The following is a 576,716-nucleotide window of genomic DNA, read 5'->3' on the forward strand; positions in this document are numbered from 1 at the left end:
AAAGCCCTTTGAGCTAGAGTGTTTCCTTTCATTTATTTTAAGCAGGGAAATCCTCATCAGGGTAGGGATATTAAGGTGTTTATCCAATCTTTAGAGTTAATAAATTGTCATATTTTGAAAAATCTTCACAAAGTTGTCCGTCTCACATTTCTGACTCTTCACAATAGGTAAGTATTAACTTTATTCAGAAAGTATCCATTACCAAAAATCATGAACAACACACATTGGGCCTCATTACAACTTTGTCGGTGCAGTATTAACGTGCAGGTATTACCATATAACAGCACGTTTCCGAACTGGCAAAATACTAGTTTACTGGTGGAGTGGAGGAATTACCTCCAGCTAAAACCTGGAGATAATTCCGCCACCCTACTGGCAGAAAATAGGCAGTATTACCAGCATCTATATTGCCGGTGCCGGCGAATCCCCCCAAGGAATCCAGTGGGACTCCACGGAATGGCGATTTATAACCGTTGCCGGCACTGATAATCCAGCGGTAATACCGCTAGACCGAGTTCCAGTAACAGTATTTCCATTTACCGGTTTCCTGGCAGATTTACAGCCAGGATACCAGAAAACGTGTAATGAGGCCCATTGTCTAAAACATTCCCATCATAAATAATAACAGTCAAAATAAAAACTCAAGAATGCTCTAGATATTCTTCTAAAAGCTGCTGTTATAAAATTCAAAGCATCATATATAAAATCTTCTTCGTTACAATTCATAAACAAGGGCATGCCTCCCTATATGACCCAATATTATTTTTAATAAAGTGAGGCCTAAGCCACCTCCTTCTAAAATTTATTTTAAAAGTACAAATTAATGAAAAATGCATGACATCCTCTTCTTTGCCTCTACCACATGTACACAACTTGTCAATGTCCAACCAACTCATCCAGGCCTTTAAGGAGCGCACATTTAATTGAATGTTCAGAACTATTCGTCTGCACTCAGGGGACCTAATTTTACATATAAAACTTAGATGTAGCATTGGTTAGCCCTAAACCTGTGCGTCCTTTGCTATACAATTCTAATGTCTATAAATGTTCAGTTCTACGATGTTCTACTTCTGCAGCTCTTTTTAAGAAGGGTCTTGCGTTGCGGTTGACACATGTTTCTGAACACAGCAACACCCCAAAAGCCCCACCTCTACAGCACAGCAATCTTACTTGAATACCAGCAGAACATTTGCATTTGCGGGCGAAGACACCACCTCTATGAAGGCATTGCCTATATTTTGATTTATGCAGGGGTCTAACATGATTTTCAGAAAGAATTCTAAAAACGTCCTTTATGCCTTGCAGGTTATGCTAAGAACACCCAACTCGAGGATCAAAGCATCTCCAGGAGTGCTGGCCGACAACCCTGCCACTTTCCTCAAGAATGTGTTCTGCAAAACCTCCAGGGCTGCACAGGAGGAGAATCCTCAGACCTCGCATCCTTACAATGCTGACATCTGGATTGTTGCATACAACACTAACAGGCGTTTGTCCCATTTCCCCTCCCCACCCCTTGTATCAATGATAAAAAAAAAACAACGTAGCCCCCTAAAGCCTGGCACAGCTTGCTTAGCAACCTTCTTTACATGTGTTTCCCAGCTGCCATTGTTGGCAAACACCAACCCTAATTTACTTGTAAGAACTAACAGTCCCTATCTTTTCATTATTAATGAACCAGCTACTCTTTGACTGACACACCCTTTCCAAAGACCATAATGTTTGTTTTTGTCTGGAAAGAGCTTGGCAACCAGAGGAGAGCCATGTTTACTTGCTGAAACAATCTGAATAAAGCGTCAGAGTAGTTTGAAATCCAGCTATGGAAGCAGGTGTAGACTTATACACATGGTTTCTTGATGATAACAGGTTGACACACGTCACCAAAATTATGTAGTGATCCACATGACTACAGAGAGGTTTTTCAGCTGTGCTGATTTGTTATTTCATCAGAGTAAACTGTGTTGGTTCTATTCCCCACTCCTTGATCTGTAACTGTCAACCCAAGAATCTGAGAGTCCCCCGGATCCCTGCTAGAATACTGCCCTCATAACATTTGCCCCATCATGTTACAAGCCGATGCAAGGTACATAGATGGCCACCACAGATAAACACGGCTTTGCATGTTTGGGATGCATTAACTTGCCCAGTCAAGGCCTTCAGCCCTATTCCATGTATATGGCAACAATTGGCAATCAGAGGTTTCTCACAGACCAGCAACAAGTAAAACGAAACATGCTCCAGTGACAGAGGCCACATCGTTCATCTCTGGTAAATAAAACCCTGGCTAAACTGAAATGAGCTAGATGCCAGAGCTGGTCGTTGGTCCAGGATTCACGTCCCAGCGTGATCAGATCATGTGCCATGCCCTGAAATAGAAGATTTATACTCATCAACTTGTTTCGCCATTGGTGAGCTGTGTTCTCCAAAACTACCACTGTGAGTACTTATCTTTGGGCTGTCTAGTGGGTTATTCGGGTTTACCCATAGGGTCCCCTGGGTCCATTCTCACGGGTTTCTGCTGAATCCCTTATCACACAGTTTGCCTTTCTATTGCATTGCTCAAATCCTCCTGCACTGCCTTACCTTCTGTGCCATCTGGTTTTGAAAGTGGAACTGGAACTCTTTGAGAAGGTCTCCTCTGCATCACCTGGGGTTGGCTGCTGTCTCCTCTACACCTTTGGGGGTGAATTCAAATGTACCTCGCATTCCCCCATAACCATAGTGTTTCCTGCAGATTTTGTCTCATTATTTCCTATGGGTAACTTTTGAACAACTTAGAAAACTCCAGTAAAATGACTTGGAGTGTACACACCTGTCGATGGACATTGTTCCGGGGCCTTGGGTCCCTGGGGGTTTAGGCCAAGAGACTGGTTTTGTAGATTGTACTTCTGACTTTATATATACTTTTAAAACCCCTGCATTACACTCTTGCCTATGGAAATCTGTTGTTACTGTATTTAACTGCTGGTTGTTTTTGTATCAAAGTATTTCTAGGAGAGCAATGAGAGCTTATGGGTCGGTACTATAATCCTAATTGTCTCCTAACTGTTGGTGACCCTCTGGGATTGGTTGTTAATGTGCAATCCCTTAGTATTTATTTGTGACATTAATGCTATGTACGAGAGGTGGGGGGAATTCTTGTGACTGTCTGTGCAACATTTGGGGTCCAGATTATTACTTTAATGAATTTTTTTATTTTCTTTTTTTCCCTTTTCTTACCACCTCTTAGCCTTATATTTATGGTGCCCACCACCATGTGTTTGGAATACATTTCGCCTAGGGGTGGCCAGGGTATGTCTATGTCCCATTACTGTTTTTATACAAGCACTGTATCTGCTATGTTAAACCTAGAGTACTTTTTTGACATGGTGTGATTTTATAATAATGTGTATATTTTTCAGTATATCAGTGTAGGGTATTCTCTTGGAGTAACTATTGGGAAAAAACTGTACCTAACTGCCAGCCTACCTCCTCTCCTGGGTTAAGCCTGACTGTTCTGCCCTAGCTAGCACTTTCTAAAGTTTGTTCTTCCTTTTGGATGGAAACCCTGGGCCTCATTCTGAGGTGTACGCAAAGGGATACCGGGCACCGGTAATGACACCTGTGCCGGTAATCCCTTTGCGCCCTATTCTGAGGTCCCTTTGCGGGTCCTTCCTTAACACCTGGTTTTAGCAGGCGTTAAGGACGGGACCCGCAAAGGGACTTCAGAGCTAATAACAGTAATTTACGGTACCGTTATTAGCACCCTCCCCATTCCCATTGAGCCCTATAGGGGCTCAAGTGGGAATGGGGATTGACATTTTCAATGGGGACTTACCGGTCCCGCAAAGGTCGGACTAGACCGGTAAATCCCCATTGAACCAGGGCGGACACGGTACCGCTAATAGCGCCATGACTAGCACCAACCTCGGAATGAGGCCCCCTGTCTTTCTTGACTTTATATTAGGCGGTTTTTACATCCTCAGCAGAGGGCTGTTGAAAAATCTCCCTAGCGGGGATGATAAATGGTATCATCCTGCACAATTCTGCCTTTGTCCATCTCTCTCTCCAATAGGAGGCATTTTGTAATTGTGTCATCATTGGATAGTGTAGCTACATCACCCAATTGACCGACAATGATCAATGGGGTGTGGAAGCTACGGAGAGCAGGTTTTGTGCTCGTGGTGCGGGATGATGACAGTGGGAACAGATGATTAGAAGTTGGCAGAAGAAAAGGTCCAGTAGTGAGCCAGCCCAGGGTTGTGGTACGGCACGTTAATCCAATCCAGCACGGAAGTGCTAAACGTGCTTTTGTAAGATGCTTTTCTATTGCAAAAGAGAAGGGGCCTAGCTTATGATTCTGTTTATCGTGAACCATCTGAATGAAGGGCATTGGACAGATGTTTTTACTTTGGTCCAAGTAGCACGGGTTCAATTCAGCTTTGAAATAGAGGATCTAGATTTCCGTTTTACCTGAGTGTAAAGTAGGATAGGTAGCTGCTTGGAAGGTGTACAGGAACGAGTTTGCTTTTTAAAAACAAATACATTATAACTTTACCATACAACTATACAAGAACAGCACAGTCTATCCCAGTGCCCACTGTTATCCCTCCCCCTAAAGAATACACTTCTAACAATGCTTTGTGTACGGCTGGTAAGGGTTCCGATCGCAAGAGATCACCTGCCCTGATTTGTGCTTTTATAGCTAATTTTGGTGTTTGTATTTAGTTTGCCGCTCCGTGGCATGCATTTTTGCCTCCTCGTCCCCCTGAGCCCTCTTTCTGTTTCCTGGCTCCCTGCCTGCCTCCCAGCCTGTCCCCGATCGCTGATTGGGCCTTGGTGCCATGCCACTGAACACTGTGTGGGTGTACCTTCACGGCAGACCCTCGGCGCAGCTCTTTCAGCTGCCACATGTACTGCTGGCAAGGTTGCCGATCTCAGATCACCTGCCCTGATTTGTGCTTTTAAATTTAATGTTGGTATTTCTATTTAGTTTGCTGCTCCGTGGCATGCATTTTTGCCTCCTCGCCCCCCCCCAGCCATCTTTCTGTTTCCCCGCTCCCAGTTTGCCCAGATCCCTGATTGGGCCCTGGTGCCCTTTTAAGTCTGGACACTAGGGCAGCCCCTTGCCTCTGCATCTCCCCTGCCCCCAGCTAAGGGCCCCAAGTCAAAGGGTAGCTCCCAAAGAAGAAGCTCCAGTCTGAGTTTGCCCATGTTCGCCTTTGAAGCTTGTTGCCATCAACCAGCAGCGACTGATGAGATAAATGTGGCCTGGGTGGGGAGCGCAGCAACTACTGTACGCCTTTCAAAGCCCTACCCACTCTTATTACCTCACAGAATATAGTACACCCAGGTTTAGCTAGCTAATTTGAAGTACTTCAACCACTGCTGTATACCCACTGCAGGTGGCTCTCCACGTAATTTTGTCTTCTACCAACTGCTGTGCCTTGAATCTAGACATCTTCTCACACTATCCAGGTACCTCAAATCTATTTTCCACTGACTGCTGTGTCTCAAATGTAGGCATTTTCACCAACTATCCAGGTATCTCAAATCTAACTATTTTCTACTGACTGCTGTGTCTCAAATGTAGGCGTTTTCCACTGCCTGCCGTGTCTCAAATTTATGCGTTTTCTCCCACTATCCAGGTATCTCAGATGTAACTATTTTCCACTGATGACTGTCTCCAATTTATGCATTTTATCCCCACTATTCAGGTATCTCAAATCTAACTATTTTCCATTGACTGCTGTGTCTCAAATGTAGGCATTTCTCACTGACTGCTGTGTCTCAAATTTGGGTGTTTTCTCCCACTATCCAGGTATCTCAAATCTCACTATTTTCTACTGACTGCTGCGTCTCAAACGTAGGCATTTCTCACTGACTGCTGTGTCTGAAATTTGGGTGTTTTCTCCCATTATCCAGGTATCTCAAATCTCACTTTTTTCCACTGACACCGGTCTCAAATGTATGTGTTTTTCCACACTATTCAGGTATGTCAAATATAACTATTTCGAATGACTGCTGTGTCTCAAATTTAATTTTTTTTCACTGATTGCTGTGTCTCAAACATAGGCGTTTTCTCCCACTATCCAGGTATCTGAAATCTAACAATTTCCTACTGACTGCTGTGTATCAAATGTAGGCATTTCTCACTGACTGTTGTGTTTCAGATTTAGGCGTTTTCTCCCACTATCCAGGTATCTCAAATCTTACTATTTTCTACTGACTGCTCTTACTCAAATGTAGGCATTTTTCAATGACTGCTGTGTCTCAAATGTAGGCGTTTTCTATCGCTAGCCAGGTATCTCAAATCTAACTATTTTCTGCGGACTGCAGTGTCTTAAATTTAGGCATTTTCCACTGAGTGCTGTGTCTCAAATTTAGGCATTTTCTCCCACTATCCATGTATCTCAAATCCAACTATTTTCCACTGAATGCAGTGTCTCAAATTTAGACATTTTCCCCCACTAGCCAGGTATCTCAAATCTAGCTATTTTTCACTGACTACTGCGTCTCGAATGTAGGCATTTTTCACTGATTACTGTCTCTCAAATTTAGGCGTTTTCTCCCACTATCCATGTGTCTCAAATCTAACTCTTTTCAACTGACTGCTGTGTCTCAAATGTAGGTATTTTTCACTGACTGCTGTGTCTCAAATTTAGGTGCTTTCTCCCACTATCCAGGCATCTCAAATCAACTATTTTCTACTGACTGCTGTGTCTCAAGTTTAGGCGTTTTCTCCCAATATCCAGTGTAAGGAATTCATGGTGGCAACAGTAAACACAGACACAAGTGATCACAGTTAAAGGGTGTTTATTAAACTGTATGCAGGTTGGAAAAACATCTAATCTCAACTTAAATCTAAGAAGTGTAGACCATCAAATGAAAATAAGGCAGTCCTAGTGGCGTCTTGTCAAATAAAAAAGGGCCTATACTAAGAAACCTATTGCCAAACCTATTGCCAAACCTTACAGCTAATACAAAAAGGGATGTAGTATAGTTCTCACGAAAAGAAAGAAGTGTTCACAAATAATATGTCAGGATGCGGTAGCCTGAGTCTTCCTTCCGCACATTTTGAGCACGGGGCAAGGTGGGATCTTGGAGCACAGCACACTCTCCAGCTTCCCCAGCACGAGGCAACAGTTCTATTGCAGGTCATCAGGAGCCTTGATGGCTTAGTCTCTTTTACTCCTAAAAGTCTCTTTCCTTCGAGGGTCTGATGTCTTCAAATAATAAAACAAAAGATCTTTCAACAAAATGAAAGTTTGTTTCCACTGACTGCTGTGTCTCAAATGTAGGCATTTTCTCCCACTATCCAGGTATTGCAAATCAAACTATTTTTTACTGACTTCTGTGCCACAAGTTTGGGCGGTTTCTCCTACTATCCAGGTATCTCAAATCGAACTATTTCCCCTGACTGCTTTATCTCAAATATAGGCATTTTTCACTGACTGCTGTGTCTCAAATGTAGGCATTTTCTCCCACTATCCGGGTATCTCAAATCTATGTTCTACTGACTGCTGTGTCTCCCTTGGAAAGGCTCGGACCTTGCAATCTCAATTTCCTTGCTTTCCACTTGACTGTGCGATGGATTTTGCTTAAACCATCGCAGGACCACTTCAATTCATTTTATTCATAAGTTTCACCCTTAAACTTGACTTTCACTTTTGCCACTTCTTGGCTGGTTACCTCAAGCAGAGACCTTCGACTGTGCACACCCGCAGTGCCGTACCACTCTGTTACTTTGTATGGTACCTCCTGTGATTCAAATTAAAGTTCAAACATCCATCAGCAATTGAGCTTTACTCGCGTCTTTCATCACACACGTTAATATTCTTTGCTCTTAATACAATGTTTCTGCTTGAAACCTTGCCTTCAATACAGACCCATCTTGTATCAGTCTCCCCAACTCACCAGCTGTGTTGATTTCCCTGCCGTTGCTTTGACGCTGGAGCCAAGGCGGGTACTACGGCGGCTGCTGCTCCTCCCCGACTCGGTCAGTCATCCAGGGGGGTCCTGGGTATCTCTGACACACACTGCAGATTGCTCAGTCTGGTTTCCTGGATTTACGCCTTTTAATCTAAAGGCTTCTGGAAAGTAGCAGATTCTCGCTGACAAGGTCAAGGGTATCTCCCTCCTCGTTCTCCCTTCTCAGTCTGCTGCATTTCTCCCCTCATTCAGCTGCAGCCTGTAAAATGTTGCTTCTTCATGTGTTTTGCCTCGCTCAGAGTGTGCTCTTGTGCTCCGCCTTTTATCCATGTGGGGAAGCTTAATGGAAATCAGGTGTGAGTTGTCAAAAGTAATTGCCTGACCATAGCAGTGGGACATGTCAGGTGCATTGCTCGGGTATGCATCTGTTATCTCCCAGAGCAGGCTTTCAGTGTGAAAGTGTTTGTGTAGGAAAGGGGGCGGGGGTATCCTACCTGGTAGGATGGGGTGAAGGTGTTGCAGGGGTGGATACTGTGTCTCGCCATCAGGTGTCCCACTCCCAATCCCCGAAGATCCCTCACCCAGGTGATCCTCCCGCACTGGTCCACCACCAGGGTCTGGATCCAAAGGCGATAGCTGTGCCCTGGCCACCTGGGAGAGAGATCCCTGGGGTGGGAGAGCGATCCCTGTGGACTAGGTGATGAGACACCATATGGTTTCTCACACAACACATATCAATTCTACCTATTTTCTACTGACTGCTGTGTCTAAAGTTTAGGTGTTTTCTTCCACTAACCAAGTATCTAAAATCTAACTATTTTCTATTGACTGCTATGTCACAGGTTTGGGCATTTTCTCCCACTATCCAGGTATATCAAATCTAACTATTTTCCACTGACGGCTTTGTCTTAAATTTAGCCGTTTTTCACTGACTGCTGTGTCTGATATTCAAGAGGGGTCTGAGCCCAGCAGAGGGTGACCCAGGGGTGAAGAATCACCACCCCAAGTCCAATCAGAAAGGAACTGTTGTTTGTTATTGTTATTTTGAACATACCAGGCCCTTGGAAGCAAGATACTTAACCACTGAAGGTGCTGATATCACTAGGAACTTTTTGTGGATCTGAACCCAAAAGAGGGGCTCCACGGGTGAAAAGCCATCACCCACAGTACATGCAGAAAATAACTTTTTGTTTTATTATTTTGCACCCATCAGATCCTCATAGCAAGAGACTTTTTGTACAAAAGAGATTTAACCATACCGGATGCCTGAGAACGGAACTGTATTCTCGTGCTGGTAAAGCTTGAGTGTGTGCTGTGCACTGTAGTCCCGCCTTGTCCCATGCTCAAAACGTGGGGAAGGGAGAACCCCAGCTACCACATCCTGACTTATCATTTGTGAACACTTCTTGCTTTCTTGTGAACCCTATCCCACACTCTTTTTGTATTTAGTTGTAAGGACTGGCAATAGTTTTTTGTTTGTCAAGACGCCACTAAGACTGTCTCATTATTATTTGATGGTCATAGCTTGCTTCCATCTTAGATTTAGGTTTAGATGAGGCGTTTTTCCAACTGACCTATACAGTTTAATAAGCATCCTTGAACTGTGATCACTTGTGTCTGTCTTTACTGTTGCCACCATGAGTTCCTCATTACTCTTACGCTAAGACTGGGCCTGATCACTGTCCTCCACCAGCCATGCACTACGTCTTCAGACCAGCAGATGTTAGCTCTATTCGATCTACCTAAGACTCCAGAGCCGAGCCCAAGTAGCACTTATGTTCCTACACCATAATTGAGCTTGATCACTATCTTCCTCATGGAATACACTATGGTATCAATCCAGGAGATGTGTATCTGTGTTCATCTTACTTATCTGGGATTTAATGCGAAGAACAAAAACACAGAGCCTAGTAGCACTTATGTTCAAACAAAACGATTAGGCCTGATCTTGTTGCCTACTGGATATGCAAGATGGCCTCTGATCAAGTGATACCTACAATACAAGAGTGCCACGGCTCTGTCTGGGATTACTCCCCTGAACTCCTTACCTGGGACACAATATCACCTGTTCTCTGAAGCCTTTGGCCTGCTCTTTTTGTCCTTTGCGGGTTTGCACTACTTTCTCCTATCATACGACCTTGCTAGCACACTCAACTCTCACAAGGGAAATTGATGAGGCTTAATTCCACAACTCAAACCACAAACTACAACCGGCTACCCATCCACCCGTTGGATACCATTATTCCCATTATTGCATTCCAGCCTCCGCTACACGTAACAATATCAATCAGACACACCACAATAACACGGCCTGGTCTGTTGCTGGACCTTTGGGTTCACTGAATCCCTGTCATCAGGTTTAGGATGTACTTGTAAGTCCGATAGAACAGAATTGGAAGTAACTGCACACTGTGAAGTTGTCATCCATCAAGAAATTGCCAACCCAACAAGACACAGGGATAACCATAATTTGCTGATGCTAGACCTTCTGCTTCGCTGAGTACCAGTCATCGAATCTAGAATGTACTTGTTTCCCCACTTCTCTTCAACCTTTACCCTCACACCCTCCTTAACAACCTGGGGGTGCTATTCACTAACTTTGCAGATGATACCCAGCTGATCGTAGAGCTGAGTGGATGCCACAGCAAAGATAGTTCCAAAATTGCTACCATCTATAACGTAATGGAGGCTTGGATGAAAGCTAATTGGTCTGTTTAAACAGCAGCAAAACAGAGCTCATGATTTTGGGATCCACCCAGGCCAGAGCGAAACTCAACTCAGACTATTCCCAGTTCAGCATAAAAAGCTCCAGTATCTTGATCTCGGATAACGTGAAAACTTTAGGAGTATACTTAGAACCCTCCCTTGGAGCAAATGCTCACGTCGCGTACCTAAAAAAGAACTGCAGATATTACCAAAGACTACTCAGACACATAAAACCTGTCTTAAATGAAGAAAATAGCACTACCATCACTAGAGCTGTCATCCTCTCAAGACTGGACTATGAAAACGCCTTGCTACTTGGAGCAAGCAAGGGGTGCATAGACCAGTGTCAGGTCATTCAGAATGACGCGGCAAGAGCCATAAAAAAGAAACCCAGAAATAACCATTTCACAGAAGACAGTAAATCTTTACACTGGTTGGCGGTAGATTATCGTATCACATTCAAAGCGGTTTCAGTCATTCATCACTCTGTCTATGGCTCTGCCCCTATCTACCTAAAGGAGCAAATATCCTTTTAGGAACCAGGGCGATCACTGAGATCTAAAAATCAAGGCTTAGATAAGATCGCCCGTGCAAAGAAAGTGAATGGAATGGGACGCTCTTTCCCAGTCAAAGCATCCCTAACGTGGAATAAACTTCCGACCAGGCTCAGACTAGAAACCAATTTTGAGACCTTCAAAAAGAAACTGAAAACACTTTTATTTAAAATAAATTCCCAAGTAACTTGACCTAGGCCAGGCCTGTCTTGTTTTAAATGTAGACCTTTGCCTTTATGTCCATGCCCTGATGCCTGCGGGCTTCGGCGCATAACAAATAAACACATTTTAAAAAGTCTGATAGACCAGAAGCGGATGTAATGGCACAATGAGAAGATATCATCCAATGAACAATTGCAGACTCATTGAGTCACAGGGACAACTGTAGACTTGCAATTGTTTAGCCCAGTAAAGTTTTCAAACTTGACAACTCAACACTGATGACACTGCCAAGCAGGGAAAGACACACTCAGGCCTGGTAGCCAGAACAAACTCCCCACTAGACTGGGAATGTATCAGAGTACTAGGGCTGTGAACCTCTAAAGTATATACCATCTCCCCAGCAGGCACTAGAAGGTTATCAGGAACAGGGGTATCCCTCCAATCCACACAGAGACTAACACCTACCAATATGCTCACTCTCTCCTCTACACCAACAAACAATAGAATGCAACTATACCCCTCAAACAGTTCGGGCTAGCTGCATACATACCTGCACACCTCCATGAACAGATCAACAGCCTTTAGAAGGCAGCTATACGCCATGATAAATTGGCCTAGCTGCACACATAATCTCACACACAAGCTCCACCACCACCAAAATGCAGGTACCAAGGCCATCCGGCCTTGCTGCACACATTGCACTGATCTCGGCCAACCACAGCACTACCACTAGCATTAGAATGCAGCTACACACCAATTAAACCACACTTGCTGCACACATACTAAGTGCAACAATGCCCAATCTACCAACCTACTCTCTCCACTAAGCTTTGAGATCATACCAATGATAAAAAAAGCGCTATACAATTGCTCAATAACATAAAATATACAATTCAACTTGACGTTCTTCTCCACACCCGTTATTTTCCCTCAAACTACAGAATGGGGCGACTCCCCCCTGCCACATAGTACGTCCTATGACTATGGGCCTCATTACATGGACGGCGGTAAGGGTTAACGGTCACCGTTAATGGTACGGTGACCGTTAACCCTTACCGCCTTACTACGAGGTCCCTTTGCAGGTTGGAGAATTTAACGCCTGCTTTTTGCAGGCGTCAAAAACCAACCCGCAAAGGGACCAGGGAGCTAATTACGGTACCGCAATTTGCGGTGCCGTAATTAGCACCTTCCCCATTCCCATTATGCCCTATGGGGCAAAAATGGGAATGGGGAAGGGCAATGGGGGAGGGGGGAATTACCGCCCCACCAACCTTGGAATAGGGCGGTAATTCCCCTTTCTACCAAGGCGGTGCCGGTATTTTACCGGCATGGACCAAGGTGCTAATAGCACCTTGGTCCACCGCCGTCCGTGTAATGAGGCCCTATAGCACAGTGGCTGGACCATCATCTGCTTCAGCATTCTCTTCTTGTCTAGAATTATTCAGCTGGTACCTTCTCAATGGGGCCCATATGTCCTTGGGTGTCGCGACGCGGGCACTGGCCCTCTGGACCATGCCACCGCTATGAGCGACCTCGCAGTTATGGGCACCATGTTAAGACATCGCCTCATGTAGATATCTCCCACCTGAAATATTCCCAGGAGCCATATCACGGGAGGTGCTGGTACCTCAAGCTTAGTCATCGCGTATGCAATGGTGATAACTTGAGACCAGAAGCACTGCACTTTCGGACACACCCACGCCAAGGGCAAGAAATCTGCCCCCTCTGAATGACATCTCACACATCTCGGGGAGACCTGGTCATAATATTTCGCTAGTTTACTCTGAGAGGATACATTTGATGTAAGTACTTGTCAAACCTCAATCTGCACTTACTATTCAGGGCAATGGTTTTAGTTTGTGTACAAGCCTGTATCCATTGTTTGTCAGTGAAAACCACCCACAGTGCACCCCGCCCCATCTCTCTCTGGCGGCATCATGGCCCATAACATTTGCATCTTGAACACTTTATTAATCATAGACGCCATTTTGTTATATCTCCGGGGATTGGTTATGTGCTCTTCTATAGGGGAGAATGCAGGTGCTTCCAGGGTGGCAGTTAAACACTGCTTCAATACGTTCCTAAGCCACAGGTACGGAAATGCTGTGAGTTCATTCCGCACACCCTCCCCCTTCAACTGTTGAATTGTTAGCAAGTGATGGACATATAGGTCACCCATCTCACGAATCACTAGAGTCTCAAAGTGCAGTTAGAACAGCTTTTCCTGAGTTAAAGGGATCCCCTCCATGTCATATATCGAGAATACCGGGGCCTTTAGCCCATCTAGGCCCATGAAGTCAGCCATCCTGTCCCAAGCAGCATGTGTCACCTGCTCCGTGTGTATCTCGCGCCTATTGTTAGTGCAGTTCCCCAAAGAATCATCACTGTCAGGTTAGCTGGGCACGTGACTGCTTTCTCTATCCCTACCTGAGGGTGTTGGTGTTGCTCGGCAAACCAGCACGAAGCGTACTGCGCCTGTGCTGCCAAGTACTAAGCATATAGAAAGATGTGTTGTGTGCTTACACCTTTATCTGCACCAGTAGTTTCTTTCTTCCTATTGTTGAAATAAAAAGAGTCCAATCCAAGCTGTGTGTGAAATGTCTTTTATCTATTTGTCACTTTGCCCTTTTGGATCCAAAATTACAGTACAGTATTACGCCGGTGAAACGAGCAGGACATTGTTGGATATATATATAGCAATTTAGGGACAATAACCATCTGTGCCAATGCCATCCATGCGGCCTGCGAGAAGGGCATATGAATCCAGCTGGCCACCGTTGCCTCTAGTCCTTGAAGAAGGAAAGTTTTTGCTTAAGCAATGTGTTAAAAAAGCTTTTTTTAAAGAATAACAGTGTATTTTATGAGAAGATTTATGCCAGAGATAATCTGAATAGTGAGAACTAGACAGTGCTGCACACGGAATGTAACACAAACTAACCTGCACCCTTAATGAGGCTATGCATACAGATATGTAAATATACTTTATTTTGTAGCAATTATATGGCTGAGTCTTTTTATTTTTAGAATTATTGACAAGTGTGAATATAACGTGGCTTTAAAACACCAGAAAATATTATGATCGTATTGAACCTAGATGCAACAAGCAGGAATGTATTTAGGAGACGACCAGGGGAAGCGGACAGCATGGCTGCCTAGCATGGCTTCTTCCCCATCCTCACATAAGAACTGGCAATAATGGAGCTTTGATGGTCCGTAATATTGAACAGATATTGACGTAAATACGTGTGAAGGCCCCAGGATCATGGTGTATAGCCCATTTAAGGGGGCTAAAGGTCTTCCCAGGAGACGAGTCCTTTCTTAATGGCGTATATAAATTTGAAATTACAATATATGCGAGATCTGATGAGGTCTCTCTCAGGAGTGGAGTGCGGAGGATGGGATTGAGGGGTGGGGTAAAGGGAGGGGCAATGTGTCGGACAGAGTTTCTGGTATGGGTACTGACAGGGGATTGAGGTGGATACGGTGGATACAGATATTTGCTGTTACAGAATATTTAGAAATTTGATGATAGGGACTTTGTGCAAATGGGCCAGGCACCAGGGCAGTATGAATGGACAGACAATGATGGCACACACTGATGCACTACACACAGGGACCTTAAATGTGAAGGGTCTAAACTCCCCAGAGAAGATTGATGGTGCTTAGAGAATTTAAACAGTGCTGTTTGGATATCCTTTTCCTCCATGGAATTAAACTTAAGAGAGGGGAGGACCTTGGAGTAGTCTTGTGGGCATCATGCACAATTAGAAAGGCTTGAGTTGGGTTGCTGGTCCGTAAGCGATTAGGGCTGGAAATATTGCAGGTAAAGAGGGAAATGGAGGGGTGCCTCCTTGCAGTGAAAGGTAGAATTGGTCATAATGAGGTGACCCTATGCTCCATATATGTCCTGAATCAGCATCAAGTGCCCTTTTGTAAAGAGGCTATGGCATTTTTAGAAGGGTAGAAAGCAGGGATTCCGATCTGTGGTTGTGATGTAGACCCATAACGACACTGGTTCTCTTTTAGAGAGGGCACAATCCGGCCCACGATCGGAACTTAAGAGAAAATCTATGTTCTCTTATGAAGGAATATTTTGTAATAGACTTGTGAAGAACGTTGCATCTGCAACAGAGGGCTTACACATTCTTCTCACCTCCTGACGAAACATTCTCATGAATTTACCATATATTAATAGATGCTGCATATGAATATATGATAATAGATGCAGAAAAACAAGCGGTTCGCTGGTCGGACAATCACATGTGTAGACTATCTCTAGATTTGGGCCATCGCACTGCACTGGAAATACAATGATACATAAAGGTACCTTATTTAAAGATGCCTTTTTTCGAGAAACAATTAAATCTGAAATTGGGGATTACTTTAAAAGAAATGATACAGGGGAAATAACGATACACACAGTATGGGAAACAGCCAAAGCCACCTTTCAGGGTCTTTTGATCTCTGAGAGGGCTGAAAATAAAGGGTGGGACTACTCCAGGAAACTGCACTCAGACAAACAGTAAGGGGAAAAGAGGACGATCAAAGAAGGAGTGCAGACCAATAGGAAGATAAACTCAGAGTAGTAGTAGACTTGAGACAAGAACTTAAAGACCTATGGAGCGGTAAAGTCTTGTACCAGCTTCAATATTTAAAACAGAAATATTATGAAAAGGGTGACAAGGCCCATACATTGCTAGCACCCTGCCTCAGAGGACAGAGGGCATATAGAATGATAAAAAAAATGAGAAATGACCCGGGCACAGTCATGACACAGCCAGGGCACATAGTGTAGTAATTAGAGTAAAAAGGTAAACAGCAGGCCAAGCTTCGTCTCACTTGATGTGCGTTTATTAAGAGCAGCAATCCAGCGCTCCCTCGCCATCCACCTCCCACGCCAACCGTCTTTTCATCAGCCCTCACAGTCTAGATCCAGAACACAGTCTGAATCAAAACACTATTACCTTAAGATTACAACATTTCCCCTTCCTTTAACAAATTAATAAAATAAACATAATCTAAACAAAACAAAACTGAGAACACTATAGCAAACACGAAATATCTACAGTTGTAACAAAAGAAAACATAGTGAGAAAGTGCACACAAGAGAACAATGAACTTAGAAAAACACAAACAAATAACTGATAACTTGTTAATCAATACTTCATCACAAAATCTTTGGACCAAGTAGGTGGCTTTCTGATCCTACCTCTTGTCTGATCAACATCACCATCAACCTCACGCCCATTAGTTCTTGCTGACCCATATTCCTGCTCAACACTTCCACCAACAGACACTCTTACCTCATCCTCTTCAAACAACTCAAACGCTCTGTTATTTCTTCTCTCATCATTTACCGACTCACCTTCCCACCTCCACTTGCTCACACAATCTAAATTCCAAATGGACCCATCCTGAATTCTGATTGCATGCCTAAATACCTCTTTAACCCTCACAGGTTTTGAATATTTAGACTCTCCCTTCCTTACCATCCTCCCCTTTTTTATTCTGACAAAGTCACCAACCTACACCCTGGTTGTGATACTCTTCACCTGATTTACCTGCCTGTCTTCACTTCCATTCAATCTCCTCTGATTCACCCACACAGGATCCAACACTGTATAAGGTGCCTTTCCTTTCATCAACTCAAAAGGAGACTTCCCTGTGTCACTTCTAACCAAAGTCCTCCAACTCCATACCTTTTCTTCTAAAGCTTCTTCTACTACCATATTGTTGTTAACAGACTGCTCCACCGTCTCCACCAACACCCTATTACATCTCGCTACTAAACCAGTTGTTTGGGGATGATAGCTGAAAACTTCCATTCAATACCCGTGCATTTGGCAAATTCACTCACTTCTTTAATCCTAAACTGAGCACCATTATCACTGATAACTACCTTAGGATAACCCTCTCTCCTAAACACTTGTTGCATAAACTTGATAATCTCATAGGAATCTATTCTAGACACCATGTTTACCTCAATCCACCTAGAACAATAGTCAATCATGACTATCAAAAATGTTCTACTGTCTGCTATGTTGTCATACGGACCAACAATATCTATGCCTAGCTGTTCCCAATTTTGCACAGGCTTGCAGATCTGAACTGGTGATGACCCCAAAATCTTACAACTCTTGTCATTATTCTGTCAAGGCCAACAACATCTTACATATCTCTCAATCATAATGTTCATTCCAGGCCACCAATAGTTTGAACAAACATTGCGCTTGGTACACAAAGAACCTGGATGTCCTTGATGTGCCTTCTCAATTAACCCTGACCTTAGACTACAAGCAGGAATCAACTGTTCTCCTGTAAGAAGTAAATCACCCTCCACTGTACACTCATCTCTAATCTCCCAGAACTGCAAACAACCTTCCTCCAGGAACTTTTTTTCAGGCCTCCCTTTCCTTGTATATTACATAATTTTTCTCAATGTCGTTTCACCACAAATCTCTTCTATCCACTTCCTCTCAAAGTCACTTCCACCACTAGAGCCACACCATCCACATCATCAATCTGATCTTCCTCAATTAACTTCAAAGGCAAATGAGACAGGAAGTCAGCTACCTGATTATTATTTCCTGGCACATAAACCCCTTCAAAATGGTAGTCCTGCAACTTCAAACTCAGCCTGGCAAACCTGGGAGATGCTCTACGCATCCCTCATACAGACAACACTTCAACTAAAGGCTTGTGATCAGTACACACCTCAAATGTATTGCCCCACAAATACTTTCTGAAGTAGTTTATGGCCCATACACATGCCAACATCTCTCTTTCCATCACTGAATACCTGCTTTCAATCTCTGTAATTGCTCTCGACGCATAACATATGACCCTTTCGGTATTGTCTTCAGATAATTGAGATAGAACTGCCCCTAAACCAACACCACTTGCATCAATAGTTACTCTGGTCTTCTTGCCAAACACAAATCCACCCAGCTCATTTGACTCACAAATGCACCTCTTAATACATTCCGCAGCTCTCTCACATTCATCATCCCACACAAACACGGCTTCTTTCATAAGCAGCTTTCTCATTGCTTCTGTGCGGCTGGCAACATTTTCCACAAACTTATTGTAATATTCACACAATCCTAAAAAAGACCTAAGATCCTCCTTACATTTGGGACTAGGCGCTTCTCTGATTCCCTTAAGAGCTTCCACTTTGGGCTTATATCCTTTTCCTCTTACCACATGGCCTAAATACTCCACTTCACTCTTCTTAAATTTACCTTTGCTCCTTTCAATTTCTAGACCTTTCTCACTCAATCTAGACATGAGATTCCGTAAGCTCTCATCATGTTCAATCTCCCCTTTCCCAAACACTTTAATGTCATCTTGGTATACTAATGTTCCTTGCAAACCCTTTAATACTTGTGGCATTGTTCTCTGGAACACAGCAGCTGCAAAAGCCAAACCAAATGGCATCCTCTTATATTTGTACAATCCAAATGGTTTGATGAATGTAGTGAAGTTCCGGCAATCCTCTGTAAGTTTGATCTGGTGTTACGCACTCGACAAATCCAAAGTAGTGGCAGTATCTGCGCCTTCAATGAAATTTAGCATATCTGAGATGATGGGAAGTGGGACTACATCTACTACGATGTTTTTATTTACATCCCTAAGATCTACACAAATCCTCAATTTTCCATTTTGTTTTCACAGCCACCACTATTGGGCTTCTCCATTGACAGGATTCAAATTTCTCAATTAATTCATTGCTCTCCAACATATTTAATTCTTGTTCCACTCTCTCTGTTAATGCAAATGGAATTGGTCTAGCCTTATTGTGTACCATATGTTTCGCTCCTTGCTTCATCACAATCCTGTGAGAGTAGTTTTTCAGTAAACCCATTTTTTTCTGAGGCACATCTTTAAAATCTTCTTCAATACATCTTTTTACTTCACTCTCGTCACTGTCCTTTACCAACAGCACAGGTTCATCTCTACATGGGTCTAATCTAATTTTCAATGCCGCTTGGTCTCCCCATCCAAGGACATTTACACCTTTCTTAGTTACGTAAATTTTAATCACTGCTTGTCTGTCTTTAAATTGAACCACACTCCTGAACCATCCTGTGATGAGGATTTGTGAACCTTCAAATCCACCTGTATGTTTGATATCTGATGGATGTATTTTTACCTTGAATCCTTCACTGAACAATTTCCTCAAAGTACCACTTGTGATTATAGTATACAGAGAGCAACTGTCCACTCATATCGACAGTTTATAATTTTCCAATATTATGTCACAACGTGGACATTTCAAATCTTTGCCTGGTGAAGCACGTATAACCACCACTCTTTCCTCATCCGACTCTTCTTCCTCCTTTATTACTGATACTCTCTTCTTATTTCGACATACCACTGCAAAATTACCTCTCATACCGCAGGCTGCACATTTCTGATCAATTGCAGGGCAATTTCTCGAGCTTGAATAATGTCCAAATCTTCCACATCTGAAACATCTGTCCTTGTCTCTGCCTTGAAAAGAACCCGACTTCGGCTCATTCTTAACTCATGAATAATTCTTTGAATTATTTTTCCCTTCTCTGTAATTCTTTCTGCTTGACTCCTCCATTCTTTCCTTATCTCCTTTGCTCTGCACAACACTCACTGAAGTTTGTTCTCCCGCTTCTTGAGTAGGCTTGCTTGAGCTTTGCCCCACACCTTGAGTCTGAATGATATGCTCTTTCTTGTTCTTCATTTCTATTGAGCACAACTGAGTGTGCTCAACTATTTTGGCAATGGCAATTGCTTCTGTCAATGTGGGGTTTCCAATCATCCATAGTCGGTCCTGTATCACTGCATCCTTTGTATGGATAATTATCTGATCTCTTATTAGTTCATCCAAGGTAATGCCCGTGCCAAACTGACATGTGCCCACCAACTTCCTCAAAGCAGACACATACTCCTCGACCGACTCCTCTTCTTTTTGTATCCTGGTATAAAATTATACTTGTTAATCGCCACATTAACTTCGGGGGCATAATGTTTATCTAACTGCCTCAATGCCTTCTCGTATTCATCTATGTCACCTGCTTCATCTATTGGCAAATCCGGTAATTCCCTATATTTTCTTTGTCTTTCAAGTCCCAAAGCATGCAACAGTAACAGTTTTTTTCTTTTGTGCAGACAGCCCCTCCTGCTCAACTGTCCTCATGTAATTTTTCCAATATATAATATTCTCATCATTCTGGCCATATTACGCTGGGCTGACATGGGTTTGGAAGGAAACTTGCTGGCGGATGCACCGTTATTCCTTGCATGTTTGTTACTTTGTTAATCCACAGTTTTTATTACTCTTTTGCGTGGATATTCTTCTTTACTGACAAACTGTCTGACAGTTTTTTACTATCTTCCAACTTGCCACCAGGAAGACTTAACAGACAAGAAGAAAAAAAAAAGAAATATATTTTTTTCAATGGGACGAGGAAGAGCTTGATCGATTACACATTCTGCCTGATTCTGTCTTGAAAATACTGATTTCCAATATGGCGTCACGTTACTTGACGTACGCACGTCCTTTCCTCTAATGCATTTGTTCACCTGTAAATGCTTCTTTTGGTTTGCAATGCGCACGCACCTGTAGCGCTTTTGACAACGACTCCTTTATCCTTAATCAAACTGCTTCACTGTACTTCTAACTGATATCACTTTGCATGCTGTGGTGCATCACACTACTTACAGGGCACTATAACCTCCAGGGAGAATGAATCGGCATAGAGGGAGACCAACCCCTCCGGAGCTGCTTTCGCTCTTGACTCACCCATGGATTCTCTGCAAGCTGGGTTGCTCTCCTCATCGCCAAAATGTAGTAATTCGAGTAAAAAGGTAAACAGCAGGCCAAGCTTTGTCTCACTTGATGTGCGTTTATCAAGAGAAGCAACCCAGCGCTCCCTCGCCATCCACCTCCCACGCCAACTGTTCTTTTCATCAGCCCCCACATTCTGGATCCAGAACACAGTCTGAATCAAAACACAATTACCTTAAGAATACAACACATAGCTCAGAGATTTGATGAATACTTTGCCCCGCTGTACACTGCTGAGAGAGGAGGCACTCATATAGAGATGCAACACTATTTAGAAAATCTGTCCCTTCCAACATTGTTCTTAGAGGAAAGGGTGCTGATGGACGCTTCTCAAGACCGAAATGAAGTGCTTTGAGTGATCTCCAAGTTAAAAAGCGGGATTGACGCCAGGGCAAGATGGGTTTACTTCAATGTTTTATAAGAGACATGGTGCATTACTAGCTCTGTTCTTGAGCACCTTGTTTAATAGTATCTAAAATGGTATGGGAGCTCTGGAATCCTTTACACAAGCAAGAATAGTGGTAATCCCAAAAGAGGGGAGGGGCAAGCTGGACTGCGGATCCTAATGCCCAATCTCTCTACTGAATGCTGATGTGAAAATATATACGAATGCACTTGAGGATCGACTTAGTAGAGTCCTACCCAAACGGATACATTCCGATGAGCCCAAATTCAGTAAGGGTCGATTGGGGGACATTGGACCTTAAGGCAGGAATTGATGAGGGAGATCCACTTCTGGTGGCATTAGACACAGAAAGTTCCTTTGATCGGGTGGCGTGGCCCTTTCTAGAAGCTGTTCTGCAGAAGGTGCAGCTAGTCTCAAGATGGTTCACGGAAGTGGCAGCTCTATATGTAGCTCCAGTGGCTAAAGCGGTAGTCAATAGAATATCATCTGAGAAGTTTCAACTGAGCTGGGAAAAAGACAGGGCTCGCCCTCATCCCTCTTGCATTTTGCGCTGACACTGCACCCATTATCGGAAACAATAGATAGGTAAAGACGGGTACCGGGTTTAGAGGGATATGGGAAGAAACACAAATAACCCCTTACTGCGGACAACCTCCTGATTATATATATATCTCCCAAGGGTCTCCCTTTCCATGCTTATTGAGATAGCTGAGAAGTATGGAGTGCTATCAAGTTTTAAAACAAAGATCAATAAATCGGTAGAGTGGTTACCTTCCCAAAGAACAGGTCATTTAGCTGTGTTTGTTTCTCATAGAGGGGCGCCTATGGACTATTTGTTGATTGTTCAAGGGACTTAGGTTTGGTCACCCTAAGTTTCCTAGGGTCATCCAGGCGTGGACCCCTTGCTCACTGTGCTCAGAGAGGCACAGCTCCACCTCACTGATAAGGCCCAACAAGGCTGAAACACGTGTATGGGGTTGCTTTTGGTACTCTTGTTCAGAGAGGAATTGCCATAGCATTTTGGTGCTGGACTGCCCATATGGGCGGGGCAAAGACTGATATGCAAATTGATACTTCCCTTCTGTAAAAGGTACAGTGAGCTAAAGTGTAGCTGCGGACCCTCGAGTGGGTACGTTCCCAAAGAACAGGTAATTTAGCCGTGTTCGTTCTCGCAGAGGGGCGCCTATGGACTATTTTTTGATTGTTTAAGGGACTTAGGTTTAGTCACCCTATGTTTCCTAGGGTCACCCAGATGAAGACCCCTTGCTTACTGTGCTCAGAGAGGCACAGCTCCACCGCACTGATGAGGCCCAACAAGGCTGAAACACGCATATGGGGTTGCTGTTGGTACTCTTGTTCAGAAGAGCATTGCCAAAGCATTTCGGTGCTGGACTGCCCATGTGGGCCGGACAAATACTGATATGCAAATGGACATTTCCCTTCTGTGCAAGGTACAGTGAGCTAAAGTGTGACTGAATACTCTCCAGTGGGCAACTTTCCAAAGAACAGGTCATTTAGCTGTGTTTGTTCTCGCAGAGGGGCGCCTATGGACTATTTTTTTTATCATAATCATATAGACTCAGGCTCCCTTTCTTGACTTATTATCAAATGTTGTAATCCATTGATTGATGTACACCATCGATAGAGCAGACCTGATTGGGAGGAACTATATAAGATGACTTGGTTAAGACATCCGGTGTAAGAGGAACACTATATCATCATATCTGTTAGAGGCTCCCAGATGAAGACTTTTGGACAGAAAGAAAGTATTAGCTATCTTCAGATAACCCTGACACACATTGCACCCTTAACATAGGAGGGGTGAGCGGTAGGTGGGAAAAGGGGAGGTGGGTGATTGATAAAGGGGAATTGAGTCTCTATAATTGATGGTTCGGAATTTCATGTTGGTATTGACACCTTGTTGATGTTAGATTATATATTTTTGATTATTAATTGAACACAATGTATTCATACCTACTTGCATGTGGAGATGACGCTTCCTCGAAAATTCATTAAAGAATACATTTCTTTTTAAATTGATTAAAATAATTAGAATCGCAAGCAGTTGGATTATTGTTTGGTATTTTGGAAACCAGTGCCTGCTGATTTTAGTGACAAGTGATCAGATGTTAAGATCATTGTTGACAATAATAAAGCCTTAATGAATCGTTTAATGAATATTTGTGATTAGGAACACACATGCAGATGATTGGTTAAACCCAAATATTTTAATAATTACTTTAACATCATCAACTAATTTGTTATTCTTGGAGCCTTCAGAATCCAGTGGCTAACCAGGAGTTAAATCAGGAGTTAAATTAATATTTTCTTTGTTATCAATAGGGTGCAACTGAAAATATATTCATAACATGAATAGAGACGGAATAAACACACTCCCCATTTACAAAGAAATTGGTTGCAGATGATGTGAGTGCATGGCATATTCATTGCATGGTTTAATGTACAAGTGGAGAATGCAATTATCACAGACTCATTTCTATTTTGACAAGGAACCACAACATTTTGTGTTTAACCCTTACAGTGATATCTCTCAAACCGAAGGCTTAAGAGAAGTCACAAATGGTAAAAAAGTTTTTTAAAAAAGACTCGGGTAAAAGACTATTTTTTGTATCTTCTCCCTGGGGAAAATCCCTTTGTTCAGGGTACGAACTCAAGAAATCGCATGGTGAAAATACATGTCAGGGAGTCATCTTCAGCGATTCAGACATGTCTGGCACACAGTCATTTCCAATTCCTTGGTATGGAATGTTGTGTGGGATGACTACACCAAAGATTTCCCAACCTTCACAAGGGACTCATGCTTTATTTCCAGAACCCCCTGAGGAAAAAGGCTTTCCTAGTAGGGATTCAGATAAGTAATGAATTCCCGTTCAGGTGGCAGAGCTAAACCATATGGCATTTTCCATTATTTCTGGTTCCAAAACACACTGGAGATTTCCACCTGTGATGAATTGGAAGACGGTGAACATGTTCATAAAACATATCCCTTCGGGATGGAGGGATTTAAAGCCTTTATACTCATGAATTCCCAGAGAGGATTCTTGCCAAAAAATACTAGGAGAGTTAATACATTCACATTCGAATGCTCCCAGCGCATCAGATCCTTATGTATCAGAGTATGAGGGAGGGCAATATCAGTGCAAGGCCATCCACTTTGCTCTCAAGTCTACACAGAGAACTTTTTACAATGACATGGGTTGATTAATGGCTGGGGCATTCTGCTCCACCCAGACCTGCATGACTGGTAAATTCCTCCAGCTTCTGCGCCGGCATGGATTTTCAAAATGTTTTAACATTGATTTATAGAACAGAGGGCCAGGGTCCTTAACAGTGGGGGAGAGGATGTGGATATAAGACCAGATGATGCAGGGGAGATAGAAACATGAACCAGGGACAATGACAGTAGAGCATGGTATAGGAGCGGTATAGTGGAGCAAGTTCTAAGTTTTACTGTGAAGGGGTGAGGGATAAGTGCTTTCGGGTTGTCATAGAGGGGTATGTGGGCGGGAGAACAGGGAGATGTGGTGGCATAGAATGCTATGCAATTGGTTCTTCAGAAAGGAGGAGAGCTAGGAGGTTGAATTTTAAATAGAGATAGCGTGGGAGAAGTGGGGAGAGGAATAGCATTCAAAAGTAAGGGAGTGAGGAGAGGAAGAGAGCAGACATGAGAGGGAGCACAAGGGGCATGAGAGATGGCAAAGGAGGTGAGCCGAGGATGATCGTAATGCCTGAGGAGAGAGAGAAGGGAGTGAGATGTGGCAATAGATAGGGTGGAGCAAGTCTGTGTATAGCTTTGAAGATGAGAATGAGTTTATACTTTGCCCTTTGTCTCATAGGTAACTAGCCTAACTGGCAACATACTGGGAAGGTGGACGTGAAATGGGAAAGGTTGAATATTGTAGGAACAGCAAAGTTGAGGATTTTGTCGAAAGGTGTTGAAGCATAGAGGAGAAGGCCATACACTGGCACAGTAGACAGATCGAGAGAGTACTAAAGAGGAGATCAGGTGCTTAGCAGTGTTGAAGGGAAGAAGATGTCTTATTTTTCTGCTGTTGAGGAGATTAAGTCTGGCCGCAGTGGCTAATTTGAAGATGAAGAACGAGAAGTTGTGGGATGGGTTGAAGATGACACCAAGATTGCGAGCAGAAGCAGCATTGGCATGTAATTCAGAAGAGAAGAATAGAAGAGGGGGAGCGGAAGAGATAGTCTGTTTTGATGGGAAGTAGAGAACTTCAGCCTTAGTGGAGTTTAGCATGAGCAAATGAGATGTCATCCAGTATCTGATTGCCGAGAAACTGTTGGATATCTTTGACCGTAGCTCATCAGATATGGAGGGAAAGGAGAAGAAGATCTGAGTGTCATCAGCAAAGAGAAGCCATCGGAGGAGATTGATGTCCCAAGAGTAAAGGTATAGTATAGAGAGTGAAGAGAAGTGGACCCAGTACTGACCTTTGGGGAACACCAGCAGTAAGAGGGGTGAATGGGGAAATAAGACTGTTACAGGACACCTGGTAGTATCTGGGGATGAGATATGAAGCAAACCAAGCAAGGACCTTGTCCCTGATGCCTCGAGAGATACAAACTTGCAGTTTTCCAGTCCGGGAAAAGTGCTGATCACGGATTTACCAGCACTTTTACCGGCACTTTTCCCTCACCTGCAAACTTATGAGGATCCCCATATTATTGAGAGAAGGTCAGAATGGTAGACCTATCAAAGGTAGCAGAAAGGTTGAGAAGAATAAGATTAGATGAACAGTTTAGCATGATGAGCAGAAGAAATGTAGTTGCTGAAATTGATGAAAGCTGACTTGGTAGAGTGCTGTGGTCGGAAGCCACATTAAAGAGGATCCCAGAGGTTCTATGTGTCATGGAACTCAGTGAGTCAGTTGAAAACCACACACTCTAGGATTTTAGAATAGTGATGCAGAAGAGAGACAGGCTAAAAGTTAGCAGGACAGTTAGGACCCAGGCCAGGTTTCTTAAGGATAGAAATGGGCTCAGTGATTGCAAACCTCTGGCTGGCAGTAGTCTTAAAGATCAATTAATTACTGGGTTCTCGTTTTGAATGTGTCCCAAAAGTATGTTTATGGGGATTATTGCCAAGTGGGAAGTGTCATAAAGTGCGGAAGTGACTAGCCCAATTCATGCTAGTACTAGCCAAAAGGAGGGTGGCCATAGCATGGAAGAACTCCCAAGGTCCGTCCTTGGTGCAGTGGATGGGTGATATTCGTAGGTGGGGGTTGACAGAGTTGGATATCCTGCAACGGACCCGGGACCTGATGGGGTGGTGGTGGATTGGAGCCAACTGTTGAATAAATCATATTCTTCAGCAGATTTGAAGCACCCTTGAGTGAGGGAAGGGGTGTCCATGGGACCAGAGGGAGGAGGCGGTCGGTGGAAAAGTGTATGGGGAGGTGAGGGAGGGCAAGTGGGAGGAATGGAAAGGTGCTGGAACTTTGAATGTACACTGTGGTGCCACAGTTGGGCTCTTGTATTTCTGACCTCATAGTAATGTCCTGTAACTGTCAACCTTTGCACTGTGATGGTGTGTATACGAGAATGAAAAGAAAATGTTGAATAAAAAGATGTTTTTAAAAAAGTATATGGATGACAGTAGCCGACTTGTAGGATGATGGAAAAGTGACACTCTGTAGAGAGGAGTTAACGAGGGGAGTAAGATATGGAGCAACACAGGAAGCTATGAGTTTCGCTATGTGTAGGGACTGAGGGTTGATGGGGGAACATGAAGAGTTAGTTGTGAGGAGAAGGTCCAGAATCTGATCAGGGTTGGTGGAGGCAAAGAAAGACATTGTCGCAGCAGAAGAGGGTGGAGGTGGTGGGGAAAGGCAAGTACGTGGGGGGATAGAAGGTAATTTAAAAGTGTATTTTGAATGTTGGAAATGTTTGATGCAAAGTAAAGAGCTAGTTCATTAGTGGAAAGAGTAGAGGAGATGGAGGAGGGTTTAGGAGGTCTGAGAATTGAGTTGAGAGATTTATGGAGGTGCCTAGATTGAGAGGATGAGATTAAACTGAGATAAAGATAGAAGTCATGTTTGGCAGAGTCGAGAGCAGAGGAGTAGTTTAAAGAGCAGTCATTTAGTGTTGGGAATCCAAAGAGTGTCTAGACTTTTACTAAGGGCGAAGGCTTTTTGTCATTGTTGTTTTCAGGGTGTAGATGGTAGGTGTAATCCAAGGCCACGAAGGGGAGGTTTTAGGAATGGATGTAGTCAGAAAAGAAGGGAGTGTCAAGAACAGCATTAATGTAAGTGAATTCTTTATCAGTGGATGGAACAGTGAATTTTGCATTGGAGAGAGTTGCATAGGACAGAGAGGTAAGTAGGGAATTTGGGGGAGGGAAACATGCTTGATAATGGAAGTGGCAGATGAAGAGAGTGGGGTGGAAGTAGGAGTGGTGGAGATTGAGGCAAAGCCAATGAAATGATCAGAGGGTGAAGGGGAGATAGAGATATTAGAGCCGGAGAGTTGAGAGGAGATGAGAATAAGATCAAGGGAGTTGGTTGTGTTAGGTTTGAGTGCCTCCTTGAGATCAAGGGAGTTACTATTTGAATCTGTGGGCAGAGAGTGGACAGAAGAGGGTGAGTGGTTAAGGAGAAGAGAGGTAAAGCCAGTTGATAGAGGAGTGGGGAGAGAGGGAGGCTAAGGTCATCAGTAACAATGAAGTGATGATGTGGAGGAAAGGAGTCAATTACTTAGGAGAGGTGGTCAATACATTTACTAATGTGAGAGATATCACATGAATGCCATAGGGAGCAGTGATTGATGAGATAGTGTATTTAAATGAACTGAGATTAACAAACTGAGATTATTCATCATTTTTGAGGTTGTATGTCTCTTTTGGTGATTTTCCAGTGACATTGTGGCAAATAGAACAGATGACCTAATAGATATAGATATAGAGACCCAAAAATATAAAGAGCTGGGTATATAGATACATAAATATGGGATGCATTACTCACCGTAATCGTATTTCTGATGCTTGTATCTGCTTAGATTCACTTGCTTTGCATATGCCGAAATCTAGTGGAAGTTGTGGAGTATTCCACACGAAGTTCAAAAAGGGACGTTGACAAGGCACTGTAATGCTATTCCTAATGTGATGTACCCTGTACCCATGATCCCTCACACATCGAGGTCCCTGAGATTACTTGTTTCTGACAAGAGGGAGTGCAAGTTGTAAGCATGAAGTGTAGTTAGAGACCATGAGGTGTGTAAGATCCATGCTTCTTTCCCAGGCGCCTTCTACACTGAGAGGGGAGGAAGGGTGGGAGCATGTGAATCTAAGCAGATACAAGCATCAGAAATACGATTACAGTGAGTAATGTATACCTTCTGAGGCTTGTGGATCTGCTTAGAATCACATGATTTGCATAGATTAGCAAGTAGTACTAGTAGAATGAGGTGGGTTGTTAGAAAGCAGCATTGCAAAGAGATGTTTCAGAACTGCTTGTCCCACATGTGTATCACCCCTAGAATGTGTGTCCAGACAGTAGTGTTGGGTTAAGGTATATACTGACTCCAAGTGACAGCCTTGCAAATATCATCTAGAGGCACGTTTGCTAAAAAGGCTAAAGTTGCCCCAGTACCTCGAGTTGAGTGTGCTCTGGGCTTGGAAGGCAAAGTTCTCTTGGCAAGAGAGTAACAGAGTTGGATGCAGTTGACAATCCATTTAGAAATTGATGCTTTAGAGATAGGGTGCCCTTCTCTTCCAGTGGCCACTGATACAAAGAGACAATGGGCCTCATTACGACGTAGGAGATAGCTCATTCCGGGTCCGGGTTCCCGAAATAGGGACTTATCGGGTCATTCCAACCTTGGAGGACCCGGTAAGTCCCCATTCCGGGAACCATACCCCATTCCCATTCGAGCCCCCATAGGGCTCAATGGGAATGAGGATGGAGCTAATTTGCGGTACCGTTATTAGCTCTGAAGTCCCTTAACGGGTCTCTTCCATAACGCCTGGTAAAACCAGGCGTTAAGGAAGGGACCCGCTAGGGGACCTCGGAATAGGGTGGTAAGGGATTAGCGGCACCGGTGTCCTTACAGGTGCCGGTAAACCCTTACCACCTACCTCGTAATGAGGCCAATCTGTCTTCCTGATCGACTTTGTATTCTGAAGGTAGAACATGACAGCTCTGCGTACATCTAGATTCATTTCTGCTGCTCAGGAAGCTCTATAGATTGATTCACATGGAATTTTGATATGAATTTTGGTGAAAATTGAGGATGTGTGTGTAGCACCACCTTGTCTTTGTGTATAACTACAAAGGGGTCCTTTACCGACAGAGCTTGTAGTTCATTCACCCTTCTGATTGAGGTAATGACTATAAGGAAAGCTGTTTTGTATATAAGATGTTTGAGGCTACCTTTGTGTATAGGCTCAAAGGGCTCCTCAATGAGCCTTCTGAGTACAACATTGAGGTGCCAGCTGGGAGTAGGATTAGATATTGGAGAGTACCATTTTTTGACACCGTCCATGAAAGCCTTAACTACAGGCACCTTCCACCACGAAAACTTGTCAATCAAAGCCTGAGTCAAGTAGGTAGAGGAGGTAGTTCACTATATTGGTTGGTGAGCAGTTGGTGGGGTTGAGAGACTGTGTTCTGCACCATAACACAAAGTGTTTCCATTGGTTAAATTAGCAGTGCCTTGTGTTAGGTTTGAGTGCCTCCTTGAGTATTTCCATGCACCTCTGGTCTAGGTTGAGGTGACCAATTTCTATGACTTCAGGAGCCAAGATGTTAAGCTCAGCTTCTGAGGGCATGAGTGTAGCGTTGTTCCAGATCCTGGGTTAACATGTTGTCCGGGCAAGATAGTTTCATGGGAGGACACAGCAACATCACTTGAAGGTAGGAGAACTAGGTCTGGCGGGCCCACATTGGAGCTACCAGGATCAGTGTTAATTGTTCCCGGTGTAGCTTGTGGACTATTTTGTTGAGAAGGGGTGTCGGGGGGGGGAAAGCCGTATACAAATTTCCCTGACCAGTTCATCAGAAATGCGTTCCCATAGGATCCTTTTTGGGGAAAACTGGATGCGAATCTTGGCATTGCATGTTCTCTTGGGTTTAGAAAAGGTCTATTTCCGGGAACCCCCAGTTTGAGAAGACGTTGTCTAGCACGTATGTGTTTAGTTGCCATTTGTGCTCTGAGGGTAGCATTGTATTTCTGCTTCGCACATCTGCCAGAGAATTGAGTTCCTCTGGAACGGTTCCATGTGATATTTTCGCCGCAAAAATATTGTGATGCAACAATATCGCCATATTTTTGTGGCGAAAATAACTCATGGACCCTGCGGGGGATACCCCCGCAACCCCTGCATCATTTTTTTATGTGCGGGGGACACCCCCCGTACCTAATATTTTCGCCACCAAAAATATCGCCTATGTTGTAATGTAGAGCCCACCGCCAGCTGTTCTGGGCTAGTTTGGACAGCCTTGGAGAATGTGTTTCCCCTTGTTTGTTGATGTAAAACATGGCCGTGGTGCTGTCAGTGAGGACTAGGACTGTTTTGTGATCTAGCAAAGTCTTGAAGGCTTGAAGTGCCTTGAGAACTGCTAGCAGTTCGAGAAGGTTGATGTGCTTTCTGGCCAGTGCTTGTGTCCACAGGCCGCGAGTGGTATGGTGAAGGAAGTGTGAACCCCACTCAGTCATAGACGCATCTGTTGTGAGAGTAGCCTCAATCACCAGTGTGTGGAAGGGTTGTCCCTTTAGCAGATTGTCTCTGTTCCACCACTGCAGCGACTGAACCAGAGGTTGCAATACCACCACTAAATTGTCCCACAACCTGCTTGCTTGCAACCACTGTTTCCCTAGCCACTCTTGCATTGGACGCATGCGCAACCTGGCATGAGGCACTAGGTAGATTCAGGAAGCCATCATTCCCAGCAGGCGCATTACCTTTCGTACCATCACCTGACGACCGGCTAAATATTGAAGTGTTTGGAACAGCATGTTTTGGGCCCCCTCCTTGGTGGGGTAGACAAGCCCGACGTCTGTTTTGATGAGTGCCCCCAGAAATTGCTTTACTTGGCTGGGCACTAGACTTGACTTTTTCTCGATTATGGAGAAGACCAATTGGAACAGCAGATTGTTTGCTGTGTGTTTTGAAGGCACCTACGGGCAGAGTCCCTGGTAATAAGCTAATCGTCTGTGTAAGGCTACACTGGAATGGACTGCCTTCGCAAGTGTGCGGCCACCACTGCTATGACCTTTGTGAATACCCAGGGGGCTGATGCAATGCCGAATGGTAGCACCTTGAATTGGTAGTGCTTGTCTCCCAATTTGAATCTGAGGTATTTTTTTGTGCACAGGCAACATTGAAATATGAAAGTATGCCTCTTTCATGTCCAATGTCGCCCTGCAATCCCCTTTTTTTAATAGCCGGATGACTTCCTGCAACGTGTTCATCCTGAATGTTTGTGGTTTGACATATGTGTTTTCTGGGTGCAGGTCCAGCACTGGGTGCATTGTGAGATCTTTCTTTGGAGCAAGGAAGTACATTGAATAGATACCTTGATTGTGTTCTATGTGGCACCAGCTCGATGCCTCCTTTTTGTAGCAGGATTTGGATTTCCTCCTTGAGGATGTGGAGGTGTGCAGAGGACATACGTCCTACGTGTGGTGCATGGTGTCGAGGTGTTTGGAGGAACTCCACTGAGTATCCCTTGGCCACTGTACTAAAGACCAAGTGATCTGACGTTATTCCCTCCCATTGCTGGGCGAAGAGTGTTATGCGATCCCCGACTGGGGATGCATGGGAGGAAACGTGGATCGGCATGTCATTTGGTGGCAGGGGATGCTGCACCTCTAGAGGCTGCAGCCCTGCCTCATCCTTTCCTGTGGTGAAACCTCTGCTGCTGATACTGGTAGGATGTCTGGGTGTGAGGGCTGTAGAAGGAAGTACCAAAGGTGTTTGCTCTGGCCTGGCCCTGTTTACCTGAGCCTTGCGCCCTGAGGTTTCTGCATGTGCTGAATGCTTCCCTTGGGACAAAGGGCTTGCTGGAGATCTGCCCGAGTGTCTTGATAGTCTTGTGTTCCTTTTTCACTGTCTCTAGTTGTTTGTCGACAGCCTTGCAGAAAAGGAGACCCTCCTCAATGGGCATGTTAATTAGGGCCGCATGTATTTCCGTAATTACCCGTACCGAGGTGTCTGCATAGACCAGGATGTTTTTGAGGATTTTCTGGGAGACTTGTTCCCCCTCGGTGATTATTTTGAGGAGATGGGTTTGTGTAGGTTCTGGTACAGAGTATAGGTGACGGAAAACCTCATCCCAGTGGGTGCTGCTATAGCTGGCAAGCAAAGTGGTGTTATTCGCTATCCTAGTGAGGTATGCGGCAGTGGTAATAATGTGCTTTCCCAGGGTGTACAATCGTTTGCACTCCTTATTAAGTGGTGCCTCTGAGGTTGAGAGTGGAACACCAGCTATTTTCCTCCTTGTGGTGACCACTAGAGAGATAGCTTAACATGGCCCCTAATATAAAGGGGTCTGAGAGTCTGAAAGATTTCTCTGCTCAAGGGTTGACCGCCCTAGTAAGGGAGGGAGCAGATAGTGACAACGAGACCCTTTTCTTAATGGACTCTACGAGAGGGATGGGTTGGCTGACAGGCTTTTTCTCGTTGAGAATATCCTCAACAAAGTCAGTCCCAGCAGGATTGGATTCGCCAGTGTCAATGCCAAAGTAATGAGCAGCCTTTTTGAGCAGCTCGTTATAGAGGGGCTGGTCTGCAATGGAAGAGGAGTGGCCTTCGACTACCGGCAGATCAACAGAGTGGACAAAGATGAGGTCTGGGTCATCCTAGTCCTGTAGGTAGGAATCATCATGGCCATGGCCATGGCCCTCCTGATCATCCACCTATATATCCTGGACAGTGGACGAGGACTGAATTTCACCCTGAACCGAGCCTTGAAAGAGCCCTCCAGGGGGCTGGGTGGGTAAAGGGAGGCAGAACCAGAACTGGAGGAGGTGCAGGAGGCTGCTCTGGAGGCTTCGAGGGAGAAGGCAGCTTACTCATGAATTCCACGTAGAGGGAGATTTTGCCCATAGTGTCTTTAAATTGTGACTGGGTCCAGGGGGTACCAGACAAAATGGTAGTTGGTGTCACAGTGAGCTTTTCTGCCAAACAAGGGTCTGTTGGAGTGTCTTTAGGGCTCGCCCAAGGGCGTTTCCTCTAAAGGGCATTAGCCAGAGGAGCAGATGCCTCCTGGTAGTCTGCTGCGGTCTGAGGAGCTGTTTAACGTGAATAAGGGCCTCCCTATGGTGTTTTTCGGACTGCGAGTGAGACTTGTGCTTTTTCGACAGTCGTGTCGGCGTCTCGGCCACAGCTGTTGAATGGAGTTTATGTGCATCCTTTTCCATGGTATGGGTAGGGTGTGGTGAACGCGGCGGCGGTACCACAGCGGGTGTAGTCAGCGTGGGGTCAGTAGGCCGAGAAGCGTTGACCACTGATGCGCTGCCCTACCTCAACAGAGATGTCAAGGAATGGCTTGGGGGTGTGTGTTTAAGGGAAGACGTGTGTGCAGGTACGACGGCATCGCCAGAGGCCTTCCTCATGGCAGCACACTGCGACTGCCTTTCGAGGCTTGGTAAAGGCGTGTGGGAACTAGCCAGTTCCACAGTGGTGTCTTTGGGCTCGGATTCAGAGTCCCGGCTTCCTCGGCATTCGTGGTCTGATTCGGAGATCCCGGCGGCGGTCTCCGACTCTGCCGACATGGCGTATGCCTCGCACGTTTTGTTCTGTGCTCCATCAGAGTCTTGGGTCGAAGAACTTGCTTGCAGCACAATGGGACTTGAGATGGTCACGCGGAAGGCAGTGGTTGCAAACTCTGTGTTTGTCGACCCACAGGAATTTCCTGTTGCACCTAGGGCAAAACTTAAAGGGAGCGCGCTCCATCACGGAAAGCGCACAGAGAAACAGCTACACGGAAATAGCAGGGGCAAGGAATGGGGGTAGGCATTCTCTGAGAAGAAAGGATTAGTCCCCCCACTCTTCCTACTAGTGGGGCCTTAGGCCCGGTTTAGGCCGAGTTCCGGTGTTGTAGCGGATGCTGGTACGAAAGCTGGGGACAGGCGTCAAGAAGCTCTAGGCGTCAGTCGTCGAATTACTGTGTCGAACGCAAACGCCAAGGGATAAAATCGAAGAATTTAGACTGTAAGGTAGAAATAGCTACAGACTGTGCTAAAATACAACTTGCCATAATGGTGGAAAAACATAATCCGAGGGACCTTGACGCTTGAGGCATCATGGGTACAGGTTACGCCACACTAGGGATGGTATTATAGTCACGCCCTGTGAACGTCCCTTTTTGAACTTTGAAAACTTCATGTGCAATACTCCACAACTTCCACTAGATGTCCGGCTATGCAAAGCATGTGATTCTAAACAGATCCACAAGCCTCAGAAATATATACAGATAAACTAATAGATACTGAAATAGATACTGAGCTAGCTGCAGAGACAGAAAAAACATACACAGATTGAGGTTGTGCCCATTTTTTGTGCATCAAAACATCTATTGCAAAATGCAAGGCAGTGAAATGGGGCAACGGCGTGGGTTGGGCAAGGGGGCAAGTGAACTATGGAGTGGAGGGGCAAGTGGAATGGGGAGGGGAAGTGGGGAAAGCTTCAGGAATTCTGGGAGTGTCTCCTAGAAAATGATAGCAGGGAGATGGGGAAGGGACAGGGTTTATGGTTGTTTCCTCCAAAGATTCACTGGGAAGAAATGAAGGTGGGCAGGAGACAGGGAGTGAAACAATATCCTTTTTTCCGCTCTCTTTGCCTGAAGGTCTACACAGATAGCAATTTGCTAATATGATAATTTCACAACAATCACATAGAACCAGAAAGAGAGCTAAAGCGGTATGCAGTGATTTTGTCGAATTGAAAATAATGAATTGAATTTTTACCGAACCCAAAACGTCTAAAAAAAAAAAAAAATAACGAATTTGTCAAAACTATATATATATGGGGTTGGGAATGGGAAAATTAGTTTTGGAGGTGGGGGGAAAGTATTCACTTAAAAAAAGAGGGTTTTGGGGTGGAACCCCCCCAAAAACAATGAACAAAAAAAATAATGGGCGAACTAAAAGAAAGACAGAGACCTGAAGATCGACAGATAGTTAGATAGCTAGATAGATAGTAACAGAGGGCCTCAAGAACACACCAACTCCCAGGTGAGGTTATAAAGGTTTTTTATTTCAGTTTTCAATGTGCCTAATGGCTGTCCCTCTCTCTCTAAACTAGGGATGTGCAATCCCACCATAATCCAGGCTTCCCTTGACCCAAGACTGGTACTAATGATTGGTAACCTCTAATATCTAAAAGCTATTTATCTATAGATGATGGCCTAAAGGCAAACATCTTATCTATCTAAATTTCCTCAGGGAACAATGGGGAACAATGTTGGACAAGAAGACATTTTTTCCAATGGCTAAAGTTTATTAAAGAAAATGCCTCGTCTAAGCCTACTTCTATAATGAAGGTTCCTTATTCTAGAAAATAACAAAAGCGTGCTCTTAAGGACATCTTGCATGAATAAACCTTGTCCTCTGTCCAAACCTATTCTATCCTACAGACCGACTCTACTGCTACTAATCTAGAGAAATGTTCCTACTTCCCCTTTTCTTGCCTGTGCGAGCTGGTGCATGACCCCCACTCAATTGTCTCTCAAGTTCTCTTCTTTGTGTTTCAGGCACTTGGCCTACTGACACAGTTCAAACAAGTTCCTAGATTTTCTTAAGTTTCTATACAAAAGGGAACTCCTGTCCCCTCCACAATGTCCTGCTCAACTTGCAAAGTTCGGTCTGTATATGCAACACTTTGATTTGTAAGTCGTTCAACTGCGTAATTTGTGACTTGGGCTCACCCCTCCAGGCCGTTTCAGTTTCTTTCAAGCAATGTGTTTTATTGGTCCTGCATGCACCCTCTGTCTCTAATATCAGATTGGGTTTATCGTGATTCTCCACCCTTCGTGAGCGGCTTGGCTTTCTCAGCCCGGATCGGGCTCTCTTCCGACCGTTGGATTATCTGCTGGTGCTTACCCCCACCTGGTGTCCTTATTTCGGGGTTCACCCATCCTGGGCATTTCTATTTGACTATGCGTCCTGCATAGGCCCTCTGGCTCTCTAGCCCATCTCAGTTCTTTGTTATTCTCATGTATCTATAGGTTAGGGAATCGTTAAGCCCAGGGTAGGCTGGTCAGCCGCACTGGTCTTGTGGATTGCACAGCATCTCCCCCCCACTTCATGAGATACCGGGCTCCTCATCCCTGTGTAGGTGCTTCAGCCTCACTGATCGTGTGGGTTGTGTACTGTCCTCACCACTTTGTGGGGTGCTTCATAGCTTTACCACCATCCTTCCTTCTCTCTGTTCCAGCTGCGTACCTGTCTTCCTACGGTGTTGCTTTTTGGGGAGATGGCTGCTCTGGCAGCTGTGGCACTGTGTTTCCTTGGTTGTCACCATCCTTGCAGTGATTTGTCGTCTCAGCTTTGTTGCTTGTGACCCACAGTGTGCTGCGTCTGCTACGTCTCCAACTTTGGCTCTCGGCCCCCCTGGACTCGTAAGCGTTCAGCAGGCTCTGGGATTTCTCCGGCCACCACGTGATGTGGTGCTGCCTCCAGCCTGGATTGGTTTGGTGCTACAGCGCAGGCATCCACTCTGCACAGCGTTGCTCAGGCAGGCTCACTCCTCCCATGTACTTATCAACGTGTTCAAAAACTATATATAAAACAAACAATTTGGACCCTTGTGTTCAGAGGGATGTTACAGACTTTCCACCTGGGGATTCCTTGTCCTCTAGGGGTGGGGGTCACCCCTAGTGAAATCCTTTATACCCTGTCGCCTAGGGAGTGTATTGCATAGCAGGCTTACCTCCCTAGTCTAAAAGGGGTTGGCTCCCCTTGAGGAGAATGAACAAACTCCCTGGATTCTTCACAAGAGGGTGTTGGTTTGTTATATTTGGTAGCGGGAGAACAAGCATTTAGATAAGAAACACTGAACATAAGGGTGCATTGCAGTGATTAGAGCAATGCCAGTTGCTGCACAAAAGAACCAGTCGTTGATTAGTTAGTAGCGGGCGGCTGACAGAGTAATCGGCATGAGATTATTGAACAGGGACAACAGTCATAATCGGGCCATATATGCACAGTAGAAATAGTGACAATAAACAATTTTGATTCACAATATACACAACATGCAACTAAGTATCACTTAGATATTGTCAGTATATAGTGATGACAAGATGTACAATGTATACAATGGATGAGTCAGTGGAAGCGAGGGTGATCACGGGAGCAGGCAAACCCGCGAGAGAAAGTGGTTGGCGTAAGGGCTCAAGTAGAGGGTACACACGGGGAGGACAGAGCCCCCCCCCCACTTTTTTCAGAGGATATCTTGATATGCTAATTTCTGGTGACGCCACATTCAATTGGTATGTTAATAAGTCCCCCCACTTTTTGTTTTCAGGACTTGACCCCTGGTCGGTTTGGTGTTTGAGGATTGCTCTATTTTAAACTCTTGAATAGAGGTAACATTTTGTTCTGGAAGGGAGGGCATTCAGGTGATGAGGGGTAAGTAGGGAAAACGCGGAAACAAGATGCTGGACAGTGAGGGCAGAGGACTGAGAAATGTAATGACTTACATAGGTACGGTGGGGCTAGACCATGATTGGATTTTAAGTCAAGAAGAACTTAGATGGCAATGTATGTTGCGTGGCAAGACAGCCAGAATGAAGGCACTGTGCAGAGGAGGAGTGAGGGGGGTTATAGACGGCGCTGTGGCAACGCTTTGAATTTTGTTGAGGCGGGTGCACAAATGAGTGAAGAGTGAGACCCAGGCGGCGGCTGGCTGGCTGAGAACAATGTTTGAGATCAGCAATTTGGTGCAGTGAAAGGTGAAGCAGACAGATGGTCCTAATGTTGACAGGATTTATCCTGGGAGCAGTGACACACTGCCGAAGATTGTGTCAAACATGAATCCTAGATTGCGGGCTCTGAGGGATGGTGTGAGGTCAGGGGGAAACACAGAAGGAGCATTGCGAGCAGGGAGGAAGCATCAGACAGAAAAGAGCCACCCAAAACCAGATGGCAGAGAGAGCATTTATTTTCTTTTATTGTTTAAGGCGCAGGCATAGCTCGAGACCAGCAGAGCGCTGTACAGGGTGTGTGAAGCCAGCATTTGGGCGTGCCTCTTTTAACAGCGGAACAGTGCTGTAAATTGCAGTGTGTGCGCCGGTCTGTGTGTCCATTGGAATTAGTCCTTGCTGAGGTGTTGTTGAAAAAGGCACGTTTTGAGAGATTTGTGAAAATGAAGAATTGTGGGGGCATTCCCAGCTGCTACCAGAATCAAGTTCCAGAGAGTGGGTGCGCAACAAGAGAAGGATTTATTGCGGGTCCTCACTTTGCATACGCGAGATAGTTGAAGACCCAGGCAGAGAGGATGGGATGAAAGTGAGGATGGAGAATATTTCGGTCTCATCAGTGAAGAAGTGGTATGAAGAGATGTGCTTGCAATGAGAGGGTTTGTAGAGGGCGAAGAGTAGGTGTCCAAGGAGAGTACCTTTGGGGACGCCAGTCGAAAGGCCAGTGGAGTCCAGCTGCTACTGTTGCAAGAAACAGAGAATGATCTATTAGAGAGGGAGGATGCGATCCAAGCAAGTCCAGTGTCTTGGATACTGAGGTGAGGCAAGGCTAAGAGAAGAGGCGATTGACCAACAGTTCTGAAGCCCGGACAGACGTTGAGTAGGAGGGAGGTTAAGCATACTTTAGAATGCTGGCATGAGGTGAGAAAGTTAGAGGCATGGGTAAGTGCTATTTCAGCGGACTGTCAACATTGACACCTGGGCTGAAAGGGGTCAGATAAGTTGCTGGCTTTATGAGTCAGTGATCTGCCCAACGGCTACTCATTCAAAGACGTCTGAGGGGTGGGGTTGAAAGGTGACTACGGATAGTGGTTGGCCAGGTTATTGGGATCATCAGAGGGATATGATGGGAAGGAGAGTGGCTAGTTTGAACCAAGCAATGAAGCATCATATTGGTAGTAGCAATTGAAGGTGAAGAGGTGCAACCTAGTTAGATGGTTTGGGAAGTGAATGGCTAGATAGGGCCCAAGATGGTTTGGTCTTTTTGAGAATGGGTTCGAGTTTGACTGAAAAGCTGGAGGGAAGGAGGTTGTACAGGACTGAGGGGAGGGGAGAGCGAGATCTAAACAGAAAGGCAGAGGTAGAGAGAAGTGTGTCTAAGGCTTCACTGATCTCTGAGATTTTAGAGGAAAAATAGAGAGTTGTAAATCGTCACAAAGGGTGAGTGTGGGCTGGGGGAGGGCTGGCATGGCTCGAAGGGTAGGGAGTTTGCAGGGGTGAGCGCAGCAGCCAATCAAGATGCTTGGTGCACAGGCTCAATTCTCAATGAAAGGCCTGTTTTCAGAGCAAGCTGTTGCCTTCTCTGGCTATCCACATCCCAGCCCCAAATTACACATTTCAAGTTACCTGTCACGATCAAGTGATCTGCAACTCTGTTATTGCTCCGGCCCGAACCATGGACATGCAAAAAGTACTCCCCTGTGTTTTATGATAGTAAAAAGCCTTGGGCTCTGCAAGAATCCTTTTTTTCTGTCAAAAAAATAACCAGTAACAACCCCGGATATTGTCCCAAAGTGCTAATGGCAGTAATGGCTTCAGTGGTTGGCATTACCTCGATGACCGTCCATGGCTATGCTCTGGTCTGTTAACTGTTGCAGTGGGCCATTGCCCAAGCAAAAAAGGGTCAATTTTTAACATGAAATGAGTAATAAGCCGCTGAGTAATGGTTGTGTGTGTTGGCGATAGAAGTGGTGAAGGCTGTAGGACTTTGAAATTTCAAAGCCAAACATGTTCTTTTTGGGCAAAATACTGGGGTCCTGATTCAGAGTCCAAGCTGGATATAGCGCAGAAAGCCGACATTCTCCCCTCCAGTTTCCAGCACCATCATTCAGAGATGGGTGGAAATACTGGAGGGGAAATGTGTTTTCCAGCAGCATAAGTTGCTAAAATCTATCTTTGCAGGGGAAACATGTGCTCGAGTGGCTTAGCGAGCATTTTCCAAGGACTGACACTTTTCTAATTCAAGAAAGTTTTTCCTAAAGCGTCATTGAACTCGAAAAGTGGTGCTGCAATCTGAGATATGCTGTGCACATAATGGGAGAATGTGTGCTGTGGGCTTTAACAGCACCTCCATGGGCACCGTAAATGTGCACATCTTTTGGCTGGTGCAGGAAGGGGGTTCGGGCCTCTGAATACAGTCCTTGCCAGCCCCTTGCATGTCAGGTGGTTGACAAGGCTGTTGCCATGCCATACACCGCTCATTGCCACCACTCCCATAATCCATCAGAATGCATGTCTTCATGGAAAAGTGTCATACATGCATCTCTGAATCAGGCCCTGAGTGCGCCCATATTTCATTTCCCACACCTTTTTAAAAGCCAAATTTTGCATATCCAAACACATACAATAGGGTGACATTTATTTTGCACAATTGTGTCATAATAATTTGAAAACTCTTTATGAAAAATACATTCAAGTTTATTTGAGTCCCTTTCAAAACAGAGTGTTGCCCAAATAAGAAAAAAAGAAAAAAAACAGGCAGTGGAAAACATTTCAACCTTTTTCATTTTGTTTCTGGAATCTTCCAAGATGGCTGCTTTGATGTTCAGCACTAGGAAGCTGCCCTCTGCGCAGTACTTCTGTTGTTTCAACCAAGGCGATGGAATACTTTGAGGGGGGAGGAGGGGAGGATTTGCCAAAATAGCATGTTAATTCTATATATAATGGTATAGAGCAGGAGTCCACAACAACTCCCCTTATGTTTCGGATTTTGACTCCCATGGCCCCTGACCATTGACTATGCTCGCCGAGGGTGATGAGCCTTGTAATCCAAAACATCTTGAGAGCCAAAGGTTGCAGACGCAGGTTATAGAGGCGGCCACCTTGATATTGAGAAAGAATTCAGGGAATGCAACTGGAAAGCCCATTAAACCTTATTGACTGTATATTTTGGGCAGCCCCGGCATAAACAAGCAAGGCCTTCTTTGCATGTCGATGGCCTCCTGGATACACCACTTTGCAGTCATTCCCCGAAGGCACTGTGACAGAGCCATATCTTTTCAGAAGGGGGAAGTCCTATTGTGAGACCCCAAATTTCCCTTTGGATAGTTACTTTTGCTCATTGCCCAATCTTAATACCACTTAGATCAAAACCCTTCCATGGAGAGGTTGTTTGCCATCCTTCCTTTAGACCAAGCACACCCCCTTTCTCCTCTCTCTAATGTTGAGTCATGCAAAAGGAGTATATAAGGAAATGCCACCTCTGACATCAATGTTGCTATTTATTATGCCCCTGGCAATAAAAATCAAAATGAAAAGCACTTTTTTTTAATGTTTAACGGCCAGAGGTTCAGTTTCCCATGTTTAGGATTTTTACGGAAGGGATAGCTTTTGAAATCAGGGTCTGAGAGTCTGCTTGGTCATTGAGCTGGAGTCTTAAAGTAAACATTAATTAGCTGATCTATGTATTAGCTTAAACTTATATTCCACTGCTTTCGAATGAGGGTGCCACCCCTTTGCATAGAACAACACGCAGAGCTTTCAATCAAGCCGCCTTAGTTCAAGCCGGTCCTAAATCTGTTACTAACCAACATTGGCAAGTGGGCTGTAATAATCAGTGGTTCTTAACTATGTGATATATATAATCCATGTTATATTTTCATATTCCCATCCTGTTCCATTATGGGACTGCACAAGGCCTGCTTGGATGACGAAGAGGCGAGATAGTAAATGAGTGCGGCTGAGCAGGAGAATTGAGGATCAACCTTGGGTGAGCTTGGACCAGGGCCCCATGCGTACAGTGTCGCCAGCATCCCTCGACACTGTGCATCTGCTGCTGTGCTTAAGCCCAAGGGCCCTGTGCACACTTACATCAACGCACTAGGATATACCCTGGGTGACAAGATCTACAAAGGGGAACACAGTATGGTAAACGCCACAATGGTTGGAAGTTCAACAAGCCCCCTTCCTACAGGTAGGCTTCCCAAAAACCATGGGGCTTGTCGCCCGCCACCACATTACCTAACGGGCAGAGGTCCCTCTAAGTCCTCATCGTAGCAGGAGCAGGCTCGGTGGTTAATGTTCATGCCCTGGAAAAATGAGATAAGAGTAAACAGAGTACCCCATGAGGATAACTAATATATAAGTGTGGTGGAGATGGTGGTGGCTGAGAGGCTTCCTGCTTAAGCTTCATCGGGTTCAGAAAGCAGAGCCGAATACCTCACTATCTACTCCGGAGCACTGCAACCTGTGGCTCTCACCATGTTTTGGAATACGACTCCTATGAACAGTCACCTTTCACTATGCTGGCTAGAGCTGATGGGAGTTGCAGTCCAAAACATCTGGAGAGCCAAAGGTTGCAGACCCCACTCTGATCTACTCCCATAATCTGGCCCCGCTCCGCCTCACACCATAAAACGAGGCTGATAGGCAAGACCCTAGTCTAGAGCTCTGTAGATCAGGTGGCATCTGCAGCGCTGCACTGCTGCCTTCAGCATTCTGATGCAACAGCACCAATAGGCGGTGCTCTCTTCCACTACACTTTGAGGATGTTCTATTGTTGGCATACCACAAGAGGATGCTCCGCTGTCACTACGCTTTAAGTTGGTGCTTTCTTGCCACACTCGGGTGCTGGAGCGGTGCAATGGGCCGTCCCCGTCTATTCTCTAACCTGACGCTCTTGTGGATTAGTAGCTGTAAAAGAAATGTGCACTGCAAATCTCTGGCATATTCTTTAATGGGCTCGATATCTGACTCCTTACTCTAATAGAGGACGCTGCATGTCACAATGGGTGCTTTTGTTACGTCTAATTGAGATCTTTAGTTATTACCCTGACCTCGGGCATTGGATGTCTACATCTAAATGGCTTAACTTGTACACCCTACCGCAGAAGTGTTATGGGGTTCCTTGCGGGGGCGCACAGTGTGTTCCCACTTTGGTCTCAACAGGCATGCGATGCGTATGTAAGTTATTTCTTAGGGTGACCGTATGTCCCCGTTGTTTAGGACTGAGTGCAATTATTATGGTATCTCTCCTGGTTTCATGAAACGTTACACTGGGACACATCTTATGGGGCAGCGTTGCTCTATAGTTCAACTTGAGCCCTCCCAACTTGGTGGCCAACTCAGCCAAATGTTCAACCTGTTGCATGAAGCACATGAGGCTGCATTATGTTAAACAAAGGCAGGCAAGTCTACTAGGATATTATTTGAACGCCAAAAGGCGGTGCCCACAAGTGATCCAGGGCTGGCGCAATGCCCATGATATGTCACGGCATGCGACTGATTCTGCTCCTGTCCTGGACATGTTTTAAATGAATGGTTAAGATTTCCTGTAGGGTAGTCCACCTTTGGAATAAGGTCACCCTACTTGTCTGGCTAACCTAACTTCACCACCGTTCGAAAATGGTCCAGTCCCATCTACCTCAGTGATGCCAGGGTCCCCTGGGTTGCTCGGGCACAATGGCTCAAAGGAATTTCAGCCAAGTGCACCATCCATCTTCCATGCCCACTGCCAACCAAATGGCTACCCATTCCTCTATCCCCAGTCTTTCCCATGTATCGCCCAGATGTTGACTTAATACCCTCTCACCCACACCAGCTTGTGGTGTGAGGTCACTGTTGGGCATGGTTATAGCCCCCCTATGGCATTGGTCAGTTGACCCCATCATGGGGACATGGTCCCCATGGGTCTTTTCCTTCATCCCTCAACAACACCCTATACAAATGAAGATATATTCTGCATAGAAGCATACAGAACAAGCCCCAGAAGCTCTACAGAGATGGTACGTTCCCCAGCAACAGGCAATGTATTGGGTTCTTTACCACAGAAGTCTTTACATTCACCTCTTTAGCCTAGTATAAAAAAGAAGAATCCTCAATGTTTTTTAAAGTCTCTTTGTAAGTTCGGATCCAGACGTCCTGCTTGGATACCATAGGCAACCCTAAAGAATGGCTGCAGGATGGAAGAAATGTGCTTTTGGAGGAGTAAGGTCTAGGAGAAGATATGCGCCACGTGGATCCGAGACGTGCCACGTAGTTCCGAGATTCATCACATGGCCGATAATGCACTGCGTGCTCCGGAATACATTGCATGGTCCACGACGTGCTCTGAGGTCATCCATGGCAGTGAATGGCCTACACCAGAGGGCTGGGAGGGGCTGAAGGGGCGAGTCCTGCCTCCTCCTGCCCATTCCTTGCCAAGAGCATGGCATCCTTGCGAGCACTGGAATTACCTACTTGGTGAGGAGGTGTGGCAGCAATTGGGGAGGCTGCCCTGAGGCCTGTGTTTTGTAATCCACGCTTGTGTGAGCTAGGAGTCCATCTTTGTTCTCAGGACCCAGGGTCAAATGAACCCTTTGCCTCATAACCATTCACTCAAGCAATCGGCCTGGCGAGGCGGTAATCCCATTCTTTTGGAATCCACTGCTTCCGTAATGGGCCCTAATCCAAAAGACGTGGGCTGCCACTGGCGCTGCAGAGTAGAGCGTGCCACCTGTAACTTCAGATAACTTCCGGTCTAGCACCCAGGATGCTGCTCAGTAACCCGAGGTATTGTGGTTCAATCGGAGCTTGGGATTGAATTTTTAATGTATGTTCAAGAGTTCCCAGGTGAGCAGTGCAGGCAGCAGGGCGCACATTGTGTTAGCCCCCTCCTGACCTGTAAGAAAGAATGAACATAGGGGTGTTAATCTGCTGGAACAGAAAAGGCGAGGGGGGCAAAGAGAGGTGATTATAGCATGCAGTGTGCCCTAAAAACCTGCTCCACGTGCCCGTACTGACCTGCCTCAAGTAGAGCCGCCCAGTGTCACCCATTTCAGCTTTGGCATTAGGTAAACTATGATCAGTAATGGGTTTTCTACAAAGGGAGAACACAACCAACCCCCATGGTTCATGAGATTACAATAGAAACAGATCTTCAAAATGGCTGCCCCAACTCTGGTCATCAGGAACCAAACAAAGAAAATACCTTCACTAAAGCAGTGAAGACAGAGGGGTAATTTTCCAGGAAGCCACATATGTGGGCACTTTTGTAGGCAAGGGTTTGGACTCACTGGTAAGATATTCAAAGCATGGATGTAGTGCAGTGCGGCTCGGGAAGTGGGGCAAAAGGAGAAGGGCAATGGATAGACTCAAGATGGCCTGCATTGGGCAAAAAGATATGGATGTTCTTGGTTAGTAGAACTCAGGCACTAGAGGGGTCTGCCATAAACCCCGGTCTCTAGAGGCCTGGCGATCTCCCTTAAAAGTAAGGAGCCACCCCCTTGAGACAGAACACCATATTAGGATTGTGGGCAGCCCTAAGCAACAACCCAAGTACGAGCATGTGGAGAAGGCTGACAGTGGAAGCATTTTCAGACGAAGGGGGCGGGGTATGCTGAAGCCAACAACAAGCCATGCAAAAGCAGAGGAGATAAAGCCAGGTTTTGGGGGTAAAGCCCACAAAAGCCACAACATAGTTCTGTTCTGACGTGTGGAGAGGGTTGCCACAGATGCGATGCATTCATGTTGCCTGGTAGATTGAGACGTCCCCGGAAGTGATGTGTGCGATGGAGAGAGAATGTTACAAAGGTGATAGATTCAGGTTGTGTGAAGAATAGAGGATGAAACAGAGGTGATGTATCTAAGTTGTGTGGTGGATTGAGGATTCCACAGAGATGATTCAGGTAGTAGGGTGGAGCGAGGATATCTTAGATACATTGTATCGAGTCCACATAGAGGATGGAGCCCATCAATAGGAAGATGACTTACTCACCTTTGGTAATGCTTGTTTTGATGGCTACCCCATCTTCCCACGGATTACTCATATAGAAATATTGCTTTTCGTCAGATTGGGTCCAGAAAACATTTAACAAATGCCACTAATGGTTGCCAAGAGGCACCGTTGTGACTGACAGCCGAACAATGAAGTTGCCATATCAGAAGTGAAGCTACGGTTTCATAAACGTCCCACACAGGGCTTTAGTTCCTCATACACGCAACCACGGAAAAAGATGGATCCATTGAAAACCAACACAAATAAATAAAAAAATCGATCCAGCCCAACCACAAGAGGAGGGCAGGTAGGAGTGAATGATAAATCTCAGAAGAAACATTACCAAAGGTCCGAAAACTTGTTCTTGTGAGGGGTATTTCTTTCCACTGATTTATCATATAGAAAAACTTTACAACAGGAGAAACATCTCAAAGGGAGGGGAGCCCAAGTCATGAGTAGCCACCCCTCCCAATAACCACTAAAGAACAGACCTCTGGCCTCCAAATCCAGCCAATAGCGCCTGGTGAAGATATCTACTGTATTCCAGGTGGACACCAACAAGATTCCAGAAGAGGCTCCCCTCTAACTAATGACTAGGAAGCATCCCTGCCCCTGGTGGAATGCGCTGTGTTTCCCTCGGGAGGTTCCACAGACAGCTTGTAGCATGATTTGGTACCCAAAACTATCCAACATGAAATAGTCTGCTTTGTAACGCCGTGACCCTTCTTAGCACCTTAAATTCCAACAAACAACTTCCTGTTCCACTCCAAATTCTTTAGAAATGCAAAATAGGTGCGGTGGCCTTTTGGCGTTCAAGCTGTGTAACCTATTTGCTGGTGCTTTAAGATTGATAAAATAAATAGAGGAGGTGCCCTACATAGTCAGGGAAAGAATATCTGAGGATGTGGCATAAGAAGTGTCAAATCAAACGAGTAGCTAAGGATTCTTTGCAAGGGGTGTGTTGCCTGTGTAACTAAAGGAGTGGCCTAAAAGAAGTGTTTAAGTTTTTAGTAGCTTGCAAAGGGAGCAACATCTATTTAAAAGGTTGCGTACCGAAGTACACTTTTGCAGACTGGTGAATGGAGCAGAGTTTTGCTGGGATTCTTATGTTCAGCGGCTTTGGCAGCAGCACGGACTGCTTTGGAGTCAACACATTGGCTTCCTTGAAAATACATGGCCGGGCGCAGAGTGCGTCCGAGTACCAGAGTACAGTTTTGCAGACTAGTGACTGGAGCAGCGTTTCGCTGGGATCCTTGCATTCAACGGCTTTGGTGGCAGCACAGACTGCTTTGGAGGAAACACATCGGCTTCCTTAAAAATCCACAGCCGGGCGCAGAGTGCGGCCAAGTACTAGAGCAGAGTTTTGCAGACTGGTGACTGGAGAGGTGTTTTGCTGGGATCCTTGTGTTCAACAGCTTAGGGGCAGCATGGACTGCTTTGGAGGCAACACAGCTTCCTCAAAAAACTCCATCCGGGCGCATAGTGCCAGAGTACAGTTTTGCAGACTGGTGACGGGACCAGCGTTTTGCTGGGATCTTTGAATTCAACGGCTATGGCGGCAGCATGGACTGGTTTGGAGGCGTCCTACTGAAAAAAACAGACCGGGCACAGAGCGCCGCGGAGTACAGTTTTGCAGTTTGAGATCAACCACGCCAAAAGAACGCAGTGGGGTGCAGACCGGAGATGGTGAGTGCAAGAGTTAGGCTTGGTAGATCGCTGAATTCAGAGAGTTAGCAAGGGTGAAACATCGGGCCCAATTTCATCAACCCTCCGGGTGCATTTAAAATATAACACATCCTGACCTCAGAGGATTTATTGGACTAGTTCCCCTGGCACAATTGGGTAAGACACTATATTAAGCCTATGCAAACTGGCGGCTCAGTGAGAAACATAGCAATCACACCCGTAGCCTAAAAGGAATAATGAAGGGGTCCAAGAAACTATATAACCACTGAAGCATAAATGTTGAGACTAATGAAAAAGTGTAATCACTCTTGCAAGAGGAATTGCCGAATAAAAATGGCAAAACCCCCCAAGCAAAAATCAACTCTTTCCCCCCCAAAAGAAACACCACTATACAGCCAAGTGGTTGCGGGAATTCCAATGGAACGAGTTCAGGAAGTTCAGTTCTGTTTGTCTGGCAAGAATGTAACAAATGATATTTCGGTCATCCCCCCAGTGTCTGTGGCAAACATTTGGGCCCTGATTCATGGATTATTTGCACTGGAAAAAACGGGATTTGTGCGCCATTCTGCCCGCAAATCCCCATTTGTTGAACAGGGATTTGCAGGCAGAATGGCGCACAAATCCTGTTTTTTTTTTTTACGCAAATAATCCATGAATCAGGGCCTTAATTGATGGACACGAGCCTGTAAAACGAAAAATCTAATCTTGAAATTCCGTTAACAAACTTAAGTGCTTCTCCATTACTGTTTATTTCAGACATTTAAATGGCAGAGCCAGGAACAAACTCCATTAAAACACAACCAGGATGAGTGAATCGGGAGGATCCGTCTGATCAGTGCAACTTTCCTGATTTTTCTAACTTTCCAGTTAGTTCCACATTGTCCTCCTAAACCTGGTTCTCTAATAGCTAGTTCACTTATGTGATACCATCTGTGGGGATGTCAGATCACATTCAGCTCAGATGAGTGAGATTTTAAGTGGTATAAATGCTGTAAGGCAGCAGTCTGACTTACGATCTCCAGTGAACAACAACAGGTATTCCAGGTCTCACTATAGGGGACATAATGTTTCAAATTTGCCTGATCTTTATAGTCCTTTCATTCTTGTGGCTGCTGTTATTCAATCAGTAGATAACAGGCCGGAGGTTGGCAAAGGAATGAAGGACATTTCCCATGTGGAAACTGTACCTGTTGCTCACAGACTAAGAAAACATCGGAAATAGACATAGGTCTGGATACAATATGGAAACAATGCAGCATGACAACTGCAATTCAACTTTTGTTGTGTATGGCATTTGGTGCCCATGGAACAAATGTTATGTTGGAAAAACAGAAAGGAAAATAAAACTAAGAATAACAGAACATAAGAGCTGCCTTAAGAACCGTGTACATTCGGCGCCTCTAGTGGGTCATTTTGTGGAAAGAATTCACAGGACGGAAGAATTGAGATGGTCAGTTATCTACAAGCTCAAACGGAGCAATGATAGCAATGTGGACCGCAAAAAGCTACTCAGGAAAGAAAAAGGGCTGATCTTTCTAACTAAAAGCGCGGAAACAGGCCTGAATGAAAGATTAGATTGAAAGAAAAGATGCCAATTATATACTATAAGGCATGACAAGAAGAAACATCATTTCGCGAAGGTTAATTTACAAATGAAACATCCTGACTTGGAGGCCATATGAGAGAAAGAAATGCATATGCGCCGCTGCTCTGTCCCTCTTATTCAAACACTGCGGTAATAAAGACTCTAAATGTATGCCAAATATAGGGAGTATCTACTTAAACAGCAACTTGAACCTAATTAAGAACAAAATGTACCTTGGAACCAAGAACAGACTCCAGCAGGCAACGTTATCCCCAAATTAAAGTGGACTTCACTAGGCTACATATAGATGTAAAAAAGAATAATACCAATATCATTAGAAAAAAGAACCCTAAAATGCGGCAAACTTACGTCAAGACGCCATGACAACTATAAACAAACGCGAGATTTATCGAGTAAACAATGAGAGGCGGGACGATCGGACGTTCTTGGTGCTGCTTCGCAGAGAAGGAAGAAGAGCCTAAAGAAGAGAGATGGATCCCACCGGATTAGGAAGCGCCAACGCACTGAAGCGACGAGGAAGAAAAAGGGAAGAGCGAGTACAAAGTAAGCCACCACAAAGACAAGGTTTGGTCCAACTTCCCTCGAGATGAATACGCTAGTGCAGTAGGGCACATGCGAACAGAACAGAGCTTTAGGACCCCTGTGAACAGAACGCCGTAACGTTTTCTCGCGACCGCAGGAGATTAAGCGTGTGGATTGAATACAAGAACAGCATCAGCTACAAAGGTAAGATAGCCCTGACCTAAGAGCACGGTGTAACCGCACATTGAGGGTAGCTCATGATAAGATCTAGCATAAAACAATCCCAATTAACCCTTCACCTAAATCATTGTCTCTTAAATGTGTTAAATTGACAGGAAATTGTAAACCGGAAGATAATGGCACGCGGATAAATTATTTATGAACCATTTACTAAGGCCACGAAAAGAAGTTCTTGACCGATATTGTGAGAAGAGGTGTACATGACCCTTGTTGCGACCCGAAATTGTGAAAATTGAAAAAGAGGATACAATTGACAAAAAAGGTAAAATAGTCTTTTCTAAAGTCAAATACAGGAAATGCATCATGTTGAGACTAGACGGAGAATATCCCATTCGCCGTATCTTTCTGTATAATTAAAACAACACTACTTTTAACCCCCTCCTTTTTCTTTCTACTGTATAGGGGTTGAACCTGTTTCACTGTAAAAACCAACCTTAGAGCGACTAAATTAAGAAGAGAAACAGCAACTGCAGAAATAAGTGTGCCACTCTCTCAGTCACTAGGAAGAATACTCCTCTAACAGGTACCAGAGAGAAATTAATTGTTCCTTGCCTAAACATTAACGCTTAAAAATGTAGAGATAGAAATAAACCGGACCCCGAAGGGGGTATTGTCAATACTGCCATAGACTTGCTATTGTGACAGCGAATTACTCACAAGTGTTGAGAGGATACAATGGAGAAAAGGTTAATAATGATAGGGGCGAATGTACCCATCGGTAAATGGGATTTAAACCATTGAAAATGTATGAATTATACTATATTCAAAGAGTGGTGAATAATTAGCCCCCTCTTTATTCCTTGTATTTTTCCACAGAAGATCATCCAGAAACTGACCTTTAGCTCCTACCCCAAAAAAAGGGATGAGAAAGGAGACCATGAAGGCTGGTGAAAATCAAAAATAAGGAACAGCTTTGTATTTAGTGTTTATTTCGTCCCCTGAAGAATTTCCTGTAAATGAATGTGAAAGTTGGTTATGAGGAATGAAACATGTCAGGTATGTTTGTGTTGAGGAATGAAAGAATGGACGAATGAGGAGCCATCTGTACAAAGTAAAGGAGATACTAAAAGACGGGATCTCATAATAACTGGAACCGCGATTAAGTGTCCCCTGGTGTTATTAAAGAGCTAGAACACACTAGATTCAAAAAATGCTTTTGGGATATAGATTGTAAGAATATATCTATCACCATGGGAGGCTAAAATGTTGGTAAATGCAAATGAAGAATCTGTATATTATTTATATGAAAATAAATTGGTTATATTTTTTGATGATATAAGGCTCCCTGTAGTATGTCTGAATATAATTGGGTAATGACATACATCGGGGGTCAGTAACTGGATGAACAGTGGAAAACAAGGGACCGTATACCCATTTAATACTATATTGTAGACAGTCTGTTGAAGAGGGTTGTTGCATATAGGTCCAAGACAAAAATAATAGTCAAACACCTCTAGTCTCCAAAAAGTGTTTGCGTGGAAGGTCAAGTCAAACATGACCGATCAAGGCAACCAAACATTTATTTGTAAATGTAGAGAATCTTTTCTCTGCTGGACAAACAGAATCAAGAAAACCTCTGAGAAAAATCTTAAGAATGACCCAGCCTGAGCCTAAGCAAGATTCGAGTTCCAGAGAACATATCCTTGAAGTCTCAATTGTCGTTTGTAATGAGCAGACAAAGGAAAGGGTACCCAACTCCCAAAGTCACACTACATGATTCTGTGCCTACCAAGGGGTCGGGGGGGGGGTACACGAGGTGCATGGTGACAAGTTGGCACAGACTATGTCGAAGAATAAGAAACCAAAGGAAATAAAAATGCCTAAACAACTGAAAGATATGAGAGTTATTTCCAATAAGTGTACATAATAAGGGTTCTGGTGAAGAGCTAGAGGGATTAAACCCTCAGGTTTTGAGTGTGCCCCCAACGGCTCTGGCAGCTGGAGTTGCCAATCGTGATCAAGCTCAGGATTTGACAGTTGAGTCATGTAAAGCTGACCCTCCCAGGACACTTTCTCTGAGAACTATGACAACCTCATATTGATTAACATCTAGCCCCTTGAGAGTTCATCTTGCAGGGACTGACTTATCGGGACAAGAAGGGGGGTCAACCTTATGGATAAGGTTTCAGTCCCTATTCAATTGATGTTTGGGGAACTCCACTGAATAGATCCAGACTCCCTACAATCTTCAGAGGTATTCCAGCACTCACTGTCTTGTCCTCGGCAGATCGAATATGGATTGAATTGGATGAGGAGACACAAAATAAAGCAACTGTGCATTTTTATTCTAACTTAGCCTTCAATGAATATTAAATGCCAGTGAGGACCTGCTACGAGGAGGCTATGCTCTAACTACCTCAAAGCAGATTGCAGAACTCAATCAGAAAAGCAAGCAGGGGGCGGACCCTTTATGGGGCGCAGACTCAGAAACTAAGGATTTTTCTATAACATGTCACATTGACGTGAAGGGCCACAGGCGAGTCCACTCTTCTACCGATAGCACCGACGTAGACAGCAATTGTGCATGGCTGGCCCCAATATTATACGTTCAATCAAGCTTGCGCCCAAGTCACAAAGAATGATGAATTAATTTTTAAGCTTGAACTCCAGAGGATACAATAGCTTTTTAAATGAGAATGTAAAAGATGTTTTTTTACACCTATGATATCATTTATTTGCAAGAAACATGGTTAGTAGAGGCTTCAATAATAGACGGGTTCAATATAATTTTTAAGAGTGCAAAAAAGGGTGTAAGGGTAGACCCTTTGGAGGATTAATAATTGCTGTAAAGTTGGACCTAGGGGCCTCCCTTACGTTGGTAAATTCTAAGAGCCCATCTATGCTCGTTGGAAAGTTCTGTGAGCAAGGAGGGGAAAGTTGGTGAGCGAGGAGGGAAGCACAGACAGCTATTTCCTACTGATTAACCTGTATTGTAATCCGCAGGTGGAGACCGATAATTTGATTAGAGACGAGATGGATAGTATTCTTCTGGAGTGGGTATCAAAAAGTGATTCTCTCCATGTACTTTGTGCAAGTGCTTTTAACTGTAATTGCCCAGATTTAGACACAGAGGAGAGGATAAACACCTGTCCATTATTATCCTCTCAGTTGAAACCAAGAGGTGTAGTCTGGGCGAGTGTATATGGAGAGGTGGAATATGATTTGGTTAAATGAGAATTTAAAAGGGGATTGCCGAAGTAAACCAACTTGGGCTAGACTATCCCTGATATAATAACTTTATTTTTTTGTCTGCCTTAGCCTTCGAAAACAGTGTCACAGTGTGAAAAAGTCCACTAAAAGTGATCACAAAAAGTAAGTTTTAGAACTTAAGCATAGTTATAAAGAAGTGAAACTTCAGAATGATGTGTGTAGTAATTTTAAAGTGAATTTTCCAGTTATAGGCTGACATGGCCTTCTGGGAATACCCTTAAAATGAATAGATTTGTCAGAAATGTATGGGGTCATGGAATGAGGTTAGGATGGTAAACTGCACCCGAGGTCTTTCCACATAAATATCCTCTCCTGGTTGAAAATGGGTGTGGGAGGTAAACTAAAGATGCTTGCAGCGACCTCTGACGAACAATATAAAAAAGCCATATGATGTGACAATAAGGGACAGAAAGAGAGAAGTGCGATGAGAGATTAAATTGGTCAAGACTGATGGATTTCTTGATTTGGAGGGAAGAGTAACACAAATCAGATGATTGAAACAGCACTATAAAAACTTGGAAAAAAGGTATAGTGTACATAAAAACAAAATTTCAAACCAGAACAGGATGCACTTTTTCTTCAAAAGAGACACCAGAGGTTTATCAGCTCTCTTGAATAACGATGGGGTAGGCCAGCCTTTAAAACAAGCAAACTGTATACCAGAATTGGTATGGTGTGACCACTTTCGGAAGCTTTATTTTTCGTCCTTGAACAAGGTTTCCTTTGTTTCATCAGATAGCGCTCATAATTGGGAATAAAACTTCGATTTGGAAGACCTAGAGTTAGTGCAACAAAATTTGAAAAAATCAAGCATCTGTGGTCCAAATGGGTTCCTAACACAGTGCTAAAAGCTAATTCAGTCCTGTGGTCAGAAATATGAATGACCATATTCACTCATGGTTCATGAGGGGAAGGTCCCACATTCTTGGCAGAGAGCCATCATTGTCCCAATCTATAAGTCGGGGTTTAGGGACTGTCCTCTGAACTATAGACCAATTTGTTTGATAGATACATCGAGTAAGGAGCTTTCAGCAGCATTTGTCCTAAAATATCTCTCAAGATGGACATAACAGTCTGAAAGGCTAAGTATGTTCCAGACAGGCTTTGGAACAAAATATAGGAACATTCATAAATAGTTTGACCTACACATCCTGTCAGAGGAAGGTGTTAAAATTTGAAGGAAAAGCCTCTATTCAGCCAGACTTGATATGACGACGGCTTTTGACAGAATGGATTAGCATACCTTATAGAGGAAATTTATGTCTTTGAATATCCATTAGGTCTGTTAAACATGCTACTGCTTTTTCACACAGACTGTAGCCTCCAAGTACAGCTGGATTCTGAAGGCACCCTTTCTAAAGAGATATCTGTAAATTCAGGACTAAGGCCGGGATGTGCCCGGGCCCCATACCTTTTTAATCTATATATATATCCGATATAGAAGAGGCACTTTCAAAATCAAACTTAGCCCCTCCAGAAATTGGTTCCATAATGGTGGGGTGGATGGCCTATGCTGATGGTGTAATGTTACTGAATTCTACCCCACTAGGTCTGCAATGTTCCCTAAATGTTTCAGAGAATATGCAAGGGCCAGTAATTTGGAAATAAATCCCCATAAAACTAAAATTATAAACTTCAAAAAGGGGGTGCAATATAGAAACTGCAAGTAGTACATGAATGATAAATGGATAGAGGTAGCTGACCAGATAGTGGGCCTCATCACAAGTTGGGCGGTATCCCAGCAGTATTACTGCCCGGGCTAATAGTGTTACCGCCACCCTGCCCACTGCTATTAGCGCCGGATCAAGGGTTGGCCGGTAATGGGTATTCCCCATTCCCCACTGGGTCCATTGGACCCAATGAGGCATTTTCGGTGCATTTAGCGCACGCTAATAGCGCTGCAGTAATTGCACCCAAAAATTGGCAGCTTAGTCTCGTTCTAGTTGCTTGTTAGAAGAATCACGGAAATACTGGATGTATCTCAGTCGTGAGTCTGGACAAAGAGGAATACCATTTGTACAGCATCACAGTGACATTAGCACTGGATTTAAGGAGTGGTGGAGAGGGAAGCTGTATGCCATATTTTCCAGTGGTCTCAGGTGTTCGACGGATGTGTCCTTGCACCTTTATTGTTCTCCTTGTATATTAATTGTCTGTATGATAAGCTCGTTCGGGCTGATGTTGATGCACCGAATGACATGATGCTAGTTGCCAGAACTCCACGTGCCCTTCAGCACTTTATCACTAATAAAACACTTTTTCAAATCAAGTAGCCCTCCAGGTCATCACTACTAAATCTGCTGTTTTATTTTGCCAAGTAGGTTAAAACGATGGAAACTTCTACAATTTCGGAGCAATAGTAACACGATTCCAGTGGTGTCTGAGTTTGATTATCGAGGTATTCGTTTTTCATCAATTGTGAAAGGGTATCAGGTAATAATGTCCCCATACATAATGTCCCCATACATAATGTCCCCATGCATAATGTCCCCATACATAATGTCCCCATACATAATGTCCCCATACATAATGTAGCTGAAGAAAGCCATTGGTGACATTATATATGGTGACATTATGTATTGGGGACGGCTTGCAGCGATGTCCTCTGCTCCCCTTGTTAAAAAAAAAAAAAAAATCAGGTGTTGCGGGGGTGTCCCCCGCATGTTCAATGTCATAATGTCTGTGCAAAAAATGGCGACATTTTTGTCAGGAGATATTTTTGTGGGGACTCTTATTACATGGAACCTCTGAAATATGATTGCCATATATAAAAACTAAAAAAAAACACCAGGCTGAAACAAACTTTGGGTGGCATTTTTCAGTTCACCAAAATGTGTAGAGCCCAGCTTTTGAAAATGGTACTTGAGGTATACACTCTGAAATCTAAAGCATCTAACTATGTGGAGATTTTCAGACGTGTCGTCACTGCAAACTGTGGCAAATGGTTTGCAGTGTTCACAATTACAATTAAACCCTGACAAGCATAGCAAGCAGCATTAATAATGGATGCTTGTGGGGCCAGCTTGCTTTATGCTGTTGCATAAAGCTGGCGGACCCCATAGGTATCTCCAGCATTCGCACCTGCATGAAAATCCATGACAGCGCAAATGCTGGAGCATTTGTATGGCAGAGAGGAACGAGGTGGCGGAAACGCAAGTTCCATTCCGCCCCACCTCGCCGTCATTCAAATGATTGGAAATGAGCCGTGGTGTGAATGGAAGTTGTTAAAGCCTTACATAAGGCTGTTACACCTTCTAATTACGTTACGGCTCATTGGAACATGAGCTCCTCAGTGTTTCTGGATGTTGGAACCGGCCACCACAGGGCCACATGGAGCACAGGAGCAGAGCAGGCAGAATTGGCTCCCACATGCAGCGGAGCAGTGGTTTACAGAGCAGAACTGACAGCTGTGAAGCCAAAGCAGGTGTCAATTGGTTGGGAGAAGAAGAAAGTATAACATCTCCCCTTGGGCCGCCTCCCCATACCTTCCTCTCCTGATGTTCCTGTCCAAGGCAGCGATCAAAAGAACGAAAGTGAGAGAAGAAAAAAGAAACAAGTTAGGCTATCTGTCATGAACTATTTTAAACTTTTCTACATGCCTATACCCTTCTAACTGCCCCCTAACACTGCTCCTAAACCGAACCATAACCAAACCAAGCACATTCACAGCCCCAGTGCCAAAGTATTTGGAAGATGAATGATGAGACTCAATACGGTGGTGTTCTACTTGCTCGCTGCTGGGCTGCTCCCATTGGTGGCAGTACCTGACTGATTTGCATATGGCTGGACCCCTTTTGCAATGGTGCAGACGGGCTAAAGAACGGTGGTGTGGAAGGTTGCCCGGGGCAATGCCAGTGGCTCGGATGTATTCAAAACCTTCCACCCACCACTTTTTTGGTTATGGTCTTCTACTTGAATTTCACGGTGCTTGCCTCTGCGGCTTTACATTAAACCACGTTTCCCACACATAAAGGTGAGTCAGGGCGGAAGTGGAACTCAATCTACAGTTTGCAAATGATCAGACGCCTCCTGGGAAAAACTGACCACCTTAATTTTCTTTTAAATAAAGGATTCCAGAGGGCAGGGAGGAAGCACAATTGAACTTGAAGCTCCCCAAACAGACTGTTCCATTTCACAAAAGGATGGGGGTGCTTGTAAAGATAGTAGCCTAAGTCCTAGAGCCAAGAGGGATCTCTGTAGAACATCTGGCAGCACGAGCAGAAATACAAACACGCTACACTGCAAATCATGCTAAAAAGAAATCACATCCCCCGTCTCCTCCATTCACGTCATAATTGGTGGACACGCGTACAGGGTTGATTGATGTGAAGGAGGGGCATTGGTATAAGAGGAATGTAAGTGGCGGAACAGTGCAGGGTCGGGAGTGGAGCAGGAGAATCAGCGCTGGCAAGGCATTGCTGATGGGTCACTAATGCTGAGTGGGGAGGGCTGTGGAGCAACAGTGCCCCGAGTAAAGTGCCTAGGCAGCAGCAGGGTTCTGAGAGGGCAAAAGGGGGACAGCAGTGCTGGTAGCGGAGTGCAGCAGCAACAGGCATGCCGGGGTAGGAATGCAGGGGAGCAGACACGCAAAAGGAATGTAGTGAGTGCAGCAGTGCTTGGATAGCGGTTGGGAACAGAGGTGCTGGGACTGGAGTGCTGTAGGTAGCAACAGTAAAGAAAGGGGAATGGTGCTGGGAGAGGAATGCAGGGCTGCGGTAGTGCTGGGAGTGCAGATTGCATAGCAGAGTTGAGAAGTGAGTGCAGGTGGCTCAACAGTGCTGGGGGAACACAAAGCAGCAGTTCTGGGAGTCAAGTGATTCGGGAGCAGCAGTTCTTGGAGTGGGATGCAAGGAGAGCAGTGGTGCTGGAAGAGGAATGCAGTGAGAGCAGCAGTGCTGAGAGTGGCAGGGGAGGGTGCAATGTTTTGAGTAGAGTGCAGGGGGAGCAACAGTGCAGGGAGTGGCAGGGGAGGGTGCAATGTTATGAGTGGAGTGCAGGGGGAGCAACAGTGCAGGGAGTGGCAGGGGAGGGTGCAATGTTATGAGTGGAGTGCAGGGGGAGCAACATTGCAGGGTGAGTAATGCTGGTGGAGCGAGGAATGTGGCACAGCTGCATTTTCTGAACAAAAGGGATGATGGAGAAAAGGCTGGGGTTACAGTAGTGCTGTGAGCGGAGCACAGCCGGAGTAGCAGTGCTGGGAAAGCAATGCAAGGAGGTGCATCAGGGCAAGGAAAGGTGTGCAAAAGGCAGCAGTGCTGGGACGGAGCGCGGGATGTAGCACAGTGGAGAGAGGAATTTAGGGCAAAGGTAGTTAGGAGGTGCATTGATAGCAGTGGTATTGAAAGGAGTGCATGAGGCACTGGTTTGCTACCTTTTTCCTCCAGACGTTTTGGACTACAACTTCCATCAATACTAACCATCAATGGCAATGGTGTGGGATCATGGGACTCGTAGCCCAAATTATAGGGAAAGCCACAGGTTGCAGACCCTTAGCATGAGGCAACAGTGGGAGGAGTTACATGGAGAAGCAAGGGAAGATACTGTATTCCTAGACCATAATACCATTGACCCCATACTTGCGAGTCGTCATCCCTAAATGAATGGAACTGGAGCACACTATGTAGCAGCCATTTCTAAATAGAGCCGGTGTGAAGGCGGTGGCAACTCCGGATCGCCAGAACTTCATCTCACGTGCTACCTTTTCCTTGGCAGGAGTCTCAACAAAGGAAAAACGCTTACACGTGGAGGTGGTCGGGTGGAGGAGTGGCAGCGTGCAGAGGAAAGAGGACTATGGACTAAGGGTCTGATTCATAGATGTATTTGCACGGTGCAAAGTGACCTTTCACTGCCAACAGCCCTGATTCATGGAACACTGCAAAGTGTCTTTTTTCTGCGCAAAGTGACTTTGCATGGTAAAAAGACACTTTGCACTGTTCCATGAATCAGCGTGTTTGTTGGCAGTGCAAAGTCACTTTGCACTGTGCAAAATATTCAACGAATCAGGCCCTAAGAGTACAGTAGTCTAGTCTATGTGGTGAGTAACGAACTTTCTCTGATGGCCTGTCCCCTCTTCCCGATACGTGTGGGAGACTACCAAAGAATGACAGTAAGGGAGACGATGGTAGTCAGTCTGTGACTCTAACTAACCCTGTATCTCCTCTAGAGCTTGAGACAAGAACGTATTGTCGACCTGGTTTTACAAAGCTCTGACTGAACTTTAGGTAGGATTAGCAAGAGTGCAACTTCAGACCAGATTTAGTCAGGTGTGAAACGTAGTAGAGGACATTGTCGAGAGACGCGTGCAAAGGATATGTGCTTCCATCCAAGGGCAAGTAGCAGAACCATAGCCTCTTGATACTGTACTGGGCCCGAGTGGACAATTCACAGGTGCCACAGAATCTGCAGATTGTCATCAAAGAGGCTGACCCAACTGGAAAATGGGTCTTCAGGGGAAAAATCCCCAAGTTGAGTGATTGTGGGGAGAGGTGAAAAATGTGTCCTCCTTGCTGGTTAAGGATGCCGGTAGATGGAGGCATAGCCTGGGCACGGGCTTTTCCCCACTCCAGGTGGTCTGAGTATCAATGCTTTGCAGGTGATATAAGGGCGAGCAGCAATGCATGGCAATGTGGGGGAGGGCATCCCCTGCATGTATGTCAACTTCCCGGTAAGCGGTAGAGAGGGCAAGAGTGTAGAGGAGCCGGCCCTCCCACGAAAGGGCTACGCCAGATCATTCCTACCCTGCCCTGCAAAGGAGGTAAACAGGCAGCCTTTCCAAATGTGGGAAGTAGCCAAGAAGAACACCAGGAAATGTCTCTCAGAGTCCTGTTGTTGATTGTCCACTTGTGAGGTGGAAGAGAACGCCTTCTGGGTAGGTTAGCCTTTATATTGAGGATTCCAGCCAGATAGACCCCCAACTGCAAATGCTGTGCACATTGGCCCAGTTCCAAAGTTAGCTAACTAGTTTGCAGACAGGAGAGGGCTTAGTGTCGCTGTGCTTGTTGATCTAGAGCCCGGTGATCATGTTTGTTGTTAAGATGCATTAGGACACAAAGGACAGGCAGCAAGATCATTCCAAGCCATCAGGGCTAGAAATGCAGCTTTGAATTCCAAAACATCTACATGAAGTTTTTGCTGCTCCGAGCCCAGAGATCGTGGACTAGCAAATGACCCACCCACTGTTGATGCCCCCTACCAAAAGGTTTAGATGTTGACTCCACTGCCAAAATCGAGGGGGCACAGATACCACAATCAATTTGGGTTGAGGCTCCTGATCACAATGAAATGAGCCTTCGAGATTGTACGAGTAGCTGAGCAAATGGGACCATAAGAATGCAGAGTTACATGGGCCCCAGAATCCTCTGATAATTAGGGCCTATGACGAAGCTGCATGTCTAATTCTAGGGACCTTTAATGGAGTGACCAAGGGGAAGGGTGCTTTCCTGTGCTAGCAGGAGAGGTGTAGGGAGGATCTGATGGCCATCCCCACTTAGCTCCCTCATAGGGCAAGGAACAGTCGCAGAGAAGGCTACACTGACACTGGCCTTTTAGGCCACATCACAGAGGCACACAACCTCAACAAAGATCAGCAACCAACTCTTTCCCAGCATTCCTCTGATCCTACTACCAAGCATTCCCTTCCTTTCACCGAGCAACACCCCAAGAAAGTGGGGCATTGAGCAGGCCCAGAAAAATATGGCATATATTGCTTGAGAAATTGCAGTCCTGCACCGTCGCCCACTCACACATAAGGGGCCCTTTGCAAATTCTTGCATGGCCTGGGACCCACAAAGTCATCCGTTGTTTAGTGGTTATTCTTTTTTGTGGCCTGCAGAGGGGGTTCATGTAAAACTGCAGGCTGCCCAAATAATTTGAAAAGCTCTCACTCCGCGATCTGAGCGAGCACATGCGAAGTGGACAGATTAAACCACTTACTCTACACTTAATAAGCATTTCACAAACCGGCCACAGTAAAGCAGCATATCACAACTCCCAGCAGACCATGCCAATGACATATGAAATCCAAGATGATAGCCCAGCCATTTAAAGACTTGTTCAAACTCTCCAGTTAACTAGTTATCCCAGGTAAACCTTTTGGCCAAAGCCAATCGTAGTCTCTCACCAATATACCATCAAATACGCAGATCCTCACAGAAAAGCCTGGCCCAGACGGAGAGTTCATAGGGGTTTATAAGGTCAGTTTCCCAGTCAGGCAGTCTGGGTGTTTGGAGACTATTGGGGCATGCAGTGGCTGTGAATTGGCCATTTTGGAAGGAGTTGGTGGCAGGAGGTTGGCGATGAGAGGGGGAGAAAGAAGTAGCAGAGGAAGATAAGGAAGAATTGGATCAACATCAGGGGGAGGTGGTAGAGAAATGTAGGAAGAATGTTGGTGAACATTAGATGGAAATGGCACTGGGAAATAAGAAGGAGGTTAGTGAACATATCAGGAGGAGGTCAGAGGAAGATTAACTATGCGAAGGACAGAATGAGTGAGTACCAAGACAGCATAGGAATGCTCCAAGTTAGTTGGGCCCAAGGCATGGGTAGGGGGAAAAACCTTTTTTTGAAGAGGTTGGGACCACGGTAGGAGGAACAAGCATATGATGGAATGTTCAGAAGAAGAATGCCCGTACCCCATAAGCACGATTCTGGGAGGAGAGACCTCAAGAACATATCAACGTAGGGTGTGGGAAACCCTTAAGCCTGAGAATCCCCAGAAACTGTAAGTCAAGGGGAGATGGTTTGGGGCGGTTTGAAGAAGCTTGTTGTAAATCAAAAGCTGTTGAAAGCACACTGGTGTTTTGCTCCTTTGTACCATCCATGCGGCTATTACAGGCTGAAAGAGAAAAAAAAGAGTATGTGCAGAAAATGGTCTGATTCCTCCCCCGCGCCGGGCACTCTTTACCTGTCTGTGTGTCCTATAGGAAGCCAATGGACAGTTGCCTCCTAGTGGGGATTAGATGTAACTTATTCCAATTGATAGACCAGGATGAACAATAGGATGAGGGCCTTCAGTAGGACAAAGGATGCCTGCTGTCGGGAGGGGACTCAAATGAACTAACCATCTCTATACAGGTGGATGTGAACTCCATGCTATACAAGACCAGTTGCAATGGATCCCATTGGTTTGCAAAATAAACCTTGTGCTGTGGTAAGGCTGAGAGGGAGGACTCTCAACTGAAAGTGAATTTTCACCATAGAGATTTCTTTTCAGGAGCTCACATAAGAGTGTGAATGTCCACAACCTGTAAATGCACTGTGCAAAACCATGCCCCTGTTGAGGGGGAGGTCAGGATCTGTATGAGGAGTCACCGTCTTAAACTTTCACGGGGAAAGAAAATACTGACGAGGAAAAGATCAAGGATGGTACAGAGGCCAGCTCCATCCAACCCGACCATGACAAATCCAAAGCAGAATCCCTGGACTTCCTATATTGGAGAACACTCTACTGCATTCAAAAACAGCAATTGGAATGCTTCCAGGAGAATCTGGAAAAGAGTGGGAGAAGAAGGGGGAAGAGGGAGAGGGAGTTGTTACCCTCTTGAAACTACCAAAAGGGTCCAGGCACCTTGAAGAGTCCATCTCCAAGATGGAAGCAGAAGCTAAAACCCCTGAGAGTCCAAGAGCATTCGTTCTAGAGAGCTATGCATCTTTTTAAAAGTTTTGACTTTTCAACAAATGTGGATCATATAAAAAAAGGGTCCACTGTTTGAAAGCCTCTGGTTCATCCTTGGACTCTTTACCACCTAGAGCTATAAAATAATTAATATCGGTAATATCGGAACATATAGCCACTATTATAAATGTGTCCTTTCACAGAGGAATCTTTCTGACTCTGTTGAAAACAGCTCCGGTCACCCCAAAAACTCAGCTGACCCTAAGGTTTTGTCAAATTTCAGGCCCATATCTAACCTTCCCTTCCTTAGTAGGATCATGGAAGGAGTGGTCACCTATCAATTGTCCAAGGATTTGCAAATAGTATTGTATCTACTTCACAGTCAGCGTTTCGGCCGGGTCACAGAACAGAGACTTCAGTCTTATGTACTTGAGAAACACGTTTGGCCATTAGAGATCGAGCAGATCCAGGAGGCCTGATTCTCCTCGATCTCTTCGACACTGTTGATACGGTAGATCATAATACACCGATTCAGCGACTGAAGCCTCCGATGCATGTTTCAGGACCAGCACTGTATTGGCTAAACTCTTAATTGGCTGGCAGAAGTCCAAAGGTCCAACTGGGAAACTTTACGTCGGCTAGCCACTGGTTGTCTTGCGGAATGCCACAGGGCTCAGCACTTTCACCCTTCTCTTTAATGTATGTGTATTGTGCTAGCCACAATATTGAAAGCTGGGCCTTTTACTGCCACTTATATGCAGACGATGTACAATTTCTAGTGGACTTACATAACAGTAATGACACATGTAAGAAAGTGGGTGGATGCAGGATAACGTCACCAGGCTTTTTGGGGGGAAAATCAGAAATTGCACTGCTGCGTAACAGATGTAGTGATTTTTTAGATTCAAATCAATGAAAGATCTTGGTTCAATCAGTGGTACGATCCAAAATCCAATACCACACAACCATCTGGGCATTGTAAAGAAATGCACAGCTAAGTTGCAAGCTGTTCAAAAGTCTGCAGTCCGAGCGATCTACGTGCTCAAAAAGTATGAGCACAATTCTGAAGCCCGCCCTATATGACACTGACCGAAAAAGGAGGTCCTCATACAATGCGAGTTTTAACATTGATTTGGAAAATTATTCAGGGAATGGCACCCCTATACCTTGCCACGTATGTAAAGACTCACGTCCCCACCCAAGTGCTTCGATCAAGTGAGAAAGATCTAGTGCAGGTGGCAAGATTTTTATTAAAAAGGCTTCAGAGGCGAAATGATTGGCACTTTGGGCTAGCGCCTTTGAAATGGCGTTCCAATTTCAATCAAAAATAGACGCACTGTGCAAAGTTTTAAGGTAAGGTTAAAAAAAACGCCTGCCTTCTTCCTTTTTCATTTCTTAACAATAGGACAGACGGCAAACTGTTGGATATTGCTGGTGTCCGGAATTTGTTCCATGTGTATTTAACTCATGTTTTAAATGTAAATTGTTTTATTTTGTATGTGTTAAGGGCCTTGAAACTGGCTGGTCCGTTAATAAGTCTGCGCTCAATAAATATGTATCTAGCTATACATCTATCTCCAGTCGTGTGGATCCAGCAAGATCAAGTTTACCTCCTAGGGAAGTCAATTCTTACACTTGTCTCCAGAATTACAGGAGAAGAAGGGCTTCTTTGTGGTTCCCATTGTCTTTCTGAGCTGTGATCCTAAGAGATGTTCCTGCATGTCCCTGTGAAGCAGGTGTCACGGCTGAAACCGTAAAAGATCCACCTCTGCCAATCTCCTGTATGAAAGGAGTGGAGGATGCAAGTGCAGGCATTGAGATAGTCATCAATGGCTTGGCTATCAAGGTGTCAGTCTTTTCTTTGGTTGGGCCTGGCCTTACCCATTGTGGGACTAAAGAGCTGCAACCCATTGATGGGAAGACAGTGAAAACTCACCTATTCAGTAGAACTTGGTAAAGTACAGTCGGTCTGGTGTTGCACATCAACCCCCTTAGCCATAGCTAATCATGCATCATGTATGGAATTGGCTGGCCATTCTAGTTGGCCCACTGCAGCATGCTTGGCATCAGCAATTCTGGAAAGGAACTGCTCTCTTATAATGTGGCAAAAGGAATCAGTGAAACCACTGATGTCTGATCACATTCAGAGAACATTGGGTAAGGCACACCTAATGCTTCTTAGACCCATTCCTTGGCCTATCCATGAGACATCCATGCAAAAGTGTGCGGCTAGTCTTGGCAATGGTCCTCCCACTTTAATGTATGAGATGACTGTGAGGGGAAGGAGAAGCAAGGGGAAACCAGTGAAGTTGGCCAAGAGTTTCTTATGGAATTCATAGCCACACTGACAGGATGGAGGGGGTTTCTGTTTCTCCAGGAGGTCCCAACGCCTGTTCAAAGCAGGTGGATCATAATGGTGGTGGCGCATGACCTGTCACTTGTTGACGTTACCAATGTGCCCCTTGCATAGCCCCATGCTTTCATTCCACACTGTTCTCAAAAATTCTCCGGCATGCAAGGTCTTCAAACAGAATTGATAATAAGTGCATATTAAAGTTTTATCACACAGTAAACTTCACAGCAAGCACCACTAACCCCCACACTCTTACACAGACTATACAGAAGCCTCTGGGATACAGGCAAGAAAAGGAATAAGGGTGCATGCAGAATGCTTACTTAAATCCCCAGCCTGTACCCCCCAGGACAATAGCCGCCACAAGGACGGCGCCAGCAATGGAGCCGATTATAATATTGGTGCCGCTGGGACCTGTGACAGAGGGCGGAGGAGAAATAAGATGACAAAAAACACATCAATAAGAGGAATACGCCAACGGGCCAACAGCAAAACTCAAAGAAAGAGGAGCGAGATGGACAGGGAGTATGTCTACAAGCGAATAACACATAGTACTCAGGTGCTGTTTAACTTCTTAGCGGGTTGACAGAGGCTTAGCACCCTGATTCCAACTAGTCTGTGACTTCTCTGCGTGTCTTAGTGCAGAACTGGTGAAGAAAGGCAAGTGAGAGACAGACACACAGAGAAGGCAGGGTATGGCAGAGAGACCTCCATTACACGAATGGCGCCATCATGCAACATCTGGTGTGTGCACAGGTTGACATGAGTGCTGGGACTGAATGCTAACCGTCTGCATAATGTGCAAGGTTCTACTGGGCTGGGCCAGTGAACTCCATTCAAGTAGCTCAGATTGAGCGAGTGAGTGGGCTGTACTATTTCCCCCCAAGGTTATGAATACAGTGGTAGACCAATGAGTGAAAAGACAATAGGGGTCACGTTCGTTGTAGGGTACTGTGATTTTTACTCTGCTCCACATTTCCATTAATTTGTATGGCAGAGAGGGTGTCCAGTCATTTGGTCGACTGAAAACTGGTCGACTGCAATTTGGTCGACGCAATTTGGTCGAAAACCAAATGGGCGAATTTTTTTTTTATTTATATATTTATTTTTCGGGTTTTCGTTTTGTAAAAAGAGGGGTTTTTAGAGAAAAAAAGGGGGTTGGGGGGGGACCCCCCCAAAAAAATAAAAAAAAGGGTTAAAATAAAAAAAAAAAAATAATTCGACCATTTGGTTTTCGACCAAATTGGTTCGACCATTTGTCTGGTCGACCAATTTTTTTCGACCAAATGTCTGGTAACCGGCAGAGAGGTGGCACGGAACGGAATTACCATTTCTGCCACTCCAATCTTCTATGCCATACACATATGCAGACATTTACCCTACAAGGACATTTGGGTGTAAATGCTATGAAATCCTACGGAATCCACCTGCTTTTTACACCTGCAAAGGTCAGGGAGACTCAATAGGAATAGATCGTAAATGCAGCCTGCCAAGCGTAAATGGTAGGCAGCATTTACACAGCTTGCACTGCGAAATGGAGAAATAAAACGGCATACAGGTGATTTTACCTGGTTTTTACGCCTACTTTATAGTAAAATTACTAAAATTGCACAGAGGGGACCTGCTGTGTAATTTATGCAATCAATTAAAATGTTGTCCAATCTGGCCTGCTGTGTTCCCTAGAAGTTAATCTCCTGAGTAGGGGCCAAGGACTGAATAGCCAAAGACCAAACTTCCTTTCATCTACACCCATGAGGGGTCGATGTCTGTTGATGGAGGCAAAGCACTGAACGAGCGACAAGCCAATACTCAGCTGCCCTTCCAAGGGTGGATTTCTGCCCACAAAAACCAAAGATTACATGGAAGAGTGAAGTCTCGTCTCGTTGAGGCAAGTCCAGATGACGCAATCCTAGGAATGGGACTAGGGGGAGACTTACCCCTTTCCATAAAGCTTTCCATTGTTCCATAAGCTTCAACAGAGGTCGACAACTGAAAAAGGTGCAGGGGATGCACCCCCCGCCCCCCTCCCCCAAACCTCCCTAACCTCAAACCTAGTAGTGCCCCTGCAGTATGGGTAAGCCAGACTGCATTAGCAGGCTGAAACCCTATCTTCTGCGTACAATATATGGTCTGTGGTAGACATTTCATTAATACCATTGCCACTATCTGATGCTTTCTATGCTGCTGAAAGCAACATACAGTCAGATTCTGTTCATTAGAAATGGGTCCACATATATCATGAAGACCCTTCATTGCAATAGTGGCGGTCACACAACCCGTATACTAGATATGGAAAGGATTCCTCTAGTACTGGCAAACGGCATGACCTTGTCAGCACACCTGCAACAGAAAATATCATCTGTGAGTAAATGACATAGCAAGATGACAGAGAAATCTGCAGATAAGTGAACATAAAGCAGCGAGGGCAGAATGTCTGCCACCCATCAATGCCTTACGATTCTACTCAAGGTTGCACCCTTACCCAGTGAGCATTCCTCTGTGGCTGTCACTTGCCTATCCGTGACATACCTCTTGTGTGTGCTTGTGAGTGTGTGTGAGATTGCTGTGCCATGTCTGTGGCGTGCCACAGAACTAGGCTCTTTCATGGCCTTTTTGGGGATAGAAAGAGCTTTTAGGTGTTTCTGAGCATGCGTATGCAGCAAGCAAGCCACATTCCCCATGGTCATTCATATAGGTCACACCCCCACCCTTACAGCCATTTAACAAAGGTTTTCCTCCCAGAAGCAAGAAGGAGGCAAGCGAAAGGCGTAAATATGAAGATTTTGAACACAGCTATAGCACAGTGTTTATGAACTGGTCATAGCTTGTTTAAGTACTCACTATGTACACTATGTAACACGCACCTTTATACCAAAGTGTGTGTTACCAATAAGGAGCAAGAATGTGGCCCACCGTTCACCCCATAAGAGTGGACACACAATAGAGCAGGCCCCTTCAGGAGCTTGTGAAGCCTCGGTATGCCCATGACATGCTTATGCCTCCCAGCCTCTCTCAAACTTGAGCAGGACCATCTAAGGTTCCGGAAGCAACTCGAGACCTTCCTTTTCGCTTCCGCTTTCTCTCTCCCTGGCCCTTGCTGATGTCCCTGACTGCTGTGTGTACTGGCTTACCTGGCCGCCCCCAGTGAATTTACGGAACCGGGCTCCTGCACGACCAGTTGCCTTTGCACTGCCTCTGGGCCTCCAAACCACTTAAGGGACTGTATCTGCAACCCTACAGTCCCCTGACTCTCTGCACTTAGGAGCCACCTCCCTGGCAGCACTTACAAGTTCCTTTGCCCTTCTCCCTCTCCCTCCCCCCTGCACTTACGCGATCTGATTGACAAGAGGCCTAGTAAGATCGTTGTTTTGTCCTCCTACTGTCCTCCCTCCTTTGTCGTGCCTAGAAACACTTGTTATAAATGACTTATCATATCATATGATGTTTGAGGATAACTCCCTCTGTTAACATGACAGTTTTACATATTTCTTAATTAAATTGCATTAAAACATACACACTGTTTTAAAAGGGACATACTGGACCTCATTACGAGGTTGGAGGTAGCTATGCCCTTAATAAGGGCATGGCTACCCCCAAACTCGGGTCCGGCTCTTGGTCCCGCGATTGGGGAATTACCGGGCCATTCCGACCTTGGAGGGCCCGGTAATTCCTCCTGCGCGGGATATGGAGCCGGTACGTCCCCATTCCCATTTGAGCCCCCATAGGGTGGATGGTAGCACTACCGGCGCTGTTGTTGCCTTACCGCAACAGTCGTAATGAGGCCCACTGTGTGCGTGTTTTTTGAATGATGTGCTTTAATAGTGTGTTTGCACGGGCATGATGTTTGGTGTTCCTATGTCCATGTTTCAGAAAGACATTTTGTACTGTGCAGGTTTGTTTGCGTGAGTGTATATTTAATTAAGCAACCCTGAAAAGGGTACCGCCATCTCTTTCTAAAAAACTCACCGTTTTTAATATAAAGAGGCACGCACTTTCCAAAAGTAACGTACTTTCGACTTTATGGACTTCCACATTAATTGATACATTCATTGCACAATGTAACACTTCCCTAACACATTTACACAATGCAACACTTCCCTAACACACTTAAGTGGACATTACACAGCCTACCTGATTCCTTAATGAGTCAAACTATGCCATTAAAAAGAATAATAACGATTCGCTTACCCCGCCCGGCCCTGCATATCCATAACGCATGTACCTAACGCATAGCATGTACCTAACGCACAGCCTCATACATGGGTAGGCAACATGTGACTCTCCAATTGTTTTGGTCTACAATCCCATCAGCAGCACCAAATATAGTCAATGGAGAGGGATCAAGAGAGTATTAAGCCGACACATCTGGAAAGCTGCAGGGTGCCTCCACGTGGCCTAGGACATTGATTACACAGGCGTACACTCCCTTTACACAGTTGAAGTACTCCTTACATTCCTAAACACCACCTAACCCGTTCTTTGTATATTAACATACACCGTCAAGCATCTCATTTATACAGTCTAACAAATGCCAAAATAGTCCAAGATATCCCTTACACAGTGCAGCATCCCATTAACATAGCCTAATCCTTTTTTTTTACTCCGAGTAGTATCCCGTTGTCTGATGCTTTCACATCCTTCGCGCAGCCTGACACATGCCTTTCAGGGCATAGCTATGAACTTGCATGCATAACTCAACACTTACTTGCACCTTCATATCCCATGCATACCCCAAGTACCCATCACAAAGCCCATGTATGCATAGACAACCTACACATGCCTTTCACAGCCGAACACATCCAAAGTAACTTAACACAAGGCTTGTGAAGTCTGGCACATCATGAGTGTCCCCATACACCGCGACACGTCCCGCGCTGCATGCCTAAGCCTATTTCACTACACCGTATGCCACATCTGCTGCACTGTGGTATGACACGTCTGCCACAGTGCAGCAGAGCCTGCTTCAATATACTGTACAGCCTTACACCACATAGAACATCCTAAATTTTCACACACACCCTTCCGCATGCTATGCACAATTTAAGTATAGTGTAGCATTTCTTACACAGATACTGGGAAGCTTCCACAACCCTTTCAAGCCTAGCACATGCCTTCCACAGCCTAGCTCATCATAACCATATCCATAGGCAACTCGCCGATGACCTACCAAGCCCAAGCAGATTACATCATGTAAAGGAATGACCCAACACACAAACCCTTGTATTTCTCGATCTCTCTGGGGGGCTTCGGAGCCGGCAGGGGGTCATAGACGCTGCAGTCTTTTCCCGTCCAGTCAGAATGACATATACATTTTCCTTCGTTGCTGCAGAACTGGTGGAGAGAGGTGGTCCAGGGAAGGAGGGAGTAGAGTGACGAGAAGAAGTGCAAAGAACAGAAGAAAGGGAAGGAAGAATCATGAGGTGTGTTTTTACAGCATCCCAAACATCCAGATATATTCCCAGTGTCACTGCCTAACCCATAACCAAGGTGTTACACGCTACTCCCTCCCCCACCTGTTAAACACCCTACCCCACTCTTGAAAGACTCACCACATTCTTCCTCTGCAAGGGCAAACCAGGCTGGCTAAGAGCATGGGTGTGAGCCAAGGTTTAAGGCTCACATCCAGGGCTAGATTATCAGAGATTTGCACTTGTGCAAAAAGATGGAGCAAATGAATTTAGCGCCATTTTTGCTGCTCTGATAATTGAGAATGGAGCAAACAGGTTTAGCCCCAATCTGTATAATCTAAAAGAAAATCCCCATTGGAAACTTGGAGCAGGCAGCTTTATTTGCTATGCTTAATGTGTAACATGAAAAAAAATGTTTTAGACACCTTTTGCTGTATGTTATGCAGCAAATATAGTGCAACAAATAGCCTGATGAATTGTCGCCCAAGTGCCAACGTTTTTAGATAATATGGATTGTGACAAAGTCGGCTTGCTCCATCTTGCATTATCAAAGCATTTGCTGACTTTTTAGCACCAGTGCACATTTCTGATAATCTCACCCGCAGTATGTGAGAATTCGGACGTCTGGCAACCGGATATGAAGGAATTGCTTTCTGTAAATCCCCTGCCCTCTGCCCAATCACCAATTCTTTCCCCACGCCCACCCACTCACTCCAAAGAGACCCGCCACCTTTTCCCTGCAGCACTCACCCCATTTCCGTGGCAGGTGCGTCCATCCCAGCTGCCTGGGCAGGAGCTGAAGTTAAAGGCAGACAAGGGCAGGCATTTCCGGTCCAGACACATCATGTTAGGGCCGCAGGGGGTACCGTCTTCTACATAGCCCAGGTTAAATCCGTCCACCATCATGACTTGCCCCCCCCTGAGCATAACAAGCAGGGGGGCGGGGAAAGAATAGCCAGATAAAAAGGGAGCAAGGGAAGAAAAACAAAGCGGGGTATTCGAAGAAGGGGGCGTCACAAAGGCAAGGGGAGACATGGGGCAAAAATAAAAGACATGAGAAGGGGGGAAACAGGGCACAAGATAAAAAGATAGAGAGGATAGGGTAACATTGAATGATCAAGAGGGGAGAGAGAATGGGGAAGCGAACAACAAATAGGACAAGAGAGAGCAACAAGAGGCACATTAATGTTCATTCATAAAATGGCGGAACAAGCATGCACGTTACCTGTAAGCGGGCATTGGCTGGATTGATACTTGTGCTTGTAAAACAAAAGAGTACCCAGAAGTGCTGTGGAGAGCACACCGAGAAGCCTGACATTTAAAGGGTTGCATTGAGTGGGGGCTGGGTAAAACGGGCTCCTATTCAAAAGGGCCTCAATTAATAGGGCCTCGTCTTCAAATTGACTCGATTGAGGATGAAAAGTCACAAGGAGTGAATTAAACATTCTGCTTAATATTAATGCACTGTGTAAAAACGATGCATATGTGCAGTGCAGTGCTGTGTTTGTGTGCATAGGATAGACTGTAGGATTGTTTAGTAACACCTCTACAGACGGACTTCTGCACATTTCTGTGGTGTGCAAGATTGGAAGTTCTGAGTTGACAGCAGGACCCTTGCCTTCTGTGCAACTCTTTGGAGGTCTTCTCCGGCTAAAGGCTGGCAGTGGTGTTTGGCTTTGCATGTCCTGACTCCTTCACTGGAGTGTGTGCATTGGGGGTTTAGGGGGGACAGGCACCCTTCCCTGAGGGGACAGACACTGCACATTTCTACATGGCGTGAATGGCCCTAGACTACAGGCAGGAGCAGCGTGTCCTGTGCGCCATCTTGCTCGTTTGCTCTGGGCTCATCATGTGTGTGGAGGGCACTCGGACAGGCTAGGCCCCAGTTCATGAAGTGTCATGCACGTCCCTGCACCTCCAATCCTCAGACAACTGGGTCTGCCTGGTGAAAGTGCCTGCTGTGTGGTGTGTGTGCTGCTGGCCACTGGCTCAGTACTGGGACTTCCAGACCCATGTGCCCTGGGTGGAATTCAGCAGGGCCAGTCCAGCTTCATTCTTTATTTCCACTAGGCAGAACTCGACCTCCCGGCGGAATCCATGTTCCCCGGTGCCCACAAACCGGAGATCAGGTTTAGATGTGACATGTGTTCCTAAAACGCTTGGCAGCTTTTACTTTTAGCCTCCGGCTCTTTGTGCTTTCCTGGAATTAGATTACCTCGGGGTAGTTCACTTTGTTGAAATTATATTGTGCCATTTTTCCAATTCTTCTTCGATTATTTGTATATATAGGGGTGGTCCGCCATTTAACCTCCAATTTAAACAATTTTTGTTGTTTGGGACTATCTTCAAGTCAAGCTGTGCAGGCGCAGCTGGGAGCTCCCTTTCTATAGAGCAATACGCTTTTGCTGAAGTCTGAAGGGAAGAAGGGTGGCCAAAGCCTTCGCTGCAGACTTCTTGTCACAAAGCTGTTCATAGTGCAGCTGCTAGCAGTTAGCCTATTTTACTGTGTTGTGGTGGTGCCAGCTTAGCCATATCATCTCTCTTGGCCACGAACCTCAAACAAAGAACACTAAGGTGGAACTGTATGGGAAGAGGGGTGATGCACTAGGCGTACCCCAAAGATGTCACTTCCCCCGAATGCTGTTTAGGAATAAGCAGTTAAAGAGAGGGACAGGTGCACCCTATGAATAAGCTCCTTGACTGGTTTAAAGGAACACTGGGCATTGGATCATTGGCAGCCCAGGAGGGCACCCTGCATCCAAACTTCATTTTTACCCCAGTGCTTTAGCCCTAGTGGTTTGCTGTAGCTGGTATTTGCCCTCTTTGGCATCGTTGGACTTTAACTTTGAAAGGGCAGGAACAGGCATCTCCAGGAGCTACATTCTCCGCAGTATGTCGGGGCTGCCGCAGCCACTGTGTGCCCCTCAGACATCTTGCCAGAAGCCCAGTCTCCCTTTGTCTTCCAGAGAGGACATGTGTTTTGAGGGGCAACACCAATAAGATGTCTTTCCTCAAGCGTCCAACAATGACTGAGCGCTGAGGGGCACAGTATAGGACACACTTGCTTTTCAGCCCATGGCCAAGGTAGCATTCCTGCTTGATGCGACACTGTATTCCTGTGCACTAGGGAGAGATCTGCCTCAGAGTCATGATGCCTCCATCATCATAAGGCACAATGCACCCCTACCAGCTGCCCGAGGCCTACTGAGTAAACCACCTAGAGTGGGGGAGGAAGAGGCAGGAGAACGGCAGTCTTACAGACAGGATTGTGCCAAAATCCAGCAGCACTGACTTTGTGCCTCTGAGTTGCTGCACGATACCCCAGTCTTTATCCCAAGTTGCTTAGCCCTTATGTAGACATCTGCAGGCATTCTAAGCATTCCATCACCTCACTGAACTTCCATCTTCAACCAGCATTAGACCCCCCCCCCTACGTGCCATTCAAATAGGCAAATGAAAAGCCAAAGTTCTGTACATCTGCAGACAGAAGTACATTTTAACCAAAACCTCCCTAAAATTTAATGAAAGTCAACCCTCAGGGCTTCCCAACATCTTCAGCTTGCTTTCCAGTCTCACCTTATTCATAATCCTTTCATTTGAATTCTGGTGTGCCATTTCTTTTGCTCATATCTTCTTTCATTTCCCCCTATTCATGTCTGTGGACATTTTGGGCTACGTGGCATTGGAACGTTGTCCTTCACATGTTTGTGAAAAGCCATGATTTTCTCAGGCTTCTATCACAAAACTCTAGAGCTCTTCGTGACTAGGTCAAGAACACATTTCTTTGTTAACGGTTAAAAGCAGCTGAAACCATATTCTCTCTACAGTTATTAGGAGACATCTGAAAACCAGGGCAACCTTTTCGAAATTTAGTAAAGGATTGAACATGTTTTCAATGAGGCTGGGAGGTCAGATTGACAAGAAGTTTGACACATCATTCCCAGAATGTCCAGGGGGATTGTCCTAGTATGTGTAGGACCTTGACGTATCATTCCCAGAATGTCCAGGGTTATTGTCCTAGTATGTGTAGGACCTTGACGTATCATTCCCAGAATGTCCAGGTTTATTGTACTAGTATGTGTAGGACCTTGACGTATCATTCCCAGAATGTCCAGGGCTATTGTTCTAGTATGTGTAGGACCTTGACGTATCATTCCCAGAATGTTCAGGGTTATTGTCCTAGTATGTGTAGGACCTTGACGTATCATTCCCAGAATGTTCAGGGTTATTGTCCTAGTATGTGTAGGACCTTTAAGTATCATTCCCAGAGTGTCCAGGGTTATTGTCCTAGTATGTGTAGGACCTTGACGTATCATTCCCAGATTGTCCAAGGTCATTGTGACAGCACTCCGTGGTCGGAGTATGCTGTAAATAAGCACAATGCAGACATGAGTTACTCCAACTTGTCTTATCATTTCACAAAAAGGACATAGCACTAAGGACAAAAGTCCGACGTGATGCGTTTCGCACTGTCAAGTGCTTGATCACACTTTCTTTGGGGATGGGTAAACCGACTGAAATCAGATTAAAATCTATCCAAACAAGATGGGGGGCGGGTGCTGGGGCAAATTGTCTAGCTTCAAATCATTCAGAGCTGAAACTTGTGCTGATTTGAAAGAGTTGAAGGCAGGTTTAAGCAGCTTGAAAAGAACCTGTTAGCTCAAACCAGCTCCAACATTTGGCAGCATTTTCTTTTTTCCCTTAATTTAGTTTGATTTCATTTTGTTTTTATCTAATTATATTCTAATATCAGACCTTTATTTAAAGGCATTTTATTTAACCAATGCCTCAAGACATAAAGCGGGCATTTTAAGGCTCGGCTTGAATCCCTCAAGCGTCTGGTCTATCGATGCTCAACTGGTTCAGGGTGATTTCAACCATGAGTCTAATGACTGGGACCAAGATTTGAATTAAGCGCTTAAGACTAGCTTGCCCCTGTGGCAACACTTCTTAAAAGAAAGTTAAGAAAAATAGTTTAAAAACACCAGAGTTACGCAAGTCATCCTTCTTGGAAAACGCAAGCTCGGGACCACTGGGGACCACTCGGGACCACTCCAAGAAGACAATTAAAGTTAACAAGAGATGCTGCAAAGTGTCAAATGTGTTCACTGATTCGTTTTATTTATTCTTTAAAAAGGAGGCTCGCAGCCTCTCCTAACTATCAAAAAACAATAACCTCTAAAATAGTCACATCTTATTACTTCTGTGTCCATGGGATCCAGAGATAAGAGTTTTTTTTTAAAGAATCGCTTACTGTATTTTTCTACCTACATCTTCAATATGACTTGACCTTCTGTTGCCTCCCCTAGCATCCTCCCTATTTATCAGATACTTATTTTTTCACTTCAACTTCCAGTACAGCATATAGAGCACAAGTGTCACACATAAAACTGTCCATGCCTGTTCCTCTTGGAAACTCACAGTGGGCGTATAGCCCTAACGTCATTCTAAGGGGTAATCTTGAAAAAAACAACAAGTGGAATTGCTTCATTGGGGCAATTTACCGATGGACCGCTTCATGCCAAGAGACCTTTTGAAGCACTACAGTGTTATGGAGTTGGGTTACGGTGGTTGCTCAGGTGGGCACAGAGGCGTTGCTAGGGGGGGACTCAAGGGGCTATAGCCCCGGGTCTTTTGGTTGTAGCACCGGATAGAAACACAGGTGCTACAACCAAAATGCTAGCTAGCCCTGACTCCCGCCAGTCCAGACATTAGCTTAGCCCCAGATCTTTTCCAGACCTAGCAACACCCATGGCTGTGGTTATTTATAAACAAATGTGTTCTGAAAGATGCCAGAGGACTTGGCATTGGAAGAGTGCTAAGCCTTGCAGTGAAATAGGTCGCTGCAGAGCGTCCAGCGGTGCCTTGTAGTGGAATGGTCATGGAAGAGTATTTAGAGGTGCACATAGAACTGGCCATGGAACAGCACTCAGGGATGCACTAGTAATATGCCTTTGAAGAGGTCAGAGTGCAGCGGGAACTGCCTATTGAAGAGCCCAGTATTGGCCACAAAGGGCGTCCAGTGGTGCACTGGAAACTGGGCATGGAGGAGCATGGTGCGATACAAGGAGTACTCGCTATACAAAAATCTCTCAGGGGTGCAGTGAATATTGGCCATGGAAGCATTTTCTTTTTTTTATTTATTTTATTTTATTGTGTTAGTTTTCCCAAAAACCTTTCACAACTATACAAATCATAAAAAAAATATTAACATTATACAAGTTCATTAATCCATAAAAAATATAGTATTTTCTAGAATGAGGTGAAATGTTGTAGTGCAGTGCGAACTGGCCTTGCAATAGGACTTTGGGATGCAGTAGGAACTGATCACGGGAAAACCTTCAGAGGTGCAGTGATAATAAGCCACAAAGAACCCTCAAAGGTTCTGTGAGTATCACTTTTTAAAGAGTACCCAGGGGCTGTTGGTATTTACCACAAAGTTTGCGGGGAGGTGGAACCAATGAGCCTAGAAATTATGGCTGCGTCATTCCACATGTGGACAATGAAAGGTGTACAAGGCAGTATCAAAACTCCACCTAAAAGGTTGAGGACAAACCGCAGAGAGGGGCCCATTAGCACTCTAGAGATTATCACTGGAAGATTGTCAAGGTGTGATGAGGGATTAGTCAACGGCTGTTAGTATGGGTCTGACGAGGGTATGTGCCGTGGGCAGGGGCGTTGCTAGGGGGGGGCTAAGGGGGCTATAGCCCCTGATGTTTTGGTTGTAGCCCCGGATAGAATCTCAGGAGCTACAGCCAAAAGACTAGCTAGCCCCCAGTCCCAACAGTTCTGAGATCAGCTTAGCCCCGGGTCTTTTCCAGACCTAGCAACTCCCCTGCCGTGGAGTGCCATTGCTATTCTTGGTTAGCCAGGTTTTCCATGCAGGAATGAGAGCAATGTAATATACCATTGAAGGGTATGATGGGTGCTATGTAGCTATGAGTGAGCCAAATGTGAGTACAGTAGGATGGGCCACAGATGGGCACCATGGTTGTCGTCACAGAAGGGTGCCATGAAGTGCGGTTGGGTTGGACCATTAAAGGTGTTCCTCGTGTAATGGGGATGAATCCAGGGATGGGTCAAGTGGTATGTACCAGCAGAGGGTGGCCAGGGGGGCTGTACCTGCAGTCCACATATTTGCTTTGGTAGTATAAGGTGGTGCTGGTTATTTCTCCATGAAGGTCTCCAATCCTTGGCGCGCCGCTGATGTTGGAGCACAGTAGGTATCCGCACAGGACGTCTCTGAATCAGACCAGAAAAAAAGAGGAGCCGCCAGTTAGAAGCGCACAACAGGAAGTGTTGGGATGCCCCAGGCCATGCTGCATCAACAAAGCACCCGCTACCAACCTGTACTAACAGCTTCATCAAAGACACGCTGCCTCAACTCAGCCCCCTCTGCCATTGCATTGTACTAACAACACCTGCAAGGGCTCAATTGCAGCTCGCTATGCTGAGAGCACAAGCAAGAACAAGCTGTCCCATTGAGGTAGGGAATTTGTTAAGCACACATGAAAACATAGCATTACACTACAGATAAGGACGGCAAGCGCACCGTGTGCACATTTCCTTGCCTATTTTAAAACTGCACACACTACTCGGTCCCCGATCTTTGCTCGCTCAGTAGTAGTGCACAGTTTTCGTCCTGACATGTCTGTTGCAAACCTTTTTGGATTTCATGTCTCTGTTTGCTTCCAGCACTCCCAGGGATCCAGGTAAGGATTTGCCGGTAGAGTTTTTACTGCTTATTTGGAAGTTGAAAAGAAGCAAAGCAATATCTGGCCAATTAAAGGGTAGACTTTAAAAACGTTTAAAATGGGTACTTGTATACTTTTAAAATGGGTGCTTTTTGTAACCCATATTTTCTTTCTGTTATCTCACATGAACAGCAAGAGGAATTTGTTACTCAAAAGCCCCCCTCAGTTCATGCAGTAAGAAGGAGCAGAGCACCCACTTGTGCGCAGTGCCGCTCGCGCCACCCGGAGAAGACGGTCCATCCATTATTCTCCATTGCTTATGGCAGCATTGGCCTGATATCTGAGAGTCAGGAGGAAGGTGCTCCCCTTGTCTGGAGCCCTGGCTTTGAATGCTGGAAGGGGGTGCCATGCATACTCTACTGTTTCCATGGTCAAAGGCCTCCAGGATCCACTTGTGAGTGTTCCCCACCTAGTTCTAAATTCTGTTCCTCTAGAAAATGTGAGTGCAGGCTGTACGTTCAGTTGAAAACTAAAATATAGTTCTGAAAGATTAAAGTTTGAAAAAAAAAGTTTGAAAACGAAAGGTGAGAAAAGGTTTGAAAAAAGGGAAGCAATAATTAAAAATAATGAGAAAGAAGAGGGCGAAATTTAGGGTTGGAGACCTTTTTTTTATATTAAAAGAAAAACATTACCAAAAAAAGCACAGAAGGACTCATCGTTAAGGGGAATGGGTGAGGTATGAACTGCATGTTTAAAGCCCCCACAAATATAGTGTTGAAATGAAATAAATGACTAGAGAGTGATGAATGGGAATTAGAGGCTAGGAGAGGGGGTGGGACAGGGTGATGCCAAGAGAGCAGCAGAACAGGAATCTCTTAAATCATAACATAAGCATATGAAGTGTATTACGGAAATATATTTTTTAACTTACATTTTCTAACTTAAATGCATAGCAATGCAAAGTAAATAAAAAGGTACATTTTCGAACTTTCCTTTTCAATATTTGATTTTCAAACTTGGTTGATTCAAACTTTACGTTTTCGATCTAGAGACCTATACTCATGTCACTGGCGCTACACTCCAGTTCTCCAATCTGAATGTGATTAGATCTTTGTGACTCTCCCAGAAGATACATGAGATGAAACTCAGCCTTTTCGCCGTCCCTCTATGTCTTCAAAGGTATAATTCATTCCATACCATTCAAGAACTGGACAAAACACCATAATTGAACTCAACAAAGACATGTGCAAAAAGGTAGGTGAAAGAATTTAATATTGAGAAATTCACAATCCCTGGGAAAAGTCTATATGAATGTTCAAGCATGACACAATGCGAAAGAGGCATCATTGGGTTTGTCTGTGACCCGTGCTGACGCATCGGTCATAACATATGTGCATGTGTTCGGAGGGATAGCGATTAAGCCAGTAAGATGGGTTGCTGCTCCCGCTGAAGAGGTCTATGTGCACGCTGCTGGTGCTGCCTGTAGGTGACGGGATATAAGGCCAGGATGGTGTCCCCTTGGGGGACCATAAAACCAGTAAAAGAGTCTGTGAATGATATCACCTATAATTTACAACACTATGAGACTGCATGACTGTAGTGGCAAGCACGGTATAAAAGTAAAAACAAGTCATTAGTCAAAGGGCTAACACATTCCAAAAATGAGTCATCAAGCATGTGGAACAGATAAATGATATGAGATGGCAGGTTTCTAAAAAATAAGGAGGGTCCTAGTTTTGAGAAAATAAACTGAAGAAAATATGAAAACAGGCATTTAATTTTCTAGGACTAGGAAATAGCTCCTCGGGGCGAACTTGCACATCGCTTCCTTTACTACAACAAGGCAAAGCCCGCTATGGCGCATGCATCAACTGGCACAAGAACAAAGTGAACTACCAGGTACACAATGGAGTCCCGATACCCCTGAGTCAGACTCTGTCCGGTGATAAAAAGAAGATGTTACACATAAGGACACCACATTCCTCAGTCTTACAACAGAAAAAGATGCGGATTCAGTGAAAGCATTAACACAAGGAAGGCATTTGCAGTAAACATAAGCTAGGATTGCCATCATGGTGACTCAATTACTCACCGTCCAAAGTGTGGGATTCTGCGCCAGCTAGCGGAGGGGCCCGGAAACTGCTTCCCAGTGAGGCGTGAACTAAAGCTGTGCGTGGCAAACAACTGTACATACGAACTATATATAGGTCCACCACCCATTTCCCTGCTTGGGCACATCCCTTCCAAGTTCTCCATTAGCCAGCAAATCATATAGTACTTTGTGTCAGCTGCACTGGCAGAAGGATGTTGCACATAGCAAAGAGCCATAGATTAAGACTATTAGAGTCACCATAAAGGTAACTTTATCTTATGACTATGGCCTGCCTCGTCCCTTTTCCCGAAGTGTAGGAAGATACCCAAATATCCTGAGGATAGGTCAGGAGTGGAGTGTCGGAAGAAAGCCCCATTGGATAGTAAGAGCTTGAGTCAAAGCAAACTGATGCTCAAGGACCTCTCTTGACCAAACTGTGCATCACTCTTAGAAGAGGTGCCAAGGCGATCGTGCTGGTAAGTGCACGTGGGTACACCAGCCGCTGCTCTGTAGATGTCTCAGACTTGTAAATATCTTGTGACAGCCACTGAAGCTAGATTAGATCAGGCAGAAGGGGCAAAGCTGTTATCTGGGTAAAAGGAACTGTGCATTATTTCACTGTAATGGATATGGAGGCTGGTTTCAGGGAGTCGTAGCCTCCTTGGGTGGAAATGAGGGTTTTATGAGCTGGAGCTATGCGCCTTGTCAAGGTAGAATGTGACTTTCAGATGATGAAGTGCGTCATCAGCCAAGCGGATGTGTTAAAAAGGTAGTGAGTCATATCCCCTCAGTAAAATGATAATCAGGCAACACCTTTAGAACAAAGTTGCAATGTGTATGCTCGGCACTGGCACATGGAAATACTTGCATCTCGCAGATAAACCTTGCCAAGGAGCTTTTTAAAAGAATCATGTCCTCTCTATGATTTGTCTTGAGCCGCTCCAATGTGATTCGAATCAGTGTTTCACATTAGCAGCCTTTGCTGGATTTTGCACAGCTCGTATTAACTCTTGTATTTTGCACCACGTGCATGAATAGCTTTTTTGCTATATGTGTCAAAATAGTTGCGTGAGAGTGTCTAGGGACATATTGAATGAGTTAGTTGGTGAATTTGCGTTTAGAAAAAAAGATTGTTTCGTTTTTAATTTTGGGGTATGTTTGACATGATTGGCGTCATTAAAAAAAATTATGAATATTTATTAACCAGTCCAGTAATCAGGTCTTTTTTCCACAGGCTTATTTTTTTTGCCTTACTATCGAACATTTTCAAAATAATTACTTTGATAACTTCAATTATGATTAATCTCATGTGACACCATTGTATTGTGTGTTCTTTTTAGGCACTTCCTATATACCAGGCAGGAAGTCCTTTGCCCTTCTTTGCCATACCAAAGGCTGGCAAGGGAGGATTGGGCATCACTCAGTAGCTACAGTTTTTGGCCTAGACTAGAGGAGTGGAAGAGAAGGCAGAAACACAAGCTTTAGGGCAAAAGGGTGCCCCAGCTTTGAAGGACTGGAAGGTCATGGATGACTGAAAAGGAGCGGCCTAGAGATGAGAGACTTAGTCAGCTCTGTATTGTTGAAGAAATACATCAACGGAGGTATCAAAAAGATACTTTCTATCAAACCTTGTCTTGTGCTTCTTGCTTAAGATTGGATGATTTCAACTAATCGTGGTCAATTGTGCAAGCGATCTGTGCATATATAGAGATTTTCCATGACGGCTTCCAATGCCGAAATTAAGAAGGAATTTAACATTCCTTTCGGCACTGCTGTCGTAGGACCAATCAAACTCATGCCATAACGGGGCAGAATCGCACTGGCATTTGCTTGTATTAAGGGAATCTTGTTTCTGGACCCTGGGTGCCGTCAAGTTGTTGGCCACTGATCTGGAGATGCTGATTTTTGAATTAGGCTTTTACCTAGGCACGTTGAAGAACGTGTGGCATCAACTGCAGAGAGACATCTCTCTCAGGGCCATAGTACAGACTAAAAAATGTTTCCAGTGAGTTGTCAGTGACAATAGAACGTGCTCTGAGCCCTCTGGCAAAGACTGTAAAATATTTTTGGGTGGACATAGGTCTTCCAGTTTTACACAATGGCATCATAGTAGTTTGTGGCAGAATTTATCTTAGGTTCAGGATGCACAAATCTAGGACTTTTTGGGGGAGGAAGTGCCAGGGAACGATCAGTCCTATGGATTGGTTATAGACAATAGTGCCAATTTGAACCCTGGGACGTATCAGTTTGACATTGCTCAGGACTGAAAGATCTGATTCATACATGGCTCCAATTATTCAGAGGGCTTGTTGCTAGGGGTAATGGCCAGAACAAGCTGGATAGAGAAGCACCTGTGCACCAATCATTGTCCTCCTAGATTTTTAGTAGGTGTGCAAGGAGATTTATAGTCCAATGCTTGAAAGGATCAGGCATAGTCCAGGTTGGCTGCTGCTTCTTTCTGCAGGGCAGTCTAATGCTATGAAGGAGAGGGCTTCCAATGTCCCCCATGGCCGGGTGACACCATATCGGAATGGTGTTCTGGTAAACCTGTAGGGTGAGCTCAAGTGTGGCTGCTCACATGGGACTTCCAGAATTAGGCCCACAGGAGGAACTAGCACATGTCCTTGGTGCAACATGCTTAAGTCACTTGGTCTAACAGTTTGTTTCCAGAAGGGCTGGCGAGCTCAACCCCACAGTGCAACCTTCAGGGGCTTGCTTCCCTTAGGCAGGGAGCTAGCTTCTACCTAAAAGTGGAAGAGATTGTCCAAGAAGGGAGGAGTGTTCCCCTAATTCCTGTGGGCATCTGGCTCCCCTTCCCTTGGACCAAAAAAAGCAGGAACCGCCGAACCAAGTAGTCATGCATGCCTATAACCCCTACCAGTGCACATTTTTCTGTTGCTTCCCGATATTAGGCTCACTCTCAATAAACAGTCAAAATAAAATAAAATAGTAAGCATAATACAATATAATAAAAGTCCAGATGTACATTTGTCTGATGCAGTCATGCGCAGTAGAGATTGCCTGCTTTGCCTGTTGTCACCGCTAGCAGGAGCGGTTGCCTTAGGATATATAGTGGTCCTACCTTGTTAATGAAAACCTACTGTATCTCCTGTATATCACTGATAACGTTCAATGACAATGGAAACTTTACACTAACACAATATATACATTTAAAAAAAATATAGAATTAAAAATTAATTTGATTAAGCACTATTTCTCTAACATAACAAAATAAATTACTTTTCCCCCATACAGAGGGTTTCCTGTAAATACAATTCTTTTCAGCATGTCACTCCACCACAATGCGTTAAATGCTGAAGAAATGAGGCTCAACGTATTCATCAGACAAATATGACTGAGCAACAAAGGGCAAGTCCACCTGAAAAGAATAATGCAATCAAATGAAAAAAATACGGCCAATATAACAGCTTTGGAAACAGTGGTGCGACGGGACATGCAACGATCACGTTCTGCAGTCCGTAGAATAAATATGACAGATGCAGAAACAGCCCTTGAAGGGGAAAACAATTGAGAACGCAATACAAATGTTCGCGCCAACATCATCGATCAAGAAAACGCAGCTCAATGGAAATTTAACAAAAACAATGATGGGAAACGTCCATCCAACACAACTTTGGCTCGTGTACACAGGCTTTTCCCCTAGCCTGGGAATCAATGGGCATTCGGACTGGGTATCCTGAAACTTCTGCACAGCTCGTGATTCGGTAACATAGATGCAGATGGAGCAGAGGCCCGAGGGAGGTTTCACGCTTTGGAGCACTGGGCACTGCATCCATTTTCTGAGGCCCAATCCTATACTTATTTTCTAATGTTGTCTTCAGTTTCAATTCCAACATTTCCAATGAAATGGGACCATCTTTCGATTGCATGGGCTACCGACGGGTTTGATTGACTTGCTTTCTATTGTTGCATATAGGAATGACTCCAATGTCTGTTCCCAGCATATTGCATTTGGCGTAAAACATGTTTTGAAACATAAGGTTCCAAGATGAAGCGGAGGAGCAAAAATAATGAATTGCTGACAGGGCAAAGTCCCATACTGATAGACACCTTGAGTGTTCAAGAAGGAGGTTGTAGCTCACGCTAATGTACATGCAGAGGCCAATTGGCAATGGTGCATGCCGGTGCAGGGGATAGAAGTGAGACCACATCGTGCACATGCACCCATGCGTGGTCACAGTGGTGCACAGCTTTGGTCCAAACGTCTATGAGAAGTAGTTTCCCATCGCCTACACTGGATGTCCAGGACTCCAATACATATGGACTATGAAAGAGTCAGGGTGTTGGAGTAAAACTGTTTACCATGATCCAGTGAATCTGTAAAACTAAATATTAGAAATCCTAAAAACAAGAGACAAGTAAGACAGGCTGATACAGACAATACTGGACTAACAAACATGGAATGACTGCTAGGGCAAAAAACATTTATGAGCACACCACTCATCACAATTAAACAGTTTATTGTGGATACACATAAAATAAACTATAGGAACCAAATGCTACTTGACGTTATTTTAACTTTTAAGATTGTCATACAAAGCCTGAAACTACATTTTCCCCAATTGAAGGTCAGCTACTATTGAAAATCATATGATAACTTCTGGAAATTAGCAAATAACCCTTCTCAGTGAAGTAGTCATGTAACGTCAAGTGCATTAAAAGGAATCACACATGTTTTAGAGTACAATGGGATGCTTTGTGTTACCTGTGGTATATGAGGTACCAAGTGTAGATGAGCACACATCACTACGTCTTGAGCATCTTTTGCTACCCGTGCACGCGACTGACAGTTCACCTGTCCCTCTTTTTCGCTTTTTGTGTCGCTTGAATGATGGCAACCTCAGTTATCTAACAAATGGGGTGTGTTGATGTGCAAACATGTGTCTTTGGAATATCAGTACATATAATGGCCCCTGACCAAACGTATTCTTCAATACTACATGAGGAGCGATCTTTGTGTGGTTCTCACCTTCCAATCTACCATATCCACAATGTTTCTGCTTGTGGGTAAAAGTGACTATGTTCCTAGAAATCAACATGCGCACCCAGGAGAGGTACACACTTCACGACAGGCTGCATCGTGCAATGCAGCACTGACCTATTCCACATCTCACGTATCCTCTATGTGAGGCGTCATACCCATGTACTCTTGGAGGGCAGGATGCAGCGTAGAAGTCCAGAACACGGGGCGGCCTAGTGACTCTGGAGAGCAATTGGTTGTATGTCCCACTTAGGAGACTGGGCCACCTTTTGGCGGATAGCACATGCCAAGTCATCATGACCAGTTAGTTACCAAATTTGAATCTCCTGACTTTTCACATTTCTCTTCTGTTTGGCATAACTGCACTTCTAATCCTGAATGAAATTGTATGGAGGTTCCACTGTCGGTACACACTATTCCACGTAGCTGGAATTCTCCTTGCCAGGGGACAGTGTAATGCTGTTATACAAGCTTTCTGAAGGTACAGTAGAAGCTGTTATCCAGCAATCCATTAACCGAGACACTCTACTAACTGGCACTTGTCACTGTTAGTAATACTACCAGTTCTGGTTAATGAAATGCTGGATAAAAAGGCACTGATGCCGGATAGCCAGGTTTCTGCATGTCAGTGGGTTGGCAAACAGAGCAGGGTTCCAGGAACCTTTGTTAGCCTGCCTCATTCCTGACTCTGCCATCTCCAATACTGAGATTCAGTTATCCAGCATATTTGGTTATCCGGCACCCTGGGATCCCTATTGGTGTCAGACAATCAAGTTTTTTTTTACCTCCGAGCCTTTTCATTTTGTGGATTAAGCTGTTACTGTCATATTTATTTTCACTTTCTGGATTGCTACATCATAGCATAAGGACAAGTCAAACTGAGGTACCAATCCTGCAGACTCTGTTGGAGGTGCAAACTTCAAACCTCCGTAAGAGGGAGCCACCATCTTTTGCTCACCCGTTCTATCTCTCTCAATGAGGCATTGCAACGGGGGCTGGATCATGCTAAAGAAAATAAATAATTTCTGTGCTAAAATTCTGGTGAGGCCAAGCACTGGTACTTGAATAAGGATTAGTGCAAAATCCTCCATTACTACATTTAATGCTATTGCTCTATTTGTAAATTTACATTCTTGGGAGAAGTAGCACTCTTAGAGTATTTCCAGCTCATATGTTCTGTTCCAAGTTTTGGTTTCAAAAAGAAAAAAATGACTGGTGATTGGTGATTTTCCCCTTCTTTAAGAGGGCTACCCGGGCAACCGGTAAAATATAGTGACTACACAAATTGTGCTTCTTTCCATGAGAAGTCTAAACACTTCATCCCTTACCTACTTCAAGTGTGTTTATACATTCATGGGGGCTGCCTGGCAATAACCCTGATCTCCCAGGTACATAATCAATGAAAGAAGAGGAATACATATTTCCTTTTGAAATTGTTAATGGTTGGGACCAGCCCGGAGAGATCATTTGGGGGGTTTGTTTCCTGTGCTATTGTGTGATTTAAGCAATGATGCAAATAATGCTGAGGGAATATATTTAATAGATGTGTCATTTGGGGGGGAGTGGCATATAGATTGTGAACATTGTCAGTATTAGGAGATGTGTTTAGCTGCCACAACAGATATACATATGTGAATTGATCAGGATGATTGTCTTTTTGGAATATATGTTTATAAAGGATGAGCAATAAAGAAGATTAATCAAATATCAGTTGTAAAACACATGGAGATAATTAATGATAGTGACTGTTCTAGCAGCAGCTTTCACAAAAGGAAAATACCGGGCCACTCTCCTAAATACTCCATCACCATCATGCAAGTCCGAAAACAAAAACGTGTTATTGTATGTCCGCTCTTACCTACAACTAGTCATTTTAGGGCATTATATCATATCATTTAGATTAAAAAAAGCTCTAATTATGCATAGCCTTGTGCCAAGTGTGTGCCGTGTGGTTTACAGAGGAAACAAAGGATGCACCATCAAGTTGTCAATTAACAATGATGTCTTTTAATCTTTTGAAAACACTCCTTCCCATTGATGACAACGCAATTAACGGAAACAAAGAAAAGGGTGTTTTGTATGTCGAAGGTTGTATGTGTTTGTGTGTGTCCATATAATGTATGTAAGGTGCTCTTATATGGCACAACTTCTGCCATTTTGCTGCAATCTTGAAGCATGAACTCCTTTCATAATCTCCAAAAGTGAAAACATATTTGAAAAGGAAGTGCAAACATGCAAACTACATCAAGCAAAACGCATCTCAGTGAGAACGATTTCCTACAAACTAAACTATGCATAGACCGGACATGTGATCACAGCATGTTTTCCTGAATGGAACCCATTGTTTTTCTGAGATGGTGTGCTAAAGGGTCCCCCTCCAGGCACGGCCTTCCTGTGATTTAGCTGATCGATTCCCAACCAGACCCCCTATGTAGTGAAGCAGAACCTGCTTTATGATGGTTTCCAGGCGGATCCTCGATTTTTGCACGCTAAAGCAGGGTAAGCACAGAGCAGCAAAAGCCTGGAGATGTTATCCATCACCACAAAGTGTTTCATTTGCACACTTTGGAGTGTTTGGAAAATCCCATTTTCAATGTCCTCAAACCTGTGAAAAACGAATCCTCCCTTTACTGAAACCATCAAAGAAAAAGACAGCTCACTTTCATCAAAGAAACTGGTTAAAAATGTTAGAGGCGTTGAAAAGAAGAGATGATTTATTTTAGCAGAAGAAGAAACTCAAATGTGAAAAGAAAAACGAGTTGCCTTACGCATTGTGAAGACAACAATGAAAGGTGACCCTTGAGATCCCAGCTCTGAATTGTATTTGAGATGAGAACCTAACTCATTTTCATAGTTACTTCTAAAAAATAAATACCCTCTTTTAGTTTGGTACAGCTTTCTACAGGAATGTATAACTCAGAAGCTTATTGAACATTGCGGAACAGGAAAGATATAGCATATAAACATGCATAACTCTTGAGTATGCAGATGAACTGATGAATAATATTAATCTTATTAGGGATAAAAAGGATACAAATTATGGGAACACGATTGTCAAGTAATACAGCCTCTCCTGCTTAGTAAGCACTTGTCATCATATAATCATGAATAACAGACTAATTTAAAAAAATGTAATGCAAGGCTCAAGAATACACAATCATTTGTGAAAGCCATAATGAGAATATTCTTAGTATGAATAATTTGTCGCAATAATAACCCACTGATCTCCATCGACAGCTGTCTAGGAGCCAATATACAACCAGTGTGAGCAAACAACTGTATTGGCTAAATATGAGAAAGAAGAAAACATAATTTGCAAATCAGAACAGATTAAGATTTGCAGTGTGATGTTCAAGTGCGCCTAGAAGTGCAATATTATCAATTAAACAAAACACACAGTGAGGTTCTTTTTTCAGGTGACAGAATTCAACATTCAAAGAGAATGCGAGAGGCACGAGCGGATAGATGTGAAATCCCAATTTCAAATGAGCCATGTCAAAATGTCTATGGGCCTCATTACACAGAAGGCGGTAAGGGTTAACGGTCACAGATGACCGTTAACCCTTACCGCCTTACTACGAGGTCCCTTTGCGGGACCCGACCTTAACGGCTGGTGTAGACCAGCCGTTAAAGTTGGGACCTGCAAAGGGATCTTGGTGCTAATTACGGTACCGCAATTTGCGGTACCGTAATTAGCTCCTTCCCCATTCCCATTATGCCCTATGGGGCAAAAATGGGAATGGGGAAGGGCCATGGAGAAAGGGGGAATTACCGCCCCGCCAACCTTGGAATGGGCTGGTAATTCCCCTTTCCTCCATGGTGGTACTGGTATGGTACCGGTGGCAACCATGGTGCTAATAGCACCATGGTTTACCACCTACCGTGTAATGAGGCCCAATTTATCGAAAGATTTCGACTCCTCGTTAAGGTAATTTCCTCATGACAAACATAAAGTGGCACTTCTCCTCCAAAATACTACTTTACTTTCATTTGGAACCTCGTTAGTCTATGCATAACAATGCATAATATTTGAAAACGTTGCATCATCGCACCAAACGTCATGCTAAGCCTGTGAAATACTAATACAAAGAAGCCCCAAAGAAGATCTCGGCCCATAACGCAACATCAATGATTCTTTGATGGTTAAGTTGTCTTCCGGATTGCTGATTCACTGCCCAAGACTTAACCCTTAGGAAGCCAGGTGAACTGTGGAAGACTGGTTCAAGTTCAGTATCAAAGTTCAGTGTGTCACCACTGTGATAATTAGACGCATAGAAAATGTCATTTTATGGTGATCGGAAACTAAGACATTCTAAAGGGCTTCAATATATTTGTTTGGTTTTATCTTGGCTGAGATACCACCAAACGGAATTCGCGTTAACACCACTTGGTCCGGTGATGTTACTTCCAGATTACAAATGGTACAAATGTGGTGGCAGTGTAATTCCCCATTTTTTTGTAGTCAATAGGACTCCTTAGGGTATTTGAGCGGAATTACCAGGGGGGTATTACACCAATGGTAATTCAGCTGAAATCGGGCAGAACGTTGACAGATTCCTAGCTGGAGGTGACCGCCTATCTCACAGTTGGGTGGTGCGGTAATACAGTGGTATATGGTAATAACACCACATTTAACCCACACCGCCCAACTCGTAATGAGGTAATGAAGCAGATGTCTTAAACTCTATCAAAGATATACTCTTTCACAGTACACCTGAAGGGAAATTATCACACGTTAAACTAATTTGGGAAAAGTAACCATGTGTAAATGATATTAAAAATAATTTCCTTCCATAAATTACATTGCCCTATCCTAACCGACCTCCCTACATGCTGTCACAGTTCTTGGAGCTCATTCACACATCTTTGTAAAAGCAAGCTCTGATCACCATGCTCGAGATGACAATCGTCATGGAGACTGTAGTAACAATGTCGGTGTTAGAATACTGCTGGTGCTGACAGCATTTCTGTTCGACCCCATAGAGTGGGGTAAAGGGCACAGGTATAAAAAGTGGGGGGAGGTAGTTTAATACCTGCCTGCTCATCCTCTCTCAGGGTCCAGGGTGTGGGTTACCCAACTGTATTTTGCTACTGTTCACCACTGCCATACTTGTCTTTCCTCCCTCAGTGTCCAGGGTGTGGGTTTCCCAACTATATCTTGCTATATCTTGCTACTGTGTTCCACTGCCACTTTCCCATAATAACTCCGACGGCACCTGGACGGGTGACACCGGATAGACTGGAACACAAGCCGCACGCACAGAGACTTAGTCAACTACCCCAGACAATCCCACCAACACTTTCGCCCGCCCCTTAATTACCACCAGGTATCACAATGGTGTGGGATTATCGAGATATTGGCAATCACCCCACTACCTGAGAGGTTGTCATTGGCAGGTGCACTGGCCACAGGAGTATGAAGGGAGGATAAGGGGAGCTATGAGAGAGCATGTTAGAGGTGGGGGACAGAGGAGTAAGGAACCTGTATGCCAGTCGGTCCCAGATCAGGACAGAGCCGCATCAGGGGAGACTACGGAAGCCAAGCTCATCAATTCAGGATAGAGACGCAAACTAACCTACCCTACTAACAATTTCCTTTTCTGCATACACCTCTCAAACTCCAAACCAAACACAACCAAAACCTACAGCAGAACAAACCGCACAAACTTCACTACATCGTAACAACAAAACAAAAACACACATAGCCTTGCACAACAGTACACGAAGACTACCGGCCGCAAACACCCCAGGCCCAGCCAACGGACCCACCGGGCTGAGGCCGCCAACAGCACATCACTGCTCTCTTGCACTTTTCCTGCTTCCTCCCACTAACTCAACCTACCCTCCTTTTTCAGAGACGCCAGAGCGCCAGGGGACCACTCCGGTGGTGTTAGTGTGCGGTACAAATGTCCTTTAACATTAACATTAACATAAGGATACAGGCCGGAAGCTTTTCCCGTTATGAATATCATTACAGCTACACTGTGCTCACTGCCATTTGTCTATCAGCTCCAAGATGAGAGGTGCCAACTGGTGCACCAGAAACGCCCCCTCTGTCCCAGTCAGACCTCACCCTTACATGCCACCACCACCCACCCAACCTAGCACATGTGAGGACTCGTCCTACCCCCGCCCCTTCTAGCCGAGACACCCCTCCCACAACACACATCCAAGTATCCTCCCTGCCTCTCCCAGGTTGCCTTCAAACAATCTCCCTTCCTCCAGACCCTCCCCTCCTGGGACCCCTCCACAACCACCCCAAGGCACTCTCTAACACCGCATTCACACCACTATGACCCACGCTTTACATCTCTAAACATTTTACACGCAATCCTTGCCACTTCACCATGTTCAGCCGTCCCTCCAACCCTTACCCACATGCATCCTGCGACCTTAAACACCTAAAGACCAGACACTGTATCTCCCATGCCATATCTATTAAACACACCTCTCCTTACCTCACACACAGACCTTTGACAACTCCCCTCTCCTACACCATCTCTGCCTCCCCCACACCACCAACCCCAGCAAAATCACTCCTCAACCTGCTAAAGAGCTTGTCAGGCACACACGCCAAGCCCCAAAATTCCAAGCACTTCCAGAAGACAATCCCCAGACTTGCCTGGCATTCCTAGAAGATGGTTTTCAGACCTCCCACTCCCAACTGGCAAAATGACTGGGAAACCTATTCGGAGCCTCTCAAACCCTTACGATCCTTATACACCACAGAATCCACCTCCACTAGACAAACTCACCCTCACACGAGGGATTCCACTACTCTCATCCCCCTTACGCACTCACAGCATCCCGCTCCTATACAGACCTCAGGGACGCAATAGATGCTTCATAAAAACCCTAGTGACTCCCTAGCAGCCATAACGGCCTCCCACCCCCGCCTCTCAATACTGCGAGACTTCAATACTTGGTTCGACATCCCACATAACCGTATGACACAATCCCTAATGGACAACCTGGAAACCTTACATTTAGCACAACTATTCTCAGGCCCTACACATTCTGCAGGTCACACCCTTGACGCAATCTTTAGCTCACCATCACTGCACTGCCACTCCGCCCACTCATCTGGACTGACCACGCAGCCATCTTCTTTAATCTTTCCACGACTGACCCTCCCTTCACCCCCGGCAGCCCCGGGGACACTCTCACCTGTGGAAGAAAGTCAAAGTAACTCCTGACCTTGCAGATTCCCTATTTGTCTCCCTGAACTCAACACCCCTCCATCACAGTCAGATCTCCATTCCCCACTTTGATCACTGGCTCTCTGAAGCACTCAGCTCCCTTAAACCAATTATATCCTTCCTTCTCAAATAGACAAGGCCTCTCCCCCAAATGGTTCACCATTGCCCCTAAAATTCATCTGGGAGGATCTTAAAAACACTCAGACTCAGAAGGGTGCACCGCCCTAATCCTCGACCTCTCAGGAGCCTTCGACACCATTGACCACCTCACCCTCATGGACAGACTTCAATCTCTCGGCATCAGGGACACCGTTCTAAATTCGATGTATATATATATATATACGTATATATATACATATATATATATATATATATATATATATATATATGTATATATCATCCTTCTTCTCCAACAAATCCCAAATAGTACACTTGCCTCCTTTCTCCTCGACCCCCCACCCAGTCACCCAGGGAGTGCCTTAGGGTGCCTCTCTCTCCCCACTGCTCTTTAACCTCTATCTGAGCCCCCTTCCCATACTCATTCGATCCCATGGCCTAAACGGCTGTAATTACGCAGACAACACCAAAATAGTCTTCAAAATCCCAAAGGACCCCTCCAACAGATCCCCAATCTCGCAACATGCCGCCCAGAAATGGAGCACTGGATGACTAGTACTCAACCTAGGCAAGACTCAGATCATGCTCTGACTGAAGACCTCCCTCTTTCCCCAACCCACCTAGTGGCCACTCTCTCTAGGCCCACCTCCCACCACCTCCAACACAGTCAAAAACCTCAGATGCATTATGGACGTGGACCTGACCCTATGGCATCACATCAACTATGTGACAAAAAGCTGCTACCTACATATTTGCATTCTCTGCCGTCTATTTAACTACCTGATCTCCCTCACATCTTTTCAGACTTAGATTATGCCAACGCCCAATAGATGGGAGCACTGCAACAAAACTAAGAAAACTGTAATGGGTACAAAACGCAGCCGCAAGGCTCCGCCTAGCCTAAGGCCCTAGAAAACACATCTCACCAGCCCTCCGTGCTCTTCATTGGCTTCCTCTCGGGCGACAATCCACCTTCAAGGCAATGCGCATCACCCACTGAGCACTCAACAACACAGGAACAGAATACCTCCAGCATAAACGTACTGGATACAGGCCTAATCGAAATCTCATATCAGGCGCAGCACTGCTCGTCGTCATTACATTGACAAAATCACCAAGAATAAGGGGCTCTGCTTGAAACTCTATCCCTTTAAGCATCCATCGAATAGAAGATCACCCTTCAGGAAGGCTTTCAAAACCTGGCTCTTCCCTTTGACAGCCTGACAAACTCAGCCCATCTCCTGGATGAATTATTACTCACCCCTGAGGTGAATGTTGGGGGACCGGAGGAGTCGACAAGGGTGGACACATTACCACCCCTATCAAAGATATCCCATTCAAGCCTTTATGAGAAGCTCTGCAAGACCTTTTCCAAAAGGTGTCAGTCTCTCTTCAAGGGTACGCCAGGCACGCCATCACAACGAAACATAACCGTATCCACATAGGTACAGCCCACTCACCTGCATACCTCTTAATAAACACTACTCGATTACACACACCCAAAACATGCATCACATCATCCAACAGAATATCGCTGAGACCCACACAAAATTCGGATGAGCCGTTCACATAATCTGATCGTTCTAACCAGCCCACTCCCCTGACAATTTGTCACAGCGCCCATTCTCTCACCTGATAACTATGGGTTGCTGCTAGAGACCTAGCCACCCCCTACGCACCTTTGTTCTGGCACAAATGCACGCACGCATTTTAGAAACCCTTTCATCGCATCTTTCATATCTGACTACGGTCTTCCGAAGTGCATTCAACCCCACAGCGCTTCGAGGCCATACCAACGGCAGTAGGCGCTTTACAAGTGCCATATAATATATGGGGGTGGGAGGATAACCTGTAATGGAAAACAAAATACAAGGAAATTATGCTTGCTGCCTTTTTTTTTACCAGCGTCATCAACAAGATAACTGCCATGTAGCTAGCACTTTCTCGTCTGATGCAGGACTTCCAAGGAGGCGCTCTAATGGCAATGTTGCTTTGGTTAAGGCCACTTTTCAGATTAGATGAAATGTGAGGGGCAGAGTGATTGAATGCCCACCAGGACTGATCACACTGGGAGGTGCCCACTGCATAACACTTTGAATGTGCGTGATGAGCCCTGAAGGGGGTGTGGCTGAAGCACACGACCCACTCGATTAGCAGACTCGTAGCCAATTGAAGCTACTTATCACCCTGCCGGTCTGAAATTAACGTGATAGTAATTCTGTTTACCTGCATGTTTCCGAACAAGCAGAGTACAAGCAAAGAGCTGGAAGTAAGTCAGGCACCCCACTGGCAAAAAAATAGGCGGTATTACAGCAGGTATTACCAGCACCAATATTACTGGTGCCGGTAATACTGGTAATCCATGGAATGGGCATTAACCTACCCTTGCTGGTACCTGTAATCTGCCTATAATTCTGGCAGATCAGGTGCCGGTAGCGGTATTACCATTTGGTGGTATCCCATCGGATTTACTGGCAGAATACCACCAAACCTATAAAGAGGCCCACTTGAGCAACAAAAAATACAATTAAAAGTTATATGCACCATAATGTGTAAAATAGAGGGGCGCAATAGTTTTTGTGATCTGAAATCCCCATGCTAAACTAGTAAACACAAATACAAGACAAAGCCGAGGACCAGGTGCACAGCCTGAACAGGTGAACACTGACAGGCAAGCTCCAAGAAATGCACAACATATGATCAATTGGTTGCCTACTCTGCACGGGGAGCCCATACTTCAGCCAAGACTATCTTGCTGCAAGCATCAATTCTCTGTGCCTTTACCTCATCTGATTCAGGTGCGGATCAGCAGAGGGCACTGGAGCACCCTGGGGTCATAACATCTCACTTTCCAAAGGACCACTTTCGTCCTTTAAGTATTTCCTCAATTGGCGATGAGGCCCAATCTTAAAATGTGTCCACCAGGCCATGCAAGACAACACACATCCAGGGAACTGTGGGATACTCAATGGACTCCAACTCGAAAACATGACAACTGGGAAAAGGTCTTCATTTCAACATCTTTCAGGTAGGGAAGATGCTGCATTTCTGACTTTGTCATCCATTTTAAATGCTCATAACCTACCTTTGTGTGTACTCAATATGTCACAGTTTTGGGATTTTAAAGCATGTTCTATTATTGTATTGGAGAAGGTCTGCTTAGGGAAGAGATATTCCGTAGAATTGATAAACTGGCAAATCAAAAGCCAGTTTTAGAATCTAATGGAAAAGGTCCACCTTTAGTGACCCGTAGTGCCTTTGCCCACCCGGAATGGGACACCAACCCTTCTCCATAACCCAAATGGTAGTCCATTCTTATAGGAGCACCACACCGTCTGGTGTACAGGGAACATAAACCAAGGTGCCCTGTTCCCCTTTCCCTATGATGAATAAACACATCTGCCTATCCCACCTTGGCAAGGCAATGTGTAGTGTTCTCTGGGACAAGGATCTGTTTCCAGTAGTGCCTCCATATAAAGAACATATTGTACCCCACACTGATCGGGTTGATGTAATTGTTACAATAGTGCACACATCCTTCAAGAGCCGCTTCGCAGAACGTCCACAGCACCTTTGCACACACCCTACTAAAGGAACAGCCAAAGACCACTTACTGCTTACTGCACTGGAGCCAGATCGGGCCTTCTTTCCCGCAGTTTCCATTTTCAGTCCCTTCAATGTTGAGTTTTTCATAGCAGAACCTATCAGCATCATCTGCAAAATGTGGACAGGGGATTATTAATAGCGCCTTGGCATCCCTGCCTCCATAACAAAACAAAAAAAACAACTATATCCCTCGTTCAGCAACCAGCATCTGGTGCCAGTGGTCTAAGACTGAACTTCTTTACATCTTTTCAGATGATGCAGCGAATATGTTAATACTCATCCTCTGCACACAACTACAATACATACTTGCAGTACTACAGTAACCAAATTTACAGTGGGCCGCAAAGCCGGAATCCTAAAATGTTGCGTACCGAAGCACGGCATGCAGTACGTGGAGCGTCCAGGTAAGTGTCCTGCAGGCCGCGTGTAGGTGAAGGGTTGGGGCCACAGGGGGTAAGTGGAGGGAGTGAGGGGCTGAGGTGGGGTGGCAGGGCCGTGAAGCGCAGTAGGTGTGCAGGGGTTGACCCACCAAAATGGACCAGGAGAGTGAACCAGAAAGAAAAACAACAACCTGGCGTGGGCATCTTTCACGTGCTGGATTTTGCAAAGTTGGTCTTTTGTTCTTGGTATTTAGACCTTGATCCAGGAATTCCACTCAACCATTTGTAACAGGGAGATCTCACTGGGTATTTTCTACGGCATTTTAAAAAACTTTGAAAATGTGGTATGTGCATGCTTCTACGGATCCGGCCGACTTACTTCTTTTAGGCAACAAGAAAAATAAGTTACCAATGAGCTGCAAAACCTCAATACAACTGAAGGATAACAATGGGACCTATCTAAAGACATCTGCCCCTACCTAAACCCAATAGCTTCCCAATTTAATGGGCTTGTACGGAGACCACTTTCACTCCAAGCCCAATAAACGCAACCTCAATCAAACTGTCAGTCTCATCAAACTATGTTCACCCACATTCTTACAAAACACCTACATAGTTCCCCAAGTCCTGTAACAATATGAAATACATCCTGTTCTCTACAATACAGCCTACCACCCCATCTGTAGCCCAAAAGGGAACCAAAAGCATGTGACACCTATAAAGGGGTAAGTCGTCATACCCATCCATTCTCAGCACAGGGACTGTATTTCTACTTGCCTCAGAGGGATCGTTCCCCAGCCGACATACCGCTGAGGTGGCACCACTAGTCTTTCTCAACCTCATAGCAGTATTTAAAAATCTTATGGTGCGACTGCTGCATAGAAGGAGTCCCATGAAGCCGAGGCTGAGCGGTGTTGCCGGACATGGTGATGATGGTGCTGTGTCGGACCCCACAAAAGGAACGGGATCGAGGCTTGCCCCTCTGGGTGACCTTTGGGTGCTACCATGTGAATGGTGAGGCATGGATGCTTTGCCGGGAGAGTGCGTGACACGAGTGAATCAGAAGGCCAAGCACAGAGGGCCATATGCCGGTGGATGGGCTGTGGCAGTCGTGCAGACTGCCAGAGAGCTGTCGGTGAGTGAATGCTGAGCTGCTGCCGAGGCGCTGTGGGGCTACAGAGGAGCATGGGGGGATTAGAGGTCCACTAGTGGTGGAACCTTTCCCCGATCCCTACGTAAGTACTTAGGTGTGTGATTTCCCTACCCTCTGATTGTTAACATCTGTTGTGTGGACTGCTTGGGGACGTTAAGCTTCTGTTTCGTCTTCTGCTCATTGTGGGGAATGAGAGGGTTATGTTTAATTTTGCTGTATATTATTAGCAGATTGTTCCTCTTTTCTCCTTTATCACATGCCTCCTCTCCTCCTCCTGTTGCATGCTTCGGTGTGCTTTCCGTTGTCCATTTTGCATTCCCTGCCTGCTCTTCATTACTGAGCATCGAGGATGCATTGCAGGACCCAAACAAGAAGTCCCCTGTCTTTTTCAGCCGGCCGGTCAGCTGTCTTGCACCCCTGGAAACCGGTATGGTCACTGTGGACAGTGAGATAAACTGAGATACAGTGAGATAAACTATAGCTACCCCCTGTGTCCTGTTGGGTTTACTGTTCGACTCTCTATTCTCTCTGTTTACCAGGGATGTTTGCTTGTATTGCTTCTTCTGTCTTGCTCAGTGCACTTTGATGCATAATTCAACTTCCTTCAACCACAAAAAAGCTTCTTAGGAGGCATACGAGTGCAAAAAGTACATTAGTACTCAGAGCTCTGAGAGATAGAATGTGAGTGAGAGAAGGAATAAGTTACTTACCAGCGGCGGGGCAAGGGCGCGGTGTTCAGCGCATTCCCGGAGGGAATCCTCGTTTCCTGCTTTGGCCACGCCCCCCCTGGGCTTACCAGCGCCTTCCCAGCCCTGCAGCGGTGAAGCCCGCGGCGGGGCAAGGGCGCGGTGTTCATCGCATTCCCCGGAGGGAATCCTCGTTTCCTGCTTTGGCCACGCCCCCCTTGAGCTTACCAGAGCCTTCCCAGCCCTGCAGCGCTGAAGCCCGCGGCGGGACAAGGGCGCGGTGTTTAGTGCCGCGTGGTGTTCGGCGCAGCTGGGGTTTGAAGCCGCTAGGGACTGGCACTGGAGACTGGACACGGGACTCTGAATTTGGAGGTGAGCACGGGAGGAGGACCGCGATGGAGGCGAGTGGTGGGCCCTTCCAAAAGTTTCAGGAAACAGTAGCCTTACAGTAAGCAGTTAGGGTGCAGCCCCCGCTCCTATTCTGCCCCCCACCCATTAGCCATGAATCACCCATGCAGAAATGTCAATGCAAGATGTTGGTATCAACCACCACAACGGGCATTATTAGGGGGACCATTGGGCCATTTGCCACCAAGTCTATCTTCATTCAGCCCTTGTCTAGGCCTGGCATTTCAGTAGTGTCATTTAATCTGTCCCAAGCAACGGCCCAGAAGCACCTTGGGAGCCAAGATTCTCTGTTTAACCACCAGGGTCTACGGTCTGAACCACCTCAGGATGCCAGCACAGCTAATGGCGGAAAACCGGAACTAAGTCCATCTTTTACCCAAACTACGGTTGTGGTGTCGGCTACTACCATTGATCTACTCACCCATAGAACTCCCCCAGCTCTTGTGACATCTCTCCTGGCTGTAGGGGACAGACTGACACAAACTGCCCAAAGGGGCAATCCCCCCTCAAGCTCCCACAACAGTTTGTGGAGTGATATACACTCGTCTACAAGTTCAGGGGCTAGGCCCCCCTTCTGTGTGACCGCACTCTGGATGGTCGAGGTCTTTAATGAAACTACTGCTTCCAGTAACCTTGAGCCCAATCTGACCTCTGACCAATTCACTGAGGAGGCGCCCTTCCATAGCGGGTGTGGGTGTACCCAAGTTCTGGCGGAACTGGCCATCATTAAGGATCTGCTACAAACCCTGCTAGAGGCCCAAGGGAAGGGAGGTGGAATTATCCAGGTGGAGGAGCCCATGATCACCACCCCTGCTGCCGAAGGGCACAAGTTCCCACCCCTGGAAAGTTCCCTGGGAAGTCTACCTGTACAGGTTTCCCTGGTACTGACCACCTCCAAAGGGACTGTCGTTCACCAAAACCTGGCTCAGGCCTCTGCCCCCATGGGCTCCGATTGTACCAAATCCAAAGCCCAGGGTTCGTGGAAGTCGGGGGGTTAGCACAAGCTGCCTGAACAAGGAAAGCCCAAACGCACTATAGTCTTTCTCTAGGGGGTGCCCAAATTGGCAGTAGGCAAGAAGGAGCCAAAGGATGCTCTACTCAACAAATGTTTATTTTGGATGAAAACCTCTGAGGTTGCCCGTTTGTACGTAGAGAGGCTTTGGCGGGGTGCAGCAGAACCATTAGTATGAGTAAGAACACCCTGCACAGTATCAAACTGACTTTTTGGGATCGGAGTACAGCGCACAGGGTTTTGGGAGGTTATAGACGGGCAGGCCAGCCATCGAAGAGCGGGATCTCAATCAGTATGCCCCCTTTTCTCAGTTCTTTTGCCCCTTTCAGATCTGCCATAGCAAATATTGGGGCCTTCTCTAGCAGCAGCCCCCTTTCAAGGGCTAATCTGACTACCTTAGGCCCGAGGCACCATAGGTATTGGCAGAGGCAAGGGGATGGTGGGACCTGATTATTGGCGCAAAGAACTGTTTAAGGTTCCCAATGGAGGGGGTGGATTGTTTGTACAGCCCATTTGTTTCCTTTTTTTGTTTATTTATTTATTTTTTGTATTTCTGTATCAGAACTGTACCCTAATTTCTAGAATTGTTTTTGTAGGAAGTACTTTGATTGTCTTTTTCGGACGAATAAAGGTGTTTGACTGACTGACTGAGTAACTCCTGTTCTCCAGCATTGGTATCTTTCATAGATTGCCCATGCTGTTTGAATTTTTCCTGTCGTCAGGCTGGGAATCTTCTGTAACATTAGAGCAGCTTCCATGTAAATTGGAAACTGCAATCACTTTAGGATTCTCTCATGAATAATGTTGGGTCATATTGCCCCACAGCCAAAAGAGACTCCTTTGGCCCTACCCCTGCAGGCCATCTTGAGATTTAGCATATTGCATCTGAACGTGGCAATATGAGCCATGAAGAGTCATAAGTGGGGTAGGAGAGAAGGTTGCATTTGAATCTATGCAAGACACCAATGATGGAGAACAGGAATTACAGGTAAGTAACATATTCTTTCTCCAGCATTGGATCTTTCATGGAGTCACATGCTGTTTGAATAGATTGTAAAGCAGTATACACATGCGCAAACAATGCAAAACTGGCCGAAGGCAAAAGGCTCACCGTCGGGAGAGTTTACCTCACATGAACAGATGATGGAGGGCTGCCTGTCCAACACCGGACTCCACAGCGGAATCCCTGTCGATGCAGTAGAACCTTGTTATGGTGACAACACACCACCATGTGGTCACCCTGCACACATCCAACAGCGGGACACTCGAGACGAAGGCGGTGGTGAAAGAAACAGCCCTTGTACAGCATTCGCCAGGCCGACAAGGAAGCAGCCCGTTCATGATGCAGTGGCAGTAGGAGATGCAAGACGATAGCAATCGGGAGATTAAAGTCTTAGACAACCTTTTGACCACAGCTGTGGGACCAAAAGCCACAAACATTTCAGAGGACTTGTGGAGTTGCTTGGTGTGGATGACACAGCATTTCAAAGCCTGCATAACGTCCTGCAAATACAGCAAGTGTTTTGCCGCAGTAGAAGTTGAAGCAAAAAAGACAGGCAGTACCAAGGGTTCTTTAAGATGGACGGACAAAGGCACCTTTGGCATGAAAGCAGGATTTGTTCGTAACACGACCATGTACTTGTAGAACACCAGCTAGGGTGGTTTGCATGATAAATACTGGATCTCGCCAATCCTTCTGGCAGAGGTGATGGCAGCTAAAAATAAAGTCTTTCAGGAGAGGAAGTTTATGTCCACCGTGTGCAAGGGCTCGAAGGGAGGACACATTCGTTTGGAAAGAACAACGTTCAACACCCAAGCCAACGCCAGATACGCACAGACAGGAAGGCCCGGAAAAGACCTTTAGAAAATCTTTAACAAGGTGATGTGACCATAGAGATGGCAATGGCTGATGTGCAGGTAAACCTGGAAATCGCTGCGGTTATATGTGATCTTACCGACCACAATTTCAGAGAGGTAAATTTAATTGTGAAAAAAATACTGAAAAACACCAATTTTTTTTTTAAATTAGGGGCAGTACCCCCCTCCCCCAAGTCCCGATTTTTAACCCTTAAAACGCCACCCAACCCCATCCTGTCCCATACTAACCTTTATTTATTTAATTAATGGTCGCAGTGTTTTTCAGTGTTTTTGTCCACTCTAAAATGTACCACTCTGTTTTGTTTGAGATATCTTGACTGGATACCAATCACAGCCAGATGGACTTTAATGGAGGAGTGCAAAAGACCACTCCAGGCCAAGGACAAAAGGTATGGTAGAATTTCCTGCGGTAGAAATCAAAAGGGATCAACCTGATTGACAATATGCAAAAATTGTATAACGCTTCCACTTGTGATGATAGCAAGAGACCGTAGAGGGTGCACAAGCTTTAGCCAGATCATCACAGCTATCGTGTGGGTTAGGAACATGTCTGAATTCTATGAAAGCACGAGCCAAGCGGTCAAGTTGAAGGAGGTTGAATCGTGGCGCAGGACCCCCTCTTGTCCCTGGAGAGGAGGTTGTAGACAGGATGGAGACAGAATTGAGCTGCTGATGAGAGGCTAAGGATCTCCAAATACATTAATTGTCTCTGTCAGGCTAGGGCCACCAGAATCAGTATGCACCAATGCTGTCTGAAAGCATGCAGGACCCTGGGGATAAGAGGAAATTGAGGGAATGTGTAGAGAAACCTCTCTGCGCAAGGGAACGGGAACTCATCCCGTAGGCTTCCGCTTAGGGGGGAACCTGCTGGCGAATGCTGCGCACTCAGCATTCTCTCTTGTGGCGAAGAGGTCTATCTCCGGAACACCCCACTTTGAAAGATGTGCTGCAGCTGATCCTGGAGGAGTTCCCACTCGTGGCAGGAATGCAGTTCCCTGCTCAGGGAGTCAGAAATTGAGTTGTGGATGCCTGGCAGAAGCAAGGGGGGCAGGAATATCCTGTGGAACGTAGCCCACTTCCAGAGTGAATGAACCTCCGCCGAGAGAATTGGTGATTGGGTGCCGCCTTGTGTCCGCATGTAGAACATGGTGGTGGTGTTGTTTTCGTGAACACCAGAACCACCTTCCACTGGAGATGGAAGTGAAATGACTTCAGGGCCCAGAACATTGCTCTCAATTTGAGAACATTGATGTGCAGCAATTTGTTGGATGGAGACCACATGCCTCTGGCATTTATTGATTTATTTGTCCATTTATAATGTGCCGGAGCCTGCAGGCATCAGGGCGCAGAAAAAAGAAAGAGAGAGAAGGGAGAGGACAGGATAGAGAGAGCGAGCAGGAAGAGAGGTTACTCAAAAACAATCGTTTTCACCCCTTTCCTGAACTTCAGTAGGTTGTTTTCAGCGCACAGAAGTTTGGGGAGTTTATTCCATAGGATGGCGGCTTGGGAAGCAAAAGATCTGCCCATGCCTCTGGCCCGCTTACTCCTAGGGACGGATAGACATACCCCATCACTCGATCAGGTGAGTCTGGTCGAGCTATGGATCTTGACACACTCTTTAAGGTAGCCTGGGGCTTTGCCATAAAGGCTTTTATGAGTTATTTTCAACACTTTAAAGTGGATTCTTGCTTCCTTCTGTGGGAGGAAATTGGTTTGTGTCTGGGTATATTCTTGACGATGCATACTGCATCATTTTGCAGGACCTGATAGTCGCTGGTATGCATTGCCCATTCTTCCAACGAAGCGTTGGTGGTGACTGTGACCTGATACTTAGGAGGGTGGAATGGAGCCCCTTGGATAATGTTGGAGGGTACCGACCACCAGAGCAGGGCGAGAAGGAAGGGATGGCAAAGTGACAACTTGCCATCCCATTTGCCACAGATTTGCTTCCATCGGGCATCTAAGAACTGTTGGAGAGGTCTCATCCGGAACTGTACCAAGGGGCTGCAGGAAGACAGCATCCCAAGGAGAGATTTCAGAGAACCGACCAACGCCATCTTTTTCCATGGCAGCAAGTTGGTCTTTGCCAGGGTGGCTGTCAACCTGTCTGACAATGGGGAAACCTGGCAAGAAACTGCGTCCAGTTGTGCACCCAGAACAACAACTGCTGGGAAGGAGTGGAGGAGCACTTGCTGTAATTGATTGAGAGCGCTGAAGAGAGGACTAACAGTGCATCGTCCTTGTGGTGCGACGTGTGGTCTGATGGAGAGAAAAGCCCTAAAAGCCCTAACCAACCAATCATCGAGGTATGGGTACATGTGAATGCTCGCCCGAAGAACGTGGGCCGCCACTGGGGCTAGGTTTTTGTTGAAAACCCTTGGGGCAGACGTGATGCTGAAGAATAACAGTGATTTGATAGTGCATGCCTGCCACTGTTAAACGGAGGAACTTCTGGTGTTGCAGATATATTGAACCCTGGAAGTATGCCCCCTCCAAGTCCAGTGAGGACAGGAAATCTCCCTGTTGAAGCTTCGTGAGGATGTGCTAAAGAGTAACAATCCTGAGAATCTGTGAGCAGATGGACCTGTTCAACAGGCAAAGATCCAGGACCGTCCTTCAACTGCCTGACTTTTTCTTTACCAGGAAATATATGGAGTAGCCATCTTGAACCGACTGAACGTGAGGAACGCGTTCTAAAGCCCCATTCAAGAGGGGCACACATACTTCCTCACGAAGCATCGAAAGATGTTTTCTACATTTATGGTTGAAGGAATGTTGGGCGGTTGGCTTTCAATATCCAGGGTGTGTCTGTGTCGGAGAAAGGGCAGGACCCACTACCCTGTGCTGTCATTTGACCACTCAGCAAGGAACTGGGGAAGATGCCCTCCCAGGGGGGAATGTAAGTGGAGGGGGGAGGGCAAGACTGCAGACTGGTCAGGCCTGCTTACCGATGTGACCCCTTGGTTGCGAGCCACACCAGCGCTGGTTTACCCTGTAGGGCTGGAACCTTCCCCTTTAGGTGTCTCGGGTCGTATAGGTGGAAAATTGATATGACTATGACTGATATGATGGCCTATAGTCCTTGTTGGATCTCCAAAACTGGGACTTCCCTGAACCAAGAGACTGCCGGCGCTGTTGCAGGGTACCCAGACACCTGGAATTGTCATTGCCAGTCTTGATGGCCTGGAACGGGTCATCTGCCTTCTTCCCTAAGAGGTCCTCACCGTCAAAAGGCATATCTACTATATTGGCTTGTACTTCCTGCTATATGTTGGTAGTCTTCAACCAAACTTGTCAGCGCTGCACCACACCGTTGCCCCTCTGCCAGAAGCCAGTGTCAGCGATGTCCACTGCAACTGGGATAGCATTGTCGGTGGTGGTCTCGCTTTCCCCAAGAAGTTTAAATTCCTCCTCTTTCTTGTCATCCGGCAAGAAATCCAGAATGGGACTCATCTTGAACCACAACACCCTGTCATAGAGGGACAGAAGGAGCAAGGAATTAATGGCTTTAATAGCAGTGGTTACAGTGGAAACAATGCGCTTACCAAAAGCATCTAGCTGCCTTCCTTCCTTATCTGGTGGAACAGCACACAGTGAACAAGACTTGGCCGAGCATTTGTGGGTGGCCGCAGAGACCACAGAATCTGGACTAGGCTGTGTTCCCAGGCAATTGCTCTGAGGGGCCCTACACTTTTTTGAGAACCTGTCCTTTTTTGACGGGCCCGAAAGGGATCCTTTATGGTTAGGAGGCCATCCTCCCAGATGTCAACCAGTACAGGGATAGAGACGACCGTGTTCTGTGACTGTTTTCTGCGTTGGTACAGGAAGTCTCCTTTCGCTGCTCCTCCAGGAGCAGATCAAACATCCTAGCTGCCTTGGACATGAGAGAATGGAAAGTACTAATCTCGTGAAGAGGAGAATACCTCATGGGTGGACAATCAGGTTCGCATCCGCATGAACGAAGTCGCCAAACCCATCAGTTGGAGTGTGAGTAGAAAAAGCACCCTAAGAAGTGTAATCTTCGATGTTCAATTTGGAGGGCTCAACAAGAGGGTGAGGAGCCAATGGAAATGTGTGACTGCATTGTCTAGGAGGCACCGTAGGAGCAGGCGCCCTCGCAGAGATATCAGGACCAACTTTACCTTGTGCTGCAATTTGGACACAAGTGTCTGTAGTGCAGCCAGAATGTCCTTTAGAAAGAGAGTGTGCCTCGGTTGACTGTCGGCAGGTGTAAGAAGAGGAACAGAAGGATTACAAGGAGTATGTGGTGGCTGCATGGCCAGAAGTGGTTGCAATGGCAGCAGCGGCTGTGCTGGAGGCAGTGATGACAGAACTTGCTCCTCCTCGTCACTTGAAAACACACCTTCCAGTTCCTCAAAATCAGTATCTATCACATGCTCATTGTTTTCCTCAGGGGGCACCTGTAAAGGACCGTAACAGCAAGAGGAATACATGGTTTGGGTGCAAACAGAGGCTGTTTACATCAAGGAGAGCCGGCAGAAGCATATGCGGTCAACCGGGGCTTTTTCATTGTCGACCAGGTGGATGTCTTGGTCATCTACAGTACCATGGACAAAGCCATCATCGAGAGAGTCGCTCATAAGGACACCAATGGGGTGCTGCATGAGGTCGTGGACAGGATGGAAAAAGACTTGCTGCGCTTTGTCGATGAGAAGGGCAACATAGTCATCGTCTTGGTGGACGAATGTGCCATAGGTGCAAAAGGAAACTGCCACAGCAGTCTTTTTGGACTCTGGTTTCTTTAATGGAGGTTTGGGCTCATTGACTGCCTTATCCTGGGCAGACCGGGCATAGGTGATATGTTCCTTCTTCACCCTCTTACCACAGGAAGCCTCCTTGTGGGACCTCACCCTCTTGGAAGAGGGCATACACTCCTGAGGTCTACAGTGGTGAAGCGTAGCATGGCTTCGAACAAAAGCGGTATGAAAGGCCCCAGTGCCCTTGTTTACCCAAGTCCCCAACCTTCTGTGCCGGTCCCGGGGAGTATTGTTAGAGAAGGTATAGCAAATAGTGCATGAATTGGCATTGTGGTTTGTGTACACGCAGTAGATACACTCTACATGCTGGTCCTCCACATAGATATTCTTCAAGTGGCAGGTGGAGCATGCCTTCAAGAGTCCTATGAAAGATCCAATGCTGGAGAAACTTTATTCTGAATTCTATCCTTCCTAATGCACTGATCCAACATTTTATACCAAGTGAGTTCAACTCAGCTGACTTCCCCCTCCTGCTCTCAAAGTATAGTATTCTTCAAGACTCATGCCCTTCCCTTCACTGTTAAGCATCATAATCTCCCCTTAGGGTGGTTCCTGATGTTTAACAATATGTGGCTTAGTTACCGAACATAATCTTTCAACCTGAAGGATATAAGGTTGAGACGGCCTTGGCAGAATACAGACCTGTAAACCGTATCTCTCTGGGCATGTGCTTGGCCCACTGAACTATCAAAACGGCTGCACATTTATCGGCCATTCATCAAACTGAAGGCACCCAACTTGTCTCAGTCATCAACAACATCAAAAATCAAATTCTAGAAGCCCTCGGCCGGCTGTTCTCGGATTTCTAGCAGTAGTTACCAACAATGATAATTGATTCCGCCCAAAAGCCTCCCAGCCACAATCATGAACTATAAATGTCTTCTCTATAAGGTAAAAGCACTCTCCCCCCTCAAACACATCAATAAAGCCCCATGGGGATAAAATAAGCAGGCATTTAGAAGATTCAACTAGTGCAAAATATGGCAGGTATATTATTACAGTAGTATGGGGGCGGGGGTGTCTCTCCCCTGCACTACGCTGCCTCAATTTACTCTGTGTTTCAAAAGGCATCATAGCACATCCTCTCTACCTGCAGAGCAAGCTAACCATCCCAGGCACCCAACACCCATCAAGCACTGCATTAACACACTCACCACTTTCCTAAACACTTAAAACTATGAGCATATGCCTGCCCTTTTCCTGTGCACACGCCTCTGGAACGCCTCTCAGTGAGACTTGGAGACTCATCACAAGTTTGGAGGTATTAGCAGTGCTAATTCCTCCACAATTGTTGCTTGATTATGAGCCCTGGGTGGACCCCATTCTGAAGTCCCATAGGACTTTGTTGGGGAATGGAGGAATTATGTTTGGAGGTCATTCCACTGTAGGTAATTCCCCAACTTATTTTGGAGGTAATAACTCCATGCGTATGTTGGAGGTAGTACCTCCTGTTGAGTTTCCAACTCATAATTAGGAGGAATGAAAAAACTGCAGGTAATTCGGTTACCTCCAGTTTTTTTAGTTGCCGTCAATCCCGTAATGTGGCCCTTAGTTTCTGACCCCATGCTGCAAAAAAACTTAATTTAAAACATTCACCCCCAACTCCCTGCAAATCCACCACCAGAAATAACTGCTACCATGACACATGGGCGTGCAGGTACAAAGGACGCATATGATATGATAGGTTATTTATAACGCGCTTAATACCCAGAGGTTTCTAAGCACGGACCCCGGGATTGAACCTGTGTTGCTCCATGTCGTCTTGCTTCCAAGACAAGCACGTTGCCCGTGAGCTATCCTCCCGAGACAAAAAATGATGTACATTAAGGTGAATTGTAACTGCGAGGAATTAAAAAACCTAAGATAAGCAATTCACCCTATTAAGTGTTATCTGTTTACTACCCCTTTTGCAGATACTGTTCACTACCCCACCACACTATATTAATGGATTAAATACATTCACCAGCATTATTACATTGGAGCTTCTTGGGAGGCAAGTGAAATGTATTAAATGGCACTTACTGCGCCCCCACAATGTATTGCACTGCCGGTCCCTGGTTTTACAGCGGCCTCCATAACAGCGGCCCTAAAAACAAAGAAAAAGTAAGTGAGTGGCAACGTCTGACCTTAGAAATAGCACAAATATTAGACAGACTCTGTCCCCCTATGCTGCATTCTTGGTGTGAGGTTCCATTAATTATTCCTCTCTCCCAGTCTCACAATGTAAAACCTTTGTTTTTTCAGCATGTCTCAGAGTTGAGACCATTTTTTATCTCTGCAGGCCTCGGGCCGTGAACCTTCTTTTGGCAGAATATTTCCTAGTTCTGCACCCTTGCTCTCCAGGCATGTTCCCTATCCCCATAACATACCTCTCTACCTATGTCTTGCAGTCCTATCCCCTTTCTTCATTTGTTTTTCCACGTTCCTCTCACTACATATGATGCCAGACATATTAAAACCAAACATTGCTTTCGGCAATCGCAATCCATGGCCCACCTTATTAGAACCACACAAACCCAAGATATCCCAAAACATTCCTTTCCTCCTTCGACATCACCCCTTCCTCATCCTCTTACCATCCTCCCTACTCCTTTTCCTCAGCAGATCAAGGTATGCCAACCTCCAGACAAGCCAGGCTCTCCACGGCCACTATGGTGGTGTAAAGGCCATATATCATGGCATGCCTCACGGTCCGGGGCCATCCTGTCTCTTCATGCCACATTCTCCTGCACCTTTCCTCTCACTGCATTTCTCATAGTCCCTGATTCTCTCTCTAGCTAAAGGTCTGCTGGGGACACTTCTGCCGCTTCTCTTAAATGTCATGTTTTTCCATCTATCAAACCTTCCGATTCTACATATCTTATGATTGCCTATGTTTCCTTCTACCAGGAAAGGATCATTATATCTCCTTGTTGAATGGCTGCTGGCTACACCCATCTCACACTGTTTCCACACGTTCAGTTATGCAGACATCACTGAAGAGTTTACAGCTGTCAACGGAACTGCTCATGTGGCACGTCTGACAATCGTCTGTTGGTATTTTAGTCTCTCTTTGGCAGCCAAGGGCTGTCCATCTCTTGCTCACCTCTCACGCGCTCTAGTTGTCTGCGTGTCTTTCTGCCACTGCGTGGCAGTCGGCCGATGGCTGCGTGTCTCAGAGTCACCCATCACTGGAGAACCTTACCTGTTCGTTCTCGCAGTGGTATCCATCCAGTTTGTGAGAGTTGGGTGGACACTGAAAAAAATAACAGGAGGAATTTCAGAAAATAAATATTAGATTGAATTTCTTCAATATTGCATGTTTTTTTAATTAGCATGCTGCAACCCCAGAGATAACCGTCTCAAATGCAGCAACAGCCTACGAAGCCAAATGTTATCCAGATGTTGTTCAGCTCATCAGGGTTAATACTTATATATTCACACATAGTGTGTACAGATATAGCCAACTATTGCCTTTTCGTTATCTTTTCAGTATAAACTCTATTTGACCCTTCAACTAAACTGACCGTACCCTCAACGAGTGATCTGCCCCTATGCACCGTAGTGTGCCGCCTATCTAGAGTGAGAGGACTGAGAGAGGCTGACCCTACTGTCAAGCTCAAATAAAACACAACAAAGGGCTACATAGATATGTGTCATTGTGGTGGGAGTTCAAATAGGAACCACAATTCCTTTAATTGTTCTGTTTCTAAGAACTCAAAAAATAAATATTTTTGAATAAAAATGTGAACACAAAGGGATCGCATATATTTGACGTAGGGTGTCCCTTTGATACTGGGGCATCCCCTGGTGATTCCGGCCGCCGGTTTCAGTGGCTAATATTTGTATTGCCACTTTCTTCAGGACCTTATAGTGCTCTATCTTTCTTATAGCGCACAAACTTCCCCCGCTCCTCGATCTTTTCTATGCATTGTCTTGCTTGATAAACATAGGGATTGATCTCAGTGTTGCTGCAACCCGCCATACAGGCGTCGTATATTGACCAGGAGCAGGGTGTCCATTAAGTCCAGTGTGCCGCATGACCCTTATCTTGCGTTAACTATATTCTCATTACCTCAGATGTCGGGTCTATGCCGCACGGCTGCTATCGCGGAAAAGACCGAGGAGCAGAAGAAGTTTGTGCTCTATAAGAATGAAAGAGCACTATAAAGTCCTGAAGAAAGCGGCAATACCGACATTAGCCACTGAAACCGGTCAGCCAGAATCTCCAGGGGTTGTCCCAGTATCAAAGGGACACCCTACATTAAATATACATGCACCCTCTGGGCCCACATTTTTATTCAAATAGAATCTTTAATTTTTTTAGTTCTTAGAAACAGGACAATTAAAAGAATGATGGTTCCTATTTCAAGTCTCACCACAAGGACACATATCCATTTAGCCCTTTGATGTGTTTTATTATAGCTTGAGAATGGGGTCAGCCTCTCTCTGTCCGCTCACCGTAGATAGGCGGCACACCACCGGCACCTAGGGGCAGATAACTCTTGGCGGGTACGGTCAGTTTGGTTGGCGGGTCAAATAGAGTTTATACTGAAAAGATCATGATAAGCTACTACTTGACTATACCTGTACACGCTATGTGTGAATATATGTTTGGGATTGTGTACAGGGTGTGAAAAACCCACCCCCAGTCCTTCCTTGTGTTAATTTTAATACTTACCATGCCAAGTACTAACTATGATTCCTAGTATGCAGCGTTAAACCTTCTGGATCTCGCTAGCCTCTTAACCTTTATTAAATATGACCTTGTCACTTGTACCATTCCAGTCATCTCTTCTTGTGCCACTGCCTATTTACCATTTTCTTCTCCATGCTCTTCCTATCGTCACATCCACATATCCTCCCATCACCTTTTCTTCATGCTTTGCTTTTCTCATCGTCTTAGTCGCATACTCTTCCCTCATCACTGTCACCTGCTCTTCTCTTGCCTCTTTCCATGCTCTTCTGATATCTCTTACCATCTTATTAGATTGTCTCTTTCGCATGCAGCTCTTTCCTAGGTTTATCTACAATCTCTTTTAAAAGTCCTTCCCATCACCCCTTTCAAATGCTCTTCCCAGTGTCTCTTATTGAGGTTTTTGACAATGTCCCAACCATAATATATTTCCTATGCTCTTCCAATCGCCTCTTCCATGTGTGCCTTTCACGCTATTCTTTTGTGCTCTACCCATCAATTCTTTTACAAGCTCCTCCAAGTGTCTCTTAACTTATGTTCCCCCTGTGCTCTCCCCATTCTCCGCCATGATGTCCGTGCAAACATTGGTTACCAGTGGCTTTGTTGTGAGCTCTTAAGAGTGCATTCCCTTCGTGTTTGTCACTGCTCCTGTCATCATCTCTTCCTTGTGCTCTTTTAATTGTCTCTTCCCCATGTTCTCGTCATCGTCTCATCTGTTCTTCTTGCCTTTTTTCTGTATCTTTGTGTTCATCCCATATCCACCTGTAGCTGACCCCCACCTCAGTGCTTACAAATCCTTGCCCCTTACCTCTGGTTTTCCTCTGCTTTCCCACCTCTCCTATACATTTAATGTCTTTTTTCTGTTCACCATACTTCCTATTCTATGTTCATCCTCTCCCAAGACAGCCCTCACCTGGCTTGAGTCACCGAGGCAGGCCTCCGGGACATCACACTCATTCGCCGATTCACGACATGTTGTTCCTCTGGGCTCATACTGGAAGACAGAAAATGGGATTTAGAGGTTGTTCTTCTCAGGTAAGCATCAGAACTTTCCTTTAGACCCATAATGGATGATTTGGAGGCCTGCAGTATGCACTGGAAGCCCTTGGCTCAACTATTACTCGTCTAGAATGCTGTCCTGTTATCCCCCACCCCATCGTTCACTCCGGGTGGACACAGGTTAGATCTTCCTGTCATACCTTCATAAATGCTGGCAACTCCTAATACCTGCAGTGAAAAAATACAGCTATTAACCTCAATGTGCACACCTGAGCCCTAAATTACGGTTAGGAGGGTTTTTCAGTCACTGCCTGAGGGAAGACCTAGAAAAGCCAACCTAGGGTACTCAATGTTCTTCAAAACCCCAGTTGAACAACACCTCTGTCAAGTAGCGTTGACTACAGCAAGGTGGAACTAAGGAGGAATGGGGTCCTGTTGTGTAGTACAGTTAACACGTAGCAGCAATGATAAGGAAAAGACCTACACAGGTAAGTTGTACCAGTAATGCTATTTATTATTATGCTACATTAAGGCACAATGTAATATTCTCAGGTATGTAAAAGTACTTAAGTACATATATACAACTCACAGTTATGTATCCTACAATGGGTTACACTATTTTAGAATCACAAGCAGTTATTCAAATAATAATTGTATCCACCAATGTAGGGAGAACAGATGTTATACACCCCTCAAAACATACGCCTTATAATTATAAGGCACTCTGCATTATATATTAAAACTTCAGAGGTCCATTCATAGCCTGTACCAAGCCTCTGGTAGTCTTTTAGGTGTCTAAAAATGTTCCTGAGGAAAGAGGTTTGTAGCCCAGGAGGGCTCATCCAGACAGTGCAGGAAAGGTTCTGCAATTGATAAGTGCAGAGCACATGTAAAAAATGGAAATAGGGACTAAGAGCCTTAAGTGGGTTTCTAGTGAAAGGAGGAGCAGTTATCACCCCTGGGGTTCCAAAGAAGTACTGCCCCAGACATCACTGCCCCGGACATCACTGCCCTGGGCCAGCCTCAGATAGCGATATGGTAAGCAGGACTTGGCGCCCAATGCAAGCCCAAAGGGAAGGGGGCTAGTTCAAGAGATAGATATAAGTGATCTCAGGCCCCCGAACACCTAAAAAGTTAAGAACAGTCCCAGGCGATAGTAAATTGCTGGGGAAGACGTGCCTCACTGTTGTTGTCACTATTCAGGGTTGCGGGATCCAGAGCGATCACCACCGGTCATTGACCTCAGACTGTATGGAGGACACCCAGATTCTTTCCCACGATGAAGGAGAGACCCTCATAGAAATATTCACAGATGCAGATCTTGCATTGACCACGGGCAAGGTCAGGGGGCACTCTAAAACTCGCTGGCAGGACTTGGGTCTCCTAGCAGACTCGTCCCCCCGGTGGAGGGCAGCACAACGGAGTTCCAGCATCCCAGGAGAGCCATGAAGATGACCACAAGGAGTTTCAGCCTTTTGCTGATCCGGAAATAACTTGTAACAATGAACAGCTGGATCCGGGAGTTACAGAGAAAATGCATAGATGCATGTTGCAACAACCAAAAACAGACAATGTACCTCGAGCAGGACAGGTGGCTGGTTGGTCCCAACAGTCAAAGGCAGGAAGGTGCCTCTCAGAGGTCTTGCCTGTAGAATAGAGGGTTGAGGTTTGTGACAGAATGGTATTGGCTGAGCCAATGCTGGTTTCGGCAGCAGTTCTCTGACGTCCCTCTGCCATCTTCTTCTTTGCATCTTCTTCATCTCCAGTGGTTGACTTGATGTCTGGGTGCAGCTTGTCTCCTTATATCTAGAACCTGGGCTGGGGGCGACCAGAACACTCCAATACGGACACTTTGCAACATTCAAACTGGGAGGTGGGTTTCCAATAGTGGACAGTCAGCCTCCCAGAATTTGCCCAGCACCATCCAAGCCGCTGGAGGAATGTGGACTGGGGCAGAAAGTCCCCCTCCCCACTTCCTGCCAGCACACATACACAAGAGAGTCTTTGCATGCTTCTTGCAAGGAGTATTAACTTGCAATATTTGACTGGGAAATCTTTGGCCAGAGTATATGCACTATACACACATTTATATTTAAACAGTCATACTTATGTTTTTTATTTTCCTGATAGAAACATAAGAAGAATGTTCAGTTCCATGTGATAATATCCCTGCAAAAATGTTGCCATACAAGAATGGTGCTGTTTGTTTGCGGCGCTTTTACCATATGGGACCTGCGGGGGACACCCCTGAAACCCCCCTTTTTTTAATGGAGCGGGGGACACCCCCACAACTCCCATTCCCATTTACCCCATAAATTATCCCCATAAATAATGTTGCCTATGCTGTTTCCCAGTGACGATATGTATGGCGACATTATATACAGGAATAATATTACCTGATACCAAATTTTCATGATGCTGAGAATAAACCAGCTAGCAACACCGGAAGTCAGGCGTCCTATGATTAACATTAATAAAAACATTGTAGATTATGTAACAAGCAAGATGAACTAGCAACTTCCAAACATCTATTAATATATTGGTACAAGATAGATCACCTTTGTAAGAAATATCTTGGTAGATAAGTTCGATTTCTGGACTCATTAAAGACACATTGGGTTGGCCTATGTGCAGATGAATGGACTAATCAATTAACCAATCAAGAGAGCTAAGCACTAAAATGTAAGAATCATTTCAGTTCTTTTCTTGTTTTACCATTTAATTTCTAAGTTTGCATCTAATGGTTTTCTGGCGCAAGATGTTTTTCCAACCTTAATCATAAAAATTGTTAAGAATTATAAACTGACCAGATACAGTTTTTGAGGAGAGACATGCGACATTAAATGTCAAGTAAATAATTTTGTAGTAGCTCTAGGATTATATACAACTGCACATTCACCAGAATACGATACCAAGTTCTACCATACAGTAAATGGGACTGGATTTTCAGTGGCAAAAATTAAAATGCTCCCCGAATCACATCCAGATTTGGATCGGATCCATGTCACTGACCAAAATAAAGGCCATTGTGTTTGGGTTTTAGAAGATAAGCATTATCCTCTCCCTACACAAAAAAATAAAATGTCTTGGAGTTTCATTTGGTAACAACCTCACCACGGGCCACAGAACCTTCTACTTGAAAACTCAAGAATCTCTGTAAAATACTTCCTTTCGAACCTAAGGTAAAGCAGTCATTTGCACTTGGGGCACTGGAAAACTGACAACATTAATGAAACACTCTCTATGGCATTAGTCAGAAAATAATATACCTGGTGCCCTGTAGGATTGACTAATGAGCACAGAATAAATTGTACTCATGATCTTAGGCCTAATCTTCAAATGTATTCAGAGTAAAGCCCTCAGTTACCGATCAAAGCAACATATGCCATACAGACCCATTAGAGGCTTAAGGTTAGAGATTGAGAACACTCTGTACTGTTCTCAAAACGGTGCTTGCTACCAGGGGATGTGTGAGATTTTCATTGTGAGATCCTGGGCATCGCCGGCATCCACCTCAAGTCTCTGATTTGATCATGAACTAAAGGTATACCTCTTCCCTGCATAGAACAGTTCCAATTTACAAGTGTTTAAAAGTAGAATGGTGCATAGAGTCCAATCATTTGGCAAGACACTATATCAATGTCCACACTGCCTCATACAAATTATATTACATTAGAGGTGAGATTATTTGTATGGCCCAGATGCATTACACAGCTGTTTTGGCAACTTGTCAGGTCTGCCCTGAGAAATAGGAGAACTGTTCACAGAGTAGGGGGTGTTGTGGCACACAGGTAGGGGCAGATAAGTGTATTGGGTGGAGTTGGGTTATGAATGAGATGAATGAGATGAGCAGGAGTTGAGAACAGGTGTATTCTCGTGCATTCCTTAACTAAAGCCATTTAATGGAATTGGTCAGTCCCATTACAAGATGGAGAAGGCTCATTTCAAGATTGATTGGTGGAAAGGCAGCTGTGGGGTGGCATGGAATCTTTACACAAATTCTAAACTGCCTTTAATCCAAGACATAGACTAAGGAGGTTGCAGTTTTCACAGCTAAAGCAATAGCTGAGATTTAAGCTGAAAAAAAATGGAATAAGAATTGAAGATTTGTCTGCATGACAAAGTTACTGGCTGCATTCGAGAGAAGTGATAGTTAAATTAATATTTTGAAAAGAAAAGTTATTCTGTACATAGTTGATTAGAAAACGTTTTACTTTAGGATTAAAACTAGTAACACTCTGAAAACGTTTGGGAGTAAATACTAACCTTGTAAACTTCATCACAAGAAGCTGAATACTTAAAGATAAGGTCAATTTGAGTAGCATGTGTGTTGCGCGGTTTGGAAAGACAGGCGTGCAATGTTTTCAGTCTCCGGGGCGTGGCAGAGAAAAGAGGTGCGCGATTACTCCAGTGTACTGCGTGAGACTGTATCGAGACACTGTCTCTCTCTTGGTGATTTACGCGTGTGCATCAATTTGTTTGACTTCTAGCAGTGCGTCCTCTGAGCCCAGGACACACTAAATGAAGCATTTAGCTACGCGTATCCACGCAAGCTGAAACAAGCTCTAGGAGAACGAGTCTGTAGTATCTAATCTCTGAGCGCTTGATGGAACCCCCATGCTCCTTGGAATTCCATTCGATGCACCGAGGCAATGACGTATATCTAGTGACAGTTGGACAACTGTCTTCATATCATGCCTTCAGGAGAATGAGCGGCATTTGGAGTCTTATACATTATTCTACTTAAATGAATTTACCGGAGAATTGTATATGCTTCTGTCCATTACTTCATTGAGAGGCGACGAGGAAGAAGACCTCCAATTGCAAGAATCCGGTACCTCTGTCTGGTAGTGGGGTGTTTACTTTGGCTACATTTTGTCATCTCCAGCTAATCCCTGGTTTTGCAGCACAGAGGCAGATTGGCGGTGTGGGCACCTGTCATATAACTCTGTGGTGAAATAGTGAGTTCCATATTGCCGGGGTACAGCTTGGGACATCACAGAATAAGAGAGAAAGTCAGAGAAGAGCTTTCCGGTCTATGTGATCAGGGTATAATTGAAACCATAGAGAGAAGCAAGTGGGTGTCTCCCATTGTTGTCACACAACACCTTGATGGGTGGATTAGATTATGTGTAGACCTAAGTGACGTTAACAAGTCGATCTGGGTCAATAGGCACCTGTTGCCCAAGGTTAGCGAGATGCTCAAGACCATGGAAGAGGCAGAATGGTATAGTACCCTGGATCTCTCATCTGCATATTACTAGGTAGATTTACATCCCTCATCACGTGCCTTAACAGCCTTCATCATCCCGATGGGCGCCTAGCAGTTCAAGAGAATACCTTTCGGATTGACATTGGCATCTGCCGTTTTCCAAAAATGAATGGAGGATCTGTTGGGGTCAAACCTGGGTGAAATGTTTCTAGGACAACATCTAAATAGGGCCAGAAATGAGAGTGAGCATGATGCCAGAGTGTATGAAGTGTTAAAGAGATTGGCAAGTGCAGCCTTAACTGTCAAAATTGGAAAGTGCCAGTTCAATGTGCACCAGGTATCTTATTTGGGTCAGAGGCTCACAAAAGAAGGAATGGTACCACGTCTGGAAATGGTGGGAGCATTTTAAAAGTGAAATCCCCATTTAACAAAGATGAGTTGAAGTCTTTCTTATAGAATGCTATTCAAGGTTTGTGGAGAATCTAGCTGTGAAGAGTCAGCCTTTGCATGTGTTGTTGAAGGAAAGGGAGGAGTTTCTTTGGGGACAGGAGGAGGATGGGTCATTCAGGAGGTTGAAGGAAGAAGTAGCTAATGCCCCCACTTTACACAGGTGTGATCCTATAGTTGAAACCGTAGTGTCAGTTGATGCATGTGCTGCGGGTTTAGGGGTTGTGTTAAGTCAGATCAAGAACGGTAAGGAAGTAACTGTGGCTTTTGTATCCAGAACATTGTCAGATACGGTATCTATAAATTCCACAATTGAATGAGAGCATCTTGCATGTTATTGGGCCTGTATTTTAAGACCTACATTTGGGGTTTACCTTATAGGCCCAAAAGTGATCATAAGTCCTAGGCACATTTGTTTTCTACAAAGGGTTCAGGGTTGGCACCCCCCAGGATTGACAGATAGTTAGCAGCCCTGTAGAGTTTCAATTTCACTGTCGAGTATGGCCCTGCACAATGTAATCCTGTAGCTGACTGCTTGTCCAGAGCTCCTTTAGAGGGTTGTGACCCTGTAGTTGATATATGTGATGAGTGGATCCCACAGATAGAAAGTACAGTCAGCAATGTTTTTCAGAAAAGGTTTGGACGCTGTTAGTGAGGATCTTGAGATGAGGATAGCTTTGGAGAGCATGGAGCAGGGTTGGAAGTCGGATGAAGCCATGAGATCTCCGTACTATAAGTTCAGAGATTAATTGAGATGTTCTGAGTGGGGCTTATCTCGAGGCGAGAGGGTGGTTTCTCCTCTTTCCCTTCAGAGTGAATTGTCTAAAACTGCCCACAATGGACACTTCGGCAATGGCTTAACTAAGAGGAGACTTAGGGCTAGATTTTGGTGGTCAAGCATGGGCACCATGGTAGATGCGGAAGTGGGGCTGTGCATTCCTTGCTGTCTAAGTGACAAATCCCTCAAAACTCAGAAGGTAGTGTGAACATTCCAGACAGGGCCTGGGAGAAGGTTGCCATCGATTTCATGGGCCCTATGATTAAGTTGGGGCGAGAAAACAGGTTTGGCATAGTTGTGGTTGACTAGATCTCAATGTGGTTTGAGGTGGAGTTTGTGGAAGGTATCTCAGCCAGTATTGTAATTGATTATTTGGAGAGGCTGATTGCAAGGGAGGGGTGCCCCTAGAGTGAAATGAGGTAGTATCTCGAACAACACGGTATTGAGAATCACTGTACAGCTTTATATAACTCTAGAGCAAATGGTTTGGTCGAATGTACCAATCAGATAATTAAGGCGTCTATCCAGCTGTCTAGAGCAAATGCCATGGATTGGAAAAACAGTATGAGTGAAATGTTGATTGCTCACTGTGACACCTCATACGTGTTGATGAAGGTTTCACCATTCAAAATTATGAGGGGAAGGCATGTGCGCTCAGATCTATATCCTAATTGGTTGATGGATCACTGTGTTGTGGAGAAGATATGATTATTTGGGGAGGGAGCAAGGAATAAGAGTGGGTGATGTCGTGAGGATCAAAACACCCTTGTGAGTACCAAAAGGGTGCTCACAATACTTTGAACCCATTAATGTTATAAAGGTAGGCGAGAAACACGTGGTAACCAGTGATTGTAAAAGCTGCAGCATGAATCCAGTGGCTGTTGTGAGGCATCCCGAAGTAAGGGAACGTGTTATGGAACGTTCAAGTTACAATGCATTAGAGGATTAATGGTACAAGGAAGGATCATCCGATAATGAGATAGAGTGCGGTGTGGAGTCACATGGTGAACTGAGCACCAATAGAGAACAGGGAACCACATTGTGCACCATGTGGGGGATTCAACCCAAATACATAGAGAGGAATACCAGTAGGGCAGCGGGGCACGCTTGTGGTGGATGAATAACAGGTAGTATGGGGAAAAGACAGACAAAATTTGATGACTATGAGCTCTACAAGTGACTTTGTCTTCTATCTGTGTATTATTCCGCATAGAAATGTTTAGCTCAGTGTTTTTGTTTACGCTTTTGTCACCTTAAATGTTAGCAGCATTGCAACTGTATGCATATTCATTTTTTATACACACATTTCTTGTTAGTTCATTGTTATTGCCAGCAATAAGGAGGAACGTATGTAGTATCTAATCCCGGTGTGAGTGATGGAACCCCATTGCTCCTCGGAAAGTCCATCACGTGCACCGAGGCAATGACGTATATCTGGTAACAGTTGGTCAACTGTCTTCATACCATGCCTTGCCTTTAGGAGAATGAGCAGCATTTGGGGCCTTATAATTATTGTACTTAAATAAACTTACTGGAGAATTGTATACGCTTCTGTCCGTTACTTCAGCATCGCTAGGCAACATGCAAGTTATCACTCGGAGCACGGTGCAAGACATGTTTTGCCAGTTACAGAGCGAGGGTAGCACAGTGACTTCATTAAAATAAGCTATTAAACCTATGCAAGCAGATCTCTGGTGCGTGAACTACATTGCAACCAGGCTCCAGTTTTCAAGAGATGCTTACATTACTATAGTTTGTCCATTGAATCCTACCACAGACATTTAGAGATTCAAGATCTTTTAAAATGCATCCTGGAGAGAAACAATAACGTCTTCTAGCAGTTAGAGGAGGCAACCGGGTACACTGCAAACTGTATTTTGGGAGGGGAATGTAATAGGAGGCTAAATGAAAGTTATTCTGAAATCTTTATTTATAGATTCTCAAGCAGTGCCATACGTTATGAGAAGACAGAACATATCAGAATGCTAAGAAATGGTAATGTATTATTTTGTCCACTCCCCCTTCCCCTGGAGGTGTCTAATGTTCATATAGCAATTCAGAGGCTGGATATACAACAGTTCTGAGGGGTTAGCAGGGTGCAATCTCTGAAGGACAAGTAAGCTGGGACCTCATACAACTGTCAATTCAAGTGCCTAAGACAGTGTGAACAAACACATAGGATGTTTTATTTATTGTTCAATGTTCCTCAGCTCACCTCCAGCCATTAGTACTCCTCCATTCACCACTCCATCATTATCTCCCCCAATGCTATTCTCTTTATCTACAACTCTTAAGTTCCTGCCCTCGCCACCCAATCACTCCCCACTTCTCATTGTTTCTCCATTCACTACACCATCACCCCAGTGTTCAATGCTGCTCCCTTCATCCCTTGCCCTCACGGCTCCTCATCTCAAAATCAGACATCAGTGCTCTTCCAATCACCACTCTATCATAGCCACCCTCAATGCTCCTCCCTTCATCCCCAACTCTTAGTGTTCCTTTCCTCACCACACCATCACCATCAGTCCTCAATGATGCTCCCTTTATCCTTAGCCCTCAACGCTCCATATTCCCCTGCCGTCAGTGCTCATCTGAACTCCAGCCATCAGTGCTCCTCCAATCAACACCCCGTCATCGCCATGCACTCCCCACCTGCCTTCTTCGCCAAGCCTCACTTTTTCCCCTCCGCCATGCTTACGCAACTCATTTGCTTCCTTCCTCCAAGCACCTTACCCGACAGCTTTTGCAGCAGAGCCCTTCACTGCACATCGCGTCATGCGTCAGTGTGCATTTCTTGCAGCATTGTCCATTGGAAGTCTTAGCGCACTCCTGAGAGATAAATAAAAGGGGGGAAATAAATTACATTGTCTTTGTGCCATGCAAAGATTTCACATAAAGCTTTATGAAAGGGATCTCTTTCACAATGTTTACTCTATCCGTCCACAAGAGGTGGATCCCCGTCCTCCTAGTGCAGTGGGGACCATCCATGCCAAAATGACTGTGGGACATGACCCCAGATTCCCCTCGAACTCAGGACTTGCCCTTGCCTACAACGCAACCCTAGTTCACTCTACCTAAGCAGCCTCACATGGCAACATAGATACCCCTAGTACGTCCCCTGAGTTCACGGCTGTGGGTTATTTAGGTAGACATATTGTATTGCTTTCTTCTGCAACTAAACGAGTTAAGTTATTTTGTGGTTAAAAAGGGTCATTTCCTTTAGTTTTCACTTAAAGAAGCGAAAGCTGTGTGGGACAAATAAGCACATGCATTGTGTGTAGGAGAGAATGGTAAGACTTGTATATGATAGTGAAATGACTTTTTCCTGGCCATAGCTTCTCAAATTGGTGCCAGTTTGGCTTACCAAGCGTTCTTCACCCCAACTTCCTTGCAGAACCCTCGATAGAAAAGATATGAGTAAGCTATGCCAGACACAGCTTTGTTGCTGTGCTCGTTTGTAATGTGGTGGGAGTTTTTCTGGGAAGCAGCGTATGAGAAACATGGCGCCCAGGTGGCTCAAAACATTAATTAATTCAGCAAGACTCTGCAATATGTCATTTCGATTGCTCCTAGCTGCCAGCTAATTTGCCTATTCAATTTGAAACAGACTGTGTTGCATTGCACTGGCTGATCTGAGACACTGCACCTCATAAAACCTGTGTTGTTATGTTGCAGGTTTGCGTTGCACAGATTCTGGTGAGTGCACACTCTGATTTGATATGTACATACTGGACTGGGCCGCACTGCACCAAGCAGGCTTTGCTGCGCTGCACACGCATAGTGCGCCATGCTTCGCAGCACACAGTCTGTGCTGCACAGCACAGCTATTGAATTCTGCCTGCACTGCAATGCCTCGTGTAGTACACAGGCTGAGCTTTGTTGCAGTGTCTTCCTTGGTGCTACACTGTGGGTCCATATACTGTTTCTGGTACACACACAAGTCGTGCACACTTTGCACTGCTCTGCAGAGGACACTGTGGGGAGGCGGGGGTGCAGGGAGGTGAGGAGGCCCTTACAAGTTCAACATGAGGGGCCACCGTGTCCATATTGATGCCTGCCTGTTTGCTTCTCAGTGGCTCACTGTGCAGAGAATGGATGTGATTGTTTCCACAGTGCATTGGGATCCGGCTTGTCAAGCTCGCTCTCTGCTTCAGAGGGTGCATCGTTGAAATTGGAGAGGAGTGTTAACAGGAAAGAGGGGTTCATTCTACATACCTCTCCTCTGGAAACTCGGCCTTTGCAGGCAGAGAAATCCCACAGCGCAATTGATGCAAACAGGCTTGGCAAACTGCGCTTCCTGGATTGACAAGAGCAGAAAACAGCCAGCAAGATGTGTATCTGGAGCTCAGCATGGGGCCTTCTTTGTGGGGGGATTATTGTAAAATAATTCACCAGATTGAACAGCACCATTACTCACTGTGACAGATCCGCAGTCACACTCTTCTCCTGCCTCCACAAAGCCGTTCCCGCACTCCGGCTGGTCCAGTAGCTGTGGAACGACAGAAAATGCTGAGAGGAGAGAAACTATTCTGGGGCAAGTAGAGAGGACAATCAGGCACACAAAGAGGAGGGCATGGAGGAGATGGTCAAGCAGGGAGGCAGACGGATGGAGGAGTGTCATACACTTAGAAGACAGGCAGGCAGCCAGGAGAGACAGATAGGCAGCCAAGGACAGATAGACCGTGTGGAGGGATGTGGCGAACAACAAGGCAGCAAAGGGAATGGACAGGTAGGGAACAGGACAGATAGGTGATAAAGAGACAGGCAAACATGGTGGAAATACTGAAAGAGGGAAAACAGGCAGGGCGGGTTAGCAGGCACATAGGGAGGGTACCTAAGGCTGTTACGATGTGGCAGACAACATAGTAGAGATGTGTGGAAAGGAGACAGTCAATGAGCAAAGGGTGTAGACGAGTGGGTAACAGTAAGGCGGGAACATTCAGGTAAGGGAAGAAAACAGACAGGCAGTGGAGACAGGAGGGGACAAAATCCTAGGAGGGTTATGTTAAGATTCCCTCCTCACTAGTTCAGAACGTTGTTCAGTGAGCGAGAGCCATTTGCCCACAGCTAGGCAATATGGCATCCCTTAAGCTTTCAGTGGCTCACCTAGTGGTAGCAGAGGCAGAGGCTGAACAGCCAAGGGCAACTTTGGGGGGAGCAGGGAGATTCAAGATACCAAATGACACATTCAACATTCAATACGTTAATGTCCACACAAAAATGTTAAGAAAAATAATACTTTGATACATGGGCTTCTTTTTGATTGAGGTGGAAAATGGCATTGATGTGGGAAATTGACAAGGGGGGTCCTGGGAGTCTCTCTGCCAGACATTAGTCCTGGGTACGAGAGACTTACCCAGAGTCTTTAGCTCACTATCTTTCACAGAGAAGAAATATCCCAAACATATCATTCTTTGTCCTGCCCTGGGGCAGTCCACCACCGAAATGCTAGGCAATTCTCCTCTGAACAAGAGTACCAACAGCATCCCCAGACACATGTTTCGGTCTGGTTGGACCTCATCAGTAGGGAGGAGCTGTGCCTCTCTAAGAATAGTGAGCAAGGGGTCCACGTCTGGATACCCCTAGTAACTTAGATGTGGGAAAACCAAGCGGAAACAAAACTTCTTTAGGTTTTCCAGCTTCAGTAGCATTTTCGACCCAATTCCCTGCAAGGGGACAAAGGCTGGGCAGAAAATCATTTTCACGCGTTTCCGCGTCCATGCAGGTAATGTGCCTACATACCCAAGTACATCATCATTTTGACGTGGGCAGAAAGGCAGGGATTCCTGTGGACTCTGCCTTCTCTTTACATGTGCAAAGTGGAGACGGACCCATAGGGAGTCTCTGTGGGAACTGCCACCATGTTTTTTCATGGTGGCCACCATTGCCATCTCCACGTGCAGCGCAAAGGTCTAAACTAATTCCCAGCATAATGTAGTGTTACGTATGTAAATCCAGGGCATACAGTGAATGTCCAAAAGACCCCAGAAAGAGCTTGCGCCAGAGTAGCAGTCAAGCTCTTTCTGATGGATCCATTGCCGGAATGAAAATGAAGGAGCTCAACAGACTCCTCTTCAAGGAATGGCTCCTCTTTAACACCTAGATCCACACACCCTGCTCTCCCCATTGTTTCCTCCCCCGTTGGATTGTAGATCCCTTTCTGACAAATTGCCCACTTTCCCCTCCACTGTCTCCTCCCTTCATCATGTTGTTCGCCCTATGATTGTAAAGCTCTGCATTGCTTCTCGAATCTATGTCCGTGCTCAATAAATATCTAATCAAAAATAATAATAAAAGGGATTTATTTTTTATAGATGCACATCAAATGTTGTGAAGATTATAGGCAAGTCAACTATTTGACAACATCTATTTTTATCATTGAGAGTGTCCTGCCATTTAGGGTCACCACCAATGTCCAAAGTCCAATAGGTCCTTGAGGTACCAAGGATGGCTGTCAGAACTCCAAGGCCACCTGAGTACCTGTCTTCACTCAACCAAAATTCAGGGGATCATTAGAAGTTTGCCGGTGCAGGAAAAGTGCTGGTGAAAGTGCTGGTAATTCCATGACCAGCACTTTTCCTGCACCGGCAAACTTCATCTTTGTCGGTGGGGGCCACTGATTTACCTCCAGCCAAGAGCTGGAGGCAACTCAGTCCCGCACTGGCAAAAAACAGCCAGCATTTCCAGCGCCAGTATTACCGGTGCCAGAAATACAAGCAATCCCCTCCATGGAGCCCTGTTGGACTCCTTGCAATGGGGATTTACCACCCTTTCCGCCGCCTGGAATATCCTGGTAATACCGGGATATCAGGTGGCGGAAATGGTAGGGCAGTTTGCCGGTATGCCACTGGAATTTCCGGAGGGATACCGGCAAACCTATAATGACCCTCTTAGTCTCTTATGGGAGTGAATGGGAGAAAACGGCTGACTTCTGTTTGGCTGAGTGGGATGCTGGTCCTGATGTTGTGGTACGTACAATGTTAAGAATAGGCCACAATGTTAAGTATAGGCACAATGTTAAGTCTATTTCCAAGGTCATATTGGTGCTGAACTATGACAGTGAAAACTCTGTGAAATCGGAAATTCCAAGGCCTATAGTGGCAGGCCATCTCCCCTTGGGAAGTGACATTACTGATGGGACAAAAAGGTTGTGCATGCAAGCAGGATGACTCAAGCCCCACAGGAGAAGTTGTTGATCCGGTGGAGAAAAAATGGGTGTGGTGCAGCTCTGCTGTTTGAGCGAACACTATTGTTTGGCTCGCTCTATTGGCTGATAATAGAGTACTCATTGCGACGACCCTTCAGATGGTGTCACTTCTCCACCAGGGAGAAGCCCTCCTCATGAGGCTAGGGAGGTGAGGCTGCTAACCAATTGTCCCCCGAGGGGTGGTAACATGTGGGAGGATCTCATGGAGAGAGACTCCTCTCCTGGGGATAAGGGAAAATGATTGGGAGGCACAACCCTTTTAAACCCCAACGCGGTACACTGATGATAGGACGTAAACCTTATGGGTCTAAGCTCATGACTACCTTGACGGTTTAGATACTGAGACGAAGATGCTCTCAAGAATGCTACAAGCGACCAGGAAAAATATCAGCCCGGCTGTAGTCGATGAAATGGACGAAACATCAGGGCGGGCCCTACTATATCAGGGCATCAGAATCAAATGAAGATGAAAGAGTACCAGGAAGGGTACTGGGGAGAGTACTAAAGAGAGTGAGAGAGGAGGAAGAGGAAGTGCGATTTGAGGCTGAAGAGACCAACTTGTGCATGACAATGGAGACCAACTCGTGGATGAGAACGGAGATCGAGGAGAAGATCGAGGTCAAGAGAGTGAGAAAGAACAAGAAGGGTTTGGCAATCGAGCCAAACATATAAGAAAGAACAGGACAGCCCGAGAGAGGGGTGTGGAGGGTGTGGTTTAGGGGCACGCACAAGGATATCCAGATGCGGCAGCTCCGGTATTGGGAGAAGTAGAAGCAGAGACAGGAGCATGCATTCTGTATGTACAAAGACCGAACACAAAACTTTATCAAAATTACACTTGGTGGCCTGCAGGTGAAGATAAGAATGAGTGGCCTTTCATCTCGGCACGACGAATTCCCCTGACGATCGGAAGGCGTCTCCTCAGAGGGCCCAACAGAAAGACAAATAGTGTACAGCGGTGGCGTGACCTGTAGTGGGTGGACAGTCGGGTCCGACAACTATGCTGAGACCGCTACGCTTGCTACAGAGAAGGGAGAATGAGCCAGGGGAAACTATGGCATACTAGTGGAGCCTGGGCCTATATGAGAAGGACGGTCGAAGCCACTATTGATATAAGCGGAACAAGCAGAGTGAGCGTCCAAAAATGGCAACCCCGCAACAGAAAAGGCTGGTCATCTGAAATCCTACCGACCCGGTGAACGTCCAACCCCAATACAGGCAATGGGAGTTAAACAAAGTCCAGGAGGAAACAGATAAACTGTTTAAGAAACTGTTTAGACATTCCATGAAACCTAAAACAACAAGGGAGAACAGTTGAATAGTATGCACTGAGAGCACCTCCCATAGTAATTGAGAAGACACATTGTCCGTGAACCCAAGACCACAACTCTGTGAAACACCATAAAGGGGGGTTATCTTATCAAACTTGGAAAGCATAAAAGGGGGTTATCTTATTGAACCTGGAACGTACTACAGCAGGGCCTAACAGGGTTGGAGACCCAGGGATAGTTTATGCTCTCCTTCGCTTTTCAAACATCGAATAGTTGGGGGAAATCCATGTCAAAGGATCAAAGGAGAGAAGCACTGTACCCACCAGAATAGTCTAGGGCTGGATCAGCAAGGCAAACCAATCATCTTCTGTCGTCAGGCGATTGTGTTTGGTCAACACCAGGTATTGCCCAGAGTTCCGTCTTTGCAGCTCATGCCCTAACCTTGCCTTCCTCAAGAAACAAAGAAAACCCTTATCGCTATTTTCTTCGTGTTTTGAAAAAAAAGACTAGGAGGAATCAATAACCCTTTAAATATAGGCGATAAATAACAGAAAATACGGTAAACCATTTTTGTGATACTGTTTCCTGGCCAGTCCCACAGGAGGGTGGTCCTGGAGAGTCGAGAAGAACTCCAGGAACAGCTTCATCATCCCAGTGGGGCCGATCAACAATTGTACAAAAACGTAGAGACTGTGAAAACCCCCTAAAGGAGCTACAAACCTTACTAAGAAATGTGAAAGACATTGCGGAAACCAGCTGGGAGAAGGCATTCTCCTAACCCCACGAGAACTTTATGCAACTGTATATTTGTTGTTGGGTTACGAAAAACCCAGACCTTTTGTGGAACTTTTGCTTTGAACAAGCTGAGAGGTGTTTGATGCATTATATCCAGGAGAAGGGGGTCAGTCTCCTGGATTACAAACAGTAGTTGCACTTTATGGTGTTTTGTTGTAGTAACAGGGATAGAATAGGAGCCTTTGGGAACGGGACAGTGCCTTTTTGTTTTGACTCACACAGACGTCCTGGCGAGCACCCACGTTTCTTTAGTATAGGTAAGGAAACCCCCTTAGACTTAGGGATAGATAGGTTTGGTTTTCATTCAATAAAGGTCTATAGCAACCACTATTGCACCACTTGGCCATTCTCTTAATTCCTTGTCGCCACATCAGACATTGGCTGAGTTTTGTCCATCTGTCTGGTCTTGGCAAGATGCAGGGTGGTAGAGCTTCCTGACAGTCTTCTGTCCTTTGGGTCCCAGGACAGAATGGTATATTGTGCTCTCCAACTTCAGGGGTTTGACTTCAACCAGTTAAAGATGGAGTCAAGATTAAATAGGAAAATTGGGAGCTGAACGAACACTCAGCTTATAACCAAAAAGGTCGACACTCTTAAACTTTTGGTCATCACTTAATCACTGAAGAACTGCTACATTCAAACTTAACCTGGCTCCTTCTCGTGCTTTCATGCAAGATGTGGATTTCAGGTTGAATTTAGACGTTCTATTCACAAACCAACAATGTCTGGTTCTGACCTCTGCCATCTCACTCGTCAAGGCAGGTAGAGGCCATAAACACATATGGTCACATTGGTACCCCAAGTGCACTGTCGTAAGAAAATGCAGGCTAGCTATGGAACTCAGCCCTGGATTTCTTTCATGAATTGGCCCCTCTAGAGCATCCTTCTGGATACAACAGGCTGCATCCTGCTATTTTCAAATAGGTCATCCATCTACCAGTGGAGTCTGCAGAGCTAACTGTATGAGATCACTCGCACAGTGAACAGGGAGCCTTCAGCACACCACAATCTGGAAGGACTTAGTACCTCTCAGGGGGCGCATTACTGATGCATCTCACTGACAAGATCTTTCGTTACGACTCACGAGAGAAAACAATCAGAAAAAAGCAGAACAGTCTGGGGAATCTCTCCAGAGGTACAGTTTAGGAAGTTCAACCGCACACGAGACACAGGAAGTCAAGGAGGGGGGAGAAACAGGTGGCCAGCGTCATACAGACAAGTGGAGGGACAGACATACAGTGTGGAGAATACCAGGCACTAAGAGAAGTAGATGGAAAGTGAGGTGACAATCAAGGGACACACGGAAAGTCCAAACAAGCATGGAAAACACGTGGAAAGAAATAAGGGGCATGCAAAGAAAGGAGGACACACAAGTGTGACTCCAGATGCCACACAGGAAACTCAGGAAAACAAAGGTGTTGACAGGTGAGTGAAGGACAAGCAGAGTAAAAGCAAGTACAGACAGTTCTCGATACAGCACTTCAAAAAAAGGGGTGTATAAAATGTGGGATTGGAAGACTTTATCCAGGAAGGACCCTGGGGAAGATTTAAGGTCTGGACAAAAAGGACAGAGGATAACAGAAAGAAAGGAAGATCAGGGGGAAAAGACAAGATAGATGCCACAAGTGAGCACCCGAGATGCAAGTGAATGGAATGAGGGGACATCGCGGAGAACAAAGAATCAGCAGAAAAAATGAGTGGGGTGAGTTTTCAATACATACACCCTAGCAAAACGAAATGAAACTCTAGGAAAAATAAGATTTTGGCCTTTACTAAAGATGGTGAAAAAGGGGGAAGTCCAGCATGGTCTATTGACAAAGCCCTGATAAAGACATGCGCAAGTCTTACCTATTTGGGTTTCCATTTCAGCGCCCAACCGGGCGTAAAGAACACTGAGGAGATTTTGTGCCTAAAAGCCACTTTACTGCAGAACCAGGCTTGACCCTAAATATGGCTACTTTTCCTTAAAACCCTTACTAGTATTTTATGAAGGCAAATTCGTGCCCAAACTTATCTATGGTCTTGAGCTTTATGGGAAGACCATTTTTAAAGCTCTGGACCTCACCGAAGGTGATCCCATTATCAGCCATCAGATTCGAACTGGGTACAATATCCTTAAGGGCCCGAGTCGAATGGTGTATGCTAACATTATTTGCAGAGCTGATTGCTCCATCTCCTGGTACCGCATACAAAGTTCTGGGCCAAGCACTCAGGAGTGTTCCTGGTGTATCCTTCTCGCACTTCTTGGCTAGTTTGGTAAAAACTGTGATACACTTTTAGCGGCATTGTCGCTGGATGTGGGCACACTCTTGGCTAATCCACTCAAAGTTAAGAGGACACTGATGGATCATGACTGGATTACTATGACCGAACTGTTCCTTTCTTATCCATCAATGAGCCACTTGGCTCACGAGCACAAATAACGGGGGTCACTTTCTACCGTGTTTACCCTGTTTCCATCTCGAATCTACAGGGATATATTGATGAGTTTCCAGTGCAATTTAATCCCAACTAGGGAGATTCAACCTAGGAGGACGTTTATCTCCGCTGATAATAATGGATGTCGATTCTGTAATGCTTTGGGGGAAAGTATCAAGCATTTGCTGCTTTATTGCAAAGCTCTATCTCAACGTAGGATGAAAACCATGGCAACATTTCAGGTATCTGGATCTATGTTAGATGATGAAACTTTTTGGTGGAGATGTCTACATTTCAAGAATACTTGGGAAGGTATTGCGATGTATCAGCTTTCATCAGGAGTATGAGTTTGAACTAGTTTTATGTATGTGAGATTACTGATGTAATTATACTTCCTAATGTTTTATCTTATGGTTGGATGAAACTTCATCTTTTTTATTTACTGTTTTGATGCATCTATGTAATATGAAATAAGCCTAGTTCAAAAGACAAAGAGCTGGGGGCTCTAGCTTCCCTGTTATGGCAGCTAACTACTGGAATGCTCTACCGCTGACCACAAGGATGTACCCTGCTCTACTCTCATTCCGCAAAAACCTAAAAACCTGGTTCTTGACACAAGACACTAAGCTGACCCTCCCTCATACACTAGCAACCTAACCTACTACATAACGTGTAACTAACCGTGTAAGTACACTCTACTTGTAACTTACATAAACTGCCTTTACCTACATAAATGGTAACCAAGCGTATAAGCATGCATTACTTTATGACCTGCATAACCTGTAACCATATTCTTAAGCCAGCAGAACATGCACCTCCTGCTGCAACTATGCATTAACCTGTGTGATGTATAATCTGTAACCAAAAGTAAGCCTTACCTACCTGTAATCAATTTCGTAAGCCAGACCAATTTGTAACCATCTTCTTAAGTTGCCTGTAACTTGCAACCATTATCATAATGTATGCGCCCAGATGCCTGAGGGCTAGGTGTGCAATACAAATGTAATAATTAATAAATAAATAATTAAATATGTCAAGTACAATTTCCTTTTTATTCTGTTCTATTTGTAAAGGTTTTTGTTAAACCGTATACAATAAAAAAAAAAAATACATACACATCTGCTGGTCTGATGGAACTGACTAAAGTATCCACTGAAGATTCCAGATTCTCAGAGAGCTCCTTCTCTGCCCCGCTGGCCAGCTCCAGAAAGGTTTCTAAATTTCAGCAGGTCCTACAATGGGCTCGTTTCTTGGTTTCATATGGGAGCAGATGCAAAGGCAACTCCTCATCTCGCACATATACATTGTCTGATGGACCCCAGATTGGTGGTTACTGCCATTCCCTTGTCCAGTGGCCAACTGGTCTACATTGAACTAAGGACATTTTACGGACAGGCCTGTGCCTCTGAAAGGCCTGTAGGGTTGACACAGAGCCAGTCATGTGTTAGCTCAAGCTACCTGGCTGCCTTTCAGAAGCACCAGCCTGTTGCAAAATCTCTGGATCCCCTTTCGGCATGCAGGCTTTCTGCAAGCAATGCTCTGAAGATGTTCTTTCTTTTCACTGAGTGTGCTCTTTCTTTTTACACGTGCCCAGAGGTCATGTGCTCTTTAATGCGCTTCATGTCTCCAACCACTGGGCCCCTCAGTATCCGTGCCTGGAGGGCTGGCTTTGTGATGAAGGAGACATTTCAAGAGGGCATGTTTTTGTTATTGATGATTTGCCTCTAGAGTTTTCAAGTGGTACATAGAAGATCCAAACTTACCTTGGCAGGCTTGTGGAAGAGGCAGGCACCCCCGCCGTCCTGCAGGAACTGGTTGTACTCATCTATGCTGCAGCGAGAGAATTTACGTGGAAGGTAATACCTACAGATGGATACAAAGTACACACATCACATCGTGAAGAGTACAGCATTTCACACTCTACCTTGACCTGCGTGTACCCCCTCCATAGGTTCACCTGCATTTGGGTTGCACCACAGAAGGTAGTCTAAAATCATAATTCTTTTCTTGTGTCGAGACGAGGAAAAATAAATTCCAAACCCTGACTTGGGACACTACCAACAGAAATGGGGTAGCAAAATGGCAGCTCAGCTAAGGCTGCATGCATTCTTACACCAGGCTTAGCCTTTCCACAAGTCAGCAACTTCTATGGGACCTCAATGAATTCCAACCAGATGCTGCCGGCATATTTTAAAGACCTGCTGTGCTATCCTGGATGCAGCCATTCAGATCTGTTTCATCCAATTCTTCATCCTAGAGACTCCTTAAGGGTCTTTCATTTGGCCCCTATATTGTTAAGAAAAATGTAACTATAAATGCAACTCTCTCCACTGTCTACATGAACAGCAACATGATCTGCCAGGCACTAATGACTATATTCAGCCGCACCCGACCACCATGTTTATAAACCCACATACCTCCAGGGCTGGCAATAGCTTTGAGATTTTTTTTATGAACTTCAAACAATATTTATCTTTTGTTTGTCTTCCTCTCAGTTACCAATTAATAAAAGTTTAATTTAGTAGACCTTGTGTCTATGCACACAACACTACCACCTAGTTGTGGGGACTCTGTGGCACTGCCACCATATTGGAGAAAGTGTAAAAGGCTACACCAACTACAATCCAAACATTGTATCAGCTTGAAGGGCTTCACCCTGACTCAGAGGACTTTTTGACTCAGGCCCAGCTTACTCGAAAGAGCTCTTCTGCCTGGCATCTCCTCGAGAGATGCCCCTAGGCAAAGAACACGCTGCTACTGTCCTACCCTTGCTTTCATCATGCCTTATGGTGGTAGGCGACTCAATGTTCTTTGAAATTGTAAGGGCTGTAGACTTGCAAATGATCGATTGATGGCTTGCGTGATTTCAGCATCCAGTAATCCAGCCCTATAGAATCATCATCACCTCACGGTGATCGCTGCCTTTATTCTCCAGATTAACCAGGGAGCCCAAAAATTCACTTCCACATATGCGTTATTAAGAGAACCATCCCTTACCTAGAAATACCCGCTCAAAAAATGCAAATAATGCCATCTTATCCTGGCATGGCTACTGCAACTTTATCTATATTGGTCTGAACAAAGGCTAAGCTCACAACCTCCAACTGAGTTCTTCCTCTGAAATCTTAGAATCAGATCTCCTCCACACTCAAGGCACCACAGTGGCGTCCAATTCAGCGAAGAATCCTATTCAACGCTCTTTGTTTTGTTGATAAAGGTCTGACTAAACTGGGCCCAGCTTCCTCAATGCAAGCTTCAGTAGCCACTCAGGTCAGCCACATCTGGTTATATGAGATTTCATCGCTGGGAAAAAAACATTGAGGGTTACTCAATATTTTTTTTAACCCACAACACACCCTTCCCAACATATTTTTGGACTGGTGCAATTATATAAACAAACTCCAATCCTAGAATATTTGGGGAAAGTGTTGGATAGTGCGTTAAAAACAAATTTTAAGTGCCCCTCGATGTTTGTTTCAGCGATGAAATCCCTGTATACCACCACATTCCACCTGATATTAACACTAAAAGTCAAGCGGGATCAACTTGGAAGTCGAACACTTGTGTTTGGAGCAAAACCCTGGAATCAACTGGCAAAGGGCATCAAACAGAACCAACATTTAGGAGGATCAAAAGTACACTGCTAAAACTGCTTCTTAACCGGATCTTTGGACTAACCACTCTCCAGGAAGGCTGTGGAAACCTGTGTTTTTGTCTGTATTTGGTCAGGTAACAGTAATCGAGCCAGCCAGGCCCATGTTTATTAATAAGCCCCTGACCTTCAGGTGATGCGACGGTACATGTAAACTTTTCCCCTCTACTGTGTGTTTCTGGATAATGATGCCATATGGTCTGCTGTGAACCTCTTGATTTTATTTTATACATTTGGTATTGTTTGTTCGAACTGTTATCTAGAAATATGCAAGGTCGTTTTGATTAGCTAAGAAATGATTTAATCAATGTGATTGGTGTTCCATGTGCTTTGATATAGCTTTTTATTCTGAAATAAATGAATGCAACTTGCTTTTTCTTTATTTTTGTCTTTTTCATTGGTTTTCTTTCATTCTATCGCTTTCTTTAACTTTTCCACTCTCCTTTTCTTCCCCTCTTTCTAATTCTTTCCCTCTTTCTTTCTCCCCTTTTCTCGCTCTTTCTGCTGAATTGTTAAGATACGTTCCAATCAAGGAAGATGTCATGCATGGGAAAAGCAAGGCAACAGAACTGAGTGCAAGTTCACAATATGACACAATTAAAATCTCAAAGCACACACACACGGTATGCCTCCATTGTTTATTGTATATTATATGTACAACTTAAAATAACAGCCAGCATCTGTATGGCTGATCCCCTGCCTCACCCGTCACTCACCCTGTGTCCTCCATAATGCATCCGAGCCAAGAGTCCGGGCACCTACAGTCGCCTTAAGGAAAAGCCAAGACAGCAGAAAGTGAGTTATTTGACAATGTGTCCAGTCCAAGCCCCGCCCTCCACAGCCAGTGCACCGGTTCCATTAGAATACCAAGGACATTGCACAGCCTTTGTTTAGAATCTCACAATGGAAAATGCTGGAAGGGCTCTAACATCATAGCCTGCATTTGACATTTCTTGGGAGCTTGTCATGGGCAAACGTTCTGCATTTAACAACACAGCAAATGGTCACATGCAGGAAACATACCCGATGCACCAGTACTAGAAAGGGCCGATGAGGACGCAGTGCATACAGGTGGTAGAATAGAGGGGACTCCAGTGGCAGACAACTTAATAGGATTCCAGAATGTATGCAGCAAGGTCTCAAATGAGGAAAGTCAAGCCTGACAAATCTGAGGTCCTTGACTGGAGGATCAAAGTAGGGAGATGCTGTTGCATATTTTGACTTCAGGGAAGCCTTTCATAACAAGCCTCTCCCTTCCATGACGCAGTCCTTATATGTGCACCCATCTTCTTATCTCCCGTGATTGCCACCAATGTATCACTAATCAATGGATTGGAGAGCAATGGACAGAAGAAAAAGGATCTCCAATGGACACACAAGAATAGACTCCTTTCCCCAATGCTATGGGCTGGTCATTGCCCACCCTATCAATAGCTCAGTTTAGTAACCTGGCGTCCTCGATAAGCTGTTCTCTTTGCCTGAAATTCTACACTTTGGAACGCATGGAAGCCTTTACCAAACTCTAGGTAGTCAGCATCCACACTTTGGCTTGAACTGCTGGTTCTATCACAAAGGGGTCTGTGCTTTTTGAGGATTTCATGTTTCCTGAGGGCCAGCTCAGGATAGACTTCATGAAATATTTTTGGTTTTAAAGTGTGTGTGTCCTGTAATCGCCAGTGAAACTCCCTGGCAGAGCAAGGTGACCCTGGATTCAGACGGTGAGGGATCACTGGTAAGAGGTGATACTTTACTCAACAAGCACAATAGCTTTTGGGAATTGGTTATTTCCCTTCAAAACAACAAAGGTCCGCTTCTTAAACGATCACACTCTGGGGCGTATGCCTGGCTAGGCCACATGCAGTTTATTATGAGATAGAACCAGAAAACAAGGAAACAAAAAAAAAGCAAAGTAGCGTTGCTGAACTAAAGGCCACAGAGTGTTCCAAGACACCGCCAAGAAGGCACGATCAGAGCAGGCGCCCGTACCCATACACCCCGCTTCCATGCAAATCTTAAAGAGTTGTGAGGAACATTGTGACTTACCTGCGGCACTCCGTTGCTTGTTCCACACCATCCCAATGTTCTGGCCCAGGGTCTGCGCTAAGGTGATGGCCATGGCGCCAATGTTGCCGTACTGTACGAAAGGTGATAGAGAGGTCAAGTGAAAAGGAGGCTGGAGCACTAAGGTGCCACGACAGATAGCATGCAGGGATGGAGTACGAAGAGAAGGTCAGGCAGTGGGTGAATGGACAGACACCATGCATAGCATGAATCTATATTTAGGAGGAATGGGGACACCAACATTGTAATCCTGCTGAGGATTTACAACTCGGAAGGGACTCCAGATGTTGCTGGGCAGTTCTATTGCAGAGCTAGAGACACATTCACCTCGAAACGCAACCCCATCCCAAGGGAAAAAAAACCTGCTGGAAAATTGTTATTGTCAGTTGCCTGGGTGCTTAATTTGGCTGATTGACAGATGCTATGCCTTTCTGTGGCTGCTGAGCCACATTGCGGTGCATTGACTGGTTGGTGGGCTTTATGGAAGTTCCATCGGTGTATATGGTTGTGAATAATGCTGATTAGCCAGTTTCTTAGAGCTACTGCTTTTTTTTCCAATAAGAGAAATAAGGATAAGGGCAGTGTTTTTCCCCAAAGGAGACCTGCTTTCAAATAGGACTGATTGGCATTCATGCAGTGGTGACATGACCAAGGACCATTTATGCATTAATCGTAAATAAAACATGGGGTGCAAGCCAAATACTTTGCACTGCAAAAGGGAAGCTGAGGAATTGAGATTTAAGAAAAGTGATCCAACAATGTATCCAATAGTCCGCAGAACACAAAGAACAAACGTCCCCTTTCTTGGCATGGTCCATTAACAGTCATGCATCATGGAATCTCTGAATCAACGGTGCAAATCTGAAGCACTTATGCAATTCTACCTTTTCTTACTTTCCCCCAGAAGCTCAATGTTACCCGAGCCCTGGTGGTTCCCTCCAGGCTTGACTATTGCAATAGCCTCCTCCTGAATCTACCCTCTTCCACTATGCAACCCCCTCCAGCTAATCCAGCATAGGGCAGCGAGACTTATCCTTGGCCCCAAGCCCAGGGACCACATCTCTCCTGCCCTAAAAAGTCTTCACTGGCTCTTGGTTGCTTCACGGATTAAATTCAAACCCCTCTGTATCATCCATAAGGCTGTCTGGGGCAGGGACCACACTATCTGCAACACTCTCTTACTAAATATTCCACTTCTAGACCTCTGCGCTCCTCTGGCACCAACTCTTTGTGTGGAAAGCATTTTGCTAAACAGAGGGCAGTTGTTTGATCGCCTTCCTCAGCTGGCTCCGTTTTATGGAACAGCCTCCCCCTCCCCCTGCGTCTTGAGAAGGAGTTCCTTAAATTCCGTAAGCTCCTCAAGACTTTCCTCTTTACCTCCTCTTCCTCCCTTCTGTCCTCTGTTAATCTCAATTGCTTTGATTGGGTACCTGGGCCCTTATGAATCCTCAGTGCCCTGACCTCCCACACTCAATCGCCCCTAGCTTCTGTCTATCCTCAGCACTTGCCTCGACACACCCTCCGTCCTGGAGGCTCACACATATCTTATCATGCACTTCATCTGTTGCTCACTCACGAGCACAGGCAGCCCAGCACCTACCCCCACTGCCCCTTCCCTTCTGCACTTGCACGTTTTGAATACTCACAAGGCATAGCAGGTTCGTCATTTGTTTTTCTCCTTCCACTGTATTTTATATTTTTATGTATATTAATGTGTCTCATTCCATGTCCCCTCCCTGTTGCCCTGTGAGCGCTTCAAAACAGAATGTACTTTCTGTATAAGCACCTAACAAGCAAACAATAAATAAATAACTAAATTACCGCCGCCCACCATCTTGACGATGCCAGAGTTGCATGTTGGCCCAATACAAAGCTTTTTTAAAATGCTGCAATTCAGTAGCAAACCTACACAATCCATGTATGGTGAAGCTCATTGACTGCCAGCCATAGAGGTGTCCGGTTATGATGTAAGGGATACCCACCTCATTGACACCACCACCTCTCACTGGTGAGCAAATTCCCCCGAAGTAAGCGGTTCCACTGCGGCTACTTTGAAATGTCCGTCCCCTGGTAAGAAATAGAATACACATGTAGAGCTTTTACCAAATAAAGAGAATCATGTGTGCCCAGGCAAAAGGTCTGATTCTTTGCATTTGCATGACAAATGTCTAGCTCTCACTTTTGCTACAGAAGAAAGGGAGGGCTAGGGAACCTCTGTTACAGGAAAGTAAGTTTTGCACACCAGAAAAGGATCCTTGCCAGATGTATGCATATTAGAATAGACTACACAGCAGCACCCTAACCAGAGGAGGGTGAGCAATAGAGGGTGTGGGGGGTGTGGGGGGAGAGCCCCACTTTACAGAAGATCCCTGAGGAAGGAGGGACAGATGTCTAGCCCACTTGTGTTCAGCTCTTGTCTCAAAATCGAAGCAATGATGCTTACAGAAGGTCTAGGTTGCAGACTTTACAAACCTCTGCCCAGGGCACAATCCTTCCCGTTGACAGAGCCTGGGACATCCCGGCAGAAGTCTACTGTATTTCCAATAGCATAGTTGAATACAATACTTCATCCATCTCTAGATGGGCCGTTTGGAAATGGCTTGTTCTTTGTTATTTGGGCATAAGATATAAATGATTGACTAGAACACATGCAGTCTTTCTCTTTGGCTGAATAGTATCTGAGTGCCCCCTTTTTCTCGAGTGTGCGCGTGCAGGCTGGGAAACAGTAAAAGGACTCAAGGGGTGCATTGGCAAATGTCTAGTTATATTCAGATATAACTCACTTTTAGGAGAAATAAGGGTTGAGTTCTAAAAACCATCTTGCCCCAAAGGGAAAAGTAAGTGGCTCACCACAGTGACACTAGTATTCTAAGTCCTTCAGTCCCTTCATGTGTGTGGAACATACTCGGACTGTACAGTAGCGGGGTGGATGCCAAAGCAGTTTAAAAGCACGGACAGCCATGTTTAGAAACCCGGCAGAGCACGGTGCTCGACCTTGCCAGGCTCCACCCCAATTCTCTCCCAGATCGGCTCCTTGCAACCAGGACGTCTTTTCTCAGCCATGTAGTCCATCTTTTCTCAGCCTGCTAGTGGACAGTGTGTGATGGGCTGAACAGTGATGAGAGGGTGGATCATGTGACTGAAGGGGCAGATGGGCTAAGAATACAGGAATTACTGTGATGAGGAACCTATGCTTTTTTTTTTATATATACGAGCGCCTGAAGAAGGCACATGACACACAGATTCTGCTCCAACAGAACTTACTCCACACAAGCACAGAGGCTTGCAAACCTTTATTTGTGTGACAGCACGCAGCAGCCTTAGCCCACGTGATGGTGCATGCGTGCAGGTAAACTGGACTGTTGTGCTAATATAGAACCGGTCCATTGTCCTCGCCCTCTTATACCATCCACCCCCTGAGTAAACAAAGGATCCTTCTTCAATCAGTTTCACTATCAGTGTCATCAAGCAGGTGCTCCTGCAACCTGGGTAAAATGCATTGTTATGTTGTGAGGTTTTACCCAGGACCACCTTGGCTTCCTAAACTCATGGTTCTGTTGTGATGCCCATACCCTGGGCCTATGTTTTGGCATTACTGTCTTAGGCCAGTGCTTTTTTACTTGCTGCATGTATATCTTCACCATCACGCTCAGTCTCACATACACACCTGTGGGAAGAAATGATCAGCTGGGATGGTCCCTCAGCGCTTTTCCTGCACCTTATACGTCCCCTTTCCAACCAACGAGAACACAGAGAAGTCTATCAAAGGCTAGCGTGAGTGGGAACGCGATCAAGATGAGTACCGTTTCTTGGATCCCTTTAAGATATCAGAGAAGACACCGTGATAGAGGATAGGCAGTGACCCCAAAATCACAGGAAGTAGAAGGTAAAATCGACACTGTCATCCTGGAACAGATTGAAGGAGACCGACAGCAGAGCATTTTCAAGGGTGTCCACTCTTTACCTCAAGTAATAAATCTCAAATCCGGAAATGGAAACACTTATTCAGTTTTTATCTTTTAATCTTGAGTTTTAAAATGCCAAAAACATCCAGAAATCCACATACCAAATCCTGCTTTGGGGCTAATTTATTGGCACCTAGCTTTCCCTCTAAACCTACAATAAATGTTAATGCCTGTACAGTCTTTAAATATACACTTAGAAGTCCTTTACTGTGAAGAAATATCACAGACGACTACATTGTGGCAGCAGAAGCTCTTCACTTCACACTTTTTACATGTTGGCGTGACTACACTTGCCAACATTTTCACATCTTTTTAATCAGTTTTACATGGAATAACACAATTGTATGATTTTTTATATGATTTCAAGTTAATTGAGAAGTTCAAAGCCAAAACTGCCACCTTCTCATTATAAGTTCCCTGGTCCGGAAAAAATGCTGGTAATTCCAGCACCAGCATTTTTTCCAGGCCAGGGAAACACAGGTTTGCTGGTGGAGGCAGTGGTCCACCAGCAGGCCTGACCTGCCGGGAGTTCAGGCCCCTACCGGCAAATCATTTCCACAATCACCGGCACCAGTGATTGTGGCAAACCCATTCCATGGAGTCCATTTGGACTCCATGGGATGGAAACGTACTGCCGTTGCCGGCACCCATAATATCCTGCTAATAACAAGAAATTGGGAGGTGGAAACGGTAAATCAGTTTTGTCGGTATACCTGTAATGAGGTGGATTTGGTAAAGTCATTGGGAAACTATCAAAAATAGGGACACAAATTTAACAAAGCTCAGTGCTTTTGGCAAGTTGGGTCATTATGAGATTCTGTGCAGAGGCAGCATGCAGAGAGTCAGGCAGAGGCAGCATGCAGAGAGTCAGGCAGAGGCAGCATGCTGAGAGTCAGGCAGATGCGGTCTGCAGAGAATCGAGGTGGGACCGAGAACGGGACAAGCGGGGAGGAGGGTTACAGGTGGGAATCTGGAGAGATGCGGACTGGCTGAAAAAATGGCCAGGGCTGCGGGTTAGAGGAAATGGAAAGAGAGTACCAGGTTGTATTTTGAAGTAGAAAATAAAATAGTGTTGGAGAGTGGGAAGGAAATTGGCAGGAATGGAGGTATGAAGATTCCCACCATTACAAAGCAACAAACAAGAGAGAGGCAAGGGTAGGATGGAGGAGCAATAAGTGGGGCATTGGGGTGGCTCAGTAAAACCATTAAAAAAAACCTGCAAAATAAACAGCACTACAAGGGGAGACACTGTGCAAAAAAATAAATGACGATTTAAGATTTAATTTTGTATTTATTTTGTCATTTGTAAAGTGCACCGAACCCGTGGGCATCTGGGCGCTGGCTTACATGGGGCTTACATGGGGGCAGTAGTTGCCCTAGGTTGCAAGAAGTTACAGTCATAAGTAGTACATTCGTTACAGGTAATGGTTGCAATGGTTCACAGCTTGACTTATGAGTACAGGTTATATAGGGATAGGAATATAACAGGTAAAAGGTTACAATGGTTCAGACATTTGTGATACATATAGGTTATAAAAGCTGGATGTCAAATAGTTGGAAATGACGGTACCAAAGTTGTAGGGTTTGATGTGTTCAGCTAAATTTGATGGTCTTGTGAGACCAGCCATGTTTTGAGGCCTTTGCGGAAGGACCAGAAGGATTCGCCAGCTCTTAGGTATAGAGGGAGGGCGTTCCAAAGTTTGGCTGCGATCACAGGGAAGGTGCTTGCTCCTGCCTTCTGGCGCTTGTATCTAGGGATGTCGAGGAGGCAGATTGGGTAGATTTGGAGGACTGTGCCTTGGATACTTTATTGGACAGGTAGGTGGGGGAGGTCTTTGAGATACATTTGGGGGTCAATGCTAGCGTTTTGAACATGATGCGTTCTTGGACTGGGAGCCAGTGGATGTTTCGTTTGGCTGTGGAAATGTAGTCTTTTTTAGAGATATTTAGGGCTGCTCTTACAGCATTATTTTGGATGACCTGAATTTTTTTTATGCTGCAGACATTGGTACCTGTGAAGAAGGAGTTGCAGTAGTCGATCCTGGATAGTATGAGGGCTCTAGCGAGTCTGATGCAGCTACCCGTGTATAGGAATGGCCTGCATGCATTAATCAGTTTTGCAGTGTATGCTGCTGCTGAAGCAATAGCATTTATTGGTCTGGTTAGAGATAATGTAGAGTCTAGGTATACTCCCAAGGTCTTTACCTCTTTGGTCATGGTGATCGAAATTTCCGTTGATGGAAAAGGCTTTGTATGAGCCGCTGAGTGTGTTTAGCCAAAGTGGTGTACCGATGAAGAGAAGTTTGGTTTTCACGTCATTTAGGCATAGTCCATGTTGTGCCATCAAGCCCTGGATAATTTGGTATAGTTTGTTTAGTGCCATGGAATCATTGGCGTAGTTGCTGGAGATCGGTAAGAGGATTTGGGTGTCATCCGCATAGTCTGTGTAGGTGACAGCCTGGACATCGAGGAGGTCGAAGAGGGGTTTGGTGAAGATATTGTACAGTTTTTGTGAGACACATGAGCCTTGAGGGACTCTGCAGGTGACTAGTGCGGGGGGGGGGTGCCACTGCGGTGGAAAGCACTCTCATTGTGCTGTTAGTCAAAAAGAAGTCTATCCATACTATGGCTTTGGCTGAGAAGTGGGCAGCTGAGGAGAGATGTTGGCATAGTATTTTGTGATTGACCAAAACAAAGGCTGCAGAGAGGTCAAGGAGGAGGAGGATGACAATGTTGCCATTGTCTTTGATTTCATCCATTTGGATTTTTAGGTCCAAGAGGGCGGATTCCTTACCATGACCGGGCCGGAAGCCTGATTGGCAGAGACCGAGAAGCTTGTGGGTTTCCAGATAATTTTGAATTTGCAGATAGGCTGCTCTGTGTCAAGTATTTTGAGGAGAAATTGTACAGTTGTGATGGGATGGTAATTGGTGGGAATGCTGGCATCTAGTGTGAGCTTCTTGAGTGGGAGAACCCAGGCTTCTTTTAGATTCCCTGGGACATTGCCAGTTGAGAAGGAGTTGTTGATTAACGTCATGATAAACAGTGCCAGGCCTTCGGCACAGCCCTTTATGTGGGTAGCCGGACAAATGTCTCCTTGGTACTTTGAGGGTTTCAGTCCTTTAATGATCTTGGCAGTTTCAGTGGTTGTGGTGAAGTCGAATCTGGGAGTGGAGGCACTTTGCAAAGCTGATATCTGCCACCACAAGTTACAAACTGAAGTGGGCACATCGGTGCAACTAGATTTGATTTATTGCAAGAACATCTAAAAACACTTTTTAAAAATCACTTATTTAGAAGCTTACGTCAAAGTCACTTTAGCAAAGCTGCTATCTGCCATCAGAAGTTACAAACTGAAGTGGGCACATCGGTGCAACTAGATTCAATTTTTTTGCAAGCACATTGAAAAACACATTTTAAAAATCACTTTTTAGACCCTTACGTCAAAGTCACTTTTGCAAAGCTCATATCTGCCATCAGAAGTTACAAGCTGTAGTAGGCACATAGGAGCAGCTGCATTCGAATTTCTGCAAGCACATGTAACATCACTCTTAGGAGACTTGCATCTGAAATCAACAGTTAAATCCAGCCTTGGGAATACATTTTTTTAAAATCTATGTTTGGCAAGGCTGTGCTTCAGAGTCGAGTGAGCAGATGCCGGATGTGGAAAGGCAGTCAAAATGTGGGTGGTGCTGAGGTGTGAGTGGTAGTTGGGTTCAAATAAGCGGGGTACGTGTACTCAGTGGGGCTTACGGGAACAGCTGGATGCAGGCAGGGCTTCGTTTAGACGTGAAGCGTTGCTTTTCGAGCAGGAGGACTTGCCACTTCGGCACGCTCTGACAGGCTTAGACAGGGGCCTTGGTAACGGGGCCTTGGGTCGTAGGGGCTGGTTTACTGCCTGCCAGTGACCCAGATTGGGTCTTCAATGCAAAAGCAACCAATCAGAGGGGGTCAGCAGCTCTATGAAGGTTTGCTTGCCGTAATAAAGCCATGTCGGCTATTTTTGAATTGGGTTTGCAAAAGCCGTGTTAGATAGTAGGGCACAATGATTTTGGACCAAATGCAATATGCAGGGACTCCAGCTAAAGAGAAATAGCTGTGCAGTGCACAAAAACGCCTCCTCACTTAGCAGTGGTGCGCAGGATCACTTCCCTCTGCTTTTCTGAAATTATTATTTATTTCCTTTTGGGCAGTAAAAGTATCAAACTTAATAAGTAACTAAACATATAGGTAGTTGAGTATTACAGGTAAACAAAATTCTAGCCCTCGATTTCTGGAATTTGATATATCTGCAACTCAGTGGTGTAGTCCATGCCGAATCCCACACATAGAGCACTGCTTCCCTTGGAGGGAATGAATAGGGGGATCAAAATGGGCAATGAATTTGAGGACCAAAAATGGGAGGCTATGTGTGTTTTCAGAATCTCTAGTCACAGGAAGATAAGCAGTAGGATATCATAAAGGGTGGGAGGCTGACCAGTTAGAGTTGGAAACAGATGCCAGAGTCCTCAAACTTTGCCATGCTTGAATTGAATCCCCCATCATATTCCCAGAGAGAAGTCATTGTAGAGCCCATCTTCAAGAATGGATAACGTGCTCGTCACCAGCGGATCTTCTTTCTGGTGGCCCTTGCTGCATTTCACAGGAACGTGCTACACAATTGACTGCAGGAGTGAGTTCTGGAGAGGAGGATTTGGTTGGAAGTGTGGGCCGGGTTTAGAGAAGCAGTGGTTATGTCGAGCAGTACTTCATTCTGTACCTCATGAGGGGGGCCCGCTGCATATGAACTTTGGCTCAACTGAGAGGTGTCTGCTGTGGGAGACACTTGATGTATTCAGCCTGGATAAGCATTTGCCACGCATTGCAGAGACTCTACTTGGCTAATAGAGCCAGAGTATGGCACGGTGCAGGCAGTCCAAGCCGTTCTCATTGGTAAAGAGAGTGGTGCCAGGGTGCTTTTTTGCTCCCTTGTTGTTTAATCCGGACATGAACGTAATGACCAAACAGCTGGGGGTTGGCAGGTGTTGAGGCGTGGCTTCCAAGGCTCTATTGCTTGCTAGAATGTGGACAGCACCAAGATGGCTTGAGGTCCTTTTGAGCCGCTCTGTCAGACCAAACGTTTAGTGATCAAAGTCGATCCACCCCGAAATGCCATTTATGCGGGTGTGTGCCCCGCTTGTGCAATGGCTGTGCCAGGACTGTTTAGGGGCAAGATTTCCAAACTCTCATTTAAGGCCCAAGAAATAGGGAAACACAGGACCATTGTAGGGCAAGTTGGCAGTGGAGTTCTTTGCACAACCATCAATTTAGGGGCAATGTGGTCAAGGAGACCTTGCCAGTCTATTTTAGGAAGGATGTGAGTGCAACCTATGTTTCTCCTCTGCAGGGACGAGTCAGCCCCTTACTATAACAGAGAAACAATTCCTCCATATGTGGCTAATCTACAACTGGCAACTGCCATCACTGTGCTTCAGGTAGTGTGCGGGGTCAGAGCAACGGAAGGGCATACAGGCTTGTGGGCTTGCTGTTCTAGACACAGCCATGGCTCAACCCACGAGCAGCAGGATTAAAGGAGGTGAAAAGGCTGCGAATAAAATACCTCGACTTCAATGGATCGCATATGTACACTCAACCCTGTATTCTCTGCAGCTGTAGTAACTTGACAATGCTGTAGTTACTTGTAGTAACTGCACAATATCCAGAAAGCAAGCTTTGGGGTGATCAACACGCTAATGGGCGACTACTGTGAGGCTGGGGCAGATGCAAGTGCAGCTAGAAGAATATGTCACCACTCTTAAGGGGTGGGGGTGCTGGTTTGGCACTATTAGCACCCCAGACCTTAATCTGCAATGGACAATCCTGCGAACAGAACATGAGCTTTAAGAGTTTTAGCACAGAGTTGCCTTGCACTTCTGTGGACAATGTGGGGTCCCCAATATGGCACTAAGGAACAGCCTTCTAACGAGGAAGCTTTTTTATAAAATTGTGATATACAAAAATAAAGAAATCCAGGAAGAATAACAATGGGAACGTGCTAAGAAGCTCCTAGTGCCCAAGAAGCCACAAAGGCAACATTATGCTATCTTACTATAACCTCAAAAGAATTTTAAGTACAAGTAAGCGGTCAGAAACTGGAGAAAACAAAACGAGGGAGCTGCCGCTTTCATAGCTACTTTTCTTTTCCACTGTATCTGTATAATCACTTAAAAATGAAAAGCCCAAATACAGAATAGTCAGACAGAACCTCAGGCTTCATTACAAAACCCCCAGATACACGTAATACAAGAACACACCAGAACCACCTCTTTAAATGTAAATGGGATATAAAGATCATTTCTGGGAATGTTGCTGTCTGGGGCAAAGTAACAGAAAAACGTGGCCGAGTGCAGGGACGTCATTTCACCAAAATGCCTGGGGTAGCGGAAGTGACATCACACGACCCTTGACCTCTGATGACATCACAGGAAGTGACATTTGACCCCCATCCCGAAGTGACATCAAAGGAAGCTATGGAACATGACCTTTCACCCCTTGACAAAACAGGAAGTGGCATCACATAGCATTGTTCCTAACGACACCATGAAAAATATGGTTATGAAATCACTATAATCATAATGTGATATACATTTGATACAAGAATGAATCACCATATGTATCGTTAATATTAGTGTGTATAGGCCCATATTACCAAATTACTGCGAATGCAAGCAGACGTTTGAGGACAAATGATAATGATGTGTTATTACATGGCACTTAGGCTTAAACGCTTTACACAGAACACATATACGTACAATATCACCCAACCTGTGTTGGTACTCATTTATTGACCTCAGAAGGATGAAAGGCTGAGTTGAGGTGTTTAAGAACAGACTAAATCAGTGACTCATCCCCTGAAGTGTGCCTTAAATAAACCTTTAATGAGTCTAGCAATTATTGTATAGAATTCAAGAAAGACAAAGCATTTGCTATTCCTATTCTTTCTTGTTTAGGGGTCACTGTTCAAAGTGTTACACTTGTGGAACCCCCAGTTCTTTTTTTAAAGAAGCCTGAACAAGAAAACCAGCCACTCCAGAAACCACAGCTATTAAAAAAAAAAGAAATGTTTTAAATTCTTTCCATTTTTTTTATGGGGTAGCAAGGGAGACCACAGGGGTAGCAAGGGAGACCTCAGGGGTCGCCACTGCGACCCCTGGAGACCCCCAAATGACGTCCCTGGTCGAGTGTAAAGCAGCCATTCCTTGGGCTATAGCGGCCCCTGTCTGCAAAGATCATCAATAAATTAAAGGGTTGCCAAGTACAGCCACCCCACACCTATTACCTAACTAGGGGGCCCAGCATCAAAATACTAGAGGCTTCTGTTGCTACCCCCCGTCATTGCCCCTCCGCCCCTGTCTGCGGCAAAGGCACTGATTTCTGCAAGGGCTTAGACCTGGCAGGCTTCCTAAACGGATACTCTGTATTCACCAACAAGCGGGGCGAGGGGGATAAGAGGTGGAGCGGGCTCAGTTTCTCTGATCAAAGCAGACCCCACTAAACTCCCATTTTTATGTTGTTTTATTTTTCTCGTTCTTACTGAGCTGCGAGCTAGGCCCATGGAGTATAGATTCCTGTGGCCTACACACTCAAGTGGGCCCTCTCTCTCTTTTAATCGCTTCTAAGATCCCTTTGTGGTCCACCACCCGAGAAGTCCTAGTAGGCCCGCTTCGGCTTTGGGCCCTTACACCACCTCTGATATCTATTCTGTAGAATGTGTCCACATTGCTTCACTTAACCACATGCCAGTATATTTAAGTGGAGGGAACGTTCCCAACACTCGCCTATGCATCGGCTCACTGACCCCAGATAAGTGGGGAGCTGGGGTCAGCCACCAGTTGTGGGGTCAATTAACTCATTTGTAGAGGTCAGCCCTCAGGTCCCCGTTACTGCAAGTGCATTGTTAACAGTCCCACCTGCGTTCTGGTGGTGGACGTGGGAAGGCTCATGTCAAGCATGAACGTTTCTATTTTGGGTGGATCAATGCCGCCATCCATCTTTTTCTATGGCTGCACTTTCCCATGCGCCTCGCCTGCAACTGCAGAGGTCAGGCCCAGGAGAAGAGCTGCACACCTGCCACAGATCAAAGCGTATCCCAAAGGGAATCTGGGCGGGCTTTCCGCCAGACCCACCCCTGCCCTGCTCTGCAGGTGTGCTGATTCACAATAGCGCGTCTGCTCATGCAAAAAACCCGCCCACCGAATGCCGAGAGCAAGTGCACACAAGCTTGTGAATCCGCCCCTCTAGGATCAGTGCAATACAGGCAACCTTACATAAGCAGGCCTCATCTGATATGATGCCTTCATCTCCCTAGTTTTCTTATACTTTGCAACAGCTGCCGAAATATTACCTTCAAGATCAAAAACCTCACATCGCACCTATGTATTGATTCGAACGGGGACCCCACTAATTATGAAAGGCCCATGACTGCCCTAAAGCCTGGAATGAGGACTAACCGTTCCTGGTTGTCCTGATCGAAGCGTGCTGTCAAATGCGCACGTGTCCCCCTCATGCCTTACAAAGGGAAGCACCATCGCTCACGAAGCCATCAGCACCAGCATCCATTCAAGCAGAAGATGCCTAGGCCCCCTTCGGCCGTAAAACCAGGGAACAGGCGGTCTGAGTTGACATCATTCTGTTCTCCGTATGGAAGGCCCTGCCAAGGTTTGGGTCACATTCAAATCATAGGTATTTTATTGTCTGCCTCGGTGTCAAATTGGACTATTTGTTATTCACTGACACGCCCAGGAAGAAAACAAACTCCAGAGTCGTCTGTAGCTCAGTGGAAAGTGAGTCGAGGCTCTGATTAGCCAGTCATCCAAGTAACGGTAAATGGGCACGCCCTTCTGACGCAGGGGGAATATGACAGTCGCCATGATCTTTGCAAACAGTCCATGGACAGAGATCAGTCTGAAATGGAGCCTTTTCAACTGATATGTCCGACCAGTAGCCAGGGGTGTTGCAAGGTCTGGAAAAAGACCCGAGGCTACGCTAATGTCGGAACATTTAGGACTCGGGCTAGCTAGCCTTTTGGTTGTAGCCCCTGAGCTTCTATCCGGGGCTACAACCAAAAGCTTTGGGGCTATAGCCCCCTCAGCCCCCCACTCCCCCAGCAACGCCTCTGCTAGCACTCCCAGATCAGAATATAAATGTAGGAATCCTCGGGATCGAAGGAGCAAAGCCCCCTCCCCAGCTGCAGTTACGAAAACATGTGGGTCAGGGTCACCATCATGAAACTTTCTATTGGTAGAAAGGTGTTTAAATGAGTTTACCACATGGTGCACCAGTCCCTCTTCATCTTCATCTTTCTTCAGGACTGCAAAGAAACAGGAGTAGGATACTTCGGAGGGATCTGAAGACTTTCTTTGTAGCCCACAACTGACACAGCTTGTCTATCTAGGTCCTCTGTCGTGTTCGAGGGAAGTTGCTATGGGGTTTGGGAGGTGGAGGCAAAAGGAGGTAAGGGTAGTTTTAGACTTTTGTTCACCAGATAGGATGGTCCAGGAATCTGATTTTATTCCTTACAACACTGATTTAAAAAAAAGGAGATTTGCCTTCCATTGGAGAGAGATATTCCCTGAACACGTGGTCATCAACACTTTGACTTATCTAAAGCTCAGGTCATAGATTAGGACAAAACAGTGGTCGTCCTCAGCCTCTTTGTGGCTTGGTAAAATGAGGGCGGGACGCTGCACTCCACCGATCCTGTAACTGCGATGGAATCTTCTAAATCCCGGATATGAACGTCTCCTATCTGATTTCTGAAATGTGGACGATCTTTGCGTCTGCGGTTGCTTCAGAAAATGACTTGGCAGTGAGTAGTTTTTTTCCCTCTGTAAGGACTTTATTTACACACTTCATTCCTCCTCAAGTCCGGCCCATTGCACACATCTTTGGCTGTAGTGTCCACGTGACTCACAACAGAGTGGAGAATATCATGGGTCAACTGTTTTGCATCTTCTATCCCTTATGGAAAATGCTCCTTCCGATCCTGGGGAAATCCGCATAAAACTCAACAGTACAGTGCCACAGATGCAAGCACATGCTGCCAGAATAGCATCTGTGTTGGCTTGCCGAAGATGCAGAGCGCTGTTCTGGTACACCTTGCATCCCATCATGCCAAGTGCTGTTTCCACCTCTGACATGGGCAGGGTCTGCTGACATGACTGCAGATTTCGGATAACAATTTGATGTGAGACACGTTTTCTTCCTTTGGGGCCTTACATTTGCTATCCAGTCTTTTGTTCACTGGCACCCTTATGATAGGTGTCCCTTATTGGTGTGCTTCTTTCAGCACACAAAGGGAGTGCCCTCCCCTATCTGCTACCTATGACATTATACCCATCTTCAACTGTGGAGGCCTAGGGACCAGGAGATGCAGAAATTCCATAATGGAAAGGACCCTTTCATGAAACAGTCTCTTGGATGTTGGCACCTCATCCTCTTCTGCCATAGACTCTTCTTCCTTTGATGAGGATTCACTCAGAGAAGTATCATCCCCAGGAGTAATGTCCACTGGAGATGGTGGTGCAGGCCCTTTAGGTGGCGGTGTAGACTGTGTTGGGGGAGCCAAGGAGTTGAAGATGGTTGTGGAAGAGGCAGAGTTGTTGTCGGGGTCAGGAACGGTGTAGGTGCCAGTTGCAGGACCAAATGAATTGCCACCATAATGAAGTACATATATTGAGAGTGTCACTACTGGGGAGATTTGTAACTAGAGAGGAGAGCTTAGTCCAAGATGCATTCTGGGATAGACTGATCTATGGCCAAGAAGTCATGCTCACTGCAGCAACAGTAAAAGTCTTGGAGACTTTTTCTATATTAATGAACCAATAATAGACAGGTTAAGACAGTGAGCTTCCTCGGTTATTTTGGACCAGACTTTTCAGTTAAATCCTTGGTTTCTGTGCCTTGATTCTACTGAAATGTAAAATCGAGTTTTTAATATGAAATTTGTATCCTGATTTTCGGTTTGTAAAGGTTTTCTGGCAAAACCAAAAACAAATAATAAAAAAATAAAAAAGAAGTACATATAAAAAAAACTTCATGAGTGCAGCTGTTAGGAACTGCCTGAACTTTATAAACAGGGGTTCCTCCTGTCTGCGTGATGGTCAACCACTTAATGCTTGAATGAGTATTGAGATCAACACCTGGGTATGATACAGTGGTGGGGTGTAACTTCTGGACAGGCACGCTGGCAGCTGGTAAGGTTTTGAACATGGCGTAGATGGGAATGGCAGACCCAATCCCATAATGTAGGAGTCAGCCCCGTGAGGGATGGTGATGTTTGCGTCTCCGCAAGAGGGCACCTTTCCTGCCACCACCGCTTTGAGGGCAGGCTTCCCTCGAGCTGCTGCCCTCTGTAATAGAAGAATCATTCCTCATGCGCAAGCAAATGCCCTGTATTTATTACTCTCTTCAACCAGACAAAAATATAGGTTCTTGCGGAATGTCTCCCACTTCTGTCAGTGGGCCTCATTACAACCCTGGCGGATGGACCATGGTGCTAATAGCACCAAGGTCCATGCCGGTAACCTTCCGACTCCGCCATGGCGGAATGGGGAATTACCACCCTATTCCGAGGTTGGCGGAGTGGTAATTCCCCCTTCCGCCATGGCCCTTCCCCATTCCCATTTTTGCCCCATAGGGCATAATGGGAATGGGGAAGGCGCTAAGTACGGTGCCGCAAATTGCGGCACCGTACTTAGCACCAAGGTCCCTTTGCGGCATGGTTTTTAACGCCTGCAAAAAGCAGGCGTTAAAATCACCATCCCGCAAAGGGACCTTGTAATCAGGCGTTAAGGGTCGGCGCCGTTTACGGCGCCGTAAAACCCTTAACGCCTGACTCGTAATGAGGCCCAGTGTCTTCATATGCTCTACTGGAACATACTATTGCCCATATTGAAGGGTCTCTGGGGCTGAGCTGTTATGAGGAAATGTGCGTTGTGATGAAAATTCCTACTACCCTTCAGCAAGAGATCCGGTATCACTGGAAGTCTGATATGCAGAAATATGCCCTATTGTCTGGCTCACTCTGGGGCAATTAAGACTATAGTTATTGCAAATCTCGCGAAATTATGCACTTCTGCACTAATTAAAGCAAGAAGAAACATATAAAATGATCTTGCAACCTTCTATACAAAAACTGCATTTTCCAGACACATTGGATCGGGTACCCTGCATATCGAGAATGGTTGTCTTCTGTGACAGAAACATATGATAAATTCCTTGCTCGCAAGCAGAAAAACGACTACCTTTGGGTACAACTCCCATTCTCGTGCTTCTACGAACTGTCTGCTTGCGGCGTTGACCTTTTGCTTGTGTGGCCCTTGGAGAATTTGAAGTATGAGGGGTTTCGATTCTGAGCTTCTCTTGAAAGGGTCGGGTATCTTGCCCTCCTTGTTTCCAAATTCAGATTCCCTAGAGTTAGAGTGAAAACCCAGAAGGGCCATATGAACACTATCTAAAGGAGTATACAGCTCGCTCTGAGCTCAGGATTCTGCTATTCCATTTCTCCAATGTCTGTTCCCACTGCAGTTTACGTTTTTTCTGCCACAACCTCGTGCGGAGGTCATCGCGGGCTACTGGAAAGACATAATAGAACATCAGACCTAAGAGGGACACCAATGTTCTCAATGGAAGACTACCTCCCAACGGCAACACCTGAATGATCTTCCGTAACACAATATGACTGTTCCATGTAGTGTAAAGCTTAAGTAACAATGGGTCTCTTGTTGCTCCCATGTAGGAGATCTCTTTTGGGTGTGCAAGGCTGGACCATTCCCAGTTCATGGAGGTTGACTGGCATGTAAAGCTTTGGTTTCTTTTTAATGCTGTATCCACATTCTCCAATAGACAATCATCTAGATAAGGGGACACATAGAAAGTGTGGCATTTCAAAAGTGCAGTCTCTACCGCAACACAAGTGGAAAAACTCTGAGTTGTTGATGGTCTTCCTCTTGCATGACATATTTTCTATGCTTCATTCTGCCTCTCACTGGAATGTAAAAGCAAGTATCTTGATGATCTAAAGTAACATTTGGTTGCTCTTTTGAAGGGCTTGAGCTATGGTCTGTGTAGTCAACAACTTTTATCGTTCTTGCAGTCGTCATCTTAAAATGTTTTTTAATTTATGTAGCCCCTTCAGGACAATTATATGCTTCTCTTGTTCGGGAATATCTGGGATGATATTGCTTCCGCTGTCCTGGAGGGGTACCATTTCCAGTGCCCCTTTCTGAAGCATAAGGTTTTCTAGTGCCCCTTTTTGAAGCATCAGGTCCACCTCCTTTTGGGATTGGCCCAGATAGTCCAGTAAGTTTTTGTAGAGACTGGAGTAGCCCTTGTGGAATTCTGGCACCAACAGAACTGTGAACTTACTTATCTGAAGAGATGTGTTGCACCACAGAAGTCAGCAGAATGGGATCCTTCTTGTTGGAGACTGCGCTGCAGCAATTCCAGCTTTCAGTGAGCTTCTGTTCTTTCCTCCTGATCACGCTCTGTGTTTCTAAGACTGCAGAAGGGCCTGAAAATGTATTGATGCTGGTCTGGGGCCACAATGTGCCGATGCTGCAGCTAAATTGAAAGAACACGTTGGCAATGGATTTCTGCAAAGGTCCCTATTCTATTCTAGTGCAAGTGAGAGGCTGGGATCAGTTTTCATCTGCTGGATCACTTCATCAGTATAGATCAAGAAAATGGAAACCCCTTAAAAAGAAAAATCAATTGCTATGTGAGGGGAACCCTTATTTTAACCCTGAAATTGTAAACCAGGAGTATCTGTGTAGACACTAGCTAAAAAATCTCTGATCAACTATAGACCATGACGCCCTAATTGCATGGTTCAATATGGACTGTCCACCCTGAAAGAAGAACTGGACATCATAGCAATTGTTCGTCCAATAGAAATTGACCCATCTATTATCCCAAGCAGATCCATCCAGCCTGCTGAGGAAGGCTGTTGAGGTTTCAGTTTATCTGGTGCATGCACTCTGCAGTAGAACTTTCCTGTCTGCTGAGGAAGGCTGTTGAGGTTTCAGTTTATCTGGTGCATGCACTCTGCAGTAGAACTTTCCTGTCTGCTGAGGAAGGCTGTTGAGGTTTCAGTTTATCTGTTGCATGCACTCTGCAGTATAACTTTCCAGTCGGCTGAGGATGGCTGTTGAAATTTCAGTTTATCTGTTGCATGCACTCTGCAGTAGAACTTTCCAGTCTGCTTAGGATGGCTGTTGAGGTTTCAGTTTATCTGTTGCATGCACTGTGCAGTAGAACTTTCAAGTCTGCTGAGGATGGCTGTTGACGTTTCAGTTTATCTGTTGCATGCACTCTGCAGTAGAACTTTCCAGTCTGCTGAGGATGGCTGTTGTCGTTTCAGTTTATCTGTTGCATGCACTCTGCAGTAGAACTTTCCAGTCTGCTGAGGATGGCTGTTGAGCACGCAGTTTACTTGTTGCATATTATCCCTAGCAGATCAATCTGGTCTGCTAAGGATGGACTTTGAGCACACAGTTTGCAAAGTATCTGCCGGTGAGGTGAACGCCTCTATTCCACAAAAATCTAACTTTTTGATCTGTCAGGAATAACATCAGCACTACTCAAACCCGCAGGCTACCTCCTTACTGCTATAACTGTCATGAAATCTGATGCCCGGCAGCTTATCAAAAACAGTGTCCCACTTTTCAGTGATTGGTTTATATCATTTCTTCTGTCGTAATGGCACAGAGTTTGGAAGAAGCCATAGATACTAGCACGACCAACACAGGGTGGTAATCTCCAGAAAAGTGAACACTGCCCTTTCAGACATAGCAGAAGTCCCAAATAGAAATTTACTAAGCAAGTGGTCCAGGTCCAAGCTGCTTCTTCTTCTTAGGCTTCGCAAAAAGAGTTAGATGATGTAACTATGGTGATGCCGGGCTTCATGCTGTTACATTGCCTGATGGAGGGGCATCACGCTTAGTCGGCAAGCACACAATACATAAGGGCCATCCATCTGCACCTGGCAGCTTTAGATCACTGTATGCACAGTGTGAAACCAGGAGCCCTGGCCTCAAACTGTCAGCTATTTCTTGCCACTTACCCGAGTGATAGCTTCTATAATAAACTTTCAAAATTAGCTTCAGAAAAGATGGCAAAAACTTGAACTAGATCCGCAGATAAGAAATAATCATCGGAAATGTTTAGTCGAAAAACATTCTGTGAAACAAGAGCCAGTTTTCTGAGTCCCGGCTCTTAAAGACCGGAAACCACAATCAGATCCGTTTGCTGGTGCCCATCATCCTGCGAGCATTCAAAACCTTTTTTTTTTACATTTTTGAATTGGTTATTTCGAAGGGAATTTAAAATGAAATTGAAAAAAAGACAAGTAAAAAGACAGGGTTCTGGCATTCGGCTCGGCATGTGTGAATTGATCGAATGCTTGTGAATTTCAGGAAAATTCAATGATGGAGAACATGGCATCCCTGAGCCCTCAGAGGCACCATGGAAGAATTTTGCCATCTGCAAATGACGGTTTATAGGCACAGGTAGTTCATTTTTTAGGTTTCTTCTACGCCTTTTATTGGTTCTGGTCGCCTTTTAAAAAGACCGTTTTTTTTCAGTCGATTTAAGGCAGCCTAAAAAAAGCATAAATACAAAAAGGCATACAGCACTCCCACTTTATTGAACTGTATTTTTCTGTCAAATATTTACTAATGTAAGACTTGTTTGAATGGTTCACATGCATAGTCTGAATTTACCTGTCATCTAGCACTACCACTCTTTTGAACTGTGCTTTTCTGTCCAATTGTTACCAATGTAACAATCGACTGAATGGTACTTATGCACAGCTTGAACTAATTTTCCACAAACACACTTGTGAACACCGGTCCTCCCAACTCGTGTGATCCCCTTCACTCGAGTTCGGCGTTCTGTCTTTCCAACTGTTTAAGTGGAGCGTGGACCCCATTGTTAGGTCCTCCCCAAGGCTCTAGTAGTATCTTGAGCCTATATGTTTTCTATTACATATTGGATAGATTGAGTGGGTATCACGAGGGTTCTTTCCATTTAAAGATGGCCGTCGCCATCATTTTCCTCTGAAGCCGACCCCTGCCTGCCAGCAGCCCGCCCCTACAGCTGATTGGCCTTGCCGCAGCCTAAACAGCCTATCGGGATTCGCCGGAAGGCGAAGCCGAGCCCGACAACAAAGGCACAACAAGGAAGGCAAATCACCTGTCCAAGCCTGTCTGCCCCACTAGCCCTCGAGTGGCGCTGGCGTTCACATTCTGTTGCAGGAGCAGCACCACCCGCACCCTGCTCTCACAGCAGGTAAGGCCCGGGATGCATCACTTCCAATATGCACATTATTAGGTGCACGATCCGCACAGCTAGAGCCTAGCGCACTTTAAGGAAGCCCTCATTTTGCCTATCTGCAAAGCTCAGAAACAGCACCACTTATACTCTCTGATGTTAAAAAGCAGCCATCGAAGAGAAAGCCGACCACCTGGATTCACCGCCATCAAGAACAACGTGGGTTCTTTCCATTTAAAGATGGCCGTCGCCATCATTTTCCTCTGAAGCCGAACCCTGCCAGCAGCCCGCCCCTCCAGCTAATTGGCCTTGCCGCGGCCTAAACAGCCTATCGGGATTCGCCGGAAGGCTAAGCCGGGCCTGACAACACAGGCACGACAAGGAAGCAAATCACCTGTCCAAGCCTGTCCTTGCCTGCTCCTGCCTTCTGCCAGGAACGCTGCATCCCGACCGGCCTGGACCATATTTCTTAGACATTGCCCTTCTAAGGTACCAAACTCTAATTTGGATGTTACCTCCACCTTGTCACATGGTCACCACTCGTACGCCTGCCCTCTCTATTTCCCACCGCACTGCACCGTTACATGACCCCTGCATGTAACGACCCACGTGGCTAACCCATTAAGGCAAACCCAATATTTTGCTACGCACCCATCACCCTGCGACTTCCACCAACAAAAACTATTATCTCACCTAATGACTTGCGCCTACTGCACGTACTAAATGATGCCTAATCTTAGGCCAGTACAACTGCCTGAAATATTTGACCTGTTGCATAATATTGCCATAGCTGCACCTCTGCTGCACTGCTTAATTTGGCACTACTTAGCCTCAAATGCATTACACAAATCTAGGTGAACCTACGGTCACATCTTAAGGACCTTATTTATCTGTCCTGCTTAGAATAACATCACCTGTACTGCACTGTCGGCCCCATTTAGCGTAGGTATGCCCTTCAGCTACAATTGGATTTAGCCCTAGTATGTTCTGCATTGCTTAGCCTATCTGAGCCTTATAACTACAATCGAATTTAGCCATTGTATGTCCAGCATTATTTAGCTTATGTGCCTGCAGCTATAATCGAACTTAGCCTTGTATGCTCTGCATTACTTAGCCTAGATGTACGCTGCAGCTACAATCGAATTTATCCTTTGCATTGTTAGCCTCTTTTAACCTATCTGTGCCTTACAACTTCAATGTCAGCCCCATTTAGCCGATATGTGCCTTGCAGCTACAACCAAATTTAATTGAATTTAGCCTCTGTATGCCCGGCATTTTTAGCCTAGATGTGCCCTGCAGCTATAATTGAACGTTAGCCCCTGTATGTTCTGCATTGCTTAGCCTATTCGAACCTTGTAACTACAATCGAATTTAGCCGCTGTATGCCCAGCATTATTTAGCTTATGTGCCTTGCAGCTATAATTGAATTTAGCCTCTCTATGCCCTGCATTACCTAGTCATTATGCCTTGCAGCTATAATTGAACTTAGCCTTTTATGCTCTGCATTACTTAGCCTAGATGTACCCTCCAGCTACAATCAAATTTAGCCTCTGTGTTCTTTGCATTGTTAGCCTCTTTTAACCTAGCTTGCCCTGCAACTACAATTGAATTTAGCCTCTCTTTACCCTGCACTGTGTCTGCACAGCCGCATGCCTTCGACCAATCACCTCCCAAAATTCCAGGACTGACTGTAAGTTCAACTAGCGACTGTTAACACTTGCTCGGTGCCTCACCATTATCTCAACATTGGTATCATGTTACCACGCCCCTCCACCCAAAGGCTATTGCTCTCCTTATTGAGAATACCCAGTGTGTCCCACTTAACATCAGCCAGTTTACCCACACCTAACACTCCATGGTACCATGGCCCCTACCTACAGACCTTCGGACACCCACCTGAGCATTGAGCCTCAACACCCCAATATCTACCTCAATGTCCCTGCCTTATGGCTTGACCACTTCACTAAAAAACCCACACCTAACCAACCTTGTCCCACCCGGTTCTAGGTCAAAGTTTCAAATGCAAAGGATCGAATGACCAAAGGGTCGAATCAAAAGGACCGAAAACCAAAGGGTCGACATTTTTTTTTTTTGTGGCGGTCCCCCTCCCAAACCTCATTTTTTGTGGTAAAAACCACCTTTTTTTCCAAAACGGAACCCCAAAAAAAAATATTAAAAAATAAAAAAATTCAACCCTTTTGTTTTAGGTCAAATTGACTCTCACCTTTGGCATTCGATCCTTTTGAATTTGGTACTTTAACTGGACACCGTTCCACCCACCTAAGAAACAAAAGACTAGGTACCAGATTCCTGGGCATGAAGAGACACCTTACGCACCCAAGCGCATACTTGAAACCCCAGACACCCAACCTGCCCACCCAGACCCCAATCGCATCCACTCCCCAGGCCCCCCTGACAACCCCTGCCTCCCCAAGCAAAGTTGGATTGATCAAGGCCGCCTTGGTCAACGCAAGGTCCCTAGCAGCTCACACACTGGACATTGCTGATCTTATCAAGACTCAGGAGCTTGACCTCATTGCCATCTCTGAGACTTGGTTACACCCTGCCTCTGGCCCGGCACTCTCCTTGGCCATTCCCCCTGAGTACTCCATCTCCAGATACGACCGCACCTCTAGAGGCGGCGGAATTGCATCAATCCACAAAAGCTCACTAGGATTTAGAACCCTACCGAGCATTAATCTGGAATCTGCGGAGCTACTCTCTGTCAAACCTCCACTATCTGCTAACCAAACGGCCACTATTCATCTAATATACAGACCCCCGGGCCCCCCACATCGTTTGTGGATGACATCACATCCTTAGTACTCAACAAAGCGAAAACCAACTCTCAATCCTAGGAGACCTTAATCTAGGGTACCAAGACCCCAATGACCTTGCGGCTATTGACTTTGCCAACACCTTAACGGATCTAGGTTTCTCCCATCATATACAAGAACCTATCCACATCAAAGGGCGGTCCTTAGATTGGATAAGCGACACCAACTGCAATATTAGCCTGCTCTTGAATGTCCCTTGTGCCTGGTCGGACCATCATATCATCACCTTCAACATTGAAGAAGCTCATCTACCCACGCCTCCCGTCGCTCCAGCCATTCCTACTAGAAATAAAAAGAACATAACCCTTGAAAAGTTACTCCCCCTCATCCTCTCCACCCTCAATAACGTCACCAACTCTTGCTTAGACCCTACAATCTTAGCTGACACCTATAACCAGACAGTGCTCTCAGCCATAAACTCCATCGCCCCCCTCAAATTTAGGAGACCTAAACAACATGCGCACCTCAACTCGTGGTTCACACCACAGCTCTGAGTGCTACGTAAAGAGAAACGCAGTGCAGAGTCACACTGGAAAAGTCACCCATCTGACACCCACAAGGACAGTCTCTTCTTAGCTACTCTCAACTACAAAGAAGCCATACTCCAGGCCAAAAAATAATCCTACAATAACCGTATCCTGTTAGCACAATCGAATACCAAGGAACTATTTAAAATTCTTAAGGAACTTGAGACTCCCGCTGCACCCCCCGACTCCTGCACTAAAGATAGCAATTGGTGCAATAATATACAAGACAGCACTTTTGGGCAAAATTGCAACCCTCCAAACTAAAATTAGAGACAAACAACAGTCTCTACAGTCAGACCAACCTCTGACCATCCCCTCATCTAGTACCTGCCAAACTAACCTGACCGGTAAACCGTTCGCCTTCTCCCCTCTCACCACTCTTGAAGTAGAAGGAATCATAAACAACCTCAAGCCCTCTAACTGCCAAGGTGACTGTTGCCCTGCGCCTATCATCAAAGCAGCCTCTCACGACCTTTCCCCCTTTATCACAGCCTTCATAAACGCCTCCTTCAAAACTGCCATTGTCCCTGACAACCTCAAGGACACCTGGGTGATCCCACTACTCAAAAAACCATCCCTTGACCCTAACATACCGACCAATTTTAGACCGATCACTACGGTCCCGTTCCTGCTCAAGATCCTAGATCAGACAGCCTAACTGCAGATCCAAGACTACCTTGAATCCAACAATCTCCTGGGTCTAAGACAATCAGGTGTCCACCCCAAACATTGCACCGAAACTGCATTGATTCACCTGAAAACTCAGATGGAGATACTAAAGGACAACGGAAAGTTAGCGCTACTCCTTCTCCTTGACCTGTCTGTGGCATTCGACCTGGTTAACCACCAAATACTTTGCCAACAACTCAAATCTGCGGCCCACTTCTCAGACTCTGCCAAATGCCTGGATCCACTCCTTCCTAAGGAACAGTTCTATGCGGGTCTTCTCACCTACAGCATCGGCTGACCCCTCTCCAATTCACTGCGGCGTCCCTCAAGGCACCTGTGTATCGCCCACGCTTTACAACGTGTTCACCAAGCCCCTTTTTGATGTGCTCGATTATCTGGGTGTCTCCTACACTAACTATGCGGGTGACACCCAGATACTCATTCCCATCACTGGTGACTACACAGCCAATACCAAATCCTTGAATGATGTCTATCTGGTCATCCAGGCCTGGATGGCCCAACACAAATTATGGCTTAACGATGACAAGACAGAGCTTCTTTTAGTAGGATCAACTCAACGCCTCAATAAATTAGACCAAGCCTTCAAGTCTTTTATCATAGACGGTAATGACATCAAAGTCTCTAAAGACACTAAAACTTAAGGCCTCTACCTGGACTCTGCTCGATCTCTGAACAGACAAACGAATGCAGTAAGGTCGGCATCGGCCTATAAACTTATTACCACCTGCAGACCTTTTCTGCACCCCCATAACTGCATTACCCTTGCAAGAACACTCATTATGTCCAAAATTGACTACTGTAGCGCCCTCTACTTGGGGACTAGCCAAGCTAACCTCAACAACCTGCAGACTATCCAGAATAATGCCATAAGGGCAGCCCTCAATATCCCCAGACGGTCTCATATCTCTAACGTCAGATCTGATCTACGCTGGCTCCCGGTAAAACAAAGAATCGCCTTGAAAACACTAGCCTTGACGCATAAATGCTTGGACAACAAAGCCCCACCCTACCTCTCCTCTCGTCTCACACTCCACACCTCCACTCGGCCCACCAGATCAGCACAAACTCACAGCCTCATTCTGCCTAGATTCAAACTCCAAAAAGCGGGTGGGGTGAGCTTCCCTGTCCTAGCTTCAAAACTCTGGAACTCACTACCTGCGTCCATCAGAACGGAGCCCTCGTTCCAAACCTTCAAGAACAAACAAATCCTGGCTGTTCACGCAGAAGCTTGAAGCACTTCAATTAAGACCTGTTACCGACTTGTATTATACTGTAATTGTGTATATATTCTTTTCTAAAATGTACTGTGTAATGTAATTTGTGCATACTGTATATATCGTAACCTTGTATCTAAGAATATGCACCCGGTTGCGCCTGGGCCTGGTTGCGCTTTACAAATAAAATAAACTTTATTTTTATTTATTTATTTATTTTTTCTTATGGAACGCTTCACGAATTTGCGTGCCATCCTTACGCAGGGACCATGCTAATCATATCTGTATCGTTCCAATTTTAGTATATGTGCTGCCGAAGCGAGCACACAAATAAAATAAACTTCAAAACTTCAAACATCGGTCTATTATAAACGTAGGTCCATTTTGAGCTCACATTCCTTCTAGCACATTGGACAGTTTGAGTGTGCATTATGAGTTATCACAAAAGTAGCACGTTGATTTGTATGTACAGTATTTAACTGAGTAAGACCCAATATGCATTACGGGTCACAACAGATTTAATATGTTTTTATCAATTTACTTATGAAATAAAATTGTGTATTTTTTCAAATGCTTCTTAAGATTTGGGTCTAATTGAGCTCTTCCTCCGTGCTCATGTTAATTTAAGGTTAATTCCGCCTGACAGGATCATTGTTCTGTAAAAACAAAAAGGCGACATTGCTTCGGCCCCCATCCCCACCTGCTCCCTCAGCCCGCACCACTCTCTCTGTCCGGATTTGTCCGAAATCAAGGATTTTAACCCACCAAACCCCTCTGCGTCAGCCCCTGCTGCCTTCCTGCCCACCTAAGACTCACCCAACATAAATACACACATACAAGCAACACACACACAACAGCGCTTCCGGGTCCTGGCGTGCCTGACAGGCCCTGAGCACACTTTTGTGTGTCACGGTGCTGACAATTCGATGTAGAAAGGCCGCTCTGTGCGGTCACAGAGCGGTCTTTCTAAATCGATCTTTTTATAAATCGTTTTGTAAAAACGATTTATTGATTTAAGAACATTTACTGAAGGGAAACATGTTTTAATTATTTATCAGCACCCTTGCAAACCTGGGTGAGCTCAGAGGCAGGAAAGAGGTGTTTAGCAAAGATTGAATTGTGCCAATCAGTAGCAAGTACATAGATTATTGATTATTATAATGTCTTATTTTTAATATTTTTCTCATGTGTATTACTTCAAAAATGTCTTGTTTATGAACAATGCCCTTTATGTATTTCATTAATTGCGTCTTGAATCTTTCTTTTAAATAATGACTTTGGTATTTCATTTATTGTTTCATTCTTTCAGGATTCCCAACTCCTTCTTGTTCCTTTTTTTAAAAGATTTTTCCTATGGGCTGGGAACCTGCTCCCCAGGACCACTGAGCTTTCACTCACTGATTCTAAATGATGCATGGTTTAGTAAATGGAGATATTTCTGGGAAGATATTTTTCTAGAAAGATATTTTCCAAGTGAAACACTTCAGAAAGTAATTTCCACATGTTAGGAGACGACAGGATTGCTGGACGAGCTAGGACTTCCTCGCTTGAAATGTGGATTGGAGCTGTAGTTGAATTAGCACATTAAACTCATTCCTTTTAGAGAAAAAGCCTAGAGTTACAAAGCTAGTTAAACAATACACGAATCCATCCCAGTTATAAAGTAATGAAATGCCAGAGACAGAGGTCCAAGAGAGTTGATGGCCAGTGTTTCAAATGCACAGTTAAATCACAGGGCAGTCCGCTGTGACAGTAGCTGCCTGGACCTGCTTGCCCTTCTCTGAAACAGAGTGGACTCTGCAGACATTAACAAGAAGCAGCATATTTGTTTGTAAGCCACTTCAAACCTTGTATGGCTTTTCAATTTCCTATCATAAAGACAGCCAGGCAGTAACAAGTCCTGTGTGGACCTCAGAGGACCTAGAGCCTGTAAGCGGGCCATTGTACACATTTTCTGAGAAAGTGCAGGAGTGATCTCTGGACAGCCATGTAGACCAACAACCAAGATAGGGGCCTCATGTCACAGCCTTCATCCTTCATCCACTAGCCCTTGGAAGCCCACTTTCAAGTAACACACAATGCCCCTGCCATCACTCTTAAACCCACCCACTGTATTCCCCTGCACATAAGATGCCTTTGCATACTCCTTAAATCCCATCTTAGCAGGCACTCTAATATCCTCCAAACAAAACATCCTTGCATCTCCTCTAATGAGGCGATATGCCCCTCGGTGGCGGGCCAGCACTTTCGGTAATGGCCCGCCACCCAAGTTAAAGGCCCAAGCGCAGCGAAGGTCCCTAAAGGAGAAGAGCGGTGTCATTACCGAAAGGGTCGGCCTGACACTGAGGGGCATATTGCCACTATCACCCATGTACACAGGAGCTAATAGTGTCTTCATAGTGTCTTCATTTAAAAATAATAAACGTTCTGTTCTTGCTCTGCCCGGTGCCGCAACAGTGCTGCTGACAGGAAGTCTGTTTTTCATGTTGATGGCTGTGATGTCATTGACATGGAAACGCACTTCATGAGAGCAGCACTGCTGCGGCGTTGGGCCCTGCAAGAAGGGTAAGATTGTTTATTTTTTGTTTTTTACAAAATAAAGTCTCCATTAGCACCCGTGTAGGAAACTACATGGGTGCTTGGTGGTGAAGCAGGAGTGGGGAAGGGAAGGGTAGGTGTGCTGCCCACCAAGGCTACTCGGAACGCATGCTTGCCCTACAGAATACAGCCTGTGTTCCGAGCATCCTGATTGGACAGTGCCCCCTCTCAGGGTGCTAATTGTCATTATAATGGCTCAGACATTTCCTCTGACATGCCCTCTGAAAAGCTATAAAAAAGACTTTCTATCACCTTTTAATTCACTATGTACAAGTTCCTCCTGAATGTCGGTGGCCCAGAGGGAGTCATGAAACCAGAAATACCCCTGGTTGTCGCAGCAAATTTCAATCCTTCTCAAAAAGAGAAGAAAGAGAGTGACAGATGCTTGCTCCAGAGGAAGGCACAAAAAATGATTCTGCAAAACTGGGAAAGTAGGGAAAAGCTCGCACTGCAGGCTCTGGAAGATGGTGGTTATCCCCAGTGAGAGGCAGAACATGGGGGATGCGTGGGAGAGTGCTGAATATGGTAGGTCTTCTCTGGGTGATCCGTAAAGGGGGAGATCCTCCAGCGGGAAGAGTTACATAGAAGATCCACTGCGGAAAGGGAGATGAATGTTTTTTTGAGAGGGATACAGGGCTTCTACCAGAGAGACAAAGCATAAACTGGGCACTATTTATTGATTTATTTATTTATTTATATAGCGCGCCAAACCCTCAGGTATCTGGGCGCATTGCATCGGTTACAGCACGATATTTAATATTTACATAACATACAAGTAATGTACAGTAATGAAAAAATCAAAGGTGAGGCCGAGATATATACATACATATATAAAAGTGCAGAGATATATACACATTTTGGCTAGCTACCCACTATGCCAGCCACCGGGTCACAATTATGACACATTTCATATACGTTAGGAGACGAACCCCTTTAGACCGATCAGATGCAACAGCAGGTGTGACCCCTACCATCAGCCACCGAAAGTAGCAGGATATGTTGATGCACCCCTTTTTCCTCCGGCGCAGGGACCATAGACACATATAATCCCTTAAGGAAGGCTTCACGAGAGCCCTGCCCACAAGAAGGCTGAGATGAGAACAACCAAGCTATGACCTCATCCAAAAATCTTTAAATGCTGCATAGGATTTAGACTCACGAAAAGAGATGCACAGCGTCTATTGACTCGTGTGGCCCCTTCCTCCGGAATTTCATGAACTCGCTCAGAGTCACCAGCGGGTCTTCATCCACCTGGATCTTGTCGCCCGATGCCCACGTTTCCATGGCAACTAGGACTATCCTAGTGTTTAGTTGCTCTTTGTAGATCTGAAAGAAGCGCATGAAACCTCTCAGCACTGTGATCCAAGAACTCTACAGCACAAAAGACACATGCACCAAGCTTTCGCAACTCAATTTCAGTCTCAAGTATCATAGGATCACTACTAGTCCTGCCTCCACTGCCAGGGGGCAGGTGCAGAGTGTTGGAGTGGATGCTGTACACCAAGATGGGATGGAGATGGAGAACCTACCTTACACGATCGGAACCTGCCGGGCCAACCCACCAGTCTACTTTCACAGTGGGGAGCTGGCTGTAGACACATGGCTACCTTTCAAAGAAACCGGAGAGGCAGCCATAGAAATGAATAGGGTGTACCAAAATGTTGGAACAATTATAAGAGGACGGATGAAAAATCAAGCTTATCTCAGCACAGTAAAAGGTTAATGTTGTCTGGCACTAGATGTAAACATTTAAATGTACAATCCCCTACCAGACCAGACTTCTTGGCACAAGCATTAAAACTGGACGCAATGAGGACTTTTGTTTGTGTGCTTGAACAACTGTGAGACAATGAAGCAAATGTAGAAACAATTGTCAAGTCCTCTTTTTTTTTTTTTTTTTTTTTTTAATGTCAAGTCCTCTATGAAAATTGCCAGTTCTGGTAAACAAACATTACTAGAGAAATGAGTATGAACCAAGAACAGGTGTTGCAATAGAGGGCCTGATGACACGTTTGGTGATAGTGGTAAAACATCTGCCATATTTGAATGTCAGATGCCAGATGTTTTACCACCCTGTCAAACTTGAAACTTTTCTCCTCTGCCTGCTTTTGTGTGGTGGTAATTACAGCCACACAAGAGCGGTTCTATGTTCATTCATCCCCATTTATTTTTCCGCTGAGTTTTTTGCCAAAATATTTTTGCTGAAAATATTGATCACATTTCTTTTTAATTGCGGGGGTTTCCACCCAAAGCCTCACATTCCCTTTTACTTATTCCATATCCTCCCACCCATATTCCCCTTATATGCCCTTATCCACCGCCTCATATTTTTCGAGGAGTTTTTTCAGCTGTAAAAAATGCCAGGAAAAAAACGGGCGTTGAATGAATGTCATACATTAGCATTAGCGCATAGGGTAATTATCACATGCCGTAATTAAAAAACTCCCCATGGGGTACTAAGCAACTACAAAATATTTATATATAAGGCTGAATGTATGTATGTGTGAATGCATGTTTGTCCGGCTATACAAATCCACACCGTTGAACCCAACAGCTACCACATTTTGCATGGATTCCTCATTTGTCTGGGGCACGATCGTAGTCTATGTTTGGATGCAAAAAATTGATCTGTAGACATCCTCGTTTACTGATGCTCACCCAGATTCACTACAGTAGGTACTAGGATGAGGCAAAATTTTGAAAAGTGTCTGAAGCAAAATGATATGTTGGTTATTGCTTTAAAATGTATTACTACTGTGTATAGTTTCAAACTGTTTATTAAAGCATTTCTAAAAGGAGTAATAAAAAAAAAGAATTAACATTTGTTTTCTTATCACGCCACTCCAAATATGGGAAATGGTAAGGTTACAGTTACTTAAGTTTATTCATGAGAAGAGAGCACAATCAATCAATCAATCTTTCTTGGATATTTTCTCAAATGTGCTGGCAGAAGCCATTAAGTGACAGAAACACGCTGCACAAAAAAAGAACATCACTTGGAAAAGCTCCATCTGATGCAAAGCGAAAATCAATATCAAGAGCTTCTGAAACACAACAACAAACAGCAGCACGACTTGCCAACTAGAGGACAAGTGCAACTTTCTCCAGGACAAATGAGATGCCAGAGCAAACTGAAGCAAGACTTGCTGACATGAGGACAAGAGCAACATCCTCTAGGGCACATGAGAGACCACTTGATCAGGGCACGGGCAATGCCGGGTAGGTCAGATAGTGGGGAATAAGTTAAAGATCCGCATGACTAGCAATCGTGTGTACCCGTTAAGTTACCACAAGCCGGTCAAGTGGCACAGCGAGTAGAGCGCTTGCTTTGACATCCGTGCAGAGCCTGCTAACGCAGGTTCGAATCCCGGCAAGGCCAAACTCAGCCTTTTATCCTTCGAAGGTCGATAAATGAGCACCACACACACCGTGGGTAATAATAAGCAGCGCTCAGATACCTGAGGGTTCGTAGCGCTATATAAATGCCAAATTATTATTATTATTAATATGCAGGAACAGCATTACGTTTGGCGTATTGCCGCAGAAAATGCTACCAAACTCATAATTACCCCATTGTCGATTGAGTAGCCCAATGTTACTCCATTCCTCAGGATAGTGTACTGATAGGATGGGTTTCACACATTCAATTCAAAGGGTAATGTCAGTCCACCTTCAGCTTTTCTTTTTCCATCAACAAAGAGGAGTTATAAGCCCTGCTCGCTGAGCCGGACACCACCATGTGTAATTAGTCAGGTGGTTCTGTTTCACACAAGAGGACGTTCAGGTATACTGCAAAACGTTGTGACTGAATATTCGCACTAGATCACCTCAGCTATGCCACAGTATCAATGACTTGTGATGTTTATAAAGACGTGTATTCTCTTATGGGACCATAAACAGGCCCCAATGAGGTTAAAGAAGGCAGGTCAGAGGCCTACAAGACATTATATGTTCTTACATTTTAATTCCACGGTAACCTTAAAATATTGTATGGCACCACGTCAAATCAACATGGAAAAAAAGTACTGAATTAAATGACTTGACGATAAGATCCAACAACAAACTTAAACTAGCCGCCATCTGTTGAATTGAAATATATCAGGTTCAGGCACTTAATTTCAAGCACCAAATCAGGAATAATCCGAAATAATGACTGCAATAACCCGACACGTGTCAATTGAACGGCCATACCAAAGGGTATCAAACATCCCAACAACACTCCGCTACAACAAACAAGGTATCCAAGCATCATAGGCACACATGTCTCCCTGTCTGGACACAAACCTGTCTATGAGCTCGACATCCTACACCTAGAAACTGACCTCTACTGCCTAGAGACCTTGCAAAAGGCAGCGGAGTGAGGTAAACATTCTAATAACATACAAATAAAAAGCAGCCTCTTTTGTGTTCAAAACTCAGCACATTGAAGACTCCTCCTCGATCATTTCAAGTGCAAGGGTGCCCTTGACTTTGCCGGGCCTTTAGAAGTAAACAAATTTACGTTCTGGTGCTTGCATGGTTGGCACCATGCACAAGATGAACAGGAGAGCTGCCAGTTTAGCTGCAGCACCAAACCCTAATCTATGTGCATCAATTGCAGCCTGAGCAATTAACAGTTCAACGATTCACACAAGGGCAGCACTCCAGATGTTTCATCTCCCTCATTATTGAATAAGCTGGCTCTGGCTGATGAGAGTTATAGTCCAAAACATCTGGAGAGACAAAGTTTTCAGACCCCCACACTCAGCTTTAACGTACTCTAGTGGCCACATGACCATAACACTGAACATTTAGATAATGCAAACCACACACATTTTGCCGACATATATGGTTATTGAAGTCATCTTGTAGAAAGTCCAGGACTGGTCCCCACCCATGACGAAACCTTGCCCATTTCAATTGGATGGAGTACGTAGTACATGACCCGTTCCGTAGCCACAAACCCCGAGATGGTTTGTACTCAGTCATGTTTGGATGGGACCTCCTTAGACTTCCACCTTTGTGCATTCAGCAGATTTGCTGCTAAGAGGAGCACCATGGACGCTCTGAAGAGAGGTTTGTTACGTGAAACTTCCTCAGGATCCTATAGCCCGAGGAGACATTCCGCAGATTCCAATTTCTGCCCCAAAAATGTTCTGCAAGCAAGCCCTCGCTGTGGACACAGAGGGCAAGACCACCATATATGGGCCCAGGGCCTGATCCATTGCATCCTCTCCAACACCCTGGGTTCGTCTGGGGGAATATTTTCTGTAGCCTAATTGGTGTATAATGCCATTGCCCCATACTTTTACTCCACATTTCCCTGAGCTGATTCGCCCCTGTCAGCCTCTGGATATTTCTCCATAATTTGTAATTGGTTATTTATAACGCACTTAATACCCTGAGTTTTCTAAGCACGGACCCGGGGATTGAACCTGTGTTGCTTCACGTCATCTTGCTTCCAAGGCGAGCACGTTGCCCCTAATCTATCCTCCTGGCCCATAGGTACTCCCAGTGCTCCCGAGGAATGGGTCTATTAAGTACCTGTTCCCAAGCGGACATATAAGACAGATGCTAGTCTTTTTTTCTGTAAGAATCCTATAACACATGGAAATCAGATTCCTAGATCCTCACTGTGCTACCACAAAGCCTTCGAATGGAGTAAGGGGCCTAGTTGCTGCTTGCCCTGTCCCTGGGGCTGACAGCCAATGCTGAAGTTGTTTTTTCCAAAATGTATCCCTGTTGTTAGTCCGAAGTCCTCACACCACACCTTGAATGTGTTCAACTCTTCCCCCTGAAAGAGATCCCTGATTTTGCTACAGCCCACTAGCGTCCATGATTTGAACGCCCCCTCTTGGGGGAATTGGGGAAGGGAATGAAGTAATCCCCTCTTTGTTGACCAGGGAGTCCCAAGTATCCTTCACTAACACTGTGATACGACTAAGGTGGATATTTTCTGGCCTTTGGAGTTTATGCAACGGCAGGACCAGGGATCTCACCCCTGCCCTACTCATCCTCACACAGATATTCCTTGTGTCCATTGTAAACCACTCCCTAATGACCTGAATCTGAGCCGCTTTGTAGGACTTTCGGAGGTTCAGGAGTGCAAAGCCCACCTTGGCTCTGGGAGCCATTAGAGTCTTAAAGGCCACTCGAGGTTTCTTCCTTTTCCACACAAAATCAGACAGTAGCTCGTTCAATTGTTTAAAGGACGCGGGTGGAACCCTAACAGCCAATGCCTAGAAGAAATATAAAATCCTAGGCAAGGTCACCATTTTAATTAATCGTTGCTATTGTTTCCAACCAGGATATTGAGAGTGGGTTCCACTTCGACAAATCCTTTCATCTTAATCACACAGGGTTCGCCCTGTATAAGGAGCTGAGATTCCCTGATAATGTAACTCCCAGATAGGATATCCCCTCCAGCTTCCAGCTAAAAGGAGAATATCCCATGGCCTGCCTCAATGCCTCACACCCACTACCTCAACATCATATTCTACAGCCCCCTGTTCCTGCCCCCATACTCTTTGTAGTACCGACCTCCCCCCACTCACCAGCTCATTTCTCAGTCCCCCGCTCAGGAGGAGGAGATTCTTTCTGCGACCGCTGTGGCGGGCTTTCCCTGCCAGGCCAGGGACCCCTATACACTGTCGACCACTCCCAGGCTCTCTTTCTCCTGGGTAACCTCTTCTGGACTCCTGCGTTGTCACCAATGGTCCCTTCATCGATGTGGAGAATACTAAGTCCCTCTTCCAGGATGGTTATTCAGTGCTGCTTGCCCTCCCAGGTAAAGATCAATCTAAAGGGGAACGTCCATCTATACTTGATATGTTGCTGGATAAGGGACCTTAACACAAGACTCATTTCCATTCTCTTTTGAAGTGTCATCTGAGAGATTTCTTAAACAGTTGGACTTCTTTGCCATTAATACAGACTGAACCAGAGGACCTGGTGGCCTTCAGTATTTCTTCCTTTTAGGGGTTATGAAGCCAGAGCCATCAGGATGTCCCTCTGTCTCGAACCCGGAAGCGATCACTTAGGTGCAGTGCAATTGATCTTGTCTAAGTTGATCGTGTCGCTCAAGGCTTCGTCCAAGAGATTGCTAAATAAGTGATGAACCGTGGCTTTCAGCTCTTCGTTTGCTACGTTGTTGTTATGTGCCCAGATGCCTTTGGGCCAGGCGCGCTATATAAATAAACAAAATACAAACACAATACGTCCTCTGGGAGGATTTTAATGCATATATTCACTTGGCAGGATCGATTCTCTAGATCTTCACAATGGATCTCCAAATTGTGAGACACCCTCACAGAGTGATCCACAACCTCCTCCTCATTTATCTTGTCCTCCGCCACTTCTTGTAAGGCCCTTTCTAGAGTCCGTCTGCCACTCCAGCCTCGCTAGCTCCCCTTTCATCTCTTTATCGATTGCTTCAGGTCCCCCCTAATAGAGGCGGTTTGCTTTTGAGAGGTCTCGCTCAGCTTCTCCTGGAAAGCATTCAGACACTGCATTAAATAATCTTTAGTGATTGCTGGTGCTCCCGAAGCATTAGATTGGGAGGCGGCGGGGTCCATTGCCTCCACGGGTGCTTTCCTGTTTACCTCCGGACCCAAATTCCAACTCCTCTGCATGCTCCCATTCACTGGCTAACGCTGGGCCTTTAGGCACACTGGTTGGTCTGGTCCCTTACCTTCAGGAATTAGTAGGGGTCTCTCCCCCGTATAAGGTATTACTGATGAGTGGTGTGCCACTGAGCTGCACGAGGACTCCTTATGTCTGATTCACTGTCCCAGAGTGGCCCGTCGACTGCTTATTCTTCAGCCTCCCCTGGGCTCACCCCAGCTCCAGCAGGACTTTTCCCCCAGCTCGGCCAATATCTTCCTTCCACATGCAGGCTCCCCGGTTACCTCCTGGCCCTTGGGAAGCCTCTCTTCGTTGCTTGGATCAGGCCTTATTCGTCTGCCCTGGGCCTCCGCCTCACAGGATTTTTGCTGGGGCGGGACCTGCTATGGCCTGGGCTTAGACAAACGCCCTTCTTGCTCCTTTATACTAGGGCATCCGATGCTCCTCCCAGCCCTGATGTTGGCAAAGATGCTGCACACCCTCTCTTCTTCCACGAGGAGGGTTACGGCTAGCGTTGATGCTTCTGTCCATCCCCAGCTGAACTGCCGCTCCCGACTCAGTCGGTACTACATCAGGGGATTCACGAACACCCACTTGCCTGGGGAAGTCCCCCGAACCGCACTACTTTTCTTCTGGGGGATGGTCTGAGCATCCCTCAGCCACCAACTTGGAAGCATCCCCACCCGGGAGCATGGCCCAGATACTTCTTCCACCGCCAGCTGTGCCAATCAAATGCTCTTTGTCGGCTATAAACCCTGCTGGGGGTGCATCGCCTCCCTCTCCCAGCCCACTGCGGCCGCTACTGGCAGAAGGAGGCTAGTTTGCAGAGGCTCACAACACGGAGTCCAGCCACTCAAGACCTCACCCGGTCTGGCACCATCTTATCTTGAATCCAGAGATACTTATTTTGATGGTTTTATGTTCATCTATCGGCAGTCATTATTTCAATGGGTTTTTCTTGCAGATTTTTCTTTTTTAAACCCATCAAAATGGTTTATTTTTTTTGGGGGTGGGGGGTTCCCCCACTACTTCTTATATATCCTTTCCAAAAACACACCCTATGTTTTTCGATGGGTTTTTTCACAGAAAAAGAGATTGGCAAAAAAATGACTGTTGATAAATGAATGTCGTACCATTTTAACATCCTCACATAGATGTGCAAGAACTTCAAAGCATGTTTCATCAATGTGGTTAACAAACCAGGAAGGGTCAGATTCTGAGTTGTGGTAAACTCCTACCTCTGCCAAAGTCCTGCATGGCTAAAGCTAGATGTCAGAGTTAATTAAATCCCAAATTAAGGAATACACATTGTCCAAGGAGCAAGACAACAGGTTAACTTTACTTTATGTGTTATTGTTAATGTTGCTTAATGACGTGCTGTCAGATAAAGCAATACAGTAAAGGACAGGTTAACATGTCACTCAAAAGCCCTGCAATACAAGATGCAAGTGGAAGGCTTCCTAGTAGTTTGTATAAACTTGATATTACTCTGCGACAGGCAGAGATGGCTCAAGGTTAGCATCTCAGACACCAACCTGCTGAGTTCAGTGATTGACATGAGGGGAAGAGGACAAGATCCCACTGCTGCCTCAAAAGGACAATCCTCATTGGAAGGAATCAAAGAGAAGTGATCAGCATTGTTAACAGGGAGGGCCTTGACCAGTGAGGAGCAGTGAGGAGCAGATAATTGTGCAGGATCATTATGAATTTAAGAAGAGCTCTGGTGAGGAGAGTCACGGGAGGAAATATGTAGGGAAACAAAATCAGAATGCACCTCCTATACAACGAGTCTAGGCACCACAAGGAACACTCATGAGGCATAGGCATCCACTGCCTGTAAGAATGATACACAAACTGGTCCACCATTGGATATCCCTACTCTGGCAACAGATCCTGGGTCACTTGTAGATGCAGGCCCCACTTGAGTCTCATAGAAGGTACCTGCTTAATGAACCGTCACCCAAATTCAGGACTCCTGTCACATGTGAGGCTTGGAGGAACCCTTGTGAAATGACCCAATCCCAGAGTTCTATGGCCAGTTTGTTCAGACTAGGGAACCTTTCTCCCATTGCATATATAATCTGGGCAAACTGCTGTTCGTTAACATCAATTTTCTGGCATTCCTGGGTGAGTGAAGAAAATCCTGCAGGGCAAAGAAGGTGCTTTCAGCTCCAGCAAGATAATGTGTACATCTCTGTCACTGACGCTCCACAGTTCATGAATCCTGAGCTGTCCAGGGTTGCGCCCCCTGAACTCTGTTCACATGAATCCATTATAATAGAAATTGCTGGTTCCATCTCCTTAAAAGGAAACTCCAATGAAGAATGTGGTGCTGAGACCACCATCAGATGTTCATTTTGATTTCTGTTGGAAGCAGAATCTGAATGAACTCTGGGTAAGACAATTGAATCCAGTTAGTTACCACTGACCAAGGAAATTGGACTCATACGGGTCATGCAATGAGCTGCATGACTACTCTAGATTGGAAGCTCAGATCAACCATTTGCCCCTCTACATATAAACCCTGAATACCAACCTAGTATGGGTGTGAGGCAACGGTCATTATCAGCTTTTCTGAAAGCCCTTGGGACTTTATGGAGGCTCAAGAAGAGGCACTGTATTGATACTAACTGCCATCTAGCTATCTAACACAAACCAAAGAAAGCAGTAGGTAGTGGCCCTGTCAGAATGTGTAGATAAGCATCCTTCTCTTCTAGCGAGCATAGCCAGTCACCCAACTGAATAGAGGAGCAGATCTGTGCCGGGTCATCAACTTGTGCTTCTCCTTTGGAAGGGAGATATTGAGAGAAGATACGACCACGATGGTGTTGAGGTCTGCATTGTCTTTCTTCAGCAACTCAAATAACCTGGAGAAATAGCTCAGCCACAGTGATTGTCACCACTTTTAAAATATAGCAATGAGCCTCACCACTTCACCACCGCCTCCTCCAGTCCCAGACACTAGTCTCAGAAAGGAGAGCACAAAGGGTGGGGGGGGGGGGTTGAATAACCACACCCCTCAACATTCAGCACCTATGGCTCCTTTGAAATTAACCTCCAAGTCTTCATACATGCCAACCTTATTCATTGCATTCTGGAGACACCAGTCTAGTTCTGGTTTTGAAATTGCATTCTGGTTCTTCAGTCCTGTGTTTATAATGTGAAAATCCAGGACTACAAGTCCCACAGTGCACAGTTAAAACCAGGACTGGTCTAGTGCCTTCCGAAAAGAAATTGATAATGTTACCATGTACAAGTCTTTGAGATTCTCCCGCTTGCAGGGGTTCAAATGAAATCGAACAAAGATCATATTGCTTTTGTTTTGAGTCCAAGACAGAAAACTGGCCCAACAAGTCTTTGATGTTAGGCTTGTGCTGCTTGCCCATATGTTCGCTGGATAAGGAATCCTGCTATCTACTGTGGTAGGTCTGACATCCTCAAAATCCAGCAAAAGAGCAGGCACACGCTTGCATGGACTGAATCGATGAGAGAAAAACCTTATAGGACTGCTTAATAGGCATCAAAAGTGACTGCATCATTACTGTGATTGTCTTCTCTTTGGTCTGTCCCGCATCTGTTGACAAATAGAAAAGATACACACAAGGGAATGGAAGGTTCAATTCTCTGCATGACTCTCCTTAGCCCTCAGCCAGGCATTTAGCAGACAGCCATCTGATACATATGCTGCATACAGCCATGTCCACTTGATGCATGGCTGACACAATCATGTTTCTCGGCCTGTAGTCAGAGCACCTTTAGACACTTAGATCCCCAGAGAATAATACATACTGGGCCTGTATGAGCACAGGAGCACAAAACATGCCATGCGGCCATGTACTATGAGCTCTCTTAAATGTAACATACAGTGCATGTAAATTAAAAATGTATTGTAATGTTTTGGAGATCATGCATATTTCAACACAGATCCCTACAAGGATTTGAGCCATACACAGATCTCTGAAGCCGGTTTTCATTCCTCGTTTGGCCTCAGTAGTTTCTCTGAAAGGTTGGCTTCTTCGTTCTGGTGGCCTTTTGGGGAGAATGTGATAAACCTTAAATAACATCCTGAGAAAGGGATTTTCTTGAATTAGGCAGCAACACCAAATACTGGCCCTGAACCCTGTCTTCTATTACAAAGTACATTGGCAGCAAGTAAATTAATACATTTGAGCTACGGGGCAAGATTCATGCAAGAGGTGGAGAGGAACTCACTATATTAGTGGGGAGGGGAGATATGGTCTTTGAAAACTAAACAGGGGCTCAAGTAAGCGAGCATATAGTGTAGGTCGTCCACATTGACTTGGTTATTGCTATATAAAGGAGTAATCAGAAAATTGTTCAATAAAATCATCCTCCCACTCCAACAAGGGGAAACACAATGAACCAATCTGAGAAAAGGCACCTGGGACTATAGCACTTACAGCATCGGCTAAGTTCACCACAGATTTGGCAAAGTTGCTTGTGAGAACCACTGACTGGCGCAGCTGATCAAACTGAAAGACAGAAAAAGAACATTATGGAACAAAAACATTGTAGAGATGGAAGCTCCCTGTGGGGAGGAGATTCCAGGACTAGCCACCACTCAGCTGAATGGTGCTAGGAGGGTGGGCCTCACAGGGTTAATATGTGGCAGATAGATTAGATCAACCCTTTGTTGAGGTACAGACACGAAACCGAAATAAGGCAAGCAAGGGGAAAAACAGAGAGCCATCACAGCTAAGCCGGAGGGCCTCATTGAAGAGTCTGAGCTGAAAGAAGAGTAAGGAAGGGAGAATGGCAGTTAAGGGGAAAATAGGGGAAGTCTCATAGCTAAGCCACATAGCTCCTCTCAAAAGCCTGATAAATTGGATGAGAAGAGACAGGAGAGAGAGAAAGAAGAGGGAGTAAAAGGGAGTAGGATCCCAGAAATGAGCTGCAGAATATTGAAAGGGGAAGGGTTGGACTAGAGCAGGAGCCTGCAACCTTTGGCCCGCCAGATGTTTAGGACTGCAACTCCCATCAGACGTAGCCAGTATAGTCAATGGTGAGGAATTATGGCAGATGTAGTATAAAACATGTGGTAAACCGCAGGTTTCAGACCCCAGGACTGGAGGAAAAGAGAGCACATCTCAATAAAAGTTACAGTGAGGCAAGAGGAGCAAACACCAGGCTGCATGACGTTGCTTTAAGTACTGTTCCAATGGAGAGTGTCTGAACACTAAGATGTGCACCATGGCCATTGTAGGCCATGCACAGTGGATTATGATATTAGATAGCACGTATTTGAGGTTGTCCCAATTGTCAGTGCATACAATGTGAAAACACAAAAGATCAGTACCAAGTCGGCTAGCATTTCTCCTGAGGTGTTTGACCACCATCAACCTGGTGGATTGCCTGACTACAACAGCTCATCCTCAGATCAAGCACAGACTTGGGAACAAGGGTGTATGAATCACAGGATATGTGCAAATGTGCAAAGAAATCACCACAACTGAAGAAGGGAACAGAGAGTTAATGACTGCATGCACAAGGATTCTTGGACTTACCAGCTGGTGGTCATTGACCACGGCTAACTCGATGTACTTGGTTTCACTCTGGACAGTGTGCTGGACTCGATGGACCTGCAAAAGAAGCCCAAAAGTGGAGATGTGAGTTATGCTTTAATTGCAATGAACTGATCCCTTTTTTACCACATGCTAGACTGATTGTTTATTGGCTTCAAAGCTGCTCAACATCATTATATTCGTCTCCTTCATAAGAAGTAGTTATCAGTTCTCTTCATCATACACCTATCACGATTCACACATTATTCCCTTTTTTACAACCAGGATACACCAGACAAAGAGACTCAATAGGTCAAACTAAAGAGACCATTATGAAGGGAAAGAGAAGAAGGGGTGGTATGTCATGGAAAGGAGCATGAATCAGCAAATTGGATAGAAAGAGAGACAAGATAGAATAATAAAGAAACAAAATCATAAAACTCATAAGTAAATAACTTATAATGCCCACATCTCATCATAATTAAACTTTTTTTCACGTCTTAACCATTTGTTTGTTCATACTTTCAGAGAGAAAAGATGTACATGCTTTTAAAATCTGCTTTGAAGCTACCATTCGTGCTTGACATAACCATGTACGATTAAAATGTAGTCAAGTGCAACCCCTGTGCCATATGAATAAAATGATAAGAATTGGGATCCTCAGGGCAGATGTCCTCTTTATGAGTTCCTTCCTATCTATGGCTGAATTCGAAAAAGAGGCCACCGACATGAAATTCCACAGCATTTGACACAAAGTGCCCTTAGTCATTCTTCAAGCGCAGCACAGGTCCGATTCACAAAGCCCTAGCTTCAACAATACTGTGGAATTCCAGAACATTCTGAAGCCAATTTCTGTTGTATGTACTGGACATTCTGGTCTATCCTGAGTCCATATATAACTCTTTGGGCCAGGTTGATGAGGGACTCTAAAGGATCTGGCCAAACAGTCAAAAGATTCTTAACGTCTGGTCCATCATTCTTCTGTGGGGGGAATTAATTTATATATAACAGAGGTAGAGGTGTAAAAACAAATTATACCCTTAGGTCTACTTGCCACTTTTGGAACACTTGAGACCATATTATTCACCTGTAACCAAAGTCCTCTAAACTTTCTGTCACACCTCAACTCATTCCATTTTTATATGAATTTCCACTTCAAATCTTGGATGGTGGTTACAATGTCATCACCTCATACATCTCTATCCCTAAAGAGGCCAGGCTTTATCCAACATTTCCAGTATGACTTCTGATTTTCCAAGACCACAGCAGAGTAATTCCCTAAGGAAGAATCCAGGTCAAGCTCATACAGTAAATCTAACTCTGCTATGAAGACTCAGTATGTTATAATTTTACAGACAATTTACTGGATCAGGATATTTGAAGCTTTCCAAGGCAATTATAACAGATAGCCAAGATTCCATTCCCAGACATTCTGTGCCTCACCCTTCCTGAACCACAACAAAGAATCCCTAAGTGTGAAACACTGGTGATACGTCCTAAAATAAGCACCCCCAAACCCTACCTCTTTCATGCTTTTTTTTAAGAATGGCATGGGATCTTAGCTCTTGTAGCTTTATCGCACAGAAAAACAGTAATGCATGTATATGTTTGTTAAGATTGCTGTTTGTGAGGGGAAGTGATAGGGATTGATTGACTGAGTACTTTTGGTGCATGGTCAAGGTATTTATTCTGCTCACAGGTTCAAGTGCAGGCGCTCCCACCTTTTACAATCATTCTCTAAGTTTTCAGAATTGTGGCCAAAATGGCAGACATCAGTTGTTTCACAGGCCCTAATTCTCAGTTAATTAAACCGATCCACAGCCCATGAAAAATTCCATCTTACAAAGTGTAGACTAAAACATGCTTTAGGTCGTGAGATGGGCTACACTTGTTTCCAGTTAATTGCTGTATCACGAGACAGCGCCTCCTTCAAATGAACGCATGATGCCTCTTTGTCGGTGAGGAGAGCTTGCAGTATTAGCATATCAACTGATCAGCGCATAACATTCAAGTGCTTTCCACCATAAGTTACTCTCTTTATGTCCTGTTATGATCTGAGTGTTTATGCCATTAGATCCAAAGCTAAACTAAACAACACTGGCGACAGAGGGAAGCTCTGCATCATGGTTTTGCCCAAGCTTAAAATCGCACAACTCTACATCCCTAGCCAGAATTCCAGACCTCGCTCCTTCAAACATCATCGTAAACATTCTAATGAACATATTAACACATCTGAAATGTGACAACATATGTTTCAGATAGTTCCAAATTACGATATTAAAGGCCTTCTTGGCATCCAAACACATCACTGTTGCAGGAAGGGGTTCTCTGTGACGGCTCTCCAGAATACGGATTAAACCTCTAAGGTGACTACTGTTGGACTGTTTTCCTTTCGTAAATCACTTTTGCCCAGTGAAATATCCAATCACAAAGCAACCACCTTTGCCAACATTTTTAAGTCCACGTTCGAAGGTAGCTATGAATTTTATTAAATGTAGCCACCCACGAAAACAAGTTCATATTTCTGAAATATGGTGCCGCTTCAAAATAGAATACCACATTCATCCAATAGATGCGTCTCTTGCAAAAGACCAATATCAGCCCTTCTCCTTCGTATATACTTTTATACCATGTTCATTTTCACCGGGCTCTTCAAAATCTATACATTAAACAATAAAATTGATAATAGACACTCAGCCAGGTGGATGGGGTAGGTACTGAGAATAAAACGAGTTGGGGTACCGTATTCCTAGGTGAACCCGCCTAGAGAATGCCCATCTAGAGCCACAGCAGCCATCCCTCCCATTCAGACACTAGGTAGTGCATGCAAATCAGTCTCCACAAGATGACTTTAACATTACAAACGGGCTCTGCAGAAATAAGCAACACACAGATACGAGAAGAAGGGGAGTCTCGTGGCTAACATAGAAATAGTAGGCAGACTGCATTGGAAAATGACATAATGACTCCTACTCCAAAGTCTTAATGTGTACACCATTCCGAAACACCCCTTAGAATTAAGGGGGCAAGGACGGTGTGGCCTCGTCTGCTCCATTTATTTACAACTGTGCCGTTTAAACACTCTTTCTTTGCAACTTATTCCAGTAAATGACTCATGTTACAGGCAGTATCATAATGGACATACAGACACATCCATAAAAGCAAAAAGCTACATAGGTTCCAAAGGCAATCATATTAGACAGCATATTCCCCTGTACACCAGGCAGGCCAGTCTGCATCTGTTTTATGGCGTTCAATATTCCCCTTAAGCGCACTCAGTACTCACAAATAGATTATGTAAAGCAGCTATACATGGGCCTCATGGTAGAACGACGGGTAGCTTTCAAATAGGAATCCTTCCGTCCGATGTCACATTAGGAAGCACTGGTTCACTAGCATCTGAGAGTATCAAATGTGATTTGTGGGTTTGTTGTCAATTTTCATTTTTGGCCAAGTATGCAGCAGTGCTGAGGGGGCAGGATCCGGATATCAGATATCGGATATCTCTCAAAGCATGCTAATAAATGTCCTTGCATCCAAAATTTTCTCTGTAGTCGGATTTGATTCTAGCAGCAGATGGGAAGCTGCGCTGGGCCCAAGGTGGGTCTAAGGCACAGCATTGTGAGGCTTCTCCCTATAACTGGAGCAGCCTCAGGATAATCATACTTTTAGGTACAGATGTGCGCTGTGAGGAACCTGAGGGCATCCTCACTTCTTTTCCCCCGGTATTCTCTTCTCAGGTGGCCTGGGAAAGGCCATTGCTCTTGGATCCATACCCTGGGATTGGATATGCGAGAGAGGATCACCTGGGTGGAGGAGACTTGGGGAGTGGGGACAGGGCGTCCTTAGGTGAGACATGGTATCCCCCATTTCCCTTTCACAGTGAAGCCTCCATCCCACAAGCCTGTATGGGTTTTTTCAGCCTTGTTTCTGTGACTGCCCTAAAGTATTCCCCAAATTGCACCATTATGGCACTGGGACGATGAAGAGGAAGCCTAGAACAACACATCCTCATTTTGTGAAAACAAACATTTATCAAACCCAGCCAAGTATTGGGAGGAGGAGTAGGACAACAAGAGCAAAGCAGGACTACTGCTTTGATGGTGAGCAGTCTTTTCCTTTTCGGCATGAAAATGGAGGTAGGAGCTTTAAAAGCTGGAAGCCCGAAAGAAATTAAGTCAGCTGTGGAGACCGAGCCAGCTGTGGGAGAAGGCCCACAAACTGCCAGATGCAAGCAGACCTCTCTGGTGTGGCAGCATGGCAGGAGAAGTGCTCGAGACCCATGGAAAAGGGCAGAGCGTATGCCGAGGGAAGCAAAGGTACAGGACGCTGGAGGCTGGTGGCAAGCCGTGAGAAGGAGGCCGGCAGTACCGAGGGAAACGGTTGTGTGAGTCCTGCTTCACTGAGGAAGCTATGTCGGGTGCGCGACCCCAAGAAGACTGCTCAGAGAAGACGCAAGGGACCACACAGAGAGACACAAGTCTGTGGCGGTGGAGGACCTCGCAAGGAGCTATAAAACAGACCGGTGGGTGCAACCAGGAAAGGGGAATACCGAGCTGGCAGGCGGTGATCAAAATAAAACTATGGACATTGGAATAAATGGAATGTCTGCATTGCTTTGAAAGTCAAATCAAGTTAAAGCATATGTCAAGGCATTTTGAATACTGAAAGAAATTAAAGCAAGTTGGGAACACTCTTTCATCTTGAAAGGAGTGAAAAAAAGATTGTAATCTAATTGATAGGACGTTTTTGAACTGCATTGAAACAATACGCTGCCTTAACGGAAAACAAGTGCAGGCAAAGCCAAGAGAGCACAAAGAGCTGTATTCATGATATGAGAAATCCAGCATTAGTTCAAGCCAAGAAAGTCCAAAGAACTGTATACTATAAGGAAACAAGCATTGACAACAGCCTAATACTGTGTAATAAGTGCATCGTGGCCAACCAAGCCACAATACAGTGTTGGGAGGGTATGACACCTGTGACTGGGGCAAGCCTCACTGCTGAGGAGAAGCAGTGGACTGGTGTTAAATGGAAAAGCAGTCAAGGAGGGCTACCGGTTGTGTGACCTGCAGTGGGTGGACCGCGTCATCTGACAACTGCACCTAGACAGGGTGCCCTTAAAGGAAAAGTCAATGAAAACACCTGTACAGAAGCTTGTGTAGTGCAAAGACCTTTCTGTGACTTTGAAGTCAAGTGTTGTTTTGAAAGCTGGAAGATTTGAACTCTTGGAGAAGGGAACCCCTGTGTTTAATGAACTACTTGGGGAAAGGGAGCTGATTACAAGCCAAAGAGCTAGAAGAAGCTCTAAACTTTACTTTGAACACTATTCTTTTCGATGCTGACATTCCTACACATTCTATGCAGTTAAGTTGTGAGGGCAAGCATAGGCTTTTGGACACAGATGTTTTATCTTGGACATCCTGGCACAGACTATCCTTAGTTTTATTTAGGTAGGGAAATCCCACCTTAGCATAGGGCATGTTAGGCATTTATCCACCCTGCATTTTGAGTTAATAAAATGTTGTTGAAGAACTTGAACCTGTTGTCTGTCTCTGACTCATGATGCCTTCACAGTACCTATGCTATATGCAAGGCTCAGAATTGTAATACCTCCCCTGCACTATACTATTCATGTCCCCATCACACATGCAGAGCAGTGAACCAATGATATCACTGTACATGTCATCTTGTGTGCTTACCTCTTGCAAAGTTACATTCTTTTATCTATACGTGCCTCCAACTAGCATGATTTGAGTGTGTTCTGTTTGGTCCGTACTTGTGCAGCGGTTAACAGTGCTATGCCTCTACTGCACCACAAGACTGCCATTATTTTTCTTTTTTTTAATTAATGTTACTTCTCCCATTGCCCCAAAATAATGAAAGGGGGCACATACTCTCTGCAATTATGAGAAGTGACTGGGCCACTAAACACAAAGTGAGAAATTAAAATCATATTCTCAAATCATCAGCATAACATAAGTTTAGCTTCCAGGGTCGAGTTGCATACAGGGTGCATCAGGTAAGGCCTAGTGACTATTTTTGCCACCATAGCACTGTAGTTGAAATTTTCCAATTGCCCCTGTGGCCCTTGCTGCTCGCCTTCCATCCCTCCCCCTAGCCTGCCCAGCTTGCGCCCCCTCCCGTGCTGATTGACCAACTATTATCCGGAAGCACTTCTTCACATACAAAGCTGGGCAGCTCCTGCCAGGGCAACCAGCGTCTAAGGGCCACAAGGCAAAGGGCAGCTCCGGAAGAAGCAGCTCCACTCCGTGTTTGCCTGTGTTCGCCTGGAATGCCTGACGCAGACTACCTACACCGACTGATAAGCTAAGTGTGATGTGGGCGGAGAGTACAGCAATTACTGTACTGTAGAGGAGGAGCCAAATACCTCTACCAGAAGTCCCGCCCCCATTTTGCTTATATGTTGGAAGCTGGAAATTGCAACATGCACAACGCCAATAATGGTCCCTATACCGCGTAGAATCTTCGCAACAAGAGATCCATTATGAAAGACCTATTTAATGTACCAGTGGAGAAATGACAGTCTCTTAAAGGAGGTTCCGGAAGAAGTGTGAAAATGAATTAAAGAAGCCTGGTGAAGTCACATGAAGCAGACATGATGCACCCAGAAGAGATGCTGAAGAAGAAAGTATATAGGCCTTATAGAATCTGATGACGAAGTAAACAGTCGAGTAACCTTTCATGTGCGGGAATGAAGATTGCACATGTGAAGAGCACTGAAGAAAACACAAATCGCTTTATAACTGTACAGATGCTGTAACGCAAGTAGTCTAAGTAATCATAACGCTGGCTATACGTAGTGAATAGACTGCAGGCGGTGCCGCCTATATATATATATATATATATATATATATATATATATATATATATATATATATATATATATATATATGTACAGAATCTGGATGTTCCACGTCATGTTTTAAGCAAACTAGGACAGCATGAACAGAAGGGCTGAAAGTGTGTCGCAGTAAAAGAAAACAGCTGACGATGAGGGAAGATTCGAGAAGGCTTGTCTGGGCCGGTGTCAAGGGTTGAGACAGGCAAGAAACTGCTTATCTATTCGAGAAGATACAATGAACGTGAGAAGTGAGGCGAGCTCCTGTTGAGGTGTAATGGAAAAAACACTAGAAGCTCCAGGTTTTATTAATTTATTAGTGTTAAATAAGAAAGAAAGAGTTCAAACACGGTCTCCTGTCACATGGTTGAGATGAAAATAGACTTTGGGCAAGCTACACCACGACTTGAAGATAAGACCATGTTCACACTCCCTTCTATTCTCAGGTGCAGGGATACTTTGCAAGGCCAACTTCAAAGACAATTCTAATGGCAGACAACAGGAGTAATAATAGATGATGGGCTAATTGGGTGGGGAGGTATGACCAAGCCAAATCCTCTAGCAACATTTGGAGTACCAGCTTGCGTGCTGCTAGAGAGTGGAATATTCCAGAAGGGTACAAGCGTGCCAGCCAATCATAGAGGGCCACATAGTGAAGAGCCCTATAGTTTGAGACCCAATAAAACGTTGTGCATTTTATGACACAGAGGATGACTTGCATAGCTGTCCACCTGACCTTAGAGGCCCAATCACAATCCTATCCCCCCAGAGAAAATATACCTAGATGTTCCCCTTAAGCCTATCACAATCGCAAGTAGGTTTCTTTATTTTGCCAAGTAGTATAACGAATTTTGGCTAAATAAATGTAATTTTTTATGAAATGTTTTGAGAACTCTTGAGAGAGATTTGAGCGAACATCCGTTGATGTCTGTTGTACTCCCTGTTTTAGATAATTGAAATTAAAACAGTTATGTTTTTGCCAACTTCCTGGGTTGGTCTTATTATTGGTGGAAGAGTAAAAACTGCATCCCCATCCATCCCACATAGCGCTACCTGGTTTAAAGGGCCTACGGGTTCAGTACTCCAGTAAAACCATACCACCCTTATTACTTAATATCTTATACCTACTTGCATTTAGTCTACTTGTATAGATTAACCTTATCTTGCATGTAGTCTCATTGTGTAAATTACCCATATGTGCTCTTAACCTGTTTGCCTAGATTGGCCATGTTTTGCATCTGGTCTAACTGAATGGGTTCGTCTTATGCTCCCTGCAGCGCCATGAGTTGGGCATGGTGTTGCGTCTGTATCGTGCTGGGCCCTGCCCCCTAAAATGTATTTTTGGGGGTAGGAAACGTGCCACACTTGGATGGATTATTGGGGGTAGGAAATGCACCACACTTAGATGGATTGTTGGGGGTAGGACATGTACCACACTTAGATGGATTGATGGTGGTATGAAATGTACCACACTTAGATGGATTGTTGGGGGTAGGAAATGTACCACACTTAGATGGATTGTTGGGGATGGGAAATTTACTGTACTTAGATGGACTGTTGGGGGTAGGAAAGGTACCACACTTAGATGGATTGATGGGGGTTGGAAATGTACCACACTTCGATGGATTGTTGGGGGTAGGAAATGTATTGTTACCAACTAACCGTACTAAAAACTCACCATTCTGCATACTCACCCTCAAACTCTGAACTAAACACAACCATACCTCTACCGCACCACAAACCACACTCGCTTCACAACACCCAACATGAGACCAAACCATATACAACCTCACCACAACACCACATGACGGCTACCGACCGAAAACGCACCAATGCTCAGTGACCAGTTTCTCAGAACTTATGCTGCCAACAGCACATCAAAGCTCTCTTGCTCTTCTCCCGCTCAATCCGTCTAACAAACCCTGCCACCCTCCTTGCATTGCATATCCGTTAGAGCGCCAAGAGACCACGCAGGTGGCAACAGTGCGCTTTACAAGAAACTTTCACATAACATATCTAAAACATCCGATACTGATTAGAGGGGCCACAGCAGTGTACCAAAAAAAGTCACCTTGCTGAAAATAGAGTTCATGACTTTCTTATACGAGGCAAATCGCTACTCATTGCGTCTTTGTCTCTTTTGAGTTAGACACACAGTTATCGAGGGCCATTCAGCAAGCAGATTCCTTAACTCGCATGAAGAGTATACATTCGCCCATGGGGTCGTTGTCATAGTTGTGAACAAAAACAGCTTTCAAGCCATAATCACTCGGTTCACAGGCCTTCTGTAGTAACATTTCCTGAACCGGATAGCACAGAAAAATGACAATACATTTTTCGTGCCTGTGCCCTCCCAAAACATTGGACCCATATCATATGCCTATGAGCTCTCTCTGTTTCAAGCACCTACCCTAAAGAAAACTGTTCTACCTTGTACAAATTCAATGGGCTGTCCACGTTCTGACTTTCCAGAAAGCCTGAGATCCTGTGTTTTTTCCTCTGGGAAATGTTTTCATGTTCTGTGGGCTTACCACTAGACACCTGCAGTTGAGCTCTGCGGTTAAAAACTAGAGCCAGCCACTCTGTCCATCTGTCATCATCTCTGCCAACTCTTTCTTCCAAGGCATTGGTTCACCTATTAATCAAAGCTTGACCTTCCCCTGACTTTACAATTTCTGCTTTAATAACTGGACTCTATGTCTCACCATCTCTGTACGTTTGTCCTACCTAAAGGCCTTCCCTTCTTCTTTTCGCATCATATGAGTCACCCAGTGGCTCTTTTTGCACATAGAGTCTTCTTTCATCTGAACTGCCGGTCATATCAAGAAGTGGGGTAGATATCGCCTTCATCAGTCAGTCAAGGAGCTGAAGGGTGGCAGCTCAGCCACAATGCTGCCATCGTTGTCATTGCCAGGGTCTAGAACCTGTTACATTATATGTGCCTTTACAATGGAACCCTTATTTATTTGCTTCTTGTATCATGGGCATGTCAGCTTATTTGTACCGTTATCACACACCTATTATAGCATGGCTTACTGCATCATGGACCACCAATATCATGGTTAACAGAATTATTTGTTAGATCATATAGGTGTTTTCTTCAGTGCTATCTTCATAACGCTTGTTCGCCCTGCAGGCTGTCTCAGGCTGTCCTAGGATGGAAGTTTGGGGCTTGTGTTCATTTGCCCCCATGATTGCCTTCTCAGGTGAAGAGTTATTTCATATTTAGTTTAAAGGAGAGTTAGCAGAAGAGTGTTCTCCGATTGCGGGGTCCAGTTGCTTTTCACCCACAGAAAGGGGTCATGTTAGGGCTCCTAATGTAATCCTGTATTCCAATAAGCTTTAGGCCGGATGTGGTGGGAGTCAATAGACTGTGCCATGCTGTGGAAATGCAGAAGACAGGGTAATATAAGGTGGACCTCCCACACAAGCGTGCATATGAACACACACATACCCATATATAGACACACACCCTAAAGGATGCTTAAGTCAGGGTGGGCTTCAGCCTTGTTTTCTGCAGTCCAATGACTTGGGCCTGGCTGTCCTGGACTTTCTTGGGCCCTACCTAGAAGCCTTATGGGGATGGCCATAGCAGACCCATTATTATGTGGCTATCTATATTATCCACCCTGAAGAGGGAGTTGGGGTCCCAAGAACACCCCTCCAACCCATCAAGCTCATGACAAGACAAAAGGCCCAGAAAGCCCACAACCACCCATTCAATTTCAGACGAATCCCAAATGCACCAATGATTGACAGATACACAGAAAGGTACCCTCTCAGTTAGCCATACAGACCAAGTGTCGTATAAATCTATCCATGTGTGGGAGAAGAGCCTGAGACCGTGGTCAGAGACACCTATATGGACAGCCTGGAGTAAGCACCAAGGAGCCATGATATTGACGTTATTAGAGACACCACGGCAAAGTAGCGTTAGACATGAAGAACATGTGCATTCAGCATTGCACCACACAAACCCACACTGGTATACATGAAAAACATAAGCGCACAGTTCTATAGTTAGAGGACAGATACATATACATACTGCCATTGCTTTTATTATTTTGTCATCAGCCAAATGCAATAGCACAGAAACCGCAAGGCATAAGAGATCCTGAGCGAGCTTGCTGATGCTTAAAGTCAATAGTCGCGTGGACATACAGGAGTGCATATGGAAAATAATCTAACCACATATAGCTAACCCATGTAGATTAACATGGACAATGCAGAAACCGCATTATAAGGTTTAGGAAAATTACAACAGGCCTAAAATACCTGTGCAGGAGACAAACAGAGCTGACCAAGGCTGGACAGAGAGCAAGACACGTGAGACAAGGCCCACAGCCAAGGACAAGAGATATGAAGACATTCCAATCCCCAGACGACAAAGTGACCAGATGCAGAGAAACTGAATAAATCCTCATAATTAGGAGCTGCAGAGCTCGATTTTGTGGTCTCTAAACACGTGGTGCAGCCGAGTGAAACAATGGACAGTCTTCCTCAGTGGGAAAGAGAAGCCAGTCCGAGCAGCCAGATGCAGATCACAGTAAGTGTTGCTGCCGTGAGGAGAATATTCTCATAAGGCAAAGGTGGTGTACACAAGTTACAATACAGACACAATCGCTCACATTACCTTGAAAAGGTACACCGCAAGCTGAGAACTCGTTTGAGTGCCAGGCCTGGAGGATGAGCTCTAGCCAATCACAGTTTAGTACCCTAGGGGTGGATGGCGACGGACAGGAACCAATGGTAAGCCCACTACTCTACAACAATGTTATAGATAGTGAACTGGGGATGGGACAGGCCAGCCACCTGACATGTAAGAGCCACTACAATAACACGTATAGGTGACCATATAGATTATTAGATTCCCGATGGCCAATCCCTCACACCGATAGGTTTTTGGAGAAGGGCCCAAGTGATGACAGAGCAGTGACGTAATTATAGAGAAAAACTGTCCCGCAAGCCAGGAGACGAGAAGTACTGGAATCAACCTGTGTTCTTGTATCAATTCCTGTTCGTTTTATTTGTAATAAATCGCAGTTTGAACTTTCCATTGAATGAGTCCTCTGTGTATACTGGGGGAGGGAGTTGGGCTTTCCAAGTCCGCAAACTTCCAGCATCACTCTGGAATACCTGGGAGTTCATCCCAACAGTCCATTTTCTCAAGCTATCCATATCATGGATCTTTTATCTGAGGGCTGTTGTATCAAATCCCTGTCATCTTGTGACTACCATTTCCAGATCTTGCTCTGTCATGCTAACCATATCATGGGCCTTTCATCCCTTGACTACTTGAACCATAGACTTCTCAATTCATTGCTAACTGCATTATGGGCTGTTCGATCATGGATATCTATAGACCGGACAAGTTTCACTTGGCCTCCTAGACATTGAACCAGTTATTTTATGCATCCCTCTAACAAGTAGCAATTATCTGAAGACTACCTGTAGACCCATCTTTGCATGACACTTGTTAGGCAGAATTTAATTTGTATGAAATATTCTTCCCACTTGTGAGTCCCCCAGCACTGTTTGCTGGACTCTTGTATTTTTGATCAGTTCTCCTGAGTGAGTGGGAACCTTTTCACCCACTCACTCAGTCTTTTACTCTATCTCTGGGAACCTTTTTCAACCCTTTTGGTTGTATCTTTTCAAAGTAATGCTTTCCTCCACCTTTTAAGGCATCTGCAAATTATTATTTCAGCACTCAGCAATTTCTTTGCAGTGTTGCAGGGAGCTCTTGTGATAACTACTGTTTCTAAACCTAAGGGGATACTTTTTATCCTGCCTTACTTTTATTTTGTGGAATCGGTACACCATACCTTATGTGGAGTACTGAGGGGACACAATGTATCCTTTTTTCCGATTCTCCTGTAACTTTAGAGTTTAAAGTGGCTGGTTGCAGTGGATATTTTCTACCGATTTTTTTGTGAAACATACACGTAGGCTGCTGTTGCAGCTGCGGTAAGGGACACGTGGGTCACCATTGTACTAAAATGCTGCCTGTCTTCTTTTTTGCCAACTCTTGATGACTTGTCCTTTCTTGAGCTTTTCTTTTGCCGTGCTGGGTGGGCAAGGTCTTGCTCACTCTTTTTTCTCTGCTGGGCTCCCATGGGGAAGCCCGCCTTCGGGCACCAGCGTGTCTGGGAGGACAGGAAGCTGGGAGTGCAACAAAACTCTGCAGGTCTTTCTCTCCAGTGTGCCTGCTTGAATCCAGTTCTGACTGGGAGGTTGGCTGTCACACTGGGAAAGCCATCACCCTAAGTTTGAATGTGGCATGACTGCTAAATGGCTGGGTTCAATCATAAAGGAGAGGGTCCTGGAGCAGAAGGGACCGCTGTTGCTACAACCTCCTTGTCTGATCGACAGGGAAGATCCGGACCTGACGACTTCCTCTCCTGGACTGGTGGGCCTAACCAGTCTCAAGACCAGCTGCATTTTGAGCCATCCCTCAAAGAGCTGTGACAGTACTGGGCTGCAATTCCCCAATACCCTGGGACCTGGACGAATGTGCTGCGCATCATCTCCTCAAGTGTGGTTTCGGCCGGAATTTGGGCATCCTGCTGGACCTACAGTGACTCCTTCCCCCTCTGAGACGTCTCCCCTTTCATTTCGGGGACTGAGAAACAGAGAGAAGTGTGCCTTGTGACAACCATCGTTAAACCAAAGCCTGTGTCGAGTCCCAACAAGCCAGTGTCATGAAGATTGGGCTGGGCATCCCTTCCGAAGACCCTGACTGTCTGCTCCCACCAAAAGTTCCTTCTTCAGCCTCAAGGCCAAGAATCCGAACAGGAGCTGCTGTCGCCTCACCTGGGGACCCGCCAGTGACATTGTCTTCTTTCTTCACAAAAAGGTACTGGCCCACTCCTATGTACTTACCTGGGTGCTTGCTGTGTTGAATTGGAACCCTTCTGAGCTTTCTGAGACACAATGGGGTGGACAACCCAATTGTGTTCTCCCAGGCCTAAGAACACTGTTTCTTTGGTCTACAATCCTTCAGGATTTTAACAAACATTTTACTTATTTGCAATGTTGAAGATTCGTGCTATTTTGACAACTTTGACATTGTCTGCTTTTCTTTGTTCATCTTCCCAGGGGTCCTAGTCACCCAGTGTCCCCACTGGCTTTGAGACTCTCATTCCCAGATTTGGGCTGGACTTTCTAAAGTATAGGTTGCTTAAAAGTAATTACCAGTATCTGTGCTGAATGTTGGTTAAATAATTGATTTGCTACTTTAACTACTTCCCTGTATTCATCTAAAGTCTACTATTGCCTTGAGTAATGCTTAGATGTCTTACTGTATAAATGTAAAGAAGTGTACTTACCTGTGATTCTAATAGTGTGTTAGTTGCCTTAATATTTATAATAAATAACCATATTTATAGAAATCGACTGTGTATAAGTGCATTCTTGACTATAGGTGTGCCCTGAGTTCTTTGTACTTACCTACAGTCCTTCTCCCTCCTAGACTAAGCCTGGCTGGGTAGTTCAGGCCAAACCTAAGGATTGGCGCCCTGTAGACCTAAGAGAGAGTCTTCTTCAGTCCTACCATAGGTGGACTTTAGTAAAACTCCCAAACAACACTCTACATCATTGACCTATTGTCTCATGGCATCCTTTACCCAGGGGCATTTATCATAGGGCAACTTGTACCACAAACCTGTGATACCTGGTATACCTGTTATACTGGTTATATCACACATTTCTGCAGCATGGTATTGTTAGCTCATGCCATCCGGTATTCCTGCTCATTGACTTTTGCCTATCTGTGTCATGGGCTGTTTGAACACACCATCACCATTCAGGGAAAATGATGTCTGCAAAAATGGGCACCCTACAATTTACTCACGAGGAACCTGGGTAAACCACGACCATCAGGCAAAGAATTAACAAAATGTGTGTTCCTAAAATGACTAGGTTAGGTCTATCGGACTCTGACTCTTGTTGGGGATGTGGAAGTGGCAGAGGTACTTTGATGCATATGTTGTGGTTGTGCTCGAGGGTTCCTGATTTTTGGTCCAATGTATTGGACAGGTTGGATCTTATGTTGGAGGAGAAACTTCCACGTATGTTCCTTTCGACCATATTGTTGTCCAATAGGGGTGGGGGGGCAGGGCTAGGAAGGGTGCGGATTGGATTAACAGAGTTATGGTCTTGGCGATGAAACAGATCTTGCGAGTTTGGAAATCTAGGAAGAAACCTGGAGTGGAGGATTGGCTTTTTGACATGCAAGTTTTATCTAAGTATGAAAAGGTTACGTTTTTTGGTCAAGGAAAGGAAGGAAGTTATCATCGAATCCGGGGGCGTTTTAATTACCTGTATGGTTGAATACATGGGTTCCAGGTTTTGCTGGCCTATTGGTTGAATGGGGATGGTGTAGGACTGTTTAGTGTGTGTCTTTGTGTTGTCTTGTCTTTGTGGTTGAATGTCATGACTCTTTTCTGGAATTCGATAATGTTCTTTTACTATTGGTTTGGGGGGTCCATATTGTTAGACTTTGATTATCTTTGTTCTGATGTTTTATGAGTTTTGAGTTTTCCGATATGGATGTTTTCTTATGGTAAGATGCTTGTTGTACTGAAGCTTGTTTTCTAAAATGCTAAATAAAGAGTTAAACAAAAATGTGTGTTCCTTCCCAGAGTCCTTGCTCTATAAAGCCCAAAGACAGAACCAAAGAGCGTAACCACTCATGTGCATAACAGGAAACAATTAAAGAAGGTATAGTTCAGACAAGTCTGGGAATGCATCCGAATAGACCCTTGATGGACAAAATGTATGTTTTCGGAGGCTGTGTCTATTGCAGAATTCCATTGCTGCATTTGTATTCCTATATGCTTGCACTGTCTCAATCAAAGCACCCTAAACTAGTCAAACCTGTTACAGTTATGCAAACCACATAAAATAAATGCGTTCAACCCCATTGTATCTCCTGGGTATACTCATGTGTGAACCATTCCCACAGTGGACCACTCCCCCAGTAGTCTTACCTGAGTAGCTTTAGATCTGCCAACACCCATCATTTATGCTATAGGATCCATGTGACCACCTGGCCAGACGTTCCTGTGTCTCTATGCTTAGGATGGCTGATAGACCTTAAACTTCCAAGCTATAATCAGCATCAATAGCAAAAGGTGATCAAGGCCTCCATGTCACATGATCTACGCACAATATTACCTAATCACTCAGCTTTAGCAAAAATACATTATTTTATTCATATATCAAAAGTTTAAAACTTTTCTCAATGTGGTGTACATATTTCAATCAGACAGTACATGGACAATTAAACTTATTGCATAGGGAAAACTATACTCAATTCAACAGACACAAAAACCATACTGTTCAACATGAATCCCAGACAAAATGGAACAAACATATATGTGTAAAGTGCAGCAACAAAAAAAAAACTGGAATATCAGGGGACACCTAAACTCTTGCGAGTGCTTTTTTTCCTTGACCTGCCCCTTATTTGCAGTGTCTTCATTGCTTCTCAAAAGTCGACACAATGTGTTTCGGCCATCTAAAGCGCATCAGGTAGCGCTCCTGCCAATCGCGGCCTTCGTCAGGACATAACCCGTTTTTTCTCTTGAACAACCCAATGTGTTCCTATGTCTACAATTGAAACTTATGTATTCAGTTAGGATGCGATGGATGCGTGACATGTCATTTCAACAGGACGTCTAATTGCGTTGAAAGCTATTCATGTTGTCATTTAATGTAACGCTTAACTACATACCTTTTGGTAGTAGCCAGGCAAATAGTGGGCTCTAGTGTGGACCACTTTTTCTTTTGGAGTTTTTCAACATTCACCTACTTCTGAAAGCTAATATAATATATATGTCAACCACGGGGAACAAATATCTACCCTTGTGTCCAATATCGCATGGACTGCTATCTACAATAAGAGCTTACCTGCAGTGTACAAGGAGCTGTCTCGAGGTCACTAAGAGTCACAGTAAATCCATGAGAAAGACACACAACAGGCCGCTAAGTAATCCCATCTTGAAATAATGAGAATGGGTTTTAATAGCAAGCAGAGAACTCATCAGATGTGACTCATTCAGCCTCCTGAAGGCGTCTCATGGCGGTGGAAAAATCCTGATAACTGCTTTTTACCTGCGATGTAAAAGTAGCCATTTAATAATGTGCCATGAGAGGCCATCTCTTGTGTGCTTATGTTGATAATGCACACACCATAATCATACCATAGACCTGTGATATTATCATGGTCAGCCAATGGAGGTTCTTTACCTTGCTGTTGTTTTGGGAGATAAATCTCAAAGAAATGTTTGAGTCAAATATTTCGAAAGGATTTACGGAGTTCCTAAAGGCCAGACCCAAGTTTATTCCACCCAACCATAGTTGTCCATCCAAGATTATGGCTTTTGAAAATATAGTTATCAGACAGACTTTGCATAGTACAACAGTACAACCGGGCTGATAATCTCAGAAAAGAGGAACGAGCAAGCTTAAAGTAATTATGCAATAACAGTAACATCACTATTAAACCCGCCGACAAGGGTAGTGGTATCATACTACTTGAAACAAATCAATATGAGGCTAAATGTGAACGCCTCCTCTCAGACACTGCATCATATGTCAAACTCCTGATCGACCCCAAAAAGTGTCTACAAGATGAAATAGACAGCCTTACCGCACATGCGGCTACATTAGGTTGGATCTGCGATGAAGAAAGGCAGTTCCTTAAAAAAGATCATCCTAAAATAGTAGCATTCTATATTCTCCCTAATATACATAAAAACATTGCACAACCACCCAGGAGACCAATCGTCACAGCTATTGACTCGATTCTTGAGCCACTGTCAGTGTACACTAAACTATTCTTGAAACCATTTGTGGGGGAAATGCCCTCCTACGTCAAAGACTTCACTAATTTGATAAACATCATTAAGATGATCCTGAGGGGTCCCCATGACATTCTAGTTGCTATGGACATGGAGGCTTTGTACAAATCAATCCCACAAATGGAATGTTTAGAGATCTTGGGAATCATTCTGGGCACGCGCAGTAGTTGTCTCATTCCACCTAGTTTGTTCATTATTGAATGTGCGAGGTTACCCATGACGTAAAATGTTTTTTTATACAAAAAACAACTGTACAAACAGAAAGGGGTGAGCATGGGGCTACATTTGCCCGTGATTGGTCAAACTTTTACATGTCATATTTTAAGAACTTGTTCATCTTTTCCATCTATAACCCTTACAACAACTATATAGCAACTTGGAAACAATATATAGATGAAGTTTTTTGTATATGGACAGGCAGTGAAGTAGATCTGAACAAATTTCTCCTCTTGTTCAATGGGTGTGATGTAAACCCGAAATTCACGATGGAAGCTAACCAACATCAAGTCAGCTATCTCGACCTCAAAATCTATAAAAACATTGAAGGTCTTGCCACCACCTTATGCATGAAGTCATCTGACCAGAATGGATTGCTGCATTTCACAAATTTCCATCCAGCCAAGCTCAACATCAACTTGCCCTACAGCCAGTTTCTTATAATTCGTAGAAACTGCAGTGAAAAAAAATGCTGTTGTGACACACGCAGAAGACCTTCAAAAGAGATTCCTTGTTGGCACACTTGGAAGGTAATAAGTAGTAATTCTAAGAGAGCTTCGAATGCAAACAGGGAAATGGCTATCACCCCACAGAACACAGAGCCTCAAGAAAGATTGGTGTCTGTCACCACATTTAGTCCAGTCAGCAATCAAATAAAAAGAATCATACAGAAAAACTGGCATTTGGTGAAACAACAAGGAACCCTAAATATGAAACCCTTATTTGCCTTTAAGAAAAACACCAAATTAAGGCAAAAATTAGACCAAACCTACAAGGTACCAACTGAAGTGCCAAGGGTGCTTTCACTATCGGGGCTCCCACCAGTGGTGGGTCATCCTAACTGTGGTGGTTGTGTGGCATGCCACTTCACCAACACCAAACTACGGTTTGAACATGGCAGGAGTAGATAGGAGCTGAGGACACACACAAATTGCAAAAGTAAAAATGTGATCTACATCATCGAGTGTCCTTGTAAGATAATATATGTCAGCAAAACAATTTGCCAAGTAAGGCAACGTATTTCGGGACACCGGTCCAGCATACACAATATGGTACCTGACAAAACGTTGGTGTCCCATACTATTCGCATTTGGGAATTACTGATAAAGACATGTTCTGATTCGTACTACAGATGCTTAAGCTACATATGATATGATATATGGCATTTGTAACGTCCCTATACACAAGTGTTTCAAGGCGCGATGAGGCAAGGAAGGCGGAACAGATGGAGGACAGAGACAACGATCTTACTAGGCCAAGTTAAGGTTTATGGCCTCTTCATCGAAAGAAATGCATCGAAAAAGAAATGCATCGATGAAAAACCATCAAATGTAAATGCATCAAATTGCTATCTTTTACATATAAAAGTACATATCCATCGAAACTTGACCATCGAATATAGGGATGGACACGTTTCAATGGATATGTGCTTTTAAATGTAAAAGGTAGCATTTCGTTTCATTTATTTAACACGTTAAAACTATAAATGGAGCTGTCCAGTGCCGAAATCTAAGTATTTCGGCACTGACCAGCTTCATGTAACGCTTTAGTGTTATTGTTTCTTGGGGTGGGGGGTTCCCCACCAAACCTCCCACCCTCAAGGGAACCCCTCTAACCCTAACCCTGACCCTAACCCTAACTGTAACCCTAACTGTAACCCTAACTCTAAGGCTAACCCTAACGCAACCCCAACCCTAACCCTAACTCTAACCCTTAATCTAACCCTTCAACTAACCCTAAATCTATCCCCAACCCTAACCCTACCTCTAACCCTAAATCTAACCCTAAATCTAACCCTAACCCTAAATCTAAATCTAACCCCAATCCTAACTCTAACCATAAATCTAACCCTTAATCTAACCCTTAACCTAACCCTTAATGTAACCCTAAATCTAACCCTAATTTTCCATTGAAATTATCCATCGAAATTCATTCGATGAATATGCTTTTCAATGGAAAAGCAATTCAATTAATACATTTCGATGGATAAACATTCGACGGATAGGAATTTGATTGAAATACCAGATATCAGACACATCAGGTGACATTGAGATTGCCCAAGTGCAGGGGAGGGGGAGGGGAAAGTGCCAAAGTAAAGGGGAGGGGGCAGTGCTGTACATGGGTTCAAAACAATAACAAGAAGTGCGGCCAGCAGGTGGCAGGTGTAAGGGTAAGTGAAGACAGCAGGTGTCCAAACGTGCAGGTAGGGGGACTGTAGGGTTACAGATACAGTCCCAAGTGCAGGGAGGCAGTGCAACTGGGCGGACAGGGACCTGGGTCAGAAATCAAGAGGGTAGCCAGGTGACCAATGTAGTATCAGACAGTAAATCAGCAGGGGAGAGGAAGAGAGAAGGCAGAAGCAAAGAGGAAGGTCTTGAGGTGCTTCTGGAACTAGAGATGGTTCTTCTCAAGTTTCAGAGCGGCAGGGAGGCTGTTCCAGAGGGAGGCCCAAGCAGAAGAATGAGATCTACCACCAACCCATTGCTTGCAGAAGCGACTGACCCTGGGGGAGTTGTTGGCGGAGGCGCGAAGAGCTCGAGTAGGAAGGTATTTACGAAGAGAGAGTTGGAGGTATTGAGGACCCAGCCCCCAGAATTCCTTGTGGACAATGTAGAGGGTCTTGAACTTAATCCTTCCAGCGAATGGGAGCCAATGCAGAGATTTTAGTGCTGAGAGATACGATCCCTGGGCTTGAGGACAAAGACAAGTCTTGCAGTCCTGTTCTGGATGAGTTGCAGAGGGTGGAGAGTAGAAGCAGGCATATTTAGAAAGAGGCTGTTGCAGTAGTCTAGCATAGGGAAATCCAGAGCTCTAGAGACAGTGAGCTTCTGGGGGAAGGATAGGAAAGGAAGAATACCTCTGAGGAGGTGCAGTTGGTAGTTTGACTTCTTAGAGATGTCAGAGATATGAGGAGAAAAGGAGAGCGTGGAGTCGAAGATGACCCTGAGGTTCTTAGCCTCACGGGTGGGAGAAGGAAGAGGGCCAAGGGAGGCTGGCCAGAGAGTGACAGGAAAGGAGGGTGCAGGTGTGCCGATGAGGAGAATCTCCATCTTACTGGCATTAAGGAAAAGATTGTTGGTGGCACACCACTCCTGGATAGCAGACAGTCAGAAGTGAGAGAAGGAGTAGAGGTGGCAGAAAGGAGCCTGAAATTGAGCTGAGTGTCATCCGCATAGCACTGAAAGTTGGAGCAGAGAGTGGCAATGCAGTGGGCGAGAGGTGCCAGGTATTGGTTGAACAGCCAGGGAGAGAGGTTATACCCTTGGGGAACACCACAGGTAGAGAGTGAGATAGAGGAAAGGAAGGACCCAAGTTGGACCTGGGAGGGTCGATTAGAGAGGAAGGAGGTCAGCCAGGCGTACATCCACGAGGGGGTGACTTAGGAGCACAGCTGTATAGACTAGAACAACTGTGGATTTATAGACTAGACACAGTGAAACATGTCCTAAATATCTCTGTTGTTCTTTGATATATAACTAGGATATGATAATGGAAGAACAGAGATGAGACACAGCTGTCCAGGTACCCTGTGATGTCCTATGACTCTAGTATGTACATTTAAGCCCATATGATACACAGAGACACTGTGCAGTACACAGATGTAATATGCTCAAACATCCCTCTAAATGTACAGAATTAACCATATGTAACTGTAAACAGGAGATGCCTGTGAAGAACAACATGTTTGTTTTACTAAATGTATTGATCTTACCGACGGGTTCAGCCTTTGTCTACATAACACTAACACATATGATATAGTAGACACAGCTGCCCTGCAGATCAACAGTAGCACACTCTGCACAGCCACACACTCCAAGGAAGCTGACCTGTATTGCTCGAGAAGTCCCCATTGGAATTCTTCAAACCGTGTTTGTGACTTTTAACGACTTCCTCGAATGCACCGCTGCCATCATTCTTGATGGTCACAGAGTTCTACTCTGCAGTCAGTCTGCATTCATCGTGTTTTGTTTGTCTGACTTCCTTGTCTATCGTGAAGCGGAGGACATTTCGTAAATACCCTTGGCAGCAGCAGAGTTCGATCGCAGAGTTCTACTATGCAGTTAGTGCTTGCTGGGAGGAGTGGGACTCCAAAATGGAGGAAGCCCACTATCTGCGCAGCTCAAAGCCCCGGCGTGAAGATTAAAGGGACTCGGAGCTTGTGAAATCACAACCACTGCAAGTTGTGACATCAAATGAAATCGGCGAGCAAACCGCAGGAAAGGTCAAAAACAAAAAAACTGCAGTAAATATCTCATTGATGTTAACACCCACCTCTACTTTGCACACGCACCTGCCCACAACTCCCACAACACCTAGTGACTTCCGCAACCAACTTTTTGCGGAATTGTAATCTGACCGGCTAAAGAAACCCCGGTCAATGATCTCCAGAAACCACTCACCCTCGGCAAAGGAAATGCCGTTAAAACGGACGAGGTGCAGACAGGGATCGGGGATTCTATATCAGAGGCTCAGAAATCACGGGAACCAAGTACTGAAAGTACAAGTATGGAAATCACACTAAACATGTCCCCGCACGCGGCAGCACCAACTTGATGAAGAACGAAACCAAAGTGGTAAGAACATTGAAAACACACTTTCAGTAAATGACATCAGCACTTTGTCCAGCATGAATATAATGAATGTCTCGATGATTCATTAAATAACATACCCGCCCACACGGCTGATACATTGTCGGAACTAAGAGAGCAACAAAATGACATCAAGTAGAAATACATAAGAGCTGTACGTACGAGTACTCCTCCTTACATGACCCCATTTCACCAGAAATACGGGAAATTGCACCCTCACTCATAGCAGGGGAAAGTGTTTGTAGTGCAGCCACTGATGAAGAAGCAGAATAACAAATAGGAACAGCAAATAACAACGAGCCACCAACGAAAACTCAATCTGAAATCTTGGAACAGAATACTTTAAAACTGACATCATTCAAGATGGATAAACCTACAACGGCTATCGGGGGAACCCTATTTACATTTAAATCTCTACGGGCACAGTCGAAAATGAAAACAAAACCTAACAAATGTTTACAACCTGGAGGTAGTACACAGCCTGGTATCAAACTGACCAAGGCACCAAGAACCTACCGGAAAATGATCAAAAAAGGCCATGCTGCGTTACAAAAGTCTCAATGTTCTTTGCTAAACCGAGGGGAACCTTGCTTTCATACCCTTCTTGTGCTCCCTCAAGGATCCTCATACAGAGCCCCGGACGGAAGATGCACGTAAACTTTGCACGTACATTTGGTAAAACCTGCCCGGAAAGAGCAAGAAAAAGTTGGCATTGAGTTACTCCCAACCACAAAGTCAACTTCGTCACAACACACGCTCAACCATGTAGAACATTTCAAAATGCGAGCTTACTAATTTATGCCTTTGCATGCAACAAATAAGAATGGAAGCAAGGGGAGTTTCGGTACAACACTGGCCCCCACACAACCTGTTAATGGCCCACTGATGACCATTGTAAATCAAAATCATGACTTAGAGCAGGACCATTTACTGGCTCAAGAAACCAGAAAAAGACACACAGAATCTTTAGTTATACAGAAGGTGGCCTCGGATAGTCCAGGAAGTTTAACCCTGGTTTCTAAAGAAGCCAGGAGACGACTTCAATTGTTATAATCAAAAAGGCCTGCAGACTCCAATGAGAGGGGAACAAAGCGATGCAGTAGAGGAGATCCATCTCCCGAAGCAAAGCCACACTAAAGTCCAAACAACAGACTCTTCAATGCATCTTGACACTTCATTTCACCAAGGGTTTGACCTGCAACATGGATTAACAGAAAAGGAAAAAAAAAAACCTGACCTACTGGCTGTAATGTCAACATTAACTATTACCTTATTCCTGTTCGCTCAACTCTATGAAGCAACAAATGATACACTGAAACATCACAGGACTATGGTGGCAATGATGCATACAGAATTGTTACATCTGGATGGATACATCACTGCAACAAGGAAGTATGACATGGGGGCAACTTCATCTGCGTCAGAGAACACTGGACTACCTTACCTTCATGTGTCTCCGGCCTGCAACCATAGCACTTTTAAGTGAGTAAGAACACACAAGTGAACCTTACAAGTGAAACGATGGAAAACCTAAATATTACCCAAGGGAAAATAAGATCAAAGTCAACTATAATAGACCTCTCAAGGTCTCACAAAATCAGCTTGATTCAAGTAAGAGACTAAATTGCACTTGACACAGGGAAAAAGAAGAGAGAGTCGAATGGTTGTGTCACATATGAAGAAAACAAACTTGGTTGGGAACTCAAAAAGCCAACACTGGCAAAAACCATGCAAAACCCCCAAAGACATCTGAGGTGACAAATCATGACTTCTCTATCTTCTCACAGATGAAGAAGCGGAGCGAGAATTTAAAGACCTCAACACGAGGCTTAGACAAGGCTGGTCCCCCACCTTTAACACCAACTAAAGAAGCTGGGCATCTAAGTCAAAACCTGCCCGGAGAAAGGTGCCAAGGAAAAATATCTCGCAAATAACTGAAACAACAAAGCCATGTGGGAGCATAAGAAACACAAGAACAGTCCTTTTGGAACTAATGATGACTCCCAAATGACACACGACCTGATGGACCTGTCTCAATACTCAGTTGAACAATCTGTGTCGGAGTTGGCAATGCTATTCCCTGACCCCCAGGAGTACCAAAATCAACTCCTAGAAAATAGTAAAATCAGAGACTCATTGGCCGCTGTGATAGAGGGCCCAACTTCCCCAATTTTCTTGACACTAGCGGAAAAGAGATCAAGAGCAACAGAAAGATGACTTAGTGGGGCAAAATTGACTAACAAACCATCCTCTCTTGCTCCAATTTCGATCAGAGAATCCCCAAATCAGGGTGAACCCAAGAAAAGATCGAGTAGAGACAGGAACCCGCAGGCCAAGCATCGACTGCTGTCTGGCCAAAGCCACAGCATGAAGAGCGATGAAAGACAACGACAATTTCGTCATGCAGGTAACAAGACAAGCACAGGAACCCAAAGGAAACTGGACCAGGATTCACCAAAAGAGGAAGGAATGAACTCCTGACACGTGAGAAAAACCTCCACAAACAGAAAACGAGTCAGTGAGTGATCACTCAAACTGGAGAGAATCCTAAATAAGGGAGACAATTTAATACTGAATAGAACAACGGTCATGACATTGCTTCACTGCATCCCAAACATGCGACTGATTCTTTCTATCGACCTGAAGATAATTGAATTTGGGGACGATCACTGCAAAGATAAGATTTACCTCCATGTTCCATCCCCAGTGGTAAAAGCGATGTTGTTGGACGCAGCAGAAAATTTGCCAATGCTTGGTTTGGACCTAACGGCTATAAAGACCATCGAAGACCCCTCAACTTATTTACGAGAAAAAGTTGAGACAGCAGGTGGGTCGAAAGCATTACCCGAAGGTTTCAGTGATGCACCTCTCCGTGAAGAGGTGTCTATGGGAAAAGTAAGAGAGAGTCAAATCTTCAGGGACCTATTGGATACTGGTCGTGTTCCAAAACTTCAAGGAGCAAACTTGAATGTTACATTCAAATCAGACCACCGGCCGGATAATACAAAAGAGACACAAATTCAGTCAAATAGTCAAACAAAGGAGCAAGAGCAACTAAACTGGTCCTGGATCCCGGAAGCACTGGCTCAACAAGTACGCACATAGCCACACAAGAAGTTTCATCCAAGCCTATTAAATCAAGATAGGCAGAAGGCAGAGGCGTACGCAACTATCCCTTTTAAAATGGCCTCTTGGAACACGAGGGGTTTTAAACATTTAACAACCCCCAGTGACATAATTTTGGGGGACTATGACCTCTTTTGTTTACAGTAAACTTGGTTAAGGGATAGGCCTTATCTTGATGGATACAGAGTCATTCTTTCTGCTGCGATCAAAACGAAAAAGTGACATCCCACATCATGCTTATTAACAGCGATAAGATCTGGTAGTAGCCTGAACTTCATAAAAACAATTTTTTCAAACGTTTTTGCTCAAGAACTTCTGATTGACTGGAAATATCAGGTGAATCCGTGAGAGCAAGAGAAGCCGTGTACTCTTGTCGTGATAAACCTCTACTGGAACCCTCAGGCAGTCTCTAATGAAGAGTGCTTGGATGTGGTCTCAAATCTTATTGATTATGTGTACATCAAACAGCACGCCAACCACATCATCATGTGCTGAGACCTTAATGTGAGTTGTTCAAAAGGAGACAGCAGGAAGATATCCGAGAGAGGAATTGCATGGCTCTCCCTTACGAATTCACATGACCATCACATCTTAAAGGCACAAGTCGAGGAGGGTACACCATGAGTGACAACCTGGGAAAGAGGCATCCAATGTGCAGATATTGATTATGTTTTTGTATCAAGAGACCTCTTTCACCTCATTACATCATTTAAAGTGATCCAGACGGAAAATAGCGATCATAACCTACTATGCGCAAACCGGACTACAGTTGCGGAATTGAAAAGACAGCAAATGATGATATCGGTTGAGGGGTGCAATGGAGGTACACGACTTAGAATAAGCAAATGTGCAACTGAAAAGCTAACACAGGATTACACAAGCAAGAGTTAACAGTGACGATCCAGAGTATCCTACAGTCGACTATACGCCCCTCTTTGAATGCCACTGCCCCCGAAAACGAGGGCTAAACACGGAGTCAGTGCAAACAATCCATATATTCGACGTACTGCTAATGGAAAAAAGAAGAGCACTGAGAAGAGCTAAACGTCTCGCACTTAAGACAAATCTTCATCAAGATATAGAAGAAGCAAACACAACGGCCAGGCAGTATAAAAACTGGCTGATTAGCTACAGAGCAAAAATGTACAAGAATGACTGTGGCAGAAAAGTAAAAGATTTTTGGTCCTTGGTCAAAATGTCAGCAGATAACAATAGTGATTCACAGCAAAACAATGTTACTGAAAAGAAATGGGTAGAACATTTTTCAACTCTCAACCAAAAAACAAATGTACTCCCTCAACGTCTACTAGGGAATTCAAGTTCATCATGGGACATCCCCCACGAGGTAGACAAAATACTAGGGAATCTACAAAAACTGAACTCTTTAAGAGCACCAGGCCCTATTGGTTTAACTAATGCCATCCTGAAAGAACATCCAGAGGAATGGGCTATCTTCATCTATGAGGTTCTAAAAAACATCACAAAAAGTTACTCAATTCCAATCTCATCAACACTGGTTCCTATCTTTGAAAGAGGCAGGAAGGAAAACCCAACAAACTATCGACCCATCGCACTTTTAGATGTGATCGGGAAGGATTTTGGTTCTCTTCTCCTGCAGTGTTTTCAAGACTGGACAAAGACCATGGGCTGCAATAAACCTTTTCAAACAGGGTTCGTAAAGTAGATTGGAACAACTGCAAATATCTTCCTCCTAAGCATTCTAAAAGGGATGGTACAGGAAGGAAGACCAAGAATTTTTGTGGCCTTTGTCGACTTGCTCCAGACCTTTGACCAAGTAGATCGAGAAACCTTGTGGGAAAGCTGACAGAGAGGAACTGCCTGATGGCAACACTAGAACCTCTAATCGCCCTTCACTCATACACATCCATGCAAGTTCGCCTAAGTTCCTCAGGGACATTATCATCAAAAATCATTAGAGATAGAGGCATTAAACAAGGATGTCCCCTCAACCCAGCATTGTTTAATTTCTACCCGTCAGATCTCCAGGACTTTGAGCCCACAATCAGATCCTTTCCTCCAATAATAAAGGGGCGGGGGTTGTGTGGTATGCTGACAATCTGATTTTATCACCCCAAACTGCAGTGGGCCTCCAGCGACAACTAGATAGCCTCCAGAAATACATCAGTAAGAACAACTTGGAGATAAATAAAGAAAAGACTAAAATCATGTATTTTGAAAAATCAAAAAAATGAAAGGAGAAATTGCAATGGTTTCTTGACTCCTCCCAGATTGAGCAAGTAAAGCAATTTAAATATCTAGGAGTCACATTGACCAACAGCTCAGTAGAAACCCTGATGTAGAACTTCCTCCGTGAAAAAACCAAAGCTTTGGCCAGTCAGGCAAGGGCTATGGACAAGAAATACGGTCGCTTTTCCATATTACCGACCTTGAACTACTACAAGGCAAAAGTAATTCCTTCAGTGACTTATGGAGTTGAGGCCTTGCCCAAAATACCAATGGAAACATGGCCTAGGCTGGAGGGCATCTTTTGGAGGAGAGTGTTGGGTCTTCCAAACTCAACTCCAATAGCAACCATACGAAGAGAGCTGGGCCTCCTTACGCTCCAAGCAGTGATGGAATGGAACAGCTTAGCACTGTTCAGAAAAATTATCTTACCAGCTTGTCCAAAACATTTCAAGATCATCAATAAAGAATTGATGAGGGGTGCAAGTAAAGTATTAAACAACTGGGTGGCTAAAATCAGGCTGAAATTGGAGGAAATCAATTGCTCAGAAGCAGATCTGAAGTTCAACCCCACAAGAGTGAAAAGGAAACTAGGTGAACACGATTGGATCCATACTCTTGCTGCAGATTCCACCTACCACTTAACGGCTAATCTCCCAACCACCTGCAGACAATAAAATCAACCCTCAGGTTACCTGATAAAGTTCCCCAGTAGACCATATAGAGACACACTTTTGAGGACGCAACTAAACCTTCTACCCACCAACGAGATCATTGCAATAAGAGGGAAATCCGACCAAAAATAAATGCTGATATTGCAGAGAATTAGATAAGGTCGAAACTTTAAAGCAGCTGTTACTTTACTGGCCAGGCCTAACGGAGGAGAGAAAAACCTTTCTGGGTCAGCATCTGTTAAGTTTCAATCATACAACCAGGAAGACTGATGGACTGCACTGATGAGTGTAGAGAGGATAATCCTTGTGATAGCTGTGGGTTCCTTTTTGACTAAAATCTTACCACGAGAAGACACATAAGATCTACGGAAACCAAGGACAATAAACAAACAAGGACGAGGATTTTGCAACAGATAAATGATTAACTCCCAAGAAGGCAAAAAAAACAAACAAGGTTTCCAGGTTTGTAAGGCATAAGACTCTTTTCCTCTTTTTTGTGTAAAGAGGAGTATCTAATGTATTCAAGGAAATCGTTCTTTCACCTTTTTTTTAAAAACTGTAAATCAATTAAATCAATGAAAAAAATAGAGAATTACATGGTGCTGCACACAAATGTAATATGCTCTAACATTATTGTAAATGTACAGAAGTTGTCCATATCGTTTGAGGAATAGATGGATAAATGCATGCAGTGCCAATACCTTAAATACATTCACAGTAGGATCTTCTAGGTTATTATATAGCCTTTATCCTATGTCTCTGCAGTCCATCTCTAGCTATGTTTTGATATGTGGCTCCCTATGCACACATCACAAAATTAAAATGCATAGATGCAGATATTTAAAACATGCTGCATCATGAGAGGGTTTCCCAACCAGTGGCTCTGTATCCAATATTGGAGCATAGAGATGGCACCACTCCGGAGTGCTCGGCCGGTTTAACTCACATGTGGCTTAAACATGGCACCAGAAACCATGTGGGTCTAGATTAGTTTGTTTGAAATAAATAGGATCACATTCAAATTAAATACATGTGGCAAATATGGAGTGATTTATGACGCTTCGTGGGTATGTATGGATTCACAATATGTCCCAGTGGCTTGGCGAGAGGTACTACAGCTCCATGCTGATATAGCCGCCAGCTTTGTACTTTGTGCTTAAATATGGAGGGAGTCCCCTCTTGCATTTTCGTGGCACAAATCCCTCGTAGGTTACTAAAAGCAACCGTTCGCGTTCCTTGAGCCCCGTGGAATGCCACTAGGTAACGGTGTTGCGGCCCTCGGTTGTAAGACTCCGGTTTAATAACAGTGAGTGTCTTTTTTAGATAGATGAATGCAGCACATCAAATTAACTCCACTCGTAGCGAAGGGCAGTGTTTGGCTACAATTCAACACGGCGGGTATATCGGACCGCTCGCAGTAACGTGTCACGTTGTCTTAGCAACATTAAATCACGCTAGGTTATTTAATGCTGATAGTTCCAATATATTTAATCACACAGGCATATTGAGGAGTGGAATAACGGACTTAGTTTTATTACATATGGATCCAAACCAGCCTAAGCCTTTAGCATAGTAGGCCAAAACAATGATAAGACACTGGTGTATGACTCTGATAATATGGGGTTCCATTAGATATGTGATCAGGCTACACAACTGGACACATCAGTGATTACCAGTGATGGGACACCACTAAATAGCCAAGGTAAGGGGCAGCACACTACCCCAAAATCTATGGTATGGTTATGGTGTGCGCGTTATCAACACATGCACACAAGAGATTGCGTTTCTTGGCACATTTAATAAATGGCTACTTTTACATCACAGGTAAAATGTGGTTATCAGGATTTTTCCACAGCCCCGGGAACCTTCAGGAGGCTCAATGAGTCACAGCTGGTGAGTCCCCTGCTTGCTATTAAAACCCATTCTCATTGTTTCCAGATGGAATTACTTGGCGGCCGGTTGTGCATCTTTCCCATGCAGGCCTCTTGGATTTACCGTGACACTTAGTGTCTTCGAGACAGCTTCTTGCACACTGCAGGTAAGTTCTTATTGTAGATAGCAGTCCATTCAATAATGGACACATGGGTAGATATGTGTTCCCTGTGTTTGACATATATATTATATTGGCATTCAGGAGTAGTAAGGGTGGTAGAAACCCTGTGTATATTGGCGCTGGATCCATGAGAGTTGATCACGTATAATTTCTTTCAACAAATGAGAGATCAAGACACTCAATGTATATTCAGCCTTGATTTAATCAGTGCGTAATGGCCAGTTGTTTGCTGGGCACGTGTGGTGCTGTTTACATGCGAAGGCCATATGAGGAAAGCCAACACGTGTTTCGACCATAGGTCTTTATCAAGGCAGCTTCTATAGATGGGTTTGTGTCCTTGGATAAGGGTGCTGGATAGCTACTTGGAGCCTGAAGAGCAGCAGAGAAGAAGTTGCACGGTCACGATGATCTGACTGAATATACACTAAGTGTCTTGATCTCTCATTTGTTTAAAGAAATTATACGTGATCAACTCTCAGGGAGCCAATGCCAATATACACAGGGTTTCTACCACCCTTACTGCCTCAACATATGGGAATCTGCAAGCTTTTCCCAATGAAACCCTGCACACAGCTGCAGGAATAAAACAGGCATGCTTAAGAAATTATCTAGCTCAGGCATCTGTCTTTCCTACAAGCTCGCAACCATCAATTGCACGGCTTTCAGGAGTAGGTGAATGTTGAACATTTGTAAAAGAAAAAGTGGTCCGTACTAGAGTCCACTATTTGCCTGGCTACTACCAAAAGGTATGGAGATAAGATTAACATTAAATGATAAAATGAATAGCTTATGACGCCATTAGATATCCTATTGAAATGACATGTCAGTCATCCACCCCATCCTAACAGAATATATGTACATATGTTTCATTTGCAGACAGAGGAACACACTGGGTAATCGTAAAAATAAATTGCTATTTCTTGATGAAGGCTGCGATTGGTAGGAGCACTACCTGATGCTCTTTAGACAGCCGAAACACACCATGTCAACTTTTAAGAAGCAATCGAGACACTGCAAATAAGGGGCAGGTCAAGGAAAAAAAGGACTAGCAGGAGTTTAGATGTCCCCTGATGTGCCGGTTTTATTTGTTGCACTTTACACATATATGTTTGTTCCATTTTGACTGGGATTTATGTTGAACAGTATGTTTTTGTGTCTGTTGAATTGAGCATAGTTTTACCTATGCAATATGTCTAATTTTCCATGTACTGTCTGATTGAAATATGTACATCACGTTGAGCAAAGTTTCAAACCTTTGATATATGAATAAAATAATCTATTTTTGCTAAAGCTGAGTGATTAGGTAATATTGGGTGGAGCTTGTGTGACATGGAGGCCTTGATCACCTTTTATTGTTGATGCAGACGTTCCTGTGGCCGCCATAATACAGTCTGAGAAACGCACAGTGCCCCAAGCGGAGACATGCTTGCATACCTGCCGTTTTCTTCGTAGTTTTGGTATAGTGGAAGAAGTTTGTTGGTCGAAGCCATGAAATAGGCACCCTGGGAAGAGAATGAGAACGTGCAGTTATGATGAGATGGAAACAAAGAATAATGTACTCCACCGTAGAACACAGTGATCACATATGGAAAAACATATACATGGGTTGGAGAAAACAACTTAAAAGTCGAAACTAAGTGAGAAAGTAATGACACGCACAGCTATTTTAAGTACAGAATGGAAACGTAATGTAATTATAGTGATAACAGACACAAAAATACCTTCAACAAAAACAAGATTTAATGTGTTATATGCAGGTTTCTTTCTATTAGAATAATAGGCTCACTTCCAATAATTGTATGCCCACTTATCAAAGATACTGGTCAGTGTGAACAGAAGGGTGTGCACATTGTGCACTCTAGACCAACTTAGTTTAAACAGGTGCTTCCATTTCATCCCAAGATATACCCCTTTTGATTTCAAGAAGGGCCTCCACTGTATCCAATAAAGCACCCCTGGTTTATCTCAACAGACATCTCTCTTTTAGCACGAGACACCACTGATCCCAAGATGCGCCTTTTATTTGTTGAGAAACACCTCTATTTCAAACCAATTGGATTCCAAAAAGAAACCTAACTTTTACCCAAGGAGACTCCTGTTTTATCTAAGGTGGCACCTCATTTACATCATAAAAGATACATCATGTTAGCCCCAAAGGTGCACCTATCCCCTGTTATGTCAAGCAACACATCTCTTCTATCCCAAGAGACATATCTTTTATCGTAATAGGAATGTCTCTTTCTTCCCAAGCAACATCTATCTTTTAATTCTAAGGCACACTATTAATCCCAGGGGCTGAATATTGAAGTCTATTAAACGACTGTATGTTATCTGGAGAGGTACTTCGAGTCTAGCCCCAAGAGATATGCTATTTCATCATTCAAAACAATCATAATGGCTTTGCTTATTTCATCCCACAGTACACATCTTTTTATCCCAAAGGACAGAATTGTCTTCCCTCAAGGCACACCACTGCCAATCAAATCAATCAAAACAAGCTTCCTTCAGATAACAATAATCCATCAAAGCATAGCAAAACACAATAGAAACTGCTGTGGCATCACAAACATACAGATAAGAAAATGCTTACATATTAGCTTACAAAGTTCATCAGAAAACAGGTAATTCCATATCTTTCATATTACATTACTAAATTCATCTGGGTCTCCCCGCCAAGCACTATTTAAAAATCTTAAAAATATACAAACAATTTCCGGTTCAATAGATGATTTCAAAAAGACAATAGCAGCACTTTTATTAAGAAGTCTATTTTCTTTTATAAACGGTGTGTTCTATCTTACCTCAGCCCGGTTTACTCGGCTCTGTATGGATGTGTCCCAGTGTACCTGACTTGTAACCTGTAACTTGTGTAGCCTGCAACCAAGTAAAGAAGATTTCCTTTTGTACTAGAGGCTACAGTGTCGTCTTTTCTGGGAAAGTACCATTTTATCATGGTACTAAACATTTCCTACGTAAATTATCATGAATAGGACATATCTATAAACCACTAATTGATGCAAGGAAATGCGTATTTTAGCCCAAGAAACACCTCTTTTATGCCAAGAATCACCTCTAATTAACCTGAAGAAATACCTATATGTTATCCCAGTGGACATCTCTTTGTCATCCCCAGGGGCATTTCTAAAATCCTAGCATGCGCCTCGATTGTTTCTCATGAGGCACTTGCCGTGTATACGATGAAGCACCTTTATTCAGTCCCAAAAGACAACTCTGTTTTAAAATAATGTTAGCCCAATGAATACCTCTATTGTTTTGATAAGTCTCTCATATGTATTGCAAGAGGAACCACTTTTATTTTTATCTCACAAGGCACCACTATTTTATTAAATGATGCATCTTTTCTCTATTCCAAGAGACACTTATATTTTTTTATCTGAACGTATTGCTATTAAGGCTAATTTCTAAAACCAAACTTTGAGTTTAAGGAGTCTCAAGGAGGCCCGCTAGCTCTCCCTCTAGAGAGGAGTCCATACTTTTTCAATGCTACGACTGAACTGGTGAGGACATGGACACTCAATTCACTCCTCTTCCCAAGAGATGAAGTTCCTCCCGAGGAGAATTAGGCAGCAAGAACAAAGAAGTGAGAGACAAGCAACTGGTTCTGAAGGAAATGGAGACTGCATTGCCCACTGCCCATGGGAGAACGTACAAGAGGCTCAGCAGCCAAACAGCCTGAAGGACACTGTTAGCTTGGATGTGCAGTTTTAACATCATGCTTAATCCTGAGGGTGCGCCTGATTCAAAGCGCTGTCGCCTTTGCAAAACTCAACCGCATGGGATAGCTGGTTAGCCTGGATCATCCAACATGGTCCTCTGAGGAAGTTAGTGTACTCCAGTCTGGTCGCTTAGCCACTGTTCCACAACTCCACCTTAGACCACGTATCCAGAGATGAACATTTGTCGCGCACAGCACGGGTAGACAGTGCAGTGCAGTACTGTGAGCACAGGAGGGAGATGCATTTTGTGACTGTTCTGTAGGGGGAGACCGATCACATGCATGTCACGTAAATCCCCTTGCTTGCTCTCCAATGGAAATCGCTCAATGCAAATCAAATTGAAGGAAAGAGTCTCAAATAATTAAATCAAAGTTGGTGATGGTTCAGAAAATTAGGCAATAATGCCCAGTGCCACCTCCTCCCCTGCCTGTACCAGGCACGCAATACAACACCACTATCAAGGCTCTATTTACAAACAGCGTTGGTTGCCCTGCCGTCGTTTGGGAGCCTGGTTCCCAAAGAGAAATTGGGGATGGTCCCCCAAGGTTGCCCTGCTCACCTGGTTCTGTGCATCCCTGAGAAAGGCGCAAGGCTGGAGTTCGGTGGATCAGGTGAGGGTGTGGCCACTGCGGAAGGAAAGCAGAGAAGAGAAAGGTCATTTCTGGACACGAGTTAACACTGCTGTGTAATGCTTAAGGAATTTCACTCTGCAGGTGAGTCACTCAGGCATGGTACCCAGGCGGACACGTTGCACTAGCAGAAACATGCACCAGGGGGAAATAGGGAGATGTATTTCCTGCTTGGCCGATGCCCCTGCAAGCGTGGAGCTTGAGCAAGCCTCTGATACCTAAAAACAAGTCCCTTTCGTCACCAAAAAGTTCTTACAAATTGATTTTGCACTCAGTATTCTCAAAGATTCCATTTAAAGAACTCCCTAGAAGGGTAAAAATACACATTAAAGCCTCATTTATATGTCAACAGTTCCTAGGCTTTCCACTGGGACCCCCAAAAATACTGATCAATGGCAATGCTTTTCAATGACATATTCAGGCTGCACGGGCCTTTTCATGTCAAAGGACCCGCTGTGCAACACTGACATGTTGTGAGCTATGCTACTGTGCAAGGATCTCTGTATGTGCCCCACCCCCACCCACAAGACACCCATATACTACGAAGCCATGCAAAGAGCTCTTTATCGCTCACGTGGTGTACAACTGACACCATCACTGATTAATTCATCACTCGCCTTTTTCTCCCCCCCCCCCCTCTGCTTTCCAGGATTAACACCACGGTGGAAAAGAGAACGAGGGATTGCTTTCCATCATTACATAACCGCTGACACTGGGTCGCTAACCAGCGGGTGCAGGCTGGGCGGGGGTAGAGCAATGAGCACGGTGTGTTGGTGCTTTTTCTCGGAGGAGATGTGCCAGGCATTTGGGGCTGTAATTCCTTCATGAATGGGATCAGACTGATAGGGAAATGGATGTTGCCCCTTTGTAGGGCAAGGGGAGCTTCAACTATATTGAGACCTAGCTGTGTGGGTTATGGACCATAGAACGAGCTAATTTACTTCTCACGATGTTGGCTACTTGTGAATGACGTACACTATTACCGTAAGTGAGTTGGGTACCCCTAACATGGACACCCCTTCCACACTGCGGAGACACCGTGCAGCGGCTCACTGATGGCACCAAGGAGGCAGAAGCACCTGCCTAGTGTGGCCTTTGGCACTCTCTCCAAGAGGAGATTTGCCTGACATGTCTAGCTCTACTGACCTTATGGGAGGGGAAAGACTTGATATGCAAATTGCTATTTTCCTTTGGTATGGAAAAGAGAGCGAACTTGTGATGAGGATCTCATGAGTGACTTACACCCCATAGAAAAAGCAATGTTGGCTTTTGTTTAGTTTCAGCAGAGGAGTTCTCACATTATTGGCTAATATTGAATCACGTGGACGTGGTCACTACGGTGAGGGGTGTTAAAAGGGGTGGATATCTGGGATAAATGATCTCTGGTCAGCAGGGTGTAGCGAAGACAAGCTGGCAAAACCAACGTCAAATGATAAGGTGGCAGACTACAGAAAATATTGTTTGCACTTTTGAGGAGCATCCTCAATAAAGGAGCACGATGAAGATCAATATTTTAGAATAAAATTGGAATCGTTTATAGAAACGAAAGGCACATTCAAAACACTGGTAATGGATTGCTGTCTGCATCGGGCAGACTGCACTTAAATGGTGTTATCAAAAATAGATGTGAGAAGGATTATTATATCAGCATAATGGAAAGGCATCCTTACCCCAATGCAGGTATCCCGATCAGTCACCAGAAGTAGAGGATGCGGGACTAGACCATGTCTACACTCAAAAAAAGTCTAAAGCAGTAATTCTGGCAGGATCATGCGGGTGAGGTTAACCTAAACTAGCTAGAGTCAGTGAGCAAGCAGGCTTCGTGTGAGTGCCTCTCTCACAAAAACATCCCTCAAGATCCAGGGAGATAAATGTGGCAAGGTGCCTCGGGCACATGGCGGAACTGAGGCTCGGGAGATTACCCCTTAAGGAAGCGGGGGCTCAAGGAGAGGTATTTCTTGATTTATTGGTGGCCTGGATAGACAACTCCACAGTGTGGAGCTGGAAAAAATTGGCTGCGTTTGGGAAGTGGTTTCCACAAAAGCCAATGGCAGGATGTGCAAAGGGTGCAAGGGCCAAGGGTGCTCAAAGTTGACTCTCTTGATCAGAAGGGAGCCCAGGAGACTTGATCCGTCAGGCAAGTCATGACTCCACAGAGGAGGGGAGGCCAGAAAATGTTGACTCAGGATTAACAAAGGACAGGTCAAGAGGCCACAGGTCAGGTCTTATTAATGAACAGCAGTCACAGCAGCACCTGGACTACTCACTTGCTACATAATGGTTCCTGTAGAAGGCATCCCCTCACAGAGAGTGTGCCTTTACTCACTATACAACAAATGGGGCCCACCAAGCTTCATGATATTAGCACTCTGGCACTCTGGTTCAGAGCCCTGACACAGGTCCCTTCGTTGGAAACAGGAATCCCCTGGATCAGTGATCCCCTGGAGACCAGATAGTGTCTGCAATGGATCACCGGTCCTACTTCCCAAATCAGGGGAAGGGTTTCTGCAGTGGACACTAATATGGAGTAACCATGCAGCTCCTTGCAATCTCTCAGCTTGGCAGCAGAAAATGATCCCAAAACTCTCTTGTGCTAGCCCAGCATTTATTGGTTTAAAGGGGAAACGACCAGCCACGCAGAGCACTTTGATATGTAAACTGACCAATCACTCAAGCGTTAAGCTCAACAACATCCACTGCTTCTAGGAATGAAGGGGGGTCATGCACACTTGGTGCAAGAGGCGCATTTGGTCTTTAAATTCAAAGCACCAGCTCTGGGTATTTCCACATATGGGCATCAGGAGAATCAGAACATGAATTAACTCTAAGTTGTGAGCCATATAAATTCCCCGTAGGTGTCTCATTTGCAGTCACTTATAGTAATAGTTTTGGCACCTCTGCATATCGCTTGCTGGGATCTTCTACCAGCTATGCCTTTTCGGAGGTGCAGAACTCTAGGGCATGGCAGAAAGATGTCTGCCCATATCATTCAAATGGTGGAGAGGGTGGCATCAAGACAAATTGGCTTCTTTTGCAAACATGCAAAGACGCAACATGAAGATGCTATTCTAACATGATGGGTTTGCACAACACAACGCAAGCTGGCCAGATGTGGTGCTGCAAACCTTTGTAAACTGGGTCCCTTCTGGTTGTGTTATTACAAAAACAAAAGAAGTGTCAATCAAATCTCATGGAGTCCATTCATTTAACAGGAAGTTGAATTCTGCAATAATAGATGTCTCCTTTGGTATGCAGGCCTCAGCCTCCAATACATCATTTGAATGTAGAGCGAGCAACTGGACCAATATTGAAATCTTTTTCAATTTCCAAATTTACATTTTTAAGAACAGACTAATTAATAAACAATAAAATTCATGCCATGACCAGAAACATAACTGGCCAATGTAGGCTTAAAATACAAAAATGAAAAATCATCAATTTCTTGCAGGCACAAAGGAGATAATTTCTTGAGTATCATGCCCACACCATCAACTCACAACCTTTTTTGAAATGGTTATTAATTTCAGCAATCCAAGAGTACAGAGATGCAGAGAAGGGACCAAATTCACCTAAACATCAAATATCTCTTGCCGTGCTAAACTACAGGTCGGTTTCAGGCCTATCAGAGTGACTGAATCAGCACTGCTCTCCATTTGAGACAACCTGAAAATGAACTCAGACTCCAACACTGATACTGATACTATTAGACAGTTCAGCGGCTTTTGACACAGTCAGGAAGAAACAGGGATAAGCAACATTGCGCTTACAATGGATGAAATCCTTCCTGACAGAAAGAACGAACAGAAGCTGCCTGGCTTTCCATTTTTAGCTCAACCTCCAGCATACTCTGATGAATCCAATGGAGTCATCACGGATTCCATGGCAGCAGCCTCCTCCAAGGGGGCAAGAGGACGGCAGCCGCTACCTGATCCTGACCCTGGTGGCAGCTATTTGATGGAGGATCTCATGGGAGGAGATGGCTGCCGGGCAGATGTCATGGCTTCATTGGATGAGGTGCGGTACCCCCCACTTTCCCATGAGGAAGAACCCCTGTTGCCCAATATGCTGATGGCCTATTGCCATGTTAGTGTTCCTTCAGGTAGAACAGATTTTCCATGTAGAATTTTCGAAAAGACCCTCCAAACATTGTGCAACAAAAACCATCCAAGGACTTCAAGTCCCATAACCACCTAAGTACTGAGAAAAGGAGGATGAAGGAATTGACACAGAGCTGCAAGTTTATTGAGCGTGCTAGTTGTTGGAGGAAGACACTTGTACATGGACCTTCAAAAACGTGAACTGCACGGTAAGATGCAGCTCGAGAGAAGATGTGACTGCTTCAGTGAAGGCAGATGGAGGCTGGAGGCACGAGCCGGTGTGGAGAGGGTGGAATCACGAGCCGCGTGGCTGGGCAAGGGAGCTCACCGGCAGAGAAGACAAGAGACGTGGTGCAAGTGACGTGGGCCGGGGAGATTTCAGGAACTGCCAGAGGGTCCCTAGGTGTCCAGCAGTCAAGAAAAGCAGTGTTGTCCTTACCAGAGAAGCCAGCGTGCAGCGAAGCCACGCGGAAGCCTGGAGAGACATCATAGCCACTTGGAGTGGGAAGCAGGAGGTGAAAGTACTCTGCATAAGCGCAAGCAAACCTAAAATGCTACAGGAAACCGGTGAGTCTTCCAAAGCAGAGTGGGGAACCCGAGCCATTACAGCAACCGCGCCAAAGAGAAATAGATAATTGTAAAGTTACAGAAAGTGAATCAAGAAGACACATGATTTTTTTAATATTGTAAAATTACAGAAAGCAAAATGATTGTTTGCCAAGTAGATATACCAAGCCAACAAGAAAAGGTATATACAAGAGAAAGAGAAGATTTTGACCATTGTGAAAGTACAGAAAATAAAGTGAATGTTTGTCAAGTGAAAATAACAAACCAACACGAAGGGTATATGCTACTTGAAGATCAAAATGGGACTGTAAGCCAAGAAAGGTTCTGGCCAGCATACACCAGGCACTTATAAAATACAATAGAACTCCTGGCCAGCATACACCGGCAGTTGTGAAATACAAGAAGTCCTGGCATGAGAGTATAGCAGGCAGTTGTGAACAGACATGAAGTCCTGGCAGAGGAGTACACCAGGAAATTTTGAATGAGAGAGAAGTCCTGACAGGAGAGTACACCAAGCAATTGAAAGTGCATCAATAATCCTGGCAGGGGAGTACACCAAAAAAGTATGTCATACAAGGAGGTTCAAGCAGACATAGGGCCTCCTTACGAGAAGTGCGGAATGGATTTAACGGCGCCGGTAATGATGCCGGTGCCATTAAACCCACTCTGCACTATTACGAAGTCCCCTCGCGGGACCCGCTGTGGACGTCTGGTTTTTCCAGACGTCCATAGCGGGTCCCGCGAGGGGACCAGGGAGCTAACAGCGGGCCCGTAATCCGGGTTCCCTGAAGGAGGAAATACCGGGCCTTCCACTCTCGGAATTGCCCGGTAATTCCCCATTCAGGGAACCTGGACACGATTTTGGAGGCAGCCATGGCGCTAATAGCGCCATGGCTACCTCCAAAGTCGTAATGAGGCCCATAGTGTTTGTTAAACAACGAAGGAACATGTGTTACAGGCAGGAACATTTTGTTAAATAGGAACTAACAAGACTGAACAGTGTTTGTCTGACAGGATTGTTGTGGGCCAAGGAAGATACAAAGGAACTGTTAGACCCAGAGACATTTTGTGATACCAGTGAAGAATCCAGGGGAAGGGAATCCTCTCTGGAGTTAAGGGGCCTCATTCTGAGGTGGGCGGTAAGGGATAGCGGGTACCGGTAAGGAGACTGGTGCCGGTTATCCCTTACCGCCCAATTCCAAGGGCCCTTAGCGGAAACCGCAAGGGACGTGTGGTCCGACCACACGTCTTTACGAGTCCCGTTAGGGGACCAGGGCGCTAATTACGGGCCTGCTATTAGCAGGCCCGTAATTAGCGCCTTCCCCATTCCCATTGAGCCCTATGGGGGCTCAAATGGGAATGGGGAATGGCATTTGGAATGGGGACTTACCGGGTCCGCCAAGGGTGGAATGTCCCGGTAAGTCCCCACTCCACCAGACCGGACCCGGACAGGATTTTGGAGGCAGCCATGGCACTAATAGCACCATGGCTACCTCCAAAGTCATAATGAGGCCCAAGTTCTTTTCCATCCCTCAGGTTAAGGTCTTTTCCATCTCCAGAGTTAAGGTATTTTACATTTCTAGAGAACATTTATGTTGGATGTATTAAAGTTTTGTTTAAGAACACTTTTTGCAGATACTAGGTTATAAACATTTCACTTATCACTTTATTATTTTGCTTTAGTGTGAGGGTCACGATAGATTGTTTGGACACAAGGACAGCTTTTGATTTACGACATCCTGACAAAAACAGATCCTTAGTTTTGGTTGTTAGGTAGGGGAACTCTCTTTAGAATAGGTTCAGAGAGGCATGTTCCCAACCCATTTAAATTGAATAAAAGATTATAACCAAAGCAGGACAACTTTGTGTCCCGATTTCATTCCTGACTACGACAAGGCTCATTCAACTCTCCACTACTCTTCAATATTTACATGGCTCCTTTCCTGAAATTCATCAAGATACACAGGCTCACATGCTTCAACTATGAAAATTATACTCAAATAATCTACTAAATCCCCACTAGCAAGGTCACAGACCAAACCCTCGTCAATTGCCGCTCACAACTCAATGCATGGATGAGCAACAACAACCTTAAATTCAACTCGGATAAAACAGAAATCATGATCAACAAACCCTCCATGCAACCCCCGATACCATGGCCTATGGAAATGGGAACCAGACCGGAAGCCTCCTAAATTGTTACAAATCTCAGAATCCGGATGGACAATGAGCTAACAGTGGAATTACAAGTTACTGCAGTAGTAAAGAAATTCTTCTTTTACCTATGATCTATCAGGAGGATATCACCCTCTCTCACTTTTCCACCCTGAACACTCGCCATTATCTCACTTCTCATGTCAGGAATAGACTATTCCAACAGACATCCATTTGGCATGCCTGACTAGCTCACCAGAAATCTACAAAAATTCAGAATGCAATGGCAAGACTCCTTCTAAGACTCAACAAGAGAGAACCCAACCTGACAGCACTAAAGTCACTACACTGGCCAGTAGATCATGAAAATGATCTATTTCAAAACACTCGGCATTCTTCATAGAGCACTTCACGGCAGAGGAGAAGAACTCTTACCAGACAATATCTCCTTCTTCAGACCAACCAGAACACTGAGGTCTAGCAATGACATTCGCCTTGAACTCAAACAGTAATCAAAAATGAAATATGGTGGATCAGCATTTTCAAGCATCCCAGCGAAACTCTGGAGCTCCCTCGTCTAGGGAATACTCAAAATAGAGGAACATCGAACCTTCAGGAAAGCAGTTAAAACATGGCTGTTTAATATGTCAAGATAATTCGCAAGCCATAGACAATTGTTAAAGAGAGACCAAAAACAGCTGACCACTGCACACTGGGGTTCAGTAACCCAACAAGCTTCCTGCATGAATGCAATTTAACCTGATGAAATGGGGATTGCACTCTTTCCGCCACTAACCCACACTAAACACCTTCCATAATCCCGTAAACACACCACACACAAACCAACAGTACAACACACACAAAACGCCTATAACACCCCCCCACATGGGCACCAAACAGGAGAACTCCACACCTCCTCCATATAACTCATACAATCTCAACATGGCCAATGCATTCTTACGCGATGGGCACACAGCGCCTCCCATATGGTTGCAAATGCCTTGCAAGCCCATCAACCCAGACCACCTAGAAATAAACCCACACACTGTTTCCCTACTGAAACTACCAACATCACAGTAAAATCACTTGTGCACTCTCCCTCTCATCCCACAAAGAAACCAGCCCCTCTCATTTTCAGATCCACCAGGGCACCTCGAGGCCATGCAAATGGCAGCTGTATGCAGTATAAATCCCACCAACCTAATATAACGTAACACAAAGATTCTGACATGCCGCAAAGGTCCAGGAATGTTCACGCTGCTGTCACTTATGTTTCCTTGGTTACTTGTTTTAGCTTGAACTGTGCTGTGTACTGTCTATTAATGTATGGTACTCCGATTTATTGTGTTCTATTCGCACCTTACAAAACTGAACATAAAAAAAATAAGCAGCGACTCTTTTGTCAGCGATATGTCCAGCTGCGATAAAACAACGGCCCCATTTGACTAGACAATCCTGGCATCCAGTAGATATATCCCAAGCTTTCATGTTGTCATTTAGCAGGGATAAAACCTAAACCTTTGTTTGGGTCATTCTACTATCCCAGCCCTATGATTCTTGCAAGACCAGACATCTGTATATGCTCTGGGTGATAACTGATGTCATCATGTTCATTATGGTGGTATCAGTAAAAAGAGGTGGTATTGTAAATAACCTGTTTTTAAAAAATACCACCTAATTATGAGTTGGGATTTCGTGGGATCACTACTGCATGGGGTAAATAGAAAGTAGTAAATTAAGCAAACATCCACATTTACTTCATGCAGTAGATCCTAGTTTCCTTGAGATAGACTAAGGGCAGTGCCCTGAAGAGACCTCCACTGGCATTGTGATCTTTAAGCACACAGTTAGTAAGCAGCATGCAGCTTTCTCCAACTCGGGCTGGGCATTACAAAATGTATCATCAGGAGCCCCATCTTGGGTGCAAGAGCAACTGGCGTGGCTTCATGGAACGTAGACCATTCCTGGCACCACAGCCCTGAAATGCGAATTGGTCAGGCACAGGTCTGTCTCAGACTGTTGGTTTTCTTCCTTGCTGGCCTTTGCAGCGCACAACGCCACTATTCTCAACAAGATCTTGTTGTCCTTTCTGTACTATGAGAGCAGCTTCCACATGGGTCTTCCAAAACTCTCCCTCAAAACTCTCCCTCTCCCTCAAACCCTCGCAGCAGATGCAGAACGTATCCTCTTTTGAGAAACATTTAATATTTTGGCTATTTCCAGAAAGCAAAACATTTTCACATGTGTGATGTCCTAATTTCCGGTAAAAGGGTGCAGTTCAAGAGTCTGCATAGTCTAGAAGGCTGGATCAGCATGCTTAGAAATGATAGGCAACCAAAGCAAAACCGAACAACGGAAACCAACAAACACCCAATGACCCAGCAGAGCTAGGCCTGCAGCCACTGGATTGCCCGATGTTTCGCACAACTCCTCCCATCAGCCCAAGCCAGCATAACTCAAGGGTGAGGGATCATGGAAGTCATATTCCAACACATCTGAAAGGCCACATGTTGCAGATCCCCCTTCTCCCCCCCACCCTGCCTCCCTCTCCCCCGTGGAGCCAGGTTCTTCTCTGATATGGGCTCATTGCTGTGGAAACTGTTCCAGCTCAGCTAAACAAGGAAATACATTTGGAATGCAAATTCAATCCCCTGACTCTTCTGGGAGAAACTATCATTTATCTGTGGGGAGTGTGGACATTGGTGCTAATGGTGTGTTCCCTCTGCTGATTGCTGAGTGTAACATTGCGTGTCTGGTAAGACCGAGAAAACCAATTAGTTCAACTTCGCAAGGTCTGCAGCCCCCACGATCCCAAGCCCACACAAACATGATATTTCCTCAATGTTTCTTTTCCCTTCTTGCCTGCCAACCCTGATTCTTCTGCCAATCACCCGAAGGATGAGCACTAGCAGTAGAAGAAGGCCTGGAACCAACTGAGATCGGGATAGTTCAGCACACGTTCATCTCTTCCTTCAGCCAATGCTGCCGTCAAGTTTGAGTAAAGACTCAAAGAAGCTCAAACCCCGGTTAAGTGGTCATGAAGCAGTGTGTGTAAAGAAACTGTAGTGATGGCTGACCTCACCTCTTCGTTGATGGCTTCCTGGGGTTCTATGGTGTACGTAGAGTTTCCATCGGAAAAGACACCGCTGTTGAAAAACAAAAAGTCGTCAGACAAAACACCCGCTCATCACAACCGACTTGTGCTTAGGCACTTCCAAATATTGTGTCTTGCAGTCGTGTCAGCTCAACATCTGCATTTTCTCTTTCCATCAACCACATCTTGCCATATTTTAGCCCGCCAATCATACCTAGCATTTTGTCCCACTGTGAATCGCAACTCGCTTTGCATTCAATTGCCAGCCTCGTGACATGTATTCCACCCTCCAGCAGCGACGCCCGTCATTTGATTCACCCACTACTACAGGGGTCTGCAACCTTTGGCTCTCCAGATGTTTTGGACTACAACTCTCAACCGCCAGCATAGTGAATGGCAATGGATCATGGGATTAGCAGTCAGAAACCTTGGGTGAGCCACAGGTTGCAGACTCCTGTATCACCTAGCATTTATTTAGCATCTAGCCATAGCTGTCATTTAAACCAAGCCCTAGTCATGCCTGCCACTTGCCACGATTGTCAGTTAGAGATGCATTCCATCCACCCAGCAACCAACCCCGAGAGCTCCTTCAAACACCACTCCACACCAGGCAATGAACCCAACTGCTAGGCTCACTTGGCATTTTAGCCAACTGTCATACAGGCACACAGTATTCCATGTAACCAATAGGAAACCTGTAACTACATGGAATAGCCACTGTCAGCAGTCATCCCCTCCGTCCACTCGTACAGTGCAGTTATTCTGCCCATCAGTCATTGCGGACATTGCAAACCCTCATACTCTCGTCCCTGACATTCTGTTAAAAATTTATGAATACACATTATGCTCTTGTCACACATGTGCAGCTGGTGCTCTGTCACCCTCTGTTGCAATCACACCTGCGGGTCTGCCAGGCCATTGTGCACTCTTACCTGCCATTTGGCTTTCCCCTTCAAGCATGGAATGGATGGGAGTGCATGGAATGGATGGGAGTGCATGGAACGGATGGGAGTGCATGGAACGGATGGGAGTGCATGGAACGGGTAGGAGTGCACAGAATGGCGTGCGTACATGGAATGGTTTGGAGGGCATGGAACGTCTGAAAGAGTTTTGAAAGGAACAGTCTGAGTGCTTGAAACGGTCATAATGCACGGAACAGTCAGAGTATATGGAACGGATGAAGTTCATGGAACTATAAGAGTGGGCGTGATCTCAAGCACCTACAGTAAACCACCATATTCACATCTCCATGCTTACTCTCTTCTTTACACCACCACTCAAATAGAACACAGCGATACTATGACACCATTCGGTATAGCTGTTCTCATACCAACATTTGCCTCATACTCCCCATCACTCTAACTAAACACTGCTGGTTACACACCCCCCAGCCAGGCGTTCTCCTCAGGCCCAAAGCAGCCACAATCGGTCTGGATAAATCCTGCCAGAACAAACACATACTATTGACCTCTCAACCACCACACCTATCGCTAAGAAGCAGCTATTTCACGAATGCCACACCAGCTGCACACATATCCGGTGCTCACACGCACCTTTGACTCTCTCTACTCTCTCTACTGACTTGAACTTCGGTTCCCAAGGGCGTTCAACCTACCAGCACCTTCAGACCATACCAATGGTACATAAGGCACTATATAAATGCAAAGTAACATAACATAACATTCCCACCTGATATCATGTCACAGCTCACACGCTCATGCACTCAAATCAGTGTTGTATTGTATCACAACCCCGTTCTGGCACGCCTTCCACATTTACACCTGTCACTCGCCAACGCTCGAATGTACTCACATTTGCCATTCTGTCTCTCATCATATTTTCACAAGAGGTTTTCTGTAACCCACTCACACCGCCACTTATAGCACACTGTCATGCACTCACACCTGCCAGTATGTCACCAACTCAAAGTGGGGATTTAGCCACAACCTCAAAACACACTAACCTGCTGTTTTTTGGCCCCTGTGTACTCACTCACAGCCTGTTTTCTCTCAACCCGAATGCACTCATGACTAGTGTTGCACTGGCCCCTTGCACGCACGCTCACGCCTGGCTTTCTATTACACTCCTGTTCACTGCCACCTTGCGTTATGCCACCCACATATGGTGTTCTGGCGGCCCCACTGAACTCTGACACTTGCCAGTCTTTCATCCCTTGGACATTAGTCTAATCTCATGCTAAGCCACCGTGAGTTCATGTGTGAGACATCACACCCTCTACCCACTACTATTAGATCCTTGCCACATATGCACCCATCAGCCACACAGAGCATCCGCCATGGCTGTGTGTTCGCGCACAAATGATACTTACAGCAGCCCGTGGCAACTGGAGAGTGCTGCAAAGGAGTCCAGGATTCCTCGCACCTTGCCCTGATAGTAACAGTGCTCAGTCACCAATCCCTGCAGCAGGACATCCAAGGAGTAAAGCAAAATCATAACTTTTAAGTGCATCAATATGTGACCATTCAAGACCTTCCCCACCCTCAAGCAACGCTTAAACCTTTTACTTTCATAATCCCTCCCCCTTCCTGCACCAATATTCAGTCTAACAGTGCATACTTGTTTATAGGAAAAAAAATACACATAGGATGCACCATGACTTTGCTAGAACTACATCAATGGGGAACACATTATTATACTCCATGCTGTTTCACTAAGGTATTCCTCACAGGAACGATGTCCCTCCACCTGCTGTGAAGTCTTTCTTCCATGATGTACAACTCCACACAGATTATGCCACACTGGGCCAGATTGTTGAAGAACCAGATGTTTGCACGTTTACGCGTCTGAGTCAACTCTCAACATGCTTCTCATGGAACTTTTCTTCATCCTCCCAAAACAGGTCAGCTCTCTACTGTGTTGAAGGAACTCAACATGGTCTGTTAGACCATCAGTTACTTCATAGGGACTACAAAACTGTATTCTAGGGAAGAAGATACTGGAATGCAAAGTAGCTCAAAAACTACAAGACAGCATTGACTCTATTATCTTGCGAGTGCTCATCAACATAGAAGACAGCATTGACTCTATTATCTTGCGAGTGCTCATCAACATAGAAGACAGCATTGACTCTATTATCTTGCGAGTGCTCATCAACATAGAAGACAGCATTGACTCTATTATCTTGCGAGTGCTCATCAACATAGAAGACAGCATTGACTCTATTATCTTGCGAGTGCTCATCAACATAGACTCCATTTCTTATACGCTATAGAGATGGTGTCCCAAGAAGGTGTGTATGATGCCCTAACCATGCAGGATGAGGGCATGGTGGTTGCCTTACACCTAGTTTTCTATGCCACTTTCCATCTTCAACAACACCAGGCATAGGGTACATCTGTTCACTCTGTGCCCTAACATGGAGGTGAAGGGTAAAGTCCCCCCTGAGTCCCCCTTTTCTTATCAGCAAATACCAAATTGTGTAAATGAATTATTCCATGTTCTGCCCAATACCAATGACTGGTGGGTGCCGCAGGGGTTAGTTACATTTGTGTTGTTATCAGTGCTATTTAGCCTATTCACAAAGCTAACGGGTATGAGGATTGCAGCCAAGTGTACCTCACGTTGTCAACAGAGACCAACATCCACAAGTAGGGTTGCTACCTCAAGAAGTGTTGAAGAAAAGTTGGTTTCAAAGTAACTAAAGCCCCCCTGTTCCCCATTTGACTACTCTTGTTCAACAACGTGTTTCTCAGTTAGCTCCGTGTTGCAAGCCACATCCCAATGTTGGCATGGAGGTGATGCCATCCTGGTTGGTTTATCTCAATTGTCGCATGGACTATGAAAAGCAGTACTCCCTGCTGAAGAATGTGATATTATGGGTGAAGAAGTATGACTAGATATTGACTCATCGCATATCACTACCCTAGCTTCCTCTTCCACGTCACATATGATGTCATATTTGCAGTATGAGACACCACACTACCTACAAGAAAAACATAACAATGTACATCAAATGGTACATTAGAAACGCAGTGTACTCCTACTGATTCTAAGAGGACGAGGCTTGTTCCATATTTTGCGGGCATTGTACCTACATTCCGAGGAATTATATCTACTTTTACAGAGCAAATATCCCAAAATTCTAATAATAAAGGGCACAGCTCTACTCAGAAAGGCGGGAGTTGCTGTCAGTGAAAAACTTTCTAAAACACTCAGCATAAATGAGGCCCAAATAGAAAATGCATAAATACCAAATCACCAGTCAACCTACAAACCGCGGCACCATGAGAAATAGTTGGATGTGCCCAAGCACCAGCCAAACTACACCCCACCTACATCATGCAAAGAATTCCAGTGTTTACAACCGCAATCTTGCTCCAATCAGAATGATAATGTTGGCCTTCAAATGCTACTTGTTTATCAGTCTACAAAGAGGTTACTTCTGTTCTAGCATAGATACAGGATAGTTTATATCAATAGAATCCAGGAAGGTAAGCAGTCATAGTATTAATGCAGGACTGTATGTAAAAGGTACATGTAACCCAGAATAGACTGAGATCTCACATTTGCTGCCTCACAAAATACAAACGTGCTCAAGCATGGATAGAGCAGACCAATTGGAAGGAGGGAGAAAGCTACATGTAGCATAGATAGTGGATGCAGATTAGAAGCTACCAGGAAGGTGTCTGTATCCAGACAGACTGAGATTATAAATGGGACATAGTTTTCAAATAGTGTTGCCATTGGAGATCAAAAGGAACAAGTGCCTGGGGTGTGCACTATATCAATGCTCACTAGTATAGTGGAAGCAACACTATAGCTAGTGAAACCATGAGTGAGAATTGTGTGAAGATCATACCCTGAGAAGTAAATCACTCTGAATGGGTGACAATTTTGAAAGGTTTAGGGGCTGACAATTTTGAGAGGTTAGGCAATACAAGATTAAATGAGAGATGCCCAGTATCACACATTGGTTAAGGGGTGAAGCTGGGATGTGTGCCAACTCTGCAATTTCTGCATTTGAACACTTTCATTACCAGTTCTTACCATGAACTAACTAAAATCATTTCATTTTATAAAACTGACTTGGAAAGTACACACAGCACATGACCATTTTTAAAAACAAAATATTATAGAAGGGTTTAACACAGAATGATTCTAGCTTAATTCTCTCCATCATCAAGAGACGTATTTAAGTACCAGCATACCCAACAGTGTGATTTAACAGAATTAATCTGGGTTGGTCTTTTCTATTTTAATGCTTTACATATTTCCAAAACACTGGCTTGTCAAATTGTCATTTGTAAACGTGCAGAAAAACCTTTGTCTTATACAAAAATGCAAAGTGTTTTTTTGTGTCAAACGAGCAGACTTTAAAATATGTTTGGCCGAGGCCTGCAATATCTGGTCTGCTCCCTTCTGTCTAACACCCCTTCCACTCAAATGGCCTACATAAGAAGAAAGATCAAGTAATGGGCTAAACGATGCCACCAGCATGTGAGAAGGCAAACCTCACAGAAGACAGCATAGTGATGTAAAACAGATTAGATGATTTGATCAGGATCACTGTATTGTCTGCTGGCGAAGCCAGGATACAAGCATGAATGCTTTGGTTCCATATTCTGATGCTTTTTCATCTCTTGGACTAACAGTTTATGCTCATTGTTGGAGGCGATTGCCTAGGTTTTACAACACCCCATCTGAGCACACCAATTGCTAGACCTGCACCATAAGGATGACATGTTCGTTTTTATAGCAACCCCTATCTGGTGCAGGTATATTGCTGATAATAGCACGTGTTGTGCTGCAAGACATATGCAGGCAGGATTATAAACTTCAGATTTAGGAAGGGCTCAGCTAGCCTGACAGGAATGTGCTATTCTAATCTTGCATAGGAAGACATATCACTGCAATGAGTGCTTAACACACCGAGCTAACGTCTGAACCATTGTGGCACTCAATTTACCAGTATGCATTTCAAATGTGGCCATTGCACACGATCAACATAATTCCCACAGGAAGGAAAGAATGCTACAGGATTTGTGCCGCAAGGAACACACAAACTATATATACCACAGTGAACACAGAAAGCATTGCATGATGAATTGATTGAGGTAAAATGTACTTGCCAAAACAGACAGGCAATAGGTTTAGAGCCTCATCATCATGCCATAAAATATCCTGATGTGTGCTATTTAAGTCTGGTGAACAAAGGAATCTTACTTCTTTAGATCAGGGCCTCTTTTGCCCTCCCATAAAAACGTCCCTGAACATTATAGAGAGAATCCAGAAATACTTTAACACCCAGGCCACCGCTGCCAACCCCCCAGTGAAAATCTATATGTTCCTAACTACACAAACCACAGCGGCTTGCACGTTTCAGTATATGCAAACAACCCCAATCACCACGCAAACCACAGCCGCTTGCACTTTTCAGTATATGCAAACAACTCACCACGCAAACCACAGCCGCTTGCACTTTTCAGTATTTGCAAACAACCCCAATCACCACGCAAACCACAGCCGCTTGCACTTTTGAGTATATGCAAACAACCCCGATCACCACGCAAACCACAGCCGCTGGCACTTTTGAGTATATGCAAACAACCCCGATCACCACGCAAACCACAGCCGCTGGAACTTTTGAGTATATGCAAACAACCCCAATCACCACGCGAACCACAGCTCCCGGAGCCATTGAGAGAATCCAGATATCTCTAACAACCCCATCCACAGTAGCCTGCACCCCAGTGGGAATCTACATGCCCTCAACCACCCAACACAGACCTTCCCGAGCCCTGGAGAGGGTTCAGATCTCATCAAGCTCAGATCCTTGCTCAACACTGGGAAAATAACATTGTGTGGATTGCAACATGGTTAAAAAAAGAAATCAGGAGATATGCATGGTGTACATACTTGGAATATATCTGATTTGTTTCTTTTATGAAACACGGCCCCTCATTCTTACGAAGAAGTTCCCCTTTAGCGTAGGTTTCCAGTGGTGCGTTGGTGTCACTGGATGAGTAACTCTTGTAAGAAGTCTACTGTGCCAGGTATTTATGGTCAAAGCACAAAGCCACTTGTGGGATGGGGAACTGTAAGGTTCAATTGTTTGATTGTTGCCCCTCTGCCTGTTTGCTGGCAGAGTGTACGGAAGCACAACCAAAGCCCATCATGCATTGCCTTGCTTAACAAGCACCGATATCAACAAAACACCAGCAAGCGCCCTTTACATGCATGCAGGAAGGTGGAGAGGTGCTTGGAATCCTATTGCGTTCTGTAACGCGCACCCCTCAATCAGCTCTCCTGATACTTTTGCGCCCCCTTCCCTGAACACAGCGGACTCTTCCCCCACTCCTCCGACTGCATCTCCACTCCTCCATTTGATGATGTCCGCTGTGTTGCATGAAGTGGGAAGCGGGGTATTATGGGAAGGATCGCCTGGGACAAATTAGCAATATTGGTCTCACAACGATTTTTCAAAAATTGTAGATGATCAGTACTGGCATTTCAGGCAATAAAGTATCAGCTCTATGAGTATGGGGTTTTGGCAGCAGGAACCTCCAGTTTCAGATGAAAAATAGGTTGTGCACTGTCCTGTGTACACCGCACAGCACTCTGTATTGAGGCCTACCCCTGGGCCCTCCAGAGCACCAGGGGCTTGCAAAGAGGACCCCCAAATGAGGCCCTCAACCACCACAAGCCTTTCTAATGCAAGCCCAAGCTCTGAGCCCCATAGCCATGCTGACTCGCGGGTTGAGGAGCTCCAAATAATTAGCCCCACAAAGCTCAGTTCTGTGGCCCCACCGGAATAGAGCCCTCCCCCGGGTCAAACGTCAGGAAAGTCAACGTGGCTCCCAAGGGCGCTGCAGGGAGAGTCGCAGCATTGGGAGCGCTGCATTCGACCTGTGTGGTCTCATCTACCAGACTGAAGATGGCAGAGCGACCCAATGAAGGCTCGGTCTTCTGGAAGGGACATGAGAGTGGGGGCAGGTTATCCTCGGCTGTATGCAGAGATGTCCGTCTAAGTGGGCATAAGGGGCACGTGCCGGGGCCCTATCTTGCGAGGGACCTCGACCTGGCTGCCTGATAAAAAAAAAAAATCTCTCTCTCTCTCTCTCTCTCTCTCTCTCTCTCTCTCTCTCTCTCTCTCTCTCTCTCTCTCTCTCTCTCTCTCTCTCTCTCTCTCTCTCTCTCTCTCTCTCTCTCTCTCTCTCTCTCTCTCTCTCTCTCTCTCTCTCTCTCTCTCTCTCTCTCTCTCTCTCTCTCTCTCTCTCTCTCTCTCTCTCTCTCTCTCTCTCTCTCTCTCTCTCTCTCTCTCTCTCTCTCTCTCTCTCTCTCTCTCTCTCTCTCTCTCTCTCTCTCTCTCTCTCTCTCTCTCTCTCTCTCTCTCTCTCTCTCTCTCTCTCTCTCTCTCTCTCTCTCATATGATATGGCATAGTGCGCTGCTGATGCTCCGCGTCCGCTGCAAGATCTGAGCGATTCATTCTGCAATGCATTCTGCTGCGGTCCACTGCGGTACACAGAGAGCGCCTGTTTATTATAGCACAGCTCGTGCTCCCTTCCCACCGTTCAGTGGGGAATAGCCGGATGTACATGCATATTGATAAATGGGAGTGTCAGGGTGTGATAGTTCAGTGCACTTGTTGCAGACCTCTGTATGCATACGACAGGAACCAGTACAAATTAGGGCTAGGCACATACAGCCTTTCCTCTCTCTGGGGTTGATAATCTTGAATGCATATATACTTTGCTGATGTTAACACCTACTGGAATATGAAACAACATACCTGCACAAGAAAGCCCTATGCACAAGACGAACATAGAATCAGTGTGGTGCAGGTCTTTTGTTTAGTTATTCTGCAGAAAGGTTGTAAACACTGGGCAACCACCCCCAAAGAACAGCATAAGACGTTAGTTGGGAGAGGGGATCAGGTAGACAATTTCCAGTCTGTGGACCAAAGTGTTAAGGATCATATCCCACCATCCCTGCGGGATGAGAAAGTGAGCCTAGACAAATCATCTTATCGCACTGTATAATACTGCAGCAGCTTCTGTGAAAAGGTTGGCATTCTCCCATTCTGGTGCCATTGGTCAGCCCATTATCTGTCCTTACATATCAGCCATTTGAGTGGAAGGGGTCCTCTAGAGAAGTGAGCCGCCCAAATATCACAGGTCTCTGTCAAGCTTGATTTCAGATCACCTTATTTGGCACATGAAAGTTTGCTTTTTGTACAATTTCAATTGTTCTTCTGCACATCATGAAGAACAATCCACATGCCCATGTGTTGGTTCTATTTAAATATTAAAATCCAGTACTAAAACCTAGAGGAGAATTCTTTAGGTGCACATTAATTAGTATTGTTGTACTTGTGTTAATTAGGGAGAACATGAAGCTAAAATCTCCTGTTTGGATAACATGTCTCAATGATTTTTCTAAATGTGCTATGTTGGGTTATTATGTGGTTTGAGCATTTACCAAGTGACGTCTACAAAACAGGGTATTATTTTAGTTAATGAAAGTGAAATATTCACAAATAATTGCCACTTGTTGCACGTCACGATCTGTGAAACACTGTGGTGAACTGCAGAAACTGCAGACTGGAGTCAAATCCCAGTTCACCTCTCAACCAAAGTGTGTGATCCACAGCAACTCATTTAATCTCGTAGTGACCAAGCTGTCACAATTGGAAGTCCTTAAATGTTTCAAAATTGACAGCTTCTAAGAGTGATTTCTCAGGGTACGCTCCCAAAAACAGCCTCCCTCGTGATTTAACTGCCTATAGAGTTGCGCCATATATATATATATGATACATTACTCACCGTAATCGTATTTCTGATGCTTGTATCTGCTTAGATTCACATGCTGTGCATAGGCCCACATTATTGGAAGCTGCGGAGTATTACAGTTTGTTTTTCGAAACTCGACACAGGGCGTGCCAGTAATACTATCGCTAGTGTGACATCCACTGTACCTAAGAATCCTCACGCGTCTAGGATCCTCAGATTGTATTTTTTCTGACATGAGGTAGCATGAGGATAGCGTGAGTACAGATAATCCAACCAGATAGATAGAAAGGTAAGACTGCAAGCAACCATGCGCCTTCTCTCAGAGGGGAGGAAGGGTGGGCCGCATGTGAATCTAAGCAGATACAAGCATCAGAAATACAATTACGGTGAGTAATGTATCCCTTCTGAGGCTTGTGGAATCTGCTTAGATCACATGCTGTGCATAGATTAGCGAGCAGTACCCGAAGAAGGAGGTGGGATGTGAGAAGGGTCATGAGCAAATAAGTGTCTTAGAACCGCTTGTCCCACTTGTGTATCTGCCTTGGAATGGGTGTCAATGCAGTAATGCTGAGTAAAAGTGTGAATAGAGCTCCAAGTAGCTGCTTTGCAAATGGTGTCAAGGGGTACATTTGCAATGAAACCCAGAGCGGCCCCAGAGACGCGATCCCTCCTCTCTGCCAGTAGCTACGGAGACAAACAGTTGATCTGTTTTCCTTAGCGGTCTGGTTTTATTTACATAGTAGAGGACCGCCCTACGCACATCTAGGGTGTGTAGTTTCACCTCAGCCGAGCTTTGAGGGTCCTGGAAGAAAGCCGGAAGCTCGATGGACTGGTTTACGTGGAATTTAGATATAAACTTAGGTGAGAACCTAGGGTGTGTGCGTAAAACCAGTTTGTCTTTATGGACAGTAAAGAAGGGATCCTGCACTGACAGAGCCTGAATTTCACTGACCCTTCTTATAGAAGTAATAGCTACTAAGAAGGCCGTTTTATAAGTCAGGTGTTTGAGACTGCTTTTATGCATGGGCTCGAAAGGGGGGCCCATGAGCTTAGATAGCACCACATTAAGGTCCCACCCTGGTGGTGGGTTTGAAATAGGAGGGTGAAGTCTCTTTACTCCTTCCATGAAGGCTTTAACTACTGGTACTTTCCACCACCAGACCTTGTTATGGGAAGTGGTGTATGCCGACAGGGCTGCCAGGTGTACTTTCAGCGAGTTAAAAACCAATCCTGCATCTAGCAGGTGGAGCATGTATGTAACAATAGTGGAAGGAGTGCAATCAACTGGGTTGATTTGTCTACTCTGGCACCAGATAACGAATCTCTTCCACTTGTCAAAGTAACAGTGCCTTGTGTTTGGTTTCCTAGATTCCTTTAGGATGTCCATACACCTCTGTGGTAAATTGAGATATCCAAACTCTATGACCTCAGGAGCCATGCTGCCAGGTTCATTGAGTTGGGTTGCTGATGCACTGTTTGACCTTGGTGCTGGGACAGTAGGTTGTACCAGGCTGGAAGTTTGATGGGCTCGCACACCGCCATCCTGCGTAGGTGTGGGAACCACGGTTGTCTTGCCCACATGGGAGCAACTAGGACGAGCGTCATCGACTCTCTGTTCATCTTGTTGACCACCTTCCTGATGAGAGGAGTTGGTGGAAAAGCGTACGCAAACATCCCTGACCAGTTCATCCACAGGGCGTTCCCCTGGGAGTCTGGTTGGGGGAACCTGAATGCAAATCCTGGGCATTGTCTGTTTTCGCTTGTGGCGAATACGAATAAGTCTATATTGGGGAAACCCCACTGAGAGGGGAAACCCCACTCTCTGTGTAGAACCCATTCGTGTTCCTCTCAGAGGGAGTCTCTGCTCAGAGCATCCGCTAGGGAATTGAGCTCCCCTGGAACATGTTGTGATGACAGGAAGATGTTCCGTCTGAGTACCCATATCCAGATTTTCTGGGCAAGCTTGGACAGATTTGGCGAACAAGTCCCTCCTTGCTTGTTCAGGTAGAACATGGCTGTTGTGCTGTCTGTCCGGATTTGCACTGACAGGTTTAGTAGGTGGGGCTCGAACGCTTGATGCGCTCTGAATACTGCCAGAAGCTCTAGCAGGTTGATGTGGTTCTTGGCCACTGAGGGAGACCAGAGACCCTGAGCTGTGTGGTGGAGATGGTGAGCTCCCCACCCCGTCAGACATGCATCGGTAGTAACTACTGCCTGTACTTCGGGATCGTAAAAGGGTTTTCCCTGTGCAAGATTCTCTCTTGTCCACCAGTGAAGGCTTTGTACTAGTGTTGGCGAAACCACCACTAGATCGTCCCACTGACCACTTGCCTAAGACCACTGTTTCGCCAACCATTCCTGCATGGGACGCATGCGCAGGCACGCGTGGGGGACCAGGTAAATACATGACGCCATCATGCCCAGCAAACGCATTGCTTTGCGTACCGTTATTTGGTGACCGGACTGATATTGCGGAATTTGCAGTAGTATATTCCGAATTCTTTCCTCTGAAGGAAATGTCAACCCCTCTTGAGTATCTAGGATTGCTCCTAGGAACTGTTTGGAGGTGCTTGGCACCAGGCTTAACTTTTTCTCGTTGATTGAGAAGCCTAATTCGTGGAGGAGGTTGATAGTCCTTTGAATATTTGTTCTGCAAATTACTGGGGTTTCCCCCGTTATGAGCCAGTCGTCCAGATAAGGGTACACCGGGATTGCCTCCCTGCGTAGGTGTGCAGCCGCCACCGCCAGTACCTTGGTGAATACCCTTGGTGCCGAAGCTATCCCGAAGGGCAGTACCTTGAACTGGTAGTGCTGACTGTCCACCTTGAAGCGCAAGTACCTTCTGTGCGCTGGGAACATGGAAATATGAAAATGGGCATCTTTCATATCCAAGGTTGCCATGTAATCCCCCTTTTTTAGGAGGGGGATTACCTCTTGTAGCGTAGTCATACGAAACTTTTGGAGCTTGACATACTTGTTGGCAGGCCGTTAGTCCAATACTGGGCACATTGTCAAATCTTTTTTTTGGCACAAGGAAGTAAGTTGAATAAATACCCTTGTTTACCTGGTGTCCCGGGACGAGTTCTATCGCGTCCTTTGCTAGCAGATTGGCGATCTCCTCGAGGAGAATCTTCTGATGTTCTAAAGAGTGTACTCTGTCGTGGAGGATGGTTCCGGGGACGCTGCAGTAGTTCTATACAGTACCCTGCGGATACTGTTGACAGCACCCATCTGTCTGATGTGATCCCTTCCCAAGCCTGGGTGAAGTTGGAAATGCGTCCCCCTGGGGTTGTGTGAGAAGGGACCCTGAACTGAGCGTCACTGCTTTGGTGGAGGCGTGCCGCCTCCTTTACTGGGGCTGCCTCTGCCTTTACCACGTCCTCTCCTATTACCCCTGCCGTAACCCTGGGTAGACTATTGGCTGTTGTTGTTCCACTGTGTACCCTGCCCCTGGGAATAGTTTGATCCTCACTGGGAATTTTGGCCGCGTGGGCGACGAAAATTACTATTCCCTCTCTGGTTAGGGGGTTTATTGGTTAACTGGCCAAGGGACTTGAGTGTCTCGTATTCGTCCTTGGCATTCTTCAGCGCGTCCTCGACAGCCTTACCAAACAGATCAGCTTCCACCGGTTTGTCCAACAATGATGCCTGGGTTTCTGCCTTAAAACCAGACTGCCGTAACCACGCATGTCTCTTGATAACAGTACCTTCCGCTATCAATCTGCCTGCGTTGTCCGCGGCGTCAAAAGTTGCTTTTAAAATGCAACCAGACACGGCTCTACCATCAGCGGAAATTCGTGCTAACTGGCCCTTTAAGGGTTCTGGTGCAGAGGCTATGAATGCTGCGACTTCTTCCCACTGATGGCAGTTGTAGCTGGCCAACAGGGTGGTGGAGTTTGCAATCCTTGCCTGATAGGCGGACGTTGAGGCTACTTTCCTGCCGAAACCATATAGTTTTTTGCTCTCCTTGTCTGGAGGAGCTTCGGACGATGACAAGGGTGTTCAAGCCCTCTTACGAGCCTCACCAAAGGAAGTCTCTCCTTGATACAGTGAGTATGGCCGTGAGTATGGTTGTACCTCGAAGGGGTCTGTAGACCATCGGTGTCTCAAACCGGGGCTTCTTACTCGTGGGGATAGGATCATTAGAGCCTGAGGGTGTAGCCCCTTGAGGATTATATGAAAGGAAATGGTCTGGATTTTTATCGTAAAAGTCTACCAAAGAAGACATCCTTGACATGACCCTATCTATGTCATCACTCGACCATTTTTTGGAACTGAGAATGACTCTCTCAGAAAGTCTAGGAGATTTATCTTGAGTAGATTTGCTGGTTTTAGAAATATCAGCAGACCTGGTCTTGTCTGTCTGTTTAGGAGGAGTGGAGTGCTTCACAGGTGTGGAAGAGTGCAGAGGCTGCTTCTTCTGCTGTTTTCCCTCCTCCCTGGGAGTGGAAAAGTTTTTCCCTGTCCATTTGTGGCTCCGGAGGTTTTCGACGCCTGGCGTCGAGGATAGGGGGTAGAGTCCCTGTCCTTCAAACGTGGGGCCATGCTGATCTTGTCTGCGGGCTCCGACTCCTGGAGAGCGGCCTGGGGGTGGAAGTCGTCTTTGTCCTCCGACGATCGAACTTCTGTTAGCCTAGGGAGCGAGGCACTCTTGGCAAGAGTGGATGATTGCCTGTAGTCATGCGGCGATCTCGATCGAGAACGCCCAGAGGACACCGATTCGGATCGTTCTGTTTGTGCCACTTTCCGAGAACTCAACGTCGTCGAGTCTCGGTTGGACTTTGTGTGTTTTGTGTGAGTGGTGTGTGAAGCGCTTGTGTCGCCGGGGGTCTTCCCCATAGCCGCCCTGTCGGACGACCTTCTGAGGTCGGGACCTGCGCTCGGCCGTCTTTCAACACCGTAATGCCCTCGCCGTCCGAAAGCACGGCGTCGCTGCCATCGCTGAAGGTGCCCTCCGCTGCCATGGCCGCCTGCCTGGTGTGGTGGGCTCAACGCTTCGTCGAACGGTCCTTAAGTGTCTTAGGTTTAAACCTACTAAACACTCTGCAGTTCGCTTCGGGGTGGTCCCTCGGCAAGCAGAGATTGCACGTGGCATGCCTGTCGACCCAAGGGTATTTGCGATTGCACTTGGGGCAGAATTGAAAAGGGGTACCCTCCATACGCACCCTGAGGCAGCGGGCTGGTAAGTGTAGGAAATGTATAAGGTGTACCTATATACCAAGAGTGTAGAGTATGTCCAACCCCGCCACTCTCCCTACTTGCAGGGCCGAGGCCAGAGGCCTTCCAAGGCCCGGGCCGAGGCCAGAGGCCTTCCGAGGCCCAAATCTGTCATGCAGCAGCCGACGGTCGATTTCTTCTCCAAGCCGGCGTCGAGTGTCGAAGTTCGACGTTGGGATGGGGAAAGGATGTAAATTAATCAATATTTTAGCAAAAGTATGGCTAAGGCCAGGGGACTCCGCAAAATGCTTCCGACCAGTATGGCGGAAAAAAACAATCTGAGGATCCTAGACGCGTGAGGGATCTTGGGTACAGTGGACGTCACACTAGGGATAGTATTACTGGCACGCCCTGTGTCGATGCCCATTTTCGAGTTTCGAAAAACAAACTGTAATACTCCACAGCTTCCACTAGATGTCAGCCTATGCACAGCATGTGATCTAAGCAAATTCCACAAGCCTCAGAAATATATATATAATAATAGTGACCAGAGATATATTTCATATTTCACACCAGACAGTCATTTGTTTCTTTGCTCACTAATGACAACACCACTTGAAAACCATAGTAATGTTCCAATCTCAGTCTTCTTTGGATATGCACACCTTCTTAGTAGCTTCTAATCCGTAGCCCCATCTATGCTATGGCATGTGTACCGTCCATGTTGCTTCCAATCGGTCTCCTATATTCATGCTTGAGACTGCCAATCCGAGTTATGTGTTTATGGTTGGGTGTGTGAAGCTTTTCTTGCAGGTACTGATCTGTGCCCTGTATATATATCACAGCATGCACGCATTCCTTGTGGCTGCCATTGGACAAGTGTCCTGTGCCTATGCTAGAACACAAGCACCCAGTTTGTGCACTGCTAATGTGGCCCTTGAAATGTCCCTTGTTTATTATTCTGATTCAAGCATGTATGAGAGTGTAAGGGATTTGAAACGGGTACCCATGGTTATTTTTATTGTTTTCAGAGCTAAGATTTGGGTTGTGAGGTTAGGGGCCAATTGGTCCCTTGTTTTCAGCTTTGTGCAATTCCTTGGCGAGCCTTATTTTTCCAATAGTTGATAATATTAATTTGTGCAAACTTGTTCACTGGGCAGCACTCTTGGTTTTCTTTTGGTCTGAAGCTGATCAGACTATAAACTTAATGCATCAACCCCAAATCATATTTTTCAATCCAAGGGTTATCAGGCCGTGCGATTTCGCGCACATAAGGATCGACCACAGAAATAAGCGAACGTTAAAGCAATAAGGATAGAAGCCTTACTAAAAATTAAAAAATTGGGACAGCAAAAGGGGAAAACGTTGCTTTAAGCGAATACAAGACACATATAGAAGTTTGGGCAAGAGAGAAAAAAATCGCAAACAAATAATTCTATTGTTGTGATATCAAATGTGTCAAGAATGGATTGAAAAATATGATACAAGAGTTAGACAAATGGATTTGTTATTCCCTCCTGAAGATCTGTCTGGCAACCTAAGACTGTGAAACACGTGTAGAGGGCATTGATTTGAGATCATTGATTTATTATTTTGAAAATAAACTTCGCTGATGGCGCAAGACATTTGGTTTCCGTCTTTTTTCTTAAAAGGACAATTTGTTGCATTAAGATTTGGGTTGTGAGTGGGATGGAGAGGGACAACCAGAGATTGTGGATCCCTGAATTTAGGTCGCGGAGAGTGCTGAAGGTGCAGGATGAGGAGGTTCAGGCAGCACTGAAGGTGCAGGAGAAGGAGGAGCTGCAGAAAGAGTTAAAGGTGCAGGAGAAGGAGGAGGTGGTGAAGATAGAGTGGAAGGAGATTAGGGTTTAGGAAGAGAACACCAAGCAGTGAGGAAAAAGAGAGGTTGGAGGGGAACATCAAGCAAGAGAGAAGACGGAAGAGGTTGGGATAGAACTTCCATTTGGAGGGGAGAAGACAGGAGCAGAAGGAGGTTGAGAACATAAAGTAGGAGGGGAAAGGACATGAAAGGCGGGCAGAGAAGAACGCTAAGGAGGTGGGGGGACTATGGAGGTTGGAGAAGGACGTCACAGTCGAGAGGGCAGCGTACAGGCTAAGAAGGAAGAGCAGAGAGGCAACCAGGATAGTGAGGGGACCTGGAGGAGAGGATCAGCATAAGAGAAGAGATACATTTGATTAAGGAATGAGAAATTGGAATGACACAATCTGAAAAAAGAGCAGCAAATCGAGAATAAAAAGATCAATTATAAATACTATTACTCACAATAATGACAAATAATTCATAAATATGTTAAAAATATATTGTACTTGGTCCTTATATACATTTGTTGGCTACAATTCCTATCCTGGTGGTCAGAGACAATGTGGGGGATAAAGTGCAATTGCCCAGTTGAATGTACTGCAAACTTAACCAGAGCAGAGCAGAGTACACAACACGGCCTGTCTGTTGCTTGGTTTCAAGTATGCAGAAGTAAAGCAGTTCTAAATGTGCTTGGAAGTCTGTCCGGCGCAAGAAAGAAGAGTAGACTAATGGAGGTCTCTGGAGGTACAGGGCGAGCCACAGTATAGTAGTAAGACAACAACCACTAGACCATTTTCTGGAGGGAGTGGGAAGATATTCAAGTGCTTGGTGGATTGGCCAGGAGGTTTGCCAACAGATGGCCGGAGGGACAACGTCCCAGTTGGGAGACAGGCCCACAGGATGTGCGTGTCGAGTTGGTGAGGACAGTAAGGTAATACAAGGTGATGGGATCAGGTGCTAATGAGTCCACACAGCAGGTGGCCATTACCCAGGCACCTAATGATCCTCTTGTCTGTCTAATTACAGGGAGACACTGAGGCCCCTTCTACAGCAGCCTCCAATACTTCGGTAGAAGTGCTTGTTCTCCCTCAAGGACTCTCTTCACCCTGTGGCCACAGGCGGAAAACAGAGTCCAGTACATCAGTCTCAAGAGCCCACTTGTGCCAAGAGACCACCATAGTGATGCCGGGAAGGGACGCAGAAAGACTGTTGGGGAATGGACTTTCCTCCCCTTAAAATGTGGTCAAGCAGAGAATATATCTTTGTTTAAACTTATCAATGAGGTGTGTCCTCTGTTGGCTACACTTGGCTTCGCAACACCCATTTTCCAGACCATCTTCGCCCCCACACCAACTGGCTTTCTTCTCTTGCTCTCCTCAGCCCCTGGCCCCTTCGCATCCCCTGTTTGCTGGCTCCTGCTTCCGGCCTCACAACCATGGTCAAAATGGTTTTCTTACTTTACTACATCCCGAAAAGGCAGTAATAGACATCCGTTGAGGGGGTTAGTAACAACAGAATGATGTTACTTCAAGTGCACATGTGTTGAAAATGAACACTGGCGGTGGCAGTATTCTCCATATCCATCTGGTGGTAGGGAACTGGAATGTGTGATTTAATGATCTAAATACAAAGCACACTGCCACAGATCACACATGATACTATGCAACATTGAAAGGTTTACCTTCATGATTAGCCAGGATACATTATGATATGCAAGCCACAAAGACAGGAGACTTTAATGTTGCCTTTCACATGAGGGTGCCCAAAAAAGGGAACATTATGATTGGAGGACTGTTACTGGGTTTATTGACTATCCTAAACCCCCTACAAGCAGAGCTTGAGTCTAGGCAAGAGGAATAGCTGAACAAGCTGTTTGGAGCTTAAGAAATGAAAAGGCGGGGTCAGAGGCATGTACAGAACATCCAGCTTGAAGCAGATCTTGGACTTCAGACTCTTCATTGGGTTGAAAATTGACCAATCGTCTCCCTGTTCTTATCTCTTAAAACCTTTTGATACAAACTCCACTCCCCATCTATTGTGTGTGGCTTCCTTTTTGGGCCTCTAGAAATGTGCATGTGCCATCAAGCGGGTATCTATTGACAAAGGAACTGTTGTTCCTGACTTGATCCCACGTTGTCTCCAATGATTAAAAGCATTCCACATCATCCATGTTAAATTATAGACTCGCTGAAGCATTCCATGAAATGGCATTATCCTTTAGGATCTGCTTGAGAACTACTGTCACGCAGGAACCCCAGAAACAGACTACTTGTTAATTTGTTCACCTGATAGGATATATAAAACTAAGCTGCTGAATCTGGTCAGTGTGAAGAGGGATGTCCGAGAAACCCAGTAAGGCCCACAGCTAAACCTGGGTGACTACAAAAACATGAACATCTTCCAAAATGAAAAAGGTATCCGTCGAACGCGGTATCCGTCGAACGCGACGAGAGCCGCCTAGTGCATAATAACTCAAGGGTGCTGTGTTTGTAAACTGGTGGTTGCAGTGTGTAGAGTTAGAACTGAAAGGTATGTTGTTTATTTGTAAAGTAAGGGCTGGTGCTGTATGGAGTAATAATAACACAAGGGTGTTTAGTCTGTTTGTAAATTGGCGAATAAGAGAAGGCCAAGATATATGCTACCACCCGGTGGTGGGAGGGATCGTCTTATGGTCCCCTTTAATAACAGTGGTACTCAAAGATTTATAAGTAACAGTGACAGAGAATTGCCTCTGGGAGAAAGTGAAGCCTTTTCCCACGGAGCCCCTTTCTTTGTAAGAAAGTAGTGATAAGATACACAAACAAATTGAGTTCAGTGCCAGGCTCACATACAAGTCTTTAAGATCCCTGCTTCGCCTGAAACAACTGGATGATGTATTACCCACTAATTCCCACCTCTTGGACAAGTGTGCTGATACACAAGAATGCCAGTGAAGAGCTCTACAAACCAAACTACCAATATCGCTGACATGCATAGTAGTCTCACACTTTCTGGGGTCCGTCCTGGGACACCCCATTACTGCGCATACAAAAATACTGAATCCGCAAATGCTGATGTTTTTACTGTGCATTTCGCTGCAATTATCTGTGGGGGGTGGGCTAAGGTAATCACTTAAGTGAGGGGATAATGGGGGTTGGGGCGCTGCGGGGGTCTCCCCGCATATAATTATGCGAAAAGAAAAAAAGTCAACATTTTCGGATTCGGTATTTCCGATGCGCAGAAATCACATAGATCCATTCACATCTATCTGGATATTTCTAGGGGGGAAATCAGACGCTTGCTGTCCAAAGAGTGGTTTTGGCACCACATAGAGATTATATAAAGCTCAATTCACCCATGCAATTGTGATTCATGATCTCTCACATGTCCTCCGAGGATTCTGCGTTTCTCCAGCCGCGGCTTTGGTCCATGTGGCGGTGAGGTCATACCTCAAATACTGTAATGGCATCTTTGCGGGACGGCCATCAATATCAAACTGCAGCATGTCGAGGTCTAAGCCATCCACCTGGGCTTCAAAAGGGCATACTGCCGCAGAAAGCAAATTCATCATTGCTTTTCAATCTAGAAATGCTCCTATTCCAAAGCACTAGGGCCTCATTACGAGTTGGGCGCATTTCCAGCGGTAAATCCACTGCAATACCACCCAATGGAATTACCGTTAACACACTTTATCTGGCAGAATTACCACCGGATTACAAGTAGCAGTTGCAGAATTAATCCCCATTTTGTGAGAGTCCATTGTACTCTATTGGGAATTTTTGGTTGAATCACTGCCGGCGGAATTATCGCCGCAGTAATTCTGTCGATTTTACCGGAAAGTGGGAGGACTTACCTCCAGCATGATGATGGAGGTAAATGCCCCATTCCAGGGACATACTTGTGGAACCTAAAACGACACACTTTGGATCCCACGTCTATCTCTTACTTGCCCACAGCCTGAGCACTCAAGTTCAGCAGAGCACAGAACACTCTGCCGCTCGGATATGCATAGAGTAGATGATGTATGGACACGTGCAAGTTGCCCAAGATGCTGAAGGTGGGAAAGCAATGTACTCATAGACCTCAGAGACAGGTTAACAGTGTTCTATGGGTGTGTGAATCCGAAGTGCTAAATGGGATGCTGATTCCAGCAGAACACAGCACTGCCATTGCCCAACTCAGAGTGGAGGATCTGCAGGATCCTGGGCTCTCCGGTTGGGATGGATCCAGACTCCTTATGGGACAAAGCCCACCCATGATACAGAGCTCAGGTGTTAGAAGCTTACTGTATTGACATGATTTGCTTTGAAGAATATAAGTAACAAATTCAGATAAAGAAAAGCAATCCCCATAAATCACTGAGATGGCTGGTGGTGACATGACCCCCCAAAAAGCATTTAATAAGATGGCTTGCATTGAAATGGCTGCTTGAGTTGGGCTTCTGGTGACATGGCTTCCATAGAGATGTCATAGATCCACCTGGAACTGAATTCTGGCATCTAGAGCAGGGGTCGGCAGCCATTGGCTCTCCATGTTTGTTGGACTACAACTCCCATCAGCCATGGAGCCTGTAGAGCTGCAGACGGAAGCCCCTTGAACTAGAGGGACCCACCCAGTGTAATTGTCCTGAGAGACGAGAAATGTGCTGAAAGGATTTGGCCCGCCAAAATCAAACTGGATGAGTTACAAGATCACAGATGAGCAAGGGAGGATTTAGGGAGACAGTGCAAAACAGACTCCCACCATGTGGCCATTGTTTATTGATCTAATAAACAAAAGTCAGAGGCGGGAAGATATGATTGGGCTGATTTAAGGGAAGACAAGGGGAAATTCTGGAGTATTATGTGGAAGGATAGAGAAAAATGCAAAGTAAAACTCAATGGGTCTCATCACAAGCCCGGCGATAACCGTGCCAGTAAAACCGGCAGGTTGACGCCGGACTTGCGAATTTTACCGGCGCCTGACTTCCCGGTAACACCGGGGTATTCCGACCCCGACGGCGGGAATATCAGGCACCGGTAATTCTGTAAATCCTCATTCCCATGACTCCATGGGAATTGGGACTACGGAAGCACTGCCACTGTTAATAACGGTGCCGGTGCTTCCGTGTAACTCTGCGGTGGGTTAAGCACCTGCCCGCAGAGTAGTAGTGTGCCGGTCCGGAAACAACAGTGTTTCCGGACCGGCATACTCATAATGAGCCCCAATGATTTTATAGTAAAAGAAAATCAGAAAGAAGTATCCAGAGGACCTAATTCATAGACTGGTGCGTCTTCTGCCCATGAAGTTACGGGGGCAGAAAAGTAGAAACTGAGGATTGCAAGGGCAAAGTCTTAAGAAATGCACGAACATCTAGACCTTGATCGCCTGGTTTGGGTGCCTTAGGAGATGCATGTCCAAAAGAGCCGCACACGCAGGTACCAATGAGTGTCACTTGAGTTCTGGTGCATGGATTTGACTACCTCAGCATCCAAATCTCCCATAGCTCCATGCGTATGTGATCTGAGCAACATGGGTGGTGGGATTAATACCTAGACCATAAGAAAGGGCATGGGGGGGACAGAATCACTGGTCATCATATGAAACAGATGGAAGCAACTTGATGAAAAAGAGAAATTCCCCAAATTGCCCAATTCCCAGTCCAATGCCGATTTGGAAGATGTTAAGATGTTTCCGAGGTCAATTTTATCCATAAACCACAGAGAAAACCAGCAAAGGTCAAGGGTGGAAGACGTCTGTGGTTGGCAGACATCTTTGTGGACAAAGCCATGGTTAAAGTGCTACTGCCTTTGTGGTGCTGTCCTAACTACCACTTGAAATGTACTTTGACACAGCTATTGACTAGGCGTCGGTTCTGGTGTGACTCCCTGATAATGGGCTGATGTAGTTCTTCTGGTCTATTCCTCATTGTGTTTCCCTTCCAGATTGTGGGCCTAGGGCATTAACAGAGAGCTAAACCTCCAGCAGCTGGGTGTATTCTTAGGCCAAGAGAACATTGAGGGAGGGGAGCTCCGCAGAAACTTGGCATATGACTGTCCTTTGTCTGTGTGATATTTTCCCATTCACTCCTTGTATTTTAGTCTTGGCATATTATATGACTCTGTCCTTTGTCTGTGTGAAGTTCTCCCATTCACTCCTTGTATTTTAGACTTGGCATATGACTCGGTCATTTGTCTGTCTGCAGTTCTCCCATTCACGCCTTGTATTTTAGTCTGGGATATGATATGACTCAGTTCTTTGTGTGCAGTTCTCCCATTCATGCCCTGTATTTTAGTATTGGCATATGATATGACTCTGTTCTTTGTGTGCAGTTCTCCCATTCACTCCTTGAATTTTAGTCTTGGCATATGATATGACTCAGTCCTTTTTCTGTGTGCAGTTCTCCCATTCACTCCTTGTATTTTAGACTTGGCATATGACTCGGTCATTTGTCTGTCTGCAGTTCTCCCATTCATGCCTTGTATTTTAGTCTGGCATATGATATGACTCAGTTCTTTGTGTGCAGTTCTCCCATTCATTCCCTGTATTTTAGTATTGGCATATGATACGACTCTGTTCTTTGTGTGCAGTTCTCCCATTCACTCCTTGAATTTTAGACTTGGCATATGATATGACTCAGTCCTTTTTCTGTGTGCAGTTCTCCCATTCACTCCTTGAATTTTAGTCTTGGCATATGATATGACTCAGTCCTTTTTCTGTGTGCAGTTCTCCCATTCACTCCTTGTATTTTAGACTTGGCATGTGACTCGGTTCTTTGTCTGTGTGCAGTTCTCCCATTCACTCCTTGTATTTTAGACTTGGCATATGACTCGGTCATTTGTCTGTCTGCAGTTCTCCCATTCACGCCTTGTATTTTAGTCTGGCATATGATATGACTCAGTTCTTTGTGTGCAGTTCTCCCATTCATTCCCTGTATTTTAGTATTGGCATATGATACGACTCTGTTCTTTGTGTGCAGTTCTCCCATTCACTCCTTGAATTTTAGTCTTGGCATATGGTATGACTCAGTCCTTTTTCTGTGTGCAGTTCTCCCATTCACTCCTTGTATTTTAGTCTTGGCATATGATATGACTCGGTCCTTTGTCTGTGTACAGTTCTCCCATTCACTACTTATATTTTAGTGTAGGCATATGATATGACTCGGTCCTTTGTCTGTGTGCTGTTTTCTCATTCACTCCGTGTATTTAAGACTTGGCATATGACTCGATCCTTTGTCTGTGTGCAGTTCTCCCATTCACACCTTGTATTTTAGTCTTGGCATATCATATGACTGTGTCCTTGGTCTCTGTGCAGTTCTCCCAGTCACTCCTTGTATTTAGTCTTGCTGACCTCGCCTATTAGTGCGTTTCCTATAGGGACGCCAGCATAAGCAGATTCTCCAGCTCGGGGTGGGAACGGGCGCTGTTTGCATGGAGAGAGCGCGTGAAGGTGCGCGCAGCCACTCCTGCTTTTCTTTTGCAATTACTGCTGCTCCAGTTTTCACCCATTAGCTGCTGGAATGAGAATGCATGCTAGAGGACATGAAAGTGCACAATAGGGAGGAGAGGGAGGGGAAGAAGTGGGGCAAAGGCAGAGGGGTGTTCAATGGTGATAGGCGTAGTCAGGGAAAGTGGAAAGGCAGTGGTAGTGGAGGGAGGAGAAAAGCCGGTGGCGTTCTGAGGGGAAAGGTAGAGGATGTAGCGATGAATTAATGGTGGGTGTAGGTGAAAGTAAAGAAAAGTAGAAAGGGTGGAGTAAATGTGGAGCAAGTCAGCTAGGTAGAAAAGGAGGTGAACAGAATAAGGAGCAAGAGGGAAAGTAGAGAAGGGAGGGGAAACAGTGAGTAGGTGGGGGCTGCAGTGGAGAGGGGAGTTGAATCAAATAGAGAGGGTGAGACAACAATGAGTGGAACGAGAAAAGCAAACTGAATACAAGACAAGAACACCACTGAATGGAAGAAAGAAACGCAACAAAAGAATGGGGTAGGGAGTGGGTGGAAGAGGTGATGGAGAGTAGGAAAGAGAGAGACCAAACCCAGGAGGGAAGAGATGGCGACTGAAAAGTGTTATCAACAAAAAGAGTGCAAGAGAAATGGGAGCAGGAAATGGAAGCATAAATGGATGAAGTCCTGAAGGGATAGAGAGAACAGGAGAGGAAGACTGCAACCGAATTGGAGAGAAAACGGGAAAGGAGGTAAACATGGGATGGGTGGGGAAGGGTAGAAAAGTGTGAGGGTGCTGTGGGGTAAGAAATCTTGTACCCCAAGATCTCTCTGTTAATTTCCAAAACCCCACCTCGCTTTTCCCCCAAACTCCCATCTCCTAACTGCGCACTCTGAGTCATGTGGCAAACTTCAGGCAAAGGGCCCAATGGGCAAGATTGACAGAGGGCCTAGGTTACACAGGGCGTGAAGGCTGCGCTTCAGGTGGGAGGAGTTCATGAATATCACTAGAGTGACAATGATGAACTCCTTTTACAATGTCTTTTGCTACTATTGGGGTTGTGTGTTTAGGGGTGTGACTGGCTGGACACTGGGCCTCATTTCGAGTATGGCATACCACCATACTATGGGCCTCATTAGGACCCTGGCGGAAAGGGCTTTACGCCGGCGTAAAGCATGGCTTACCTTTCCGCCTGACTACGAGTTCCCGTAGCGCCATGGTGATTTTTACGCCTGCTTTTTGCAGGCGGAAAAATCCATTGCGCTACGGGACTTGTTGTTAATTACGCCACCGTAATTTACGGTGGCGTAATTAACGCCTTCCCCACTCCCATTATGCCCTATGGGGCAAGAATGGGAATGGGGAAGGGCAAAATGGGGATTGGGGACTTACTGCCCCGCCAAGGTCGGGATGGGGCGGTAAGTCCGCCAACCACCATGGCGGAATTGGCAGCTTAGCGCCATGGACCATGGTGCAAATTGCACCATGGTTCTCCGCCAGGGTCGTAATGAGGGCCTATGTGTTTGTCAGAGAGGTGGAGGATTCACCTCCAGGTAAGAGCTAAAAAAAGGCAAAATCAGCGGAATTACCACCAGTGGTACTTCAGCTAAAATCCCCACTGAGTCTAATGGATTCCAATTACTCAGGACTAACACCACCTACCACTACTTGTAATTCCGCCAGACCAAGTGGCAGTAACAGTAATTCAGTTTGGTGGTATCTCAGCAGATTTACTGCCCAGATACCACCAAACTCATAATGAGGCAGACTGTCTGGTCACCTCATTAGGTTTTCCTGAAATAAGGTGATTTGTCCAAGATCACTCAGTTTGTTCAATAGTGAAATCTGCTCCTCTCCTTCCATGGGCTCGCTCATCCCTTCCAAAAATGACCACTGGGCCGTACCCGTACCAAAATATTTCAGTTCCCCTCAACCTTCTCACCTTCCATCCGCTTCTCTCGTCATCTTTCATCAGTCCCCCCCACCTGTCTCATCTTCCATCCACCAATCACTTCATCTGCCATCCACTCTAAGCCCCTCCCCATAATGAAAACAGCGTTTGCCATACCATGAAAAATGAAACCTGTAACCGCTGACCCCTTTAAACAAGAGCCTGAGAGGTGACTCACAATGAATCATGCCTTAAAAATAAAAGTTATGCACTTTTTATTCAACATATACTCATTAATTGAGCTATAAAATACATAAATCCAGGGGACAAGAGAATCAATAAAAATAATGTGACAACCTCAATCTCCCGATCTACCCTTACCATCTACTCTCTTCTTTCCATCGAATTCACCACCCCTTCACCTTGCACCCCTAATCACTTTCCACCTACTCCCCCTTACAACTTATTCCTATTTACCACCACTCCCATGCACTCCGAAAGGAGCAATTGGATGGGGCCTTCTACAAGGATTCTTTTGGAATCTGCCTGCTTTGACCAGGTGTGAAATTCAGGCATAATGTATAGGAATCCCTTGGTTTTTCTGCAGCATAGAAAGCATGCTGGAAGAAAGCCAAGGTGATTTGTGTGGTGGCCCAGGAAGAGCAGGCAAAAGTGGTACGTGCGCTCTGCTCGCTAACTTCAACTGCCAAAACATGCATAGTCCGCAGGGTATAAAAAATGGCAGCAAATTCTTTTACCATCGTCATTGCCAATCCGCGGGACTTGGGAAAAGGGCCCCATGTGATTGTAGCTTTAGTTTCCCCATCCTGAATTAAAGTCTACTAATTCCAGCTTTACATTTGTGAGAACCTACAACAAATCTCCTACAGACACAAAGGGAAATGAAATGCAGGACAAGGTCGTCGTTTCACCGAGCTTGCAGCTTGTTTTGTACCCCCATAATTTCTAATTATGCAACAATCACACTTAAATTGCTCATTAAAACCATATACAATTCTAAGCAATGGTCACCTCCAGTAGCCTATTACCATCCCTTACCACTGTTGTGAATGGACTGCTGCTGAGACATGTTTAAAAGATAAGACCTCACTTGGGCGGGCGTGTGTAGCCCTAGCTGTGTGTCTTTGAAGTGAGAGAGGCAGATCAAGGAGACCCTGTGGGCATTTGTCCTTTGACCAACTGTTAAAGCTGCCTCTGACTGCTTTTAAGGTCTTCTCCAGAGGACCGCCCCTAGAGACAATTCATTTTTTCGAGCGCCGAGCACTGACAGCATTTGCAGATGGGTGAAGTGAAACACAGACGTCACTGATCAACCAGAACTACCACCGCTCTCACTAGGCCCAACCAACTCACTGCTTCAAACCCCTTGTGATGTAAGCATGCATCACCCAATCAATCAATCAGTTGCCTAGGCTAACAGACCATTGCACTGATGCCTAGCATCACGACATCTGCCTTGCGGACGAGCAGCCTGACGTGGCCGCATGGTGACTCTACAAAACACCTAACTAAATCAAAGGCTTTTAGTAGATCAAACACTGGGCATCCCTAAGACTCCCCGAATCCTCCTCCTCTCCGACACCTCACTCCAACCTATCTCACCTGTCCCCAAAGACATCTCCAGTAAGACGCCACCTGGAAGTCTAAGATCAACAAACTGGGGGAATAATTTTCACCCTTATGACCACCCCCCAAAAACCTCTCAGATGGACCCTGTTGCCTCTCACATACTTCCCCCAATCATTAACCAGTGGGGACCTGGCCTGCTCCACAGAGAGAGTCCAGGAAGGGGTAGGCACTCTTCTCCTGTATCTGTGTTTTGGTGGTCTTTAGCTGCTACGGCACTAGTGACGTTACCACTGCCTGGTCTGCTCATCCCCCCATGGTCATCCAGCCAATGGAGGCCCAGTCCTGGCAATAGGCCACAGGTACGCATCAGGGTTGGGAACCCTCACCCTTTCATGTATTGGAGGTCGATAAATTGAGTGCCATTAAATTGGATGATAACAAGGCTGCAAAACTATGGAATCAAGTGCTAAATAAAATGGTACTTAGTCATTTTACCAAAAATAAAACAGAGTGGCAAGTTTTACCGAAAGCCAAAATACTGAAAATGTCAATTAAATATATCTATGGTAGTACGTAAGGGGTTAAAAAGGATGGGGTTGGGTGGGGTTAAAAAGGATAGAAAAACGGATTAAAAAAAATAATTGGTATTTTTTTCAACATTTTGACCACTCTGAAATGTACCACTCTGATTTTACCTTCGATAAAATCACATATATACAATAAAACATGGTATTGTCACTTCCTGGTTTGCCTCTTCCTGCGTGTATTTTTCAGGCCGGGAAGGTCCTCAGACGTGAATCACTGATTCTCCTTTCCTGCAAACTTTCAAAGCCTTTGGAGACTCTGTACTCGTGACATTATGTATAAGTTAAATCTTTTCCCCCATCAGGCCTCAATAGCGCACCACTTGGGATCACAAAGACTTTGACCTTCCTCTTCAACTCTTGCAACCACCTTTGCAAAGTGCACTCTGCAAAGAAATCTCATGCACTGTATCGATTGTGTACATTTAATACAGCACTTAAGTCTGCGGGCTCATCAAAGTCTCACCCCCATCTGCCCCTTTACCCAACAAAGCCTGAGCACCTCCAACCCACGGCTCCACGAATTCGAAATGTTCCACTTACCGGCGTGTGCGTGGAATTCCCTTCATGGCTGAAGTGACTCTCAACATAGTGCGACGACAGCAAGCGGCTATTGAGGGGGGAAATAAAAGTGAGAAACATGTTTATTGTGAGGAACCTCAGAGATGACAGAGAGGTGGCCAGCACCAAGACATGGTGTGACCTGGTCAAAACAAAATATTCAGTATCAACCAACTAGGAGAGGGTGGAGAGCTCGCCTGGCGTGCAGCTCTATAATGAGCCAGTTCTACTGAAATTCCAGAAGACACAGATGCCAGTAGTTACCTTGAGTTCCTGTACAATATTCTGCTGGTGTCTCCATAGCCTACTTCTCCAATTTTCCAAAGTAGCTTCTGGAAAAAAACACTCAATTGTCGAGAAAAAACTGTTGAGGCAACCTATAGTGTACATGCTTCAAATCTGCGTGGGAACCGGCATTGCCCAAGGAGAATAAACAGTAGTCGCTGAGGAGTCTCGCTGCAATTTAGGAAGGATGATTGTACAGACTCTGTACAAAATGTTAATGCGTGGTGTCTGGATCTCTGAATCTATGTCCTCAGTCTCAAAGGCCGAGTGAATCCCTGTGAAAGATCTTAACTGCTTGAAGGTCCGTGAGGTCATGCTCTTTTCATACCTCTCAACTCACACGCTATTGGAGATACACCCACAAGCCCCCTAAGGCCGGCAATAGATATAAATGGATTCTTACCGGCGATTCCTATAGAATCCACCTGCTTTTTACACCAGCAAAAAGCAGGCAAACTCCATAGGAATCCATTAATGGCATGCAGCGTTTACTCAATTTGCATGGCATAGTGTGAAAGGGATGCGTAAAGGTGATTATGCTTCTACTTTCCACCTCCCTTTTGCACCCCGACATGCAAATGATGAACATTATGCAGAGGGGAACTGTTTGCACCTAGGTGCAATAATTACAGTATTTTGCAGGGAACACAAAAATGAGCTGCTGTGGGGTTTAAGCACTGAAATATAACTGAAAGACCCACTGGTGAATGAAAAGCCTGACTTAAAAACTCCACTACTGCTAAAGGTGCATAGCAAATATCAATACAGGTATTTCTGCAGTTGACACAAGGAACATTATAACATGGAAAAGGCACATAACTGTGTTGGCTAAGAGACAAACAGCAGCATTTTATATAACGAAAATTCTGTAAATAAAAATGCCTTTGTGAGTGATCAAATGGACCCCAGCCCTTCTCTTTCAGTTTTGCCACAGTAAGAAAAATACTGGAAGTGCAACACAAAGAAAATACCCTGATTCAAAAATGCATTTCACCATAACAGAAAGATGCAAACTGTGGCACTAAGAAGAGAAGGCAACAATTGAAAAGGCTAGTTTGTTTTCATAGGTCACATGTAAATCTCATGTAGGCCGAATACAGACCAATGGTTCTTTTTGTGGGCAGAATGCTCAAGTGCCTTCCCCCAATGTAGGCCTTTTGGCTCCCTATTTGGAAGGGATATCTCTGTGAAGCTGACATGCACAAAGTATTTACAACAGGCTGGTGGACAACAGGGCTGGCTTGGATGGTGGAAAATGCTTGAAAATGCAGAATCTTAGATCAAAATTATAGTAGACTCAAGACAGATAGCACCGAATGCTGTATGTCAGCATGGCCTCATGACATCACAGGACAGAGGTGAACTATCTGCTGCGGGATACAAATCTCTTCAGCCCATTATCTCTCAAAGGGCAAAAGGCTAATGTTTTTACCCCAGCCTGAATTAACATTGCAGCCCACAGACTCTAAACCAAGTGGTTTCAAAAAAATGAAACCAAGAAATGGGAACTGTGATATGAAACTAAATATTATATATGTTAATTATGTGGTCACTGACTTTCATTGCAAATGTCTTTTCTGTAATAATCTGGAGACTTGAGAGACTCACAGACTTGGGGCCAATCTCATTTGAAAGCTGTTATCAATGTGATGGTTCTGATGTCATTTGTATCTGGAGACAATGTTTTATAACCCTGTGACAATCCAAAAGATGTTTCTAACTGCCTTGAAGATGCTGGAAACTTGAAAGTTGATGAGCTGATGGCTTGTTGAATTAGGCAGCTGGATATTAAGTTTCATATGCATAACTATTATACTTTTTGTGTACAAGGCAAATAATTACAGTGCACTGAGCACAACATGGTGTGAACACAGGAGTTATTACATCCAGTCTACCATGATTTGCTGAGTTTAGAAATATATATATTGTTGCCGGTAAATGGAAAATAAAAATAGTTGCCATGCTGTGACTTTTTGGGTGAGAAATCTGAAAAGTCTAAATGACATCTTTGGTGGGTGAATTCATCCTTGATATGCATTCCACTTTAGAACTCTCCTAACCTATCCGCGGGGAGGGGTTGATTCTTGGGAGGAGGAAGAGAGAATGATCCTCCATTGGGAAAGTTAGCAGTAATACACTGCCACCTGCTAATTGTAATAATTATAGGTGTGGTTTACACATTCAAAATCACTTGCACTATGCAATAAGGAGGGAAGGATAGAAGGAAAGAGGGAGAATGAGAAAAAGGAGGGCTGCTAAACATCTTGGAGCACTTGCTCTTATTTCAGTGGGGTATATCTTGAGACAGCTGCCTAAAGCCATCTTGGGTGGAGAGGCCTTAACATTGAGAGGCCTTAAACATTGCCTGGGAAAGAGAGCAACTGGGGGAACCAACAGCTGATCCTTAAGGAGAAGCCAGATGATGGATGAATGTTTGTGACGATCTCTGACTGAAGTGACCAGATCCTGTGTCTTCCAGAGAGGAGCCCGGCTGTTTTCCCTGAATGCCCCAATACAGAGGTCCTATGTAAGTAGAATTGATCCATTTGAAAGCAAGTGTGTGGGGGAATCTGCTTGCCTTAATATGCTTGCCTTAATTGTGGGTGGGAGGACAAATTGCGTAGACCCTTAGCACCTTTGACTGAATATTAAGTTAATTAACTCACAAATAGATTGATTTAGGGGGGAGCTTGGAAGAATTAAAAACTTTCACCCTCTCTCCGAGCGGGAATAATGTTATAGTCACATAAAGTAATTGGGGTGTCCTGGCCACAAAAACTAAATTGATTATTGTCACCATTCCCAAACCTTGCTTTTAAAATGAATGTTTACTCATCCTAAAACAAAAATTCCAATTGTCACCACTCCTTAAACATGTTATTAAACAAAAGAGGTGCCCATGGCCCCAAACAAAATTCCTAAACTGTCTCTGCTCCCTAGACCTGGCCTTTAAATAGAGGGGTGCTGCATATCGCTGATGCATGGGTTTTTGGTGCAGGGGGAGAGACACTTTGCAAAGTGAAACTGATGCAATTTCCAGTGAATAATATACACTCTCTCTTGAGAGTAAGTCACCCTGATAGCAGAAGGGTGTTGCACTGCTTTTGGGTGAAAAGGAACAAGGGTGCGATTTGCCACATGCATTTGTCAAAGTCTGTGTTTCTAAAACTGCAAGAATTTTTTTAAAGTGTGCCCGAAATTAAACAAAGGACTGCACGTGCCATGTGTAAAGTGTTCTCATGTTAAAACTGTGCTTTGTTTCTACTTCAAACTTTATCAAGTACTGTTTACCTGTTTTATATTTGAAGCTTTGTTGTCTGCCACAGAGAAGGTGGCGTGTGTAATTGTAAAATAGTCGGCTGGAGTTAGGTAGCGGGTTGACAATAAACTTTTATTATAGCGTTTGTATCACTCAGAACAGGTCAGCTGAGAAAACAACATAAGTGGTAGCTTCTGCTTTACTCTGGATTTGGCTCGGTTTTCCAGGAGGATTAAAAGGAAAAAAGTCAGTTCAGCATGGTAGCTAGCCGGGACCCCAACGATACTCCCGCACCTTGAAATAAAACAGAAATACAACTAAAAGAGGATTGCCGTGGACGATAGCTACCAACTCTTTAGCCAGTCGTTTGGTTCGGTAAGCAAAAAGAAGAGCTGCAATCCCTCCAGCCAATGGAGTCCGGCTTCCTTCCTCAGCCTGGCCTTCTCTCGGTGGGCGAAAAGGGTATGGAGCCCCTCGATGCCTGCTCCTCTGTCTCCTGTTGGGGGCTGTCCCGGTCCACCGGGCAGCCCCATATTCGTGTCGGGTTGCACCCGACACGACACACTTCAGTGCGGCGATCACGCCGCATACTCAGGGGTGGGGGTTCCGCCCACCCCGCTCCAGATCACCGGAGCGCCTCACACAGCCGGCTGGCCACCGGCTTACCGCGGCCCCGGCTCTGGGGGCACCCAGGCCGGGGTCGCCCCCTGGCCCGACTCACAGGGCCAGGGATACACAAAGGGACGGCGTTGCCCGGCAGGGGCACCGTCCGGACGGCGTTGCCCGGCAGGGGCACCGTCCTGGAGCTGGGCCCCTTCCTTGGGCCCAGCACACGTGGTGGGGCGCCACCATGGCGCCGACCCAAATAACGCACACACACCACGGAGTCTGGATGGTCTCGACTCCCGAGCCGGAAGCGGCTCGGACCTTTTATTAAGATGGTCACATGGGTAACCATGTGACCATGACACCATACACTCGACGATACCATGGCCCCTTGCAGGGGTGCCATGCAACATCTCCTAAGGGTATGGAGCCCCTCGATGCCTGCTCCTCTGTCTCCTAAGGGTATGGAGCCCCTCGATGCCTGCTCCTCTGTCTCCTAAGGGTATGGAGCCCCTCGATGCCTGCTCCTCTGTCTCCTAAGGGTATGGAACCCCTCGATGCCTGCTCCTCTGTCTCCTAAGGGTATGGAGCCCCTCGATGCCTGCTCCTCTGTCTCCTAAGGGTATGGAGCCCCTCGATGCCTGCTCCTCTGTCTCCTAAGGGTATGGAACCCCTCGATGCCTGCTCCTCTGTCTCCTAAGGGTATGGAGCCCCTCGATGCCTGCTCCTCTGTCTCCTAAGGGTATGGAGCCCCTCGATGCCTGCTCCTCTGTCTCCTAAGGGTATGGAGCCCCTCGATGCCTGCTCCTCTGTCTCCTAAGGGTATGGAGCCCCTCGATGCCTGCTCCTCTGTCTCCTAGTATGCCCAATAAAAAGTCACGCGGGGTTTCACTCCATTCCTCTGTGTTTTCGGGCAAGGTCCGCTGCTGAAATGAGAGACAGCCTTTGGGTTCCCGTGTTCAGATTTTAACCCATTCTCCGCCCCTCCTATCCAATCAGCCTCCACCCATCCCTCCAACTGTTTTCCCGCACCTGAAGTGTGTTTCCCTCCTCCATTCCGCCCAGACCCCTGTTCTGTTTGTAACCTAGGCCCGTCCCACCACTCTCTTCTCTTTGAGGGCTTGCAATTGTATGGTAGGGCTGTTTTATGTCTATAGTGTGTTCTCTTGTTCATTTTATATTTCCTGCATCCCTGGTTCTGTCCCTCGTGGTGGTTTCTGGGATATGTAGTACGTAACTTGGTTGATTCAGCCCTATGGTTCGGGCATTCCTCTACTGGACGGGCTTTTGATGTCAAACCGTCAGTCATTTCCCTTTTGACTGGTGCCTCGGGAGTTGCCCGCTGGTCCGCTGTGTTAACCCCCTCCTGCCCGGTCCGAATCGTTAGAACTGTAGCTTCCACTGGGTTCAGTGCCTCAGCGACCTTGTCACAGTAATTAACTAAAATTATTATTCATTGAGCTTACAATTTAAATAGATATATATATTATTTCTGTACCCAGGCTTGGTAGGCTTGGTTTCTGGCTCACTGTTGGCACAGGGGGTGAGATTAAAGTGGCTCTATACGGGTCATCAATTGGGTGGGGCTCTTTGATTTGGGGGGTGGGAATCCTCAGATGAAGGGTGGTCTCTCAATATATCCCTACACTGCAATACGTTTTCCTTGTTTTTCTCCCACATCCCCGGCAATCAGAATTAGGCTTTTAGTGTCCCAGGCTCTAAATCAGAAGTGCGGTCCTGCAGTATTCCAGCGTGGTGACAAGCATCCAAAGCTACAGCTTCCATGAAACTTTGGATCTCTGCTTGCAGGGAAAAGAAAAGGCGTAATACAGGCTCGGTCAAGCAGAGCCTGGTATTCTTCTTGGGCAATGCAATGTATTCCTGCAGTGCTCTGCACGCCTCTTGCAAGATATCATTGCACCTCGCTGCTCTGAGAAGTAAATCTTCTAAGAGCTGCAGACTCATGACCTTGGATTCTGGCAGCCTATGTGTATGGCATTTTTCATTTGTTACATAGTGCACTGCAGCAGAGCAGCTTGCAGCACAATCTTAAGAAGAATGGGAAACTGAGAGACAGGTTGCATTGAGCAGCCATTCTTTTCTCTTGCAAGGAGAAAGTAAGGGTGCCCATGTACACAAGGGGGCTCCTTTTCAATGGTGTGTAACATAAGCATTTTGCTCAGGCTACACCCCATGTTTCTGTATTTGTATGGCAGAGAGGAGGTGCGGAACCCAATTTGCCTTTACGCCGCTCCCCTCCTCTCTGCCATACAAATACTCCAGCATTTGCCCCTGCATGCATTGTCATGCAGGGGCATATGCTGGGGATCCCTATGGAGCCTGCCTGCTTTTTGCGCACAGCAAAAGGCAGGCAGACGCCATATGGGTCCATTGTGAACGCACATACACGCTGCCTTTTGCCCTGCACTTCTGCACTCTGCCGTGCAAATGGCCACAATGAACGCGGTTACGTAGGGACTCAAAAATGAGCCCCAAACTGTTTTTGAGGCAATTAAAAACAGAAGGAGGGGCATCTTTGTGGGGGATTGGCTGGGCTGGGTAGAGATCCCCTGCACTGCCGCCCCACCCATACTTAAACGCTGTCAAACTCACATGTGTACCCCATGCAACAGTTTGTTTCAATCAAGCAGGCATTGCTTTCCACAAGTCCATCATTCTACGGTATCTGTAGAAAAAATCGAATACAAACATACCTAAGAAGAAATTACCACATTTTCTGGGTCGAATTTATTAGGGATGGTTGGAAGTTTTATATAGATAGGGGGTGAGGTAAGAATCTAAGTTAAGGTAGGGAGAAGTGGGGGTCAATGTGGGGGTCTCCCACTGCATTATTTAAAAAAAGGGGCAAAAAAACAAAGTCATTTTAGTTTGTCGACCCCAAAAAAAATAGGTGATTTCGAATTAGGTATTTTATTCCAGTTATTTCATGGACAACCATGCATTGCGTTTCTCCTAATATGAATGCAGAGAGAAGAGAAAAGGATAGATGTACCTTTGCTTCTTTGGTGCATACAAATGTCAGACACTGTCACTTCTGCCCATCTAATTTCCCCTGAGAGAGGGCTGGCGTGGCTCTACCACGCGAGGAGAGTCTGTCTTACTCATGCCTGGTTTGGGCCATGCTGGCACCACCTTCAAGAGGCACCTTCAAGACTAGGCCTTGCGACCTGTCTGCTTGGATCCCTGAGCTGCTCTTGCTATTCTTCTGATTGCCCTTGACGTCACAGAGAGAACTGGAGAGCCGTGGGCGTGCCCCGGACGGAACCTAGTACAATTTGCATGAGCAAGCGGCCTCCTGCTCAGTGCTTGACTGCTGCAGCTCGAGTGTGCAGCTATTCAATGTGCTCCCTTTGCCATATAGGAAAACACAGTGGAAGCACTAACAAGACCCAGCTGGAGCAACAGAGCTGCCCCCTTTGAACAATGAATGCTTTACAACCAGCGCTTTAAGGCCACTCTGCACTGATGGTAGTGGTCTTCGGAGAAAGCTGATGGAAAGCATGAGCCGAGCGTCTGGAGGTGTGTGCTACATCTTGTGCCCAGTAGCTCTTCCAATGGGACCGCAGACCATCAGGGACTATTCTAAGCAGTAACTGTTTAGTGTTTAGTCCCCTTTGCAGTCTTGGGGTTCACAGCTGCTTCGTGCTTCAGATAATGGCAACTGCCTAACCTGAAGAGTCAGTCCTCATGAACACACCTGCTAAGATCCAGAGCTCAACAACCAGACATCTACAGACTGGATTTACAGGGGGCTCTGGGTTAACTTTTGCTGCAGCTTTTTAACAGTTAACTCTAAAGAGCACCTGAGCTGCCCAGCTCCACAGTTTAATTACAGGATGTTAAAGATCTGGAATCCAGCGCTCTGATAAGCAGTGTTGACCCGTGGTGACCAGGGATCTAGATCTGCAGTGGTGACCTACAATATGCTTGGCCCCGATTCTGGAGTGGGGAGCGGGCCTGTCTCACGGTTTGGACCCGGCACCCAGAAGCTTCAATGTCTAGGTCTCTGACTCTGGAGTGGGTAAGGGTCGTGCCTCAGGGCTCGGTCTCTGTACTCAGAACCTCCAATGTCTATGTCTCTGGAGTGGGGGGACGGTCGTGTCTCGGGGTTTGTATTATCTAGAACCCCCACCCTGGAGGGGGGGTCTCAGGTTTCAAAGGCTGTACTCAGAAGCTCCAACGTCTGGGGCTCTGACTCTTGATTGAGGGTCTCAAGGTTCGGACACTGTACTCAGGAGATCCAATTCTAGGGTTCTGACACTGGATTGGGATTTTAGGGCTCAGACTCTGGAGTTGGGTCCAAGGGTCCAGACTAAGGACTCAGATGCTCCAGTGTCTAGGGCTCTCAGGCACATGTGGGAACATGCAGGAGGGTGTATTCTTTAAAAGCATGATTTGCATGGGGGGCCGATTAGGTTTGCGCTTAAGTGAAAACAGATTCCCTATAATGCAATTTTATTCAGTTGCACTACAAAGTGCAAAACAAATGCGTAAATGTAGGCGTGATTACCTGTATTCCTTTGTTCTGACAGTGCAAAAAAAGTAAAGGCTGCCTGCCATTTACACATGGCAAGTAGTGCTTGCAATGGATTCCTAAGGAAACTGCCTGCTTTTAGCTTGTGTAAAAAGCAGGAAGATTCCATTGGAATCCAAAACCTTTGTGCCAGAATGAAAATGTCATGCTGCAGTGGATGCTTGCTCATTTGATAGGCGGTTAGGATGGAGGTGACGGAAACGATAGGATGGGGTGGCGGAAACGATAATTCTGCTCCATGCCCTTTCTCTGCTATACAAACGAATGACAAAGAATGTGCAAACATTTTAAACATGATTTTTACTTTACTCCACAAGGAACCTGATTCCCTGCGGAGTACAGGGCTCTAACTCTGGAGCAGGAACCTATAGTTTCTGGGGCTCCAACCAGGAAACGGGACATAGAGTTTAGTTTTCAAGGGTCTGAGTCTACAGTGGGAATCTATGGTTTTTGGGACTCAGACTCTAAAACAAGAGGTTGCAGGTGCTCAGGAAGAAGAGTCAGTAGTAAGCGTGCTTCAACCTATTGTTTCTGGGGCTCGGAATCTAGAGTGGGAGGGTACAGGCATGCAGGAGGAAGACTTAGTAGTGAGCATGGTGGAAGCTGTGGTTTCTGGGGCTCGGAATCTAGAGCTGGAGGGTGCAGGTGGGTAGGAGGTAGAGTCAGTAGTAAGCATGCTGGAACTTATGGTTTCTGGGGCTTGGACTCTAGAACTGGAGGGTGCAAGTGCATGTGGGAAAGTCAGTAGTAAGTATGCTGGCACCTACGGTTTCTGGGGTTCAGAATCTAGAGCTAAAGGGTGCAGTCTCGCAGAAAGAAGAGTCAGTAGTAAGCATGCTGAAACCTTTGGATTCTAGGGCTCAGAATCTAGAGCAGGAGGGTGAAGGTGCATATGGGAAAGAGTCAGTAATAAGCATGCTGGAACCTATGCTTTCTGGGGCTTGAAATCTAGAGCTGATGGGTGCACTTGCGCAGGAATAAGAGTCAGTAGTAAACGTGCTGGAACCTATGGTTCTGGAGCTCAGAATCTAGAGCAGGAGGGTGAAGGTGCATAGGAGGATGAGTTAGTAATAAACATGCTAGAACTATGGTTTTTGGGGCCCCGGAATCTAGAGTTGGAGGATGCAGTTGCGCAGGAGGAAGAGTCAATAGTAAGCATATTGGAAACTATGGTTTCTGGGGCTCGTAATCTAGAGCTGGAGGGTGCAGGTGCGTTGGAGGAAAAATCAGTAGTAAGCATGCTTGAATCTATGACCTCACAATCTAGAGTGGGCGGGTGCAGGCATGCAGGAGGAAGACTTAGTAGTAGGCATGTAGGAACCTAAGTTTTCTGAGGCTCGTATTGTAGAGTGGGATGGTGCAGGAGGAAGAATCAGTTGTAAGCAAGCTGGAAGCTATGGGTTCGGGGGCTCGGAATCTAGAGCTTGGGGTGCAGTTGCACAGGAAGAAGAGTCAGTAGTAAGCTTGCTGGAACTTATGGTTTCTGGGGCTCGGAATCTAGAGCTGGAGGGTGCAGAGACGTAGGAGGAAGAGTCAGTAGTAAGCATGCTGGAATCTATGGTTTCTGGGGATCGGAATCTAGAATGGGAGGATGTAGTTGTGCAGGAGGAAGAGCCAGTAGTAAGCATGCTGAAACCTACGGTTTCTGGTGCTCGGAATCTATAGCAGAGGGTGAATGTGCATACGAGGAAGAGTCAATAATAAGCATGCTGGAACCTATAGTTTCTGGGGCTCGGATTCTAGAGCTGAAGGGTGTAGTTGCGCAGACAGAAGATTCAGTAGTAAGCATGCTGAAACCTATGGATTCTAGGGCTCAGAATCTAGAGCAGGAGGGTGAAGGTGCATATGGGAAAGAGTCAGTAATAAGCATGCTGGAACCTATGCTTTCTGGGGCTTGAAATCTAGAGCTGAAGGGTGCACTTGCGCAGAAATAAGAGTCAGTAGTAAACGTGCTGGAACCTATGGTTCTGGAGCTCAGAATCTAGAGCAGGAGGGTGAAGGTGCATAGGAGGATGAGTCCGTACTAAACATGCTAGAACTATGGTTTTTGGGGCCCCGGAATCTAGAGTTGGAGGATGCAGTTGCGCAGGAGGAAGAGTCAATAGTAAGCATATTGGAAACTATGGTTTCTGGGGCTCGTAATCTAGAGCTGGAGGGTGCAGTTGCGTTGGAGGAAAAATCAGTAGTAAGCATGCTTGAACCTATGACCTCTAGGCCTAACAATCTAGAGTGGGCGGGTGGAGGCGTGCAGGAGGAAGACTTAGTAGTAAGCATGTGGGAACCTACGTTTTCTCAGGCTCGTATTGTAGAGTGGGATGGTGCAGGAGGAAGAATCAGTTGTAAGCAAGCTGGAAGCTACGGGTTCGGGGGCTCAGAATCCAGAGCTTGGGGGTGCAGTTGCACAGGAAGAAGAGCCAGTAGTAAGCTTGCTGGAACTTATGGTTTCTGGGGCTCGGAATCTAGAGCTGGAGGGTGCAGGGACGTAGGAGGAAGAGTCAGTAGTAAGCATGCTGGAATCTTTGGTTTTTGGGGATCGGAATCTAGAGTGGGAGGATGTAGTTGTGCAGGAGGAAAAGCCAGTAGTAAGCATGCTGGAACCTACGGTTTCTGGTGCTCGGAATCTATAGCAGAGGGTGAATGTGCATACGAGGAAGAGTCAGTAATAAGCATGCTGGAACCTATAGTTTCTGGGGCTCGGAATCTAGAGCTGAAGGGTGTAGTTGCGCAGACAGAAGATTCAGTAGTAAGCATGTTGGAACCTATGGTTTCCGGTGCTCGGAATCTATAGCAGGAGTGTGAAGTTTCATAGGGAGAAGTCTCAGTAATAGCCATGCTGGAACCCATGGTTTCTGGGGCTTGGAATCTAGAGATGGTGGGTGCAGGTGTGCTGGAGGAAGAATCAGTAGCAAGCATGCTGGAACCTATGGTTTCTGGAGCTCAGAATCTAGAGTGGGAGGGTCCACAAGGAAGAATCAGTTGTAAGTGTGTAACCTGTGGCTTCTGTGGCTCAGAATCTAGAGTGCGAGGGTGCAGGTGTGCTGGAGGAAGAGTCAGTTGTATGCATGCTGGAACCCATGATTTTAGGGGCATGGAATCTAGAGCGGGCCGTACGGGTGTGCAGGAGGAAGAGTTAGTAGTAAGCATGCTGAAACCTGTAGTTTCTGGGGCATGAAATCTAGAGCGGGAGGGTGTAGTTGAGTGGGAGGAAGAGTCAGTAACAAGTGTGCTGGAACATAAGGTTTCTGGGGCTTGGGATCTAGAGGAGGAGGGAGCAGGTGTGCAGGAGGAAGAGTCAGTATTACTTTTGCTGGAACCTATGGTTTCTGGCACTCAAATCTAGAGCAGGAGGATGCAGGTGTGCAGCAGGAAGAGTCAGTAATAAGCTTGCTGGAACCAATGGTTTCTATGGTTCAGAATAAGGAGCAGGAGGGTGCAGGTGTGAAGCAGGAAAACTTAGTAGTAAACATGCTGGAACCTATAGTTTTTGAAGCTTGGAATATATAGCAGGAGGGTGCAGTTGCGCAGGAGGAAGAGACTCAGAGGTGTAGACACAGTAGGGCCTGAGTGGGCAAGTCCCACCCAAAATCTGTAAATGCCCACTAAGCAGCACTGTGTGGGCATTTACAGATGTTAACGTCACTGCGGTGGGCCCCCAGCTACATTAGCTTCAAGCCCCACTTGTTAGGCAATCCTGGCTACGCCTCTGGAAAGAGTCAGGAGTAAGCGTGCTGGCTCATCTTCTCTTCCTAGCCCCAGAGCTGGCATCATCTTACACTAAAGCACTGGACGCTTCTTAATTACTAGAGCCACTGTTTGTAGGAATGGCCTATGAAATATTAACAAGTACCAAGTGGGTATGCATAGGCTTATCGCACAGACTGCACGCACAGTGTGTAAACCAGAACTGCCACGTGCCGACTACGCCCACAGACCATAGGCTCCACTCTCATAAGCAGTGCATGAACTAGAAGCACAGAAAAACACCCACACACGCAGAAACTGCTACAGTCTCACGTAAGACGTGTATTACAGAATGTGTTAAACGCATGCATAAAACGCACACCCAATATATTTAAGAAAAGCAAGTTATGACCAGAGAAATTACGCTCCTGTTAATATGTGTTCATGCAAGAAATTAGTCAAATGCTTTTATTTGTATTTTTCCGCCTCATGATTAAGAATAGAATGCCATCTTCGTGTTACTGTTTGTGTGCCTTAAGATACCCGCCCTCTCCCAAAGGAGGGCGTAATTAGTGACGTTGAGAGGTGGGCGGTTTCCCGTGCCGGGGGACGGCAGTTCATGTTTGTAAGTTAATAAAACAAGTTGACATTTCATGCCCTCTGGCTCCGCGACAACTGTGTTGAGGATCATCTCCAGCAGGCCGGAGTCCTCCTCCTCCTTACTACGAGTGTTTCCACACCTCGCGTCCTCCTTTAATTGCGGCCGGTGATCCCACTGAGCCACCTCCTCCGGATACATGATGCTGCCTGCAGTGTTCCAGCTCTCCTGCGTACGCGGCCAGTGAGTCCCACCGGGCCGCTTCCTCCTGCCATACGTTCCTGACCGCAGCTCTCCTGCGACAGAGACCGGTCGCATCCCTCGTGGGAAGGACCCGCCCAGGCGCTCTAAGAGGCCCGACTACATTTTCAACCGACGTGAGGCGGGCGCTCTAAGAGGCCCGACTAGATCTTCAACCGATGTGAGGCGGCCGCCGCATGCGTCTGCTGGTGCGCACACCCCCTTCCCGGTGCAGGAGCGCCTCTCACGGCCGTCATTGACACCCCGGAGAAGCGTCGAGTGAGTGGATGTCCAGAGGTTCCACGGCCCCACCTCTACATAGACCTCCATGGGTGCCTTTTGTTGCCTGCAAGCCTGCTATACAGGTCCCGCCCACCCCGCAAATTGCCTTGGCTTCGCAGCCCACAAGGACCTCAAGGACTACCTATCACAGCAGCCTGGACACGATAAGGTACAGACCCCCCCAACCCACGCCATCAGACTCTCCTCCTGTGCGCCCCCCCCCCCTCAGGGAAGCCCACAACATTCACTAGCTCAAGTAAGAGTGAACCATCTAGTGCACGGACACCCATTGCCCAAAAGAAAGGAAAAAAAAGAGAGTGGAAAACGTCCAGCTCAGGAAAGCCCACTGCTAGTACCCCTCCAGCGTGCCACACGAGTACAGAGAGATTCTAGGGGTGAACCACCATCATTAGTGCCCCTGCCTCCCCAACCCCATGCGCAGCCTAAAATCTATACAGCTGCGCATGACCCCCCCCCCCCTTTCTCCATGATGCCCCAAGCCACCAAGGGCCCGCGGTGGGCCGAGTGAATGGAAAACTTCTACCACTTTGTCAGAGGGTCTTGGGACGGTGACTCGCCCCATCTAAAGGATGTTTTCATCAACCTGGTGGGGGCAGGGGGGTGAAAATGATTGTCAAGAACATTGCTGCTTCTGATCAACCCGATTTTCCCACCTTGATCACTGCACTTGATAAACTATTGATTATTGAACCCAATCGAGACTATGAAAGATACCTCTTTAACCAATGCACGCAGAAGCCACAGGAAACCGTGGATGAATATATAACTCGCTTGAGGGTCAAAGGAGCCCACTGACAATTTGACGCTTTCTCCTTGGACAAGGCCATACACCTATGCATCATCGCAGGCTGCCTGTCACCCATGCTAAAGAAGCAAGTGCTGAAGAAACCACTCACAATCCCGGAAGTCAGTGAACTCGCCAGAATCTTCGAAAGGGTGGACGCCCAAGCCACATCAATGACAGGCGCACCCTCGCCAAAGCACGATGCCACTGAACTCATAGTGACAGTCCAACCATCGGCACCAAGACAGGGAGACAGAAGCATCAACCCCCACAGACAACCCAGCCTACAAACGCCCAGGCAACAGAGACAGTGCTATTGGTGTGGCATGGCGTTCCCACATTCAGGGTCCTGCCCAGCCCTGTCGCAAAGGTGTGGCAACTGCGGAAGGGAGGGACACTTCCAATCCGTCTGCAGAGAAGGAAGACCGTTCCCTGTCATGAGACCCCAAGCACCCGCCAGGATGCCATACCGACCACCACAACTGCAGTTCTTCCAACAGAGGGCCTTCCAGCCCAATCAAAGAAGATACGTCCGAGCTGTGGACGAATACCACTTCCAAGACTATCCGAAAGGCTATGGAGGCAACGATCAAGCGCCCCACATAGTGGACGAATACGACGACCCCTGCCCCGAGGGAAATGGGGACGATGAAGGGTACTACACCCCGATGCCCAACATGAACACCCCCTACTACGACCAATCAGCGCAAGATGAATACGTCAACCTCGTCCAAGACAGCGAGGAGGCCAGAGAAACGCCAACGATCACAGTCAAAATGGGAAATTGCCTTTCTCAGTTCCTAATAGACGCTGGAGCCACCATGAACGTTATGGGGGAGCAAGAATATTTGAAAATCCCAGACAAACCAGCACTTGAGGTGACCCAGTCCAGAATTTTTCAGTGGGGTGCAGACAAGCCCCTTCAGACCATCGGTCATTTCAAGTGCCGGCTCCTCCTCAAAGGTTAGAAAACCGACAAAAACATACACGTCATCCGGTGCCCCACAAAAGGACGCTGCCTACTGAGTTAATACACAGCCTCATGTCTGGGGCTAATCGACATCCATGTCGGAGCCGACGAGGTCATAACATCGACGTCCCTTAGCCAAGGTTGCGATGACGTCATGAGAGCCATCACCACTGACGACACCCGTAACTTCATCACGCTCCTGTTAATATGTGTTCATGCAAGAAATTAGTCAAATGCCTTTATTTGTATTTTTCCACCTCATGATTAAGAATAGAATGCCATCTTCATGTTACTGTTTGTGTGCCTTTAAGATAAACGCCCTCCCCCAAAGGAGGGCGTAATTAGTGACGTTGAGAGGTGGGCGGTTTCCCGTGCCGGGGGACGGCAATTCATGTTTGTAAGTTAATAAAACAAGTTGACATTTCATGCCCTCCGGCTCTGCGTCCTTATTTCCACGTGCAAGACCTCCCCAGGGCGAAAACTGTGTTGAGGATCAGCTCCAGCGGGCCAGAGTCCTCTTCCTCCTTACTACGAGTGTTTCCACACCTCGCGTCCTCCTTTAATGCGGCCGGTGATCCCACGGAGCCGCCTCCTCCGGATACATGATGCTGCCTGCAGTGTTCCAGCTCTCCTGCGTACGCGGCCGGTGAGTCCCACCGGCCCGCTTCCTCCTGCCATACGTTCCTGACCGCAGCTCTCCTGCGACGGAGACCTGTCGCATCCTTCGTGGGAAGGACCCGCCGGGGCACTCTAAGAGGCCCGACTAGATCTTCTACCGACGTGAGGTGGGCGCCGCATGCGTCTGCTGGTGCGCACGCCCCCTTCCCGGCGCAGGAGCGCCTCTCACGGCTGTCATTCACACCCCAGAGAAACGTCGGGTGAGTGGATGTCCAGAGGTTCCACGGCCCCACCTCTCCATAGACCTCCATGGGTGTCCTTTGTTGCCTGCAAGCCTGCTGGACAGGTCCCGCCCACCCCGCAAATTGCCTTGGCTTCGCAGCCCACAAGGACCTCAAGGACTACCTATCACAGCAGCCTGGACACGATAAGGTACAAACCCCCCAACCCACACCATCAGATTCTCCTCCTGTGTAGCCCCCCTCCCGGGGAAGTCCACAACATTCACTAGCTCAAGTAAGAGTGAACCATCCAGTGCACGGGCACCCATTACCCAAAAGAAAGAAAAAAAATTGAGTGGGAAACATCCAGCTCAGGAAAGCCCACTGCTAGTACCCCTCCAGCCTGCCACACGAGTACAGAGAGATTCTAGGGGTGAACCACCATCATTAGTGCCCCTGCCTCCCCAACCCCCATTCGCAGCCTAAAATCTATACAGCTGCGCATGACCCCCCCTTTCTCCTTGATGCCCCAAGCCAACAAGGGCCCGCAGTGGGCCGAGTGAATGGAAAACTTCTACCACTTTGTCAGAGGGTCTTGGGACGGTGACACGCCCCATCTAAAGGATGTTTTCATCAACCTGGTGGGGGGGAGGTGAAAATGATAGTCAAGACCATTCCCACTTCTGATCAACCCGATTTTCCCACCTTGATCGCTGCACTTGATAAACTATTGATTATTGAACCCAATCGAGACTATGAAAGATACCTCTTTAACCAATGCACGCAGAAGCCACAAGAAACCGTGGATGAATATATAACTCGCTTGAGGGTCAAAGGAGCCCACTGCCAATTAGACGCTTTCTCCTTGGACAAGGCCATACGCCTACGCATCATCGCAGGCTGCATGTCACCCATGCTAAAGAAGCAAGTGCTGAAGAAACCACTCACAATCCTGGAAGTCAGTGAACTCGCCAGAATCTTCGAAAGGGTGGACGCCCAAGCCGCATCAATGACACGCGAACCCTCGCCAAAGCACGATGCCACTGAACTCATAGTAACAGTCCAACCATCGGCACCAAGACAGGGAGACAGAAGCATCAAACCCTACAGACAACCCAGCCTACAAACGCCCAGGCTACAGAGACAGTGCTATCGGTGTGGCATGGCGTTCCCACATTCAGGGTCCTGCCCAGCCCTGTCGCAAAGGTGTGCCAACTGCGGAAGGGAGGGACACTTCCAATCCGTCTGCAGAGAAGGAAGACCGTTCCCTGTCATGAGACCCCAAGCACCCGCCAGGATGCCATACCGACCACCACAACGGCAGTTCTTCCAACAGAGGGCCTTCCAGCCCAATCAAAGAAGATATGTCCGAGCTGTGGACGAATACCACTTCCAAGACTATCCGAAAGGCTATGGAGGCCACAATCAAGCGCCCCGCATAGTGGACGAATACGACGACCCCCCCGAGGGATATGGGGACGATGAAGGGTACTACACCCTGATGCCCAACATGAACACCCCCTACTACGACCAATCAGCGCAAGATGAATACGTCAACCTCGTCCAAGACAGCGAGGAGGTCAGAGAAACGCCAAAGATCCCAGTCAAAATGGGAAATTGCCTTTTTCAGTTCTTAATAGACTCTGGAGCCACCATGAATGTTATGGGGGAGCAAGAATATCTGAAAATCCAAGACCAACCAGCACTCGAGGTGACCCAGCCCAGAATTTTTCAGTGGGGTGCAGACAAGCCCCTTCAGACCATCGGTCATTTCAAGTGCCGGCTCCTCCTCAAAGGTTAGAAAACCGACAAAAACATACACGTCATCCGGTGCCCCACAAAAGGACGCTTCCTACTGAGTTACTACACAGCCTCATGTCTGGAGCTAATCGACATCCATGTTGGAGCCGACGAGGTCATAACATCGTCCTCCCTTAGCCAAGGTTGCGATGATGTCGTGAGAGCCATCACCACTAACGACACCCGTAACCTCATCACCAAATTAGACATCATGAAAACGTTTCCCCAGCTATGCACAGGCCTGCGGAGACTGAAGGCCCCCCCCGATCAAATTACACATTGACCCACTGGTAAGACCAGTCCCCCAACACCCCAGGTGGGTTGGATTTCACCTGCAGGAGTTAGTCTCCAGTGAGCTGGACCAACTGCTCTCAGATGGGATCATCGAGCCCGCCACTGGGCCCATGCCATGGGTCTCCCCACTGGTCATCGTGCCAAAGGAAGGAGGTAGGCTATGCCTGTGTGTCAATATGAGGATGACCAACACCGCCATCCAGAGGGAGAGACACCCTGGCCCATGCATCGAGGACATGATCATGTAACTCAACAACGCCCGCATGTTCTCCAAGCTTGACCTGATACAGGGATACCATCAACTGGAGCTACACCCTGACTCCAGAGGGATAATGACATTTGCCACTCACGAAGGGTTGTTCCGGTACAGGAGGCTAAATTTCGGCATCAGCGGCCGAGATCTTTCAAGAAGCGGTGAGACAAATCATCCAACCCGTCTCTGGTGCACTGAACTACAGTAATGACATTCTCATTTTCGGCGCGTCCAAAGACGCTCATGATGCTGCACTCCTAGCTACATGTAAAGCAGTTCAAGCCGCAAGTCTCACCCTCAACATCGATAAATGCCGGTTCAGTAAAGCAAAACTGACATTTTTTGGACACATATTTTCAGCCGATGGGATGACACCCGATCCAGAGAAAGTGGACACCATCACAAAGCTGAAAGAACCACATCAAGTGGCTGATGATCGATCCTTCCTGGGGATGGCGGGGTACTGTGCCAGGTAGATCCCACACTATGCCTCGATCACTGAACCACTGAGGAAGTTGCTGCAGAAGGAGGCCGTGTTTGAGTGGCCCCCGGCATGCCAACAGGTGTTCGAGGCCATCAAAAGGGCTCTCACTGAAGCACATTGCCTTGCCTATTTCGACCCCTCGTGGCACACTGAAATAACTGTGGATGCCAGCCCCGTGGGTCTGGGAGCCATCCTAGTGCAAACACACAGAGCTGACATCAATCCCAGGCACATTGTGGCATACACCAGCAGAGCCCTGTCTATGCCCGAGTCCGCCTACTCACAGGCTGAAAAGGAGAGCCTTGCCACTGTCTGGGCCTGTGAACACTTTCACAACTTCATAATTGGCAATAAATTCACCCTCATTATGGACCACCAGGCACTGCTGTCGCTGTTCAGCAACCCAAGCACCAAGATGCCCCCGAGGATTGAGAGATGGGACATCAGACTGCAAGTGTAGGATTATGACATTGTCCACAGACCCGAGGGTGACGTGAACCCTGCGGACTATCTCTCTCGACACCCAGCAGGCCCTCCAGTCCCCCGTGCAGGGGACACAGCGTACATCGACTATGTAGCCACCAGCTCACTCCCGCCAGCCCTGCCCCTGGACACGGCTGCGGCTGCGTCAGCGACGGACCCAATGACAGCCCTTGCCATCGCCCTGACAAATACAAACAAATGGAAGGACTACAGGCGAGCAATGCTGGCTCATCCGGGGGTCTGCAAGGAAGAAATGGAGAGACTGGCGAATAGTCATCCCCGCCACCCTCTGGGCAGAAGTAGTCAGAACAGCTCATGGGGGACACCCGGGGGCCGCAAACACAAAAAGACAGCTACGCTGACACATCTGGTTTCCATTTCTAGACTCCCTCGTCGACTAATAGATTAAGAACTGTCATGCCTGCCAGTGCACGGCTGCCGCTGAGCCCCCAGTGCCGCTGCAGGCTATGCAGATCCCAGAGCAGCCGTGGGAGAGGGTGGCAGTCGACTTCTATGGGCCGGTGGAGTCGGGAGACTATTTCCTCCTCCTCATTGATGAGTACTCTTGGTTCCCGATTGTCAAAAAACTCACGACGACCGCCTTCCCGCAAGTCGAGCCACCCTAGATGAAGTACTCAGTGAATGGGGCATCCGAGGGTGATCAAGTCCAACAATGGGCCGCCGTTTAACGGCCACGAGTTCGAGGCGTTGGCAAAGCATCTTGGGTTCAAGCACCTCAAGATAACACCACGGTGGCCAGAGGTGAATGGAAGAGCTGAACGCCTCATGGCATCAATAAAGAACACCCTACAAAGGACCCGCATAGAGACAACGAACCCCCATCAAGCCCTATGCCGGCTCCTCAGGGACTATCGCAATACTCTGCATGAGGCCACAAATAAAACCCTGGCAGAACTGATGGTTCAATATGATGTCCACACACGTATCGTGAGGGAGTCGTCAGCCCCTGGTGACGCTGATGCCAAGGTATCCCAGAGGGATGCAGAAGTGAAAGCTAAGGCGAAGCAAGACTCAGACGCAAGGCGTTGAGCGACCCCCAAGGACTTCCAAGTAGGAGATGAAGTTCTTGTGCAGCAGCCAATGGTAAAGAAGACAGACTCCCAGTTCGCCTCCAAGCCAATGTGTGTGACGGCTGTCAAAGGGACGATGGTGACAGCCCAAAATGAAGACAAAGCAATCACGAGGAATAGCTCGCTCTTCAAGGACTATGCAAAAGGGAGGATAGTGAATCTCCCGCGCCAGAACAAGACCCGGTCGCCTGGGAGCCCAGGGACGGGCTGTGGGTTCCACCAGTATGGGAGTCGGGTCAAGAGAGGAGCCCTTCCAACTCTACAGGTGAGGAGGAAGGAGGTCAACCAGTCAGACCACAGCGGGAGACAAGGAAACCGCTACGATGGGTCGAAGAATGTTAGCCCGGATGCATGAACATTCTTTCGGGGGTGGTCTTACTGTTTGTGTGCCTTTAAGATACACGCCCTCTCCCAAAGGAGGGCGCAATTAGAGATGCTGAGAGGTGGGAGGTTTCCTCTGCCGGGGGATGGCAGTTCATGTTTGTAAGTTAACAAAGCAAGTTGACATTTCATGCCCTCCAGCTCCACGTCCTTATTTCCACGTGCAAGCCCTCCCCAGGGCGACACTTCCTTCGTTTGCTTTTGCAACCATTGTTAAATTCACACTGAGCGAAACATCTAAAAAAAAAGTTGTACAAATAGCACTGTTAGGTGTCTGTCCGGGTCTCTGTCTCAGACAGCTGTCTGTAGCACAGGGGCCTTCCGCCTGCGCAGTACTCACAGGGATCCCAGCTTGCAGTCTTCCTGTGGCTTGCACAGGAGGACCCGGAAGTGACTCAGTGACTCATGTGCCCCCAAGTTTCCGCCGCCATTCAGTCCCATCAGCGCGCCACCCAACACCACCTCAGTGACATTCTCCTGCCACTACCAGTTATACCACCACTGTTTCGGTGCTGCCGGCATCTGTGGTCATGCTCGGACTGGTCTGTAGAGCAAGATCCTAGAAGTGCCAGTGTAAGGGGCCAACGGGGGCCCGTTTTATGGGCCAATGTTGGATGAGGTTTTTGACTTTACTAGATGGTATGGGCTTTAAAATGCAGCATCCCATCCCAGGCACAATTCAAACACTTTTTTTAGCAAAATGTCATGAAGTTGTATCCTCGAATGTGGGCTACTGTTCTTTTGATGAGTGTGCCTTTTTTTGTCCCAGTCCCATCCTGCCTTGACTCCCACTATCCTGAAGCATATGCATGCATGCTAGGGCTGCTCCAACATCCTTGACCCCTGCAGCTCTTGCTACTGCATCACTCACGCCCCCTTCGGGTTCCACCGCCTCTGCATTTGTAACCACAGCACACTTGGTTGTGCTTCCTTCCCTGGCTTCTGCTGCTGCTATCTTTGCCCACCAGGTAGTATACCTCACTTTTTGTTTCTATCGTCCTGGCCACAACCTCGGTGTTGGCATGTGTCCGGACACCAAAAGCTGAGACGGAGCCTGTACTCATCATGACAAAAGAAGTCTCTTAACATGGAGCAGGCAGGGTTGAAGGTTAATCTGTCCAGTTGCTATTGATTGACTGAGTCTATTCAGACTCACCATTCTCATCACTGGTTGATTCTAGGGAAGAAGGGGAGGAGCAAAGGCCATAAGGGCCTGTGCTCCGCTAGTGCACGCTCTCTGACATTTTCCAGCCCTACCTCCGAGACCGCTCCCTTGTTAAGTCCCATTGAGGTGGATTCCTGTTTCTATTGCCCTTCCTCTTCACACCCTGCAGGTCTTATCTTGCTTTACTGTGGCTTCTGCACCAAGGACAGACTTGCATCTTGTGCCACTCAGAACAATTACCCAGGATTGTGGGTTTGCACTGGTCTTTGCAAGATCCTGCGTGCCTCCATTAAACTCTACCAGCTTGGTGTACAGTAGATACCTGGTCTCCTCTCGGAAAGAAAATTGGAAGAGCCGCAAGCTTGGCAGTTGTGCGTTCCATGGAAAACCAGTCATAAATATCGGCAACTGCAAAGTAGAAAAGTAATAGCTTCCCTGGTCATAACTCATGTTTTCAATTTACCAACCCTGCTTCCAAAATAATTCCTTTGGGGTTTCCATTTCATATTAACCACCGATACATATGAACACACAAAGCATAAACACACATATAACACAAGGTGGGCATATACTCAACAATCTCAATGAAACAAGTACAAGAAGCTGGTAGACGCCAAAACACACTTGGCCTGTAACGTACCACGTCTTAAAAGATTCCAATATGCATTGATCCAAACAGAAACAATTTTACAGAAGTGCAAATCCACTTAATACCCGAACAAACAGTCTAAGCTACTTGGAACCAGTCTATAAATATGGATGTGCCCACGTGAAACAACCTTATGATTCAAATAAAGAATTGTAAAAGCAGACATGCGCACTCTGTGATGACCTTAATACAGCTGTGGTGTTGAGAATAGGGCAGCTAAAATAAAGAACATTAAAATTAAGTACCCAAATTGCCAATCCTTCTTGAATCATCGAGGCTAAGGAGCACAGCTGAGGGGCAACGCGTAGCAACACAGGTTCAAACCCCAGTCTCTGCGTAGTAACTGGTCTCTGGTATTAAGCACGTTAAAAGAGAACAATTATAAATTATAGTGAGTCATACGATTTCAGGGCTTCGAATCAAATTATGTGAATCTTGGCAGAATGGAGACACCCCCCCCACCCCTCAGCTATCTGCACATCGTATAACCCCTATGACTGGTATTTGAATAATACATTAATAAATCGAACAAAATTGTCCTGCCCTGTTCAACCTGTAGCCAAACTATAGTCGACAACCATCGTTAGGATTATTAAAAAAAAATGTTATTTACATTTAATGTGATACAGCATAATACAATCATAAAATCAACAATGTTCGAAGCAGCAACAAGATTCATTCCAAAATGTAAAAACCACAGTTAGATTTAAAATTTCGTATCACGGTTTGCTGTTGATCAGGAAGAACCTCCATTAGATGTTCCCCTCCTCACAACACACAGGACAATTAGACTCATTCCCCTGAATTAGGATTAAGATTCGAAAAGTCAGACGCCTGCCCTTTAATTCTCTGAGTGAATTTCATATAAAGAGTGTTGCAGAGCATTGTCTAGTCTCACCAGTGTCATCATTTCTATGGATCACCGACACACAGCCTCACTGTTTCATACACAGCCTTCTGCGCCTCGGCAGTAACATTATTTATATGGAATTGTTTAGTATTTATTTATTTTTGCTCAGTTATAATCTTACGAAAGTGGTTGCAGGTTTACATATCTTGAAAAGCAGACATTGTTGCAGATAGTACAATAAACATCGTCATTACAGGAAATTCGGATATTAGCAATAGCAGTTACACATAAATTACAGTTATTACATTTGACAGTGTAGGTACATGACCTAATACACTGGTTGCAAGATTACATTACATTATTAATGATTTTAGCACATGTGCCTACACATCTCCAAGTAACTGAAGTTCATAAAATTATTGTTCCCTTTCACATCAGTGATTTAATTGATTTACTAAAGAAAATTAGGCTTGGAAGCAAGAGTCAGTCATAACAAATATGCCTGCTATGTTCACAAAAGTACACCTGCACACTTGGGCCACAACCTTCACAGCACAGCAAACACTCCAGCCTGGAGAAGATAAAGGGACTTACTGGTTTAGATGTAGGTCCAGCGTGAAGGCCGTTCCGAAGGCCTGGATGACGAAACTCACTTGTGCAAGGTGCCCAGACTGTAAAAGAAGAGGAAAGAGTGACTCCAACAGATTTACCGGAAATTAAAGCACCACTGAGAAGGGGCATGGGAGCAGTTATGATAGTGAAAGATGGCGGCTTGACAAGTCGGAGGCACAGTGAATGATGTGTAGCCTATCAAGGTTACAGCAGACGTGTAAGGAGGCACAGGTGGTGGAGACATTTTGGTTTGCGGCCAGGTGCGAGGAGCAAATGACGTGTCAAAGGTGAGCCAGAGGATATGACTGTCATTGAGGGAGAACTTTTGAAGCTTTTGGTAGGGTGAATGGAATAAAGGGGTGAAATTATCAAGGCTTCTTACCAGGCACAATACACTGAGTGGAGCTGAGGTCCCGGACAAGCAGAAAATCACAGCGGTATAGTTATTGCGATGTGGGGAAAGGCTTGAGATGGTTGGTGGTGGTGTTAAGGCTTTGTGCCAGCTGGGAGGCAGTGGCATAATGAAGGTTTGGGGAGAGCATGAAGGTGTCAGGGATGAGTAACTGAGCCCCTTGGGGAAAGGCATAAGGTGCACTGTAAGTACAGTGAGACAGGGTGTGAGATATTGGGTGGAATTAAGGCTTGAGAAAGGTTTGGGGCACCAGCGAGAGACTAATTGAGACTTGGTGCGAGAAGTTAATTACTGAGTTGTTAATACGTAAGCGCAGTGTTTAGTCCCGATTCAAGACCTAGGAAGGGGTAAGGGTGCGGGCGAAGTTATGGAGACTTGGGAGTATCCTTTACAAATATACACACTTCGAGTCGCAAGATACTAGCCAACCATAACAATCACTCGCCCCCTATCATGAATCTCATTTCTCCACCTGAAAGTAGCGCACCATTTCAAACTTGCCAAGAGGGAATTATTGCTCCCGGATGGCAGTGATGAGCCCAAATCTTGTGGTCTGGCCTCTAGGCACAGGAAGTGGAGTCCTTGAGTCTATATGTATAGCAGAGGCATAGGGTTATTGAGTCTTAAGGTCCTGGGTGAACGGCGGGGGTTGTGTCCTCAAGGTTTGTTGTCAGGTGGAAATGTGGAACCATTACGACATGGTGTCAGCAGTAAGGCGCTGACCCAGCTAATTGGACTGGGGATTGAGGCACAGGAGTGGAGTCTTTGAGACGCGGAGTAAGCAGTGAGATGCAGAGGTATGCTCAATGAAACGTCTGGTGCGGTGTAAGTCAGAAGCATGGGGTACCAGCCACTGCATAACTTGCATCATCTTGTCAACCACAGAGGTATCCACAGCGGGATCCCCCCACAAAAAAACTTGCACAGAAAGCTTTACAAGGACCGTTTTCCAGCACCAGAAATGAAGCGGGCCATTTCCATTACACAGTACCATAGGAATCACTAGGCCGACTGTCGATATCGTTGTATTTACAAACAGCAAATATTGCCTATTACTTGGAGGTTCATCAACAAATGCTACCTGATCAGTTAGGGCAACATGAAAGAGATCAACCTGTGTTGAAACCAATTACCATCCATTACTTTTGCTCATGCTGTAGAATCACTCTGTATTGCCTTGAGAAAGGGTCTCGACGTGAAACACTGACCAAGTGAGTGTCAGCATCTATTGTTTCTTTATTTTAAGGTTTAATTATTAATACATTTCCATGACCTGAGAAGTTCTTTTCAAATTTCTTGAGGCTTCATCACAAAATATTTAGCTAGCTACATCTCCAGCTTTGCTTTGTGCGGGCAAGAGCTCTTGGTGGCTACATATCCAGGTTGGCTTTGAATAAGTGTAAGCTCTTGGTGCCTGCACATCCCAGCTCGCTTTGTGTAGCGACACGCCCTTGGTGGCTATATATCCAGGCTTGCTCTGTGTAGATGTGGCTAGATATCAGCTTTACTTTGTGTATGTGGGAGCTCTTGGTGGTATATATCTAGGCTTGAATTATGTAAGCTCGAGCTCTTGGTGGCTGTATACTACCTTGCTATCTATATGTGTGCGTTCTTGGTGATATACCCAGATTTGCTTTGTGTATTTGGTGGGGATATCCATGCTTAATTTGTGTGGACGCATGCTCTTGGTGGCTATACCCTATCTTCCATTTTTACCCGCAAGCTTTTAGTGGTCCAATACAGAGAGCCAAACAGCCAATGAATTACTTGCATCTTCTTGTCAATCACAGAGGCATCCACAATGGGATCCCAAAAAAACACCTCTATTTTGATGTTTGGACTTACACAAAATGGCTTTTATGGATTTGTTTATCTTTACCACTTTAATTAATCTAACATATCGTATTTACAAACATAAAATAGTGTGAGGGCTGTTAGACCAATCGCCGCTAAAAGTGGAAGGCTGGATACGTTCTAAACTGGATTTGTTAAGGAAAAGGGTGCTGCAGTTAATGGGTTCATTGCAAATCTGCTGAAAAGTAAGGCTTTGGCAAAGGGTGTCCCAGTGTATTTGGCATATGTAGACCTCGCCCTAGCTTTCGATAGCGTGAATAAGGATGTGTTATGGGCGAAGCTTTTGAAGTGGGGCTGTCCAGTATTTTAGTTGATATTTTAAGGGCACTGCACTCAAGCACTTTAGTACAGGTCCTATAAGGTAATGATTGAAAACTATTGAAATGTATTTGAAAGGAACATGGCCTAAAACAAGGGTGCATTCTGGCCCAAGCCCTTTTTAATTTGTTTCTGAAATTGGTGATTTTTTTATATGCTGCCAGAGCCTTTCCTTCACAATTGGGACCGCTGAAATGTTCGAGACTAATATATGTGGATGATTTAATTCTAATTGATCAGACGCTTATAGGGCTCCAAAGACTACTGGTGGAACTACAAAGATATGCAACTTCCAACAACTTGGTAATTAATGAGGAAAACAACAAAATCATGAATATTGGTGAAGTAAAGAAAACACATATAGTAATCTAAACTGGTATTTGGGCACTACTAAATTAGTTTTGATGTTTACATATTTGGGATTTAGGATTGTCTAGGGTTCTAGCAATGCATATATAACTTATTTTAAAACAAAGGATAGTGGCGCTAGCGGCACAGGCTAAGGTTATTAACAGGACATTTTGAAGATTTTCGATCACTCCAATGATCAGATTTTATAGGTGCAAGGTTGTGCCGACTTTGATATGTGGTGCTGAGATTTTACTAAATCCTGATTTGATCCCCTGGAAGAGCCTGGAGGGTCTGTTTTGGAGAACCGTGCTTGGATTGCCTATGGGAGTTCCCATTTTGGTAATGTGATACATGCTGGGGCTTGTGTCTTTAACTGCTATGGTGAATTGGAAAATCCTGTCCCTTTGCAGGAAGATCCTGCTGGTGAAACCAGGGTCCTTTTATAGCAGATCAATTATGAAATTACAAGAAATGCAGTTAAGGATGTGAAGATATGGTTTACTAGATGTACAAACCTCCTGGCGAATACTAATGTGATCTCGGAAAAATCTTACACAGTACCCACAGGGGGTGAAAATCAAGTTATGGAATTATAAATAGATTAATGCCATTGAGGAGTTCAGTATGATATGATATGATAGTTTATTTATATAGCGCCTATACACAATGTGTTTCAAAGCGCTTCAAGGCAAGGGAGGGAACAAGGGAAAATAGTAGTTACAAGTTATACTGCCAGGTGGTTTGAGATGTGAAACCATGGCATAAAATCCTAGCCTACCCTTTCAAGTTCCCAAGTGCGGGGATGAGGGCCCAGTGCTTACGGTTTCAACTAAATTTGGTCTTGACCAATGAGATTATTGGTGCAGATAATGGGGTCCCTTGTAATCTCAGAACTTGCCACTTTTGTAAGGTGTGTAACAAAATTGAAACTTTGAAACATGTGACAGTGAAATGCAGTGGTTTATTGAGCTTGGAGAATTGCACTTTGATCAATTTCAAAAAACAAAAAGTACAGGGTAATGAATTGTGATGAATGGTGGAATAAATTACTGATGGGTAGCCGTACTTTGCTGATTTTAGCAGTATTGATACATTTGGAGGCTGTCTTTTCTCTTAAAAAAATGCCGGGTGGGGGCTACACTGTCAGTTGAACGCACCTAAGAGAGATCTACAGCTGTTATTTGGTGGTGGTATGAGCAAGGTTTACTGGAAGTTGACTATTAACTAACAGGGAATTGAGGGTTGGCTGTTAGTAATTGTTGTGTATTTATGAGAGTAAGGGGGTCATAGATGTGTGATACAAATGCAATAATGGTTATGAAATGATATCTGTGATTTTAAGAATTTTAATACTCTGATTTTAAAGTTTGTTTTTGATAACGGCTGAAACATGAATTGTATTAAGGGTTCCTTTGTTTGTTATGTGTAGGAATAATGTTACTGGTGTGGTAATTGTATGTGAAAGGTTTGTTGAACCAAAGTACATTCAAATAAAAAAAATGTAAAACATTGAATATTACTTGGAGGATCACCAATGAAGATAACTCATCACAGAGAGCTACATGCAAGATATCAATATTTGTAGATACCAGTGTGCAGTCTCACCTGGAGCATTTCATGTGCTAGACGGAATTACCAATAATGATCTCAGACCCAAATAACCAGACAGACTCAAAGAATATGGCAAAGTACTACTTTATTATCAGCTCAAATAAAGTAGGGCCATCTGGTGAACAATGGTTTGTAGTCCACACACTCACAATAACAATCTGATTATACAAAGGCTTGATACCTCAATGTGGGTCTGCTATGATGTCATTCTACGTTGCAAAGTGTAAAATGTATTGAAGGGAGGTATTGGTTAAGGGAATATATGTACCTATATATCATATAAATGTTAGTGTCATTATTGGATGACTCTTATCTGGTAGGAACGCCTTGAACCACCTCTAAATACGTATAATACAGACTATAACAGAATAACAGCAGCGGCTTGGCTTTTGCAACATTGTATACCACAGTGCTGCATAGCCCCTTATGATTGGTTGGCATTTTCTCCCAACCTTGGACTTTTGGCTAGTTAGCAGCACATAAGCAAAACAAAACCCAGGTGCAGAGAACATCAGACTACTACCCACTTGCCCAATTAGTCCATCATCACTCAGACCCTCAGCCAAGGCCTCTTCTTTGTATTTGACCTTGCGGACTGTTCTCTTTTCTGGGACTTTTAAGGGAGTGTAGGCACACCACTATCTTCGCCTGGAGCTAGGTCTGAATCACGTGTGAGGAGACCACGATTTTGTCCATTTCAACATTTTATTTAATGCTATTTAATTCAATTAGGCTGAGTGTCACTAATCCTCTTGGCCTCTGGAGACTTGGTTACTCTACCTCACATATGTTGTCTACGTCTTTGATTTTCCACTACTTGGCACACACAGATGTTTTCTTATTTTCTTAATCTAAGAGAAATATGTCCTACATGGCTTATCCTCTTGACTCTCTTTATGTCTTGCAATTATTCCTTGATGTGGCATCCTTGATCCCAGGCCAATAGATATTCTTAGTTTCTCAAACAAAGCTGTTTTTACAGCATCTCCTGACTCAGCAACCCTGGTCCGTCTCTGAGGTAGCTTGATTGGTTTCAACACGAGCCTGGCGTCCATCTTTTCATCATGGCCGCTTTAGTCATGTAACATATTCTTCTGCAGCAAGCTTCTGTATGTCTTGTCTACCTTGCATTTCTGCGTATGTACAATTACTTTGTCTTCTCTCACTCATTTCTTTGGGGCACATGATTTCTTCGTATTTAATTACATGTTTCTCTTGTTATTTCAGTTGCATCTTCATTCTTTCAGTGTTCTCATATTGTTTCAGTGCGTCTTTGTGTCTTCTCCTCATGACGTCACTCTGCTCTCATCAGGCTTCAATTCTAGGTCTCGGTTGTCCAATGGTGTATGCAGACATCATTCCACCACGTCAGTGTTAGGATAAATTCAATATGGTTGTCTGAGTGCATAACGTCTCTCGTATCTTCGATTCAGTATTGGGATGATACCTGGTGTCATACATAGTGCTCTCTTAATGCTGTTCCAGTATGATAGAGGTGATGGGGCGGGAACTAGAGATGGCATATATATCTACTACTCTACGCCAGTTTTATCCATTACTTTGTACTTTGTACATATGTTGTAGAACCAATCTGCATTGCCTTGAGAAAGCGTCTCGGCACGAAACACTAGCCAGGTGTTGGCACTGCTTGTGTCTTTACTTTAACCTTTATTTACCCAACTCATGTCCATTATCTAAGAAGTTAGTTCCTCACATTTTGAGGTTTCATCACAAAATATTTAGCTTTCTTGACATTTGATTAGGGGTTAGTGCAGATAGTTAATTCCCTTAATAACGTTTTTCTTTTCATTTTACACACGAACACATTGCGTAGTCTCCACTAGGGGGATAGGTTTAGTGGCAGGACCCCATCCGTTAATTATTTGTGCTAATGCAGGTAAAGTAATCGCTTAGTACATTTGTAATTTTTCTGGATATATAGCTGCCAAAAGCTCACACCTATACAAAGAAATCTTGGGTATCTAGCCACTAAGAACTCTCACCTATACAAAGCAAGTCTGTATATATTGCCACAGAGAGCTCGAGCTTACACAAAGCAAACCTAGATATACATCCACCAAGATATCCCGCTTGCATGAGGAAATCTGGCTATATGTAGATCCGAACCCTTGACTACACAAATCATGTCTGTATATATAGACATCAATAACTTATTCCTACACATATCGATGTAGGATATAGCCACAAAGAGCTTGCACCTAGACAAAGCAAACCCGGTTATATAGCCACCTAGAGCTCATGATTAGCAAATCAAGCCTGAATACATAGCCATCAAGACCTGCCGCATTGATAGGTAGGTTATAGCCCCCAAAGCTCCCACCTATACAAAGCAATATTTGTTTTATTCCCTAAAAGAGCTTGCACCTACGAGGCAAACTAGAATATGTAGCCACCAAGTGCTCCGGCCTACACAAAGGAAACCTGGATATATAGCCACCAAGACTTCCCGCTTACTGAAAGCCAGCAAGGTTATATAACCACAAAGAGCGTACTCCTACATAATACATGGATATAAAGAGCTCATGCCTACATAAAGCAAGGTTGGGTATGTAGCCATGAAGATCTTGCACCTACACAAATCAAGGCTGGATAGATAGCCACCAAAAGCAACAAGGTCATATTCACACAGAGATAACTGGGATAAACAGGCACCTAGAAGTTATTCTACACACGCGCGAAGAAGGATATAGCAACAGATGGAGCTCAGGATTACACATACCCAGAACCACACAGGACTCACCCAAACAAGGGGTCAGCCAGGATATCAAGCCACCCCCAGAGCTCACTCACGCACATGATTAGTAAGATAATCTAAGGCTCATGCCAGTAGGAGGCAGGTCGGGATTGGGGAGTCAGTGAATTGCTTCCCAAAAGTAGCAATATGAAAATATGGCCATTGCAATCACAGAATGGAAGACCTAACTTTCATTTCATTCTGGGAGTCTAAGTTGGGGATTCCAATGCCATGAAGCCAGAAAGTACATTTATCAAGATGAAAAGGATTATATCGAACTGCAATTCAAAACCCCAATAGTAAATCCAGAAGCCGGGCAACCTTAAACGACACTATCCATGATTCAGAGAGCTAGGCCGAGAGGACATTCAACCAGGCCCATGAGGCTTCCCATTCACCTCCCAAAGGGTGCGGCTGCCAGAAGGGTTCATGGGGAGTGGGCATGCTGGACCTACTGATTTTTCCTTTTCTAAAAGAACCCAGTCCTTGCCAGCCATGATGGCATATTCATGATCTTCTCTGGCCTCCCTCTGGCATGCTTGTCCTTGGTAACTGCAAGCTGCGGTGCCCACCCTTTGCATTACAGTTGGTCAGATCGCGATGTTTCCTGCTTCCACGTTCCACAAATCAGCAAAGGAACATTTTGCATTCTTCTTTCTTGGATCGTGGTAGCGCCAAGCTTTGGAGGCTGCATCTTGTTTCTCGTCAGGAAGAGGCATCTGTTGCCCATTAACGCAGCACAGTCTGCCCATTCACAACCCGGGAGCTGTGAACCATCTTTTGCTTGCTTCCCTCCTAATTAACCCCCTATATCCTGTACGAGTTGTCTCGGATTTACAGCCTCTCTGCATTTTGCCCAATCCTCATATTCAATACCAGGCTAGTCCTCTCTGTCCCAACACTGCCTTGAGTAATTGGTTTCTTGTCTATTGCTAGCTTTGGCACCCAATAATCCCCTGGTAGCTTCCAGCATTGGGTTGTTTAAATATCCTTGTTCTCTTATCAGCCTAGGTGCCTTCTAGCTTTTTGGCTATGTCCCCTTTCCACCAGCTTCCCTGTTCTTGTATGTTGTGGTGTCCTTTCTAATGTGTTTATCGCCATTATTTTCCCTTTTGTTTTTCCATGTTATGTTGTATTGACTCGCTTGGATCTCCTGTGTTAACACCTGGGATCATGGCCTGCAACAGTGGCATTTATACTGTGTTTATAGCACGCTATTTTTAGTTTGGGCTAGTAGGTGGCACTAAAGCCAAACCTATAAGCCGAAACTATTTCATTGGAGTACTACAAGGAGGGAGATAACAAGTGAGGGGTGGGACATACAGCTTGTGGATGGTGTTCGGTTATTTCCCCAGTCATTGACTTCCCACAGCCATGTTAATCTCTATGGCCATACCCGGCCACTACCCGCCCCTCCTGGCCCAAAACACATCCCCTTGGAACTCTGATTTGCTCTGTCAAGCAGTAGGATGCAATTTTGGCCTACCACTATTTGTTTCTAAGGGCTCTGAATATGGTTAAGGGCTTCACTGTAGCTGAACATGTGCTACTCTTGCAATAAACATGTCCTACCCAGGTGTGCCTTCAGCCACTTCATTTATATCTGTTCCTTCCATTAAAGTCCTGTGGAAAACAAGCACTGACAAAGCTTATAGTTCTGGCTTCTGCATAGGTACTAGATATGCATTTGCCAGGCACTGCTTTCATGTTCCCAGGTGATCACGTCATTGTCCAGCTCTTGCCATCCTATGGCAATGTAGTCCTATTATGGCAGTGCCTGGCAAAAGCCAATTCCAAACTGTTGGCGTTGCCAATGCTTGTTTACAGTGAGGTTCACCTGCTAGAAACGGATGCTAGCTTTGCGGCACTGTGCATTAAAGATTGTGGGAGTAGACACGCCTCTCCCGACTCATAAGAAAGCCAGATAACTCCCATGAAGCAAACCGCACTTTCATAGTATTATGTTATTCCCATCACACCCTTAATGTCATTGGTTGGGAAAGAAGATAGTTTTCACAGATTGGCCTCCCATCAGCCAACACTCTAGAGCAGTGGTCTTCAAACTGTGGGGCTGGCCCACCTGGGGGACCCTAAAGTTCTCCAGCGGGTATGAGGTTCTTTAAAGAGGGATTAGGGTGTGACTGCTTTCAATAGAAAGTATAAGCAGTTATAGCTTCTGGGGGTGGCCGGAAACAATATTTGTACTCAATGGAGTCTCAGTATAAAAACGTCTCAGTACCCCTGCTCTACTCTGACTGTGCATCAGCAACACACACAAAGCAATGCTAGGCTCTATGACCCCGCCAGCCTATCATCACGTCCCGGGTGGCGGGTTGCTTTCCAAGTTTGCTTCACATCCCACCGCCCATCTATCCGAACCCATCACTCACCTCGGTGGGGCCAGCCGAACGCACAGAGCTCAGAAGACTGAGAGTCGACCGACCCAATGGTCAGAAACAGCCATGTGCAGGGAGCTCCTTCTGACCCAGACTCTAAGCTAGAACATAAAGCCCCCTACAACTCACTCACATTCTCAAAGCCCCTATATAGAGTCACTTAGAGCCCGCGTTTACAAAAAATGGCCATGAATAAGGGCACCTATTGATTACAGGGCAGGTTCACCAGCCTCTAGGCACCGAGCTAGGCTATAGAGCCTCGTAGAACTTGATTTTTACATAGATCAGAGTAGGCGATTTGGGAACCAGTCTCGTTTAGAGGGTCCTCTAACCTCCTTTCTCCCACCTTCTGCCCCCGAGCACAGCAGGAAGCACCCAGAAGACACAGCCACAAGCAGGAAGAAAGCACCCAGGTTCTTGTGTCCACAGTGCCTCGTTGCTGGGGGCTGAACAGTGGGGCGAGGGCAGCAGCTGGCCGTAAGAGGCTGCACCTGGACATATAATGGTGGTGGCGTGCATACAATAGCTGCACATGGTCACAAGAAATGTCCCCTTAGACATATGGGCCTTTACCTGTGCACACATCAGGTATATGATGGCAATACCTACCAGGCCCCATAAGGCTAACCCTGGCAGAGGACAACAGACCCTAGGATGCCATACGGGACAGCACCAGGAATATGATGGTTAAACCTGGGTATACAAGCCTGTGCATGGCAACGAGGGGCCGTACCATGGCATATGGTGGCACTACCTGGCAGAAGAGAAAGCAATGGAGGTTCCCGGAAATTGATGGCAACACTGTGGGGCATGTGAAGTAGTTTCCAGTTTATGATGCTTTGTGCTGGCATAAAATAGCTGCAACTTGGCATATGATGCGGCACCTGGGAAAAGAAGGACATAGCTGGGCAAATGATGACTTTATCTGGGCATATGATGTCTGTAGCTGGTTATGATGTACCAGCATACGAGGCCCTTCCTGGCATATGATGGCAGTACATGGCCATTTGTGCCTGCAACTGGGCTTGCAGATCTGTACTAGGGAATATGGAGCTGCAACTGAGCAAAAGGCATTGCACCTGGCATATCAGGGCACATGAGACAGTGTTTGGCATAGGATGGATGTGCCAGAGCTTGCATCTGGCGGAAGATAGCAGGACCTGGACAGATCTGGATGTACCTTGGCTTACAAGGTCAATCCTGGAGTATGACGACAATACCTAGGTACATTGCGCGGATGGAAGAACGGTATAGTTCCGCTCAATGGCAGCAGCTAAGGGCTGCTACTGGTGCTGATCTTCTCCAGTGCAGAAATGTTTAGGATTTCGGCTTATGGCTGGATCTAAATGATACAGTGGTGACAATGGTACGCCCGGGTAAGGGCTGCAACTGGTGCTGATCTTCTCCAGTGCAGAAATGTTTAGGATTTCGGCTAATGGCTGGATCTAAATGATACAGTGGTGACAAGGGTATGCCCGGGTAAGGGCCGCTACTGGTGCTGATCTTCTCCAGTGCAGAAATGTTTACCCGGTTATGGTGGACAACTCATGGCAAACAGAGCCACCTTTGTACATGGATGCAGCTAACCATAGCTGCGGGAGCTGTCAGCAGGCTCTGGTCACCTCACCTAGTAATGCCTGCAAAGGGGCTGACTTGCAGATCAGAGGATGGAGACTGTAGGGAAAGCCAGACAGATGGAGCTGAATGCGGCTAATAATCAGGAACCCGTGAAAATGGTCAACTTGAAGCCAGCGGACCTTAACAATAAGGATTCACCTGTAACAGGAGTTACTGTCACGGAAGCCCACGAGGGGGTCATCATTACCTGAAGCCAAACTGGGTCCAAATATGTTGTGTGCTGATTTCGGTGACTCTATAAAAACAGAATCTTAATGTGTTTAAGGTCTCACGTCTCAATAAATCACAGCTGCCATATATTGTGTATAAGTCTCTGAGAGATCTGGTTCTAGACCAAAGAAACATCGTTATCACTGAGGTTATGTCGCCATCAGGACCTGGACCTAGCGATGCCCTAAGAAGTAAAGTGCTGGCCTGGCTGCGACAAAGAACTGGGACTGGGCTTGTTAGAAGTTCCGATCTAAAGGTCCTGCGAAAGGATGAAGATTGATGGATGATGATATAGGAATTTAGACTACCCCGAGAGTCCAGGTCCCAGCTAGCTTCAAACAAGGCCTTTGGCAGCAAAGCATACTTAGAGGTCCAAAACCATGTCTAATTTCTGCACATCTGGAACTGGGGCCTGCCTCAACATCAATGCTATTGGACAATGTACTACAATCAACACCTCTCCAGGTTCTACACTGGCTACATGAGCGGCCTGCAGAGTCAATGGCAAGCCAGCTAATATGGTGTAGACTAGAGCTGAAGAGGAGTGACACTTTTTGGGGGGGGGGGGGTGGGGAAACCCTGTTGATATAGCATAGGGAACGTCTGGAAATCAGGTCAGGGAATATCAACTACTAAGCTAAAAAGACTTTCTATTCTGCTTACAGAGGTCCGTTTTTCGTGAGGACATCGGCTCCTTTGTGGCGCGCCCCCTCAAACACTTGACTCCCTCTGCAGTATTTAATTATTTAGCGACAAATGCAAGACTCCCTTTTTCCATCTGCTGGTCCTTGTGTATTTTGTAACTTTGTAAACATTTATTATACCACCTTGGTAAAGTGCTCCATTGCCACATTAAGAGGGTGCTGTTTTGGCAAATAAGTCATCAAAGTGAACTAAAACAGTTTACACATTTCTCTCAATACTAAAACATATTCTCTAAACAGTAATATTGCCCTGGTTCAATCAGCCTCACTGTCTAGACCGTTAATCGTAACAACAAGGGCTGCAAACATGTCAGACGTTCAAGATGTCCACCTTGAATATTCATGAGGGGCCTTTGAACCAAGTGAATCAAAACAGGAGGTCATTTACATATGCAGGGGTTATTCCGAAACCCCGATGGGCTAGAGGCCCAGAGTTGTGCACCACTTGAACGATCTGCACCTTAGAGAGCATTCCTGCGTGGAATGTTCTAGGGGGGCGGGGGGGAGAATAGTTAAAAATGGAACAACAGAGGGCAGGGAATGTTATTGCCAGAAAGATGTTACACAGCGAGGGCCATCTAGAGAACTTTCTTACGAGGAGTGTGGTCCCATAAAGAATGACCTTACAAGGAGGATCCAGGGGAGAGGCCCCTTTCACAAAACAAGCCAAAAAAGCGACTTAGGACCGAGTGTTTTTGCCAGGAGCGAGCCAGACGTGTGCCCTATGTATTGGAAGAGCTTAGAATCTCAGGTCACAGTGCAAGTTGACTGCATGTGTGATCTATCTTGGACTGACACGCATGTATATGTTGCACTGCCTGCAGGGTATTACCCAAATTGATCGAAATCACTTTAACGAATGGTAGATTTGAATGAATTCGGTCACTACCATTAGTTCACCTTTTTTCAATCAATTTGGGAACGAAAATACTGAACATGAAGAGCGGGGGTTGCAGGGGTGTCCCCCGCATCCTTAATCTGGGCGGCAGGGGACAAAAATTGCTCGGGCCCCCATTTTTAATGTATGGTCAAAATGGGGCACTCCACCCGCAAATGTTTTACAAACGTATTCCGTCTGCAGTGGGTTCACCTATATCATTTTGACAGTAAGCAGTTTGCTCGAGTAATAATGGTTGTCACGGATTATAGATATATACACATACTATACATAGATACATGTATAAATGAATGATATATATATATATCTATATATATATATATTTAGGGAAAGGGATGGGGAGGGTGTATCCAGTCGCAAGACAGGGGAGTTAGCGTGTAGGGGAAACAGAGATAACCCATATATAATCCATTCCCACCAGCAATGATGGGTGGGGAGGGGTTTGGCACGATTGTTCCCACCCTACCCTAAACATTTTTGCCTCTTAGAATATCCATGGTGTACACCTGCAAAATAACCAAGGGGAGGAGTGTTTCCTATAGTGCTGTTGGCAAAGTATAAAAGGTGCACACCTTTTAAACCTAAGAAGCCGTATTTACAGATTTCCTGCGGTGTACAATACTAATGAGCGATTTCACAAGCAGTGCAATAACACCTCCACGGGGCCTTGTGGTTAAGTGCCTCACCCCCTGCTCCCAAAGACCCAGGTATGAGTCCCGGCATCGGCGCTGTTTAAAATAATTTCGAATACAGCGGGTATAGCAAAAGGCTTGGTTTTTTTTTTTTTTTCGGATGCCGATAGTCATTTTTTCCCGGATCCCAGATCTGGGAAAATCGGGTCCCAATCCAGCACTGTATTTATATATAAGAACAATCCTGATGACCATTTTTACTTTCTCAAACTGTGTACTATTAAAGTGATACAGCTTAAACAATGTAGAACCATGTTGCACAAGCAGAGCAGCTCACCTAACCAAATCTGCACAGAGATCGGCCATCCTGCATACAAGCTCAGCCCTACAAAAGCCCTAAATAAAATGTAAAAACTTGTAGGGAAGTCTTGAAGCCCCTCTTGTGTTTTGGGATGTGTAAGTCTCCCTGGATATTCCCATGCTACATAACCATGCACACTTAATGCAATCATTGTCTTGCCAGTGTCTCGCCCGCCTTCAAGGCTACTGGCTGGGCCTGCAGGGCTACCCAGCCCTGTAAAGCAAGAGAAGCTCTCTTAATACAATAAACCCGTCTGTATTCCTCAATTGCATATGGGTTCCAGCGAGCGAGCTAGGACTGAGTACCCTTTCTGTGAGAGAACTAGGACAGCTAAAGTGTGCTCCCCACTAACAAAGACTGGGCTATGAAAGAGATTGCTTTTAAATAGAATAAGCTCGGATACAAAAGATTCTTTCACTGAGATGGCTCGAAAAGAAATGGCCCCAGAGCTGGCTAGAATAGAACATGTTATCTGCTCTATCAAGCTACGAGAGAAGTGGGAGAGAGGGAGAGAGAGAGAGAGAGAGAGAGAGAGAGGGGAGTGAGAGAGAGGGGAGAGAGAGAGAGAGGGGAGAGAGAGAGAGAGGGGAGAGAGAGAGAGAGGGGAGAGAGAGAGAGGGAGAGAGAGAGAGAGAGGGGAGAGAGAGAGAGAGGGGAGAGAGGGGAGAGAGAGAGAGGGACAGGGGAGAGAGAGAGAGAGAGGGGAGAGAGAGAGAGAGGGGAGAGAGAGAGAGAGAGAGAGAGAGGGGAGTGAGAGAGAGGGGAGAGAGAGAGAGAGGGGAGAGAGAGAGAGAGAGAGAGAGGGAGAGAGAGAGAGAGAGGGGAGAGAGAGAGAGAGAGGGGAGAGAGAGAGAGAGAGAGAGAGAGAGGGAGTGAGAGAGACAGGGGAGAGAGAGAGAGGGGAGAGAGAGAGAGAGAGAGAGAGGGGAGAGAGAGAGAGAGAGAGAGAGAGGGGAGAGAGAGAGAGGAGAGAGAGAGAGAGAGAGAGAGAGAGAATGTGTGTTTGTCTTCATGTCTGGGGGGCATGAGTGGTCGGCGCTGTGTTTATTGATTTTTATGTATTTAATCTGTATATAGCGCCATGTGCCCGCAGGCATCAGGGCGCACAAAAGCCATTAAGCAGGCCAGGAGACAGTCGGCAGATGAAGACATCAGTCAATACTGAAAAGATGATTCTTCAAGGCTCGTTTAAACTGGGGCAGCTGTGGGATTGCTCTGAGACCGGTGGGTAAAGAGTTCCAGGCACTTGGCCTTCGGAAGCAAAAAGCGTGGTTGATGGAATTTGTTGGCATTATTTGAGCGTAAGATCCTCCAAATTGGGGCAACCTGAAGTCTCATTTAGAGATAAAGTGTTGCCTTCCCAATCCTAGGTTTGTGAGCCAGGGTAAGAATGTTATGCGAGATCAGGAGCCTGACAGGAAGCCAATGAAGTGCCTTCCTGGAATGGGTCACATGCTCTCTTCTTCTGAAGCCATACATTGTCCTTACGGCACCTTTCGGAATGGTTTGAAGCTTTTGAATGCTGGAGATGCAATAGTCAAGAATCGAATTAACAAGAGCACAGGCAAGAATAGACCTGTTTTTCAGATAAATATGGCCTGGTTTAACATACAAGTTTAAGAGTGTAGGAGCAAGAAGGTTTTACATAGCGCACATGCCTCTGCATAGTCAGCTGAGAATCAACATATACTCCCAATGTTTTAACATGGTCAGCCACAGAAATAAGGCAGTTAGTGATCACGATGGGATGTATGTTAAAAGAATGTATCCCAAAAGATCGAATTACAAAATTACTGAGCCCACTTGCCTGCATTTTTTAATTCTATCTTTTGGGATTTTGCCCGTTTGTCCCCCGTACTGCCTTTAATGTATGAGAGGGACACCCCCACAACCCCTGCAGCCCATAATAACGAACTGAGGGGGCGGGGCACACCCACACAAATCCTGCTCCCCTGTTCAGTATTATGGGTTTCGATCTAATCCACTATGCCGAATGCACAGTAAACGTGCATTCAGCATTTTAGATTCGACCTTTTCATCATTTCCACCAAAAAGTCCTCATACATCGGTCAAGTTTTTGTAAACAAGGACCAGACCCAACAATCAAGAGCTCGGGTTTGCTGTTATTGAGAGCCCGGGAGTTTGCTGCCATCCACGCCTGAATGGTGGATTAAATATGATTCATGGTCTCAGTATCAGTGGCATGGTTACCCCTGAGTTGCACCAAGATTTGGGTGTCATCTGCGTAGTTAGTATAGCTAACACGACTCTGCTCATCTAAAATATCAAAAAGGGGCACATGCAGATATTATAAAGCCTCTGTGACAGGCATGTGCCTTGTGGGACACCAACTGGTCATAGCACAGGATTGGGTATACAGTGATTTAAAGGAATCCAAAATAACGAATGAATTCAAAACTAATCCAAAACTAGGAAAAAGAATGATTTTTTGGGTAGAAATATATAAGGGGTGGGCGTTAAGGGTTAAATCAGATGGGGAGAGAGTGGGCTTTCAAACATAAGGAAACAGGGGGGGCACCAACATTTGAAAAAAACACAATAAAAAAAATAATAATTCAATATTTTTTTCATAGTTATAGGTTCGTTATTAATTAATTCTCTGTTGATTCGTTTAAATCACATGGAACCCAGGACTGGCCATGTTGTCACCAGCACAGACCCTGGCAGTGCGGTCTCTCAAGAATGAGTCAACTCAAGCCGCTGCTTCCTGGGTGAAGTTGGCTGCTCTCAAGAGCCAGTTAACAAGCATTGTATGATCAACCAGGTCGAAGGCCGCTGAAAGGTCCAGCAACATAAGCAGAGCTGTATTACCAGTATCTAGAATTTCAGAGATGTTGGACTTAAGAGTGCTTGGCACGAAAACCTGATTGTCGTTGGTCGACGAGGCAATTTATCTCAAGGAATTCCTGGACCAGATTGTAAGCAATTAAAGCCAGGATTTTCAAAAGAAATGTGACACTGATTATCAGACAATAATTATTCGCTACTACAGGATCCAATGAACAGCAGGGCCTACAATGGAAGCCATGTATCCATGCAATGATTGCCTCTTCCAAATGCTCAGTTGATAGGATGAAAGCTTGTCCATCATTGAATTCTGAATCTCTTGGCACCAAGAGTTACCCTTCTCAATAGGGATTTTATTATTCTTGTTGCCCTCCAGCTCTATCAAGATACCAAAATGTTATTTAGAGCTGGAATTAGCTTGCTCCACCCTTGCGTTACAAGTAGGCTGTTTGGCCTAAAGAACTGCCTATTTGTAATGGTCAGCGGCTGACTTGTAGGTAATTGGATCATCTAGAGTTTGGTCTGAGCGCCACGCCCTCTCGCAGGCTCTCTTGACTGGTAGTTTTATAATGCCCTCAGAGAACCATGTGTTCTTCTTTACCTCTGCTTTAACAGTCTTGACGCTCTCTGGAGCAAGTATATCAATTGCTTGGGAAATAACCTGTTGACATCGATTTACAAGCTCTCCAACATCAGAGGCTCCGGGCAGAGAGACAATAATAGGTCTTGCAGTAGAAGCAAAGGCAGATGGAGTAACCATCTTGAAATTCATGGGTTTCTTATGTATACTATCGATGCATGCTGGCTTAGTTGATAAAAAAGATCAAAAGATATGAAAAAATTATCTGACCAGGCGCACAGAGAAATCAAAGGAAAAGATATGGTGACGTTGTGAGATAAAACCCAGTCAATGATGCTGCCATCTCTATGAGTAGGAGTGGTAAGCCCCAGGGCAGTTAATGACTGTAGGAGGGAGGTAGCTACAGTGTCAGAGGTATCATGTGCCACAAATTAAAGTTTCTGAACACCAGTAGGTGTGTCGAAGGCTTGATAGAGCTGGACAACAAAGCCAAAAGCCGTTCCTCAAAATCAGGCATTTGTTAGGTGGTCTGCAGAAAACCAATATACTAACAGGGGTGTTGGGATTAAGACAAAGTTTAGTTAGAACGTGTTTGCAATTGTCTAGTGCTCGAGTATCTACTGCATGGAAAATCAAAGTTTCACTAGAGATCAGAGCAACCCCACTGCCTTTGGCAGAGTTTTGGTCCGCCCGAATAAGCCTGTAACCGTCTGGAGTCGCAAGAGCGGCTGCATGTGAGACAGCCACATGAACCCACATTTCCATAGTGGCTAAAATGTCAATGTCATTATCTACCATATAGCCTGCACGTTCGGTTGCATGCTGCACAAGGGACTGAGTATTAATGAGAGAGAGCTTTAATCTAGAAGAAAGAGGTCAAACTAATTCAGACACGCATGCTATGGTTGCAGAGTCATCAAAATGACTCAACTGAGCAGTTGGAACAGAGTTATCAGTGGTCATGGATATAGCCAGAGGAATATCGTGTGCTTCAAGTTGTGCTGTGGTTCCACCCAATTCAACGCGGACAGCGTCAGTTCCGGTGGCAATAAAGAGAGTACTAGGAATAGCAGTGGGTGTCAGACCCGTAGTTCGAAAATCAGGGGAGGTAATACACAGTCCAATCATGGCATTCAATGAGTGACGCGCCTCTGATACTGGGAGAGAAACGTTGTACTCCAAAGGTGCAGTCTCTAAAGCGGCGCAACCCATAGTTCAAACAAGCTCTATAGTTTGTGGTGAGTTATAACATTTTAAAGGAGGGTTCATCAATTGAGCGGAGCCAAGAGCAAAGTCAGTACTTGGCGGAGGAGTCCCAATACCCCAAGACGTCCTATACCCTGCAATAATTTAATTAAAGGTAGAGCGTCCAGGAGGGGAGACTTTCCCGTGATCTGCACTGTTCTTTTCAAGATCAAGAATCATAGCGTTAATTAGGGCTAAGGGGTCACTCTGGCCCTAGTTGCCATATTTAAAATCAATGTAATAATCCTCAAATGCCGTGGTAATGTGTACTACACTGTAAGAATCAGCACTGTGTACTAAAAGGCACTGTGCACTTTACGCAGTGCTGGACTGGCCCACCGTCATCTGCCACCTTCATCCGGATTCCGTTCCAGAGCAACCACAAAATCTCAAAAAGCAATGTGTGTGCAAGTGCCGCTACGGCAGCCAGGGCATTCCGGAGCTCGGCGCGTGCCTGCCGGCAGCGTCAACGTTTCCAATGCGGTCCCTGCTGAACCTGCATCGTACCATGTATGGGCTGAGCAGAGTGGGCCGCGCCTGCCACTGCAGGGGATCGACCCTAGGCCGAACTAAAGTACTTCCTTGGAATTCATTCCCTAATGCAAGGTGACCGAACATGGGCGTTAATACCAAACGAAGGACCGATAGGAGGTGGCCTAGCCTGTGAAGGCGACTCTCTGGCTGCATGTCTCGCCGGGAATTGAAATCGCCGGATCACGAGAGCCCCAGCACCACTAGGATCTGAAAACACACCGCCCTGTTCGCGAAAGCACTGTTGGGGTGGCTGCACGCATTATGCCTGAGGATGGCATACACTCAGGGTGACCAGATTTCCAAAATGAAAAACCGGGACGACCAACAACATAAAAGAGGGACCACCCCATCGCAGCCCACCATTTACCACCCCTACCCCAACACACCCCCGCAACCACCACCCAATCCTATTTCCAGCACTTCTCCTTTCTATAAACTGTATATTATCTCATTTGTGTAGTTTTGTCTGTGAATCTTGGCATGTCAATTCATAACAAGCGTTTGCCCTAATTGATATAACATAGCATGCTGTACGCTCATTTCCAAGCCAGTCTCTGTGGTACAGTCAGTAAGTGTTTATACGCTCATTTCCAAGCCAGTCTCTGTGGTACTGTCAGTAAGTGTTTATACGCTCATTTCCAAGCCAGTCTCTGTGGTACAGTCAGTAAGTGTTGTGACTTGTACCTGAAAGGTTGGAGGTTCCGACCAACCCTTTGACTTCAAAATTCCGAAAGCTTCGTGAAAAAAATGTACAATTTTAATGACCGTAGCCAGGACGGAGGGTGATTTCCCCGGACTGTCCCGGGAAAACTGGGACGTCTGGTCACCCTACATACACTGCTTACTGCCCAGGGCTCCTGCTCTCACATAGATTGTTAATGGAACCTGTGGCACCATGGATTCATCAAAACAGGAAACGCTCATAATTTCAATTACACAGGTCAGTGTTTTTCTCTCATGTAACACGAAGTAGGACTGCCCTCAGTACGGAAACGGAAAATAGTGAGCCCTCAGCAGTGTACATGAAGTGCGCAAAATAGGGAGCCATTAGAAGTGGGCATGAAATGTACAAAATAGCGATCCATCAGCAGTGTGTATGAAATGTGTGAAAACAGCCTACAAAAAATAAATGAACAAAGGAGACAGCGGCCACCTGTTCGTTCACTTGGTCACGCGTGACCACTCCCCAGGTCCTATCGGGGCTGCATCAGAAAAATGGATGGCGTAACGATGTGTGCTGCCGTTCCGTGCACCTGGGAGAGCGGTGGTCCCAGGTAATGTCTCCTGACCAGACTCTCAACCCCCTAATGACATCCTGGCGTGGCCCACAGCCAAACTGAGCAGATCCCCCCACACCCTTTCTACCACCGAAGAAGTCTAAAATCCAAACCTACGACTAGGTCTCAGTGACCCTACAGAAGCGCCCTGCTTGCCTGTCTGCCTTCTGCCGTATAGTCAGTCCATCCTTTCTGGGAGAAGATGCAGACCGGCTATTTCCATAGCGGGGGCATCCCATTGCCGCGCCTCCCCCTCCTCCCTTGACCCGTACGGCCTGCCCTGCTTGGGCCGCCCCCCCCCACTCCCTCCAGCACCCGGCATCAGCCAGTAATTCGAAACAACCTGAAAGAACACGCCAGACAATTTTGTAAAGGTTGGAAGTGTAATGCCACAGCAGCTTTATTTGTATAAAGTCTTGGAGTTATCTTACAGGCGATCCGTAATTCACCACACCACAGGTTTTTTTACGCTGTGTGAAGCTACCTAGGTATGCATCCCTTGTCCACCCCACCCACCGTCCGCCTCGGGTTGAGCCCGGCCCTTGCTATCAACTTCTCTCTACCCATGGCCATTCCATACTTTCCCTGGTTTCACACTTCTTGACATTTGTTCGGTCCCTTGTATCACACTTCTAGACATTTTCCCCCCTCTTTGCTCTAAGGTACCAGTTAGTCCCCCCCCCCCGACACCATCACCGTGTCCGATGTCCAATTCTATCTAAAACAGGCAGCCACTCGGTGCCTCGCTATTAGCAGGTTCCTATACAGACACCACCGACAGTGCCACAATGCAACACATACTCACATACTCTGCATTCAGCCGACACCGTTCTCCGGTGCCGACTACCACCTTTCGCCCTGCCTATACAGTCATCGCTTCGCGATGTCCAGCTATCCTAGCGCACATTTCTACACTACTCTGTGCTCCCATCCCCAACTGTGCTGCTTCTACCCTAGACCTACCTCCAAGCTTTCGCCCCAGGTGTCCCCATTCCGGCATACTGTCCCCCGGGCCAGATATCGCCTTAGTACCCGTGCTCCCAGTGCCCTCCCCTTGAGCCGTCCCCTAAGGTCTTACCCAGCGCCCTCACCCCGTCAGGTTCCGTAATCCCTAGCCCTAAACCTTCCCTCCCCCGGCTTGTTCCTCCCCTCTCGAAGTGCCATGTTCTTTAGCATTGGGCCCCCCCAACTTTCTCCTCCTACAGTTCCCTGTGCTCCGTTCACCCCGAAGACTCCCACCCCCGTCCTCTCGTTCCCCCCCCCCCAAGTACCCCCATCTGTTTGCCCCCCAGCCTTGCGCTTGCCCTCCCTCTTCACCTCCTTGAACCCTGTGCCCCCCGGTTCCCTCTTGTCACCACTCGAGCCCAATGTTGCCCCCCCACACCCACCTTTGTATCCTTCCTTCCGTTATCCCTTCCCCCCACCTGTTTCTTTGGCAACCCTGCTTGTGCCACCATACCTTCATCTCGGTCCCCCCCAACTTCCCTTGTAGACCTTTGATTTCACCTTGTTTTCCGATTTTTCTTTCCACCCCCAGCCCCTGCATTTTGGGGTTGGAATGGCTTCCAAGCCCCCTAAACCCTCCCCTTTTTTTTCCCCAGGGCCTCCCCCGAGTCTGTTACTCTTGGGCGCCGTAGGATCTAAGCTGTTGGCTGAGCATTCCCTTATGGGCCTGTCAGTACTTTGCTAAAGGGATCGACCTGTGACTCCTCCAAGACTCTGTGCTGGCTATCGGCGGCGGAGAGTTCCCCCCAGATTGCGCAGGTCGCTCCCTTTCCCGCGCTTCTGTTCGCTGCTAGAACCCCCCTGCGGGTCCTAATGCGCAACTTGCCCTTGCCTTTCACAAAATCGAAACACACACATCCAAGCAAGGGTACCCTCGTCTAACGCTGTCTTTGGAGACGTCAAGAGGTGTGCATGCTCTAAAATCCCAGGCTTGCAGTACAAACTTGGGACATAATTTTCAAACCGTCTGCTATCCGAACTCTCCTTACCCCCCAACCCTACTGATGTCGCCCTTTATTCGATACCCCCCCTTACCCCCGTACACGCTTGGCCCCTTTGCTGCGCGCATGGCCACTAAGCATGACCACAGAGTCTCTGCCCAAAAGGTTGCGTTTCCCAAGTGTGGAAGGACCTAGCCATCACCTCTTGCTGCCACTTTGCCACTTAGTTAATTGTTGGTTTGCTCTAACTGTGCACGCCATACCGGTCACACTGACCTGTGTTATTTGTGCCCTGACCCTCCGTGTGGTCTAGCCTCCGACAATGTACCCGCCACCCACCCTCCGTCATTTTGCCTTGTGCCCCTTACTTGCGAGGTGCCCCCGTCCCCTTACCACCTGACAATGTTTTGAAAGTAAGATATTCTGGCAGATGTATTGCGCTAGGTGGTAAGATTTCCCTGTACCCACCTACCACAACCTTTGATCGTACTGCCCAGAACATGCTTTCTTGCCTCCTAGTGGCCCCCAGTAGCTGGTGGTGAACATAAGTGAAGAGGGTGGGCCTTTGTGGTGCTCCAGCTATATGCAAATTTAACAGATGAAAGTGTATCGCCATCTCCCTCTCTGCCGTTACCACTCTATTTAATCATGGTGTCCACTGGCTTGATATGGCCGTCCGCGAAATTGCTGCTTAGGTTCTACTGTGACCTTCAAGCGCATGACAATGCAATGGTGCATCCTGTCGTGAGCCTATACGACGTGAGCCACTGAAACTCCACCGGTCCAGGCAGGGTCACCCTGCAACAAGTTGTCTAATTACCTCACTTAAGCCGGCCCACTCGCGTCCCATCGTGCAACGCACAGATTACGGGCCCTGTATTGATTGTAAGTTGTTGCTGTATTAGTATCCCAAACTCAAATACGGGTGCCCTTACGTAACGTTTGCTTGCGAATTGATGTCTTCATTGTCATGTGTACCTATGGTGGCTTTTAAATTTGTTGCAATGAAACCTCTATAGCCCCCTTCCAGTAGATGAACAATACATTAAGCCGCACTTACGCTTGCATTACCGTGACAATTAACCCGTATCGTTGATCGTACCCCTTAATCTTGTGCCTCCCTTCGCCCCCTGTTGTACCGGACCGAGCACCTCACTCCCCAGCAACTCTATGCTCAGGGTGAGGGGGCTCGAAGCGAATGTGTGGTGCTCCGTGTGGTCTTGCTTCCAACAAGGGCCAAGCGTCAGCCAACCGTGGTGTGAATGGCGCGCGCCACTCCACTGAACTCTACCCACTTCGTCCCATATACTATGCATACCCATGCCCGCATGGCGGCACTCGCTGTGCTATATGGCCGGCGTTGTCACCTTCGTGTCACAAACCGGTGCTGGCTTTGTGCCGGCATTGGCCACAAGGTACATGCTCACCGCCACCTAATTAGGCAGGATTCCACGATCATGGCTGTTGTTGGTGCCAGGCCACTTTCCCATAATGCCAATTTTTTAATTGGACCCAAACGTACATTATGGCCCCTGCAACCAGGATTTCGAATGGCACGGCAGCCATGGAATAATGTGAACATATGTAAGTTAGTCATGGCATACCCTCGTGGCCTTTCTCCCCCATATGGTGCGGCGCGGCACACATGGTTTAAAAACCTACAATGGCCGTTGGCAGCGCCATGCCACTTTTCTAGAATGCCAAATCTTTAAAGAGTGCAAACATACCTCACAGCATTTTCTCCCCCCCCCACTTCTTCTCTCCCCTACTGGTGCGGTGGCCGAGGAACCAGCATTACCACAATGGCACGGGGCCATGAAACAATCAAAGTAACGACATCGCAGAAACATACATTCAGTATAATGGCGCAGCAGCCTCCATTACCACACACGTGGTCACCCCAATCCGGACCTTGCTTGCCCATTTGCTTAGGAGGCCGCGTGGTAATACAATCCTACACGGCAAACCTGCGCCTTGAAACACTTGTGTATATGCGCGTTATCAATTCCATGTAACAGGCTGTGTGGCGCAAACTAATCCTCTACAGCCCCGTGCGGCCGCATTGTGCTGACATGGCAATGGCAATTGCACAGCATTCTGGGACTCGCAGTCTCCGTAGTTATCACAGTGACATGCATCTAAGCATCGGCCACAACTTCGTGCAAGTCAACGAAACGTATAGGTACCGCATGGACAACATCAAAAACTTTGTCAGCCTTAACGAGATTTGAGACTTGTGTAATTCCAAAACTATTTTCACGTGTTTTTCCCATCGGATTGTGTCTTTGATCAAGAATTCACTGCCACTTTTATCATGCATGTTATGTACCTTCTGACAAAACAAAACCATGGTGTCACCCTTGAGACATCGGCTCCTGTGGTCAACAGTCCTTATCCCCGGTACAATGCCCCCTATCCTTCGCCTGAATCGTGGCCCATTCAGCCATTAGCCACGGGGGTTAGCCACCAACAATGCCCATTATTTTCTGTCAATCCATGCCGCACCACGTTACCCGCGTTGTATGCCACGAACATCGGTAAACATTGTGTCTCCCAAGCCAGACTTGAAAGACATCCCTGTGCTGAGACGCGACGTGTACCATACTATGCGCCCACACATTACCGGAGAAGTCTGGCCAAAGGGTCACCCCAATAGGCCGTGCGACTCCTTCCCAACACTATGCACAGTTTCCCCTGTTTCCCCTACCCCCTACTTCCCTTTAACATAAAAACCTTCTTGCTCACAGCGACGTGATTCGCCCTATACCAGTTTAAACAACAGTCCCGGCTCAAAGAGTTGCACCCGATTCACGAGCTGCACCGCGTTTTATATCCCTACCGAGCACCCACGCTTTCCCAAGGGACTCTAGATTGGTGATCGCCCCCTTTTCCGTGAAGCAGCGCAACAGAATGTCCCTCACTTGTGTATAGGCGCGTTATAAAACCCTCTTGACTCAACATGCCCCGGGCACAAGGGGTTGTGCAAGAGCGCTGTTTTCCACAGAGCGATGTGCGCTTGAGCCTGGGCCGGCATCATGGCCCCTTCCGCCATTGCCACGTGGTTTGTGACCGGTTCTGCTCACCTATGCTACCGTCACCTCCCCAATAGACAATTCTCCTGACAAGCTATTACAGAAGCTCCTCTGCGTTGGTACATTGTACACACCCCCGCCCATACTGCGCCCGTACTGTAGCACCATGGCGTTTGCGGATCCTCCTAACACACGGCCTTACTTCTACCCCCCCCGAATTCCTGTGCAGCTCAAACCCATCTCCTGCACCATGGATGCCACCCAACTCCCTGGAAGACAACAGCGTCTTGCAACTAAATTGCGGTCGAAACTATTCTTTTCAAACCCCAAACTTGGAACACCCCCCCCGCGCTGCCAAGCCGTTCATCATGTATAAGGTGTCAACATTATGTCTCCCCATTCTCGTGCTTGGCGCGTTATAATTTGCCCCGTACTCTAAGCCCTCATGCGTCCAACCCACAATTTTCCCGCCACATAGTCACGCAGTGAACCTGTATCACCCAATGTTGCTCTCCACCCCTTCTCCTCTCTCCCGCGCACCCCAAGCTCGCCCCCGTCGAGCAGACAATAAACCTTCAACCCCCACGATGCAGGCGAGCATACTTACCCCTTGCCACGCATCCGCCAGCCGCCTCACTAAACCCCCCAAATACTCCAGTCTGGCACTACTTTACTAGGCACGCGGCCATTGCCCACGCGGCCGCCCATGCAAGGTTTAAGCAGACAAAGCGCAACCCGCCGGATTGCCTTGATGTTCCCGCTGATATTGTCGCCGGATGTATCCTCGGCAGACTTCTATTCAACCCCTCTGCTTTCAGTATAAGGCTCTCTGCCGCGACCCTGCCTTCTGCACTTCTGCCGCGCTCTCCCTGCCCCTCGCTCGCCACTCCTCAGACCCCTACCTTATGCGCATGCCGTGTACCGGCCTCCGAACAATTTCCCCTCAGCCAATACACATGTCCCGCGCATTGTCTCCATGTACCGCCTGACGACTCGCCACCTTTGACCCACTCACCTCCTTTCTCTTCTGCCTTTCCCAGCTTCTCAGGACTAAAAACGCAGGACTCGCAGTACTGCAACCTGGACTCGCCGGAACGCAGGACTCGTAGGACAGGAACACTGGAAACAAACACCTCTTTCTTCTGGGGCAGGAACCAGGAAATTTCAAAGTAACTCTCCTCTTGCAGCAGGACCCGCGAGAAAACGGAGCGATGCTTGCAAAACCAAAATGTGTTCTCGGGCGGGGGCAGGTATCAAGAGTGTGTTGCTTGTGCTCTGACCCTTTATAGGGCCTCCCTTTCCCTCGATTCTCTGCCCCGCCCTCCTTCCGGCGACCTTCCCTGCTTCATCTAGGGGAGGGCTTTCCCCTGTTTAAGGAGCCCGCCCCCCCCGTAACCGAGGAGGGGGAGGAGGTTGGCTGGGCAACCCCCACTAAGGGGCGGCGCCCGCCATGCCTCCTACGTCGGCGCGTTCGCCCGCCATATGTGGCGTGCAGACTGGAAAACACATCAATATACAGTAAATCAGTGTTAGGGAGTCAGCACACTACCTATAAGATAGTCAGCCCTGATCCATCGCATCACAGTTTGTATCTGAGTCATGCAGCTCTGGCGATAGAAACAAATAGGATAGCTCACAGGGTTGATTGGCTGCTGCAATGATCTGTGTTTACCCTGCAGATTAGGATCTTTATACCAATTGTTGAGATCTTCGTGATTACCATGTCCTTGTGATTTGGTGGGTGGGACCCAGTGGCGTAACACAAAATGTGGGGCCCCTCTGCGAGCCATGCGGAGGGCCCCCCATCTCAGCAACAAATCATGGGTCGCGTCACACTCTGGACCGGCCTAGATTATCACGCTTGCGCAATACACACGAATGTGCTTTTGAAGGGGTATGCCACACACTGCACTAGGCGAAAGATATAAATATGTGTTTTAATGCAATATACAGCACACTTTCTGAGAAAAATTGGCTAAAAAGCCAGAGTGTTCAGTGTGTTTGCAATGTTTTTGTAAGGTAACACCAATCCAATACATGCAAGTCACCAACAGTGCACAGGAACATTAATGCCATACCACAATGAAAACATGTCCAACTGGTTGCACAATGTAGACCAATGTAATAACATTACAGTAAAGCATGCCAGGCCACATTTAAACATACCTAGACTGGTTGCACCAAAATGCCAGGTGAAGCAATAACACTCATCCAGAAGAGAACACACATTCAAGCCTGCGTCTCTGTGGCCTCTAACAACACAGCCAAACTCTTTAAAATCTGTAAGTAACTGGTCAAACCTGTTGCGGTCTTTACCTCTCCGGTTCCCTCCCAGGTCCTCTGTATGGCTCTGTTCTCTCACTTCTCCGCTAAAACTCAGGACATCCAGTCCCCCATCTCCTCTTCCTCTCACTCTTCCTCTCTTGCCCCTCCATTGGCCAGCTCTACTTCTCTTCCTCCTTTCTCCTCTTCTTCCTCTCTGACAATACCTGATGAGGTTTCTAGACAAGTCCGATCTTTGAAAGTGTTGTCCAAACAGGTGCTCCCCTGCTCCTCTAGAACCATCAAGGACCATATTGACACCCTCGTCCGAGCCTTGGCCGATTTCTGTAATCACTCTTTCACCACTGGAATGTTCCCCTCTTCCCTTAAGAACTCTCTTATGCACCCACTCCTCAAGAAGCCGTCTGCCTTTCCTGCCTGCTTGGCAAACTATCGACCAATATCCATCACCCCTTTCCAGGCCAAACTGTTGGAAAAAAGTGACCATCTTCCAGCTTTCTCTCCACATTGAATATGTTGCTTGTCTCCATGACCATAAGTCTGGCTTCAGAGCTGCCAGAGGCATGGAAACTGTTCTCTTGAACATCTGAAGATCTGCTCTCTAACCTTGATTACAGCATTCCTTCTGTCCTCATCCTCCTTGATATTTCCTCTGCTTTCGACACAGTCAACCATCCCATCCTAATTAATCGAGTCCGTGAGAACCTGGTCATCACGGATCAGGCCCTTGAGTGGCTGACCTCCTCCCTCTTGGACTGCCCTTCCCAGGTGCAAATGTGTCCCTTTCTCTCTGCCACATCTCTCCATACCTGTGACGTTCCCCAGGGCTCCATCCACTCACCTTGGTTTTTCAACCTCTTTAGTCCACCCGATCTCTACCGTCTCCACTTATGCAGATGACACTCAGCTTTCCTTCAGGCTCCCCTCAGACTCCTCTCCTCTCTCTCTCATTCCTGACTGTCTATCCGCGATTCAGGATTGGTGCGCATCCACCAATCTCTCCCTTAATGCCAGTAAGATGGAGATCCTTCTCATTGGGACCCCTGCCCCTGCTTTCCCTCTCGCACTCTCTCCGCCCACCTTGGGCCCTCTTCATTCGCCTTCCTGCGAGGCAAAAAACTTGGCTGTCATCTTTGACTCCACTCTCTCTTTCTCTCCTCACATATCGGACATCGCCAAGAAGCCCCACTACCAGCTGCTCCTCCTCAAAGGGACTCTTCCCTTTCTCATTTTCCCCCGAGAAGCTCACTGTCTCTCTAGGCTGGACTGCTGCAACAGCCTCTTTCTCAATCTGCCTTCCTCTACTCTCTAGCCTCTGCAACTCATCCAGAACAGGACTGCAAGACTTATCCTTGGCCTCAAGCCCAGGGATCATATCTCTCCAGCCCTGAAATCTCTCCACTGGCTCCCGGTTGCTGCAAGGATCAAGTTCAAGACCCTTTGCATTGTCCACAAAGCTTTCTGGGCCCGGGCCCACACTACATCTATCGCTCTCTTCCAGAATACCTTCCTTCTCAAGCCCTTCGCTCAGCTACCTCCAACTCTCTAAGGGTTAGACACTTCCCCTGACAGAGAGTGGGGACGGGGTAGATCTCTCTCCTATGCAGGTGCTTCCCTGGAAAGGCCTCCCTGCCCCTCTCAAATTTGAGCCGGACCACCTAAAGATTGGGAAGCAGCTCAAAACTTTCCTCTTCTCCTCTGCTTTCTCTCTCTCCCTCCCCTGCTGGCCTACCTGTCTGCTGTACCGACTGTTGCTGAGCTACCATCAGAGTCTCACTATGTCCAGACTCTTTCTTGACCAGTCACCACTGCACTGCCTCTGGGCCTACCACACACTTAGGAGCTGTCACTGTAACCCTAAAGTGTCTTGTTCTCCTTGCACTACCCAGAGCTGCACTGCCCTGGCTGCACTTACTCAGAGAATTGCTGCCCTGCTTTCCCTCCCCTCTCCCTTGCACTTCCCCCTCCCCTTTCTGCTTGCACTTCTCGTTCTCACACCTGCATGATCTAAATGACACAAGGCCTAGTAAGATCGTTTGTCTTGTCCTCCCTCTATCGTCCCTCCCGTGTCTTGTCGCGCCTAGAAACACTTGTGTACAGGCGCGTTATAAATGACTTATATCATATCATTTTATCACAGATGCCCAGAAAAATATACAATGCCCCAGTAAGAAACGACTAGTCTGGCAGCACCCAAATGCCAGTCTAGCCAGGTAATTAATTACACTTAGCAGGACTGCTTTATCAGAAATGCCCAGTTATAAAACAAAAGTCATACCAAACTGAGGAATGACTAGACTGGCTACACCAGAATGCCTCTCTGGCCGCTAATACCACATATCATGCCTGCTTAGACTGGACATGGACAACCGTTATGATTTGTCAGACAATCCTGCCCCCCCACAAACATTCCCTCTCCCTCCCACCCCTACCTCAACCTCCAAAATCAGCTCCTTGGCCCAGAATGACTTCCACGTCCCTCTTCCTTGTCCCAGAGCTTACATATGAGGCTCCTTCAATCATAGTTAAGTACTGGGATGAGGAACAGTGGGACTAGGAGTAATGAAGATTACAGGTAGCTAAGTGAGGCATTACCTCCATGTACCTCTACCTCATCCCAGTACTTGTGTATGAGGCAGAGGGCTAGGAGTAATGAAGATTACCAATAAGTAATCAAGGTATTACACACAAGTAGTGGTGCAACACCATTGAATTGACTGGGATTCAGCACTCCTCCCCGCCGAACTGTTGGGCTATGTTGACTCGACCTGGCTGACCTTCAGAGCAGTTGTCAGATAGAACAGGACAAAGATGTTAAACGCCACCTGGGTTTTGCTGTTAACCAGAGCCCAGCAATTACTAACATTAAGCATTTCACTGTTAGTACCTGCATTCAAATGCCACATTGTTTAGCCAATTGAAGTCGTGATGTGGGTTTAGTACTTGCATGCCAGGGGAGTGATTGGAAGGGTAGAAAGGGAACAGGAGACCACTCAATTCTCACAGCAGTCCATAAGTGGGAGCTTTAAACCTTAAAGGAGAGAGTTAACTGCTTGTAACATTGAACCTGCACTAGAATAGTCTCATTAAAATGTGTAAAGAAATTGGATGCCCCCACACAACTAAGTTTACCCCTCTCCCGCCGCCCGTGAAGTTAGCACCTCTCCCAACATTTGAAGGGTTAGCCCCCCCCTGGAATGTAGGTGTTGTTGCACCCCTGAACACAAGCACACACGCCATTCAGCATATGCACACATGCACACCCAGCCATCCATACATTTAAGTGTGCACTCTTTCACCATACAGGCACACCTAGGCAGCCACCCCTACATTTAAGTGTACACCTTTCACCATACAGGCACACACATCCAGGCACCCACCCATACATTTAAATGTGCACCCTTTCACCATACACTCACACAGGCAGCCACCTATACATTTAAGTGTGCACCCTTTCACCATACACTCACACACGCACCCGTCATGGAGTTAAGGGGAGCCCTATTACTTCAAAAAGAAATTGTTTCTTTTTGAAGTCAGATTGACTTCATAAAGAAATGATTTCTTTTAAGGACTGAACCATAACGGAAATAATTTCTTTATGAATGCAGAGTGACTTCAAAAAGATACTGGGGGCCATTATGAACCTGGCGGTAGCCGTGCCAGTAAATACCGGCACGGCTGTCGCCGGAGTCATGAATTTTCCGGTGCCCGGGAATGGGCAATTACCGGTGCATTACAGCCCCGGCAGACCCAGTAATTGCCCATTCCCGGCCGCCGGAATATATGACTCCCCATTCCCATTTGAGTCATATTGGACTCAATGGGAATGGGGAGGCTGCATGCACCAGCTCCATTCCCGGTGCATCCGTCGAGTGCTGTGCGCCGGTGCTTAGTCTACCCGCCAGGTCAGACCTGGTGGGCTGAAAGTCACCCACTTGCAGAACTCGTAGTTTGCCGGTCCGGAAACAACGGTACCGGCAAGCTTACTGGTACCGTTGTTTCTGGACCGGCAAACTCATAATGAGGCCCACTGTTTCTTTTTGAAGTCATAGGGCTTCCCCACCACATGACATGGGGTGGGGATCCCTCGGACTTCAAAAAGAAAGTTTCTTTTTGTAGTCACTTTGCCTTCATAAAGACATTATTTCTGTTACAGAAATAATTTCTTTATGAATGCAAAGTGAAATCAAAAAGATTTTTTTGTAAACATTTTTTATTTTTTTTCTCCAACTGGGGCCCCCTCTCAGGACATGTGCTGGTGGGGCCCCCCCCCCGTCGCAGGGGCTGCGGGGGCCCTATTACGCCAGTGGTGGGACCTTTAATAATGGGTATGTGCATTCATTTGAGGATCGGAGATTTGGGGGATTGCCATTTATAGATGATGGTGCTCTTTTCAGGGAGACAAGATGGCAGCCAACCGCTGCTTTTCCAGGAGCAATTTAATACTGCATGCTTTTGTCTAGCGTAGACACGGCTGTGCTGACCCACAGGGAAGTCTGGAGATTTCCCAGTAGGCCTCTTCACCCTAGGTATCTTTCATGTTTATTTCCAAATTTTCTCATCGGAAAAGGGTTGGGTTTGCTGAAAAAGTGTAATATGGGGCCACTTTTTAACATTATTTCCAGGGCCTCTTTTGGTTCCCAGTCCAGCCCTGACTATACGGACTAGTGCACAGTCCTCCGCTCACGTCAACATTCCGTGAGCTACGTGACTCACCAGACAAGTGGCGCAATGTCACCGTTCATACGCCGGCGTGGGGGAGGGGGGGGGGAATCGCCCACCCCCAACTTGCGACCCTGGCGCTGCCGGGTCACCCCGTTTTCAGCCATGCGACATGCTTCAGAAGGAAGAGACAGAGAGAAGAACGCGAAGCTGCGGGGAAGAGCGCGGCAACGTGTCTACGCGGCCACAGCAACAGAATCAGGCAGGAGGCAGACCGCAGCACGTGCGTTTGGACATGGGTGGATCAAAGTGTATAGTGTCACAAAATGTTCCTGGTCCTTGGCGGGTTCTCTCCTTGTCATGCTGCGGTTATCCATGCTTCCCTTATATCTGCCCCTTCCAGCACCCACTCTACCAGCTGTGCAGTGCTGTTATGCTTGATTATATTATCATCTCTCTGTTATGCTGCGCTATGCCATGTGTTGCTATGTGTTTTTGCTAGGCTACAATATTGTGTCTGTGCTATGTTCTGTACAGCTTTGATATGCTATACTTACTTAGGCTTGGTATGCTACGCTATGCCATGTCAAGTTAAGCTGCTGAGATGTGTTATGCAATGTTGGTTCGTTGGCATCTATGTGTTTTGTTATCAAGTTCATCTTTCCTGGAAATGGTAACATGAAGTGGTGCTTTTTAATGTGCCCTTTCTTTTTGCATTTATCTGATTTTTCTACTCACACACTTCTCTTGAACTTGCACTTCCTGCACCTCTGCATCTCTGCATCTCTACATCTCTGCATAACCAGGTTCCACACTTGTGTTTGTCCTTCTTAAATAGCCCTTCCTAGTTTTAATCTTTTATTTGAATGGCATATTTTGGTTTGTCTATTTATCTATTCCTCTCCGCCACCCCTTCCTCTAGCAGGTTATGCCATGTTATGCCACCTTATATTACGCCATGCTTTGTTATGTCATTTCACCTTAATGGCAAGGTTCTTCAAACATGGCGGAAGAGTGCTTTGAAGGAGCTAGAGGTGAGATGTAGTTCTCCACAAAACGCACACATAAAAGATTAAAACACTTAAGTGGCACTCAATTCATGCCCAAAGTAGACTTGCAAGTAAGCTGGTCAGCAGACTCTAAACCCCTGTTCAACCTAAAATCCAACTGCTGTCTTATTTATTGGACCATGCAGCCTAAATCAAGAAAGGTAAACAAGGCTGGATTATGCAGATTAACTTTCAGAAGAGCCCAGCCTCAGCTCAAGGGGAGTCCAGCCTCTTACTCTCACACTACTATAACCATTCCTATAACGCTCCGAGCAGGCCTCAATAACTACGAGGCAGCCTGGACTAGGGCCTTGCTCCCAGAGGAGCCACAGCGTACAGCTCACCAACAGTAACGAGGGCCCTAGCTTTCTTGTCTATCGGAGGTGGATATTTGAGGTGGAGGGATAAAGTAAAGGGGCATTTGCTTGCCTGCTCCGGTGTGCATTGTCGCAACACACCCATGCTAACAATGACACCCAGGCATTGGGGAAGGCCTCAACGCATTACCACCGCTGAGCCAAAGACATGTTCACAGCATTAGAACATTTCAAAGAAAAGGGGGCCAGAATTTATCCGGCCCAGCCCTCTGTAACTACCCTGTTTGTCTCCGTCCACTCACCTCTCACACAGTCTATTCTTGGCTCAGGCAATCTTGGCCACTGGGCTTTGCAGTCCCAGAATTACAATTTTGGAATGTGTTTTGTGTGAGAGATTAAGCATACTCCCGGGAAATAACATCTTACATATTTCAAAGGTCGACTTGAGCATCCCTCATGCCCATCTCAGAGCCACACACTACTTTAAGGAATACCTATGTATCTCTCTGAACCCGCCTTCATGTAAATATTCTCTACTCTTCAGATACCTCGGGAATTCACACCTCTTATTTCTGCCATCCTGATCTATGATCCACTTTGGTTGGATTAACATGCACCCATGGTATCACAACACTATTTGGGGCCTGATTCATGGAAGTGTTTTATAATGGAGCAATGCCATAGGAAAATGTTCTGTGAATCAAGCCCTAAATGTCTTCCTTTAATCTGCCACATGTCATTTGACCTCTGCCTTTTTTATGATCTGCACCCTCTTTCTGCCACCACCTGACCCCTTCAATTTTTCTTTCCTCTGCAGACTGTGTCCAGGGCACAATACACCACCTTCCAGACACATGTCTCCCCTTTGAAATCACTATAGCAGAGATTTGGCAAAGTGTAACAAATTTCTCTCATTACATAACAAAGAGTGCTCTTACACCAAGCACACTGTGACAGATAAGCTCCATATGCTGAGTGGGATGGAATATAAAACCTCGATAAGCAGAGTGAGCCAAGATAGTGTTGTAGAAGGAGGGCTATAAAGGACTTTCCTAGGGAGCACTAGGTTTTAGGCCCCTCTTACATAAATCAAGCTAAGGGATAGACTCTTGCTACACAGAGTGTACCAGCAACACAATACTCCTTACACAAGATGAACAAGTAACACAGCCATTATTACACAGCGTGAACTCACAACAAGATCATTCTTGTACAGAGTAAAAAAACAAGATCATTCTTACACAGAGTAATTTAGAAGGTAGATAGTTCCTACACTGAGTGAATTAGGAACAAGATCGTTCTTGCAGAGAATTAACGTGGAGAACAGTAACTCTTACACATAGTGAACAAAGAATGCGATAACTCTGAGTGAGCAAGGACCAAGATCATTCTTACACAGAGTGAACTTGCAGCAAGATCATTCTTACACAGAGTGAACAGAGAACAACAACATTATTGCACAGAGAGAACATAGAAGAAACTCATTCTTGGACAGAGTGAGCTAAAAACAAGGCAATTCTCACACATAATGATCAAGATCATTACTACAGAGCACCTTAGCAGCATGATCACTCTCACACAGACTGATTAAGAAAGAGGAGCAATTTTACACAGAGGGAACAAGAAACAAGATCATTCTTATACTGAGAGCACACAAAATTACATAATTCTAAGAGTGAATAAGGAACTAGAACATTGTTACAAACAGTGAAACAGGAATGAGATAATTCTTACACAGCGTGAACAAAGAATTAAATCAACCTTACATAACATGAACAAGGTACAAGATTATTCCTATACAAAGTGAATGAGCAACAAGCTCATTCTTACACAGAGCAAACAAAGAAGAAAATAATTCTTACACATTGTGAACTAACAAGAAGATCCTTCTTGTACAGAGTGGACAAGGGGCAAGATTCATTCTTACACAGAGTGGACAAGGGGCAAGATCATTCTTACCGAGGCTGAACTAAAAACAAGATCCCTGCACCACATTCTTTCCCCGTCAGAATATGGTGCATTTAAGAAATGTGTTGTTCCTGTTCGGAATAACACATTTCTATTTCTACATGGATCTCTGAATCAGGCCCAGAGATAGCTAAATTAGTTAATTACATTTCAAGCATCTAAGTTGAAATACTGAATCCCAAAATTGCAAAGCCGACTTGTTCGCATTTTGTACTTGGAGCTTTTGTGATTTTGATCGTTTGTCCCCCGCTGCGCATTCAATGTATGCAGGGGACACGCCCGCAATCCTTGCAGCCCATAATACCATACTCGGGGAGTGAGGGACACCCCTGCAACCATGCTTCCCTTGTGCGGTATTATGGGTTTCGGTCTTTTCTACCATGCCGAATGCACGCCGAATGCACACCAAATGCACACCAAATGCACATTCAGCTTTTTTTGTTCGACCGTTTCAGCCGAAATGCATTTCAGTGCTCCCATCGGCCTCTGCGAGGCATGCTATTCAAATCTCAAAGCAATCACCTCCAGCAAGTGAAGCGGAAGGTAGGAGCCCACCAGGCCCAACACTGGCAGAGGGAAGGCAGCCGCGGGAGCAAAAGCAGAAATGGGAGGAGATGCGTACCAACGTGCAAAGACTGCCGGGAAAAGACTTTGGAAGAGGTGCCGGAAGGAAAGTCGATAGCAGTCCATTAACGAAAAGGGCTTAATGGATGTAGCAAAAGGGGAAGTGCATAGGGCACTGGGCTGGGTGGGCTACGTCCGAGCATATCAAGGGACTGCAGAGAAGTGCTGTCAATGCAGTTGCCAAATCTCTTCAATCACTTGCTGGCGACGAAGGATCGAAGGCTGATATGGTCTATCGTTAGGAGACTGGCGCATATCAAGATGGGCGCGCCCTAGAGATTTCCCGGAGTTCCACAAATACTGTAAGTGGCCTTGGTTAGCACCTTTCTGACGTTTTAGCTGGCCTCTCTGTGCGTGGCCTTGTAAGAAAAAGGGGGGGGGGGACATTAGTGTGCTAGTGGGAGAGGCAGCTCCAAAACCTGTGGTGTTGATGGGTGCGGGTTGGAAGTACCTGTTTCCTGTGTGCCGACATTATCCATAGGGAAGAATCCTAGATCTGGTAGACAGCAGCGCCAACACAGTGCCTAAGAACTCACTGGCTGATGGGAACATTTTCATGTTCTGCCTTGTTGGAGTGAGAACCGGAAGGAACCGGAAGTTTGTCTCTTCAGAAACATCCAATTAACCCCAGGGATTTTGCGACCGGGTATAGTTTCATAGCATGTAGGGGATCAAGAACTGAGAGCAGTGTCCAAAATCCCAGAGCATGTAAGGCTCAAGACAATTGGAGACTTTCAAAGATGATGGGGTAGTTGCAATGTTGCACCAGGGCTAAGGTAGGGACAAGATCACCGGAGGAAGTGAGCATCCAACAGATGTTGGGTGAGAACAACAGGAAGATGACGTGGTAGAAGAAAGAGCAGAAAAAAAGGATGTCAGAGAGAACATGGAGCAGGGCTTGAAGTGGGCCGGGGCTAACCGGGCTCAGCCTGGAAGTCTCCAATAATTGCCTTGAAGCCTGGGCTCTGCCAGAGCTGCCAGAACTGACTTAGCCAACTTGATTTTCTAGCATGCTACTAAATGATAGTATGAGTGACAATACTGCTCTTCCCTTGTAGATGTCACTGCCAGTTGTGTTTGGAGTCACAATGATAGTTTACAGACATTTGGAATGTGTAGTAACATGGTAGTGAAATTATAATATAGCGAAAACATTGTTTGACTTTTGCAACAATTAATAATTAAGTTTTGTCATTAGAATGTTTTAAGAAGTAGAAACACAAAGATCACTGATATATTTCAAAAGAACTGAGGTGTTGGAATATGTATAGACCTATTTAGTGTTGAAATACCTTCATTGTATTAGATTTTGTGGCTGTGCATTAATTATATTTAACACATTACATTGTTCTCCCTCTTGTTCTAGATACGAAATCTTAACGGCTTCTGGGTGGCAACTCCTTTAAGTGCATGGTCCAACTGTCTTTTAAAGGTTGCTTGGCTATTTGGGATTTTGAGGGCATGCCGGACACTCCTTAGGCCCCACCCACAAATATTTCCTTGGTGCGTTAGGGACCTCCTACTTATTCGACGTAAAGCATTGGATTGTAAGTGAAAGAAGTGACCACGTGCTAAAAAGGCCAACAGCCTCGGGCGCCCTTTCGACGTCCTTACGCCTCAAGCATGGAATACACGCCCTACGCTGATGCGCGCAGGGAAATGCCGCTGGGCTTTTAGGAAGCAACTGAAGACCTGACTGTCAGAATAAGTTCTACTCCCCAGCCTGTTTTACCCTTTTGTCCTGTTTGATCCTTGTCTGTGTGTTTATGTTGACTGCGCCCTGAAGCCTGCAGGCTTTGGCACTATATCCACAAAACATTTAAAAAGTGCTAGATTGGTGAGGGGGGTGGGGCATGGAGAGGAGGAAGATGTGACGGAAGCCAGTGGAACATCGGATGGCTGTCAGTATTAGGTAGAGAAAATGTGTGGGAAGGGATTGGGCAAGAGATGAGGGCGAGTTGCTGAGTAAGCATGGGAAGACAGAGGAAGGGCTAGGTACATAGTGTGCTGGACAGCAGACGAATCGCCGTCTTTTCCACTCTCTTACCTCACATCTGCTCTCCCTCTCACTCCCTTGCCCATTTTCCGAACCCTTCCTAACACTCCCTCAAAGGTCCTCTCCTTCACACCCTTGCTGTAAGAGTTTGATGGACGGAAAACTAGAGGGGACCTTAGGCACAGAGTGGGAGGGAGAAAAGATGGACGGTGCCAGAGTGGCAAGGAGAGATCATGGGCGGAGTGAGGCAGCAGTGAAGCAGAGGAGAGGGAGGCGGGTGAAGCTGCCCTTCACTCAGAGCCCCTGAAGCGTAGAAGGGAGTGGCAGAGTGGAAGTGACTCCTGTGTCGGGTTACATGCTCCCGCCAGATGGCTTTCCAGGGCACCTGCCTCTCGCATCCCCGGCTACACCTCAAGCCCCCACCACCTCCCCAAACCACCTTGTAGGAACACGGGCGACTAAGTAGCCAGTGTGCATGCCAGGGAGTCTCGCCTTTCATTCACACGTCGCCAAGAGGAAATGGATCCAGGCGACGCCCGTGTTCAACAGCGGCAGCTGGCCGCGATGGTCACCGTTGAGTGCATCCGACGCCCTGTGCCATCCGCCGCGGGCCTCTTGTAACGGATATGCCACGAGGCATCAGTGCGGTCCAAGGGCTGGCCTGGGAGACCGACTCACATCGTTAGGCTCGTGCTGGGATCTCAGTGCGAAATCCGGGGTTGATCTCTGTTTCAGACGGGCCCGGCCCGTCGACAAGAGGCGGCCAGGCTGCTGCGCGGGCTGGGCCCTCTCGGGTGTAAGGGCCTGCACAGGAAGGGGAGAGGGGACCTTCATTTCTGACCATAGTCGTCGCAAGCTACTGATCACACAAATAGTACGCGCATTTTTTTGCAGAGGGCTGGAGTAAGTATTTATTTTTCTCTATCACGCCCAACTTTAACAACTAACTCCATGTGGGAAACAGGGTCGGTACTGGGGGTCAGTAGCACCGTGGGCAGGCTGCCAGCTCCAACACCTTTCCGCTGGGCCATATGACCGGACGAAAGGCCAAATATGACTGAAGATAAAAAATGTCTGGAAGGAGTTCTGCTATCCCATACATATTTTGGAAATTATTCCCGGCCATGAAGCGTGCGCGCCTTTCATCATTTCATAACACTGTTGTCAAAAAAAGATCGTCTCTTGGGTTATTCGTGTGTTGATATTGCAAAAGGCAAACACCCATTCATCCTGTAGACTTTCTGCGTTTATGCAAAGCCAATTGAATCATCTGCATATTCACATCGATATGTTAATTGCTGATGTCACTGCTACCTATTGGGTATGTTAATGCGCCACCCCCCCCGCCCCCACATACAGGGATGGTGGTCCGCTGACTTCAATCTGGGCCATCCTTTGTTTTCCATATCACTGCACAATATATCAACCAGGGTTCGATACTGAGGGGGGCTGGGAGCTATGTGGGGCCTGCTTCTAGCATAGTAGAGCCTGATTAGCTTGACACCAACAGCTACCAGAAGCTACTTTTTGGCTCCCTGGGCCAACTGGTGCCTTCCAAACATGTAAATGTGACATCAACTTCAAGTATTTAAGAAGGTTAATAAGGAAGAATTAGAACACATCTAATGTGCATTGCAGCACAATGGTCCACACAAAATGGACAAAAAATGAAACGAGCATATCTGGTAGCCCATGGTTCCCGCTGTGGTAGCTCCTGCCTGCAGGGTGATGCCCGACACCCAGGAGCCCGTTTTAGCTCCTCCTCATCAAATCTCAATTTCGAACCCTGTCAACTTCAGGCGGTTGCATCGAAAAGAACCTAAAGCAGGGCGCACATTGACTATGCATTCAGAGCTGTTCAATAACCATAGTTACAATCGTACTCAGCTGTAGTGTTATGTTCATGTTCAGGTACACTGCACCAAATCACCACTGTAGTTTCAGAGTGCCTAGGCTTGGGTATCCAGACCTTACTATGCTTGAGGAAAGAAAATGAGCAAGGGGAACATGACGGGGACGAGTAAATAAAGATGCCCAAATAAAAGTGGGCTGGGGGGGGGGGGAGAAGAACGTTTTGTGACAGTGTGGGTGCATGTCAAGCCTGTAAGGTGGACCATGGTTCTGCAAGAGCGGCAGATATGCCACTAAAAGGTTGCGATCAGTGAGATGTGTTTCCAAGGCAGCCTTTGAGAATTGTAAGTTACTACACAATGTAATGGCGGATGCACAAGGGGCTTGAGGGCGTGCTCGGGCAATGTAAGCGATTGTGTTCACTGGAAGAAGTCTTTTTACTATCAACAGTGCCCTGATTACATTACAGCCCCTTAAAAGCAGCTCAAGCCTACCCACCAGCAGTTGCCTCCAGGACCTGATGATGGCAAATGTCATACATGCAAGATCCGCAGGAGTACGTTTTGGCAACGTAGCCCGTCTTCCAGTTCAGATGTTCACACCCGTGGCTTCTGATTTGGGCTGACTTCTGGCAGTGGAAACCCTCTATATATGGTGGCATGTGGCTTGCCGTGAGTAAAGCATAAGGGCCAGAAGGGCGTTATACAAGAACATTTTGACTTTACATTACTACTACATGAGTACTCGCACAAGATAACCAGGCTAGCTCTGCTCTATTCCTTCTGTTTGCCCAAAATGTTGCACAGTGTCTCTGATTTTCCCTCAGACAGGGCCAAACACCCAGCAATGGCTTTTTTTTCCAAACCCTCAATTTCTTTCTCAAAGCACCGGCAACTGCAGGATTCAAACAGGGAGTCACAGCGACAGGCCTAGAGAGTGAGAACCGTGGGTCATGAAACTAGGGAAAGGGAACAGGAGAGGGGAAGGAGGGAAGAGACTTACATGCATATGGTGCGTTACTTTCTCTCCAGGTTGCTAGAATGCCCCCAAAATCCTTAGGCGTTATGGGTGGAGGTTACTATATATCCAAATCACATATAGGGCATTCGACAGTGGTCAAAGTGTAGAAAGAAACTGCTGGCAATGGGAAAAGCTGGGAGAAATTACCCCGGGCAAACCTACATTTCACTTTGCCCATTTCACAGTATAGATTGGAGGTGAAAATGTTGGAGGGGGGGTGGACATGACATCTAAATGAAAGAGGCCCCTGCCAAATGAGTGGGACAAAATGGTGTGCCATAAAAGTTGGGGGGAAAACCCCCCCCCCTAAAATTACGGCCATGAAGATTCGACTCTGCTGGCCAAAATCACAGCTACAAAAGTGAAAATACTGATCATATTGGTGCATCAGCATGAAAAGGTCACGGTTATGCAACTTCACCAGGTGTAGGTGTGGGAATTCAGCCAAAAGAGAATGCAGAAGGTGGATTCCCCGCCAATTCCGCCGTCCACTGTTGTGTTTTTTGGCAATTTCCCCCAGCCCTTCTACTCTGCCATTGTCGAAGAGGGGGAGGGGAAAAGGAAGGAATAGGAAAGGTTTATTGCCCCTTTTGTTAAAATTTTCATCAGCCACAACAGTAAAACAGATGACTTGATACAGCTGTTCGCAGGAAGGTGCAAACATTTTTTGTGTTATTGCGCATTTATATAGCGCCTTTTACCATTGGTGTGATTCCACAGCGCCGTGGGTTGAACGCCCTTGAGGACCGTAGTCCAGGTCAGAGTAGTGTAGTAAATAGTGCTTGGGTGCACTCGGTATGTGTGCAGCCAGGGCGGATTAGGTGGTGTGTAGCTGCATTCTAGTGCTAGGCATGGTGCAGTGGTTGTGTGAGATCTGTAGAATGTGTGCAGCAAGGCCAATTGGACTTGGGTAGCTGCATTCTGCAACGGTGCAGTTTGTGAATGGGTTGATGTGTGCAGCCAGGCCGGTTTTCTTGGGGGTATAGCTGCGTTCTAAAGACTGCTGAGATGTTCATGGAGGTGTGTAGGTATGTGTGCAGCTAGGCCAAATTGATTGAGGGGTATAACTGCATTCTTTTGTTTGTTGGTGCAGAGGAGAGAGTTAGCATATTGGTGTGTATGTGTGTTGGTGTGGATTCGAGGGGGACGCTGTTGCTGATGCGCTTCCAGTGCCTGTTGAGGAGATGGTATCTCCCTTTGGGGTTTCAGGGCTATTAGGCTAAGGTCCTCCCTGTGTCTTATGAAGTATGCCATTGCTTATTGGTGTTTTCTGTTAGATGATGACATCCAGATCAGGCCCAAATCATATTGGTCCTCATTACGGGTCCGGTGGTAACTCTGCCGGTGCTACCGGTGGGTTGCTGGTGGACCCATAATAATTTACCTGCGCCTGACTTCCCGGTACCACTGGGCTATTACAAGTCCGGCGGCCGGAAAGTCAGGCACTGGTACATTTGTTAATCACCATTCCCAGAGACCTATCAGACTCTGTGGGAGTGGGGACACGGGAGCACTGGTACCGTTAGCAACAGTGCTGGTGCTCCTGTGACAAGTCTGCCTACCGTGGCTGCTGCACCCGCCAGGGTCAGGCCTGTGGGTCACACCGGCTCCGGCAGGCCAACTTGAGTTTGCCGGTCTGGGAACAAGGGTGCTGGTGAGCTTACCGGCACCCTTGTTTCTATACCGACAACATTATAATGAGGCCCATTGTTTCAATATAGGAGCTAGAAGGCCCTCGGTATGCAGTTCTTCTCAAAGATTTCCAGATGAGTAGGAAAAGCAGTGGGGGGGCAATGATCATGCATAGTTAGGGCGTTGGTGCATAAGTGCTATTAGTGGTTGGGTTACGGGTCTAGCACAATCAATCCAGATAATTGGAGATAGATATCTCATTGCCTTGGAGCATGGTGGATACCTGGTGGAGGAAGGCAATGATTCAAATCTGTCATGGTGTAGGTATATAAGTGCTACTACGATTCGGGTTTCAAGTCTAGGGCAATGGCTCCAGTTAGTTGGAGGTAGATATCTCCTGGCCCTAGAGCCTATTGAAAGGCCTGTATTGAAGAGGTTACCAAGCCATTTCTTGGACATGATGGTAAGGTGTGTAGGTATGTGTGCATGTGGTCAGGGCAGTCCCTTATGTGTTTTTAGGGGAAGAGCCAAGTTTTGAGTGCCTTCTGGAAAACCATGTAATCCGGGCTGTTTCTAATGCACGGAGGCAGTGAGTCCCACACAGATGGTGGCAGGTTTGAGTAGGAAGACCCTCAGATCCTGGCCAAATTGGAAGCCGGGACACCTAGGAGGGTTGTACTTGACCTTAGGGTGCGAGTTGGGTGGCAAGGCGTAATCTTTTCTTGTAGGTATTTGGGGCCTAGTTTGTGCACTGCTCGGTGAGTAATACACAGGATTTCGAAGGTGGTCCTACGTCCAATTCGGAGCCAGTGTAGGGTGCGAAGAGCAGGTGAGATGTGGGTCCCTTCGCACCAGTGCAAGAAGCAGCCTGGCAGCCGAGGCTTGGACTCTTTGGAGTTTGTTTAGTTGGTAGGCCGAAGCGCCCAGGTATAGGGAGTTTGCATAATCAATTCTGAGCATGACAATGGACATAACTGCAGTCAGTCTATTGGTGTAGGTGAGGTAAGGGAAGATGCGCTTCAGAAGCCGAAGGTGGAAATGACAGGATCTGGATGCATTGTTGATGTGGTGAGACAGAGTTAGGTCTGAGTCCATTGCACAGTCAAGGTTTTTGACAGTGGCAGCGGTCGGGGGGTGGGGGGGCAGTGAGGATGGCCAGGGAGTTGGATCGGGGAATAGAGCAGTTTTGTTGCATACCATGATCTCCGTTTTCAATGGATTCAGAAGGAGATGGTTAGTCCTCATGCAGCGGTCAATGTCAGTGAGACAAGCTGCTAGGTCAGGGTGAGGGTCGGAGGTCGATTTAGGAATTCTCAAGATGATTTGTGTGCCATCCGCATAGTTATAGTAGTTGAGGTTGTGTGAGCGTATGATCCTGGGCAGAGGGGTCATGTAAAGGTTGAAGAGAAGCGGTGAGAAGCTGGCGCATTGGGGTACTCCAGTGTTCACTAGGCAAGCGGTGGAGAAGAAAGGGGGGAGAAGCATGATTTGCTGCCTATTAGTGAGGAATGAGGTAATCCAGGTGAGCGCTGAATGGCGTATCCCTAGGGAGTGCAGTCTGTCATGGAGGAACATGTGGTTAATGGTGTCAAATGCTGCCGAGAGGTCAAGAAGAAGAAGTGCTGCACATCCGTCTGAGTCTGCTATGACTTTGAGGTCATCCGAGATATAGATCGGTGTGATTTTTGTTCCGTGGCGTGGATGGAAACCTAATTGAGTGAATACTAGGTGATTGTTCGATTCCATTAAATCATTGAGCTGCGAGTATGCAGTGCAGTCGATGAGCTTTGCCAAGAATGAGGTGTTGGAAATAGACCTGTAGTTGATTGGAAGGAGTGTGGCGAGGGATTCTTTTTTAAGAAGGGGTTTGACATGTGCCATTTTGAAGGGTTCTGGGAATTTGCTAGACGTGAGAGAGTTATTAAGGATGGACCTCACCAGTTCTCCTGCACAGATGGAGAAGAATTCTTTGAGGATAGAGGCGGGACAGGGGTCGAGAGGGGAGCCTGAGGGTCGGCTGTCAGATAGTAGTTTAATGAACTCCTCACTCGAGATAGGGTTGAAAGAGCAGAACGAGGGGTTCTCGGAGAGCAGGAGGGTTGATTCTTATAGGGTGGGTGCTAGGCGGGTGGACAGGTTGGAGAGTTTGGCGTTGAGGGAGGCTGTCTTGTCTAGGGCTGTTTTGTGGAAATGTTCAGAGAGGGAGTTGCCGAGCGTTTGTGAGGAGGCAGTCGGGACTGCGGTACAGAAAGGATTCAGGAATTCTGTGATGATCCTGCAGAGCTCTTTACTGCTGCTACAGCAGCTCAGGATCCTTTTGTTGTAATAGGCTTTTTGGGATTTTTGGAACTCTGATTTGTACTTTCGGTGATGGTGGCCGAACACTGATTTGCTTTGAAGGGTTCTGGAGACTCGCCCTTTGCGCTTGAGGGAGTGCTTATGTTTTCAGAGTCTTTACAGGTGGGGGTGAACCATTTGGGGTTAGGTCCTTTGTGGGAGGTAGCAGACTTGGAAGGGGTTAGGAGAAGGAGTGAGTCATTAAGCCATGAGTCAACAAGCTTTATGGGTAAGGGCTTATCTGTGGCCAGGAGTGAGGGCAGGGTACGTAGCCACGCTTCGGCCAGATCCAGTACTACGTTGACCTTGTTCCAGCACTTGAACTGAGGTGTGGGGATAGAGGAGACCTTGTGTGGTGACGGCATTGTGAGGAGAGAGAAAGGTATGGCGGAATGGTCTGTCCAGATGAGGGATTTAGGGGAGGATGTGGATATGGGGTCAGGGGAGCTGAAAATGGCGTCAAGGGTGTGGCCAGCAGTGTGCGTGGGTTCTGTGATATACTGGGTGAGGCTGAGTGCCTCTAGGCTGTTGACCAGAGTCATGGAGTTGTTTGGCACCTCGAACCAAATATTGAAGTCCCGCAGTATGGTGTGTGCAGGGTGGTTAACTAATGTGGCCGCTAGTGAGGCGCATAGGCTGTTGGCGAAATGTCTGTTGTATCTGCGGGGCCTGTAGACGAGAAGAAAGCTGTGTGAGTGAGTGGGCAGTAGAGAGAGTTTGACTAGAAGGGATTCACAGTTATCTGTGCTGGGTTGTGTTTCAGAGGAAGTGACAGAGATGTGTGGTTTGTGGAGGATGGCTAGTCCGCCTCCTCTAGAGGGTCTGTTGTGGGTGATGAGTGAGTAGTCATTGGGAATGCTTCCTGAGCGATTTGTTTGAGCTTGTCTGAGAACCAGGTTTCTGTGATGAAGATGAGATCGGGATGTTAGGAGATCATAAATGTTGTGTCTTTTTTTGGCCACAGAGCAGGCATTGAAAAAGAGACACATGACTTTGTGGGATGTTGTGGGGGGCAGTGATTTTTCGGGTGTCCGAGTTTGTTAGTGCTGGGATGGTGGGTTTGGCCGGTAGGTTGGTGGTGATGGCGGGTAAAAGGTGGATTGGGTCGGACAGTGTGAATGGACTGATGGAGTTGGTCAGCGTGAGGGATACTGGTGGTGTGTGTGTGTGTGTGTCGGAGGCTGTGAGTTGTTTGGGGTCAGGAAAAGAGGGCAGGTGGTCGCAGGTCTTCAGCAGAGTTGTGGTGAGGGATGGGGGTTTGGATTGTGGTAACTGGCTCTGAGGTTTGAGGTGGTTCTGGGAGGAGCTGGGCCATTCGGAGGTGTCAGGGTTTGTGCTGTTACGGATTGGTGACCGGGGGATGGAGGGATGCTGCGAGTTGAAGGAGAAAGAAGGGGGAAAGGCTGTGTTCAAGAAGGACAGTCGGAGGCCAGAGTGACAGAGGGGATGTGGCAGTGGAGCTAGGAAAGGTGCAGTGTGTTGAGCGATGCAGGGCAGGTGAGGCATGTACAGTTGAGGGCAAGGGGACCTCTACCTCTGGGTTTTGTGCGTTTGAGTACTGAAGAAGTGTGCAAGAGGGTGGGGGGTTTGCGAGGAATGGAGTTTGAGGGGATGGTTCGGGAAAGGGCAAGATGTGCCATGCTGAGAGAGGAGAAGGGAGTGGCCGGGGGTAATCTTCTGCTAGTGGTCGGTGTGTTGGAGAGGGTGGGAGGTGGGGGGCCAAGTTTGTGGCGGGAGGTGTGGTCGGGGCAAGGGAGGTGGAAGTAGCGATGGAGATGGCAGTGAGGGTTAGCCTGGGGAGGGGTGGGGTTGGGTGTTGGCTGTCGTTGCACTGCTGGGATTTCTTGGAGCTGGGGTTGGGGAGGGTGTGGGACTGGTCATCAATGTATGTGACACGGGGTGTGGTTGGAGGGTGCAGGAGGGGAGGTGGGGCATTTGGGCTGAGGGGGCACACCTCGTATGAGAGATAGATGGAGTGTGATGTGAGGTGGTTTCCTATGGTTCTAGCTGTGGGGGCGAGGGACAGGAGCGGGGAGAGAGAGGTGCAGTGTGTTCTCGAAGGTAGGCAAAAGGGTTGTGCTGGTGGCGAGGGATATCTCCTCTGGTCTGCGAGTTGGACGCTGGACAGTGCGAAGCTGTGGGTGGGCAAAGGCCTTCTGCCTTGGAAGGTGGGGTGGGGAAGTGGGAGAGTGGTAGGGGTGGGCAGGGGTTGCTGAGAGCGGTGCAGGGTTCAGTTGTTTTTGGGTGCGCCAGCCTGCCCCTCTGGTCTGAGAGATGGAGTGTGGACAATGAGAGGTTGTGGGAGGTTTGAGTTCTCCGGAAAGGTGGGGCAGTAAAGGAGGATTGGAAATGAGAAGGCGGCCTGTGGTGGTAGTTAGGTGGGGGCAGGGAGTGGGCAAATCCTGGTGAGCCAGAGAGCTCCTCTGGTCTGAGAGTTGGAGGTTGTATGGAGCGCAGTGGTGGCATTCGGGCGGTATGTGTGTAAGCTTCGAGTGGGAGGGTTGGCAGTGAAAAGGTTTAGCGGCGTATAAGGTGGGTTCTGAAATGAGGGTGCGAGGGTGAAGGATGTAGGGCGGATGGGGTGTAGGATGGGGTTTATTCCGGAATGCCTGGGAGCTCCTCTTGTGTCTGAGTAAGAAGGTGTGTGGTGAGTAGCAGTGTGCCCGTAAGTGATTCTGGGGCGAGTGGTAGTGGGTCCAAGAATGAGGGTGTGAGGGTGAAGGATGTAGGGTGGGTTGGGTGTATTCTGGAATGCCTGAGAGCTCCTCTTGTATTTGAGTAGGTAGGTGTGTGGTGAGTGACATAGTGTCCATGAGTGAATGTGGGTGAGTGTCCTACTGATGGACGCGAGAGAGGTGTGGGAGGGGGTGTCCTTGGTTGTAGGTGTGTCTGACTCGAGTGCGTGCTGATCGCCATGGCCGTGTTCGGGTCTGGGACGAAGGTAGGCTGGTTGTAGGGGACTGGGAGTGTCTGAGATTGAGGTCTTACCCTAAGTAGGAGCACCTAGAATTTAGAGAACCCGATTAGTCTGTGAGGATGCCTTGATTTGAGACATGCAGCAGCAATGGTAAACAGCTAAATCAGACACTGCAGCAGTAAGTACAACTGTTTGGGTTGAGATACCTGGCTATTCGGCAAGTGGCCACATTTGAGACAGCTGCAGTAAGTATAGACAGCTAAAGTTGATACCACAGCAGTAACTTTAATTTGATAGATTTTGGCTACCTGGTTACTTCCTGGGAGAGAACACCCAAATCTGAGACGACAGCAGCAAGCGTGCACAGCTATATTGGACCAACAGCAGCTAGTATAATTTGTCAAAGATGCTGAACAATCAAAAACATGTTTCCCCCTGACTTTGGTTTGTCACGGGGAAAATTAAACAAAACTTCCCTACAAGCATACCACACCTCTCATAGCCTTCTTGTTCTTCTGTGGGCGGGAATTGTATACTTGACGTGGGCCAGGGGAAGGGGTTAGGATGTTAAAGGCGTTTCTCAAGGTATTTGGAAAGGTGGGTTAGGGAGGGTTATGTTTATTTTTTCAGAATGAAAGATCAGCTTGTTTCTCTATTGGTTCTATAATTGTTGTATGATCCAGCATGGAATGCTTGTGCACAGAATACAGACACTGCACTCCCAAAACACAGCACAGTTACACATAGTGGTGTCGCAAAACACTGTACACGTTAGCAAGTAAAACCTACAATTACAGTTATCTAAAATGTGTTATTCAGATCAATGTAAGGCAAAAATACATTTCAGAGCAAATTCCCTAAGCTAGCAGGCTAAAATGACATGTGTAACCCCATTGTAACATGCTGGGTAGTGGGGAAGTGCATAAGCACGCGCGTGCAAACCACATGAGCTAAAGAGCCTGCTGGATTGGTTATGGGAAAACGATGTGGCCAAATCTGACGGGTAGGGACCAAGACACCAGGAGTGCATCAGCACACATGCCAACATGCTCCATTCCATTCGGCAGATGCTAGTCCAGTCCAGGTTTTAACTTTGCATTCTGGGGCATTTGAAGCGGATGTTAGCGTGAAATGGCCTCACCTCGAACTGTGCCCCTGTACCTTGCATGAAGGGACTCCACCATGCAGACGAGGCCATTTCTGAGGCAATTGGCATGTGACAGCTGTTCCTGCACGTGTGGCAGCATCATACCCATGGTGACCATGGCAGGGATTTGACCCTGAGATGTCATTTCCGCGGGACTGGAGGCTGCGCTTGGGCTTGTTCATCAGTACCTTACATATTATGACGGTATCCAGGCATTGCTTCGAATACATATTTTCGAATGCAAAACTATTGAAATAAAATGCATCGAAAAAAGGCATTTTCTTTGTAGGTAAAGTTTTTTTTTTACTATAATGAGTTTTTAGGCGTAAAAAACTGGTGTTTGGGGAGAACCCCCCATTTAAAAAAAAATGATTTTTTTTAGATGCATTTATTTTCAATACTTTTGCATTCGAAACTTTTGCATTCGATGCAATCACTAGGAACCATTATGACGATACATGCCATGTGGGTCTATCTAAATTAGAAGATGTGAGTAATCTTCATATCGCAGGCTACACTTGGTGTATTATGGCACCACTTGGAAATGCGGGGCTTTATTTAGCATGTCATAACTATGTTGGACGTGCCAGGCTGTAACTGCCATTAGACGGCAGTAAGTGCCCATATGAACCTCTATTGCAGTGGTCTTCAAACTTTTTTGGCCGTGGGCCCCTTGAGCAAAATTTGGGCAGGTCGGGACCCCCCAGATATGCCAAATGGACAGTATGTATTGCGCGCCGTCACCTGCTCCCATCACAGTCGCTGGGCTCCCTCATCCCACTCCTACCCAGTCCCTGGTCTCTCCCCACCCCATCACACAACCTTGGCTCTCCCCATTCTGCTCCCACCACTATCCCATGGTTCCCGCCCATTGTGCTCCCACCACAGTCCCTGGGTTCCCTCCATCTTGTTCCCAACACAGTCTGAGGGCCAGTGGCGGCTGGTGATTTTTTTAAGTGGAGGGGCATAACTATTTCCCCCAAAAATGCCATAGCGACCGAGCATAGTGAGGGAGCCCGAACCAATAAAGGGGGTTTGGGGGGGTTTCCCCCTGTGAATTTTTGTTAAATAATGGGTTGAAATGTTGCATTGTAGCACATACTTTTAACAAAAAAACTGGGTAAATAGCCAAACAGTTTGCAATTGGTGCTGGGGGGGGGCCCAGGGGGCAGGCATGACATTTTTTACTGGACATCTATGATAGATGTCCAGTAAAAAGATACCATCCCTTCTCCTGGGCCTCACTGGGCCTAACACAATCAACATGATTATGTGTGTATGCAAGGCGCTGCACATTCATACAGCATTCACTCTATCATTCACACGAGCATCCATCACCATACACTCACTCATAACATAAGCATACACGCATCCATACACATGTTTAAATAAAAACAATGAACATAAACGTACCTTCTGCATTGGCCTGCGTGTGGGTGCTGAAACGCCCAGCTCCGGGCTGCTCTGTCCGTATGTGCGAGGAGGCGCAGGAGCTCCCCCTCGGACATACAGACAAGCAGTGCCCCAGCCAGCATTTCCAAAGAGCTATGCAATGCTGGTGAAGCAAAACACCCCAGCACTTGCATGGCTCAGTGAGCAGATGCGGCTGGGGAACTAAACTGAACTGTCAAAGGGAAACAGTGTTTCCCTTTGACAGTTCAACCAGCCCAGGAGCACTCCACCAGCCGGAAAAAGCAGCTGAGGGAGTGCTCACTGTTTCACTGGGCTGGCTCCTTAGCTCCTCCATAATGGATGAGGGGCCACTGGGTGGGCGTCCCCTCGCCATTACGGATGAGCCGCCAGGCTCGGGCTGGCCTATAGGGCAATGCCTGTACCAAAAATGTAAAATGCTAGTGTGGGCCAGTCAAAATGGGCCACCATTTTGGCCAATGTGGACCAGGTTTATGAGTTACTTAACTATGCAGTTAGTAATTTTGTCCATTGTTGCTGAATATATCACAATTTACTTACATTTTAACACAAAGCACCCCCTTGGGTACTATTGAAACAGTGGGCCTCATTACAACCCTGGCGGTAGAGCTGTGCCGGTAAAACCGGCACGGCTGCCGCCGGAGTTGAATCCGGGTCCGCCACCTGCGAATGGGCAATTACCGGGTCATGCCAAGTTAGGCAGACCTGATAATTGCCCTTTCGCGGGTGCCGGTACCGGTAGATCCCCATTCCCATCTAAGCCCCATAGGGCTCAATGGGAATGGGGAGCTCGGATGCACCGGCACCGTTAATAATGGTGCCGGTGCATCCGATGAGCTGTGCTCACGGGTGCCGCACTGGCACCCTGCGAGCACAACTCTTACTATGGCGGTACGGTAGCAACGGTGCCGGTAGCTTACCGGCACCGTTGTTACCATACCGCCATAGTTGTAATGAGGCCAAGTCTGTGACTAAAGGAATGAATATCCATTTACAACTGCGGGCCACTTTTTCATTTTTGCCCGAGACAGTTTCATGGTTCAGCCCGACCATGTGAGCCACCCCTGCCCATTTCCTCCAATCTAAAAAAAATAAATAAATAAATAAAGTAAAAGATTTTTTTTTTATATATTTCTTGCTCAGCTCTCAGGGCCCCCCAGGGATGCACCCGCGGACCCCTGGGGGGTCGCGACCCACCGTTTGAATACCGCTGCTCTATTGTAATATGACAGCAATGCCCCTGAACTATTTTGGATTTCAGGGGTATGCCCCGGTCTTTTCATGAACCCATTCATGGCACATAAAGGCTGCATCCTAGTTAAAATATTATTTGTAACTACAATAGTATTTTGTATGCTTTATAGGCTATTTGTTATTTAAAAATAATAAGGTTGTTTTCACATCAACATCCACGGCATCACTTCGGGGGTGTCACTAAAGGTCAATTTTCGTAAGAGCGAGTGAACAGGGTCATAGAAATCAAAAACACACACTCCTATCTTGAATAAAACAATTTCCACAGTATTTGCTGGTTATGCAAGGTTTTTGCTGTACATCACAGCAGGATACTCAAGTTATTTTTATGCATAAACAAATCAATGAAAGATACAATTAGTGCCGATCCATATTCATTGTCTTGGATCCATTGATTGAGCGACAAGTACAAACCCTGGCAACCTAGAAGGATCTCATGGGTAACATATTTCAAACCAAACAGTAAATAGTGCTTAAATGCAACAAACCAAAAACCAGTGTGAGATGGACACATGAAAGCCCACACAAGAACGGCTGTAAATGCAGCTGCGTAAGGCCGCAACACAGTCGTGTTGACTATATGGCTGAGTCTCAGTGTCCATCCCACACTGGTTTTAGGTTTGTTGCATTTAAGCACTATGTACTGTTTGGTTTGAAATATGTTACCCTTGAGATCCTTCTAGGTTGCCAGGGTTTGTACTTGTTGCTCAATCAATGGATCCAAGACAATAGGGATTTCTTGTCATGGTTTACGATTTTGGAAGCGCTATGCTGCTTTTTCTCTTCAATATATTGAGGAGAACGATGCTGCCTGTCAGGGAGGGTGCACTTTATACGTGTTAAATATTCAATACATGTAAAAGTGTGGAGTAGAAATGTGGGTGACCCTGAAAAAATAGCCCTTCAACCCCGAGACTGGACACAAATGCTTTGGAGCTTCAGGGTTTGGCCCCGTGAAAAAATGTCCTGCCCCATTCCACGGCCCAGCTCCCTGATCAGAAACCTTTTCTCTGTGGGCGCGGGAAAAGTATGCCATTGCAAAAGTCGGACTTAAGCTCTGAATTAATGAAGGGCTAGACATTTGTATGCTTTACACAATCACTCATGTTTATTTCGAGTACATTTAAACATGATTCATAAATAATCTCCACCTGCACCTCCGCTGAAGCCAATCAGGTTGCTCAAAACGTGGGATGGAATCACTGGGCTAGGCCTGGATTCTCAGCAAGGGGGTGGCTGCTCGCACTTCACTTTCTGGCTGTGACCCCCCCCCCACTTGATCCACAGGTCAGGCACATGCCCCCAAACGTCCACTGTCTGCAACCTCTGCTTCTCCCCCCCGTGCTGCACCTCCTGGTCTCTCCCCCAGCCTCCATGGAAATAGAGAAAGAGACTCTGTCAGAGCTCCCGTTCCTTTCTTCTCAGTGCGCATCTATGTTTCTAGTTTTTTTCCTATGGGAATTGGTGTGCACGGAATGCAAAGCTGTTTTCCCAGAGATGCATCCAATTTTTTTTGGACGGGGTAATAGCAGTATGTGGGGTGTACATCGCCAGTAACACTAAGCCCTCAGGGAGGACAGGTTCAGGCTAGCGGGCCTTGTACACCCTCATAATCATTTATTAACTCTATGAGAAGGTGGAGCGGACATGACAGTGGTGACAGAAATTCCGAATATGGAGGAGGCACCCCGATAACCCGGGCGGTGTCCTCCTCAGCCTAATCTCCCTCCCCCTCCTCAGGAGGGAGGAGGGGAGGAACTCGGCGAAGCGCGGCAAAAGCGGGGGAAAGCCCGGGAAAACGAGGCAGCGCGGCAAAATGGGGAAAAAGCCCGCGAAGGGCTACAATGGAAAGGGGCGGGGATACCCCCTTTAAAGCAAGCGGGCTTCCCACTGCAGGCAGTATCCAGCCATGGCAGTGGGACACCCGCCGGCCAACAGAGGACATCATTTTTACACCCACCCACCCACCCTACAAACAGGCCTTTTTGGTTGAAACACGCGTTGGCATTACTTGGCATTACATGGCAGGCCTTACATGGGATTATGGCACTTCTTTAGTATAAAGCATTTTTTCGCAATTGTATAAATTCAGGTTGATTATCGCTGTCTGGCACAAAGCCTGCTTCACTAATGTGTTTTGGCATTACATGGCAATATACTATGTCTCTAGTATACGCCATTTTTTTCACAATTGTTTAAACTCAACGGTGTATACACAGGTGTTTACTTTGTATTTGTTCTAGTTTTGATTTAACAAACACACGGAACGTGTGTCACTTTTCCTGTGAATGTATAATTTTGCTTTTGAATTAAAAACCAGCTGAACATATTTGTGACCACTTCCCCATCCATTTTTGTGTAAACTTACCACATCCAGTGGTTTCTGTATGGTTATCAAGCGCAGCCTGTGTAGATGGTAATCCTCAACAATTTGACTTACTTAAAGGTGATAGTGGTAGATCACCTTACCACCTACACGACAGCAGCTCAACCATTACTTAACTTTCATTTAAAAAAATTGCAGTTGTGCGCATTCCTGATAAAGGGCCCTACTCCCACAACCTTTTTTCTTCACCCTACAAACAGGACAAGCAAGGAGGCCTGATCGTCGACGTCGCAGGACGACAGGCGGTGTGGCGGTGCTTGGGCAACCAAACACAAGAGACAGACTCCGGATGAGCCAGGAGAAAGCCGGAAGGGTCTTCGCTCTTCCCAGACCAGCGCCCCTTGGGAGCCTAAACGGCAGGGGCATCTGGGGGAACAAGGGCTCAGCTTCCCCCAAGGAAACGGCACTCTCCCCGCCCACAAACACCTGCATGGGCAGGCGAGGCTCAGGCGCAAAGGGCTGGGAGAGTTGGGCCTATTATGGACTTTTGGAAAGAAAGGGGGAAGCATGTTTTTGGACACGGAGCAGACGCTGCATCTTCTGAATTATTTCCACTAATGTGTGCAGTGTGTTTTATGATATTGTGGAAAATAAATCTGCGGCCTTTTTATGCCAAAAAACAAAGCAAGACTCGTGACACTTTTCTGGGGGGAAAAAGAGGAATGAGTTATTGCTAAGTAATGGGTCCAAAATGGACAGATGTCCGGGTTATCCCGGCTGATGCCACGACTGTGGTACAGTGGAAGCAGCCATTTTGGTACTTTGCTTCTAAGGGCTCGCCGTGTCATCAGAGCAGAAGCGTTTAATCAAACATTGTAGGAATGTCCTTGAAATCAAAATATCAGGCACAGCTCACTGGGGCTGCAGTGGGCACTTTTACTCATCCTCTTGGAAATTCACCCACGCCTTGAAGGTGGCTCCCTTTCACCCACGGTTTTTTGATATCTTCTCAGGGTCGCCCCCTGACTTTTCCCAGCCCAGTCGTACTGATTTCGGCAGCCTTTAGAACTCAAGAGGTGAGCTTTCTTGACTCTGAGGTGTGAGACAATCACACATTTGCTGTTGCATTGCCTGCTCTCAGGGCTTTAAGTGGGCATGGGCTAGCTAGAGATGCGCCCCAGCTGTCACCCAAGACCACTGTTGAGCCCTGCCAGGGCTCCCATCAGCCCGACGGCAATTTTTATTTTTCCCACTCCACTGCTGGGAATTGAACATTTGTAAAAATCGTACAGTAAAGCCAAAGATATCAGCAGGGAGCACACCAACGCATCCATATTATTATTATTCTTTCATTATCAGTCAGGGGAAGAATGTATTAAAAACCCAGGCAGGAAATGGGTGGGCCTGAGATTGCATTACGTTTTCGTCTGATATAGGCAATGATAGTAAATGACTGGTAGGCAGTGGTATCGCTAGAGGGTGTGGGGGGACTGGGGGGCGCCCCCCCTGTGAAACCCTGCGCCCCCCTACGTAAGATGAGCAGTGACCATGTTCTCCCCCTACTTTTGCCTGTGCACCCCATCTTTTGTCTTTGGCCCCCTCTGTGGCCCTCCTAAATTTGATTCCTGGCGACGCCACTGCTGGTAGGTATGTCGGTCCTATGAGAGCTATTTTGTCCAATTGCCACTTGCCTAAACGGGCCTTCTACCAGGCCGCTGAGCATGTAGGGGCGAGTCACTGCACGCTGAGATAAGCGCTGTGCCGCACAGCTCCTGCCGCCCTGCACAAGAGCAATGTGGTTCCGTTTGTCCTGGGAAAGGGGAAACTCCTAAATTAGTGTGATCACAGAAATCTGCACTGAACTTCTTCTGGTCTCTGCTTGTCCAGAGCCGGTGCAAGGATGTTCGCAGTTTGCCACCCTAGTCGAAAGGCCTTTTTGCCGCCCCCAACACCCTGACCATGGCAAGCTCTGCTATGAATGAGCCCCGTTTCTCTATGCATCGCTACACACGAGCCACTATTTCAACTCACAAGCATAAGCCGAACAGAATAAAGTTTCCCTTGCACATAGAACAGGTACAGCCAGTGGTGGCTAGGGAATTTTTAAAGTGGCGAGGTGTAAATGTTTTTCCTAAACTAGAAGTGCCCCAACCAACTCAGATGCATTCTGCAGATCCCCCAAGAAATGTGTTACAATACTAAGCAGGAGTGGTGCATTTCACCACACAAATGTCCGGAAAATGGGGCAAACACACATCCGTATGCCAAGTCTCCAACGGTGCACTGCAGCATTTTGCAATGCACAAAGAAAACCACAAGCATTGTAACAGTATTGACCCTAAAACACACATTTTCATATGCCTTGTGACCCATAAAAACAATGCGGCCCACCACTACATGCCAGTGCTGCCCCTTTCACGAACCAGGAGTAACATTAAAATAAACTGGGATCCTGCCCACAAAGTAACTGCTGAGGATAAAATATGACACACATTCCAGGAACCATCACTGAACTAATTCTCTCTTGACTGCAGCCAGGAAATCGATAACTTAATGAGTATTTGAATAATGACTCTTTTATTTACTGTATGTTTTGGATGCATACGTGAAACACACATGTTGATGCCGCCTTTTGTCCCAGGTCAGCAGTGCCCCATGTAACTCTCTTCTTTCACCTGCCCCTGAGCACAGTCACATCAGTCTCGCGTGCACAAGCACACAGTCACAATAGTGGCGGAGGCAGGGGGCGAAGGACTCCTCCTGGGGCAAAATAAATTATCATTTCACTACTTTGTGGGGGGGGCGCAACAGGATCTGAAAAGAGCACCCGAGGGTGACACTCCCACCCCAATTTTGCTTGCTCCACTTGTCACTGCTGCTGAGTTTCCCGCAGGTTGAGCAGACAGATCTGGTAGAGGAACCACACCCGTCTCATCAAAGGATTTATTTATCTTTTTTTTATTTATTTAGCGCCTAAACCCAGAGTAATCAAGACGCTTGAGTTCCCTAACACACAGTTTGTGTTTCAGTTGCAGCCACGGGACTACCTCGCTGGGTTAGTACGTTCTGGCAAAGACCGCCATAAGTTTGAAAGGAACGGAAAGTGTACTACGTCAAAAAAGTGTTTCACGTCTAACCCAACCTAATCTGTAATGACTAGAAACCAGCGCTGGCGATTGGGCCAGCTCTCGCCGGATCTGAGATCCGGCACCAGATGTGTAGCCGGATCTCCCGATCCAGCCAGAGTCAGTGCTGGGGGGAAAAAAAGAACAAAAAAAAAAAGCGTCCGAGAGTAAACTGTAACTTTCTCTGGTGACCCTTTGCAAGGGGTCACAAGAGGAAGTTAAGTCCTCAACCACGACCCAGTTTATTTATTTATGGAATGTTTGTCAGATACATGGACCCGGATTATCTATTTATTAATGCAATGTTTGTCCGATACAGGTATCCGACAAACATTGCAGGAATAAATAAATACCCCTATTAACATTGAAACCATCACACAGGATGCAGCCACCCAACTGCTTTCAGAGGGGAGCTGCGGGAGCTGTGCCGGGTGTGGTTCAAGTAAAAGAAAATGTTGCTTATGGCGAACAGAAAACACCCTGTTTGAATAGTACCCAACAGTTTTTTTTGTTTTTTTATAAAATGGGATGCAAATTGTGTATTTTAAAGAACATTTACTCAGCAACACTGGTCAAAGCTATTATCCACATAGTGAAGTAACTTGTCACCAGGGCCATGGAAGTGGTTTAAAGTGGAATTGATATATAGTTTGGAAAAGAAGCAGCATGAAAGTAGTAGGGCCGTTTAAAACTATTATTTTGGACATTTGCTTTGATCGGAGGGCAACTGCCAGCTCTACCCCCTAAACCCCACCTCCTCGGGCACTGCCCCCCAAACTTTGACCCCAATCCGGCCCTTGTGGGATCCCCTAGCAATTCTTTTCCATTTACATCAATGCTAGAAACTAATAAAACACCAAGCGCTTGCTGCCGAGTTCCACATGTAGTGCCACCAGCCAAGTGCTGCTAGTAGCACAATGCAAGCAGACCCCAACAATTACCATAGTGCTTAGAAGCTAGCATAAAACGCGCTATAAAAAAAAACTGATGTCATTGTTCCGGTTTCTTTGAAGCTGGCCACTGATGTGACAGGTACATAACATACGTTGTGGGTATTTTCATGGTCTGGGGGAATAAGAGTTAAACAGAGTAAATCTGCAGCCCATGTCAGGCCTGCGAGTCAAGTGCCGAGTGGATGGGTATGGGCAAGACACATGGGTGCAAATGAAACGGGCCTTGAGCCTCAGGGGGCGCCCCAGTAACTGCCCCCATGTTGTCAGTCAGCAATCTTGTAACACTGCAATATATTCCTTTCTCTAGTTTCGTTCTGGGCCTTAAAATGTGCACTTTGCAGGCAGCGCTCTCATTACACGCTGTGTGTCCTGGAGCCCTTCTGGTCGTCACTTTCCACGGGATAAAGAGAAGTCACGTCATCGCCTTCCAACACTGGTTCCACCCCCTCCTCCAAACCAGCCACTTGCTAACGAAGAAGGGTGTATAACAGCTGGAGACTCTATAGGGCTTGTGTGGTAGGCATATGTGATGGAAAGTACTGCATAGAGAAGAATACAGTTGTGCGATAGATAGTTAGTGAACAGGGTAGGTAGTATTTAATACCAATTCAGGGATTCACTAACACAGGCTAAGCCATGTAAAGATGGAGGTCACGTGACATCTGCTGCAGCTGTGGATTCATCGTGCTGAATGAGTGAGTGAGGGTAAAGTTGGAGACCCTGTATGGTGCAGTCCCCCTGCCAATTATTAGAGCAGGGAATAGACATGTTGACCAGCCGCATCACGGCTACAAGAGACTAGAGGGCGAGAGCGCGAGAGAATGAATTATGTTGCTGCAGTGTGTGGAAGGGAGGCACAGCCAAGCGAGCAACAGTGCTTAGCAGATAGGGGTAAAGCTGGAGACCCTTTAGGATTTGTATTTATTTATTTATTTGGATTTATTAAGCGCCCAGCGGCCCGGGGGCATCGTGGCGCTGTTACAGAATATTCAACTTGGTGCATGAAATTAACAGTGGTTACAGGCAAAAACATCTGCATTCTTACAATAAAAAGGAAAGGGTGTTCCGTGGTTACAGTGGAACAGTGTGGGAGGCAATAAAGCATGGTCCACAGTTTAGTTGAACAGTTTTGTTTTTAGCGCTTTTCTGAATGTGAGGAGGGATTCTTCATTTCTAAGACTGGGTGGAAGTGAGTTCCAGGCTTTGGGGACTAGGACTTCATAGCTGGTTCCACCGGCTTTGGCTCTGTTGAAAGTTGGGATTGTGTTGGTTTGAGTATTTGTTGCGTTTAGGTCTGTGGGTTGGCGTTAGATGTATTCTCTCTACTAGATAGGCTGCTGCTGTCTCGGCAAGGCATCTGTCTGTGATTGTGAGGGCTTTGAAGGTTATGCGCTCTTTGATCGGGAGCCAGTTGTAAGTGAAGGGCGTGCAAGGCAGTCAATGCACAGACTGGGGATGCCCTCCCTCAGTCGGAGTCAGAGTCGAGGCACGCACCATCTGGTGCGGCAGACTAGACATTCGTTTAACTTTTTACTTTATTGCTCAGTTGATCAGGCAGCCGGTGTCGTGACCTGACTGACCTGCTACAGTGCTGACTGTGCTGCTGCTGCTTCTAGCTGGGCAGTGGGCACTACCAGTGTGTACTCCTCTCCTGAGCCTCACCACCCTCGTTCTAACTGGGCTTCTTTCTGGACCGCGCTCAGCTGTGTCTCGCATACTTGGCCACAGTACTATGGCCCATGGCGGCAGGCTGCAGCCAGTGCAGGGCAGGTCAAAGTGCAGTGAGGAAGAAGAGTTGCGTGAGGGCACGTGCAGTGCTAATGCGCAAGTGTAGCCCGAGGACCTGTGCACGGCACAGCGCCACGCCCGACCCCCACCCCGAACCTCACAGTGTCTGCTGCTGCCTTCAAGTAGTCGCGAGAGAATAATAAATAATGTATACAAAACATGAATGAGTGCTTATTGCACTCAGCGTCTTTTGCCCCTCTGTAAGCACCTAAACTTGCCTAGTGCTAGCACCGGCGCTGTGCTTGTCATCACCACACATTAAAAAAAGATATGCTCATGTGAGTGCCTGGACGTGAGCCTAGAACAGAGCCTAGTGGGGATTCCTGGATCTCTATTCTCAATGTCAAGCATGGGGGTGAGGAGGGCTGAGCAGATCTACAGCAGAGATCTTGTGGTGCATCTTTATGCAAGCACATACCTCCATCTTATGCACAGATACTGCCATCCTATGCCTAGGTATTGCCTTCACATGATATGCACAGCCTCACATGCCAGCATGCATCCTCCTATGCTCAAGGTGCACTATAAGACTCATTTATCCAATAACTGGCAGGCTAGGTGAAATCTTATATGCCCAGAAAGATCTGTACATGCACAAACACATATCCACAGATACAGCCTCATATGCCAAGATATGACCTTCCTTCTTATGCTGTGCGTAGCCTCACACATACCCGGTTAGACACGTCCAATCCTTAAAAACATCCATCATATGCCCAGGTGAAGCCTCATATAACCAGAGCTGGCCTAATGTGCCCAGGTGCGGCCTGACATGCCCAGGCGCTGCCATCGGTCGAGGGCAGTCATATATGCCCAGTACAGACTCATTTACCGAGGTTCTGCTATTTTATGCAAGATTCACCTCTGTATGCCTAGGCACAGCCTCATATGCCCAGCTACAGACATCATGCCATGTAAAGGGCCAGGGGGTAGCCCAGGGGCAACGCATTTGTCTTGGAAGCAAGACAACGCAAAGCAACACAGATTCGTATCCCGTGCTTCGAGACTGGTCTCCGGTATTGCACGCTTAATAAAAGATCAATTAATTAATGAAATGACGTTATGATAGGCAACACGCTAGTTTGGTACCATATGCAACTCCAGAGCATAGAGATGCAATGGTCCAGTGTCCTGACGAGAAGTTCCCAATTGATTGTGAAAGGCTCAGTCCACTTCACCTTCCCCTTAATGGTTTAAAGAGACGTTTTGTTGTAAGAGTTTCCAGAATTTTGCATGGGTTTCCAGAATCCAGCGCTTCAGCTCATCTACAAGGTGGTGGTTAAGAGTTTGGAGATCTTTCGTACAAGATACCTGTTGCTGGACATTTCAAAATTAGCACACCTTGACACACCCAAGCGTGGGTATCTGAAAATGAGAAGGATTCATCGCCCACCCCTCCCCCCCCCCGCCACCCTCCTGGATCTGCACTGTAAAATGGCATACCCTGGGCAATCAAGACAATGTTTCCACATTATCTCAGCCAGCGGCCACATGAACATTTTAAAAAGCAAGCGAGAAATGTGCTCCTACTCCTCAGGCTCCTTTACGCTGCTCAAAAGGTGCTGTCTGAGAGAAATGGCTCCCCAGCTTTGCCTACCCTCTGGAAGTGAATGCGTCCCCTTGATGGCAATATCTTGAACTCAAATACATTTCCTAATCGCTCCCCTATGAGCCGATGAACCGCCGTATCAAATGTGTCCAAACATCCCAGAGAACCAGGGCTGCCGGGGCCCACCTTGCTCCAACCCGAAGCCACCCGTCACCAATGCCACAAAGGGTTCATTCAATCCCATGAGCGGAGGCAGCCATGGCTAATACATAGCAGGAAGTCTGCTATCCTCAATGGGATTTCATGACTTTACTGATTGATATGTTGATCATTGATTGGATTGGGGTGGCAATTTACCATTTTCAAATTACAATTACATAGTTGAGCTCCTCTACCACCACTCCTGCCTGAAAGGAATGCTTCCCAATTTCTGCCACTGCAGGTGCCACGCTCGCCATCTCCACGGCAGTGGAGAACGCCCACCCTAGTTTCAGGAAGGGGCAATTCTCCTCTACCAACGGAACTTTCCACTCCTGCCAACCATGGGTACAATAACCTCCAGAAGTGGCCCAAGTTCTGTTTGAGAAAGTGACTTCGGAATGGTGATGGGGCCGAAATGCTTTCTCAGATAGTTTCAGTTTTACTGACGAAGTATGTACCAGACCTGACCGACACAGTCTCATATCCACGGACATCCTGACAAGGGCCACGTTCTGACATTCGCATCACATGCACGGGCAGGTCCTTCCACGAGATGCCAGGTACAGCCTCATATGGTACCATCATATTCTCTCGGCACATCATCTGCTAGGTAGAGGCCTCCAATGCTACATAAAGACATGATATGAGATATGGCATTTATAACGTGCCTACACACAAGTGTTTCAAGGCGCGACGAGGCAAGGCAGGGGGACCAGAGGGAAGACAGACAACGATCCTACTAGACCAGGTGTCATTCTGATTGCGCAAGTGCGTGCGTTAAGCAACATCTAACCACTTAGACACATGTTCAGCCATCATATTCTCAAGTACTGCCTTTTATGCCCAAGGCAGGCATCACACATCAGGCCAAGTCTCATTTGCCAGATACTAACTCAGATGCCTAAGAGAGATGCATTCTCAGCTGCCCAGGTCATAACATCATATGTCGTGAGCAGCAATCATTTGCCCAGTTAAAGATTCATATGTAAAAGTAGTGCCTTTATCATATGCACAAGGCCTCACATGCCAAGAAATAGCCATACAATTACCAAGACCAGAATCCTAGTCCAATGGAAAGCCATTATAGGCTATACATAGGTAATGCCTACAGTGACAGCAGTACAAGACAGAGGACAAAACTAGACAACAAATCGGCAGTGCAATCACAACATTTACCCCAAAAAGGAAAAGGTGCTAATTCGACTTTTAGAACAGACTAAGTATGGTGAAGGATTCATATGAAGGGCGACAAATGAAAATAAGTAAAGAAAACATTCCACAGTAACCTGGTCATGGACAAAGGCATTGCAATGGCTGAGCTCTTAGGTGCAAACACCATACAGAATAGTCACCAGGCCACTGATGAGCACTGTACAGCCGTGCTTAACCTTTTGAATGAAAAATACTTCGAAGATCTGGAAATCATTCATCAATAAGCACAATCCTCACGGTTTCTCCCTGAAATCTCTCTCTCAGGTACAGCCACCCAACATCTACACATCCCCTGCACCCTCAAAATCTATAAGTCAACCCAGGTGCTGAAGGCAGACGCCGGGAAGTCAAACTTACTGTTGGAATCGGGTGCAGCATCTTGGGCCGATACATCCTTCGACACATTCACGCCCGACCTCCTAGATGTGCTGCATTCATCCTTCCTTCATGCAAGTGTCCCTGGTGTTTTGAAACACACAATCTTATCCCTCTCCTGGAAAGCCCTCAATGTCTTGAAACAAATGCCGTCCTATCTAGAACCACCAGCACCCAAGCAAAATGCTGGAACAGGAGACCACCCAATCGCTCCAGAATTACCACTAATTCAATAATCTTCTTCAGGATTAACTGGCAATCATGATTTAGATATTTTAGAGTTATTGGAATGGATCTATACCTTTTGTTCCCATAAACCTATTTACCAAATTACTTTTCCAGACTTTAAAAATCTAATTGCATCTTCCTTTTGCTTTAATGTGGGGTTCCCCATCATGGTTCCCCTACACTTCCTCTTCACCCCCTTCCACATTCATACCTCACCCTTTTCCACCTTTACACCGGTTTTATTTTGCAGTTTTTATTTTCTTTCGGTTTCTAGAAAGTTTGCTCGTTTTAGAGCAATTCTTTTTGGTCATTGGACACAAACCCTTGAATCAGCCCTCAGGGACATATGCAGAGACCTCCTCACCACACGAGACGATCGCCATCATTCTTCTGGAACTTTAAACAAATTGTGATACCGCAGAGCAGCGGATACTGGTCACCTGGTTTCATGAGTGGATGGAAATAACTTGCAGGGTACAGAAATGGATACAAGACTTTCCCGCAGACCCAGTAAAACCTGTCCGGGCCAGCTGAAGCATGAAAGAATTATCTTGTGTTTTTTCTAACAGGGATCAGATTATTGAGCACCTCACCGTGGATTTCAAACGTACGTTGACAACTTCCACAAGATGTCTACAGTCATACAGCTCCATCTTTAGTCGCTGGAGAGATCTATCCCCTCCACTCCCCAAGGTGTCCAGCTACCTGGAAAACTTCTTTTGGATGAAGGAAAGTTACCTTTATCGATAGAAAACACTGCCGTACCATGTTGACTGGATCTCATCCAAGATCTGTTTAAAACCTGAAGAACCTAGGAGATCTCATTGATGCTTATTTTTCCTTTGACCCCAGTTTAACATGGTGGTTCAGAAATTCATGGGGAGGATAGCACAGGGGCAACGTACTCGCCTTGGAAGCAAGATGTCACTGAGCACCACAGGTACGATCCCCGGGTGCGTGCATAGAAACCTCTGGGTATTAAGCGCGTTATAAATAACCTATTATATCATAACTACCTAGTAAACTATCTCTGTAAGATCCTCACTCTGCTCCGATGGCAGCCTGTGTGGTGCTCTTCAAGGACATTACTTACCCTCCCACCACTGGATAACTGCAGTTCCATCTACCTCCGTCTAATTGAAAATATCCACCATAAAACTGCAGAGACTGCTGAATAAAGAAGCTGACCTGGGCTTTGACCTTAGGAGGCTGGACAAAGTGTACCACACACTCAAAACCCTCAACTGGCCCAGGTTGGAGGGAGCATGAAGTCAACTTTGAAATGTGCAATGAACAAGCCATCAGCAGGGAAAGGCCTGCGGTCTGCCTATCACTAACAATAGTTACGCTGACAGGTCTCCGTCAAGAGATCTACGTAAACCACCTTGCTCACTCTATCCATAGTACATCAGATAAGGCATGACAGAAAAACTCTGCAATGCCGAAATAGCTCATCTGTGGAATAATCTCAGCCAATCTCTCATACCTCAATCTAGCTACCACAGATTCAAGGAGAAGCTAATAAATACACTCTCTCCCACCAATCATTTAATAATATACATGTTGAATGGGTCTTCACTCCCATGCCCTTCATCAAATGGATTGGGCTTGTCTCCCAATGGCACCAATTGCATGGATCAAAGTTACCACTATCAAGCCAGATGTCAATGAAGCACAATCTATAGAACTCAGCCGTCAATCTTTGATATCCATCGCTGCCCACTCCAATGAGGACATCCATATCCATCAGCAAGCCAAAGCATGTCGATCCACCAGGTCTGGCGTGCTCTGAAGTGGTCACAAGGAGACATGTTTAGTGCGTTATAAAAAGCAAATGCACCCATACATTCTTCAGCTAGAGCTGAAACCTCATGTGCCAAGATACAGCTGTAATTTGCTGGTTACAGCTATCAAGTCTAAATAGAGAGATCATATATTCTACAATACGAAGTTAAGACAAGTATGTCTCATATGTCAAGGTACCGCCTTCCTTGGAAAAGTGTATGCTTCTGTGCATATGTACAGGGAGCAGATTATAGGCACAGTCATTATACGCCCAGCTACTGTCCTCCTATGCTCGGTATATACTCACATGCCCTGAAACTGCCATCCTACTAAAGTGAATCAGTCTATTCACAGGTACTTACATCACAGACTAGGTATCTCCCATTATCAGGAAAGTTGAATCTGGGTGCACTGTTCCGGTAACTGCTCTCCCACCTAGATCGCTGAGCAAGCCGTGCCGTTCATTGTTGGAGTGACCTGTTCCCCTCCCGTGTTCTTGTTGTGACCCCTGACATTCTGAGCTGTGGGGCACAGGGCTGTGCATCTCGCTCTCTTCTCTCACGCCCTCTCCTCCGCCTATCTCTTTCGCACCCTCTTTGGTGCTCTCTGTTTCTCCAATCTTCTCTAATTGCTACTCGATCTCCTACCCTATGCCTCTCAGCAAGCGTGGAAGGAAGAGGTTCAAGAGGGACATCCTGGTCTCCAACCCGGGCCTTCCTATCGCTGATACCTACACCAGTGCTTCCTCCAGACAGACTCTCCCAGACATCCTCTCTGACGTTCCCTTTCCTGACTTATGGACCCTTCATATGATCTCTGTTCTCTCTCATTTTTTTCCTCTCCCATTAATGGTAGCCCTAGGTGGAAGGTCCTCTTGGCCTCCTTGCACTCTTGCAATACCATCATTAATGTCTATCTGAATGGCACTGTCTTGGTTCAGGGCCCTTAGCCCAATCTCCTCCTTTTCGATAGGTGTTTCCCGTGTCTTATCAACTTCCTCCCTTCTCCTACTACTCCTTCCGCCACCCCTCTGGCACCCTCCTCTGGCACCCTCCTCTTCCTCCTCTGCCCATCCTCAGGCCCCTTTACCACCTCTGCCGGATGTACCTCAAGCCCTTAACCCTCCACGGATGTCTTTCAAATGTGGGAACCTGATCCCCACGCTACTGACAACTCGCATTCTGCTGTCGAACACTCCTCTGACATCTGTCACCTCCTTGAAGAACTCAACCTAGATGTCCTTGCTCTCACCGAGACATGGTTCACTGCCAGTTCTGTGACAAGTTTTGACACTATTCTCCCTGAGGGCTACAAGATCCTCTCCAAACCCAGGACCAACCGTCTGGGAGGTGAAGTAGCCCTGATCTTTTCTGAGTGGGTCCCTGCTTCTGTCATCTCTATGCAGACCTACTCCTATGAATGTGGGTTTGCTCGCTCTCTCTCTCCTGGCCTCTCCCTAACTGTGGCCACCATCTACAGGCCACCTGACAAGGTCGCCCTCTTCCTCTCTGAATGGGCTGACCTCTCATCTTTTCTCCTTGCCTCTACCTCTCAACTTCTCCTACTTGGAGACCTCAACATCCATCTGGATGCTTCCAATCCCTCCTCGGCACAATCTCTGCAACACTCTCTTTTTATTCTACCCTCTGGCCCGACAACCTCTGCTGGGCACACCTTGGATGTCTCCTCATCTCCTCTGACAGCCCCCTCTCACCACTCCTCTCTCTTGGACTGACCACTTTCTGCTCTCCTCCCACCTGACACTCTCTGTCCCTCAGGTGAAACCTACCGCAGCACTGCCATCAACCGTTATGGTCATCCGGCCCATGAAGCGTGTGTCAGTGGAGGCCTCTGCTACTACTTTCTCTCCTCCTCCTACTCCTGCGGCTGACTCACACTCTGACACAGCTCTTTCAAGCCTGGATCTTTCTATCACCAACACTCTGGACATCCTTGCCCCTGTCATGAGAATCCACCTGATGACTACCTCCAAGTGCAACTCTTGGTATGACTCCAACCTTGCCACCCTAAAACGCAATTGTACGGTGGCTGAGAGGAAGTGGAGGGCATCTGGCACATCCTCTGAAAAACTTGCCTGTCGCCTGCTCCAAAGGCAATACAGACTCTCTGTACTGTCCAAGAAGAGAGCCTACATCCAAGCCTGGGTCCCTGGGGCCTCTAACAACACAGCCAAACTCTTCAAAATCTGCAAGGAGCTGGCCAACCTTGCTGCAGTCTGCACCTCTCCTGTTCCCTCCCAGGCCCTCTGCACAGCTCTGGCCTCACACTTCTCTACTAAAACCCAGGACATCCTGTCCTCTCTCTCTGCCTCTCTTTCCTCTCCCTACTGCTCTACCTCTACCTCTCCTGGCCCTCTTCTGGCTACCTGTCCCTCTCCTCCTCCCTTCTCTTTTTCTGTGATCACTCCTGATGGTGTTTCTAGAAAAGTCTGATCTATGAAAGTGTCATCCAAGCAGGTGCTCCCCTGTTCCAAAACCACCAAGGAGCACATTGACACCCTTGCTCCAGTCTTGGCGGATTTCTGCAATCATTATTTTGCCACTGGAACTTTCCCCTCCCCCTTAAGCACTCCCTTGTGCATGCCCTCCCGAAGAAACCATCCGCTGATCCCTCCTGTCCAGCAAACAACCGCCCGATCTCTATCACTCCTTTCTTGGGCAAACTCATGGAAAAGCTCGCCATCTTCCAGCTTACTCTCCACAGTGAATCTGTTGGTTGCCTCCATGACCATCAGTCTGGCTTCAGAGCAGTCAGAGGCACTGAAACTGCTCTCCTGAACACCCATGAAGAACTGCTCACTAATCTTGATTCTAACCTTCCTTCTGTCCTCATCCTCCTTGATCTTTCCTCTGCCTTCGATATGGTCAACCATGCCATCCTGATCAATCGCCTCAGGGAGAACCTGGGCATCATGGATCAAGCACCCGCCTGGTTGACTTCCTTCCTCCTGGACTGTCCCTCTCAGGTCCAACTGGGGTCCTTTCTCTCCAGCACCTTTCTCTCAAACTTCTATCTGCCCGCAAACCATCTGGCTCCCAGCTGGACCCTTGCCTGGCCACAACCCTCAAAGAAATCTTCGGCTTCCACCTGCGCATGAGAACACGCAAGATCCGTCATAAATACCTCCCTTTCGTCTGGTATCTTTCCCAACGCATTCAAAACGGTTCATGTCAAACCACTAATTAAAAAACCTTCCTTCGACCCTCTCCAGCCCAAAAACTACTGCCCCATCTCAAACACCAGATTCCTTGCAAAACTCATTGACCGGGCCGCCTACTCCCAACTAAATGCCTTTGTCAAAGCCAACAATCTCCTATACCCTGCACAATCAGGTTTCAGAGCCCGTCACGGAACCGAAACCACCCTAACCTCAATCTGGGATGACCTCAAAATGACGGCAGACTCCCCGGGATGCGCGGCACTAATCCGTCTTGACCTATCCGCCGCCTTTGACACAATCAATTACTCAATCCTCCTAGACCGCCTCCACTCCCTAGGAATTTGTGGAACCGCTCTTAAATGGATAGCTTCATTCCTCAAAGATAGGTACCAAATAACGATACTCTCCAACTATACCTCCCAAGCCCGACCTGTCGACACGGGAGTCCCACAAGGAGCATGCCTATCTGCCCTCCTGTTCAATCTCTACTTGATCAACCTCCCTCCAATAGTTCGTTCACACAACATCCTGTGTTACAACTACGCTGATGACACTCAACTAATTCTAAAACTAATGAACTCAAATCCCAACTCCCGACCTGACCTGGCCTCCTGCCTCCTCGGCATAGAACTCTGGATGACCCAAATCACCTCTTGTTAAACCCCTCCAAAATGGAAATCATGGTATGTGGCAACTCCAAGCTTTTTCCACAACCACCACCCTGGCCACCCGCCATGGGCAGCTCACCGACCCCCTGCAAATCAGTGAAATATCTTGGATACATCCTTGACTCTGACCTAACACTCTCGCGCCAAGTCAACAACGTCTCAAAATCCTGCCACTACCACCTTAAAACCCTTAGATGCATCTTTCCATATCTCTCCTTTCCTAACAGACTCTCCGCGGTCCAATCAATCGTTATGTCAAGAACGGACTATGCAAACCCCCTATACCTCGGAATCCACGCGTACCAACTGAATAAACTCCAAAGGGCACAAAATGCGGCAGCAAAAACTGCTACTTGCGCTCGGCCAAAGAGACCACATCTCCCCAGCCCTTAAGACGCTGCACTGGCTTCCAGTAGCCCGAAGGGTGACTTTCAAAACCTTATGCATCTCCCATCGAGCACTGCATAAAACTGGTCCTCAATATCTCTAAAACAAAATAAAACCCTATCACCCCCCTCGCACCCTAAAATCAAGCTCAGCCGGCCTCCTAGTCATACCTAAGACAAACCCAGTCAGATAAGGCGGATCATCATTCTCAGCCTTAGCCCCCACCCTGTGGAACTCACTCCCACCCCACATCCGCCAAACCGAGGATTTAACATCTTTCCTCAAACTGCTGAAAACCTGGCTCTTCCCCTAAAACCAACCGGTAACCAAACTAACCTAAACTGACAAACAGCGTCTCAACGAAACCAACCCAACAAACTACCTGAGGCGAGAAATTGACAGCTAATAACCCCTAATATAAACTAGAAAGTCAAACGGAATTAAACGAGTAAAGTAGATCAAAACAGAGAAGTGGATAATAAGAATAAATCATAGGGAAACAGTAAGTAGACATAAACTGCAGAAATGCACTTAATGCATGAGAAGGGAACGAAGTGAATGGCGTCGATGAAATAGTTAGAATGGATGAAGCATGTTGAACCGAAGAATGCATGAGTGGAAGAACAGATGACTACATAGATTGAATAAGTGTGTAAATCGAATTAGTATTTACATCAGATAAATGTATAGAATGGATGAACATAGTAAGCAACTAAGCGTTTGGAATGGTTGAGTGTAAACAGTTGAATCCACCGAGTGGAAGAATGCATGAGTGGAAGACAGATGACTACGTAGATAGAATGAGTGTCTAAATCGAATGAGTATGTAGATCGGATGAGGGTATAGAATGGATGAACATGTCAAGCGAATGAACATGTAGAATGGTTGGGTATGTAGATTGGACGAACGCGTATGGCGGATGAGGACATAAATACAGAGAAGCCAATGCAAAACTGATGATTATACAGAACGTATGAGCGTGCAGAGTGGAGGAGCGTGTAGAGGGGAGGAGCGTGTAGAGGGGAGGAGCGTGTGGAGGTGAGGAGCGTGCAGAGTGGAGGAGCGTGTAGAGTGGAGGAGCGTGTAGAGGGGAAGAGCGTGTAGAGGGGAGGAGCGTGTGGAGGGGAGGAGCGTGTGGAGGGGAGGAGCGTGTAGAGTGGAGGAGCGTGTAGAGTGGAGGAGCGTGTAGAGTGGAGGAGCGTGTAGAGTGGAGGAGCGTGTCGAGGGGATGAGCAGGTAGAGTGGATGAGCAGGTAGAGTGGATGAGCAGGTAGAGTGGATGAGCAGGTAGAGTGGATGAGCAGGTAGAGTGGATGAGCGTGTAGAGTGGATGAACGTGTAGAGTGGATGAACGTGTAGTGAGGATGAGCGTGTAGAGTGGAGGAGCGTGTAGAGTGGATGAGCGTGTAGAGTGGATGAGCGTGTAGACCGGATGAGCGTGTAGAGCGGATGAGGTTGTAGAGCGGATGAGGTTATAGAGAGGATGAGGTTATAGAGCGGACGAGGTTATAGAGCGGATGAGGCTACAGAGCGGATGAGGCTATAGAGCGGATGAGGCTATAGAGCGGATGAGTGTAGAGAGCAAATGAACTTGTAGAACAAGATTACTGCGTATTAGCAAATGACTCTAAGGGGCTGATGAGTGCATATTAATGTTGGATGCGTGGAAGCACTAGTGCATTGAGCGGATGAGTACGGGGAGCAGATGAGTACGGTGAGCGGATGAGTACGGGGAGCGGATGAGTACCATGACCGGATGAGTACGAGGAACTGTTTAGCGCGGAGAGCGGACGAGTGAAGCGAGCGAATGAGTGCGGGAGCGGTCGAGTTGAATGCGTGGAAAGCACGAGTGCAAAGAACAGATGAGTACACATAGTGGAGGAGTGCATGAGCATGTAACTCATCATATCACACCCCACGCTTACTCTCTTCTTTACACCACCACCCAACTAGAACACAGAGATGCTATGACACCATTCGGTATAACTGTTCTCATACCAACACCTCCCGTTCACTCCACATCACTCTAAGTAAACACTGCTGGTTACACACCCCCCAGCCAGGCGTTCTCCTCAGGCCTAACGCAGCCACAGTCGCTCTGGATAAATCCTGCCAGAACGAACACATACCCCTGATCTCAACCACCACACCTACCGCTATGAAGCAGCTACTTCACGAATACCGCACCAGCTGCACACATATCCGGTGCGCACACGCACCGTTGACTCTCCCTACCCTCTCTATCGACCTGAACTTCGCTTCCCAAGGGCGTTCAACCTACCAGCGCCTTCAGGCCATACCAATGGTATATAAGGCGCTATATAAGTGCAAAATAACATAACACAACATGCAGTGTTCCCCAGGGCTCCAACCTCTCCCCTTGGCTTTTCAACCTCTATGTGGCTCCTTTGGCCTGCCACATCTCTACCATCTACTCTAATTTTCATGGTTATCAGGATGACACTCACCTCTCCTTCAGGCATCCCTCTGCCCCCTCTCCTCTCTTGCTCATTCCTGACTGTCTATCCGCGATTCAGGAATGGTGCACCTACAACGATCTCTGCCTCAATGCCAGCAAGACAGAGATCCTCCTCAGTGGGACCTCTACTCCAGCTTCCCCTCTTTCACTCTGGCCCACTCCTTGGGTCTTCTCCCTGCGCCTTCCTGTCAGTCAAAAATCATTGGGAACATCTTTGACTCCACTCTCTGCTTCTCCCCTCACATCGCGGACCTCCTGAAGAAGTCCCACTGTCAGCTGCACGTCCTCAGAGGTATTCTTCCTTTTCTCACTTTTCCCCCAGAAGCTCAACATCTCCAGAGCCCTGGTTCTCTGTAGGCTGGACTACTGCAACAGCCTCTATCCCAACCTGCCTTCCTCTACTCTCTGCCCTCTGCCACTGAATGACACAGGCCTAGTAAGATTGTTTGTTTCATCCTCCATATGTCTCCCTACCTTGTATTGTCGCGCCTAGAAAAACCTGTGTACAGGCGCGTTATAAAGGACTCATCATATTATATCATATCATCATATGGTAGGTGCAAACCTATTTGTTGTGCTACAGCATTGTATGTCCAGATGCAGCCTTGTGTGCCCAGGTGCAGCCATGCATGCCCAGATACTGGCAAAATATGCCAGGTGTAGACTTGCTGGCTCAGGTTTAAGTATCCTATTATGGCTGTACTTAGCATATGCCCAGATGCAGTCTCAAAGACCAAGAGGCTGCCATCACTTGCCATTGTGCAGTCATGCACACTAAATATGTACTAGCAAAAGTTAATGCCTTACTTATGGCACATTATATATACATAACAAATCTCAAACTGGATTAAATAATACGTATTCAACAAAATATTTAGTGCTCTGCAGCTACCATGCCAATGTTACTTCTTATACCTAGAAGGCCACTGGCAAAGAACACACCCAAAGCATGTTCCTATATGACATATACGACATATACAAATGTTCCCAAAAAACAGGCAAGGTGCTAAAGGGTCCCTCCCACCTGTTGGCCCCTGGCAAGAAATGACTGCTTGGTCCATTCAGGCTGTGTTTGCCATTGGCCAAATGGAATGTAAGCACACGTGCCATGGCATTCTATTGATTAGTGTTCAGAGTATTCAGTTCATCCTTTAGCTGGGCCATCCGATATCTGACAGACAAACCTTCCTTCTTGTGCCCTGGACTCTTTTTACATTATTATTTTGCCTTATCTTGCTCCTTGGCTCATTTCCTTTATAGTAACCTTGGGTATTTGGCAGCAGTACCTTCGAATATAACAAATGCCCATCAATGGCTTTGGAGACCACGCTGCCATTCTTGAAGCAGGCTTTATACCTAAAAAGAAACATTTTACAACCCGCCATCCTGTATTTTAGTCCAAAGCAGTGGGTGACCCCTTTCCTTTTTTTCAAACCCATTTCAATTCCTAAACACGTTCTTGCTTTTATGTCTTTGATAGGTCTTTAGCAGGTTCTCCCTGCTCTTCCCCACTCCTTTGCACTCTAGGATATAAGCTTCTGTTATGTGCACCGCCTTCATAAAAGCAATGCACGCCATCTTCCTAATAAAAGTCCATCTTGGCACCTGTTATAACAGGACATCCCTACTGAGAGCCCCAAGGCCTAGGTTAGGACTTGGTTAAGACACCTAGTTCTCAAAAAGGGGCTTGGTGTGGTTCCATGGTGTATGGGCTCCTACCCCTAACCCCACCAGTGTGGTAACTGATAGCAATGTTTGTGCTTTAACTTGCTATTTTGGGCAGATTCAAACATAATAAAGGAAATAAGACACTGCTAAAAGTTGCTGAGGCATCTGACTTGGCGAAACCAACGTTTTTTTTTATTTTAAGGCTTTGAAACCACTGCAACAAATCCTATCAAGCTGGCATTGGGTGGGCCACTCGATGAAATAGCGCGATAACATATCGCAGTTACAGTACAGCAATCGCCATTCAATACAGGAATAACATAAAAGAGAACACCCTGAACTAGCTTACTATTTGCACGCCTCCACGCTCGATGCACTGGAGTGACCGCCATTCTCCTGATGGGTGAGTCAAATCCACCTCCTGGATGATAAAGGGGAGGAAATTGGAGCTTGGACAGAGAACTGCCAACTCAATGATGGGCAAAAACTCTGTCTAAGACCCTTTATTTCCTTGACAACGACACTAAATGGAAACCCTGCAGCTCATGGCAGGGTTCTATGTGATGTTTTCGATTTTTTATAGGTCGCCTAACTAAAAGGCACATTTTTGGGGCTGATTTTAGATGACCAATAAAAAAGCTACACACCCCCGCCAATCCCAACACCCCTCCAACTCTGGCGGGATTAACCCAAAATCAGCCCCTGCGACCCCCCTCCCCACCCAAGACTCTCCCTATCCCCAGTCAAACAAAAAAACACACAACACACACAAACATACACGCACACAAAAACGTACCTCCTCTCCCTCGACGCTGCCTCTGGGTCCTGGAGTTCTTGTCAGCCCCTGCGCGCACTCATGTGCGGCAGGGGCATGACAGTTCGTTTTAGAAAGACCGCTCCCTGCGGTCACTGTGCGGTCTTTCTAAATCAATCTTTTAAGTAGTCGTTTTTTTTAAACAACTACTTCACTTAGGGCCCATGGCAGAGAACCCTGCAGCAGAACCCCGGATGAACAGCTCAGTCATGCACAAAGAAAAAAACCAAGGTGTCTTCGATAACAGCCCCAAAACACCAACTTTAATTTCCTACATACATCCTATAACCAGAGAACCCTTTACATTTTTTATTTACTAGCATGTGGTTTGTTTCAAAACTTTGCCAACGTTAAACACGACAAGCTTGCACTTGTGACATGTAAAAATAATAAAACAGTTCATAGATTAAATATTGGTAAATTCTGTTGAGTTTTTCTGCCGATGTTTAAGCAGCCATTTATATTTCATAAAGTTTGTCAAATCTGTTCTGGGATCATTGTGTCCCATGTTTCTGTCTGAAAAATCTATAGCATTTTTTTCAGTGCGAAGATTGGTTTCGGGTTTTCAGTTTCGCATAATTTGAGCCACTATATGTTTGTATCTTTTATGCAACTATTGTTCACAATCGGATCTAGGTATTTTGTTCTTGTTGGCTCTAGTTGGTTGCAGAGAACGAGAGAGAAAGAGAGAGAGAGAGAGAGAGAGAGGAGAGAGAGAGAGAAGGAGAGAGAGAGAACACACACACACTCTGGTCATGGAAATGGAAAAGTGTTTGCAGCAGATGTTTAGGGAGAGGGAAAAGGATGGTAAAGGTGGCCCATAGAAAATAGACTTTCCTGAAAGGAGCTCTCAGAGTCCAAATTAGATTTAGATAAATAGGAGCTGCCAGCAGCTCATGGGTATTCGGCAGTAACCAGTAGCTCCCACGGTGGAACGAGGAGCTAGTGCCACATAAAATGTAAGCATATACTGGTATCCATTATTTATGACCCCTTATGCTTTAAATGTCATATAGATATAAACTAATGTTTATTTATAGACTGTCCCAAATACACAGAAATAAATTCACATAGTTGGGTTTGTTCAGCATCAGTTGGCCTGCGGAGCCAAAAGTAGCTTCTGGTAACTGTTGGTTTTAAGCTAAGCAGGCTCTTCTAGGCTATGAGCAGGACTTAAATAGCTCCCAGCTCCCATCAATTTCGAATCCTGAGAGGAATACTTATGTATACTCTTTCAAGACAGACTACTGATTGGGTTAACTCAACTGAATTCAAATTAATGTGGGTGTTGCTTATAGTTTGGAATATGTCATTAATTTTGGGTTAGAGTCAACCCCAGCCCAAATAGCTAGACTAATGACTGAATTGAATGAAGACACCTTTACAGATTCTGCGCCCTCCAATTGATGAATGGTTGGTTCAAAATCAAAGAGAGACTTGAGCTGGTTGAGTAAGAAAAAAGTATATTTTTAATTTGGTTCAAAGTAAACTGAGCTGGATGTTGATTCACATCAAAATAATGGAAAGTCCTTTTAGTTAAAATGCAGACTTAGTTGATTGATTTCACATTAAGGTCACTTCAATTGGTCACATTGTATTTAGGCAAACCCTCGACATGTGTTTCTCCAAATTATTTCATTTGGTTCCTCAGACAGGAACATTGAACATTAGGGTTGGTTATCTTGCTCCAAATTATTTCATTTGGTTCCTCAGGAGGGAGCATTGAACATTAAAAGAAAATCCCAACTGCCCTGTGAACTTTGCCACTGCTTGAAATCCTGCTGCGCTCAACCTACTCACCACCCCTGCTCCTCTCCAGCATACCTCCCACGTACAACACACGCCCACTGGGCCAGCCATCCCGCACACGAAACACGAACACACAAGCCACACATCTGCCACAAGAACAAACCCAGACACTGAACATTACCCCTTCAGACACAACAACCCCAGTGCACACAATCAAAGCACACTCAGAAAGCCGACTTGCATATATGCCAGTTTTTCCTGGTTCTGCAAGCATCAACAGAAGAGCACAACCTCTAGTTTATCGCTCATCCCTCACTAAACCACCCCATCACCTTTCCTACAGAGCAACGTGAGCACCTGGAAACCATGCAAATGGTAGCGGTGTGTGGTATAAATCAACATAACATAACATAACAAGACTGGTCTATGTCCGCTAAAGGTTGCTCTGAAATAAGGCTGCCTTTCTTAGGCTGCTCCATATTAAGGAGCAGGCTCTACCAGAGGACGGACAAACATGCATCTCACTCTCTTCGGGGGGTTCCAGCATCCAAACTCACTGGCCCCATTTCACACACACACCCTGGTAGGTGTTACTGCCCTATATCCCCCTTACCTGCCAGCTTCTTTGTGCACTTGTGTGGGGCTTGAGCATATCATGGCAGACCGCCACCAACACCCACCACGCCCTGTGCATACTTTGGTCTCGACTCAGCAGACAAACGTAGTAGGCATGCATGCCGTAGGGCACATAACAAGCATGCCGCGGCTGAAAAAGGTGTGCATAAGGGCAAAAGACAGGTGCAATGTGCCTGACATAGCCACGTATAACAGGGATACGTTTATCAAAAGACCTCCATACCATCAATCCAGGAATCGCAGGATAAAGCACTGTTATATATCATAACTTGAAACTAGACCCTTGTCTAAACCTATAAATCTAACCTCCATGCCGAAACCTAAAAATCCAAATAGCACCTAAGTCCTTCATCTTACGTAAAAATGCATGTAGAAATGTATCGGGATAATAATTGTAAACCTAAATCCCTGGATTGAAATGTATAATTCTAAACTCAAAAGATACAACCTAAGATCTAACATCCTAGTGTCTAAAGCCTAAAACAAACCCCATACATTCAAACCATTAAGCCTGAGCCAAAACCTTTTAAATAATTCTAAAACAGAGCTCAAAAACCTGTGTCTCATAAGCCTAAAGAACTAAGCATAAACTCGAAAATCTTATTTTATCCCTGAAATCCAGAAACACGCCCCTAACTAACACGAGAACCCCTTGAGATCCTACCTGGTAAGTCAGAGCCCCTAAATGTAAACCTCTAGGCACAAAGCCGTAATGGAAAACCTAAACCCAAAACCAAGCCTTAGACGCTAAACTCCAATAAATATAACCATTAACTCTTGACATGTGCATTTATCCTTAACAATCCCTTAGACGTCTCCAATCTTAACCCCCATGGCTTAAATGTCATGATCCATGGAGCACATGGTGTACAATGTATTGAACAGAGAGGGGGGTAGGAAAAGAGAGACAAAAATAGAGAGAGATAGAGAAAGAAGAGTTTGACATTGGCAGTATTAGAAAGTTTAATCAGCCATTGGCAGAGGCCAGTAGTAGGAGTGTGGGGAGGAGGCTATGTTGCCTTTTCTTGTTGAGGCTTTTCGGGAGTGTTATGCCTTTTAAAGCTTTGCTGTGCCTCTTAGGCCTTGCCATGCCTTTTAATGCCTCAATATGCAATAAGACGCCTTGTGATATGTGGCTTCTTGATTGTCTGTGGCCCTCTCTAACCTTCTCTGAATTCTACTTTCCACCTTATACACCAAACAACTACATACTCACACGCTGCAGGTGACACCAGCTAGTACCTCCCTTCCCTGCACCCCTGCACCCAGTAACACCATGCACACTTTATAACTCTCCTACCACCTTGTCATACAAAGCCTTGCTACAACCCTCGACCCATCCTTGCTCACACGGCAGACCTACCTTCTAAGTAGCAAACTGAGCAGAATACCTCACTTCTGATACACATACCCTCTCACCCTCTCTCACACAGAGCCCAGGTCCAAGCCATCTGCATGCACCAAAACAACAGTAGAGCAATCTTACACTGCTTCTCCTTCTCCAAACCCAGCCCATTTTCTGAGGGTTCCAAAATGCCAAGAGGCCCTAAAGATGGCAGCCGTATGCCACATATCACCAATTGCATGAGGTAAATCCCAAGCCCACCCCTGAAAACCAGAGCACTATCCCCGAGCCCACATACATTGCTGCAATTGAAAGAATTATAATGAATGGAGTTATAATCTATTCTGAACTGTAGCCATTTGGAGTTACTCCATCCCAGAAACCTTTTAGACCTCATCGATGGGTCAACAGATCACCCACAGCGGTCAGTCATCTCATCATTCTGTCACACACCACTTACATCCACAGCAAAAAGATGGGAAACACTTTTATTGTAGCACAAAATTCAAAGCCAACCAGTGTCTCCCCTTCACCATGCGCCCAATAATGGAGTATGGTGGTGGTGCAGCCTAGAACTTGGGCAAGGCCTAAAGACAATTCTGACACAAAATACGAAAATCGGCACTCCGGTTGACTCTGTGCAAATATAATAAAATGAGATTGTTCTTGTGAAAATAGATTTAACTTCTCTCTTCCGTGGTAAGGACGCAGAAGGAGAAACCGACCCGTTTCACCCCACGGATAACCTTCTGTTGTATTTTACTAATTTTAGAACAAAACCATCCTATCGTTATCAAAGCGATGCGCTCATACCTTCAATCTTGGCAACCTTAGGCTAGTTTTAGAGCAGAAAGGAATGTCACATACTTGCAACCATTATGGTGCCCTCGTTGAGCTAGAATTATTCTTGGTTCATATCAACATTCTATTCATGTGTTTGCAACTATAATAATGGACGTGTTAGGCTAACATTTGATTAAATGAAAAGATCATGACTGCAACCTTTCTGGTGGCCATGTTGGACTGGTAGCGATATGAACTAAGAATGCTCACAGGGCAGACCTTGTTGCGTCACTTTAGATATATTGGGTAGATTAGCCACGCACCCCTTCTAGAAGGTTTGTGAAGATTAGCCATACGTGACTTTAGCTGTTAATCTTACAACACCAAGAAGCACAATTGTATCTAATAATTCTTGCTGTGCATATAGGGACTAATGGAAGTAGCCAATGTGTTGTACTCAGAGAAACTTGTGGGTGGAGCTAGCGCTCCGAGCTTAGAAAGGGGGAGGGCGCGGCCAGTGTGCCGCAGCTTGAAGACTTGGAGGGTACCATTGCGTTGCAGCTAGATGAGCTCTGATCAGATACGTGGAAGTATTTTGTGAGTAACCAACATACTAACCACCCTGCTCCTGCTCCCCTCCTGCATAACTCACAAGTACTATGCAACGCCTATGGGCTAGTAAAACTACAAACACACACAACAAACTTAACTAACATAAGCGCACAACAAGCATGCCAGTGTGTGGACCTTACCCTGACAGAAGAAGCCAGTACATACAACCATAAACACCATCAAACTACACAAGAAACGTACAAAAACACACACCAGCATAACATTCTCCTTAATACAACAAACACGACACTGGACCTTCCCCTTATGGATACAACAATCCAGTGCGCACGATTATACTACCAGCCAACCGCACATGAAACACACACACACACACTAATACAAAACCAATGCATTGAGTCTTACCCTTGCAGACATAACAAACCAGGCCACACAACCAATTCACACGCAAGACAGCACACACAGATGCCAGTTTCCCCTGGCTCTGAACCTATCCTATCATTCTCCCCTCACTAACACACCCCGCCCTCTTTCTTACAGAGCCACATGAGCGCCTGGAGACAGCCCCAGTGGTGTCCCGGTATAAGACAACATAACATGATATAATGCAATACGCTATGATTGAAATATTTCTGGTGGCCATGTTGGACTGGTAGTGATATCAAAAGAAAACAGTACAATGCCATCCTAGATCCTCAAGAACACAGATGAGTTTGCTCATTATTGGGAACTTTTAAGATTTAGGATGTCTCATCCCACCATCGAAGATGCAGATTTGTTATCATAATAAATAGGAAGGTAGGGTGCCTCTCCCCCTTATTGCCGTCACTGTCTTACTGAAACCCTTTGCCTTGTAAACAGAGGAGTGCACTACTATGCACCTAGCTGAAAGCTGCTGCTCCTTTACCAATTGTCCTGTCCTCCTCATGGAGCTCTACGAATATTTCCCGCGGGGATCTTTCTATTCATAAGTTTCTACTGCATGGAAGAACCTCCTACTGCCATTCCTCCTTCAGGTAGACTTTGCAAAGTGCGATAAAGGACGGAAAACTCATAGTCCCCATGACCAAAGCCTTACTGGACATCCTCCAAGACACTGCTTGCTGTACTTTCTGTTTTTCCCAACTCTTAATCCTGCTTTCCTCTGCTAGTGCCCCAAAGCAGCCAGCAAGGATGTGAGCTCTACCGAAAAACCAAAACAAAATAACTCCTTGTATGCGGTGGGGGGAGGGGGCGGGGTCAGTCACATGTCAGGAAATGTCAGGGCATACCCATGTGAGTGACTATACCCCTCAGTAATTATCCTATTAATAAGAAACAGCCTGACAAAAAGTCGCCCTTTTCCATTATAGCTCAGACCACCTCTATCTAAACCCTGAATATATAGAGCCTCTTCCTCCTTTCATTATAGCCCATACCACCCCTATCTACACACTGAATATATAGAGCCTCTTCCTCCTTTCAGTATAGCCCAGACCACCCCTATCTAAACCCTGAATATATAAAGCCCCCTCCTCCTTTCATTATAGCCCATACCACCCCTATCTACACACTGAATATATAGAGTCCCTTCCTCCTTTCATTATAGCCCATTCCACCCCTATCTACACACTGAATATATAGAGTCCCTTCCTCCTTTCATTATAGCCCATACCACCCCTATCTACACACTGAATATATAGAGCCCCTTCACCTTTCATCATAGCCCAGACCACCTCTATCTACACTGAGAATATATAGAGCACTCTCCTCCTTTCATCATAGCCCAGACCACCTCTCTCTACACTGAGAATATATAGAGCACCCTCCTCCTTTCATCATAGCCCAGACCACCTCCATCTACACTGAGAATATATAGAGCTCCCTCCTCCTTTCATCATAGCCCAGACCACCTCTATCTAAACCCTGAATATAGAGCCCCTTCCACCGGTCATCATAGTCCAGACCACCTCTATCTACACAGAGGATATACAAAGCCCCTTCCTCCTTTCATTATAGACCAGGCTGCCTCTGCCTAAACATTGAATAGAGCCCCTTCCTCCTTTCCTGCAGGCCAGGCCACCTCTATCTAAACCCTGAATATGCAGAATCCCTTCCCCTCCTTTCATTATAGGCCAGACCGCCCCTGGTTAACCCTTCAATGTTCCCTCTTTACCCAATGCCTAATGCCCCCAAGCACTATGATCAAGGAGAGAGAGCACAGTGAGAAGATGGACACCTCCGCCTCCTCGCCTCAGGCAGTTCTCGGTGATCGGAGGATCCCCCAGCATGGGAAGGCACATCAATGCTGTGTTGACGCGCTCTGGACCCTCCAGAAGATAACAAGGTGGCCCTAGGGCCCCACGTACCTGTTCAGAATCGCTCCTGACCCGAGTGTCCAGCTGAGGCTTCCAGACCTCTCCTCCGGAACTCTCTGCCACCAGCCTATGGGGATGGGTAACTTCCGATGATGGAGGCCCTGGATCCCACCGTGTATTGGGGGGCTCCCACTGCCAGGAGCCAGGTTGCATTGCCGCCTTCACGAAACCTAGAAAAAGTGGAAGCAGAGGGAATGGAACAACCAGGTGAGATGTGCTCCAAGTCATAAGTCAAAAGTCACTGACTGTATGCTAAAACCCAGCATTGACAACTAAACCCTTAAAACCAGTGGTAATAAATATGTTTTTAGGAATTTTGTGTGCGAAGTTGTCCTTTTTGCAGCAGGACTATAAAGTACCTGCCAAAGGCAGGGCCACGAATACATGTAGGCAATATGGCAAGTTTGTTATGCTGTGTTATCCTATGCAATGTTTTGTTTGTTAAGCCAGTGCAGCTATGCTACACTACTGTACTGCAATCTATGCTGTTGCATTATGCTATGCATTGTTATGTTATGTCCTGTTGTGCCATGTTGTGCTATGCTGTTAGTGCAATGTTATATTGTTATCCTATGCTATGTTGCCATGCCATGTTATGGCAGGCTCTGCTATGTTATTTGTAAGGTGTGTGGTGATCACCACTAACGCTGCCTATCAACTTCTACTGACTATATTTTGTGGGATGGAGAGCTCCCCGTGTCCGGTCATCAACTGTTAAAATCCACTCCATATTTTCAAGCTATCCACATAACACGCATTTAAAAGCAGTTGGGCATTTGAATATATACGCATCATAGATGTTCGCATTCAAATATCCTTCGTTCACCTTGTGTGCACATTTGCACAAATCAGGATGCAATTCTGTGAATTTTAAAATACATCCCGCAGACACAAACAGGATGTGCTTTAAAATATGCATGAATCAAACACATTGGAATGTGCCTGTTTGGAACAGGCACAGCGGGATATGCAATGCACGACAGGGTCAATTCAGACTTTGTCATGCATGTTTTTTAAAGTGGAGCAGCAGCTATATAAATAGGGTGACCAGATTAAAACAGAAAACGGGACAGGTCGTAGACATCGAAGTAGGACTAAAGTAAACGCAAATAAAACTGTAGTCCTACTTCTATGTAGCTGGCGTGTTGCAAGGGAGCTGGGGGTTGTGCTCACAGGCACACTCCTCTCATTTGAGGAGAGCAGCCGGGGAGGGGAAGGGGGAGCAAATGGGTGTGTGAATAGCATTCATGCCCCCATTCACGGGCAGTAAGAGTCGCGCCAGGCCCGATTTCGGGATTTCGAAATCGGGTCCCGGCAAAAACTGGGACCGTAGCCACCCACCCTTCCAATCTTGGGATGGGGGTTATAAAATTAAAAACCTCCTGGGACCCTGGGACGGGGGCGACTGTCTCGGGAAAACCAGGACGTCTAGTCACTCTATTTATAAACCGCTGCTATCCCACTTGCTTTTTTATCTGTCAAACGGGGATAGAAATGCTTTTTTTTCACCCATTTCACAACGACGAGCCATTTAAGGGCGTGTTACTTTAAAATGTGCTTCCAGCACCCACATGGGTGGTATGAGCCTGTAGTATATATATACACATCTTTATACATAGACATCCGCCTGGAACTAAAGCCCTACAACAAAAGAAAACTTGGAGGATCCTCCTTCTCTCACCAAGCCCCGAAAACCTGGAAGGACCTTCCAAAGTACATACGTAACACAAGAAACCACCTATTACTCAAAACCTGGCTCTTCACGTCATAACTAGAAATACTGGCCTGTCATGATGCCTGCCCCCGGGCAGCTGGACCAAGCCCATCCGCCCCGGAAGCAGGCATCCAGACATTTGTTTAAACCTCAGAAGCCCCGGCTAGGGGCTATCTGGGTTCAGTCCTGGCGCCTTAGGCGCCAGGCTCATAGTTGGAATCAGTCCTGGCGCCTAAGGCGCCAGGCTCATAGTCATCACATACCTCAGGCAGACCATGCTGCACATGCATCCAGGCCAAAGGGAGACCTGGAAGGGACTATTTTTCCACAAGGACTACTTTTCACTCAGGTGTGGTTCTAGGGTCTTCTTACCTGGAACTACTTTAGAAGCTATTTAAACCACGCCCGATCTACAACACACGCTTTGCGTTAGTCTGCATTTAGCAGTGTAACGCTCACCGTGCCTGCAAACCTGCATCCAGTTTTCTTCCACGCCCGTCTCGAACACGGAGCTCCTAGGAGAGAAAGGAAAATAGAAGAAGAGGTTAGATTACGGATTTAATCTATTCCTTACCTGATTTCGGATCTTGCATCACTCCGAGCCTGAAGGAACATTCTTTCGGCACGCGTCGTATTCCAGCTGCAGCGCCGCTCCATTTTCACCAGCCCACAGCATCTCCGACTCGGCGCTGCCTCCGTCCTTTTCTTCGGTGATTTTCAACATCTGGGGTAAAAGACAAGAAAATAGCAAGGTGAGCCTAAAGAGACTAAAAAGAAAATCACTTTTATTACGAGACTCACCTGATTATCACCGCAGGCTTTATCCTACAATACGCTGCATCTTCCTACGCCGCATCTAGGAAAGAAGGAAAAGACAATGAGCTAAACTCACGCAACTTTACAGGATAGTTTGGGTGATACAGACTCTTACCTGAACACCGCCAGCAACCTACAGACAGGATTTGTCGCCGCAAATCAACAGAGGAGTGCAAGAGTGAACATTGGACATTTTGAACTCTTTAATCTTGGCAAACTCCGGAGTCAATTATCGTCCAGAACTCCAGCACCTAAAATCAGTGAAGCAACTGGTATCTACGCGCCCCTGCATGCCACGCAGGATGGAGAGCTCACCAATCAAAAACATAAGGTGAGGACACTGATTGGGAATATCAGAGGTGGCAAGTGGGGAGAGCGGGAGCAGGGGAGGGGGTCTGCATTCACACCCAGGGGGCTAAATCCCTTTCTCCATCCACAGGAGAATACTTCTACGAGTCAAGCTTACAAGACTAAGGGGGTCCGTCCAGACGGTCATCTTTGCCCTACGCTTCATGTTGGTGGAGGCTGCAGCTGTCCGGGTTCGATCTACGCCCCTGTGGGAACCAGGTGAGCGAAACAGAATGCAAAGCCTACCTAAACATCCCCACCCGGGCGTTATGGAAACCTCTGAAACCGACCAACTAGCCCAACTGTTAGGGGAACTTAGGGCAGAGGTGCACTCTGCACGCCAAGAGACTAATGCCCTCAGGAGAGAACTTATTTTGTCAAAGGAACGCACTGATCTTGCTAGACAACTGCTGCAAAGCCAAGCCGGCCAAACACCACTACCTGGACTTGGAGGGAATCCAGCTCCTGTCTCTTCGAGCAATCCTGTGCAAGTGGTTCTACCAAGGAGCATTCCTTTAGCTCCATCCGAACGTTTTGCTTGGGACCCGAAAAGGTTTGCCGTGTTCATGAAACAGTGCTGCTTGCACTTTCTATGCAGACCAGGAGCTTTCCCAAACGACCAAGCCAAAGTAGCCTTTGTACTATCGTACCTTAGTGGCAGCGCAGCAGATTGGTCAATCCCGCTGGTCAACCAGGATGACCCTCTTCTTCAGGATTTTCAAGGTTTTCAATTGAGCATGGAAAAACTATTTGCCAGACATTCGCAGGGTCAGGCCCTGGATAACGAACGTTTATCCCTACGACAAGGCACTCAGGATCTGCTAACCTATATCGCAACCTTCAACAGGTTAGTGGTGGAAACCGGCTGGCCAGAGGAGAAAATAATTACTTTATTTCATCGTGGGCTTCGGGGTGAACTCAAAGATGTTTTGGCCCAAGTGGTGAACCCACCTCAGGATTGCACAGAATATATAGACTTAGTAGTCCAGTTAGACCACCGACTTCAGAATCGAAAGGCTGATCGAGCTAAATTCGAGAATTGAGTACTGGTCAAACCACATGTTACCTCCAAAGGAATTGAACCATCAGAACCCATGCAGATTGGGGGGGGTTAAGGGACCCCTAATGCAAAAAGAGAGAGAAAGAAGACAACAGATGCAATTGTGCCTTTATTGTGGGGCTTCAGGACATTTTCTAAGGGATTGCCCTATTAAACCAACCAAGAAAGTAGCCGGAGTGGCTCTTAGAAATCAAACAGAGCCTGAATCGGGAAACGACCACGCCCGACAAGCATAGAGGTCCACTTGCCGAGCTTGAAGAAGGACACTCATACCTCGCATCTAATCATAACAATGGTCCTCATTTATCCAAGACTTCCATCACGTATGCACGCGGCAAGGGCATATGTCGATAGCAGGGCCGTAGGAAACTATATGGACCATAAATTGGCTTCTAGGATGAACCTATCTCTCTGCAAAAAGACCGCTCCGGATGTCGTCACCACAGTCGATGGAACTGAAATTGCCTCATGGCCTGTAACTCATTCCACTATAGAGATGGCATTGCTGGGTCAGGACAGGCATCGAGAGACTATTGTGTTTGATTTAATCAAAGCTCCACAGTTTCAAATAATACTGGGGATACCTTGGTTAGAAACACATAATCCTTGTATTGATTGGCGAGAGAAGAGAATAACCTTCCCGGATTGTGCACACACCTGCTACCCGAAAAAACCCTTGAACAAAGGCCTGGCCACAGTCACTACTCCAGTCGTGCAGTTACCTCAGGAATACCAAGAATTCCAGGACGTTTTCCAAAAAGAACAGGCAAATACCTTACCGCCACACAGATCATACGATTGTCAAATCGACCTCATACCCGGTGCACAACCCCCATGCAGCAGGATCTATGCCCTCACGGAACCCGAAAACCTGCACCTACGACAATATTTAGACCAATACCTTGCTAATGGCTTAATTCGTCCATCCAAGTCCCCCGTTTCCTCAGCTTTGTTCTTCGTACCGAAAAAGGAAGGTGACCTTAGAACATGTATAGACTACCGTGCATTAAATCAGATTACTGTGAAGAACCGATACCCATTGCCTTTGATCCCCGAGTTATTAGACCAGGTAAAGGATGCTTGCATTTACACTAAATTAGATCTCAGAGGGGCGTATCATTTGGTACGTGTAAAGAAGGACGACAAATAGAAGACTGCCTTTCGCACCAAATACGGACTGTTCGAATATCAGGTGATGCCCTTCGGGTTGTGCAATGCACCAGCAGCCTTCCAGTATTTTATGAACGATGTCCTTCGTGAACTCATCGATGTTTGCGAAGTCGTTTACATTGACGATATTCTAGTGTACTCTTCCTCAGAATCAGATCATGTTGAGCACGTTCGAGCAGTCCTTCAGAAACTACGTCAGCACAAGCTATTTGCGGAACTGGAAAAATGCGTTTTTCATACCACAGAAGTAGAATTCCTAGGTTTTATCTTGACTCCAAAAGGAGTCCGAATGGACTCTCGAAAAGTGGATGCAATCCTCAAATGGCCATCACCCAATTCAATTAAAGGAGTACAAAGCATGCTCGGATTTGCTAATTTCTACCGCAGATTTATTCCAGATTTCTCACAGGTCGTACACCCCATCACAGCACTTTTGCGAAAAAACAAACGCTTCTTGTGGACCGAAGAGGCTGAAAGGGCCTTCCGAGAGTTGAAGACAAAATTCACATCAGCACCTGTCTTGAAGCATCCATGACCCGGACTCCCATACATAGTCGAAACAGATGCGTCCAGTTTAGCCATGGGAGCTGTCCTGTCCCAGAAGGATCCCGAAACCGGTCAACTTCATCCTGTAGCCTTTTGGTCCAGAAAGTTTTAGGCCCCCAAATTAAACTATGCGGTTACCGATAAAGAATTGTTAGCCATCAAATCCGCCTTCAAAGCTTGGAGACATTACCTTCTCGGCGCTAGGCACATCATCACAGTAATCACTGATCACAGGAACCTGCAGTATTTAAAAACAGCCAAGGCCCAATCATCCCGTCAACTCCGATGGGCACTATTCTTCGCCGAATTCGATTTCGTGATTACTTATCAACCTGGTTGCAAGAATGGTAAGGCAGATGCCTTATCCCGAATAGGAATGGGAGAAGCATTTTCGAACCCAGAACCAGTACCCATAATTCCAGGACAAAGAATCCTTGGCGTAACTACTTTTACAGACTTTGGAAGATATTCATTTTAAGATCCAACAACTTTTCGATCCAACAGCCCTGCAAGACTGGGTAAAAAAGGGCCCAGATTATTCAGTCATTAATGAGTTACCTCACTATCAAGGGCGTCTGTTTTTACCACACAAAGAACTGCAAGAACTGGTAATCTCCAATTACCATGATGCTTTGATGGGAGGACACCCAGGTATTGCCAAGACTGAAGCTAGAATTAAAAGACAATTCTGGTGGCCCACCTGGCATAAAGGACGTAAAGTCTTTTGTGTTGTCTTGTGGGATCTGCGCCCAAAACAAAAGTCAGAAGAAGAAACCAGCCGGTCTTTTACAGACTTTGGATGTTCCGCCCACACCCTGGCACACTTTGTCCCTAGACTTTATTACAGATCTACCTCCATGTAATGTGTTTAACACCATTCTAGTAGTTGTTGACCTTTTTTCCAAGATGTCTCACTTTATTCCTTTAAAGGGATTACCTTCCACTTCAATTTTGGCCAAGGAATTCCTCGAAAACATTGTTCGAATACATGGATTTCCTTCTGTATTGGTGTCAGATCGAGGTAGTCAATTCATTTCGCAATTCTGGAAGAAATGTTGTCAACTAGCCCAAATCGACGTGAGATTATCTACTAGTCACTATCCCCAAACCGATGGTCAGATGGAAAGGACCAACCAGACTCTGGAACAATACCTACGTTGCATGTTACATCAGACCGAGGGCAATTGGAAGAATATATTATGGATTGCCGAATACGCTTACAATAACACAGTACATTCAGGAACCGGACAAAGCCCCTTTTATGCCATTTATGGTCATCATCCTCGAACCTCAGAACTTGATTCACCCCAGCCAAGGCCCAATCATCCCGTCAACTCCGATGGGCACTATTCTTCGCTGAATTCGATTTCGTGATTACTTATCAACCTGGTTGTAAGAATGGTAAGGCAGATGCCTTATCCCGAATAGGAATGGGAGAAGCATTTTCGAACCCAGAACCAGTACCCATAATTCCAGGACAAAGAATCCTTGGCGTAACTACTTTTATAGACTTTGGAAGATATTCATTTAAAGATCCAACAACTTTTCGATCCAACAGCCCTGCAAGACTGGGTAAAAAAGGGCCCAGATTATTCAGTCATTAATGAGTTACCTCACTATCAAGGGCGTCTGTTTTTACCACACAAAGAACTGCAAGAACTGGTAATCTCCAATTACCATGATGCTTTCATGGGAGGACACCCAGGTATTGCCAAGACTGAAGCTAGAATTAAAAGACAATTCTGGTGGCCCACCTGGCATAAAGGACGTAAAGTCTTTTGTGTTGTCTTGTGGGATCTGCGCCCAAAACAAAAGTCAGAAGAAGAAACCAGCCGGTCTTTTACAGCCTTTGGATATTCCGCCCACACCCTGGCACACTTTGTCCCTAGACCTTATTACAGATCTACCTCCATGTAATGTATTTAACACCATTCTAGTGGTTGTTGACCTTTTTTCCAAGATGTCTCACTTTATTCCTTTAAAGGGATTACCTTCCGCTTCAATTTTGGCCAAGGAATTCCTCGAAAACATTGTTCGAATACATGGATTTCCTTCTGTATTGGTGTCAGATCGAGGTAGTCAATTCATTTCGCAATTCTGGAGGAAATGTTGTCAACTAGCCCAAATCGACGTGAGATTATCTACTAGTCACTATCCCCAAACCGATGGTCAGATGGAAAGGACCAACCAGACTCTGGAACAATACCTACGTTGCATGTTACATCAGACCGAGGGCAATTGGAAGAATATATTATGGATTGCCGAATACGCTTACAATAACTCAGTACATTCAGGAACCGGACAAAGCCCCTTTTATGCCATTTATGGTCATCATCCTCGAACCTCAGAACTTGATTCACCCCAGCACTTGGAAATGCTGGCAGTGACCCATCTGCACTCTACTATTACTCAAGCCTTTAAGGAAGCAACTGAACATTTGAAAAACGCAAAGGAGAAATACAAGAAGAATGACGATCAGCATAGGAGTGACGCTCCCCATTACCAGATTGGAGATCAAATTTGGCTGGCTACCAGACACATACCTCTAAAAGGGACTCAAACTTTTAATCCTAGATATTTGGGGCCTTATACCATTAAAAACATTATCAACCCGGTAGCAGTTAAATTAGAATTGCCCTCTAGTATGCAAATCCATCCCGTCTTCCATGTTTCACTTCTAAAACCAGTTCAACCCGGAACAAGATTAACCAAACTACCTGACCCCATCCTAATAGACGGAGAACCTGAATTTGAGGTAAAAGATATCCTGGACTCTAAGATGGTTAAATCTAAACTTTTTTATTTAATTGATTGGAAAGGTTACGGACCACATGAAAGGTCATGGGAATCCAGTGACCACGTCCATGCACCTCGATTAGTGAAGAAATTCCATCGGAACTTCCCAGACAAACCAGGGCCCAGAGGAAGAACAACCTTAGGGGGGGGGCCTTGGGGGGGAGTGCTGTCATGATGCCTGCCCCCTGGCAGCTGGACCAAGCCCATCTGCCCCGGAAGCAGGCATCCAGACATTTGTTTAAACCTCAGAAGCCCCGGCTAGGGGCTATCTGGGTTCAGTCCTGGCTCCTTAGGCGCCAGGCTCATAGTTGGAATCAGTCCTGGCGCCTAAGGCGCCAGGCTCATAGTCATCACTTACCTCAGGCAGACCATGCTGCACATGCATCCAGGCCAATGTGAGACCTGGAAGGGACTATTTTTCCACAAGGACTACTTTTCACTCGGGTGTGGTTCTAGGGACTTCTTACCTGGGACTACTTTTGAAGCTATTTAAACCACGCCCGATCTACAACACACGCTTCGCGTTATTCTGCATTTAGCAGCGTAACACTCACCGTGCCTGCAAACCTGCATCCAGTTTTCTGCCACGCCCATCTCGAACACAGAGCTCCTAGGAGAGAAAGGAAAATAGGAGAAGAGGTTAGACTACGGATTTAATCTATTCCTTACCTGATTTCGGATCTTGCATCACTACGAGCCTGAAGGGACATTCTTTCGGCACACGTCGTATTCCAGCTGCAGCGCTGCTCCATTTTCACCAGCCCACAGCATCTCCGACTCGGCACTGCCTCCGTCATTTTCTTCAGTGATTTTCAACATCTGGGGTAAAGACCAGAAAATAGCAAGGTGAGCCTAAAGAGACTGAAAAGACAATCACTTTTATTACGAGACTCACCTTTATCCTTCAATACGCCGCATCTTCATACGCCCCATCTAGGAAAGAAGGAAAAGACAATGAGCTAAACTCACGCTACTTTACAGGATAGTTTGGGTGATACAGACTCTTACCTGAATGCCGCCAGCAACCTCCAGACAGGATTTGTCTCCGCAAATCAACAGGGGAGTGCAAGAGGGAACATTGGACATTTTGAACTCTTTAATCTTGGCAAACTCCGGAGTCAATAATCGTCCAGAACTCCAGAACCTAAAACTAGTGAAGCAACTGGTATCTACGCGCCCCTGCATACCACGCAGGATGGAGAGCTCACCAATCAAAAACATAAGGTGAGGACACTGATTGGGAATATCAGAGGTGGCAAGTGGGGCGAGCGGGAGCAGGGGAGGGGGTCTGCATTCACACCCACAGGGCTAAATCCCTTTCTCCATCTACAGGAGAATACTTCTATGAGTCAATCTTACAAGACTAAGGGGGTCTGTCCAGACGGTCATCTTTGCCCTACGCTTCACGTTGGTGGAGGCCGCAGCTGTCCGGGTTCGATCTACGCCCCTGTGGGAACCAGGTGAGCGTAACATGGCCACAGGGGAACCGACATAACCAACAAAAAACAAAATGACCCTAGAGAGACCGCGATACACACTGATCAATAACTGGGAAAAGCCAAGGTAAACATCCCACGACATAAAGGTGCAAACGGGAGACAGCCGCAATACGACTAAAGACAGTTAACATAGCTAACTAAAACAAAAAGACTAGAACGAATCATCAAGAGGACCATGATCTTAACTATTACCTTCCCCAACAGCCCTAAGGACTAAATACAGAGGGGGTAAGGAAGCACTGCACCACGTGCCCCATTGCAATGGATGAGAAACAGAATGTTTCATCAGTACACACTGTCCACCAATACAAAACAGGAAGCACAACGCCCCACCACAAAAAGCTACAACTAAACAATAGTCCCAAGGATGTTCACCCCATGGAAACCAAAGAACCAGTCAGGATAGAAGGATACAAACGTCTAAATACACAGGCTCACCAAGACGGATCCACCAGGACAACACACCAACACGACTCCGACCCTGAACCATTCAAAGCCTTAACCGACCAGGGTCACATTAGATAACCTGAGAATAGTTATTACCCACCCAGTCCCACACCGGAAGATTAGGTCCAGGCGCACCTACCAATCGCACTATACTCAATAGGATACAGTTGGATCAGCGCAACATTACCAAAGCAAGTCGGCCCACGAGGAACCAGCAACATCTCAATCCACAGGTATACAACTGTAATGGAACCATAAGCACCTGAATCAGGATACAGACCCCATTAACTCAAACCTCAATCTTCTACATACTTAAACCCTCACAAAACCACACAACCACCTCTCTCCCAGCAATCCGCAGCACTTTACCACACCGCATCAACAACACATAAACTTCACCCACAGCACTCGAGGTCTTCGCCCGATCCGATACTAGCAGCAAAGCCCAGCACTCGGTGTATACCGAGCTGAAGCTGCCAACAGCACACCACCTGTCCCACTCTCCTTCTCCCCAACTAACCCTACCCACCCTTCTTGTTTGCAGATCCGCCAGAGCGCCTGGGGACCCGTTGGTGATGGTGCGCTCTACAAGTACCGCTAACATAACATAGATAAATATATCAATTCATAGTTTTAAAAAATCACACATTTCATCTCAATACTAAATTCCCTACAACACATTTTAAAACTAACCTAATCACTTTGTCAAACCCACCAAAGTTAGGTCAAAGTGGTTTAGTGTGCTTGTCGTTTATTTTTCTGCTATCCCTATTCTTAGCCGAAAAACAGCCAACTTTCATCTTCTAACAGGCTTTAATAAAGGGCACTGGTGCAAGGATAATTTTTACTTGAGACCCCTTTAACAGTTGACTCCAGAGATCTTCAGCGTTTAATACTCTTAACTCAGACACCCATTTCCCAAAACAGTGATGACGCAAATCCCTTACTTTATCACATTCTAAAACTACACACAGTGGGTAATAATAAGCAGCGCTCAGATACCTGACGGTTCGTATCGCTATATAAATGCTAAATTATTAGTTCTTTTTATTATTAAATGGAGCTCATGTTGCTAATTCGATGGCCGGACACGTTGCTTTTATACTGTACCATAAGCATGTCCGTGCCACCAAATATTTGTCATTTGCACTGCAGGGTGCAAATGTAAATGGCCAAAGTGGTGTACAAGCGTGCACGCCGCCTTTTGCCCTTCACATTGAACGCAAGGAACAGCCTACTTCTATTTTCTTTTTGTTCATATTCGAAAATGTACCCCAGTGATTCTAAATGGGCGTTATTTACATAGTTAGTGCTAACCCTGAAGACCTGGTGTGACCTGGGCTCTTGAGGGCCGCACTTGGACAGCCCTCTTATTGAGTGCAACGCCATGGTAAGATCAAAAAGCCTGACCCATATACCAGTGCAAACCTACAGACTTGCATGGATGCAGGCCGAGCTGTAAAGTGTCCTGTTATAGCAGCCGGACTCCTGCGCCTCAATCCATTACTTGTGCCCGCTGGAGGACACAGTGGAGAAGCACGGGTTCAGTGCATATTATCACAGAGCTGTACGGCCTGTAACAACGGGTGTCTGTTGGTGTTAACACAGTTGATGGGGGCGAGTCAGAGTGGTTTTAAACAGGATCTGGTCCTCCCTTCTCCACTCACACCCCAGCTTTGGGGTAAAGGGTGTATGTAGGTCAGAAAGTGTAGTGTCTTCTTCTACACCATCGGTCAATGACTACCAAGATGGTCCCTCTCCTGGGTCCTGCATTCCGCCCCACAAAGTAACAATTGCTTTGAACACGCAAAAGGTCATACTCACACCCAAATCTGCAGAAAACCTCATTTCGAAAAGTGGCTTCACCTGGCCTTCCAGCGGTTCAAAAGTATTACACCCCCTCTCCCTCAACAGAAGGGTTCATTTCTGGAAAGCTGACTACCCCTGTTGGACCCCAGATTACCCTGTTCTGCCCTCTTTTTACCAAAAGTAACTGCAGTTTAGGCACAGATGGATTTATTTATTTATTATTTATTTATTCGGATTTTTAAAGCACACAACAGCCTGGGGGCATCGTGGCGCTGTTACAGATGAGCATAAAGCTGGTTATTGAGAAGGCATAGTGGTTACAAGGCATTCGTATTACAGGGGCAAATAAAGGATACATATATTGGCATTACGCAAATAACGGTTATATATATTGGCATTACAGACATAGATCATTACAGTACAGTTTTGCTATTCATGGGTTAAGTGAACAGTGGAGTTTTAAGGGTTTTACGAAAGGTGCACATAGAAGGTTCTGCTCTGAGTGAGTTGGGCAGGGCGTTCCAGAGCTTAGGTGCTATGTAGGGGATGGAAACGACAGTACTGTGGATATGACTCGCAGAAGAGTCCAGCTATAGCTAGCTTTACCAGTCTCCCATAATGCTATACTGTCACCATAAACATCCCGGCACGTCTCCAGAGCTTCCAGGCAGCCATATCGAAGTCACTGCACTTAAATGACCCACATCCAAAGCATACAGCCACGTGAGTACGCCCTTGTTTGAGTGCGCTCTGGCTCTACCTGCAGCCTAAACAGCTCTGCAGCAGGTGCCTTAACCCACTGAGCTATCTCAGAAACCTAGCTATATAATTTAGCTGTTGATGGACAAGAGAGAGTGTGGGCCAGGGAAAGATGGTTACTCCACTCTGCCCCTCCTGGGCATTGCCAGTGCCAAGCACATCGCCTTGTCTCACACCGGAGTGAACATACAATTTATGGTAAAATCTGGTATGCCTAAGTGTTCCTAGCAGGCAGAGAGATCAAAGCATAGCTGCTGAAAACTGCCAACCGAGAGCACAGCAGTTCCCCTCATTTGGCTGTGTGATGTGGGCACACCCAGCCCTACAGATAAGGGGTGTACAGGCCACTGTTACTCCCTAAAAATAGGCAAATACTCACAAACAAACAAAAATAGGGGTAAAAATACTCCCAACAAAAAATAGTAAACAGACTATTTGCCCATGCTTTCACACAAACAGCTTCAAGAATATGTTTGGACCAGTACCAGTAGTACATGTAGAACTAGACGAAAAACATTACCAATGTTACTGACTAATCAGAAGAAGTAAATATTGATCTTCTTATGTACATGAATAAGTAGGTGCAAAGAAATAATTATTTAAAAAAACCTTTTAAAACATATTTTACTATAGTTTTAAAATGCTTTTTTACTTTCAAATAAATACGGAGTAAAGAACTCTCACTTCAAAATCTTTTCTGGAGCACTGGACCCTCCAATCAGAAAACGCTTTCCTGGTCACTCTCCTTCAAACTCCAGATGCAATAACTTAATAGATGACCACACAATCAGGTGTCTAATCAACTTCAGGCCGAACTCCTTAACACTGTGTGCAAGGGGTGGGGGTGCTTTGAAGTCCTCTCTCTGTAAGATGTGGGGCTCAACAAATCACTTCAGTATGTAAATGGGGAAGGTTTATACTACTAAATCATAGGTTTATGCCACTAGTTCTTAAGTGGTCATACCAATAGACCTTAGCTTACAAATGAGCAAAGTCATTTTGTTGGCAATGATTGTAATTGAAACAGAGGATTAGGATGTCGACAGGATGCGCAAAGGTGAATGTCAAAAGAATGTCAAAAGAACAAGAATGAATGTGAGGCATTAACAGAACTGATAGATCCGGGAAAGTGAGAAGATGTGAGCAGTCATAAGAAGTCAAAGATCCTTTAAGGAGAACTTGAGCAGTCATAAGAAAGTCCAAGTTGCACTATAGTGAATGTGAGCAGTTATCGGAAGTCGAAGATACAATAGGATGAAGGTTGGTCTGTGCAGTCACCAGACATCCATGTATCACCATCAAAACAGCCTCAACTGGAACTTCAATATACTTGGCGGCTAACCTCCACACCTCTGGAGGCTCTCGCACCTCATGTAGTAACACTATCAAAAGGTTGGAGTCTGACCTAGACCGTAAAGATAAGACTTGCCAGCAATCCTTCTCCTGCCACGCCCGAACCATCTGGAACTCAATCCTGCCAGAGGATTGAAATGCCCTTCATCATCCTACACTGCCACAAAACACACCAACTGTGGTTCTTTCAAGAATACCTGCCTGCTGTCGGATGATAAAAATGCCTCCCTCCACCAACAGTACTTTGCTATTTTATAAAATGCCATGCCAAATGCCTGCACCTTATGATTTTATAGCGCTCTGCTGCTCTCAAGCTGGGATTGCAGTATAAACAAGAAAATAAAATAAAATACCTCCAACATCAACTGGGGTGAATTTGATCAGTTACCAGAAGTCGTGATTCCAGAGGTTGTGTCATCAGAACTCAAACATCCAATAGAGTAAATGTCGGAAGTCATCGGAAGTCAATGGTCTACTTCGATGGTTAAGGAAAGTAATCAGAAGTCGAAAATCAAGTAGGGTAGATGTAGGAAGTCATCAGAAGTTCTTCAAGTTCCACTAGGGTAGATGAGGTAAGTCATCAGAATTCCAACATCCAGTATGGTGACGTGGCGAATCATTAGAAGTTGAATGCCCTAAAATGAAGGTGGTCATTTTAAGTCGAAGTTCAACTTGCATCAAAATAGGGAGCCATGAGAAGCCAGAGACCACCTAGGATGAACATGGGAAGTCAAGACACACTAGGGTGAACATATGGATTCACCAGAAGTCAAAGATCCACAAGAGTGAACATAGAGAGACACCATAAGACAAACATCAACTAGAGTGAACATGAGGAGCCACCAGAAATCAAAGATCCACTAGGGTGAACATGTGGAGTCACCAAAGTCAAAGATCATCTATGGTTAAAGCAAATATTTATCAGAAGTCATAAATACAGAAGATAAAAGCCCTGAGACTGATAGGTAGCTGTCAGAAACGAATGAGGCGATACACTGAAATGGACAGGCAACTGTCAGGGACTAAGCATGTGATACCATGGCCCTACAAAAAACTGTCAGAAACAAACAATATGATACCCTGAGAGGGAAAGGCACCTGTTCCTTTTCTTGCTGCACTTTGGGTCTGTGAGTTGCTTTGGAGCCTCCCGCATCCTACTTTGTGATTGTGAATTGGGTGTCTGTTACCGTGTTGTTTGTTTCGTTCTCCGTGCCATTTCTTTTTTTTTTCTTTTAAAACTAGTCCCACCCTCCATTGTTCCCTTTTGGTTGCGCTCTCTTCACCACGTGGCCGGAACATCAGGGAGGCACAAGAGTGCTTTTAAACTCTTTTTGGAGATTGCACATACCATTTCCTACTGCATTTTGGGCTTGTGAGTATCTTTGGAGCCTCTAGCATCTTACTTTGTGATTGTAAATTGTGTGTGCGTTACCTTGTCGTTTGTTTAGTTCTCTGTGTCTTTTCCTTTTTTTCTTTTAAACTGGTTCTGCTCTCCCTTGTCTCCTATTGGTCACGCTCTCTGCACCACGTGATCGGAACATCACTCTTCAGTGGCCCTCCCAGGGCAGCCTTGCCCGGGCAGCCAGTGAAGGGCTACAGTAAAGGGCAGCTCCCTCCTGGATGGCTCCCTTCCCTGTTTGCTCCTGTTCGCCCATGGACGTCTGACATAGCACCCTACAGCAACAACTAAGGTAAAGTGGTACGGGGGTGCACACAGCCATTACTGTGCTCAGTTAAAACCCTGCCACTACTTCCTTACTACGTTCAAATCAGAACATTGTGAAGATTACCTGCTGCACTCTGAAGATAGCTTGATAGATGTATTTTGGAGGGTAGACATTGTGTTGCACTTGAGGAATTTTGGGGCGGGCGGTGGGTTGAACGTAATTTATTTGGGGGACAGGAAATGTGTTGCACTTAGATGTATTTTGGGGTAGGCAATGTGTTGCACTTAGATGTGTTTTGGGGTAGGTAATGTACTGCACGTAGGTGTATTTTGGGATAGGCAATGTGTTGCACTTAGATGTGTTTTGGGGTAGGTAATGTACTGCACGTAGGTGTATTTTGGGATAGGCAATGTATTGCACTTAGATGTGTTTTGGGGTAGGTAATGTACTGCACGTAGGTGTATTTTGGGATAGGCAATGTATTACACTTAGATGGATGTTGGGGTAGGCAATGTGTTGCACTTAGATGGCTTTCGGAGGTAAACAGTGTATTGCACTTAAATGTATTTTGGCAGTGGGCAATGTATTGCACTTAGGTGGATTTTGAGGGTAGGCAATGTATTGCAGTTAGATGTATTTTGGGGGTGGGCAATGTACTGCACGTAGTTGTATTTTGGGATAGGCAATGTGTTGCACTTAGATGGATTTTGAGGGTAGGCAATGTATTGCATTTAGATGTATTTTTGGGATAGGCAATATATTGCACGTAGATGGATTTTGAGGGTAGGCAATGTATTTTACTTACGTGGATTTTGAGGGTAGGCAATGTATTGCACTTAGATGGAGTTTGCGAGTGGGCAATGTATTGCACTTAGATGGATGTTGGTGTAGGCAATGTATTGCACTTAGATGGATTTTGAGGGTAGGCAATGTATTGCACGTATTTTGGGATAGGCAATGTATTGCACTTACATGTATTTTGCGTGTGGGCAATGTATTGCACTTAGATGTATTTTGAGAGTAGACAGTGTATTGCACTTAAATAAATGTATTTTGGCGTTGGGCAATGTATTGCATTTAGATGAACTTTGGGAGTGGGCAATAGATCCCACTTAGATGGACTTTGGGGGGTGGCAATGTATCCCACTGGAAGTATTTTTTAGGGTGGCCAACATTTTGAACCACATCATTAGAAAGGTGGCCATTGCTTCTGCTCTTAGATGATTTATAAGTGTCGGCAAGGTTTTTGGCCAGTGAATTTTCATTAAGGGACCAACATGTTACACTTAGAAGACTTGTACGGTTGGCCATTGTGCAGCACTTGGAATAATTAATCGAGGGTAACCTAGTGTTGCTCTTGAAGGATTTTGTGAGGATAGCCATTGTATTGCACAGATGGTAGCCTTTGCACCAGATGATCTCTTGTGATAGTCATTGTATAGCATTTGGAAGGGTTGATCAGGGTGCTGCACTTAGTTGTGGCCATGTAGGCAACCATGTTATGGATTATAAGTGATTGTAGAATGTATTCAACTACAGGGACTGCAAGTGTTGGCAGAATGCTACCTTTATGCTTAAGTGGGGTCTTGAATGTAGCTACTTAATGATAGCTGGAAGCATGTGGAATATATCCACCATGATTTATCAACCCAGATGTTTTAGAATTTTGCCGAATGTACCAATTCCAGGCTTCCATTTAATTGTAACCAATGCATTTTTCCTCCCACACTCCATGCTTTTGGAATTAGGCAAAGGCGCAGCCACACTCCTGTACAACTCGTATGACACTTTGCTCAACACTTCTGCTATAAGAATGTAGCTACCTTTCACAACAAAAAATGTGAACTGTAGCTATACACATAACAGGCTATCATCTTACACATCCCCTCCAGCTCATTTCCCCAGTGTAGATCTCTCCACCCATGCACATGCCAATTAGACATGAGTGGCTAGCAGAGACTCGGCCAAGCCCTCATAACCTTTAATGGCCATAATGCACACACACACACTAGCACCACCTAACTTTCCCATACTTCGGATTTTGGTTCCTCTGAGGGCTTTCAACCGACAGAGCGTTGGGACTATACCCATGATGAAAGATGCTATGCAAATGATGGAATTAAATTAAATTAAACTAAGCATGTGATACACTGAGAAGGACAGACAACTTTCAGGAACTAAGCATGTGATACCCTGAGAGGGACAGGCAACTGTCGGGTACTAAGCATTTGATACACTGAGAAGGTCATGCAACTGTCAGGAACTAAGCATGTGATACCCTGAGTGGGACAGCAACTGTTAAGAACTAAGCATGTGATACCCTGAGAGAGACAAGCAAATATCAGGGACTAAGCATGTGATACCCTGAGGGGACAGGCAACTGTCAGGAACTAACCATGCAATACTCTGAGAAACCATGCAATACTCTCAGAGGGACATGCATCTGTCAGGAACTAAGCATGTGATATCTTGGGAGGGATTGGCAGCTATCAGAGACTTACGATCTAGTATCCTAAAAGGACAGGCAGCTGTCAGAAACTAAGGATGTAAAACTTGAGAGAGGAACTTATAAGGTAAAACCCTGGAAGCGGCAGGAGATATACAGAAACTAAGGATATGATACCACGAGAAGGACAGACACTAAGATGTAAGAAACTAAGGATGTCAGAAATGAAGGGTGTAATACCATGAGAGGAACAGGCATCTATCAGAATATAAGGAAGTAACAACCCAAGAGGGAGAGGCAGGAGTGGAAATGCACAGATTTAATACGCTGTACAGGGGATGATGTCAGAAAATAAGGATGTGATACCATGAAAACGAATGGCAAAGACTAAAGAGTCAATAACCTGAGACGGGCAGGCAGCTGGCAGAATATAAGGGTGTAATACCCTAAGAGGGATAGGCAGCTGTCGGCAACTACAGTTGTGGCTGGTGAATTTTTTTATTGGAAGGTATTAAATACCCGGTTGGTCTCGAATATTTGTGGCAAATATTTATACCCCTCCAATTAAAGACACACTGGGGAACAGAAACTGTCAAAGAGAATCCTTATTTCCCTTTGACAGTTTAAACTGCAGCTCATCCGTAATGGGCAAGAGTACTGTCAGTGCCCCCTCACCTATTATGCACAAGTCCCCCTGGTCAAACTACAGATGTAATACCCAGTAGGAGACGGATGTAAGAAACTAAGGATGTGATACAATGAGAGGAACAGGCGCGTATCACATACTAAGGAAATAAAACCCTGAAATTGACAAACAGCTAAAAACTAACGATGCAATACCCTTAGAGGGGCAAAAACTAAGAATGTAAGAAATTAATCAAGTCAGACATTGAAGGTATAATACCCTTAGAGGGACAGGTAATTTAGGAATTTAAGATGTAATACCATGAGAGACACAAGAGGTGGACAGAAACCAAGGATGTAAGACACAAAAAATGTAAAACCCTGAAAGGGACAGACAGCTTTCAGAGGGTAAAGAAAAAGAACCCAGAGATTGACAGGCAGCTGTCAGGAAATAAGGATAGAAAACCCTTAGTTGGAGATAGATATCCAAAACTAAGGATGTGATACCATGAAAGGTGCAGGCAGTAGTCAAAGATTAAGGATAAAATAACCTCAACGGTAGAGGCAGCCATAAGAACCTTAGGAAGCAATGCTCTGAGAGGGACAGAGAAAGGACAGAAACATAAGGATGTAATACCATGGGAAGTACAGAAACTAAGGATATAAGAAACTCAGAATATCCCAAATTATGTGTATAATACCGTAAGAGGGACGGGGAGCTGTTAAGCACTTAGGATGTAATACCCTGAGAAGGACAGGCCGCTTTCAGAAACTAAAGAAATAAAACCCCTGATTCATGGAATTATTTGTGTGCAAAACAGGAATTTGTGTGCTATTCTGCCTGCAAATCCCCATTCGTCAAACAGGGATTTGAGGGCAGAATGATATGATATGATATGGCATTTATAATGTGCCTGTATACAAGTGTTTCTAGGCGTGACAAGACAAGGAGGGGGAAACAGAGAGAGAAGAAAACAACAGTCTTACTAGGCTTTGTGTCATTCAGATCGCGAACGTGCAGGGTAGTGGAAGGGGAGAAGTGTCCAAAGGGGGTGAGGGGATGCAGGTAAATCAGTACGTGCAGAGAGAAGGAACTGTAGTGTTGAAGATACAGGCCATAAGTGCTGGCGGAGCCCAGAGGCAGTGCAAGGGCAACTGGACATGCAGCAGCCGGGGCCCGAGCCAGGAGACCAGTGCGTGGAGCAGTAGGGAACATCAGCAGGGGAGAGGAAGAGAGAAAGCGGAAGTGAAAAGAAAGGTCTTGAGTTGCTTACGGAACCAGAGGTGGTTCTTCTCAAGTTTGAGAGAGGCATTGAGGCTATTCCAGAGGGAGGCCCCGGCCGAAGAGAGAGATCTGCCCCCAATTCTCGGCTTGGAGAAGCGTCTGACCCTCAGCGAGATGGAGGTGGATGAGCAGAGAGCTCGAGAAGGGAGATGTTTAGGAAGAGAGAGTTGGAGGTAGTGCGGTCCCAGGCCCGAGAAAGCCTTGTGGACGATGCAAAGGGTCTTGAACTTGATCCTTGCCACCACAGCCAGTGAAGAGATTTCAGAGCTGGAGAGATACGATCCCTGGACTTGAGGCCAAGGACAAGTCTCGCAGTCCGGTTGGGATAAGTTGTAGAGGCAAGCAGATTTAGAAAGAGGCTGTTGCTGTAGTCCAGCCTAGAGAGGAACAGGCCTCTACAGACAGTGAGCTTCTGGGTGAAAATGAGGAAAGGAAGAATACCTCTGAGGAGGTGCAGCTGATAGTTTCACTTCTTAAATATGTGAGGAGAGAAGGAGAGGGTGGAGTCGAACATGACACCAAGGTTCTGAGCCTCACAGGTAGGAGCAGGAAGAGGGCCCAGAGTGGGAGGCCAGAGAGAGCTAGGAAAGGAGGGAGATGGTTTTCTGATGAGGAGGATCTCAGTCTTACTGGCATTAAGGCAGAGATCATTGGTGGCACACTGTTCCTGAATTGCGGCCAGACACTCTGGTATGAGAGAAGGGGAAGAAGCAGCTGAGGGGAGCCTGAAAGAGAGCTTGGTGTCATCCGCATAACACTGAAAGTTGGAGAAGAAAGCAGCGATGCAGTGGGCAAGAGGTGCCAGGTAATGGTTAAAAAGCCAGGGAGAAAGGTTAGACCCCTGGGGAACACCACAAGTAGAGAGAGAGATAGAAGAAAGGAAAGACACCAGTTGGAACTGAGTGGGTCGGTCAGTGAGAAAGGAGGACAGCCAGGCCAGAGCGTGATCCGTAATACTCAGAGGCGCTTGAGCAGGATGGCATGGCTGACCGTATCAAAAGTAGAAGAAAGATTGAGGAGAATGAGGACAGAAGGAAGGTTAGAGTCAATGTTATAGAGCAGGTCGTCACTGGTGTTCAGGAGAGCAGTGTCCTTTTTATTATGTACTGTTTGCCAATATAACTGTGCCACAACAGCCTTTAATGTATGTATCCTTAAGATGTCTGTGGCCTTGCTGTGATACCTAAGGGTCTGGGCGAGTAACAAATGTAATTAATAAATAAAATAAATAAATAGTGTCTGTGCTTCTGGCAGCTCTGAAGCCAGACTGGTGTTCTTGGAGACAACCAAAAGATTCAGTGTGCAGGTTAAGCTGAGAGATGGCACGCTTTTCCAAGAGCTTTCCCATGAAAGGAGTGATGGTGATCAGACGATAGTTAGTCGGAGAGGAAGAATTGTCAGGGGGCTTCTTTAGGGGGGGTGCACAAGGGAGTGCTTAAGAGGGGAGGTGAAGGTTCCAGTGGCAAAGGAGTGATTGCAGAAATCGGCCAGGGCTGGAGCAAGGGTGTCAATGTGTTCCTTGATGGTTTTGGATGAGCAGGGGAGAACCTGCTTTGATGGGACTTTCATGGATCAGACTTGTCTAGAAACGTCATATGGGGTGAACCAGGGAAAGGAGGACAAAGGAGGAGGAGAGACGGCTGCAGGTGTGCCAGGAGTGGAGGAGGGAGAAGAGGTAGAGGAAGAAAGGGTGGACAGGATGTCCTGAGTTTTAGTGATGAAATGAGAAGCCAAGGTCGTGCAGAAGGCCTGGGAGGAAACAGGATAGGTAGAGACTGCAGCAGGATTGGCCAGCTCCTTGCAGATTTTGAAGAGTTTGGCCGAGTTGTTAGATGCCGCAGAGACGCAGGCTTGGATGTGGGCTCTCTTCTTAGCGATGACAGAGAGTCTGTATTGCCATTGGAGCAGGCGACAGGTCAGTAGGTCAGGGGGTGTGCCTGATGCCCTCCACTTCCTCTCAGCCACTCTACACTTGCGTTTAAGGGTGACAAGGTCAGAATCGTACCAAATGTTGCACTTGGATTTGGGCTTCAAGCGGATCCTCATGACAGGGGCAAGGACGTCAAGCGTGTTAGAGTTAGAGAGATGAAGGTTAGAGAGGGCTCTGTCCGAGTGTGAGTCAGCCAAAGGTGTAGGAGGAGGAGAGAAAGTAGCAGCGAAAGCCTCAACTGACACACGCTTCATGGGTCGGATGACCAACAAGGTAGGTGGCAGTGCTGGAGATGGCTTGGCCTGAGGGGTAGAGAGAGGTGGGAGGAAAGGAGAAAGTGATCACTCCAGGAGAGAGGAGTGGTGAGAGCGTTAGAGAAGGGGTGGTTTAAGGAGATCAGAACATCCAGGGTGTGCTCAGCAGAGTGAGTCAGGCCAGAGGGAAGAATAGAGAGAGAGAGAGAGAGAGAGAGAGAGAGAGAGAGAGAGAGAGAGAGAGAGAGAGAGAGAGAGAGAGTTGCAGAGGTTCCAAAAGAGTCCCAAAGAAGGCAGATGTTCAGGTCTCCGAGAAGGAGAAGTTGAGAGGTAGGGAGGAGTAGGGAGGAGGAGAGGTCAGCCCACTCAGAGAGGAAGAGGGCAACCTAGCCAGGCAGCCTGTAGATAGTGGCCAGATTAAGAGAAAAGCCTGGAGAGATAGAGAGCCTGCAGGCCAGGCATTGAAAGGAGTAGTAGTCCTGCATAGGAATGATGGAAGCAGGGATCCACTCTGGGAAGATCAAGGCTACACCCCCACCGGGACGGTTGGTTCTGGGTACAGAGAGGATCTTGTAGCCATCAGGAAGGAGAGTGTCAAAGCTTTTGACAGAGCTGGCCCTGAACCAAGTCTTGGCGAGACCGAGGACATCCAAATCAAGTTCTTCCAGGAGACGGCAGATGTCAGAGGAGTGTTTGACAGCTGAGCAAGAATTGAGAGTAGCGATGTGGAGCAGGTTGCCCCCTTTCAAGGACTTCTGTGGATAGGTAGAGGTCAGAGGTACATCCTGTGGAAGTGGTAGAGGTGCCAGAGGATGGGCAGAGGAGGAGAATGCAGAGTAGCCAGGGAGGAAGAAGAGGGTGGCTGTCAGAGGGGTTGAGGCAACAGGGTGGCCAGAGAAGCAGCAGAGGGTGCCATAGAGGTGGCAGAGGGTGGAGGCGGCAGAGGAGCCAGAGAAGGGAAAGAAGGTATAGCAGGAGAGGAAAGGAAGTTGATAAGGCGCGGGAAGCATCTATCAAAAAGTAGGAGATTGGCCTGAGGGCCCTGGACCAAGACGGTGCCATTAAAGTAGACATTAATGATGGTCTTGGAGGAGAGGAAGGTGGCCAGGAAGTCCTCCCACCGGGTGCCACCATTAATGGGAGATGAGGAAAAAGGAGAGAGAACAGAGACCATATGGAGGGATCCATAGGCCTGGAGAGGGGACGACAACGAGGATGTCGGTAAGGGTCTGTCTGGAGTAAGCACTGGTGTAGGTAACAGCGATAGGGAGGCCTGGGTTGGAGACCAGGATGTCCTTCTTGAGCTTCTTCCTGCCAGACTTAGTGAGAGGGCTAGGATAGTCGATGGAAAAACATTTAGAGAAGATAGGTGAGATAGAGAGCACCATAGAGTGTGCGGAGAGGAAGAGGGGGAGGGAATAGAGGGGGGGCTCAAGCAGGGCAGGAGGGGTAGCGCTGGAGAGCAAAAGGCAGCTGGGGGGGGGGGAAACCAGGGGGGTACATAAAAGGAGGGGGAGACACAATGGGCCTCATTATAATAACTGCGATAGCCGTGCTGGTAAAACAGGCACGGCTGCTGCAGGTATCATTGTTTTTCCAGCACCCGCAAATGGGAAATTACCGGGTCATTACAGCCCCGCCGGACCCGCTAATTGCCCATTCGCGGGTGCTGGAAAAAATACTCCCCATTCCCATTTGAGCCCCATTGGGCTCAATGGGAATGGGGAGGTCGGATGCACCAGCACCACTCAGAATGGTGCCGGTGCATCCAACATGCTCTGCTGGCGGGCGGGAAGGCACCCGTGAGCAGAACTCGTAGTTTGTCAGTCCGGTAACAACAGTACCAGCAAGCTTACCGGTACCATTGTTACCTGGACCGGCAAACTTATAATGAGGCCCAATGGACAAGAACAACTGACCAGAGAAATCAGATGCAAAACATATTCAACAGCAAAGTACAGCTGAACAATAGGCAACCTAAGGAAAAAGGATGCAGATGCAAAGAACCAACAAAGCACAGAAGCAGAGCAGCAGACCTAGAAGGGAAGAAAGAATAAGTAACCAACAGCAAGGGACAGAGCAGGGGACAACAAATATAGGAGCAGAGGAGCACAGCGAAAGATAAGAACAAAAGAGTATGCACAAAGTCAATCACAAGGGAACCAGGAAGTAACAATGTACAACAGGAATGCAGGCAATGCAATGTAAGCCAACAACCGTGGAGCGTCAAGACCATTGCACAATAGATCAAGGGAGGGAGGGAGCTGAGATGAGAATGGCACGCAAATCCCCTTTTTACACGCAAATAATTCCATGAATCAGGGCCTGAGACTGACATACTGCTGTCAAAAACTAAGGATGCAATACCCTGAAAGGGGCAGAAACTAAGGATTTAATAAATAAAGCATGTCTGAAATTGTGGGTAAAATATACTAGGAGGGATAGGCAGCTGATAGGAACTTCAAAACGTTGGTGAGGAAGGATAGCTCAGGAGCAACACGTTTGTCTTGGAAGCAAGACAAAGCAGCGCCACACAGGTTCGAATCCCGATCATGCGCCTAGAAACCACTCGCTGGCATTAAGCGCGTTATAAAAGAACGATTATAATTAGGATGTAACACCCTGAGAGACACAGGAGGCGGACAGAAACCAAGGATGTAAGACACTAAAAATATAAACCCTGAGAGGGACAGACAGCTTTCAGAGGCTAAAGAAAAAAAGAACCCTGACACTGACAGCCAGCTGTCAGGAACTAGGGATAGAAAACCCTCAGTTGGAGATAGACATCCAAACCTGAGGATGTGATACCTTGAAAGGGGCAGGCAGCAGTCAAATGAAGGATATAAAACCCTGAAAGGTATAGGCAGCCGTAAGAAACTATGGATGCGGTGCCCTGAGAGGGACAGGAGAGGACAGAAACTAAGTATTTAATACCCTGAGAAGTACAGAAACGAACGATGTAAGAAACTAAGGATGTCTGAAATGATGTGTGTAATATCCTGAAAGGACAGAATCCAAGGATGTAGGACACTAAAAAAATAACACCTTGAGACTGACAGAGAACTAAGGATGTGATACCCTGAATACCCTTAGCTGGAGAGAGATGTCAGAAATGAAGGCTGTGCTGACAGCAGCAGTCAGAGATCAAGGATATGAAACCCCCAAAGGTGCAAGGCAGCCAAAAGAAACTAAGGATGCAAGGCAATGATGTCCAGAGAGAGAGACAGAACTAAGGATGCAATGAGGCGAGCGTGAGGGTCACTTAACGATGGTGGCAGCGGTGCTGCTGTTACCGACAAGGTCGGCCCGCCGCCTAGGGGCATATTACCATGCGCACCAATGTAGTTCTCTACACGGTTGCTTAATTGTGTCAGAAAAACAAATGTAACGTGCCTGCACTGCACGGCCCGGCGCCACGCAGTACTGTCCCGTGAGAAGTCGATTTTACATAAAAACAGCCTACGGGGGATTGTGCGGCGCCGGGCAACGCAGCAAAGGTAGGTGTTTTTTTTTTTTTTAAACCCATCATTAGCACCCGTGTAGGGAAGTACACTGGTGCTAATAGGTGATGGGGGAAGAGTAGCAGGCAAGAGAGTGCTGGCTACCCAGGCTACTCAGATTGTACCATACAATACAGCCCGCGTTCTGAGCATCCTGATTGGCCAGCGTCCCCTTCCAGGGTGCTAATATCCCGAGAGAAACAGAAACTAAGGATGTTAGAATCCAAGGATGTCAGAAATTATGTACATAATAGAGACCTCCAAGAGCTGCTCTCTGGAACATAAAATGTAGTAATAACATGAGAGAGATAAGAGGCGGTCTAACCAAGGATGTAAAACCCTGAGAGAGATAGACAGCTTTCAGAGACAAAGAAATAAAACCCTGACAGACAGCTGTGGGGACCTGAGGATGCAGTGCCCTGAAGGGGAAGAAGGGGGAGTGTGGGGGGACAGAAACGAAGGATGTCAGAAATCAAGGAGAAATCAACTTAGGATGTAAAACCTGAGAGGGACAGGCAGGTGTCAGGGACTGAAGGTTTGAAACCCTGAGGCTGCCTGGCAGCTGTCATGACCTGAGCAAGTGACCGTATAAGGGAGGCAGGGAGCTGTCGGAATTCAAGAATGCAATCGCACAGGAGGTGTCGGCAGCTATGAGAGGCTAAAGGTATAAAACCCTGAGACTGGCAGGCAGCGGCTAAAACTAAGCATGTCACCCCCTGCGACTGACAGGGTCCCGTCAGGAACTACTTATGTGATGCCTTGAGAGGAACATGCAGCTGTCAGAAGTGCCGATTAGACGCCATGAGACAAGCAAGCGTCAGAATCGGAGGGTTTGACAGTAAAATAACAGTCAGGGTCGCAGCATCCGACGATTAGACACGCCGGGACAGCCAGCGGTCAGCATCAGACACCACGAGAGCTGTCCGAAACTGAGAATGAGACCTCCCTAGTATACAGAGAGGAAGACAGGTGCCCTGATCTGAGCATCCAACACTCTACGAGACAGGCAGCGGTCGGGCAGTAAGGATTTGACAAAACGAGAGTCTGCAGTGGCGGGAAGAGGGCATTCTAACTAACGCAATGTGAGAGAGAGCCAACAGACGCTGAAAACGCCCCACCCCCGTGAGGCAGAGAGACACATAGCTGTCAAAATCTGAGGCTCTAGTCCCGTGAGAGGGAGAGACAGGCAGCAGTTGGAAGCTGGGGATTAGGCACCACGAGAGAGGCGGGCGTCTGTCATAGAAGCGCATCTAACACCGCAGGAAGGCGATCGCTATCATTACTGCTCAGGACCCTTCTTCCGCCGCCAAGGAGAGCCATCGGAAGGCGCTCAACCCTAAATGTGACACCCCCTTCCCGGAACACAGCCCAGCAACGCTCATCGATTCCTCGTGCGGGAGCCCTCGTGAAATGGGTGTAAAGCAATGATCCCCGCCCCCGCCACGCACCGGGAGACACTGCAGGCAATTGTGTCGATGCAGCAGAAAAGACTGCAGACGCAGCGCGCAGCCCGGGAACGGGGGAACTCAAGCCGGGTCTGTTGAGCAAACAGCGAGCGGCAAACACGAAGGAGGCCCCCCAACAAGACACCCCCAGAGGGACCCTCAATTTCTACAATTACCCCCCCCCCCTCCCATCTCATTTCCACCTGTGCCTGGCTGCAGCAGGTGGGCTGTGCAGCCCGCCCTTATGCAGGCAGCAATGGCAATGTCTGGGTAGCAACAGCGGACGCGTGGGGGGGATGGGGCGGAGACCTTATCAAGCAAAATGCACAGACTAGATACCATTAACTGTAACATCAACATCCACGCTCCATAAAATTAAGAGGCAAAGCACCACACATTCAATCGGATAATGGTTCGCTGTTAACAGGCGAACAACACGAAAGAGAATGGTAGCCATTTAAAAGCCGAGTCATTCGAACAAGTGTTCTACCTGCGGCTTAAACACCTGCGCAGCAGGTGCCTTAACTCAACTAGCTATCTCACTTGCTCGGCAAAATCCCCGGGGCTGGGAAGGTGAGTGATATTACCAGCTGCCCAACGCGGGTTCTCTCGGGTGCCAGGTCAGGGGGACCTGTAATCTTCCCAGCGCGCACATGCCTGTAAGGAGGATATTTAAAATTACATGTAAAAAAAAACGAATCTCGGAAAAGCCCACACAAATGCATCCCATTTGGTAACAGGGTTTGGGGCGTTCCCTTTGCCCTCTACCCAGTATTCCAAGAAGTAGATAGGCTTCCGTGTCCCCAAGATGAAAAGGGGTGACTTGTAAGGTGCAGCCGCGTTTTCGAGGTTAGCTCATGTTTTTGGGCACTGGCTTCCTGGGACACATGGATGCGCTTTTCGGGCATTTGGCATATAACGCGTGTCTGTATTTCCCGAATCGACCTATGGTTGTTATATTTATGCGTATTTCGGTATGTTTACTGTCATGATCATGAAACACACTAGCCGCAAAATGGCAACACGTTGGCGCTATTATGAGCCACATATACATATAATCGCAAAGGGGTCCCAACTGCAAAACACATAACATGACAATCGGATCCAATGCAAAATATCCACCCGACCCTCTGACAATGCATAGATTGAAAAATAAGACACATCCAGGGGGGCGGGGGGGGGGATCGATGAATCAATCCTGGTTTGGTACCCACCGCGGCAGGGTAGGGTGGTCAGGCACAGGAGGGCTGTCCACAGCCAGCACTGCACTGTCCTCATGGTTCCTTCATCCCAGGGCTGCCCGGCTCAGCTGGCATGGAGGCCTCGGGGAGGATGGCGACACGCGAGGATGGCGCCGGTGGAGGCCTCATGCCCTGGCCCGGCTTCCGGGGGCCCCGCGACCGAGGGCCTGGCCGCCGCCGCCGCCGAGCTGCATCCTGAGGTGGTGGCTTCTGTGGTGTGTGTGTGTGTGTGAGCCGAGGGTTCCCGGGGGCCAGCGGCGGAGGGGTGGGGGTGGGCACGTGAGGCGGGGAGCCCTCCCCCTTCTCCTCAGACTCCCCCCCCGCCCTCGGCGCTCTGTCTCTTTCAGCACCTGCTCTGCACGCTCGGCGAACCCGGGATAGGGACAGGGTTGCCACCTGCCCTGCTTCTTCCCACCCGCATCCCGTGTTATCATTATACCAGTCTCGAAGCAACGCGAAAGAGGCGGCAGGCCTTGGCGAAAGGGGGCATTAGACGCAAAGCAACACATCGCAGTCGTAATGTGTGTCCTCTATTTTGTTTTGTTATCGACACGCAGTGCGCACGTGGCTGCAGCGCAAACGCCGTGCATGGCTCAATGATGACAACAAAGCCACGCAGGCAGCTTGGTAGGTTGTGTGTTTGCTGCGGAATGAGACCCACGAGTCGCCTGAGGCTCATGGCTTTGAATCGAAGAGGGGACAATACATCATTTCATGCCCCTCCGGAGGAAAATGAGGGCCACTGATTACTCAATGCTGCCTGGCCAGGATGGCGTATCATTGGGATGTAGCACCGTGAAGCCAGGGGACAGAAGGACAGCACTGTGTACCTAAACAATGCTCTTACATGCAGGATCATTTAAGAACATTTGTATCAATGTGTTGTTATATCGGATTTGTAAAGTGCACCTCTGCCATTTTCACATTCCCCAGGTGCTAGGGAGTCAGTTGAAAGCAAAGTGCCTGGCAGAAATCACTTTGTAAAGAGTGATCACCTGCCAATACAATAAGTGCAGGCCGACAGCACAGGCCAATGGGTGCACAAAGGCAAGTTTTGGGAGTGGACAAAGACTGAAGACGATTGGGGGAGGAGGGAGGCTAGGCCCCAGAAGGACACATAAGAGCACTGGTCACCAATCTCAGCGACTGTGCGGTTTAGCACGGGAGGGGGGAAGGAGGAGGTGAAGAAGACATTCTTGAGGAGCTTACAGAATTTGAAGGGATCCAGCTCAAGATGGAGAGGAAAGGGGAGGCTGTTCCAGAGGATGGAGCCAGCCGAAGAAAGAGATCTGCCACCAGCTTACAGTTTAGAGAAGCACTTGTGGAGCCGGAGGAGTGTAAAGATCTGGAGGGAGAGTGTTTGGTGAGAGTAGGTTGTAGCTAGCATGGCCCCCGTCCCCACACAGCCTTGTGGATGATGCAGATGGGTTTGAATTGATCCTTGCAGCAACCGGGAGACAGTGGAGAGATTTTAGGGCTAGACAGATACAGTACCTGGGCTTGAGGCCAAGCTTAAGTCTCGCAGCCCTATTCTGGATAAACTGGAGGGGGCGGAGAAAGGAAGAGCGTATATTAAGGAAGAGGCTGTAGCATAGAGATTACCAGAGCTCCAGAGACATTGAGCTTCTGGGGAAAAGTGAGGAAAGGAAGGATACCTCTGAGGAGGTGGAGTTGAAAATGGGCCTTCTTTGCAAGGTCCAGGCTGTGAGGGAGGAAGGAGAGAGAGGAGTCGAAGATGACTCCAAGGTTTCTGGCTTCAGATGCAGGAGAAGTGGGGGGGCCCATAGAGGGTGGCCAGAGTGAAGGGAAGAAAGAGGGAGCGGGAGTCCCAATAGGAAGGATCTCAGTCTTGCTGGCATTGAGGCAGAGATAATGTGGAAGCACACCAGGACTGGATGGATGATAGGCTGTTAGGAATGATGGCGGAAGTAAGGAGAGGATCAGAGGGAAGTTTGAAGAAGAGTTGGTCGTCATCTGCATAACAGTGGAAGTGAAGGTAGAAAGTGGAAATCAGGAGAGCAAGCAGAGCGAGATAGATGTTAAAGAGCCAGGATGAAAAGTTGGAGCCCCGGGAAATGCCACGGGTGGCGATAGAGGTGCGAGAGGAGAAATAGCCCAGGATAACCAGGGAGGGACGGTCAGTGAGAAAGGTCAGCCAGTCCAGTGCCTGCTCCGAGATACCAGGGGTATCACGGAGCAGTTTTATGAGGACGGAGTGGTGGACCGTATCAAATGCAGAGGAGTGATCAAGTGAATGAGGACAGTGGGAGAGTTAGAGTCAAGAGATGCAGCAGTTCTTCACAGATGTTCAGGAGAGCAGTTTCTGTGCCCCTGGATGCTCGGATTCCAGATTGATGGTTGTGTAGGCAACCAACAAGCTCAGTTTGCTGGGTCAGTTGGGGGAAGACCAGCTTCTCCAGGAGTTTCCCAAGGAAGGGAGTGATAGAGATGGGGCCGAAGTCAGACAGACATGAGGGGTTGGTGGAAGACTTTTTCAGGAAGGGGCGCACAAGCGGGTGCTTGAGGGAAGAGGGGAAAGACCCGGTAGCAAGACAGTTTGCAGAAATCAGAAAGTACAGGGACAAGGGAGCCGATATTGTCCTTAATAGTTTGGGAAGAACAGGGGGAGACCTTCATAGAGCGGACAACACTAGTGACCTCATCTGATGAAGTAGGAGAGAAGGAGCAGTGAAAGGCTAATGGAGGATGGGAGGCCACAGGTGGCAGTGGGATGGGAGAAGGAGAGGGGGAAAGGGAGGAAGAAAGAGTGCTTAGGATGTGTAGAGTTTTTGCAGTGATGTGGGTAGCCAATGCATTGCAGAGGGCCTGAGAGGGAAGAGGCGAGGTGGATACTGCAGAAGGGTTGGCTAGTTCCTTGCAGATTTTAAAGAGTTCAGCCATGTGGTTGGATGCTCCAGAGATGCAAGCCTGGATGTGCGCACTCTTCATCGAACAAATGGAGAGTCGATATTGCCTTTGGAGAAGGCGACAGGCTAGTTTGTCAGAAGACGAGCTTGACGTTTGCCACTTCCTTTCCAACGCTCTGGACTTGGGCTTCAGGGCTGCAAAATTTGAATCGTAACAGGTCTTACGCTCGGTGGCATGTGTCAGGCGGATCCGCAAGACTGGGGCAAGAATGTCGAGAGTGTTAGTGATGGCTAGTTGGAGGATACTGAGAGCAGAGTCAGAGGTAGAGTCTGAAGTGGGCGGAGAGTGGGGATGAAGGTGGATGTGAAGGCAGCAGCTGACACTCGTTTCATCAGGAAGATGTCTGTGAACGAAGTTGGTAGAGCTGGGGCAGGTGTGGTCCGAAGACCGAGAAGACCCAGTTGATAGGAGAGGAGGGAGTGGTCTGACCAGGAGAGCGAGGTGGCGAGTGGGGCGGAGAGCTAAAGATAAGTGTGGATAAAGGTATCGAGAGTATGTCCAGCCAAGGAACAGAGGGGAAAACGGAGAAGGAGAGCGAGGTGCTGAGGTCACATAAGAGAGTGGGCGCAGTGATTGAGGAGTCAAGGTGAATGTTGAAGTCATCCAAGAGAAGGCGTTTAGCGGTAGATATCAGAAGTTAGAAGAGAGGAGGAGAGATCGGCACATTCTGAGAGGAACAGCGCGATAGAGCCAGGTGGCCTGTAGATAGTGGCAATGGTCAGGTAGGCAGTACGAGAGATGACCATCTTGCAGACCAGGCTCTAGAAGGAGGAGTATGGCTGGGTGGGTATGAAGAAAGAAGGGACCCACTCAGGGAAGATCAGGGTAACCCAACCGCCAGCACAGTTCAGGTAAGGCTTTGAGAAGATCTCGTAGACATTAGGGAGAAGGGAGTTAAAAAGCAGTGACAGAGCTTGCGTTGAACAAAGTCTCGGTAAGAGCAAGGATGTCAAGTTCTTCGAGGAAGAGACAGATGTCAGCAGTGTTTGATAGCAGAGCGGGCATTAAGCGTGGCTAGAAGATGTATGTCTTTGCCTTTGACGTTTTTCTGATGATGGATACAGGGGCGTGGTGCACCAGTTGGAGGAGGAAGGGGTACAGAAAGAGAGGAATAAGGAGTAGCAGGCATAGGAAGGAAGCTGATGAGGGACGGCAAGCACCGGTCGAAGAGGAGCAGATTGGGTTGAGGACCCTAAGCTATCATTGTGCCATTGCGATCGACATTAATGATACACCTGGATGATGAGAAGCCTGAAAAGAGTACCTCCCATCTGGTGCCACAATTATTGGGTGAGAATGAGGATGAGAAAGGAGAAAGAGTAGAGATAAGATGAGGAGTCCAAAGATCTGGAGAGGGGACAGAAAAGAGGATATCTGTCTGGAAGTTGCACTGACGTAGGTGTCTGGAATGTGTAGACCAGGGTTAGTGGTCAAGAAGTCCTTTTTAAACGTTTTCCTTCCAGACTTCGTGAGAGAAGGAGAATAGGCGATAGTATTGCAGTTCGAATAGAATGGGGCGATGGTGAGTGCCATAGGGATTGCAGGGAGATAAGGATTGAGGATAGAAGGAGAGACTGCACAGCACAAATTCACCAGGCTGCCTAGTAGCCGAAAAAGGGAGCAAACGGATGCTATAAAGGGGGTGTAGAGTTGTTAAAAACACTTCTAGGTTCGACATTTCCAAAAAACACACAATTGCAATGCAAAATGGGGGTGTAGAGTTGTTGAAAACACAACTAGGTTCAAAATTTCAAAAAAGCACACACATCCAATGCAAAATGGGGATGTAGAGTTGTTAAAAGCACACCTAGGTTTGAATTGTCCAAAACGCACACACATCCAATGCAAAATGCGCGTGTAGAGTTGTGAAACACACACCTAGGTTCGAAATTGCTAAAAAGCACACAAATGCAATAAAAGAAAAAAGGGGGTGTAGTAAGGCATAGAAAAAAGCAGCACAAATTGACTTAAGGCACGCTAGGTTCAACATTTGTGAATTAGTGCATTAGTATATCGCATCAGGTAGTCCAGAACATGACTCACAGGTACTCTGGAGATGGGAGAACAATGCCCCAGGAGGGCACACGTTCGTAGAGTAGCTGGCTGCATGATGGGAACTGTTCAGTGAATGTAACAGGTATTGGGAAGTGCAAAGTGTTGCAGGGGGTGAGATGTGGGGCCCCCAGTGCCCCCTCAAGGCCCGGACAGGTTCAAACAGGGGCCTTAGTTGTGGGCCCTTGTGCAGGGGCCAGCTTTCTCGCCTCCGGGCTCACCGGTAAAACAGCAAAATGAAGAGATTGGCCAAAAGTAGTGATGCATTCAGAGCACTGTGGCAACGGTCAGTGGAACACGAAGTGTGGCCATCTTGGATTGGGAAAAACACGTTGTATGCAGTGTGTTTCGGTGAAGCGCCCAATGTTGGTAACACCTACAATGCCAGTACCAATTTGCCCACTGTAAGAGAACATGTCCATGCAGGCTGTGGCAATATAGGCCAGTATTCCTACATAATAACACACTCATGTTGGCTTTCCCTATAATACCAGTGTTACCAATGTAAGAAAACTTGTTTGTATGGCCGTGCCAGCACATGTCAGTATTCCCACATAAGAAGACATTCTTATTGTCTGTGCCCATAGTGACACTAATGCCAACGTAAACAGGCAAGACTCTGCTGGCTGTGTCAACTTATACCACTATTGCCATCTAAGAATACACTCATGTTGGCGTTTACCTATAATGTCATTGTAAGAAAACATGTCCATGCTGATTGCACCAATATATTGCAGTATACCCATGTATGTATACACTCATGTTGTTTTTGCCTATAATACCAGTCAGGTTACTGTTAGAAAACATGACCATGCTGGCTGTCCCTATATTTGACAGTATTCCCTATAGAGGAACACACTCATGTTGACTTTGCCCATAATGGTGCTGTAGGAAAATACATCCATGCTGCATGTGCCAATATGAGCGAGTATTTCCATGTAAGAAGATATTAATTTTTGCTTTCCCCATAATGCACTAATGCCACTGTAAGAAGGCATGTCCATTTTGGCACCAAAATGCCACTGCTGGTGCCAGCAACTCGTTCTTTCCCCTTAACATTACCTCCCTGCCTCCCTTCTGCCACTGCAATCATTGGCCCTCCTCTCCCCAGACTATGCACACATTTTCTTCACACACATCTGCTCGAACATGCACACTGTACTCATTCATATATGTTCACATTCAGATATGTTCACATTCAGATGCACATACTCACAGGCACACGCGGGCAAGCATGCACATATATGCAAACATACATATATACCTGCATACACAGATTATTTTTCGACCCTTGCCTGTTCAACACTGTCTGATCGCCATATTTTCAGCACTGCCATTGATCCAAGGTGTAGAGGAGGTCCCAAATAAAGCCTGGACTCCAGTCGCCCAATTTGAAGTACCAGGAACATTCACACCAAGATATGTGACGTATGATGAGCAAATAAATCAGCAGAGAGCCGCAGTAGGGCTCTGCCCAGTACCTATTAAGAGAGCAACACCTAGTGAACTTCCGACACCAAGAAAACCATGGACAGTAAGGTATCCATTAAGGAAACCTTAACAGCAAATGAGACGAAATGAAGATTGCCTAAGTACAGTCCCGGAAGAAAACAAAAAGGTCTTAATGGAAGACGAATGGTGCTGTCACAAGGACCCGGACTAACGTACAAATAGAAGAAATGATGACCCGAGAATGACACACAGAGACGGAACGCCATGAATAAGGATATCGTGAACCTAGAAGGGGAGAACGATGTTGAAATACAAAGAAGCTTAAGCTGTAGACAGGATGAAGATATTCAACCAGCTAACACCTGTACATATGCTTGAAACGCAAGAAAGCTAAGAAAACAATGTGGCGTGCTATGCTAAGTAGAAGAATAGTGCGGCAAGCGCCATTATACATAATCTACCTCAAAACGAAGCACAGTATTATAAGTGCGATTCCACTTTGCACGAAAAGCAGAATCAACCCAGGTTATTAAAGGCTGCATGAGCAGAGATTCATATTCTAGCAAAATGAGGAGAGACGGCTGAATCGAAACTGGGCAGATACAGCTCGTGCCAGGAGAGCTAAGGTCATACCAATAGAAGGAACAAACAGTAGCTACCTATAGTTGAAACTTAAGAACAGAATATCCTATCTCTGAGGGTCAAGATAATGAAGCGTAGGCAGGTAGCAAGCTGAATAAGAATCAAATACACATATTGAGAGAAAGTAGACAAATTCACGGTGTGGAAAGCACATGACCGGCCAAGCGAGGAGAAGCACGGGCTCACACCTACGCTTGTCATCCGCCCAGGAACAGATATCAGAACTTTCCCAGACAGAAGATGCAGTTTCGAGGCCAACCACAGTAAAATAATTGACACATAGTTGCTGAAGTGATGATTGATTGTAACCTTAATTGGAGGAAGGCCGGGTAACTAGGGAGCACCCTGCACCTGGCTGACCATTCTGAGTGCTGCTAAGCAAAGTGGAAATTTATGCATGGGGTTGGTGCCAACCCAATCACAATGGACCAAATAATCTAGGGTCCTACAGTTAGTAGAACCAATGGGACGTCGTACTTTTAGTGACGCCTACAGTAGTCATTTTTGAAGGAAGGGCTTACACGCCCACCTGACAGTGTTTACCCAATCCCCTCCCTCTGTTACCTTATACAGATATAGTACCTATATTAAAGTTACCTTTTCCTAACCAACAGAATTGCATATTAACTTTTGAGTTTTGTTTAACTTTTTGCAGTCCTTTTCGGCTTTTACTTCCTCTGTAGGCGATTTCTAAGTGCAAATAATAAACTGTTGTTTGCCTGGATGCTGCACCCTTAAGTGAGTATTGCGGCTGCTGCAATATTTATTCAAATTTTCTTTTTGGAAAACACTTATGTGGAATGCGCTTCAGGCAAAATAATAAATCCGTCACACCAGCAAGTTCACTTTTTAAGTAATATTTATTTTTTGCATTAGTAGCATGCAATATCCTTTTTTCCAAACATGAATTCACAAACTGATAGTTTTTTGCCTCTCAACACGTGTATCCCCACGGCTTATGCTCGTGGTTCATCAGGAGAGATGCTAAATAAAGAAAAAATATGAAAAAAAGTAAGAAAAGAATGAATGAGTTATGTTTGAAATTATTTTAATAATTAAGTAGTGGTGGTGTGTTGGATGAGCAACTCTGATTATATTAGCCTATTAGTTGTACTCACCTAAGTTCCTTATTGAGTAAACATATCTCTGATTAATAATTCCTCTTTCGTTTTGTCACACCACCACTACTTAATTATTAAAATAATTTCAAACATAACTCATTCATTCTTTTCTTACTTTTTAGCAAAATGAGGAGAGACGGCTGAAGCGCATTCCACATAAGTGTTTTCCAAAAGGAAAATATTAACTTTTGAGTGTTATACGTCAATTATGTCGAGTTTTCAGTATAAATGATTTTTATGAAGTTTGTCAGAGTTGAAGCAAGAAGGACGATCGCATCACTGCTGATTTCCATGACTCCCCATTTTTTTTACTTGTCATTAAACAGACTCCCTTTGCCAAACCATTGAGTTGTCCTTATTGATTGATGTTGGAGTAATAAATCTGCACCCCAATCCATCTCAAGGGTGCAGCTATCGCATCTTAAAGTACTTCAGAGCAAACCTCGGCTCTATGAGCCGGCCGGGGGTCTCCGGAGTACACTTGGTAGCAGAGGATGGTTTATCGATTATCGATTATTGATTAGAATAAGACACCCATTGACCGTCGAAATAACTCTAGGTCTTCGGCAATATCACAAGTCCTTTGCCATTAGGCCAAGTAGACCGTGAAGCTCCCCGTAGACAATGGTAGTGTAAGAAAAACTGCAGACCAGGGTCTGAAGGGACCCGTGTTCCCCACATATGCCTTCCCATTCCTACGGGCAGATGAGCGGGCAAAAAGTCAAAGAAGGCGGTAATAAAGGCGATGATCCTAAATGTCCAGAAAGCAAATATGAGACCGGTGAGTAAAAAAGATTGAGGGGTTGATTCATGCAATTTGTGCGCCAAAAAACAGGGATTTGTGCCCCATTCTGCCCGCAAATCCTTGTTTAAAAAAAGGGGATTTGCGAGCAGAATGGTGCACAAATCCCTGTTTTTCGGCGCACAAATTCCATGAATCAGCCCATAAATGTATTGGCAAAAGTGCATGCATTAGAACAAGTACGGTGAAAAGGTAATCATGACTCGAGAATAATTAAGTAAATAGAGGTTAACGGGGAGGACACCCGAGAAGAGAGGGGGTCCCGGGTAAGCATGTACCCAGAGTCCCAGCCAAAGGGGGAACGATTAGACTACCACAACGGTTAAAGACATCGTGAAAGGGGTACGTTTAGACTCCATGAAGGGGTAATGATTAGCAGCAGAGATATCTGTGACCAGCTGGTGTTCGTCTAGTCTGTTAAGCGTCTGTCTTACATGTTTTTTGTTGTGACGTCATATATCAAAACATTTTCTTGGAGAAAACTGATTTCAATTTTATGCGATTGAATAGCTGAGATAATATCGCATACGAGTTGATGTTTTTTGAGTAAAATAGAAGGTATAAAATTTTGTGAAAAATCGGGATTGGAGCTTGCAGTGGTTCGTGCTCGCTCATATTGTTGGAACTGTTTAAGCCTCACGAAAGTGTTGACAAGTGCTATATAAGAGGAAAGGGAACGGATTTAAGCATTGGGGACATAACTCCATTGCACACTTGTGCAAACAGTTGCTGAAACATACACCCAAACTGAAGAAATACAGTACAGAGTGGGTTAAAGGAACCGCCCACAAGATGTTTATGCCATGGCCACAGGGTGGGTCCTTATCTAAAGCTGTCTTGCAACACATGACAACATATTTGCACGCCACATACATGGGAAAAAAGTTAGACAAACGCCTTGCTATTCTAGAGCTTTGGAAAATGTATGAACAAGGAAAGGAAGAGGAGCCGCCAATAGATTGGATACTTAATGTATGCTCAGAGGGGGGTGGGACGCCTATCGCGTCACCCGCCCCATCCGAAACAAAGGGTGAAGAAAGTAAGGATGAGGGATTTTACCCGCTGAGAGAACTTAAAGCAGCCACGGGGTACAGCAACCCGGCATATGAGTCACCTACGCATAGTAGTGACGAAAATCAAGGGAAAGATAAGGATAAAGATATTGCCTCCACAGTCCCGAGGCACAAGGGGAGATGCGATGACAAAAGAAGGGATCAAGCACAGACAAACATCTCTCAACAAAGAGAGAGAAGGGAAGAGATGGAAGGGAAACAAAGATAGGACTGATGAGATAGCAGTTGCAAAAAACGAATGGATGGGAGGACACATTTTATTGAAACTTGATAGCAAAGGAATTGATGACGCGAAACGAAAGGAGAGGTTAGATGAGGTACAGAGAAAGGGAAAAGAGAAGGAGTTAAGAGACAAAAGAATAAGAAAGAAAGACAGACAAAGGCGAGAACCGCTATATCGCGAAGAGCAAGAAAGACAGCTCGATCGCAACCCAAGAGCAGCCAATGATCAAGACAGACAGAAGCAGCAGAGGTTAGAGAAAGAGCAAAGACTACCTGAGAAAAGAATAAAGAGACGAAGAGATGAGGAAATTCGAAGGGCAGATGAACGTAGAAATGAAAAGAAAAAGGAAAAAGATAGAGTCAGAGAAGAGGCGAGGAAACAAAAGGAATTTTATGATGATGTAGAACGTAAGCGAAGACAGAGAGCATGCGATCTTGAATATCTGGAGAGAGAGGTTAAAAAACCAGATCCAGTAGTAGATTGGGAAGACATCGAAGAATTCTTTCCTGCATACGATTCAGTACCAGGCACGTCTAGGGCAAATATGGAAGATGACTTCGACACCAGAAGCATCGGAGAAATGATGGATAGAATATATTATGAAATGGGGTTAGAACAAACACCCCAAGGGGAGGGGGAAGATGAGCACCTGGAGAGCACTCAGCTCTACAACACTGAGGATGTCACCCGAAGTAGTGGGAATAGAGAACTATCCCTGGATAGATTAGAAATCAGTAGAAACAATGAAGATACAAGAAGTTGCACGAATTTGGGACAGACAATGTCCGACTCAGAAAGGGAGGATCGCGAGGAAAATGAGGCAGAGAGATGGAGCAAAAGACGACTCCCAAGAGAGAAAGGAATAAGATGGTCAGACACTAGCGAGTCTGCACCAAGGGCATCAGAATCAGCCACGCAGAATGACCGACATGAAGAAGTATCTCATGGTCAGAGGGGGGTGTCTTCACCCCCCTATGTAGACAGGCTCAGGACATTGCCAGGCAGACGGCGATGCAGGAATATTACCCCTGCAATAGACAGGAGAACAATGAGAGAAGAGAGAGAGGGCTATGCATCCCAATTTCCGTTGCTCGAGAAAGGGGGTGTAAGACCACAATATATTCCATGGCTGCACATGGTTCGAGAACATTTGAAAAACAAGCTTCCAGTGCTGACATCGGGTGCCGGAAAGTGGATACACGAGTTAGAAAAAATGACAGGAGGAAACATGTTAGCTGTAGGGGACATTAAGGGTCTCCTAATCACCATACTTGTCAAAATATGCTCTTGAGGGAGCCATGATAACTAGCACAGCTGAATCAAGCATACAGCAGGTGACTAATTCACAGCAGAATAACTAGGGTAATATGGGGTTTTACCCCAGGGTAAGAGGATTTAGGGGAGGAGGATGGCAGAGTAATCAGGGTGGTTTCCAAAATAATCAAGGAGGTTTTAAAAATATGCAAAATGATAATCAAGAAATGTCAAACGGGCAAATGATCCGACCACCACCAGCATGTTGGTTGTGTGGAATGACAGGGCACTTGGCTCGCACATGCAGAAAACAAGGCATGATGCAGACGGCCAAGGAACAGGAGCAGGCATGGCGAATCCGCCTGCAGTTTTACAGCAGCGTAGTGCACAGAATCACATGGTGCAACACCAAGCACCAGGAACACAACAAGACGTGCAACCACAGAGCATGGGGAATTTTCCACAAGGACAATCCCAACAGGCACCGTTGCAACTATCGCAGACAATGAGCACAGGGCAGACCCTTAACCCTGGAATGGGAAGTAACAATGGGGATGGGGGAAATCTACCAGCACACAGTGGACCAAAATTGTATATGGACTAGGACAGCTCACTGGGAACCCTGATGTGTTCTATCCTATCAGTGACACCAGACCCTCACAGGGAACCTAGGGTGGATGTCGTTATAGGGGATAAAGAATATTCCTTCCTAGTTGACACGGGTAAAACACGCTCGTCCATACGTGAAGGCAAGTTTTCCTTGTCCGGCGTGGCCATAGATACTCAGAGTTTTACAGGAGCTACAAGTCGTGTTCCCTTCACAAATGCATGTCCAGTCTCTATAGGAGAATGTGAAATTAATGTGCTGTTACTATATTCACTTCAGACCCCAGTAAACATTTTGAGTAGAGATTTAATGATGACATTAAACATGACAATCTCGTTCATGAAGGAGGGCATAATATGTTCAACTCCAGGTATGCACTATTCAAATGTATGCAAAATAATCAGAGCATACACGGGACACACAGCTATGAGGGCTATACCATTAGAGCCAGAAATATTTACATATGGTATGCATGTGCTTATGGCAGGATTGCCAGGCCTTGCAGACAGAATCATGAGAACCCCTGATGAATTCTTATTCAGGCCAAGAATACCGATGCACGAGGAAAAGGGACAAGTATTTCCCTTGATGATACACACAGCTGCAGTACGAGGGAGGGTGGCCTTGATTGACGGTTATGATGACGAAGGCTGACAATGGTGCGCAGTAATTGCCATTGAAGAAGGATATCGATTGACTGACGTCACTGATGACGATCGGTTTGAAGAACAAGCATATATGGGAGAGACAATGGTGGAAGTGAGTCTCACCTTTTGGGTGAAAATGATCAAAAGAGAAGTACCTCAGAGAATGATGTTAGCACAAAACCGTCCTGAATATTTTGATGATGACATGGCCCAGGTGCCTGTCTCAATATGGACTACAGGACCCTATGATGTAAGGAAAGGGGTGGGAGAAGTGAAGATTGAACTGAAACCAGGAGCAATTCTACCAAAAGCCCGACAATATCCCATGTCCAGAGAGGCAGCAGATGAGGGGATTTTTAAGACAATTTCTGCAATGATGGCACAGGGCATTTTAGTGACGTCAGAGTCGTCATGCAATACTGCGGTTTATCCGATCAAAAAATCAAAGGGAGGGTCTTGGAGGCTAATTCAAGATCTAAGGCCAATAAATGATATTGTTGAGGCCGAGTTCCCTCTAGTCCATAACCCTTCTACAATTCTATGTAATATAGCCATTGAGGCAAAATATTTCACAGTGATTAACTTGAAAAATACATTTTTCTCAATCCTGTTGCACCGTGACTCACAAAATCTGACGTCATTCACATTCAGACAGATACGTCTGAAAAGCACGAGGCTACCCCAGGGTATTGCGTGTCTCCATCTATTTTTAACAGAGTCCTGCAGATGGACTTGAGCAATATTGCACTAAAAAGTGTTGTCCTGCAATATGTGGATGACATCGTAATTTGCAGCACAACAGAAGAACAATGCAGGCACAATTCTGTTCAGATACTGTCTATACTGGCTGAGAAAGGATATAAGGTTGACAAGGAAAAGTTACAATATTGTTAACAAGAAGTGCTGTACATAGGCCAGCTAATCTCACATGAAGGAAAGAGAGTGACCCCAGCAAGGGCTCAAGCCATACTGAACACGGCTAAGCCACACACGATAAAACAGATGCAGGGCTTTCTAGACCTATGCAACTACGTTAGCGCATGGGTCTTCGATCATAGCTCTTACACTAAGCCTTTACTTCAGGCCCTAAAGAAGGCACAAGTAACGAAAGAAAAGATCAAATGGTCTGAGACCATGGAGAAAGGATTTGCTGAACTCAAAAGAGCTATTTGCACAGCACCAGTTCTAGGGATCCCCAATTATGCAGAGTTATTTTACCTGTTCTCACACACGAATGGCGGCGTTATGACGGCAGTACTCACACAGAGAACCACGTTGGGGTACAAGCCCCTGGCATACTATTGTGGAAATTCGGACCCAGTAATGAGAGGTAATTTCCTGTGCAAACAAAGTTTAGCTGCCACAGCATTCCCCATAGAAAGGGCTACAACCATTGTGATGGGATGCTCCATGACTTTGTACGTCGAGCACTCACTATTTGCCATTCTAGAGAAACCAAAGGGCACATTGACATCTCAGAGAGTTTCTGCTTATGAAGTGATCATATTGAATCCATTGATTAAAGTAGTCAGATGTAACATAGTGAACACAGCTATGTTTATAGCAGAGCCAACACATGACTGTGCAAATTATGAAGAATGATATGATGAAATCCCCAGGGTGAAAGAAAATGCCTTGGCAGGAGGAGAGATCGTCTTCATTGACGGGTCTTCAAGAATCGATCAAAGTGAGAGACAAAGATATACTGGTGTTGCTGTGATGAAGCACACAGCAAATGGAACATTTCGAGTACTTATTAGTGCGCGAATACCATCTCATTATTCAGCACAGCCTGCAGAATTATTGGTGTTGATACTCTCCATTGAGAATCACGCCGCCCAGGAAGTAACAGTGTACAGTGACTCCGCCTATATGACGTCGACAGTGCACGCAGGTTTAGCATGCTGGAAAAGGAGGGGCTACCTCCGAGCAGATGGCACGCCAGTGCAGCACGCAGCCTTATTGGACAGGCTGATCAAGGCACTACAGCTCCCAGTGGGCATAGCAGTTGTGAAATGCACCGCCCACACGAAAGGGACAGATTTGATCTCACGCGGAAATCAAGCAGCAGACATGGAATCCAAGCGTATGGCATCCAAAAGTGAGACGTTCATGGAGGTGGAAGTTACCCATGCCAATGAGCGAATGATGGTTACACGAACTGCACCTGAGAGTTACAGTAATTTGGGGCAAACACAGCTAATGGAACTCCAAGGGGAGGCACCACAGGAAGAAAAGAATATTTGGAAACGTCGAGGGTGTTCTTTAAACCCCTCGGACAGCTTGTGGTGACAAGACAGCACTGGTAAACCAGTAATGCCTGTAGCCCTATTATAAATAGCGCTGGAGCATATACATTATCTGGCGCACATGGCAAAAGAAAAATTAGCAGCAACACTCTCAGAAGACTGGTTCATACCGAATTTAGCTAAGCACGTTGCATTCTTTATAGTGAACTGTATAATCTGCCAGCAATTCACGGCTGGGCACACATTAAAAGTAATGAGAGGAGTCATCCCAAGGCCAAATGGGTCTTTCCAGCACTTGCATGTCGATTATGTTGACATGATTCAAGTATGTAACGGGTACAGATACTTAATTGTTGTGGTGTGTCCATTCTCTAGATGGATTGAGGCAGGTCCATGTACACACCCAGACTCTACCTGTGTGGCCAAATTTCTAGTGAGAGAGGTGTTCCCCAGGTAGGGGGTGTGCGAGGTCATGAGATCAGATAATGGCCCTCACTTTGTTAATGCAGTATGCAAACAGATTAGCTTGCTGCTTGGTATAAAGCACAAGTTCTCGCTGGCGTATCATCCGCAAGGTAACATAATCTGTGAGAAGCTCAACGGCTTGTTAAAGGAAAGGCTAGCCAAGGTGAAGTTAACTCTAAGAAAGGGATGGTTGCACTGTCTTCCTTTGGCACTGTATGCACTTCGGAACCAACCCGGTTCTGACCATCATCTTACGCCACACGAGGTAGCCACAGGAAGAATAATGAGAACTCCCTTGACACCCGAGATAGAGCTAGATGTGATGCCCAGTCAACAGTAGAAATGTTAGGGTCTGAGATGCAAAACTATCTAAACTGCATGACATCTTGCCTTACTGTAATGTCAGACTAGCTGCAGCGACGATGAAAAGGGTGCGGTGCAGCCCAAACAACAGAAGGAAATACTACTACAGACGCAGCTCAAGGACTTTGTGTTCCACCCATCTTCCCTGGAGACACAGTCCTTGTAAGGAATCAAACAAGGAAAAAGTGGGAGGAGCCAAGATTTAACGGTCCTTTCACAGTGGAGGACTGCACTCCATCCGCAGTGAAACTACAGGGCAGTAGAACGTGGAATTTTCTCAGCAATATCAAACCCTACATCGGAGAAGGCCCCCTGCCTGCACCCCAACAAGAGGAATCGACAAGCGATGGGGAAGAACCACAGCACGTGCAGACGAGATCTATGGCAAGAAAGCAGAACGCATGACCAGCCAAAGACAAAGAAATTTTGCAAAGTGTGGCTTAAATTGGACATTTCCTCTAAGCAAAAAAGGGGATAAGGACATAAAAAAACAAACACTCTGTGCATCCTAGTTGCAGGGTGAAGAAGAAGAATTGCACGTATAAACCACAACATAGCCTGTGAACTTTAAACTTTGGACTGAGGCACACTTAAGCCTTGATGAGAAAAGAATATGCCAAATTTTGACCGAGGACACTTACATTGGAAGCAAATACAGTATCCCGACTCATTCCATACCGAGACCCTATTCGGAATCACTTATGGTGTCCTGCAGTAGCGACATCGCCCAGGATGTGGTCACCTAGTTTGATCTAGTGCTAAGATCATACCCGTCATTGGTAGGGAGGCTCACCAATGTCACTGACTTTCTTCAAGATCCTGAAAACGAAAAGACAATAAGAAGACTGATTACTGTTGTTGCCAAACAATTCCTCTTACTTCCTGAGTACAGTAAAAAGGAACCAAATGTCTCAAACACAGACGGAAATAAATGAGCTTATCAACACATTGTTCTTTCGCATAATCGAAGATTGTCTAACTCTTGTCGGAAGAACAACAGACACACTCACGTTTCTTCGAGACCCAGCAAATACAGAACATTTAAGCCAACTTTTAAATAAAATAGTAATCCTAGTCGCACTCCACGCGAACGGACAGTGCAGACATTGTTTACATTAACGAGAAAGCATACAATCCTGAAAAACTCAGCAAGACAGGACGGGTGTCCCTGTCATTAGAAGACAGCAGGTTAGCTCACAATGTTCTTTTTTGTTTGTCACTGACTTTCCAGAGCTAGTGGGGAGACCGATCGATGTTGACGTCCTCACATTCATCTGAGATCCAGCTTATGTTGCACAGATGGGCATGCTCTTGCATGGAATCGCACTGCAAATATAACTCTCTAACCATCAGCAGAGCTATCTGAGGAGATTCTAAAAGCCTTCCGCTGAGGGACAGATCAAGGAAGCAGTGTCAAGGACTTCACTTATTGCATTTGTTATTATTTTGTCCTTATTTCTTCATACTTATCAGCATACAATATGTCCTCAGGACCGAAGCAAATCCGAGGAGTGGACTGGGAGCTTACTTACTTCGAACATGTACAGTAAAAGGACTTACTGAAGTGTTATTTAATTTGATTTTTTCCATAGTCTAGCTCAGAACCTGTATCATGAGATAAGAGACAACTCATCATCGGCAAGAGGGGGGACACTTGTGGAGCACTTGACACTTTTAAACACAGAACTCGAAAGACGATATTGGTTAAGGCAATGCAATAAACTTGACATTTGGCGAATGATCAAGATGGGGATCCAGAGCAGCAGTCTGGTTCTCCCGCAGGAGGAGAGACGACCATGCTTCTCTGGAAGTAAATGCTGCCGCCTGACATACAGGGGCATAATGTACCTATGTATCATATTCATCATTGTTTTACTGTCATTAACAATCAGAACTGCCTTTTTTATTGGTGCACAAAGCATTCCAGTTCCAGTGCACCCACCTAATGATGCACGTATGAAACCCACAAAAGCACCCAGACCTTACATAGTCATTCCAGTCCCTAGAAGATCTGATGGTGGAGTGAATGAACTTAAAATGGGTGTGATTAGCAATGATAAACACACACACTTGTGGTAACAAACAAAAAGAAAAGCCGGAGACAGGGTCGGCAAGGAGTGAATGGGAACGATTTTTGACAACCACATGCATGCAAACACTGAATGCACACAAAACAGGCCTAGTGTCAATGACTGCAGAACCACAAGCCAAAACAGTAGAAAAGAAGAAACTGCTTGCCATAGGAAACTCCACAACAGACGTGGAAAGACAAGATGAGTTGGGAAAAAAGTTAACAGAAGCAGCCACGTCCGAAACTCTTAAGAAAACAAGAGCCAACTCGGAGCAGCTCTTTGCACAAACACAACTGGTAAAAGTCTCAGTATGGCCATCATTAGCCAAAGCAAGGAAAATACAAGAGGAACTGAAGAATAGAACCACAGAGACTATATTGCCAAACATCTATGTTCCAACACAGGGGACAAGTAACAGTTCCACAGAACAACCATATACTAGACCAATGCCAGAATGGATACAAACATTTCTAGCCCGACAAAGAAAGATGTATAAAGAGAAGGAAAGAGCTTCCAGACTCTTATCCACACAAATGGCGCAGATGAGGAGGCCTGCATCATGGACCAGGATACCTGAGAATCCTCCAGCAAGAAAGAGCCATACAGATGCATTCAGGCATGTAGTTATAGTGAACTACAGGAAAACACTAAGAATCAAGAGAAGCATGCATGGAGATGACAATGAACTAAACAACTACTTGGACAGCACATCTGGGAAACAACATTTGGTACCAGCACATGAAGGAAGTTGGAAGACGAAGTTCAGAAGGGGAATGCTTTGTTTGTGCACTCCTAACATACAGCATGGGGAAGTCCAAGATCTTTGTAGCTGCAGAAATTGATGTCCAGACAGCACACTGTCTTTCACATGTAGCCATGTGCAAAACCAGAGGCCAGTTCATGGGAAGTGACGCGTCCCTAATATGGGCAACTGAAACAGCCTATCCCGATGAAGACATTATGTTCAAGACATCAAGACAAGGAACAGAGCTCATACTAGGAACCATGTGATCATGTACGAGAAGCCCAGAGTTAAAGGAGCAGGAATAAGATGGGAAGTGAACCCAAGACTAAATGTCCAAGGGAAAACTCCAGAGGAAGCTCGAAAGTAGAAGAACAGAGCCCAAATGCAGATTTGGGGAACAGTGCTTTCACGAGATGGATGGGAGAAAGGAGTGGGGATTTGCAGAGTCTGGCTAATCACTGGACTCTACAAAAACTGTTGACATCATGCAGAATGGCTGCAAGCCATTATGGCCAAAACTTGCAAAACTATTGACATGGGTCGAAGACAGAGGAGGACCCTTGCAGATAGTGCCACTAGGAAGCCAAAGATTATGCTTCAGGAATAATGGCACTAGAAAGATGGGAGAGAATAAGAACTGTGGATGAGTCTTTGACGTTCCAGGATTGGTGCATGGAACTGCAGTAATTATGGATCATTATTGGGCATACGGATCCTAGGCATACATCAGACTGCCAAGAGACTGGGGAGGTATATGCACAATAGTGAATGTCCACGTTCCAGCATTATTGATCCCGAAAAGAGACAAACATGTAAGGACAGCAGGAAGCCTGAAAGAAGTAATAAAAATATGGACACCAAAGAGACACTTCTTCAAACCATCAGGTATAGACCGAGAAGATGAAGAAGGAATGAACCCAGGTGATGGAATGAAGATAAATACAGAAGAATCGAGTAAGATGAATCCAAAGACGGAGGTGAAAGTGGTCGATGAATCGCCCAGAGAGGGGAGTGTAGAGGAGGTCCCAAATAAAGCCTGCACTCCAGTCGCCCATTTTGAAGTACCAGGAATGTTCACACCAAGATATGTGACGTACGATGAGCAAATAAATCAGCAGAGAGCCACAGTAGGGCTATGCCCAGTACCTATTAAGAGAGCAACACCTATTGAAGTACCGACACCACGAAAAACATGGACAGTAAGGTATCCATTATGGAAACCTTACCAGCAAATGAGACGAAATGAAGATTGCCTAAGTACAGTTCCGGAAGAAAACAAAAACGTCTTAATGGAAGATGAATGGTGATGTCACGAGGACGCAGGCTAATGTACAAATAGAAGAAATGATGACCCGAGAATGACAAACAGAGATGAAACACCATGAATAAGGATATTGTGAACCTAGAAGGGGAGAACGATGTTGAAATACAAAGAAGCTTAAGCTGTGAACAGGATGAAGATATTCAACCAGCTAACACATGCTTGGAAACGCAAGAAAGCTAAGAAAACAATGTAGCTTGCTATGCTAAGTAGAAGAATAGTACGGCAAGCGTCGCTATACATAAACTACCTCAAAACGAAGCACAGTATTATAAGTGCGATTCCACTTTGCATGAAAAGCAGAATCAACCCAGGTTACTGAAGGCCGCATGAGCAGAGATTCATATTCTAGCAAAATGAGGAGAGGCGGCTGAATCGAAACTCGGCAGATGCAACTCGTGCCAAGGTCATACCAATAGAAGGAACGAACAGTAGCTACATATAATTGAAATTTAAGAACAGAATATCCTGTCTCTGAAAGGTCAAGATAAGGAAGCGTAGGCAGGTGGCAAGGTGAATAAGCTTCAAATACACATATTGAGAGAAACTAGACAAATTCGCAGTGTGGAAAGCACGTGACCAGCCGAGCGAGGAGAAGCATGCGGTCACACCTACGCTTGGCATCCGCCCAGGAAGAGATATCAGAACTTTCCCAGACAGAAGATGCAGTTTCGAGGCCAACCACAGTAAAATAATTGACACATAGTTGCTGAAGTGATGATTGATTGTAACCTTAATTGGAGGAAGGCTGGGCAACTAGGGAGCACCCTGCACCTGGTTGACCATTCTGCGTGCTGCTAAGCAAAGTGGAAATGTATGCATGGGGTTGGTGCCAACCCAATCACAATGGACCAAATAATCTAGGGTCCTATAGTTAGTAGAACTAATGGGGCGTCATACTTTTAGTGACGTCTTCAGTAGTCATTTTTGAAGGAAGGGCTTAGACGCCCACCTGACAGTGTTTACCCAATCCCCTCACTCCGTTACCATATACAGATATAGTACCTATATTAAAGTTACCTTCTCCTAACCAATAGAATTGCATATTAACTTTTGAGTGTTATACGTCAATTATGACGAGTTTTCAGTATAAATGATTTTTATAAAGTTCATCAGAGTTGAAGCAAGAAGGACGATCGCATCACTGCTGATTTCCATGACTCCCCGTTTTTTGTACTTGTCATAAAACGGACTCCCTTTGCCAAACCATTGATTTGTCCTTATTGATTGGTGTTGGAGTAATAAATTTGAACCCCCATCCATCTCAAGGGTGCAGCTGTCTCGTCTTAAAGTACTTCAGAGCAAACCTCGGTTCTATGGGCCGGCCGGGGGTCTCTGGAGTACAAGATGACCCCCTCGTGCAGGCAAGGACCACCAGATTGGCCCAAGACTTCTGTCAGTTAAGTCCATGCTGTTTGCACATAGACTGAGCCGGGGCAGGGCCAGACCTTCCATGCCTTGCCGGCATGTCAATATAAAGACCTATGCCGTCTGTGTTGAGCCTGTGCCACCGCCAGTAGCAGTATTCCTGGCCAGTGCCCTGCAATATGGCAATGCAGCTGTCTACTGTCTGTCTCTGCAGCAGCGCTGAACTTCATCCTAGAGGAAAGATGTACCTTTTTAATTTGAATACAAATTACATCTTTCCACCTATCACCAGAAAATAAGGGTATGACGCCCCAACACCCAAACAAACTCACCACCAGAGCCTCCATGTCCCCTCACAGTCTCATTCCTTGAGGTGTGTATGTCCCTGTCATTCCTTTCTGGTGGTGTCAAATAAGGGTGGTTGTAGGACCCACTTTACTTCATGGAAGTGTGATAGTGTGTGTTTACTGGTTGGAGGGTATTCTTGGCAGGAGTTGATGGATAATCTGTGTTTGTGGTGTAGGTCTGAATGGCCATCAAGTTGAGGAATCCCAGGAGACATTCTAGACATGCTGCATCTCTGAGATGCAGGCAAAGGAACAGTTCCAGCAATGGTTTGGAAATGAAAAAAACCCTTTCCGTTTCAGTCGGGGGGTTTGATGCTGACATGGGGCAAGCCTGCAACTTCCCAGTTACTATCCCTGCACGACCGACTTGGCCCTTCATTCTTTCAAGATCACTCAAGTGAGTACCATTAAACAATAACACCTATTGCATAGAAACAAAAGAAAACATCCTAAACAGGTGGAACCCGAATGCATGTTTCCCTCTTCCGGGGTTCAACTCACTAAAACATAGCACCTACAGGAGACACATGGTTCTCAATGTGGCCTTCTATTCCTCTGTCACCATTGAAACCATTTACAGTCTCATCACACCATTGCTTCTGGTCCCAACCTTTCATATACAAAAATACATTTTATTGGTTTATCATCTCATGAAAACACATATAGGAATTAAAAAATCAAGGAAAATCAAAACAAATGGGGGCCAGACACCTCATGCAATAAAACGTGGCGTTTTAACAGACTCTAAGTGGTGGTGTTAGTAAGTGTGCCACTATTAGATTCCCATCTAGCTCATTGCTTCTTGGCGGATTTTCACTTGCAGAACATAGCATAGGTCTCGACTACAATTGCCCCATTTATTCATGGTCTGGCCATTCAAATAGGACACCGTCACATGAGTTTTCTATGTTAGCCAAACCCGGATGGCAAAACACAGACAGCTAAAAAAAAAATACTAGCGTCCATGTTTTCCCTCTCAGACCACACTATGTAATTACTATGTAATTTTCAAAACAACCAAATGTCGACACTGCTGTGTTTCCACCAGAGTACCCCAGTCATTTGCTGTTAAGGCCTTCATCAGAACTTACAAAGCAATATTAGCCCCAACTCTTGGTACATCAACAATGCTTCTGGACATAGATTGGAAAAACCTTCTTTTTTTCAGTTTTAGCTCCTATAAACAATACATATAAAACAATCCGTTCACAGCTCAAACATTTCAATCACCTATTTCAACACAGTTGATAATAGCACAGGCTCTCACACTTGCTTAAGACCCTTTAATGTAGTCCCTCTTGCTGCAGTAAATGCTGTTGCCGGAATTATGATTTTATTTCCGTCTCAGATTTATGCTGGACACTCAAATGTATCTTTCTAAGAAGTAGAAAAGAAACATGCAAAGGAACCTTCTATCAGTCCTGTATCATTGTTACAAACCCGTCTTTTTCTCTTACTCGTTATCACTTAGTTACATAAGTGTTCTTTGATTACAAGTGATTATATCGACTGAGTAAACAAACAATTAATTTTGAACGAACAAAAAACATCTAAAAAAATAAATAACTAATTTTGTTTTCTTAGTTTTTGTGGGGTTCCCCCACAAACAACCCTATTTAAAATACTTTTACCCCTCCCCAAAAACTACTATTCCCATTCCCAAACACATTAAAAAATGTGTTATTTATTTTAGATGTTTTGGTTTCGTTCAAAAATCCGTTTGTTGTTTTCTGTTCGATAATATCACTGCATACCGTGTTCTCTTTGCAACTTTATTCTCCGAGTGCTTGGGCGACTTCTACTATTAGATTCTCCCCTCTGGATTATGTGGGTGAGTCCATTTAATGAACAGCTCATAAAGAGACACAATAGGGAACATACTGAGAGGTTATGTACTTCTGTCTCTCTGGTCGTATACACACGCTCTTAAGTGTACCATTTGGGTAGTTCCTTCGGATCAGAAGGAATTGTGCAAAAAAGACTGACTTTGCAGTTGAAGCAGGAAGACTTGAATCTAATTTGATTGCCAGAGGTTACCCAAAGAAAATTGTTAGGCGATGCCACAAGAGGGCCTACAATATAAACAGAGCAGAATGCCTGGAACAACGCCAGAGAACGAACAGGGGAAGCTAGTGTGTGTGACAACCTACAGCTCCCTGAGCAACTTTATAAGGAACCAAGTGCGAAAAAACTGGCATGTACTCCAGACCTTGGATTTTGAGTTAGTTAAACCAATTTGTGCGTTTAGAAAAATCCAAAACATCAAACAAAAACTAGTGAAAGCATAACATGAGAGACTGAAGGTAGTGACCAGAGATCAGACCCTCTGGGGCTTAGCCCCAGTCATAGGCCATTTTAAATGTGGCTAGTGTTCATTGTCAATTTTGTTTATAGTATCAGGTCAATCAATTGTCCAAATAATTTAACTCACTCATTACAACTCTCTCACTCTCTCAGAGTGCGGCAGAGGTGCGGCAGAGGTCCACGTCCAAGTTGCGAGGTACAGGGCTGGAAGGGCTCAAGGTGTGCAGGCCCAGTCAGGCAAGTACAGGTGAGAGGGCCCGGAAGGGTAAGTGCAGGTTTGGGGTTGGGTCAGGGGAGACCAAGTGCAGGGGTAGACTGGACAAGGAGGGCCTGGTGCCCTGTAAGAATCGGAAGGATCCAGGCAGCCAGTCAAGAGGCAGAGGGGAGACATTGGGTGTGGAGAGGGAAGGAGGAAAAGCAAAGGAGGGTCTTGAGAAGCTTCCAGAAATGAAGGAGATCCGGCTCAACTCTGAGAGGGCCAGGGAGGCCATTCCAAAGGGAGACATCTGCAGAGAAGAGAGATAACCCCCCACTCTATGCTTGGAAAAGCGTCTGATCTGCAGAGCGACGGAGCTTGAAGACTGAAGGGCTCTAGCAGGGAGGTATTTAGGGAGAGAGTTGGATGTAGCGGGGTCCCAGGTACCAGAAAGCCTTGTGGATGAGGCAGAGGGTCTTGAACTTGCAGCCAGTAGCCAGTGTAGACATTTTAGGGCTGGAGAGATGTGGTCCCTGGACTTGTGACCAATGATAAGTCTCACAATCCTGTTCTGGATTAGTTGTAGGGGGCAATGGGAGGAGTTAGGCAGATTGAGGAAGAGGCAGTTGCAGTAGTCCAGCCTGGAAAGGACCAGAGCTCTGGAGACAATGAGTTTCTGGGGGAAGGTGAGGAAAGGAAGAATACCTCTGAGGATGTGCAGCTGAAGGTGGGCCTGCTTAGCAAAGTCTGTGAGGAGAGAGAGGAGTCGAAGATGACACCAAGGTTTTTTGCCTCACAGGAGGGGAGGGGGCCTATGGAGGATGGCCAGAGTGTAGGAGGGAGCAGGGTTGCCAATGAGAAGGATCTCTGTCTTACTGGCATTAAGGCAGACATCGTTAGCAGTGCACCATGCCTGAATAGCAGACAGTCAGGAATGAGAGAGGAAGAGAATGAGGTAGTGGAGAGAAGCTTGCAGGAGAGCTGTGCGTCATCCGCATACACTGGAAGTTAGGCGAGAAGGCAGAGATCAAATGGGCTAGAGGGGCAAGGTAGATGTTGAAAAGCCAAGTTAAGAGGATAGAGCCCTGAGGGACACCACAAGTGGAGAGTGAAATGAAGGGGAGAAAAGGGCCCAGTTGAACCTAGCAAGGTCAGTCAGAGAGGAAAGAGGTCAACCAGTCCAGAGCGAGGTCCGTGATGCCAAGGGTATCACACAGCCAATTTATAAGGGTGGCATGATTGACCATATCAAAGGCAGAGGAAAGTTCAAGAAGGACATGAACAGAGGTAGAGTTGGAGTCGAGATTAAAAACAAGTCTTCACAGGTGTTCAGGAAAGCAGTTACTGTGCCTCTGGCATCTCTGAAGCCAGGCTGGTGGCTGTGGAGACAACCAACAGATTCAGTGTGGTGGATAAGCTGGGAGATGGCCAGCTTCTCCAAGAGTTTACCCAGGAAGCGGGAGATGGAGATAGGGCGGTAGTCAGCCAGACAGGAAGAGTCGGCAGAAGGCTTTTTGAGAAGAGGGTCACAAGGAAGTGCTTGAGGAGTAACGGGAAGGATCCAGTGGCCAAGGAGTGATTGCAGCAATCAGCCAAGGCTGGAGCAAGGGAGACACTGTTGTTCTTGAAAGTTCCAGAGGAGCAGTGGAGCACCTTTTTGGTTGTGACCTATATAGAGCAGACTTGTCTAGAAACCTCATTAGGTGATATGGGAGAGAAAGAGGAGGGTAGGAGACAACAGCATTTACTGCAGCAAGAGGGACTGCATTGAAGGGTCCTAAGTAAGTTTGAGGGCCTTTACATTTCCCTATGATGAAATGTTATACCTTTAGGTGAATTAATTGTTTGATTGAGCTGTGGACTGATTGATTTGTGTATATATTGTTTATAGGAGCAGAAACTGAAAAAATGAATAAGGAATGATTTTCCAATCTATGTCCAGAAGCATTGTTGATGTACAAAGAGTTGGGGCTAATATTGATTTTTATGTCCTGATGAAGGCCTTGATAGAAAAAGACTAGGGCACTCCGCGAAGAGAGTAGACCCTTTAGCTACAGGCTGAAAGACACCAGTGTCGATATTTTGTTGTTTTGAAAATAACATAGCATAACCAATTCAGTGTGGTCTGAAACGGAAAGCAGAGAGGCTAGTGTGTTATCGAGATTCCTGTGTTCTGCCATCCGGGTTTGGCTAACATAGAAAACTCATGTGACTGTGTCCTATTTGAATGGCCAGACCATGAATAAATGGGGCAATTGTAGTCGAGACCTATGCTATGTTCTGCAAGTGAAATTCTGTCAAGAAGCAATGAGCTAGATGGGAATCTAATACTGGCACACTTACTAACACCACCACTTAGAGTCTGTTAAAACGACACGTTTTATTGCATGAGGTGTCTGGCCCCCATTTGTTTTGATTTTTTGATTTTCCTTGATTTGTTAATTCCTATATGTGTTTTCATGAGATGCTAAACCAATAAAATGTATTTTGGAATATGAAAGGTTGGGTCAGCTCCTGAAGCAATGGTGTGATGAGATGAAAATGGTGTGAATGGTGACAGAGGAATAGAAGGCCACATTGAGAACGAAGTGTCTTCTGTATGTGCTATGTTTTGGCAAAAGGAATCAGATATAAAGCACTAAACAAAAACCTGATATTATTGACACTAAATGATGTGTGTATGTACCTATGAGATCTACGTCTGGTGGTAACAGTCAAGGAGTTAGGGTGCCTGTAGAAACCCCCATCTCCTCTTTTGAATGTGATTGTGTGCATCAGTCTGCAAGAACGAACACGGCTAAATGACCTGTTCTTTGGGATGGTACCCATTCGAGAGTCCGCAGCCACAGAAAGTTCCCTCATTTTCTTCTTGCTTCCTAATATCAGGGCCTTTCGAAAATGCACAGTATCTTTTCCCCAGCCCTGTGCCGGACACCCCCGATATCCTGGCTGTGGCTTGTGTCTCTGGTATTTGTAGTTTCACTTTTCACTTTCGGACAACAAGTCCAATTAAGGCTTTGTTCTTGCCTTTTTCTCTTTATATTCACACACTTTAAACTTCCAGTTCCAGAATGCACTGCTTCTGCACCCTTTTCAACCTGTTCTTTCTCTTGCTTGGCTTTCAGCAATCTTGCTCTCTCGTGCCCTTTCCTTGATGGCAATTAATTTCACATATATGTACTAAAAGGTTTCTTTTGCTGTTTTTACTTAATCCTCATGCACACACGCACCGCGCTCCTCTGAGCTTTAGACACTCACCGGCTATTGCATTTCCTTCCTTCAGTCTTGGGATTAGGGCTCACTCTCACGGCTCCTCTGATGCCCGGGCTCTCTTTACCCCAGGGGAACAAGCACGTCTTCACACAATGTCTGTGGCAAGTTCTTTGCCTGGTTCCAGCTCCCAGTGGACACGGCTCCCTTGCCAAGCTGCAGCCTTTCTCGCTCAGGGGGTCGGTGATCTGGCACACTGTTCCTCCTCGCTTCTGGTCTAGCAGTCCTCTGCCATGTGGTCTCCTCAGTGTGAAACAGGTTCCAGCTCGCTCACTGTGCTGTTTAGAACCACACCTTTCATACTTTGTATATTGGTTAAGTGAAGTCAAGTGTGGATGACTGCAATGAATTGCCTGACTTTGCCTGACTTCATTAACATGACAACATGGCTATTCTCCATAGGAAGCTGTTACCCGTTGATCCCTATGGGAAATCTTCTTTCCTCTTTGCTTGCTCTTCTTGGTCCCAGTGTTTGGGGAGGGGGATATGGGGTATGAAGGTAACTGATCCCTGTCTAAGAGGAAATGGTTCTGGCTTGAATAGGTGAAAGGGGGGAATCTCGAATCTCAAGCCTGGGTACTTTCCTCCCATTTCCCTGCTTTCCATTCTCTTTGTCAGTATCTGAGGCATTGTGGGACACGTAGTTGTCGGATAGTTTGTACACTCCTTTATGTTTTCTGACTGGGATGGGAGGTATTGGGTATTGTAATTGGAATAAAGGAGAAGTAAGTGGAAGAATACCATTAGGTTTCGTACAATGATGACAGATGAATAGAAGGCCACTTTGAGAACAAAGTGTTTCCTGCAGGTGCTATATTTTGACAAAAGGAAACAGACATAACGCACTATATAAAAAACTGATATTATTTATACTAAGTGATGTGTGTATGTGTGTAACAAAAACTAAATATTCACTTTTCTCTATATGTAGGCACACAACGTTTTATTGAGGGTTTCACAACAATTAAATCTAAATCGAGCAACTACAGCACAAATGATGCTTACATTAAACCCACATCCAACCAGAAATCAAAAGCAGAAGCCATTCTCTGCAGAAAGATTTAAACATAACAATTCAATGAGATTACAGTTCACAATAGAAATAATTCTCCAATGTTCGGGCTGATATAAATCTACAATGTTGGACATTAGCAACAAAAACTATTGGTTACTAGCCTGGGCATGGATGCCACTTGACTGCACCTTTTAAGATGTTGGATTTGTGCAATCAATTGTAAAGACTTGTGTTTCTCCAGGTTTCCGTTGCTTTTGGAATGCTGTGACTTTGGGGCCCAACTCACTCACTACAAGGAATCAGCTTCACCCTCATAAGCCAGAGTACAATGTGTATGTTACAAGATAGAGTTCAATTACTTTTCAGTCTATGGCAGACTTCACCATAGTATGTATTATTCCATGTTAAATTTGAGATGTCCATAGCTTCGAGAGAAGTAAAATTGCAGGAGAAAGTCCTAATATGATGATGCTAGCCAGGATTTCCGTTTTAATTATAAGTCACAAAGCACATACACCTTATGCTATTTCTCCTTTTTCAGTGGTATACATGTTAAATTGGAATCCCAAATGCTATTTGAAATGTAATTATTTCTCTTGAAGAATGTCTAAATTCTCCTGGGATATAGGTGTCCACTTGTTATCTGTCTTTCAAAGGCACAGGACAGGTAAGGACATCAACTGGCCTCAGGCAGCTCCATCAGCAAAACTCTTCCTTCAGTCTGTGCATCTGCTCCAAAATCTCCCCCAGGTAGGCTGGTACTGCTTTGGTAAAGCCCTTTGTGTTCAGTCCAATCTGGGTCAGGCCCTTTAAAGATATTTCCCCATTAGCTACATCCAGTTGGAATCCAATCTGCTTCCCTCCTATCAGATGAACGCTCTTTCTTCTCTGTTTTCCACAAACATTATTCCTTCTTCTAATGTGTTTGAGCTTGAATACGAAGCAAACTTCACCCATAATTAGTAGGAAAGTCCATCAATCAATCAATCAATCAAGAAATCAATCAATATAGCTTTATTTCAGTAAAATACCATAAAAGTTCAGCATAAAAATGAAATCATTACAAATGGTACAGTTAAAACCAGCTTACAAAATTACAATTTTAAGTGACAAAATATAAATAACACATTTCAAAACACAGTATTATAAATGGCATTAAGAATTCACTGAAAAGCATTACAAGTAGCATACGGCAATTCATATACATTTATGTTGTCTACTCCAGGCCTTGGACAAGTAGCTCATTACTGCAAAAGCCCTAGACACCATTTTTGGGATTTAACAAAGGTGTAGAGCTTTGGCCAATGTAGTGATCTTATGAGCTTTTAACAACAGAATCCACCAGGACTGTCTGATTCGGTGTGCACAGGGCAGAAGAAATAAAATTGTGATTCCACTGGCGAATGTGACATTGTGCTTCCGAAGAGAAGGAAAGAAGCTTGTGGGAGACAATATAGGCTGCAAAACTAAAGTTGATGTTTCCAGAATGGGAGCAGGGACAGCTGTCCTGATGGATCGATATTGGGCTTGTGGGCCTAGAGCTTACATGAAGCTGCCCAAGGATTGGGGAGGAAGGTGTTCCTAGGTGCTCATTCATGTTCCAGCATTATTGATTCCTCAGAGTGACCTGGACATTGGAGGATTTCCAAAGGTGGATGCTCATTTGAGAAAGAGAAGAGTGCTTGAATTTCTCAATCGAACCAGAAGAGAGAACTACTTCTCAGCTAAGTCGATATAAGCATTCAATGCCATTCCGTATGAACATAGGTTGTTCAGCCAAACTGCTTCGATCTTCACGACTATCTTCATGCCTGGGATCCAGATGATGGCTAATGCTAAATGGTTGCAAATCACCAAATGGGAGCTTCTGCAGACAATCAACACCACCATAAAGGGATTCAATGCTATCAAGGAAGAGCTGAGGGCCATACGATTGATGACCCTCGAGAACAGATATCTCCTTGACATGGTCACAGCGATGGAAGAAGGAGTTTGTGCCAAAATCGGACAATCGTGTTGCACGTTCCTACGATCTCATGATGATGAGAATGGGACCTTGACAGAGACCACAACGCTGTTGACAACCTTGCATAATAAGATGGAAAACGAGACAGAGGACATGTTGGTTTGCATCCATATTTCCATGGATTCCACAGTGGAAGGCAAATATCTTCAAGTTTCCTGGAGCACTATTGCTCATGGTGATGTTTGGATTCTGTGTACTCAAGATAATAATTGCCCAATGTAAGACAACAGCAAAGAAGGCAGTAGGAATGAAGATCATGATCGATGTTGAATCATGGTTTGGACCTAAAGAATAGACTGATGAAGATGACAGAAAATACATAGAGGCCAACATCGTAGCACCTGAAAGAACGAAGCTTCTGTATCCAAAGAATCATAAGAAGTATGTGGGACGATGGGTCTATTGTAAACTGAATGGACAGTGCAGTTACATGACCTGGAGTGTGCATGAACATGTTAGATCAGCAAGCATCCTGAGGGGGGGTGATGAACATTTGGACTCCAAAGAAGCACTTTTACAAGAGGAAATATCAAGATGTGGAGACCATTGTTGAAGAGGTGGTTGATGACTCAACCAGAGGGGGGAGTGTAGAGGAGCAACTGAATGCCTCTACAGGAAGTCCTGCTCCCCTTCCTCCTGTATGTTCCATGTATGTACTTTCCATCATGCAAGGCAGGTGAGTGGAGGCCCCTTGAAGACCCTCAGGGCCTTCTATATAATATCTGTGCCTCTGTGTGCCCCCCGGCCTGTGTACCACACTCCCCTTCCCCTCCCGAGACTTCCTCATTGCCGCCTCCCTAGCCCTCCCCCTCCGGTGATTGGCTCCTGCCTGCAGAGCTTGCTATGCCCTACGGCCGTATCTCTCCCCCTGCCTGCACTTTCCATCGTGCAAGGCAGGTGAGTGGAGGCCACTTGAAGAACCTCCCAGCCTTCTGTATAATATCTGTGCCTCTGTGTGCCGCCCCAGCCCGTTTACCGCGCTCCCCTTCCCCTCCCCAGACTTCCTCATTGCCGCCTCCCTAGCCCTCCCCCTGCGGTGATTGGCTCCTGCCTGCAGAGCTTGCTAGGCCCTACGGCCGTGTCTCTCCCCCTGCTTGCACTTTCCATCGTGCAAGGCAGGTGAGTGGAGGTCCCTTGAAGACCCTCCGGGCCTTCTATATAATATCTGTGCCTCTGTGTGCCCCCGCCGCCCCGTGTACCGCGCTCCCCTTCCCCTGCCCAGACTTCCTCATTGCCGCCTCCCTAGCCCTCCCCTCTGGTGATTGGCTCCTCACCTGTCTTAAACAAACCCCTCAGGGCAGCCCTCTGCCCGGCAGCCCCCTGCAGCTAAGGGCCCCAAGGCCAAGGGCGGCACCAACAGCAGCAGGAGTCCACAGGGGAAGCCAGTGAAGGCAGTGACCAGCCGTCAACCATTAACTACAAGGACCAGTAAGGTAGGAGTGGCCTGGTTTAGGGGAGAGCTACAACTCCACCCCAGAATCCTAGCCACTTAGCAAACCAACTTTAAACAGTGTGATTAGGCCTCTCTCCCACTATAGAGGTAACTCATATTTAATAGGGGTTTGATCCCCATATTGCATTGTGTGATGTCTAGATTGCATTGATAGGCCTCTCTCCCACTATACAGGCCCCTCAAATTTGGCAGGGTTCTATTTCCAGGCTGCATTGTGTGATATTCAGATTGCATGTATTGATTGGCCTCTCTCCCACTATACAGGTCTCTCATATTTAATAGGGGTTCTGTCCCCATACTACATTGTGTGATGTCTAGATTGCATTGATAGGCCTCTCTCCCACTATATAGGTCTCTCATATTTAATAGGAGTACTGTCCCCATATTACATTGTGTGATGTCTAGATTGCATTGATAGGCCTCTTTCCTACTATACAGGTTTCTCATATTTAATAGGGATTCTGTCCCAATAGTGCATTGTGTGATGTCTAGATTGCATTGATAGGCCTCTCTCTCTATATACAGGTCTCATATTTAATAGGGGTTCTGTTCCCATATTGCATTGTGTGATGTCTAGATTGCATTGATAGACCTCTCTCCCACTGTAAAGGTCCCTCAGGTTTGGTAGGGGTTCTATTTCCGGGCTGCATTGTGTGATACTCAAACTGCATTGATAGGCCTCTCTCCCACTATATTGGTCTATCAAATTTAATAGGGGTTCTGTCTCCATATTGCATTGTGTGATGTTTAGATTGCGTTGATAGGCCTCTCTCCCACTATACAGGTCCCTCAAATTTGGTAGGGGTTCTACTTCCGGGCTGCATTGTGTGTTATTCAGATTGCATTGATAGGCCTCTCTCCCAATATACGGGTCTACCAAATTTAATAGAGGTTCTGTCTCCATATTGCATTGTGTGATGTTTAGATTGCATTGATAGGCCTCTCTCCCACTATACGGGTCCCTCAGGTTTGGTACGGGTTCTAGTTCCAGTCTGCATCATGTGATATTTAGATTGCATTGATAGGCCTCTAGACAGGTCTCTCAAATCCCGCTGACCAACTCACTCTAAAGTGAGACAGAACCCACCAGTGAATTACTGTGGAGTGACACCCCGACTAGGGGCTCACGCCTCATAAGGCACAAGTCCTAGCTGCGCCCCTCAAAATCACCCTTCAACTATTAGATATCCTTCTTAAACCCACATTGCTAGCTCACTGCAGTGAACCGCGTTTAGGGAGACGGGCACTAAAGAGAGCCACCGATAACACCCAAATTTATAACCCCTAACCACCTCCCCTACCCCTCTCTAGACAGTGACTGAACGAGTCGGCAACATCAACTGGAAATACCACCTACAGACAGAGCACTAATTGTTAGCGGACAGCCCTCCACATCCATTACTACACCACAAGACAACCAGACCAAAGCAGAACCAACTGGACATCAGCAAACAAATAAAGACTAAACAACTCTCTATCTTATAATGCCTTGCAAACGACCCATTCCGAGGGAAAGAAGAAGAAAAGAAAGAACAAACACTCTGGAAAAGCAACAAAGAACCACAACTACAGAACGCACCTCCGCAGTCAGGAACAAGAATCGAACCAACACTGAGAGAAGAGACAAACCCCTCTACTTAACTCCTTATCTCGCTGACAAATGGTCACCCGAGCAAACCAACCCAACGCTAGAATCAGCAATATCCTTTATCCACTCATGGCGCTGCATACAGGTACTTCAATAAAAGTACGCATTGATAACAAAGGCTCCGTGACGAAAGAGATTCCAACCTCCCAGGGAGTGAAGCAGGGCTGCCCTTTGGCAGCGTTACTGTTTAAGTTATATATTGCTGACTTGCCAGAGGCTTTTGTGAACGTTCGCTGCTTTCCACCGAAAGTAAACAACCATCCAATCAGCTATGCAATATATGCCGATGATATCGTATTATTTGATCAAACGGAAATTGGACTACAACGGCTTCTCCAAGAGCTGGTTTTGTATTTACAAGCCAATGGTCTTGAAATTAATGCCGGAAAATCGAAGATAATGTCTTTTGGGTCAACACATAAAAGATCAGCCGAAAATTTTACCTGGTCTGCATCAGGAGAAAAGATTGAATCTGTGCAAACCATACGATATCTAGGAATACAAATAAATAACTCAATCAGAGAACAAGCCTGGATCTTAGACCTGAAGCATCACATGACAGCCTTTACTCTTCAGGGTAAACGCTTACACAATGAATTTGGCAAATTCACCCTGATTCCAGTCATGACCTTCTATCGTCAAAAAGTTATTCCTGCCTTGACTTACGGGGTAGAGGCTGGACTCAATATTGATAATCGTATCTGGGCAGTGTTAGAAGGCCAATTCTGGAGAGGAGTCTTGGCTCTTCCAATTTTTGTTCCAATTGTGGCAATAAGACACGAACTTGGCCTTGACCCATTAGACGGCTTGATTCTATGGAAGTCCATTGCCTTGTTACGCAAAATGAATTTAAACACAGTAGCCCCAGTATATGAAATCCTAAAAGAAATGGACACCACACATTATGCAGGAATGCTACATATTTGGGCTATGAAAATCAGAAAGTCATTGGCAGTCATCGATATTTCCTGGGAAACTGTCTGCAATACACCACAGATTGCCAAAAAAAAATTAAGATCTTGGTATTGGATAAAAAATGGAGAATTGCGTGAAGCGTTGCCATCATCACTTAATCTAGGCATGACATGCAACAGCCTAGATAAGTTACCTAAATACCTAACAAAATTTCCATCAAGACACTACCGCAACATGTTCCTAAGATTTCGGCTTAACATATATAAAACCAAAGAGATGATGTATTTGAGACACTACAAAGAAATAGCTGATAATAAATGTAGGTTCTGCAAAATTAAGGTAGAATCACTCAAACATCTAGTCTCTGAATGTGACCAGATAGCGACTCAGCGCTCATTCTTCCTCCAACATGTAACATCAACCTTTCAACTAACTGAACATCTGTGGTATTCGCTGGTAGCTGGAAACAATGCTAGATTAATTTGTGCCCTGGTAGATTTTCTTGATAACATTTTGGAGGAAGACTAATGTTAAAAACTGGCCTTTCACTCGAGAGAACTGCAACAATAAAACAATAAAAAAAAAAAAAAAGAACCATAATGGATTGATGAACTCATATGATGGTGGATAGATGAAATAGTAGTAAGATGAAGAGGTTGTCTCTAATTTTGTAATTAAAGTTATGTAAACAACTGATTGTTACAATAAAAAAAAAGAATCAGCAACATCAAACTAACCAACACAAGTGCGCAGAAGAAGGATGAACAACAAAAGAAACAACAAATACATGACCAATCCGATAACACCTTACATCACCAAAGCAAGAAGAACTTCCAATCCACAACCACAACTCATGGAAGACGAACCTGATGAAAACAAAAACCCAAGACAGAACCTAGAAGAACTCTTAGAAGACGCTGACCCCCCCAAAACCTACACCTCAACAAGAGATCGACCAGGAAGGAAACCCCAACACCGATCAGAAAACAACCTCAACAAGAAAGTCCAAACCAAACAACACCTCTAGACTCCACTGCAATCTTATAAACACAAGATCCATGTCAAAATAGAGATCTTCAACCTACTCGATGACAACGGCATTCACATCCTGTTCATCACCGAAACATAGCTAGATGACAACTACAAAATCACACTCCAAAGCTGCCTTCCAACCAACTTCAAATGCCTTCAAATAAACAGGAAAAACAAAAAAGGAGAAGGCATCGCAATAGCATTCAAAGGACACCTGAAAATAAAAACAGATGAACCGCTCAACATCCTCAACTGCGAAACCATGGTAATGCACCTAACAGCAAGCCCAAAATCCAACATCACATTCATCCTGGTGTACAGACCACCGACATATGATGCATCCTTCATAGACAACTTCATAGAAGGCATCACCAATATAGCCATGAACCACGAACACCTAATCATCCTGGGGGACTTCAACATCTGGTTTGAGGACAATCACGCCAACTCCCAAAACTCACTGATCGAACAACTCGCTACCACGAAACTATGACAACTAGTCAAAGGGGCAACACAGTCGGCAGGATACACCCTCGACACAATTTTCGCAAAGGAAAAACTCATCACCGCGGCACCACCGATATAAAATATGTGAAGCAACCACCTCATCATCCCATTCGTGATCACTTTGCCTACTCAAGTCTGAATCCAACCTCCTAAACTCACAACCACCACAAAAAGAAACTTGAAACACGTCAAAGAAAGCAACCTATTCAAACAACAGGAGTTAACCAAACCCTCAACTACAGAACTAGAGTTAGCTGACCTAGACGGGAAAGTGGAGCTACTACATAAATGGATTGCAAATACAATTGACAAGATTGCCCCAGAAAAACCATTCACCCCATCAAAAAAAAGGGCAATGGCGAAATGGTTCACTCCACTATTAAGCACCATGAAAAGGGAAAACTGAAAAATTGAACTGGAATGGAGGAAAGAATACAACCCAGACAAAAAAAAAGTGTTCCAGAGACAAATCCGCGCATACAGCAAGGAAATCCAAAAGGTGAAGAGGAGGCATTATGATGACAGAATCACCAATGACACCAACACACAAAAAGAAATGTTTAACATCATTAAAGAGATGAAAAACCCACTGGGCTGGGACAACACCCCAAACCCCTCAGAGAAACTATGCAACGACCTGGCAGACCACTTCAAGAAAAGAATCAATGACATCCGACAAACCATACAAAACATACCAACCGACCACCAAATACTACCAAGCGATCCTATCACAAAACCTCAGCACAAACTCAAAAGCTTTCCTGAAATATCAGCAGAGGCATTCGCAATGCTGGTAAAACACAGCAAGAAAGCTGAATCACCCATAGATCCCTGTCCCCCGGACATCTACAAATCAATCCTCTCACAAGGAGCGCCAGTAGAATACTATAGAAACCTTTTGAATCGATCACTAGCAACAGGAACTGTACTGAGGACCTTCAAATCAGCATATATCAAACCACTTCTGAAAAACACAAGTGGCGACGTAGAAGACCTCTCCAACTACAGGCCAATTTCAAACATTCCCTACACGGCAAAACTCCTGGAAACTGACGTATATCAACTAACCCAAAAAAACGTAGAAAAACACCACCTGCTAGACCAGGCTCAAGTCGGTTTCAGACCCGCAAGAGGAACGGAAACAGCATTACCATCCATTTGGGACGACCTAAAATCTAACGCAGACTCAAACACAACCTCAGCCCTTATTCTACTTGACCTCTCCACAGCCTTCGACACAGTTAGTCATGACACCCTAACCAAAAGACTAGAAGACATAGGCTTAAGAGACACAGCACTACTCTGGAATAAATCATTCCTAACAGACAGAACAGAAAACATATGGATTAAACCCTTCAAATCCACTCCACGAGTTAACCACTGTGAAGTGCCACAAGGATCCTCACTATCACCACTATACTTCAACATGTACCAGACTCCGGTTATCAGAATCTTCAAAAAATACAACATTACATGCTACAACTACGTAGATGATACTCAAATCATCCTCAAAATCAAATACACCGAAGCCGATCACTCAACCCTAACTGAATGTCTAAAAGAAGTCTTCAACTAGATGAATGCCAACAACCTGAAAATCAACCTGGGAAAGACAGAAATCATGATCATATCCAAAGACCAAGAGAACTAAACCGCCATCCCGTGGCCAACGGAAATGGGAACTGCACCATCACCATCTAAGGTAGTAAAGAATCTGGGAGTGCTGATGGACAACATCCTAACCCTAGAACCACAAATAAATGCAACAGTCAAGAAATGCTTTATCCTCCTCCACACGGCAAGAAGAATCCTACCTTTCCTCTCCTTCACGCACAAAACACTCACTATCGTCACCCTCATCATGTCAAGAATCGACTATGCAAACAGCGTCTACCTCGGAATACCAGAATACATCCAGAAGAAACTACAACAGATCCAAAATACAGCAGCCAGACTACTCCTCAAAACTATCAACAAGAGAGCACATCACTCCTGTCCTAAAAACACTACACTGGCTCCCAGTAAAACATCACATCACCTTCAAAACAATGTGCATAACGCACAGGGCAATCAATGGACAAGGAGCAGAATTACTACAAAAGAAAATAAAAATCTACAAGCCAACAAGACTCCTCAGGTCAAGCAACAAAATCCGCCTGGAACCAGAAATATACCTCAAGAAAAAACTTGGAGGCACCTCCTTCTACCACTTAGCTGCAAAAACCTGGAACATCATCCCAAAAGAAATAAGAAACACCAAAGATCACTTAAAATTTAGGAAATTACTACAAACCTGGCTCTTCAACACCACAGACTCAAACTGAAAACCAAAACAACAGAAAGGAAAAGGGATGACTAAACTGGAGAAGACACTGACAACTCCCAGAAGCAACTGGGAAGCTCACACGGCACCTAGACAGGTGACGCCGCGTAGAGTGGAACACAGGCGACACCCATGGAGACGGAGTCAACAACCCCACCCAAAACCCACCCAACACTCACACTCGCCCCTTATTTGCCACCAGATACCACAGTGTTGTGGAATTGTCAGGATATTGGCAATCACCACACTAGCTGAGTTGTGGACATTGGCAGGTGCACTGGCCGTATGAGTGGGAAGGGAAGACAGGTAGGGCTGCGAGGGAGGCTGGTGAAGGAGGGGCCAGATGTGAAAGGGACCCTGAAGGCCGGACAGGCCCAGATCAGGACAGAGGCGCAGGGGTGCTCCCGAACCCCATCTGGGGAGATTACACAAACCCAGACCCTCAATTTAGGATAGAGATGCCAACTAACCAATTGCACTAACAATTTCCCCTCTGCATACACCTCTCAAACTCTTAACCAAACACATCCACAAACCTACAGTACAACAAACCGCACAAACTTCACTACATGGCAACAACAAAACAAAAACACACAGACTCGCACAACAGCACACGAGGACTGCCGGCCGCAAACAGCCCAGGCCCAGCCAACGGACCCACCGGGCTGAGGCCGCCAACAGCACATCATTTCTCTCGTGCACTTTTCCAGCTTCCTCCCGCTAACCTCCCTTCGCTTCCTCTTTCAGAGCCACCAGAGCGCAAGGGGACCACTCTGGTGGTGATAGTGCACGGTACAAATGTCCTTTAACATTAACATGTTGGAAGCCGGAGATTGTGTCATGTTTGACACCTATATGTGTGCCAATTCCGCAGGGAGTATTCGAGAGAAGATATCCTCTGAGAAGGCCATATCAAATGTACTCCCGAAGAGATGATAATCTGAGGGAGGAAATCCCTGAAGAAATATGAGAAAGAGCGAAAGAGCAGCTGGTGACCGTTCAATAACTGTACAGATACAGTAGCGGAAGTGGACAAAGGGATCATAGAAGCAGGCTATACGTAGTGAATAGACTGCAGTCTGAGCCGCCATTGTATAGAAGCTGCACATCGGTGTCATGAAATTAGTAAGCCCAGACCTATGAAGAGGAAAGGCTGAGGACTGGGTCGCAGCACGAATTAGCAGAAATCGTGGACATGAGTGACAAGGTTATCTGGCCTGGTACCAAATCTGAAAGCAGCCAAGACTGGTTATCTATTCTTGAAGGCAGAGAACGTGAAAAGCTGAATCAAATCTGTGTTAAGGAGCAAAGAAAGAATATCAAGTGTGCCAAGTTTTATTCATTTAAGGCATTTAAATGCTGCAACTTGGTCCAAATCGTGGTCTCCTGTCACGTGAGCCAAGGATGAAAATAGAGTTGGGCTTTGAGTTCCAGAACTACGATAGTGCGTTCTGGCACTCCCGTATATATCCCAGAGACAAGAATACTCTGCAAGGCCAAGTTCAAAGACAACCTTCATGGCAGAAGGCATGGTGATGAGACGTTGTGCTAATTAGGTGGGGAGGAAAAGTCAAGTCCACCTCCTGGAACCTGGGTCTGAGCTCACCTGCTTCTAAGTGAACTGAATGTTCCAGAAATGGCACAAGCGTGCCAACCAATTGTAGAGGGCTGTATAACAAAGGGCCTTATAGTTTGAGAGCCAATGATATATTGTGTACTTACTAGTGTAGAATATGACACATTTTAGAGGTAGGCATAAATTGTTTACCTGACAGTAGATATCAAATCACAACCTCATCCCTTATAGTATACTTAGAAGTTCCCCTTAAGCTAACACAATCCCTCATAGGTTTTTCTCATTTGCCACGTAGTGTGACGTCATTTATGACAAACCTTTAGTATATAAATGTGTTTGTATGAGATACCCGCCAAGAAAACTTTGCTAACATCCGTTGTAACTCCATGTTTTAGAAAATTGATATTAAACCATTAAACTTTGCCATCTTCCTGAGTTGATTCGATTATTTGATGTCAGAGTTATTCTACATCCCATCCAGTGCATACATTTTACCCAAAGGGATCTAAGCTCATACCGCTTTAGATACCCATTACTATAGGCCTGATGGGTGAAGGAGGCACCTCCTGTAACTAGTCACATAGTGTGTTAAAACAGCCCTGTAGACAAGCACAAAGCATACAGGATTTGGAGAGTGACCGCCATGAAACATCACCATATGAATCACATGCAGAAGACACTTAACTTGTATGTCTAATGGAAGGAGGTAGATCATGCAACCCACTAACCCAACTGCAACTTTCCACATTCACGTCTCAAACTCACTCAAACACAACCACATCAATCGCACAGCAAACCGCACATACTTCACTACACTGCAACAATAAAAACAAGCCACACAGACTTGCACAACAGAACACGACAACCTACCGAGTGAGAATCCGTATCTAGGCTCAGCGAACAGTGATAACCAAACTGAAACCGTCATCAGCACATCACAGCGTTCCCTGAGCATTCTACATCTATGCCCTACTAACCCAACCAGTCAGCTTGCCTTTCAGAGTCAGCAGAGCGCCAGGGGACCACTCCGGTGGTGATAGGGATTAGTATAATTGTCCTTTAACATAACATAACTATTCACTTGTTGCAATTTCATATGCTCCTGTGGCTCTTGCCAATGCTTTTTCTGGTAGTCAGTCAAAATCTCGAAACCAAAATATCGAATACAAAAAGACCGAAAAAAAAAATATCGAAAAAAAAAATATCGAATTTTTTATTTATTTATTTATATATGTTTTTGGGGTCAGGTAAGTAAAAAAAAGGGGTAAAATAAAAAAAAAATGAAAAAAAAGGGGGGTTGGGGGGAAACCCCCCCATTTAAAAAAAAAACACATTGAAAAAAAAATTCGATATTTTATTTTTCGGCCTTTTGTATTCGAGATTTTGGTTTTCGAGATTTTGGTTTTCGATATTATCACTATAAACCGCTTTTTCTCTCAAGTTACACAGTTCCGTTATAGGGTGAGATTCCACAAAACTGCTTTCATTCATATCGGTATTCAGCAGTACTTGCTTTCATTCAGATTGGTATTCAGAAATGTTTGCTTTCATTCAGATTGGTATTCAGCAGTACTTGCTTTCATTCAGATTGGTATTCAGAAATGTTTGCTTTCATTCAGATTGGTATTCAGAAATGTTTGCTTTCATTCAGATTGGTATTCAGCAGTACTTGCTTTCATTCAGATTGGTATTCAGAAATGTTTGCTTTCATTCAGATTGGTATTCAGCAGTACTTGCTTTCATTCAGATTGGTATTCAGAAATGTTTGCTTTCATTCATATCGGTATTCAGCAGTACTTGCTTTCATTCATATCGGTATTCAGAAATGTTTGCTTTCATTCAGATTGGTATTCAGAAATGTTTGCTTTCATTCAGATTGGTATTCAGCAGTACTTGCTTTCATTCAGATTGGTATTCAGAAATGTTTGCTTTCATTCATATCGGTATTCAGCAGTACTTGCTTTCATTCAGATTGGTATTCAGGAATGTTTGCTTTCATTTGGATCAGCATTCATTAAAGTTCTCACAGGTCTGACATGCTCGCCTGCCGTCCCAGTGTCCCCATATCTAGGTTGACTCACTGGTCCGTGCTTATGGCGCTTCAGCAAGGCTTCTAGCCGCCACAAGCTCTCTCTCTCTCGTGCAGCGCCTCACTCTGTCTCCACAGCGGCTCTCCGTGGCTTTACTCCTACCACAATGAGTCTCTGGCAGCTCGGGCCAAACTCTGAAGCTTTTCCTGGTCACGCCGGCTCCCTTTCTGTAGTACGCCACAGACCTCCAGCTTCCTTCAGTCTTGCTTCCCGCTGTATACACTCTGCATCTAACCAGGGTTCTCGAGCACCCTGTCTGCCACACAGCCTTCCAGGAGAGGTCTGCGTTCTTCCAGCAGTCCGGGCCAAACTCTGAAGCTTTTCCTGGTCACGCTGGCTCCCTTTCTGTAGTACGCCACAGACCTCCAGCTTCCTTCAGTCTTGCTTCCCGCTGTATACACTCTGCATCTAACCAGGGTTCTCGAGCACTCTGTCTGCCACACAGCCTTCCAGGAGAGGTCTGCGTTCTTCCAGCAGTCCGTAGATCTGCTTCCACAGCTGACCCCATTTGCCCCGTCCTTTCTGCTTTTAAACCTCTTGCCAGGTTGATTGGTCCAAAAAGGACTAGACCACTCTCTGCCGGCTTGGGAGTTCCACATTGCTCTTGCTTGCCTCCTCCTCATCCCAGTACCTAACTGATATTGTGTGTGTAAGTGTGTGAGTCAATAAAAAGAGGATGTATTACTCTGGTTTGTCTCTTCCTCATCCCAGTACCTAACTGGTGTCTATTGGGGTATGATTTACTGCAAACATAGGGAAGGGACTGGCAATAGCCTATAAAGCTCTGGGGGATGGCAGACTCATTATTGAAGGGAAATGGGGGAAACCGCATCTCACCCAAGGGTACCTCGCCTCCGCTCCCCAAGTCTCCTCCACCCAAGTAGTCCTCCCTCGCATATCCGCCCACAGGGTCAGGATACAGTAGCAACAGTCTTTCCCAAGCGACCTAGGAGGAGGATATGCTGGGGAAAGAAGTGAGGATGACCTCAGATTCCTCACATGACCCCTAGGGATCCATTGTAAACGCGACGACCTGCCATGCTTGCATCCCTCCTCTGCTTGCATGGCAGGCATCATTTGCAATTCCAAATAAAGGCTGTCCAACATGTTCGCATGTCGCACAGTGTTTATTTTTCATTGTGAACACTGCTTATGAAGTGCACATTGGTTACCATGAGTGCATGGTAAGCATTGTTCACAAATTAAAATTAAGCACTCTCTGACATGCAAGCATGCTGGAGAGCGTTTAATTGTAATTGTGAGCGCCGCTGGTAAGCGGCGCTCACAATCAAAAGTAAATAATGCCCTATATTCCAGGCAGCGTTTACTCATTTTGGAGTGCAAATGCAAAGGGCAAAAGGCGGCGTAAATGTTGTACGCCATCTTTTGCCCTTTGCATTTGTACCTTGCAGTTTAATTACGGGGAACTCGAGAATAAGCCCCTGAGAGGCAAAGCAAATCAGGTTGTGGGGTAATTTTCAATAAAATGTCAATTGTATGCAGGGAACCACCAACATTTGCACTTAGGCGCTGTTTGGTCAACCTGCGTGCAATTCTCAACATTCCCAAAACTGAGCTTAATTGGGAAGAGGAAATCAAGATGAAATCACTTTCACTCTTCACTTTTCCTCTAGAAGTCATTTTATATAAGCTGTACATTAAATGCATGGCGTAAATGCCTTGTGTAAGGCTTTTTTACGCCATGCATTAACATCACGGGTCAGTGTCATTCATTTGTATAGCAGGGAGCAGGGGCTGAAGGCAACTTGCATTTCCGCTGCCCCCTTCCTCTCTGCCATGCAAACGATCGAGCGTGCATTTTCATGGTCCGAAAATCCTGCTGACTCTATAGAGATACCCATCATTTGGGCCTGCATGAAAATACATGCCTGCACACATGCTGGAGCATGTGTATGACGGAGAGGAAGGTAGCGGCAGAAGCACAAGCTGTGTTCTGTCCCTCCTCTCTGCCATACAAATGAATGAAAATGTGTAAAAGCTTTATTTACACCTTTCATTCAAGTGACAGCACGGAGCAAAATGAGCTCCTCCATGTCCTCCATGTCCTCCATTGCGAATCTGCCCTTCGTTGTGTGGTGTTTCTTGAATTCATTGGGGCTCTTCTTCGAGTACCTCATAAATTGGCGGCAGAGACCTGTTCCATTTGTACTTTTGCCTGATCTGGTCTCCACCGCCAAGGTTTCCGCCTTTGCACAGCAGAGTGCAAAAGGGGCAATTAAAAAGGGCCTTTTTCACTGCGCTGTGCAAATGAAGTAAACTCATGTACTCCATGCCAGGCAGCGTGTACAGTGGATTTCTACAGAGTCCGCCTGGTCTTTGCAGGTGTAAAATGCAGACGGCCTCCATAGCGATCCACAACATTTGCACCAACACTAAAATCGATGTTGGTGCAAATGCTGTACAATCTGTATGCGGAGAGGAAGGAGAAGAGGAATGGTAGGTGACGACCCACCCCCGTGCTATGCCATAGAAATGAATGAAAAGGAGCCGTGACTGGCATCAATGCCTAAAGGTCTTACGCGCGACTCTTAAGCTTTAGATTTCTGTTACGACTCAGCTAAAATGTGCTCCACTGTGTTAGCAACAGGCTTGTGTATCTGTAGAGTTAAATAGCGGGGAAACAGTTTTATAGAAAATGGTGGCATTGGCTAGCTTTCTTATCTGGTGTACCAAATTATTCTGATCTAGTCAGGGGCCAAGCCCTGTTGATGTTTCATCAGACTTTCCCAGGACAATTAACAGCCCCATGGCAAGTGGGCAGAGCGAACACATATCTCCACAAAACTCGGGGAGTGGGGGAGGAGGAGGGGGAGGCGAGCAACAGATCCCCTGCAAATAGCGACAGTAAGGAGTGGGGGAGCAGGTACAAGCCCCATGGGAAATACCGCGCTATGGGCCGGGGGAAGCAGTTTCAGCGTCATCCAACGGCCGAAAGCCTGCTCGATTGAACCACAGATATTTTACGCATTTCTCTTGCATTTGCCGGAAGTGACGGTGACCCAGAGAAAAATGACACTCTCCTGGTGATTCTGCCATATGACGCAAATGCGTAGGACTTAGAGCGACTTAATGAGAAAGACCATCCTGCACACCCCCTGTGACCCTTCAACTCCTCTGCAAACTCTCACATACCATGCCTAGGAGGTATGTATTGTGATTACCGCCCTAGACCCTCGCCCCCCCTGCCCCCAACTGCCTCCTGCAAACCCAAGTTCCTATTCCTACCTATTGAGGTGTACCTCCCACACCTTGCCCATTGCCAACTATTTACCTGTCTAATCACTTTATTAAACCAAAGCAATTACAATTGGAGTCACACAGCAAATATAGCAAGGAGAAATGACCCCCAACTGGTGTAGAAAATTCTCAAAAAAACCTGCATGGTAGCCCACGTAGAGGCACCGCAGCTAAGGACTGAGCATCAAGAATCACAAACCAAAGCACCAACAAGTTAGGAACAGATTACCACACGAGATGGAGGGAGACAAGGAACTATGGACGCTCGGGAGGAGGACAGGATGGCAGACATATTAACTAAATGCACACTTCCCTAAAAGCATTCCAAAGGAAGCCACATGTGTCTGCCATGCATGTACAAGCGGACATGTGCCATTCTCTGGCAGAGAGCAGTGCCAAGTCTTGTATCCAATTTGCATAGGAGGGCTTTGAAGTTGCTTTCCAAAATGTCAATCTTTCCCTTTTTTTCACAACAAGGTGGGCTCCGCAGCCCCATCATCTGTGATTTTCGGTCATGTGCAAGGTCTCTGGGAACCTTTCAAAGAAAACAAGCAGGGCCCACGAGGAATCTTAAAGTCAGGGATCAGGTTGATGGGCAGAACCTCACCAAAAACCTGCGGCACGAACTGCAGGACCAGAACATATCATGAAGGACCCCTTGCCGGCCTTTTTCTAATGTCATCGCTGGTCTGATGGCGATCGCTGGCATTGGTGCATTCAAAGCGACGACCAATAGAGGCGGAAAAAGATACTTCTGATTAATGAAGCAAAGGTCTGAACTCACTTTCATCTCCTGTGCAGCCACGTAGGCCCTGTGCCCAGGTTGCCTCATAAATGCCTGTACCCATTTTTACAGACCACGACTCTTGTCCAGTTCAACCCCCTTCTAGGAGCGTATACAAGGTTGATGCAGATAGAGGAGGGCACATACGAGACAGGAGAAGAAGGTTGGGTGGATCTCCGCAGGCAACATTTTTAATGCACAGCAGCCCCCCCCAACAAAGTGGCCAAAGAGTTGTTGCACTGTGAATTCCTGAAATCCTCAAGCCCACGGCCCGTATCTCTCCAGCCCTAAAATCCCTCCACTGGCTCCCGGTCATTGCAAGGATCAAATTCAAATCCCTCTGCATCATCCATAAGGCTATCTGGGGCCGGGGACCACGCTATCTACAACCGGCTCTCACCAAATACTCAGCCTCCAGATCTCTCCGATCCTCCGGCTCCAACTCCCTGTGTGTCAAGCGTTTCTCTAAGCAGCGAGCGGGTGGCTGCTCTCTTTCCTCAGCTGGCTCACTCCTCTGGAACAGCCTCCCCCATCCTCTCAGTCTTGAGCCAGATCGCCTCAAATTCCACAAGCTCCTCAATACGTTCCTCATCTCCTCCTCCTTCCCCCTCCCCCTCCCGTGCTAAACCCGACAGTTGCTGAGATTGGTGGCCTGACCCCTTATGTGTCCTTGTGGGTCCTGGCCTTCCGTCCAATCACCTGCAGTCTACGCCATCCCCCTGCACTTGCCTTTGGGCACCCACTGGGCTGTGTTATCTCATAGGCCTGCACTTATTACACTAGCAGGTGACCACTCTCCTACCCTGGTTTCACTGCCTTGCACTTACCTGTTACCCTGCAACTGGCTCTCTGGCACTTCCCCCTCGGAGGAACCTCCTCCCCTGTCCCTTTTCTCTCTCTGCACTTGCACGTTCCGAATGTTCAAACGGCCTAGTAGGACGGCCCCTTCCTTTTGCTCATCATTGTTAATTCAGCTCATTTTCTTGTTTTGTTCCCTTGTTCTCTCCCTTTTGCCCCGTGGGCGATTTGAAACACAATTCCTTGTTGTATAAGCACCTTACAAATGCACAATAAATAAATAAAATAAATAAAAGACTCTACGACACCTAAGCACCTCAGGGAACGCGAAGCCCTTCATGGCATTATTTTTCTTTAGGATAGAGAGGGGGATTTTTGTGTGCTAACCCTCACCTTATTAAGGTTCATCGTAATAGTATTCAACCTGCCCCCAGTGTCAGAATTAGCTTACACCAGTGTTTACACTCTGGGATGCACTTAGCTCAGATCAACTCAAGATTTGCCCTCATGCAATGCTCAGTATTCAGATTTATCATGATCCCCTCATGATGGGTTTACTGGAAATACTTCTGTTTTAGTTCTGTTTACTTTGACATTTGTTAGTGAGGGAAAAGCCTGTAACAGTTCAAATTAGCCTCTGGCCGTGGATTCTAGATTAGGCGGGAAAACGAGTACATCATCCACGTAAAAGAGGATTTTTGAGTGGGAGGTTTGAAACATTATGCCCTTAATGCCATCATCTGCTGGTATGGCGAACACTTACGGGTGAATGGCTAGATTAATCAAATAGGGAGACAGGGGGCGTCACTGCCTGGTACCCTGGCCAATCTGGCACTCATTAGATACTAACCAGTTCACTGAGACTCATCCCATAAGATAAATAGCCCCATTACCCCCAATTCAAAAGCTTTCTCAGCATTGATTAAATTCACTGTGCAGGGTGTGACGTCATTCAAATGTAAGTGAATCATCCATTGAGGACCCTCATGTTTTGTTAAATGTTAAAGGTATTTTCACTGCTAACCGTCACCAACGGAATTTGTCCCTAGGCGCTCAGGTGGATCTGTAAACAAGAAAGTGGGTTTGTTTAGTCGGGTGAAGAGGGAGTAGGAAAGTGAGAGAAGTGGTGTGCTGTTGGCAGCTTCAGTTCGGTTTTCACCATGCGCTGCGCTTTGGTGTGAGTATCTGACTGATGCGAGTCCTCGTGTGCTGTCGGTGCGGTTTATGTGTTTGTTTGTTGTTGCGGTGTGGTGAAGTGCATGCGGTTTGCTGAGCGAGAAGATGGTTGTGTGGATTCTCAGGTGGATTAGGTATTCAGAGATTCGAGCTTAGGGTTAGTGGGTAATATATCCTAGTCCTTACATATCTTGTTTTATGTATCCAGATGTCCTGTATGTAGGATTAATTTTCACTTTCTTTCTTGTCTATCTAATTGCTATGAGTGGTGGCATGGCGTGTTCCCGGCTGTGTTGTATTTGAACTTAGTGTAGTGGGACGGAGTGTGTCTAGTCTCCCCCCTCTGGTATTGGTGTTGTAAATTAGTAGTCACCTACTCTCTTGCTATCTATTCCGTCGGTGGTCTATTGGGGCTTGTGTGTAATTTAGAGGGCAGGGTGCTATTGATAATTTGTCCTTGTCCTTCCATCCTGATTTCGCTGTGTTTAATCCATAGTTTCGTCCTATCATATCTCTCTATCAGTTGATAAGTTGGTATGCCGTAGATTGTCTTCCTTAGATTCTGTTTATAGACGATAGTTTGAGGGATCCGGGATCGTTTTTTTCGCTCATCATCGTTTCAGATGTGTATATGTCCTTGTAGGCATTCTTTTATTTATGAGGCGAAGAGCCAGGATTTGAGGAGTTTTCTGAATAGTAGGTGATTTCTTGTGTTACGTATGTTCTTTGGTAAATCGTTCCATGTTTTTGGTGCGAAGTAAGAGAAAGAAGATCCTCTGAATTTTCTTTTGTTGTAGGGTCTTGGTTCCAAGCGGATGTCGTTGCTTGATTTGAGCGTCCTTATTGGGTGATGTAGGCTTAATTTGTCTCTAAGGAACTCTGTGCCTCACTTATGGATGGCTCTGTGCGTGTTGCACATTGATTTGAACTTGAGTCACTGTTTTATTGGTAGCCAATGTAGTGTTTTCAGCACTGGTGTGATGTGTTCTCTTTGGGGTAATTTTAGGAGCAGTCTTGCCGCTGCATTTTGTATGCGTTGCAGTTTTTTTAGAAGTCGTTCAGGCATACCCAAATACAGGCTATTAGCGTAGTCTACTCTGGTCATGACGAGAGTGTTGGCAGTGAATGTTTTGGTGTCGAATGACAGGAATGGGCGCATCCTATTTACTGCTCGCAGGAGAAAGAAGCATTTCTTGATTAGAAGGTTAACTTGTGGCTCTGGAGTAAGTTTGTTGTCCATCAGGACCACCAGATTTTTTTACAATCGACGATGTGGCTGGGGCTGTACTGAATTCCCTTGGCCAGGGGATGCATTGGTTGTCTCCTCCTTTTTTTTGATGATCATTATTTCTGTTTTGCCTGGGTTGAGTTTGAGGTAGTTCGAGTTCATTCAGTTGTATATTTCACGAAGGCAGTTCTCTAATGTTGTGTTTTCTTCTTGAATGTCTTGTATTTTGAAGATGATTTGTGTATCGTCAGTTGTAGCAGGTGAGACCGTGTCTTTTGATGATTTTGATTAGTTGAGACAGGTAGATGTTGAATAATAACGGGGAAAAGGATCATCCTTGTGGTACTCCGCATGAGTATTCTCTTGGGTTGGATTTGAAAGGTTTCATCCATATGGTCTCTGGTCTGTTTGTTAAGAAGGAGTTGATCCACAGTAGGGCGCGGTCAGTGATTCCAAGTTCTTCCAATTTCGTTATGAGGATGTTGTGGTTAAGTGTGTTGAATGTCGTAGAGAGGTCTAGAAGTATCAAAGGTACTGTTGTCTGCGTTTGCTTTTAGGTCATCCAATATTGAGAGGAGTGCTGATTCCGTTCTTCTCATTGGTCTGAAACCTACTTGCGCCTGGTCTAGTAAGCGGTGCTCTTCTACAAATTCTTGGGTTTTTCTGTATATTTAAGTTTCAAGCAGTTTAGCTGGATACGGGATGTTGGAGATGGGTCTGTAATTGAGACAGGTCAACTACATTTCCTGCTGTGTCTTTGAATAGAGGCCTGATATATGCTGATTTGAAGGATAGTGGCACTTTCCCTGTTGAGATTGAAAGGTTGAAGACATTCCTGTGGTATTCCATGAGTGCTCCTTGTTTGAGGATTGATTTGTATATGTCCGGGGGGACAGGTATCCGCAGGGGAACCTGTTTTGTTGCTTTGATTTACCAGTTTGATGAAAGTCTCCACTGATATTTCAGGGAAGCTTTGGAATTTGTTAGGGCGTTCCTCGTAGGGGTAGGTGGGTTCCGTAGTCTGTTTGCATGGTCTGTATTGTATGGTCTGGTGGATGGTAATGATTTTGTTTTTGAAGTGGTTGCTAGGTCATTGCATAGTTTCTTCAATGGTATTAGCATGTTGTTGCAGCCATGTGGATTTGTTATTTCATTTATGATTTGAAAGAGTTCTTTTTAGGTGTTAGGTGCTTTGAAGATTCGTTTGTCGCAGTATTTCTTTTTGCATTTCCTTTTTGTATGAGCGGATAAGTTGTTGAAACTTGAATTTTTTCCAGCTGTCGTTTTTGGTCATCCATTCTAGTTCCAGTTTTCATTTTTTTCTTTTCATGGCGCTGAGTAGTGGGGTGAACCATTTTGCTGTTGATCTTTTGTGTGAAGGGGTGAAAGGTTTTTCTTTGGCGATTTCGTCGAACGTTGTTGTTATCCAGTTGTGGAGTAGAGATTTTTTTGTCCAGGTCGGCTTCATCCATATTTGTTGTTTGCGGTTCGCTGAGTTCTTTAAGTTCAGTTAGGTTGGAGTTTTTGACGGGTCTCCAGTTTCTTTTCATGGTGATGAGTGATTTTCGTTATGTTCCTATTTGTTATGAGGCCCACCTGGTTCTTAACAAGGGAAGGCATCACACTATCCATGCAATGCAAAAATATTTTCCCAAGGAGATTCCCCTTGAGAGTTCAAGAGGGAAACTGGATGTAAATGGGTGCAGACCGATTGAACCCTCCTCTGTTTCGGGTTCAGAGTTAAAAGAGCTGAGCTCCTTCCGGAACCTGGCCCCTTAACAGAATTGTGTTGTAGGATTTCTGCAATATAGAGTACAGGGCTCCTCCGAAAATCTCCTAAAATTCAATCAGAAAGCCATTTAATTCAGGTTACTTACAGCTAAGCTACACATTTAGTTGCCAGCTGAAGCCATCTTCTCTACCCTTACTAGAGAGTCCAGAAGGTGCCCTGTGACATCATCCTTAGAAAGGACATTGCCTTTCCTCTCTATAATAGAGTTCAATTTTGCTGAGTTTTCTATTGTTTTTTGTTTGCTTGCCAGCAATTTCCTGACTTTCTTTTCAGAGATACAGTAGGCTTGGCACTTATAGAAAACCTCAGTCTCCGCTTACTGGGTAAGCTCAAAATTCATTTAAAATTGTCTTGGGTACCAATGAAAAAGTGTCCCACTGTTTCACATGGCAATTCATTCCTTTGTGGGAAAAAAATAGTGTCCACAATCTGTGGAACACTTGCGTCCCCTGCACACCTTTAGATATTTTCATACCAAACAATGGTTATGTCATTAGAAACATTATTTATATAAAAGAAATATTAGTACCACACAAATTCCATGTTATCACAACTGTATCAAGTATTTAGATTGCAATACATGATCTGTGTCACTACACTTAGTTTCAACACACACGTTCAAAAATTGTTACAAATAATTCCACATTAATCTGTGCTCAACGTGTTTCGGGACTTCTGTCTACAACCTTCTCATAATCTCTGCCCTGCCTCCTCGCCTAACCTTGTGACACCTCGCTCTCCCTGTGCTACCTCTCGCTTCTGCTCTTTCTCTCTTCTTGCATGGAAAGCTGAGAAACAGTCCACACTGATGCGTTCAAACCCAAACTGAAAGCCTACCTCCTTGTCCGAGATGCCCTGTTAACATACCTCTCATCTGCCTTCAAGCTAACAATTTTCCTTTGCTTCTGTCCCTCACTTTCTCTACCTCCACACTAGCACTTTATCCATCATGGCCACATCCCTATCCCAGCGGGCCGTAATGCCTACTTGCACATAAAATGTCTGTTGATTGTCCTTAATCTTTGTAAGACCACCCATGTGTTGTCCTCAATGACTGTTACATTTATCTCACCTCTGCACCCCCTGAATGCGGAAGTGGCAGCTGGTGAATATTTTAATTGGAGGGGTGTAAACATTTCACATGAATGTGCGTGAACGACAGAGTAGCGAGGGAGCCCCAACCAACCAAAGATGTTTCGACTCCCAAGAACAATTTGAAAATAATGGAATAAAATTGTGCCTTTTGAAGTGAACCTTCTGTGAAAAATTGGGTAAAAAGCCCTAAAGTTTGCAAAACGGTTTCATAGTGTAACACACAAAGAACATGCAATAAAAGCCACATCAGCAAAACAGTGCACAGGAGTATTTTCCAATGTATTTTCATGATGCCTCTGCCCACAATATATGCCAGTATTGTGACATTTTCATGCTGGCTGTGCATAAACATGTCCAGGCTGGCTGCAAAAATATATGGCAATGTCTCCATGTAAGCACATACTTGTGTTGGCTTTGCCCATAATGCAAGTAAATAAATGCCATGCCACTATAGAAAAACATGTCGACAATGGCTGCACCAATGTTAGCCAGTATGCATAATAAGAATACTTACCATGTTGGCTTTGCCCATAATGCCTGTAGGAAATGCCATGTTGCTGTAAAAAAAATATGTCAATGTTGGCTGCTCCAATGTAGGATAGCATATGAACACTCACCATGCTGTCTTTGCCGACAATGCCAGTAAAATTGATATGCCACACATTACAACATTAAAATTGTATTCATTCTCATATTCATGTGCGCACACAAATGCTGCAACATCCATACTGCACTCCTATTCCACCATTCATACAATCAGCCAAATGATACAACATTCACACAAAAGTCATTTACCCAATAAAGTGCGACCGACATGCTACAACATTCACACTAAACACATTCTTACTGCAATCTATACTCATTCATGCATGCACCCACACGTGACAATATTTGAACAGAAGTCATGCCAGCGGAATGTAGAAATGTTCAATCAAAGGGACATAATCCGACCAAAGAAAAGAGTAGGAGAACTTCCAAGTCCACACCACAGATCAAAACTACAAAAAGCAAGAAATAATTTAAAAAACTGTATTTATTTAAATGTATCCATGTTAAAATACATATTAAACCGTCTAGAGCTCATATTTAATGTACACATACACACAAGGGGTAAAGTGCATAATATAAAGTGCTTCTGTCCAAAAAAATAACAAAAGCAAGAAAAAAAAAGGAGGAAGACCATCTAATTAGTCCTACTCACTGTTTCATAAGTAGAATGTCGAATGCCCCGAATGAGTGAAGGGGATCACTCAAGGAGGAAGACGTCAGTCACCTGAGCCATATTAGAAGGAAAAACAATTTATCAATGGAGAAATCACGCAATAATCAAAAACACACTAAAGCTAACCATGGGATGCCGTGCGTCCACTACTAAGGTGTCGAGGCGATGGATTACATACATTAAAGCAAGCCTGGCACTGATGGCATTTAGTAGTTTCGATGGTAAAAGCGCATCTGACTTTGACACAGATGATGCCCGTCTTCTTGAGGACGTAGCATTCCCGTAAACATCATGGTTCCTGATATTTCTTCTTTGTCTTTGTTGTACATATAATGTTAAAACTAACAATACAATGTATATCTTAAAAACAATAGTCACACCGTATTCTCAACCCTGTAGGCTGATCTCAGAGTCCTGTGTATAAATCCAGGAATGGATAATTGGGCCGTGCCAGATCAAGATCTCAAGGAATTAGATCTGTCGGCAGTTGCTGGCAGATCCCAACAATTTAAACGATATAAACATTTCCATTGTTGCAGTCAGATGAAAATAAACAATGTTGGAGTTGTCACCCTGCCCTCAAGACGCCGGATGGTGGTCAAACTTTCCCAGCGGCACTAAAGCGCTGTGTTACACATGCGCCAAGTTACGCCATCAGAACAACTTCTTCAAGCTTCGCTTCACCGCGACCGAGGGGATAAACAGGAAGTGACAAACTTGTGACAACATTCAAACGAGACTCTCATATTCCCATTTACACACGCACCCACACACTACAACATTCATACTGCCTTCATAAGCACACCAGCATGTTACATTTACGTTGCATTAATAATTCTATACACATTAGCATCCAGATTTAAAAAATCCCATTGACACGCACCCCGACACGTTACAAGATTCACCATGCATTGATTCTTGCATTCACGTGTGCACCAACATTCTGCAACATTCACACTGCGCTCTCATTCTCATGTTCATACATGCACCCACACATTGCAACATTCACACTGCGCTCTCATTCTCATGTTCATACATGCACCCACACATTGCAACATTCACACTGCGCTCTCATTCTCATGTTCATACATGCACCCACACATTGCAACATTCACACTGCGCTCTCATTCTCATGTTCATACATGCACCCACACATTGCAACATTCACACTGCGCTCTCATTCTCATGTTCATACATGCACCCACACATTGCAACATTCACACTGCGCTCTCATTCTCATATTCATACATGCACCCACACATTGCAACATTCACGCTGCGCTCTCATTCTCATATTCATACATGCACCCACACCTTGCAACATTCACGCTGCGCTCTCATTCTCATATTCGTACATGCACCCACACATTGCAACATTCACACTGCGCTCTCATTCTCATATTCGTACATGCACCCACACATTGCAACATTCACACTGCGCTCTCATTCTCATATTCGTACATGCACCCACACATTGCAACATTCACACTGCGCTCTCATTCTCATATTCGTACATGCACCCACACATTGCAACATTCACACTGCGCTCTCATTCTCATATTCGTACATGCACCCACACATTGCAACATTCACACTGCGCTCTCATTCTCATATTCGTACATGCACCCACACATTGCAACATTCACACTGCGCTCTCATTCTCATATTCATACATGCATCCACACATTGCAACATTCACACTGCGCTCTCATTCTCATATTCGTACATGCACCCACACATTGCAACATTCACACTGCGCTCTCATTCTCATATTCGTACATGCACCCACACATTGCAACATTCACACTGCGCTCTCATTCTCATATTCATACATGCACCCACACCTTGCAACATTCACGCTGCACTCTTATTCATACACACACTGACACATCTGCAGGCTCTTGCATGCACGCTTGCTTGCATGCATACATAAATACACATACATTTGTTTCTTTTTCTTTACTTGCATGAAGCTGACCCTTCAGGATTCCCATTGCCACTTGATCCACCACAAACACTATTCCAGATGGCTCTCTGGCTCCACGCAACCCGCACACAGGATCCAGGAAACAGGAGGAGGAGTCAATCAAACACCTCTTCGTTCTTGATTTCAGACATGCACCGTGGAGCCGGAACACCTCAACTCACCACCCCGATGGGCTATGCAAGACTGGGTAAACAATGCCCCCAGCCTTACATGGTACTTTGGGCATGTGGTCTGGGATATTAAAAACCAAAGGGAAACCACATGTACCTATATCACCAGAGCAGGAGTGCATCCTCAGCTAGGCACTCACTGTTTTCACTGAGCTGCAATATTAATTATGCTTCTCCCTAATGGGTGTGCAGTGCACAGTTTTCCCGAGGGTGCTCTCTTAGTGGCAGGAAATTTGCCTCCAAAGAGGTGCAGAGTCGGGGCAACCCCTCCTCCCAGCCACCCTCAGTGGCCGGGCACCCTAAATACCACAGCTGGGGCATGGAGTCTGGGGTTATCCCCCTTTATTCGCTCTGTAACTAAGCACCACCTCAGTGCTGTTACCCTGAAGGATGACAACCCGTTGATGTTCAGTGCATGGAGGAGCTGCACGCTAAGGCTAATGGCCCAGTAGGAATCAAAATGTACAACAAGGCCTGGTGGCGCTAAACCAGTACATGGCTTTGCAGCCAGAGTTCCTATTTGACCACAGTTTATCCACCGAGCACCATCAGACCATGTGAGAGGCAGGGTATAGTAAGAAACCACATTTATAACACTGTATGTGATCCCTTTTTTTGAGGTTATTGAAAAACAATGTGCTTCTTTTGATCCCTCCACTGTAATGGCTGTAGTTATCTGGTCTTTTTAATAATCCTCTTATTTACAAGGACTAGAAAGGGACACAGCGAGTCTGCTGGTTTAGGGGCCAGAGAATGATGTACCCTCAAATACTTTGCCAGAGGTTAAATTCAGGCTTTGGGACTTTTGGAGCAATTCCACCCACTACCCTCCTCAGCCCCCGCTTAGGAAACCATATCATGTATTGTATTGTATTTGTCAGTTGTGTGTGGCTGGCCGTGCCTGTGGCCAGCGGAGTGGTGTATTATACGTACCATTGCTGCCAATTGGAGTCACTTTGGTATTAGGGCTCCCGCTCAAGTATTTGGCTTCTTATGTTGGTGGCTTTGATAGAAACGGTTAGCTGCAAAAACAGTCTATGGGCCTCATTACGACATTGGAGGTAGCCATGGCGCTATTGGCGCCATGGCTGCCTCCAAAATCGGGTCCGGGTTCCCTGAATGGGGAATTACCGGGCCATTCCGAGTTCGGAGGGCACGGTAATTCCTCCTTCAGGGAACCTGGACCCGGATCTTCCCCATTCCCATTTGAGCCCCCATAGGGCTCAATGGGAATGGGTGCGGGAGCTAACTACGGCCCGATTACGACCGGCCCATTGTTAGCTCCCTGGTCCCCTTGCAGAACTCGCTCTGGAACCTCATAATCATGTGGAGTGGGTTTAACGGCGTTGGGACCATTACCGGCGCCGTTAAACCCATTCCGCGCATCCTATAATGAGGCCCTATGTATCAAATATTCGCCACAGGAAGCAAGAATTATTCTTTGTGGGTTCGGTGTTCGACTGCGGTGTCCGGGGGCCCTGGTTCAATCAGACCACTGTGCCTTTACGACTATTGCTGTGATTAGCCGGTTTTCTGTCGGTTTGCCTGGTGCAGTTGTTCATCAATCCTGTGACATTGACTATGAGAGTGCTGTGAATCCGTTAGTGGCATTTGAGGGAAGGTAGGGTCGTGATAGGTGTATGAGTGTGTGGTAAGGCTGCCCTCTGTCGCCTCCTCTCCCTCTCTCATCTCTGATTGCCTAACTGCCATTCAAGATTGGTGTTCCGCCAATGATCTTTGTCTGTATGCCAGAAAGACGGAGATCCTCCTCATCGGCACACCTTCACCATCCTTTCCCCTTACTCTCTGGCCGGCCTCCCTTGGCCCTCCTCCTACCCCCACCTGTGAAGCTAAGAACCTTGGGGTCATCTTAGACTCAACCCTTTCCTTCTCCGCCCACATCTCTGAGGTCCCTAAAAAGTCAGATTTCCGACTGCACCTCCTCAGAGGTACTCTGCCTTTCCTCTCCTTCCCCAAAAAGCCCATGGTATCCCAAGCTCTGGTTCTCTCTAGCTTGGACTATTGTAACAGCCTCTTTCTAAATCTACCTGCCTCTACTCTCCCCCCTCTGCAACTAATCCAGAACAGGACTGCAAGACTTGTCCTTAGCCTCAAGCCCTGGGATCGTATCTCTCCAGCTCTGAAATCTCTCCACTGGCTCCCAGTGGATGCAAGAATTAAATTCGAAACCCTCTGCATTGTCCACAAGGCTTTCTGGGGCCTGGGTCCAAAATACCTTCAGCTATCCCTCCACAAATACCTCCCCTCTCGAGCTCTTCGCTCCTCTACCTCCAACTCCCTCAGGGTCAGTCGTTTTTCAAAGCAACGAGCTGGGGGTAGATCACTGTCTTCGCTGGGGCCTCCCTCTGGAACAGCCTCCCTGCCACTCTAAAACTTGAGGAGCACCATCTCCGGTTTCCGGAAGCACCTCAAGACCTTCCTCTTTTCTTCTGCCTTTGCTCCCCCTCTCCCCTGCTGATCTGTTCTCTCTTGGCCCTGTGCACCTGGCCACCCTCTGTCCTTCGGGCCCAGGTACCTGCTCACCCTGCCACACTGCCTCTGGGCCACCCCTTGAACTGGGGTCTGTATCTGTACCCATACAGCCCCCCCTTTTTCTTCCTGCACTTATCAGACCTACCCTGTCTGCTGCCTTAAACCTAGCACTTGCAAATTGCTGGCTGCATTACCACTGTTTGTTGCCTTTATTATTTATTTATTGTTATTTATCCGTTTGTCCTCTGCTTCGCACTTTCCACTTCTCCCTCCTTCCATGCACCCCCCCTCCCATGCACTTGCGCGTTCTCAATGTCACTAGGCCAAGTAAGATCGCAGTTTTTTTCTCCCCTGTTCCCCTCCCTTGCCTTGTCGCGCTCTGAAACACTTGTGTACGAGCGCGATAGAAATAAAATATCAATCTATCAATCAATGGTCCTGGCAATCGTTAAAATTATTGCACCTGGAAATGTTCTCCCAATGAGACAGCTTAGCATCGGCCGCCTCCAGTTTGGAAGCCAGGCCAAAGACTCTTCTCCAAGGCAGCAATGTTGTCATCACCCTCGGAAACCATGTCCTCCAATTCCTCAACCTTCTTCCCGTCCCTTTTTATGATCACCTTTCAGCACAACCTCGGGTGCTCCTCTTTCGACCAAGGGACAGCATCCATACTTGCCAAAAGCCTGCCTTCTGGACCAATAGTTGGTTAGCTCTCACCTTTTGATCTTTCGGCTGGATGAGATCTGCTAGTGCACTCCATAGTCCCCGGCCCCCTGAGTCAGACATCGCAGGTCAAGGTGAATGTACTTTAACAGGTCTTCTGGGAGGGGGCAGGAGAAAAGCTGGTATGCTGTGGGAAAGACGATCATTACAAATTGCGAGAAACGTCCTAACCGCGGCAATGGTGGAAGCAGCAGCAAAAATCCTGCCCCCTGCTGGAAGACCCTGCTAAAATACATTTCACTGAACCTAAGATGTCTGATTCAGGGAGTTGGGACCTTGGGCTTGATATGATATGACTGGTTATTTATAACGCGCTTAATATCCAGATGTTTCTAAGCAGGGACCCAGGGAATCGAACCTGTGTTGCTCTGTGTCGTCTTTCTTCCAAGGCGAGCATGTTGTCCCTGAGCTATCCTCCCGAGAGTGCACTAGCAGATCTCATCCAGACGAAAGAACAAAATATATACATCTTTATCCAGTGCCCAGGAAGGCGGATCCAATCTTCGCAATGGTACCCTGCTTTAGAAGACAGGCCCAGGAGCCTGGAGTAGTTAGTTAGGTCACCAAAGAGATACCTGGAGATGCCCATCTGTGGGTGATTAGAGCAATGAGCATACATGAGAATGTCGCGGGAGGGATGGGACTTCAACCAGTGTTGGCGGGCTGGCTGTTTAGGGGTCAGTGGAGAGATGTGCAATGTCCTCACACTTTGATGCCCTTTAAAGGCCGGCACCCGATTATCTCCTACCATCCCCTACTACTGTGAAGCCTGCCTCCAGTGGCAAGTGCCATGTTTATTAACTCTACCTTTTCTGGCCTTCCCTTGCGCAACCAGTGCCCAATTGTGCAGAGAAACAAGCAGAGTTCTGCACCCTGTGCCCCACACCCCAACCCTTCATTCTCTCATGCGGCCTCACCTATCGTCTGCCGCAGCCCTCACCTGACCAGGACTACTGCAGCCTAAATAGTGCAGCCACCCAAGGATTCCTAGGTCAGGCCTTGGACCCTAGAGCCTACGCCTGTCCAACCTGGGCGGTGAGAGTGTCAGAACCTATCCATTAGCACTGACAGCACTGACTCACTCGGACCCTGAGACCTTATCCTCTGACAAGCCTGGCGTACCTAGGAAAATGAGGTGGTGAGGCAAGTGCTTGTAATCTCTCTATCTCTCTCTCGCTCTATATATATATATGTATATATGTATATATATATATTTTCTTCTTCTTTCTCTCTTTCTCTCTCTCCCTCTCTCCCTCTCTCTCCAAATCACTTTACTGCTGAGCTGCTGTGCTCTGCAGCTTAATGTATCCATTAGGAAAAGAAACAGGAAGTCTCTGTCTGCAGTCACTGTGGCGAGCTAGGGAGGAAGATAAGAGGGTGGTGCCCCCCAGCAGAAATCCTTTTAGACTCGAATGTACCCCCCCCGCGTGCCGAAGAGTAGTGAAATGGTATTGACCGGTACTCAAGCAGAAGCCCTTGGCCTCCTCTGGCAGCAAAACCTGCCTCGGCCGCAGTTAATAGGGACGGTCTGCCTGAACACATTGTAGCCAGGGAGACAAGGGGGAGCACTGACACCTGACCCTTTTTCTTCTCACTGCTACACCCTAATGTCTTTGCCAATCTCACTCCTGTCCTCATCCTCCTCACTCTTGCCACTCTTCTCTTCAAAGCCTCCCTCTCTCCTTTTCCCTTTCTGCGCTTTGAAGAGACCTGGGGAACTATAAAGCGCTGTACAAGGACAGCAAGATACGCAGCACTCTGAAAAATGGCCAATCAGTCGAAGGCAAACAGAGCCTCAATTAATGAAAGGTCATCACTTCAAACAAGTCCAGAAGGGTTTGGATACAATTCTAGTCCTCATTTCACCAGCATTGGGCAGTCCCTGTTTCCTCACAAGCAGCCTTGGGAAGGGGTGAGCGCAGCCCAAGTGGGCTCCCTGGACCCCGCCCGGATTTCCAACAACTCCCGTTACCTGTATCTTCACTGGAGTGTGCTACCGGTTCTTCCCGGTGTCCAAGCAAATATCTCCAGGGAGCAATTGGGCCAACAGTTAGCCTGGAAGGCAGGTAGGTGCCACCACAGTATCGCTTCATAGAGGGGACGGGGAGAGCTCCACAATTCAAGCAAACATCCCCACAGGCCATCGGAGAGGCGGGTGCAGCCACAGTGCCCGAATAATATCCGAGCAAATATCTCCAGGGAGCAGTCTGGTCAGGCTGGAGTGACTTTAGTAAGAGCACAAGGAGGGGCAAGGGAAAGTGTAAGCATTGATGAACGTGTGCCTCTGGAGCAGTGATGGACAGTCCCAACGCCTACATAAATAGCCCTGGGCAGGAGTGAGAAGCGAGGAGCATCACGCTGGCTATTCAAATAGCTCTATAAAGGGGTGCAACCAGTCGTGATGTCCTAAATACCTTCATGGAGGGGGTAGGGCACCACAATGTCTGTATACAAAACCCAACGTAGGGATCAGGACAGTGCAGTCTTGTATGTGAGTGTCTCAGCCCCAGAACATCCAACCAAGGAGAAGTAGCAGTGGGGCCGGAGCTACCACTAGGCAAGGTTAGGTGCTTGCCTATAATGTGAAAATGTTAGAGCAGCAAATGCCGCTGAAGGCAATAGCCACTTATACATTGCTTATATACATATATTTCTTAATCTCTCTCTTGAGTCGTCTCAACTACTTCAAGGCGGCACTCTCAGCCCTGCCTGCAGAAGCAGGGAGGCACCGTGAGGTTTGGGTGGGGGGGTGTGGGCTTGGGACTGTGCCGTGCGCAGGGCCTCTGGTCGCACCTGTGCATTAGCACTGCGTGTGCCCTTCTGAGGCTTGTGTACATGTTCTTCTTCTTGACCATCCATGGCTCTCCGTGCACCAGCTGCAGCCTGCCACTGTTGGTGGTGGTCCTGCCTGAGAGAGACTCAGAGACATGCAGAGGCAGGAGAGGTGCCCTACTGCTTTTTATTTGTTCGGCCTCTCAGTCTCTGAAATAGCCGAACTGGGATAGAGTGAACAAAGAGAATATTGGAGCAGGGGGAAGTTCGTTGATTGCCGGCTGACGGTGTTCATTTCCAGCCTATTCAGTGCTGCTTACATCCAGTTGGCATTAACCAACTCCAAAACCCCAGAATGCATTTTAGTTTCATTGAATGTGGGTGCAGTGTGCAGGATTTAGGAAAACAGCATGGCACCATGAAGTTACTTACATTGGCCTCCTATCTATGATCGGGCGGGTTAGTATGATTGGGATGTTTACCCTTGTACATTCAACCTCCCTCTGCTCCGTCCCCCGCATGCCTTTAATGACTGAGCAAATCTTTCCTCTGCTTTAGGCCCTCTGTAAATGAGTCTTCTCGCTGTCAGGGTTCAACTTCCCTACAACACACCCAAACAAGGTTGTCAATATGTACAGGTTTTCTGTGTAACTGGCATTGGCAGTGTGGGTTGTAACTGTTACTCGTCTGGTTTACACTTCGGCTGATGTTGAGTGCAGCTTCCCCTGTATCTTGCTCAATAAGGAGTCTGCAATGGAAATGCACCCACTAACAGTTACATACATTTGGAAATGCACTTGGATAGGTTCGCGGGACCCCGCGCTCACCCCCTCTACCCCCCAAGAGCTTTTCTTTCACCTGTGCATATGATTGGGTTTAGAGGGCTGTGATTACATGCTATGCTTTACAACTTTCGCTAGACAATAGGGACTGGTTAGGAATTCTGCTCCTAATGATGGCTTTTCGCAAGTCTTCTTACTTGCCCAGCATTGTGCAGCACTCGCTAACACATTTTCTATCGGAGATTTAAGCAGCCACCAGCAGCAGGTGAGGATAGGTAGGTAAAAAAATCCAGCGTGTATTTTATACACCATCGACGCATGATAGGGCAAGATTAAAAGAAAGAAAAAGGTGTGTGTTTCTGTGTTGCGAGTATGAGAGAGAGAGAGAGAGAGAGAGAGAGAGTGTGTGTGTGTGTGTGCGTGTGTATATGTATACCAACCAAGGGAGTGAGAGTGTGAGTTGGGATTATCCAACTGTTCTGTCCTGAAGCAGACACACAAAAGAAGGGCAGTTGCCTCAGTACTGCTAGCAACTCACAAATCTTTATTGTTTGTTAGATTTTGAACACGTTAAATGGCAGATCACCAAATTGGAAGAATTTATATTTGTTGGGAACATTGGTGCAGAATGCCTCTCCCTTGTCCCCGATCTATGCAAGCATGTCTGCTGCCACATACATGTGTTTCTACAAAGCAGTCTCAAGTTTTTTGTTTATAGAGCACCTTTTCAAGTCCTTCTACTTGCTGGATAGTTTTCTTACTCGAGCCAGTCTTGTGTACAGTGCTCTCCTGTTGGTCAGGTCAGGACACCTAAGATCCAGCTGGGACGTTCACTGAACCACTGTTTCTTCTTTATGTGACATAGGGTTCTTTAAATCACAGTATGCCTTTCTTAGGCTGGTTTGATTTTCTTTTGAAATTCCAGGGATGGGGCCTGGGAGCTGCAGAGCTAGTTGGGGTGGGTCGGGCCACTCTCCCGGCTGGTGTTAAATATACGTTACTCTAAAATGAACTTCTCAGTTTTGACTGAGAACCTGGAGTGGGAGGCACCAATCTGACAGTTTCCTTAGGGGGGCAAAATTCCTTGCACCGGCCCAGGGCGACTCAATTTGCATGTAGACCGGTCCACTTGCCGCTCCATCGGTGATACTTCTAGCACCTGCGTGTGTGATCCCTCTGTGCAGATGTACTGGTATGTCTTTAATATCTCCTCGCCTTTTTCCATAGCCGGGCTAGGTATTAAACATCACTCCTTGTGGACCACTACCGGGGATTACCAGTTAATGGGCCTCATTACAAGTTTAGCAGGGCATGAAAAAAGTAGAGGTAATTCAGTTGAAGCTGGAGGGCTCTCCTCCACTTTACATCCAAAAATCAGCTGTATTACCACTCAATAATTCCGATGGAGGTAATACCGCCATAAATCCCCAATGAAGTCTATGAAATGGAGATTTACAGCGCCAAATCGTCACTTGTGTTACCACTGGAAGTAATACCGCCGGACAGAGTGGTGGTAACAGTAATCGCATTTGGTGGGATCTCGGGAAAGATGTACTGCCAAGATATCTCCAAACTCATAATGAGCCGTCCTAGAAGCATGTAAAGTGCAAGCTCTTTCCACATGCACCGGTTCCATCCTCTCAGAGGTACTGTACCCTCTCATTCTCCCACCTACCTCGCAGCACCCACCCCTACTCTACAGACCTCTAAGCTCATTGGGCAGTCTCTGGGTACCGCCCACAGTGCATTTTGCCCTGATCACAACAGTGAGCTCATTATCTAGAGAGCTTCCCATTTCATCCTCCGGACCCAGAGAGATTAGGCTCTTTCTTAAAAATCAGTGTTTGCAGCATAAAGAAGTGAGCACTGCTTTCCCTCTCTCTCGAGGGGGGGGGGTCTATACACAGAGATCCACCGGTGAAGCACTGCTACACACATATGCATGGGAGCATCATAACGCGTGCTCTTCCTACTTAACAACTACAGAGTCATGATTGCCGACTCTACAACTCACACATACACATCAAGGCACAAAGCAAAAGCAAGCCATGGAATCCCTGCCCCAAGTTCTCTGAGGGGTCAGCTGAGCCTGGCCCCCCTGGCCCTACTCGGAACAGCCGGGGTGCACACTGCTCCCTTTCTTCGGTAGGCCGCTGGCGGACAAGGGGACGGTTGTTGCTACCCACGGACTGCCCTTGTCCCAGAGCAGATCGGCTTCTGGATTAGACCTGATAAATATTCACATGGTCCCCAGAATGTCTGCGCCTATTAGTGGCTGAGGCGAAAGACTCACCGAGGCATTGCAGAGCTCAACAAACACACTGTTCATGCATTCAGTCAGGGGGCGTTGTCATTTGCATTCTACCCACCGGTTGCGCCCCCTTCATACCAGCTTCTTACGATATCACTTCATATGGTGAAAACAGCCTTCAAATTTCACAATACCAATATTCCGAGTCCCTCCTTCTTTCATCAAACCCCACCCCATTGGCAAGAAGTCCTTCAGGAGACTGCCCTTGCAGCATCGAAGGCCTCCAAATGATAAATGGGAACACAGTAGTCCCGACTGTAGTTAAAAGGATATACCAGGTCAACGAGGAGTCCCTTTATACAGGTCATGGAACTGTGAGATGACCTACAATATCCTTTCCATGTAGTGTAGGGGCATTGATATGATAGGTTATTTAGAACGGGCTTCTAATCGCGGACCCGGGGATCGAACCTGTGTTGAGGCGAGCACGTTGCCACTGAGCTGTCCTCCCGAGACGCATTCCTCCTACAAGGCCAGGCCATCTCCTGGGCTCCCACTTTCCTGTATATTGTCGATTCACATATGGGCCCGAAACATGGAATTTATTGCATGGTTTAAAATGACTTTGCACTTCTGCTAGTGACAACGCACTGTGGATAGAAACCCTGATTCATGGAACTGTGTAAAGTGTATTTTTGTAGTGCAAAGTCAGTGCAAGGTCATGACTTTGCACTGCAAAAATACACTTTGCACAGTTGCATCTGTCGGTAGTGCAAAGTCACTTTTCAGCAGTGCAAAGTCACTTTGAACCGTGCAAAACATTCTATGAATCAGGCCCATGATGTAGAATCCATTTGTTTAAAAACAACAAAAAAAACAATAGGCAGCTTGAAATGTGTGCATTGAAATGTGTGCAAAAAACATTTCTGGCATTCGACATGGATGCATTTAAGAGATGTTTTGTGGTTTAAAGTAGGTGATCACGTGAAGATAGATGGGGCAGATTGGCACAAGTGTTGGAATCTCATCACTTGCACCAGAAAACGGGGCATTACAATCCACAAAGGTCATTCGGATGTGCGCAATCTTGGATGCACCCAATGAGCCTTATTCGCAAAGCATGTTTCAATGGGATGCACTCATTGAAAAAAGGCTGTGTGACTCCAGCCATTGTTATTCCCTTCTTCGCGCATGTGCGTAAATCAGCGAGCATTCCTGCGCATTTTAAAGCACAAATGGGATGCGCTTTAAAATGCGCACAAAACCAAGACATCCCCTGTGTGGCGCGCCTGTTTGAGATGCTTCCAGCGGCAGTCTTGCAGTACCATTAAGAATCCCTCGCTCACCCACCCCTCCATTGAGCCCCCACCCCCCCCCCCACGCTACCGCCAACAGTCTCAACGCACTAGAGCCAACTGCGCTTCCGACAGCAGCATCGGCTAAGCTCTATTCTATTACAACCACCCCCTACCCTTCTGCCAGGAGTCTCGGCGGAGACCTCTGCGCTGCCTCTGTCTCCCAGCTTCTTCGTTCCTCACTACAAAAGTGGGTCAGTTTGAATTCCAGGAGAAGCGCTTGTCATCACCATCAGCGGTAGCCCTACAAACCGCCTCTTCCCTTTTCCTCCAACACCCTCCTCAACCCTCAACCCCCAACCCCCCCACATCCCCCCGATCTTAGGTGTCCAGAACTCCCAATACACACTTCTGTAAAGCGTATTTGGCTCCTAGAGCTAAGAATGACGCACAGTTTATGCGTGTTTCACGTTCAATTCCTGTCATTAATGATTTGTGTCCATACTCTGAATCCTGGAAATAGCTGGGCACGCGTGTAACGCTACTCGGTGTAGCATTGATGGTAGTAGTACCTCTAGTCCTTCAGACCAGTGCTTTAAGTGGGCCCGGGCAAACTGGGTCCGAGCCCCGGCAGTCTCCCAAAAGTGAGGCTGAGCCGGGGCCTTGCCTGGCCCAGCGGAACCACCATGCTATAATAATAATACGTGCATCCGACAAACAATGCATAAATAAATAAACCAGGTCTGTTGAAGGAGTGACACCAAAGGTGTGAGAACAGAGAAAGGAAGAAGGGGATGAAGTAAGGTGAGGGGGCGGGTGGGAAAAGAAGTAGAGTAACAGGTGAGACTCAAGGGAAAAGTACAAGAGGACAAGAGAGTGAGAAATAAAAGTGGTGAAATATTCAAATGAAATAGAGAAAAGGTTACATGAGGGAGAAAATAAGGGGAAGAAAGATAGGGACACAACAAGTTGAGGGGTACATACATTGGGGAGAAAACTATAGAAAGAGAATGAAAAGGAGGAAAGAAACACAAGAAAGTGACAGAAAACGATGATGTTACAGAAGAATGAATGAAAAATTAGGTTAGAGAAAAGGAGGAGAGGAAAGTCGAAGCTTAGAAAGGAAAAGAGGGATAAAGGAATGAGAGCAGAGGAGGAGAGGAAAGAAAAGATGGGTGCGAATAGAGAAGAAGGGGGCGAGAAGGTGGAACGGAAAGATGGAAGGAGAGGAAACATAGGGGTGAGGCTGGTGAAGAGGGGGCGAAGGATTGAAAAGAGGAGAGGAAAGGAAAGACAGGGGTAAGAATGAGAGAAGGAAGAAGGAGAGGAAAGACAAGGGTGAGAATGCTGAAGAGGGGTGAAGAAATGGAAGAGAAGGAGGAGAGATGGAAGAAGTTGAAATAAAGGGGTGAGAGTGGTGAAGAGGGGCAAAGGATTGAAAAGAGAGGAAAGGAAAGACATGAGAATGGAGCAGAGGAGTGAAGCAATGAGAGCAAGGAAAAGGGGAAAGGCAAGAAGAAAGGGAAGACAGGGAGCCCGGAGAAGAGTTAACTGACAAAACGCTCATCGTAAAACACTTCTTGAAATAATGTAAAATGACCTAACAGCAGTCTGACCTCATACAGGCATAGACAGACTCACTGCACAGGCACTCAACAACTGCATGCCGTTTTTTTTTCGGTTTTCCTTGAATCTTGATTGTCCCTGAAACCTTGTTAGTATTTTGATAGGCTGAAGTGTTTGGTCCCACACATTTCCTCTACAGCCTATTATCTCCAAACGTGCTACCTGTTAATTCCTCTTCTGATGGGCACAGCATTCATGACACAGAGCAACACCCAGGGTGGAGGATTGCTAGCAACACATTGAGAGTTGTGTTACACAGCATAGCCATCCTCAGTCATCAAGCCCATGCTGCCACCCCCATGGCCTTCGGCTCCAGTTTACCTCGACTGTGGTCCGTTTGATACAGTAAGTGAGGCCTACTTCCAAGGTTCTACAGGTTTGCTCTTGCTGGGCTACCTGAACAACCACTTCAAAGAATGTTTGGAGGTGTTTGCAGGAATATCCGACAAACAATGCATGAATAAATAAACCTAGCAGTGCGCTGAGCTGGAACAGTTCTTGGGTCATAAGGCCTCATCTGTATACACGACCCGGTTTATTTATTTATGCATTGTGTTTGTATCAAGCACACTGTGATGTGATATGCACTTAGTTATATAGGCCAGACCATTTTTACATGTTCGTCTTTAGGCCACGCCCATCATGTCTTGGACCACGCCCATCGTGCTAGCCACAACCCAAAATAAGCCCCCCCCCCCCCTGCAATTTCTTACCCCACTTAAAGCACTGCTTCAGACCCTTCTTGTTTATATTTTATGTCACAGGACATCTTACTCGTTGATGGACAGTTGACAGGGCCAAGTGTGTGTCAAAGTTCCACTGGATAGGCATGTCGCCTCATCCCTCACTGTATCAGTTTGCGTTCTCGCCGTTCACAAAGGCCCGAATTCTCTATCACTTGTTATTTTGAGGCATGATATTTTCTTCTGCTTTTTCTCTGCCTGTGCAATTTTGAGGGTATTTTTGAAGGTGTGGTGTCCCTGTGCAGCTGTCACAGCTCTCCCTCCCCGATGGTTTTCTTGCATTTTTGCACTGGTCTAGCAGTGTTAAACAACAAAAGTTATTGAAAGAACACCCTCGCAGGACAAGCCAGGAAACGAAAGTGCGCATAAAGATCCACTGGGAATAGGAAGATTCACGGTTGGCCCTATGGCAAAAATTCAACACACTGTCACTCAATCTCTTAAATCGAAGGACCCAGAACTTCAACAAACCATTAAACAAGCTCCATTAGCGCAATTATGGTCCTGGATACCAAAGGCCCTCACGCTCAATAAGAACAAATAGCAATGAGCCAAGCGCCCATCCGCTCCGCTTTCCACTAGATCAATCATTGGGAAAGAAGAGATGACGTTGGGGTCGTGGAAGACCCGGGGCTTCCTGCATCTAACCAAGAAAGGGGATCTAAATCTCTGACGTTTTGATATTGTCTTCTTACAAGAGTCTTGGATGACAGAACGCCCCTCAATGGATGGATATGACGTAGCATGCGCTCCAGCAACAAAAGGGATCTTCGGTCGTCCTTCCTCCGACCTTATAACAGCAATCCATTGTGGCTGTGGATTACACCTTAAGAAAACACTGAAATCTTCTACCTACCTTCTCGCAACGGAGCTAAGCTGGAAACTGCCCTCCGAAGATAAGGGCTCATTCACTCAGCGGCTTTTAATTGTCATCAATGTCTATTGGAATCCTGCAGCCATGAGCGATACCTCTTTCATAGCCTTGATCAGACAGTCTATCGACGAAGCTCTTTGAACTGTCCAGAGGCCCTCTTGATACTCTGCGGCGACCTGAACGCCACATGATTCAAGCTGCTTCCTCGCATCTTCCACATCTCCGAGAAAAGGACGCAGAACCAAGTGGTTGTCCCTGTTGTCTTCTAGAGACCTACTCTGTGCCGGGGACCTATTTTCGAGAGTAAACCGGCCACCAACCTGGGAGAGAGGTAACTCCTACGCGGACATCGATCATATTTTCGTAAGCAGACCCCTGGCAGCCTTAACAAACACATTTGAAGTCCTCAAGTCCACGGCCAGCGATCACAATCTGCTGGTCCTGAAGTGGAAGACTCGTTCAACGGCCAAATTGCACATGCTCACACAAGTGGAGACCAACAATAAAAAATAAATCGCCTCAAATTATCGATGGCTTCCCTTCTGAAGATCACGCACCACTATCAAAAAGAAGGAAACAAGCACTGTCAAAAGGAAGACCCACTATTACCAGACTACCAACCTCTCCTGGTACCATACTTATCGTCATACAACGAGCCTAGACGCAGTAACAAACCCTTCACTCACGAGTACAGCAGAGAATTGGTCGAGAAAAGGCATCTAGTGAGGAAAATGAAAAGACAACTGCGCTTACATCCATCGCCAGAAAATCAAGTCAGTTTCAGCATGGCTCAGTTAACCTACAAATCCTGGATCAGGCAACATCGATCACATTTATACCAACAGGATGCAGAAGCCATGCTGAAGCTGGTTTGTGGTCACCACCCGCGAGACTTTTGGTCGCTTTTAAGATCTACATCAGCTCCTATGGAGGAATCACCAACAAACCCAATTAGCGAGGAAGGCTGGACGAATTTCTACAAAACCCTTTTCCAGACACCCTCGGCGTTAAACCCCTCGGAGTCCAGCACTCAATTGGAGCCTTGGGTAGACCTGAGCGACGAAGTGGAGATAACCAAAGTTCTTCACAGACTCAAACCATCAAGAGCTCCTGGTCCGGACGTAATAACCAACTTCGAGCTTAAACAAAACCCAAAAGAATGGTCCACGCTGATAAGCGCAATTTTCAAACGATGCAAAAAATCTAGGCAAATTCCGTCCTCATGGACCACATCAATCGTGGTGCCCCATATCAAAAAGGGGCGCAAAGAAGAGCCAAAGAACTACCGCCCCATAGCATTGCTGGATACTATCAGTAAAGTCTTTGGAGCTTTACTACTACAACATTTTCAGCGATGGGCACTGCAGGCCTCGTGTGCTGACCTGTTCCAAACGGGGTTCACAAAAAACAATGGCACGGCGACAAATATCATGTACTTGAGCGCACTAAGGAGCAAAGTCCTTGGAGGAGGGCCACGTGTCTTTTTGGCGTTTGTCGACCTGGCTCAAGCCTTTGACCAGGTGAACAGAGCAATTCTGTGGGAAAAATTGAGACACTGGAACTGCCCCACAGAAATCGTCCAACCTATCCGAGCGCTCCACCAAGACACCAAGCTGCGCGTGAGGCTGAATCAAGCTGGTTTATTATCGGCAGAAATCCCAGTGGGAAGAGGAGTGAAGCAGGGCTGCCCATTAGCCCCGGCCCTCTTCCTCGCATACCTTGGCGACTTCAAGGATTCCGAACCACTTATTCGCTCTTTCCCCCCCATCTATGGGGGAGCAGAAAACAACAAGGCTACTATACGCAGATGACCTGATCTTAATGGACATGACTCTGATCGGCCTCCAGCACCAGTTAGACAATCTGGCTGTTTATATTCGAGCTAATGACCTTACCATCAACGTATCCAAAACCAATATACTGGTGTTGGAAAAAGCGAAACGCCCAAAAGAAAAACTGCCCTGGTACCTGGAGGGGGTCGCATTAGAAAAAGTCTACAACTTCAAATACTTGGGAGTCACCTTTGACAGCTCTAGCATCAATGCAACCTTGCAGTGCTCCCTAATGGACAAAGCAAAAAAACTGGCGGCACAAGCTTGTGCGTTGGACAAGAAATTTGGATGCTTTTCCCTGCTGCCGATGGTCCGATTCTACCGTGCAAAAGTGGTTCCGTCCCTCACCTATGCAGCGGAAGCTCTCCCCCAAACGCCAGCGCCCCAGTGGCAGAAGTTAGAGGGTTACTTCTGGCGTACAGTACTAGGCCTGCCAAAATCAATATCCATGCTACTAATTAGAAGAGAGTTAGGTCTTCTCTCTTTGGGTGGGATCACGGAGATAAAAAGCATGATGCTGTAGAGGAAGACGCTGCTTCCGGACTGTCCGCACCTACTAGCTATAATATGAGCAGAAACTGTGGGTGCCCGCTGCAGCGTGCTAAAATCCTGGGAAGAAGCGTGCAAACTGAAACTGTTGGACATTCACTCTTCAGAGGTCGAGCTCATCCGATACCTGAAAAAAATAAAAAGGAAAACGGGCGAGCTCGACTGGATCAAAACTCTGGACAATGCAGCAAAGGAAAAATCAGTTAGACATCTTCCGCCCTACCAAAGTAAACTAAATATGGCCCCAAATTACCTGAGTAAGTTTCCTAGTAAATCGGCTAGAAATCTGTTTTTGAGAGCGCGCCTAAATCTTCTGGAAACCAAGGAGATCTTAAAACTCAGAGGGCTAAGCAACTCAGACACATGCCGTTTCTGAAAAAACGAAAAAGAGGTTGAAACCATGCGCCACCTGTTACTAAACTGTCCAGGAACAAAGGCAATAGGCGAGAAGTTTCTGCTACCACACCTTTCGGAATCGTACACTAAGGAAGAGGAAATGTGGTGGGGTCGCTTAAAGAGCGGAGAAAGGACTACTTGGACAATCGCCACCACACAGACTCTCAAACACATCTTGTCTCTGTAAATCAAAAGCTTGGTTTCTAATTAATCAAGCTCTCACTGCGACTACTGTGATGTAAACCTAGTCCGCTTCTTGCAGCTACGCTCTTCTTCCTCTTCCTCTTCCTTTTTTTGGACTGCCCTCTATACATCTTTTTTCTGCAGTTTCTTCTTCTACATTGTTTGTAAAAATCATTAAATTGATTAAATCAAATAAATAAATAAATTGAAAGAACATATGCTTGACTTTTAAGAATACTCAGTTTTATAGAGATGGCTTGAAAAGTGCACAAAGCACATAATGAACCAACCAGACAAATGAATCGTTATTGAAAAATGCTCAGAAAAACGATTATGTGTTTCGTTTTAGTTGCCTCATCTTGAATGGAGGTCTACAAGTACTACAAGGCAGAGTGATGTAACCTATGCAACAATGCTCTCTAAATGTACAGACACTTCATGGTCCTCATTAGAAGTGTGGCCGTGTGGGTAAAAACGGTAGTAATGTGTAGTAATTCTGTTACCGCCACATTACCGCACTGCCATACTAGAAGTTTGGTGGTAAAGGGGAGGATGTATCTCCAGCAAAATAGCTGTAGGCAAATCTTCCAACTTAGTGCCAAAAATCTTCAAAATTACCGCCAAAGCTAATTCCACTGAAATCCTCATGAAAACCTATGGACTCCCCAAAAATGGGGATTAACACCGACGTACCACCATTTGTAATCCTGCAGTAAATGCGCAGCACCAAGTGACAGTAATTAGACCGATTTACCACCAAACTTGTAATGAGGCCCCATGAACAAAAAAGATACATCTGTCTGCTTGAAATCATGTTTCTGCACAGGCATTCTGCAAGTCTCTCATAACTTGGACTAATGTCCGGCAGAGGGACTCTCAGGTCCCCCCTTGTTTTTGTGCATATTTAAGTAACTTTGGGTCTCACCCTAAGTTACTAGGGGAATCCAGACGTGGACCCCTTACTCAATATTCCTAGAGAGGTACAGCTCCACCCTACCGATGAGGTCCAACCAGACCGAAACACGTGTCTGGGGTTGCTGTTGGTACTCTTGTTCAGAGGAGAATTGGACTTCCCTAGGGCACGACAAAGACTGATATGTTTTAGATATTTCTCCTCTGTGAAAGGTAGTGAGCTAAAGACTCTGGGTAAGTCTCTCATAACCGGGTCTAATGTCGGGCCTGTCTCAAGGCCTGAAGGATCTGAGATGATAACCTTGTTGGTTACAGACAGCTGTTCTGAGGCTATTCACGCCACCTTGAATTGTTGCGCATGGGCTGGTAACTTTCCAAAGCACCAAGGCTGAGAAGACCCTTACTGACCAATCCCTACCCTAGCTAGCTAGCTAGCTCACACGTTGTTGCAAGACCCAATAGTAGTGCGCTAACCTGACATGCCTGTAGTTGCAACATTTAATAGGTGGTCAGAGGAGGAGCCACCAGACAGTGTTTAGCCAATGAAACGACTTACCCTATAGATCTTCTTTATGCTGCCTTCTATACTAACCAATCCCATCCCACCTTAGGTTTTTGCAATGTTTCATTTATTTTGTGATATCACTCTGTATTGAAAGTCCATGACAAGCCTGTAACTAGTGAGTAAGCATTGGAAATCATGAGATGTCTGTGTCTTAATCCCCGTTTCAAGAGCTCTTAATAAACAGTGGGTTTTGTCACATTTTTGCACTCTTCCGTTTTTGAGTGTGGGGATTTCGCCTGATAGGGGTCCCACCATCTTGGTTTCTGTTAGAGGTCTCTACCTTTTTCTTGTCCCCTCCATTTGATATGATATGATATAGCATTTGTAACGCGCCTATACACAAGTGTTTCCTGCAGGCATCGTACTCTGATGTCATAAGGCAAAGAGCACTCGTTACAACAACAGGTAATGGACACCTTACTTCAACGTTACTTTGAACCACTCCCCTGTGGCATTTTGCCTTTAAAAGGAGAGGAGCACCCCCTCATTCTTTGATTCATCTTTGGACCATTAGGAGAAGAAGAAGGTCAAATGTTTGGACCCCTGTTGGAAGTGCAGTCCATTTCAAAAGTCCTTTGCCGTAGAGGTGAAGACAGAAAGCATCCAAGGCAGAGGAGAGGAGTGTCTCCTAACCATAAACTCCTATTACCAACCTTCCTTACTTGCTGAAGATACTTGACAAAGTGGCACAGCTACAGAATGAGGAGTGCCTGCTTAAGCACAAGGTTCTGGGGCTAAAACAATCGGGCTTCCGACGAGGTTACAGCACTGAGTCACCTCTTCGTGACCTGAAGACCAATATGTTTAGCATCTTTGACAAAGGGAACTCAGCTCTACTAGTGCTACTAGATCTGTCTGCAGCATTTGATCTTGTGGATTATTTCATCCTTGCGGACAGACTATGTAGCATGACACATTTCTCTGCTGCAGCAGATAGTCTTCTTTCAGAACTCACTGGCAGAAGAGGTCCGGGTCTCCTACGGCGTGCTGCAGGGTTCCTGCCTATCAGCAACACTGTTAAATATCTTCATGCTCCCACTATTTAAAAAACTGGATGCAGCAGAGATCATTTATGCTAAATACGCTAATGATACACAGTGCTTTGTGTCACTGTCGAGTGACTATATCCCTGACTCCACTGCCCTCAAATGGATCTACGGGCAGATACAAGCATAGATGCAGGTGAATCGACTAGCACTCAGTGACTCGAATACTGAATTTACGGTTGTGGGTACAGCTCCCCAACTACGGAAACATACCCAGGAATACTGTCAGTTCACCATAGCATGATGCCCGATTAAAATAAAACCTAAGATTAAGACTTTGGGAGTCACCCTTGATCAAAACTTGTCAATGAAAGCACATGTGAGCAGCTTAGTCTCCTGCTCCTCTTTATACCTCAAACTGTTAGCCCAGCTTCGGCCCTTTAAGAGCAACATCAACTGTGCCATGATTGCCCACACTATCATAGAGGGCAAAGCTGGATTATTGTGCTAGTCTTCTGCTCGGGGCTAACCAAAGGGGGACTATTCCGATTACAGGTTGTCCAGAATAATGCTGTGTGCATTGTGAAGGGGCTGGGCAGGGCGGACAATGTCTCCTCAGCCAGTAGGGCTTTGCACTGGCTGCTGGTGAAAAGTTGTGTCCTGGTTCCACGTGCACTGCATAACACACTGATGCCTTTATGGCATGGACCCAGAATATCTGGCCAAACATCTTCTTTGGTTGCCAGCTCAAAGCATACTGTGCTCAATCAACACCTCTCTTTTGGTGATTCCCCAAACGCTCCTGTGTGACAGGAGGGTCATTTCTGCATGCAGCCCCAAGGCTGTGGAAGGAGCTTCCTCTCAATCTACGAGCATGCACCTTCCTCTCTGTCTTTAAAAAGGGCTCGAAGACAGCACTTTCTTGCAGAGTCCCCTTTCATTTAGAATGATCCCAGTAGTCTCTTTTCCTTCTCCTTCTGTTCTTAATAAACTTAATAAGTATGTACCTACTGTTTAGCAGCCCCATGCCCTTGGGCTCTGTCTGTGCGCTATATAAATTAAATAAATAAAATGCCCATGGAACAGTGGGGAGTGTAATGCTGCTGGACCAAGGCCTCCCTACTGGCTGCACTGGAACCAGGCTCCTGCTCAATGGAAGTGAAGGGTCCCATGTAGGCGCCTGCCAAACCCCCTGGAGTCGGTGTGCAGATCAGAAGAACTCACCTTATCCCAGGAGGGCCTGGATTGGGCCTAACCAACAACGCAGAGGTTAAGGAAATGCTCTGAGCCCTGATTGTTGCATTGAAACCTGTGAACTACACTGTCCTGGACATCATCTGCCTGTCCTAAGCTTCTTCGTGTCACATGCCTTTTATGCTTGGACCGCACTGCTTGTTGGACCCAGTCAACCACCTCACTAACCCAACACCGAAACACCACCTCAGGAATCCTGGATCAATGTCATTGAGCCCCCAAACACAGGGATAGGGTACCTTGAAGAGGCCCTGACCCCCTGATCCACTCTTTGGACCATAGTGACTTAAACATTGACATTGGTGACGAATCTGATTGCGCGAGCACCCCCGCACACCAGTGTGATCTTTAAAAAAAGAAAAAAGTCTGTATTCTCAGTGTTCACAATAACCGGGCAGGGTTTTTCTAGTGTTTTCTGGTTGGTTGATTGCAGTTTGTATTGTGAAATTAAAAGTCTCAATATTTATAGAATCTTGATTGGACATTCTTTTCTTTTGGAATCATTGTACTAAAGCGGTTTGGGTTATTACTGCTAACAACTCGCACCCCTCCTGAAGATATAGCCTGCACTACCAAGGGAGGCAAAGCTGGTATAACTTTCAGACTGTGTCTGTTTCATCTTTGTGATTGGGATCATTGCTGGTTTAGTAGCAGTGTGGGGCCGAGAAGGTGATTTAGCCACTATTCATCTCTGCACTCCTGCAGATCAATAGTCATTGCGTCACACTCTTCTCCTTCCTTCTGATTGCATTTTCTTCTGGTCAAAACACTAAGAATGTATTTTCATCCCAGTTATCACTCACCTACATATATTCATCTCCATACATGTTGTGAGTAAGCGGATTTGTTTTTGTCTCCCTGACCTTTCCCACTCTTCCCCTTTCCCGCTTTCCTTGACCCCATTTCCTTTTCACCCCACAGACCGCATTCTGGCTGCCACCCTGGGTGGGGTCACAATTCACCCCAAAAAGTGTTGGCGCTTAAAGAGCACTACTGTGCAGGGTAAAAGACAAATAACATGGCCTATTTTAGGTAAGGAACTTATTCTAATTATGCCCTGGCCCCCTTCTTTTATACTGATAGGAATTCTCCTAAGCATGAAAACCCTAGGGCAGAGTTATTGCGGCATTCTGTACCAGCCTAGCCCCAACCAGTACTGCCCTACCTACACTAATTACCAACCTAGCCACAAAATACTGCAGCATGGCTTTATCAAACCATGCATCACTTCTGGACTAAAGCCAAACAAGAGGTGATGGCTGGAAGGCTTTGAATTAATCTAAACTTCTGGCATTGCTCTGAGCACCCCTCTGGACCATCGTTCTTCGCCTTCCAAGCCATTACAGAAAGGGGAAAGACCATATGCAAATCAGGCTTTGTCTGGATTATCACATACTGTTTGCATGAAGCGTGGTACATTGCAGACGTCATCTTATTGAGATGTATACGGTGTGCCGCTGCCTTTTTGCATGTTCTTCAGGGGCTCTGTGGGAGTGAAAGGGGTGGGGGCGTGGGGTTTAAGTTAGTGGGGAGAGAGAGAGAAAATGCAACCTATCTTTGCTGCTGTGTTGATGCATGCCAATAGGGGAGGGCTGGAGTAAAGTCAGAGATATTGCCTTGGTCCTAACTGAACTGCCCAAGCATGCAATCCTAATATTGGTTAAAGAACCTGTATGAATAAAGTATGGACAGTCACCAATTCAAAAATTCTATGGAGATTCCCCAACTTAGAATTCTTTTTGACAGAAGTGAGCATATGTGTAAGTCAGGATGGGCATACAATAGTGAGAAAAGGTGGAAGAGCGGTGTAAAAAGGGGAGAAGGGCAGGGATATGGGCCTGGTGTGAAATGGCACATTTTTAAAGAAGGGCAAGAGAAATAATGGCAATAAAAACGAATCAAAGGGCAAATATAGCCACTTCGTCATTGTGAAAGACCTGCAGGCGACAGATGTTTTGTTGTATCAGGAGCAGTAGGTGCACGTGTTATTTTAGAAGAACTCATCCATCTAATCTGATCCAAATAACTTCTCCGATTCTTGTAACATCTGGATTCTGGGGGGGGAATGGGCGCTGCTCGGGCTATGAAGAGGGATAACTACAGACAGGAGGAATACACAGAATTTAATAGAAAGGCAATACATGAAGGTCTGCTCATAAATAAACTATGTTTTGTGTATTAGACAATAGACATTTTTATTTCCTTACATTTAAACAATTGCCATATTTTCTTAAAGTCAAGGCAAACTGAAGTGAACAAGACACCTAATTCCTCCCACACATTTCTAATCTTTCAAATATCCCAGTTAGCACCAGAAAACATTTTTCAGCAAGCAGGTGGTGCTGTTCGGCTCCATCCCCGACCATCTCCTCTCATTGGTTATGGCTTGTGGTGAGGCAGCAAGAGCACCTGGAAAGTATGGAGCCGCTGGCACCATTTTCCTTAGGTCCACCTTTCAGCACACCCGAAAGGCGGCGAAACAGAGACAAAGTTGGGCTTAGTCACTTGTCAATTTATATAGAAGATTGTTCCATTAGAGGAGTAGGTGGGAGGATAACGAAGAATCCGTAGGAGGAATCATGTGTCCACCAGAAAGAACATTACTCAGGGTAGCTAATATGTCTGTCTAATGTACTCATTCCTCCCACTGGTTCCTCATTTTGAAAAAGACTCTCAAAGCCGTCCCATGTCCAATGGGGCAGGTATGGAATTATCAGTTTAATTTTCCTACAGTGTCATCATCCTTGAAAGCTGAATCTAGCAAGTAATGCTTTGAAAAGGAGAGAGGCGATGACCAAAAGGCCCCACAGCATATGTCTGCCATAGGCACCCCTCTTTGCAGAGCTGATGTCACTCCTACACCGCTCATGGAATGTGCTCTTAGGACCTCTGGTATTTGTTTTTTTCACAAAACCATAGCATGAGGTATTGATAGCTTTACCCAACTTGAAATTATTCTTTTAGAGACTATGGCCCTCATTCCGAGTTAGGAGGTAACCATGGAGTAAATAGCTCCATGGTTGCCTCCCAACTCACCGGAAATCCGGCATGGTGTATGGAGTAATTACCGGTCCCATTCCAAGGTTGGAGGGACCGGTAATTCCCCATTCACCTTTTCCCTTCCCCATTCCCATTTCTGCCCCATAGGGCTCAATGGAAATTGGGAAGGAGGTAATTACGACACCGTAAATTACGGTACCGTAATTACCTCCGAGGTACCTTTGCGGGTCCCGTAATTTACTCCTGCTAAAAGCAGGAGGTAAAGAGGGACCCGCAAAGGGAACTCGGAATACGGAGGTAAGGGATTACCGGCATCAGTGCTCTTACCGGCGCCGGTAATCCCTTACCTCCAACCTCGGAATGACCCCCCCATGTGTCCTTTCATAGGATCTGCGTGGCTCACAAACAGCTGACCATCCTTCCTAAAGTTTTTTTGTTCTGTTCAAGTAAAACCTCAATACCCCCATAGGGCCCAATCTATTAGATAGATAAGGAGGCAGTAGAAAACACAGATAAATTAACCTTTTGGGCTAGGTAAAATTCTGACACCACCTGGAGTAGAAATTATGGTTTTATACTCAATGAAACGTTGCCTTTTTGGAATTTAATTAATTCCGGCAAACTAGATAGAGCCTGAAGTCCTGACACTCTTCTAACTGATGATAATGCGACCAAGAATGCAACTTTGAAAGACACAAACCTTAGGGAACATGAGTGTAGAGGCTCAAAAGGGGCTGACATCAAAAATGTTAACACTAAGTTTCAATCCAATGTTGAAAAAACAAAGGGAGTAGGAGGAAAGATGTTCAAAATCCCCTTCAATAATCGTAAGACCAAGCTTTAAATAAGAAACCAGTTTGGATGTACGCTATAATATGGATATAGCCGCCAAGTAACCGTTGTCCATATTTACATTAAGGCCTGACTTGGTCAGTGATAATAAGTAGTCAAGAACTGTGCTTTCGGAACTCGACAATGGGTCCACCTGTTTTTCTTGGCACCAGGTTTCAATCTTTTTCAAGTAACAAGCATATTTTGATTTGGTTGATGGGCATCCTGCTAAGAGCATCACTCCAAGAGCATTCTCTGAAAGATCCCAATCCTTGTCCCTCAACTTCTTAACATCCAGACATGAAAGATGAGACTCCTGGAATCAGTAGATCCTCCCTGCAGGGTATCTTGGAAGGAGGCAGGTATGTCCTTCATGAGTGGGTACCAGGTCCTCCACACAGAGTCAGTGCAATAAAGATTTTGGTTGTCCCTTTAGGCTTCAACTTCCTCAGCACCAAAGGAATCAGCAGAAAAGGGGTTGAGGGGTGGAGTCAACCAAGTCGAACTCTCAGGGTATTTATTACCAGCCCATTGCCCAGCGTGGTCCTCTGCGGAAACTCTCTAGATCAAAAGTTCTTGCATTTTCTGTTTGAGTTGGTGTGAACAAATCGATTTAGGATCCCCCTCAGGAGAAAATCATCTTCACAATCTCCCCATTCAACTCGTGCTCATGAGACAGGACAGAGGCAACTCCATGCATCCGTCTAGGTGTTCAAAATTCTGCTGGTGAGGTGAGAAGTTGTCACGGACACCCTGTTGTGGATCACCAAACACCATAGAAGCATGGCCTCCCTGCACAGCTTAAACAATCCCACACCACCCATATTGTTGATGTAGTTCAGGGTGGTGGTGTTGACCCAGAGGAATTGGACAGTCAAACCCCTGATTGATGGAGAGAAGAGTGGCAGTGCTAGACATACTGCCCTGAGTTCCAGTAAGTGGATGGAGAAGCACCTCTCTCTGGACCTTCCCACAGAGCTCCCCACCTTTTCAAAAGGTGCATCCATGACAATGGTCCAATTGGGCCAAAGGAGGCAAGTCCTGGGAGACATGTGGGCGGCATCTAAATAACACCCCTCATTTCCTTGTTGAGCTAGGACCGCTGGATTCTCAGGGACCACTGAAAAGATCACATCCGCAGCCTTGATTCCGGGACTATGAAGATGCAGGATTCCATGAGCCCTAGCATCCTCAAAGAAACCATGCTGCAAGTCCCTTTTTTTGGTTGGACGAGTGCTACTATGGTCTGAATGCTTGTCACTCTCTCTGGTGGTAAGCAAGCGTTGCCTCTCTCTGTATCCAGAACTGCAACTGTAAACGTTTTGAGGAGTTCATAAAGGACTTCTTTCAGTTGATGGAGAAACCTAATGTGTGAAGAGGTCTTTATGTTGTCTCCATGTCCTGAAAGGCACCCTCCACCAATCTGGCTCACAAGAGCCTTCATTGTCAGAAGAGAAAACCTGAAAATGAGCCACTGCCATAACCTTTCTGAATACTCTAGGGGCCGAAGTGGGGTCGAATGGGAGCACCAAAAACTGGTAACAAGTTCTTCCCACCACAAAATAAATGCACTTTCAATGTTTGGGGTGGGAGCTTGGAAGTAAGGGTCCTGCAAGTCCAAAGATACAAGCAAGTCCTGATGCTCTCAGGCCTGCAGGATTTGACCCAGACTGACCATCTTGAGTTGGTCCTTTTGGAGGAGCTTTTTATGGAGTCTCAGGTCAAAAATGCCTCTGAGGCCTCCATCCTTCTTTGGAATTGGGAAGTAACAGGAATACCAGTCATTCCAGATTTCCTGGCAGCCTCCAGCCGTGTGGAGACTCTGAGTAGGGCCATCCCTGCTCCATGCCTCCACACGGCTGGAGGCTTCCATCGTCTCCTGCCGGGGGCGCAGGTACGTATTTTTTTTCTTCTGTTCCCAGCGCATCCGCTCCCGATGGCTGCCATGGAAAGGGAAAACGGACTCAATTTTGCCTTTCCTGGCGGCCATTTTCTTGTTCTTTTTTTTTTCTTTTCTGTACCGAAACTCTGCAGCATTTCGGGACCGAATTTTCTTTTTTTCGTGCCTCGGTCACGCAGATATTGCGGTCTGGAGTACTAATAGAAATATGCCCCTTGCGGCAGGGGCATTACCGACTCAAGTAATGCCCCAGGGTCTTCGTTAAGGCTCTCGCTTTGCCCGGGCTTATAACTATGGGCCCTGGGGCATTACCGGAGTCGGTAATGCCCCGCCGCTCGGGGCATATTGCTTAAGTAACGTCTAGTTTAAGCCTTGCACAGTACGATAGGAGTTTGGATAGTGTTACAAAATGGATAACCTGAAGTCCCAGGTCTACCCTCATGGCACCACTTGGACATCCAGGCGGCAGCCCAATCAGCTGTCTCTGAAAACGATTCTGAACAACCTCCAGAAATGCGCAGTCCTAGTGGGCCCAGACTTCGCTACCATATAACATTAAGGAGGCAACCTTCAATTTATAGACCTCCAGACACCTATCCAGTTCTGAACACCATACAGGTGGTAAAATCGCAATAGGCTCCTTAACCTAAGTGCGGCTCTTTCTGCTTGATATGTAATGTGGCTAGCTCAACCACCAGTTCAGGCCTAAATACAAATATGTTTCCACTTCTTTCAATTGTTCTCCATTTATATTCCAGCTAAAGGGTTTGGGTCGCTTACCAAAAAACAAAATGTTTGATTTATGTTTATTTAATTTTAGTCTGTTGTTCTCAAAGAATGTATTGGCATATTCTAAATTCAATTTGAGGGAGCTTGCCTGGGTCAAAATAAAATCAGCCATAAACAGCATAAACAGCAATGGGGCTAGTGGACAGCCTTGTTTTACCCCCTTGTTGCTGTTAAAGAAGGGGGTCCTCCCCCTGACCGTGTACCCCAAACCGGCGCCTCAGTATTCCTGTAACAGACTTAAATCAATTTCAACAACCTTAATGGGACGCTCATTCTATCCATCTTGTACCATAAAACCTCCCTGTAAATTGAGTCGCAAGCCTTCTCAAGATCCAGGAAGGCTGCATACAAGCTTCCCCGCCTGACCAAGACTAAGCAATGATCAATGGTCGAAAAACCCTGTCTAAAACCTACCTGGAAATATTGCAAAATATTATTCTCAGCAACCCAATCCTCCAGCCGAGATAAAATACATTTCGAGATCATGTTTAAGGAAATGTCCAGTAGGGAAATGGGTCTGTAGAAATTTGGGTCATCAACCACACCCTTTTTAAAAATCGGGGTGACTATCTAGCACCTCCATTGGGCCGGCACCTTAGCACCCTCTGCCACAGTATCAAATAACCTGCTCAAAACAAGCAGCCACCAGTCTGGAAAACCTTCAAAAATGTCCGATGTCAGCTCATCTGGGCCTGTGGCTTTGACGAGTTTAATTTGGCTGATGGCCTCTAAGATATTTACATTCGTAAACTTTGTTTCACCATTCAGGTCATCCACTCTACACCGGGGGTCATTTTGAAGCTTGTAAAAAAAATCCCTTGAATGTGCGACATCCAAGTATCCTTGTAGTTCGCCCCTCTATGTGGTTTCTGACCCATATCGCTACGTTTTGCCACCAATTTTCAGACTCATTTAAGGTCATTATTATAGACCGCTGTTGCCAAGAAATGCCCCTGAGTCTTTATATAATCTTGCCTTTTGTCTTTCATACATTTCTTATACACTCTTTTGAAGCTGGTGGATTTGGCCTGGCAGCCGTTTCCCATACCCGATTGCAGAAAACAGTAGCGTATCCTTAAGAACGCAATCAGCTTCAAACCAGGGAGCATGTGCATGAGAAGAGGATACATTCTTTAAATTCCCATTATGTGCTCCACATAATTTACCAAAGATCCTATCAGTCAAAAAGGAGAAAGTTACTACCAGCTCCTCTCCCTTAACCTCGTTAGAGAGTATTAAATCCTGGATAGCTGAGATTTCGTCCGAAGACACTTTCCCACTTGCATACTACTCGGGTGACCAATACATTAGCTACTCTCCCTATCCTCCGTTCCATTAATCAGAGGCTGGGCACTAAATATCAACAAATAGGATCAATGGGCAATGATCACTTTCCAACTCCCCATCCACCCTAAAATCTCTAATCTGTTTAAAAAGAAAACAATCAATCATCATATAGTCTAAAATGGAGGAATAGGCCCCTCTTCTAAATGTAAACTTTGGTGGGATATCACCCATAAATCAACCATTCAGTTCGACCAAAAGAAACTCGGCCATCAAATCGGCCAGCTGCCTACTACCGCCCCCCATTCCCCCGGTCCGGAGTATCGAAAACCACGCTTCTCCCAGGAACCCCACATGAATCTTGCACAAGTTTCATATTCAAATCGCCCCCATGATAAGTAAACTACAAGTCTCCTCCTCAGCAGACAACTGGGTTAAGAAATCTCTCAATTCCCTCAACATAACAACATCTTGTTTTGGTGGCGAATAAATGTTTACCAGAAATATCTTGGAAACCAGCTTCAAACCGAACTTGAGAAGTACTGTAACCATATATCGTAAATTGGAATAGCACCTGCTTATATGTAACTCATTTTGCGCATGGACCAGGGTAGTTAGACCTCCCTTGTTGTTTTGGCCTCTTACACTTCTCTGAGCCTTCAGTGTATACCCATGGAACACCGGCAGGGGAAATACATCTGCTAGCAGGTTTTCTGTATGCAGATGGTGTCAAATTCCATAAAATAATCCACCCAGTCTGTATCATATAGTTTATTGACCACCACTGCTTTATTCCATGTAACTACCCCTAGTACCCCATTGTTTTTTGGGAAATGTTGACCCCCGTGGCCCGTCTGTAGGCAATCTAGTTAGAGGTGGGCTGGTCTTTGTATGATAGTACCATCATTAACACTCTCAGCCGTGCGTTTGGACAGGACCACTTTAGGTCTGAGGTCGCATTTTCTTACGTCTAGGTTAGTCAAATCAATAACACTCACCGCATGCACACACGCAGGTGCAGCAACCCCTAATGGCCCATTGCAGCACTCAGAGACAATCTCGAGGAGGATAGTTGAGCCACAATTATCTGGTTAAAGCATGACTCATGAATATGACAGCGCCTGGCATTCACATCAAGAAAAATGTCAGTTCCTTTCGCCACCAAGACAAATCTGCACTGAATTAGGCAATCTCGAAAATGTGCAATGTTAAAACCAAAACCTTCGACCCCCGCCCCCACAATACATACTATCAGACAAAATATGAACATGGGTAACAGTTTTAAAAGCAATATCAGTTAGTCCCAATGTCTCTGGAATCGCTGCTACCAAAACCTGTTTAAAGGAGTTTTTATTCCCATGGTTGCGGCCTTTGAAGGTCACAATTAAGTTCTATTTCCCCCAGCCCCAAAGTGATTCCGGCCACACATGTGATGGTGGAATTGGGCTCTTGCTTCTCACTGGGGGCTCAAAGGATTATAACCTCTGGAAGCTATCTTGGGACTTTCCAGAAGTGGTCTGTGTCAACATCTTTAAATTCCCAATATTTCCTGAGGCCAATTGACTGTCTTTCTCGTTTGCGCTGACAATAGGCAATATTGGTACAACCAGGTCTATAACTCCATCGAGCATTAATTGCTAGTTCTTGTGCCAATCTAGCAACATATGCCTAAACCTCCCTCTTCCAAAGGTAGCTGTGGGGGTAGACAAGGTAAGGCCTAAGGGTCGAGCTGCTTGTTTCAATTGCTTGAATTTGTGAAGGCTTTCATACGCCTATGTGCCAAAGAGTCAGAGCCATCAAATGGCATGTCTAATCATTTAGTCTGCACATCTTGAGTAAAGTTGGCTGTGTGTTTCCAAGAGTGCCTGCACACCACTATTGCTGTATCCATAGATCTTCATGGAAGTGCGTGGTAACTAGCCCCGCCATCAAGTTGTTCCTGCCAGTGCCTGCACTAATTGTCTGAATGAATCCTGCATCTCTGGTGGAAGAGGAGATGCCTCTGAATCGATTTTCCCCAAAGGGAGAGAGAGAACACCTGCCTAGTGTGCAGGTGGCGTTGGCAGTTCCTAAACCCAGGCTGCCTGCACTAAAGCCCCTTTCAAGACCATGCATCTCATTTCTTAGATTCTCTGTCCGGCAGTAGGGATGAGAACGCCAAGGCCTTTGAGCTACTGTTGCTGCGTGGATCACCAGACTATCTGCTGATGGATGTATGGACAGAGACTGTGGGTTGCCTGGCCCTGCTCTATGTTTCTGGGTAATGTCTTTGTCCACTATGGATCCAGCAGCTGCCTTACCCCACCACTGCCAAAGCCCCACTGAAAGGTTGGACTAGAATTTTTGGCCCTTCAGGTTTGAGGATGTTCGAAATTCCCGGAAGACGTTAAATTGAGGGTATCGCTTGCCCTTGCCACAACTGCGCTAAAGGGGACAATTCTGTCCTAAAGGTGAAGTAGGTTCCATTCCTATTTCCGATTCTGGGGGTGTTTCAAGTCCACTTGCCTCCCACAAGTCCTTTTGTAGTTGCAGCAGAGAGTGTAAAAGTTGTGTGCCCAAGAGTCTTTCAGGCTAAAACTGTCTTGCTATGTCTGAAATTAGTTAAAACCCTGCGGGAGCCTCATCTTCTTGCTCCACAAAAATGCACTCAAAAGGTTCTTATCTGCGACATCTGTTACAGAAGGAACCGCCCGGATCTGACGGCTCCGAGACGCGTTCTTCAATTAGTCTTCTTCTAACAGGAGCTTTCGCTGTAGACGTTGACGCAGATGTCGCAGCCAATGGCGCCGAAGGAATCATCAACACTAATTTTGATTGCGTTGGAGCCGTGGACACAGAGGAAGACGATGTCGGAGGCGCTGGTGCGTTTGGCATCTTTTAACTTGTCTTTTTTACTGATACATAAGCTTGGAGGCATGTGGAAGAGGTGTCAGCGCTTTTCTTTTTTTTTATCCCTAGGTGAAAGTGTATCCTGCACACTATCTGGGGCTATTGAGAATTTTTTTTCCATCGAGGTCCTAAACGCCTCCTGTTCCTCCTTTGAGGATGATTCCATGGAAAACTTTGGCTTATCCTCCATTTTAGACCTCGAACAGTGCTTCTTGTGCTTCCTCAAGGAAGATGAAGAGCCTGTTCTTGAGGACCGCCAGCGACTCCTCGAATGGTGTTCCTGCTTCTTTTTACCATTTTCCTTTTCCTCGGATGTAGACTGCTGATCTGAGGAGTTGGGGGCCGGCCATCGCCTCCAGCCCGGGATTACTCCTTTCGTGTCCCTTCTTTTGGCGAAAGGATGTTCTGCGGTGACCAAACTTCCTTGAGTCTGATGTGGAGGTGGTGTGCGCAGAGGTGGGGATGATTCCTACCAGTCCCCACCACGCCTACCTCTTAGGAACAGCTCCAGGCAATGGGGGGGGGACCAGAGGGTCGACCCTGCAATCAGGGGGAAAAGCCAGTCGGCATATAAAAGCCCTGGGAATCTTTTATGCAGAAATATCCAAAGGGTGCAGTATCTGCGGCGGCTCCACAGAGGGAAAACAGTAGGGGCACCAAAGAGAACTGAAGAAGGCAGAGGCAAGAAAGAAAGGTGAGCAGAAAAGTAGAGCTGGGTCAGCTCGGTGGGGCTCTGGCCAGTCCAAGCCCCACCTAGGGCTCTGGCCTGACCCCCCTCTCGGGCCGGTGACTTCTCAAAGCAGCGGCTGGCCACGATCCCCACCACTCGCCCACTCCGATTTAAAACAATTAAGAAGATGCGCTTGCGCCCTGACTTTCCCATCCTTGCTTGCCACCGTAATACAGCGCCAGGGGGACTCTCTGAAAGGGAATGATAGCTCCATTCAAGGATCCAGGATGTACACACAGGGCATAACCCCCTCCCCTCTTCTCCCACTAACTGCACACCATAGACTTGGGAATGGTTAATTCAACAGAAACATTCACCAAAGACAAGCCCATTTCGTTTGGTACCAGCAGCGTGAAAACCTCTCAAGCACCAAGAAGCCGCTTTTATTGGACTTGGCACTGAATGTAGTCATAATTTAACCTTTCACCTGTCCTTACATGCAGCCAGTCCTTCCGGCAAGTGGATCCATGTAACCACTCGGCCATCAGTACGCCTGATACCTCTTCTGTCCATTCTGTAATTATTGATCTGTATACTTGTTTCATTCATCAATTATCTCGTGTGTCACCACACCCAACACCCAATTCATGCATTCAATCATTCGCTGAATCATAATGCTGGCACTCCGTGAGAAATCTGTTAAAGTACAGTATTCATCCATCCCCTAGGCCCCAAGAGTTAATTCAATCAGCATACACGGATTCCCGTCACCAGCACGTGCTTCCAGCCACAGCAGGCCTCCTTCAGACCCATGGCAGAGCTATCACCCCCCCTCCCCGTGCATTCATGAACCAACAAGTCCATTTCTGAATACACCGACCCACCCACCCACGTGTGTTCATTCATGTACCAACACATGCTTCTAAGCAACCATTCAGCAGTCCATCTCACCCCGTCTCTAAGTGATCCCTCGCCCATCTCTCCCCATTTAACTGCTCATCTTGTCAAAAGAGAAATTATATCGTGCCTCCTATCACAACAAATATATGTATATTGGCCTACGCCAAGATGCTCACAAGTCGCTTGTGAAGGAATCTGTGTTGCAAGGTCCTGACCTTAGAATCAATGTAAGTCGCCATTTTAGGTCAATCCGCCATTTTAGGTTCGCTTTGTAAAGTCACCCTGTGAGTTAAAATGGTGGACGATGTCATTCCAAAATACAACATGGCCGACTTGACCTCTGTACGTAGTTAATATGTAACTCGCCTGCAGGCCACTTGTTGAGGTCGTAAACTGAGACCTTGTCCTTCGTTGACCTGTTTGTAAGAGATTACTCGTGCAATGAAACTAATCCATGAGTATACGATAAAGACAGTGTATTCAAATACTGAACGTAGAACTCTTGTTTAACTACATTGTATTAATGTTTAAGAAGACCTACATGGGAAATCCCAGAATACACAGTTGCCGTATAGACTTGTTGATATATGTATTAAAAACAAACCAGTTATATGCGGATGTGCGAGACTTGGCATGAACCCTAGATCGGTGATGTATTAGTGGAATATTAACCCGAAGTGGGGCTGGACATCGTGCTCACAAAAAGTATAAGAAGCCAATGCATTCTAATGTACAGCGTCTCTCACTGAACACAATGAACCACGCTGGAGTTTGTTGTGTTGCACTCAGGGCCGATAGCTATCTGATTCTTTTGTTTTGCTCTTTGTAACTGGATTCAGTATAAAATAAAGTAATTTGTATGTTCCTTTGTAACCCGTGTTCGGTGTATTTCCTTTTGGGGTACTCAGCCTCGATATTTTGATTTTGTTTTCACAGTTGGCGCCCGAATAGGGACCCTCAAGATTGATGCCGGATTGTTGAAGGTTGACGCAGGCTATCGGACCGGGATCGGACGGTGTGACAAAAAGGGGCCCCACTGAACAAGACGTGACACCTCAGCAGCGCTGCATGATCCGATCCCTGGACGATTAGCTCCTGGTCCGAGACGGCATCTTGATGAGGGTCCACTTATCGAGGCGGGCAGATTTGCCGAAATCACCATACAAGAGGTAAGATTAGTTAGGCAAGATTCTTTGAAATCCAATCGGACCTCCTTAGGTTTGTTCAGGTGAGTCGTGACCCGACTCTTAATTCAACCCTGAAAATTTGAATTTGGCGCATTGCATCTGCAGACACAATTATTGACCAGGTAACACCAATAATTTGATATGCCTGGAAAATTGTCTACATGCTTCAGGGCATTGTTCTGCAGCGATAGACAATCTTTGGAATTTAGCTAGCCGTCCCGCACCACAGGAGGGGTCGCCAGCATGTACTATGTACTGTAAGCATGGCATTGGAAGTATAGTATTTAATGACATTCGGCACAGACAAACCAGACATGCCTCCGAACTTCAGTGGCCAATCAATGGTAGTTTTGAAATCCCTCGTATTGAGTATTTAGAGTCAATTCTATTAAAGAAAAAGGCTAGACCTGCAGCATTTGATGTTTTGCAGAATTGGACAAAAGAAGCATTGCAGCAACTTAGAAATAGAGCAAAACATGCGCGCCGTCATAAGACGAACGCTGAAAAAGCATTATTGTATGACCAAGATAAACATTCTGAATCGACTAGGAATATGGATAGGGCTTTCTCACTTGGAATTCAAAAATATATCCTTCCAAAGACCTCCATGCTTCCGATGAATTTATAGATAAATTGTTAAATGAACGAAGGCCTGGCGCCTCTGCGCCACCGCCGTATGTTCCTCTGCCTGCTGCTTTGCCTCTTCCTCCTGTTATTCCTGCTCTACCTGCTGTTGTTCCCGTTGTTCCTGCTCCGCCTAATGTTCCCCTTCCTCCAGCTCCTCCACCGCTTCTTATCGCACCAGTTACAGTACCTCCATTGAATTTGCCTGCTCCCTCTCTTCTAAGTGGTACTGAGCTGCTTGTAGTCGATCGAGGTGCAGGGTCGAAGGTTGTCACTCGCAATACTGTACCACCAGAGAAGAAACATGAGTTGATTGCATGGGCTAAGCATTGTATGGAGAGGGATGATCAAGCTAATGATTTTTCGCAACACTGTGTAATATAGATAATTTTCCTGAGAAAAATGTTTTAATGAAGGTTTAGGGATTCATTTATGTATAATGTGGGGAAAATTAAATAATACAGATCTCCCGCAAGGGTTAAGGGATCTAAAAACTTTAGCGTTGTCTAGAGACACTGTGGAGAAAGTAAATGAGCATGTCGAGAGGTTATTTGGGTATAGAAAGGAGTTAAAAGAGTTGCAGAATGAGGATGACCAGGGGGAAAGTATGTATGTACAGAAACGGTTCCTTCCTTGTCGTAAATCGATATCTGAGGAAGTACGAATTTGTACGAAGGACGCACTTAGATGGATTTCAGATATGTCGATAACTCCAGTTGAAGTATATGACACATATAGTCAGTATACGCCAGAAATGCAGAGGAAAGTGATACAGGTAATGATAGAGTACCTACAGGATGATTGTGTAAAAAGAAAGATTAGTTGTCCCACAGAGTTATTGAGTATTTACAAGAGAGCTTTTTCACTTGACACTTCTTCGACTGCATTAGCGCTAGATTTAGCTCTGTTGCTTAGTAAGCGTTCGGAGTCACCTACTTCTCAGTTGCCTATGAGAGAGGTTCCTCCAACATTTATCCCAAAGGTTGAGATTGCGGCCGATGCTGCACGAAATATAGTCGCTGTGAACATTCCTGCACATTATGAATCGCAGTTCGTTCACGTCCCGTTCTCGAGACAGCAAGTGAAAACTTTTAGACAATCTATTCCTGATATTAGGAAAAATCCGACAGGATTCTACAAAGAAATATAGTCCATCTTGCAATCCTCAGTGTTCACCTTAGGTGATATTGATTTGTTATTTCCTGTACTCTTGCCCGTAGATTTGTGAAAACAAGTTAGAACTATAGACGTCGTGCCAGGGTTGGGAGATACATGGGTGAATATAACTAGACTCGATGGAGAAAGGCCAGCTGGTGAAAGACCGCCTCAGGTGATATTAACTTTGCCTGATAGAATCATTGCAAAATTGAAAACCATAATTCCAGAGAAAAGAATTATTTGGGACAAACTTACAGCCTGTGTCCAAGGAAAGTCTGAGGGTGCTACCGAGTTCTTTAATCGGTTCAAACAGGTATTCTCGGATTTCAGTGGACAAGACTTAGGCACAGAGTCTGGGAAAAGATTATTTGTGGACAAATTTGTGCGTGGTTTGCTGCCAGACATCCAGTCACAAATTATGTCTTCTGAGAGCGCTTGGCAGGAAAAATCGCAATCAGAAGTACTGCACATGGCTCAGTACTACGAGAACCATGTCAATAATGAAAAAGATAGAGTTGAAAAACGAAAAGGAGATTTAAAAACTAAAGTGCTATTGCAGCAAATTGTTAGTGGCCCAAGAGGGGGTAGTTCTCAGATTAGAGGTCAGTATGTCCCGCAAGGGAATGTGCCCTTGGGTCCTGTGAACATTAACCAGTGTGCCTATTGTCGTCAAGAGGGTCATTGGCATGCACAATGCCCCGTCCTTCGACAAAGGTCGAATAACACATTAGGGAATATGGGCAGATGATCCAGAGGTCGCCCGGGTGTAGGGGGCCCTGGTAAAGGTCAGTTTACACAGAATCCTCAGCAACCTTTCTCGCAGGATAATCAGACTTCGAGTGTGGACACCAGGAACATATTTGATCATCCTTCCACTGCATATTTATCTGAAGAGCTTCCTTTTGATGACATTCTGTTTCGTTAGGATTGCCCGAAGCAGGGTTTGGAACCTACACCTATTCCCGTCAATCAGAAAGGTCCCTACAGTGAAATGATGGTGGGAAATAGGAAACATCAGTTTTTGATAGACACTGGGGCACAGAAGTGTTCCATTGATCATTCAAGGGTTCCAAACATTCCACTGTCAGGGCAAACCAATGTTTCTGTAGGATTTTCTGGCACACCAGTTGTTTGTCCGGTTTCTTCGCCGGTACCTATTTCTTTGGGTCCCTTTATGGACCACTGTCCATTTCTGTTGACTTCGAATTGTGGAGAGAACTTGCTGGGGTTGAATCTGTTAAAAGAATTAAATGCAGTGATCTATTGTTCTTCTGATGGAGTGCGCTTGACGATTTCACCACAGCAATTTACTGTCTCGCAATTCGTAACCAGACCTTTGCCGCCAGAATTCAGTGATGTACCAGAGTGCTTATAGGCTGTTGACGACAATGATGTCAGTGTTTTACAGTTTGAACCTGTTAAGATAGTTTTGAAACACGGAATTGAGCTGCCACACATTCCCCAGTATAAGATTTCAGTTGAAGGCAAGCAAGCTTTGAAATGCATTGTTTCCGATTTTGTGCATCACGGGGTGATTGAGGAAATTTCAGGAAGTTTGTGTAATAGTCCGATTTTACCCGTATATAAGAAAGCCGATAATGCAATTCCATTCCGTTTCATAATTGATTTACGTGCCATTAATAAAGTCGTCGCCCCACAATTTCCAATTGTCCCTGATGTAATGACAATCCTAACCATGATTCCAGCTACAGCTACTTACTTTAGTGTCGTGGATCTAAAGAATGCTTTCTTTAGTATTCCTATACACAAGGATAGTAGATACTTGTTTGCGTTCACCCTAGGGGGACGCTAGTTCACATTTACTTGTGCAACTCAAGGGTACACATAGAGTCCTAGCATTTATAGTAGGGCTTTGAAAGAACAACTTGATACCCTTGAATTGCCCTCTACTTGTACATTGCTTCAGTATGTTGATGACTTGCTCTTAGCTACTGACTCTGAGAGTGCCTGTAAGGAGGGCACTGTTATTGCTTATCCATCTAGCTAAGCATGGTCACAAAGCTTTGCTTAAAAAATTTCAATATTGTTGCCAGGAGGTCGCCTATTTAGGCTATCTCCTGTCAAAGGAGGGAAGAAGATCGACACCTGAAAAAATAAAACACATTTCTGGCATGTCTGTCCCAAATACACAGAAGGAAGTTAGAGCCTTGATAGGTATGGCTTCTTACTGTAGGTTGTGGATCCCAAATTTTTCACTAGTGATCAAACCGATATTGGCTTTGACAAAGAAGGGCATTTCTTCGCCATTGCCATGGAACGCGGAACACCAGCAATCGTTTGACTTTAAGACTGCATTACTCTCGGCACCAGTTTTGGGCACACCGAACTATGAAAAGGCCTTTGTGCTGTTTGTGCATGAATGTGATGGATGTGCTTTGGCTGTATTAACGCAGGAACATGGAGGGAAGAATAGGCCGTGCGGTTACTTTTCTTCTGCCCTTGATCCTGTAGTATGCGCTTTGCCAAGATGTTTGCGAGCTGTCGCTGCTGCTGCTGCGTCTGTAAAACAGAGTGAGGGAATAGTCCTAGGCCATGATCTAACCCTGATGGTGCCTCACTCTGTAGATGTTCTACTGAACCGAACCCAAACGCAACACCTCACTTCTGCACGGTTGACAAGATATGAATTGATCGTGTTTGCTCCTCACATTCAAATTAAGAGGTGTTGTGTTCTTAATCCGGCTGAACTCCTATCTTTCCCGCAAGATACTACTTGCGGCGATGAAGAGTCACATGACTCTCTGTATACTACCGAACAAGAGACAAAGGGCAGAATTGATTTGAAAGACACTCCTTTGGAAAATCCGCACAGGAGAACTGTTCTGTGATGGCTCTTGCTTCAAACTTCCAGATGGTACATCCACAGCTGCTTATGCAATCACTACATTAAGCACGGTTGTGGAAACTAAGAATCACGCATAATTCTGCGCAGGCCGCAGAGATTATAGCATTGACCCGAGCTTGTGAACTTTCCGAAGGGCTTGCAGTAAATATATATACTGATAGTCAGTATGCCTTTGGGGTGGTTCACAACTTTGGGAGACTTTGGTCAGAGAGAGGGTTCCTAACTTCACATGGCACCAAAATCCAACATGGCTCCCTAACAGTACAACTACTCTCAGCGCTTGCGCTCCCTACTCAGTTATCAGTTATGAAATGTGCAGCACATCGAAAGATTACAGATGATATAGGGAAAGGGAATGCTTTTGCTGATGAGATAGCTAGACAAACTGCTACCGATCCCCTTACGGAAATGTATGTTTCAAGGGAAACTGTAAATGCTTATGCAATGGATGAGAGTGTTGGGTCTGTATGGGATATCCAAGCTGATGCCACGTTAGAAGAATCCAAAAGGTGGGCTGAAGGCTTGGGGAAACTTGATGATGACAGGTGTTGGGTGGATATAGCCGAAGGGAAATGGCTACTCCCCGATGCGTATGTAATGACGATGGTCATCATAGCCCATGGTCCTATGCATGTATGTGCCCAGAGGATGACAAAAATGTAAGAGAAAGTTTGGGTAAATAACAAAATTTCGAAAATTGCCCAGTGCTACGTCCAGGATTGCATAATTTGCCTACAACACATTGTCAGAAAGGGGACAGTAACTCCAAGGTGAAGTTTTGGGCCACCCTCCATCCCCTTTGAAGTTATCCCCTTTGACTTTATTGAAATGGAACAATGTGACAATAAGAAATATGTACTGGTGGCCATCTGTGCTTTCAGTAAATGGGTTGAGGCTTTCCCTGTTAAGGATGCTACAGCCATGACTACTGCAAAAACCATGTTAAGGGAATACTTCCTGCGGTTCGGGCTACCAAGAGTTATCTGGTCAGACAATGGTCCAAATTTTGTCGCTGCTGTAATTCTGCAGATATGTGCGGCGTTACAAATTGACAAACGGTTCCATTCGGCCAGACATGCTCAGAGCGCCGGACTAGTAGAAAGACACAACAGTATCATCAAGAACAAGCTCGCTAAGACGTGTGCCGGTACCAAACTGAAATGGCCGGACGCCGTACCGATCGTGTTATCTATGCGTACAACCCCTCAAACTAAGACTGGGCTCTCTCCGTTTGAGGTGGTAATGGGGAGACCTGCCAATATTTGGAACCTTCCTAAATGCAATTCATTGAGAAATGTTGAAAATGTATTACTTTCAGACTATTGCAGCCAGTTGACTAAAAACCTGTATTTGATTTATCACCAGGTATGAGAAGCTTTACCTGTGCGATACGAGGGCCCGGGTCACAGTATACGGCCTGGGAGTTGGGTGCTCGTCAAAGCATTTGAGAGCTCTTCCTGCCTTGCGACTCGCTGGCGTGGGCCGTTGCAAGTCCTGTTGGTCACCCAAACAGCAGTGCGGGTCTCTGGAAGAAAGAACTGGATCCACGCGTCCCACCTCAAGAAACTTCCTCACCCAGTGCCACACGTTACAGAAGAAACAGAACCCCTCGCTAATGCTGCAACCAACGATCCCAAAGCAGTATGTAGCACCGAGAGTGTGTCAGAGAATCTCTCTGAGCCCGTGAGGCTTGGGGAAGCCGCCATTTTGTCTCCACACTCTCCAAAAGTTTTGCATCCGGAAACTGCTGTTTCAAATTCGGCATCTTCACTTGTTTCTGACACGTTGCTTCCAACGGGAAGTGACGACATATTGTTTCCGGATCAATCAGTACCGGGAAAAGTAAGGTACTCAGTACCGGGAAAAGTAAGGTACAATCTGCGTCCAAGAAAATAGACTTGCGGTACAGTTTTGCTGTGCATCTGATAGTCTTACGGCACGGTTCGGCTGTGCATTCGAAGAAGAAAAGGATCATTAAGGTCTTGTTTTTGCCCAAATTTGAGAAAGGGGATTCTGTTGGCTAGGGTTGTGGAAGGACTAAGAAGTCGTGCGGCCAGGAGGTCGCCAGCAACGAACATTGAGGTATCCGTTTGAAGACTACAATGCCTGCCACCGCTACCGCTCGTATGGGACTTGTAAATGAGGGGTTGACCAACCAGGACAATGGACAAAATGCCTGGGCTCCGAAAACGTATTGCTGTGTTTTTTTAATGATATTTGGGTTTATAATAGTCACTGTCTTAGGATTGTGGTACCTTGAGGAAATGCATCCTTTAGAATCCTTATTGCCCACTGAAAGTATACCTGCTGTTCCTACTCCCTTTGTACATTTTCATACTCTGTCCCCTAGGGACTCCCAGCATAGACAAAGGTACCACAATAATGCTCTACTACTTATCATGAATGCTACGCATGCCATTTTTAATAAGTCTAACTGTTGGGTCTGCTCACATTTACTGCAACACGGGGATAAGGGGCTAGGTTGGTATATTCATCCTTTACCTTTGACAACTGCTTGCTATTCCTCTCTTAGAGCACTGTTCTTTGGCCATTGGAATGATAGCATCTCAGGGAACTTTGATGGCACCAATTTGAATAGTTTTGAGAAACGTGTTTTGACTCCCCTGGGATGCTCGGTTTTCACAAACGGGAGTAAACCTAACATTGCTTCTATTAGGTCTTCTGATAAACTGTCTCGTCCTTTCCAATCTTTGATTTCCTTTAAAATGGCTCCAATAGGCAATAATGATGCCATGCCTCCTTCTTACACTGTTAATCATAGCCCCGATTCAGTTTCTTTTTGCATACAGAGGAATGGAACTCAGTCAATGGGAGATTTTCTAGGTTGTGCCAACGTTGCAAATTTGACTGGGGAAAACAGACCTTTGTATGTAGGCGATCCTGTCTACTTTGTGTGCGGTAATGAAGCATTCCTATGGTTGCCCAGGGATTGGCAGGGAACCTGTTATTTAGGGATCCTGTTACCTAGGGTGTTTATAGCGAGTACAAAAGAAGTTTCAAAGGCTCGTCCACGGCGGGACGAGAATGGTGACACCCCAGCGCAAATCTAGGGAGATATAGCAAAATCGGGTGTGCCATTTTGGGGGCAGATAGCGAATTCAGAGGATATCAGAAAACTAGCGAGAGTACTGGAGAGAACCATCAACTGGACCACGGACATACTCTATAATATGACGTTCGAACAGAAGGCGATAAGACTAGTAGCACTTCAAAACCAGATGGCATTAGATGTCATTCTGACTGAACGTGTTGGAGTGTGTAAATCAGTGGGGTCCGCTTGCTGTGTTTTCAAACCAGATTCCTCCCCAACCATCTTCAAGGCAATACAGAATCTGCATGTCCTTAGTTCAGAAGTGCACGTTCCCGAGGGAAACTGGGATTTTAGCGCTTGGTTCTGGGACTTCTTGCGATCTTGGGGTTGGAAGGTACTTTCGGTCTTGCTGATTATTTTGGGAATCCTGTTGTTTCTTTGTTGCTGTATTCAGTGTCTGCCTGGTATATGTTCGATGCTAGGGGGATGTTGCGCACAAGCGATAGGTTCGATAGGACATAAAGTGTATGCCCCAGATAAAACTTCCAAAGAATATGTATTGAAAGAAATTTTAGCGAATGACCTAATGGAAATAGATATTTCCGACAGTGATTCAGGGTGCATGGACGATGATTCATGGAGTTATTTGCAAGGAGATCCAAAGTAGTTTTAGCACTTGGCATTGACCAAAAGGAGGGTTTGTCAAAAGAGAAATTATATTGTGCCTCCTATCGCCACAAATGTATGTATATTGGCCTACGCCAAGCTGCTCACAAGTCGCTTGTGAAGGAATCCGTGTTGCAAGGTCCTGACCTTAGAATCAATGTAAGTCGCGATTTTAGGTCAATCCGCCATTTCAGGTTTGCTTTGTAAAGTCACCCTGTGAGTTAAAATGGTGGACATGACATTCCAAAATACAACATAGCCGTCTTGACCTCTTTCCGTAGTAATATGTAACTGACCTGCAGACCACTTGTTGAGGTTGTGAACTGAGACCTTGTCCTGCGTTGACCTGTGTGTAAGGGATTACTCGTGCAATGAAACTAATCCACGAGTATACGATAAAGACAATGTATTCAAATACTGAACGTAGAACTCTTGTTTAACTACATTGTATTAATGTTTAAGAAGACCTACATGGGAATTCCCAGAATACACAGTTGCCATATAGGCTTGTTGATATATGTATTAAAAACAAACCAGTTATATGCGGATGTGCGAGACTTGGCATGAACCCTAGATCGGTGATGTATTAGTGGAATATTAACCCGAGGTGGGGCTGGACATTGTCCTCACAAAAAGTATAAGAAGCCAATGCATTCTAATGTACAGCGTCTCTCACTGAACACACTGAACCACGCTGGAGTTCGTTGTGTTGCACTGAGGGCCGATAGCCATCTGATTCTTTTGTTTTGCTCTTTGTAACTGGATTCAGTATAAAATAAAGTACTTTGTATGTTCCTTTGTAACCCGTGTTCGGTGTATTTCCTTTTGGGGTACTCAGCCTCGATATTTTGATTTTGTTTTCACAATCTGCCTGCAAGTCCGTCCATCCATTCTTTGTCCTGCTCCATCACTAACCCCTCGCTCACCTAGAACATCAGCCATGTTACTGATTCTTTCCCAGGCCAGGACAAGGTAGCGGCCTCGCCCCCAGAGTCTTATTAGTTTGGGTGGGTTATTTGAATGATTGGTCTGTCCCATTATTTTAGTTATTTTCCTCATGGTACCCTATTAGAGTGAAGCGATTGGTCAAATGCTTCTGTGCTCTTGGCACGAAGGCAACAGCCATGAACTGGTGCCAATCATGTCTTTCAGTGCGCCCATTGGTCAGAGTTCAGAGCCCTCCCCTTGACTGGGCACTGTCGCCTCAATGCATTCATTAGTTTCCGCTCATTACAGACACTGTCCAATGCTGGGGTTCTGCCCTCAGTAGAGGATTTGAAATAAGCGCCACCTGACTCCCTCTAGAACAGCAAGTATGTGCCCACTTCAGGCAGCAGCACACCTGGTTAGATGCCCAGGCAGTCCATCCACTGAGGTGTAACATCTCTGGGTGCTTCTCGGTGAGACAGATCTTCCCCTTGGAGGCTATTTCCAGTCCCTACAATGCTGAGGTGTTGCTAGGTCTGGAAAAGATCCAGGGCTACGCTAATATCTTGATTGTCGGGACTCTGGTCTAGCGAGCTTTCTAATTGTAGGTCCCAAGCTTCTATCCGGGACTGCAACCAAAAGACCCGGGGCTTTAGCCCCCCAGTTGCCCGTAGCGATGCCTCTGGCAATGACTGCTCCTTTTTCTGGCCTGTCCACAGCCAGTGGGTGCTCTGGCAGCACTGTTGCTGTGCTCCTTCTACTGCCTGGTGCTGTGATAGCTACGTGTGACACTGCATGTCTTCCTACATTACTACAGTGGCTCCAGGACACTGCAGCTTCCAAGACCAGCAAGACCACCATGGCTCCCCAGGCCCCACACACATTCCCAGGAGAAAAAGCAATGATTGCCACTTTTCACCTATCACTCCATTGCAGGAGGGGTCCCTTAAATTCTACCCACATGATCACAGTGACACCTATCAATCCTTTGCATTGCACGAGGGGTCCCCTAAACTCTGCCCACACGATCACACTGACGCCTATCAAATACCTTGCATTGCAGGAGGGGTACCCTAAACAGTGCCCACTAGATCACAGTGACACCTACCAATCGATTGAATTGCAGGAGTGGTCCCCTAAACTCTACCCACATGATCACACTAACACCTTGTGACAAATCAATTTCCGGGGCACCAGTGGTCCAGGGATGAATATCGGTTTCTAAACTATCAATCGGTCTCACACCTCCTAGAACACCAGAAGGGATCTGAAAAGACTGGAAACATTTTGTTGGTAATGTGGACGGAACGGCAGGCTTATCTCTGCAAGGTCGTGGATCGTTGGTTAGTTGCAACACAGCAAAAACGCAATTATTCCCCAATGATAAAATAGACTGTCAAGCCAAGGTTGTATAACAATATCTACTTTATTATTATCACAACAGACAGTTCTAGCATACTGCAAAATACAACCCACCCTGTAAAGGAATGCAGAGGACAGACAGTTTCAAAGAAGGAAAAGGGATGCACTCTGGATACGGACAGGAGGGTAGTCGGTATAGTAAGTACTCAACAGTTCAGGGATACTTGGTTTCAGCACAAAAAGAGCAATGGGTCGTAAAATATCACGAGGGGCCTTCGGAGAAGGACCAGGGGGACAGAATCACAATGTACCTGGTGCTTATAGGTGTTCTTGGTGCTTGACAGGGTTGTGTCGGTTTCAGGACACTTAACAGCTTCTTCAGAAGAGTTTAAGATGGGAGACAGCTGTGCGTATCAGGCTCCTCTGCCCAACCGCCACCCCAACCTGCACACAGCAAATCAAGGGTATTTTGCCCCCAGCTCAATGTCATGCAAACAAACAAACTTAAGTAACTGACAATGAGCTGGAGGCAAAGCACCCTTTATTTGCTATCAGTCAAGAGGTGCCAATGTGTCTGGGGCATGATTAAGGAAATGTTTAGGGCCATTACGTATGGAGCTACCACCTCGTCCACACGGCACTCTCGCTAGCAGTGGCTGGCCTTCTCACGTTCTAATAAGCAGAAGTCAGATAACTTCACGCCCCCAGCCCCCACAGATAAATAGGATGCCCATGCTGTGCTTTTTTTAAATACACTTTTCCTGACACAGAGTTTGCAGAAAAATAGATTCACAAGAGTGACACTGAAAAGGCTCATCCTTTTCATATGTAACTGTCTCTTGCCATACCATTGCTTCATGGCATTATTGATGGTTTGTCACCTTGTTTTACCTTCTTTTTTTTACCCGACAGCTCCCCCAGGAGTCGTTTTGTGCAGCCATTTCATTTCCCGGCCTCGGCCCGTGGTGGGCTTCTAGAGCCAGGCCTGATCCCCCAGACTCGGCCCTACTGGCTCGGCCCAACCCATAAAATATGTTGCTCCCCCACCTCTACAGAAAAGCAGGAGAAGAAAAATCACAACTTGGAACACAAGAGGATAAGGAGCGTCTCACTCGTATAAGAACTGGCAGGAAACCAAGGGCTGCAACATGGAGTGCAGCCTGTCCTGTGGTGTAAGAAGAGGATGGAGTGAGAAACACTAAACGGTAACTTTTACCGGTCTAGCGTGTTGGAACCACGCAGCGTCACCTCCCCCAATGGTGCTAGAGACCAAAGGGTGACAGTCGGGGACACTTTGTTGGAGTAAATTTGGTCAGCGTATCAACCTTCGATTTTACCCGGCTCGATTTTAACAAGGCCATAAGCAGCCTCGCAAACCGTTCTTTTTATTTTTTTATTTTAATGGTTTTTATTTTTCAAGATACTGACATAAATTATACATGTGTTAGCAAGTTACAGACTTTGAGTGAACTAGGTAACAATAAAGAATGAACAGAGTAAATGATCTTAACAAAATGGATTGTGATTTCTATTCAAGGCATGCATTGGTCGGATTTAACTAATTGTACCAACTTAAACAAGGGTGGATTAGAAGTTATATATAGTACTGATTGAACATGGAGAATTATAAAACAAGTCTGCAAAGAGTAACTGATATGGAGATAAGAATATAAATATGGGCAAACGTATTAGGAGACATACAGGAAACAGGCGGGAAACGGATGAGGGGGGAGAATGGGTATCATAAATTCTTTCATAAAACTGATCTATTCATTTTAGTAATAGCATATAACAAGCATTTGAATACACGTATAGTCATCAGGATAATGCAGTATATGTGAGGAAATATGTTCATGAGCCATGAGCAGTTGCATTGAAACAGTTAAGATAACAGGTGAAATAGTACCATTTAGCATTGTATTTAGGAATTGTACTTTGATTGTTAGCCATGCACATTTCTAATTTATGAGTGTGGCAAATAGTATTCCACCATACTTTAGTAGAAAGAAAGCTGAAGTCTTCCCAGTTAGCTGTTATGCATTTTAAGGCTATGCAAATAAATAAATCATATAATCTGGCTGAGTCAGGTGGAATGTATGTTGTAATAGCCAAGCTTCCTAAAATATATATTCACAGAAGAGAACGGAACATCTACATAGAAGATATTCTTAATAAGCTTCCAGATATTATGCCAAAATTTGACAATATATGAACATTCAAAGAACATATGCATATATGTGGTGGGCGAAAGTCCACATGACCAACATTTAGCATTATAATTTGGGTTAGCTTTAGCTAATTTAGCCGGAGTAATGAATGCTCTATGAATAAAGAAGTAATAGTGTTGTGTAATATTTGCGGACACCGATAATTGTTTAGTTTTAGAAAACAGTCGGAGCCATATGTGATCTTCAAACATATAACCCAAGTCAAGTTCCCATTTCAGACGGATTGGGCAAACATTGAATGTTGAGGTGAGCAAGTTATATATTTGTGAGGCTCTAACCTCGCCAGTCATGGTAAGACGCAATAGTCTCAGGGTGTCTGGAGTCAGAGTCTCATAAGAAAAGTGACCAAGTGCGTCAAGACAAGAGTTGATTAATTTATTGTAAAACTGGAAATAATCTTGTGTAGGTAAAATATGGTAGAGAATTGCTGAAAGTGGAGAATAGAAGGACTGTCTATAATATGTTGGATGAATCTAATTCCTTTCTTAATCCATATTTCACAATTGAGGGTCTTTTTGTTTATTACTATATTCTTATTATGCCATAGTAACGGGGAAAGCTACTTATTAGGAGTTTTAGTATGGGGGAAGAGATATGTTTGTAGGGCTAACACAGATGCTTTAATAGGTTCCAAGATGTTTTTGAGGTATGTTTAAAAATGTAAATATAATCAGTAATGTTGTGTGGATGAACTGTGTTTTTCTAAAGTACACCATGTCGGGGTGTCGACAAATTCTGGATCTGTGTACCAATGGCGAGATTGTTTTATTAGAAATGCAGAGTTGTATAACTTAAAGTCAGGGAATCTAACTCCTCACAATTCATAGGGTGCTTTAAGTTTAGTTAGCGCAATTCTTTTACTTTTTCCTGCTCCACAAAGAAAATTTAGTAGTATGGAATAAATAAATTTGAAAAAGGAAAGGGATAATGGAACGGAGAGAAGCTGAAGATAATATAAAACTATGGGAGTTAGTATCATTTTGATTGTATCTAAACACCCCCACCAGGAAAGGTAGAGGGGAGACCTTTTGGATGTGAGGTCCTTAAGAATATCCAGTAATGTTTTAGTGTTGAGTTTGAGGGTTTCTTGGATTGTGTGGGCAAAACGAAGTCCTAAATATTTGATGGAACCACTGCACCATTTAAGACCAAAAGTGTCAATGTCATGCTTGAGACAGTATGGATTTAAGGGCATAATTTCTGATTTTTGTCTATTAAGTTTGCATCCTGATACATGACCAAACTGAGATAGAGCATCCAAGAGGTTAGGAATATGAAGTTTGCGATTTTTGATTAAGATAAGAATATCGTCAGCATATGCAGCTATTTTAGTAATTGAGGTACCTACTTGAATTCCCGGGATATTCTTATTAAATCTTATTAGTTCTAGTAGCGGTTCAAGTGAGAGGATATAAAGTAATGGAGAAAAGGGGCAGCCCTGCCGCATGCCTCTGAGCAAGGGATAGAATGAGGATGTTTGACCATTTAAGTAGATAGCGGATTTGGGGGCTGAATAGAGGAGTTTAACAAGAGAGATAAATTTTTCAGCACAACTGTGCCAGCGTAGGGCGTGGAACATAAAATTCCAATCCACACGATCAAAAGCTTTCTCTGAATCTAATGCAATGGCAGCGTATCCTTGATTATGTTTTTTATCTTTGGCTGCTAGGTTAATAGCATTAAGTAGAAGTCTGGCATTAGAAGATATGTTACGTCCTTTTACATAACCAGTTTAATCTGCTTTGACCAGATTTGGGATTAAGGATTCAATTCTGTTGGCTAGTATCTTAGCAAAAATGTTGCTTTCTATGTTGATAAGGAAAATGGGTTGATAATTACTGGGAAGGGTAGGGTCTTTATCGGGTTTGGGGAAGATAAGTAAAGCTTCTGAGAAGGAACCTGAGGAGGATTTTTGTGATATAAAGTATGAAAAAAGTGTTTTAAGTTTTGGGGTTAATACTTGAGATAAATTGGTGGATAGTCCATCGGGGCCAGGTGCCTTGCCTTTACCAAGGCTATGGATAGCTTTAGTGATTTCTGAGGAGGTAATCTCGTTTTCTAGATGAGACAGGTCTAATCTTGGATATGATGTGCGACTAATATTATTCAGAAAGGTATCTATATTATCTTTGGGAATAATGCTTTCGGGAGTATAGAGATCAGTATAGAATTTTCTAAAGCATTCAAGTATTTCATCAGAACGATGATGAGATATGCCTTGAGTGTCTTTGATGTGAGAAATCTGCGTTTTTTCTTTTTTGGTTTTTAAATAAGAAGCAAGCATTTTGCCCGCTTTATTAGACGTTTGATATATCTTTGTTTTGTATTTGAGTATGGTTCCAACTGCAAGCTCTGTAATTTCTTTATTGATTTCAAAGCGTATTTTAATTACTTGTCGTAAGTTTGTTGAATTAGTGTCAACATAGTAGCATTGCTCTGCCAGTGTGAGTTTAGAATAAAGGTCATCTAGGTGCTTTTTCCTGAGTTTTTTATTCATACCTGAAAGGGCCATTATGTGACCTCCTAATGCTGCTTTGAATGCGTCCCAATTGTTAACGACAGACCTATCATAGTCTTGATTGTTATTGAAATATTGCTGAATGAAAGCTTTAACGGATTGAAAAAACTGTGAATCATTTAGAAGGAAATTGTTAAGTTTCCATCTGGTAGCAACTTTGTTCACTTCTGTGAGGCAAAAAGATGTGATAACCGGTGTGTGGTCCGATAGGATGATATTAGAGATTTTAGAATCAATAATGGATCCAGAGAGGGTTTTAGTTGCAAAACTATAGTCAAGGTGTGATAATGTATTGTGTGGAGGGGAATGGAGGTATAATCCAATTGTGTGGGATGAGAACCTCCATGTGTCAATTAATCTTGTCTCTGCTAGGCAATTAAAGGATTTATGCGTTTTATTGGGTTTAAACATGCAGCTGGATTTACGGTCTAAAAAAGGATCTAGGACTTGATTGACATCTCCGCACATAATCAAATTGGTAAAGTTATTTTTAAGTATCATTTGTTTTATAGCAGTCCAAAAGGGGGGATCTGGTAAAGTGGGCCCATAGATGTTTAAAATTGAAACTTGTGTGGAATCTATTAAAAGTTTTACCCAAACCCATCTACCATTGATGTCAGCATCTTGGGCAAGATTTTTGAAGGTTTTCTTTTTGCTAATTAATATAGCAACTCCATTTTTCTTGGAAATAGCAGGACTGGAGATAACTTCCTTGACCCAGAGAGACTTAAGCTTCATTGTTTCTTTGTAGGATAAATGCATTTCTTGTAGGCAAGCCACTGTTGGTTTATATTTGTTCAAATGAGATATACCTTTACATCTTTTGATGGGATTTTTACATCCTTTGATGTTCCATGTTATGCACTTAAAGGTCATTTAATCAGAAACATATTGATAAACATGCAAGCTATAGCTGTAGTTCGATAATAGAAACATATCTTTAGTTATGTGGTTTAAATCATATATACCCAAATAGTTGTACCTGAGGATAGAACATTGAGGGTTAGGGAGGGGAGGAAGGGGTCTGATCCAACATTGAGGGGATTCGGACAATGTGATACAAGTGGTTTTAGAGATCAAACAGGACATAGGAGAAGGATCAGGGAAGAAAGATATGCAGGGGATAGGTAACGCCAACTGGGTCGCCAAAAGGAAAAGAGCAACCATCAGTGGAAGAGGGACACCAAAAGAGCGCCCGCCCCGCTTAATTAATGTAACTGGATAATCACTGCATTAGGTAAATAATAAAAAGAATATATAAGTTGTGAAGGCTGGGTTTTAAGTAGTAAGTGATGTTGAGGCCAATAAAGGAGAGGAGGTGTCCATACCGTCATTTTTAATGGATTGTATGAAGGACTTCAAATCTGCTAGATCATCAAAAACTGCTGTACACCCCTCTTGTGTTACTTTAAAGGAGCATGGGTGGAATAAATCATAGCGGATATTTAGTTGTTTTAGAGCAGGAAGATATGATATAAAAACTTTTCTTCTTTGCGCTGTGCTTCTGGCCACATCCTGTGGAATAAATAACTTGCTGCCATGCCAAATGCGAGATTTGCGTTGTTTTTCTGTGGAGATAATAAGTTGTAGTTGAGAGTATTCCATAAGGTAAAATATAATTGTCCTTGGCATCGGACGAGAAGTGGAAGAGACAATAGGTTGTCCAATTATATTGGCCCGTTGTATATTAAATGTAGTTTCCAAGGGCAAATGTAGGATGGCTGGTAAGAATTTTTGTAGGAAGACAATTGGGTCAGTTCCTTCAACTCCCTCTGGTAAGCCTGAAATGCGTAGGTTATTGCGCCTACTGCGACTTTCCAAATCTTCATTATGTTTTTGAAGTTATTTAATAGATTTTTCTAATTGCGCAACCTTAGGGTATATGTCTTCAAGATCGCCAACTCTTTTCTCCACCTCATCCACTCTGTTGTTGATTCCCATCCACCTTTCATCTAATTGCTGTAGTTTAGTGTTTGTGGTTTCTATAAAGGGTTTAAGAGCCCTAATTTCCACAAGAATGGCTTCAATAGCAGGATCGGAGATACCTAGTGGAGGTGGTGAGTCACTTTTAGGTCTTTTAAGATTTGTTGAAGAGGAGGAGGCATCTTTAGTAGAGGGAACATTTTTTTGGTTAGCTTTGTTGGAAGCCATAGTTAAACAATTGTTGATTGATGCTTGTTGTTAAGGCGTTTAGCTCTTTGTAGATATTTTCTATAATGTCACTTAGTACACAATTATTACATCCATATTATTCTTCCAGTTTTACTCTTAGATAGAGACCAAAATAGAAAAAACTGAGACTAATAAGGCATACACTACGGAAGCTTAAAAGTATGAAGAGATCCTGTAGGAATTTGCACTATCCTCCAGTAATCCAAACACAGTTTTCGAGAGCAGACTATAATAATGAGAGGAACAAGCCTTTAGAGCTGAGGACGTGTACAGGTTGGGTGTTAATAGTCCAATCTGTATATTCAGTAGAAAAAAAAATCTGGAAACAAGACGTGGCAATTGTTATGATACTTAAAGGAGAGGAGTAATTATGCAAAAGGAATTCTAAATATAATGCAGAGTGCTTTCATTTCAGTCGTAGGTCTGTATTATTTTTCCACTTTTTCTTTTCTCTTATCTTCCTATCTGCTCATGGTCTTGAAAGCTTAGATCACCATTCACTTTTTGTAGCCCCCTATCACTTTTCTCTTCCTTCTGTATTTGCAGTTAAAATGTTTGTTCATTCGTTATTTCCTAACTTTCTTTTCCTTTTTTTTCTTTTGTCCAGTAGGTGGCGAGTTGGTGTGGAGGAGCCCGTATTCCAGGCCCGAGCCGGCACGTCACTTAATGCGCGACACTGCACCTCTCCACAAGAGGGGCGGCGCGCATTCAGACGAGCTCTCGGAGCATGTCCTGTGAGAGTGGCCCGCCACAGAAGGAGCAGTTCTCTGCGTCGGAGCCGGGCTGGAAACGCAGCGAGCCCTCTCGAGGTGATAGCGACGCGATGTGTACCAGATTCCAGGTAATATTTTTAAAAAATAATAAGACCTAACGCATTATAAATATTATATGAGGAGGAGCTGCACCTCTAAGCGGCCATCTTTCACCGGCGCTTAGCCACGCCCCCCGCAAACTGTTCTTTTACTGCCCCCTGCGTCATCGTCTGACAGGAGCCACACTGCTTGGTATTATGCTCTGTTCGTAGGTAGGAAAGATGCGAGAAGTGGGTATCCATTACACACATCGACCAATGGCATGTTTTGTAGGCTTTGAAACTAGATTTTTTCAAAGTCATGATGAAAAATACTTTTTTTCTGGCAAGTGACGACTGGCTCACGTTCCGGTGCGTTGCAGCGGAATAAAGGAAGGAAAATGCCCCAGGTGGCTCCATACTTGCCTGCCAATGACATTGCTTTGGCACAGCACAGAACCAATGAGAGGAGATGGTTGACGAAGCCGAACGGCGCCACCTGCTAACTGAAAAAAGTGTTCCCGTGCCGACTGCATCGACTGCGATATTTTAAGGAATCCATGGGAGGAATGTGTTCATTAGAAATGTATTTACATTGCTATCTCAATGTAAGGCAGACATCATTTATACAGGTCCGTATAGTGCCTGTACAAATTGGCAACCAAGAACTTTCAGCAGGTTATTTATTTATTCATTCACAATCATGCCCTTATACTCCACAGTCATTCAACTGCAAATAGACGACGGCAAGAAAATTCAAAACAAATTTGAAAATATAATACCAGTAAATATATTGTGTATTATGATTACTGAATAATTCCTGAATAATTACTGAGGATGGCCTGATAAATTCCAATAACGTTCAGGGACACTCAGACAAATTTATATCAAGATTCAGGGGCATCAATCCTTTCACAAAGGAAATGCCTGCATGAGGTGACTACATGAAGGCGTTCTAAAGAAATAAATTATTGATAGGTGTTAAGATGGATTTCTGAACTCGGACCTGGAGGGGCAGAGGTTCAGAAGGCCAGCCCAGTTTCTTGGAACAGGGTAACCTCTGGACAAGCCAGACCAATCAGGGTAGCGATGGCGGCGGTCAAGACTAAGTCTCAAGAGGGGTGAGGGTGACTGAAAGCCCGCAATGAGCACACAAAGCAAGGACACTTACAAATTACTCCAGACAGGCGTTATATATTAAAAATATAGACACATTTATTACAAGGCCTTTGTAACATAGCAAAGAATCACAATAATACTGAAGTAAACCAACACATCACAATCAATACAATATATATATACAAGACCGAGGGGTCTAAGGAGTTAGGAGCACGTAATATGTAAACCACCGAGATGGGGAGGAAAACAGGCAGTGCAAGTAATCATTAGACCCAGTTCGACATCTGAAATACACCTAACTAGGAGGTAGTCCGAGCCCTACACAGAGAGGAGCCTTCTGCTCAAAAGTACCTGCACACGCTGGTGCCAATGGACAAATGAGGGCCTTTTCAAGGATATCAGGCAGTTCAGGAAGGTGAATGAGGCGATGCAGAACAAGTCCCCACTACTCAAGCAAGGCCTCCACTTGTGGGCAGAGGCAGGGTGAGAGTGCGGGATAGAGTTGCTATTTCGCAACAGCGGTATAAAAGTAATGGGCTCCTGCGCAAGGGGCCACCGGTTGGGGTATGGACTACTCACCGGTCCCTGACACAAGCAGACCCAGACTTCTCCAGTTCAGTTCACGTTGCTGGCAGGTTCAGCTGCGATGACCAGGACGTCTTGACACCGTGTAGATTCTGCGTAGCAAGATGCAGGGTCGAGGGTGTCCCAAATGCAGCGGACGTGCACAGGTTGTTACCACAGCAGGGCAGGGCAACACGGGAACCGCGTTTACTCTGGTCCGGGCGCACTCGTCTCACTTCAGACCTGGGAATGCCAAGTGTATGAAATTCGGTGTGAGGGTGCCGTGGATGCAGAGCAAGTAGTAAACCAAGTTTCGAGGGCTTCCCCGAAACGGCGGCGGTGACAGAGTAAAGCGTCCTGCATAAGCTGGTCAGCCCACTGGTTGGCCCAGGGACACTTCCGAAGAGGCTTACTTGCAGGGTTTGATGAAGGTGCCGGGAATAGCTGATCCCACTATTCCAATGGGTCGACGCGCCTTCGCAGACCTTCTAGGACGAGGGGTCTCACAGGACGACAGCAATTCAGGGTGCCAAACCTTCAGTGAGTCACCAGTGGTTCCTCGACTCAGCTTCTTGTTGTAGGATATTTAGCTCCTTATCCCTTGTTTGTTGTGAACTCAGGAGATCGACATGGTAGTGGTGTTTTCAGCCTCCTCTTATCCAAAGTTCCCTTCGTGCCGAAACGGAGAGGACCCAATGGGAGATCTGCTCACAAACACTCACACCATACATGGACCTATCACGGACCACGGTGGTCCCAGGCATTCAGGACACTCCAGACTCTCTGGCACCCAGGATGTGTATTGGGAATAGACATCACAGCCCACATCCTGGAGGCACACACAAGGCATGCAGAAGCCCGCAAAAGCGTTGTGTTTCGCGGGAAAGTGCATGACCAAATAAGGACTGCCTCGGGTCGGCTCGACCTGGGGGAAGGTGAAGGGGCAAGACAGTCAGCGGACAGGACAAAGAACCTCGTGGCATGGCCATTTTGGAGCCAGGCCACTCATTTGTGCCAAACGCGGTAAGCGCAGATAACATGGCGAAAAAGGGTTCAAAACACAAGAGAAACGATAGCTGCCACTAGTCCCGTCCGTGACACTTGCACAGTCCATAATAAGTCCAGCAAGAGTTTCTAGGGCCTTTGGAATGACTAGAGACCCAACAGCGCGGTAATGTAAGTTACGGTGCACTCTTGTTTCATGTTGCACAAAAGCTGCAACATGAGGAAAGGACTAAGGGAAACAAAGTCTCCCAGTACCTACTGTCTTAAGGGCATGTCAGTTTCCCCATAAGAATTGAGCGAAAGCCCAGAGGAGTGCGGCGCAAGGCTGCACTTCTCTGGCAAAGTCTAGATCAGGGTGTAAAACAACAGCAAAAAGTTTGGGGGTTGCCACATGGAGGGAAAATTACCTACAATTATGAAATCTTTCCTAACAATAGGGCATTCTCTTTTCGCTGAATTGTTCACATACGAGGTGCAACGGTGGTCCATTATAACACTGTTTTCAAAGCCAAATGGCAGCGACTTTGCCTGATGTATACCAAAGGAAAAGACCCTCCTTGGGCTCAGCGTCCCTGACAAGGGTCTAGCCAGGGCTGCGAAACTGCAGGAGAGGAGGAATGTGGGAAGAAGGAAGTGGAGACCCTCCACAGGCAATGAGAACATCTCATGGATTGATGCTGGTGGACCATGCTCTCTTTCCATACAGTGTTATTGAAGTTTATCCTACTCTTTAAACATGAGGCACATGAAGATAGAAAGAAATAACTTGGACGATAGTCTGAGTTTAAATAAATGGACCGAGTTCTTTGAGTGCCCATAGTTTGCTTACTTAGACCCAAGCTATAGGGTGATATGGTTCAATGTTCGTCATGAGGTCTGATGCCCATTTCTTAAGCCTTCGAATTTTGCGCTACTAATGTGGTTTGCTTCTGCACAATGAAATCCGAGGGCTTGACTCCTGTAGCTCTGGGAATTATGGATATTTTTGTTGGTGATCTGTTTTTCCATGTTGTCAATGGTGGCATCTTTGTGGAGGTATTGAGGTTTACAAAAGGCTCAGATCTCTGGGTACAGGAGACAAAGGGCCTGTTCACAAGTCTGCGGTATCCTGGCAAATAAAGTTACTGCTACTTGGTCTGGCACATTTTGCGCCAGATCCTGAGTAGCGCTAAGCTCCCATTCCTCATTGGACACAATGGGGTTGGGGGCGCAATTAGCTCAGAGCAGGATTTTTACCTCCAGCAAAAAGCTCATAATAGGGCAAGCTCTTAAAGGCAGCAGTAATAGCCTTACCGCCGTATTTAATGGCTACCGTCCAACTCGTGATGATGCCCAAAGTGATCCGGGTTGGCCTGTGCACATGTTCGAACACAACACATACATTACTTAGAGTTCATTGTTGTTACAGAACACTATGGATAGACCCAAATGGCAGACATATGAGTCCTTGGCCAGAATGTCAAGTGGCTTAACCCACCAATTAGGAAAAAGGAGACAATAAAATAATTAAAGGATCTAGGGGTTACAATTGCTGTGTTGCAAGAAAATCATCTCTGTCCCCAAAATGAATTAACAGCACAACATAGAAAACTCCCTCTGCAATACTTCGCCAATATTAGCGAAATAAAGCGAAAAACTACCATTCTTATTGCCAAAGGAGCCCTTTAAGTAAAATGTGATGTCCTCAAACGTAAGATATCGGGCACTAAAGGGTCAACTGTTTGGGCATCTCACAACACAGGTTTCATTAAACACCCCTAATGAGAAGCAAGACAGTTCTCTTATGGATTTCCTCCCAATAGTGCAGCGTTTATGGGAAGGGAAGCAGCAGTTGGTGGAGACATTAATATGTTACCCGACACATCAACAGATAAATCACTCATGCCTTCCTCTGCGGATTTTTAGAATGCAATTGCTTGTACAAGGGTATTATGAGAACTCAAAGTAAGCTTCTTCACTCAGGTGAAACAGATCATTTCCTAGGACCACAGAGTGTTCTTCCATATGGATTTCTCTCTTCTTCCTTTGTACTCTACATCTCAAAGGCGGAAATTGAACCCAAGACTCTGTTTTACCATGCTCCTGTTCCAGTGTTCCTACACAAGCCCCTCTGCAATACCCATTGAGGCTCTTCTGCCCCGATCTTCGGGGGCCTCCTCTTACACGAAGTGGTTGCCTCCATTAGCACCGCTTTAAGGAGAGTATTACCTTTGTTGCAGCGGTTGGGATGGTGTTGGATGGTTTGAAAGCCCTCTTCCCCTGGGAAATGTATTAGCTGTGCAGCGGTGTAAGTTAAAAACTGGGGAAATCATGAGAAAACACATGGAAGCAGCAGAAGTCCATAATAAGGAACAAAAACAAACAAAAAGGACCACTCAGGGGTCTTAGAGATGTAAAGGTCGCCAGGGCCAAACTAGAAAGCCACTTAGCTGATGGACTAGCCCAATCCCTCTGAAAAACGAAAGAAAACTAACACTAAGAGAAATAAGGCCAACCTTTTATTAGCCTAAAAATTACGCCTGATTAAATCTAGATATCAGACACTGCGTTTGGCGGACTAAGTAAGGACTTCGCTATATGGGGAGGGTGAAAAGGCTGGAATCATACATTACTTTCCTTCTACGATGTCTAAGGAGAACTTGATTCAAAATCCTCAACATGAACATATTAGTTTAGCTTTGCTGCCTCAGTTGACAAAGACCATCAAGACTTGGAACTATGTTAGAAGAAAAGATCGAGCATGCAATATTTTCTTTACAGAATAAGACCTTAGTCGTGTTCTCCATCCTATTTTATAAAACGTTTATGTCATTAGTGCTGGGCCTGTTGGCATCGCATTTCAACTCCTCCACTCAACCCACTCAGTTACTCCATCCACGGCTAGGCCCATCCACTGCATTGCTCCTTAAACCTATAAAAGAGTCCTTAGGCTGCGGCTCATATTACCCCATCACTCTATTGAATATTGATGCCAACATATACTCAAATATTCTAACCTCAGTTTAATGAAGTGTGTTCGTTCTCTTATCAGGACTGACCAAACAGGATTTATGGTTGACTGAAACAGCCACGATAACGTCAAGCGAGTCATCAAACTGAAAAAATGGGGGGTGGGGGCGAGCCTGGGAAATCCATGGAAATCTTGGCTTTAGATACTACCAAAGTTTTTGACAGAGTCAACAGGCAATAAACCTACAACATGGTTAAGGCTTTCAGCTTTTGCCCAACGTTCTGTACAGTTATTTTGGTGAATTTCCAGAGACCAACAACTGGAATTATTGCTAATGGCACCTTAATAGACACCATAGCTATATATACACAGGTACTCAGCAGTGGTGTCTCTAGTCCCATTGGTGTTCACTCTATCTATGGAATAAATCGCTCAAAGGATGCCCAGGTGAGATGCCATTCAACAGTGGTGGGGAACTCTTGGTCCCGGTCCCACAAACTAGCCCACTATTCAGACAATGTCCTTTTTTGATTTCAGAGGATCAACTCGGCCTGTCCTGCTGAAAGTATTGAAGGTGTCCAACTTGGTATCCGGTTTCTCTGTAGATTGCAATACATCAATGGAGCCGAGCACGTTACGCAAATGCATCCCTTCCATTTGGCCACCGAGACCTCGTCTATTTGGGAATTAAAATCACTGCAGACTTCTTCAGACCTGATGTCCCTCTTCTTTTCAAAGACTGCTCAAGGGATCTGGAAAGGTGGAATAATCTGGAGAACAAACGGGTGGGGTGCATAACAGTTACCAAAATGAATCTCACACGCAGACTTGATATGTCGGCTTCGCAGAGCACGCCTGGATAATTGCAGCAGCACTGCATGTTCCAATGGCTGGAGTCTGGACGTTGGGTACATATAGAACAGGAAGCTGTGGTGGTCTCGTCGACACGCGTCCCTTTCTGAGCGGCATACGGAGCCCATGGGGCAGAACCCTTCTCTCTACTACCCGCACTACTTTACATTACTGGGGCAAAGCGTTGTATCTTGGGGGAACTAGGGTGGGGCTGGGGCCCTTCTCGCTAGTTCTGGATAAACCAGACTTGTTTTCATGGCTTGTCTCAGTAAACATGAGCTTTAAGTTGAACGAGAAGGAAGGGTTCCATTGCACCCAGATCCGTTCTTGGATTTCTAATCGACAGATCAGGGGGGCAGGTTCGTGACAGGACACACCCTTGAGCTGTTGCTTTTAGACAGGATCATCAGGGGTGGCATATCTAGGCTCTATAAACAGTTGGACAGAACATATAACACTGAGAAACACCCCGTTAAGCCTAGGTGGGAGAAGAAGCTGGCAATACCTAATTATTTATTGGTTATTTCTAATGCGCACTGTACAGCAAAAACATTATGGGGCCGATTCATGGAACAAACGTGCGCCGAAAATCCATGCGCAAGCAGGCGCAAGGGAGCGCAAGCGTGAGAAATGCAGCGCACGCGTGCGATTCAAGGAAGACGCTGCGCGTGTTTCCCGCTGTCCGTGCGTCCAATCCAGCCATGGCGCACGCAGGCATACACGGCGTGCGCTACGCGCACAGCAAAAGCGCACATAGCGCGGCGCACACAACCAAAGTGGGCGGAACAGTGGGCGTAACACGCGGAATGGGGAACGCGTGAAAAAGAAGGCGTAACTGGGGAAGTACTGCAGGGAACTACACGGAACGCCCACACGCACGCGAACAACCCGTATTCATGGATCCGAATACGGGAAACCCGCGCACGGCAAAAGACGCGCACAGGCATCAACGCGTCCGCCACACGAAGGCAGGCGAAGCGTCCCCGCGCAAAGCATAAAAGTGTGCGCAAACAACAAACGCGTATATACAGCTACGATGAATGCCCCATTTGTCGCAGCACTGATCGTGGGACACCGCAGGAGGAGGAGAATAGCCAGGGCACGCATTTTCGCACGACGGACAAGCCTTTTTGGGATGCCTGACGACCAGGTCTATGGCAGGTATAGGTTTCCACCCCATATCATCCTAGACCTGGTCAGGGAGTGGGAAGATCACCTTACATCCCCCACCCTTTGCTCCCAAGCATTGAGCCCCTTGGAGAAGCTGCTTAATGTCCTGCATTTTTTGGCCACTGGGTCATTTCAGCGGACCACTGCCATAGTGGGGGGGGTCTCACAGGCCATGCAGTCACGCTGCCTACACCAGGTACTGGCAATCATGACAGCGCGCCCCTCAGTCCGCAGGCACATATACATGCCCAGAACACCCGCAGAAAGGCAGGCCGTTGTCCTGGATTTTTTCAGGGTGGCACACTTCCCCAAAGTGCTCGGTGCCATAGATTGCACCCATGTGGCCCTACGTCCACCTAGGGCCACTGAGCACATCTACCGAAACCGCAAGCACTGGCATTCCATCAATGTACAGGTGGTATGCGATGCAAAGGGAATCATCACCTCTGTCTATGCAAACTACCCTGGCTCCACCCATGACAGTTTCATATACAGAATGTCCGCCCTGAGCCGGGCCCTGGAAGCTGGGCAGCATGGCGACACATGGCTCCTAGGTCAGTACAAATGCCCTTGCACATGCATGCAAGTCACACACAGACAAATATCCAAACCCTAATAATCTCAACTATTATCACCTCCCCAGGGGACAGTGCCTACCCTCTGAGCAACCAAATGACGACGCCAATCCGGCACCCCACCACACCACCCCAGGTAAGATACAACACCACCCATATTGCAACCAGGGCCACAGTGGAGCACACATTCGGAGTGCTCAAGTCACGTTTCCGCTCCCTTGACCGCTCTGGTGGGCAACTATTCTATGCACCACCAGTAGTGTGCAGGATCATTGTGGCAGCATGTGTCCTGCACAATGTCGCAACACGGCAGGGCGTCCCGGTGGACATGGTGGTGCCCCCACATCCCCAACCACAGGCACAGGCGCTGCCCATGGGAGGGGACAGGGCACGTGGCGAGGAAGCCCGGAGCCAGCTTGTGGCCACATTTTTCACCTAAACTCCCACCCCTGCCGAGTGCACACAGGCCTGGCACATACCAGGTGACAATCGATGACAAAGAGACAGTCAACTGTCACAACCCTACCATCCTGAGATAGTTGCCATGGAAGCGCCACATCGCCTGCATCCCTAGCTACTTAAACACAAGCTATCCTGTGTGACCAAAAGGCACACATATGACATATGACATGATATGGCCTATACACAAGTATTTCAAGGTGCGATGAGGCAGGGAGGGGGGAACAAGGGAAGACAGACAACGGTACTACTAGGCCAGGTGTCATTGAGATTGTACAAGTGCAGGGGTAGGGGGAAGGGAAATGTGCAAGGGGAAGGGGGGGGAGTGCAGTACAGGGGAAGTAGCCCAAAAGAAATATACATAGGTCGGCTGGTGGCAACTGCAAAGGTAAGTGCAGACAAGTGCTGGGAAGGGTGGGCTGTAGGGATAGAGAGACTGTACCGCAGTGCAGGGGTTGCCAGGGAGGCAGTGGAAGTGGAGAGTAGCTGGGCCAGGGACCGAGGTCGGTGAGAGTGGCCCAGTTGCAGGTCCAGTGCAGTTCCAGTGAAGAATTCTGCAAGGGAGAGGCAGAGAGAAAGCAGAAGCAAAGAGGAAGGTCTTGAGGTGCTTCCAGAACTGGAGATGGTTCCCCTCAAGTTCAAGTGAGGCAGGAAGGCTGTTCCAGAGGGAGGGCCCTGCCGCGGAGAGAGATCTACCCCCAGCTAGTTGCTCTGAGAAGCGGATGACCCTGACATGCAAGGTGTGCATCACACACATGCAAAACAGGCCATGGCCATCACTGTCATGTCACTCAAACCCTCCCAAACCACAACATGACATGGCAAGCAATACCCATACACCAACCCAGTAACGATAAGGTACACATTGCCATGTCCTAAATGTACAGTGGCATCAGACAATGATGCCTGACCCGGAATCAGATGAAATGACTGACCAACAAAATCTCCCACCCAAAATAAGTCATTTCCAAATGCATTACAAGAGTCGTAGACGTAACATAACAATGAATGCCTGTCTACATGCACATTGTGCATTGCAAAATCAACACTGCAGCTCATGTGTGCAGTGTCCTACTCCTGCAACACACTGCTCAGCGCACAGCACAGTGAACAGCCATTGTGTGTGATGCACACCCTGAGCGTCACATCTAAGTGACAGACCACATCAAAAGGCAAATTAGGCATGTACAGGATCCATAATCGGTCACAGAACATGTGCTGCAGGGACACAGTGGGCACCAGAAGGCAAACAGTGTACACGTGGATATGCAAGGGTGGGAGTACATGCAGTGCATCAGAGTGCAAGTGTGTGGTTCTGCAAGGACATGCACTCCACATATGCATGTGCACTCAAGTGACCATTAGTGTTCTCTACACATCACATGTGAACATTCACCATGTGTACAACCCAGCATGTCAAACCACAACTATCCCCTCGCACCTGAAAGGTAAACACAACACATGAACAGGCATTGATCAGCAGAACACAACATGTACATAGGATACCACCATTACAATGTCAGAGTTCCCATCACACTGCAGGGCAAGGCAACTATCAACAACAACCCCCCCCTCCCTCACAAAAGACCATGACCCACTGAACAACTGCACCTGGGTCATGGAGCCTTCAAACCTCAATTCCACCTGGCCACCGGATCACCTTTACCCTTCGTCACCATCTCCCACCTTGTGTGTAAAAAGGTGCCTGCACCCTCATAATCAATGTCCAAAATCACATAATCCAAGCCAGAAAAATGAACCAGAACACCCTCCAGTAGATGACTTGACGTAGCAGTACCTCACAAAGGCCAAGTACTACCACAATGATGCAACAACCAAGGTAGCACAGAAAAACAATGTCACGACAGGATGTGAAACATGTGTGGTACATGACATAGGATGATGCACCATGAACGGATGTGTACTGTCACAGGTCCCCTGTACAGGCGTGGGAGTGTCACGAAACAACCACCCCCACCATGTCCCGGGTGCCTGCAAGGTCAAACTCACACAGGCCCCTGAGACCCTGGTGGGGAAGGAGGTTCAGGGATATGCAGTCAGGACAGGTGTTGACACACTGGATGACTGGAATGAGTGGCAGGAGAGGGGAGGAGGAATGACATGAAACTAGGGAATGCACGAAAATGTACTACCTGCATGAACACATACACAATCCAAACAAACTTGGACATCATTGTCATGGCCTTCTGTAGTCCAGGCTCAGGAGTGGTACGAACCAACCACCCCCTCTAGGGTTTTGGCGCCTGCAGGTTCGGGGCTTACACAGGCATCCGCAACCCCAGCGGGGAAAGAGGGTCAGGGAACGTTGCTTGGATAGGTACGGGAAGCAGGTACACCGGGTAGAGGGGTACAGGGTTCAAAATTGCATAGGATCACGGGTGATTAGGGAGAAAAAACATACCAAATTGAACCACACATACATCCATGCATTAGTACACTCCCCAGCAAGCCTATGCAGAGCAGTTTGAAAGAAAAACAACAAGACACTTAGCTCTGGTTTTGAGTGCTGGCCTCCTGCCTGCACACTCTCAGGTCCGGTTACAGGAGCACTGCAATGCTGCAAAGAGAGCCACAGTCAACAACCTGTACGTGCCAATTACACAAAAACACAACACCAAACATGCCCCATAGCAACAAACTACTCTACAAACAGACAATCTGATGTAGATGCTTCGTACCCATATATAACATCACCCCTGTGACGGTCATACACAGTCAATGCAGTAAGTCAGCCGCTGGTGGGTGCGTGGCAAATGGAACACCAATGTGTCACAATTCACACAACATGCAATGTTCCCTGGGTAAGCAGACAGACCCATATAGCAAGCCATGACTTCAGAGCAAGCTGCGTACCACCATGACCCAAACAAAGTTGGCCGTGCATTTATCATAAAGTACATGGAAAAGACATGCACTGCACCCGAGTATGTCCCTTGCTGTATGTCCCTGTGAGCTGCCCCTTTCCATGTCTCGGAAGGCTACATGGTGATACAAGTGCCTCAATGGACCTTGGTGTACCGGAGGGCATGTGCCACTGCCCCTGCATGTGTCCCGGACAACCCTACTATCAACAGCCATCAGTCCACCAACACATCTGAGCTGCATTGTGTGCTTCAACACCAATATTCGTCTAAGCTCACCATCAGTGCTGTGACTAAGCCTGCATGTGCAACTCGCCTGGTGCAAGCATTGCTGTGTCGTGGCCCCCCCTGTGCTGCTCACCTTGCCTGGAGTTCCTTGGAACATGTCAGCAGTTCTAGGATGTGGGTCTGCAATCCCTGTGCCTCTGCTTGTGCACACATGTGCATGTGGGCACCAACAAACGGGTCCAGAATTCCGTCGTCCAATGGGCCATGTCTGCTGGCAAAGGTGCTCTGGAGGCTCATCCCCCTGCAGAAAGGGCATGAAACACATGATTAATGCTTCAAAGTCATCTGTGTGTGTCTCATCAGGCATCTCATTACTTGACCATGTCAGAGAGTCACATCACAAATCACACCATCAGTCCGTCTTTCACATCCAAAGTGTGGAACACTATCTACAGCATGAATTGCAACAAGCACGTGTACAGGAGAGATATGAAACATACTACACAATGCATAGCAATCAATGTACACATTAATCATGAAACACCCCATCTAGCAAGAGCTGAACAGTGGACAATAACACCAAAATCATCCCCACTAGGGGTGTCAACACAAGTCACACAGCACCAAACATGCCACAGATATGACAGTCCAAAGCACTTGTGTAATATTCTGTAACACCGAACCATCCTTGCGAGCCCATGGATAAGGGAGGCAGGAGTGGCATATGTGAGTCAAGGACCCCAAGCAGCAAACACATACACAAGACAAGCCTGAAGGGCCCAGCTGGAACAGACAGTGGATGCCTTCAAAAGCCACAAAGCACCGCACTGTCACATGAAAGCACAATAGACTAGCAATTTTAAACTAAATCAACTATTAACTAATTACACTAACAATGGAAAACCTACATTACCTAATTAAACTAACTATCAAACAGAAACTTAACTAACTAAACTAAAAGAAAAATCAAAAATGGCCACATACGACCCAGGGGGGAGGGGAGGCACCCAGGAGGGGGGAGGTACAGGGTGCTGCTCAATATCCACATGCGATGATGCTGAGCCAAAAAAAAAAAACTCCATGGGCTCAACGCCTGCACAGCCCGACCTATGTGGGAGATAGATGGTCGTCCGAGTCTGGCTCATCCTGGAAATAAGGACGTGGCACAGTAGCCTGGCCACGCCTAGCCGCAGCTTGCCCCTCATCGGCAGCAAGTCTGCCGGACGGGTGAGCCTGGTTCTGTGTGGCGATGTGACATAGGTCTGCATGCAGAACCTCACGTGATACACGTGCTTCCTCTTGCAAGGTAGCACGTGTAACACGGAGTTCCTCCTGCAAGGCCTGGCTGGACAACCGCTGCACCTCCCGGCAAGCCTGTAGCTAAGCCGAGATGGTACGCTCAAGCTGTGCAAACCTCTCCTCTGCCTGCTGCCTCTGGGACATCATAAGGACACCCAGAGTGGATCTGAGGGAAGCATACTCCTCCCTCAGGGCATCCATGTGCGCCTCTGCGTGAGCAGCAATTGCTTGACGCAGAGACGACATTTCAGCCTGACGTGCCCTGTCTGAGGCCGCCATGCCCAGCCTGAGCGAGCGGGCCATGGACCGTGCCGCCTGCTGCTGGAGAAGCACCTGCCTAGCAGGGGGGAGCACAGATCGGGCCACACGCTCCATGCTCTCAGCGATGTTCTCCATTGCTGCCCCCTGCCGTTCGGAATTGGCAGTCATGTCTTGCTCCCACTCAGTATACAGCGGTTGCACGCGGCAACCGCGTTGCCAGGCTTGACCCCTGCGGGACCCAAGGACCGGGGGGTCCTCGCTGTGTTGGCACCGCCCACGGCTGCACGACTACATGCCCCCGTCGACGTGATGTCCCAGGCACATCAGTGACTGGTGTGGAGGGTGACCCTGCGTCCCGATCCACCACGGGCGGAGGAACCAATACTGTCTGATCCCTCAGTGCAGGGGTCGCAGACAGAGGAGTGTCCACATCAGAATCACTCACCCCTGACACATGGACTTGATGCTCATCCAACTCAACATGGACGTCAGAGTCGTCATCAAGGCTGGACTCATAGGCAGCCAGAGACAAGATGGACTGCAGCACTTGAGGGTTTTCGTGGCCTACCACCCCACGACCCCCACTAGTGTCGGGTTGATGTGGTGTTACCAACCCTGTGTCTGGCATGACAACACCATCCTCTGCCTCCATTGCGTCATCACCTGAAAAATAGAGAGAAAAAGGGTCACTACACATGTCAGAAGCACACGGCACACACACACACACCGAGAGCAAACGCATCCAGCAGACATGTGACACACAACATATAACCTGGCATGCATGCTGGGTCAACTTTGAATAGCTTCTGTGATCAGACCTGTTGAAAGGTGGCAGTTTCCATGGAAGTGGGTCTATGCGTTGCAGAAAATGTGTACGCCACTCACTACCTACATGTACAAGCACTCCATGGTGTGTGCCAGGAAATGTGAAGGCAGTCCAATGTCAAATTCAGACATCACGTGCATTGTGCATTCAATGTGTACCATATCTAGAAGCCAAGCACCCCTCTACCCCAGTACCAAAGCAGGGATGCCTAGCATGGTATCAAAAGGCTGACCATACACCTGTGTATTGACAGGCAGTGTTGACTGGCATCAACAGCTTAATGTGATTCAAATGACAACACTGCAAATGATGCTGGGACAGTAGGCAGGACACATGATGAAAACTCCGGAGGCCGCCCACGTGTGAAGAAGACACAACAAGAGTTGGACAGAGTCATTGGCCATTGAACAGGCTGAGGCCTGTGAGCCACACAGATTGTCAGAGCCTAAACATGTGTGCAACGCAGGACTGAGCCACAGTTGACATGGGAAGGCTGATGAGATGGCAGGCAATGTATGTAACCAAGGACTTATATTACAGTGATCATCCAGTCAAGGACACATAGGGGCATGCGTGCAATGCACATGGAGCATAATTGGGCACTCATGTCCCTGCGGGACATCTGACCCATGCACAGTACAAGTGAGATACCCTGCATCGAGTACTAAGGCTGTACCACACGGCATATGTCTGGCAGATTCTACGCTGGAAGTTAGCATCTACACAGGACACATGAAGAAGAAACTACACATTGGCAAGATTGAAGCAGACCAGTGCAAAGGTGGAACTGGGGTGCAGAGTGGCGGAGGAGGGGCAAGGGAGCATGCCTACATGGAGTCCCGCATGCAGGCAGAGGAGACATGCATAACGGAAGCATTGCATTACTTACACATGAGAACCATGTACACATCACATGTAGCAGCAATCATGCACAACACATCCCACAAGTGAAACACACACGTCCTCAACAAACACGCATCAACACTGACTGGACTGCGCATCAAAGTCCAGCATCTCTCCCACTCCTTCGACCAATTCAGGTGGTATGAACTCCGCAACGAGAGCCTCATGCGGAGTGAGCTCTTCCTCCTCTGGTGCAGGCCCACCGCAGTCACCAGAGTCAAGTTGTAATTAGAGGCACGCTTAGCCTTAGTGCTGCGCTTGATGTCATTCCAACGCTTTTTGCACTCTTGCGCCGTGCGCACCTCATGGCCGAATGAACTGACATGTTCCGCAACATGCTTCCAGTGGGTGTCACGTTGGGCAGCCGTAGTCTGACTATTGGCACCCACTAGCATGTCACAGCTGTGGCCCCGCACGTAGTCCACGAGGAAGTCCAGTTCCTGCTTACAGAAAGGCTTCTTCCTCGACGTGCAGGAGGTCGTGGCTGTGTGTGGGGTCCCAACCTGTGCTGCAGGTGCATCCTTCCTCCTCTTGGACTGTGGCGCAGACCCTGGCTGGCTAATGCCGCTCTGACCAGTATGGCCAGTGGGTTCGGTGGATTGAGCCAAGGGAGTGGCAGGTGGAGGGATTACCAAAGGCCTGACTTGTGTCAGTGGCAGCTGGGTGCCCACTAATGGACCCTGCGCAGCAACATCAGCTGTGGCAGGGTCATTGACCGCAACGGTCCAGGTTGGCAGACTCACAACCGGGGTGCTGTTGGGTGCATCTGCCCCTGCACTTGCCAACACCCGGCTGTTCGGGGCAGCAGATGACATGACTGCCCCAGGGACACGTGTCTTGGTCTGAGCAGCCCGGCCTGCCCCTATGGTTTCCCCCCTGGCCTGTTGGAGATCTACCAAGGTCTCTTCAAGTGCCAACGCAGCCTGCGCTGGCAGACCCTGAGCCTGGGTGGCGGTGTCCACAGCTGCACCTGCAGCTACCACTACCCCTGGGCCCGTGGCAGTCGATGGAACGGACTGCCGGGCGAACGGGTGCCAGTGCCAGATGCAGGAGCTGCATCCCCCAGAACCACAGGGGGTGGTGGCATGACTGCACCGACACATGGCACAACATTGTGCTCAAGTGGCGCACCCCTGCCTCTTCCCCCTCTGTGGCCGCCCTGGACACCCTGGAGTCCCCCTACTCCCTGGTCACCACGGCCACGTCCCCAACCACGCCCGCCACGAGGAGGACGCCCAGCTGAGGCGCCCCTCACCTTTGGTGGCCTCCCAACCATGGCACTGATGTAGAAGTGCTGGCACAGATGGAGTGGTGCCAATGGGAGGTATACACCACAATTGACCTGGGCAATTGGGGAAAAGGGGGTGGGAAGCAAGATGTTAACAGCCCCCCTGCACCTGCAAGGCTGTATGTGACCCCGGTGATGTGGTGACGGGTCACGCAATGCTCAGGCACCCCAAAACTGCAGTAAAACCGTGCACGCAACCCTGCAGCTTACGTGCGTGGATTCAACCTCCCGCAGTACACGGTGGCACCCAGTAACACGAATAACGCGTATGCGTGGGACACGCAGGCTACTATGACATCGAAAATGGGTGCGATACACAGGGGCACCCGCAGTGGGAAAAAGAGCGTGTGCGACTCAACGTCTGACTAGCGCGATGCAGAAAAACATGCGTAGCCAATACCCCCGCCAAAAGAAGAGATAGGTCCTTGATAGCTGTGAAGTTGTGATGGCGCGCGAAACAACAGGAAGCAGCAACACACGTCGGTCTCCACGAAAGGCACGTACAGCGAACTGCTGGGCCCGCTCACCTTTAACCTGTGCTGAGGAAAACGCACGCGCGTGTCACGTCACTTACACGCATGGGCCCTTTCCTCGTATTACACACGGACGTGCAGTTTTTCACACGCGCTTACGCGCATGGGCCCTTTCCTCGTATTACACGCGGACGTGCAGTTTTTCACGCGCGCTTACGCGCATGGGCCCTTTCCTCGTATTACACGCGGATGTGCAGTTTTTCACGCGCGCTGAAATGCCCATGCACGCCTGTACGCATCACGACACAAGGGCGCTTGCACTTGAGGGGCCTTCTGTCCAATGAAAATGCGTATGCGTGCAGACGCGCTTACGCGCTAAGGGCCTTTCCTCGAATTACACGCTGACGTGCCGATTTTTCACGTGCCAAATCACTCCGTATCAAGCTGGCCACGCGTAAGCACACGGAAGACCACGCTCCTGCCCAGAAGGCCGAACTACTGCCCCCCAGAGCCCCGAGCACGCTCCCACCTGCCATCTGCTGCTGCCTGACTGCCTGCTGCCCACGTGCCCTGCCATTTGCTGCCTGCACATCAGCCAAGGGTGCTGTTGCTGTGACCACCCCTGCTGGAACCGAAGACTCCCGACTGGGATTCCATCGCTCCACAGCCCAGCCCCAGGACCCAGTTGCCCACCCACTCCTGCCTCTGGGGTTGTCATGTCGGGGCAAACACCATCTGAGACCACTGACAACCCCCGGCCAGAGAGGCAGAGGGGCACCAGCTTCAGTGCCACCGAAGTTGGTGTCCTGGTGGAGCAAGTCCTGGGGCAGTATGAGGCCCTCTTCGGAAGTTCCCGCGCCGACAAGGAAGGACGGACTCGGATCTGGACTGACATTGTGACTGCCATCAACGCGGAGGAGGTGGCAGTCTGCGACTTACAACATGTCAAGAAGCGCTGGGAGGACTTCAGGTCCAGGACCCTGAACAAGGCCCGGCGCCTCTTGAAGGCAGCGGATGCCAAGGGGCGCCGGGGCCACTTGTCGGAGGAACAGATGAGGGTCCTGGAACACATATCCCCAGCGCTCCACGTCCAGGTCCTTGAGAGGCAGACCCGTCTGGAGTCGAGCGGTAAGTGTACATGCATCCTGATTGTGAGATGTGCGTGTGGTGATTTTTCAGTAGTGTGCAGGTTGCACATCTGTTTGTATGGGGTCGAGTATGGGTGGGGGTGTACAGGGCCGTGGGGCTAACACATGCGAGGGCTGGAATGTGAGAGACATGGATGGTGCTTGTGTGTGTAGGCTTGCATGCCAAATGCAGTTGTGTGGGCACACATGTTTGGATGAATGTGTATGCAAGTAGACATGTCCGTGATGTCACGCATGTATGTTGTTTTCAGCTGCATGTATCAGCACTGTGTACATGTGCATCTGTGTGTATTTGATAAGGGTGCAACAGTGATGCGACATGGATGCATGTGACAGCGGTATGTGGAAGCCTGATCGGCAGATGTGACATGGATGCCCATCTGAAGACTGCAACACTTGGCAGAGGTGTACACATGCATGCAAGTGTGGTGGTGTGTGTACATGTGTGGTGCACTTCCTGTGTTGCATGTGATGTCTGGCTCACCTTTGCCTGCTCATGCTGTTATATGTGTATGGATGGTGCGGGCAGTTGCGATATGGCTGTGGTATGGCTCATGTGTGCGAGTTGAAATGACATGTGTGTTGGGGATTGTGATGGCATGTCTGAGGTTTGCCAATGCCACTCATGTACAACTGTCATGTGTGTATGTGTCCATTGTACAGTGCCCTGATGCCTGTGTTTTATTTCTCCCTGTCTGCAGCGTCAACTGATGAAGAGGGCGGGGAAGGTGCTGTGGAGCACAGCGGCGGGGATCCCACCGCCAGCCGGAGACGCAAGGCCCGGCTCCCCTCCCATGTTGTCATCTCGTTGGGGAGTGAGGAGTCTGGTGCCGCGTCCCAGGCCGCAGTTGCCGGGGGGAGGTCCAAAAGGCGGAGGTTGGAGTTGGACTCCTCGGCAGCAGAAGGGGCAGCTGGGACCCCACAGGGCCCAACAGGGGAAGATGGCACGGAGTCATCCAGGTTGGTGGGGGGTTTGGTGGAGGAGGAGGCCGTGCAAGCACCAGAGACGGGGTCTGGAGGTGGGGATCCCACTGGTACTAGTGGTGCAGTGCAGGACCAGGGACAGGAGGCAGCACAGGCCGCCGCGGAGGTGCCCGTGTGCAATCCTGTCCCTGCATCATCTTGCACCAGCAGGGATGCCTACGTCCAGACCCGTTTTTAGGCAGGGGATGAGCTCACGACAACTGGCCTTCCTCTGCCTGCGGACGTGGCTATCCGGGTCCGGGTTGAGCCTGTTCTGACTGGTGTGGCGTTGCGTCAACGGGCCATGCGAGGTGACCTGCAGTCTTTTCATGAGGAGACTGCACGTCATCTCGAATGGCTCGTTGACCACGTCAGCCTGCTGGGACAGGTTACCCAGGCCGGATTCCTCCGTATGATGGGGCTTGCTACGACCCCCTCCTCAACTGGACCCCCTACGCGCCAGTCTTCCTCCGTGCCATCTTCCCACCCATCAGTCACCTGTGTGCCCTGTGGAGCTGCCTCTGACGGTGCGGCCAGGCTGGTGGAGGAGGCATCCCTGCCACAGTCGGGAGTCGGACGTCCAGCAGGGGTGGCCACATCAACGACTGCACCCCAGCCGGCGGAGGATGTGCAGGCAGCAGGAGGCAGTGCACGGGCAGAGGCACAGCAGCAGCATCAACGTGGTGGGAGCCATGAAGGCTCGGGGCCTTCAACATCGGAGGGGCAGGCATCGGCCGGAGGGCAGGAGGACCCAGGACAGAGAGTGTCTTCCGTGTGGCAGCAGTTGGGCCATGCCATAGATGCGGAGCGGCAGCGGGCGGAAGAGGCACAGCTCACAATGGTCAGGGCGGAGAACTCCATGCGGAGGGCCCTGAGGCGGGCCGAGTGCCTCGAGGCAATCCGCAGGGGTTTGGAGGTGGAGACGTCGATGGCCCTGCGGACCCTCAGGGCCATGGAGGAGGACCGCCTCCGGGACATTGAGCAGGAGTTCGATGATGCCCTGGCCCGGGACATCCAAAAGTGAGCCGTCAAACTAGCCCGCTGCCCTTGTACATAGTTATGTAGGTAGTGTTAGGTTTCATTTTTTTGGGGATTTATTTTGGACCTTTTGGACATTGGCCACATTTTTGTATATAGTTTATTTTATTAGTTAGTGTAGTTAGATAGGTTTCCTTTCTTTTGTTGGGATAATGGACCCTGGCTTGTTATTATGTAAATAGTTCACTGTTGGATTGTATTTTTCTTTCACATTTTAACCATTTATTTCCCATTGGATTTTGTTTTCTGGACAGTGACTTTGGACACCATTACTTTGGATTTTGATTTTTGGTTTTGCTTTTTTTCACGGACATGCTTCTTTTCATTTTTGTACATTCCCATTTATGTTTCTTTATTTTTGATTCTATTTATGTTTCCTTTAATACATATCTTTTTATCAAACTTCAATGTGTAGTATCATCTCATTGGTTTCATGCATATCATGATATGGGTTTTGAGATTCACTGACACCCATTGGGTGTATGTGAGGGAAATGTGTTTGTTTCGGAACTTGCAATTGGTGTTCTGTCATGTAATTGCCAATTATGAGTGGGTGGATGCAATACTCGGGTGGGTGTTTTACATTTGGAGGCTGACCATAGGGACCAGGGATCTTAGTCGTGATGACATGTTGGCTGGGGAACATGAGTTGGACATGGGTGGGGGCCTGCTGGCAGGTGCCCCACAGTGCTGGGGGGTGGGAGGAGGTGGGGAACATGAGTTGGACATGGGTGGGGGCCTGGTGGAGGGTGCCCCACAGTGCTGGGGGTGGGGGGGTGGGAGACATGGGTGGGGGCCTGGTGGAGGGTGCCCCACAGTGCTGGGGGGTGGGGTGGGTGGGGAACATGAGTTGGACATGGGTGGGGGCCTGCTGGCAGGTGCCCCACAGTGCTGGGGGGTGGGGAGGAGGGGAACATGAGTTAGAGATGGGTGGGGGCCTGCTGGCAGGTGCCCCACAGTGCTGGGGGGTGGGGGGGTGGGAGACATGGGTGGGGGCCTGGTGGAGGGTGCCCCACAGTGCTGGGGGGTGGGGGACATGAGTTGGACATTTCTGGCCTTTTCCCCAGATGGTTCACTCCTGAGCTAAAAAACACTAAACGACATTACAAATACCTAGAACGCAAATGGCATAAAGAGAAAACCCAAGACAGCAGGACCACCTTGGCACAACACCTGTACCAGTACAAAGCCGAAATCCGGAAAGCAAACAAAGCCCACTACAACTCACGAATCCTAAACTGCAAAAACCCATGCAAAGAACTTCACAAAATTATCTCCGAATTCACCAAACCGGCATGTAACACAACCATCCCGACCGCGTCACAATCACTATGTGACTCACTCTCCCTCCACTTCTACTCCACGGCCATTGAAAGGACAAAATCTCTGACCACCAAACAGGCTCTCTTACAACCACCAGGCAATCCTCAGCCCGTACCAGCCAGCCCTCCAACTGCGACCACTACGCAACCAACGTTCGAATCCTTCAGTCCAATATCACCAGAACAATTTCTCAAACTCCTATCCGACCGCAAGCCATCTGGATCACCACTAGACCTTTGCCCAGCCACAACCCTTAAAGAAATCTTTTCCTCCACCTGCACAGGAGAACACGCAAGATCTATCATAAACGCCTCCCTTTCTTCCGGTATCTTTCCAGATGCATTCAAATTAGTGTACGTCAAACCTCTGATTAAAAAACCCTCACTCGACCCTCTCGAACCAAAAAACTACCGCCCGATCTCTAACACCAGGTTCCTTGCCAAACTCATTGACCGAACAGCCTACTCCCAACTAAACGCCTTTGTTGAAGCCAACAATCTTCTAGACCCCGCCCAATCAGGATTCAGATCTTGCCATGGAACTGAAACCACCCTAACCTCGATCTGGGATGACCTAAAAATGACTGCTGACTCTGCAGGATGCGCCGCACTAATCCTTCTCGACCTATCAGCCGCCTTTGACACGATCAATCACTCAATACTCCTTGACCGCCTCCACTCCCTAGGAATCCGTGGAACCGCCCTTAAATGGATAGCCTCATTCCTCAAAGACAGGCACCAAATAACGACACTCTCCAACTTTACATCACAAGCCCGACCAGTTGACACAGGAGTCCCACAAGGAGCATGTCTATCCGCCCTCCTGTTCAATCTCTACCTGATCACCCTCCCACCAATAATTCGTGCTCACAACATCCTGTGTTACAATTACGCAGATGACACTCAACTAATTCTAAAGTTCCTGAACGCGAAACCTAACTCCCAACCTGACCTCTTGCCTCCTTAACATCGAGCGCTGGATGACCCAAAGCCACCTCCTGTTAAACCCCTCCAAAACAGAAATCATGGTCTGCGGCAACTCAGATTTTCTTCCGCACCCACTACCCTGGCCACCCGCCATGGGCAACTCACCGACCCCCTCTAACACAGTAAAAAATCTTGGGTGCACCCTAGACTCCGACCTAACACTCTCGCGCCAAGTCAACAATGTCTCTAAGTCCTGCCACTACCACCTCAAAAACCTTAGGCGCATCTTTCCATATCTCTCATTCCCTAACAGAGTCTCCGCGGTCCAATCAATCGTCATATCCCGACTGGACTATGGTAACCCCCTGTACCTCGGAATTCATGCCTACCAACTGAATAAGCTACAAAGAGCACAAAACGCAGCAGCCAAAGTGCTTCTCGCGCTCGGTCCAAGGGACCACGTATCCCCTGCCCTTAAGACACTGCACTGGCTTCCAGTAGCCCGTAGGGTAGCTTTCAAAACCCTATGCCTCACCCACCGAGCTCTACATAAAACTGGACCCCATTATCTTCAAAAAAAGCTAATACCTTATCACCCTACCCGCACCCTTAGATCAAGCTCAGCCGGCCTCCTAGTAATTCCTAAAACAAACTCAGTCAGGTTAGGCGGAGCATCATTCTCAGCCCTGGCCCCAACCCTGTGGAACTCGCTCCCACCCCACATCCGCCGAACTCAGGACTTAACGGCCTTCCGCAAACTACTGAAAACCTGGCTCTTTCCCTAAAACCAACCAGCCCCTAACCACCATCATCCCAAAAAAGAAAAAAAAAAAGAAGAAAAAAATAAATAAATAAAAAAATATTAAAATAAATAAATAAAATAACCGAACCAGATTGTAACCTACATTGACAAACAGAACTAAAACGAATAAACTAGATCTAAACAGGGAAATGATTAAATAGAAAAAGAATCACTGAATAATGGAAAGAAGAGAACGTGGAGAGCGGATGAACAAGGAGAGCGGATGAGCATAGAGGGCACGACCGGATGAGTAGAAAGAACGAATGAGTATGGATGAATATAGATGAGTATGGATGAATATGAGGATAAATGCTGTTGGCAAATGAGCCTGGAGAATGTGCAGAGCGCAAGATCATGCAGAACGGAAGAGCGCTGAGAACAGAGGCACATATAGAGCGGAGAAATGTGGGGAACAACCGAATGGGGGGAGAGACTGAGTGTGGGGAGCGTATGAATGTATGGAACATATGAGTGTGGGGAGTGTATGAATGTGAGTAGCGGATGAGTCTGGAGAGCGGATGGGTCTGGAGAGCGGATGGTCTGGAGAGCGGATGGATCTGGAGAGCGGATGAGTCTGGAGAGCGGATGAGTCTGGATAGCGGATGAGTCTGCAAAGCGCATGTGTCTGGAGAGCGGATGAGTCTAGAGAGCAAATGATTGTAGAGCACATGAGCATGGAGTCTGCAAAGCGCATGTGACTGGAGAGCGGATGAGTCTAGAGAGCAAATGATTGTAGAGCGCATGAGAACGTGGACTCAGATGAATGTCGAGAGTGGACGAGTGTCGAGAGCTGATGAATGAAAAGGGCAGAAATATGTGGAGGATGAGAGGGCGGAGGAGAGAATAGCTGAATGTGGGAATGGCCGAGTGTGGAGAATGGCTGAGTGTGGAGAATGGCTGAGTGTGGGAATGGCTGAGTGTAGGGAATGGCCGAGTTGTGAGGAATGGCTGAGTGTGGGGAATGGCTGAGTGTGGGGAATGGCTGAGTGTGGGGAATGGCTGAGTGTGGGGAATGGCTGAGTGTGGGGAATGGCTGAGTGTGGGGAATGGCTGAGTGTGGGGAATGGCTGAGTGTGGGGAATGACTGAGTGTGGGGAATGACTGAGTGTGGGGAATGGCCGAGTGTGGGGAATGGCCGAATGTGGGGAATGGCCGAGTGTGGGGAATGGCTGAGTGTGGGGAATGGCTGAGTGTGGGGAATGGCTGCGTGTGGCCGATGATTGAGTGTAGGGAAAGGCTGAGTGTGGAGAATGGCTGAGTGTGGGAATGGCTGAGTGTAGGGAATGGCTGAGTGTGGGGGATGGCTGAGTGTGGGGGATGGCTGGGTGTGGGGAATGGCTGAGTGTGGGGGAATGGCTGAGTGTGGGGGAATGGCTGAGTGTGGGGGAATGGCTGAGTGTGGGGCAATGGCTGAGTGTGGGGCAATGGCTGAGTGTGGGGCAATGGCTGGGTGTGGGGAATGGCTGAGTGTGGGGGAATGGCTGAGTGTGGGGGAATGGCTGAGTGGGGGGAATGGCTGAGTGGGGGGAATGGCTGAGTGGGGGGAATGGCTGAGTGGGGGGAGCGGCTGAGTGGGGGGAGCGGCTGAGTGGGGGGAACAGCTGAATGTGGGGAATGGCTGAGTGTGGGGAATGGCTGAGTGTGGGGAATGGCCGAATGTGTAGGAATGGCCGAGTATATCGGAATGGCTGAGTGTAGGGAATTAGCTGAGTGTGGGGAACGTACATAATATGCATTGATTTGCGGGAACATTCGAATGAACATATATGATACCACACCTCACACCTACTCTCCTCTTTACACCATCACTCAAATAGAACACAGGGATACTATGACACCATTCGGTATAACTGTTCTCATATCAACATCTCCCGCTCACTCCCCATCACTCTAAGTAACCACCGCTGGTTTAACACCCCCAGCCAGGCGTTTCTCCTCAGGCCTAACGCAGCCACTCTCGAGCTGGATTAATTCTGCCGGAGCGTACACATTCTCCTGACCTCTCAACCACCACACCTACCGCTAAGAAGCAGCTACCACATTAACCCCGCACCAGCTGCACACATACTTTGTGCGCACACGCACCTTTTGTCTCTCTTCACCCTCTCTACTGACTCGAACCTCGGTTCCCAAGGGCGTTCAACCTACCAGCGCCTTCAGACCATACCAATGGTATATAAGGCGCTATATAAATGCAAAATAACAATAACAATAACATGGGTGGGGGCCTGCTGGCAGGTGCCCCACAGTGCTGGGGAGACATGGGTGGGGGCCGGCTGGCAGGTGCCCCACAGTGCTGGGGGTGGGGGGGTGGGAGTCATGGGTGGGGGCCTGGTGGAGGGTGCCCCACAGTGCTGGGGGGTGGGGGGGTGGGGGCCTGCTGGCAGGTGCCCCCCAGTGCTGCCGGGTGGGGGGGGTGGGAGACATGGGTGGGGGCCTGGTGGAGGGTGCCCCACAGTGCTGGGGGTGGGGGGGGGTGGGAGACATGGGTGGGGCCTGCTGGCAGGTGCCCCACAGTGCTGGGGGGTGGGGGGGGGGGGGAGACATGGGTGGGGGCCTGCTGGCAGGTGCCCCACAGTGCTGGGGGGTGGGGGCCTGGTGGAGGGTGCCCCACAGTGCTGGGGGGTGGGATACATGGGTGGGGGCCTGCTGGCAGGTGCCCCACAGTGCTGGGGGGTGGGGGGGTTGGAGACATGGGTGGGGGCCTGGTGGAGGGTGCCCCACAGTGCTGGGGGGTGGGGGGGTGGGGAACATGATTTGGACATGGGTGGGGGCCTGCTGGCAGGTGCCCCACAGTGCTGGGGGGTGGGGGGGGTGGGAGACATGAGTTGGACATGGGTGGGGGCCTGCTGGCAGGTGCCCCACAGTGCTGGGGGGTGGGGGGGGGAACATGAGTTGGACATGGGTGGGGGCCTGCTGGCAGGTGCCCCACAGTGCTGGGGGGTGGGGGTGGTGTGGAACATGAGTTGAACATGGGTGGGGGCCTGGTGGAGGGTGCCCCACAGTGCTGGGGGGTGGGGGGGTGGGAGACATGGGTGGGGGCCTGGTGGAGGGTGCCCCACAGTGCTGGGGGGTGGGGAACATGAGTTGGACATGGGTGGGGGCCTGCTGGCAAGTGCCCCACAGTGGTGGGGGTGGGAGACATGGGTGGGGGCCTAGTGCAGGGTGCCCCACAGTACTGTGGTGTGGGGGGGGGAACATGAGTTGGACATGGGTGGGGGCCTGCTGGCAGGTGCCCCACAGTGCTGGGGGGGGGTGGGGAACATGAGTTGGACATGGGTGGGGGCCTGCTGGCATGTGCCCCACAGTGCTTTGGGAGACATGAGTTGGACATGGGTGGGGGCCTGCTGGCAGGTGCCCCACAGTGCTGGGGGTAGTGGGGAACATGAGTTGGACATTGGTGGGGGCCTGCTGACAGGTGCCCCACAGTGCTGGGTGGTGGGAAACATGAGTTGGACATGGGTGGGGGCCTGCTGGCAGGTGCCCCACAGTGCTGGGGGGTGGGAGACATGGTTTGGGGCCTGGTGGAGGGTGCCCCTGGTGGCTGGGGGTGCAGGGGGGACATGCGTTGGTGGGCAGTAGTGCAAGTTGACATGTGGGTTGGCTGGGGGGCATGGCCATGGTGGATGGGGTGCCTGCAGGACATGTGCAGGGTAGGCCCCTGTGGTGTGAGCCACCTGCAGGGGCCGTGGAGGGTGTAGAGGGAACACCTGGGAGGACCCACACGTGCAATTCACGTGTGGTGCTCCCTGCGCACCCCTGTAATACACGTACCCTGATGGAATCGCGTGTGGAACTTCCCGCGCACCCCTGGAATACACGTACCCTGCTGATGTTGCGTGTGATACTTCCCGCGCACCCCTGCAATACACGTACCCTGATGGAATCGAGTGTGGAACTTCCCGCGCACCCCTGGAATACACGTACCCTGCTGATGTTGCATGTGATACTTCCCGCGCACCCCTGTAATACACGTACCCTGATGGAATCGCGTGTGGAACTTCCCGCGCACCCCTGGAATACACGTACCCTGCTGATGTTGTGTGTGATACTTCCCGCGCACCCCTGAAATACACGTACCCTGCTGAAATCGTGTGTGGAACTTCCAGCGCACCCCTGAAATACGCGTACCCTGCTGAAATCGCGTGTGTAACTTCCCGCGCACCCCTGAAATACATGTACCCTGCTGGAATCGCGTGTGGAACTTCCCGCGCACCCCTGAAATACGCGTACCCTGCTCGCACGGGGCCAATCGCGTGTGGAACTTCCCGCGCACCCCTGAAATACACGTACCCTGCTGAAATCGCGTGTGGAACTTCCCGCGCACCCCTGAAATACACGTACCCTGCTGGAATCGCGTGTGGAACTTCCCGCGCACCCCTGAAATACGCGTACCCTGCTGAAATCGCGTGTGTAACTTCCCGCGCACCCCTGAAATACATGTACCCTGCTGGAATCGCGTGTGGAACTTCCCGCGCACCCCTGAAATACGCGTACCCTGCTCGCACGGGGCCAATCGCGTGTGGAACTTCCCGCGCACCCCTGAAATACATGTACCCTGCTGAAATTGCGTGTGGAACTTCCCGCGCACCCCTGAAATACACGTACCCTGCTGGAATCGCGTGTGGAACTTCCCGCGCACCCCTGAAATACAAGTACCCTGCTGGAATCGCGTGTGGAACTTCCCGCGCACCCCTGAAATACGCGTACCCTGCTCGCACGGGGCCAATCGCGTGTGGAACTTCCCGCGCACCCCTGAAATACACGTACCCTGCTGAAATTGCGCGTGGAACTTCCCGCGCACCCCTGAAATACACGTACCCTGCTGAAATCGCATGTGGAACTTCCCGCGCACCCCTGAAATACACGTACCCTGCAGCAATCGCGTGTGGAACTTCCCACGCACCCCTGAAATACGCGTACCCTGCTCGCACGGGGCCAAATCGCGTGTGGAACTTCCCGCGCACCCCTGAAATACACATACCCTGCTGAAATCGCGTGTGGAACTTCCCGCGCACCCCTGTAATACACGTACCCTGCTGGAATCATGTGTGGAACTTCCCGCGCACCCCTGAAATACGCGTACCCTGCTCGCACAGGGCCAATCGCGTGTGGAACTTCCCACGCACCCCTGAAATACACGTACCCTGCTGAAATCGCGTGTGAAACTTCCCGCGCACCCCTGAAATACACGTACCCTGCGGCAATCGCGTGTGGAACTTCCCGCGCACCCCTGAAATACGCGTACCCTGCTCGCACGGGGCCAATCGCGTGAGGAACTTCCCGCGCACCCCAGTGATACACGTAGCCCGCTTGCCGTGCTGGTACAGGGTTAGCGCATTCCTTTGCGCTGGATTGGGGATTTTGATGGCTTTTCCCTGCGCGAGAGGCGTTCTTGGGGGCGTAACTGGCACTGCTGCAGGGTCGCTGCGCCACTGTGCGCCACAGCTGGTTTTGGTGGCTGGAATCCATGAATACGCTGTGCGCCGAAATGGATTTTAGCGCACGCGGCTGGTGCAGGGATTCGCACGCGCACACTGTGCGCCAGCCGCGTGTGCCACTTGTGCGCTGCATTCTATGAATTACCCCCTATGTTTCAAGGCGCATAACGTCACCATATATAGACAAGGGTCCATCTATCTTGCAGTTGTACCGTAGACAGAGTATGCACTTAAAAGAAGTGCTTCTGGTGGTGCCCCCCCCCCACCTTCCCGAATGCATACAATCTCCCTATTATGTTGAAGAAGCTGCAGAGAGGTGGATAACCGGTCTCATATATGTTGTGCCTGCATAGGAGACATGTAGTTTCAAATGGCCTCCGAATTTTATGTTTGGGCCATTAGGTGGCACTTTATCACCACCTGTAAGCCGAAACGATAGAGTGCAGATAGGGAGGAATGGCGTATGAAGAGGGGGACACCGCCTGTAGGTGTTTGGTTCTGTGTCCACACATTGGTTGCCCATGGCCAGTCTATAATCCCTATTGCCATTCCCACGCAGTTCCTGCCCCTCCCCGCCCAAAACACCTCCCCATGGGAACTCTTTGAGCTTACTTTATTAAGCCTTACCATCAAACTTTGCACCAGACGTGCCCGCCTGTGTTTTTTCAAAGCAGTCTTAATGACTTAGTTGGAATTATAAACCCACTACTGGTGTAATAAAAATGTCTTAGCAGGTCTGCCTTCAGCCACCCGTTTATAAGCACCCTGCCTGTCCTCCACTGAAGTCTTTTTAAAAACAAGCATTGGCAAAGCCAACAGTTTTGACATGTGTATAAATGTCAGGCATTTGCCAGGCACTGCCATTAGATGTGCAGGCACTCGCACCATTTGGCCTGGCTATTGTCTTTCCCACACCCGCACACAAGCCCAAAATAGTGGCATTGCCAATGCTTGTTGGTTGTGCTGCTGGGGCCTGGAGGGAGTTCTCAATGTTGGGGTCGTCTGCTGCACTAGTCATCCATTTGCTGATTGCGGCCAAGGCCTCCCCAGCACATTGATGAACACGTGGGTGTATAGGATTTGTGAAATGTTGGCTTCAGAGAAGATTACCGCTCGTTTGTGAGTCCTTTCCCAAAATATATCCAAACTAGAGAGTTTATTGCGTTCTACGGAGATACGCCCCAATATGTCTTTTGACCCCCATCATTCAAACACTTCTCGTTGCTTTTCATATGGCTACTAATTATAATTGTGTGGAGGAGGAGATGATTAAAACAAGAATGCAGAAGTTAAGACCACATTGAACCTTTATATATCGATGTGTTATTTGGAATCTAGGGGATGTCCAGTGACCCCTTATCATTGTAAATTCCAGTTCACAATGAGTGTCTCCTTCACTCAATACTTTGGCGGCTTTTATTTACGAACCAAACCATGACTTTATTAAATAAAAATGTGGGAGAAAAAAAAGCGCGTGGAAAACCTGTAGCAAAGGGCAAGTTATGGGGTCCACGAGGAGCAACGGGCAGCGAAAAAAGAAGGTCCTTATAGGCGGTGATAGATTTCTTTACTGGGTATTGGTGGGAAATAGTGGCCAACTTCAAAATCAATGGGGCGCAACCTCTCTGAGAGAAAGAGAAAAAACACTCAGCTCGAAACAGAATAGATCCCATTAGAAAAGGGCAACTGGTACAAAGGGCTACACGACGTGAAGCACCTAGATTCAGCCTATGCTTACCAGCTCACCTGCCTAGTAGTGGAGGAGTAAACAGGCTTCTGCATCCATTGCAGGCGGATGTGATGTGTGTGCGGATAGCGCCCATGTTGCACCAACTCTTGGCTCCAGGAAAAAGCCACCGCTCGAAATCAGGGAGCAGGGCACAAAAATGCAAAGCCTCAAGTATACATTTCTAGTGGTCGAATAAATCTGCCTCAGTGCGGCGGGTAGCCTGCTGTGTGCACATCGGGCACAACCATTGTGTCAAACCCCTGCGGCTGAAGAAATAGGAGGCGGTGGTGAGGGGGTGGGGGGGTTGAGATTGAGCTAGGGGATACAAAGGAAAAAGGGGGAGCAAGGGATAAAGAGAATAACATCCTGTTCCTACATGAGAGGGTCTATCTATAAATGCTTGGTTTCCCGCCCACAGAGTCAGAATGAAGGGGCGTTTACACTTACCCTCAATGACTCCCAGTACCAAGGAGTCAAGTTCTGTTGTGGTTGTGGAGCAGTCAGTGAGACCAGAGATACCACATTCAAGTAAAAGTGACATCTTATTCAAATAGATATAAGGTACAAACATTGTTGTGGAAAATAGATTTTAGCTCCTCTGCTGATGGAGGACTGTGACGCCATGGGGTTACTTCACCAGGCAAAAAATATGTAGCACACCCGCGAATGTAAACAGAAAACTGATTTCCTGACTGACAGAACGCTACAAAACCAACAGCGTCACTGAAGAACTTTATTCCAGTAAGGAAAGACTTTGATTACCTCTTTATTATCATCATGACCACAAGCACTTACATGTAGCAGTACATAACGAAAGCAATCTCTTGGCATTGTGCCGAAGTTGAATTAGAACAGTCTAGCAAGTTATTGTTGGGGGAGACAGGTTTTCAAGGCCTGGCAGAAGGCAAGGTGCTGTAGACAGGCCTGGATCTACAGCTGTGTTGGGAGAACTGTGAAGATGCAAATTCTGGCGCGAGATCCACTGAGGTGATGAGTAGATAGTCCATGGAGGAACAAGGTGACGAAGTTGCAGGGACCAAAAGCGAGCCTTCGCTGTTGAAGGCACAGTGGGCCATGCAGAGCAACTTAAATTGAATGTGTTAGGCAACCGATATCCAATGGAAGCCCAAATGGCCGGCATAGCTTGGAAACTTTTCTTCAGGCCTTGAAGAAGGCAAGCTCTAGCGTGTACCCGACACTTGGAAGCCTGCAGATGCGGGAAGGTTAGAAAGTCCATATAGAAGATGTTATCCTACTCCAAATTGGTAGTGAAAAAGGCACTCAAACCAATTGTCACTCGGAAGAAGCCAACTACAGAAGGACATTGAGAGTCAAAGATAGAACTAACATTTCTTACATAATTGGGGAGCAAGTGAAACGCCACTGGTGAGTCCAAAGCCAAGGTTATTGAGTGAAGGTTAGGGGAGCCGTTAGATCTCGATTGGCTAGATGAACCAAGACCAGAACTGTGGCCTGTAGCACTCAGGACCTCTGCTTTGTCACTTTTTAGATTGCTCAGTTGTCGCATACCCGGCCACGGAGAGCACTTATCAATTGGCACAGACTTTTCGAGGTGGAGTCAAAGTCATTATGGATTCCTAACCAGGATCTTGCTGTCAGCTGAGGACTAGGGGTGTTCAAATTCCAACAAACGGACAAGCGAGGCAAAAAGGTGAATGTAAGCTTTGCAGTGGGGGCCTAAACACAGAACGATTGGGGCTTGGATTGGAAGCAGGTGGTGGAAGTGACGTTTGAGCCTGGTTACAAAGGGAGTGATCAAGCAGAATGAGGGTCCCTGAACGCCAGAAATGGGGAGGCGGAAAAGAAAGATATTGTGGTCAAGATGGTTGCAAGGCGCCGTGAATAGAGAATTTACATGGAGTCCACAACAGAGGGAAAGACCGATTAAGTGCCGTGTGGGGTAGGAGTTTAGGTTGTGTGTCAGGTTGGAGCAGTTCAGCATGTTATCTATATCAGTTTAAGGAATGACGAGATTATAATTTCCACTCCTTATCTTGTGCCCCAAACCCTCCATACTTTTCCCCTTCCTTCTTGGAGTGCTACGAAGTAACTTGTCTTGCAGCTGCCACTATCCAAATAAACAATAAATAATTAATATCCCCTGAGCTTTAGAAGCATGCTGCAGAGGTACAGGAACTCCCTGTAGCCTCTGCCGCATTAAACACAGGCATGACTGCCCCCAACAAACGAACTCTCATATAGAGACACCCCCTACACCCCGAAGCACACAGCAAAGACACCCCTAATCACTATGCCCCAATTCTAGTCCCGCTGAAGCCATGCTGGAGGTAACCATCCCAGCACCCCCTCGGCAGAATCAACATTTGGAGGCACTAATACGCCCTCCCCTGCCCCCACTAAATTACTAGCAGCAGCTGGCAGAGATCCCCACGAATGGCCACCTAAATCCCCAGCCTGGGGCAACACCACCGTGCACACCCACCCTCTCACAACTGAAAAGAACGCTGCTTCTGGGATCTAGGTTGTTCTTGGTGGCTATATTTCAAGCCTCCCGAAGTGTTCAAGTACACTAGGAGGCAATGCCTCAATCCCAATATCCAAAAATCGAATTTACCCCTGGTGTTATTGGCTTTGGAAGGCCACCCTTTCAAAACATTGGCTACACTGCCAATTATTTCTGCACAGAGGTACGGCGAAATGGGTGCACCCATTTCAACTCCTCCTTACACTAGGGTGTTTCTTGAGAATTTCATACTGCACCCGCCTCTGGATTTTCAGCTCAAATTTCTGTACGATTTTCATATAAATCAAGATATTAAAGTTACTCATGTACTCCTCTTTCCTCCATCTTTGTGGGCATCCCCCGACATGAGGATGGTACCGGAACCTTTGGCAGTGAAAAATTGAGCTTTCCCTTTAAATTTCATATGGCACGCAGGGGCACGGCCTGGGGCGTGGGAATGCCCCGCACTCCAGCACCTCACCTCAGTTCCCTTTGAACACAACGGACCCTTAGACACCTGGCTATGCTTATTACAAATTAGCCATTGGCATACTAGCGGGGGAAGGCGGGTGGGACGTATGCAGGAAAGGGGACAATGAGTACTCTAGTCACTACGGTGAGTAACTTTACACCATTAATGAGCATTCGCATAGCCACTCATCATTTTATCAAATCTCTAAATCTCTGTTACTGAAATAATTTGATAATCTAACCATTTCACTACACCAGTTGTCAACAAGAGAAAAAAGTGGCTGAGAACAATGTAAGAAATAAAATTAAGGGCCTCATTACAACTCAGGCGTTAAGGGTTAACGCCACCGTTAACCCTTAACGCCTGATTCTGATTTTAACGCCTGCTTTTAGCAGGCGTTAAAATCCATGGCGCTAACCTGCCATGGTGCTAATTACGCCGCCGTAATTTACGGCGGCGTAATTAGCGCCTTCCCCACTCCCATTATGCCCTATGGGGCAAAAATGGGAATGGGGAAGGGAAAATGGGAAATGGGGATTTACCGCCCCACTCACCTTGGAATGGGGCGGTAAATCCGCCATCCACCATGGTGTAAACAGAGTTTACACCATGGTGGTAAAGTTGGTGCACTTAGCACCAAGGTTGTAATGAGGCCAAAAGTGTCCTAATCATACTTTGAGTAATCCTGTGGCATGTTTACCATCCATGATAATGGGAGAGGAAAGGAGAATGCATTCGGGATTTAATCATGGTTGTTGTGATATACTCATTTGTTGCCTTGAGAGCCATAGGCGTGAGCAATACAGTATCTCCGTTAACAACATTTTGTAATTTGTAATTGTTATACCACCTGATTGCTAATTGTATATTGTTGACGAGCAATATTGGATCTCCCATAACTTCAAACTTTCTAATTGTCATATTACATGATTGCTGATGGTTTATTGTTGATGGGTTCTCACATTAAGCTCTTAAGTGAACATGACAATGAAATGATAATTCATTTGAACAAAAAAATAGGGCGTAGCTGTGACAGCCTGCCTCATATCTAGGATGAAGCAAAACGTTTTTTTCAGAACCCCCTGACCAAACTCTGTGTCGCATGGAGCTCGTGTCCAGTGAGTAGTGCTTACTGTCACAGGTTTCCCCCCTTCTCACCTGTCTATGTTGCCTGATGTCCTCCTTGGGTAGATTCTTCTTTCGTATGGTTCGGGAATTAAATGAGCCCGCTCGGCCGTCCTCGGCTTCCAGATTACATTCAGCTTCGATGTCCAGGATCACGTGAAACTCCAGGAGAAGAAGGTGTTGGGAGCGTGTGGAAGCGGCACAGAGATTCTGGGAAGTAGAAAAGAAGGAAGAAGTCGAAAGAAGGGAATCAGGAGCCAGGAAATAGCAAGTAGCGCTAGAGGAGTTTGGAACACACGTCCGATCATAGCTAGCAGCAGCGTTGAGACGTGCAGGGCCGCGGGGGTGTGGCTTCTTTATAGAGGATGCTGCATAGAACGTGAAGACTGGCGAGCAGCGTGCTGAGCTTGCCGCCATGTTGGTAGTATTATGGAGTGTAAGGCCCGACGTAACAGGGACCAGTAAGCCCAGAAGGGGCGAATTCGATGGTTCATGACACTTACAGAAGGCCGACGGAGTGGCCCAAGTAGCCACCTTGCTGATGACATCCCAAGAAGCAAGTGTCTGAAATGCGAGGGCCGTAGTCTTAGCTGTGACCACATGTGCATGAATCCCTTCAGGAACAGGTCTGCCCGTATGCCTCCGAAATGGCCTGGACCATACACTGGTTGATGGAAGCCTGAGAGCCGGAGGAGGACCCCCCTGAAAGTCACAAACAATGCCTCAGATTGCCTGAAGGATTTCGTCCGAGAGAGATAAAACATGAGGACCCTCTTGAGGTACAAGGAATGCAGGGCCCTCTCTGCCTCTGACTGAGGGTTCGGGAAGAACACCGGCAGACAGATCTCTTGATTCCGATGAAATGGAGAGACCACCTTGGGCAAGAAGTTTGGGCGAGTGCGCAAGAAGAACTTGTCGTGAAATGTGGTGAAGGGTTCACACGAGGACAACGCCTGCAGCTCACTAACCCTGCGCACAGAGGTGAGAGCCACCAGTAAAATCGTCATTAGTGTCACCAAGCAGATGTTCACAGAGGCGACCAGCTCGAAAGGCTTGCTCTGCAAGGCTGCCAGCACCACATTGAGGTCCAAGACCGGGCGCGGCCTATGCACTGGCAGAAAAAGCCTACACAACCCCTTGAGGTGGGCCTTAACCACTGGGTTGGCCGCAAAAAACATGCTCATGAACATTTTTGTAAGCCTTAATGGCCACCAAATAAGTGTAGCAAGTATCCACCTGCTCTCCAGAACTAGCCAGGTGCGCTGGAAAAGCCAGTATGTCATCCAGAGGACAGGTGACAGGATCCAGCCCCTTGTCACAAGCCCAATGGAAGAACCTAGTCCATTTACTCTTATACTGGGACCGGGTCGAGGGCCTCTTGGCCTGGTGAGTAATGTCCCAGTTTTCATCCGAAAATTGAGCATGTTGAAGCCTCAGCGGGTCAGGAACCATGCCACCAGAGCCAGCTTGGCTGGGTCTGGATGCTCCATCGCCCGCCCTGCTGCGTCAGGAATCCCCTGCTGGAGATATGAAGGTGGACGGGACCCTGGGAGCACAACTGCAGCAGATCCGAAAACCAGGGGCTCAAAGGCCAGTGAGGGGCAACCAGGATGAAGCTGCAGCCCACCGAAGCCCGAAACTTGCCGTGCCAACATGTCCAGCCCATGAGGTATACTGGGGGCACTTGGAATTCTGAGGGGATGCAAACAAATCCAGGTCTGCAAAACCACAATGCTGGAACAGGGGCAACAAGGAGTCGCTGTGCAACTCCCACTCATAGGTGTTGAACCCCAAGCGACTCAGATGGTCCGCTTCTGTATTGCTGTCCCCCAGGAGGTGGAGTGCCAAAATCCAAATCTCTTCCGACAGGGACCATTCCCATATTGTTACCGCCTGCATGCAGAGGGGAGGGGGGCACAGGTGTCAACCTGTTTGTTCAGATAAAACATCATAGTAGAATTGCCCGTCCTGACCAGAGCAGCCCTGTCCCTGAGGAGGGGCAAGAACGCCTTGAGGGCCAGGCCCACTTCCCTGAGCACGAGCAGATTGATATGCAGGATGGCTTCCGTCCTGGAACATGCTCCATGAATCGCATAGCCCTCCAGAGTAGCGCCACAGCCCAAAAGGGAGGAATCAGTCATCACCACCACAGTAGGCTCAGGTTGGATGAGGGGGGTCTCCCACTGAAACGTTGCCATCCATCAGCCACCAGAGAAGATCGGGAAGCAGGAGCGGTAGTATTGGGATCCTGTCCAACCAAGACCCCGTCTCCTGATCCCAATTGGCCACCAGGTGGAGCTGGAGGTGCCTCATCTTGAGGCGAGCATGCTGTACAGTGAGCACGCAGGAGGCATCAGGCCCAGAATGTGCTGGAACCATCATGTCAAGGTGGTCGTGTTGGTCAGAAAGTGCCCCACTGCCTTGCAGAGGGACATAAGCCTCTCGGGCATAGGGAACACCAGCTGAACAGTAGTGTTCCAATGCACCCCTAAGAAGACCAGCTATGGGTTCCTCTGATTGAGGGAAAAACCCCAGCTGTCAAAGGAGTGCACCACCCCTTCGGGTGACCCCGCCCTCACCTGTCATCCAAACAAGGGTATAGACGATAGCCCTCCAAGTGGAGAAGGCATGCCACTGCATTCATCATCAACTTCGTGAAGACACCTGGGGCCAAGGTCAGGCAAAAGGGCAGTCCCTTGTACTGAAAGTGGTACAACATAATCATGAACTACAGAAACTTCCGATGCGGTTAGTAGTTGGGCACATGCAGGTACGCATCCTTGAGGTCCAGGGAACACATCCAGTCCCCTGCACACAGATTCACCTATGTGTGAGGGAGTAATCATTTTGAATCGTTCCAGCAGTAACGGCAGATTTAGAAATGACAAGTTCAGGACAAACCTCAGGCAAGCCTGGTTATTCTTGGCCACCACACAAATCCTGGAATAGTAATCAAAGCCCTGGTCTACAAAAGGAACCGGTTCTATCGCCTGCATCTCCAAAAACAAAAGTACTTCCCGTAAAAAGTGCTGGGACACAATCTGACAAAACGAAGAGGAGAAGAGAGGATGGTAGAGGCAAAGGAAGAGGAAGACTGAAGCCCGTTGAGACAAAGGATAGGATCCACAGATTACTGAAAAGATGCTTGCAGGTGTCCTGGAACAGAGCCAAACAGCCCCCCAGAGGCGAGCTGTGTTCCCCGACCTAGATGTCACTGCTTCTTGGAGTGAGAGGCGGTGGCAGAGGAGAGGGGAGCGGAAAAACCTGTGCAATTTCCTCTCCTTCTTCCTCCGGTTGTCGCTGGGCGACCTGTGAGGCCTGCGTGTACCGCGGTCCTGGAACCCATTGAAGCCAGAGAAAGTGCGGGGCTTGAGCTTGGTTATACCCTGGGACTGAGGGAAAGATTTCTGCCCTGATTTTGTCAGGATGGCCAAGGACTTGGCGGTTTGAGTGGAGTTTTCTTCTTTGTCAACATCATCGGTCGACGAATGGAAAAAGGCCACCCTCAAAGGGCAGATCTAGGATACGCTCCTTTACGTCAGATGAAAACGTTGTGGTGTGCATTCAAGCCGTACTCCAAGCAAGACTCCATAAGGTCCTGTGCAGACTGGCCTTGAAGGAGGTTTCTTTATCTGCAGGGAGGTCGGGCAGAAATTTGTCAAGCTACCGCCACAGCTTCTGGTTAGCCGCAGCCAAGAGGGCATCCGCGTTGGCTTGCCGTAGCTGCACCTCAGAGATGGAGTAACAGCGCTTTCCCAAGGACTCCGGGACTTTGTCCTCCTTCGAGAGGCAACTGGAGGTGGCTCCTGTGGAGGAGGACAATGGTTTAGATTACAAGGAGACCACAGCCACCACTGAGGAAAGGGGCTGCGGGCGGGAGGCAAGGAGGATTGGCTCCCGATACGTCAGCCTAAACCTGCTGTCCAACCTCTTGCTCATCTGGGCATTGGCCCTGGGCTTCTCCCAGACCTTGTGCGCCACCTGCATGACATCCTTCTGGAGAGGGTTGCCAGACCGGATTGTGGTGCATTTCCCAAAGACCTCTTCTAGCACACTCGACTCCTGGGGTGCTTCCTCTGGCAGAGAGACTCCCCTCCGCCCCCCAAGAACTCTGCCAGGCCCTGAAGGTGGTCATGAAAGTCCTTAATGGATGCAGAGGGTTCACCATCCTGGGTGTCATCGTCATCCTAGTCGTCATCGTCCCCCTACCCCTCTTTTCACAGAGGGGAATCTGGGCCATGGGACACAGGTGCCAGCGGGGACCCCCGCACCTCCCAGGTCTGGAGCCACAGACAGGTCCAATGGCTGTTGAGGGGGAGGTGTTGGTGGTATCGGAGGAGGTGCAGGGGTCAGAACGACCGTCAGAGACTGAACCAGTGGAGGGGCCAGCACCGGAACCGGGAGCAGAGGAGGAATGGGAGGAGTACCCAGAGAAGAGGGCCGTAGCGGCGCTCCCTGCAGAATGACCTTCATAATGACCTTCAGGAGCCCCTTCATCTGAGGGGAATGCATGAGGAAGAGGAAGTGCTCCTCACAAGCTGCCGGGTGCGTGCAGCTGTAAAGCGGTGTTGGGTAGATGTATCCCAGAGGAGACCACAAACCTGCACTGTAGGATCCGCTGCCGCTTTTTCGAGCAGGAAAGGGCCTGGGATCATCCTGCAAAGCCCATGTAATGGGCGAAAGTGTAGTAGTGGCTCGTGCTTCCGCGAGCCTTTATCAAAGGTTCTAAAGCATAGAATGTTTATGTGTTCCACGCTCGGGGTGGCGGTTGGTGGTTTTGAAAGGAGGAGCTGGAAGGAGATGGTGTTACGGTGTTCGGGCTTGAAGAATAAACATATCTTTAACATACCAACGGTTCCACGTTATTACACTGGCGACGAAGGTGGGATCTTCAAGCCTGACCCACGCGCCTTGCCAAGCCGTATCATCATCTGGTGCCTCAGCTGTTTTCCGGGCTGCGCTCCCAGATGTGGTCGAGCGCGGCACACGGCAGGAAGTGCAGCCGTGCATGCGGCTGAGCGGCCGCTGTCCCTACGCAGAGGATCCTGCCGAGCCGCGCTCCCGGAGGAGATCGAGCGCGGCACACGGCAGGAAGTGCAGCCGTGCATGCGGCTGAGCGGCCGCTGTCCCTACGGAGAGGATCCTGCCGAGCCGCGCTCCCGGAGGAGGTCGAGCGCGGCTTGAGGGAGGGTGCGGCTTACACCGTGCATTGAAAAGGGAGTGAGGACCAGTGCAGGTGAGAGGTGGACCCTGGGAGGGGGCACAGCCCTGCGCTCTTCGTAGCAAGGAAGGCGCCGATAGTCCACGGAAGTCGCGCCGTTCGGCTCCGCCCACGACATGAGGAAGGGAGCCGGAGGCTTCCTATTCATTGGTGGGTGTGTCTGCACTGATTGACTTGCAAGGAGAGGAAGATTAACTCCTTGTGTGCGGCCGTTGAGGGAACTGCGAATTTCTGTTGACCACAATTGTCAAAGAGGAGGGAGTGACTAGTGCTTGCCTGTTTGACCATATTGTGCAACTCATTCTACGTATTTTCTGCCAAAAGGGGTTTGGTGTGGAGTGATTCATCTTACTGGTCTGCAGTGTAGGACAAGGTGTACTTTATCGCACATTATCATTCAAGGAAGTGCGCAGAGATTTTCACCTGTTTCATTCCTTTGGCCTCCGTCATTGGCTATGTCGGTTCCAGTGACCATGCAGCACAGCAATGCTCGCCCTCCCCCAGCCTTCCTCCCCAATCCGGGGGAGCCCCCCATTGCATGGGAGCTTTGGGTGGACACTTTCAAGGTATACCTGAGAGCGTCAGGTGGTTCAAGAATGTCTGATGATGACAAGGAAGCGACTCTACTCAATTGCCTAGGTACGGAGGGTTTGAGGGTGTTCAGGCACCTTCCTGGCCAGGATGTTTTGGCTGTGTCTTCAGGCGAAGGAGATGGAGAAGGGGGGGAGGCAGTGATTTTGGCATTTGAGACGGCTCTTAAGAAGCTTGAGACACGCTTCGGCAAAAGAGCTAACATTGTGCTTGAGAGGTATCATTTCTTTTCAAGGGCACAAGGTCCTGGCGAGAACATTGATTCGTATGTGACGGCACTGCGCACTCTCATTTCTACGTGTAAGTTCACGGGCATGGCAGAGGAATACATTTGTGACCAGATCATGATGAGGACTAGTGACTCAAAAGTTAGGGAGAGATTATGGACAGAGAAAGATCCCCCGTTGGAGAAAGTGATAGAAATAGCTCGCGCCCTGGAGGAGTCAAGGAAGAGCGTCAAGGAAGTGACGGAAAAGGCGGAAATTGTACACATGATTCAGCCACGCAAGAATGAAGAAAATCGGGCCAGGGACAAGGATCAAAGAGTGACGCCGAATAGCAGAGATTTCTGCAAGAAATGTGGTTGGAGGGGTCATGTTGCTGGAGCTGGGGAATGTCCTGCTTCTGCCGTAGTGTGCAGAAAATGCAAGGGAAGAGGACATTTTGCCCGGATGTGTAAGGCTATTCCACAGAAGGAAGTAGTGCGGATGGTGGACCCTGGAGAAGATGATAGTAATGTAACGGTTGTAGGATATGTTAGTCCCTCTGTTATGGCAGATGTGCTTCCAAAAGAAGGTGCGCTGTTGAGTGTGGGACCGTCGAGAAAAAGTGCGTGGGCCACCCTTAATGTGAATGGAGTTCCCCTCAGTGTGTTGGTTGACACGGGTTCTCCTTACACTATGATTTCCCCTGAGATGTACAAATCCAAGTTCCGTAAGGAGGTGTCAAGTTTGAATCCGTCTGATATTCATCCTTGTGCGTATGGCCGTGTTCCGATTAAAGTATTGGGATATGAGTGGGTTGATATTGAGTTTCATGGCCGGAAAACCAGAGGAAAGCTGTATATAGCTTGTAAGGGTGATCCAGTTATTGGGTGGGATGAGCAGGCTGCCCTGGAGATGGAGGTTCGCCCTGGCAAAGCTGTCCCTGTTTTGTGTGTGAGCAAGGGAAGAGAAGGTGGTTCCATTGAAGGGAGCGCGTTGACGGCCGATACTCTCCAAGAGAGGTTCCCATCAGTTTTCTCCTCTGTCCTGGGCAAGTTGCGGGGTTTCTCACACAAGATCGTGCTCAAGAGGAGTGCTGTTCCTGTTGTGCACAGAGTTAGGCGTGTACCCATCATGGCACGTGAAAGTCTCCAGATAGAACTTAAAAAACTGATGGAAGCTGGTGTAATAGAGGAGGTAGAATCTTCAGAGTGGTTAGCCCCGGTTGTATTGGCACGTAAATCCGATGGTGGTATGAGGATGTGCGTTGATCTAAGAGATTTAAATTCAAGCATCTGGATAGACAGGCATCCCTTACCGAATATACACGAAATGCTTTCACTTGTAGGAGGGGCATCTTGTTTCTCCACCTTAGATTTGTCCTCTGCCTATCACCAGGTGGATTTACACACCGAATCAAGACCTCTTACTTCGTTCATTACGCCATTTGGAGCTTTTCGTTTCCGGCGTATGCCATTTGGTTTGGCGTCTGCATCCGCTGTTTTCCAGCGAGTGATGCAAAAGTTGTTTTGTGGAGTGGAAGGTGTGGAGTATTTCCAGGACGATATCTTGGTGTGGGGCAGGTCACGTGAGGAACATAATGAGAGGGTTCTACGAGTTTTGGGCATTCTGGAGAAGAGTGGTCTGACGGTCAAACTGAGTAAGTGTAAGATAGGGGTGGAGAGTGTGACTTATTTAGGTCACACACTGGATGCTGAGGGGATACATCCCAAGGCTGAATTGGTGAAGGCGTTATGTGAAGTATCTCCACCCACCAGTAAGGATCAATTACGGTCCTTTTTGGGATTGGCTGAATATTATAGTAGGTTTAATCCCACGTACTCCGACAAGACAGTGGCCATGAGAGCGTTGCTCAAAAAGGGCGTACGTTTTGAGTGGTCAGAGTCGTGCCAACTTGAATTTGAAGGCTTGAAGGTTCAGGTGGACCAGGCTCCATCGTTAGCTTCCTTTTCTCCATCTAGGAAGACGGTTTTGACAGTGGATGCTAGTGAGTATGGGGTAGGAGCGGTTCTTGAACAGAGTTTTGATGGATCGTACCGCCCCATTGTTTTTGCGTCTAGGGTTCTAAGTGAGGCAGAACGTAGATATGCAGTCATAGAGAGGGAGGCCTTGGCTGCTATCTGGGCATCCAAGCATTTTAGAACATTCTTGTGGGGAGTAGAATACACTATACGCACCGATCATAAACCCCTAGTGCATGTATTGACATCTAAGGGTTTGTTCCAGACATCTTCTAGAGTGATGCGCTGGATGGCAGACATGAGTGAGTATAATTTCAAGGTGGAGTATTTACCTGGCACTAAAAATATGGTTGCAGATGGTCTCTCTCGTTTTCCCCGCCATGATGTAAGTGTGGAAAACGGAACACAGGCTGTGACGAGTGATGAATATGTGTTGGTGGCCAAGGTGTTTCCGGCTGTCAATGAGCACGAATGGGGTAGAGTGTGCAATGGACCCCATGTTGAACAACATCAAGGTTGCTCTGACTACCGGTGCTGGCATGGATGAATTGGACAAATCGTTCGGACAAGTATGGTCTGAGCTGTCTGTGGGTCCGTGGGGCGTTGCCAGGGGTACCAGGTTAATACCACCTGAATCTCTTAAAGCCAAGTTGGTGGAGTTGGCACATGAAGGGCACATCGGTAGATCTATGACGAAAAGAAGGCTAAGAGAGGGGTATTGGTGGCCCAAGATGGATGAGGAGGTTGAGAAAGTAGTTAAGGATTGTGTGGCTTGTTCTGTCAGTGATAAGAGTAGAACAACGTCGCCCCAACCTGTACAGCCTGTGGAAGTGCCGCAAGACGTGTGGTCAAAGGTGGCCGTAGACATTATGGGTCCCTTGGACACTTTGGGTGGAGGTTTCAGATGTTTTGTAGTGTTAGTCGATTATACATCTAGGTGGGTGAAGGCCACGGCTTTGTCCTCGATCACCACTGAAAAAGTGATTGACTTCTTGTCAGCAGTGTTTGACAGGGAGGGGGTCCCTGCTGGAGTAGTCACCGATAATGGTCCCCAATTTGTGTCAGTCGCCATGCAAGAGTTTTTCTCCAAACTAGGAATTCGTCACCATAGGGTGGCTTTGTCCAATCCAGAGGCCAATGGATTAGTTCAGCGGATGAACCGGTTTGTGAAAGGGGCGGTGCAGTTGGCCCTGGCTAATGGTTTGCCGTGGTGTAGTGTAGTGACTGAGGCCCTAAAGGCTTATAGGGTTACTCCTTCATCATTTACTGGTGTGTCTCCGTTTGAATTAATGAGGGGTAGAAAACCAGGATCTAAACTCCGGGTGGCCGCTCTTGGGGGTGGTGTACAAAGTTGCATCAACATGCAGAAAGTTCTTGACAAGGTGCGCATTAAACAATCCCGTTTTTGGGAATCCCAGCTTGCCAAAAAAGAAACCTTTGCGTGTGCAAGTAGGTGATCTTGTAGTGGTGAAAAATCCAAGATTTGTAGTAAAGGGTTTATCCAAATTTATGAAGCCATGTGTTGTGACCAAAGTAGGTCATGGATATGTTAAACTGCAAGATGGTACCAGATGGAGTTTGAGGAGGGTGGTTCTTGTTAAGGGAAAGCTGGCGGATACTAAGGACCAGTGTTGTGAGGGAGGCGGTGCTACAGTTGGAGTTGGTCCAGATTGTGCGTCTGAGAGTGGGTTTCCAGTACAGAGTGATAGGGCTGTGGTTGTTCACGGGCAGGATACGCAGGTGGGGCACGGAAGTATGGAGGTGCCTGCCTTGGCAAGTGATGATATTCCACCATTAAATGGAGCACCTTGTGCAAAAGGGGTGGATGAATCTTCTGAGTGTGATTCTGATAAAGGTGCTCTTGGCCCGACTGGTGTGGAAACAAGGGTTGCAGGGGAGTCTTCAGTGTTTGTGTCAGATTATTCAGTCTTGGTTCCACACTGAAGGGAAATAGGTGAGGACTCTGCCTTAGCGGAAGCCTCCAACAGGGTGAATGATCGCCCGACCAGAATTAAGAACATTCCGGCAAAGTATAAGGATTTTGTTTTAGAATTTGCAGATGATTAATTTTGGACTGTAGATAATTAGCAATATATATGTCTCTTACTGCATATTACTGTTCCTTCCTTACTTCCCAAATTTTCCTTATTTTATGTTCATACTAATGAATCGTCATTTGTGAGGTTTACAGGGGGAGATGTGTAGTAGTGGCTCGTGCTTCCGCGAGCCTTTATCAAAGGTTCTAAAGCATAGAATGTTTATGTGTTCCACGCTCGGGGTGGCGGTTGGTGGTTTTGAAAGGAGGAGCTGGAAGGAGATGGTGTTACGGTGTTCGGGCTTGAAGAATAAACATATCTTTAACATACCAACGGTTCCACGTTATTCCACTGGCGGGCCCTGAACTGGATCCAAGATGGCCACTGGCCTGGCAGGCTCCACCACATGCCTCTCTGCCATTTTGAAGCCTTGCGCCATGGCCGGGGCCTCAGACACAGGAGGATACGGCTTGAGGTTTGCACCAGAAGATCACTCTGGTAAGCACTGAACCCTCGGCCGGTAGACAGAACGCCCTGACTCATGACCTCGAAGCGAGCTCTGGTAGGCTGGATGCCCTTGGCACCTGTGCCGATAGCCATGCTGGATCATACCGAGGACGACAGACTCTTGGAGGTGGCACTCGACTATCCCTTACCCCCTGGGGTAGAAGAAGAGGACAAACTTGATTGCCCATCCAATGACAGCCTGGTAGGGCCCCTGAGCCACTCGTATTACGGCCTCAGGTCGGTCCCCGGAGGGAGTTGCCCAGATGAGCCCCCAGGCCTTCAGCTTGGGAGCCGGAAGCCTTAAAGGCCTCAAGCCTGCCAGAACCTGAATTCGAGGAACCCCAATCCGTGGGAACCCTAGGGAAGGCATCACTGTGTTGTGGAGTCGTGCTGAACAGAGGGCCTAACTTGTCTTGAAGAGAGGTCCTTTAGACAAAGTCCTTAAGGTGGGAAGGAGGAGAAGTGTGGAAGATTTCCCTCCACCGCAACAACCGATTCTTCAATGTCCTGTGACTGAGAGCGCTCAAGCTGAACATGCGTCCTAGCGGTGGCGGGGCCCCAAACACTCAAGACAGAGTGAATGGGGGTCTGAGGCCATGAACGAGCGGTCGCATGAGGCCCATCTTGTGAATTCTCCTGCGGCCGACATGTGCCGGGGAGGCGAGGTACTGAAGGGAAGTTAAATAGGATTGAAAAAAGAAAACCGAGCAAGCGGAAAGACAAAAAAGTATCTACGCTAGCTGCCAGATCTGACACCTTCCATGCAGAAAAAGTGACTGCGGTGAGGCGCCCGAGTGCGGGGCATTCCCTATACTAAATTTAAAAGGGAAGCTCACTTTTTCACTGCCAAAGGTTCCGGTACCATCCCCATGTTGGGGACGTCCACAAGGATGGAGGAAAGGGGACAGGACGTATGAGCACTTTTGTTACCATGATCATGGGGTCCCTACTCTATAGGTTGTACTGCTCTGATGCATTCTCTTCTTGTGGAGATTTACTGGTCACACACCAAGGAGTTTGGTCCGACTCGGTTTTCTTTTATTGGCTTTGGGCCTGAATGTAAGGTAATGAAGGCGTCCACCTCTTATAGGTGACTAAAGGTCTGCAATTTCACATTGATTTATGATATTGCTTATGTCCTGTAACCAGAGGCTACATAGGGGCGATCTAGCAGTGGGATTGTGGCTGTGCGGCTTGCCAGAAGCAGGCATGTCCTACAGGAGGCTTATCAGGCAGCCACTTGGGCTTTGCCAGTACATCTATTTCACATTGTAAATTGGCCTGTTGGGTAGGCAGCAGCATTTTTCCTATTTCGACACAGTTCTCACTTATGTAAGATTTAATTGTAATCAAACGGTGCACAGGGATGAATGGACATTCCAGTGTTTTCTATAACGGTATCTCTGGTAGTGTTTTTTTTCATCCTCATTTATAAGGACTGGGGCAACTAAGGGGGATGAAAGGGTAAACTCCTTTCAAGACCTAATCTTTCTCATCCTAAATCTGGTCCCACCATTATGGGAGGTGGCTAGTCAAGTATTCCTTGCTATCGTACAAGTTGCGTCAGGCTGAGTGGTGCTACTTTTCCCCCCTCGAGTGGCAGCAGGGGGTTGTTACTTTTTTGTGTAGGCAACAACAGATGCCTGTTTCAAGAGAAACTCATACCCACACATGTAAGGACTGGAACAGAAATAAGGCCCTCATTAAGAGTGTGCTGGTCCGAGCGAAATGCTGGTAAAACGTCTAGTAATATCGGATCCAGCATTTTTCCCAGAACGGCACACTCCGACTTTGCTGTTAGGGACAGTGAACTACCGGCAGGCCTGACCTGCCGCGTGTAAAGATCCCTACCGGCAAAGAATTGTCCCCATCACTGGCACCGCTAACAGGTGCCGGTGATCGGGGCAAGCCCATTCCATGGAGTCCTGTCAGAGTCCATTGAATGGGAACTTACTGCTGTTGCCGGCGGCCGTAATATCCCGGCAACACTGGGATATCGGGCACTGGCACTGGGTAAGGCGAGTCTGCCAGTAATTTACCAGCAGACTCGTAATGAGGCAATATACAATGGGTGGTTCACAATTTTTTGGTTAAGCGGGATTAGGCTCTTATTGGGAAGGTAACGCAAAATCACGAACAAGTCAGCCTAATTACCTCTCTGTATCCGCTTTTGTTGAGCCTGCAGTCTTTTGCACTTGAAAGTTGCTCACCTGTACGTGATTTTGACTCGTAATGAGGGCCAGAGAGTAACAGGGATTATGGTATGCAATGCAAGCATTACTCGCTCTAGAATTGCCATAAGGTAAGGAATAGTCTTTCATAGGAGGAGTGTAATCCGTGACCTTTGTGGCTCCTTGACTAACTAGCCAAAGGCCATATGGGTCTGTTGAAAGGGCACCTCAGTACCCTTCAAGCTGATTTGAAGCATTCCTCAAGAAGGAATGTAGATGCATCTCAGATTATATTACTGCCATCTAATAGGCAATCGCCTGAAATGTTACTTGGAAAATTATTCATGGTCTAGTTCCTTGATGAGAGTTATTGCTGGTGGGATCTTGTCATTTCTATTTAATCTCTGTAGGTGCACAGAGAACATCAGGAATGTGGCTAAGGGCGAGCAGAACTCACAGGACGAAAGTCAGCTTCAGCACCTTTATTTTTATACACCAGGTTGGCATGGATAAACTCTTATGCATCACAGGGTTTTAACTAGACTACAAAGGGGACAGCTGTTCTGCAAAATGTGCAGAAGGAATATCTTAGTTAAGGACCTACTAAAGCCAGGTTTCAGGAGTCAGGTTTCTTCCCCCTATCCAATGAATATATACCAAGACTAAAGTGGTCTGGATGCATAGCTGAAAAGAAATTATTTACCTAAGGTCACTGGTCTTCTCCAAAAACCCTATCTGTTGCAATCTTTGGGATATAGCAGCCATGGGATTTTTGGTGCAAAGCTGGGCTCAGGGTTATAGCTCTCATAGCCCTCTCTTCTTCTGGTTCTCTCCCTGCTGTTCTTGCCTCCATGTTAGTCCGAACCGCTTCACTACCTGTGGGTTGAGGGGTCTTTTTAGAACTCTCTTGATTACCTTGTTTATGTCCTCAAGCTCCGGATACCTGCCCTTGCTAGCTCGCTCCCCTTGTTTCTCACGATCAGCCATGCCATGGTTTCCTCGAGTGTGTCCTGTGTTTCTCATGCTTTTCCCACCTATCAGTATTCACTTTCATTCACTTCCTACCCCTGGTGGTAAGCAAATATTAAAAACCCCAGTCCGACATTTTAAGTCAGGGTGAAGGGAGTACTGACTAGCACACCTCCAGAGTGAAGTATTCAGTTCCTACTAAAGCCTTTAGCGAGCAAAGCTGCAGTGCTGGAATGATGCCTTTGTGAGTCATGGTGAGAATACGTTTGAGGCTTGCATGAGAAGGGCAGAGCCTATGTGGGAGTGCTGGTGACATGGGCCTGTCTCTCTAGGTCCTCACTGCATCAGGTGTGCTTATGTGTACCAAATTGAGTTTGCTGTGTGTATGGGAATTGGCTGTCCCTGCGTGGTTCTCTTTGATCAAGGGAACCAAATACTTGGTGAATTGAGGAGGGCCGAAAGAAATGGAAACTCGGCATCTGCCTATGACAATGGTCAAAAACCTGATTGACAGCAACTTCATACTCAAAGTGCAGGTTAAAACCACTGTAAGGAGCCGTTGCTCTTTACTCCAAACTACGTGAGGCATCATACCTTACCTGACTTTCCTGCACAAAACTATGGCGGCGACTGCGCTATATCTCACAAGACGGCTCCCAAATCCCAGTATTTAGATTTCTTTTAGGATTACAAAGGTATGAACACAGCACCCCACCTTTTAAACCCTACAAATCAAATGGAGGATTCACTTTAAAGCACTATATCTCATCGTGCCTTCCACAGCAGTGGCTCTGGATCCACCATAATTGTGCCAAGCTGCAATCATAAATTCAATGTAGAATTGTCGTTCCTCGGAGCTCTGCTCTGAAAGCCTATGCCTAGGTGTCCACACCCGGAGAAAACCATCCATCTTTCCGAAACTCCCTGAAAACCTGGTTTTTCAACAGAACCAGTAAAATCCTACCGAAATATATGCCTCTTGGACCAAACTCAACCAAAGGGGGACCATTCCCGATCAGTACTGGTTGCATGATCATGCCATGGGCCTCCATACAAATCCCCCACCAAGAATTTCAGGAGATTGGACTCATTTGAGGTGGGCTCCCCGTGCCTCTTTAAATAGTATAGGAAGAATACCCATATAGGGATGACAGATCATATTTCCTCTTATGTTGTTACATTGGCAATTATTACATCGACATGTGCCTCTATTCTAATATGTTACGTTTATACTAGGCACATTATCTTCGTTCACCAACACATTTCTTAAGGAATTACTTTTTTATACACAAACATTGGCAATTTTGGAAACAATCTTCTGAGTGTCGAATTCAAATTTAAAAGGTTCCCCATTCTATTGTGTTTTCTTTTAATGTGATTAAGCCAAAACACGATTTCGACTTTTTACACATAGTACAAAATGTATACATATTAAAACAAGCCATAAAAACAAGAAGTTTAGAATCAAAAAGAAAGGGGAAAAAAAGAAACCACATTTAGCTAAATTATAATCATCTGAGGGAGAAGAAGAGAATAGAAAAAAAGAACCAGAAAGAGAAGAGAAAACAGGCGTAGTCAGAAACAAACAATGCAAAAATTCAAACATAATAACTTCTCATGTCAGTTTCCACCTCCATTTGCAGCTTCGTCAACCAGATTTAGTTCATTGAGAAGTCTAACCACCTCCGTAGTCAAGAAAACTTAATTGCCCAAAACAATTCTTCCCCAGAAATCACCTGATTCCAACCATTCCACATTATAGACAAATCTTTGCATTCTGCCCCACTTCAATTACCTTGTCGCCAAACATGTTAGTAAAAGGTGTTTCACAGTAGGTTTGCTGTTCATTTGACATAGTGGACATATGTCATTTGGATACCCGACCTTATCTCATATATGTAAAATTTCCATGTTTGGGAGAATGTTTTGTTTGAAACGAAGAAAATTCGCCTTGGCCTTGGGGCCAGGGAATTTTTTTTAAATAGGTAGGTGCAGACCCTCTTGATTTATCGTAGATAGAAACATTCAAACACAGCTTAGTTGCTCTCAGCCTATCCATAGTTCTAATCCAGTCACAACGTTTAATTGGTTTGTTTGGATTTGAATGGGTTCGAAATCAGGGTTTCTTGGTCAGAGTTTGCTACCGCAAGAATATCCAAACTTCTACATCTAAGGGTTTGAAGAAACTTATTATCACCCTTGATCAATTGAGTATGGGCATCCTCACAGAGAAGCAGCTTGGGGCTCAATAATCGATCTAAACAGGTAAACCCATCTCCATTCCATCCAGGTTAGGAGAGAGATCAATCCTAACTCAAAATGAACAAAGGTCATAGGAACCGAGTTAGGGAGATTTAATGTACTCTCCCATAGCTTCGCCTCAATGCGTTCTCAGTTTAGTTCAAAACTTTGAATAGGTACATTCCAACCCATATAGCAAAGATGGTATAACCTTATCCACATAATATTTAATCAGCGGGACTATAGAGAATTTGCAATATTTTTTAAAGATTGTTATCATATGGGCACCTAGTTTTACTACTATTGGATCCAAGTTGTTATTTATGTTTATTGAATTTATGTTTATTGAATTTATATAGCGCTTTAAGCCAAAGCGCTTTACAATATAACAACAGGGATTTCACTCTAATTTGGAAGGATGCACACTAACCATCAAACCCAAGTACTTAATTTCCCTAACTACTGGAATAGCTTGATCATCAATTTTCCAAATAAATGGTTTGGATTTAACCAATGGTCGCTTGAATATCATGACTCTGGATTTTCTGGATTGATTTTGAGGCCATTTAAGTTTGCATATTCTTCCAAGGCCGTCAACAGCCTTAGAAGGCCGATTTGTGTATAATCCAGAATCACAATATCATCAGCTAATGCTAGCCATGATATCTTGCTGTCTCCGATTTTAGGACTGGCCAAAAGTAAGTTCAGGAAACAATGACGGTCGGATAAATAGAGATTAAACAGAAAAGGCGCTAACAGGCAACCCCGGCAAACCCCTCTGTATATGTCATGGTCACTAGGCAAGGACCTAGTCCCCCACTACAGACAAGTTCCCAATGGCCCAGTCTTGGCGCCTATGGCACCAAGCTCATTTCAAAGTGTGCTCAGCACACAGAATATCAGGGGCACGTGCAGCAAGGCCGGGCGGGGCCCCACTACCACTGAGAAGGCACGTGCAGAAGACAGAAGGAGGAGCAGGGTGGGGCCACAAGGCAGAGCCTACAGGGAGTGGCTGGGCCCAGGCTATACAAGTCGGCCCCACCTGAACACTGGCGCTTCGCGTTAGTTTGCTATCAGCAACGTAACGCTCACCACCGTCCAGAAGAATCTTACCTGATCCAGCACGTGCGCTCCCAGTCTCTGGAGCCCTTCGCCACCTAACTGACTCAACGCGCGCACTTCCAGCCACCTCGACCATCTTACCTGGAAAGAATCATCGCCGGAGGCCCTGTCACTCGCTTCTTCTCTACAATCGCTGCACACGCCTTACCTGAGATCGCACCACCGTTGGAAGCACAGCCATCTGCCTTCACTCAGCAGTCGCAGCGCAAGCCTTACCTGTGATCGCTTCGTCGCTGGAAGCCTCGCCATCAGCTCCTGATTCGGCCACAGTCATACTCACCTTCCCAGAGTCCTCGTCAGGTACAACCCAACAACCTTACCTGTTCCGCATTCCATCGACTTAGAACCTTCTTTGGGTGCTGTTTCCACACAAACCTACGTCTCCAACCATCATCAGGAGCCAGGTATCGGCCTCCAGCCATCTCTAACCTGCCGCATCTGCAAAGAGAGTAAAAGACACAAGGTGAGCGATAGCACAGACTTTAACCCGTTAAAGCGGCATAATTTACGAACTTAGTGCAGTCTCAGAAATCACCAGTTTACCTGCCAGTGGTGGAATCTCCCGGAGCTGCTTCCTTTTGCCATCACGCACTCCTGGGTCATCTTCATTGCTACACGGGGGAGACAGAACATACCCTTACGAACAATAAGTGCCATTACAAGGACAATACAAAAGTCATAAGAACACTTACTTTCAAGACGGAACAGTTGCAGCCGGTCTGAACCTCCGCATTCAGGACCAGTGATGTAACTAGGTCCATCCGCAGCGCCACTGCTGAAGGAAAGCAGGACAGAGAGCTCGCCCTTACATACTATCAGGTGAGCCTGCATGGGTAAACTTCTGCGCACCATATTCTGGCAAGAAAGGGCGGAAGGAAACCATGACTCCACCACACTAGCCTCATTGTCTCTCACCCTCTCGCCGGAACAGGTCCAGTCTTTCAGGCCCATGAAGAGGCAGCTGTTAGGGGAGAGAAGCAGTCTGAGGGAGTTAACTCCAGGGAGGTTTCCAACCGTGCCCCAATGCCCCCGCAGAGACCAGGTGAGCGTAACAGAACACAAAGCCTCTCTGAACCTCTGCCTGGGCGTTATAAATACCTCTGAGACCGACCAGTTCGCCCAATTGCTGGTGGATTTACAGGCTGAAATGCACGCCTCCAGACAAGAGACAAAGGGCCTCATCATGAGTTGGCCGGTAACGCTGGCGCTATTAGCGCCGGCGTTTATAGCCCTACCGCCAAACCCCCCGGCGCTAATAGCGCGGGATCACGGGTTTGGCGGAATGGGTATTGCCCATTCCCCACTGAGCCCATTCGGGAATTCAAAATTGGGCTCAATGGGGAATTTTCGCGCTCTTACCGCCGGCGGATTTCCCGGCGGCGGTAATAGCGCAAATTTTCAATGGATTTCCCCCCAGCTCAGAGCTGGGGAGAAATCCGCCGAAGCCCTGATTTGGCGGACCCTTAAATCCAGCGGTAATATCGCTACTGCCAGATTTAAGGCTTACCGCCATACTCGTGATGAGGCCCAAACTCTTTAAGAAGGGACTTAATCATTGCCCGAGAAAGAACCGACGATCTGGCAAGACAGGTGCTTTATCACATGCGGGGCAGGTTCCGTTACCTGCAAATGTGTCAACCCCTGCACCATCATACTCCCAGGGGCGGTACCACTAGCCTCACCAGAAAGGTTTATGGGTGACCCCAACAAATTTGCTATATTTATGAATCAGTGCCGCCTGCACTTCCTGTGCCGCCCAGGTGCATTCCCGAACAACACTTCTAGGGTGGCTTTTGTACTTTCGTATCTAGGAGGCAGTGCAGCGGACTGGTCTATATACCTTTGGCCAACCAGAATGACCCTGTGCTGCACAACTTTGGGGAATTCCAACGGGAACTGGAGAAACTGTTCGCAAGACACACTCAGGGACAGGCCTTAGATAACGAACTGTTGTCCCTCAGACAGGGGAATCAGGATTTACTGACCTATATAGCCACCTTCAATCATCTTATTGCACAAACCAACTGGCCTGAAGAGAAAAGGACTACGTTGTTTTACCGAGGACCACGAGGGGAACTAAAAGATGTGCTAGCTCAAGTGGTCAATCCTCCCGAAGCCTGTGCTGAATACATCAACCTAACATTACAACTGGATCACAGACTACAAAGCCAAAAGATGGACCGCACTAGGTCTGAAGGGAGACCTGTCTATGTGAGGTCCAGGGACAATCCAGGCAAGAACCACAAAACCACTGAACCAATGCAAATCGGGGGTTTCAAGTTCCTATATCTAAAGCCGAGAGAGAAAAACGGAGGCAGGAACAACTATGCCTATACTGTGGTAAGGCAGGACATTTCCTTCGGGATTGCCCCACTAAGCCTCCTAGGAGAACTGTTGGTGCCACGGATAATACTGATAAGGAACAGAACACGGTTCCGGAAAACTCCAGTGCCCAGCAAGGGTAGGGGTCCCCTTGTCGAGCAAAAAACAGAAAATAGTTCAGCCCTCACATCTAGTCATTCCAGTACGCATAGTTCACCACTAGCAACCATCTAAGGTGCATGCCTTGGAGGCGTATATAGACAGTGGAGCAGTTGGTACTATATCAATCAGGCCCTAGCCACACGAATCGGCCTCCCACTTCGGCGCAAACCACAGGCGGAGAACTTTACTGCTGGTGATGGCTCACAACTATCCTCTGGGCCGGTAATGAAACACACCGAAAAGGTTACGCTGATTTGTCAAGAAGGTCACAGAGGACATCTCTTTTGATCTTATTGGGGCTCCACAGTTCCAAATGATCCTAGGGATGCTGTGGCTAGAGGCTCATAACCCTAAAATTAACTAAAGAACACGAGTGCTGACCTTTCCGCAAGAATGTGCCAAAACTTGTCATTTGCAGCAACCCAAGACTGAGACCAAACCTCTTCTGGCCCTTCCTGGTGTCCTGCCCCCAGAATATTTGGACTATCAAGATGTATTTCAGAAGGAACAGGCAAATACCTTGCCTCCTCATAGGCCCTATGACTGCCAGATCGGCCTGATACCTGGAGCCCAAATCCTGTGCAGTCGAATTTATGCCCTGACGGAACAAGAGAACCAACACTTGCGAACCTACCTAGACCAGTGCCTAGCCAACGGGATTATCCGCCCATCCAAGTCTCCTGCTTCCTCAGTGCTCTTCTTCGTACCCAAGAAGGAAGGTGACCTTAGAACGTGCATCGACTACAGGGCGTTGAACCAAATAACAATTAAAAACAGATACCCCTTGCCACTCATTCCAGAGTTACTCGACCAGGTAAAAAGTGCTCAAATCTATTCAAAACTGGATCTTCGGGGGGCCTATCACCTCGTACAAGTTAAAAGCGATGATGAGTGGAAGACCGCTTTCCGGACCAAATACAGACTCTTCTAATATCAGGTGATGCCCTTTGGGCTATGCAATGCACCAGCGGCCTTCCAGTATTTTACGATGTGCTCCATGAGCTGCTGGATGTCTGTGTTCTTGTCTACATTGATGATATTTTAATATATTTGAAGTCCAAAGAGGAGCATGTGGGCCACGTTAGGGCAGTGTGGAGAAACTCCGCCAGCACTGACTGTTTGCTAAACTAGAAAATTGTGCCTTCCACGTCACAGAGGTCGAGTTTTTGGGCTTCATGCTTACTCCAAGAAGAGATCATATGGACACACGTAAGGTTGAAGCTATTCTTCAATGGCCTTCCTTGCTAACTTTTATAGACGCTTTATAACACAATTCTCACAAATTGTCCACCCGATCACGTCTCTTTTGAAGAAAAACAAGAAGTTCCTTTGGTCAGCAGAAGCTGAACTTGCCTTCCAAGAATTAAAACAAGCCTTCACTTCACCACCTATACTCCGACACCCTTGACCTGACCTACCTCACGTAGTGGAAACTGATGCCTCCAGCATCGCCATGGGGGCGGTCTTATCACAAAAGGACCCTGAGACAAGGCAGCTTCACCCTATAGCATTCTGGTCCCGCATGTTTTCTGTACCTGAACAAAATTACACGATAACCGATAAGGCGCTCCAGGCGATCAAAGGAGCCTTCAAGACGTGGAGGCATCTTTTGGGAGCCAAACACACGGTTACTGTCATTACCGATCACCATAATCTACAGTATCTGAAAACAGCCAAGGCACAATACTCACGCCAACTCTGTTGGGCGTTATTCTTTGCGGAATATGATTTTGTGATCACCTACCGGCCTGGAGTGCGCAACGGGAAAGCTGATGCCTTGTCAAGAATGGGAGAGGACCAGGATGCCTTCAGCCCATCCGATCCCATAGCTATTATCCACGAGGATCGGATTCAACACCAAATAGCCGTTACTACCTGCTGGGAAGAATTACAGACTGACCTCCAAGCCCACATGGACCTCACTGCCCAAAAGGAGTGGTTAAGTAAGGGAGAACAATACTCCATCAAAGATAATCTGCCGTATTTCCAGGGAAGGTTGTATGTTCTGGACAAGGGATTACGTACCAAGATTATAGCCATTTACCATGAGTCCTTGGTGGAAGGGCACCCAGGGGTCGCCAAGACTCGAGCCAAAATCCAAAACAATTACTGATGGCCCTCCTGGAGGAAAGACGTTGCCCAGTTCATAACCATGTGCGGCGTCTGTGCGCAAAATAAATCCCAAAAACTAAATCAGGCAGGGTTGCTGAGGCCTCTTGAAGTGCCACCAACACCATGGCATACATTATCAATGAACTTCATCACTGATCTACCACCTTGTGAAGGGTTTAACACTATCTTGGTCGTGGTAGACCTGTTCTCCAAAATGGCGCACTTCATCCCACTGAAGAGACTTCCTACCGCTGCTACTTTGGCCACAGTATTCCTAGAACAAATCGTCCGACTGCATGGATTTCCATCCGTATTAGTTTCAGACAGGTGGTCCCAGTTCGTTTCAGTCTTCTGGAAAAGGTGCTGTAAACTAGCCTACATCGACCTTCGGCTCCCTACCAGTCACCACCCCCAGACCGATGGTCAAACGGAGAGGACTAACCAAACGCTTGAACAATACCTGAGGTGCATGTCACAACAAACTGGGGACTCCTGGAAAGACATTCTCTGGTTAAGTGAGTTTTCCTACAACAACTCAATTCATACTAGCACTGGTCAGAACCCGTTTTACATTATGAACGGTCGACACCCAAGAACATCCTCTTTCAACCCTCTGGACCAGTTGGAAATGCCAGTAGTGACATCGTTGCATAAGAGAATCACTCAATCCCTTAAGGAAACCAGCGAGAACCTAAAGCGAGCGAAGAAGCAGCAGAAGAAATTTGCGGACCAGCACAGGAAGGAGGCCCCACAATATCATGTTGGGGATAAAGTATGGTTGGCGACTAAACACATTCCTTTAAGAGGACCCCGTACCTTTCGGCCACGATACTTGGGCCCATTTTCTATCAAGGCCATCATAAACCCTGCGGCTATGAAATTAGATTTACCGCCCAACTTTTGAATCCACCCAGTTTTCCACGTCTCCCTCCTAAAGCCAGTAGAACACGACACGCGGATTCTAACACCACCACCACCGGAGGTCATAGCCAGAGAACTGGAATACGAAGTGAAGAACATCCTGGACTCCAAAAGGGTACGTTCAAAACTCTATCACATCGACTGGTAGGGCTACGGACCACAGGATCGTACATGGGAACCTGCCGAATTCGTCTATGCCCCACGACTCATCAGGCTATTCCACCGGAACAACCCCACCAAACCGGGACCAGATGCAAGACCCACCATGAGAGGGGCCTTGAGTGGGGAGTGCTGTCATGGTCACTAGGAAAGGGCCTAGTCCCCCACTACAGACAGGGTCCCAATGGACCCAGTCTTGGCACCCATGGCACCAAGCTCATTTCAAAATGTGCTCAGCACACAGAATACCAGGGGCACGTGCAGCAAGGCCGGGCAGGGCATGACTATCACTGAGAAGGCATGTTCAGAAGACAGATGGAGGAGCTGGGTGGGGCCACAAGGCGGAGCATACAGGGAGTGGCTGGGGCCAGACTATATAAGCTGGCCCCACCCAAATACTGGCGCTTCGCGTTAGTTTGCTATCAGCAACGTAATGCTCACCGCCGTCCAGAAGAATCTTACCTGATCCAGCACATACGCTCCCAGTCTCCGGAGCCCTTTGCCATCTAACTGACAACGCGTGCACTTCCAGCCACCTCGACCATCTTACCTGGAATGCATAATCGCCGGAGGCCTTGTCACTCGCTTCTTCTCTACAATCGCTGCGCACGTCTTACTTGAGATCGCACCACCGTCGGAAGCACAGCCATCTGCCTTCACTCAGCAGTCGCAGCGCAAGCCTTACCTGTGATCGCTTCGTTGCTGGAAGCCTCGCCATCAGCTCCCGACTCGGCCGCAGTCATACTCCCCTTCCCGGAGTCCTCGACAGGTACAACCCAACAACCTTACCTGTTCTGCATTCCATCGACTTAGAACCTTGTTTGGGTGCAGTTTCCACGCGAACCTACTGTCATGATGCCTACCCCCGGGCATCCGGATCAAGCCCATCAGCCCCGGAACCAGGCATCCAGATATTTAATAAAACCCCAGCAGCCCCGGCTGGGGGCTGTCTGGGTTCAGTCCTGGCGCCTTAGGCACCAGGCTCATAACAGAAATCAGTCCCGGCGCCATAGGCGCCAGGCTCCTAGACTTTACTTACCTCATGCAGACCATGCTGCAAATGAATCCAAGCCAACGTGAGGCCTGGATGGGACTATTTTACTACAGGGACTATTTTTTACTCGGGTGTGGTTCTAGGGACTTCTTACCTGGAACTACTTTGGAGGCTATTTAAACCACGCCCGAACAGCAGCACATGCTTCGCGTTATTCTGCATCCAGCAGCGTAACGCTCACCGTGCCTGCAGTCAGCATCCAGTCTTCAGCCACGCCCGTCTCGAATCCAGAGCTCCTAGCAAAAGAGGAAAGAAGAAGGAGAGGTTAGAACACAGATATTATATCAATCCTTACCAGAATTCCGGATCCATCACGTCTTCGAACTTGAAAAGGACATCATTTCTACACGCGTCGCATCGCCAGCTGCAGCGCCGCGCCATACTCACCAGTCCTCACAGCATTTTTGGATCCGGTGCAGCCTCCATCATTTTCTTCGCCGAATTCCACCATCTAGGGGACAAAAGAAACATAAGGTGAGCCGAGAGAGCCAACAAGTACAACCTCTCCACCATAGACTTACCTGATTAACAACCGTAGGCATTATTCTGTAACAAACTGCAACTTCTTACACCGCACCTGTAAGGAGAGAGAAACCAGCCATTTAAATACACACATCTTTTACCGGACAGTGTTGGGTAATACAGACACTTACCTGAACACCATCAGCTGCCACAAGACAATCTTCCATTGGACCCAGCAGCAACACAAGGAAGGAATGTACAAGAGTGAACATCGGGCATATTGAACTCTTTGAACTTTATACTTACGGGTTCTCGCCTGGAACCTCAGTCAATATTCATCCGGAACTCTTCCAACACCTTCAAACCAGTGAAGTAACTGGCATCTACGCGTCCCTGCATTCCACGCAGGATGGAGAGCTCATCATTTAAAAACATAAGGTGAGCTTACTGAAAGTGAATATCGGTGGTGATTAATGGGGAGAACAGTGGGGTGCCATTACCAGAATCCACAGGAGGCTAAATCCCTTTCTCCAATTGCAGGAGAATACTTCTATGGGTCAAGCAGATGAGATTAGGCGGCCCAGTCCAGTCTGTCATCTCTTGACGTTGGAGGAGGTTGCAGCTGTCCGGGTCCGATCGACGCCCCTGTGTGAGCCAGGTGAGCGTAACACCTACGTCTCCAACCATCATCAGGTGCCAGGTACCGGCCTCTGGCCATCTCTAACCTGCCGCATCTGCAAAGAGTAAAAGACACAAAGTGAGCGATAGCACAGACTTTAACCCATTAAAGCTGCATAATTTACGAACTTGGTGCAGTCTCAGAAATCACCAGCTTACCTACCAGTGGTGGAATCTCCCAGAGCTGCTTTCTTTTGACATCACGGGCTCCTGGGTCATCTTCATTGCTAAAAGGGGAGAAAGAAAAACTTACCCTTATGAACAGTAAGTGCCATTACAAGGACACGGACAATACGAAAGTCATAAGAACACTTACCTTCAAGACGGAACGGTCGCAGCCGGTCTGCACCTCGGCAATCAGGACCAGTGACGTAACTAGGTCCATCCGCAGCGCCCCTGCTGAAGGAAAGCAGGACGGAGAGCTTGCCCTTACATACTATCAGGTGAGCCTGCATGGGTAAACTTCTGCGCACCATATTCTGGCACGAAAGGTCGGAAGGGAACCACGACTCCACCACACTAGCCTCATAGTTTCTCACCCTCTCGATGGAACAGGTCCAGCCTTTCAGGCCCACAAAGAGGCAGCTGTTGGGGGGGAGAGAAGCAGTCTGAGGGAGTTAACTCCAGGGAGGGTTCCAACCGTGCCCCAACGCCCCCGCAGAGAGCAGGTGAGCGTAACAGTATATGAATCTCTTGCGACAGGTCTCCTGCTCTGGAAAGCCTCACCCGCAAGGTAGAATTGTGGTGACGCTCTATCAAAATGGCCAGTAGAGAATCAGGGATCCCCCAGCTCTTCAGCTTCCCCCATAGGAGGTCTCTATCTATTGTATCAAAGGCCTGGGATACATCAACCCAGGCCCCAAACAACGAGCTACCCCCTTCATGGTATTACCTGAGCTTAGACAACTAAGAATCAGATTGAGTGCCGTAGATAGGCCTCCCCGAAAACCCGTCGGGGATTTAAAAGCCTGGGCTAAAGCAAAAGGTATTATTTCTAAATTCCAAAGGACCAAACCCGCAAATATTTTTCCATCCGCATACAATCAAGATATTGGGCGGTAGTTGGCCGCCGCTAAACAGTACCACGCTTAAAGATAGGAATAATAACAGTACTCCTCCATGAATTGGGAATCTTTTTGGTTTTAAGTATGTTGCTAAATAGAGCTTTTAGCACCCTGGAGCAGAGATACGGATTAGATTTCAACACCGCATTAGAAAGGCCATTAGATCCAGCAGCCCGAGAGACAGATGATTTGATTATTAGTCCTCTGATATCTTCCATGGAGTAGTCAAGATACCAATCCCTCGAGGGAACAATCTTGGGAGCTCCATTCTCCGGGGGACCATAAATGTTGGTGAAATGATCAACCCAAGATTGTTCATGTATGATTGTCTCTTGTCCCCCTGAGTCGGCATTTTATTTATCAACGATCAGAAGCTCCGGGAGTTATTAATGAGGATCGTTTCTAAGATATTCTCAACATCTCTCTGCAACCTTAACGATCTCTGGTATCTAATCCAGTTCCTAAATGTATTATAAATTGCTCTAATCTCCATGGAGTACTGAGTAGTAGATTCTTTTAGGGCATAAAGCTTTCTATTTCTTTCCCCCTTTTTTCTAGAATGTGGACATCAAAACAGTGGTTATGTGTTCTTTTGGCTTGAGGGGGCTGCCCATCTGGTTGATCTAAGTTCCATAACAGGTCTACAAAATTATTGGGATCAAAGAGTAATAATAAATCTTTATCTTTTCGATCCTGTATAATTTCGAGCAGTTTAGCATTAAGATTCCAACCTCCTCTGCCAAATCTAACCACCCTATTACCAGCCATACTAGTGGACAAGTTCTGATTCATAAGGCCAATTTTCTGGTTAAGTAGGATCTCAAAAGAAGCATCTTGCATTGCATGGTCACTCAGGTTTTCCTCTATAATCGTAAACGATCTGCAGCTTTCAAATAAATTTGAGGAGATGAAAACATAATCTCTGGTAGAGAACGAGGAGCCCCTTCTCCACGTAGGTGCTGCCGGCATATCGGGCTCCAGACTACCATTTAATACACTCATTCATGAGATCTGCCCACACTCTACCATCAAGCAACTTGTGGTTTCCTAGGGCAGAATCCACCCTATTCTCCATTAAGCAATAAGAATTGAAATCCCCCAAATTTAATATCTCATCTCTGGGGTATTGTGTTGTAAAGGTGACCAAGGATTCCCACAATTTCTGAAATAAAAGGAATTATTGGGGGCAGGGCAGGGTTCCAGTACACATTTATCAGTATCCACCCCTTATCCTCCTTCATATCTCTTAGCAGACCTCAGATTATCATAAACCCTCCTTTCTTCATTGGCAAGGACGATGGAACCCCCAAAGACCTTATTTCTACACAAGATGGAAAGACCACCCGTTGGGCGACCCATCGCCACCACTCTTGACAATTGATGAAAATCCATCTATAACAAAATATTTTGTCAAGCAAGTTTCCTGAAAAGAAATCAAGTCATAGGAACCAAATATATGATTTGACATTGCCTCAGAGAATGGATTTGAACCCCTCGAGTTCCATGACAAAGTTCTAATTGTCAAATTGGTTAGAGGTGCTGTTCTGCCAGACCCAGTTTCTGAACGATCTGGGAAACGATCTGCGGAACCATATCCCAATTTTATTTAACAATCCTTTCAATCTTTTGACTTTATAATTACTATGTCATAACATATCCCAATCCAGGAGACTCTTTAGTTACTTTATTTTCCAATAAGGATGTCCTAGGAATTTGTAGAACTTTTTTTGCAAATGCTGACAAATTAGTCTCGTAATTACGTTTGCAGTATTGCAAAAGGATCTGTTTAGTCACAGGGCCTTATCCATGAGCACTGTGAGTAAATTAATCGTAAGAACATTCTTGGAATAAAATCTATGATTGAAATTCATGTGCTCCCTAATTGATAAAAATCCCTTCCCGGTCAAGTAACAGCAGTGTCCCTTTTGGAGTAGCCCAGGGATCCAGCACTTTGTCTCCCCTTTTCAGTGTCTCCATGCCCCCACCTCCTGGACCTTATCAATAATTCAAGCCTCACAATTTTAAAATACAAGCTTGCAAAACAACTATTTCAAATGCACTGAATCTTAGCACATGGGAGATTTAAATCTTCCATTATAGTGTGTTGCTGGAAGACTGCTAAAAGGTCGGTGACCACATCTGCCAGAAAAAGAAAGGCTGTAGGAGAGTGGTCTGTAAATGAGAAGGAAATTTAGCATGGAATTGTGCAAGGTGGACCTAGAAGGAAAAGTGATTTGCACTGTGGTATGTTTTAGAGGGCGAGATTGTAATGTCAAAAGAGCATTTGCATACAAGTGCAATTTCTCCACTCATACATTGTGTTGCACATTTAATCATGTTGATCTTGGAGAGGCCTTGTATATAAACGGAGAATAGTCCTCGTTGACCCAGAACCCAATGAAAATAAAGTCTGTTTTGTCTTCACTGAGGTCATAGATGTCTAGGATGTTTTAGCTATTGAGCAGCCATTTATGAAAAGGCACTGGGTTTAGAGTGTGTGTTTGTAATGCCTGTGTCTGGTCTTTTATAGACATGTTGTTCTTTCCTTGGAAGTGTGGGTCTTAGAAGTTTTGGGAGCATTGCATTCATCTTCAAAGAGACTGAACAGGTTCTCCTACGTGGTCATCTTGGTTCCAGTGATAGTTGGTGGGCGGGTGGAGTTTTGTGGTAAAGGTAGAACCATGCATCCCCTTAGCTTAGAGGCTTAAGTTTAAAGACTACGTTTGAAAATGAAATCTCAAAAAGAGAAGTTCAAAAATGCACTCTTTGTATATTTTATATTGGTATGCTTTATCTTGAAAAACGTACATCCAAAAATATGCTTTTTCTTGGCTCATTTAATTTGTTAATATTACATTTAAAGCACTGGACCCTACTATTGTTCTCCAGACAAACCCATGTCCCATCCTCCCACCAAATCATATGATCCTCCTTGCATTCATCAACTTCTTTGCTAATATAAGTGGGCATGGGGGTGAGGCATGACCAATGACCACCTTTTACACAGCTGACCCTAACTGTTCTTTGTTTTCTTTTACAGATTTTTCTTTTTCCAAATAAAACACCCCCTCAGTTTCCGGAAGCCTCTAATCACCCGAAGTAGTCCTCATAATTATTTTTACAGATTGATTACAAAAAATTCGATCATCTATTTAATTTCCCAATCTTTGGGTTTCATTTGTTTTCTTGAAATGTATGCCATGTGTGAAAGGGACTGTGAGTGTCTGTATGGCCCCAGATCTGGACACAGATGCGGAGATGCTCACGCACCCCACCTGGAGAGAATACGGAAGTTTAGCACCTCGCTTTCAGACAGCAATGCCAATTAACCAATCGACTAACAATTTCACCCCTCTGCATACACCTTTCAAACTCTAACCAAACACAACCACAAGCCTACAACACAACAGTCCGCACAAACTTCACTACACTGCAACAACAAAACAAACCACACTGCACAACAGCACACAACGGCTACCGGCCGTAAAACACCCCAAACCCAGCCAACGGATTTACCGGGCTGAGGCCGCCAACAGCACATCACTGCTCTCTTGCACTTTTCAGGCTTTTTCCCACTAACTCATCCCCATCCCTCCTTTTTTCAGAGCCGTCAGAGCGCCAGGGGACCACTCCGGTGGTGATAGTGCGCTGTACAAATATCCTTTAACATTAACAGTTACCACTGTTCCTAAACATCAGAGTGTTGTGCTTACTAGGTTTCTGCAAAATGCCTTCGGTCTACTTCTTATGAGCATCCTCTGCTGATCTCCTAGATGAATTCTCGGTTTAATTAGGCAGTACAGACTATTTTGAATAAACTGTGAATATTAGATCTTACTCACCATAGTGATCAACATACTCCTAGTCCATAGTCCCCTTTCCTCCATACTGTGTGGGCGTCCCTCGCTACAGACTGGAAACAGAACCCTTTTCACCAGAAAAATGGTCTTCCCCTTTAAATTTAGATGCGCACTGGGGCGTGGCCCACAGGAGCATGTGCTCCCTTGACTCTGCCCACCGGCAACACTCCTCATTCCCCTTTGATGCATCAGCCATATTACAATTGTCTAAGGACAGGTTTTTGAAGGGGGAGGATGGTGGGACCTATGGAGGAAAGGGGACTATTAACTAGGAGTACATTAGTCACTACGGTGAGTAACAATTACTCCTACGTCCTGTTCCCTTTCCTCCAAACTGTACGGGTGATTACAACTGAATAAAGGTCTGGGGAGCAGAGTTGCCCCTTTAGGAAAAACAAGTTTTTTAAAATTGCCTGGCCAAATGCTGCTTCTGATCTGGCACTGGGGTCCAAGCAATAGTGCTTGCAAAAGGCTGATGGAGAAGCCCAAGTAGCCGCTTTGCTGATTGTTTGCCACAGAACGTGTCCTTGGAAGGCCACAGCCGTGGCCTTGGCTCTGACCGTGTGGGCATGCATGTTTGCTGGCATAGACATGTGCTGCCCCTCGCACGCTTCCTTGATGGCCATCATCATCCACCTCGCTATTGATGACTTGGATGCTTGGCTGCCTGGCTTTGACTCACCGAACGTGACAAACAGGGCATCCGATTTGCGGACGCTCTTAATTCTGTCCAGGTAAAATCTCAGTCCATGTCTGACATCCAGACAGTGCAACACTTTCTGTGCCTTGTCCTTTGGATTTGGAAAGAATGTTGGAAGCACTGTCTCCTCATTGAGGTGGAAATATTACAACCTTTGGAAGAAATGAAGGGTGCATCCTTAGCACCACCTTGTCCTGGTGAAATGTGGTATATGGTTCTGATGTCACAGCACCTGTATCTCACTGATCCTGCGTGCTGATGTAAGGCCAACCAGGAGAGAAGTCTGTATAGTAACCAGCCTGAAATCCACTGATGCCATGGGTGATACAATCTGGTCAGATGCGCCAAATGCTTCTTGACCACCGGATTGGAGGAGAAGAAGTTGTCTCCGGAGTTTTTGTAAACCCCTATGGCCGCCAGATAAGTATGGCAGGTGTCTATCTGCACAGCGGAATGAGCATGATGCACAGAGAAAGACAACACATAGTCTAGTGTGTATGCCAGAGGATCTATCCCGTTTGCCTTGACCCAGTGACAGAACCTGCTCCATTTGCTTTTGTACTGTCTCCTGCTGGAGTTGCCTCTTGCCCTCTGAATGATAGCTAAGTTTTCCTGTGACAAGTGCAGATGTTTCATGGTGACGTGTTCAGGAACCATGCTGCTAAGCCCAACTTTGGCAGAGCAGGTTGAACCACTGCATCTACCTGCTGGGATAGTAGGGGGGCTGGTCCCAATAGAAGTTGGACTGGGGGTTGATTCAACAGTTGGAGTTCTGAGAACCAAGTCTGGCTGGCCACCACAGCGCTATCAAGATGAGCCGAGGCCTATGCGACTCCTTGACCTTGCAGATGACCCTGTGAATCATTCTTCCTTTCCTCTCCTTCCCCCAGAAGCTCGCTGTCCCCAGAGCTCTGGTTCTCACTAGGCTGGACTACTGCAACAGCCTCTTTCTAAATCTTCCTGCCTCTACTCTCCGCCCTTTGCAACTCATCCAGAACAGGACTGCAAGTCTTGTCCTTGGCCTCAAGCCCAGGGATCATATCTCTTCAGGACTGAAATCTCTGCACTGGCACCCAGTGGCTGTGAGGATTAAGTTCAAAACCCTATGCATTGTCCACAAGGCCTTCTGAGGCATAGGGCCTCAATACTTTCAACTCTCTCTTCCTAAATATCTGCCTTCTCGAGCTCTTCACTCATCCGCCTCTAACTCCCTCAGGGTCAGTCGCTTCTCCAAGCAACGTGTTGGTGGTAGATCTCTTTCTTAGGCTGGGGCCTCCCTCTGGAATAGCCTCCCTTCCTCCCTTAAACTTGAGGAGAACCATCTCCGCTTCCGGAAGCACCTCAAAACCTTTATCTTTGCTTCTGCATTTTCTCCTCCTCGCCCCTGCTGACCTCCTGGCTGTAACCGGAACTGCACTGGTTTCCTGGACACCCGCTGATCTCAGGCCCAGGTCCCTCCCCCACCAGTGTCACACCCCCACACTTGGGGACGGTTTCTGTATTCCAACAGTCCCCCTACCAGCCCTTGACACCTTATGTCTACACTTACCCATGCACTTGCCAGATGCTGGCCTTACTTTTATTTATTGTTATTATCTATTCCCTTGTACTTCACTGTCCCTTCCCCCTTGCCACGCACTTGCACGATCTGAATGACACCTTGCCTAGTAGGATCGCTCTGTCCTCCCTTTGTTACCCTCCCTTGCCTCATCGCGCCTTGAAACACTTGTATATAGGCACGTTATACATGCCATATAACAGGGTAGGGGGAAAAGCGTATCCCCACATGTCATTCCACTGAATCAGCAGCACATCCCCTAGCGATCCTCTGCCATGTCCCATCCAGGATGCAAACTGGTGGCATCTCCCGGTGCTCTGGGTGGCGAATAGCTCTACCTCAGGGTGGCCCCACTTGATGAAGATCTCCCTCAAGACACCCTTGTTCAACTGCCACTCGTAGTTGTCGACCCGCAGTTGGATTCCCACCCCCCAACCCCCGAGAGGTGGACTGCTGATATGTAAATGTTGTTCGACAGTGCCCACTCCCATATGTCGATAGACAGCCTGCAGAGGGGCGGAGACATGGTACCCCCCCCCCCCGACTTGTTGATGTAATACATGCATGTGGAGCTGAATGTCTGAACGCAAACCAACTTGTTGCTGACAATGGGGAGTAATGCTCTGAGAGCAAGCCAGACGGCCAGCCTTTCACAACAGCACGCGACGGATACCGCACCTAAAAGCTCAGCGAATAGTGTTAACGAACTGAGGCTGCCAACAGCACATCCCAGCTCCCTTGCTCTTTCTCCAACAAACATACCCCAACCTACCCCTTTTTCTATTTCAGATCAGCCCGCACACCAGGGGACCACTTCTGTGGCGATAGTGCACGGTATAAATATCCTTTAACATTAACATAATCTCGAGCCAGTTGATGTGTTCCAGTTGTTCCTGCCTCAACCAGATTTCGTGGACACTTCGGTTGTCCGAGGTAGCGCCCCCATCCCTCTAGGGACAAGTCTGTGGTAGTGGTGACCTTCGGTAGTGGCTGACTGAATGTCCTACCCACTAACAGGTTGTTTCTGTCCTCCACCACGAGAGGTCCTGGTGAAGGTGCTGTGGTATGCGGACTAGAGCCACTTGGGAGTCTGTTTCCTGATTCCAAGAAGCTGTGAAATGTAGCCTCCTCATTTTGAGTCTTGTGTGTGGCATCGCCAAGAGACAAGCTGCCATTATTCCAAGCAGGTGTTGGTAGCACCCTGCCGAGGTTACTGGTCTGAGAAAATGCCCAGTGGCTTTCTCGATTGCAGAGATCTTGTCCTCCGAGTGGAAGATTTTTCATCCTCTTTTCCCAAATTAGCCCCAGGAATGTTAAGCACTGCGTGGGAAGTAATGTGACTTCTTGTGGTTGATGGAGAACTCCAAAACGTATAGCATGTGCATAAGTGTGACAACTGTGCACTGGACTCCCTCAGGCGACTCCGCTCGTACAAGCCAGTCGTCAAGGTATTGCTATAGGTGGTGGACCTCTGCTATGAGCAGGGCTGCCACTACATTCTTTAACCTTTAAATGATCCTCAGGCCGAATTGAGGCCAAATGGGAGGACCATATATTGGAAGTGAAAGCCCATGATCCTGAAACGTAGGAAGGAACAATGGGGCTCCTAAATCGGGACATGCAGGTAAGCATCCTTTAGATCTAGGGAGCACATCCAGCCTCCCCCACACAGTGTCTCCGCTTTTAGCGCTGGCATAACCATCTAATAATAATAAATAAATATCAAACAAACCAGATTGAACTTTTGTAAGGGTAAAGAAAGGTTAAAAGTCAAAAAGGTCCAGGACAACTCTCAGGCCAGCCTGGTTCTTTTTCTGTATGGCAAAGATGCAGGAGTAGAATCCCATGCCTCGCTGTGACGTAGGGACCTCTTCCACTGCCTGGCTTGCTAAGAGCAAGCAGATTTGTGTCAGAAGAGTTGCCACCCCAATCTGTGGTAAGGTGGGTTGGGGGAAGCAGAGGAGATGGAGGTATCGGTAGGCGGAAGCTCAAGGAAACCACTGAGAGAATCCATGGGTCTGCAAACCTTGCCCGCAAGGACTGAAAATGAAGGGCAAGCCTGCCCCCAGCGGAGAACTGTGAATCTGGATGGCACCATCACAGTTTCTTCCTTCTGAGGCTGGTGCCTGGAAGGGGGACTGGAAGAACCCCTTATGTGATGATTTGTGCTGCTTCCGTCAGTGCTGGCTGGGCGACCTGTCAGGATGCCTAGGACGGAGATCCTGGAAGCCTCAGAAACCACCAAAGGAACGACCTCTGTCAGAGAGAGGGTGACTCTGGCTTAAAGCTCTTAGATGCAAGCTTAGTTAAGATTGCCAGGGACTTCGCTGTTTGGCAGCATTTTTACTTCTTGTCAAGCTCCTTGTCTGTAGACGAATGGAAAAAATCCCCTCCCTCGAATACCAGGTCGAGTATGCGTTCATGCACCTCAGGGTTAAACTTGGTTGCCCTAAGCCATGCGGTCCTCCTCATGTTGGTGGCAACACATGCAGCCCTGCCTGCGGTGTCTATATGTGCTGCTGTCAACTCCATAATGTCCTGGCCAACTATCTTCACCTCTACAAAACCGGCCTTGAATCTCGCCTGACCATGTGCGGGAAGTTCGTGAAGGAATTCTGCTATCTCCCTCCATAGTTTTTGGTTCACAGCAGCTAGCATGGCTTCGGCATTAGCCTGCCGCAGGTGGAGAAGAGCGTTGGAATAAATCATCTTCTCATAGGCCTCTAGGAGTTTTTCTTCCTTGCCTAACAGTGCAGACGTGGGTGTAGGCGTGGAGGCCTGTGGCTTTGCATACAACGAAGCCGCCGCAATAACCGAAGAGTGAGGCTGCGGTTGCACTGATAGAACGAGGGAGTCCACATCTGCCTGCTGATATTTGGCATCTAGGTGCTTGTTAGTAGGCTGTGTAGAGTGGGATTTTATCAAGCCCTTCTTTGCCAGGGGCTTGACATCCTTTTGCAACGGGATACCCGTTTTAGTGGTTGTCTGGATAGTAAGCACCTTGGCCAAGACCCCTATCTCTGGTTGGTCTACCTGCGGCTGCCAGATCCCTAGGTACTTTGCCACTCCAACCAGCCTTTTCATGGAAGGCCCTACCTGTGGAGGAAGTGCCTTGATCCTTCTCATCGTCTATGTCCTCCGCCATGTCCTGCGGGTCCGGTCCTGCTGGTGTAGTGCTGGGGGGTACTGAAGGCAGTTGCTGCGTGCTGGTGGACTGCACCGTAGGATGAGCTGGGGGGGAGGGGGAAAGCAGAAATTGGTGCCAGGAGTGGCGCGAGAACCTGGGCCTGCACTGGCACCCTTGTAGGAACCAAGACAGGAGGTTGCATGGGGGCTGCAGGTAGCATGTCTTGGATGACCGCTCCGAGTATAGTGCCCATTTGAGGCGACCTCATGAGTGTGAGAAATTTCTCGAAGAACCTGTACTTGCATGCTGGTGAAGTGTGTTCCTGCATGGGTGTGGGCCCTTGGGCCTGTACCTGTTGCAGTGCCCTCCCTGCACCTTGCCTCAGCTAGCCGGCGTCTGTGTATCGCTCCTGCGTGGATGTAGTTGGGAACAAGGTGCACCAGATGACTAGCGGTGACCAATCCCACCTTGGCGCACACTCCCTGCACACTGGAATGGTGAGGCTCAGCTTGCGTCGCCATCTTGTCTGGCCAGGAGGTCATTTTGTCTGGTACTACGCCACGTGCTTAATGCGTGACAACTGTCATACTGGGACCAGTCTCCACCTGCTTGCTTGACTGCAAAGGCTCAGACCTTCCCTGCACCTCAGGTAAGGGCCTGGGAGGATGAGTTCCCTCGACCATGTGCGCTTGGTACTGCATTTAGGCACCTCCTCAGGTGTATGGCCAGTATCAGAGCCAAGCCCCTCAGGGAGATCCCCACTATCATGGCCTTTCCACCCCTCAGCGGCGGGACCGGGAGGATCCTTAGACCCCTCAGCTGGTAGCTCCTAGAGCCTCTGTCCCCTTGCTGGCAGTAGTTTATTTTCTTATATAGCGCGCCTATACCAGGGGTATTTAGAAGGCCCCACCGTGTGGATGCTGTCCGGGAAACAAGTTGCCCTTGCAGGGTGCAGTGGAGAACAGGGCACCTACCTTTGGCCTGGTCTTCCGTCTGACATACTCCTTGATGTGCTCCGGTGGGGATCTTGAAACAGCTCCCTCCAACCGGCCAAGTGGTTCTGGGGCGAGTGTGTCGCACACCAAGCAGCCGTCCCAGCCGCTGTCCTCGCTGAGGCACAACGCGAGGGGTTCCAACGTGGGGAAGGAGCCCTCACAGGCCGGACACCTAAATCCCGCTGCTGCTGGGGAGGAGCGTGGCACCGGAGGACAGAGTACTTATGACTCAATGAAATTAGCTAGATGGAAAGAATTATCCCTGGGGAAGTTGTAGTGTGGAATTAAGAGTAGAAAATAGGCCCTCAACCACAGCTGAAAGTGAAAGCGGTCCGCTCCCATCGACACGGAAAAGAGGACTAGGGAGTGGCACCATTAGGCAGAGTCAAGGGAGCGCATGCACCCGTGGCGACACCCCCGAACGCATCATAATTTAAAGTGGAAGACAATGTTTCTAGTGAAAACGGTTCAGTTTCCCATCCCTAGCGAGGGATGCCCATAGGAAGGAGACAGGATGAAGGAGTAAGGGGGACATTGAAATCAGGAGCATTTTCCAATATCCTTGGAACTGGAGTCATTACAGCAGTATAATAACTATGTTTCAAAAAGAAAATTCTGGGCTTTCAGAGCCCAAGGCCTTTGTCTCTGTGTGAAGCGAACAAATGACCATGCTCAGCAGACATGCGTCCCTGCAAGCTAGTAATTTCCATGTTCCTTTCTTGGACTGGCTCAAGACCATTCAGTTTTGTATTCTGACTTTTTCATTCGCAGTCCAGATGCCGTAGCCCCAGAAGCCTGAGGCACAAAAGGTACGTTGCGCTCAGTCCAGATGCCGTGGCCCCAGAAGCCTGAGGCACAAAAGGTACGTCGCGCTTCTGGGGTTGCAGTATCCACACAGCACGAAGGAGGCAGATGGAGGGCATAGCCCACAGCAGTTTACTTTGGGGGACAGTGGGAGCAGGTGAGGGGGGGTGGCGGCAGAGGGGGCCATGCAGCAGAGTCAGATGCGGTGGAGGGATCTGAAAGGGGCCAGGAGAGGGCGGTTTACAAAAGGCTGAACCTGCAGAATGCGACCTAATCTGGAATCTGCAGGTCCAGCATTTTATAAACGGCATTCAGAAATAGATCCGAATGTTTATGCTAGTGGATGGAAGAAGCAGTGTAGAGGCTAATGTGAAAGGATTTGATAAAGGAACCAACCTGTGCACATCAATTTACCAAGATCTACCGTTTTGCTCTTCCTCTAACAGTGTAGGATAAGCTATTGGATAGCCCCTTCTAGATGAAAACCCTTTTCTTCCTGCCGATAAGGAAATTCTCAAACAGGACATGGTTCCATATGACAAAAGAATAAAAAATATAAATAAAACATCTCTGCCAATTAGACTGACTGAATTGAGTGAGCCCCACTGTCTTTTTAATTTCCCTTAAGAGGGGTGTCCAAGTCATATCTCCATACCTTCCCTGTCGTATCCCCTTACTACTTACCACGTAACCTTTCCCCTCCGTCCAACACACGTTTTGAGTCAACCTCCAGATAGGATTTTGGAGTGAGCGTATTTTACTCCCAATTTTTAGAATTAGAGAGTACATCCAATTTCAAGAGAATAAAAATGATTTTCTTCCTTCGCGAGAGAGTAAAGTGTCTGACAACTATCCAATTTGTGTGTACAATTAAAAAGTTGTTCGAAAACATAAGTGACCAACCGCTGTATTTCAAAGTGGTTCTAAATAATGTATTGCACCTGTGGAAAACATTTTCCACACACAAGAACCTCATAGATGCATACTATCCTGCTTCATCTTCATGATACTTGGGCACAAACTCTTAAGAGTTACTACAGATGCCAGCTAGTTACATAGGGTGATTCATAAATCAAGTCCCTCAGTCTACCAACATCACTTCTCTGCTTCTCGGGCCTACTGTTGCTGCCTGGCACTACCTGCTTTACAGCCACTCCATGTTTTTGCTCCACTTCTCCTTCCCTTTGCTACTTTGTTTCCCCCGTCTCACTTTCTGAAACCCTGCCTCTCCCCCTTAAGTGTTTTTATGACACATTTTGCAGTCTGTTCCTCCATCACTCTGCCTCTCCCAACTCTGCATTCTATTGTTGCTTTTTCCCCTCCTATATCTCACTGTATTTGTTGATATAACTCTTCTTCCCCTCTCATGTCATTACTCTGGCTAGATCCGTTTTCTTTTTTCATTTTCTTGATTGTGGTTGCTACTCCTTTTGATTATCTTTCTTACAATGTCTCTTACGTTATTGGCCTGCCCTTCTCTAGTCTTGCATTTCTATTTTCATCTCTCTCCACCTGCTGTTTATCTGCATTTTATTTTACTGTCTGAACATGTCTCATTTGCTCTGCTTCTATCCCTCACTCCTATTGTGTTTTTCCTATTATGAACTCTGTTTCCCTTCTCACTTTCTTTGTTGCCCCATCATGTAGTTCATTGCTCACCCTTCCTGTTTCTCGAATTCCTATTTTGGATGGTCTGGTATGCTCTCTGTCCCTTTGCGCACCCCGCCCCCCTGCCACACCTTTGTTCTTTGTTTAGTTTCAGAGTTGCTCTTCGTCTCCTGTTTTTCTGTTTGTCTTTTAACATAGCACCAATAAATATCCAAAAAGCTGAAAATGCCTTTTCTATTTAAAAATCTAGAGCAGCTTTACCATTGGGCGCTCCTTGCAAACCTTCATTTGGCCATTAGGCTGGGAATTATATAGTTAGATGTTTATCTGACCAGATGCAGCACTGGCTTGAATGCAGATGCTTTACCAACACTGTATGCCATTACAAGTACAAGAGCCCATATGAGATTTGTGTTCTGAGCCTTTACAGGTATAGCAGTCCTGATGAGGTGTTTGTTCTGAGCCATTGCAAGCACAGCGGCCCTGAAGAGTTGTGCTCTGAGCAATCACAGGAATAGCAGCCCTGATGAGTTGTGTTACGAGCCATTACAAGTAGAGCATCCATTCTGAATCACTCAACATTTACTCAGTGGTCTAAGTGAGTGGGAGCAGTATTTTTTAAAATAAGTTTCACTGTTCCTATACTTTTATTTTAAAAAGAAAATGTTCCGTAAGTTTTGTTTTAAAATAAAAGTGTAGGAATAAGTTGAAACTTGCACTTTCAGTGCATTACACTGAACGTTCCCTTAAACAGCAGGTGCATGTGTTTGGGGGTTAGTATTGTGTGTGGGAGGGGGTGTGGTGATGGGGTTTGTGGGTGCGGGTGCAGGCCAGCAGGGAACATAGTTCCACTACTTCTTTTCATACACTTCGACCACTGCATTTAGTAGTCCTTTGGATAAGTCGAATGTTAAGTAAATTGTGATACAATTGAATATTAATCTTAAATGCATATGTCTGATGAAGATTCATTAACTCACCTATTAACAGGATATGAACCATCAGGCTACACAATCTCAGCAGCAGGGTTATTTACCCACTGAGCTGCCTTTGCTAACAGGCTGTTGACACCGACGGGCACATAGGGTTAGGGCACTGCAGTTCCATGTGAGGCTTGCCTGACATAAATGGCTTGTCAAAAGCTCTAGTCCAGTTTGGACTATCCTACATTATTCAGGAGATTCATAATGAAGCTTTGAAATGTGCTAGATTTTTGGCAATGGGATCAGACATGGGAGAAGCAGAAGTTTTGAAAAGCAGAAGACCGAGTAGAAGGGATTGAAGTATAGGACAGCAATGCCATCTTCTCACACTGTCGGAGGTGGGTCGAAAGAGCTCAGGCACTGTTCTTGCCCTGTACTTTAGCTTGCTGCAGAAAATGGCAACACATGTTTGTGCTTTCTTAACAGCAGCTTGTGATGCTGGAAATGCATCGGAGGGACAGGGCCTCCGTATCCTTGTCCTTTACTGCCTTTTCATCGTGTGTTCTGTTGTGTTTTTTGCGCAGGAGTTCATGTGGGACTCCTGGCGGTGCAGCTCTCTCTCTTTTGGTTTGGTGAACAGACCATGGGATACCCTTACGGCACCCATGGGTGGGGGTACATCCCTGTGCCCCTAGTGTATGTCTTTGGGCACCTGTGGGTGGCCCGCAGAGCAGGGTATGGGCTGGTGGCAGCTCCATGTTGAATTTGACAGGTGCTCTGAGTATCCTCCATTTTGGGATACCCAGGCCCTGCCACTGGAATATGTTGATTCCTGATAGAAAACATGATGGCCCCTGTGGCCTCTTGCTTTCTATTGCCTGTTACCTTGTTTTCCCAAAGTCCTGGGAAGCCCTGACTCTGTCCCTTCCCCCTGACAGGCTGTTCGGTGGAAGTTCCATATATTGTGTTGTTGTGAAGTCCAGTCCAGACTGGCTGGACCCTTCCCAGTGACTGTATATTGTGGGTACACCCTGTGGGTGGGACCTGGGTGAATGGAGTGTGTGACCAATATGCACTTCTTGTTGTGGCTGTCTGGTTTCTGGTATAAGAGACAAAGACAGACAGCCCTGACCGAAACTGGCCTGAATGCAGTGTGTAGTGTTGAATGGCTGGGTACTTGTCCCAATCCACATTCCTTGTTGTGAGTGTCAGAGGAAGGAGGATGGCCTGAATGCACTGTGTGCCTGATTGCATGAATACCCTTCTGTATGATTGGCTGCTGCGTGTGACCCAGCAGTGTGGATGAGAGACAGGATAGTATATCTGGGGACCTCTCACCACTGGAAATTGTTCAGAAGCTGTGTCTACAATTTAAGAGTAACTGGAACTGCTGATCCTCGACGCCCAGCTGGAAGAAGACGACTTGCTGTTGCATTTGCTTCAACCTGATCTGAAAGCTGCCAGCTCTGTTAAGAAATTCAGGTACTGTCCCAAAACAGCAGTCCTGCTAAAAAAATGCGGGGATGATGCAATCAGCCCTGCTGGGAATTTTTGACATTGTGCCATGACATGCGTACAGTATTGCAGATCCGTTGATACATTAGGCTACTTTACTGAATATATAGCGGTCCTGTTGAGAGGTACAGGTACAATATGTGCCACTGAAAATATATACAGCACTGCTTCCACATGTATCCATCATAACTGCTTTCGGTGGGTGGTCAGAAAGGGAGTTACCGTTCAGAGCACATGCCTGGCTATGCAATTGGCATGCTTCTGTGATGAAAAGGAAACAAGTATGACATGCCCATACTGCTGCAACTGCGCTGCCTCGATTAAAGCCAATTATGCAGAAATGCAATCCTTGTTTTAAGACAATTTTCATTTTACACAATACTACCCATGTCCTAAAGCCAAGTGAAATGCAGGTTCAAGATTCAAGATGCTTTAATTACACTGTAACCTACAAAATGCAGGCAGTTGAACTAAGTGAACAAAACACAAATGCCCTTTTACATTACTCAAAGTATCATCTTGATAGAATCATTAACATAGGAGAGTGTTAAACACATTTAAACAGACCAGGACTCATCCCAATTGCTTCTGTCAAGGAACTGTGTCGATTACTAAAGTAAAGAGTGTCACAGGGGAGCTTCGTGATTTATGGGGGTGCTGCCATAAATAGCCTGTGTAAGTGGTACACAAGGAAGAAATAAAAGGGCCGTATTGACAAGATTTCTGTGCGTAAAAAGGACTGATATGCACCTTTTCTGGAGGGCTGGTCAACCTTATTCAGGTTGATCTTTCTAACAGAGGCCAGGCCACCCCCTCTGTGCAAGCTTATAGGCACAGGTTTTGCAGCTTTGTTTTAAAATGCGTGGGGGCATTTATAACGCATCCATACACAGGTGATCACAGGTGACTACTGTGTAAAGAGGGGTGGGGGGGAAATAAGGGGCAGTCAAGTTAACAATCTTGTGTATAGGCGCTATATAAATAAACTATTGTATCATAATCTTAGGAGGCCGGTTATTACCACAATTCCCATGGGGGACCAGTTGCCCACATATCACTCATGGGTTAAGGTGCAGGGCCAGACGGTGGCACACTGTGGTGCTGTACTAACATGTTATCTGTATTTTTCAGGGTGGTGTTCACAAGAAGACTGACAAGTGGTGAATTCATGCAAAAAGGATTGGTAACGGGTATGAACACAACGTGGTGTGCTGTACTAACATGTTAGCCATATTTTTCAGGTCTGCGTTCACAAGAAGATTGACTAGTGGAAAAGTCACAAAAAGGATTGGTGCAAGGTAAGAACACAGAGTATGCAGGCTGATCAAGGGGGAAACGGAACAATAGAAGTGGGCAGCTGGGATGGGAAGGGGACAGGAAAAGAAAAAATAAATGAGAGAAACCGGTTTTACGGGAAATGGCAAGGGAACAGTACTGGGTGGTGGGACGGTCAATTTTATTTCAAGCGGGATAAGGTGCACTTCAGAGCTGTGGCATGAAATCCACTAAAATAAGTATACGATAAATATGTCCAGGCTAATGAGGCGCAGGTAGGAAAGCGCTAACATTAGAGCATAATGTGTGAAATAGCTGGGCAAGTAGAGAAATAACATTGGGGAGGGAAGCAGTGGTGTATTTGTGCACCTGCAGTGGACGAACAGTGTCGTAACACTGTTTATGTGCTGCAATGCTTAAGGTACCTCAGCTGTGACACCTGACAGTGGTATCAGGAAGCCAGAACCGTGTAATGCACATTTAGCACAGGTCACACATATACAGGGGGAGCAAAACCAATGGTACATCCACATTACACGGAGCAATGCAGGGCCAGCAGACCCTACCAGTTGTACAGCGACTCGAACACAAATCACAATCAACTGGACAATATACATATTGTGAATAGCGGATCACTTTTAGGTGTAGCTGAAAGAAAGTGGGGGCTCACATAGCTTCTAAGGCCGCTGTTCTGGCACACAGTGGTAGTCATCCATAATTTACTTAACAGTGAGACCCAATTAGGAGGGTGAGCACTCTGACCATGCCTCACCCTTAGGTGAAAAGGGTGTCCTCAGGCCCAGCCACATGCGCCAGTGCTCCAGGAAACAGACATCAGGCGAGGGGACTGCCAAGCCCAGTCTCTTTCTTTACCCCCCCCCCCCCGCCTGAAGTCCCACCCACCCTAAGAGTAGGATAGTGAACAAGTACCATCAGTACACAGAGGATGGAAGACGAAAGGTGGGCAACAGACCGTAAAATAGGTAAAGTAAATCAGGACAAATGCCTGCCGTCACCCAAACTGAGCCGTTAGGTATTACAGTGGTGCAGTGTACTCAAATAGCTAGGGCAACGCCCAAAGCAGACAAGAGCTGGGCAAACAATGTTAAGGTAGGGCGTGCAAGTTCGATCCCCCTCTCCCCAAGGCAAGAAATTGAAGGGTAGAGGGGTGCTCTGGCAGGCGCAAACTAGGGGGGTAAGGGGATATGCAGGCATGGCAAGAAGGGAGAAAGGGAAGGGGACATTAGCACCATAGAGGACTCTCTTCCTCACTCATATGGCACGTGCATAGGACATGGCATGTATAGCGCACCTATACACATGTGTTTCAAGGTGCGACGAGGCATAGGGAGCGGACAAGGGAGAAAAAGGACAATGATCTTACTTGGACCAGTTACAATGAGGTCGCGCAAGTGCAGGGAGGGGAAAGAAAGCAAGGCTGACAAGGCAGTGGGAAGGTTGCCACCTCAGCGTAAACGCCCATACATGTGAACTAACATGCGACTGTAATTCAGGTTCAGTTGCGCAAAAAGATTGGCAAAGTGGAATATTCGCCTAAGAAATATCGGTACTGGGTTAAGTCCACACCCTTAGTTCATAGCCAAGTGTACGTAGGAGCAAGAGAGGTGGAACGCAAAGCGAAACTGGAAGGAACGTTCACCAGAAAAATGTAACTAGAGCAAAAAGTATTGTGTAAGCGGTTAGTAAAAAGTAATAGTAGAGAAGTGAATGTAAGGGAAGAGTCGGACGAATGGCGGAATGTGGAGTGTGTTGTGGGGGGGGTGGGAATGTGTAAGAGGCAAAAGAGCAGGATAAAGGGTAACAGGTCAGGTGACCTGGGAAAACTGGGAGAAGTCACTGAATATGACGATGGCGGGGGGCATAACCTCTGATGCACCACGGGGCATGTGGAGGGTAGTGGGAGGAGGCATACAAAGTAAAAAGAAAAATAAAATTGAAAGGTGGGGAAACAATTAAAAGTAAAGTTTAAAAGGAGGTGAAATAAAAGTAAAGTGAAAAGTTAAGGTAAGAAAAAGTAAAGTAAGAATGAAGGTAATACAATGTAAGTGGAAGGGAAAAGTAGGGCACGTAAGTACCTAGGGGAAGTTAACTTTAACTGATCAAAGCTAACGGGAGCATAGAGGAGGGAAGAGACGGGCACCGAACCAGGTAAAGAGGCCTACAAGGAGGCAGGTGGGGAACTTTTGCGCGCCGGAAGCCGCCCAAAAGTCATGGCGGTGGACTATGCAACTGGCAGTATGGGCTGCCAGGCACAGGGTAACATGGCGCAGGGGAATCCAAGTAGTCGGGGAAGGGGACACATGTAAGGAAAACCGGCGCAGCCACTTGGGGAGTTGGCAGAGGACTAGCGGTCGGGTACCAGGGGGGAGCAACAACCCCCAGGGGAGCAAGGGATAGACAACGGGGGTAAGGGAAGGGGGCAAAGGGGAAGGCAGGAGAACAGAAACCTAATGGGGGGAGGAAGGGGGGAGTCACGCAAGCAACGGGGAGCGAGGAGTCAGGTGGAAGGGTCAGAGGTCAGGTACCAAGGGAGGAAGGGGGAGGCGGCGAGACAGCGGCAGGAGCCTCGGGGTGAGGAATAAGATAGGGACTTGGAAGCTGGGGCCCGGGGGATAGGAAGGGGTTGGGGAAGGGAAAGTTAAGAGCATGAACGCCTGGCCAACATGGAGTAAAAGGGGTGGGGGGCAGGCGACAAGGGGGGGAAAGGTTAACGATCTTGTACCTGGGAAAATAGTAGAAGTGGACACAGCTGCAAAGGAAGGCCAGGGACGAAGGGGGCGTGTCAAAGTACCAGTTAAGAGTTAATAAAGTTGGAAAAGTGGTCAGTCTCAAATAAAGGCTGCTCCCCATCACGTTGGAGTGCATGCTAACTTAAAGGGGTAAAGTACAGCGTCAGTTCCGCTTTTCGGATGCTGCTCGTCATCAAGTTCGAGGGCATGCTAAATTATAAAAGGAAAAGTAACGGCATCAGTGCAAAGCAACTGCGGCCTATACATCCACAACCGACAGTGTATTATTTGAGGGGGTGGGCTGGTGGACGGCAGGGGAGAGGGGAATGTGGGGAAGGATGCAGAGTAAACCAAGTCGATTCAGGAATCAGGTAACATAATGCAGGACCCAGGAAGACGGTGTGGGGTGTGGCAGCTACGTCTCTGCCAGAGTGAAACTGCTCAGACAGGCTGGTCTATGGTTGCCAAGGCAGCGTGGGCTCTCCACTCCATTTTGTAAGTGTTTCCAACTTCGCAAACAGCAAAAGGTCGAATGCAATCTCTTTGCCTCGGGCTCACATCTGGCATGCCGGCAGCTCTCTCCGCTGCAACCTTGTTTTCCCCTTTTTGGCTCTTACTCTGGGAGTAAGCCACATCCACTCCTACCCCTTTCCATGTATGCATTCCCCCTTGCCAGTCTCTGCACAACACACCGCAACTGCCTGTGCCTCTCCCTGGCATTGTCCGTGCAGCTGGTCTGGACACTAGCATGCTATAGCCGGCTTGCAGATCTAATAAAACAATCCCTCTTTCTAGGGTCAATAGGCAGCGACTTAACTCTACAGAGACTGAAGGTCGTTCTTCTTAGCACTCGGGCACGGTTTTGGTCAAGTACTAGAGCTATAAAACTTCAAAACATTTCTTTCTCTATAGACATTGAAAATGCTGATTCGATTCCTGGAAAATGTAGCAGAGAGATTGATGTTAGGAAAATATTGACAATGCAGTGTATTCCACTTCTGCAGTCATCAGCAGCATCCGTTCTTTATAATGGTCCAATCCTGTCAATAGAAGTCCCCTACATCTACACAAAGTCTAGGCGCTCCGGCTCCGATTAGTTACGTACGCATCATGGAGTAAGCCAGTCATTTAGCACTGGTCAAGCTGTTGAGCAGAGCTACTTTGGGCAAAAAGGAAAAACAAACGTTGATCAAAGCTTCTGTCTGAGAAGAAGGCAGCTACTCGTTTGTTGTACCATTCGGGCAAACGGAGCATTCCAGATACCTCCCTCATTCCATCTGGATCTGGTCTGGTATTATCCATAATCCGTTTCCTAAAGCAAAACTGCAAAGTGCTTCATCCCCTGTGTTATGGGGCAAGAAACAGTTAAGTTCCCTGAGGGCAGGCCATGGGAGAGTGGGGAGGAAGAGGAGGGATAAGGAAAGGGAAGATTCAGTTTGTAGAGAAGAGAATAACGAGAGGTTATACGCACTTTAGCTTCGCATAGTTTGTGGCCGTATGGACCGGCCTACACCACACCAACTGACGACAAAGGACACAAGGACCCGCACACCGACATGCCCTTGAGCAGCAAGCAAAGGACACCTGCAGCACCTTTGTGACGCAAAGAACAGGACCTGAAGAGGCCGCCGCAGAGCAACAGCCAGACAATGTGGCGCGAGGCACCCTGGCGAGAAAGGTGAGCCAGTGCGCAACAGCACCGCCAGCGAAAGCACAGCAAGGAGAAGGAAAGCACCTCTCACATTCGTGGTGTGTGAAGGACCCAAGGAAAGCAGCGCAGCTCACTGCTGCATCAGAAGAAAGGTGAGAGCAGAGCTTCGCATGTGCGGCTCAAATAACAGGCTGTGAAACACACTGGAGGGCTAGCACCCTGAGGACAGCGGCATGAGTGCATGGAAGGGTCATTAACAGGAGAATATCAATCACAAGGGAAAGGCAACATCAGGAGATAACAGGCATTCAGAAAGGCGGCAATAAGAGGAAGATGACACAGGAGGGAAGGACTGAAATAAGAGGAAGGTAGCACTATGCAGGAGAAGGCAGACATCCACACATGGAATACAGTGGGTGGCGAATGCAAATAAAGCCCAAATTATACAACAGATCCCAACAAAAGAGCAAGGTTACTGGGCTTATGGCCTACAACCCAAGCATCACTAACTGAGCCATACCAAGGCACCATGGAGGACAACGCACAAGTGCCTGCTAGAGCAAGGGGCAGAGCACCAGTAAACCCCCTGGCAGGAACCACCTCAAGGGCTTCTTTCCACAGACTGCCCAGCCCTTTTGTGCTACAACCGCACCATGATCAGGGACAAAGATAGGAAGACTGGATGGAAGAATGTGAAGACTTCTTGAGGGCCATAGGAGATCAGGACTCACCCAATAAAGCAGACATCTTTGCCAATCTGGCTGGAAGAGAGATCAAAAGTATCCTGAAGGCCACTCCAATGCAGGACAAGACCACGTATGCCTTGACGATAGCAGCTGTTAATAAAAAGCTAATTATCTTACCCAAAAGAGAATACAAAAGATACTCTTTTAATCAGTGCATACAACTCCCCCATGAAACCATTGGGGAATTCATCATACGTCTACAAAGGAAAATAACACACTGGGACTTTGCAAATTTCTCAGAACAAAGAGGCCATTAGACTGAGATATTAAAAGGTTGCACATCTTCAGTCTTCAGAAAACGCCTTCTGGGAAAAAAACATATCGCTATCATAGATCTAGCCAGAGTTTACAAGAGAGTAGATGTGCAAGCAGCGACCATTGAAAACCCCCAGAAGAGCAAGTCACAGCGATACAGACTGTATCAGTCAAGGGTGCCAAAATCCAAGTGCCACGACCCAGACCCATGTGAGGAACCCACACCAAAGACCCCAAGGGGAGAGACAGTCTTACCAATGTGTGTTTGAATACCCTCACAGAGGGTAATGCCCAGCCATAGAACAGATGTGCATGAGGTGCAGCCAGGATAATCATTTCTAGGCGATGCACCAAGCAAATAACCCAGCACTCTCGAACTACAGGCTACCCATAAACCCTGGGGCAATGAGACGACAAGAACAAACC

The 576,716-nt window shown here is 46.4% G+C and overlaps 1 protein-coding gene and 1 non-coding gene across 2 annotated transcripts; both read right to left on the reverse strand.

The window, feature by feature from the left end:
• Positions 1–41,129: 41,129 nt before the first annotated feature.
• ADAM11 (ADAM metallopeptidase domain 11) lies at positions 41,130–386,835 on the reverse strand. The gene is made up of 27 exons (XM_069634268.1): positions 386,570–386,835; positions 357,879–358,057; positions 275,638–275,714; positions 251,456–251,522; positions 225,048–225,136; positions 222,707–222,770; positions 212,737–212,803; positions 209,875–209,942; positions 177,854–177,928; positions 176,750–176,821; positions 165,886–166,052; positions 138,567–138,651; positions 136,567–136,657; positions 135,240–135,291; positions 132,635–132,734; positions 123,598–123,669; positions 121,914–122,009; positions 112,658–112,738; positions 110,254–110,304; positions 109,092–109,155; positions 96,783–96,882; positions 78,187–78,306; positions 71,815–71,983; positions 70,873–70,987; positions 65,980–66,070; positions 57,176–57,193; positions 41,130–45,331 (listed from the first exon to the last, which is right to left on the reverse strand). The coding sequence occupies exons 1-27, from the start codon at positions 386,631–386,633 to the stop codon at positions 45,316–45,318; spliced, it is 2,310 nt and encodes a 769-aa protein (XP_069490369.1). The 5' UTR covers positions 386,634–386,835; the 3' UTR covers positions 41,130–45,315.
• LOC138522155 (U6 spliceosomal RNA) lies at positions 162,348–162,454 on the reverse strand. Its single transcript, XR_011283259.1, has one exon. It is a non-coding gene; the product is annotated as a U6 spliceosomal RNA (small nuclear RNA).
• Positions 386,836–576,716: the final 189,881 nt, after the last annotated feature.

The sequence above is a fragment of the Ambystoma mexicanum genome, chromosome 13, assembly GCF_040938575.1.
Source record: "Ambystoma mexicanum isolate Mex_15411 chromosome 13, UKY_AmexF1_1, whole genome shotgun sequence".
NCBI lineage: Eukaryota > Metazoa > Chordata > Amphibia > Caudata > Ambystomatidae > Ambystoma > Ambystoma mexicanum.

Coding starts and splice junctions, on each gene's coding strand:
- ADAM11 (XM_069634268.1), bottom strand. CDS start 386,633: ATGAGGACAGTGCAGTGCTGGCTGTGGACAGCCCTCCTGTGCCTGACC. Junction 132,735..135,239: donor TGCATTATGGAGGACACAGG/GTGAGTGACGGG, acceptor ATCCATCTGTAG/GTATTACCTTCCACGTAAAT. Junction 112,739..121,913: donor TCTGCTGCAAAAGCTGTCGG/GTAAGGTGCTTG, acceptor TCTGTCTTCCAG/TATGAGCCCAGAGGAACAAC.